Source organism: Myotis daubentonii, chromosome 10, assembly GCF_963259705.1.
Source record: "Myotis daubentonii chromosome 10, mMyoDau2.1, whole genome shotgun sequence".
Classification (NCBI taxonomy): Eukaryota; Metazoa; Chordata; class Mammalia; order Chiroptera; family Vespertilionidae; genus Myotis; species Myotis daubentonii.
This window is the reverse complement of record NC_081849.1, coordinates 80,842,507-81,419,222: the sequence shown is the minus strand read 5'-3', so window position 1 is coordinate 81,419,222 and position 576,716 is coordinate 80,842,507. Positions and strand designations below refer to the sequence as shown.

General features: G+C 48.4%; 4 protein-coding genes, 1 long non-coding RNA gene, 1 other non-coding gene and 1 pseudogene across 9 annotated transcripts; 4 read left to right on the top strand and 3 right to left on the bottom strand.

Annotated features, from left to right (window-relative positions):
• Positions 1–37,130: 37,130 nt before the first annotated feature.
• Positions 37,131–41,655, bottom strand: DNAJB9 (DnaJ heat shock protein family (Hsp40) member B9). Its single transcript, XM_059655869.1, has 3 exons — positions 41,507–41,655; positions 39,747–39,973; positions 37,131–38,590 (listed from the first exon to the last, which is right to left on the bottom strand). The coding sequence occupies exons 2-3, from the start codon at positions 39,961–39,963 to the stop codon at positions 38,148–38,150; spliced, it is 660 nt and encodes a 219-aa protein (XP_059511852.1). The 5' UTR covers positions 39,964–39,973; positions 41,507–41,655; the 3' UTR covers positions 37,131–38,147.
• A 105-nt stretch (positions 41,656–41,760) lies between these two features.
• On the top strand, positions 41,761–49,780 carry THAP5 (THAP domain containing 5). The gene is made up of 3 exons (XM_059655868.1): positions 41,761–41,956; positions 46,318–46,510; positions 47,069–49,780. Exons 1-3 carry the CDS (start codon positions 41,877–41,879, stop codon positions 47,975–47,977), a joined length of 1,182 nt encoding a protein of 393 aa, XP_059511851.1. The 5' UTR covers positions 41,761–41,876; the 3' UTR covers positions 47,978–49,780.
• An 11,296-nt stretch (positions 49,781–61,076) lies between these two features.
• Positions 61,077–86,066, bottom strand: GPR141 (G protein-coupled receptor 141). Its single transcript, XM_059655867.1, has 2 exons — positions 85,946–86,066; positions 61,077–62,405 (listed from the first exon to the last, which is right to left on the bottom strand). Exon 2 carries the CDS (start codon positions 62,389–62,391, stop codon positions 61,486–61,488), a length of 906 nt encoding a protein of 301 aa, XP_059511850.1. The 5' UTR covers positions 62,392–62,405; positions 85,946–86,066; the 3' UTR covers positions 61,077–61,485.
• Positions 86,067–154,673: 68,607 nt separating this feature from the next.
• LOC132242557 (glyceraldehyde-3-phosphate dehydrogenase-like) lies at positions 154,674–155,921 on the top strand (annotated as a pseudogene).
• A 5,680-nt stretch (positions 155,922–161,601) lies between these two features.
• ELMO1 (engulfment and cell motility 1) lies at positions 161,602–553,574 on the top strand. 4 transcript variants are annotated; one of them, XM_059655863.1, is made up of 23 exons: positions 161,602–161,904; positions 236,575–236,718; positions 256,683–256,723; positions 257,672–257,744; positions 292,712–292,762; positions 302,780–302,949; positions 313,429–313,464; positions 319,881–319,980; positions 326,144–326,295; positions 327,870–327,948; positions 329,197–329,241; positions 330,203–330,253; positions 333,762–333,884; positions 335,483–335,614; positions 364,584–364,688; positions 381,868–381,976; positions 438,022–438,158; positions 532,808–532,971; positions 536,070–536,182; positions 539,067–539,174; positions 545,287–545,369; positions 548,164–548,241; positions 552,177–553,574. In XM_059655863.1, exons 2-23 carry the CDS (start codon positions 236,641–236,643, stop codon positions 552,375–552,377), a joined length of 2,229 nt encoding a protein of 742 aa, XP_059511846.1. In that variant the 5' UTR covers positions 161,602–161,904; positions 236,575–236,640; the 3' UTR covers positions 552,378–553,574. The 4 variants fall into 4 exon arrangements, with proteins under 4 accessions (XP_059511846.1, XP_059511845.1, XP_059511848.1 ...); XM_059655862.1 differs by lacking the exon at positions 161,602–161,904 and adding an exon at positions 161,912–162,099; XM_059655865.1 differs by lacking the exons at positions 161,602–161,904; positions 329,197–329,241 and adding an exon at positions 161,912–162,099.
• On the top strand, positions 220,832–220,938 carry LOC132211554 (U6 spliceosomal RNA). The gene has a single exon (XR_009447471.1). It is a non-coding gene; the product is annotated as a U6 spliceosomal RNA (small nuclear RNA).
• Positions 232,057–235,872, bottom strand: LOC132211542 (uncharacterized). Its single transcript, XR_009447467.1, has 3 exons — positions 234,312–235,872; positions 233,521–233,613; positions 232,057–232,727 (listed from the first exon to the last, which is right to left on the bottom strand). It is a non-coding gene; the product is annotated as an uncharacterized LOC132211542 (long non-coding RNA).
• Positions 553,575–576,716: the final 23,142 nt, after the last annotated feature.

Below are 576,716 nucleotides of genomic sequence, written 5' to 3'. Positions count from 1 at the left end.
AACACCTGCCGTGTGTAGCTCCTCAGAATACATGTGTATGCTGCTTTTAAGCAGTTGTGGTAGGTTGATTCCAAGGAAGAAATCAATATCTATTTTTCTCTAAATTTGTGACAACAATAAATGCTAATGGTTCTGGGAATTTTCCAGAATTTTTCAATTTCTTTAAATAATTCAATTGTGTAAGATATGACTGGCTGTATCTATAGAAACACTTTCTCAAGCTATCACTTCAGGGAAAATAAACAATTAAATTTATATCAAATATTTAGGAAATGTAGGAGGTTTAAGTGGATATTTTTTATCCGATACAAAAATAATCTTGTTTCCCAATGGTCATTTTCAAATCCTATAACAATTTTCATCTGAATGAATACACATCATGATTAGAGCACTAAGAGTAACTACTGATATTCTATTTTAGGCTTTTCTGTTGTTTATTTTTTTTAACTAATGTAATTCTTATGTGGTTATGCCTGGAAATTTTGAAACAGCTCATAGTCAGAAAACAAAGTCATTAGAAAATAGGAGAGAGAAAGAGATTACCATGAAGTACCAACATGTTGCTGAGTCCAGAACGGCACAGCGTTTGCACACTTCTCAGCTGGCTTTGTTCACACCCACCATTGTCTACAGCTCTCCCAACACATCAAGAACCACAAAGACGACGACAAGGACGATAAACCCATATGCTTGCCCCTGTCCATTTCCATAGAACTCATACTTCTACGGACATGTTATTGCTCAGCTCCCTGGTCACTGAGAAAATGGGTGAAGTTGCAAACCTTCTGGGCTTGTGATTTGAAATAAGAGGTATGATCATTCTTCAAAGAGCAAGGCTAAATCTATGAAGCTTCAGCCACATTTGTAAGAACTTAGGTGTTCTGTCCACCTTCCCGTCCGTGAGCAAATATGATGGCACTGACTGTGGTTGTTGTATAAAGCCTGGTGCCAAGAAGGTGCCATTTGGGAGTTGTTACTTCTGGGTGATACTTTTTGATGAAGGAATTGAGGGAAACTTGGGTCTCTATTGCTCCTTGAACATGCAATCGCTTTGCCAGGAAATGACTCCAAGTAGAATCCACTCTCTCTGTACATGGCAGAGCCTAGAACCATTTGACTTTAGGGGAGGCTGTAGCTTTTGGTATACTTCTCTCACTTCATGGCATAAATGGGTATACTTCTCTCACTTCATGGTAATCTCTTCCTCTCTCCTATTTTCTAATGACTTTGTTTTCTGACTATGAGCTGTTTCAAAATTTCCAGGCATAGCCATATAAGAATTACATTAGTTAAAAAAAATAAACAACAGAAAAGCCTAAAATAGAATATCTTACTCCTTTAAGTTAAATGTTATTTTCAATCACTAGCAGCATCCACTATTTGTGGTTTTGTAACTAACAACCTCGGGTGTGTGTGTTAAGGTTCAGCAAGCTCAGGTTCACGGGTGCTGGACTTCCTGAAGGGCCCCTCTGTGCACTGCCTCAGACAGCGATGCCCTACAGATGCCACAAACAAGCAACGCTGGGTTCGAAAGATGAAATGGACCTGGAAAGCAAGCCCAAGCTCACTCCTGAAGATCTGATTATAAAATGCACAGCTCTCCACTGTCCCAAGGACAGAACGTTCAGCGAACACTTTAGAGAAAATGTAAAGTTATCGCTGTGGAAAGGAATAGAGCAAACTTCCTCAGGGAGAAAGCTGCAGAGGGAGCATGGAAAACCTGGGTGAGGCGGGTCCCCGGGGGAGACTCAGACTCTATAAAGACCTTTCTGCATGATCATTCCTTAAAGAAACCCAGGTCCGCCACATGTAATCCAGGCCCTGCTCCCATAAGAAGTGGTCTCAAGACTCCACACTCCAGCTCCAGAGCCCATACAGGCTACCCGCCGGGTACCTCCCACCTCGGGCCTCCCCAGCACAGCTGCCCACCAGCCAAATCCCAAGGATTGTGCCCGATGCTCCGGCTCTGCCTTCCCGAGTAGCCCAACGGATCTGAGCAGCTCGGCATTCTGTCCTTGACACTCACACTCTCCGAATGCCGCTCTGGCTCCATGTCCAAGAACTCAGACTACAGACCCTACCGACCGACGGGAGACCCCAGGCTGGAAACCTGCCTCCGATCCTATAAGAGCCAGCGGCCCCACCCGGGTCGCCAGGAGCTTCTCTCCAGGAGGGGGATGGGAGTCGCTCAGAGGCAAGATCCAGAAATCACAGAGTGAAAGGAAGGGGCGGTGGGAAGTGGCCAGCAGTGCTCTCTGAGGGGAGAGAATGGTCTCTAAGTGGACAGACGTCTGTTCATTCATTCATGCGCAAACATTTGCTGAGGCTCCATGCACTGGGCATCTCTAGCCCGGGGATGGAGGGCAAACAAGGCAGAAAACGTCTCTCCTCCTGGAGCTAGTGTGCTGCTTGGAGAAGACAGACAGCAAACAAGTAAAAAGTAAAAACACATAAATGCATTCCTGACACACTGACAGGCGACAGCGAGAGCACGCGGCCTCTTTGGACGGGCGGTCCGGTCGAGAGGCCTGATGACATGCGACTGGAGCTTCGTCTAAAGGAAGGAAGGTAGTCCTGGGGGGACATAGTGCGAAGGGGTTCCAGCAAAGGGGATGCCACCCGCGAGGACCCAGAGGCGTGTGCTAACCGGGTTAGGTCAAAGGTCAGAAAGGCGTTCGGTGCAGCCAGAGCACAGCCATCGGATTAGTCGTGTTGGCGGAGACATCAGCGGGGCTGGGATATGCAGGCCTTTGTGAGAGCAAGATCAGGGGTTTGCGTCTAAGCCAGCGGTTCTCAACCTGTGGGTCGCGACCCCTTTGGGGGTCGAATGACCCTTTCACAGGGGTCGCCTAAGGCCATCAGAAACCACATATATAATTACATATTGTTTCTGTGATTAATCACTATGCTTTAATTATGTTCCATTTGTAACAATGAAATTGGGGGTCACCACAACATGAGGAACTGTATTAAAGGGTCGCGGCATTAGGAAGGTTGAGAACCACTGGCTAAGCCAAGAGCAATGGGAAGCAGTTAGAGGGTTTTATGTCGGGTAATGCATGGTGAAGATCTCTCTGGCTACAAAAGGTACTGTAACTATGGGGTTCAGAAGCAGTGCCACGAACATCGGTAAGGAGCCTTGTCCAGGAGACAAGATGGTGGCCTGAATTATGGTCTCAGCAGAGGGTTCCATCCAGGGAGCCGGGGTGTGTTAAAAACGAGGTGCTGAGAGGTTGGCGGGCGTGTGCCATTGACTCATAGGAGGAGCCGAGAGGGGCTGGTCTGAGGGCGGGGATCTAGGACTCTTGTTGGTCCATTAGCTGAGATTCCTCTGAGACACAGATGGGGCAACGTTGCCCTGGAAGTGACCCCAGGCCCGGCAGCAGGGAGCTTCCTGCAGACCTGGTGGCATGAAGGTCCCTGCAGAGCAAGGACAGAGCCCGCCCAGCGTCAGTGACGGGAGGGAAAACCTGCAATGAGGGAGTCAACATGGTGGAGCTGATAACACTTGCCCTGAACTGTTCCCGAGGAGGGACAGAGGGGGCCCAGGGGGCGGAAGACCCAGCGAGGACGGGGGTCTCCTGGTGGCAGGCAGGACCGGAGGGTCTGTGATGCTCCTGCTGCCGCTGGGGTCCCCACAGCAGCCTGCCCTGGGGGGTAGAGGGGTGGGCCAGGGGTGCTGGTCCTACCTGCAGCCTCCACGGCTGAGAGCACAGCACAGCCTCCCCCTGCCCCCAGCTGCTGGGCCAGAAAGACAAGCCAGGCTTCTCCCCTGGCTCATGTCCGGGTGCAACCACCTCTCCCCAGAGCCGCTAGTCTGCCCCAACATCTGCTCCCCTCGCTTCACGAGGGACGTAGGAACACGCTCCTTGCTGAGTGATGTCCTGAAATCTTTGAAGGAAACTGAAGTCTCTCTGGACCCGCCCAACGCCCTTGAAGTGTGTGGAACTGGAAGGAAAGATAAGGTTGCCTAAGCTTCCGTTAAGGATTCTTTCAAACATCCACCACTTTATACACAGGCATGAGTGGGGTGGGGGGAGAGTAAACTCTCATTATGACTTGCTTGCCACGTAAACATCGGTAGCCCTTTGAAGTGAACTGTTTCCAGAAGGAAGACATTTTCGTCCCTAAAATGCTTCGTCTTTTCGTTTTAGGGAAGTCGGGAAATGGGCTCTCTGGCTTCGGACTCTGTCTTCTTTATCGGCCCTGCCAGGCCCCGGCTCCGCCCTCATAGCCCCTTCCCTCCTCCAGGCGCCACAAGGAGCAGAGGCGGGAGCCACCCGGCTTCCCAGAGCCAGAATGACCTGCAGACGTTCTCTTCCCAGGCCCCGCGCCTCTCCATCGCCAGGCCTGCAGGACACCCAGCTTCCCGCAGAAGCCAACCAGCCAGCATTTCTCTCCCGCCTGAGCCCTTTGATTGCAAGTGGGATTGGGCCCATCAAGCCACTCCCCGAAAGCTCTGCACGAGAGCCCTTCCAGGAGATGCCCTCTGAGGGTGAAAGGGAGCACACAGGGCTCTGAACCCAGAGGCCCCCTTGACACGCAGAGTGTGGCTGGTTTACGGGATGTTTTTCCAGGACAACAGATAGACATTCTCAGATGAAACATTTTCCAAACAATTTAACCACCTCTGCTTGGATATGATGTCATCGCAAGCCAAGGTCTTTCCATTAAAGTGTCAAGACTCAGATGTATACAACCAACATAACAATAAGCGCTCAGCAGGCAGCCAAGCACGCCGGTGGGAGGTAGGCCCGTGCCTTAGGGGGACAGTGCACCCCTGCCTGCCGCTCTGTAAAAGGCTGGTTGTAAGTTTGAGCTTGCATTTCCTCAGACATTTTTGAAAGTGTCGATATGACTGATGTGCTGGGAACATTTCTCACATTTTAATTATGTTGTGGGACATGTTGGTTCTAATCAACACATTGGGTACAGTTTTAAAGTCCATGAGAAAGAACTCCCATTCCTGTGTAGCCCTGGCTTTATTCATACAGAGATCAATGTGCATGCAGTACCTACTATGTGCTGGGATCTCTACTAACCACAGGTGTTTAGCCACCAAGCCCTCCCTGCTACCTGGGTAATGAGGTTTCTCCTTTGTGCCCCCCAAGTGGACAAGAGGACATTTTCTATGGAGCAAAGACAAGCAACAAGTCAACTCGACAGGCAGCAGGAGACAGATCATGAAGTATCTTGTGTGTCAGACCATACAGGACCTTGAAAGCAATAAAATATGGAAAATTTAAATCTGAGGAGATACGGGATCCGTTTTTCATTTGTAGATCATTCTGGCCCTGGTAGAAAGCACAAGGTACAAGTAAGACAAAGAAGACAGGAGGGGGGGGGGGGGGGGGGCAGGCAGGTCTCTGTAGGAATAAAGGGCTTGCCTGTGGATGAAGTTTGAATAGGTGCACTGACACCATGTGGTCACCAAAGGAATTACAAGCAAAGGATTGAAGACAAAAATAATTCATTGCTTCCTGGCTCCAGCTAGGAGACAAGAAATGGTACCATTGGCCGAAAGAGGGATTAGAAGAAGCAGGTTTGCAAAGAAAGGAAAGTGACAGACAAGGAGTGCAGTTATGGGCAGTCCTTGCGGAAATGTCTTAGGAAATGAACCTCGCGCTCAGGAAAGACATAATGGGCACGCTAGAGATGCAAGTTCAGCTTTGCCCCTCGGTAGGTAAAGGCCATTGAAAACCAAAACAATTTATTCTGCTGGGATACCTTCCTACAGAAGACAGCGAGACTCCTGAGCACTTCCCAGCAAAGATGTTAAACCCAGTTGGCCAGCACTGACTCTCCACTCCATGGAAATAAAAAGAGGACGCAGAGAAAAGGCAGCTTTGCCATCTGTCCTTAAAAGAGCCATCAGCAGATCAAAAACAAAGAAAAATTCCTAAAGCCTCAGATATGCTCATTGAAGCCATTCATGTGCTGTGAGCTTTGACATATCACGCATATTCCTAGAGTTTGCAAGTGAATGAGCATCCTAAATCTTCTCTCCCATTCCAAAAGGAACTGTAAAGCCAGACTTTAGAAAGGCTACAGTTTCCACATTTTTCAACAGGGAAATACTCTAAAATACCCTGCTCCGAAGAGTGAGAAATCGGCACCTCATGAACACCAATCTCTCCTTCAACGGCAAAATATCGCCCTCTTGTGGATTTTAGGGATATTTCCGCCCAGGAGAGTATTTTTTTTCAACTTGCACTGAATCGGAACAGGGCATTGCATCACTGTAAGCATAAATAAAGGATGGGTGTATCCGTATCCGCCTATTAACTGAAGTGCTGGATAGCACACACACCCTAGCCATTCACATTCCTTCCTCTTCTGGAGACGAAGTCGCTGTTACCAAACTGTGATCATGCATCAAACATTTATTGGGCTGTAATGAAAAGCATGGACGCAGGGCACTTGAAAATGCAGAACTTGTTCCTGCAAAAATTCACAGCCTCAAAGAGGGAGACCTGACAGTCCGCGGGAAACTGTGTCAGTTGCTGTGGTGGTAACAGCAGACTTGGCCGAGGAAGGGCAGCTGCTCAGGTGGAAATCCCCACGGGTGACCAGCAGAGCCAAACACCGGACGACTGTCGTCCTGGGTGAAGTGTGCTGAAGTCTCTGCACAAAAATGAAGCCAATATAGGACATTTCAATAATCTTCATTCTAAATCACACTAGACCTCGGGTAAAAAGGGAGAAGGCGGTGTCAAAGGTGAACTGTCAGAGCATAAATCTGTGCTTCACGAAGCCCCTAAGTTTGGGGCAATTTGCTAGGAAACTAGGAAACGAATGCGATCGCTTTTCATTATCTAACACGACTTTTCAGTGGGAGTGCTCTTCCTGACTATTTGAAATGATCTAGTGGTCCATTTCCAATGATGGATGAGAAGCAACTTAGAATAAAAAACAAATGACAAATAAAGTAGCAAAGAGGTTTGATATTATTGTACTTTAAATTGCCCCAAAAGTATTTCTAGGATATGATGGTTCCTTTTATGTGTTGACTGGACTGGGCCATAGGGTGCCCAGGTTAGACGTTATTCCCGGGTGTGTCTGGGAGGGTGTTTCCAGGCGAGACTAGCATTGGCATCCGTGGTGGAGCCAGTCAAGTAGATTGCCCTCCCCGATGTGGGCGGGGCTTATCCCACCTGCTGAGGTCCTGACCAGAGGTATTTCCAACCTCTGCCTTAAAACGCCAAAATAAAGAATGCTGTTGATGAACTGAAATGTGTTTCGTTTTTTATTCTAGCAGAGCAGAGTGGTGCTTTTCAACTGAAGAAGGCATAATTTTTCAAGAATCCAGTGCTACGTGGTTTATGACCTTTCCACACTTTAGTTTCTCTAGAATGTAGGATTCCCAAAGGGGTTTATACTATTTCCTGACAGCCCCAAGGCATGAAATTAACTTGGAAGGTAAAAGAAAATTAGAGAGAGAGATTGAGAGCTGATGAACATAAGCCATGCCCGTCCCTCGCTCCCTGGAGACCAATTAAGCAAAGTACTCCAAGGGAACATTTTAGCACCATAAATTAAAGTTGGCAAAAAGTTTAAATTCTATCACAAAACGAACCATTGTAAGTAAAAGAGCTGTGAAAATGTACCTTACAAAAATAAAGCATATTTGGGCCCCATTGCTAAGCAAAATAAAGGAAATTTTTATGGTGAAACAGACAAAATGACCTCATCAACTTTTTTCTAGCTTTCCATTGAGTAGAGGGACAAAGGGATTTCTGCACCGTGAGGGATATGAAATTAACCTGCAAGGACATTATTCCACAAGGGCAGGGTCCTGTGACCCCTCTCCCCCAGAAGAGAACCTTAAACATAAAGATGGGCAATGCACCAGAATACATCTTTCTCCCCTGAGAACTACTGAAGGTGATTCAAGGCCACAAGATGTCAGAAACAGGGGACAGGGACTTGGGGCTCTCGCTTATTCTTTCATGTGAAGTAGTTGGGGCACATTTTTTATCCTCTGTGAAAGTTCGTTGCAGTCAGAAAGTGTCCCACCCCAACCGCATCCCCACACAATAAAGAAATGGACAGCCTGGCCGGCGTGGCCCACTGGCTGAGTGTCAACCTATGAACCAGGAGGTCAGGGCTCGATTCCCGGTCAGGGCACAGGCCCGAGTTGCAGGTTCTATCGCCAGTGTGGGGCGTGCAGGAGGCAGCTGATCAATGATTCTCTCTCATTGTTGACATTTTTATCTCTCTCTCCCTCTCCTTCCTCTCTGAAATCAATATATATATATATTTTTTTTCTTTTTTTAAAAGAAAGGGATAGCCCTAACCGGTTTGGCTCAGTGGATAGAGCATCAGCCTGCGGACTCAGGGGTCCCGGGTTCGATTCTGGTCAAGGGCATGTACCTTGGTTGCAGGTACATCCCCATTAGGGAGTGTGCAGGAGGCAGCAGATCGATGTTTCTAACTCTCTATCTCTCTCCCTTCCTCTCTGTAAAAAAGCAATAAAATATATTTAAAAAAAGAAAGGGATAGAGCTAGTTAGAGTAGATACGCTAGTCCTAGACCTCTACCTTGTATGTATGCTCGCAGTACATGTTGGTTTGTTTTTCTTAAACTCCATTGTCAAACACCTGGCTACTGAGTTGCAGATTTACCATCAGGAAAAATATGATGAGAAGAGTCTTGTCCTCTAACCCTAAAAGCCCTGAGCACACAGGGCCCTGGTGACCAGATTTCGCCAGGTGACTCTGACAGTATATGTTGCTTCAGCCGCTGAGACCACACCTCCCAATTCCACACCCTGGAGCTCTGTGAGCACCAAAGAAAGCCAGGCTTCCCCATCTCCACACCCTCCTTGCCATGAAGAGGTGGTCTCTTTGGCTGAGCCAGCCACTTTGCAGTGGCATTGATGGATTTCTCTACAGAACCCGTAATACAGGGGCTAAGAAAAAATTTGCATACTAGTGTGGTCCTAGCTGGTTTGGCTCAGTGGATAGAGCATTGGCCTGAGGACCAAAGGGTCCTGGGTTCAATTCTGGTCAAGGACACATACCGTGGTTGCAGGCTCCTCCTCGGGCCCGAAGCCTGGTCAGGGCTCATGCAGAAAGCAACCAATGGATGTGTTCTCTCACCTTGATGTTTCTCTCTGTCTTTCCCAGAATCACAATAATTGGGTTTTTTCTTTTCATGATCGCCCTATTCTGAAAAGTTACTTATTTCTAATTTAATCTGAGTTTTTAGGAAGTGAGTGCATTGCTTTCCCCCCCGTACTTATCTTCATGTCAATACGCACTCACATGAACACCTAGGCGCCCACCTCAAAGTCTCATACACCTGCTGCCCAGACTCGAGCCGTTGCCAAGGGAACATTGCTTGGAGGCAGTGATCCTATTAAAAAGATCCTTCTGAGAACAAATACCCATTCCCTCCGACATTGTTTGGGAGCAATAACTGAGAGCCTCTCCTCTCGACATGAAGAGAGCAGCCCAGCGTTGCCAGCACAGGGCAGCGAGGACGATCCCTGGAGAAACACAATCATCCTTCAGGGTGGCCGCCCGGGACGGACCACCAGCTCCCACAGGGGACGCTCCCGGTGCCTCTGCAGCTGAGAAGCTGCGTGAGGTGACACAAGATCTGCAAATCGCCATCGGTCTTAAGATCAGAGGATTAGGCCAGGCAGCTGCCCAGGCCTCCGGGGGTCGGATGCCCACGTCTCGGGCTCAGGCAGAGGGCACAGCCGGAAAGGGACTGGACGGGAAGTCTTTCATTTTCTCAGTGGAATCCCTTTGTGGAGTCCACTGATTTTTACTCTAATCCTTACCAGTTCTTTTCTTTTGCTTACTCTGGATTTCATTGGCTCCCCTTTTTCTGGTTCCCTAAGGTGGAGACGTAGGTTACTGGTGAGCGATCTCTCCTCTTCTCTAATGTGCATTCTGTGCCACACATTTCCTCCGAGCCCTGAGCCCTGCTTTTCAGCAGCCCACCATTTTGACACGCTACATTTGCATATTCATTTTCAATTTAGATTTTTTAATCATCCTGACAGTCAAGCAAACCACATTGAGGAGAAAGTTCACTCATGAACCTTCCAATTGCAACTCTGCTGTGTTGTGTTTTTTTAAAACTATTGTAGATTATTCTCCGTGGCTGCTTAATGATTGTTCAAAGTATGCTTTGGGCAAGAAACATTTACTGGAGGATTTTTATGGCTGTTTGCTTAAACGTGCTCTTTAAAAAGAAGTGTTCAGACCAAACCTATGACATTTCCTTTACTAACACAGAAACGGTGTTTCTTTCCAAGATGATCCCCTGCCTGTGTTGGTGCTACAGCAATTTGTGCTCTCCGTGCCCGGGCAGTGCAAAGCTGTCCCACATTTTTAAATCATCATCATCATCATCATCATCATCATCATCATCATTTACCGGGTACTTACTGCATTCAAGTCAACGACTCTGTCTTAGCTAAAAAGTCACTTCACTTCCCCGTAGCAGCCCTGGAGAGGTTTCTTTTAGTCGTTTTACCCCCACAAACATACAAGTGCTTCTCTCATTACAGTCGTAATGAGGTCACGGAGACTCCCACAGACGGAGTGGCCCAAAGTGAGATGGCGCTTTTGGCGTCCAGATACAGCAGCCTTAACTTTGTCATAGTCTGAAGTCTAGCAGATGCGTCTCTTCGTCACAGGCCTCCGAAAGCAGCGAGAGCGCCGCGAGGAGGGAGAGGAAGCGGCCAGGAGAGGCGAGGGCCTTGCGGTTTGATTCTGAGTTGGAGAGGCCGATGTCTCCAGGGAGGAGAACCCCATTTAGGCCTCTTGCTTTGGGGGTGGAAACTTACTGAGCTCACAAGCTGAGACCACCTCAGGGGCTGTTTATTCAGAGGAGACATGCAGTCTTTTAAGATAAAACTTCAGCCAAAAGGCTAGACTTTCACCAGTGGCCTCACCAAAGTGGTTTTATCCAGTCAAAAAAAAATAGTTGTCAGTGTGAGTAATATTTTTTAAAAAAAGGCTTAAATTTCATTTATTTTGCGTGTGTGTGTGTGTGTGTGTGTGTGTGTGTGTGTGTGTATTGCAACATTGGGTTTGATGCCTAGCCTAGGCCTCTGTATTTCTTGGAAAATCACAAAATCTTCCATACTCTGAAACAGGCATCTGACCTAAAAAAGAAGTTGCAACCGACGGCCAGCACGTGTCTGGGTAAAATGAAAGCTCACTGAACGTGTTTAAACGGGAAAGTGCTGCAGACAGGAAAAGAGTTGTGGCAGCTTGGGATCCGCAATAACAACAAAATGAAATTATGTCTTAATCATAACTAGAAAGGCTTGGGGAGCACTGAAAAGTGAGTAAACCATTTACGTTTTCAGCAAAGTTTGCTCCTTAACTATGTTGAAATGTAATTTTCACTAAATCTTAATAAATCATTCATGGCAGATGTTGAGGGGGTCAGTATCCCTGGATCATGCAAGAAGTTAGTACATTCCATCCTACCAACTGCAGAAGGCAAAGCGCATGTGCGTGATGAACAGAGACCATTTGAGGGAACAGCTCCCAGCAACGGGAAGACCCAGGAACCAAAAGGATTGAAAATGAAAAAACAAGTTGCTGTCATTGGGTGAACAGAAGTAACTTTAAAATTGGGGTTGTTATAAGATGCTACTCAAAACGAGCTACAGGAAAGAGGACCTATTTTAGTCTCAAGAATCCCATTCTGTCGAGGTTGCTGAAGAACCAATTATTCTTAGGAGTTCGTCAAATAAACGCTTCTGAGCCTGTCTCAAGCTAAAAAATTACATACAAGCATTTAGCATGTATTAGTTTGACCCTGTGAGCTGACCTCATTCAAAAGATTCAACAGAGTTGTTGAAAAATACTTCAACACCCTCGCATGCCTTAATTGAACATGGCACATTTTATAGCAAAGGGTATTATGTGGAAAACTGCATGAAAACAAGAGCAAAGAAATTCATTTGATTCTGTTCTATATCCCAGCACCATTCCAGAATTTGACAAGAAATAGAAACCATATAACCACTAAATTCTGGTTTCATTGATCCAGATCCCCTCCAAGTCATCTAACCCAAGCATACACTTGTCTCATTTTAAATATTTATGAACACAGCTTTTATCTGAAGTAATTATCAATGGCTAAATTTGTATTGATAAGTGGAAAATTAAAATTCAGCACGAAGACAGATGGGCTCCCTTCCACTCCATGCCAGTCCCTCTATCTTATTGAAAACCCTCCTAAAAGCCAGAAACGATTGATTTCTCAGTTGGATGGGTTTTACAACAAGTGTGTTATTACTCAAGATGGGGTGTTGGTGAAAGCTCTTCTTAGTGAGAAGCAATTAATTTTGAACTGGAAAGAGTTCATATGTTTAATAATCAACATCGGTGCTATAAACAAAAATATGTTTCCTCTTTTTTCATGAAAAATAAAAAGGAATCCTGTACCTTCCAAGCTTTTATTCTTGGATGTTTTATTAAGTGTTAATCTGATGAACATGTATGGGATACTCAATGAAAATGTAGATCATACATGTACGTGGATTTGAGGACAGCTTTTTAATATGGCCTGTCTCAGACTGGGATCTACATAATTATGGCCTTTTCTGACTATTCTGTGACCCCTTGTGGCCTCCATGCCTCCCTGACAAGATATGCCCTCTGATACAATTTGAGGCTCAGCTGCTTTCCCAATTCAATCACTCCTACCCAGGGCCCTGCCAGGTAGTATAGTTGGTTAGAGTGCCGTCCCTGCACACAACTGTTGTGAGTTCGATCCCCAGTCAGAGCACATACAAAAATCAACCAATTTATGAGTGCATAAGGAAGTAGAGCAAGCCTATGTCCCTCTTTATTCCATCCTCTACTTAAAAAACCAATCAATCAATCAATAAGGGTGGTGGATGGGTGGGTAGGTGGGGAGAGATTAACCAAAGAACTTATATGCATATACACCTAACCCATGGACACAGACAATAGCATGGTGAAGGCCTTGGGAGGGAGGGCGCAGGGTAGAGGGGGTCAATGCGGGGAAGAAAAGGGACATCTGTAATACTTTCAACAATAAAGATACATTTTTATTGGTGGTGGTTAATCCTCACCCAAGGATATTTTTTCCATTGATTTTTATTTTTATTTTTTTAAATTAAATCTTTATTGTTCAGATTATTACAGTTGTTCCTCTTTTTCCCCCCATAGCTCCCCTCCACCTGGTTCCCACCCCACCCTCTGTCCTTACCACCCCCATGTCCTCATCCATAGGTGTACGATTTTTGTCCAGTCTCTTCCCACACCCCCCACACCCTTTTCCCCCCTGAGAATAGTCAGTCCACTCCCTTTCTATGCCCCTGATTCTATTATATTCACCAATTTATTCTGTTCATCAAATTATTTATTCACTTGATTTTTAGATTCATTTGTTGATAGATGTGTATTTGTTGTTCATAATTTGTATCTTTACCTTTTTCTTCTTCTTCCTCTTCTTAAAGGATACCTTTCAGCATTTCATATAATACTGGTTTGGTGGTGATGAACTCCTTTAGCTTTTCCTTATCTGTGAAACTCTTTATCTGACCTTCAATTCTGAATGATAGCTTTGCTGGAAAAGTAATGTTGGTTGTAGGTTCTTGGCATTCATCACTTTGAATATTTCTTGCCATTCCCTTCTGGCCTGCAAAGTTTCTGTTGAGAAATCAGTTGACAGTCATATGGGTACTCCCTTGTAGGTAACTGACTTTCTTTCTCTTGCTGCTTTTAAGATTCTCTCTTTGTCTTTTGCTCTTGGCATTTTAATTATGATGTGTCTTGGTGTGGTCCTCTTTGGATTCCTTTTGTTTGGGGTTCTCTGCGCTTCCTGCACTTATAAGTATATTTCTATCACCAGGTAGGGGAAGTTTCTGTCATTGTTTCTTCAAATAGGTTTTCAATATCTTGCTCTCTCTCTTCTTCTGGCACCCCCATAATTTGGATTTTGGTAGGCTTGAAATTGTCACAGAGGCTCCTTACACTATCTTCATATTTTTGGATTATTTTTTCTTTTTGTTTTTCCAGTTGGTTGTTTTTTGCTTCTTCGTATTTCAAATCTTTGACTTGACTCTTGCGATCCTCTAGTCTGCTGTTGAAACTCTGTATAATATTCTTTATTTCAGTCAGTGTATGCTTAATTTCTAGTTGGTCCTTTTTCATATCCTCGAGGGTCTAACTAAATTGAAGGTCTTACTAAATTTATCAGCGGTTTCTAGAAAATTCTTGAAAAACCTTATAAGTGTGGTTTTGAACTCTATATCCAGTAGTTTGCTTTCCTCCATTTCTGTCATTTGTGACCTGTTTCTTTGTCTCCACATTTTTTATGCTTCCCTGTGTTGATAGAGTGGCTTTCTGTGCTAGGTGTCCTATAGGGCTCAGTGGCTCAGCCTCCCCATTCACCTGAGTGCATCCGTTTGTGGGCTGTGTGCACAGTCTTGTTGTAGTTAAGCCTTGATTGTTGTAGGTATCACTGGGAGGAATTGACCTCCAGGCCAATTGGCTGTGAAAATCACTCTGGCTTCATTGGCAGCAAGGAATGTGCCCTCTAGCGCAGGATGTCCGTGGTGGGTGGGACGTGCCAGTGGGGCCGCAGAGGGCATGTGGCAAGTCTCTGTACTTTCCATCGAATTTTTCTATGAACCTAAATCTGCTCTAGTAAATCAAGTCTACTCAAAAAAGAAAGAAAGAAAAAGTGATGCACACAGCCAGAAGTTAAAGGCACACACACATGACTGGTGGGAAGGACACAATTCAGTCTACAATAGGCAGCTACTATGTGATGGACCCTCAACTAGAGATGGAAATACAGGATGAACTAGAAAGGCCTGGCCCCTGCTTCATGGAGCGTGTGATGCACCGGGGAGAGCAGACCTGAGTGCACACCCTCCTTGTCCCTCACACAGCACTCCCTCCAGAAGGCACAATGTTTACTCAGTCTTTGTGCCATGATTTAATTGGTTTTCGCTATGAACCTATAAAAGCTAAGCTTCAGGCCATCTTGCGTCTAATTCATTTGTCTTTACATTTGTAGAGACTGAGATAATAAAATTGGCTCACAAGTTCCCTCAAGCAGAAGGTTAGTGGGCCAGGACTTGTCAGGAGAAATGCTGGTTGCCACGGTCACGGGCACGGACTGCCTCTGTGGATTCTGTGGGGGTGGGTGTTGTGTCTCTTTCTCTCGTCCAGACTGGTGAGGAGCAGGAAAGCCTTCTCTTCTCACCAGGACCCAAAATCAAGAGCCGTTACGTGTAAGAAATCCCTGCTTTCCAGCTGAAGCGAATTCACAAGTATTTCTGAAACATTTCTTTTTTCAGAGAGGAAGGGAGAGAGAGAGAAACGTCAATGATGAGAGTGAATCATTGATTGGCTGCCTCCTGCACGCCCCACACTGGAGTTGGAGCCCACAACCCAAGGCATGTGCCCTGACCGGGAATCGAACCGTGACCTCCTAGTTCATAGGTCGATGCTCAACCACTGAGCTATGCCAACCAGGCCTGAAACTTTTTAAAAGAACACCAAGAACCAGACTCCACAGCATCGCAACCCTTTGAGTCTGTGATTAGGTGTCACCTTCCTCCAGCACGAATGGAGGTTTAAAAATATGTGGGAGAAGAGAAAAACATTTTTAGCCCTTTTGTTTAACGCTGTGCAAATGAAACAGTGCTGAGGCTGCCAGGCACTGCGGGTGGATGCTAACTCTGCGGTGGGTTTTGAATCCACGCTCTGCTTCCCAGCTGGCGGGAGCTTCATGTTGAATGAGATATGATATCAGCTCTGAGTCAGACAAGTCTGGCTTCTGCTCCTGACCCCATGCTTCCTGGCTTTATGAACTTGAGTGACATTCCTAGTCCCTCAGCCTGTGGTTTCCTTGCTGTAAAGAGTAGAATGAGAAGCCGTGTTGGGCTCTCTCAGGATCCAGGGAAAGAGGGGTGCTCCAGTTACCTCAGGATATTACAGAGATTATAGAGGAAAAGATAAGGAGGAAAAGGAAGCGGTCTCCTCACCATCCAGACAGCCAGCACGTTGTTCATCAGATTCTGAACAGGACAGGCGCCGCTCCCACGGCCCATCAGGATGCAGTCAACTGAAGATGAGAGTTCATTATCCCAACAGTGACAAGCATCTTAGCCAAAAGCCAATCTCTCTCTCTCTCTCTCTCTCTCTCTCTCTCTCTCTCTCTCTCTCTCTCTCTCTCTCTCTCTCACCTTTTTCTCCACCTGCTTCTTTCTATTCTACTACCAACAAACTTTCACTACTGTCCAGGTTATGACTCCTGTTAATTTCTTGCTTCTGTTGTCTTCTTTCCACAGCCTTTCTTTTGTGTGTTTCTCTCCTTTCATCTGCTTCTAATACTCACTGCCTCCTTTTCTGTGCATTTCATTTTCACGCTGCCCAGGAGACAGGACCTGATCAAATTATTACTCAGGTTGAAACTCTGCCTTTGGAACAGTTTGATGCCTGTCTCCTACAGACCACTGTTCAACCCGAGGATGGCGGCCCCTGCCCCCCACTGATGCTCTCAAGGGTGGCTCAAGTGGCCAGTCACAGGGGCAAAGCATAGTTACATCTCATACAGCCCTGTGGACCAGGCAGACTCTGAAGTTTCTCAGGAAAGAGTAAAGTGACACTCAATTGCATGATCTTCCTGGTACAGGCATTGGCAAGGATAAGATGAGCAAGCAACTTGTCTACTGCCTGGCATATAGCAGATGCTCAATAAATCCTAGCCACCCAGTGCTACCATTGGGCCCAGTTTCTCTCTTACTACAGCAATAGGTTCCCACAAGTCTCCTTACCTCCACTCTCTTTACTCCAATTTATCTCCCATACCTCTGTGAGAGCCACTTGGAGAGAGCAGGGGGAATTAACCCTTTATTTCATAAATTTAACATGAACTGAGCACTCGCTATGTGACAAACACTGTCTTAGATGATGGAAACACAGAAATCAATAAGGTATGCATTCTTCCCTCGAAAAGCTCAAAGAACAATAGAGAAAGCCAGTAATTATAAATATATACCTTAAAAAGTGTAGCGGAGCCCTGAAAAAGAGTAACAAATTCCTGTTCAGCAAAGAAGTTTCTACAGAGGAGGTAACAGGTGAGTCTTGAGAAATACAGTGCATGAAACATGCTCAAGGAGGTCATTCATTGCGCAGCGAGGACCCGATCATGAGAGTTTGAAATGTTCGTGCAGGGAATTGGAGAATCACAAGTCGAAGAGGCAAACACTAGTTTTAGGAGATGTTAATAAGGGTTAATGTAAATTTAATAATAATACCTTTAAAAGAAATAGAACTCCATAATCCAGCTGGGCTTTTAAAAAGTAAACAATGATAAACAGGTTTCTTAACTGTCGGCATTCTTAGAGCTTTTAATATGCAAATGGATTTGTGAATCCCCAAGTGGTGAATTTGATGTAGGGCACTTTCCAAACTTATTTGATCCAGAACCTCTTTGCCCAAGGAACACCTGGTAGCAGGTGTTATTGAACCCATTCCAGCATATGAGTTGTCTACGAGGAGTCAGTCGGGAGTGTCGGCCGGAGAGCGAGGTGAACAAAATCCACTTGTAGATCCCAATGTTCCATGGGAAGTGCACACCCTCTGTCCTGCCCACCAGCTTGGCCCCATTCTGCCTCTTCAGCCACTTCCTGCCATGTTCTCCACACACTGGACGGACTGGACCCTTCATCTTCCCATCAGCATGGTTCACCGTCTCTTGCGTCTGGGCTCTTCAACAGTCTCCTTTTGAGATTCTACTCATCTTTCAAGATTCACCACAAGGGCCACTTCTTATGAAAGTCTCCCATGATTCCCCAAGTCGTGTTCCTCATGGTTCTGCACTCCCTGTGTGTGCTGCTCCTGCTCCTGGTAGCCCTTATTTCATCCTGTTTCATCTCATAGATGATGGCATTCGTGTGCAAGAGCAGATTGAGGGTGGGGAACACTTGTCAGAACCACTCAAGATGCAGTTCTAGAACGTTCCTTCTATATTACTAACTGCTCGCAGGACTTTGAAATGGACCCATCCATCCCTAGCCCCCGCCTCCCACACACACAGCATAGGGTTCCACAATTTCTCTCAAGGCACATAAATGTGCAGAGAAAGGTCAGCTACTGTATTTCATCTGTAACCAGGCTAATCTTGCTCATTAGCACCCACCTGCTGAGCGGTGATAGACACTGAGTTCATTCCAATGTTGCAAATTAATTGCCTTCTCTCTAGAGGACTGTCATTTTGGATAAATGTCCAGTCTTTCAGATGCCCTCTCTCTCCTTCTCTTCTCCAGGAGGGCATCTGGGCACAGGAGGTGGTTCCTTGTGTCCTCCTGACAGTAGGGGAGGAAACCAGGGCTTCTATTCTCTGTCCTCATGCTTTTCTCTGGACTGGCCATCACAGGAGGACCACGGAGCCTGTCCTTGGAGGTTCTGCTGCTGACATCTGCTCCTAACTTTGGCAGTCAGTGGGATTTATATGCCTGACCTCTTTCAGTTTCCTTAAGGCCTTCTGGTCTCATTTAAGCCCATCTTCTCTCTCATGGAAGCAGTGGGTCCTGGCCCAGGTGGGTTAGCCTGTGACTCTCAGCTACAAGGTCACCTCCATGTTACCACAGCAACCCTCGGCATGCCAGAACCTCAACTAAGTCACTCTCCCTCCCCCACCCCCACCCCTGCTACAAGGAAATCCGGGACTGCACCCAAGTAGGACTGGAAAAAAAGACAGCCTAAACAGCTACTGTCAGTATGAGGAGCAAGGTAGTTAGTTGCTCAATAAAAATTTAAATGAGGGTTACAAAAAGGAAAAAAAAATTATCGTACATTTTTTATTTTAGCAGTGCTATCTTTTTTCAAGAAGCTGTGTTAGAAATGATAACATACATTTCATCCAAGGAGTCCCCTGTTTCTCGTAGCCATTTTAACAAATGCAAATTTGATCTCTTATTGATTTGGGCTTCTCAACCTCACCATCCATTGGCATCATCTAGCAGGAGCAAGGGCTCTACCCTCAGGCACCTCAGATACTAAGAAAAACAATCATGGTAGAGGTAAACCAATGAGGTACAAGCCTACAAGACCAGTTCAACAAAGTATTACCTTCAAACTGAAAAGCAAACTGAGGACCTCACAGACTAAACCCTGGGAAGGTCAAGGCACAGAATGAGTCTGAGAGTGAGACCACGAGAGGGACAGGAGAGAACGGGACTTGGGATGCAGACATGTCGGGCCTGGGAATCTCTCTCATTGTTACTCTCCATAACGGGAACCGTATGTACTGCTCAAATGAAATGAAGCATCTCCACAAATGACCTGCAACTCTCCTCCAAAGATGACATCATCAAAATGGATTCCAAACTCATAGAATCTTTGCAATTCTTTTTGAAAGCATAGGTTCAGGGCAAAGAAGATGAAAGAATAAAGAACTTAGACCCTTTCAGATATGTCGTTCCCATCTGTTCCCATTGCTCTGTGTGAGGCCACTGGTCAGTGACTGGCTTCCGGTTCCTGAGAGCTATGACATTAGCGGGATGCAGTGCTGGCTTCTGAAGGGAAGACAGAGATCCAGACAGCTGTCAGCATATGAGTCACCCACTATTTAGTGGGTAGAAGGGGATGTGGGGGTGGGGGGAGGATTAGATATTATATTTTTTAATAAATCTTTATTGTTGAAAGTATTACATAAGCCCCCTTTTTCCTCCCATTGATCCACCACCCACTGCCCCAGACCTTCAGCTATTCTAATAGTGGAACTTTTGAAGGAAGGCAGGAGCTGTAGCTATCATTTTCCTTTGTGGGAATATCCCGGAATTGGGCATTTTAAAAAATATGTGTAATTTCTATCTGATACAGAACCGGGAGTTCATTGCTTTATTACATTTTACTTTTCATTTTGTGTAAAATCTTCCGGCAGCACCACCTGCACAGGAAGCCGAGCCTTGCCTATTTCACACACCAAACACCCTGCCTGGCCCTCCCAAAGGTGTCGAAGGGTCATTTAATCCAGTGACCCAATGGGAAGCTTTTATGATGCACTGTCTATGGCGCTCAATGCATCCAGGCTTTAACTGCATGGGAAGCCTCCCTCTGAGCATCCTGATGACCTGAGGGAGCCCAGCTACTTCAGCGAGTATGAATACCGTGTCTCAACCTGCTCACTTCACTGCAGACTTTTCTCTCCAATTAACTTCTGCCTGTGATCTTTTTAAAAAAATATATACTTTTACTGACTTCAGAGAGGGAGAAAAGGGGAGAGAGAGAGAGAATCATTGATCGGCTGCTTCCTGCTGCCTCCTGCATGTCCCCCACTGGGATCGAGCCCACAACCTAGACATATGCCCTGACTGGGAATTGAACTGTGGCCTCCTGGTTCATAGGTCGACACTCAACCACTGAGCCACACCAGCTGGGCTGCCTGTGATCACTTTAAACCAGTGGTTCTCAACCTTCTGGCCCTTTAAATACAGTTCCTCATGTTGTGACCCAACCATAAAATTATTCTCGTTGCTACTTCATAACTGTCATGTTGCTACTGTTATGAATCATCATGTAAATATCTGATATGCAGGATGGTCTTAGGCGACCCCTGTGAAAGGGTCATTCGACTGACAAAGGGGTCGCGACCCACAGGTTGAGAACCGCTGCTTTAAACCCTGGAGGAGGTGGGAGAGGGAGGAAGTCAGTGGCCTCAGGTTTCTCGGGGAAGAAGGCGGCTCTCAATCCCTGTACAGACGTCAAAGGAGAGGGAGGCCCGCAAAGCCGCGGAAAGCAGGGCCTTGCCTCCATGCAGCCCGCGGAGCCCGAGTGGCCGGGAGCCGGCAGGTGGAGGTGAAAACAGAAACCCCAGTGGGCAAAGCAAAGACGAGAAGAGCCTAGGCCTCCCGCGGTGCCCAGGCTCAGACCCGGCCCCGCCTGGCGCTGGGACTGATGATCAGGAGGTGGCGCCTGGAGGCTACTCGTTAGCACAGACAGGACAGAAGCAGGCGTGAGGCCGGAGCAGGGTCCGTGTGTGCGTGTCTGCGGGAGGACGGCAGTGCAGACCGCCACCCGCTCACTGACCCAGCAGCGAGAGAGCTGCGGCTGTAAGGAGAAGCCAGAGGACAGTAGGAGGCCAGGTGTCACCTCCCAGAGCCGCTGTGTCCACGGTGCCCGTGTCACCGTTCTGTGACAGTGACAAAGAGCCTCCTCCATTACGCACTGCACCGGCCCCCGCAGCCCTGCCTCAGCCTCCCAGCAAACGAGGGTCTGGGCTGGCTCATGCGGCTGAGCTGCCCAGTTCCACATGCGCTCGCTAACCATGCCCAGCACTCCCCTCCGCAGGGCCTCCCCCAGCGTGGCCCTGCCCGCCTGGAGTTGATTTGTGAACATCTGAATATGCCTCAGCTTATCTTGTAACAGCCTGGTGTCAGAAAGGGGGATGGAAGGAGACCCCCAATAGCCCCCAGGAGCAGGGAGCCTCCAGGCGTAGGGCCCGTCCAGCCCTGGGCTCGCTGCCCTCTGGCCGCCTCTGCAGGTGCTAGGTGAGCTCCCCTGGCCCCCCCACCCCCCGGACCCTGGGTCCCAGCCCCACAGCCTCTGCATGATGAGCTTGCAGGCCCGCCTCCAGCATCTCTTTTTCCGGACAGAGTTCAGAAACCAGCCCGAGTGGGACTGGGTCCGGAAAGACTGGGCCTGGCTTAGGACCCGGACTGGGTCTGAGGACAGGCTGAGGCCAGTGTGAGGCCACAGGTGAATCAAATTTTGTTTCAGGGCAAAACAGGTAGGTTCACGTCGCCAAGGTAACCGTGAGTTACAGCAGCCACCGAGGAGAACTCAACCATCTCCGGTGGGCTTATTTCTTCGGGTCTGAGGTGCCCTCGGGAGATAGGGCTCAGCCCGCCACTCACTGAAAGGGTAGAGGGCAAGTTACTTTCCCTCTTCCACAGTCCCTGGTGAGCAGGACGAGACGTGCTAGGACACCCCACTCCCTCTGAGCCTGGAGATGGAACCCCCAGGAAAACCGGCCCTGACCAAAGTCAGCCCTCCCAGATCTCTGTGTGCCTGGGCGAGAGAGGAAGGTAACACTCCCCACTGTCCCTTCGTTCCCACACTCAGCCCTTTCTCTCCAGGGCAGCTACTGCCTCCTTGTTTATCTCCTGTTGTGCCAAGCGGATTTGGGGGCCAAAAAATATGGTCACACGGAAATGTGGGGTGCACCCCATTTGTGAGTAAATATGGCTGGGCAGAAATGTGGGCTCATTCTGTTTGTGGGGCAAGGGTTCTACCTACTATTTCCAGGTCTCAGGGGAACTGCCTAAGTCAGGGGTGGGGCAGGTCTATCCCGAGGGCCGTATAGGCCTGAGAAATCATTTGGCCGGGCCCACCAAGGCATTAGGGGTGAGTTAATTAAATGTTTGACCAAATATAGCAGCTCATTTTTAAGTTGATAATTTTTTAATGGCCTGAGAATGATGTTATAGATATCCACATGGCCCTTGGCAGAAGGTGTTGATTACCTTGGGAGTGGCCTGGATCGTGGGAGGGTTGTGCCTTGTCCACCTTCTTTGGGGGCCCCTCCTGTGCCCAGGGGTTGTTGGCACTGCCAGGTTTCTCCCATAGCAGGTGGCATCTTGAGGCGGCCATCTCCCCCAGGGACTCAGAGGAAGATCGTCGTCTCCAATGAAACCTGCATCCCCTCAGCCTTTCCCTGCCTGCTTCTCCTCTGTTACTGCCCAGGCAGACGACGCTCCTCAACTCTGCCCACTGTCACCGGGTCTACCGCTGAGGCCATCGTTGCACAACCAGCGTCCCTAGAGGGTCTTGCTGAGGTGGTTTAGATACAATTGCTTTCCATTACTTAGGGCCGAGCCGGGAGGAGCCTACATCACAGCAGATACTGCCTGCTGCACGTGGATCAATACCCTGGGTTTGTAGCAAATACGGGTAATTAACAAACAAGCCACTTGGCTAAACAGGTTGATGCCTCTTCGGGTACGGCCTCTGAGTTAGGAGATGTGGACTGTTTGGTTCCTGGGGGCTGTGGATAAGGACTCTACTCCAGTTTCCTGGTATTATCTCCTACCGCCTCCCTGGTGCACCGTGATCTCTCCAAGGTCTTACATACCTGTTCACTGCCACCAGCAGTACATCACCTGGTCTCACTGGGTGGGAGAAACACAGCGAGGTGGACAAGCACACGAGGAGAACAGCAGCTCTCCCAGAGATCTGAGACATAGCCTGTGAGTTCTCAATGAGACAAGCGCACCCTAACCCTGACGGTAGAGGGTGCTGATCCCAGAGGCGTGGGTTATCTCTCGGGAATGAGAGGATGCCAGGAGGTGGGAATTGTTAAGTTAGCTGATCGAGGAGGCCATTAGACTGAGGTGTTCTAACGCGTGGTGTCCTACACCAGAAACCCAAGTCTGAGCCTGCAAAGGCCTCAAGGTTACACAGTCAAAACGCTAAGAGCAACCAATGACAAACAGCCAACGAGGCTCCCAAGACACCCAATCGATAATTTTCTCACGTCTGTCTGCCTTTTTCCTGTCAAAATCTCTCCTGGGCTCCTGACAGTGGGGCACCCCTAACCACTCTGGCACTGCCCCATTCCACTTGATTTTTGCTCAAATGAACTCTTACAATTTGGTAAGTTAATAAAGTAAGTCATAAGCAGAAGCCGATCATAAACTAACTCTGAGGCCATTCGGCTAGAAGGGCTTCAAAAACATTTTTGAGAGACAATAGAATTTCCGAATTCCTTTAGAGTTTCCTAAGGTGATGCCTTCAAATAGCAACTCTAACCTGAATGGTGGCTTCCCTGCTCATTTTTTAAATCACATGTAAGCTCATCCCTTTTATAGCATTAAAATGAATTCTGATTTCAGACCCCGATGTAGACATCCTCATCATCGTCGAAGCTTGCTGTGTCATGAATTAAATCTGAAAGCTATGACTCAGTATGTCCGTTCTTCAGGGTTACCTAACAAGAGCTGATGTTATGGACATCGTGCCGATGGCACCCTGGCTGGTGGCCACAGGAAGGCCCGGCCCCCACAGTCCCAGAGCACAGATTTGCGTTTCGCAGCTTGACCCTCAGGATAAAATGCCCACACGAGTGGGTTGAAATCTTTTCGGTTCATGTGATTAAAGAGCACACGTGTATCTGTATCTGTGCCTGTTGCCGTGAACTGCTGGCCTCGGGGCCTCATCAGGAGCAGTGAGGCCTGCTCCCTGCTCCTCTCAGGTCTCAGAGGAAGACGTGGCTCTACCAGTACCGACTGCGTAACTGTCCAAGACAGTGGTTCTCAGCCTTCCTCATGCCGCGACCCTTTAATACAGCTCCTCATGTGGTGGTGACCCCCAATGTCATTGTTACATATTGAACATAATTAAAGCATAGTGATTAATCACAAAAACAATATGCAGTTATAGATGTGTTTTCCGATGGTCTTAGGCGACCCCTGTGAAAGGGTCATTCGACCCCCAAAGGGTCGCGACCCACCGCTGGTCTAAGAGAAGAGAAATGCCCGAGGCCGCAAAGATCAAGCATGGAAGAAATAAAAGGTTGGGTTTGCTGATGTAAGAGGCACTTGGTAAGCTTTCAGACCTCACAATTAGGACTGTGATCTGAAGACAGGAAAATGAATATTCCAAGCAATTAGGTGCTAATGGGTCTAATGGCTTTGGGGGAGAGAAATGGGTATATTTCACATTGACACGTGGCTGCCACACGTGTGTGTGATACAACCTCTTTCGATAATTGCTGTTGTTCCAAACACCTTCTTGAATGATTTGAAAATGCCTTTTGCTGGGAATTATAAAGAGCAACCACCGCGGGGACACAGATAGGCATTTGCCCCAGCGAGGGGAGAGCCGTCCCTTCCCTAAACGCATCTCACGTGCACCTCATAGCACTCATTATAAAAGGCCCAGAGATATGTGCTTACCAACACCGTCTGGTCTCAGAAGGATATTTTATAAGGAAATGTGTCAGCTTTCATAAGCGTCCACAGGGGACCTTTTCCTTTAAAACACACACACACACACACACACACACACACACACACACACAAACCTAACACTGGAAATAGCGGAATTCGAACATGAAGAGCCTGCTTAGCAGCTTGGCAAGGCAACAGAATCCAAACAAATGGTCTCCTTTGTGGTGAAGTAAGGCCCGTCCTCGCTCGCTCCTGGCACGAGAGAGCAGGGCACTGGTCACCGTGAGGACACACAGGGAACGGAGTTTGCCCTCTTCACTCACTTCGAAAGCACAGGGAAGACTGAGTCCTGAAATAGAGCCGCTCTGCTCCACCTTATTCCAGAGGTAAACCCTCTTCGTGTTGTGTTGGCGTTCACAGTGGGCAGTCCTCTTCCTTCTAACCCACTTCCCCCACTAACTGCTCAGAGTGCAAACCCCGTGCTGCTCAGTGTGAGCAGGAAACAGTTCTCCAAGCTTTGCCGCCTCCCCCGCACACCCAGAAGCCGGCCCCTCTAACCCGCAGGACAGCCAAAGCTTGGCTCTGGGGCAGCAGAAACTATGTCAAGCAAGTAACTGGAGGTGTGCTCAGTGGCCGAGCATCGACCTATGAACCAGGAGGTCACAGCTCCATTCCCCATCAGGGCACAAGCCCAGGCTGCAGGCCCGATCCCCAGTGGGAGGCATGCAGGAGGCAGCCAATGAATGGTTCTCTCTCATCTTTGATATTTCTATCCCTCTCTCCCTCTCCCTTTCTGAAATATACACACACACATATATAATAACTGGATGAGGATTCTCTAAAAGAGGGCATAAAGAATTAAAACACATAATGGTTGAACCTAAAACTTAGCTGGAGACAGAAAGAAGTGTAATAGCCACGTTGCTGGAGCTGAACTAATTGTCTTTCCATGGAGAGTCTGAGGTCCTACCGTCAATGAATCAATGAGCATTGAATGGAATAGCCGAGTGACTCAGGCACTTAAGCCACACCGATAATGAATATTGATTTCTAAAGACATGCCGCTCAGGGGTGATCTATAGAGTTTACGCAGATGATAAAACCAACGAGTCAGACCCACTGCCAACCGGCCCCTTACCTGTGACCTCTGAAGGGCGCTCAGTGTTGTCGGGGCCTGAAGTCCTTCCCCGGAGCCCTGCCCCCACGGGAGGGGAGCAGCGGGGGGCTGTGAGGGGAGGGCGCCCCAGCTGGAGAAGAGCTGGGCGGGACATCGGAGGCACAGAGCCAAGCAGAGGAAAGCAGCACAGGCTGGGCAGCCCACCCACCACAGGGTGGAGCTAAAAGCCAAACACCTGGTCTGCAATCAGGGCAGCTGGCGTGGATTGAGCAGGAATGTTTGTCGGGACTGTACTGAACGCAGGGAATCCTGAGGACAACCTTTGGAATCAGGTCTATCTTGTTTTAAGGAGGAGGAAACTGAGACTCAGGCCCTGGCCGGTGTGGCTCAGTGGATAGAGCGTCGGCCTGTGGACCCCAGGGTCCCAGGTTTGATTCCAGTCAAGCGGACATGCCTTGGTTGCAGGCTCCTCCCCTAGTCAGACTCCTGAGGGAGGCAACCAATCCATGTGTCTCTCCACATCGATGTTGCTCTCTTCCACTCTCCCTAAAAATCAATGGAAAAACGTCCTCGGTGATGATTAACAAAATAGAATTTAATAAATAAATAAATATATAAATTGGGGGGAAAAAAGAAAGAAAGAAACTGAGACTCAGGGAACCTGTGCAGACCGCGGGGCCGCCAGAGTAACTGCTTGCTGCGTTGATTTGTTAAGCAATTAGAGCAGGTGCCATGTGAAGTTTTACTCCCCTTACGCCGTGCTGGTAAACGGCCGGCTTTATCTTCAGTGTCTTTAAAAGGTCACCATCATGTCAGTGGATCCATGCATTTCTGCTGATAATTCTTCTGTTTCTAGAAGGGTGGTTGGTAAGAAATAGACCTGACCGACCGGTAAAGCCCCATAATGTGGCACAGATCGCCTTTACTAAATATTCTATAGCACTTTACGGAGAATGTTGTTGTCTCTGCCAGCTGCCTCTCTCAGTTCAGGTGGGTGTGGCCATTTTCATCCTCCTCCCGGAGGCAGGAGAGTCATTCCTACAATTTAGCCGCTAAACTCGTGGCCAGAATGATGAAAAATCCTAAGCCGACACTAGCACACACTGTGGCCCTTTTGTTTTTTTACTGAGCTTAATAGGAACAAGGAACCAATTTCCATTTAACTAATGAGTATGGATATTTAGGTTGAATGAGTCGGACCAAATCCTTCCCTGATCTTCATGTTACATCAGTACTAGTATTTCAGGCAAGAATTACGTGCCAAGTAGCATATGCACTGGTAATGCAATTATGAAGTTATTCATTTATTGGGATTTTGGGTGCCCCAATGCGACAGATCAAGTACTGCTGTGGCTCCCTACAGGGGCTGTGAGAGCAAGCCCTGACTCACTTCAAGTGACAGCGTGCTCACAGAGACACAACATACACACAAGACTTCCTGAGCCACGAATGCACCCAAAAGTGCGCACAATATTCAGGTCAAATCCTGCTAAAGGAATCCACTGCCGGGCTGCCAAAGGAGACTTTCTGGGCCACAGTCAACAGCCACCTGGTGCAATCAACATTTAGCCAAACCGAATCCCAGCCCTGCAAACAAACAAGGGGCACCTGTCAGACGCCAGAGCGTGGCTGGCACAAGCTGAGTGACTGCGCAGTGAAGCACGGTTCTCAAAGCGCCGCCCCAGCCCCTCACCATCAGCTTCCCCGGGGCACAGAAGCTGTTGCCCCTTGAACAACATGGGTTTGAGCTGTGCAGGTTACTCACACACTGATTTTTAAATAGATAAAGTTGGCCCTTCATATCTGCAAGGTTTTGCATCCAGGGACTCAACCAACCGCGGATCAAAAACAGTATTTTTGTATCCCCAACCATGGGTTCCTAATCATGGATGCAAAGTCCTGTTTTCAGCCCGTGGTTGGTTGAATCCGCAGATCCAAGGCCGATGGTAGAGGCCAAGGTTAGATGCAGATTTTCAACTACACGGGGGTCGGGCCCTTAATTCCCGTGATGTACAAGGGTTAACTCAGGGCCCCAGAGCTGGGCCCTGTAATGTTCTCACAGCATTTCCAGGGAATTGTGGCCCAAGAACATGCACCTGCTTCAGGTGGAATGAGGTCAGAAATGTTTCCCGAAGGAAGGGAATTTTGACTTGACAAGAAATAGAAGGCTTGCCTGATTTTCTCTCTTGGTAAAAGGCTCTACAAGCGAGACCAGAAAAACAGATTAAATCTAGACCTTCTCAATTAAGTTTAGTCTCGCTTCAATGCTCAACCTTATCATGCAAATACTTTAGCTGATCTATTTCCCACTGACGTTCCAGCCTCAAAAACATTCCCTCCCCAACCAGCCAGCCAGCTATCCTAAGAAAATTGATCATCACCCCAAAATACTTGAGATTTCACACGTGATCGTTCAAGATAAAATGTGAAGTCTTTCCCTTCACTGATAATTGTTCTTTACTTTGTCCATTTTGTAAACCCTATGTTTAAAGGTGAAATTTGAAGGCAAATTACAAACTATAAAGAGGTTGAACTACGTGTGAACATAAGGCCACCAAGATGACTAAATTCTAGACAACATGTTTTTTTTTAAAGTTATTTCTTGCTACAGTGTAGTTTATGCTGCATTTCATAACAATTTTAATGTTCTACTGCCTCCTTGTGGTGAAAATTAGAATTTCATTATTTCTGAAATCTAAAGGTTGGCTGAACAGCAAAGGTTCATTTAGACCCCGTGTCAATTTTGAACAAAAATTGATAAATTCAGCCAATCATCTAATTGATTTGTCTATAATATAAAAATTCAGGTCTTTTTTAAATACCTGCTGGTTGGTAGATTATGTTTCTTTCGTCCATTATCCAGATGCAGACAAAAACACTGGGATGAAAGTAGCCAGTCAATTTTTTTCAAATGACATTCAATTGTTAGTTTTTTTAGGGTGCCTGGAAATAGCAATTCAACTCATCAGAATGATATGATCATTGCTGTTAATTATAAAGTTGCTAATGGCTACACATAGGATTTGTGGTGGGCACCTTGGCTTTTATTTTGTAAAGACCGTGCTAGGTGACAGGTAACTATCACTAGCTAAAAAGCCCAGTTTAATCAACATTTCATTATAAAGTCTGAATTTTACGTGCTAGAGTTGACGACTCAATGGCGCCATGTTAAAGTGCCACCACAGCAATCACTTCCTGTCACTCATCAGAATGTACTTGGGGTTGAATTACTGGGGTTACAAATGAGGTATCAAGACTGACAACTTAGAAACAAACTGCAAAAGCTAAAAGCACATGACCCAGGGCAATTTATTTTTTTTAAGATGTTTTTATTGATTTTTAGAGAGGAAGAGAGAGGGAGAGAGAAAGAGTGAAACATCCGTTGATGTGAGAAAGAAACATCAATCAGTTCCCTCCTGCACGCCCCTTACTGGGGACCCAGCCCACAACCCGGGCATGTGCCCTGACCAGGAATCAAACGGGTAACCTCTTGGTGCATGGGACAATGCTCAACCACTGAGCATTACTGGCCAGGGCTCTACTCCAGTCATTTTAAACAACCTGCTCTATCCACTGTAGTTCTCATTTCTGAACAAAATGACAGAAGGCACGAGGGACCCTCAGATCTAATGGGCTCTTAATAGTCTCCAGAGCACCCATGTCTCTCAAAGAAGACCACAGCTCAATGTGCCAAAGAGGAGGACGTCGGGTGCTGGAGCCTCAAAATTCAACCTTGGACCCTGTGTCCTGCAGACCTCGGGCGGGGAGCTGCGTATTTTGGAGGCGGAACCAGGAAGGCAGACGCCTGGATGAAAAGGATAGGCTGAGGGCCTGTCCCGTTCCGGGGTGTCGTGAACCTAACAAATGGAATTGCCCAGGGAGCCTGCCTTTCTGCCCCCAGACAGAGGCCTTGTGTGGTGCTCAAGGGTCATGAACTGGGAGTCCGTCTGCCTGGGTTTGAATCCCAGGATGAGAAGTTGGGAAATGTGCGGCCTTGGGAAATGTCATGGAGCTCTCTGCACCTGGGCCCACCTGCTGAGGAGGAGAAGCGATTGCACCCATGTGGGGTTTTGTTGTAAGGATTTCGCGAAATATGCAAAGAGCTTATAACAGGGCGCAGAACCTCGTCAGTGCTGTCATTATCAAGTGGTTCCGGAAGCTCTGATCACGAGAGGCGGGGATCATCACATTTCTGCCGCGCTGTGGACTGGAAACGATGAGCCATTTCAGGCACCTGGGCCTGTGCACACGCCCCCACATGGACTCTGCTTGTGCAAGGGTTTGTCTATTCACGGGCACAAGGAGGAGCCCATTCTGTCAGCAAAGAGGACTGAGTTCCTGTGTCGCTGCTTCCTAATGAGACACCCCTGCGCACTAACCCCCACCGGGGTTCTCACCTGAGGGCTGGTGTAACAGCCTGCAACCCGCACAGAACTCCCGCTCCGCCGCACTCCGGGTCCAGGCGGACGCGCTGTTTTCCTCCAGCAGGGCTCCCGACTGAAGAGTGTTTTCCCAGATGCGTTTGCCTTTCCTTTCCTCCGTTGGATTGTGTCTTCTTTTTTTGTAATTTTTTTCTCGAACCTCTGAGCTCCATGTCTTTGTGAGGCTCTCAGTCTGTGAGGCCCCCAGCACCATCCCTGGGGGCCTGTTGCTGAGCCCGGCTGGCGCCTCCCTCTGCCAGGTCATTAATGATGCTTCAACCTTCACAGCCCAGGCTGGGCCTTCTCTGGCGGCCCACACGCCTTCCCAGGGACCGTGTCGGGGCTGGCTGGTCCTCTCCCTCTGTGGTCTCTCAGCCATTCTCTCTCATTCTCCCCTTTCCTTTGTCCTTTAGGTTTTATTTTATATACATTTTTTATTGATTTCAGAGAGGAAGGGGGAAGGGAAAAGAGATAGAAACATCAATGGTGAGAGAGAATCATTGATTGGCTGCCCCCTGCGTGCTCCACACTGGGGATCGAGGCTGCAAGCCAGGCAGGTGCCCTGGCCGGGTATCAAACCGTGACTCCTGGTTCACAGGTCAACACTGAGCTACATGGGCTGGGCTCTCTGTCCTTTAAAAAGGAAGAGAAACTTTGTTGCCCAAATAGGCCCTGTAATCCCACGATGGCTTTTCTTAGTGTCCAAAGTACCGATACGGAATCCGTATGGAACATACCTGAGTGGCTTCGATTCCTGGGCAAAGGCACATACCTTGGTTGCAGGCTCAATCCCTCGCCCAGGGCGCAGGTGGAAGGCAACCAATTGATGTGTCTCTCTCACATCAATGTCTCTCTCTCTCTCTGCTCTCGTTCTCTCATCCTCCCTCTCTCCCGCCTCCTCTCCCTTTCACTCTCTAAAAATCAATAGAAAAAATATCCTTACTCCTTGGCTCTTCGGGTAAGGATATAAAAAAACAAATAAATAAAAAAATAAAATGAGCCTGTAACTAGCTCAGAGCCAATGGAAGCGTCTTGGTGGCACTTTAATGACAGCTTCCAGGGTCAGAGGCTCTAAACTCTGACACCCAGGGGAGCCTGGAAACTGTCCCTGCGCGGACGCGAGGAGAGGAGAGGAGAGGGCTGTCGAACGGTGAGTTCTCGCCCTTCGCTGTGCAGAGGGGGCTCCTGCATGCAGAGCCTGGGCTGGGGTGCTCCGTGGTGCCACTGGCTAACAAAAGCCTTAAATGTCCATGTTCCCTCAAGAAGACTGGGACGAAGGAGGAGGAGCCGCCTGGAGGGTGGTGCCCCTGGATGGCACCCGAAAGGCAGGGCGGGCAGACCTTCAGGAGGATGGAGCGGGAGCCCCACCCCTAGAGAGGCAGGAGCCCCTCAAGGGATTTCAGTGAGAACATCTGGGAAGCGATGTCCTTTGCTCTTATCAACCATGAATACTGAGAACATCTGGGAAGCGATGTCCTTTGCTCTTATCAACCATGAATACTGACTGCGAGTCAGTTTATCAGATGATCCGAAATCACGATCGAACATGACCGCCAAGGGGCAGAGGATGATTAAAAGCAAGGGTGCCCCTGGTGGCGGCTGGCGGCTGGCGGCTGGGGGCTGGAGGAGGAAATGCATGAAGGAGAGGAATAGTCTGGAACCTACAGGTAAACTGAGACGGGGAAGTCTGCACCCTGGGGCGGGAGAGAGGAATCTCTGAAAAGGTGTGTCTGCGTGGGGGCTGCGTGGGGCTGCATGGGGCCGCAGAGCAGAGGGGCCAGGGGCCCTGAGGAGGAGGAGCCTGCTGTCATGGTTTTATCCCCGACCAGGAAAATCGCAGATATAAACGCAGCAGCAGGCGGCCTGGGACAGCCTTGGACTTGCTGCCGCGCGGATGCTCCCCTGTCAGCTTATGTGCTTGGGGCAGGAGCTGAGCCCCGGGCGTGTGGGGACAAGTGGGGATGTGGAAGGCAGTTGCTTATTCTCCTCGTGCAGATACGAAAGCCACCGCCAGGACTTGCTTAGACAACCCTGGACGTGGGGACTGGGAGCGAGAGTTACTCGAGTCCTGGCCACTTCCATCGCCATCTGGAGCCATCCTTTCAGAGGGCAAGTGCTCGCCACCACCTGCAAGGAGCAGGCACCTTCCCTGCTGGAGGCAAAGGCAAAGGCGGGGGCAGGAGGCTCCATCGTTGGGGAAGGAAAGTGCTTCTTTTGCAATGACCCTGAGAACTGAAAGGAATGAGGCCAAACTTCATTCTTTGGGTCAGCGCCAGGGAACCACTCAGGCGCCTCCAGGCAGGGAGGGTCCCCCGACACCCCCATTTCTCACTTGTATCAGACCCTGTATTCACGGGAGAGGCGAAGGAAGAGGGTTGCAGGGCGGCGAACATCATCAGGCTAATGAAATGTAACTGCTCCGTGTGGATCTCACTCCAGTCTCTCAGGAAGGCAGTGGGCTCCTCTCTGTCCCTCACGCTAGCTCCCTGCCACCCAGGAAGGTCAGCGTTCACTGTGTCCCTGTGAATGATCACAGGCCAGAATGTCTGCTGGCTCCCCTCCCCTGACACTCCCCCTTGCCTCTCCCTTTCTTCTGTATCTCAACTTCTCTCTCCCACCTCCCTGCCCATAGAGCTGAACCCCAGCGGCGGGTGGCTAACCAGCCATCCAGCCCGCAGGCCCCCATCTCGGCCAAACATTTATTTACAGCCGGTTATGGATGAGATGCTTCAGAACAGAGAAGAGGCACCCGCCTCCTCCTGCAGCTTATGTTCCTGAGAGACTGGGGGAAACGCTGCCCCTAAAGGGACAGACACAGTTTGCAGCTGTTATCTGCACGGATCTATAAAGGGAAGGTACTGCATAAAAATTACAAATCTATCCGCACAGTGATTCCTGGCTGGATGCTACTCCTCCAGCAGCAGCCCAGTGAGAGGAGCCAGCGGAGCAAGTGGAATCGGTGCCCATGGCAACAGGCATCCCTGCTTTGAGCATGTCAATCCACCCACCGCCAGGAAATCACATTCATGGGATGTTTTTCCGCCACAAATAGCTTCTGTTTTCACTTTTTAATGACAGCGATAGATGTTCCTTGCTTTCTGAATTCTTCACGGGCCGGGGCAAAATGAGGGGGGAAAGGAGATGTTTCAAAAATGTCCTTGAAATTTCAAGCAGCCTTTTTATTGAGGGAAGGGAAGGCGGAGAAAGAGTAAAGGGATGTTAGTCACCATGTGTCCCCACCCCAGTGCCCTGAAAAGTCAAAGGCTTAGGCAGACCCCCTCAGCGATTTGCTTCTCAGCCATTTAAGGAAAGTTTCCTCGTCTGGACAGATCACGGTACCTGCCCCACCAGAGCGCAGGGAGGCTGAATTGTTTGCGAGGTGCTAAGGGTAACTGGTAAGGATTAGCAATGAACATTGCTAGTGATGCTCCCTTCGCCATTTCCTTTGGTCCTCAGCCAGGAAATGCTCATTTTATCTGTCTTTCATTGCTCAACTGTGGACCACAGCTGCGGAAGTTTCTGAACATGCTTTAGCAAATAGGTAAGTTCATGAAAAGGGCTAATTCCCTCCAGCCATGGCACCTACACACCCTGTGTGTTTGACAACACGCACCATGAGCGGGGCACAGCGATGGCCAACGACAGAAACAGAGCCATGGGACACGGAGGAGAAACTGCAGTGTTCATTGGACACCATGTTGCAGGGCCCGGGCTGTCCACGGAGATAAAGCAAAGCCCAGCCTCCGCCTAGTGGGGAAGTGGCGGGGCGGGCGTGGCAAAGGCTATTTGCAAATGTTCTATGTGAAACCCTCCTCCACCCTCCATTACTTTGGGCAGCTGTTCCAAAGCTATACGCCAGCTAAATCATGCTTGACAATCATATTTGTTTCTGGCCCAGTAATAGATATTAACAACGTTGTATTCCCTACCACAATGCAAACAACTGCAGACATTTGTAAATTTCCAGCTTCTGCTGTCACAAATGCTAATGAAGCAGCGAAACTAAATGGAAAGGAAGGTCATTTTTTTCCTCTTTACTAGTAACAGTGGAAAAAAAATGATTAACCATTTTGAAAACAGCCTTTTTTAACTTTGGGCAATATATTTTTTAATCCACATACTTAAAACAAATACTACATCTTAAACTACAACTCAACAGATATATATACCAAGTGATTTTTTATTAAAAATAATAGCAGCACTAAAGACTGCAAAGACTGTATGTTGCGGGGGGGCGGGGGGGAGTGAGGGGGGAGTTTCTATTTGTTTTTTTGTTAATCCTCATCTGAGGATATTTTTCCCATTGATTTTTAGAGAGAGTGAAAGGGAGGGGAGAGACAGAGAAACATCAATGAGAGAGAGACACAGCAATTGGTTGCCTCCCATGCACACCCCACCCGAGCATGGGGATCATGCCCTGGACTAGAAGCGAACCCAAGACCCTTCGGTCCTTGGGCTGAAGCTCTAACACTGAGCACCCGGCTGGAGCTATGTTATGCTTTAATGTGGAAAATAGGTTAAGGCACAGGAAAATAGCATGCGACCATCTCAGACACAGTCAACAAGTAAAAATAAATGTATGAGTGTGCAGTCTACACCTTCATGTCACTATACAGAGAAACTGGGTTAAGAAAAAGGGTTGGGCTGGCAAAAATGTGGCCAGGGACCAACGTCAAAGGCCCTTAGCCAATTACTACTGTGCTTCCATGTGAAATGAAACTGAATTTAATGTTTCTGCATTTTTATGCAGCAGGAACCACGTAAGAAAGGAAAAGGGGGGAAAGGGGAAAGGAGAGGGAAGAAAGAGGTGGAGGGGAGGAAAGAACCTGCACTGAGAAGATGAAAGGGGAGGAGAGATCAACAAATGAGACTGAAAAGGAGCAGCCCATCGGGGACGAGAAAAAGCAGCCGCCGCCGCTCTGGCGCCGGGAAGAAAATGCCCGAGTGTTGAACTGCGCGAGGGATGAGGCCTGAGAAAGGGCCTGTGGATTTGTTGCTTGACATTGATTTTACCATGTGGAGCTCTTCCAGAACCCTGAGATTCGGTGGGGTGGTGGGAATGGAAACTCTTTGGAGGAATTTGCTACAATGGTGAGCAATGAAACAGCAATCGGATGGGAATGTGAAGTCAAGAGAACATGCTTTCAATGTGGGAGACATAGCCAAGGGTTGTTTGCTGGAGGGGATGATTGGACAGGAAGTAAACCCTTGGTGAGAGGAGTGGGAGGCATTGCTGGGCACTGATTTGAATTTCTGGAGTTGACATGATCCAGGGCACAGTGGAGGGGCTGGTTTGAGGTGGGAATGTGAAGAGTGCTCACAGGTAGGAACGCCTGCAAAAGCAGAGGGAATGGGGCTGCTACTGGAGGGTGGTGGAAGCTTGGGGAGTTCCTCCCAGATGACTTGTTTCCTCAATGAAGACAGATGGCCAGCTACGAATGAGGAGGATGCGTTTTATCTTTGTCCTTTTCTTTATCCATCTAGGTGGCGTCTCTAACTTCCCCAAGACTGGCCTTCTACAGTCATAATTTTTATGTATTTTCCAGGTGGCAAACAAACACGGAGAAGTCGATGAACACTCTGGGAATAAGAAGGGCTTTTCTGCTCTTGCTCCCTAGGATGCATTAATTACTATGTACATTATATATCTCTTAATCATAAGTATCCTATCCTTATGATCCAACTTTAATCTGGAGCTTCATGTTCATAAAAAAGAAAAGCAAGGCAATACTATACACATGTACCATAACACTCTTCAGATCACTCTTCGAATAAATTTGATCTTTTGCCCCTATCACACTTTTACTTTTGCACACTTGGATATGGCTAAGGGTACTCAGTACAAATGGTTCCACAGTCCAGTAAATCTGACAAATAAAACTTAGTACTTCTACTAGATTCAAAATATAGATTAGCATGTTGGGAGCTTAAAGCAACCCACTAAAACAGTATTCTGGGACCCAAATTTCCCACGTGTTGGGGGAGAGGTTCCTCCACCCACAAGGTGATGCTCTAGGTACTGGCTGTCCTACAACCCAACTCACTTCGGATGCTCTGCTTCAGTGCCAATGGCAAGCCCACATTGTTACCTGTGTTCCGACCAACTGGCAACAGACTAAAGGTTCCTGCGATCACCTTTGCAGAGCCAAAAGGAGGTTAAAAAAAAAAAGAAAAAAAAGAGTGAGGGGGGGTTCAAATAAATGTTCAAAATGAGAAAAAAAGGCAGACAATCAGACCCTGGAGAAAAGGGAACAGATGCTAACAGTATAAAAATAATCCTTAAAGTTAATCCCCCTCACTTATTTTGTTTGATAGGCTACAAAGAATCCTCAGACCAAAATTCAAGGTATGGCTATTTTCTTATCAAACACATCAACTTAATTTCCAGGAAATTAAAGTATGTAAATATAAACTGACCTTCAATGATCATTACCAAGTGGAGTTTTATGCTTTTTCCCAGCCTGGTCTAAAGAGGAGTGACTGAGTTGCATGAATACCTGGTTCCTAGCAAGCAAAATACACCAAAAATATAGTTCACAAAATCTTCAAACTACCAAAGTTTGTGAGGGGAGATGAAAGAAAGCAAGATAACTTCTGAAATATGGTTTGCGATCAGCGTAAGCATACCTTCAGAATTGCAGAGTAAACTTTTAACAAAGAAATGACACAAGAGAATATCATATTGTAAATATTGTATTTTCTCACTCACACACATTGTATGAGACATTTACTACTTTTAAAATGTATCCATAGGATTAATACTCATATGGAGTATAATGTGGGAAAGTGCGGAACTAAAGAAATAAGTCTATCTGAAAACAAAAGCACACATTTCTTAGAATTTAAAAATATTGCACATAATAAGGTTGCGCAGAAATTACTGTTTTTATGAACAGAATGAGGTATTAGTCAATTCCTAGATAAAGATGAGTGCAAAAGAGGAAACACACACACACAAAAAACATAAATCCGTATTAAGACATAGAGAGCCAACAATTAAGAAAGAAATGTGAAAAGGTATGTGAAATAGCTATGATTCCAACCTTACAAAATCATTAGCCAGGGGCCAAACACGTAACAATCTCTTGGCAATATTTCACAACTTCCCAACTTTTTTCAGCACAAGTGACTATGAGCAGCACAATCATTTCCTTTACTCCAAATGGCCCCGTGGTAAATATTAAACCACGCCTTCCCGAAGCGTTCAGTGGAAGTTTACCAAGGCACTGCTCTCACTTAACGACTCACTGTCCAGTTCCAGGTACACTCAGCAACTCATGTCAGCCATGCTACAGAGCATGCAATTTCAAGTTAGCAAAGGTTTCACTGCAAAATCATTCAAGTTCATTCAACTTAAATCTAAAATAAATTTAAGAGTTTAACCTTTAAATATAAATCAGGCAAACTCATTCCTTTCTTGGTAATAAAACTGGCCACAGGTGGAGGAAAAAGACCAGGCAAAATTACGTCTCTGTTTTCTTTTTCAAGACCCTTTACTAATCAGAGAAATTAATAATTAACAATTTCTCTACTAACTGAACCTTAATTTGTCAAAAACAATTTAAATATATTTAACAGCTGTATCAAGTTAAGTGAAATCATGCACTTGTCAAAATAGTTCACAGAAAACTGTTTTGCATCATCGATATTGAAGAACAGTCAACTAGCTGGGCTTTGTGAGAACAAAGAACATGAACTACTGTCCTGAACAGTCAGTGTATGTAGTGACCATGTTTCCTCTGCGCTGAGTGACAGTCCTGCAGTGCTTGCTAGATCCATGGAATCTATTCTCAGGGTGCCGGCCAGTGGGGTCAAAGCCACTGAAGGAGAACATCTTCTCCATATCTTCAAACACGTCATCAAACAGTCCTCCTCCGAAAGAAAACTCCTGGAAGTGATGCCTCTGTCTACTAGAGCCATCCGGGCGTGTCTGGAAGTGATTTTCAAAGTGCTTCTTAGACCGAGTGTTTTGGTTTTGACCAAAAAAACCAAAGTCTTTGAATAAGTCATCGAAATTGAAGTTAAATGACTGCTCGAAAGGACTTCCACTACCTCTCTGTCCTTTGCCATTAGTGAAAGCACTGTGTCCAAGAGAGTCATACTCTCTTCGCCTATTAGCATCTGACAGTGTTTCATAGGCTGAAAGAAATAAAGATGCTTTAGTAACTGAAGGTAATCAACATTACATACCTCTTCAACAAGTACATTCAACTATTTTAGAGGCTTTCACATGATAAGTAAAACCAAAGTATACAAAAATAAGAATAAATGACTAACAAAATGAGACCCGAGGCAGGAAGGCATGGAACAGACTGATATACCTTGATGTGGGGTTGGGGGACAAGAAGAGATAAACCAAAGGACTTATATGCATACCCCATGGACATGGGCAATATGGTGAAGACCTGGGGGGTGGGGGTGGGGGGGGAGCCAGGAGGCAGGTGGTAGGGGGGAGAAATAGGAGATATCTGTAATACTATCAACAATAAAAAATATATTAAAAAAATAATAAAGTTAAAATTACAAGAGGCAGAACTTCATCTTGTTCATTGCATACTATAAGCAGTTAGCAAAATGCATGCTCCTAGTAAATATCCAATAAATATTTGTTAAATGAATGCTACCATAGCTACAAATAAATGGGGGCAACAATCACAGTTATTCTTCATATTATTTGTGTAAAATCATTACTTCTATTAAAGAATTTGATGGTCAAATATAATGAATTAAGAGGCATTCAGTTTTTTCACTCCCGGGCTAATTAAAGTAAATATTTAACTCCAACCCCTTACTCAGTTAACTCCACCCATTGATTACTGAATGTTCAGGAGATGCAATTTATTTTAGAACTGGTCTTAAGTAAAAATTTGTTTCATACTTTTCCTTTAACGACAAATCTGGCTTTGTAATGTAGATCAAGGAAGGCAGAAAAAAAATACCAAGGCATTTCAGTCTATTTAAATTTTTTACATCGAATCTTTTTTTATATTTAATCTCCATACTTAAACATTGTTTTATAAGTTAGTTTATAGTATTGGGTACCAAAAATTCCTTTTGACACAGAAACAATAAGCAATTTGACAAATAATAAAATCAATTTTCAACACATTTAGATCTGTATGCCAATAAAAACAATACCACCATTTTATCCACCCTTTCAGGAATCAGTTATCAGCTATGTTGAAATGTAGCTCCCACCCGCCTCCCATCTCCGTCTTCAGTACAGACACTCTCCTTAGCTATGGCTCCTTTATTGTTAACCCCCGTGAGGCCTCCGAGTCAGGCACTGACTCACCTTCTGCAATCTCCCTGAACTTTGCTTCCGCATCAGGGCTCTTATTTTTGTCAGGATGGTACTTCATGGCCAATTTGTGAAAGGCCTTCTTGATTTGGCGCTCTGATGCCGATTTCGGCAAACCTAAGATATCATAGTAGCTTTTGGAGGCCAGAATTAATTCCGTTATCATTAAAATGCAGATGGCAAAGGTGAAAACCGACTGGGGAGTAGCCATTTCCAAAATCCTGAAAGAGAAAAGACAGACAACGTTATCCTGGAGCTCACCCTAAGACTTTCTTCCAAGAGAAACCCGATAAACTTGTAGTGCACAGGGCAGCCTGCCCCTGACCCCGTTCCTGCCTTTATCCGGGCTCCCCTGCCCTGGCCTCGGCTGTCACCTCCACAAGAGCAAATGCGATGCGGCCGCATTGAGAAAAACATGTGTCTGCCTGTCCGCTAACAGAGGCCACACACAGACACAGAAATACCCCACAACTGACTTTCCCCGGTTAATGTTGTGGGAAAAGATGGACAACCCGGACAATATCCTTTAAAAGGATCTCAAGCTTCAGGAATTCATGCTCTAAGGGCCTGAGGACAGTAGTTCAGCTTCAGGGAAAAGGGAAAAGCGGTGCATTTCCCAGGGAAGCGCTCCATCCGCCTGAATCAGCGGTCCTTTCCCCGCCGCGAAGCTCCCGGCCCGCACTTCCCCGGGGACCCCGGGCTGCCCACGCCGAACCTCAGCCGCACAGCAAGGCCAGGGCAGCGACACGGGAAAGGCAGGCATCTTCCCAGCTGTCGGGTCCCCAGGATTAAACTCGGTCAACACGTCTGGGGCCCCGCAGTGAGCAGAATGCAGACTCTGAGGTTCCGGCGGAGGCTGCTGGCAGCTTCCCGGAGGCCGGGCAGGCAGTTCCCTAACCTTGGGGGAGACTCAGCTCCCAGTCCCCGCGGGTGCAGACGTCGCGAGGGAGGAGGGCTGCGCAGCCCAGGGGTCCCCGACACCCGATGATGACATCCGCGGCTGACGAAAGACACCGGGGTCAGGGGAGACGCCTGCCCTCCTCCCCCGCGGCCCTCGCGGGGCGTGATGAGCAGGTGGATCCCTGCTCCCCGCCCTCAGTCACGGCCACGGGCACCCAGGGGTCAAGCACGAACTCCGGGCTTAGAGGGCACGGCCTAGGCCGCGGCTCTGCGGGGGGTCCCGGGCGCAGGGCGGGTGTCGGGCCCGCGGAAAGCACCGTGTAGGCGTAACAAACGCCATTCCCGTCGCCACCGAAGGTCTGACCCTTTCTAGGAGCCGGACTTCTGCATCGCACCGACTTCCATGCCCGAAAGGGACCCGCCCCACGGCAGCCCCGGTACGACACCGGAGGCGGCGGCCCCTAGGGTGGGACGGTGTAGTCTCTGCCAGAGGCGCCGACCCACGCCCCGCTCGTCCCGGCGCCGCCTCCGGGGAGACCGCCGCCCCCGCTCCCTTCCCCGGACGAGCGGTCCGACGCCCCAACGCGACGCGCACTCCTCAGCGGTTAGACCGCCCCTCCTCCCCATAACCTCCCTCAAGGACCCCAGGCCGCCCCGAGCCCTCCGGCCATCGCGGGGGACCAGGAGGCCGAGTCAGCCTACAAAGGCCGCCCCAGGCCCGGGACGCGCCAAAGCCCGCGCCCCCCGGCGGCTGCCGCTGCGACGGGATTCGCACAGCGGCTCGGCCCGGCCCCTCACTCGGCCCGGAGTCCCCCCGGAGCTGGCGCGCGCCCCGCGGCCGCTGGGACACCTACCTCGCCCTCCTGCCTTCACCGCCACCGCGTTCCCTCTCCGCCGGCTCCCGACTGGCGCGCGGCCGCGTCCCACCTCCTAAGACCTACACGAAACGCTCCCCCATTGGCTCCTGCCGCCCCACGTGACCGTGGCGCCCTACGCGCACGTGGAAAACTGTTGTTGCTGTTCAGCCTATGCGTCACTTCCGGATCCACCCCCCCGAGGAGGCGGTGCTGAAGCCCGCAGAAGCGGAAGTGACTCGCCGTGGGCGGTGTCTTCCTCTACCCCGTCCGCGCGCAGGCGCGGTGGAGCGGGCGGCCTGGGGTTGAGGAGGGCCGGCCCACCTGTGCTGGAGTCCGCCGGGTCTCCCTCGCGGGCCGCGCCGGAGCGATGCCTCGCTATTGCGCGGCGATTTGCTGTAAGAACCGGCGGGGACGGAACAGTAAGGACCGCAAGCTGAGTTTTTACCCGTGAGTAGTCCCTAGAGCAGAAGTGGCAGCCTTGCCTGGGGCCGCGGGGTTAGGGCGTTTGGGGTCGGGGCTCGGGGTATCCCAGGGCGCGGCCTGGCCCTGCGGGAGCGGGGCGTGGAGGCTCGAGCTCTGTCTGGACGCGCCCTCGCTGGGCCAGGACGCCGGGCCCGCTACGGGGACAGGGGCCTGTTGGGGTGACAGCGCCCGGGAAACAGACAGGTCTGCGAGGCGGTTCTCAGAGCCGTGCCCCGCCTCCCCGGACCCATTGCATGGACCTCACACCTGCCCACCGGGAGGGGGCACTCCGGGTCCGTTACCCGCCGCGAGCTGGGACGTGGCTGTCGTTTAATGCCTTCCCCGAGGAAACAGGGCCTTTCCGGACGGAGGGGGTGGGGGCAGAGCCAGCATTGGAACCTGCCTCCTGCTCCTGCTCGGGCTCTGGATGCGATGCCGGCTTCATTCACACAGAGAACCGGGCGTTATGCCCAGTACGGAGGCCACCAGATATTTCCAGGCAAAGTCCATCCTCATTCTTCAGAAGAACCGGAAGGCAGTCTTGGGTCCTAGTTTGTAGAGCCCACACTTGGTAGGTTCGGATCCTGGCCCCACTAACCCGCGAATGACTTCAACCCGCTGGGCTTATGACCGTGTAAAGGGACTGGAGCTATAATGGTTCCTAACTCACACTTAATGTGTAAAGGGATCAATCGGCACTGGGCACGCACTCCATGCTCAAGTGGAAAGCAGCATATTTAGAATATTCTGTTTCCTTTTTTCCTGTGTTTGAAAATAGTTCACTTAGCTCTAACCCAACCGCCTCTCTTCAATTCCCCCCCCCCCACACACACACACTTATTTTCTGAAGCCTGTTTACTTCAGGCCTGAAGCTCCCTGTTCAGGAATGACAAAGCCTAAGGCACATGGTTGGGATTGGGGGGGGGGGGTGGATGGAGAGCCCTGCTTTTTGTATGGAAAACCTTATGTTGTTACTATTTTTTAAAAGTAGGAGATTATTATGTAACTAGAGGCCTAGTGCACAAAAATTTGTGCACTGGGGGGGGAAGGGGGGGTCCCTCAGCCCGGCCCGTGCCCTGTCGCAGTCTGGGACCCCTTGGGAGATAACGACCTGCTGGCTTAGGCCTGCTCTCAGGTGGCAGAGGGAAGGCCCAATCCCTGGGTGCAGCCCCTGATCGGGCTCAGAGCAGGGACGATTGGGGAGTTGGGCCACCGCCCCCTGTCATGCACAGAGCAGGGCAGATTGGGAGGTTGCGATGCCACCCTCAGTCATGCACAGAGCAGGGCTGATCAGGGGGTTGGGGCGCTGCCCCCTGTCACGCACAGAGAAGAGCCGATCAGGGGGTTGGGGAGCTCCCCCCTGTCATGCACCGAGCAGGGCCCATCAGGGGGTTGGGGAGCCCCCCCCCCCGTCACAGAGTAGGGCCGATAGGGGTGCCCCCTGTCACACAGAGCAGGGCCAATCAGGGGGTTGGGGCGCTGCCCTCTATCACCCACAGAACAGGGCCGATCAGGGGGTTGGGGCACCGCCACTGTCACACTCAGGGCAGGGCCGATGGAGAGGTTATGGCTCTACCCCATCACACACAGAGCAGGGCCCGTGGGGGTGTGTGTGGGGGGGTGGTTGGGGCACCGCCCTCTATCACCCACAGAGCAGGGCCGATCAGGGGGTTGGGGCGCCTCCACTCTCATACTCAGGGCAGGGCCGATGGGGAGGTTATGGCTCTACTCCGTCACACACAGAACAGGGCCCGTGGGGTGGGGGGGTTGGGGCGCCGAACCCTGTCACACACAGAGCCGCAGGGCGATCAGGGGGTTGGGGAGCTCCCCCCTATCAGGCACAGAGCAGGGCCGATCGGGGGGTTGGGGCGCCTTCCGCTGTCAGGAACAGAGCAGGGCCGATAGGGAGGTTCTGGCCCTGCCCCCTGTCACCCACAGAGCCGCAGGGCGATCAGCGGGTTTGGGCGCTGCCCCCTGTCACGCTGATCCCGGTGCCGGGAGGCCTCTCGGCTCTGCTGATCCTGGTGCTGGGAGGCATATTACCCTTTTACTATATAGAATAGAGGCCTGGTGCATGGGTGGGGCTGGCTGGTTTGCCCTGAAGGGTGTCCTGGATCAGGGTGGGGGTCCTCACTGGGGTACCTGGCCAGCCTGGATGAGGGGATAATGGCTGTTTGCAGCTGGTCACACACCCTTCATGGTGGGGGTCCCCACTGGGGTGCCTGGCCAGTCTGGGTGAGGGGCTGAGGGCTGTTTTCAGGCTGGGACTGAAGCTCCCAACTGCTCCTTTTTTTCTTTTTTTCTTTTTTTTTTTATTCTGGGCCAGCTTTAGCCTGGCTCCAGCTCTGAGGCTTCTGCTGCTGAAAGCAGGTATCTGGTTTGTTTAGGTTCTATAATCGAAACTCTGTATCAACTCCAGCTCTGAGATCCCAGCTCATTGAAAGCTGGTTTCTGGGGTTTTGTTTAGCTTCTATATTTGTAACTATGTTTCAAACTGCAGGCTCAGAGGCCAGCAAGGCAGGCGGGGAACGTTGCAGTCCTCCGTCAATGAAGCAAGCAAGCCTCATGTTCAGTTTAAGCTGCCTGGCAGCCGGCCGCCATCTTGGCTGGCAGTTAATTTGCATATCACCCTGATTAGCCAATGGGAAGGGTAGCGGTCGTACGCCAATTACCATGTTTCTCTTTTATTAGATAGGATATGTGTCTTGGGATGTGTTCCTGTAAAATCATTGAAAGAAAAATAAATGACTGTTAAGTGTTTAATACAGTTTAATCCAAATCCATTTACCTATTTAGGCTGGCCGGAAAAAGTTTTCTGTAAAAGTCTGCCGTTAGTCTAGTTTTGCCTATAAGAAACATTGCCACCTGCCAGAGCTTACTCTAAAGTAAGGCCACTGTCAGTACACGTATAAAGAGCTCTCAACTTTCTCTGTCTTTTCTGTTTCATTTGTTTCATATTATAAAATAGATCTGAGTCTGTCTTTTCTCAAGGACATGTTTTGTTCTTGTGTCATTTTCTCTTTCAGAACTTGAATTTTAGAGTTCCCAGTTCATTGGTTACAGGAAGCCTAGGAATGTTGGACTATATTACATGTGGATAGAATTGAGGGTGATTCTGGTAAAGAGAATGGAATATTAGTATTTTATAAGACTTGGTGTTCATTTTATTGTCAGCTAAACCATTTGTTAGAGTTAACTTCTCCTTGTTTTAAAAATATTAACATAGCCCAGCTGGTGTGGCTCAGTGGTTGAGCTTCAACCTGTGAATCAAGAGGTCAAGGTTTGATACTTGGTCTGTGCACATGCCCGGGTTACTGGCTCAATCCCCAGTAGGGGGCGTGCAGGAGGCAGCCAATCAATGATTCTCATCATTGATGTTCCTATCTCTCCCTGTCCCTTCCTCGCTCTGAAATCAATAAAAATATATTTAAGTACACACACACACACGCACACACACACACACACACACACACTAGAGGCCCCATGCATGAATACCTGCACTGGTGGGCTGGCTATTGGGAGGGGCCACAGTAGGTTGGCTGGACGGCCCTACCCCCATAGGGCCAGTTGGCCGGCCACAGTGCTTGTCATAACTGGTCGTTTGGCTTTTATATATATACATATATGTACATACATATATATATAAACATAAATAAGAGCCTAAAGCTTAATATTTTTAAACATTATAGACAAGAAATTGTTTCATCTGTCGTATTAGTATGAAATACATTTGAATAGGGCTTTGTAGTTTATACAAAGCTCTTTCCTAGTTCTAGGCCAGTGATGGCGAACGTATGACATGCGTGTCAGAGGTGACACGCAAACTCATTTTTTTGGTTGATTTTTCTTTGTTAAATGGCATTTAAATATATAAAATAAATATCAAAAATATAAGTCTTTGTTTTACTATGATTGCAAATATTAAAAAATTTCTATATGTGACACGGCACCAGAGTTAAGTTAGCGTTTTTCAAAATGCTGACACGCTGAGCTCAAAAGGTTCGCCATCACTGTTCTAGGCAAACTACACAACAAAATAAAAATAGAACATAATTCACAGAAAATATGAATAGATTTTATTTTTTGTTGGGAGACGTGTTTATTTGAAGGGACTCTGAGCTTTGTTTTACCAGCCCTTCTGCTCAGACAAAGCTTTGCCTGCACATCTTCCATCTTCGTCTTCTTCGCTGCAGAGCTGATGTGGTGTAATTGTCACGAAGGTGCTCGTATGTGTGAGTTTGGTTGCCTTGCTCTTGCAGCACTTGATGCATAGATTACCTATAATGCAGGCCTGGAATCTGGCAAAATTGTAAAAATATAGCAAAATTTTCCTTTTTTAATTTCAGGTTTCCTCTACATGACAAAGAAAGACTTGAAAAATGGTTAAAGAACATGAAACGAGATTCATGGATGCCCAGTAAATACCAGTTCCTGTGTAGTGACCATTTCACTCCTGACTCTCTTGACATCAGATGGGGGATTCGATATTTGAAACAAACTGCAATTCCAACAATATTTTCTTTGCCTGAAGACAGTCAGGTATTGGAGGCGGGGCAAGAGGGGAGAAAGCTGAAGGGGGGGGGTTGGATTGCAGGGTGGCAGGTAATTGGGTGGAAGGCGGGAGAGGGAAAGAAAGATAAGTGCTGGGGAAACAGACACTTGAGCAAAAGAAAACTAATTGATGCTTTTACTAAACAGGATAATTTTTTAAAACTTTAAACTATTGTGAAGCATAGCTTAAGGGGAGCAAAAAAAAAATAGCAGACATAAGTCATTAACTCATAAGTTAATGATCTAAGATATTTGTACTGGTCTTTTGAGTGATCTGAAATGTTTTCATCATATACTGAGGATGCTAAATGCTTTTTAAAAAACACTTGAAAGTCTACTTGAATTACATAGTTAGAATTTTTTTTAACTGAAGAAATTGGCTTGGCCAATATACTGCTTAAAGTTGTAATTAAGTATTAAACACTGACTAATAAGAGAACAAGCCTAATAAGGACATCTTTTTTAGTATTTGAAAATATACTAAAAATATATTTTAGTATATACTAAAAATATATAAAAATAATATTTGAAAATATTATTTTCTAGGAAAGAGACCCTTCCAAAAACAACTGTCAGAAGAAAAAAATAGAGTATGAGAAAGACGTGTGCCTGAAAGCCAAGTCACAAGAATCATTTGCATCAAAAGAGCCAAAGAAAAATACAGTTAATACAGGAGTCCTCCCTGAACATGCAGAATCACTACATTCATCTGCGTTGGTGAAGCCACCAGCTCCAAAAGCAGGAAGTATACACAATAACATATTCACTCTTAATCTAGTTAAACTGGAAGACACCGGAAAACCAGAATCTACCTTGGAAACATCAATTAACCAAGACATAGGTGGTTTTCACACATCTTTTGAGAATCTAAATTCGACAACTGTTACTTTGACAACTTCAAATTCAGAAAGTATTCAGCAGTCTTTGGAAACCCAAGAAGTGCTTGAAATAACTACCAATCATCTTGCTAATCCAAACGTTACAAATAATTCAGTGGAAATTAAATCAGCCCAGGAACATTCATTCTTACTCGGCACCATTACCCAAACGGTTGAAGAATTAAACCCAAATAAAGAGTCTGTCATTGCCATCTATGTACCCACAGAGAGTTCCAAACCTGCAATTAATCCTTCTATGCCTGTCCGAACAGAAACTGTAGAAATGGAAGACACAGGCAGTGAAGACGCCTGTAAGGAGCTAGACTACGAGACAGGAGTCTTACAACTTGAACATTCTTACTGCAGACAGGATATAAATAAGGAGCACCTTTGGCAGAAAGTCTGTAAACTACATTCAAAGATTACTCTTCTTGAGCTACAAGAGCAACAGACTCTAGGGAGATTGAAGTCTTTGGAAGCTCTTATAAGGCAGCTAAAACAGGAGAACTGGCTCTCTGAGGAAAATGTCAAGATTATAGAAAACCATTTCACAACATATGAAGTTACTATGATATAAAGACATCTCAAAGCTATGACTTTTATGTAAGCATTTTGCAGCCAAACCAGATTATATGTAAAGTGAACTTTTTCCTGCATAAATTTCTCTGCTTAATGAAGGTCAAAAAGTGCCCTAACATTATGAACTGTGTCCTGTTCTTATAGTGCTCATTTTTTTTAGAAAAACTAGAGTGTTGTTGCACTGTAGATAAAAAGTTCTATTACTGGGTCATTTCCAAATTAGAGTTAAAATATAATAAATAAGTAATATGAGTTTGTCCTAAAATGAGAGAACACAGATATGGTAAAAAAAAATAATAATAATAAAATAAAATAAAAAATAAAAAATAAATGAAAGGAAATAAGCCCAGAATAAAAGGATCAGGCCTGGTTCTATCATTGGCATATGACTTAGGCAAGTTATTTATCAAGATTGAGCCTCAGTCTCTAACCTGTAGAATAAGGGCACTAATGAGGTCTGTTCCCTTATAGTTCCTTCCTGTTCCAGTCAGATACTTTTACTAGAACAACTTTTCTATAAGGTAATCTGTACTTACATAATACTGGGTGTGGGCCAGAATTTGAAATTACTAACAATTGAATTATCCTCAATATTTGTGGAATTCTATCCTGTTTGACCTTTTGGCTAAAGTTATCCATAATAACAAAAGGAAAATATTCCTTTTATAAATTGATTCCAGTTGAACTAAAATGAGGAACCACCATTAGTCCAGTTCTTAGGAAGGGCACTTTAAACTTAAAAGAATGTGTATTTCAGTACCTTATATGAGGTTGACCATCATTATACATAGTCATTTAAACTTCTTCACATCCTATATTTAAGATTATAATTTATAAACCAAAAATTTCAATGAGGTTCATTTTTTAAATATATATTACTATATTTTAGAAATCAGTTTGTATCGAATATGTATAGCTTTTTAAAATGTGTGCTTGTGTTATTTTTAAATTCCAGAATAATAGAGTAATACTTAATACTATACATTCCCACTTAAGAATATTTTATTAAAATTTATATGCAAGAAATTATAGGTATGTCATGATGACCTTCAGGAGAGAAGTAGGAAAAATCAGTAATGAGATATAAACAAAAAATACTGCATATATTCATATGAATTTAAGAAAAAATATCAAAGCAAAAACTGGTAACAATGTGAAAAATCAGTGATCTCTTCAAATTGGCTGTTAGTATAATTAAATATGTTACTGTTTATGGTATTGAGCAAGTTTCTATAAATCTGATTCTTAGTGTTTTTTTTTTAAATTAGGTTGGCAAACAACATTTTCTTTTGTTCAAGATAAAAATGCTATTATCTTGAGGAACAGTTTTGACAAATCTATAAGGTAGCAAATAGGTTTTTGGTCCTGGAAAATAGGAGCTCAATAAATATTAGTGGACTGCACAGCAAATAGTATACCAACAGTTCTGTAAATGCATGGTGATTATTTTTGGCTATTGCTTACTTTTTTCAGGCTAATAAAAGTAGTTTGTGTTAATATGAATATATGTTAGCTAGTTATAAAAAGTTGATTAGAGGTATTCTTATTGGGTGACCACAGGGGAAAAACTTAACATTTTACATAAATTAAGAAATTTAGTAGATTTAATATGTTACTTTTAAGTATTCCCATGTTGCATTTTGCTAATACTTCTTTAAAATTAATACAGATTAAAATGGCCTTTGTAAATCATCTAAAAATGTTACAACTCAGTTTATCTCTGTATACCTTGTAACTTCTATTTGTTTAAAGTTATTTAGCTTTATTTCTTTAAACTTAATAAATCATAATATTTAAGATATTTGCTTGGCTTGTCTATATTCAGTTTTGGATGTTCTTAACCTGATAATCTCTAAATGTTTTGGGGGGTTCTAGCCAAGTTTATTTTTTACTGGATTATTATAGGAGTCACTTAGCTAATTTTCAGTCCCCCACTTCCATATCATCCTGACTGCTGTCAGCTTTTACCCTGAGCTATAAATCTGTCACACACACACCGCTTAACTATGTTATTTCATATTTCCTGGAAAATAAAATTTAATGTTCAAAGTACAGAGTGTCAAAAAAGTAAATTCATAGATTAAATTTTCTTGATTATTGGACAAAAATTGCTTAAGATGACTGAACTATAATTCAGAATGCACAGTGATATATAGGACCGTCCTCACTGAAGCAGGAGCCAGTGTCGGAGCAAGCCTAATCTTTTTTCTGTGTATGGTTCAGGTGTTCCATTAGTTAAAATGCATAGCATTTGAATATGCACAACAGACTAGAATATCATGAATATGGAATAAGTACTTTTATTGAGCTTGCTAACTTGCTTAGTCTGGTTGAGAATGAACTCACTAACATGAGACGAGAACGCATCTGCACCATCGATGAACAAGGAGTCAGCTCCGTGGTGTGGTGGTAAAATAACGAGTTTTTGAGGGAGTGAGAAGGGAAGGGCTCAATATTCAGGCTTTTCAAAGAATGCCCAGAAAGTCACTAAATAAAGCATGCCCTCTCCTCTTTGGAAGATGAGTATGTTCAGGAGTGCCTTGCTAACATTTGGTGCTTTGGAGTCTGAAACACCTTTCGGCAGATGGACTTTCACTGCACCTGTTTGGTTTAATTTGAGGAATGACAAACGCACAGGGAAACCATGTGGAACCTACGAAGGGCTCAGAGGACTGAAAAACCTGGCTTCCCTCACAAATACAATCTAGTCTCCTTTGTCAGTAGGCAGAAGTGCATTGCTGGTATCACCACAGAAATCCATGTTTAAGAAAAGTACTATAAAAAGCCTTTGAGAAAAAAGAAGAGCCAGTCCAAGTCACAGTGGGTACGCTGCTCACTCCTTCCTTAGCAACAGCAAGATAGTGAGGGTGGAGAGGCACCATCAAGAATAGGAAGGGAGCACTTGGTTTTAACAAACATGTGCCATGGGAGAAATTGCTTGCAAATTTACATAGACTGGCCCCACAAGCCTCTGCTCTGTCTTCTCCTTTTGTCAATCTGGGCAGATCTGAAATTAGAACTTTGGGAAACTGGGGTGGGGGGAGAAGTGGGGGATGGGGTGAGAGAGGAAGGTCCTATATATATCACTGAAAAATAATTCAAATATCACCTTTATTAAGTGGTCTCACACACCAGTTGTTCACCATGTCTTCACAAACTATACTAATAAAAGGATAATATGCTAATTAGACTGGACAGCCGGACGACCTTCCGGACGTCCTTCCGGATGAAGTCTTGCTCAGTCCCGATCGGCCAGACCCCAGCAGCCAGCTAACCTACCGGTCAGAGCATCTGCCCCCTGGTGGTCAGTGCACGTCATAGTGAGTGGTTGAGTGGCGTTAGCATATCATTAGCATATTATGCTTTGATTGGTTGAACAGACAACTGGGAGACCGGACACTTAGCATATTAGGCTTTTATTATATAGGACTAGAGGCCCAGTGCACAAAAATTTGTGCACTCGGGGTTGAGGGGGGTCCCTCAGCCCGGCCTGTGCCCTCTCGCAGTCTGGGACCCCTCGGGAGATAACGACCTGCTGGCTTAGGCCTGCTCTCAGGTGGCAGAGGGCAGGCCCAATCACTAGGTGCAGCCCCTGGTCAGGCTCAGAGCAGGGCCGATTGGGGAGTTGGGGCGCCGCCTCCTGTCATTCACAGAGCAGGGCGATCGGGAGGTTGTGATGCCACCCTCAGTCACGCTCAGGGTAGGGCCGATTGGGGGGTTGGGGCACCGTCCCCTGTCACACTCAAGGCAGGGTCGATGGGGAGGTTGCGGTGCCACCCCCTGTCACGCACAGAGTAGGGCCAATCAGGGGGTTGGGGCACTGCCCCCTGTCACTCACAGAGCAGGGCTGATCAGGGGGTTGGGACGTCACCACTGTCACACTCAGGGCAGGGCCGATGGGGAGGTTATGGCTCTACCCCATCACACACAGAGCAGGGCCCGTGGGAGGGGGGCGGGTTGTGGCACCACCCTCTATCACCCACAGAGCAGGGCTGATCAAGGGGTTGGGGCGCCGCCACTCTCACACTCAGGGCAGGGCCAATGGGGAGGTTATAGCTCTACCCCATCACACACAGAGCAGGGCCCATGGGGGAGAGGGGGTGGTTGGGGTGCCGCACCCTGTCACACATAGAGCAGGGCCCATCAGGGGGTTGGGGCGCCACACCCTGTCACACACAGAGCCGCAGGGCGATCAGAGGTTGGGGAGCTCCCCCATATCAGGCATAGAGCAGGGCTGATCAGGAGGTTGGGGCGCCTTCCCCTGTCATGAACAGAGCAGGGTGGATAGGGAGGTTGTGGCCCCACCCCCTGTCACACACAGAGCCGCAGGGCGATCAGGGGGTTTGGGCACTGCCCCCTGTCACGCTGATCCCAGTGCCGGGAGGTCCCTCAGCTCCGCTGATCCCAGTGCTGGGAGGCATATTACCCTTTTACTATATAGGATAGAGGCCTGGTGCATGGGTGGGGCTGGCTGGTTTGCCCTGAAGGGTGTCCTGGATCAGGGTGGGGGTCCCCACTGGGGTGCCTGGCCAGCCTGGGTGAGGGGATGATGGCTGTTTGCAGCTGGTCACACACCATTCAGGGTGGGGGTCCCCACTGGGGTGCCTGGCCAGTCTGGGTGAGGGGCTGAGGGCTGTTTTCAGGCTTGCGGGTGATGGAAGCTCCCAACCGCTCCTTTTTTTCTTTTCTTTTTTTAATTCTTGGCCAGCTTTAGCTTTGAGGCTCCAGCTCTTAGGCCTCTGCTGTGAATGTAGGTATCTGGTTTGTTTCGGTTCTAAAATCGAAACAATGTATGACTCCAGCTCTGACTCCATCTCTGAGATCCCAGCTCGCTAAAAGCTGGTTTCTGGGGTTTTGTTTAGCTTCTATATTTGTTAAAATGTTTCAAACTGTAGGCTCAGAGGCCTGCAAGGCAGGCAGGGAACGTTAGTTTCCTCCATCACTAAAGCAAGCAAGCCTCATGTTAGTTTCAAGCTGCCTGGCTGTCGGCTGCCATCTTGGCTGACAGTTAATTTGCATATCTCCCTGATTAGCCAATGGGAAGGGTAGTGGTCATACGCCAATTACCATGTTTCTCTTTTATTAGATAGGATCATTCTTGCAATTACCTCTTTAAGTATAGTCTCTCTGATTATACTGCAAGTTCCTAAGAGGTGGAAATCAAACTTGACTCATTTTTGACAGTGTAGGGGAGGAAAAAATTCCTCTGCACCCACAGATTCAGTGTTGGGGTCTGTGAAACAAGCGGACAAAATACAGATTAAGGAGGAAAACAGTTCATGAGCCCATTAACGTGTGTATGGCACATACATGTGGCAGGATTCAGTCCGCAGGGGTGGGGGTGGGGGGAGGTCAGCACTCAGGGCTTATCTAGCATCTTAACAAAAAAAGGTGATAAGGCAGAGCCTAATTTTCCCCTCCCCTGGAGTTTGGTAAATGAAATGTGACAGAAGTGATGTTCTCGGACTTCCGAAGCTAGATCATAAACAGTCTTGTAGCTGCTGCCTGGGGTTCTTACAACACTCAGTCTGTGGAGCAAGTCGCCATGTAGGAAGTCAGACTACCGTGAGCTCATCATGCTCTAGAGGTCACGTGAAGGTGCTCCAGTCGACAGTTGAGTATTGGTGACACCACTTTGGCCCCTCTAGACCAGCCCGTCTGCCAGCTGAAGGTCACTAAGTGACTTCAGTAAGCACCACATGGAACAGATGTCAAGCCATGCCACATACCTGACCAACGAACCTGAAACGTAATATGCTTGTTGTTTTACACCACAAGTTTGGGGGTTGTTACACAGAAGATCCCCATAACGAACACTATTATGCAAATGAAGGCAAACATCGCTACCATCCGGCCTTACAAAAACATCTACTATTCCGGATTAGTTGAGAGAGAACCTGGAAAAATGCCATCACCAAACCTGTCATGGTAAGTAGTCTATGCTGGGCAACCTTGTTCTCCCTAGTGTGAGGATGGGAACACGGTTTCCAAAGATGAAAAACTCTTGCCAACACAGTAATGTCAATGGAAGATTGATGGCTGTTTCTGGTCTTCAACCAATGAAGTCTTGTTTTTACGTTGGGGATACTATAATGAACAGGACTTTCTGATTATTGGGTGTCATCCTGAAGAGGGAAAAAAAACCCATCTTCACGTAGGAAGAAAAACCCAAGGTGTGATGCAAAGATTGAGTGGTGAGGCTTGAGCTGGTGAATGTTCTGGGGTAGCACAGAGTTCAGAATGCCTGGAAATAAGTCTCCCTGATTGAATGAATCTGGGATAGGGGACTTGCTTCCCGAGAGAATTATCAGTTCCTGGGCTGTTAAAAGCTTTAGGTTGGCTGCACATGGAGCCTCCTGAACTGAAAAGTCACCTGGGCCTTGCAGCTGCATTAGCCACAAGGACCATAGCGACACCACAAAGGTGAACACAGAAATAAAAGTGACTGATAAATTGAATCAACTCTCTAGTGCTTATTCAATAGCATCCGGGATCATAACTTGCTGTAGCACAATACTAGCTCGTAATTTGGCTTGGTGAGAACTTAACTGACAAGTGTATACAAAGTAATGGATAGTTTCTGTGGTGAGTTTTTAATCTTCCTTTTTATTCTTTAATGAAAAAGAATTGTGTAGCCACAGAAAACAGTCAGTATCTAAAGTCATCGGTTCCTTCCATGCTCAAGTAAGAATCATCCTCATTAAATAACAAAATCATGTGGAGAAATAGTTGCCATTAAAATATCATCTCCTTGAGGCATTTTGAAATCATTACAAACCTCAAACGGATGTGCTGCCTCTACAAGCTTTAAAGTGGTTCTATCAAAATCGTTCAGAAAATAAAGAGATGTAGAAAATAAAGAGATGCTGAGCTGGCCCACGTGCCCACTGAAAGGAAACTGGGTTAATGACTTATCTCCCAGCCTTGTTTTTAGCTCAGAAAGGCACTTTTCAAAGTATTTTTCTATTGCCTTCACAAAAATCATTAACTACAGGGCAGTTTTTAAAGACACTGATTTGTAAACACTAAATCCTACCTATCCTAAAGCTCAATGGCTTTGTAAATTCCTAACAATCACCATTTTGGAAAGTTTTCATTTTCCAAAGGCCTATGTCAGTAGTAGAGTGGCTTGTATTTAGCAACTATTGTTGGGAAATGAGTAGAAATAAGTGGAAAAGCTTTCTTATCACTGAGGCCAGTAAAATACAGAGAGATTTTATTCCTTGAGTGGACCAAATTGTTTTGTAGCTTATGGCTACACTGCAAATGCAATTCAGAACAAGTATTTCTGTAAATTTTGGTTATGAAAGGTAATGAAAGGTACATTGTGAGTTATTCTTTTGTCTGTGGAAGCTCTTGCTCTCTCCCAAACCCTGGAGGATTCATTCATTCATTCCTTTAATTGATAATTAATGAGCATGTATTCCTAAGAACTGCTCTATAGTCTGGGTTTGGAACTTTAACCAAACCAAAAAAATAATTCCTGCCGTCTTAAGACTTACATTCCATTTGAAGAGAGAAAGCTGATTTTAAAATTTCAAATAAACGTAGCATAGAATGCCAGAGCGTAAGAACTAGTGTGAAGAAAAATGAGGCCAGGTATAGAATAGAGTGTGACAGGGATACACTGTTGATGGTCACTTGAAGGGATGATCGGTGGGAGAGAAGAGCTGTTTGGGACAAACTAAAAGAAAACCAGTTTGTGTCAAGTCCATGGAAGACGAGGAAAGGTTGGAAAACTGTTCCAGAATGCAGGAGACTGAAGAAACACAACTGAATGAAGTCTGTTGTTTAGGTGGTAGTTGTGAATCAATGTTAATTTCCTGACTTTGAAGGTTGTGTCATGATCTTAGGAGAAATAAGTCCTTGTTTGTGGGAAATTCATACTGAGCTAGTAGGCCGTCACGGGGCATCAGGTCAACAACTTACCCTGCAGTGGTCCAGGAAACCAAGTTGTTTGTATTCTATCTGTAAGGTTTTTGAAGACTTGGGATTATTAAAACAGCCACCACCACCACATCATCCTCTCGAACACTTCTTTCCCCTCGGCACCCACAGGATCAGCCACAGATTTATCCTTGAGACAGAGAGGCTAAATCTCAACTTGCTTTCTTCTTTCTTCCTTCATTTATTTTTGTTGATCTAGGTTTTAACAGTCATTAAATCATATTTCATCACACTATCAACACGACAGAAGAGGAGAAGTTTCTGAGAGTGGACCAAAGGCTGGCTGTTACCGAGGGGGAGACCTCTGTAAGGCTTGCTAGTCACATACCCCAGTCTTTTCAGGGTTTCAAATGTAGGACAGTTTCCTGAAACCCTGTCTTAAAGTCATTCAAATATTATACTAACTGGTAAGCACTTTACAAAAAAGTCACCTAATACCGATTTGCGAGAACCAAGTTACTTTGGGTTCAAAAATTATTCGCAGTGAACCATTATTGAAATAAAACACAATAATCCCCAAATAGGAGCTAAGCCAAAATATCCGCCTTCAGAATTGTTTCTGCTCATATAGCCAAGGAGACATATTTTAACAATATCTTCTCGGTTGACTTGCCACAGGAAAAGAGTTGCTATGAAATATGCCTTTTAAGAAGAAAAAGCAGGATCTAGTGCAGAATTCTGAAAACCCTAAAAGGTTATTCTTATGTCATCTTCCTTTCTTTTCTCCCCTTACCATAATTAAATATATAATACTTAAAACTCAAGAAGCTTGGAAAAGCAGATGCAATTTGTTACTTTGGGGCCATCTAGTGTTAAAATAAAGAACACATTTGCCTTTTGTTTTCTGTAAACTTTGTATTGAGAGTATTTTCAATATGACAGAAGTTAGAAGCTAATAGCACAGTTAAAATATTTAAAAAATAAAAATGAAATATACCTCAGGTATAAAACCTGCTGATTAGATATACTTATTCAGAGTGAAATGATTACTAGTCAAACTAATTAGCATCATCTCCTCACATAGTTACCATTCTTTTCTGTGCACCTGAAATCTACTCTCTTAGCATGTTTGGTGCTATTTTAAGTGTAGTCATCATGCCTGTAAATTAGACCTCTACACATATGCATCTGGCATAATTATAACTTTGTACCCTCTGTCCAACGCTTCCACACTTCCCCTCCCCCCTCCCTCCCCCCCCGCCCCCCGTCCCCCCAGCCCTGCTGTGACCACTGCTCTACTCTCTGCCCCATCTAGGAGGCTTTGGGGAGAATCAGCGCATTTTTGGCCCTTCTTGAATCACTCCACACAAAACTCATTTCACCTACAGGTAAAACAGTCTGTTTCTCTCTCATGTGTATGAGGTCAGGGAGGAAAGCTAGAACCTTCAATGACCCTGTCACAGGAAATTAAGAAATGAACAAAGGCAGAGGAGCGTGCCATCTAACCGGTGCCAGAAGCAATCTTTTGGCCTGGGCCTCAAGGACTGGCATTATCCCCAGGTTCAAAAGCTGGCAGATATAGACCAGGAGCCAAACTGAGAGTTGTGAGGCTCAGGGAAATACCTTCCTTTTATCAAAGAGAAAAATACCCATGTATATTTTCTTCACATTTCCCTAAAAGTTGCACTTACTCTCTGTAAAACATACACATACACACACAAACACACACGCACACTCTAGAGGGCCTGTACACAACATTTGTGCATGAGTAGGTTCCCTAGGCCTGGCCAGCAATCAGGACTGATCTGTGGGGTGACTGGCAGGACAATCAGGGGGCCCCTGCTGGTACCCACCTTGGCCGGCCTGGGGCCTGCGGGCTGGGGGCAGCTCCTGCATTGAACATCTGCCCCTGATAGTCACTGCGCATCATAGCGACTGGTTGTTTCACTGGTTGTTCTGCCATTCGGTTGATTTGCATATTAGGCTTTTATTATATAGGATATACCAAATGGCCTGGGAGGCCTGTGTCACCCCACTCCTGCATGAGATTCATTTTCACCACAATTAGACAAAGAACAGGCAAATCAAAAATTTTAGTTTATTCTGTAAATATTTTTGAATAAGATATATGGAACATAACATTTCCTATAGATCCACAGAAATAGGCCCTTCATTATAATCTATCTGCTAATACAGAGAAAAGCATAATTGTCTGACCTTGACATTTAAAATATGGAAGGGATTATAGTACAGTCTACAAGCTAACAGATATTATGATGCTATGTAAGACATAGCTTTGTAAAAAAAAGAAAGTGTAATTCCCATAATTTTTTTTCAAAAGTTTATATTTGTTTCAGGTGTACAGTGTAGTAGTTAGACAATCATATACTTTACAAAGTGTACCCCCCAAATATTTCCAGTGCCCACCTGGCACCATACAGCGTTATTACAATATTATTGACTATATTCCCTATGTTCTACTTTACATGCCTGTGACTATTTTGTAACTTCTTACTCCCTTCATCTTTTTTCACCCATTGCCCCAAGTCCTTCTCATCTAGCAATTCTCAGTTTGTTCCCTGTATCTATGAGTTTGTTTTATTTTTTTTTTAAGTTCCACATATAAGTGATATCATATTTGTCTTCCTCTGTCCGACTTATTTCATTTAAGATAATACCCTTTAGTTCCATCCACGTTGTTGCAAATAGTAAAATTTCATTCCTTTTTATTGCTGAGGAATAGTCCACAGCTCCTTTATCTAGTCATCTATTGATGGGCACTTGGGCTGCTTCCAAATCTTGGCTATTATAAATACGCTGCAATGAATATAGGGGGTGCATATATCTTTTTGAATTAGTGTTTTGGATTTCTTTGGACATATTCCCAGAAATGAAATTGCTCAGTTATAAGGTAATTCTATCTTTAATTTTTTAAGGAACCTTCACACTGTTTTCCATAATGGCTATACCAATTTGCAATCCCACCAACAGTGCACAAGGGTTTCCTTTTCGCCACATTGTCACCAAATTTTGTTGTTGTTGATTTATTGATAATAGCCATCCTGACAGGTGTGAGGTGATATCTCATTGTGGGTTAAATTTGCATCTCTCCGATGATTAGTGACATTGACCATTTTTTTCATATGTCGGTTGGCCATCTGTATGTCCTCTTTGAAGAAATGTCTATTCATGTCTTCTGCCCATTTTTTATTTGAATTGTTTGGATTTTGGTGGTTTTTTTGTTTGTTTGTTGGTGTTGATTTGTATGAGTCCTTTATAAACTTTGGATATTAACCCCTTATTAGATGTACCACTGGCAAATATGTTCTCCCATTCAGTGGATTGTCTTTTCATTTTGTTGATGGTTTCCTTTGCCTTGCAAAAACTGTTTAGTTTAATATAGTCCCATTTATTTATTTTTTCTTGTTTCCTTTGTTCAAGGATATATATCAAAGAAAGGACAATGTTAGAGAGTTTATTGCCTGTGTTTTCTTCTAGAAGTTTTATGGTTTCAGGTCTTACATTTAAGTCTTTAATCCATTTTTAGTTTATTCTTATATATGGTATACCATATACCATATTATACCATATACAAGAAAGTAGTCTAGTTTCATTTTTTTGCATGTACCTGTCCAATTCTCCAAACATTACTTATTGAATGGACTGTGTTTACCCCCTTTTATAATCTTGCCTCCTTTGTCATATATTAATTGACCACATCGACATGAATTATGTATGGGCTCTCTTTGTGTCTATGTGTCTGTTTTTCATAAGTAATTCTAAAACCTTTAAATATTTTACTATAATTATTTTCTTACAAAGTTTATGATGTTAAAAATTTTCTTAAAATTGTTATGGCTCTCAGAAATTTTTTTACAAATGTTATGGGTCAATGTCAGAAAAAAAATAAACCTAAGAAAAATGGGGAAAGAATACAAATAAGAAATAAAAAATATATAACTTGAAAAAGAAAAGAGGACACATAAAATTAAAACAGGAAATAGCTCTAGCTGGTTTGACTCAGTGGATAGAGCATTGGCCTGTGTACCGAAGGTTCCTGGGTTCAATTATGGTCAAGGGCATGTACCTCGGTTGCAGGCTCCCCCCCAGCCCGGGCTCTAGTCAGGGTGAGTGCAGGAGGCAATCAATCGATGTATTTCTCTCACATTAATATTTCTGTCTTTCCCTCTCTCTTCCACTCTCTCTCTAAAAATCAATGGAAAAATATCCTCAGGTGAGGATTAAAAAACAAAAACAAACCAGAAAATAATTTGGGAACAAGACATATGCAGTATGTTGCTCCTTTTTCTTCCACAAAGTTAATTTCTATGACTCAGTAATTTTAGTGATCAAAGAAACTCACATGGGTATTTCTTATTCATCTGATAAATTTATGGATCTAGGTAGAATAACAAATTAAGAAAAACCTTTAAATCCTGGACATTTAACTCGCTGGGGGGAAAAATGACCTAATTTATTCATTTCTTCTATTCCTACCGTGAATTGCTTCAGGTTTGCTGGGCATTAAATATGAAACTGGATCTGTTCCTTAGGAAGATTCAAGATTATGAAAGTTTGAGGGAAATAGTAGAAATATGGGCAGGAGGGAAGAAAACTCACAAGCTTATGTAGTATTAATTTAGCATCCTAATCTCATAGATGATTTTTCTACATATTTCTCAAAAGTTCTAAAGAATATTGTTTTCATTTATTTAAAGACCCATAACTTTAAGGGTTGAAGAGAACTCAAAGATTTCAGCGTAGCTTTCTGTCTCCAAGGAAAATGCAAATTAACTGTGGACCAAGACCTCTATAAATTATTCAAAAACAGAAAAGGGGGAAAAAAGTACTTCCTTTGGGAACTCATTTTAATGCATAGCAGCAGATTGATCTAAGTTATGCTCTTACCATTATTTATATAGATATTTAGTAAATTCTTGAAATTATTTTTGGAGGTATTGAGGGAGTTGACCCAAGTCCTTAAACTTGACCTTTCAAAGGAAAAGTCTAGATAATCTTATTAGAGTGGAAGGCCAAGGGTTCTGTTTCTCTTGATTTCCAGATAAGTGACTTCCTACCAAAGTGATGATAGTCCCAAAAAGTTTCTTACTGGCCTCTCCCGCCACTTATCTGCTTTTGTCCGGGTGTGAGCTGACGGGGTATCTTATCTTGTTAACAAAGCAGAGCTTGGGCTTTGGAGCTGACTCACACCCAGAATTCATTTACCTAAGGTTTTCCCTGGAATGAAAAGAACCAACTACAGGACTGAGTCCAGTTCAAAGCTTAAGGAAAGACCATGTTTCAGACTGAGGACATTAAGATAAACTCGAAAAACTCAGAAACCATTACACCCAGGATGCTTGGACGGGCCAAGGAGACCCTGTGCATTGAAAAACAACGCCGTGTTGCAACTGCAGGTGGACTGAACACCAGGAGTCTCAGCATGGGCGCGTCCTTTAGAGATGGCAGGGACTAAATAAGGACTGGGATGAATAAGTCCTTTCATTTGGCTGCCACAAGGCATGGTCTTAATCAAGTAATAAAATATCCTGCCTACCTCCCTCTACTCTTTTTCACTCCTGATGTAAAGGAAGTAAACCTGAACACTGTATTGTGTGGTTAATGGCAAAAGAGGTAATTCCATAGGTCAATTATCTTTTGCTTAACCCAATGGCTTCCCCCAAGAACAAAGAGCAGCAAGTCAAAGCAGCTAATCGCCGTTACACTCAAGAAGATTTCATTATAATATGTAATATTGCTGTTGCAGTCATTTGAGAGCGCCACAGTGTACAAGTAATAGATCCTAAACAACTGGTAGGGAAGGAAGCAAATCATGATGACTCCTATAAAGAACAGGTTTTTCAACTGGGCCCAGAACTCCTGGTGGGACAGTAAGGAGTGGCGCAGCTTCCGCACCATCGACATAATGATGAAGATCTGGAAGACCAAGAGAATCAGCGCAATGGCTATGACAACGGCGACGATCAAATAGTTGATGACTCGCACATACATCCAAGCAAGCTCTTTGTGGAAGTTAAAACAGTTCTGCTCATCATACACGTCAAGACTTCCGTACTGCGAAGCAATCAGGGGCACCATAATGACAATCACCAGCAGCCACAGGCCAGCGCTGGCAGCCACCGCATGCAGTTTCCTGTAGAACTCCACCTTGTCCTTGCGCTTGAAGAAGATGAGGTACCTGATGACCAGGATCACCAGGTAGAACAGGAACGTGAGGTACATGTGGATGTGCAGCATGGCGCTCACGAATTTGCAGAAGGGCAACCCAAATGTCCACTTCTGCTTGATGAGGTAGGTCAGGCGGAAAGGCACGGTCAGCAGGAAGACACTGTGGACCACCACCAGGTTCACGACCGCCGTGGTGGTCACTGACCGGGTGTTCATCTTCACGAGGAGGAACAAAATGGAGATGACGCCCACCAGCCCGCCGATGAGCACTGCGCCATAGAGCCCGGTTAAGTGGGGTGTCGGTACAGGTTTGCAGGAGCTGTTGTTGGCAGACATACTTCAGAAGCCACCTGGAAGAGACAAAGCGCCAGGTAACTGATGAACTTCCAGAGCTTCCATGTGAGTGTACACGCCCCCCGCCCCCAGCACTGGCAATGTGTCTATGTCATTTACCTGTTTACATGACGTCAACTTGTTGTGCCTTAAGAATGAAGACAAGCCCAGCCAGTGTGGTTGAGCGTCGATCTACGAACCAAGAGGTCACAGTTAGATTCCCGGACAGGGCATATGCCCAGGTTGCAGGCTCGATCCCCAGTGTGGGGTGTGCAGGAGGCAACTGATTGATGGTTCTCTCTCATTATTGATGTTTCTATCTCTCTCTTTCCCTTCCTCTCTGAAATCAATAAAAATATGTAAAAAAAAAAATGAAGACTATGTCGAATGTGTGTCTGTGTACTCTAGACTGAAAACATGTAGATCATAAATCTCTTGTAGGTGAAAGACCTCATGCAGGCAGAGATCCCCAGAGACATGTATATATGTACATAGTCAAGACAGTTTGCATAAAGCCGTATTGCAGACTGTCTGACGCTGAAACATGGTACTGGAAAAAAATTATAAGATGATGGAAAGTTGAGGGAACCCTTTAAGTACACAAAATGTATACATACTTTAAGAGCTGATAGTTCAACGGATGCTTCTTCCTTTTCAGATTCAACCCATCGGAATTAATAATTATTCAAAGTGTGCATACATTTTTTGGGGACAACCTATATATTTTTTAATGATTCTAATTCTCTAATTCCTTCCAAATCATCAGCAAATGATTCGAGAATATTTATGCTCAATTCATTTAAAATACTGATTCGTTTGGGGGGAAAAATTGTCTAAGTCAAGGCAGCAAAAAGCAAGAGGAGGGTATATCTGAATTTCTAATCACAGTTATAATATCACCCAGCATTAGGGCCTTGGCCAAGTTTTGTCCGTGGGCCCCACTGATAATATCAAACGGAGTCATAAAGTTTTCTGTCAGACTATCAGTGTACATGTATACATTAAAAAATAAATGTATTTTTCATCACCATATACTGTGTTTTTGTCGCTCGAATGAATTTTATTATTTCTTCAAGGTTCTTCACATATGTATACCTTAAGAGATATCAAGTAGGCGTAATATGTTCTCAAAAAATTAGGGTTGGCACGCAGAAGAATTTTGAGTCAGAGATTTTGCTGGTTTTGGCATGCACTCACAAAAAGGTTGCCCACCCCTGCCCTACACAGTCTTGGTCCTTTCTAATTCCTTTTCTACATTCTAACTCATTATCACTAAATGGAAGATTTAGGATCTATTCATTACAATAGTCTATTTATTTAAATTCCTTCAATGGTTTCCTATTTTTTAAAGATAAGAATCAAAATCCTTACATGTTTAAAATGTCCTGGGTTATGGCAAAATCTGATCCCTTGAGAACAGATTCAAGAAATAATGTAGAGATGAAATTGACAGGATGAAGGACGTATATGAGGAAAGAAGTGTCTCAATTACTCTCAGATTTCTGACTTGAGTGTATGTGTGATTAGAGATCTGTGTATTGGCACCAGGAACAAATGTGAGGAAGGATATTACATTATTCACTTAGTTCCTGACCATCATAACACATTTGCAATTATTCTTATTCATCTCTTGAATGTTTCTTCATACAACCAAAATTACCCAGCAATAAAAATGAACCTATGCCCAGCTGGTGTTGCTCAGTGGTTGAGCAGTGACCTATGAACCAGGAGGTCATATTCAATTCCCAGTCAGGGCACATGCCTGGGTTTCAGGTTTGGTCCCTGGTAGGGTCATGTGGGAGACAGCTGATCAACGGTTCTCTCTCATCATTGATGTTCTATCTTTCTCTCCCATTCCCTTCCTCTCTCTGAAATCAGTAAAAAGATTTTTTTTTTAAAGATGAAGCAACTACTGATATACACAATACCAATGAATGACAAAAACATCTTACTAAATCATGTATTCTCAATATCGCCCCCAAGGGGGCAAAAGTTTGTTCTTGAGGTGTGAAATACTACTACTTATGTATAAAACACACATGTACATATACTACATAAACAGACATACAGCTTATCTATGGTATTAAAATTTCATAAGAAGGGGAGGGACAATTATGGGAAAATGTCTATAAAGACTACTGGGGGGCAATAAAAACGTTGAGAAACGCTTTACTAAATAGAAGAAGCCAGCCACAAAAGACCACATAGCGTATGATTTCTTTTCTAGAAAATCAATACTAATGTGCTCAAAAGAAAAATCAATGTAGTCCAGGGCCCAGATAGCAGAGGAAGATACAGACTTCCAAGGGCCGTGAGGGAACTTACGGGGTGATGGGATGTTTTATATAAGGTTGGTTACAATTATAGTTATTGGTCAAAGCTCATCGAACTTACTCTCAAAACTGGTCAATTTCCTTGCATATAGCTTATACCTCGATAAAATTAATCCTATATAATAAAAGAGTAATATGCAAATTGCCCCTAACGAAGGACCGACCAGAACGACTGGTCGCTATGACACACACTGACTACCAGGGGGCAGACACTCAATGCAGGAGCTGCCCCCTAGTGGTCAGTGCACTCCCACAGCGGGAGCACCACTCAACCACAAGCGGGGCTGATGGCTGCGAGAGCAGTGGCAGTGGTGGGAGCCTCTCTCACCTCTGCGGCAGCACTAAGGATGTCCAACTGTGAGTGGGCCTAAGCCGTCAGTCGGACATCCCCTGAGGGCTCCCAGGCTGCCAGAGGGATGTCTGAATGCCAGCTTAGGCCTGATCTGCTGGGGAGCGGGCCTAAGCCAGCAGGTGGACATCCCCTGAGGAGTCCCGGACTGCGAGAGGGCATAGGCCAGGCTGAGGGATCCCCCATCCCCCGAGTGCACAAATTTTCGTGCACTGGGCCTCTATTTTAAAATGATGATGATGACCCTAGCCGGTTTGGCTCAGTGGATAAAGCATCAGCCTGTGGACTCAAGGGTCCCAGGTTCGATTCCGGTCAAGGGTATGTACCATGGTTGCGGGCACATCCCCAGTGGGGAGTGTGCAGGAGGCAGCTGATTGATGTTTCTCTCTCATCGATGTTTCTAACTCTCTGTCCCTCTCCCTTCCTCTCTTAAAAAATCAATAAAATATATTTTTTAAAAAATGATGTTGATGATGACCTGACCCCAGACAGTCTCTGCTTTTGTGAGCCTGAAAGAGTTTCTAAGTGGCCCACTTAAAAGGTTGCCTACTGTTATATTTGTTCCATGTGATGTGTAATCTCTGCACTTGCCTTTAATTTTTTTCCTGAAGAGAAGTATCTCTATCAAGTAGACATGAAATTATATTGTTTGTATCTGAATCCAGGATGAATGTCCCACCATAAGTTGGTGTTGCTTACAAATTATAAGAAGGCAAAAGGGAATACAATGAACTCCATAAATCCAAGCAAAGGCAGGAAGGAAAAAAATAAATAGAAAACAAACAAGAAAACATGGTAAGTAGACAAATTTGAAAAGAAAACAGTAAGTCCAGACATATCTGAAATCATAATCCATGTAAACTATTTATATTTGTTTCTCCAGGTACAGGAAAGAAAAACTGTATACACCTCTGTGAATATACTAAACACCATTGGATTACATGCTGTGGAGCAGTGAATTCTATGTATGTAGGTCCTGTCTCCATAAGGCCATTGTTTAGAAAGAGGGAAAGAAAAAGCTGTCTGAACTGAGCCTCTGGTGATGAGGAAGAAGAGTGAGAACTATCCCTGATAAAGGCGAGGAATGAAGACAGAATCTGTGATGCCAAGTGCTGCGTTCATGCTGGGTGCCCCGGGTCAGCCAGCTTGGTGCCAGGAACGGAGAGCTTTGGGCGACCTGGCCAGACTCAGTCGAAATGTCCTGGTCCTGCTGACCTTATTCTACAATCCTCTTTGCTTCCCACTCCATCCCTGGATTCACTTCTTCCTATTTGCACAGAACAGATGGGCCCCACCCCCTGCCCATCCAACAGGAGAGAACATGCGCTGCCCATCATTTCTTCATAGAGATTACCAGTAGCATCTCGCTTTCCCCTGGCACCCCCCATACCCACCCTTGCCCCAGAAATGAAGGGTTTACAGAAGCTGTGTGAGTCCCCACTGTGTCTCCAGGGCCAGAGGAACACCTGTATCTGTACTGGGATCAGAAGACAAAATCGCTAAATCTTACCACCAGAGGGAAACCTTGAGATTACTGGCCCAACACACCCTATAGACCAGTGGTGTTCAACCTTCTGGCCCTTTAATACAGTTCCTCATGTTGTGACCCAACCATAAATTTATTTTCGTTGCTACTTCATAACTGTAATGTTGCTACTGTTATGAATTGTCATGTCAATATCTGATATGCAGGATGGTCTTACGCGACCCCTGTGAAAGGGTCGTTCGACCGCCAAAGGGGCCGCCACCCACAGGTTGAGAACTGCTGTTTTAGACTGAGGAAGACTCCAGTCCACGGGGCCCCTTCATTAACTAACTCACAGCAGTGGGCAGCTGAGTCTCAGGGCCCGTTCCTGCCCGCAGCTGCCCCTGCGGCCACAGGGGAGCTCCCAAGGCCCAGAGAGGTGGGTGCCGGCTCCTCAAAGGCAGAGCCATGCTTCAACCCACCCCACGTGCCCTTCTTCAAGGTCACTGTTAGGAGCCAGGACGAATAGCCTGCCTGGGCTAGAAGAGGCAGAACAGTGAGCAGAGGGTGCTGTCGGACCAATGGCTTCCCTGCCTTCGAGATGCCCTTAGAGCAAATCCTAGTCTGGTACGTTTGCTGAGATCAAATAGGGTCATTCACTTTCATCTCTCCGGGAAAACCGAGCAGCATTCTACTCCAAGTATTTTCAGACAAGGCCCGGAATGACTACTCCACTGAAGGACTGCCTCGAGGTAGCCAAGAAAGGTGAGAATAGGGGAAGCAGCGTGGGAAACCACCAAACAGATGTCAGCTCTGAAGAAGTCATTGGAGGGAGGTATAGGCCCAAGTAACATATCAAAGGCCCCCCTCCCACTTCCCCACATTCAGGCTCTCACAGTGCTCCTTCCGCTTGGAAAGGAGGCCCCTGCTCTTCAGCTGAAACTGCAAACCCTGCTTCGCTGACACTGTTTCAAGGAACCCTTCATCAAAAGAGGAGCGGGAACCAACAAGAGCTCCCTGGGCCTGAGCTGTCACTCCTGCCGTCGTTGGGGAGGTGGACGTGGCTCCCCGCTTTACGGCCTCTGGTTACCGACAAGGGTAGTGAGAGCTGAGGCTGGGGCCACAGGAGGTTGAAACTCACAGACTTGGTTCCCTCTGAGGCAGAGCCACATCCCTCCCAGAAGCCCCCTCCGCCCACTGTTTACCACCTGCTTCCTGCCCAATGAGGAGCCGGCTGCGGAGTCTCCCCATCCCACTGGGGAGCTTTGCACGGATCCATAGGTCTACGGGTAATAAAACGTGCTGGGGCCTCAGCCTGCAGACTGAAGGGTCCCGGGTTTGATTCCGGTCAAGGGCACGTGCCCGGGTTGCAGGCTCGATCCCCAGTATGGGGCGTGCAGGAAGCAGCTGACAATGATCCTCTCTCATCATTGATGTTTCTATCTCTCTCTCCCTCTCCCTTCTTCTCCGAAATCAACAAAAATATATTTAAAATGTGTTGTGAATCCTGACCATCTCCTTACTGGAAATCTTGCTTCAAAGAAACACGCTGTCGCGTCTGTGGGCTTGTGACCCTGGAGTTCCTGGGTGCCCAGTGCAGTGGCTTCGCGCCACCCTCACAAGCTGGCCTCCTTAGTCCTCCCAACGCCCAAGGACAGAAAAGGCGGACAAGGCATGGCAGTCAGCCATTGCAGTGACTTTCTCCCTCTAAGCTCCCTTCCAGCCCAGCGAAGAGCTGGAAGGTGAGCAGGGAGAGGCTGTCATGAGGGAGAGGCTGTCACGTTCTCACCTCACCTAGCTGGCGCCCGGGGTGGCTCGGCAAGCGCCACAGCAGGCTCTCCCTACGGCACCACCGTGACCACCTCTTGTGTTTATCCGAATGTTCATCTGCTCTTTCATTATCTTTTTATCATAGTAACTACCAGGGTCTCACTTCCTTCTCTTTCCTCAGTGGTTTCGTTTCGTTTTGTTTTGTTTTATCACACACAAAAAGAGGCAACTAAGTTAAAGAAACTAAAGCATAATTAGAAGATGGGCAGGATTTTTTCACTCTTTTAAATATTTTGATACATTTGCTGCTAGTATTTTTTCGATGCATCTATGTTAGTGAGGTAGTTACAATCACAATGCAGCTCATTTTTCAGCCCATATTTTTCACTAGTAATAATTTGAAGTACTCCGTCTTAAAGCTTCCCTACTTTTATTTCTTTAAATATGTTTTTATTGATTTTTGTTTGTTTGTTTATTTTAGAGAGAAAGGAAGGGAGAGGGACAGAGAGACAGAAACATGGATTGGGATCCACTGCCTCCTGCATGCCTCCTACTAGGGATTGAGCCCGCAACCCAGCCGTGTGGCCTGACCAGGAATTGAGCCAGTGACCTCTTGGTTCCTGGGTCGATGCTCAACCACTGAGCAACACTGGCCAGGCAAAACTTCTCTACTTTTAAATGACTACAGAACATCCCAACCAGTGGACATCTTCAACGTTATTTAACCAAATTTCCAGCAATGGGGTGTTTCTAACTTGCTGTAATTATAAGTAAGTCTATAATAAACATTTTTGTGAATTAAGCACTTTACATATTTCGGATTATTTTCGGAAGGCGGCATCCAAGAAAAGAGTGTTCACATGACATGACATATTTGTGTATCTAGATTTTAGAGCCAGATTGCTTTATTGACAGATGTAAATGTAAAGTAGTTATTGCAAGTAAAAATGCTATTCCTGCTTTCTAATGTAGGCTATTCCTGTCAAGCTGTGTGTTTCTAATACTTTAGACAAATGACCCCATCGTCCAGCAGTCTTCACTCACGGTTCTTGCAGGCAGAATTCTCAAATGAGCAACACCAGGGCTGCAGGTAAAATCCTACCCTCAAGTAACATATTTCCCCTGGAAGCCTGCACCACCCTCTCAGCGAGCTAAGCCAACAGTGAAAGAAAACACTCCGAGAAGTCCAATGGGGACCCTCCTGCTCAATCCAGGCCTTCCCTCCACATCTACATAGCATTCCGGGCAAACCATGGGCCTCTTTCTTGGAGCCCAATATCACCTGCCCACAAATCAGGACGCTACGGCCACCTGACCCCTGGAGAGGACCAAGAACGGACCGTGACTTCAGAGAAGGCCGAGCCTCTTTCCGAAGGGCACGATGGCATGTCAATTGAGAACTAGCCAGCATCGATGGATGGAAGGCACCATGCCTCCAAGGTGAATGTGAGATAAAGCTTATTCGGAGCAGGGGGCCCTCGCGCAAGTCAGAGCTGCTGAGAAGGCGGCTGGGGAGGGGCCTTGGGTTCCTCCTGTGCCACACCAGTGAGCACGTCTGTCCCAGCATCATCTGTTGGTAACAACAGCTGCCCTGTCCCGAGTGCTTCCTTGGGTCCTGGTGCCCTGGTGGAACTTTCACCTACATTACTTATGTTCCTCCCAAGTCTAGAATGTGGATATGTTTTATCCCAAATATCCGTTAAAGAAATTGAAGTTCAGGTTTGCTCAGCCACCAAGCGGCAGCACTGAAACCCACAGGTTGGGTGCTATCGGCAGGGAGGCCACGGTGCAGAAGTCCCCGCCTGTGAAAGAAAAGGGGGCCACACAACCCTGCTGCATCCCTGCTCCCCTTCGAGCTGGGGAGTCCCCTCGACAGCTGGCCCTCGGTTCTCCGCTGCATTTGTCTGTATCACTACGACCAGTCACCAGGGTACTGCGAGGCAATGTGGACACCAGCCGGGGGCTGGGAGAGGTCATTCAACAGGCCCCCATGGCATTCTCAAAAGCCAATGAATGCTTGAGAAGCAAGCCACCATGTTACAAGATATTAAACAAAACTGCATTCAAATGTGATTACTAAAGTTTAATTTGCCCTAAGATAGATTCCTGAGCCCTTTTCTTAATTCCTCTTCACTTTTTGAACTCTAAGTCCTTAACTCCCATTTTTAGAGATTGGAAATCACACTGAGAGATTGTTACAGTGGTTCCTGAGAGATCTGGCCCAGAGACATAGTCTCGCCATTGGTGGGCACAAGCGGCTGGCATCTGTAAGTGCCACGGCTCTGTGCCCAGGGATCCCTGGATGAGCAGCTGGGGCACAGTCCTCTCCTAGGATTGCCAGGCTTGCATCACACCGTGCCTTTCCTGACTGCCTTTTAGTCTGGTACATGGTTTGTTTCCCAGCTCCTCTGGGTCTTGGGGTCTCCTTGACTCCCAGCCATCTTCCCTGGCACTCCTGTCTTCACTCCATGCCCTGCCACTCATTTGGCTGTGGCTCTCTGTTCAGTGACCTCCCGGGACCAGTGAGCCCTGGCTATTGGTCCCAGCTTGGCACTGATGTTCTTTAGGGCCTGTGTCCTGTTAATCCTGCCAGCCCGTTCCCCTGCCCATCCCATGGGGGCTGAAGTCATTTCCTGTAGAAATTTCCAGTGTAGGGTGAGGGGCCACCAACTCCCTTCGTTTCCCATCTAGTTCTCAACTCCTTTTATCTTGGTTTGCTACCCAGCAGCCTCTGAACAGTACATTGTACCCATGCGGAGGAGAACTCTAAGATTAGATAAATTAGTCCCTCTTCAGTGGCTCGTGATTCTCAGATATGTGAGGCAAAGGGTACGTATCAGTATATCTGAAGAGCGGAACTAAGTCGCTAGGGGCATTTTGGTCCTCTGTAGAGGAAGGTGAGGACCAGTTTGCCCAGTATTAAGCACAAGGGGAGATCCGTGTTAGAATGGATGGAAGAACCAGCAATGGGGGAGGTAGGAAGAGGCACCAGATAACCAAACATGCATTGGAAACTTCCTGGGAGAATGTTGCACGGAAAACCTCAACACTGAATCTGATGGTCAAACACGATGAGCAATTCAAAGATTTTACAATTTAACAAAGACCTGGCTGTGGCAGTCACCTCTTACTCCATCTCTTAGCTCACCTAGACTTCACCTCAGGCCCCAACAACAGAACTCCCTTGCAACAGTCCTGAGTACCAGGCACGCAAAGGCATTTCTTTCCTGTCTTCTGGCTGACCCTTCAGCTTCTTAAAGCTATCAAATACCAACATGAGCAGCTTCTCTGGATTCTGGCCACAGAGTTAACCTCAGCCCCGAAGGCCCTTCAAGTAGAATACTCAGAAAGAACTGGACCTTGAAGTTCCAAGACTGAGCAGAGGGAAGGGTATTTACTAGAGATCTCAAACCTAGGTCATTGACTTGGCTTAAATATTTTTCTCCTGGACGATGTATTTGCATCTTAAATGACACACTAGTATTGCTGTTCATATTCTGTATCCGTTATGTACAGCTACAACTGCTGTATACAATGAGAGTAGAAATCCCTTGCCTTTCCCATAGTTTCTGAGTAGAATGGCTTAGTGGGTTCAATGGTGGCCAGCCCCGAGAGAGATATGTCCAAGTCTTAATCCCAGACACCTATGAATGTGACCTTATTTGGAAAAAGAATCTTTGTGGATATAATTAACTTAGGGACCCTGGATTTTCCAAGTGGGCCCTAAATCCAATGACAAAAAGGCACATTAGGGAGAGGCACGCAGAGAAAAGAGGAGAAAGCCAGGTGAAGACAGAGGCAGGGACTGGCGCTACACAGCCAGACCCCAAGGAATACCCTAGAGCCACAGAGAATGTCAAAGGGACAAGGAAGGTTCAAATTCAAACTGGCTCTGCTCCATACCCCGGCTGCCCTGATCCCAGGAGGAAGTTAAGATCACCTGATGAAACCCCCTTCACAGAGAGCACAGCTTCCTCTTCATGCCTCTACAGTGCCCCCCACACCACCAGAAAGTAGCCGCTCTTTGCCAGTCTTCAGGTATCAGCTTTGCTGTGAAAAGAAATGGCTTTTTTTGAAAAAAATATATGTTGTATTGATTTTTTACAGAGAGGAAGGGAGAGGGGTAGAGAGTCAGAAACATCAATGAGAGAGAAGTATTGATCAGCCACCTCCTGCACACCTCCCACTGGGGATGTGCCCGCAACCAAGGCACATGCCCTTGACGGGAATCAAACCTGGGACCCTTGAGTCCGCAGGCTGACGCTCTATCCACAGAGCCAAACCGGTCAGGGCTTTTGATTCATGACCTGACACGATCTGCAGAAGCAGAGAAAGGTGGTGACAGGAGTGGATGGCCATCCAGTGTCCATGGTCCAGCCAGAGCAGTATCAAGTAGGCAAATGGGTCACCAGATCACCCTTTTTGTCTCTGTTTCTTTCCAACTCTAGCTCTGATCTCCCCACCCAGCCCAGGCACACACATAAGCACCCTGGGTCCCTGGGCCACCAATGCCTGGGTCCTCCCTTTCAGCGGCATGGGTGCCAGTCAGGGGGAGCCCGGGGGATATGGCGGTGAAATCACTGCCTCAAGACCAGAAGCGGGACCTCAACCGCTCCTCCTTCCTCGTGTCCGAAAGGCCAGCCATGCCTCAGTCCCTCAGCAGTGCCCTGCCCCTCCTTTCCTTGGGAGATGGTCTCCTTGAGACCTGCCCTTTGCGTTTTCAGGTTTTGTGACTTAACAAGTAAGAGGAAGATGAAGACTATAGATCTCTAGGGAGAGTAACACCTCCTCCAGGGGCTCTCAAGTCCGAGAGGTGGCGCTTGGACTGGGGTTCCTGAGTTGCTGCCCAGTGAAGGCACTTCTGCCCGTTCAGGTATCTGTCTTCTATTTTTACCACCTGGCGGACTGAGGGTTCTAAAACCCTTATGTTCTGCAGCGTTTAATCAACCTTGAGGCATTATTCAGGTACATCAGGCTGCTCTCCTATCTGCAGTTGAACATTTGCCTCTGGAATTCCTAGCTAGATCTCTCCCTGCTAAAGAATATCCACACATGTCCTTCAGGAAGGACTGAGGAGCAAGGAGGGACCCAGGGAGAAGCTGTGGGATTTCAGAGACATTACCTGCAGTTACAGACTGACATTACGTTTCCTGGTGGTGTTTGAAACAGGCTTAAATTTACCAGCAAGAGTTGTTGTTTTTTATTTTCTTTTTTAGACCTGATTCTTAACAGGCAGAATTAACTTAAAGGAGTTAATCTGCTGTGAAATTTTGAAGATGTCGTGTGGATTCGGGGAGGATGCCCCATCTTCTGAACAAATCACACTAGGCAGGTAACCACTCAGTCAGCCCACAACGACCTCTCTAGACTCCGTGACTTATCTTTGCAGCATCTATCCTCAGGGAGCTCAATGAGCTCATCTGTGGCCAGGAAGATGCCCACTCTGCTTGTTTACCAGGAAATGCCCAGCTCCGGGCCAGTCAGTAGCCTGGCCACATCAACATCAAAAACCAACAGGGAAAAAAGGATGAGACAATCAGAAAATTTGAGCAGTAAGTGATATCTGATCATATTAAAGAATATCAAGATAAAAGCATTATAGTTATGTTTTTTAAAAGCCCCCTTATCTTTTAGAGACACATATCAAAATATTTATGGATAAAATGGTATTACATCTGGGGTTTTATTCAAAATGATCCCGTTGTGGGGGCGTGGGGAGGCGGAATAAATCAAACCAGGGCCGCTGTGAGTCGCGATGCTGTCGCGGGTGCAGCTGGGTGATGGGTGCACGGGGTTGATTGCTCCCTATTGTGCTGTGTTTCAGTTTTCCCATAACGGCACGTTTAATTAGTAATATGAAAAGAACAAGGGCAGAATGCATTTCCCCCAAAAAAGACAAGCAATGGTGAAAGACATCTATTTCCATTTCCTATGATGAAGAGGGAACATGGTCAAATTCAGTGCCACCAAAGGCTCTGCTGCCAGTGGGGCTCCCTCCACATCACCGAGCGGGTTCCTCCCACAACTTAGAACCACCCGAGTTCTACCCTTTGCAGAAAGGGCTGTAAACAGAGAATCCATGGTGTGAAACATACGCTGAGAGAATGCCTGGGGTAGGCATGCTGGGCACACCGCAGGCATTCAAAGACTGTTCACTCCATAAAAAATCCTCCAAGTGCAAGAGAGAGAGGCCAGCTGACAACCCACAGACACACTGCAGTCCCTGCTACTGGGCCCCCTGCTCCTGCATTCAACACCCCAGCATCCCCAGCCCCTAAGGACTGACCGAGCCCACTGAGAATCCTGACCTTCACTCTTGTGGCTGCCTGGCCTTCACCCTTGGCAGGGAACATAGAGTTCAAGACAGCCCTTTACAGAACCTTCTGGAAAGGGACCTGAACATCAATGGTTTTCAAGTCAGTGAAACTTAAAATAACAATAAGATCTTCTTCATCTTTAAAATTAGGGAAGTAAAATACTGTGACAGTCTTCAGAACTGGCAAAGACCAGGTGACATGCTCACTGGAGTTGAAATTGGGATCACATTTCTAGATATCAACTGGGCAACGTATGGCCAGTTCACAGATAGTCATCGTGCTCTTTGAGGCAGTAAATTCTCTTCTAGGAATTACTAACCTCAGCAATATGTACAAAATGTGCACCCTAGATGCACAGAGATTTGCTAACAATAAATTAATTACGCTACATCCATAGCACCTACTCTGCCACTAAAATGATGCTTAGGAAGAAATATAAATATTAAATAAAATAGAAAATTCCTATGAAAAAGAAGACAAGACTGTTTATACACTATGACTTCTATCAAATAATATGAATATATGTATTTCTTGAAAGTGACCATATCAAATATCTAAGAATAGATATGTTGGATCATGAATTTTCTTTCTTTCTTATACTTTTTCAATGTTTTCCAAGTTTTCTGCAATAATGAGGATGCTATTTTCATAGTATAAAAATATTTTTAAATTCTTAGTTCTTCTAATATTTCTTAATTTCCTGATGACAATGACTTCAATGACAGCCACAAAACAAGACATACTCAGAATAGGTGGTATGGCAACTATATATAGTTGCCCTGGGTTCACTTAAAAATAAAGTGTATGACCTCCATCTCAAGGTCATTTGGAGGATTAATGAGATGCTATATATGAATGAATCTTTCCAAGCTTTTAGGTTCACAGGTTCTTTTGCATGTAACATGTTGAGAAGGCTTGAATGAGGAATGCATTGTGATGTAAAATGTGTTGAGAGGGGTAGCCATTATAATTACTATGTCAATGGTGCTTGAAGCCAGGCATTTTGGCCCTGACATCTTGTTGCTGCTCTAGCCTTCCTACACAACGAAGCCAATGGTCATGCAAGAACGGACCCTGTCCATGTGGGCTCAGTACCCTAAGTATGCCTCTCCTCACCAGCTTCCTGGAGGAAGGAATGTGTCTGCTTAGGACTAAAACCAAGTCCAAGAGAACAACACTCTTCATTGGACGCAGAGTGTCTGGAGCGGCTATTTTGCCAAGTGATTTGTCAGAAGACAGTTGGAAAGAATCGGGGACTAGATGATCTACATAAAACACATGATGCAGAGATTTCACTTCTTAGATGTTCATCATTGGTAGGGGTGGTAAAGATGGTATGATTTCCAGTACCTTCCTCATATGACCAGACTCTGGACACTCTTGTTTGCCAATGTCCTTCTTAAACTATAATGCCAGGTCTAAAGGCACTGAACACATTATAATCAGGAAAACTCAGAACACAGAGGGATGCTTGCCATGTGACCTAGGTATTAGCTATTTGCAATTGGGAAAATTCTTTGATCTCTCTAAACCTGTGGTTCTCTCATGTAGAACATGGGATAAGAAGATTATCTGCTTTGTAAGGCTGTGAAAATGTTAGCACTGATACCACCTAAGGCACTATGTGCAAATATGGGATCTAAGCACTCCATTTAGGAGCCCCGAGGACCCTTTTGGCAGCCAGGAAACATTCACTATTGTGACAACGGAGAAGGTCTGGGAGGTTTGGGGTGTGGCTGTCTGTTTGGGGTGAGGGTGATATTTCCCCACGGGGCACAGAGGCTGCCCCACACTGATCTGACCACATCACAGCTCGGCTCGGCTCCACAACCAAACACTCTAACAGGAAGAAGGCACAGAAAAGAAGAAGAGGAGAAGCAGCCTGGGGGGAGCATAGGAGAGAAAGGGGAAGAGGGAGAGGCCATGGAGTGACTGAGAAGTGGGAACGGGTGGGTGGTCGCTTTCAGAAAGAGGGACCAGAGGAGAGCCACCAACCTGAGAAGGGGCTTCTCTGCAAGGACTGACGGTCAATCCCGATTTATGTGGGGGACCCTGCAAAATTCACCCTGTGCCTGGCTTACAGAGAGGCAACGGCATGGAGCACAAAGACCATGAGCTTCAGTGTGAGCTGCGTTTTCCTTTCATCATTGTTTTCAAGGCGCCCATCACTCCACCTCCCACTGGGGTACCAGACTCAGCGGAGTCTCTGCAGAGCGCAGCCTTTGCTTGACTAAGATTCTTCTTGTAGATTCTTCTTGCCATTCACTGGAGTTCCATAGCACTGCCAGCAAAATTAAAGGCGCCATGGCTGGGGAGGGGTTGGGGGGAGGGGTGGGGGGAGATTCACACTTCCTCTTGGTAGTAAAATTGGGGGGTGGGGGGTGGGAAAAGTCCTCTCTGCTGGGAACTTTAACCTCAACACTCTTCCTGTGTCTGGGCCAGTGTTTCTACAGCGCCCAGGCGTTCAGACACCAGCAGGCCCGCCCCGCTCTGTGCCTGAATCTTGGAAGTTCGCCGATTCCAAAACAGTGATTCTCAACCTGTTGACAGATCTGGACCATTTCCCCCCTTCTCTGCATCCTCTAGCCCAGGGGTGGGCAAACTTTTTGACTCGAGGGCCACAATAGGTTCTTAAACTGGACCAGAGGGCCGGAACAAAAGCATGGATAGAGTGTTTGTGTGAACTAATATAAATTCAAAGTAAACATCATTACATAAAAGGGTACGGTCTTTTTTTTTTTTTTTTAGTTTTATTCATTTCTAACGGGCCGCATCCGGCCCGCGGGCCGTAGTTTGCCCATGGCTGCTCTAGCCTGTCTGGCCACCAAGCCTGGAGGTAACTGCCATCAATAAGAGTGTCCCTGTGAGAATCTGAAGGTGAGGCTGAACACACTCAGCACTTTCTTGTGTCCACGGCATGCAGCCCAGCGGCTGTGGAGGAGGCTCTCGGGTTCCTCGGATCCACTCTCCGTGGAGCAGAAGTGGCTGTGGTCTTCAGTGGTGGTTTCCTGAGGTTCCTGTACTTACTAATACCGCCCCCCCCCAACACACACATGCACACGCACACGCACACGCACACACACACACACACACACATGCACCAAGAAAAAAGAGAAAAGGAAATGCAGCAGCTGCCCATGGCCCTCCCAGTGGTGTGGTGCCCTGGCCTCCCGCATTAACCCCCGTCTGGTGCACCTGGGTTGCTTTCAGGATGTTCCGGTTCCCCGGCTGATGCATCCGTGCTGCCTGCACAGGGGATCGCCTGGGACGCTTTGGAGAACAGCACCGCATGGCTCCCACTTCTGGGACGGGGCCTAGGAGGCCACACATGTTCATGCTCTCCAAACATGTCCAATGGCACGTAAGGATGAAAACCACTCACATTTCAAACTGAATTCCCAGCCTCAGGCCTTGTATTTTTTGGGGTCAGATCCTCACCTCATACTCATTTCAAATCAGGGGTTTTTGTGTGATTTTTTTTAGTTGAATTTCTAGGGGGTGGCGCTGGTTAATAAAATTATAGATTTAAAGTGTACAATTCTAGAATATATCATCTGTGAATCATACTGTGTGTTCACCACCTCAAGTCCTGTCCCCTCCCATCACCATTTACCAAACCAGGTTATCAAGACAGAGACCTCGCTCCGTCCGCTCCCTCAACGTTCTGCCAACACCTTGAGGAGAGGCCGGTCTGAGCACTTTTCCAAGTGGCCCAGGTTCTGGAGGACCCGGCAGAAGCGAGTGCCAACGTGAATGTAAATATTTAAAGAAATAAAACTCAGCAACCAGAACTGCAGCTTTGAAAGTGAAAAATATACTCATAGAACCAGCATCTCACAGGATAGATCAGAGAAAGGAAATAAAACCTGGTGAACTGCACAACAGATATGAAAAAAAATTGCTCAGCTGGCAGTGAAGAAAAATCCTAAGAGCAAACACGCTGACACCCTTCTCCGTACTTTACATATAGTTTCCCTTGCAGTCCTCACCACCATCTCACAGAGTAGAAAGTACTGCTTCCCATTTTCGAGATGAGGAAGCTGAGGTACAGGGTGATAGAGTAACTCCCCCCATTCATGCACCTGATGAGAGCGCGAGGCACAACATGCAAGCCAGGAGCCCGGCTCCACTGCTCAATAGCTATGCTCTGTTCCCATCGAGGAAACGAAACCAGAAAAGTGACACGGCGGTGAAATCTGTTCCAGAACACACGGTAGAGAGAGCAAAGTCAAGGCGATTTTCTGACAGGGAATGGCTGAGGATTTTCCAGAGCTGATGAAAAATACCAATCATCAGGCTTGGTAAGGCCCAAGAATTGTAAGCAGGACGAACGGAAGTAAATCCATACCTAGACACGGCGCAGGGAAATCGCCGAACGCCAGAGCGCGGAGATGCCGGTGCTGAACCAAGCCGCTCATCAGAGAAGACACGGCCCCTGAAGAGAGAAGCTTTACAGGCAGGCGGCTTCTTCAAAGCGGCGAGGAGGCCGAATACAGTCAGATGTCATCTGTGGATAACGTAACCACCGGCCGCTGGCTTTGATGACTCAGAAGGCAACCCAGGAATTTCTTATGCCCTCAAGCCATCAATTCAGAAACTTATTAAAACTGAGCAAAGGGTATCGTGAAAAGAGTGTGGGGTTAGCAGCAGCTCTCCCCCGTCTGGCTAACCTGGGGGCAAGTTCCAGCCGCTCTCAGCTTCAGCTTGGTGCCCAGGAGCTACCGCTTCGGGCGCAATGAAGGACGCACAGGCTGCGGGCACACGGCCCCTGGGCCTCTCACGCTCCCGTGCCCACTGCTCAGAGTCAGAGAAGCAAATGGCCGAGGGCACCATCCTGATTCCCTGTCCCGCTGGGAAATCGGCAATTTGTTTAAAATCAATAACCCTGCCCGGCTGGTGTGGCTCAGTGGTTGGGCGTCGGCCCGTGCGCCAGAGGTCGCTGGTTCAATCCCGGCCAGGGCACATGCCCAGGTTTCAGGCTCATCCCCAATAGGGGTGTGAAGAAGGCAGCCGATCAATGTTTCTCGTTCATCAGTGTTTCTCTCTCTCCCTCTCCCTTCCTCTTTCTCTAAAAATCAATAAAAATGTACTTTAAAAATAAATAAAATCAACCCCTGATATAATATAACACCATATTTACATTGACACATGTTTGACTAGCACAGGTCTATACTTTTTTAAACATTTTATACGTCTGTAATTATTTAAAGTGTAAAGCACTTTTTAAAACTCCACACTGATCTGGGATTTCTGGCTGCTGTTAATCTAGATCAGTGATGGCGAACCTATGACACTCATTTTTTTTGGTTGATTTTTCTTTGTTAAATGGCATTTAAATATATAAAATAAATATCAAAAATATAAATCTTTGTTTCACTATGGTTGCAAATATCAAAAAATTTCTATATGTGACATGGCACCAGAGTTGTTAGGGTTTTTCAAAATGCTGACACGCCGAGCTCAAAAGGTTCGCCATCGCTGATCTAGATCATGGGTTTGCAAAGCACAGCCTGAGGGCCAAATCCCACCACCCGCTGACTTTACAAGAAAAGGATACAGCCACACGCAGCTGCTCACACACGGCCTCTGCCTGCCTGCCTGCTGCACGGCAGCTGGTGGTCATACTAGAGACGGCCTGGCCTACAAACCCCAAACATGAACTCTCTGTGTTTTACACCCTCCTCCCCATTTTGCCAGTCTCTGGTTCTAGATCAAAGGATTATTATTTTTTCTATTGTAAGGGAGGTTGAAGGCAATCCAGTCAGAACCATGGGCTGGGATTCGCTCTCCGTGACCAATGGTGCCAGGAAGGCGACAGAGAGAGACAGACAGGGAACTTCTATCATCCGACATCGGCTGGACCTGGCTTCTCGTCCCGTCATCTGTGGACAATGTCCTTGTGCGGCCACTGGGGGATTCAAAGCTGAGATGATGCTGGCTACCATAGGTGCTCAATCCATGTCCCATCCCTCCGCTCCCATCAGTGCTGAAGTCAGAGTCAGCCCTGCCTGCACGGCTTCGTTTCAGAAGTGAGAAAGAGGAGAGGGAGCAGGTCAGGTGCCGCTCCGAGAAAGTGGGAAACAAGGCCCTGTGTCACTCCGTCTGAGCTCATGAAAACACGGCCCTGGGCCACCAGGGAGATCCTAAGCAGCCCTTTTCTTGGTTAAAACAGACTGCTATTTCTTCACTGAAACACAAAACTCTAGCCCCCCACCCCCCCTCCTTAGGCCTCCACTACACCTCCCCCCGGAGCCCCAGCCATGTAAGAGGTTGTTTCTGACACCGTGGCACTGAGATGCCCCATGGCCCCCCGAGCTGCACACTCCCTCCCAGCAAGGATAGGAAACCCAAGCGTTCCACTTCAGGTGTCCCTGTGGGCCCTGGCGGAAAGTCACTGACAGATGGGCAGCCAGATGGGACAGTTTGGTCTGTTTTATTTGTGGGTGTCATTCAAACCCAACGATGTGCAATGGTGGGAGGAGGGAAGAGGGGTGATCATTACTGAACAATACTGTGTCCTGGGTAGGTATCACGTTATTTCTTTGGATCTTCACAGTTCTCATTTGGGTCAGAGAATGTGACCTCCCTTTTACCGGCAGTAGGAGCTGGCTGAGGTCTGGGGTGTGGCAAGTGTGCTTGCCACTTAGAAGTACACCACAGCTGAGAGAATCACCTTTTTTTTTTTTTTTTTAAATAAAGAAAGCCTAGCTGATAAGAAATGAAACCTATGTCCCCCATGTGATAGCCTCTCTTCTTTTTAAAAAACAAAAACAAAACACACACAAACTTTGTTTTTATTGATTTTTTAGGGAGAGAGGAAGGGAGAGGGATAGAAACATCGATGAGAGAGAAATAGCATCCACGGACTGCCTCCTATATGACCCCTCCTGGAGAAAGAGCCCACAACCGGGGCATGTGGCCTGATGGGGAATCGAACCGTGACCTCCTGGTTCCTGGGTCAGCGCTCACCAGTGGGCAATAGGCTCTCTTCTGTGTATTGCACAGTGCCGGGCCCAGCGACCAGGGGCCGGCTTTGTCTCTCTGAAGATCTTGGATAAGACTTTTCTCTGCATCCACTTAGGCCTAAGCCCAGAGAGCAGCTGAGTCGTGTCTCAGCTATTAGCACTTGGAGTACAGGGTAGGAATATGGGGTGAGAAAAGCCCGGCCCCATACCCACCATCCTTCATCATCACCCAGGGAGATGGGTCCCACTATTAATGCCGGAGCCCCATCTCAGCACTGGATCCACGGGGAGACCTTGAACTGGGTGCTCTTAACCAGTGGTTCCAGGGATTCTGACACAATCCCCCCCGTCCCCCGAGAACCACCGCCTTCATGTAACTGGGTGTCAGACACCCGCCATTCATCCAAATTTCAGCACACGTGGTCTCAGTTAAGAGTCAGCCTTTTGACCTCCCTGCAGCAGAGTCCACAACACGCAGCCCATGCCGGGGGTCTCAGGTCTCAAGACAGATTTCCCTCTCCTGGTCTGCAAGCGTGTCCAGGGGACCTTCAGCCTTGATGGCTCATTTGCAGTACAACGGAAGCATGGTCTCACACCAACCCGATTCACCCTGTTCTGCGAAGCAACTAGCATTCTTGATACAACGCTTTGACATTTCTCTAATAACCCTTAGTAGTAATCTTCTAGAAATAAGCTACCTATCCAATCACTTGGCTAATGATTTTTACTCAACCTTTTTGCCCTTTTATGCAATCTAATAAAGATGACCTAACCACTCATTTCCTGTAAATGTCTCTGCCAAGAGTAAATAATGACTTATGATCTTTGCCTTTGTTTTACATAAATAAATTGTGTCTTTCCAGCTATATTACTGGCTCCTGGAAAGCAGAGGTCATAAGCAATAAAGATCTTTCAATCCCTCTCTCTCTCACACACTTTTATATTAAAAAGTGGGAATAGTAAAAAATTTTTCTATTTACAATTAAGAAAACTTAAAAAGTTTTATGTCACATTTGCTTCTTGGGAAGAGATTTTTAAAAAGCCAGTTAAATAATTTTGCTCTTGGGAGAGATGTTTGTCGGATAGATTATATGTAAATGGTGGGAGAGAGAGAGGGAGAGAAGAAGGAATCGATGAACATGAAACATTTTTTAAACTTCTGCACACCATACCCAAATCCCAACTAAAGCTTCTCTAACTTGGGCCCTGGCACAGAATAAAGTCTGTGCTAGACAAGGCCACTGCTCCTCAGAGGGATTACAGCCTTGGGAAAAGATAACACTGCGCTAAAATAATACATGGGTGAGTTACATGAGCATCACTATGCCAGCTGTGAAATAGTAAGATCATATATATAATTTGTATTGTTCTCTGCCTCTAGTTCCTCCTAAAATCCTTGTAATTTCTTGTTTAAAATATATTTGTATTGATGTCAGAGAGGAAGGGAGAGGGAGGGAGAGAGAAACATCAGTGATGAGAGAGAATCATTGACTGGCTACCTCCAGCGCATTCCCAACTGGGAACAGAGCCTGCAACCTGGGCATGTGCCCTGACCAGGAACCAAACTGTGACCTCCTGGTTCATAGGTAGACGCTCAACCACTGAGCCATGCTGGTCGGGCAATCCTTATCATTTCCTAAGTGACCAGAGCGCTAGGAGCATCTCTTGTTCTAACGTTTAATCTTTGACTCATCCCCAGCGCAGAGCCCCTAAAATCCTGGCGACTTCCTCAGTGATAAGAGCACAAGGAGCATCTTTGTTCTAAGTTTGTGATGAACAGTTCTCAGATATTTTTAACCCCAGGATGTACATGTCCCTAGAGATGTGAAGGAACCATAAACTAGCTGGTGCAGACTGAATCTGTCTTTCGGAAAATGAAGTTCTCCTAGAAGAGAGGCACTCTTGGGCCACAAGTCAATCCCTACGCGTGTAGCTGGGAGGCAGCTCCGGGGAACAGAGTTCAGATTTGGGCATCATCAACGGGCCAGGCAGTGGAGGTCAGGCTGAAATCCTTTATCAGGGAGCAGAGTGGTACCTAACTTCTAGAAGATCTGACTTGTGGATTGGCCAGGAAAACCTCCATTTCTGCTCAGGGCAGGAAGTGCTGAGCTGTGAGTGCTACTATTCCTTTGTGGAACTTCCCTCCCTAGCCACCCCTGCCCAGAGACCAGGCTATGGACAGGTTAACCTGTAAGAAGTGTTTCTCTCTCCCATGTGAATTCAATTAGACAAATTTCACTCTTTTTAAAAAAATGACTTAATCCCCAGGAACTGCAATCTTTAGTTGGCCAAGTATTTTGAGATAACAGTTATGCCCAATGTTGAAAAGAGAAGCAATCTTTGGACTTAGCAGCTACTATTTTTATGCTATTTTTGGTTCTAAGCCTTCAGTACCTAATGCACATAATCTCAAAGATAGCATCTTCACTGTTCCATTCACGTATTCAGTCAATTCACTCATTTATTTATTCCAGATGTTGAATACTTAGCACGTTACAAATACCGTCCCAGAATCCAGGAATGAAAAGGCATAGTTCCTGCCCTTAAGGAAATTGTATTTTTAGGAAAGAGACTCTGTTTAACTTAAGTTTGATTATGATTGTCAGGAATAATACCATTGCCCTCAACAAGATGGAACAAGAAGAACATTTGATACATATTTTGTCACAACTCATACTAGATTTGAGGACCTTCTGCAAAGTAATATTTCAGAAATGTTTGACCAATTACAGAATTTTTCTCAAGTTCATTACTCTGAAGGATATCACTGATTTGCACCTATTCCAATCTTCTTTAAAATATTTTGACATGTTAATTTGGTTATATAATGTGCTAACATCTCTTACAGTGGTAGCACAGTAGCTTATACATAGCAGACATCCAATAAGCATTGTGTAGGTTCACTGAATTTTAGATTTGGGAAGCATCTTTACAAATCAGCTAGTCCTATGGTCCTTAAGCTTAATTGGGTTTTGGACCACTCTGAAAGTCTGACAAAATCTGTGGACATTTTTCTCCATTTATAAAAACACATATTTACATACACAGATTGTGTATACAACGTTAGGTGATTGGTGAATTACCCTAAATATCATCTATGAACAAACTCCTTTGGGGGTCATGTAATCTAGTCTACATCTTCTACTTTATAATTGCTAAAAATCACTGCCTTGAACAGGAGTTGGAAAATCATGGCCCTTAGGCCAAATCTGGCTCATCTCTTGTCTTCATGCATTCTGTGAGGGAGAGTGGCTATTACTTTTTTAAATGGTTCCATTTAAAATGGTTATTATATTCACTTTTGCATCTTGGCCTACAAAACCTAAACTATTTATTACCTATTATTTTATAGAAACAACTTTCTATAAAATTGGCTTACAATGGTTGGAAAATATTGTCCAAATCCCTCAATGACTAGAAAACAGGACTAGAATTCATACCCTCATTCCTCATCCACTGGTCTTCTCATTACTCCTAACTGATCAATTAAAATGCTGACTGATTGACGGAGTTACACCCAATAAAACAGAAATCACGGAGCTGTAAATTTGGAGTGCTTAATATACAACTTCTTGGGTAAAGAACTGTGCAGAGTTGTAGAAAGTTAAACTTCAGAGAACAAAATCAGATTACAATTCATCAAAGAAACAAGACTAAACTCTCATATTATGCATTCCTGACTTGTTTTTTTTCAACTTTGCATTATGTCCCATTCCACCTATTTGAAATGCAATACTTCTTATGAAAAGGAAATAATGGTAGAGAAGGAACTTAATGTAAAATTATTTGAACAGATGTTGTCCTGATTTTAAAGTTATTTTCTGATTCCTCCTGTCATGTAGTACTGTAAAAATTGAATGAAAAGAATTACAATAACCATTGTTATGGGTGTCATTTTGAATATACTCCTTTTAGGAATTTCAAAAGTCCCTGATTGCTATTGGTTGTTTTCTTCTATTGATTAGGGCTGCCAGGATGGTTTCAAACTGTATTGGGCAATATTACAGTTATACAGTTTGAAGATTCTTTATAACGGAAGAAACAAACCAAATACCTAAAGATAAACATTTACCCTAACCCTAACCCACATCCCCCAGAGACCTCTATAAACTTTTCAGCCGAAGTCCTTTCTTTTTGACAGACTCTGAAACCATTTTGTCCACATTTACTTGCTCATGAAAATTGGGCATAGCCTTCGCAGCCGTGTGCTTGACACGGGAAGGGTGAAACAATGCTGTCTGCAGGACTGTGGTCAGAGTGAATAAGGCTCTCTGTCTGAATTGTCAGCGTTAGAACTACACTGGCTCTCTTTATGCGTAACTTTCACTCCCACCACCACCCAAGTCTCCTGCACTTACCCGGAAAAGGCAGATTCCTCAGGGCAGTGGAGAGACGGCTGCCTGTCTGACCTCCAGGTGGGATTCTCTCCTAGCAGCCGGGCTGCCCGGGCCCCTCCATGCTCCCCGTGCACTAGCGAGGGCTGGCCCTTCACCAGGCACAAGGAAGCTGGGGCTCCAAGTTCCCCAGCGAATCAACGGCAACCACAAAACCTCAGAAGCATTTCAAACACAGGAGCAGTGAAAGACCAAGCTCCTTCAGATGAACAGCCCAGTTGCAAAATGACAGGAAGGCCAACTGTCAAGAGGCACGTATTCAAGTGGTATGGCTACTGCGAGGGCCCAGCTTTTAAAACTCAACTCCAAGTGCATTGTGTAGAGCAGGGGTCCTCAAACTTTTTAAACAGGGGGCCAGTTCACTGTCCCTCAGACGGTTGGAGGGCCGGACTATAGTTTTTAAAAAAAACACTATGAACAAATTCCTATGCACACTGCACATATCTTATTTTGAAGTAAAAAAACAAAACGGGAACAAATACAATATTTGTATTTGCATGTGGCCTGCGGGCTGTAGTTTGAGGACCCCTGGCGTAAAGAATGAGGACGGGGAAGGCAGTGATCATACCAGAAACAGGGAAGGGGGAGACCGACTGTGTGTGGAGTTTAGGGTAAAAAAAGCACAGGGTGGGGCACAAGCAGGTTTAGAGTTGTCCCTATGGAAAATACTACAATAATAGGTAATAATACAAGAATAAGGTCTGTGTTTTGTGTACTCACAACTGTGGACCTTCTTTTGCCCCACCTATCTGTAATATTTCCTTTGAGAAAATGTTCAGAGTTGTTCTGACTTCTGTTAGGGACTTGGGACATCTATTTGGTCGTGGATGTGTAATACTGAAGGCAACACGACACTAGGACCAGCTCCTTTAAGTAGAGCTAAGACCAGCTCGTTTAACCTCAGTCAGAGCATCCGAGGAGGGTGGGTACGCATCTGCCACCTAACTCTTTAGACCCTTAACGTGACCTCCCAAGAGGTCGTAGAGCTGGCCTGCCAGTCCGGAGAGAAAGCCAAGTTCCGCAAACTGCTGCAATTTGCCTACCAGTTTATGCAACATGTGAAATTAATAGTTTAAATATCATTATCTTGCAAGTCACGCAACAATGTGGTATAGAAATCCTACTTTATTAACTACCAACATTTCATATATTCCAATTTTTAGACTCTTATTTGACATTTTTCATTGAAACAAAGTTACAGGCGCATCAAACTGGGACCATTCCTGGGTTCTCTGTCCTTTAGAGGCCTAAGAGGATGGCAGCTTGGGTAATTTCTGATGATTTCCGGTCTCCTGTGCAACGCTGGAGCACTGCTCTAACTAGCAAACACCCTGCGTTCTCCTTTCTGACCACCCCCGCTTCTCACCCCAAGCAGCGTGGCGTGTGCCCCTGGCCCTGTAGTTCTAGCTCTCAGGGAAGGCCCTCCAGCTGGAAAGTGTTCCGTTTCGGCTGATGCACAATGTCTGTGTGAAAGGAGTAAAGATGTTCTATGCCTCCGAGCAGCTCATACTGGAGAAATTTCAAACGTTAATAACGGTAGAGAAGACGGTCACGGACAAACCTACTGCCCGAGAACAACGGAAAGAAAGGGCCGACTATAAACCTACTGATGTGAAGTCTCTAGAAAACTGGCCCAGAGGTGAGAACCTGGAGGGACAAATTCCCCAGGAGAAGGGGGTACAAAAGCGGAGCCTGATGCTCAGCTCAGCTCAGCTCAGCTCGGTGCTGCTGATCTGTCACTGACCTCTGAGAGGCAGAAAAATGGAGCAGAAAGGGGTGGCTAGGCCGCTCTAAAGTGCAGGGCCTCTGACTTAGGGGACAGAAGAGCCCGGGATCACCCAGGAGGGGGTGCCCTTACCGTCAATGTGCTTTCAGGTAGGACCTGCAGGGCTACACCTTGGGAGGAGATAGGAACCAGAAATGCTGCACCACAGGGTGGAATTGCAACTTCCAATCAACTCCATTAGGTAATCACTGCACAGATCAGGGGATTGGTCAGTACCGCAGCCTGCCCCCCCCTACCGGCCCCAAGCAGAAGTCATCTCTGGAGGGTGATGACACCCTCCACATCAGCAAACTGCCTCTCACATGTTTATACACAATGTCCAACTTTCAATAAATATGAACAGGCACGTCAGAAGTGAAGACTAATAACCAAAACCAAGAACACAAATAGAAAAGAGAAACAGGTGCACAAAGATAGAGAACTGAGGGACTTTAAAATGGCGGATTAACAGTTTGAAGGAATAAGATAAAATATGGAGGATTTTATATTTATTCCGGAACTGATCTTTTAAAATCGAATGGAAATTCTGATTAGACACAGATGAAACTGGAATAGGTGACTAGAAAATATCAGATTGAAAAACAGAGGCGCGAAAGGGGTAAAACTTACATAAAATTGTACAGAAGACATGGAGGACACAGGGAAAAGCTCTACCAGGCCCATAGTTGGTGTCCTAGAAAAGGAGAAGAGAAGGAATTGGGCAGAAGCAATATTTAAAGAGGCAAAATGAAAAAAATTATTATATTGCAAAATGCTAGTAACTCTAGTTAATATCAATCCCCATACATAATTACACATTTTTTCTTATAATGAAGACTTTCCATATTCATTCTTTTAGCAAATTTTAAATATGCAATACAGGATTATTAAAATTAGTCACCTATTTTCTTTTATTTGTTATTCTTATTCCTCACTGAGGATATTTTTTCCACTGGTTTTCAGAGAGAATGGAAGGAAGGGAGCGGGAGAGAGGTAGAGACACATCGATTGGTTGCCTCCTGCATGCACCCTGACCAGGGCAGGGGCTTGAACCTGCAACCCAGGTATGTGCCCTTGATCAGAAATGGAACCCATTTGATGCACAGGCCAATGCTCTAACCACTGAACCACACCGGCCAGCGCCTCACCCATTATACTTTTCTAGAGAGGGCACAGGCCAGGCCAAGGGAGAGAACGTGGGAGGGCTCCAAGGCGTGTCCAGCCTGTCTGGCTCAGTCCCGATTGGCTGGACCCCAGCAGCAAGCTAACCCAGCAGTTGGAGCGTCTGCCCCCTGGTGGTCAGTGTACATCACAGCGAGCGGTTGAACAGCATTAGCAGATTACGCTTTGATTGGCTGAACGGCCTACTGGTCGACTGGACAGTTAGCATATTAGGCTTTTATTATATAGGACTGGCTTTCCTACTAGATAGCTCTCATGGTTTGTTTGTTTTTCACTTTTAAAAAATCTTAGTTCTCTCTTCTCTTCCTCTTGAATAATTTCTAAATTCCTATCTTTCAGGTCGCTTATTCTCTCTTCCATTTGGGTCTGCCCTATTACCAATACTTTCTAATGCATTCTCTGTCTCATTCATTGAGTTCTTCAACCTATGCTTGGTTCTCTTTATAATTTCAATCTCCTAGGTAAAGTACTCCTTTTGTTCATAAATTTTATTCTTGAGTTCAAATAATTGCCTTACAGTTTTCTTGTATCTCATCTGAACCTCTTCAGCACAGCACTTTAGAATGTTTTCTCAGTGAGACTGCAATATGTAATGCCTTTAAGTTCGGTTGCTGGAGAATTGTCATTTCTTTTTGCAATGCTGTATTACTGTGATTTTTCACAGTGTTTGATGAAATGAGCCTTTGCCATAAGCATTTGAAGTAGCAAACATCTTAATCACCAAAGGCTTTGTTTACTTATTCTAACAGGACAACAGCTGACAATTAGAAACCCTTTGTTTCCAGAAGGTGGTGCTATAACACAGGTTTTCCGTTTCCCTTCCCAAGCTGACTCAATGCTACATGTTTTCACTTTCCACCTCTTCCGCAGAAAGGTACTGCGGCCATCACCACCATCCCAGCATGCTTCAGGGTCAACTCTGACTGCAGGACCTAGACTGAATTTGTAATGACTGAGATGAATGAGATACCTTGTGGGGATTCTTCAGAGTTTTTGTGAGGGGGCTGAAGAAAGTGAACTTCATAGGGGACTGAGCTCATTCTGCAAACATAAGGCATTGAGCCAAAATAATTTGAGAACTAGTATTAACATCCCCTCGTTTTTACCCACAGCTATTGGGGATCTATGAAAATTCTGATTTGGCATCTTTTGTTTTTAACCATTCCTAGTATTGTGTCTGTTTAAACATGGTACCATGAAGCCTAAAATAGGCTTCGAAGTCTAACTGCCTAGTCTGGACACCCAATCGTGCCATTTCCTAGTTGTGCTGCTGTCCTGCATTTCCTCCTTAGCCTTTCTGTGCTCACTATACACATCTGCAAAACAGTACCTCCCTCAAAGCACCACTGTTTTCAGTGAAATAGTAGATGCAAGCACAGCACAGGGATGGGCCCACGATAAGCATGAAGTTCATCACAGCTGTGCTGCTATTGTCATCATCATTATTACTGAGTTCAACTTTATTTGGGGTATTAGACCCACTCGTCCCAATCTACTTTTTATTTTCTCAACACTGTTATCTACAAAGATATATATATAGCTAAGCGACTGTCCAACTGTCCGACTGGCCGGTAGGTATAACGTGCACTGACCACCAGGGGGCAGATGCTCAATTCAGGAGCTGCCGAGCTGCAGTGACTTGGTAGCAGTGGTTCTTGGGTGACGCACCCTGTAACCAGAGAGGAGGAGGCCTGATTCTGGGGTGTGTCACCCAAGAACTGCCCTCTTCCAATCTGGGACCCCTCAGGGGATGTCGGAGAGGCTGTTTTGGCCAGATCCCTGAAGGCCAGGCCGAGGGAGCCCACCTGTCGGAGGGACCCCACTTACTCTGCAGATGCCCTTTGTACAGCAGCAGCATTCCAGGTGCAGTCAGCCAGGGAGGGACCATGAGAGGTTGGCTCTAAGGGGTGTCTAGCTGTTTCGCCCACTCCTGCCCTGCTGGCCACCTTCTAATTAATTTCCTTTCCATGTGCACAAATTCGTGCACTGGGGCACTAGTTTTATCATAAACTTCAAAGGTTTTCTGAATAGTCATCTGTATGAAAAGACTAAACTCTCACTGTGAATTTTCCCTTTTTCTTAAGATCATTAGTGGTGTTCTTTGACTCACTTGTTCCATCACTAGTCACTAAATCACCTACTATTTATTTATTATGCCTACTGTACAGTAAGCACTCTACTAGGAACTGGGTATATTACATTAAGTCTGCCCTCAGAAAGCTTACATTGTAGTGGTGGAGTAAACAAATATTTCATGTAATGTCAAGTCAATGTAAGGGCTATGAAGAAAAATACAACAGGGTAAATAAAAGAGAGTGGCAGTGATATCAGTTTAAACAAAGACATCAGGAAAGGCACCCCTTTATTTGCAACAGACCATGGCATTGATGAAAACAATTGAGTTCTAGGAGGTGAGCAATTAAGAGCAGTCTCCATAGCAACAAGAAAAAGTGATAGAGCCACTAGATGTACAACAGAGAGAACAAGAAAGCTAAGAAGAGCTCTCCCGGGGTAAATCAAGCTTCAAAGACTAGGAGAGCAAAGGGACCCAACTTTAATTGGATCAGACTGTGGAGCAATTTATGAGCCAAGATGTTTGTCCAAAACAATAGAGAAATCATCTAGCAAGTAGAGAAGGCGAACAGTTAGATACAATAACCAGCCTGAAGCTTAATGGGGAACTCAGGGAAAGAGACTACGAGAACAGACTAAAACATCCTCACTCCTGGGGAAGGAGGTCAGTGAGACTGTGCACATGCCTGAGGCGTGTCCTCTAGGGAGCAACATCAGAGCATGCACACTGCATGGGACATAGACTTCACTGAACTGCCCCAGCTACGTCACTCAGTAAATAAGAAAGCAATTAAGAAGAATATCCAATGGGATGGGGAGGAGGCAGTACTCATACTGGCTCAATATACTATTGAGAAACAATATTGAGACATGAAAAGAAACAGGAAAGTATTGTTCATAAACAGAAAAAAAGGGCCAGCAACAAAAATTGCCTTTGAGGGCTTCATAGCAGCAAGTATACATATCAAAGAGCGAAAGGAAAGGCTGCCTAAGGAAGTAAAGGAAGGTATGATGACAATGCCTCATCAAATAGAGTAGATCAGTAGATATGCAATGTATAAAAAGGGCAAATGGAAACACTGGAGTTGAAAAAGACAATAAGGAATCAAAATTCACTACAGTGGTTCAACAGTAGATTTGAACTGACAGAAGAAACAATTAGCAAGCATGAAGGGAGATCGTTAGAGATTACGTAATCAGAAGAATAGAGAGGAAAAGGACGAAAACTACATGATAATCTCAATAGACAGAGAAAAGGCATTTGACAATGTTCAACACTCTTTCATGAAAAAATAAATTCAACAAAGTAGAAATAAAAGAAAATTTCCAAAAATCTCACAGGCAATATCATGCTTACTGGTGAAAACCTCGATTAGGAATGAGACAAGGATGTCTGCTCTCAGCATCTCTACCCAACATCGTACTAAAGGTTCTAGACCAGCGGTTCTCAACCTTCCTAACGCCGCGACCCTTTAACACAGCTCCTCATGTTGTGGTGACCCCCAATGTCATTGTTACAAATTGAACATAATGAAAGCATAGTGATTAATCACAAAAATAATATGTAATTATATATGTGTTTTCCGATGGTCTTAGGTAACCCCTGTGAAGGGTCGTTCGACCCCCAAAGGGGTCGCGACCCACAGGTTGAGAACCGCTGTTCTAGACAAAGCTATTAGACAAGAAAAATAAATAAGAGACATTGAGATTACAAAGAAAGAAGTAATAATGAAATTATTTTTATATAAAAAATCCTTAAGGATTCACTAATAATTGAGTTTCAGGATACAAGATGTACAAAATTAGCTTTTTTTCTATATGGCACCAGTGAAAACCTGAAAACAAAATGAAGAAAAACCATTCCACTTAAAATAGCATCAAAAAACAATAAAACACTTAGAGTAAAATTAACAAAAGAACTACAAAACTTGTACTGTTAAAACTTCAATACATTAGAGACTATAAAAGGACAATTATTTTAATTGTATATTCAAAGTCTAGCAGATATATCATAGAAAAGTGACTCAATAAATATTTACTGAAATAAAAAAAACCCTACAAAACATTGTTAAAAGAAATTAGAAGAGACCTGAATAAATGCAAAGACATCCACTTTCATGGCTCAGTCTGAATAGCCTTAATACTCCCCAAATTGATCTACAGATTCAATGTAATCTTTTAAAATATATATATTGTTATTGAATGTATAGAGAGAAGATGGGAGAGGGAGAGAGAGACAGAAACAAAAATGAGAGAGAATCATTGATCGGCTGCCTCCTACACATCCCCTACGGAGGATCAAACCAACACAGGCACGTGCCCTGATTAGGAATAGAAGCAGCAACCTCTTGTTTCAAGAGTGGACGGTTGAATGTAATCTTTATCAAAGTTCCACCGGCTGTCTTCTTTGCTGAGGAAATATCATGGGGACTGTGGAGTGGAGAACAGATGGAAGAGGTGAAGGTGGAGGTAGGAAGCCCAGTTTACAAGCAATCCCACTCTAAGTGAAAGGCCTGGACTAGGCTTATGGTGATGAAAATGGAGAGATGTGACTAGACTGAGGACATACTTAGTGGGTAAAATCTGCAAAAATATGAACAGAAACTTAAGGATAAATACCAAGAGTCTGAAAATGAACATGATATTGGAATAATTAACTCTAATGAGCTCTTCAGAGTATAACTGCCAGAGAAATCTAAATCTAAATAAATAATGAGAATCTACTCATTGACTAAGAGGCAGAACTATCCTTCAGTGAGTGTTCTGCATAAAAAGCAACATCTTTTTTGATTGTTCTTGGCAACTTTTCAGAAAGTCTGATTTAATTGTTACTAGTACATGGTGGAGCAGGAAGTCTTGCTGCAATTTCTAAAACCTCCTTCCCCAAAGTAAAGTCTTAGGCAGGGAATAAGGGGTGAAGGTTAGGGGGAACCAGCAGAGATGCTCGGAATTCCCAATACGAAATGAAAAGTCGTTTATTTTAGAACTAGAGGTCTGGTGCACGGATTCGTGCACTGGTGGGGGGTCCCTCAACCTGGCCTGCACCCTATCACAATCCGGGACCCCTTGGGGGATGTCAGAGAGCTGTTTTTGGCCCGATCCCCTCAGGCCAGGCTGAGGGATCCCACTGGTGCATGAATCCATGCACCAGGCCTCTACGATGCATATAAGATCTTTGGTTAATCTCTTCCTGCCCTCCCCCCTCCCCTTTCCTCTGAGATTCATCAGTCTGTTCCATGTTTCCATGCCTGTGGTTTCTGCTCCTGCATTGAGTGTCTGCCCCCTGGGGGTCAGTGCATGTCATAGCTACCAACTGGTCAGTCGGCCAGTCAGCCAGGCTTCTATATATATAGATAGGCTGGTCGTTTAGGCTTTTATATATATAGATAGATGTTTAAAGGTATGACATTACTAACTTTAAAGGATTCAATAAACGGAGGCCTGAACTTTTTTTTAATTTCAATTTTACTAAGATATAACTGACATATAGAATTGTAAAATATTCAAAGTGTATGTCATGGTGATTTGATATACATATACATTATGAAAGGATTTTTTCTCCCAATCTAGTTAATGAATACATCCATCACCTCACATATTTATCTCTATGTGTGTGAGAACACATTGAAGTTCTACTCTTTTAGCAAATTTCAATTATTTAATACAGTGTTACCAACTATAGTCTAAAATTTTAAGCAATTTCTTCTACTTTTATGTTTAACAGATACCAAGAAAGAGACAAATAGGATATGTCATGGTTTTCTTATAGATAGGAGTTCACTCTCAGGTTGCTAAGTCACAGGATTTAAACCTACCGATGTCTGTTTAATCATTTCACTAAGTAATGGTATGGTTGACTTTTAGCCTCATATTTTACACGGCGGGTGTCAGCTTAAGTTCTTCAGCAAAATTCATTCTTTTAATTTATGACTTTCATTCTAGTGATTAGTTTCTTTGCACAATGTCTTTAACCCCGTTTCTGATATCATGTGTGCTTAGAAAAAGTCGATAGCCTAGAGGGAAAGTTCTTTGCTGAGCCAACAATAAAATACTATTTTTAAAATGTCGATGCTAGCAAGTGCAGTTGACATGGGTTATTAGAAGTTTTAGTCGACTATGACAGCTCCCAGCTTTCCTGTTCACGAGGCCAAAGCCCATTTTCCTTTATCCTGTTATTAGGAAGCAGAGCTCTGTTTTGTTCTGTACAGAGTTCTGCTAAACAGATGCTGAATTCAATACTAACATCAAAACGACCTTTAATACTGAACTTTTATGCTAGAACTGCATTAAAATTTAAGCGTTGTTAAATGGGATAAACTCTGCAAAGTGTTCATAGAAACTTCACGATCTGAAAATGAGATTTCTTCAGGACAGATAACTTTTTTATGCTAATAAGAGTAAATTCAATTTAATTCCAGGGAAGTAAACATTAGGGAAAGGGCTGCCTCACAAAGTTAAGGAAAGAAAAGAGCAGGTCCTCCCAGGACACCCTCTGTGAAGACATTTTTACGTCGAGTCCATGGGATAGGAGAACAATCTGCACCGTTTGCACGAACCCCAGCAGAACCAGGCTGGCGTGACAGGATGTTATTCTGGCTGCAGGGAGACTCCGCACACTTGTATGATCACCTTTGGCTTAAATCACACCACACATCGTCCCGTGACAACCAAATTAAGTTAGAGGGAAGAGAGGACATTAACACTTACTACGTGCTGCTCCTGGGGCTTGCTCCCGGCTTCATAAATTGATCGGAGACATTTAGGACACCCACACCTCCAAAGCGTTCTCTTCTCAAAGACATTATCTGTAATTAGTCATTACAACATGGTTACCCTCCAAAGAAGCCAGGCCCGATGATGACCACAAGTAAAAAAATAAAACATCCAGATATATAGCAAGAAAAAGGGAGAGTCGTAGGGCAAAGAAGCAGAGTGAAAAATGTTAATAATTATCCACAAATATTGCAACTACCACTACTTGTGCACTCTGCAGTGCCATGCACACACAAAGCCCCTGGTTGTGCAACCTGGTAGTATTTGAAGAGGGAGAGGAGGCATTTTTATTGTATGTTCTTAATACTAGAGGCCCACTGCACGACATTTGTGCACTGGGGGTGGGTCCTTCAGCTCAGCCTGCACCCTCCCCCAGTCCGGGACCCCTCGGGGGATGTCCACCTGACAGCTTAGGCCCACTACCTGTAAGCCGGCAGGTGGACATCCCCCGGCGGGTCCTTAGCACTGCCGTGGAGGTGGGAGAGGCTCCCACCACTGCTGCTGTGCTTGCCAGCCATGAGCCCGGCTTCTGGCTGAGTGGGGCGCCCCCTGTGGGAGTGCACTGACCACCAGGAGGCAGCTCCTGCATTGAGTGTCTGACCCCTGGTGGTCAGTGCGCATCATAGCGACCGGTCGTTCCACCGTTGGATCAATTTGCATATTAGGGTTTTATTATATAGGATTGCGCTTAGGGAAGGGGTTAAACTATGGATGCAGCTCTAAGAATTCAGTGGGTCAGTATTTCCACTGTAATTTAGTCTCAGAGAAACAGGTATTGCAGACTAAGCTACCCTGTAAGATATAGACAATTGAGGGTGGGTGCATGAATATTTAAACAGAGAGAAGCCACAATTTCTTGAGTACTTTCTTTACATCAGCACCATCTGCATAATGACTCCTCCCAATAGGACTATTTTCCCCATTTAAAAAGTTTTGGAGCAGCCAGGTTTATTGGTGTCCCAAGGTCACACAAGGCCAGGCTAGGAATCTGAACCAAATCATGTGCTTTAAAAAAATTATTCCATCAGGTTGTCTCGTAATATAAACAACTACACAGGAAATGTTTACCAGGCGCCATTGTGTTTACCCTTTGCTTACATGTAACGTGTTTCACATACTTGATCTCATCTGAGCTAGGTATTATTTTACACGCAAGACTCAGAAAGGCCAAATATTAAATAATTTTACGACCACTAAATCCTTGGGGTCCTTTGTTCACCATCCCAAGTCAATTACTTGGAAAATATGACGTCTTGCCCTAGCTGGTTTGCTCAGTGGATAGAGCATCAGCCCATGCACTAAAGTTTCCTGGGTTCAGTTCCGGTCAAGAGCACATACCTCGGTTGCAGGCTCTATCCGGGAGGCAACCAATCCATGTCTCTCTCACATCAATGTTTCTCTCTCTCTGCCTCACCCCCTTCCTTCTACTCTCTCTAAAAATCAATGGAAAAATATCCTCAGATGAGGATTAACAAAGAAAGAAAATATGACATTTTTACTTTTCTTTAAATGTATTTTTATTGATTTCATTTTTCCCCCTAATTTTATTCATTTCAGAGAGGAAGGGGGAGGGAGAGCTAGAAACATCAATGATGAGTGAGAATCACTGATCAGCTGCCTCCTGCATGCCCCACACTGGGGATGGAGCCGGTAATCTGGGCATGTGCCCTTGACTGGAATCTGGGAGGCTCCTCACCTGAACAGACCATGATGGGCTCTGCCTCTGCACCGCCCATCACGCTCCGTGGCTTTCCTGCGGCTCTTGTCCTCCGGGTGGTCTCCAAGGAGACCAGGACACTGCTGCTGGGTGGAACTAATGCCTCTTTTCTAATATACACAGGCCAGGAGGGCAGTGTGGGCTTTTCTCTGGGGCGTGTGTGTGTGTTTGGTAAACATCTGTCCTCTCTGCAGCACCATGGCTGCGGAACAGTAAAGACAGCACCTGCTTTCTCCCCACTGTACCACCACACTGTGCTCCGTCTCAGTCAGAACCTGAACTCGGAACTTCCCAGCTGTGCACCGAGGGAGGGCGGTCGGAAAGAATTGTTGCTTTTCCCAAAGTGTGAGGAGCCTTCTGAAATCACCGAGGCTATTGTTTTCCCTCCTGCGCTTATGGGTCCTCCTAGCACGACCAGACCCCCAGAGGCTGGTGTCCTGCCATCCAGCAAACCATCGGAGCTGGCATGAGGACCCCAGAGAGCCATGGGGCTCAGACTCCACCGGCCCCCCATCCTCAGCAGCTGGGTTGCCTGCCGGGTGGGAAGATGGTTCCCTCACCGACAGGAGCCGCCTCACATTACAGGAAAAAGGAAGGAAAGGGTGCAGTCACACCTAACAGTGAGGCCAGCCCTTCAGGAAATGTGAGCAGCCCCGGGAGCAGTTCTGCTTTCTGCTCTGGCAGCAGGAACTTGCTCCAAAGACTGGGTTCCGTTAATGAACAAAAAAGCGGGGGAGGTGAAGGGCTGGGTTCCTCAACACAGAGGGTGGAGGCATTGGCTAAGCATCGGGGGGAATAACCCCACTGGAGCGTTGCCTCACACAGTGCAGAGTGTAAATTGCATGTGGAGCAAAGCTGTGATCACCAGCGTAAACCACAGACAGCATCACGCAGACATGCTGTGCAGATGCCGTGCTGAGCCCAAGGCCACGGGCAGAATGTGCACAGGCAGAGAGCGATAGAGTCAGCTACCCACGTGCTGGAAACTCTCCAGCTACTGCTTCTTTGCAACAAAATAGTCACGAATGTAATTTAACAACCAACTATTTAGTAACAAGAATATTTTTGATATATGCCACATAGGGTAAATAGCCTTAATATAAGACTCGATAAGAAAATAATTAATACAATAAATGGCCAAGGTTCACTAACACACAATTTGAAAGAGAAGAAAAAAATTACCAATTGATACATTAAAATGTGTTCATTATTAAACAAAGGAATGCAAATTGACAACAAGTTACCATGTTTTGCCTATAAAACTGTCAACTCTTAAAGAACCTGATGAGACCCCAGAGCTGAGGTGACATGGGGCACATATTTGACTACCAGGAGAAAAACTGGAATTATATTTCAGTGGGCAACATAAGAGTGCATATTCAATATTTTTAATTACATTAAATGCCACTGATAATGGCTTATTCTATGGAAATTTTAGAGATCCGTGAAAGGTTTACCCATGAAATTTTTATCACAATATTGGTATTTAGAGTGTAATTTGGAAAAGGATAAATGTTCACTCTAGGAAAGCGGTCAAATGAATTTTGTTATACAAAGACCAGAGGCCCAGTGCACGAATTTGTGCACAGTGGGGTCTGGCCAGCCTGCCCCCATGGAGCTAATCAGGGGGAGGGGCCACCGGCAATTGGGGAGAGGGTGTGATTGGGGCCCTGATTGGGCTGGTTGGTTGCCGCAGTGCAAGTCATAGCGACTGGTTGTTCTGGTCGCTTGGCTTTTGTATATGTAGATAATGCTGTACATGAAATCTTATATGAAATTCAGGAAACACCCTCCTGATATATTAAAAGGAACATACAGGTTAAGAAACATTCAGAAGAGAGTGATAAACAGATTAAGAACAAGACAGAGATACACAGAGAAAAGGATTCAGATGGATACACACTAATTAAGTGTAACTATGCAAAGGGATTTGGGGTGTGTTTTTAATTATGTCTTTTTTTTTTTTACAATTCACATGCAATGTCTGTAACAACAAGCAGCAATAAAAAGTACTACCTCAATCATGAATAACATTACACCAAAATATTCACAGTGATTACCTCTGGATGAGGACTGTGGGGCTGGCTGCTCATTTATATTCTCACCAGAGGCCTCGGGGGGAGAGGGGGTCCCTCAGCCCAGCCTGTGCCCTCTCGCAGTCCGGGAGCCCTCAGGGGATGTCCAACTGATGGCTTAGGCCCGCTCCCTGCCACGGGGAGTGGGCCTAAGCCATCAGTCAGACATCCTTAGTGCTGCATGGAGGAGGGAGAGGCTCCCACCACTGCTGCTGCACTCACCAGCGTGAGCCAAGTTCTGGCCGAGCAGCGCTCCCCCTGTGGGAGCGCACTGACCACCAGGGGGCAGCTCCTGCTTTGAGCGTCTGCCCCCTGGTGGTGAGTGCACATCATAGTGACCGGTCGTTCTGCTGTTCGGCCAATTTGCGTATTAGCCTTTTATTATACAGGATTGGTAAGCTTTTCTGCACTTCCCTTTAATCAAAGGTATAAACATCCGCAATCTGAAAAAAGCAAATGCTGTTTTTAAGAAAACAATACTGCGATGCTCTGTCATCCTGGTGACAGAGCTGAGTTCTCTCCCAGGGGTCTGAGCTCCTTCACACTGGCCCCCGCTGCCCCCGGACTATCTCTTACTGCAGCCCAAGGCTGAGGGAATGGCTATTTCCGAAAACAGCAGAGCTAGCTCTCCCCTCTGGGTCCTTCCTGCCCACAGGCCTCTACCTGGCTTCCCTTCTCTGGGAACCCCTCCCTCTCCCACGCAGCTGGTTGGTGGATCAGGTGCCCTGTTCACAACTACATCATTTAGCGCATGAATATCACACTGTTCTGTTTTCTTGTTTTCTCACTCACTGGTTCATATGTTTCTGCAAGGAAGCATTTCATGAGTGATCAACAATGACTGCTGTCACAAGAGGTACTGGATGCCTAGCCGGTTTGGCTCAGTGGATAGAGCGTCGGACTGAAGGGTCTCAGGTTTGATTCTGGTCAAGGGCACATGCTCGGGTTGCAGGCTCCATCTCCACTAGGGGGCGTGCAGGGGGCAGCCGATCAATGATTCTCTCTCATCATTGATGTTTCCATCTCTCTCCCCCTCTCCCTTCCTCTCTGAAATCAATAAAAACAAATATTTAAAAAAAAAGATGTAATGGATAAGAGAGCAAATGGAATCAGCCCAGGTATCAGATGTGGCAATGGACACATGGTTCACTTTATCTTATCTCATGGAATCCTAACCACGATTTAGGTATTACTTTGCTCCTTTTCCAGATGAGACCAAGAGCCTAAGAATTAAGGAATTTGGCCCTGGCTGGTTTGGCTCAGTGGTTAATGCATTGGCCCATGCACCGAAGGGTCATGGGTTCGATTCCAAGTCAAGGGCACATTCCTGGGTTGCAGGTTTGATCCCCGGCCCCGCCCCTGGCCCAGGTGTGTTCAGGAGGCAACTAATTGATGTGTCTCACATCGATGTTTCTCTCTCTCTCTCTCTCTCCCACTCTCTCCCTCCCTTCCAATCTCTCTCTAAAAAAGAAAAAAATCAATGGAAAAAATACCCTTGGGTGAGGATCAACAAAAACAAAAAAAGAGTTAAGGAATATGGATCACCTTGAGCAGCCCCAGCACCCAGAAATGCTAGTAATTACAGACTAAAAGAACACACATAGGCTATGACCATTTGTCTAAAAGCACAACTAAGTGAAGAATTAACTTAATTTTCTGGATAATTAAAACAAAAAGCACCTTGCTGGGGGATGGGGTTGAGAGTGGAAACGAGAGTGGCTGTTTATTTTTCCTTGTTGTCCCGAATTATTTTGGATGCCTACACAGAGGGCCTGGATTCCTCCGCACGGAGCGCCCAGAGAATTTTCACAGGTTCCGCCAGGACAGGACAACGAAGTAAATCCTCCCGGGCAGGAGCAGATAGGAGGTGATTTCTCTCCGTTACTTGGCCTTTATAGAAAGGACCATGATGAGCTTCTAGAAAATGCATTATTGATGTGATGTAATCAGGCGGGCTTTCTTTTTTTCTTTTCCCTTTTCAAATCATGACTTATTTTATATTAACCGTGGGGTGAAACATTGCCGCTCAAGGTTGTTTTTCAGCGAAAGTGGATTGTCTTTGATTTCATTCCCTGCCTTCCCCATCTATTTCAGTAGCTCGCATGTTTTATCGATGAGGCTTTATTCATGTCACCATTCAATTTCCAGTTCAGCAGGGACTCGTGGCTTCAAGATATTTTCCCCTCTTGAGTCACACCCTTTGTGCCCTACAATGAGTGTCCTTTGGCCAAGTAATTCCTGGCCCACTCATGGTCAATTCAAATTTCACTCATCTCATTTTCTTCTCCAAAAAAAACCCTCTTTCATTGTACTACAGTTGAGAAAAAAAAAAGATGTTTGCTAATAATTAAATATTATGTTTTTGAAAAAGCCAGCCTCTACTTAATGTCTTGGAAAATATTAAAACCCACAGCCCTGTTCTCTTATTGTACATGCAAATCCCGATTGCATGCAAGATAGTTTTCGGAGTGCGGGTACAAACGAAACTCAAAGTCCAAACACAGGGGTTTAATTTAGAATTCAACTCAGAGGAGAAAGGTTAATTTGATGTGACATTTGCAACGCCCAATCACACACACACTCACGCTCTCCCCCAGCTGCCTTTGATGATCATTTATTTGTTGTCTGTGTAGCACTCAGTTGGCACTAACTTATAAATACATGCTGAGCACGTGGGCACCATCAGCGTGCCAGGCACGGTGCGAGACACGGTCTCTATTCTCTGGGGGCTCCTGGGGAGTACGAGGAAGACAGGTGAAGTCACACACAGGAATGTGGACCCCAGAGGAGCGCCCCACAGAAACGAAGCTGGGTCCCAGGAGCTCCTCTGGGCTGGGACCGGCCAGGGCCACACCTCCCGAACCTTGTCACTGTGGTCTCTGGCAGGTCCAGGTCCATGGGTCCCCGCCCTGCCTGGGACCTTCACACTGAAACACTTTCCCTGCTAAACGCTCGACGCAAACATCTTGCCAGACCTCTCCTGGCCTGGATTTTAAAATTCCCTTAGGATCTCCCGTGCCTCTGATGTCTAGACTGAAGCACCTCATCTTTCCAGCTCTGCTCTACGAAGGTGCACCTCAGGGTGGCTCTCCGCCTCCCAAGGCCTCATCTGGAATGTGAGGTCTAAAGGGTGGGACTGTCCCAGCAGGCATGTGCCATCACTTTCACCAAAGTTCAATGGCTGGGGGCGGGGCTTACGTTACAGAAAATCGAAGGACATCAATGAAAATATTCAATAGAAATTGAATGTTTTAATATTAATATTAATGTTTAATATTAATGTTTTAATAATGTCTTTATTGATATTAGAGAGAAAGGAAGAGAAAGGGAGAGAGAGATCGAGAAACATCACTGATTGGCTGCGTCCTGCATGCTCCCTTCTGGGGATGGAGCCTGCAACCTGGGCATATGCCCTGACCAGGAATCAAACCGTGACCTCCTGGTTCATAGGTCGATGCTCAACCACTGAGCCACACTGGCTGGGTAAAAATGGAATATTTTAAAATCAAAACGTATAAACACTTTATGGTTTTAAAGTGAGTGACACACGTTCATGTCTCATTCTTGTAGTAACGTTTTCAATAAATTGGCACCCCTGGAGGGTGACCGTGGCTGTTTCCACATGTCCCTGCCCAGCCTTCCACCAGGAGGGCCAGCCGAAGTTCCCACTGCTCCCCTTCTGTCCTCAAAGCCCAGTCTCTTCGTGGTGTCCACACAGACTCAGATTCAACCTCACCTCTCCTGCTGAACCGCTCCGTTCCCCTCCATGCTGCCCTGCTCCTCTGTCTGTGGGGAGGGGGTGTCTGTGGGGAGGGAGGGCCCCCCCAGCCCTAAGCAGCCACAGGCCTATTCACTCATTCGCTAAGTCAACAATCCTTTGTCCCCATAGAGTAGTGGTTCTCAACCTTCCTAATGCCGCGACCCTTTAATACAGTTCCTCATGTTGTGGTGACCCCCAATTTCATTGTTACAAATTGAACATAATTAAAGCATAGTGATTAATCACAAAAACAATATGTAATTATATATGTGTTTTCCGATGGTCTTAGGCGACCCCTGTGAAAGGGTCATTCGACCCCCAAAGGGGTCGCGACCCACAGGTTGAGAACCACTGCTCTAGAGCAATCACGCTAGCAGAGGGCAGGAGCCTGGGGACAGTGTCGAAGTTAAAGAGCAGTTTTTCAAATCCTTGCTACTTTAAGCTGCGACTTCACTGAAGAGCTCTGTCTAGAATGTGGCAACACTCAGGGGCAATCTGTATGGAAACTGGGTCTGCGAGGTCAGCCGGCCACAGGAACAGTCCTTTCAGCTGCTTTTAAAGGATGAGCTGTAAGAATGCTCCTGTCATCACTGCATTTTCCTGGGCCCCTGGCCTGGGAGAGAAGAACTGAGACAACATAGAGAAGTCTGCCCACACCCCACTTTCCCAGCCTGGTGATCCGTGTGGTCATCACTGCTGATCTTTTCTTTCTTTTTTTCTTTTTTCTTTCTGGTATTGATTTCAGAGAGAGAAAGGGAGATATAGAAATATCAATGATAAGAGAGAATAGTTGATTGGCTGCCTCCTGCATGTCCCACACTGGGGATGGAGCCTGCAACCTGGGCATGTTGACTGACCTCAAATCACACTGTGACCTCCTGGTTCGCAGGTTGATGCTCAACCCCTGAGCCATGCTGGTCAAGCATCTTTGTTGCTGTTCTTGACTCAGCCCTGTGCAGTCTCCTTTGACCCAGATCTCAACTCTCTGGGGCCTCTGTCCTTCCCACGCCAGCCTCCCGGACCCGCTCAGCCTCGCTCCTGTCCCTGGGACGTCTGCTCTCCGGGCATCATCCCCAGACCATCTATCCCATTGGCTTCAGAAGAGCAGGACTCAGCGACCTCGGTCCCTCCTATCACTCTGCCAGCCCCGACGTTCATGTCAAGTGAAACCTTCAGGACTGTCACCCCTTCCCCTCGTTTCTTCCTCTGAGAGCCCAGCTCTGCAGATGCGTCTGGCCAGAGAGGCTCATTCCAAGTCTGCACTCTGAAGCTCATTCCAAGTCTCCACCCTGAGAGAGGCCTCTGCTCTCTCTGCCTCGCGTCTGCAAGGTGGGCCACCAGCAAGAAGCCCGGAAAACATCCCTGGCGTGTGGGAGCCTGGTGGTTCCTGGAAAGTCCACCTCCGAGTCTTTTGCTTGCAGTAACAGGAAGCTTTCGGACAATGAGAAAGAGAAACTGGCTCAGGGTCTCACTCGCCCAGCCCGTTAAATGAGGTGCCAGCTAATGTGTAAACAGCACCTGCGTTTCCAGGTAAAGGAGGCTTCGGCAGCCCCGGGGTCTCAGGCCCCACATCTGCACGGAGCCTGGTCAGTGGACGATGCCCCCAAAGCCACCCGAACTCTGAGTAACCAGCACCCTCCTCCCCAAGCAGGACAGGCATCTATTTCATTCAGGCCATAGTGATGGTCACAGTTTTCCCTGTACCAGACTCGGCACACGATGGGATAAATGTCGTCCTAATGTTGACAGAAACAGAAAAGCTAGTGAGCATGATTTCTAAACAAACGGCTTTTAGCCTAGGGTTTGCAGGCTCAATCCCTGGCCCTGGTCGGGGGTGTGCAGGAGGCAAAGTATTGATGTGTCTCTCTCGCATTGATGTTTCTCTCTCTCTGTCTCCCCCCCCTCTTCCACTCTCTCTAAAAATCAATGGAAAAATATTCTCAGATGAGGATGAATAAAAAATAAAGTAAGATCTCCCCTACACCTAGCCATTGTGTTTGATATGTTCACAGGCTACTTGCCCCCATGAGTCAAAGCATGGGCATTGTCTCATAAACCTTCACTTGGCACCCTGGAGGAGGTGGTCGGGTAAATTATATTCTACTCGGGAACCAAGTTTTAAACGGGCAAAGTTTGGAAGACTTGCCAACAATTCATCGCAATGAGCTGAGAAAACGCCAAACTCCACTGGTTTGCTTTTCGTCCTGACTCTTGGGCTCCAACTAAGCTGTGAGATGACCCTGGAGGGGGGACAGGTTGGCTGGGAGCATTTCTGCAGAGCAGGGCGGTGCCGAGCTTGGAGCTCACCTGCACTTAGAGAAGGACTCAGAGGGGAATAAAAGTGCTTTTGCCCCGGGAAACGCTTCCAATTTCAGTTTCAGGGGAAATGGTTAATTCATGAGCTGAACTGCTAGAGAGAAATGATTGCGCTGGTTCCTAGAGGAAGAGGGATCATCGGGCCAACTCTCCCACTGCTCGCACGGCCTGGCGACTTCCCATGGCCCTCCTGAGAAGCCAGCCAGTGCTTATGTAAAAGGAAAACGCTGGGGATGCAACCTGACCTGCTGGGTTTTGCTAACTCAGCCACCACACGTTGAGGCTGGCCCATTTACTCGGTTCCTAATCAGCCGCCTGCATTTCCAGATGCAAGGCCAGGTCTTATGGGCCCGGATCTGATTCTCGGCCACTCCTGCCTGAAGTTCCCTCCCATCTGATGACCAGAAAGAGGAGATCTCAGTTCACGGTTTACGCCCGCCCTGAGCCCAGCCCAATGCCCGAATTCAGACAAGGAAGGCAGGTATGGGTTAGAATGGTGCTTCTCCAACTGTAATTCCCTCACTGGGGGTCCCGGGGGAGTGCACACCCCACATCCTGCATTTCTGATGAGCTGCCCAATGTTGCTGCTGCTGCGGGTTCAGGAACCACCCCCTCTCTCCCCTGGTTCTGAAGCTCTGAGATCTCTCCTCCCCCAATCATCTTCCTGGCTGGCTGGCTTTCGTTCGGATACTAGAGAAAGAGCTGAGTCCTGAAGGCCCCTTGCCCTTCTCGAGTCTCCTTTCCAAACTCTGGATTAATATTTGATGCTCTTTCTCCGCCAACAGTATGAGGGATTAGGTTGCAATTGGTTGAAATCCAAACCAAAATGGAATGAGTCAGGACAGTGGCTACTCAAGAGACAAAGGCAGCAGGAACAGAGAACTGGACCTACTGATGATGTCATCCTCCCCAGTGAAAGGGAAACCAACAAACAAATGTAACTGAAGCCACGCCTCCTGCCCCCAGAGGCTTCAAAGCAGAGGGTGTGGCCTAATACACCAGGGAGCCCACAGCCTGGCAGCTAGCTCCCACTCTGCCCAGGACTGGGAGTGGGGCAAACCAGGTGAACCTCTGCCTCTGCTTCCTCATCTGCAGAACGGGAAGGACAACAGCCACCCCACCCAGCCCGAGATACTGTGAGGGTTAAGGATGACTTCTGAGATGTAGCCAAGCACCTAGTCTAGGAAGCTCTAACAGTCACTCAAAATGTAATCAAAATGTACCTAAGAATGCTGGGAAAGCTTGCAAAATTCAAACTTGGGGATTTCAGTGAGCTTCCGTTTGGGGGTGCTGGGAACCCGGGGTGCCGCACACTGTGTCCTCATAGCGTGCACTGCATCTGCACTCGCAGCCTAGAACCATGCCTTCCTAACGTCCGTGTGGAGTGGTCCCCTAGGGAAATTCATAGTCAAGAAGAAAAACAGCCCCGCCAATATGACGGACGCCCCTTGGGGTACCTCAGCCCCTTAGGAGGCGACGCCGGAATCGATGGTGTCACTTGGCATTTTTACTGGCTGACCTTGGGCAAGGAACAGACTTTCCCAGCCTGGTCTCCTGCGCTGAACAGTGGGAACAACGGCAGATATCTCTGAGGAGCGTCCTGGGGATTCAACCAAGTATTGCGCATGGCCTCTTGGTAATTGAAAATCGCAAGTTTCCTCAAACCCCCATCAATGTCCCTTCACCCCATTATGTCAAATAGACAGGTCCCTTGGGACCAAACAGATCCAGCTAATGATGGCTTCTAGCCCTAATTCCTCATTTCTTCCAAACTTACAAGGTCCACTCTTGTCCGTTGAGCCTTTGCCCACGCGGACACTGCCCCGTCCCTCAGCTGTAACAGCCCAAAGAACCACTGGAGAAGTGGTTGGGTGTGATGCTCAGGACTGGTCCTTTCCAACAGTAAGTCTAAACAGGCATGTAGCCCCTCAGCCCCAGGATGGGAACGGCCTGCGGGGCCTGGAGAGGGCTCCCCTGCCCCCCAGCACTCAGATGGCCCCAAGCCAAGACTTAGAAGCATGGTTTCCAACATATGCTTTGTTTCCCAACAAACGATGTTCAATTTCGGACGTGATGGTTTTTCTAGAATCCCATTCAGTATAAATTTTGTTTTATATGGGCAAGCAGATGGGGTTTGAAAGCTGCCGTGCACAACGGCCGCTCCGTGTGCTATGAGTCACGTTGCTAGGGTGACGGGCTCCATATGTCTGTGGGGTAGGGAGCTGTTAGAAAAAGAAAACAGAAAATCAGAGCAGCAGCTAGAAGTTGGGAGGGTGAAAAAAATCATCATCTGAACATCCAGGGGTGTTCATCTGACTTGTTTCTGAGACGGGAAATGAAGTTTCGAGATGCCGCTTGGGTGGCACACAAGCATGAACTCTCTTGTCCGGCCCACAGGCCATCTAAGGCCCGAGAAACCATTTGGTCTGGCCCTGCCAAGGCAACCGCAGGCAGAACTCAAAATTCAATAAATCTACGAGCTTTTTTCATAGCCACCTAAATTTACATTAAGTGAGTTATAATAAGCGAAGGCTGTTATAAATACCCACGTGGCGCTTGGCAGAGGGAAGGTCCCCACCCCCACTCTCGATGATGAATATCTTCTTGTGTCCAGAGTAGAGCTGGTCCTGTTGTGCTGAAGGCATGCAAACCCTGTGCACTGGATGGCCTCTGAGGTCCCCTGGGTTTCAGAGCTACGAGTCCAACTTGCCCACCACAGGCTGCAGGTCACAGGCAGAGGAGCTGCTGTAGAGGAGTGGACGGGGAGGCCCAGGAGGGAGGGGCCCCCTGCAGGTCACCGAGGAGCATCGCTCTGGCTAAGAGGCACCCTGCAGCCTGGCTTACCTGGCCACTGAACACCACCTACAAATTCAAGCCCAGGCAATATATGTAACACAGTGACTCCCCCGCCCCCCCCCCCAAATAAATTTTTTTTTAAACAACAAAGATACAGGTTCTCGCAGCTCCCTGACTCTCTTGGCACCTGTAAATGGATTGAATGGTGGTCCCCAAAAAGATCTGTCCCTCTTCTAACACCCAGAACCTGTGAATGTTACTTCCTTTCAAAAAAGGGTCTCAGCAGAAGTCATTAAAAGTTCTGAGAGAAGATCATCCTGGGTTACTCAGGTGGGTCCTCATGAAGAGGAGGAGGGACGAGGACCGGCACCGCAGGGATGGGAGTGATCCAGCCAAGGGTACCAGGAGCTCCGGCCACCAGCAACTGAAGAGGCTGCTGAGAATTCTCTCGGGCCCCAGAACTGGGAGTGTAATGAGTGGAAGGGTGTTTGGGCAGCACCATAGAAAACGGAAACAGCAGCCTATGCGGTTAACGGTGGCCACAGGGTAAGTCAAGGTAGCCAGAGGAGGGCCAGGGCAGATGGTCACCATTCCTTCCCGCCTCCCCTGCCCTTTAGACCCCCCTCCCCCGTAACAGGCTCACCCCTGTAGCCCCAATCAAAGAGCATCTGCTCGTATTCCTCCGGGCCTCACCACTCATTGGCACGACCTTGGTCCTCAGACGGCCTCACCCAGGCCACCCACAGGTTTGCTTTGCCCTTGACCAAGTTCTTCAGTCTCTCCCCCTCGGCTCCCAGCCTGCACATCCACCTAATTCTATCTGCACAGAAAACTCATGGCCCAGCTGGAGACCCCCGGCTACACCCACCCAAATGATCGCTTACACCGTCACTCACAAATAAGCCGAGTGAACTCTGCTGGCTTTTGGTGGCTGAGGAATGGAGCCAAAAACCAACTCAAGAAGCAATGGGCTTCCTGTAACAGTGTCTGGGAAGGAAGCTTTCTCCTCCAATCTGCAGTGGCTAATGAGCAAAGGGGCCATCCCTCATGACACTGCATCTCTCTGTCCTCAGAGTTTCAAGGTGCAGGAGCAGCAATGCACAGAGAGAACCAGTGAGCCCGCCATGAATGTGCCCCGCCCCCCCTTTCCCTTCCTAACGATGTGCATTCCTCACACATACGGAGGAGTCTGAACTGTACCAGCAAGCAGCCCCCTCCGGTGACCCTGAAGCTTGGGTCCTCAACCTTCTCATTTCATTCCACAGCCACCAGTCCACCCTGAGACCTCATTAGAGCGAGCTGGCCTGACAGCTCCGCCCCCACCCGGTCACAGCTGTAGCAAGGGACTGATCTGACTCAAATCTGGCGTTTTAAGAAGAGAGTTCTGATAAGGAAAACACGGGCTACGTATTCTATTTACTGCGTATTGCCATGTAGTACCATCTAGTCCTGTAGTCTGTTTGCCATCTGTGTAACATGGAACATTCACGTACAATCTGCAGGACACGCCGACGGAAAAGCGTAATCAAGGTTAATCATTACTTCCTTGCGTGACTGCAGTCCCAAGCCACATACCTGGGCTGAGCCTGGCGCTCAAGTCCTCAGGATACCCAGCTGCTGGGATTCCCAGGGCTGTTATGCGATAGTTACCACCGCTCCCTCCCACAAGATGCACAGCAGCCCCTGCCCCCCCACCACCCCCTTCCCTGGCCCCGGCCTGTCTGCTGCCGCCCTGTGTGCTCCCTAATGACTGGCCTGCCGGAAGGATGAGGAGCAGAGAAGGAGGGGAAGGGAAACGTTGCTGCCTTCCGGGTGACCAGGGGTCGGAGTCATGCGGGACTCAGAGATGCATTTGCTCTTCCACCTCCTTGATGAGCTCTGTTTCGTATTCTGCCCACAGAGTCCTCATTAGACACTTGGCTTCAGACATCCCAGCAGCCTGCCTGGCACGTGGCTTTGTCTCCAAAGCCACTGAGCTGCACATCAACTAGGCGTCACCCAAGACCCCACCTGGCTTTGTGGATGACTAGACACGTGACTCCCAAGCCACCTGGTGCACACAGCTCCTGCTCCCTGGGTCCCTCCCCACAACCTGGTCCACGCACAGATGGAGAAACTTCTGCCTCTGTCCCCGCCAGCTTGAGTTCAACCACCAAGAGCCAGCCCTGTCCTCCCTGGCATGCTGGCACGTGTAGTACTTTACACTGTGGTTCCTCTCGCTGCCCCCCTTCACCGCCTCAGCTCGGACACTGCCCTCCATGTGCCCGCCTGCGTCTCCCCTCCCCCCAGGCGATGATCTTCTGGGCCTGCACACACCTGGCTCCCGATGAAGATGCTGGTTCTGAATACTGCCTCTGACCTTTTAGGTGAACTTGGACCTTCCGATGTGCACGCCCGTCTACCCCAGCTCTATTATAAGCGGGAGCCAGGCCCTGGCACGTGTGCCTGCTCATCCGGGCAATGCTCCAAGTGCCTCCTCACTGCCCCACGCAAAGGCCTCGCTTCCCACTGTCCGCTCGAACAGTCCCTTGGAAGTGCCTCCGATGAACGGGTCACACTGCCATCCCAGTGACACAGGAGAGAGCAAAGGCTCTCCCCTCAGAGCTGGCACCCTCACTGGGCGGGCATTCCCTCCGCTGGGGCATTCTTCAGGGCCCTCTGCTGGCCAAAGCATCGGGAACCTTTGTACCCTCCGTAAAAATGAGACGCGTCAGCCCGGCCGGCTGAATAGAAGGGACCTAGATGAACAGTGTGCATATTTTCTAAACCAAAACACATGATGTGTTTCACACGAGAGATTTGGATATTTTCAAAGTCAACTCATCTGAAAAAATATGAAAATCAAAGCATATTTAGTTAAGCCTCTAAAATTAATTTCCTTAATCAGAGAGGATTAGGCTCATCCACCTAAGGAAATCCAGAGGAGAGCCACAGTCACACACTTCTCCCCTGTTAGAGGGACAAGGGAGGGACCCCCTTGCCACCCCAACGCCCTCCACTGCTAATTCCACAGCCCATTTCTTCTTCCCTAAATCCTTCCCTTTCTACATAAAGGAAGAAATTAATTTTCAGCCTCATGGAAAAATAAGCCAAACGAAGATACCTCTTTTCCCCCCTATAGGTATTTCCATGTAACACCTGGTTTTATTTGCAGAGCGAGGCTGTTATGTTTGCCCCCTCGTCAGGAATGGTGTCTTCCAGAAAGCTTCAGAATTCCACACTTTGGTTTCATGCTGGAAATCCCAGTGGGCTGTTAGTGTTTCACTGTTTCCATCTCCTGAGGGTGGCAGTGGAGAGCGAGGGGCTACCTGTTCGGCTCCCGCCTGCCCACCAGCACGGGCAGCCGGGGTCAGTGAGAGAAAGAGGTGGAGAGTGACCGGGAGCCCACTGCCTGGGCACCAGGTCTCCCGTGGACTGATGTGACCTTAGCGACATGAGTGGGGGCTGGGAAGCCTTCCCTGTACAAGGCAGAGGGAGTGGACCCGGCCGCTCCCTGGGGGAGAAAGAGGCCTCACGGGCATGAGACCATTCTACTCATTTTCTTCTGCAAACAGTGCTCAGAGAGGGTGGTGAAGAGGTGGGAGCACAGTTATTTTAGAGCCACTTGGCAGTTTCTTCTGTGCTCAATGGAAAGGTCACTGGAATTGCCCGCAGCTGACGTGGCAGGGCCACTGTGTGCGGAGAGCCCATGATCCCACACAAAGCCCTGTTGTCTCAGGTCCGTGCTGTGCTCCCAGCTCGCCGAAGAGAGTGAGACAGATGCTCCTCGCGCCCTGACTTCAACGGGCCTCCTACCATCCCCCTGGCGGCACAGACCCGACCTAAGCCCAACAAGCGCCTTCGAACCAAAGTGCCACCTGCCCTGTGGCATCTGGGTCCCCAGGGTCTCGGGCCCAGTCGCGATTCAGAGCAGAGGTGGGGAAGCCTTTTTTCTGCCAAGAGCCATTTGAATATTTATAACATCATTCAAAGGCCATACAAAATGATCAACTTACAAATTAGCCTGCTGTATTTGGTTAAACATTCAATTAACTCACGCCTAATGCCCTGGCAGGGCCAGACCCAATGATTTCAAGGGCCTTACACGGCCCATGGCCAGCCATTCCCACCCCTGGTTTAGAGAAACCAGGTCTCCTCCAAGTTGTTAAAAAAAAAAAAAAAGATAAACGATAGTTTTCTGGGTATGAAAATGATTGAGAGCTGCAGCGCTAATTCTCAAGGTGACCTTGGCCCCTGGAAGTGTAGTGTAGATACTGACCTGCCAGCTGGAGGGACAGGCAGTTGATGCTCCTCAGGAGACTCTGAGGATTGAAGGCCTCTGTGGGTGTTTTGATTTTTTTTTTTGAATACTTAAAGATAGAGTGCATGTTGGTTTTTTTTTTAAAATATATTTTATTGATTTTTTTACAGAGAGGAAGGGAGAAGGAGAGGGATAGAGAGTTAGAAACATTGATGAGAGAGAAACATTGATTCAGCTGCCTCCTGCACACTCCCTACTGGGGATGTACCCACAACCAAGGTACATGCCCTTCACCAGAATCGAACCTGGGACCCTTCAGTCCGCAGGCCGACGCTCTATCCACTGAGCCAAACCGGTCAGAGCTAGAGTACGTTTTAAAAGGGCATCATTTAAGAATCCTCTAACTACCTTATTCTTCCTAACCTGTGTATCTATACTTCTATATGGTTGATCAGTATAGTAGAGCATTAGTGATTAGTAATTAATAGTGAAAAACCATAAATGTTTTGTGGGACCAGAAATTGCATGTAATCATTTCATGTGTAAAATCTGGTAGGCTTTTTGTGTGTTTTTATTTTAGAAAAGTATGTTCAAGGAGAAAATCCCAAGTCTCTTTTTTTAGAAATGTGAAAGATTCTGTGGAAATTTTATGCAAATTCATTATCTTAATATAATCTATATATACAAAAGGCTAATATGCAAAAGTGTCCCCGCAGGAATTTGGGAGTTCTATTGCTCGCAAGGATGTGTGCTGACCACCTGGGGGTGGTGTGGAATGAAGGAAGGCCCTGGCTGGCAGCCAGAAGGCCCCGATCACCTCTGATCGCCAGCCATGTCTAGGGAGGGACGCTACTCATGCACGAATTTCATGCACCAGGCCTCTAGTTAAGTAACAAAAAAAAATTCTTCTATCACCAATGCCCATGGATGCCCCAGACTCCCCTCCAGCTTACCCCCAATGTGCCAAACAAATACCCTCATTTTCCATGTGTTCCAGGGCAGCAGGGAAGCAGGGCCTGAAGGAGAAACCTTTGATTGGCTTATCCCCTGCGTCATAAAGCAAGCTCTGTCATCATCCTTGTCCTTCCCCAGGCCCCAAAAGCTCAAACAACCTCTTTGCTCTAGAAAATCCTGGCCCTGGCCCTATTACAGAAAGGTTCAGAAAAGAGCTGACTCTTCAGAAACTCCACTGATTGGGAACCCGCATTTTCTGGAGCCGGAGCCAAGCGGTGAATGACTCAGTGGGGGCAGAGCGGGGAGCATCGCACCCAGGGAGGCAAGAGGAACTTGTGTTGTTGGGAATCTGATCTCCCCACAGCAGAACTCATGGCACCCCTGCGCTTAGGCAGGCGTCACCAGTTTAGCTAATGCTGCATGTCCCCGGGCCCCTGGGAACTCGGCGGAGTGCTTTTCCCCTCTAACAGACGTTCATACCTGCAACGCCCACGTTTTGTTTTTAAGATTTCTTGATGGAAATATTTTTACCTCGTATTTCACACCTTCCAGATTTATTCATTGTATAACCCCGAACATAACAACCCGCTTTTCAAAAGAAGATTCTTTCATCAGGAATATCAATTATTTCCCCATGATACTGGGTTCTAGTGCTGAGCACTGTTGGGTTAAGGCAAGTGCAGGCTGGCGTGGGCTCTCCCACACCCTGCTCACCTGTTCTTCTTCCTTCCATCCCCTTCTTTCAACAGCCTCTCTCCAGGCTGCTGGCCTCTGCTCGGGCGGAGCGCCCTGCACCCTTTCTGCCTACACCAGGCTGTCTTTGCTCCCCCAGCTGTGGTTCTCCTAGAAATGAAGGATCCTGGACCCTCCCCAAGACTGAATGAACCCGAGGCTGCATTCTGCCGACATCCCAGGGTGATCCCTGGGCACACACTCAAGTTGGAGAAGCACCGCTCCACTCGGTGCCTCCTGAAGTGACTGAGCCCTGGCCCCAGGCCCAGACAGGTCTATCAGTCCCGGCTGGCTGCGCTCTGCCCTCACCTCGTCCAATACGTACTGCCATTGCATCACCTGGGGACAGCACTGGCTAATGTTCCCAGGTAGAGGACCAGTCCCACAGAAGATGGGCTGGGACACGGTCCCTCACCCCGAGTCTGGACTGACGCTGTGGCCGTCACTCAGGGAGGCAGCTAACAGGAAAAAAATGTGGTTCAAAAAGCAGTGCGAGCCACTTTTACTAAATAAACCCCGTTGCAGTATCGCCATGGCAAATCATTGCAGTTGTGGTTACACACACACACTCTCTGGCTAGCACATCCCCCAGATTACATAGAATATGGAAATAATATTGTATATGTGATATATAATGTAGGTAATATATATATGTATTGCACATATGCAATATATCACATATATAGCATATACATATATGTTACATGCATGTAATATATACATGTTACACATATGTAATATACACATAACGTCGGCTTATATCAATATACAAAGTGTCCATTTCAGGCTTCCAATCTGCGTTCCCCCGGGCAGAGCCAAGGCTGGAGTTCAGGGGGGACCAATGGACAGCACCTCCCTCTCTCCTCAGGGCTTTCCCCACTCGCTGTACTACACCTGCTGCCAAGCCTCCCTGGAATCCGCTTATTTTGGGGAGTCCCTCGGAGCACCGTGGACATAAGGACCATGCTAGGTGCTAACATGGTACAGCCCTCGTCTTCACCGGTGTCCTGGACCCCTTGTCGGAGGCTCACTAATGTCACTAGCATGGCCGCACGGTATTTTCCCAACTCACCCCAACCACCTTAGACCCAAGTGTAAAGCAAAAGGATGCCTGCCTCCTTTTCTATTTCCCTTAGGACCCGAAACTCCAAAGTAGTTTTAAATTGCCCCAGTGTCCCCAAGATTTTAGCCAAACCAGCTCTCTTGCTTTTAACTGGACACCCACTGGCTGAGCCACTGACCAGTCCCTGTGGGGACCCTGCCCTGCCCACCTTCTGCAGCACCCGCTGTCCTCACGGTGCTTCAGGACCCAGGGTCAGGGCTGGTTTTGACCTGGAAGCCTTCCTGGGCTCTGCTGTTCCCTGTAGAGTTCTTAAGGTAACACCACCACCTTGAACTTCCACTGTTCTCCTCCAAATAAACAGTGCCTCCTTGAACTTTATGAGTGTTTGTCACCAACCTTGGGCTATAAGCAAGTCTGGCGTTACTACCTGCCCAGGGTGTAGATGAGAAAGCACAGACAGGCATGAGGGACAGACAGAAGGTACCCCGCTACCCCTGAAGGTCAGATTACGGCTCCGACACTGTAGAGAAACCTCAGCAGCCACTCGATCACGGTTCTCAACTTCAACTACACAGAGTCTCTTCCCTGGGCTCTCGATGGGGATCAGATGTTCCTTCTCCAAGTTTAGGGCAAAACGAACAGACACACTTGTACACGCTGTACTCCTGAGCACTCAGAGCTGCGAGGGGAGGGAAGTTCTGACAGAGACAATGGAATGGCTTCTAAGGGAATGGGCCATGGCTGAAAGGAGGTAGATGTTCACCTCTTTGGGACTGCTCCGGGCTCTCTTGGAGGGAAATCCATGTTGTGACCACAGAATCTTGTGATTCGGTTTCTGTGTCACCCCTTTCCCAGCATGACCAGTAGAAACCAGGAGTAATATTTTCCAAAGAAGGCCCTGCTGTTTAAAAGGGGGTGGCTTATGTGTTCACTCAACTCTAGGAAAGTTTGGGTTAAGGAAAATGCAACAGGTTTTGTTTTCTGTTTTGGGTGTTATTTATTTATTTATTTTGGCACTATTTCTTAAGTTTTTGCTCTTGGGCAATGTAAATCTCTATGGAAAGATGCTAATAGTCTCTCCTCAAATATTTGTCCACATAACTCTTTCCTCCCAGAGCGTTTGGTAGGGCCAAATGTCACAAAATGCACATTAGGAAACATTGCCTTTGACCCAATGTGTGGGTATTTCTGTAGAAATATGTTTGCTTCCCCCAAGCTCCCCCCCCTCCCCCGCCAAATAAAAGCAGGTACAGACCTTTTAAACAAGGGACAAGACTTATCTCTTGTTTGGGGAGCATTTCAACATTTTCCTTGAAAATGCCTCTGTGTACAACAAAACACAAAGTCTCTCCACTAGAGGAGTTCATTGCCGAAGGCAGAGACCTGGGGCAGGTTAGAAAGGGGTGTGAAGGGTGGGCTGCACTGAGCTGTAAGAGTGATGGATTTTATCTAGGATGGCCTTTGTTTCCAAAATCCCTGTTTTCTCTAGTCTGGTTTTTTGACCTGGGTCTTCTAAGGCACACCTGTTTCCTAAGCAACCGCGGCCATGCCAAGGCCAACAGGGCATCCCAACGGGCGAAACCTTACAAAGAGGAGGGGGAACCTGTCCTCGGGTTTCTGCAGCAGGATGCTCAGGAATCCAGGTGTCCTCAAGTCCAACTTCAAATCCCCAGCCTCTGGCCTCTTGGCCTCCAGGCTCTGTGTTTATTTTTCTCACCGGGCCACATGATGCCCCCTTCCCCCGAAAAGAAATCATATACTAAAGCCTGGCCCCTGGTGTGATTATATTGGGGTGTAAGGCCTTTAAAAGGTAAAGGTTAAATGAGGTCCTACGGTGGGGCCCTACTCTGATAGGGCCTTTTCCTGTAAGAAGAGGAAGAGACAGCCATAAGAGCCCCCTCCTCTCCCTGCCTGTGCACAGAGGAAAGGCCACATGAGGACATGGCAGCAGGGGCCACCTGCAAGCTGGGAAGAGGCCTCACCACAACCCACCCTGACACACCTTGGTCTTGGATGGCTCACCTCCAGAACGTGGAGAAAACAGACCTCTACTGCTGAAGCCGCATTCTGTGGTCTCTGGCTGTGGTAACCCTAGCTGACTAATTGGGGCCATAGAGACCCCAACAGGTCTATCTGACAGCCAAGAGGAATCTCAACACAGAAAAACTCCCCGGGGCCTTCTTTTGAGAAACACATCGCTGGGACCCCTCTGCCCTGTGGATTAGGCCTCAGACACGGGCTTCCGGATTTAAAAGCAAAGCCTTCCTTCCTGCCGCCTTTGAGCACCTGCAGAATCAGAACAGACCAGGAGAGGCACCCCTCACCTGGACCGCAGAAAGATCCTGGAGGGACCCAGGGTCACAGGCAGAGTTCATTCTCGTGGCAGCTCTGCTCTTGCTCGAAGAGGGGTGGAAGGAGAAAGCACTCACCCCACCTCCCTGAACTGGCTCAAGGTTATTGCTAATGGGGTTCCAGCAGCACCTGCAAGCCCGACACAGCACCAAGCCTGACATTCTGGCGGCACTGCTTTATCGTACACAGATCATCTTATTTTTACCAACAAGCTGAGCTGTCCATGGCCCTGTGAACAAACACAGCCTGAGAATATGAGGCCCTAGGAAAGGGGGCGGGCAGGCTCACACACGTCCCCAGTCCCAGCAGGCGGAGAGAAGGCGACAGACACACACTGACCTGCATGCTAATGTCTCCGAAGTGCCGAGGACAGAGGGTGGGAGACACGGAAGGAGAGAGTGGTGTGAAAGTGTTTTAAAGTGAAACAAAAGGTTCTTACTACTTTAACCACTGAGATTTTCAGATTATTCAGAGGCAAAGAGGGCCTATAAACATGTATAAGCCCAACTTTTGTTCCCCAGTTGTCAACTGGAAAAAGAGATCCAGGCCTACTTCAAATGGTTCGTATAATACAAACATTTATGCTTAAATAGAAGAAGTGGTTAATTGGATTCCTTTAAATGCGGTACCATTCTGGGTATTTCCACAGCAACTGGCAGCATCGTGCCCAGGGACACTTGAGTCTCAGGCGTCTTTCTGGGAGTATGGGAGCCACCCCATGCCCAGTGTCAGCCTCCTGGACACATCCTCTTCACTACTTCCATCCCCCCTTACCTAAAACCCAGCAATTGTTCTTTTGTTTTTGCCCTCAACGTACAATCTAAAATCATCCAATGGCTCTCAAGTCTCTTCATGATGACCTTCTGCCTACGCCTTGGCCTAGTCATCTCCTGCCCTAGAACATCATCTTGCACTATCGCTATCTTCTCGCCCAGTCAGCGTGGCTCAGCGGTTAAGCATGGACCTATGAACCAGGAAATCATGGTTCAATTCCCGTTCAGGGCTCATGCCTAGGTTGTGGCCTTGATCCCCAGTGAGGGGTGTGCAGGAGGCAGCCAATCAATGATTCTCTCTCATCACTGATGTTTCTATCTAGCTCTCCCTCTCCCTTCCTCTCTGAAATCAATAAAAAAATATATATATACTTAAAAAAAAGCCTAGCCTCTCGCCCTAGCCAGTTTGGCTCAGTGGATAGAGTGTTGGCCTGTGGATAGAAGGGTCCTGGGTTTAATTCCAGTCAAGGGCATGTACCTTGATTGCAGGTTTCTCCCCAGCCTGGGCCCTGGTCGGAGCATGTGCAGGAGGCAACCAATTGATGTGTTTCTCTCACATCAATGTTTCTCTCTGTCTCTCCCTCTCTCTTCCACTCTCTCTGAAAAATCAATGGGAAAATATCCTCAGGCAAGGATTAAAAATAAAAAGCCTATCTTCCCAAGTTAATTAATAGCATCACCCTCTAGTACAGAGTTACTCAAATGAATAACAAACAGCATTTCCAAGCTGAGACCCTGGGAGACTGGCTTTAATGGGCAGAGTATTTAGGACATTAATTGTTTACATACAGCAACAAACACTGACGGCCTGAGCTCATTAATGGCTGAAGTTCCTAAACAATCTGTGCTTTAAAAATATTAATTACAACTGTCCCCTTTCATGGAATTCTCACTAATTATTTCCATCTTGTCAGATAGCTCATTTTATGCTATGGGCAAAGTATCAACAAATTCTGAATTTATACAGCCCGGCTGAAAAAATAAATAAATGTTTTACCAGCAATATTTAGTTATTATCTGGCAGTCACGTTTGTGCCTGATTTAAAAAGATTTAAGTTGCATGGTGGGGGGAGGGAGTTCCCTACAGAGATGGATGCATAAATGGGTGGGTGGGGATGAATAGACAGACAGACAGACAGACACTTGTCTTAAGGATTACAGTGTGTTTGATTCCTTTGAACTCAACCTCTCAGGGACCATGGCCGAGTACCTAGAGCAGTGGTTCTCAACCTTGGCTGCACATTAGAATCACCCGGGAATCTTTTTAAAATCCTGATTTCTGGGCCTCATCCTCCGGAAATTCTGTTTCTTTGTTACTAATGTTGTGGCCTCACCCCATCACAAAGAAACAGAATTTCCGGAGGATGAGGCCCAGAAATCAGGATTTTAAAAAGATTCCCAGGTGATTCTAATGTGCAGCCAAGGTTGAGAACCAGTGACCTAGAGGCTGAGCCAGGGAATATACGCATCAACACCATTCCATATCAGACTCCAAACTCTTTGTCCCTGCTGCCCCAAACCTTCACACGGGATGGATCCTGCTGAAATAAATGATCATAAATGTGACTTTCATCTCTCTCGGCACACAGCAGCCAGGAACACGCTGTGATTAGCTACTCTCCTATGTCTGGCCCTAAACAAATAAAAGAACAAAACTGGCCTCTCTTTCTCCTTACTCCTCACGTCTAGGCTGTTGGAATGACCTTGGATGGCCTTGTCCCTCCCTCCAGAACCAAGAGTTTAATTACCCAAAGCCACCAACTTCTCCTCATTTACAAAGCCCGCCTTGAGCAGCCAAGACTAGCACAGAGATCTCCCTGAGGACCCCACTCCCACCCCCTAACACAGGCCTGCGCAGAAGAGCCAGTTCCCTGCCACCTCCTCCCATCACCTCCTCCTCCGCTAACCTGAGCTGTGACTCGGCACTTTGGTCCCAGCGTCACTGCATGAATCAGAAACGGTGAGCGCGTTTCCACTTCACAAATAGTTCTCAGCGTGGGTGGTACCTTACCTCAGCGGATTTGTCAACGGCTTTTTCAGGCTCGGGGATCATGGCAACCTTTTCATCAAGAAAAATTAGCCAAGAAACCATTAATGTGATTTAGAACTGCACGTGCGCACTGGGCTGATGGAGGGGGAGGCAGATGTGCAATGCAGATGGAATAATTCACTTTGGGGTCCCCTAAGGATGCTCAGGACCCAGAAGTACTTGTAGAGTCATGGAACTGTTTATATCAACAAAATAAGTTGTTCATTGCCTCTCCCCTCCCCTCCCCCAAAATGTGCAGAGATGATCTCCAATTTCTATTAATTCAGTCTTCATTTGGGGGGAGCCAAGCCAGAGTGGCAACTCTGAAGAGCCACCCTCTCCTCACAGCTCCCGGAGGGTCCACTGGAGCCTTCCTTGAGACCACACTGCAACCAACGGAACGTCTTCCTCTGCCCTCTGCCCCTTCTGCTTCCTCCCAGTGCCCCAGAGGTGCTGATCCCAAAAGCATCCCAAGATACTTCCTGCTTCCTGGAATCCAAGCTGCGACAAGCCCCACCGCATGGCCCCTCAGCCCACCTCTGATCTGGCTTACAGCTGTGGGAGGTGACCTGGGCCACTGACATCGTCCAACCTCATGCCCCCGCTCCTCTCGGCATCTCTGTCCGGGCTTTCCCCACCCAGGTTGCACGCAGGCACTGCACTGGAGGAAATGGATGATGAAGTTGTGCACTCTCACACAGTAGCTGTTGTGTCCTCGTGTGACTGACTCGCGCGGGGCTTCTTTGAGCCACAGTTGTAACAGTGAAGCGCTCACCAGAGTGGCTTCTCCATCTCTCTGCCACCAGGTTTATGTTAACTCCCTGTCTCCCTCATGTGCCTTCCAAAGACTACTGTTGTTGTTGTCTTTAGGTTTCATCTCTCCTCATTGTTACCTGCAACAGTTACCTTTTAATATTTCATTAGGAGCTTTAAAATAAGCAGTGATCACAAAAAGACAAATACTCTATGAGGTCCCTCAAGTAGTTGAATTCACAGAGTCAAATTCATAGAGTTGGGGCAAAGGGTCTTTATATCCCATGTAGACTAGTCATTGGATCAGGGCGTCCCAGGGACTGGTGGCCGCCCCGGGTGCAGGAGGAAAGGGGGAGGGGCTAGTTTAATGGGTGTAGTGGAATTTCAGTTTTGCAAGGTGGAAAGAATTCTGGAGATGGACGGTGGTGATGGTTGCAAAAACAATGGGAACGTACTTAATGCCACTGAACTGCACACTTAAATATGATTAAGATGGTAAATGTTGTCACATGTATTTTATAATTTAAAAAACTGAAATGAAATACACAGCTGACTCCCTCTAATGAGATGCACCAGAGTAGAAACATGTGTTACCTCTAGACCCACAGGCACTTCAACAATGTCTTCCAGGAAGAAGTGAGGTGGGGAAATACACCTGTTTGTTTTCCTATATACAGTGCCCAGCAGAGGGCAGAAGAGAGACAAGGTGACATTCCCTGATGTTGGCTTTGTGATTATTCTTTCTTCACCATTTGCTGCCTTAATTAAATGTTGCTGTCCCTCCAGGTGACTGTCTCTCTAGGGCAGCTACCTGATAACTCTCCCACTGAGTTTGTTGGTTAGAGAATCCTGGCATTTAAATTATCACGTGAAAAGAACTGCTCGCTGTTGGGTGATCTGGTGGTAACAGAGCTCCAGTCTAACTCTCCTATTTTGTTTTATGTCAGTTTTATTTACCCAGATCACTTTGCAGAGCACTCTACAAATAATTCTATTGATGTGCCACAGAGGACACTGAGAGCTACGCTATGTCTCTGTTGTGAAATTAACAGAATTCAGGGTTCCCCCTCCCCACAGCTGAGCTACATGCACTATAGAAGCGCTGTCAGTCCCGTGAACTTGAACTATCCGTTCCTTCCTTTGATTTTCTCCTTCCCTCGATTTCCCACAACACATTCTCCATTAGCCCTTGATGTGCTGTAATGACTTCGAGGAGATTGTGTTGGGATTTACACAGATATTGCTTTTTATTATTTTAAAACACCAAGGGGATCATTTTCAAGGAAGAAAGCAGCATCTTCTAGACATGGGTTTCCCCTCTTTTCTCTGAAAAGAAGCCAAACCGTTCACTGTCGAGCTTAAGGTTACAGATTGATTTTTTCCTCTGGTTTCGAATGTGCTGGGAGTCCCGGGGAGGGCACAGGGATTCCTGAGGACGGTCTTGTTTAAGAACCATGAGCATCGCCCCCTTTGCTCCTCCCGCCTACTCCTCCTGGCTCTGGGAAAACAGTGGCGGCAGCAGTATCTTCCCAGGCAGCTCTGGGTCTTCCATTTATTCCAATAATTTGAATGCAAATGGCCTTTCTCTTTCATGCGCTGAATAGGATTCAAGTCCCAAACACCCATTATTATTTCACCTGCCTCGAAATGGGAATTGTAAGCACTCTGATAAATGATTTGAGAGACTGTCTAATTTCCGTAAAAACCTCTGCCGGCTGCTCGATGGCCTTTTTCTAACGTCTAAAACACGCTCAAATTCCTCTGCAGATCCTGAGTGAGCTGACAGCACACGTGCCCTGAGTCAGTGCTGCCTCCCTCTCCACCAAAAGCAACAGAAGGATTTTCCTCTGTCTCCGACCGGGGAAGAACACTGCTTCCAAGCCCAGCACATGGGGACAAGGAGTCTTGTCCTGTAGCACCGAGATGATGGGCGCCCATCACAACGCAGGCTCGGTGGGCTTCATTCATTCCATCTCTGTCTCCAGGACACGCCCTTTCACGTTCTCAGGGTCAAGGTGAGGCGAGAGTGCGAGGGAGCGGAGACAGGAAACTATGAGATGGGAAAAGACCAACCAAGCAATAGAACACGACTTTCAACAATAAAGATAAATTAACACACACACACACACACACACACACACACACACCAGAACAGTGCCCTGTTGTTTCAGAGGCTGGAAACCCCTAGATGTTTAAGTTAATGTATTTCCCTTCAGGGAATGCCAAGCTGACATTCACCCTTCTGAGCCCCAGTGGCTACAGCTTCCGTCAAGGCTGTTGTTTGACAGACAAACCTGTCTGTAAAAACTGGAGTTGAGTAAAAGGTGAGACCTCCTTGAAATAAAACAATCGCTGCTTCAGGATGCCCTTGAGCGCGGTGACGCTGCAAAATGCGGTTGTTATTAGAGAACACTGTGTCCTTCATGCCTGAGCCAGCATGCCCGTCCACCCGGGCGTCTCTGGCCTGTTTACAGATGGCAACTGGATAAAGATGAGTGCATTTATGCTCCGGGCATGAAATTCATCTGCTAATTGAATCAAGATTTCCTCGCCTCCTAGTGTTCCCCTCACCACAAGCTGCCTTCATAAAGACTTTCCCCCAACCTTACAGCCTTACCTGGGAAAGTGTTGAGCAAGCTGTCACTGTAGCTATTAGCACTAACTTCAGATTTGCTGTAATGAGATCCAGGTAATAAAAACACCAAAATAAAGTATTCTTCGCACAGTGACCCTTTCATCACAGGCTTCTAAAAAGTAAGCTTTCCATGTGGCGATTGTCAAACAAGTTGCTGTGTTGGTTTCTTAAGCTCCAGGATCCCATTCTTTGTGGGAAACTTTCAAAAGAATGGCCTAAACCATCACATCTGGTGGCAGCCCGACACAGGCTCTGTTTTCCACTAAAATACATACGAGGTTGTTTGTTGTTTGTGTATTGTTTGGTTTTCAATGGCAGTCATAATACAATTAAAAAAATAAAAAGAACCACAGTGCCCAAACTCCATCCAGGCCTGGGCCTTCCTGCCTGTCTCCATCGTACCCTTTTTCTTGGAACGGAACAAAACTTCTCACCTCCCACCCAATCTTGCTGTCCCTCTGCCCGCGCAGCTACTGCAGTCCCGTGAACTCCTGCCTCCTGGTCTCTCTTCAATACTCAGCTCAAGCGCTCTCTTCTCTGTCATCAAGTGAAGGCACCCTGCAGAGGAAATTCTTCCTTCCTCAGACCAGTGAGGCGGCTTCCATGCTCATGGTGCCCAAAGCCTTTTGCAGCGGGGGCTCAGAAATGAATTCTCTGCGTCGTTGACACGAACCTTCCAGGGTCTGACTCTGCTCCCACACAGCGGAGGCTGCGAGCAGAGCCCCACTGCCGTGGAGTAATTCCTAACTCAAGACTTCACCATGCCTGGCAGGCCTGGCTCCGTGGTTAAATGTCAATCTATGAACCAGGAGGTCAGGGTTCAATCCCCTGTCAGGGCTCCTGCCTGGGTTGTGGGCTCCATCCGCAGTGTGGGGGGTGCAGGAGGCGGCTGGGCAATGATTCTCCCTCATCATTGACGTTTCTGTCTCTCCCTTCCCTTTCCTCTCTGCAGTCAATAAAAATGTATTTTTAAAAGACCACAAAAGACTTCACCATGAAATCGTAATTTTTATTTACGACGGAGAGCTAAAAATATTTTTTTAAAAAACACTGTTCTCAAATTCACAGTAAACTATGTAGTCAATTACAGAGCTCAGAGAACACTGGTTCCGTTTTGCAGAATTCGTGTTTAATACACACATGCATACCCTGTGTGTGTATTTGCATAAAATACTTCTGCGTTAAAGTAACCATTGAAGCCAGCATTTCCTAAAGCAAGTCCCCAGAAACACTGGTTTCCTGAGCTACTCAATGGGAAAAGGAAAAGAATAAAATGAAACGTTCTGAGATTTCCAACGCGCAGAACGCCACAGGCCTTGCTGACCACAGTGATTCCGGGGTTATCTGACCGTGACACCATTTGGTCAAGGGCACTGATGAGCATTCAGGGAGAACATTCTGAGAAATGCCGCGTGACCTATTCTACCCGGTCCTTTTGCTAAAGGGGATGACAGCTCAGATCAAGATGTCTTGGCTCGTAGGGACAGTATTTGTTGGCGTGAACTACTCTTATGCAGCACAACTAGAAGCAACAGACACATCCCAAGTGGTACCCTACCGGGGTCCGCCCGTCTTACCTTTCCACTACTACGAATCCCGCCCTGCTGGCACAGGCAGCCCTGTTAAGCCAAAGAGTAACGGCTTCTCCTTGTGGGGGTGTGTAACGGGTTGCTATTTTGAAAAGCATCCATCTGGGACTACAGTCATGTTCCTGGGCAGCAGTTCACTGAGAGAGCTTGAGAGATGATGATGCCTGACAAACAGGAAGGAAGGGGGCGCTCCCCTTTGTTTAGAACATCGTTTTCCTTTTCACATCACATTAATGATACGTATATATTTGTTTATAGTATCACGTTAACCCTTTGCGGTCGTATTAAATTTGGACATGGGTGTCGTACTGGTCGGAATTAATTTCCATTGAAAGAACAGTGATACATAACATGCAAGATTATGAAGGATAAACAAGATTTATTCATTCTTTTTTGGAACTACATCACTACTAGTAGAATCACTACAAACGTTATCACTTTCTACGTCAGAGTCAGTAGTCAAGGTGCCAAAATAAAGCTCTTCATCGTTACTTCCAGATTCGCAGTACACTTCTTTCGGTAACTTTCTTTTTGCCATTTTGGAGTATTATTTTGAAATATCTTAACAAGCGAGAATGCCTAATTACAGTTAAACGTAATTTGTAAAGCTTTATTTGAAATTCTGCGAAGTATCTCCGAAGCTTGTCGATTTCTTCACTCTCAAAAGGCGACTGACTCGCCACGGTGTTTTGCGTGGCGAGTGTGGAACGACCGCGTTTGTTTATATTGAGTTTTGATATCTCCGATTTGTCGGGGCAATGTTTTGGTTCGTGACAAGGTCACTTAGACACTTAAGAGCTTTCAGAGAAATGATGAACGGATACAGGAATGAATAGAGTTAAGATTCGGATGGTTCCTTGCTGTGGTGGCTGAGAGCAGGCATACGACCGGGACGGTAAAAAAGCTTTGGTGGCTGAGAGTAGACAAACGACCGCAAAGGGTTAAGACTTCTCCATTTAGATTATAAAAAAAATTAAGACAGAGTTTGGAGACTATGTACCAAAATGCACTCCTAATTTATACTTTTGGGTGGAAGAAGAACAGAATTTAGTTCCTCCTATTTTATTCATGAAATGTTAGCACAGGAAATACTACACTATCTATTTATGTTTGTGGCTTTATGTTCAACACAAAATTAAGATTTCTGCCTGGTGTCATTTGTTAAGTAATTTTTTTAATTTTATTTTTTGATCCTTACCTGAGGATATATTTATTAATTTGAGAGAGAAAGGAAGAGAGAGAGAGAGAGATCAATGTGAGAGAAAACATCTGTCAATCGGTTGCCTCCTGAAATGTATCCCAACCAGGAATCAAACCCACAACCCTTTGGTGTACTGGACGACACTCTAACCAACTGAGCCATCTGGCCAGGGCACGTAAGCTTATGAAGCAGCAATGCCCCTGCGTGCCTTATAAAGGAGGCCTGTCTTGAAAACCACAGCATGCCACACCACACCCCCAACAAATTGTCTCAAAGGAGAAGGAACTTATGAGACCTGGATGCTGTAATGCTGACCAGACAGAGTAAACAATCTCTCCGACCAACATCTCATCACAAATGCAACGCCTCAACTGTCAACTCTGGTAATAATTCAAAAGGGTAACACTCTACCCCGACTCCCGCAAAATAGGCATAACTACATTAAACACAAAAACGCACGTGTCGAACATACCACCTAAACAGAGGGGACCCAACGTACTATACAATATACATGTATCACACACAAAATGATGAAACGCTGGTCCAAATATGCACTTAAGAAAGTTTACCCTAAACAAAGTATCTGTCTCGACAACAATAAATACTTTTAAATATGTAATTAAATATATTTTTTCTAAATGCTTAGGATTTAAAGTTGCCGTAGGGATATTACAGGGAGTCCATAGCTTTTTGGAATGGACAAAAGAGTCTGGTTACCAAATTTCTACCTAGAGTGGTAGAAGCATTCAATTATCATGCATTTTCAAAAGAACTTGCAATTACCTTTCTTCATGCTAGGCGGTGTCCTGAAGACCAAAAACGTGATCAAACGGATGAATACATTTAATTTCACAAGGTCAAAAGGAAAGGAGAGGAGAAGTTTAAACTTGAAAGGAGGAATATATTTAATATTGGAATTTCAATGCGTTTGGTAAAGAAAACGGACAGCAGGAGAGAGGAAAGGAAAGACCTTTTCAAATAGCACCGCGGATACCTCTAGACAGGGCTTTTCAAAGAGCAAGCCACCCCCCAGCAGGAGTGCCTGTTAAAGTACGAATTCCTAGGCCACACCACCACACTCTGGGTCGGTGAGGGTAAAGGAGAGGCCGGAGTCTCTTTCCCTAACATACACTCAGGTTCACGTTGATGCAAAACGCCGAGAACGAGGTGCAGATTGCTCTAAACCTGGCAAGTGTAAGGAACCCCAGTTGGTTGGCAGGTTCCCCTGCTTCCTCCAGCTCGTACCTTCACCAGCAGGGGTTCAGGGCTACTGTCACTCCAAGGAAATTCAGAGGCGGGCTGGACCCTGTGTGAGACAGAATGCTCGGGAAGGCTGAGCTCTGCAGGACGGGAGCGTTTCCTGTGAGAATGCAATGACCATGAGCCTCTTCTGGGAGGAATGGGTGGCATTTCTATGCGTTATTCAAAATTCAAGCCACATTGACCTGCCTTTTGAAGTAATTACATTGATCTCTGGAATTTAAAGAGATGTATTTCTTATTCCCTGTGGATATCTTCAAAAACCCTGGTGGTTTTTGTATTGGTTTTTTTTTAATCCTCACCCGAGGATATTGCTCCATTGATTTTTAGAGAGAGTGGAAGAGAGAGGGGAAGACAGAGAGAAACACCGATGTGAGATAAACACATCCACTGGCTGCCTCCCCACACGAGCCTGACCAGGGCCCGGGCCGGGGAGGAGCCTGCAACCGAGGCACATGCCCTTGTTCGGAATCGAACCCAGGACCCCTTGGTCCGCAGGCCGACGCTCCATCCACTGAACCAAACCGGCCAGGGCCAAAACGCTGTTTAAAAAACAAAACAAAACCCAAAGCAGTCTTTTCTCTCTAGTTTGAGTCACAATGGAAAGCATTTCCGAAGTGCAGCTGATTATTGGACAGGCGTGTGTGTGTGTGTGTGTGTGTGTGTGTGTGTGTGCATGTGCGTGCGTGTACGTGTGCTCTCTACAACCGCCTGAATGCAGTTTCCCGGTCTTTCACTTTATTTATTTATTTTTTTAAATATATTTTATTGATTTTTCACAGAGAGGAAGGGAGAGAGATAGAAAGTTAGAAACATCGATGAGAGAGAAACATCGATCAGCTGCCTCCTGCACATCTCCTACTGGGGATATGCCCGCAACCCAGGTACATGCCCTTGACCGGAATCGAACCTGGGACCTTTCAGTCCGCAGGCCGACGCTCTATCCACTGAGCCAAACCGGTTTTGGCGGTCTTTCACTTTAAATGAGAATTTTCTGCAGAGTCAAAGGCTGCTCCTTTGAACCCACGTGCTTTGAGTTCCGTGCGCACGGACAGGGCGCTAAGGCGCGTTTCCCGCCGCTCTGACCCCCATGAGCAGACACCACGCGCCTTAACCACACGGGGAAGACACCACGCGCCGTAGCCACGCGGGGAAGACACCACGCGCCGTAGCCACGCGGGGAAGACACCATGCGCCGTAGCCACGCGGGGAAGACACCACGCGCCTTAACCACGCGGGGAAGACTCACCCTGCAGGCGGGACACGCACCTGGGCACCTGCAGAGTCCGCGGTTTTCCTTCGGGCCGCTGAGCACTAGCGGGCCCGCCCTACACAGCGTCCGCCCTGAGGCTTTGGGACTAATGCACCTGTTTTAATGCTGAGCCCCCAGGTGAAGTCTCGCGAGACCCGCCCCTGCGCCGACCTGGCCCCGCCCTTTGCGCGGCGTGGCGCTTGGACGTCCCCTCCCCCCACGTCACGTGCGGGCAGCGTGGAGGTTACGTCGAGGGGCCGCCAGACTCCGCGCTGGTGTTCAGGTAACCCTTACATTACGCACCCATGGCGCCAGGCGCAGGAGTAGTGGCGTTGGCAGCTGGGCAGTGCCAGGGCGGAGCCCGGAAGGCTTCCTGGGGGAAGGGGAAGGGATAGGTAAAGCCTGGCGCGTCCTGGGCGCACACCTGCAGGTGGCGGGCGTCCACGCGCCCACGGGGCCCAGGACTGCCCCCTGCAGACAAGCGTCGACTGCATTGGACCCCCCAGTACATGACCAGGCGCCTTTGCTCTTTGGGTTTTTGCACGTACATTTCTGTGGGTTTATTTTCCCCTTTTGTCACTGTTCCTTCATGTTCCCTCCACCCACCAGCGCAGTAGGAGGGCCCCCGTGTCTGACTCGCAGAGGCCTGGGAGGCTCTTGCAGAAGCGGGAACGGAGTGAGGAGGGGAGGAGCGCCGTGCAGTCGGGACCTTTCGCAGTGTCGACTCCAGCTCCACTTTGGGGGATGTTCTTGTTCCGGATTGAGCCGTGGTGGTGGAACTGTTATTGCAAGCACGCCTTTCTCATCTGTGTTTCCTCGTGGTTACAGTCATGACGTTGCTAGAAAAGCTTTGTGGCGCGCTCCGCAGAGCCTCGGAATGATTTCATTTTCCATGTACTAATACCAGAGTGTATTTTCTTTCTTAACGAGATGTCTACATGTGCTTCCGAGGTTTCATGCATGAAAATGCACATCTGCGTTACTATGTGTGCATGTATGTGTGTGCATGTGTGTATACACGCAAGTGTAAGTGTGTGTATGTGAGCGTGTGTTTACTGCGGGGCAGAGTGAGAAAGAGGCACGCTCTCCCACGTTGGGAAATGGCTTCACATAAATCCTCTTTCTCCGAGTTGTTTTCTTTGCCCAATTGTCTGTATCAAGGTCACTTAGGGTAGAGCTGCTTGACAGAGGAGCAGTGCACCAGGACTGTAACTGCTTGTCTGCGCTCTCTCTGGGGCAGGGTGGGGGCTGGGGGTGGGGGGGTTGGGGAACAACAGCAACCGTTTCCAAGAACAGACAATGGTTTTCTCTGTGACCCTGAGCACAGCTGTGTCCCCACACATGGGCTCTCTCCCTCAGACCAGCTGACTCTTCCTCCAACCATGTCTACAAGGCCCCATCTCAGACGCTTTGGACGTCTTGCTTTTTCGCTTGGGTTTCAAAAAACATCCTTCTAATGGACAACCCCCCTCCCCTCCCAAATTGTTATATATTTATATATATGTGTGTGTGTGTGTGTATATATATACACACACACACACACACACACACACACACATATATATATATTTTTTTATTGATTTCAGAGAGGAATGGAGAGGGGGAGAGAGAGGAATATCAATGATGAGAGAGAATCATTGATTGGCTGCCTCCTGCATGCCCCATGCTGGGGATCGAGCCCACAACCCGGACATGTGCCCTGACCGGGAATGGAACAGGTGACCTCCTGGTTCATAGGCTCATGGCCTAACCGTAGTCACAAACAGAAACTCATCTGTGGGTAGATAACCAATTTAGCCATCCGATGAAAACATACATTTTTGTTTGTGTCTTTCACAGATGTATTTCCTCTTGTTTCCTGCCATATAGTTTTGAGAACATATTTTAACTTTTCCGAGGAGCAAATGACGCATTCCGCTCTGCTACCGCAAATCTCCTTTTCTGATTTCAGGTTTCATCTCAGTTGTAGAAAGAGTGCTATACGAGCACTGTTGAAAAAGTACACATAGCGAAGTATATTGTAAAAAATACCCACCATCTCACTGCCCGGAAATAACAGGCACCGAATGTTTATTGTTACCTTCATATTTTTCTGTACCTGTGTCTTTAATTTATATCTATATTCACATAATTGAGATGTTGCAAGTATCATATTCTGTGTTTTATTTTTTTATGACACAGAACTCTACCTTTTTTCCCTTACAGCTTTATCTTTATTGTTGAAAATATTACAGATATCCCCCTTAACACCCCATTGACTCCCTCTACCCAGCTACCGCCCCCACCCTAGGCCTTCACCACCCTATTGTCTGTGTCTGTGGGTTATGCACATAAGTCAGCCGTGGGCAAACTACGGCCCTCGGGCCGGATCCGGCCCGTTTGAAATGAATAAAACTATTGAAAAAAAAGACCGTACCCTTTTATGTAATGATGTTTACTTTGAATTTATATTAGTTCACACAAACACTCCATCCATGCTTTTGTTCCGGCCCTCCGGTCCAGTTTAAGAACCCATTGGGGCCCTCGAGTCAAAAAGTTTGCCCACCCCTGACATAAGTTCTTTGTTTATTCTCTTCCTGCCCTCCCCTCCCCCCCCTTCCCTCTGCGATTCATCAGTCTGTTCCATGCTTCTATGTCTCTGGATCTATTTTGTTTGTCAGTTTATTTTGTTCATTGGATTCCAGGTATAAGTGAGATCATGTGATGATACCTGTCTTTCTCTGACTGGCTTATTTCGCATAGCACATACTATGCTTTTTTAAATTTAATGTTCTTTTTTAAGCACATGCCATGTGGTTAAAACCTCTTTAAAAATGTAATTTTAAGAGCTGTATTGTGTTTCAACGTAGAGCAATGCCCCATGATCAAGTCAAACCCATTTCTCTATTTTTGACTATTTAGATCTTTGGCGATGTTTTGTAATTACCACCATCTTTACACATACTCTTAATGCACATCAGGTTACTTTCTTGCAACAGGTTCCTAAAAATAGACTTGACCCATTTTAAGGGTTTTGGTTAAGTATTGCCATATTGCTTTCTGGCTTTATTACAATTTGTAGATCAAACTGCTACCTTTTTCTTGTTTTTTAGTTTTGATGCCTTATGTGCCAGACACCATCCTAAATGTTTTATGTTGTAATTTCATTTAACTTTATCCATAACAATATAAACTAGTGTTATACCCATTTGCAGATGAAAGACTGACTTGTGACTTTCCCTAGGTCATGCAACCGGAGTTTGGATCCAGGTCATCTAACTGCAGAGCCCAGGTCTGAAGAAGTCTTTGTCATTGAAAGGTACGCTGTATATCCAGTATCTTAAGTCTTTCTAAGGTTTATTATTTTCATATTAGCAACTTCATGTATTTTCCTGATATAGTTATTAGTCAGTTGTATTTCTTCTGTGAATTGTGTGTTTTCATAGTTTGATACTTAGTGATTCGTCTTTAAAAAAATATCTTTATTGTTGAAAGTATTACATATGTCCCCTTCTGCCCACCCCCCCCAATTGACCTCTTCTAGCCTGCCCCCACCCTATGCCCCAGGACTTCACCCTACTGTCTGTGTCCATATTTTATGCATAAATGCATACAAGTTCTTTGGTTGATCTCTTCCCTCTTACCCCGCCCCGTCCCCCCTCCCCCCCGCCCCGAGATTCCACATTATGTGCCATGCTTCTATGTCTCTGGATCTATTTTGTTCAACAGCAATACTATAGAGCTGCATAGTATCCCGTGGTGTAAATATACTACAGCTTTTTTATCCACTCATGTACTGTTGGGCACTTGGGCTGTTTCCAGATCTTAGCTATTGTAAATTGTGCTGCTATGAACATAGGGTGCATACATTCTTTCTGATTGGTGTTTCAGGTTTCTTAGGATTTATTCCTAGAAGTGGGATGACTCTTATTTTTTTAATATAAATTTGTTAAATATTAAAAATATTTTCCTTTTTCTGTGCCTGTCAGTGGCTAAATATTGTTTCTATTTGGCACTTAATTTATACTAGAGGCCCGGTGCACGAAAATTTGTGCACTTGTGGGGTCCCTCAGCCTGGCCTGTGCCCTCTTGCAGTCCGGGAGCCCTCGGGCGATGTCCACCTGCCAGCTTAGGCCCGCTCCCCAGGGAGTCAGGCCTAAGCTGGCTGTCAGACATCCTGGGAGCCCTTGGGGGATGTCCATGGGGAGTGGGCCTAAGCTGCACTCGGACTTCCTTAGCGCTGCCAAGGAGGCAGGAGAGGCTCCTGCCACTGCTGCTGCGTTTGCAGCTTTCAGCCTGGCTTGTGGGTGAGCAGAGCTCACCCTGTGCACTGACCACCAGGGGGTGACCCCTGCATTGAGTGTCTGCCCCCTAGTGTTCAGTGTACATCATAGCGACTGGTCATTCCTGTTTTTTCCACTGTTAGGGTTAATTTGCATATTACCCTTTTATTATATAGGATTTTGAATATATGAAAGTTCTTCATTTTTAAGCAAGTATATTGATATTTCTCTCTGCAAGTCCTTCCATTGCTTATGCTTAGAAAGTAGTTCCCTATCCAGATATCAGATCAGTATTAATCTAAATTCCTTTTAAAAACCGTCCTTTCCCTGGGTTGATCAACCAATCTGCTAACCTGGGAAGGGGAAGGGTTTCTTGGGTTTCTTCTCTTTGTTTGAGACTGCATTGTTGGAATCAACGTGAAAACACATATGTTCTAATATTTCTGATACTCTGAACATACAATTTGTAGAAATTTTCAGGCAGCAACTTTGCCTGCCTCCCACCTAAAACAGGGAAACAAAGACAGAATAGATGCACATTGTAATGACAGTTTGACAGGGAGGACTGGGTTTTGGTCCTGGGCATTCTGCTTTGGCAACACAGGTCCCTTCGTTCTGGTACCGTGATTCACCTGAGCTGGTTCTCTGTGTAAGAAGTCAAGCCCTGACTGGTGTGGCTCAGTTGGTTGAGCGTAGTTCCATGTACCTAAAAGTTTTGGGTTCGATAACCAATAGGTGGTGTGCAGGAGGCATCTGATTGAAGTTTCTCTCTCTCTCTCATCAATAAAAAAACATATATTTTTTAAAATAGAAGTCAGAAGACTAGAGGTACTCATGAGGTGTTACTTTTGAAATCTAAGCCCTAAAGACATTATTTCCAGTCAGAGCTACCAGCAGCCTTCTGTGCTAGATCACTGTCATCTTTGTTTATGAAGCATTATATTGTCTGCCAACAAAGCCTCCTAATGCCTCAATTAGGGCTCCTTTCATTTTGCTAAAGCTATTTGCTGATAATTCTTCACATAAAAGCTTTGAGATAAACCACTTTCTCATTCTACTAATTTGTGCCAACATCACTGGGAGTATACTATTTTTTTAAAACAAGCATAAACATATTTTGGGGAGACTCTATGCACTCTAAAATCTAAGCCTAAATTATGTATATGGAGTTTTCAGTGATTTATTAATTAAGCATCAACTAAAGTAGGGTTGCTGTTGAAAAGGGTAGATTTGTATTGGTTACTATACTAGTCTTTAACTGCCAAGAAAAGAAAACCTACAATTATAAATAAGACACAGGTAACCATGGTTACAGATCTACATTTTACCACAAATACATTCTTTTCAAAACCAATTAATGTTGTTTAGTATTTTATTAATTTTTAGAAACAATATCAATGGCCCCTGTTACATTTCTGAAGAAATTAATGCCCTGATGACAGTAGATCTACATATATTAACTTTAGACTCATTATATGGGTGTAGGTTATATTAACTTCAGACTTTAAAATCCTGCAACTGGTTTTTGACCCAATTTTAGATTATTTTATGATGCAAGTACCATATCAACAAACAGTTTATAATCTGGAAGTTACGTAATGACTTATAAAATGCATTATGGGATATTGAGCAATGACTATTTTAAAATAATAACTGCAATGGAAATCAAAATGATTTTCCAAATATAATGAGCAGTCACTCTCAGCCAGCTCCTCTGCATACCAGGAGACCAGGAGACAGTTCACAAATTATCTGGACCAGCTTTGAAAATAAGTCCAAGAAACTAAATGGAATGAATGTTGTTTCCCAGAATACCTTAAGCAGAGATCATTACTCATAACAACTAAAATTTATTGAGTACCTACTATATGCCTGAGAGTTTCTAATCAGCTGCACTCATTTATCAAGTGATCGGTCATTCTTAGTGTAAGCATAAGAAAACTGAAGTTTAGAGCAGTCAAGTAATTGGTTCAAAGTCAACCTTCTGGTAAGGGGTGGGGACTTAAACCTGACCTGTCTGAGTTGAGGATCCAAGCGCTGAACTCCTATGTGATAAACATCCACCGCATTTTGCCAACCCACCCTAAGTACAGGACTATTCATAAGACTGGGCTTTCCATTCTTTCTAAGCTTCAATCAGCCAAAATAGTGTTCAGCATATCTCGGCAACTGTATGACCCAAAAGGACGCCAGGTCTAACCCAGTGAGCCAAGAACACCTGTTTTTGAGAGTAACTAAGATTATTTGAAGATCCTTCATTTTTGAAAGCCCCTCTTCCTGAATATTGTACCATCTTTGACATAGAATTTGTATGTGTGTGTGTGCACGTGTGTGTGTGTGTGTGTGTGTGTGAGAGAGAGAAAGAGAGAGAGAGAGAGAGAGAGAGAGAGAGAGAGAGAGAGAGAGAGAGAATGGAGCTCAAGGTGGCCCAGAATGGCTTTCAATGGGATCCTTCTTTTCTTGTGATTCATGGCCTGTCGCTGTGTGACTGATTTAGAGCCATCCTTGAAGCAAATAGTGGACGGTCACTCCAAATACTACGTGTGTACTTGAGAGGCTTTTTGATGCCTAGCCTCCCTTGCCATAAACATGTTGCCAATTTCCTGATTGTGTTCATGGACAATATTGTGGGAGATGGTATCATGGGGGAAGGTTGAGTGACGGGAACATGGGACCTCTGTGTACTATTAGTGCAACTTCTCATGAGTGTATGATTATTTCAAAACAGAAAAGAAAGTTTTAAACTATTGCCAAATTGCCATCTTGCCAGGGAAATGAACTTCTGACTTTTGCAGCTGATAGCTTTGCCCGGTCAAGGTTCCTCTGGGGGAGCTGGCCGTCAGTGTGAGGAAGCACCGATGTGTGAGATGGGCACAGCCCGCTATTATACAAAGAACAGCAGAGCAGCCCAACTGGTTCGGCTCAGTGATTGAACGCTGACCTATGAACCAGGAGGTTATGGCTCGATTCCGGATCAGGGCACATGCCTGGGTTATGGGCTTGATCCCCAGTAGGGGGTGTGCAGGAGGCGGTGATCAATGATTCTCTCTCATTATTGATGTTTCTATATCTCTCTCCCTCTCCCTTCTTCTCTGAAATCAATAAAAGTACATTTTTAAAAAACCACACAAAAACACAGAATAGCAGAGCATCTGAGAGTTCATCACACGCCCTTCTCCAGGCATCTCCCTGAGGGCCAGCTGCCTCTGAGAAGCCTCGCTAGAAATGCAAGTCAGCCTGTGGAGGAGGAATCCCAGCTGCCTCTGGTGGCACTGATCCCCCTGTTGGTTCAGACTCAGCAGTTGACAGGGTGAGCCAGGAACACTGAGCTGAAGGAATGAACCATGCTCCGCACTTGGCTGCTGCCTCCAGATGTTTACTGATATGTGTGGTGCCACATCTGGACACAGGCCATAGGAATGTTGGGTTCAGGAAGAGGCCATGCAGTAAGGAGAAAGTAGAGTCAGGCGCCAAGGCCAGTCCAGAGCAGAGGTCGAGGAGCCTGTAGTCCCTGGGTGTCAGTCACTGTTCACATGGTTACCCAGGAAATCTACTCTCTGCAAACACCTGAGCAACCTGGAACGGGAAATAAGACACTGATTTGAAGGACTGCTGAAGGGGAAAGAAACAAATATTTAAAGATTTGTTCTTCAGGCACCTGCCCGAAATGCAATATTTTCCCTTCCCTTCCCTTCCCTTCCCTTCCCTTCCCTTCCCTTCCCTTCCCTTCCCTTCCCTTCCCTTCCCTTCCCTTCCCTTCCCTCTCTCTTTTCGTAGAAGGAGATAGAAAAATACCTAGTTAATGAGGCTGATCCTAGAAGTTCCTGGAAGTCACTTGGGCCTGCCCTGACCAGAAGTACAGTGTCAAATAAAGGAGGCATGTCCCCAGGGGGCATTCAGGGGAATCTGTTCAAACTGGCATTAGGAAAAGGTTGCACTTGGAGAAGATAGAGCACCAGCACGAACTGGGAAGCGGAAGAGCTGCTAACAGCATCTGGGAAGACAAATGCCAAGGCAGGGAAGACAGAACTCTCGCCCGAGCCATTCCCCAGGCTGCCCCAAACTGCGCATTTGTCTCCTGCGGTCAGCCTCCCCAAAGCCCCGCCAGCATCTCTGGGAATAGATTGCTAAATAAGCCCAAGACTTTTTTGGTTTGTAGAATTGGTGAGTCAAAGGGGGCAGGAGATTTATCTCTTGCCTCTAAACATCATTTATAACATGGCTAAGTGGCCCAGGATAAAACCACAATAAAAGTGATTCATGCGGGAAACCCATTCGGTTGAGGCAGAAATGAAAATCCACATTCAATCGCAGTCTGTTCTATGCACGGGAGAGTCCCAGGCACACTGAAGGCTGTGTGCAATTGTGCTGGTAAAATGGGGAGAGTGGAAGCAGCCCCCAGCTCTGAGCAAGGAGGCAGCCCTGCCCCCCCGAGGGGCGCCCGGGGCTGTATTCCAGATGACAGCCAGCCTGGGCACTCTGCAGTTACTGCAGGTTTCCTGCCAGGAGATTTTTATCAGCTCCCCTATTTGTCAAGACAATTATGCCTCATACAAAAAGCCACCTTCGCAAATTGCCGTTAAAGGGATGTCTGTGTGGCTGCTGCCTCTTGGCATTTGAACTTGTCTGTAAAGTTACTGTGTTTCATCCAGGCTGGGATCACCAGAAAAAGGTGTTGTCCCCTCTCCATCACCTTCCCTTCTTCCCCCAAAGGTCTGATGTGGGAAGGAATGGTGGAGGTGTAGGAGTAGGAGCTATAGGCTCACAGAGCGACCACACATGAGCCCGCTATTCTGCACATGATTTGTTTTTTGTGATATTAAATTCCTCTGCTTCTTTCCCTTCCCTCAGCTGGTACCACGTTTCTTCCCCTTTCCTTCTGTTAGCTATTGGCTCTCACTCCAGGGCATCGGTAATGACTGAGTGAAATGCTTTCTAAACCCAAATCCTCGCTTTAAAAACAATTACATGCCTTTATTGATTTCGGAGAGGAAGGGAGAGAGAGAGGTAGAAACATTGATGATGAGAGAGAATCATTGACCGTCTGTCTCCTGCACACCCCGCACTGGGGATGGAGCCCGCAACCCAGGCGTGAGTCCTGATGGGAATTGAACCTATGGTTGCTCAACCACTGAGCCACGCCAGCTGGGCTGGGGGACAGTTTTGAAAGATGGGTGATAAGGAAAAGGTCACTGGAATTGAAATGGTGGTGGGAACGGGGAGCACAGACCAAGATAATGTGGCAAAACTGAATCAGCTCGTGTTTCACAGCTTTCAGGGGACTCTTTTCTTTTGGCGTCAAATAGTTTGTTCTTCCCCTGGAGACTGACTATCCTGTGAATGGCAGAGATGATTTGCCTTTTTTCTCCCAACCCAATCAGTTCTAAGAGCAATTTTAAAGTTCAGTTATATGATGAAGGATGTTCCCATCAGACTGAGTCAAATTGTAAATGTGTGTCTTTTGCTTAAGTATTTCTTAAGCAAATGCCTGTCCCCAAACTACCTTAATAACATGTGTATTTGCAGAACTAACAAACACTGCAGCTTGGAAAATTCCTTTGGCACAGACTGGAGGTTCAGCCACCAATGCTCCTGACTTAAAAGCTGAACCAAATAAAACTTGACAGGAAGGCAAAAATATTTTATAGGCAAAGTGACATTTTATAACAATAGAATAATAAATGCAGAAGAGAAAATGAACTGAGCTCAGATATCATCTCAGATCTGTTGGATACATGGGGGGTCGTGGTGGGGGGGTGAATCTCCATTAGACTTTCCCTGTGTTTATTGCACTAGTAATTATGTCTGTGAATGAAGAAGCACTCCAAATGGAGAACTTCAGTCTTTCCAATCACGTGGCCACACGTGGTCACATATCTCCACTCACTCGTCTGGGTGAGGTGTGGGTGCTGCCATGGAAGCCTTGGTATGCTCAGTGGGTACACACAGGAGGAAAGTGATGGGGCATCATAGGACCCCCTTATCAAGCATTTCAGTTTGGAACCAGACTAAGCAATGTTTAAATCATCCCAATGAATTCAGTCCAACCCAAACACATCTACAATTTGATATAAGTTGGATGACAAATGGAATTAATAAAGGCAAAGTAAGTTTACCTGCCTGTCTTCATCCCCACTAAACAACTCAGCTACCAGACTTGATCTGGGCAAGTTCAGGGGAATCAGCAAGGGCCTGTCAGTCACCCTTCACTGACTATAAAGAGGGTAAAAGGAATTGATGTTACACTCCGGGAAAAGAGAAACAGCCAAGGTGGGTGTTAGCCCAGTGGTTTAGACTAGGATGAAAAGAGAGCCCGGGGTTGGGGGTGTGTGTATGCGCCCAGGGCCAGGAGACATGGCTCTGTCTTTCTGTAAGTCCCGTCAGATGCATTTTGGGTTCACAGTGATTGAGTCCAGGCTGGGAAAAGCCCATCAATCTTCATTTTTATCACTCAGAAGCAGATATTTCCATAAAAGGATGGCCAGGGTATAATACGGAAGAAATAAACCAAGCCAACAAGAAAGTCACAATCATCAAATTGATTGATAAAACAAAGATTTAGTTAATCTATCAATTATTCATTCATTTGGCAGACATTTATTGATGCCAACTTTATCCAAGGTAATGTTGGAGGTGCTGCTGGACAATTGGAAATCTACGCATATTATCTCTGGACTAGAGGTCTGGTGCATGAAATTCATGCACTTGTGGGGGGGGGGGGAGTGTGTCCTCTCAGCCTGTCTGCGCCCTCTCACAGTCCGGAAGCCCTCGGGGCATGTCCCACTGATGGCTTAGACTCGCTTCATGTGGGAAGTGGGCCTAAGCCGGCAGTTGGACATCCTTAGTGCTGCCACAGAGGTGGGAGGGAGAGGCTCCTGCCATTGCCGCTGCACGTGACAGCTGTGAGCCTGACTTCTGGATGAGCGGACCTCCCCCTGTGGGAGCGCAGTGACCAACATGGGGCAGCTCCTGCGTTAAGTGTCTGCCCCCTGGTGGTCAGTGTGCGTCACAGTGAGCGGTTGAGAGGCCTTAGCATATCACTAGTGTATTATGCTTTGATTGGTTGAACAGCCAGACAACCAGGCACTTAGCATATTAGGCTTTTATTATATAGGATATTTGGTTTCATTGTGTCTGGAGTGGTATCTAGAAATAGATCATTTTAAATATATTAGTATATTTTTATTGATTTCAGAGAGGAAGGGAGAGGGAGAGAGAGATAGAAACATCAATGATGAAAGAATCCTTGGCTGTCTCCTGCACACCCCACACTGGGGATCGAGCCTGCAACCTGGACATGTGCCCTGACCGGGGATTGAACCATAACCTCCTGGTTCATAGGTTGACTTTCAACCACTGAGCCATGCCAGTCAGGCCAGGTCATTGTTTTTAATGCCTAAATGACTCTAAGGATCACCAAGTTGTGCAACAGTGACTCTCAAACTGTGTTCTTTAGGTGGGGAGGGAGCAGGAGGGAGGAATTGGGGCTGATGGAGAGCGTGGGCCCTGACTCAGTCTGCCTATGGGACAGCAGCTGCAATGTGTGCTGCTGGAGAAAGACTCCGAACTTTTGATCCCAACACTGTGTGATTGCTGAGAGGTTGTGTGACCACGAAGTGGTTAAACTCCTCCAGGGGTAATTACACCCACTTCCAGAATTGTTAACCACCCTGGATCATAACAAGGTCTCCACCCAGTGCCGAGTCCACCATAAGGCTTAGTTTCTGCCCTTCCTCCCTCACGGGTAGTGTACCCTCTGTAGTTTTTTTTTCTTTTCCCCTTTTACTTTAAAAAGAAATTGTTTCCATTCTCCACAACCCAATCCCAACCCATATTCCCCATGAATGTTTCTGGACACCCCATCACCCCCATCTCCAAGGCTCACCTCCCTCCCTCCCTGTGTTCCTTAGCCCTTACACTCAGGATCCCATACTCTGATACTTAATTGTCCCCCAATTACTTGGTGAATATTGGTTTTGCGGGCTGGGTTCTAACTGAATGCGTGGACACTGTTTTCTCCCAGAGAGCTGCAAGGGAGTTACTTACTGATTGATCAAAAGTACCTGTTAGGCTGCTGCCTTTAAAGTCATCCAAAGAGGGAGGGGACCTCTCACTCTACTGCAGACAAAATGCAGTGGAGAGCGGACAGCATTGCCACCGCCTCTGGCAGGCTTCGATGCATTCTGGAATAAGCATCAGAATGCCAGTCTCCTCCAACCCCCACTCACTTATTTTGTTGGAAAAATGCGAAACCTGCATTTTTCCATAAACCCAATCTCGCCGTATGCACAGAGTGAATGCAGCGCCTGTGTTTAGCATTCCAATGTGGTGATTGCACAGCATGCTCACTCCGTGGCTAAATCTTCCATTTCTCTATGAAAACACAAAGGAATGGCTAAATGCTCTAGTGTGTTATCTTGCCCTTCCTTCCCACTGTGATTTTTTTCCTTCTCATCCAGTTTCTCCTCATGGTGAAATGTGCCTGTGAAAATAACTGGGAGGCCTCAGGTGTGTGTGTGACTCAAAAGGTGAGTGATGAGGTGAATTGTAGGGACATCTGTGTCAATACACATGTGAATATATTGGGAAGAGGTAGGAGTTCAGTGTGTGTGTGCGTGTGTGTCTGCATGCCTGTGGAGAAAGCAGATTTTTTTAATGAGGAACAAAATCTGGGTTACGTAAGCAGCACTGTTAGAAACAGCTTGTATAGCAAGAATGGAAAGAAGGTATGAATATTCATAAACAAAAATGGAAGAATTTTTCCTTTGCAAGAAGGAAGTGGAAATGAAATTCTGAACATTGTTTGACCACAATTTTATCCAGGAAACTTTGGATGTGTAGTTCACATAATGTATCATATAAACGCAAAACCAACTAACCCCATTGCTTAAATGCTCCCCTTCTTTGACACTCTAATAACCAGTTAATTGATTTTCACATTAAATAAATTGGATTCTTGCATCTCTGAAGACATAAAAGTAAAAAAAAAGGAGAAAAAGAAAAAGAAATAATTAAGAGAAGAACCATGTACAAAAATTAACTCCAAGTGGATCAAAGGCTTAAATGTAAGAGCCAAACCTATGAAACTCATGCAAGAAGACATAGTAGTGACTCTCTGTGACTTTGGATTAGGCAATAGATTGTTAGGTGTGACACCCTAAACATAAGGAAGGTGTTTGGCAAAGAAATACTTCAGATTAAGGACCCAGCCTCACTCACGGAGAAAACATCACCAGCTCACCCAAGTCCTGCTTCCCGCAAAGCCCCACCCCAAAGATTTCTAGGCGTCTCCTGGAGGCGTTTTGCGTGCATTCAAGAACAAGTCATCATTGGTCATTGGTCAACAGACATCAGCTCTGTGCCTGGCCCAGTGCAAGTTCCTGCCACGCTTCAGGTGAGGAGTTCCTACCTTCCCTCACCCTTGACCTTTGCTCTTTTGTTCAGGCAAGACTATCACTTCCAAACATGAGGGAGAGGGATCTTTCTAGGCACTTTGAAGCAGCTGCTAATTTTTTAAAATGACATAACACCTTGCCAATGGAATATGATTCTCTCTAATCCTTTCAGCACAAACAAATAACAAGATTTGCTGGCTGTTTTTAAAAAACGCCCTTGTTGGCATGGCTCAGTGGTTAGAGGTTAGAGTGTAGGCCTGAGCACCAGAGGGTTACAGATTTGATCCGGCCCCGGTCAGGGTCTGTGCAGGAAGGCAACCAGTCAATGTGTCGCTCTCACATTGATGTTTCTCTCTCTCCCCACCCCTCTCTTTCTCCCCCCTCTCTATCTGTCCACTCCCCCCCCCCCGCGCCCTCTTCCACTCATTCTAAAAATCAGTGGAAAAATCCTCTGGTGAGGATTAAAAAAGAAAAGAAAAAACGTGTGCTGCCTTAGGTCAGGGATAAAGTTAGCTTTTTCATCATGCAGCTTTACACTGTGGGGTTTCAAAGAGTAGTGGAGTTCTACCTGTTTCAGAATGAACGTGCTTTTGAAAATCTAGTTCTCAAACGAGCCATTGCTGGTTTCACGTAGCATCCAGCTAGCAGGTGCTGACCTGGTCTCACCCAGCTTCCCACCGACACAGTCCTGGGACTCGGAGAACAATGAGCTCTCAGGCAGACAGCCCGTCCATCCCCAGAACATGTACGGCAGCTGCACTGGTTCATCAGCAGAGTCAGTGCTTGTAGAGCTCAAGGCAGATGTGCCAGAACCAATGCAGTGTTTGTGATTGGAAAAAAACCCTCTGCCCTTACCTGCCCTGGCTTTGGGGCCTAAGCATCTCCCAGCCACAACTCAGAGGAGCGTTCTTCTGCTTCACCCGCCTGGAAGGCCAGGGCTGAGGGTACACCAACCCTGTCAGAGCCATCTCGGTACAGAAGGGTGGATGTTAAGATTTTTATCTCTCTGTTTATATTTTGATAACTTTGCTCTTTTTCCTTTTGTGGTGAAGTAATCTTAAATTGAAGTTATGATAGAAGGAATTCTATTTGTTACTGATGCATGCCCGGTACCTAGGACAGTTCTTGGCATAGCATAGGCCAGTGATGGCGAACCTATGACACGCGTGTCAGAGGTGACACGCGAACTCATTTTTTTGGTTGATTTTTCTTTGTTAAATGGCATTTAAATATATAAAATAAATATCAAAAATATACATCTTTGTTTTACTATGGTTGCAAATATCAAAAAATTTCTATATGTGACACGGCACCAGAGTTAAGTTAGGGTTTTTCAAAATGCTGGCACGCCGAGCTCAAAAGGTTCGCCATCACTGGCATAGACACTGACAGCATTTATTGTTTGAGCGTTCGTAATTATCAGTTTTAAAAATCAGTAGGACCATAATCAACTTCTAATCATACTCGGAAGTTTAATTTTTGAAGAGAACTTAGGCACAGAATTCTTTAATAATTGCCAAGTTAATAATTTCATGAAGAATGTCATCATGAATTCACCCAGAACTTAGAGGAATAAAAGCAGGGACTTGTTAAAAGCAAGAACAGTCCATTTAACCGCAAAGGGACAGAAATAGCCTTTGCTGGTCAGTGACCTTCAAGGAATGGCCTTGCATCCCCCACCTAACGAGGTGGGTGCTGGCAAGTAGGCTCAATGCATCGAAGCAGAGCCCGGCCTGTCAATGTCACTGCCACTGCGGGAAGAAGAAATAATTACTCCTTCACGCCACAAATTTGTGTCAGCGCTGGGGAAAGTCAATTTGTAAGAAATAAAGAATTAAGTGGGAACAAAAGAAATACTGGGTTTGATGTCAGAATAGAAAGGTTGAGACTAAAAATCAGTGGCCAGAAGGAAGAGTGTGGAAACAGTGAGCTGAAACCATAGGGAGGCCAAGCCCACCCCTCGCTGTGGTCATCAGCACGCATGGCTCCACCTGTGAACGCACGTGCTCTCTGCACATGTCCTACCTCCCGGCTCCATCTACCCAGACCGGGCAGAGGATGCTCTCGGACCGCCTGGTGCCGAGTCTAGAACCTGAGCCTGTTCTAGGAAATGACATGGAACTCATGAGCACTGATTAGAGGTTTATGTGCACATGGAGTTTGAGGTAGCTCTGGGGCCTTACGTATCTTTCTCTTTTCTCCCTGCCCCAATTCCTTGATTCTGTCTCTGAAAAGAGGGCCACAGGCTAAAGCTGACAAGTTCAGGGAAGACCTGCATGGTGTCCTTACAAACTCAGAGACCAAAGTAATCACTTAGGATGATCTGACCATAAAAATTCCTGGCTAGAATCCAGTCATGGTGGTGGCAGTCACATCCTAGGCCTGTGGCTTCCTTGACAAAGGTCAGGCTTTACCTTAAGTGGGCCTGCCTATTGGCTTTTTGCATCTAAGACAACATACCCTTGCCATGTTAGAGGAATCCCCTTTTTCTGGATCCCTCAGGGATACCCACTGCACCGGAGCAGGAGACCATACCCCTCATTGTCCCCTTCTCCCCCAAGGCCGTCTCTCTGTGCTGCCAGTGCTCATTGTTAACTGTCCTGCACCCAAAGGAGAATGTGTCTTTATTTGGCTCTTTAGCCAATCTCAGGTTCCCCTGCTTTGCTTTCTCCCACCTCCCTAATCTGCCACCAATGGATTTCATGCCGCCTCCTTATGTACATCTCCTCCTTTGATTCTACTGTATACATAAGCTGCCACACTGCGACTCTCCAGAGCATTTTCTCAATCTGTTGAGATTTTGCTTCCCAGCAATTGTCAGTTTGGCTCAAATAAACTCATAAAAATTCTCTGCAGGTAGGGAGGTTTCTCTCACCAGCAGTTCCTCTATCTAAATTACTTCCTCATCTGTGAGAGATAAAGATGTAGTAGAATAAAATATTTTAAATCCTGCCATTTAAAGGTGCTTTAAATATAGGTTTTTAAGAATTATTCAACTATGGCAAGGCTGCCAGACTAGAAGACAAATGCCACTGAAAAGACAGTTTATTACCCTCACAAGTCCCAGAGAAGGAGTCGCAGCAGCAGTGATGGGGAGGGAGGGCATGGGAATGGCCTGGGTTGGCCAGGAGGAAAAAGACTAGGGCAACAGTGTGACCAAGGGCCTTGATTGTGGTTTTTGCAGGAAGAAATGGGCCTGGCAGGGTAAGCAAGCTTCGGATTGGCTAGTCTGGAGCATTGGGTCCTATCCCTAGTTGTCTAGTCTCTGGTGCTGTGGTGATTAGGGCAAATGGGTGGTGGCCAGAGTGGGACCCTGGATGAAGGAGGTGGCTGGAGATGAGGGCTGGATTGGTTAGTTTGCATTTGAAAGGCAGGGTCAGTGGCCTACTGTTTACTAGCTCCAGGAATTGACCAACCCTGGGAGGGGCAGTCCCTCTAGGGCAGTGGTTTTCAACCTTCCTAATGCCCTGACCCTTTAATACAGTTCCTCATGTTGTGGTGACCCCCAACCATAAAATTATTTTCGTTGCTACTTCATAACTGTAATGTTGCTACTGTTACGAATCGTAATGTAAATATCTGATATGCAGGATGTATTTTCACTGTTACAAATTGAACATAATTAAAACATAGTGAGTAATCACAAAAACAATATGTAATTAAATATGTGTTTTCCGATGGTCTTAGGCGACCCCTGTGAAAGGGTCGTTTGACCCCCAAAAGGGTCGTGACCCACAGGTTGAGAACCGCTGCTCTAGGGTTAGCAAGACCACGATGTCAAAGCATAAAATAGACATGGTTAATAAAAAAAAAAAAGGCACGTGCATAGATCCGGTTTAGAAGGTTGGCAAACCAAGCATTTCACTTATGACTTTCATCACAGCATTGAAAGGTCAGGCTAAGGATAAATTCAAGACCGTGAAAGAGGGTCCCAAACCTAAAGTGAATAGACTGCGTCTGTTGCCTGGGAACCGTCCTCATCCTCGCCCCTGGGACGTGCCCTCTCCCAGCGCTGAAAAAACTACTTCAGGAAAAAGATGTCTTAGGTTTTATTATTGACCATTAACTGGGCACAACCAATGTGGAGAAAAAGGATCGTTTAGGACTGCTGACAAGAGCAGGGAGATTTTCTCTGGATCACAAGGTGGAGATCCAGTGCAGAGCATCAATAGTAGATGCTCTTATCACTCAATAGCTGTTCTGAGCCTTGGAGAAATTGGTCTGCAGGAAATTACTTTCATGGAGGGGGGAAAATGACATGAGGTTATTGTCCCCAAGTGGCTCTTTCTTGTTTCCAAAAATAACATACAGAGGAAGATGTCAGGGGAGGGGGACATTCGGACACCAGAAACTAAGATTGTCTAGCAACCTCTTACTGGAGTTTGGAAAGCATTCCCTCAGGCACTTAAGCTGATGCAGTTGGATTGAAAAGGACAATCAGTGGCTCATTCAAGGAATGCCGGTTTGCCACAGGTGAGAGCAGCTTGCTTTCATCTTGCGCTGTTTGAACCCTGGTCCCTGAAAGCCAAGAGGGGGCTCTATAGATTTCTCTTCCTCTGAGATGGATAGGCAAGCAGAACAAAAAGAAAATATGCCCATGGTAAAAAGGGATTACTGAGGGATAAAGAATGCCAAACATGATGCTAAAAACTTCAAAGAAAAAACAAAAGCCTCTGAAATGGCTTTATTTCAGAAACCAAGAGCAATTATTAGAAACTGTCAACTTCCACAGGATGAAAGGAGGTGTAACCTTCATGAAAAAGCAGCAGAGAAAAATAGAAACAGAAGAGCCCGAGATGAAAAGGGAAATGGGTGAGGTAAGGAAGGTATTCAAGAAAACAAACCCAAAATCACAGCAGTTACTGGAAGAACACAAAATGGCCAATTCAGAACATCAGATCAGTAATAGAGGGCAAGATTAAGAAACTCTTCAGGAAAACAGAGAAAGAGAATAAAGGAATAAATAAGACAGAAGTGATAAGTGTCTGGCTAGAGAATAGACAATCAAGTAATTATGTAGTGTACCTGAATAAGTCAATGACAGAGCAAGAGGAAAAATCCGACATAAATATAATAAAGCATAAAAACATTTCCCAGACCAAAAGTACTGGGAAATTCAACTCAGTAGGGCTCAACACATTCTGAGAAAATTTAGATACATCCTGACAAAATACTTGATCTACACAAACTACAAGAAAGAAAGAAATAAGCCAGGAAGCCCAAAAGTGGGTTATATACAAAGGATAAAAACCATTCTGGCCTCAGTATTTTCTTCTGTGACAGAATTCGAGAAAGAGAAAATATTGGCAGGGCTTTGAGGGGAAAAATTGAAACAACAGAATTTTATCACATGAAGACTGTCTTCTTGCAGTGTGAAGTTGATATAAAAGTATTCCCAGATGTGTAAGGAAAATGGGTTTTTAGCTCTTTACCTTTTAAAAAAAGGTATGTTCCATCTGAATGGGAAAGTGAAATAAAGAACTCAAGTTCATAGATTTTATGGTGTTAAGTCAACCAATAACAACAGCCACCACTTAGCTCGAATAACTGTTGAAGATTTAATTACAATACCAATAAATTTACAAAAGTTTTTAAAAAAGAAGCTCTATATGACAAAAGAATAATTCTCAAAATCTTAGTCAAAAACTTAAAATTATATTTCAAAACCCAGGAATTAGTTATTTTCATAGAAAAGGCGATTTTAAATTCCACATAGCTTTTCATTCTTGATTTTGATGTCAGAAGATTACAGTTTTTTATATTTACTTTGAAAAAACTTAAAACTGACCCATTCTTACATAAAATGAACAATATAGAACCTTCAAATTAATGGAGATAAATGCAAACATATGTGTTCCTAGTTTTAGTTTTAATGATGCCTATTAAAATCTACACGTAACATTGTGGGACGTATCTGTTTTCTTTTCGATTTGTTTTTCAAAACATAAAATAGCACAAGTTTTTAATAAAGAGATGTCTTTCACACATAAATGAAAGTAAATTCATTAGCAGTTCCCAAGGAGTTTCCACATCCAGCATTTGTTTGCTCTGTGCAGCCCACGTCGGAACTCTCCTCTGTGCAGGCTCATTGAACATCCCATGAGACAGTGGGCTTAGTGCAGACTTCCCGGTTGATTTGGGGAAAATAATCTGCATGGCTTTAAACAACTATTTGCCTATTTACTGAGGTCATATAGAAGATAGGTCTTTTCTTTCAGTCCTAGAATGGCAGTTCTTTACGTACCTTTTCCTTTCATTAGACAGTGGTCTCTTTGAGGCCCCCCAGTTATTTTTTTTTTTCTGGTCCCACTCCCTGGTCCAGAGCCTGTGTATATGTTTGTCACACGGAAGTGAAAAGAAATTATATAAGCGGTTGTTGCCATCACACGTTCATTCCTGTTATTGAGCTCACAGCCTTGGTTCTCTTTAGTTGCATCTTGAGACATTTCAAACTATTTCTCCCTCCGTATTTTTCTGAGGTTTACTCACACCTGCAAAACCCAGGTGGCAGTTGTTACTATATATGCTTCTAATTACCAGTAGCTTAAATGAGCCGTAGTTGTGAAATTGCATTTTCTGCTTACATTTAAAACTCTTGCCACCATCTGATTTTATTTTGGTCTTGACTTTTCTTGCTCCAAGTTCTATGCACCTGCATTAATTTTACTTTCTCCAAAAAACTATCTGAGTGAACAGTTTAAACATGGCACACCTCCAGGTCTTTGCTCATGCCGTTTGCTTGGCTCAAGCAACCATCCCCACCCTCCCTCCCCCATAGTTACACTCATCTGAATTCCGATGTCATACCTCCATGAAGCTTCTCCGTCACATATGGGTTTCCATCGCACACGTACAGTCATTATGATAATGCATATCAAGCAGGGCGGGGCCTGTGTCTCCTTCATACCCAGTCCCATTCTCAAAACACTATGACATGCATTCAATAAACCCATATTTAATATATATATATATATATAGATAGATAGATAGATAGATAGATATAGATATAGATATAGACATATATATTGATATCAGAGAGGAAGGGAGAGGGAGAGAGAGAAATATCAATGAGAGAATCATTGTTTGGCTCCTGCATGCCCACACTGGGGATCAAGCCCACAATTCAGGCATGTGCTTCATCCAGGAATCGAACTGTGATCTCCTGGTTCATAGGTCAACACTCAACCACTGAGCCATACCGGCTGGGCTCAGTAAACCCATATTTACTGACAGCGGACTATATGCCAGGTTATAGCACTGAACAGATAATGAAGAGTGACCTAGTACTGTCTATATAGAGCTCCCAAGCTTACCTAATAAGATGATCGCTTTTGATAGAGCTGTGACCAAAATAAATGGACTGATATATGTGGAGGGTGGGAGGATCTACTTTAGATAGGTGGTCAAGGTAGACCTACTTGAGGGGAAACTAGGGCCAAAGTCTGAAGTACAAGAAAGTGCTAGCTATGCTGAGAGCCAGGTAAGTGCCTTCTAGGTAGAAAAGAGGGTGTGTGCAAAGGTCCTGAGGTAGTCACAAGTTTGCTCTGTCCCAGGAAAAAAAGCAAAGGCCTGGGTGGCTGGAGCAGAGGGTGAGAATCACTCATAAGGTAAAAGAGTGGCATGAGCTGGAGCCAGTTAGGCAGAAGGACCCAGATAACACTAGCCCTGCAGTCATGGGGAGGGGGTGATTTAAGTTCATTAGAGTTCATTAGCCATGAGTTCCCACTCAAGAGTTTTAAATAGGGAAGAGACATTACCTCATTTCTACTTGTGGAAGATCACTGTGGAAGTGCATGGCATGAGATGTTTTGGGTGGACAGTGGTGTCACTGAGATGGGGAAAAAGGTGGAGGATGGGTTTTGGGGAGGGTTGGGTTTTAGGCAAGGTTCATTTGAACGTGGAAAAACAAAGCAGGCAGATGAATATATGAGCTTGTAGTTCATGGAAATATCTGGCAGTGAGATTTGATGTGGGACATTCACATTTACATGGCATTTAAGGCTATGGGATAGAAACAGATTGTTTTGGAAGGATCGGAATAGGACCCAGGCCAAGTCCCGAGGCAACCAAACATTTGGAGGTCAGATGGAAGAGGGAAAACAGCAAAGGAGCCCACAAAGGAGGGGCCAGGAATGTGTGACTTGAAGAGAAACAAAAGGAGAGCAAAGAGCTCCCTGTGTGGAAGAGCCCGGGAATGAGGGCAGATTTCCTTCTGAATTGGCAACTCCAAGGTGGTTGGCAGCCTTGTTGGGCATACAATTTCTCAGAAAAGTTTACCTCCCATTCATACTTCCTAAAAAAAAAATTATTTGCTTTATATATTTCAGTTTTAAAAAAAGGAGTCTTAGCAAAAAACCGAGGTATTAAAGAAACAGAGGGCAGAACTACAGGGTAATGAGAGGGAGTCCTAGGGAAACAGTGAGGGAGAAGGCCCCCTGTGGCAGAAAAACCTGAAGACTCACTCCATAGAGAATGTCTTCAAGAGGAAAGTGGGTCCCAGTTGTAAGGACATGGAAGACTTTCATATGCTTTGGTAATTTAAAACTTCAAAGCGGGGAAAACACAAAGAAAAGTGTCTCTATGAAGGAGGGCACTTAGTGCCTTGGTCCTAAGGGTGGAAGGAACTGGGTGGAGCTCACACCATCTAATACAGGTAATTGTGAAAAAGTGCCAACTAGAGAATCTGGAATTTAAATTTTGATCATTAAAAATAAATAAGTAAATGATAAGAATGGACAAGGCTGAAGACAGAATGAGTGAGCTAGAAGACAGAGCCAGGGGCTTCTCCCTGAGGGCAGTGTACATCATCCCTGCTTCTACTGGCGCTGCCAAGGCAGTGCATGAGGGAAAAGTGAAGTGATATGAATGATAAAGTCAATGTGGAACAGTATCCACCAATAAAAACTAGTGATGTTATAAACAGTGAAGCAATGGAAGAATTGGTAAACAGGAGTAAGTAAGCCAACGTTTTAGAAATCTTTCATAGATACTGTATGAAGCTGATGAACCAATAGAGACTAGTGTTGACAATTAAAACCATAGCACTAATTACCGAAAGAATGAAAAACAGAAATGAAGATGTGTGTTAACCTCTAGGAACTGGGACTAGAGATAGGAATTGGAAGATTTTTCATTTTCATTTACTATTTCATACTTAAAAAATAGGCATTTCTTTTTAAAAAATTAAGTAAAGAATGTTGATTGTTCCATCTGACTATCATGGTTTAAAGATTAATAACCGCTACAAGTACATAATGGTTGACATTCATTTTGGCTCCATTTATTGAGCACTCACTATGTGTTAGGCATAGTTTGAGAGATGTATCATCATCCCATCATCTCCATTTGGGAGACTCAGAGAAAAATACAATAAATTTATTCATGTGCCTATTAAGGATTGGAGCTGGGATTTCTTTCTGTATCTGTAGATCCCCCAGCCTGGATATTTAAATACTCTGCAAGTTTTACTGCCGGGGTCCAACCCCAGCGGGTCCAGGGGTCCCCAAAGGTGTGGACGGAGTCGGCGAAGAAGGAATGACACGGGGACAGTGTTCAGTTGATCAGCAACCTAGCCAGGATCTCTAGCCCGGATCTCCAGAGAGGTTCTGCTTCGGATCTCCAGCGAGGTTCTGTAGCCATGTTCCCTCGCTAGGTTCTCCAGCCAGGTTCTGTCCAGGCTCTCCAGTCAGGTTCAGTGTCCAGGTTCCAGTCAGGTTCTCCTGCCAATCTCTGTAGTTAGGTTCAGTCCAGGATCCCTTGCCATGTTCTCCCGCTAGGCTCTGTCTCTAGGCTCCGAGTAGATTCTGTCTTCTTGATTCCGTTCTAAGTTCTGAGTGTTTCTGTCTTGTTACAACTGTATTTATACCAGTTGATTCAATCCTATCAATCTCTATTACAAAGGTTAGGGCGTTTCTTATCTCCATTCCAGGGAGAAAAGATTATGTAGTTTAAGCATGATTGTTCGTAGTTAAAGGGATTAATTACCCGTCTGGCACTTAGTTGAGGGGTTTTATTCCCTCCCTAACTTCAGGGGAAAATCCCTACCTGGGGATTCAAACTTTCTCGGAGAGGTGACTTTGGTTAAAACACAGCACCAAGAAGGTGAGTAAACATATTAAGAACCGTATGCCATATATGCCAGGTCCCTTGAAACAGCAAGGATGGACCGGCTCCCGGCAAATTCCCCCTTTTTTTATTTTTTAAAAGCAGGCATTAAAAAGAAAAACCTCAAATGCTCTCTTATATCCATTTTAAGAGTAGGATTGGCGCTTTCCGCTATTACCTGAGTCCTGATCTATCATCCCAGGGAGAGCTTGCCAATCCTGCACTTTCCCGGGGTGGAAAGGCTGCAGTGGGGTTAAGGATAAGGCTCCTTGGGCCTACCTTCTCCCATGCCTCTACATTTACCTTTCCGGCACCTTTCCTTCCTCAGAAAAGCATGAACGTATTTCTTGTATAAAATGTTCTGTCTGACTGGGAGTAACCTTAATTCCTCTGCTAACAAGCATATATGTTAAAAGATCAATACGGAGTCTTTTTTCTTTAGACTCAGTATGGCACATCTTCTCAATCTAAGAATCAATACAGAGTCTTCTCTCTTTGGACTCAGTATGGCACATCTTCTCAATCTAAGTTCTGTACTATCCACCTTCTTACCCTACTTATCCTCTATAGGGGGGTCTGTAGCACCCTGGTGGAGTCCTATCCGTCCCGAGTGTGGGGTTCTCAATGGGGGGGGCTTACCTAAGGGAATCCTGTTCCAGGGGTTCCCAAAGGTGTGGACGGAGTCGGCGAAGACTATCCACCCTCTTCCTACGGTGGAGTCCGATCCGTCCCGAGTGCAGGGCGCTTACCTAGGGGTCCCTGTTCGGGCGCCATATGCCGGGGTCCAACCCCAGCTGGTCCAGGGGTCCCCAAAGGCGTGGACGGAGTCGGCGAAGAAGGAAGGACACGGAGACAGCGTTCAGTTGATCAGCAGCCCAGCCAGGATCTCTAGCCCGGATCTCCAGCCAAGTTCTGGTCTCGATCTCCAGAGAGGTTCTGCTCAGGTTCTCCAGTCAGGTTCAGTCACTAGGTTCTAGTCAGGCTCTCCTGCCAATCTCCGCAGTCAGGTTCAGTCCAGGATCCCCTGCCATGCTCTCTCGCCAGGCTCCGCCTCGAGGCTCCGAGGCCAGTCCCGGTCCAGGATCCTCCGGCATGCTCTCGCCAGCGAAGTTCTTCTGTCTCTAGAGAACGTTCTGTGTAGGTTCTGTGCCTAGGCTCTGTCTCTCTTGGTCCTGTCTTCCAAGCCCTGTGTTGTCAGTTCTGTGTTCTGAGTTCTGTCTGTTTCTGTCTTGTTACAACTGTATTTATACCAGTTGATTCAATCCTATCAATCTCTATTACAAAGGTTAGGGTGTTTCTTATCTCCATTCCAGGGAGAAAAGATTATGTAGTTTAAGCATGATTGTTCATAGTTAAAGGGATTAATTACCCGCCTGGCACTTAGTTGAGGGGTTTTATTCCCTCCCTAACTTCAGGGGAAAATCCCTACCTGGGGATTCAACCTTTCTCGGAGAGGTGACCTTGGTTAAAACACAGCGCCAAGAAGGTGAGCAAACATATTAAGAACCGTATGCCATATATGCCAGGTCCCTTGAAACAGCAAGGATGGACCGGCTCCTGGCAAATTCTGATGAGATTTGTGGGCTAATTCTCCTGTCAGTGTTTACTGTACTATTGTAGGGATTCCGTGAGTTATTTACCAACGTTACTTCTTTGGCCATTGGTCTTTGGGCCATGAGTGGTAAACACTGAAAAGTCTTGATAAATGTCCTGCCAAACTAAATTCCAAACAGGAGGCTCTCTGCTCCTCCTGTTCATCAGACAGCCTCTCCTCCTGCGCTGTGCCCGCAGCCACAACCCTGAGACACGATGGGGAAGGTCAGAGTGAACGGATTTGGCCGCATTGGGCGCCTGGTCACCAGGGCTGCTTTTAACTCTGGCAAAGTGGAGGATATTGTTGCCATCAGTGACCCCTTCATTGACTTCAACCACATGGTGTACATGTTCCAGTATGATTCTACTCATGGCAAGTTCAAAGGCACAGTCAAGGCTGAGCACGGGAAGCTTGTCCTCAATGGGAAGTCCATCTCCATCTTCCAGGAGCAAGATCCCGCCAACATCAAATGGGATGAAGCTGGTGCTGAGAATGTTGTGGAGTCCACCGGTGTCTTCACTCCCATGGAGAAGGCTGGGGCTCACTTGAAGGGTGGAGCCAAGCGGGTCATCATCTCCGCCCCTTCTGCGGCTGCCCCCATGTTTGTGATGGGTGTGCACCATGACACGTATGACAACTCCCTCAAGATTGTCAGCAATGCCTCCTGCACCACCCACTGCTTGGCCCCCCTGGTCAAGGTCATCCATGACAACTTAGGCATCGTGGAGGGACTCAGGACCACAGTCCATGCATCACTGCCACCCAGAAGACCCTGGGTGGCCCCTCTGGGAAGCTGTGGCGTGATGGCCGAGGGGCTGCCCAGAATATCATCCCTGCTTCTACTGGCGCTGCCAAGGCCATCCCTGAGCTGAAGGGAAGCTCACTGGCATGGCCTTCCGTGTCCCCACCCCCAATGTGTCGGTTGTGGATCTCACCTGTCACCTGGAGAAAGCTGCCAAATATGATGATATCAAGAAGGGAGTGAAGCAGGCATCAGAGGGCCCCTTCAAGGGCATCCTGGGCTGTACTGAGGACCAGGTTGTCTCCTGCGACTTTAACAGTGACACCCACTCATCCACCTTTGATGCATTGCCCTCAGTGACCACTTTGTCAAGCTCATTTCCTGGTCTGACAATGAATTCGGCTACAGCAACAGGGTGGTGCACCTTATGGTCCACATGGCCTCCGAGGAGCAAGAGCCCCTGGACCACCAGCCCCAGCGAGAGGAAGAGGGCCCTCAGCTGCTGGGGAGTCCCTGCCCAGATCGATCCCCCGACACACTGAGAATCTCCTGACCACCGTTTCCATCCCAGACCCCTGGAGAAGGGGAGGGCGTAGGGAGCCCTACTTTGTTGTGCACCATCATAAAGTTCACTGCACCCAGCCCTGCCCCCCCCCCCAAAAAAAAAAAAAATTCCAAATAGGGTGTGAAGAGGGGACGTGGCAGTCCTGGAGAGATTTTTTTTTAAGTGGGGTGGGATGGCTAGACCAGAAGGGGACTGTGCAGAGAGTAAAGTTTCCATTATGGGGTGTATGCCCTCCACCACTGAACAGCAGTATAATGACTATGAAGTGGGGACCTGCTGGAGATGAACCCAGAGTCATGGTCTCACAGAAATGATCAAGCTAAGTAAGAGTGGACACAAGGCTAACCTGGATGCCAATCGAGTTCAGTGTTTGGTTGGGCCAAGGCAGCAAGGTGAAGGCCGATTGCTTGTTTGGGAGCCTCCCCAACTGGGATGGACAACTGTGGGTTCTGCAGGCCTCTCCCTCCATAATGCTTCAGTCTCCCCAGTTCCCCCGGTTCCTTGATTAGCGCGTGACCATCATCTCCAGCTTGGGCCTCCTGCATAACTCTCTTTGTTCTTCTCGTGCATTTTTTGTCTCGCTTTTAATTCACTCTTCACTTAGTAGGATGAAGCTTTAAAAAAAAACACAAAACTGACCATGACAATCTCTTGCTTAAAATATTTCACTTGGAAAACAAGACAAAGCAAAACAAGACAAAAGGGTGTGAGTGCCTTCCCGTGACCCTCCGTGCACCCAGCTCTGTGCTGTGACTCTCAGGCCTGCCAGATGCGGGCTTCTTCCCTCTGCTCTGAGAGTCAGTGTGGATATCTTCACACGGTAGCCAAGTTGACTTTTTAAATTTCCTTCTACACTGCGATTTCTTCCTTCAAACTGCTTTTTCTCTTCTCTCTCTCTTTTGCCTCAGACCCTCCCCTATTATGCAACCCACTTTCTTTCCCCTCTTTGTCCTGGCTAACACATACTCTCCCTTCAGTTCTCAACTCAGAAGCCCCCAGGAGGCTGATAGTGATGTTCCATCCCTGCCCTACAGGGTTCTGCCCCTTCCTGGTGTTACTAGCTTCAAGTCTGTCTTCCCAACTAGAAGACAGAAGCCAGGAGGGGGCGCCCGTGATTCTCAAGCTCCCCATTGCAGCCTCCCTCTCACCGCAGCTCACACTGAAGACAGCAAGTGCACCTCGAGTTAATGAGTGATTGACAGAACGGGTGCCCCTGCACAGTAAACCTCCTTGTCTCCTGCTTGTCTGCCGGCGGCCCGGACCTTGTTATCTCTGGTGCAGCAGCTTCCTGAAGCTGAGGCCACTCTCTCTGTCCCCAGAGCTGTTTGAAGTCTGGAGTCAAGCCAACAGGAGCCTGATTCTAAGACAGGAAAAGAGAATAGAATCCTCAAGCAATAGATCAAGGAAATTGAGGCTGACGGGGGCAGAATTCTGAAGCAAATGACTGAATACATTAGTAAATGTGCCAGGCCCGTCTGGAGTCCAATTAGTGGTGGTGGTTGTTGCTTTAAAATGAATTAGGAATAAATAGTTGTGAACACTTAGAAAAAAGTTGATCAACATAAGCCATCATTGATTAAAAAATAACAGGCTGTTTTTGCAGGTTGGGGTTCCACTCACCCTCCTATCTTGGATTCCATGCATGTAAGGAAGGATAAATGTTTGGGATACATGGGATCGAAGAATGAAGATCCGGGAAATTCCCCCAAACACCTGTCCATCTGCAACCATGCAGAGCTATCTCCTAAGTGTAGTCTAGCAGCAAATCAGTTTAGACTTGAGGCTTCAGTGAGCTTTGTTGTCCAGCCCGCTCTCCCTCCTGGCTTCCTTTCCTCCTGCCCATCCTGAGACTGAGATGGCGTGCCCCTTCCCTCTCACCTGAGCTGTGGGTGAGGCTAAGCCCCGCCCGAGGGCTTCTGCACCTGCCAGTGAGGGGCTGCCCTGGGATTCTAACGCCCTCCCCTCCATGGCCCCTCTCTACCACAGTGTGGCCTAGAGATTGAGTGGCTCCAGCTCTGTCCAGGAGCTGAAATAGAACTAGAGCAGTGATCTTCCTCCCCTATGGCTACAAATTCCTACATGGAAAAGGAGGGGCTGTTGCTCTCCCTTTTGGGGACTCTGTTACCATGACCAGTTGTTTAGACTGGTGTAGATCCCAATAGCTAAGCTAACATTTATCAACTGCTTTCCTAGGCCATGCCCCGTCCTAAGAACTTGGCATGTATGAACTCATTTAATCCTCACTCAGTCCTCCTAGGAAGATGTAGTTTCCGTCTCAGGTGTTGCCATTTGCATAGGGTAATACAGCTGGTAAAGGGCAATGCTGGGATTTATAGCCAACCATCGAGTCCAGAGTGGGAGCCCTTACCCATGACACCACCACCCGACTGTGCCCACTGCAGACGCCCAGTGGAGCCCAGGGTGAAGGTGGATTTCTCTAAGGCATCCGACACCTCTAAGATGTGTTGATGAATACAGCAGAAAAGTAAGGCTTGGCATTGAACAGTTAATGTACAGGGCAGAGGAGCCCCATAGTGGGGGTCATCCAAGACCCTCGTGCCTTTACCTAATCTGCAGATATGGGAGATACTGGGTGCTTGAATCAAATCCAGAGACTTGGAGAAGATGGACCAGGGCCTTTAGTCCCAAAGACCAACCCCATCGGCACGGATATGGCCTCACAGGAACACAGCAAAGCATCTTAAGTGTTGCCCTTACACCGGGATCAACAGTAAGATGGATTTGAAAAATAACTGATAAAAGCTTAGGCTGTATTAATTACTTTCAAAAATTGGCAAGAGCTTAGGCTAACTGATTGTGTTTATTAATTTACTAGGGGCCCGGTGCACGAAATTCGTGCACTGGGTGTGTGTGTGTGTGGGGGGGGGGTGTCCCTCAGCCCAGTCTGCCCCCTCTCACATACTGGGAGCCCTCAGGCGTTGACCCCCATCACCCTCCAATCGCAGGATTGGCCCCTTGCCCAGGCCTGACGCCTCTGGCCTAGGCGTCCGGCCCGGGCAGCGGGGACCTGCAGTGGCAGCGGGGGCGCCGCAATCGCGCGGGCTCCGCCCCTGCCCCTGCAGGATGCCTCTGGCTGAGGCGTCCGGCCCGGCCAGCGGGGACCCACAGCTGCAGCGGCCCCGCGATCGTGGGCTTCGCTTTAGGCCCAGGCAAGGGGCCCCTAGCTCCTGGGACTGCCAGCTTCGACCGTGCCCAGCTCCCATCGCTGGCTCCACCCGTACTTCCTGCTATCACTGGCCAGGGCAGAAAAGGCACCTGATTCTCCAATCATGGCTGGGGGGCAGGGCAAAGGCGGCCCCAGGGCCGCCTTTGCCCTGCCCCCCAGCTCTTAGCTCCCCCCTGGGTTTCCGATCACCGTCAGTGGCAGGGGGCTTCTTCCTGCTTTCCCTTTCACCTCCCTGCATTGTGCCTAATATGCAAATTAACCGCCATCTTGTTGACAGTTAACTGCCAATCTTAGTTGGCAGTTAATTTGCATATAGCCCTGATTAGCCAATGAAAAGGGTATCGTCGTACACCAATTACCATTTTTCTCTTTTATTAGTGTTGATATGACAACTAAAATTTTTGAAAGGCCAGAGGCAGGTGTCTTTCGAGGGGAAGGAGGCTAAGATGAGAGAGGTTTGAAACCACATCCCACGAAGATAGGTTAGAGTGAGTGAGAGCGTTTGCTCCGCCGAAGAGAGCTTCGGGTGGGATGGGACGCCGTCTCCAAACCTCTGAGGGGTCATCTCTTGGAGGAAGGGATTTGGCGGCCGAGGGCAGAACTGGGAGCAAAGGTTACGGGGGTGGGCTCGTCTCACTGCTGTGCAAGGCGGGACACAGAGTTCCCCATCTGCTCTTGGGACCATTTTAACAGCGAGTGTTTACTGGGCGCCGATGTCCGCACTGAAGTTAAGGTCTCTGTATGTCAGCGAGAAAGTTGTGGACCAAATGCATTCTTAGCACTCCGAGCGCCTCGCAGCATCCGTGAACAGTCCTTTGACCAACCGCTTGTTAAATGACCTCACTTGATAGTTGCCCTGTTGACTGTTGTTATTCTATCATTAGTCTTTTATAGATGAGAAAATAGAGACGTTAAATTACTTTCCTGGAATCATCCTGCTTTTAGTTATTGGCTTATAATGATCTGGACCCAAGTATTCCTGCTACTAGTACATTCTCCCAAGGTTACATACATAATAAGGGGTCACTCAGGGCTGTTCATTAGAAAAACAATGTGAGCTGCTAATGAAAGCCATCTGTGTAATCTTACTTTTACAGTATATATAAAAATATAAAAAGAAACCAGTGAAATTACTTTAAGTTTCTCTCTCTCTCTATATATATATATGTATGTATACACATATATGTGTGTATATATTATATATACTGTATAAATGTATATCTTAACCCAACACATTAACCCAATTCACTGTAAACTATTATCATTTGATGCCTACCCGGCGGGGCTCAGTGGTTGAGTGTGGACCTATGAACCAGGAGGTCACAGTTTGATTCCAGGTCAGGGCACATGCCCGGGTTTCGGACTCCATTCCTAATGTGGGCGTGCAGGAGGCAGTTGATCAATGATTCTCTCTCATCATTAATATTTCTCCCTCTCTCTCTCTCCCTCTCTCTCTCTCCCTCTCTCCCTCTCTCTCCCTCTCTCTCCCTCTCTCTCTCTCCCTCTCTCCCTCTCCCTCTCCCTTCCTTTCTGAAATCAATTAAAAATATATACTAAAAACTATTAACATTTGTTAAAATGATGTAACCAACACTAAAATTATTAGCACCCTTTTACGTGCTGGTTTTCACACTAGTCTCCTGTCTGTTTCCCACTAAATGAACGTCTCAGGCAGGACTAGCACATTCAGGTGGTGAGCAGCTGCTTGGAGCTCCTGCTGCTAAAGAACAGCCAGCACAGGGTTATGGTTTCAGCCTCCTGCGGGGTGCAGGGTGGGGGTGGGTGGAGGGGGTGTGAAACTTAAAGAGGAGCTGTGCCTTCCACCTTGGACTCTGGTGCCTCTCTGTCCCCAGATACCCCCTTTGGCAGTTCGAAGGGAGTGCTTGCACCTGCCTTTGCATTTTCTGGTGGAGCCCAGGGAGATATTTCTGAATTTGAAGAGGACAGATGTTTCTCCTGCAACCTTCCAACAAGCGTCCTTTTCCTCCTGGCAGCTAGGCTGGCAGTTAATGTGTTTGATTTCTGCTTAGACAATGACTGAAGTAGGTTGCATGAATTAAAAATGTACTCTTAAATACCAAATTGGGGGCAGAACATCTTGCTTGATGCAAACTTATGCAAAACTAGGGAGTCCCTGGCTTCATTAATCAGAAATAAAGCTTGTAGTCCATAGACGTGTAGGTCAGCGTCAGGGTAAGGAGACAGTAGACGCCTTGTTCTGAGGTTATTTTTGCCTCGCTGCCCCCAGCCAGAAGCCAAGCGTCAACACAAACACACCAGCCTCTTAAGGTAGCTTTAAAGCAACCCACCTTAGTTTCCCCTCAAAATTCCAAACCAGCTGCCAGAAAGGAGGGCACGTAAAAGGTGCCACGCGCTGCGGGCCTCCTGGAGGTGGCGCTAGGAGGGTGAGGGAGTTAATGAGTGCCTGCGAAAGGCCGCGTGTGAGCTCATCCGAGAAGTCATGCTCGGCACACACGTTATTTATAGCAGATCTGAGGCTTGCACGGTGTTTGACATTTAATTTTAAGTAGGGGGACTTCAAAAAGTGTGGGTGCACCCCTCCCCCCAACCAGCCCGGTGAAGTGCAGGGGGCAGGCGCCAGCAGGCAGGGGCGAAAGCACCGGCCACGCGCACCCAGGCGCAGGTGCCGGGCGGCCGGCCGCTGGCAGCGTCAGCGCGGAGGAGAGTTCGGGGCTGGTGTGGCCGCCTTGCAGATGCACACTGTGTCCCTGGCCAGCAGGAGGAAGGAAGAGGAAGTGAAGCAGCGGCCGCCGGCGCAGCAGTGTAAGTGCGTGTGCTCTCCGGCGAGCGCGGGCGGGCGGGCGGGCGAGGATGGGCACGGGATAGAGGCGGACCACCCACACCGCAGCCGAGCAGGGCCACCGAGCCTCCGGCCACCCTCCCATGGTCCCGCGTCACCAGACCTCTGTTTGCAGGGAACCTTCACCTCCGCAGCTGCTGTCCTGCGACCCCGGGCAGGTTCGTAAAGTTTCCAGGGCTGGCGCCGCGCCCCCACTCGCTGACCTCAGCGCGGCCAGGGAGCGAGCTGGGGCTGGGACAGGGAGGAGGCGGCCAGCTCCGGGGGACTCTGGTCGCCACGGAGACACTTTTGTTTCCTCCCTGGGGGTACTGAGGCTTGGGGGAGGGGGGTGGCCGTGGGCGCTGCGGGGTGAAGGCTGCAGGCGTGCGGGCGCTCAGCAGTTGGGGAAGTCTGGGCACTAGGGGGGCAGGGGGAGTGGGAGCAGAGGGAACACCCCCCCCCCCACACACACACACCCATGGAGCGCAGGGCCCCGGGCTGGGAACCCGTAGAGACATTTGGCCAAGGCCGGCTGGAGGGGGCTGCGGGAGGATTGAGCTGCTGGTGCTGGGGGATTGGGAACAGCGCGGGGTGGGGGGGGGGTGGGGGGGTGGGTAATGGGGATGGGGGCTTGGAGACCTGAGAAGCTGCGCCTGAGAAGGAACTGGCGGCTCAGACTCCCAGGTTTTCTCGGGAGCTGGCAGATGGGAGGGAATCCCCCAGCGAGAGCGCTCCTGGGAGAGGGTGGTGGTGGGCCGAGGGATGGAGGGCCCCCAGGAGCGGGAGGGGGTGGTCAGGGCAGCTGGGAGCCCAGGGGACACTAAATACCCGCCTCCCGGGACTTGCCGAAGTCCCCGCTGGGACCCAGAAAGATGGTGTGTGTGTGTGTGTGTGTGGGGGGGGGGTTGAATGGGTGAAACCAGCATCCGAGAGGGGGCGCATGGGGCGCGCCTTCAGAAAAGGGGGCAGCGAGCTCTGGGGACCCTAAAATCGGAGCAGAGGGTTGGCGGGGATCGCAGGAGTAGCTTTGAGGAAGAGGAAATACAAAAGTCAGCCTGCCCGGGGGCGCGCGTGTTCCCGGGCGCGCGCCGAGGGCCGTGAGTGAGTGTGTGTGTGTGTGTGTGTGTGTGTGTGTGTGTGTGTGTGTCTGCACGCGCCTGTGTGAGTGTGACCATGGGACTGCAAGGGGCTCCGGAGCCCAGGGAGTCTCCGCTGAGTGACCCTCTCCCCCAAGGGGGTCTTTTGAAGTTGACAGGGGTGGTTGGTGCTAGGACCTAGGTTGACCTAATGCTGCAGGGCTTGGCCCCCAGTGGTGACCTGGCTCTGGGGGCCTCTGGACAGCTCCTGAGACTCACTCAGGGAACATATTCTATGATGTCCTGTGCCCTGACCATGGGACTCCTCACACTGCTCACCATGAATGATGCAGACCTAATGCATTATATTTTAGATTTTAGAGAACCTAAGACATGGGTTTCTGCCTTAGTCAAAGCATTAAAAAAATGTTTTTATTGATTTCAGAAAGGAAAGGGAGATAGAAACATCAATGATGAGAGGTAATCATTGATTGGCTGCCTCCTACACGCCCCCTACTGGACATGAGCCTGCAACTGGGCATGTGCCCTAATCTGAATCCAATAATGACCTCCTGGTTCATAGGTCGATGCTCATCCATTGAGCCACACTGGCCGGACACTCAAAGAATATTTAAAAACTAGATGTACTGGTTGTCTTCTTGGGAAATTGTGAGGGAATGACCTGGAGTATTGGAACTCTGCATGGGGGATGATGCCAGGATGGAAGGGGACCAGGGAAGATGCTTGGTAGGTGTCAGGGCGGGGCAGGCTGGGAGACCAGCCAGGAACTGGGTCTGGTGAAAGGCACTGAGGACCGGGGGCAGTCACTGGGCTACAGGGTGGGTGGGCCTATTGATGGCCATATCCAACATCCCCTTCCCAGCTCTCATCTCTCTGCCCTTCTTAACTGCAGCCACTCTGCCTCACCTTCTTCTTTATCACCCCGTTCTCTCCCCAGGGCCTTTGCACATGTGGTTCCTCTTGCACGAGGAACTTTTCCCTACATGTCCAGATGGCTCCTGCCTGCCTTGCTTCCTTCGGGTCTCTTCCCAGTTGTCAGCATACAGGAGGCCTTCCCTGAATACCTCAGATAACATCACAACTCGCCACTCCCTGGTTCTCTTAAGTTACCCAGTTTCCCCCTTTACTACTTAATTATACATTGACTTGTTTATTTGATTATTGGGTGTCTCCCCCAGTAGATGGAAGTTCCATGAGGGCAGGGGCCTTGTCTGGTTTACAGGTCCAGAGTCTAGTAGACTGACTCCCAGCACAGTAGGTGCTCAATAAATATTTGTTGACTGACTCAGAGATGCCTGTTATGGGCGATGCTCACCAGGGGAATATGCCAGCATCAGCGGCAAGTAAGAAGCCCAGGTGGCAGACTTGTTCTTTCTTCCCTGTGCTCTCTCCTGTGCCCAGCTGTTCTTCCTGCAGACCCCTTTCTGCCTTGAGTAGGTCCCTCCCTGAGAATTCCAGCCCAAAGAAAGGAACTGAGTGGTTCCTCGGGAGAGTGGTAAACAGGTACAGATCATCAAAAACATACAACCACTCCAGATCTGGTGTTCATCCCTCTCTTCGGAGACAGTCTTTTCAAAGTGGGTGTTGCTTTAGCCAAAGAAATACTCCCCTAGGAAGAAGCAGACATGTACTGTGTCCCACCCTGCTCTCCCAGCAGGTGGAAGTGGGGGCAGAGGAGGAGAGAAGGTGAGAGAAAAAGGAGAGAGAGGAAGGAGAGGGAGGGAGAAAGGAGAAGCTGGGTGGCAGATGCAGGGGGGAAGAGAGAAATGCCCAGAAGAAAAATGAAAGAGAAAACAGATGAGGGGCTTCTATGGCACTGCTAAATCGTAAGCGTTTATTAAATTACAGTGTTGAGCTAGGACAATACTTAAGTGTTTCAAAGTAATTTACCCCCTGTGGGTGTTTGGTGTAATGGGTGGGGAGAGGTGGAGAAGTGTTTTGAAGCCCTTTGCAGAGAGGAAGTGGCTGGGGGTGTGCCAGGGAGCTCAAGTGTATGCTCACTTGCTTAGGTTAGCACCTTCCTGCACCCAGAAAATCTGGAGGCAGTCGTTCCCATGGAGGGCTCTCCCTGTCCGGATCTCAGACAGTAGGTACCCTTCAGGCTTCTCACTGAAGCCTGCAACCGCGGTTTCATGCCGGAAACCATCCGAATGGATAGTTTGGCTTGGAAGACATTCATTCTGTTGAAGTTGGGAAGGTGGGGAGTTACTGTGCACCACAAAGCCTCGAGTGTTCGCCCTCATTACGCAAGGAGTTCTGTCTCCTAGTCAGCCAGTCCAGCGTGCCTGAAGTGAGGGTCGCAGCCCAGGCATGGATCTCAATTTCCATTGATTAGGTCCAGACCAGCCGTTTGACACACAACAGAGGAGAAACTACAGTGGAAAATGGAGTGTTTCAGAAAACAGACATTGGATCTTAGTGTCAAGTGTTACTGCTTAACTAGAGGCCCGATGCACAATATTCGTGCACGGGAAGGGTCCCTAGGCCTGGCTGGGGCCTCCCTTCCCCACCAGCCAGCTACTGGCCGGGGCCTTCCTTTGTTCCACGCTGCCCCCTGGTGGTCAGCTCACATCAGAGCAAACGATCGAACTCCCAGTCTCTGGATCGAACTCCCGAGGGGGCAATTCGCATATTAGGCTTTTATATATATAGAATAGGTGTGAGTCATGGTAAAAAAAAAAATCTGTGTTTATAATTCTGAAGGCCCTAGGAATCTACCTTTTGAACCAGTTTGCAAGAGATTCTGATGAAAGTGGTCATAGTGCTGTACTTTAGCACATTGCTTACCGCATAGACATCTCTAAGACATACGCCAGGGACCGCACGTTTTTGCGCAAACTGCACATTATTAAAATCATCATAATGCACTTTAGGTGTTGTTTTTCAATAATTATAACATTTTTATTTACAAAAACAAACAATTAAACAGTTAAAGTTCCTAGTACTTTTTTAACGTATGGTGCTGCGTAAAACATTTTCCTCTATGAAGAGGGACCAAACAAAATTTACGTAAGTATCTAGATTCGCCCCTTTTTCCATGGGCGTGAAAAACGAGAACACTCGTGAGCGGTCCTTAACAGATGGAGCGCGAAACACGAGAAAACTCCTGAGCGGTACGAAATGTGTTAAGAAGTGCTTCGCTGTCCCCTCCCCTTACAAAAAGCTGTTGGCTTTATCTCCCGAAGAGAGGTTATTTCCAAATGTTGAATCAGATGCCGTAAATGCAACAGCCGTGGACTTCACTTTGAAACGCTTCTGTTTCCAGAACTCGGCGGAGTGCTAGGCCTGATTTTCACTTCGGAGACGCGGAGAAGCAGGACATTCATTCGTGATAACTCTCTGGCTGCAGTTAGAGTATAAAGACTGCATATCTTCTTTCCTGTCCAACTTTTAATTTAAAGCTTTTGAGGTCTTTGGAACTTTGCTAAACTTTTTCTCTCCTATTTTACACCTAGGATTACCCCTTACGCATGATTTTAATTACTCTCAGAGTATTGCAAAGACAGTAGTCATCTCTTTGGGCTGGGGGGGGGGGGGTGGTTGGAGGCACACTCCCGGCCACATAATTAGATGAAGCATTGCAGCTGACCTGGGCTGGGGACTGGCCAACCAGAGAAGGAGGAGGCTCAGAACTTTCGCACTGTCCCAAACATGAGGACTTTGCAGGCCAATCATCTTGGGGACAGAGTGTGGCCCTGGTGACGTGTGTGGCCTGCAGAAGCATGTAGATGTGCCTAGCACGGCGTTTTAGGTCCAGCAGAACCGGCCTGAACACACGCGGCAACGCTGGTTGGAGCACTCAGTTTTCTGGGTGGCTTAGGAGGCCTGAGCGCTAACAATCAGAACTCACGGATAGCAGCCAGAACAGAAACCTGCAGAGCACGGGCATGGGCCACGGGAGGTCAGCCTGAGGCTTAGCACCCTCTTTTCCCAGCATTCGCGGAGTAAGTGCAGGGGCACTTGGAGCGGTTTCTCCCTGGCCTGAGGTGGGTGAACAGCCAAGGGTCTGGTGGGAGCCGTGTGGGAGAAGGGGTGCTAGCTCACCAAACAACTCACACAGCCGCCAGCGGCGAGTGCCGAGGAGAGAAATTAGTCGGCTGTCAATAGAAGGGATTTGCAGTCAGTGCTCTGGGCCCCCACAAACCCTGATTTCCAGAACCTGAGCAAGATGATTATTCGAACCTCGGTTTTAGGAATCGAGACTACAGTCTTGGCTGTTTTCATTCCGGTAGTTAATGCGGGGAACAAAGTCCTCGGTAGGAAGCGCTGGAAAACCCACCACTCGTGTTGGGAGCGTTGTGCCTGCTGGATAAGGAGTAGGGTCTGGGGCACCATGATCAGGGAAGGCCTGATTGAGCGCTGCCCCAGTGGGCATGAGGTCACAGCACCCATGGGACATTTTTCTGCTTGTGCCGACAGCTGACACCCTCCCCCTGGTATGCTGCTTGGAAATGATGGGAGGTAGCCAGTATAGCATTGCTTTCCAATTTTATAGGCGTGGCTTGGAGGAATGAAATATCATGGGTGTTTGGAGAGTAGATCTGAGCTGACACCGGTTTCCCGGCCTCTCGGCCTCTTTTCCCTGCTACTTCTGTCCTGTGGATCACGACGCCTGTGTTAGTCACTTGCTCCTCTTGTTGTTTTCCTGGGCTGCCCTGGTCTGAGGCCAGGACCCCCAGGTTGAGCTGCAGTGCACTCCTGGTGTACCCTGGGTGCTGATGGATGTGCCCGGGGTTGCCATGGCACCCAGGGCTGTGGCCGCCATCCTGAGGCCCAGTTTTTCAGAGCTGGCTCCTGCCTTTAGATATCTCACCCTAACATTGACCTTCTGAGCCTTGAGAATGGAGCCTGCTCTCAGGGACCACTTGCCCATCACCCAAGCTCATGATAATGAAGCGTATGAGCTAGAAGGCAGTTCATTAACCAAAAACGAGAACGTTATTTGCCAAGGACAATAGAAACATATTCCTTAGCCAACACGTTTTTCTCTATGGATGAGTCATAATGAAAGCAAAAATATGGGACCATTTTGGAGGAACCAATGGGCGTGAGGGAATACACTGAGAGTGTTTTCCTGCTGGCCATGCTTGGGCTACCTCTCCTGACCTGTGGGTGAACACCAGCTCAGAGAGCCGGAGACTGTAGGGCAGTTTCCCCCGGGAGGTGCCGAGGCTACGGATTCTGTTCTTTTCTACTGGCAGGCTGCTGCCCATGTTACGTTGACCTTTATTTCAGGCGATCTGAACCTCCGCATTTTTCATTTGGGGCTGGATAATTCTCTGTGTGGGCCGCCCTGTGCATTGTAGCATGTTCATTAGCATCGCTAGCCTCTGCCCTGGAGTGGCACCAGCTGTGGTAACTAAAAATGCCTGCACGTGGCATTGCTCTGGGTCGGGCGGGGAGGGGCCACCCTCCTCCCAGGTGAGAGCCACCGCTTCATTTTCTTGCTCAGTTAGACCTTCCTGTGCCATCAGACAGGCAGACTTTTGGCAACAGTTACAAGGACCCCGGCTCTGTTTTCTGGTCATTCCTTAGACCAGTGGTGGGGACCTTTTTTTCTGTCGAGAGCCATTTGGATACTTAAGCATTATATGTGAGCCATACACAGTTATCAACTTACAAAGTAGCTGCTAAACTTGGTCAAACATTTAATGAACTCGCCCCTAATGCCTTGGCAGGGCCAGACCCAATGATTTCCCCGGCCTTACACGGCCCCCCGGCCGGACGTTCCCCTCCCCGCTTAGGCGATAACGTGGCTTAGTCACAGGTGCTGTTCTCACTCCTTCTGGCCCTTCCTTTCCTCCAAAATGTCCTCTCCAGCTTTCTTCCCTCCGGATTGCCATTGTCTTCCTCACCCAGATTGGTTTCAAGTTCTCATTTCGCGTGTGTTTCTTCCTGGCATCCCTGGCCGGAGAGGACTGAGTACCTGGTGACTGTATGTCGCCGTTTCCTTGGAGGCCTTGGAGTCTGTCCGCCGGCTCCCGCGGCAACTACAGCCTGTGCATAATGGGAATAAGATCAGCGTGTGAGGGATGGAGGGGGCCAAGCCCAGCCTGGCTCATCGAGGCCTGTGTCGCAGGCTAAGGAAACGTAACGTGGGAATGAAAGGGGGCGGAAGGCCTGCTCCTGTGCTTGTGAAATGCCCCCTCGGCTGGCTGGTTAGTAACGGATAGTGACGTTCCCTTCAGTGTGACCAGGACCTCGCAGCAGGTCCGGGAGAAGCTGGGAGGGTCTATTGCACGGGGAGCCCTTTCTCCTCTGCCCCTTGGATTTCTGCCACATTTACTCCCTCAGGCAGTGATCCGTCACCCTTCTGGGTACCTGCACGTGTGGCCGCTGTTGCTGTCGCCTGCAGAGCAGCCTCTCTGCCTTGAGCAGTGGCGCCGTATTGCTGGCTGTGGACTAGGTCTGTCCCCAGCAGCAGCCTCCAGCCCCAGCCCTGTCGCCACCCTCCGCCACCCTCCGCCCTTCCTTCCTCCCTTTGTGACTGTTTTAGTTTGCATTGCGTTCAGAGAGCCAGCGTTTGGCTCTGGGCTCTGTGGCTGAGCGGGGCTGGATGAGCTGTATTTTCCAGGCTGCCACACACCATTACCCCTCATTTCGAAGCACAATACATTTCAAAATAATTTTTTCTCCTGATTTTAGGCTTTGTAACCCAAATGCAGAGCCACAGCTGGCTCAGCCCTGGCCCTCACAAGGCATGTGGTTTGGGAGGAGGCTGGTGAAGGGCCTTTGGTTAGATGGCATGTTTTTGGCTGAGTGAAGAGTGAATTCCGATAGCACTCGGCCAGGCTGGTTTGTACTTGACCTCTGACCACCCTCACCCTGCCCTGCCCCGCCCACCATCTTTAGGGAATTTGTATAGTGGACCCCGCGCCCTCCTTATTCCAGCTGGGGGCCCCTCTGGGGGATGTGGCCGAGTTCTCAACGTTTAGGTTCGGGGGATGGGACCGAAGCTTTCATAGGCCTCATAGTGTGTGCTGTGTATGGATGTGTGTGTGGGAGAAAGTGCACACACCACACACACCCGTGCAGGGCTCCTAAGAATGAAAGGCCTGTAGAAGCAAAGAAACCATTGTCTCAGCCTCTCAATCCTGTGTTCTCCGTGCTTGTCACTTTTACAGCAAGTCAGCACAAATCCCATTAACCCAAAACTGCTTCTCAAGGAGTGACTGTGTTTCCATCATCTTTAGATGGACTTTCCTGCAGGAAGTGACTTCTACTCGTTAGAATTATTTCAGCAATTACTGTCCATTCATCCATTGAGAGTTTGAAAACATTTGTCTGGATTTACATGAGAAAGGCACAATAAAACTTTATTTATTAATTGTAGTGGTTTTTTTTTATTTTAAAGAAATGTGTGGCTTACATTTAAAAGGTGTATAAATATTTTCAAATTGAAATATTGCTGGGCTCACAGCACCCATTACAATACTTTGCTCATTCATTCATTCATTCAGCAGCCATTAAAAAAATTGATTTTAGCCCTAGCTGGTTTGGCTCAGTGGATAGAGCGTCAGCCTGCGGACTGAAGGGTCCCAGGTTCTATTCCAGTCAAGGGCACATGCCTGGGTTGTGGGTTTGATCCCCAGGAGGGGGCATTCAGGAGGCAGCCAATCGATGATTCACCCTCATCATTGATGTTTCTCTCTCTCCCTCTCCCTCTCTGAAGTGAATAAAAATATATTAAAAAAATAACCAGCTTCCCACATTTTCACAGGCTTGCGTTGGGGTCCATTCCCTAGCCACTCCATTATTCCCCAGGCTAGACTGACAGGCAAGCACCTTCCCTAAGTTACCCCAAATTCGCTGCACACGCGCCCATCTTCCCCTGTGACCTGCAGGGAAGGGACAGTGGTTCCCAGGGGAGCGAAGCTGCTGCTTCCTGGTGAAGCTGCCCAGGTGACCATGCCCGTGATGCCTGGCCTCCCCTTTGCGCAATTTCCTTTATAAATATTAACTAGCTAATGACGCCCGTGACAGTCCCAGCATATTAATTGTACCAAGTTTCACCCTCCCAAGCATCCCAGGTTGGGCACTTCATTTTATGGCCACCCTCCACGTTCTCTCTGGCTACTGAGTCCCGGTGGCTCCTTTTCTATTTTCTGCTCCTGCAGGAAGGCAGCCACCAGCTGACGGGCTCCCAGCTCATTAAGCAGTAGCTCATGGGCCTGTCAGTGGGTAATGGCTTCTATGGAGTGGCTCAGAAAAATAAGCCTCCATGCAGACGCTAAGCTGCCACCAAGCATGGGCGTGAGAGAGAGCGTCTCTCTTTGTGCTGCGAAAGGGGTCTGGTTCCCCCCAGCTCCCTCCTCAGAGTCCCGAGAAGTCACTTCCCCAGCCCCTAAATGCAGCTCCTGTTTGGTACCTGACAAACGACACACCATCCTCAGTGTGTCACTCTCTCTTCTCCGCAGGGAGGAGATACATGTGGGGGGTTCGGCTGCTGGCTTGTCCGTTGTGTAGTCCTGCCTCTTTACTGTGTGTCAGGACTGGTGTGTAACTTTACATAGGATCCAGTGTTACATAAACATTTAAAGACCCATACAAAGGCTGTATAGTGTAACATACAGCTTTATGTTAAATCGCTGGAGAGTTACATCCATACCAAATCAGGTATCAGTTTCATTAGGGCTCAAATGTATTCATTCACCTTGGACCCATTCTCCAGACGAGGACATTTACATGTTGGAGAGGCGGCTGCCCACCGTCACATCCATCCAAACGGAGCCCTCACCTTTGCCGCACACCAGATGGCTTGCTTGCCTACGGCCAAGTCCCCCCTCACTTTGTCAAGTTCATGATTGCCCCAGTTGGGTCTGTCACCTTGGCAGGTGGCGTTGAGTGGTCATGCTACTTGGGGAAGGACTGAGAACAGTTTGCTGAGAGAGCTTTGCCTCAGCAGCGTGTCAAAGAGCAGGGTCGGGTGGCAAACCAGCCATGACCTGAGCCGGGCCTCCGCCAGCGAGGGGCAGAGGGCGGAGGGCAGGATGGCGCGTTCCCTTATATCCCCACCAGATAGCGTCCCACAGCAGTAGCCATGGTGTTGTAAGTATTGCTGACTTGTGTAGGGCTATTGAACATCTTTCCAAATATGCCACTAAAAATCTAGCTTGTGACCATGTCCATAAAATAGTCTGAGAATCGGCACTTGGTGGGGAACGATAAGACACATGAAGGTGTAAACAAACATAAGTCATCATTATGGAAGTCCCTAGGCAGAGTTTATTTCAACACCCGTCTTGCAGTAATGAACAGGCGTTAGCGTGACTTTTCATAACAAGATCGATGCAAGACCAGAGAAGTGGTAGAACAGCAGTTTTAATGTTGAGATTCTTTCACAATCTGGAAATCGCAGTATGAAGTGTGAAGTGCAGGAGGAGGTATCTCGTATCATGCACAGAGGAAGGAGACTCATAAACGATGGTCTTCAGGGTGCTGGAGAGGCATGGATCTGACCTCTAGGAGTGGGCGCATGTATTTCAAATTCTTAATGGCTGCCGTGGTCTTTGTGTGCCTCTGGTGTTTGCTTATGGAATACTCTCTCCTTCATGTGTTTACCCACCGGCATTCATTGAGCATCTGCTGGGTGCGCTGGGGGCATGCCATGTGATAGGTACACAGCAGTATCCTTCCTAGAGAATGAAATAGACCTGTTGCTCATTTCATGGGCTGCTTAGGCACTGGTGGAGGAACTGTGTATCGATCAAAAGATCACACAAGTCAGTGTGGCATTTGAACTGTGCCAAGGGCTGTGGGGGAAGGAGAGATGCTGGGAGGGCCTACGGCAGGAGTTAGTCTATTCAGGGAGGTTAGGGTTTGGAGAGAGAGAAAGAATGGATTTTACTGTGGAAGGAGGAGACCCTGCCCGTGACTAGCGTAGGTGAAGGTCATGGGAAGGGCAGACTTGGATGTTGAAGGAATCACCAGAGTGGCCAGGACAGCAAGCCCTCCAGGCTGGATTGGACCGGGAGGGCTCATGGTGCCATGGGTCTGGGCCTTTATGGAAAGTGCAGCGGGGGCCACTGAAATGTTTTACCCGAGGGAGTGATTTGATCAGATCTTCGCTTTGCAAAGGTCTTCCTGGCCCCGATGCGTGTATTTTACATCATTTCAAATTGGTCACAAGGTGCCTCCACTCCTACTACTTTTAGAATCTTTAAGTTTCCAAAAGGATCGATTTAGCCGCTACTATCTCCTTCAGATTTTAAAGAGCGGCTGAGCCGAGTGCGTTAGCATGGGCCATGCAAGCGCTTAAGAATGATGAAGCACCCAGTGCTATGGTTCTTAGACTTCAAAATGCCAGAGAGTCGCTGGGGACCCAGAAACCGCATTTTAGCAAGTCTCTCCGGCGATTCTCATGCAAAGTGGCCCGGACTCCACTCTGAAAAGCATCCTCCTAGAAAGTGCTGTGGAGACAAAGGAATCACAAAGCTCAAGGTGACCCACACTCTGGCAGCCAGTGGAGGACGGCACCTCTCTGTGGCCCCGGTTGAACTTGGACCTCATCTCCCCATCCTGGAGGGCTTTTCTGCCAGTGCCCTTGAAATGATGCTAAATCCTCCAAGGTCCTCCTAATTTATTTCCTCAGCCTGTCATATGCAGCTGCCTTCTCTGATCTGTGGCTTAGGATATTTCACTTTTCATTTTGTCCCCGTTAGTGAGAGTCCTTTGATGTGAGTCCTGAAGGCGGTTCTGAGGCTGGGAGGTGGTGGGGAGGCCCGGCCGCCAAGGCACTGCTTGCTGTGCTCTGGGACAGGAGGCAGAGTGGGCCGCGAGGGAGACAGACCCATTTGCTGTTACCGCAATATCTTTTAAAGTTCTACACAGAAAATGACTGCGAGGGAGAGCGTGCTGGTCCCACGGCTGCTCCCCAGGGAGAGTAGAGCCCAGAACTCCTGCTCAGGTGAAATCAGGTTGAAAGGAATATTGTGGGCAAAGTTGGAACAGACGAGAAGTCACAGAAAAGGCATTAGGCCAGTGGTTCTCAACCTTCCTAATGCCGCGACCCTTTAATACAGTTCCTCATGTTGTGGTGACCCCCAATTTCATTGTTACAAATTGAACATAATGAAAGCATAGTGGTTAATCACAAAACAATATGTAATTATATATGTGTTTTCCAATGGTCTTAGGCGACCCCTGTGAAAGATTCGATCCCCAAAGGGGTCGCGACCCACAGGTTGAGAACCACTGCATTAGGCGATTTGATGGGCGAGACAGGAGAGTGAAGTACCCTGAACCCATGTTTCCCACCCAACAGGACGCAGCTCAGCAGTCACCTCCCCTGGGAGCCTGCTGTGATTTCCTGGGACCCCTCCCTGGACACACGGGTGCCTCTCTGTGCTGATGTTCCACGTGCTGCCCTATACTGCATTTCACGTGTTTTTCCTCCGGTGGACTGGCATTCCGGGGGCAGACATCCCCAATGTGGAGCCCACAACAGGCTCTCAGTTAATGTGGGCAGAAGGCAGCCCTGTGGTACACATCCATGCACCCTGTTCCCGCTGCAGTCCTTTAAAATGTCCCTCCGTCCCCGAGTGAGGCCTAGGGACACGTGACTGAGGGGTGGAACTCTCACTGTGCTCCAAGTTGCTGAGGACGGTGCTGCCCGAGGTCCCTGGGACTGAGGCGTGGGCCAGACCAGTCTCAGCTGTGGCCAGGCCAATACCGCCGGCTGTGCAGTGCCCTCCTCCTGCAGTGGCCATGGTGATGCTCTCATGTCGCTCCACTGCGCCCACATCGGCCTGGATGGAATCACTTTCCGGGGGAGGAAACCAGCATGTCATCATAATAGCACTATCTGCAAAAGTTTTCTGTATTTTGTTGTTGTTGTTAATTTTCATCCAAAGATATTTTTTCCATTGATTTTTAGACAAGTGGCAGGGAGGGGAAGAGAGAGATAGAGAGAAACCTCGATGTGAAAGAGACACATTAATTGGTTGCCTCCTGCATACTCCCTGACCTGGGGCCAAGGATTGAACCTGCAACTGAGGCATGTGCCCTTGACCAGGAATCGAATTTGGCCCTTGGGTCGACACTCTAACCACTGAGCAAAACTGGCTAGGGCTGCAGAAATATTTAGTATTTGTTCCACATGCACGTACTTACCATTCTCTCCCAGTCTCCCAAAGCCGATGGGGCAGCGACGTTAGAAGACCCTAACATGGAAGGATGTTGAAACCATTTCTTGGCATAAATCCTGAAACTTCTCCCCTCGGTGCCTTGTCCATGGTTCAGCCAGCGGCAAATCTGGACAGTGTTTCTCCCTTCCTCCCCGCCAGTGTCTGTGGCAGCCAGGCATCCGAGACATCCTGGAGGCTGGGACCCGCACCGCAAGGGCGGCTACCACATCTCATTCATTACATTCTGGGAGCGCCGTGGCCTTGATAATTTATGTTTCAAGGCTATAATTGCACACTATTTTTCTAGCAGCTCTCAGGGGTTTCGGCCCGCGCTTGAAACTTGATAGGTGTCCTGGCTCTTCACTGTTGGAACGATTTCCCCTGACGTTCAAGTGCTGAGCTGAGCTCATTTCTCCTAAACCAAAAAGCAAACCCCACTGTACGCGCCCGAGTCCGCCCTGGGAGTGAGCCTGTTCAGGCCTTTGGAACCACAGTCTCGGACCTTCCACTGCCCTTTCTCCCTCAATTAAAATAACCAAGTAGCTGCTCTTTTCCCCAGGGCGGGTTCTGCCACTTTCCGCGTCAGTCTATTTTAACTGCACTCTGGGTCTGGGGAAACAACCTCAGGACGGGATGGGGGACCCACTGGGTGGATCTGAGCTGAACACCACCCGTCACCTGAACTGCACAAGCACCGACTCTGTGTGGTGAGCGAAGGGTAATATTTGGGGTCTCCTGGAACTAGGGTCCGTTCGGAGCTGGTGTCTAGTAGTCCCCACATAGGGTCTGATTGGTTCCTCTTCCCCAGTGACAGTCCCCCTTTGAAAGGCCACAGGACCCTTTGGGGAAGGCGGGGAGCAAGGCCAACAGCATACACTCTGGCAATTACCAGGGTCCTTCTTCAAGCCCTTCATTGAAGGGGGTCTGGCTCCATAAACTGGTTCAAGTCTGGGAATTGATGGAAGGGTCGTGACTCCGTTTTTTTGATTCAGGTCCAACTTTCGTTCATTTGACACAGAAGTTTTCTGCTTCTGCAGATCAGGTAAGAGTGCAGTAGGCTTCCCATCAGTTTTGGTTCTGGAAAGACCATAACTAGCCAGTGTCATAGGTGTGTGCGAATCCGACCCTTGTGATTGCTGCCTTGATTCTGCTGTCTGTCCGGCAACCAGGCCACCCTGGAAGAGGCTTATATAGAGCCCTCTCGCTCCCTGAGGCATCTCTCCCAGCTGCCTTGGTGGGGCAGTGACTGAGGCAGGGTCTCCAGGGACCAGGTCGAGATTTCTCATCACCTACTTGTGGGCAAAATCATGATGTTCCCACACCTTCTGTTTGCATCATTATTGAGCTACTCATGCTGTCAAGGCTACATCTTAAATTTAAACACATTTGGCCAGGCTGGCATGGCTCAGTGGTTGAGGGTTGACCTATGAATCAGAAGGTCATGGTTCGATTCCCACTCAGGGCACATGCCTGCGTTGCGGGCTCGATCGCCAGTGGAGGGTGTGCAGGAGGCAGCCAACCAGTGATTCTCTCTCATCATTGATATTTCTCTCTCTCTCTCCCTCTCCCTGCCTCTCTGACATCAATAAAAATATATTTTAAAAGTTTAAACACATCTGGATGAGGATGAAGGAGGCCTGGGGAAAGGGTCACACTTCATCCTAAGAGGCGTGTAAGCTCCATACACCACTCTCTTCCTTCCGCTTCGAGGATAAGCACAGGATGTAAATTAAAAAGTAAAGAGCTCCTCTCCATAGCAGCGGCTAATTTGTGTATTTCTCTACTTCCATCTGTGGGATTTTTGCATTTTTGGAAGCATTAGGGTGCAGCAGATTCCCTGGGGCCTTTCCCATGCGCCCCCTCGTGTCATTGGCCTGATCTTCAGGGTGCAGACAGGCTTGGACAAGGCCTCGTGCTCTAAAATGAAATGTCACCACGGATTCTGGTTCCCGATTGTCGTTTGGGTAACGAGGCTGTGACAGGCTCTAAGCACATACACTGGTGTACCTGCTTCTGCCCAGTGCCCGTCTGCAGTCGAATGTTCCATTTAGGCCACCGAGGAGCAACGGGATGGGATTCATGAGCCTCTTGCCAAAGCTCCTCTGAAGAGTTATTTTTGTATTCATACAATTTTAATACTTGGGGATAGGCTGTACCATTTTCCAGGTGCCAAAAGTGATCATTCATTGTTTTCTTTTTTTTTTTTTTTATTAGGTGCTATTTTAGCTTCAAAAATAGTTTATTTTTTTATGGGCCGCACTGTGCCTTTGACCCAGTTCTTTTCCCTGGGATGGTGTCCTAGGAAGACGAGGTTTATGATCTGAATGATACCTGGAATATTAATTCCTTTCAAATGAAATCACTGACCGAGGCCTCCTCCATCACACGCGCACACACGTGCTCCTCCCCGAACATGCCTGCTTTCTGTTAAACATGCCTTGGGAGTCCCCTGGGGAGAAGGGCTCCTCTCCCTGTTTGGCAGGAGAGAGCATCTGCCGTGGCCTGTGGGACGCAGCTGGGAGCCCCGGCCTCTGAGCCGCTGAGCTGGGCAGCGCTGTCCTCCCCGCTCCTTTCAGCAGGACTGTCCTGCCATTCGTGGGGGTGTGGGGGGGACGCGGGCCCTGCCAGAATGAGAGTGCCGTTCTCAGGAGTGAGCTGTCAGCAGCCCTCTCCTCTGACTGTAATTTGCCGCAGCCTGGAGATGAGTAAGTGACAGCTATGAAAAGGGCTCTAGAATAATTGCAGCTAAAAGTACAAACCTGAGAGCAAAGATTTCATAGGCTACCGCTCATGCTTGTTTCGCTTCACGGAAAGGGATGACTGTTTGGGGTCCACAAAATGCTGACGCAATAGTCTGTCGTTGGTGTTTTGTTGATGACTCGTCACCACATTCTATGTGGCTATTTTTGCCATCTCACGGGGGCTCTGCTATTGCTGACAGCACATTGGAACGGTCCCTGCCAGCCCACGGTGAGGTGGCTGGGGGCTATGTCACCTGAGGGACTCAGTTCCTTAACATGAGCTTTCCCTGGGGTGGGGGTAGGGGGACAAGGCGTTCTTGTTCTTGGCTGGGTGTCATCATGCCTGTTAGGTACTTTTTGTGAGTTTTAGTTTTAGAATATGAAAGTCTTAGGCCAAAACATACTTTTCTAAATTTTATTTTTTCCATCATCATTTCTTTATCCCCTCTATGTCCTCTTCCACCTCCACCCCTGCCCCACAATCACCACACCCAAAACATCTCTTTAAATGTGTCTCCCCATCGCTCAGCCAAGGTGGCTGACCCTCGAATTGTCATCTTTTTACCCCTGTAAATTGAACTGCAGAAGAGTTGTCCATTTTGGCAAACAGTTTTGTTCCAAATAAGGACACACATTAATTTGCTTGGCAGAGAAAGAGAGTGGAAGTATCTGAACTTGAGAGAGAATTCTCAATGCCATTCTTGCTTTGGAAGCAGCAGCCCAGCGTGCCCTTGGCCAACTCTGGTTTCTGGCTGGCGCGTGGTGTGAATCTCGCTTCTGGAACGGGTGCCTTTGCTGGTCTGAACTGCGATGCTTCCTTGGGGGCATCAGGCAGCATTTGCAAAGGTGAACTTGTGATGTTTTCAGGAGAGAAGAGAGAGAATGTTTGATTAAAAGGATCTTGGAGGCCCTAAGTTAACGTTTCCTGGCGTGTGGTGGTGAGAATGAGTTAGGTATCCAGGCTGGCTTTTAAAATATATATAAATAATTATTCATTTTAGTGCATCTTAGAAAAAGTATACCAAGCACATTAAACCTGTGATTTCGCAGGTTTTCTTGCTTAGGCTGAGACGAAGGTAACGAATCTTAGAGAAATAAGGTTACGTATAACGGGGCTGGGAAATGAAGAACCTGCGTTTTGCCTGTGATGTGGCTACGCACCGAGGTGCCAGAGCCGGCTTAGTGGTGGCCTTGAGACATTTGTGAAGAGTGACAAGGACAGCTAGCCTTGGCCATGAATTTACTGTGTGATGCTGAGTGATTTATATTGTTCTCTCCTTTAATCCTCAGTTAACTACAGTTCCCTGGGTTAACTACCCTTAATATACTTACTTTATGGGTAAGAAAACTGAGTTTAGGGAGAGTGAGTAATGTGTCCAAGGTCACGGAGCCAGGAAGAGGCAGAGCTGAAGGGGAGGGGAGGAGGCCCCGGCTGTTCTGGAGGATGGCCCGGAGGAGGGATCCTGTTGGTAGGAGGCTTCCAGGCCTGGGGGCAGATATTTATCGGGAGCTTAGAAGGCTCTCCGGCTTGGCACCCTGGACCCAGAGACTTGCCTGGAGACTTTCGTGAGCTAGCGAAGGGTTTTGAAGTTTTATTGGAGTGGGGAACTCATAGGGCTTTTCTGGGGAAATTCTCTTTATACATTAGTAGTTCAATGCTGAGAAGCCTATAGTTAGAAATCTTTTTTTTTTTTCTGTAAAAATTGCAAATTCAGTTAACCACAGGTTCCCTTTTTCTCCAGTAAAACCTGGTATGTTTTATAGAACCCTTATTCTCTGGAGCACCCCTGTAGGACCCAACCTAATCCTTTTAACTCATTTTACACATGAGAAACTGGAGGCCCATGATGGCTTGGTTGGCAGACTTTGTGTCATTGGTTCATTAACTTAACAGATACAAACCCAGCGTCTCCCTAGGAACTGGGCTATAGCAGGGAACAAATGAACAAGTCAAAGGTATCGGAAGACATATCAATAATTGTAGTTGATGGCAAATCTGTGAAAATTAGAAATCCTTACTTTTCTGCATCTTCTCACGAAAGAAGGCATGCCTTTTTCATCTCCATTTTCTCACTTTCTAACATGGAGCATGAATGAACCTTTAATTCATATTTGTGATTAAATGAATGAGTTGTTGATGATTTGGGGGGCGGGAGTCTTTTCTATTCTGTTACAAAATGGCCAGTTAAAAAATTGCTATTAGGTTTGGTGTGTATTTGGTGTGTACCGCACACCAACCGTTAAAACAAAATGTTAAACAGAGAATGTCTGAGAAGTGCCCAGATGGAAGTAGGTGTCTTGGTCACCTCTATTAAGGAGTCCGGTTTGGAATAACAGTGACAGGAGATAGTCAGTAGAAGATGGGTTATTTATGAGAGAATCCGTATTTGGAAATCATCTCTATCAGTTTCTTAAGGTTGCTAAAGTGCCAGAATCTCTAAGGTTCTACCTCAATCCCAATGTCAACAGATTCCTGAGGAGTCCAAGGTTTGCTCAGATGTAACAGAGGTGAGTCACCGAATCTTAATGAATGGCCAGTCCTTGAAGGCTGGAGTGAGGGGGAACTAATGTGGGTCCTGAGCAAGCCGTTTGGTGGTTCTCTGAGCTCTGTGGCACACTGTGTGTGGCCTTCCAAGTCTGCCCTTGGAAACGGAGGACTGATGGGAGGGCGCATAGCTTGCTCCTATGCATTGTACATTGGAAGCATACCCAGATAGCTGAGGTTGGTACAGCAGGTGGGGTCTGTGAGCCCCCCGGACCGGGCGTTCTGAGCTGCCCTGGTGGCCAACACTAGTAGAAAGTCAACAGACCAACTAGTAGGAAAGATAAAGTCCCCTAAGCAAATGGCTTCTCCGTGGGCCTTGCTCCTTCTCAAAGGAATTTGTGACTGAAGCGGACCGTTCTGCTGTGGAGGAAATGCCGACCTGATGCTGGCATGCTCACGGTGCTGGCACGCTCACGGCTGGCTCCAGGTTGCTTTGTTGTCCTGGGAAAGGGAAGTGCCATGCGGGACCTGCTCCGTGTTCCACAGCAGGGGCGGGTGGAGGGGGTAGGGGGGAGGGGGCTCCCTGCTCCTGAGGGGCCCCCACACAGGAGGCCCATGGATTACCACCTAGCACGGCCCTCAGGAAGCGCGCACTCAACACTTCAGCCCAAGGAGATCATTTCTTCTAGGAGATGGGTGTCCTGGACTCCAGGGAGGGCTAGTCTAGTAAAGGACACTTTTATAATTTAAAACAAAAGAAGGGGAATGAAATATGACAGCACCTGTCAAATTCATTTCTAGGTTTCTCATGGAAATCTAGGTTTCCTTAAAAGGGTATTTCCTCAGAAGCAGTTATTTCATTCTGCATGGCTTTATGGATTATTACAAAATCAGACTTTTTTTTTCTGGGAAAAAGAAGAAAAAAGCTTACATAAAAAGGTTAATTATTGGGATAGATGTTTGAGAAGTAAAATGAAATGGACAGCTGTGAGTTTTATTTAGCCTTAGAACTGAAAGCAGACTTTTAGAGGTCAGGTAAGGAGATAGGGCTTCATCGTATCTGTAAGAGTTTACTGTAGGCTGCTAGAGGAATGTCTGACTCTAAAGAGTGATGAAATGATGGCCCATGTTATCGAAGGGAAATGGTGGACTTTTCTCTCTCTCATATTTTTAGGAAATAATCTGTGATGTGGAAGACATTAGTGCAGGGCAAAGAGCATGATGCCAGGAGCCTGAATGAGCCAGCCCCGAATCCCACCTTCTCCATTTGTTAGATACGAGAGTTGTGTGAGTTGTGTGATGTTTTGGGTCTCATTACTTTATCGTGAAACCTCCAGAGGATGCTATGCCATGCCTGGCAGGCCTGGCACCTGGGGCGTGCCCAGGACATGATAGCTGTTATTATGAGCCATGAGTAGAACAGCCAGTACCCAGTGGTGGCCACCTGCCTGGAGAGCAGCTTTGAAATGCCCTTTAGAGGTGCTTTCAGACCGGACGTGATTTAGTGTGGCCTCGTGCTTGTCTGAGGGTTTTTATTTTATTTCCAAAGAGATCTTATAATGCATCATTACTAGAATGCATTTTGGAGTTTTACAATCGGTTAGCTGATTGTAAAATTCTGAAACCCTTTTCCTAAATAGGAAGGTGGGTGTTGCCTGCTTCCTCTGTCTATTTGTCCACCTGTGTAAGGATTTTAAAATTCACCTGGGCATTTAAAAATCACAAAAGCCCGTGGCTCATGACGAAACAAAACTCTCTAAGAGTGGTGCGTATTTCTGCCAACAGCTGACTCCTCCGGGAGGCAGGAAACCACCGGCTTCTCTATCAGCGCTCTTGGTGTGTTGAGACTTGTACCAGATCCCTTAGGCTACAAGGAAGCACAGATTTTTTTTGGGTGGAAAATCTGATGAATTAAGCCAGTAATATCCAACCTCTTGGCTAGGGACATGTAAATTCTTTGTCTAAACTCACAGAAATGGCTCTCTGGGGGCTGGAAAAGACTGATAAATAATGCAAACGCACTCCTCATTGAATTTATTCCTGTGGATGCTGTGAGTGTGATTGGTAATCGATACACAGTGTTTGCTGGCTTTGTGAAATTGTTCCGGGCCGGGGTAGGGATGAGTCTGCGGTGTGGAATTAGAGGAAAGCTAATTCCCTAATGCCGGGATCGGCTTTAATCTTGTTAGCCAGATGTTGTTGCCATTAGAGCCAGTCAGTCAGACGGGGCCACAGCTATCCCAGTTGCACAATGTGATTGGCTTGCGAGCTGCATTCTCTGAAGGCCACCCTTGGTGTGGGGACAGGGGCACCTCTTGTCTGCATCCTGAGAGCACAGCTTGGCTCCCTGGCCCACTTAGGAGCCCCCCTGCCTGTCACACATTAACCATCGGGGCTCTGGCTCCTGCGGTGAAATCCTGGTCTGAAATTTGTAAACGCCACGCTCAGGGGCCGGTTTGGCCAATGAAAGCGGCCCGTCCCTCTGGCAGGCCCCTCTCCTGCTGCTGTTCACGAGGCCTGGCTCCGAGCCCCCTGCCTGCTGGGAGAGCATCCGGAAAACCCACAGCAGTTCCCCCTTTTATGGAGCTTTTCATTCTCCATCTTTTCTTCTGCAGCTCCATCCGTTGGCTGCACAGTCAACCCCAAAGAAGCCAGGGTTGAATTGAGATGCCAGTTTCCAAACAGCCTGGTGTTGGGAAGATGTGGTTTGAGTGGAGCATCTCCAGCCTGGAGTTTGCTCAGCGGTGAAATCTGGAGGCCTGTCCTCACGGGAAAGATTTACAGCCTCTGGCCGGAGCCTCTGTGGCCCCGCTGAGCGGTGATGTTTCTATCAGATGCTCGAGGAGGTGGCTGGACACAGAGCAGAGCAGGTTTCTGAAGGGTGTGCTCGACCTGGAGCCCTCCTGGCTGATATTGCAAAATGTGTGTGTGCCGGGAGATCAGGAAATATGTGGTGGGCAAGGCAGAGAGAGAGAGTGCAGCTGGCGAGGAGAAGAAAATGGGTGCGGGGGGTGGGGGGGAAGAGCTGTTTGAGAGAGAACTTGGCTTCTATTTTGTATTTGTGTCTGTTTTTCTCTGGAAATGGGGTGATGTGTTGGCGAGAAGCTTCTGGCTGCTGTCAGAGATATGAACATCTGGGCTGCTTTGCAGGGAAGTCAGGTCCTAAAGTGTAGCTGCCACTCAATCTGCTGACGAAGGGAGTGAAGCGTCCGCTGCTCAGACCGTGTGTTTAGCAGGGAGACGTGGCTCCTGGCTCAGGACGTGGCTTTTGAGTAGCACGTGGCAGAGTGATGTTCCAGCCCTGGAATCTGAGGCCGGCAGACAAGTGCGCACACTTGGGGCCAATCAGCTGTGCTTGCGTGGTGGGAAATAAGGAGGAGAGAGGGCTCCCAGCCGGTGTGGGTCAGTGGTTGAGCATTGACCCATGAACCAGGAGCTCGAGGTTTGATTCCTGGTCAGGACACATGGCTGGGATGTGAGCTCGATCCCCAGTGGGGGGTGTGAAGGAGGCAGCCGATCAATGATCAATGATTCCTTCTCATCATTGATGTTTCTATCTCTCATTCCCTCTCCCTTCCTCTCTGAAATTAATAAAAATACATTAAAAGAAAATAAAGAAAGGTGCCAAGTGAGCAAGGTCATTGTGACACAGGCATGCATGAGGAGGCATCGAGAGGTGTGGCACATTCTTTCAGGCCTTTGCTGGTCTCCTTTGCTGATGCTAAGTGCTGTTGCAAGGACCCCAAACTATTGGATGACGGAAGAGTCAGAGTGTAGTTGCTGATGACTCTGAGCCCAGTGCGGGGCAGTGCGGGGGCTCTGGGCGTCGGCAGCGAGCTGGCACCCTGCCGCCCTCTTCCCTCAGCCAAGCGCAGTCACAGGGGTGGCGGGTGCAGAGGAGGCGGGGAAGTGTCGCTCAGCCCTGGGCCTATGGGAAATTCGGCTGGTTTATCGTCTCTGTCACGGCCCTTCACGTTCTTCCCAGACAGGCATGGAGCCAGGTTTTGTGGGGTCTGAAGCCTATGCCAGTTTGGGGTTCACCTTAGAAATGAACAGGAAATTAGGTAAACAGGTGCCTATTTCCTGTGTTTAGAACGAGAATTGGAAGGGCTCGATCCAGGGAGAGGGCCTGCAGGTAAAGGCCCCTTAGCATCACAGCGAATGCGTCTCCGTCCCTGGTGGCCGAAGGTAACATGTGGTTTCCCTACTTATGGCCTAACCCAGCTGTCCTAGCCCGTGCTCCCACAGAGCACTCAGTACCAGGAGGGAGCTCCCGCCTCCCAGGGAGCCGTTGGCCCTGTGCGCTCAGAGCCCAGGCCCGTCCTGTGCTTTGGCCTGGGCAGGGGTCTTACCTGTGGGACTCTGTGTGCTGTGAGGGGCTGAGGACAAGGTGTGGGGCAGGTTCAGAGAAAAGGAACCCAGCCCCCTTCACTCCGTGTTTCTTATTGTTCCAAACTGAAAATTCCCTGCACTTGTAAAATCAGCATAAACGGAGCAGGTCCCTCAGTGCTGGGGTCAAGATTAGTTGAGATAATGCATTCGAGGCGCTTAGCATAGTGCCTGGAACTTAGTCAAAGCTTCCTAGGCATTATCTGCCTTTTATTATCAGCCACACCGGGCAAAGATTTATGTTTGCAGTTGTGCAGTCTGCGTTAGTCATATGTAAAAAAATGCACACATTTTAATTCTCCATTGACTGGCAAACGCTTGAGTTATGGCTCCATGCAATGGACTAGTACAGTAATTATAAATGTTTTATGCAAAGAAAAATGCATATAATAAGTGAAAACAGAATGATATGAAACATTGTGATCTGAATTATGTAAATAATGAGTACATTAAGAATCACAGAAATTATGAAAATGTTCTCTCATTGGCCATCTCTGGATCACATAGGATCAGACTTGATCCTCATTTTTATAGTTTTCTGGACCTCAGAAATTGTTTGTAATCCTATAAAATAAAACCCTAATATGCAAATGGACCGAACTTCGAAACGACAGGTAGCTGTGATGCCCACTGACAACCAGGGGCAGACGCTCAATGCAGGAGCTGCCCCCTGGTGCTCAGTGTGCACCCATGGGGGAGCACTGCTCAGTCAGAAGTGGGCTGACGGCTGGCGAGCACAGTAGCGGTGGCGGGAGCCTCCTCCACCTCCGCAGCAGCTCTAAGGAGCAGCGAGCTGAGCGGTAAGGAGCGAGAGTCCTGGACTGCGAGAGGGATGTCCTCCTGCTGGCTGCGGACATCACCTGAGGGGTCCTGGACTGTGAGTGCGAACCACCCCCCACCCCTCCATGCACCTGGCCTTTAGTTATTTAATAATGACATTACTGATCCTCCCTTAGAAATAGCAGTATTACAGCCTTAACTTTGCCTAATAAGTTACTGTTTGGAAAGTGCTATCACATCACATTTAATTTTCAAACAACCCTGAGAAAACAAAAAAGGAAAACAAAACTTACAATTTTAATGGAAAAACATAAAGGCACCCAACCACTAAAGACGTTGAATGTACTGAAATTTCTGATAGCGTAGTCACAGAAATCTCCATCTCCTCCCTCATGTTTCCCAAATTAATTCTGCTCTTCACCAAGCACTGCGTCAGAGGTCAAATTACTGCACTCCTCTCAGTTTACACAGTGTTCTACTTAGATTTTTAATGACAGCATTTTAATGGTGTAGACCTGCATTATTTTTCATGAAAGTTCTAGAATAGAGCTCGGGACTCCAGCCTAGTTTTACTGGGAAATGCTCTCTGCATGTCAGCAAGAAGTTTAGAATGCACTTGGGTCGGAGCCTGCTGCTTCTTGAGCAGCATTCCCTGTGCTCCCCGCCCCACCCTCCCCTGTAGGTTCAGCTCTGGGGTTGGGGGTGCGGTTGCAGGAGGCGTCTCTAGGACCCTGGGGACCAACACCTCCTCACCCTGTCACACTGGGTGCTCTTCTGCCCTGGCTGGTGCTCTGTACTGGGCTTCTGTCTGGTTCTCTGTGCCAGAATCCTTCCTGGCAGCCCCTCCTTCCTGCCTCACTGACCCTCTCCTGCAGAAGCTGATGTGAGCCACGCCCCCAGCTTGGGACCAATGGCTCCTTATAAGACCTGCCTGGAGACTTCCCTGATTCCCACTGCCTGCCTGTACTCAGGAGTACTGTGTCACCCTCTCCACACTGGGCCCGCCTGATGCTGCTGCCTGAATCTCCTCTGCAGGTGCTGACCTGGCTCCTGCACGGAGTCGGAGCCTCCTGGCGTCGACACTCAGCAGGTACAGAATTCTGCTGGGGCAGTGATGTCCCTGCACCCCAGTGAGTGTGTGTGTGTGTGTGTGTCTCTCTGCTCTCAGCCTTGCTCAGCCCCGGGGCCTGGGCAGATCCATTTCCAGTCCTGGAATCCCCCGGGGGGCCTCACCTCCCTCACTGCAATGAACTGGGCCAGGCCACAAGCTACTGCGCCTTGGAAAGACAGTCTGCTTTTATGTGGTTAACGGCTTAGGGGACTTCAGGGGGGCTGGGAGGTGGAGGACCAGGGCTGACTTGTGCCAATCTATACTTAGGGGTAGAGTCCTCTTATTTCAACTTTGATTTAAAAAAACACTATTCACGGCAGTTCAAAATATGTTGCATTTCCTACCAGTAACATCGTCAAGTCCGGAGGAGTGTGTGGAATGGAAGTTTTCTCTTTCTTCCCCAGTAGGCAGGCCAGGCGGGAAGTGTGGGAGGGGACGGGTAGGAGGTGAGAGCCGGATGCTGAGTTTGATTGCTGGGGCTGCCTCACCAAATGGCAGCAGGCGGGTGGCTTCAACCAGACATTTGTTCCCTCACGGTGGGAATGCTGGGCCTGCGGGGTGAAGGTGTTGGCAGGCCCGCCCCCTCGGGTCTCAGCTGAGGTCCCTTCCTGGTTCTCCCAGCGTCTGGTGGCCCCAGGCTTTCCTTGGCTGGGGCAGCCCCACCTTTCCTGCCTCCACAAAGCATTTTCCTCTTCTCAGGACCCAGTCACATTGGATCAGCGTCCGCCCTAATGACCTCACCTTGATGTGATTACTGCAAGGACTCTGTTCCCAAGTCAGGTGACATTCATGGGTACTGTGGCTATGACATCAGTATAACTTTTTTGAGTTCAGCTCCTGGCAGCTGCCTGCGATTCAGTCCCCTGTGCCTGCCAAAGGAGTGGCCACCAGCAAGACCGCCGCGGGCCTCCGTGTCCTTGGCTGGTCCGTGGAGACAACAATGGTGCCCTCTTACAAGATTGTTGGGAGGATTAGGTGCGATCATGCTTGGGAAGGTATCTGCCTTGTAGAAGGGGAGCAGGAGGGTTAGCTTTTATGACCAGTCACTTCCAGCCCTTGGGTTGCCCAAGCCCATTGGTGGGGACACGGAGGAAGTGACAGAGCCAGGCAAGATAGCACTGTGGTAACTCCCTCAGGCCCTGACTCTAGGGTTCATCTGCACACGCATTTGCCTCCAAGGCTGCACCCAGCACTGATCAGGCGCCAGTATTTGCTTGATTGAAATCTCCTGTGCCACTTTTTAAAGCGAATGTGGAGTAACCTCTTGGACACATTCTAGAGAATCTAGGCCTGAGCTGGGCTGAGCAGATGTGCCCATCTTTTTGGGGTCATCCAGTAAGACATGTACCACTGACTCCAGAGGTGCAACTCATGGTGCTGAATGACATTGCTGCCAGGATTCCAGGGGGCAAGGCCAGGGCCACGTGGGAGGGGCTTAGGGTCCTTCCATGGGCTCCCTGAGGTCATGGTGTGAAACTTGACCCTATCCTGCTGGCCGAATTATTCAGTGATGATGGAGTTCCCAGGATTCTAAATCATAGTCTCTAGATTCAGAGACCATAGCCATCTATTCTGTTGTCCATCAGCGTGAACCCTAAGAGTGACTGTAGGTCACATTGCCCTTCCCCTCTCTGCTTCCTGTGAACTGTGTGTCCTCAGCTTTGCAGCACATCTGACTGAGGAACTAAATGCTACAGCTGAAGGCCTGAATCCAGCCGAGCTGCAGATTGAAGTCCGCCTAAGGCATTCTTTATAGTTCGCCACTGACTTCCGTGACAAGGCCATCGAAACCTGAAAAGACGGGCTTGAATGTGTTGGTGGTGCTGAGGCTCTGAAATGGGGGTTGTTAGAGAGATTGCAGATTTCATTACGGAATATGCTTCGAACCTAATTTGTGTGTGGGTCTATTGATGTTCTGGGAATTTTGTTCTAAGACATCTTGTCTGGTTTATGGGTTGGTGAGGTGCTATTTATTTTTATTATACTCCGCTCTTTCTTCTTCCCACAGCAAGTAATCGAGAGAATTAATGTTCAACTTTAAGTGGGATCCATTTACTCTCTATTGAGAATTATTACTTTCATTCATGTTTCTTTTCTCTTGAAGCTCTGAGGTACCTTTTGGAAGACAAACCTCATCGTGGATCTCTTTGTATATGAATTTTTTCCTTTTTGGTATTAATTATCATAACCACCGCAAGGAACATTATTGCGCATGCATTATGTGTCCTGCACTGTGCTGACTGGCTTAGATATTAGATAGGTTATTAGTCCTTAATTTTTCTATCTATAGTAGACTTTTAAGAAGTGACTGCTAGAATTTGCATTTTCTAATGAGGATCTGAGGCCTGGGAAGACCCATTTGCCAAGGTTACACCTGTGTAAGTGACAGAGTCGGGTTTGAACCAAGATATTCTGATTTGGGATCCGAGGCTCCTCAACCCTCCACTCTCGATGTTGTAGATACAAGCAAATCCTTGTGTTGGAGGAGAGAATTGCAGATGCATTGCAGAGCTTGTGAGCGATTGGAAAAGCTTTTGCATTTTCATTTAATGTGCATCTTAGGTCAGTGGATTGATTCTCTTTGCATAATCTGTGTTCTTCAGGTTGACATCGTGCTAATTGCACAGACCGTAGCTGAGAACATGACAGATAGCCCAGCAGGGCTCTGGGCTGCGGGAGAAATTAGCACGGGATTACGGAATCCACAGGCTTCCTATGAATTGACTCAGTGGTTATCCAGATGAAAACTATGGCCCAAAGTCTGTGTTTCAGAGCAGAGGTTGTTACTGGTTTTGTGTAATAAATAATGAGGTCAAATAGCCTAGATATCTGGTTTAAAATGTCAAATAATTTTTTTACTTCAGGAATTTCATAAGGCCATTAATATATATTGTTTGCACTGCAATGCCCATGAGAAAAATAAAAAAGAGTATTGTGTTTCTGGAATTTACCTGGCGATTGTTTGCTGGTCTGTTGTTCCTGTGTTGCTCTGGCACGCAAGGCTGGCTGTAATGCACCCAGGCGTGTTGCCGTAGGTTTTCCAGCATAGCACTGAGGAGGACTCCGATTGTTAAGTGACGGAGACCCAGTGCCTAGTGCAGTGATGGCGAACCTATGACACGCGTGTCAGAGGTGACATGCGAACTCATTTTTTTGGTTGATTTTTCTTTGTTAAATGGCATTTAAATATATAAAATAAATATCAAAAATATGTCTTTGTTTTACTATGGTTGCAAATATAAAAAAATTTCTATATGTGACACGGCACCAGAGTTAAGTTAGGGTTTTTCAAATTGCCGAGCTCAAAAGGTTTGCCATCACTGGCCTAGTGGCTTCAACAATACAAACTGATGTAGGTGAAAAGCTTAGGAGTAAAATGAGCCACAGAATTAAGGAATTTGTTTCAACCATTCCCTAGGTCACTTAGGGTTTGTTTTCTTTCTTTTTTTTTGTTTTGCTAATCCTCACATGAGGATATTTTCTCCATTGATTTTTTTTTTTTTAGAGAGAGGGGAAGGGAAGGAAGTGGGGGGGGGGGGAGAGAGAGAGAGAGAAGGAGTCTTTTATATGAGAGAGACACATAGATTGGTTGCCTCCCGCATGCAACACTATCAAGATTGGGCATCAAACCTGCAACTCAGGTACATGCCCTTGACCTGGAATCGAATCCATGACCCTTCCGTGAGTGGGTGGATGTTCTAACCACTGAGCACACTGGCCAGTGCGGGCTTGGTTTCCTTTTGTTTTTATCTCTCTGCCAGAGTTGAATTTCAGAGCTGAGCATGGACAGACGTCCCTAGCAGATAAGCAGGGTGATGACCCAGGAATGCCAGAACAGCACTCTGATCGTTCTTAGGAACGGTGAAGGGGAGCATGGATGCTTGAGAGGCAGTCCACCTGGGCCAGAGACCTGGAACGCCCCTCTTCTCAGCCCGGTGTATGTTGATATTCTACCTATAACATGGATGTTTTCTATAGTTACTCCACACATGTAACATTTTGCCAGCAGGATACTGAGTGGGGCTAATCTGCATATTTCAGTTTCCCATATAACAATGTCATAGGCCTGAAAAGATGCTAGTGCTGGCTGCTCACATTTAAGAAAGCTCTTCATGTTCTCTTAGCAAAAGGAATTCCGTGATGACAGACCTATCATTGCTCTATGATTCATATTTACACTGATTTTATTACTGTTTTAAAATATATATTTTATTGATTTCAGAGAGGAAGGTAAAGGGAGAGATAGAAACATCAATGATGAGAGAGAATCACCCATCAGCTGCCTCCTGCACACCCCACACTGGGGATCGAGTCCAAAACCCAGGCATGTGCCCTGACCAGGAATCCAACTGTTCATAGGTCAACACTCAACCACGGAGTCACGCCGGCTGCACTGAATATCATTTTGATATGACACTACCCCCGTGGACACGCATTGCCTTCTCTTCATTAACCCTTTCACTGGCCAGAGTGTTACGGTTTCCATCTGTTCTTGGGAAAATGCTGAGGGTGTTTAACTGAATGACCTGCTGGGGCTTCAGACAGCGAGGAGAAGGGAAGCGAGGGCTCTCGGTTTGCCTGTCACAGGGATACTCACCCCTAGCTGTGGGGATTTCTTTTGAGAAGTGAGAAATGTGTTCAGATAACGTGGTTCATTGGACAGTTGCCCTGTTGGCCATGTTGCACCAACTGGAGTTTTCTTCTATTGTTCAGTATACCGACTGGCTGCCTGCTGTGTGCAATGTATTTTATGTGGATTCTGAGTTGAGCGAGAGTTCCTTCAGAAACAGAGCCTCCTGGTCTCCTGGTCTGGTCAGAGAGGTGAGACAGGTACAGGAAGAACTCATTCAAAGGATCAAGTGCAAGGGGTGGCTGAGAAGATGTGTTGAGGGGCTGGAAGGAGGTGAGATTCTTGGGGAAGTGAGGAGTCACATGTGGATGGGAGAAGGTGGAAGAATGGGGACTTCAGCTAGAGGAAGCGTTAGGAAAAGGGGAAATAATCTAGCTTGGCTAGAACCTAAATGTGAAACAAAAAAGACAAAAAATTGGTCGAGTTGCTTCTTATACTAGTGGTTTACTGTTGTATAACAAAGTACTCCCAAAATGGCTAAACCCATCATAAACGGTTATCTTTCATTGCTTCCGTGGGTCAGGAGCCAGGAGCAGCTGGGCTGGGTGGTTCTGACTCAAACTCTTTCCCAGGGTTGTGGGCAGAGGTCAGCTGGGGCCGCTGTCATCTGAAGGCCCAAAGAGGGCCGGGAGCTCGGCTCCGCAGCGGCTCATTCATGGGGCCAGCGAGTTGGTACTTGTCCTTTGACAGAGGCTGGCTGGCCTCCCCCAGCACAAAAGTCTGAGATGGAAATAGTCATGTGGCCGCTGTATCTTTTTTTGATCTAACCTTGGCCGTCACACAGCGTCATTTCCTAAACAGTCTCTGTGTTAGAAAAGGCCAGTGTAAGGGGAGGGCGAAGTAGAAGTCCCCTGCTACAGGCAGGGGTGTCAAGACGTGCACACATATGTTAAACCCTCTACTGTTCTAACATTTGTTTTTTGACAGAAGCCAAAACAACAGTTGCTTTGCAATGGCTTTTCTTTAGTTGTTTCTCTGCAGTGTTTACTAATGTTAGTTTTTTTCAGCATAATCCACTGCTAAGGTCTCCACCCCCTCCTGCAGAAACAGATCGCATACATGAAAAGAGACCCTATAATTCACTAGAGAAATGGCAAAAGCAGAGGACGTTAGTTCTTCCTAACACATTTATTCTTTCATGTGTGTGTGTTTTTACATATATTTTTATTGATTTCAGAGACAGGAAGGGAGACAAGAGAACCATGACCTCTTGGTTCATAGGTCAACACTCAACCGCTGAGCCATGCCAGCAGGGCAACTTCTTCCTCACACATTCAAAAGGCGCAAGAGTCAGCAAAATCACACTTCATTTAGGGAACGTTGAGGATGGAGAGCGTGAAGATGTTCACCTCCCTCCACTGTGACTCTCCAGTCCCATTGCTGCTACACCCGCTCTGCCCGCTGCTTCCCGGAGAGAGCCTGGAGCTGGCTGCAGGGGCTTCCGCAGGGGACAGTGTTGTGGACGTGGGAGCTGGGAGAAAGCAGGCCGGCTGGGGAATGAAAGAAAGGAGCCTTCATTTTCCTACAAAGCCTTGTGTTTGGGGGGAGAGCACCGTTCTTTGAGTTCATCCACTGGCACCCCGTTAGTTCGCGCACGTGGGGCTTCCCATTTGGAATAGCGGGCGGTGGCAGGAGCGGCTACATCTCCGTCGCTGCTTCCTCAGATGTCATATTTGGGGCCAGTGAAACGGCACGCGCCTCCTGTTTCTGCTTCCTGCGGCGCGGTTGCAGGTTTTATTAGGAAACTGTAGGCGTGGGATCAAAAGCCCCGGCTGTGAGCGGCAGGGTGGCTGATGGCAGCATCAGTGGACACCTAGGCCTTTGCTCCTCCTGCCCTCACACCTTCCCCGCTGACCCGGCTTCCAAGTCGGCCGGAGTCAAAACGCGTTTGGAGCTGATGGCTTGTACCAGCAGCTTTCTTTCCTTCAGCTGCAAACCTTTCACTCCGGTCTTCTTCCCTTTGCAGCTTAGCAGTCTCTCTCCCAGTGTGCAACCCACTGGTTTTCATTTCTCTACCAAAATATGTCACAGTGCCTTTGATTAGGGCTGGGCCGGCAGGCCCATGATGAAATCTCATTTCTCTAATTCTGTTCGTTTTCTCTTGTTGGAATGAAAAAATAGGATAATCATAAATCTGGACTGTTGTTCACTTTCATCGCTGTACGCCATTCATTCATTCATTCGTTTGTTCGTTCAGCATAACCTGTATTGAGGGCCCACTGTATAGGGTGGGGTGTGTGTTGGGTGGGGCATGGGCACGGAGGGGACTGTGACCTTGGCATTCAGTGCTCTCGCCGCCTTTTAGTTGACACAGCCTGGCGGAGGGCTGGAGAGACAGGCGTGTAAAGCGAGAACACCTCCGGAAGGTGGGCCAGGCTTCACTTTCACATGCGTGTGCTTGGCTAAGAGATCCTCAAGTGTCGTCATTTGTCCTTAATGCAGGAGATAAATCAGCCTGGATTATTATATAACAGCCTCACAAGAGGTTCATTAGTAGGTTCCTACTTTAGTTCATTGAGAACATGATTCTGTTTACCAAGATTTAATTTACAAGTAATTTTTCAGGATAAATACCAATTTGCATCACCCAAACTCTAGCCAGAAGTCACTAAGAGGTTCACACATGCCCAGGAAGTTAAGTGTGTGCCAGGAGGTTCTCAGTTGTGTAATTAAGATGTGGAGACAACTGTATCCCACCATTCCACAGCAGTTTCTCAGCCTCGGTGCTGTTGAGACTTTAGGCCGGATGACTTTTCTGTTGGGGCTATTCTCTACATTGTAGGATGTTAGCAGCATATCTGGTGAATACCCTAGATTTTAGTAGCATCCGCTGCCTAAATTATGTTCAAAAAACATCTCCAGATATTGCAAGAGAGAGGGGCAGAGGAGGGGGAGTCACCCTGTTTGAAAACAACTGATTTTATATATACATAAATTTTATATATACAGACAGTCCTTGGGTTATGTCGGACTTGACGTACGTCATTTCGTGGTTATGTCGCCATCTCCCATTTATTTATATAAAAAAAAACTTCCGTTATTTCAACGTATGTACATATGTGCTTTATGTTTTTTATCATTTACTGTATTTACCACAAGTTAAGGTCAGGAATTTTTATCTTTCTTTTAAATTTTTTTTACTGTTTTACTTCATTACTGCTGTGTGTGTGCTCCATGTGAGTGACGTAGGTGCTTATGTAGGTGGGTTCCAACTTCCAGCAAAAATTACGGAATGTCGCCATAGGAATGGATCTCCCACGTAACCCGAGGACCTACTGTATATACACATACCAATCATATCCTATCTAATAATAGACAAACATGGTAATTAACCGTACCTCCGACACGCTTCCCATTGGCTAATCAGGGCGATATGCAAATTAACTGCCAACCAAGATGGCGGCCGGCAGCCAGGCAGCTGAAGCGAACAGGAGGCTTGCTTGCTCCAGTGATGGAGGAAGCCAAGGTTCTCCGCCTGCCGCTGCCGACCTCTGAGCTGCAGTCTAAGAAACAATGTTGCAATTATAGAAGCTAAACAATCCTCAGAAACCTGCTTTCAGCCATCCGGCCTCAGAGCTGGAGTTGCAACAGTGTTTCAATTATAGAAGCCAAACAAACCGAGGTCTCAGAGCTGGAGCCGAGCCTTAGAGCTAAAGCCGGCTCTCAGCTCCAGTGACAGCCATAGAAGGTAAATAAATCCCAGAATAAAAAAAAAAAAGCAAAAAAGGAGAGGTTGGGAGTTTCAGTCATCCGTCAGCCTAAAAACGGCCCTCAGCCCCTCACCCAGACTGGCCAGGCACCCCAGTGGGGACCCCCACCCTGAAGGGGGTGTGACCAGCTGCAAACAGCCATCATCCCCTCACCCAGGCTGGCCAGGTACCCAAGCGGGACCTCCACCCTGATCCAGGACACACTTCAAGGCAAACCAGCTGGCCACCACCCGTGCACCAGGCCTCTATCCTATATAGTAAAAGAGTAGTATGCAAACTGACCCTAACAGCAGAAGGACTGGGAATGACTGGTCACTATGACACTCACTGACCACCAGGGGGCAGACGCTCAATGCAGGGGCTGCCCTCTTGTGGTCAGGGCACACTCACATGGGAGGAGCTCTGCTCAGCCACAAGCCAGGCTGATGGCTACCAGTACAGCAGTGGTGGTGGGAGCCTCTCCTGCCTCCTCAACAGTGCTAAGGATGTCCGATTGCAGTTTAGGCCTGCTCTCCGCTGGCAAGTGGACATCCCCGGAGGGCTGCCGGGCTGCCAGAGGGATGTCTGATTGCCATCTTAGGCCCAATCCCCTGGGGAGCGGGCCTAAGCCAATAGGTGGTCATCCCCCGAGGGGTCCCAGACGGCGAGAGGGCACAGGCTGGGCTGAGGGCCCCCCCCCCCAGTGCACAAATTTTTGTGCACCGGGCCTCGTGTGTGTGTGTGTGTGTGTGTGTGTATGTGTGTGTGTGTATATATATATATATATATATATATATATATATATATATATATATGTATATATGTATATATCTGTGTGTGTGTGTGTGTGTGTATATTTATATAATGTTTTTGAGATTCAGCCATGTATGTAAATAGACTTTATCCTTTTACTTTCTGTGTATTGGGTCACCTTCAGACCATGTCATGTTTTATATATTTATGGACAAGTAAGTTGTTTCTAAATTGCCATAAAAAAGTATTCCTCCATGAATATTTTTATCCGTGTCACCCTGAACTTGTATGTGATGATCTTAGTCACTGACTAAAAGCCCCATAGATTTATTCAGCCTTACTCTACATTACCAAGTTATTCTCCGCACAGTCCATGTCAGTTCCCACCCCTGTCGGCAGGGCACGCCATCCTGTTTCATACTCTCGTCGACACCAATATTGAGGAATTCTTTAACCTTTGTCCATCTGCAGGGCAAACATGGTATCTCTTTGCTGTTTCAATCTACATTTTCCCAATTACTAGAGAGTCTTCTAGTTTTAAACCTTGAAGGACCTTCTAGTTAACATTTAGGTTTTAAAGATGAGGAAAAAAACAAGACTAAGAATTTGTTTAACTTCCTTATTACTTGTACTTTTCTAAGAGTAGTTTCTGCCTCATTGCTCGGTCATATTGAATTCAGTGTCGGATCAAATGGAAACCTTTCACATTTGCGACAAAGGCGGGAAATGTGTAAGTAGAGGAAAAGATAAAAGACCTGACAGCGCAGATGGCCCTTTTGTGGTCTGTTCTTTTCCACCCCAGATACATGGCTGTTTGCTGAGCTGATTGTATCTGGCGCAGGGCCTAGAATGCGGAGGGCGTGGGGTGTTTGCATGGAGGATGGAGGGACCCTAAGATGAAGGAGCAAAGGCCAGGGTCCTAGAGGCAGCTGCCGGGCACCCCAGGCCGGTCTCTCATCCCCTCCGCAGCGTGCGCGTGATGCCCTGCCTCTGTCTGAGGCCGCAGTGACCTGGGGTTGGCTGCGAAGGGAATTGGCGACATTGTTCTTATTAGGGTGTGCCGGGGTCCAACCCCAGCGGGTCCAGGGGTCCCCAAAGGCGTAGACGGAGTCGGCGAAGAAGGAATGACACGGAGACAGCGTTCAGTTGATCAGCAGCCTAGCCAGGATCTCCAGCCAAGTTCTGGTCTCGATCTCCAGAGAGGGTCTTCTTAGGATCTCCAGCCAGGTTCTGTCCAGGTTCTCCAGGCAGGTCCAGTCACCAGGTTCTAGTCAGGCTCTCCTGCCAATCTCCGCAGTCAGGTTCAGTCCAGGATCCCCTGCCATGCTCTCTCGCCAGGCTCCGCCTCCAGGCTCCGAGGCCAGTCCCTGTCCAGGATCCTCCGGCATGCTCTCGCCAGCGAAGTTCTTCTGTCCCTAGAGAACGTTCTGTGTAGGTTCTGTGCCTAGGCTCTGTCTCTCTTGGTCCTGTCTTCCAAGCCCTGTGTTCTTGATTCTGTTTTATAAGTTCTGTCTCTGAAGTTCTGTGTTCTAAATTCTGTGTGTTTCTGTCTTGTTACAACTGTATTTATACCAGTTGATTCAATCCTATCAATCTCTATTACAAAGGTTAGGGCGTTTCTTATCTCCATTCCAGGGAGAAAAGATTATGTAGTTTAAGCGTGATTGTTCGTAGTTAAAGGGATTAATTACCCGCCTGGCACTTAGTTGAGGGGTTTTATTCCCTCCCTAACTTCAGGGGAAAATCCCTACCTGGGGATTCAACCTTTCTCGGAGAGGTGACCTTGGTTAAAACACAGCACCAAGAAGGTGAGCAAACATATTAAGAACCGTATGCCATATATGCCAGGTCCCTTGAAACAGCAAGGATGGACCGGCTCCCGGCAAGGGTGGCTTCCCCTGGCTTCCAAGGTCAGTCCCCTTGAGGCCAACCTCCCCGAGGCCAGCTGTGAGGGCCAGCGGAGGTGACCCCGTCGGGTAGAGCAGCCTGTGCCGTGTCCCTCAGGGGCACGTGGTTTTCTCTGGGGCCCGGGACACTGGAAGTGGGGGTCAGTGCCTCAACACGGATAAGACCATCTTCCCAACAGCTTCACGCCCACTAACCAGCCCGGCACCTGACCCGGGTAAGCAGGCCAGGCAGGTGCCAGTGCCCGGGACACACGAGTGTGGTCACTGACGACTTGGAATGCCGGGACCATTGCTCCCAGGACAGCATTTGCGATTCTGCACAGTTCTTTTCATCACAGACATTGGCATCAGTCAAAGCAAGTGGAGATGTTTTTGTTTTCCTTTTTGATTTGGAGGAATAATTGCAGCCCAGCAAACTTCCCCAGTCAAACCTGGTGAGCTTATTTTTATGCTAAATGAGGTCCACAGTGCATGCTAATGTTTTGTCAAGCTGAAACTATTTCTTGCTGAAAGAGACTGTTTGTAGCATTTAAAAGCTGCTGCACGCATGGGCTCATGTCTTCTGCGATTCGCGTTTGAGTGAATGATGTGCTGTCGGGCTGGCGCTGGGCAGAGGGATGGGTACCTGGGAGGCCAGGCCTTCGGAGCTTTGTCGGGTGGGGACACAGCCAGGCCAGCAGTCCCTGTGAAAGGAGTGGTGCCGGGCGATGTGGGGCAGAGCGGAAAAACCCAGAAACCACTTTGGGGAATTTGCAAGTTTCTCCGAAGCAGGAACATCCTGACAGATTCTGAACAGTGCAAGGAAGTGTGACAAGGATGGGGCGGGCTAGGGCTGAGGCTGGGGCAGGAGGGGCGGGGTGCTGTTCCAGGCAGAGGGAACAGTATGTGCAAAGGCTGCGGGTAGGGAGAAAGCCTGACCTTTTGGAGAGCTGTTAGTTATTATTCATTCTTGTTATTGTTTGGTCTGCATTTATTAAAAACACCCACGCCCTGCTTGTGGAAATGATTCACTCAGATAAAATCTCATTATAAGCCTGAATGATGCCTTTTAACAGGAGCATCCCAGCGCCCCGCGGGCAGCCCCGCTCCCCAGGCTCCATTGATCTGTCCCAGTGCCTTCTCCTCAGCACGTGCCTTTTCCAGCCAATTTCCTAAAGTCCACACTTTCAGTGAGGCCTCCTGATTATGTGCCCACTCACATTTTACTCAGAAAAGATAAAAAAAGAAGAAAAAAAAAAAAGAAGGAAAGATATTTGAGCCAAGCAATAGCTGATTTTTGAAACTAGGTATTTTGAGTGTTTTTTTTTTTTCATCAAATAACAGTTATCCAGCTATGACCTCAGTCTACTTAGATACACAGTTTTAAGTCAGCCTTGCAGACCGTGAAGAAAATAACGGGAAAAAACATGCAGGAAACTTGAGGGACTGGGGTGCGGAACCTCCTCTGTTCATCCTGAGATCAGAAGCGTTGCTGCCTTCTGAGCAGAAGCTAGACCTCCACACGGGTCCCATGCTGCGCCCTGCAGGTGGGAGTGATTGCATGCTGTCTCAGATGCAAGAGAACCTGTGAGGAAACCATCTGCATGCCTGAGTCATACAGAATTTCTCATGTAGCGTTCTCACAATAATTAGCTTCTGGCCAACATTTATTGAGCACCTGTGATGTTCTACTGTAAAGAAAAGCACATGTGTGTACCTAAAGCTTGGAAACAGGCAGATAGGCAAGCGGATGACCACGTGTCCCTCCAAAGCAGTGGTTCTCAACCTTCCTAATGCCGCGACCCTTTAATACAGTTCCTCATGTTGTGGTGACCCGCACCATAAAATTATTTTCTTTGCTACTTCATAACTGTAATTTTGCTACTGTTATGAATCATAATGTAAATAAATATCTGATATGCAGGATGTATTTTCATTGTTCGCGACCCACAGGTTGAGAACCCGCTGCTCCAAAGTCTTATTGGCTATTGTTCCCCACCCAAGGATTATCTCATTGTCTAGGCCCAGGTGCCTTTCTGTGCTTTTAAACATGTATTTGTTTACTATTTACTGTTGGTTAAATATTTTGCAAGTCTGTAAGGGTAGATGAATACCTATACAACAGCGGTCGCCACCCTTTCGGACCTCACGGACCACCAGCGGTTCGCGGACCTCCGGTTGGTGACCGCTGCTCTACAAAATGGTATAATGCCAACGATCCTTGCCCACTGGAAAGGACAGTCCCCAGGATGTAACTTTTGGTGCCCTGCAAGGCATTGACCAGCTTCGCGTCTAGGTAGCAGTCTCCATTTCAGCATTCTTTCTTTCAGCGGCTATACATTACCATGCCTCCTCTCCTGTAATCCTCTGAAACAATTCTTCTGGTTGGTTTTCTCATTGAATTAAATATGTTTTTAATGTATGTTCATTATTAATTTTACATTTGTATGAGGGACATGTTTTTAATGTTTTGAAAACTGCTTGACACTAGTAACACTGTTAGAGGCTTTCACCTGTGTCAGAGAAAGCAGAGCTGGGCAGTCATTACATCTGTAAAACAGACTTTACTCTGGGACCATGGCAGCAGGGGCAGGTGGCCTCAGTATAGACCCGGCTGATCTCCAAATGCAACAAGGGAAAGTAGGGCTTTGTCGCCAAGGAGCAGAGTATGGGTCTGTGGGTGGAAAATTCCTCAGAGGAACCATAAAAAATGGGGATTCTTGCTGAAGGCAGGGCAGGGCGATCCATATGTCCTGGGGATGCAGGGCCTGAGGAATTCGGTCAGACACCTGCCTGGAAGACGATCAGATATTGAGGGTGGGGATTTGCTCTAAACTGACTTGGCAGGATTCTTCCTAAAATTGGACTCTGCAAGGATGGGGAGGGAAGCGCCAGGTCAGGCCCAGTGGAGCCCAGGGCTCAGAGGGGCCTGACAAAAGTGTAGTCAACAAAAGAGCCTGTGCTGCATGCATTATGCAATTTAATCTTCATATGATGCGGTGAGCTTGACATGGGCCACCCTGTGCCTGGGAAAACACAGAGGCTCTGGAAAAGGGTGGATAGACTGAAATGTGGGGGCACCGAGTGAGCCCGGGTTTATACAAATCTAGGTTCATTACTGAGCCCACTTCACCACATTTCCCCTGAAAACTCACATGCTTCTCACCAGGGAGAGCCATGATAAAGCATGACTGAGGTGGACTCACCACGGTTCACACAAGATACAGATAAATAAAAGGTAGAAATATGTGAAGAAAATCGGGCTGAGACCATGCCCCTATCATGTTCTTTCTTCCCATGGATCGAAACGTGTGCAGCATGTCTGCAATTGTTTTCCTTCACTGGATGAATTTTATTTGGAAAGTTCCCGTCTCCTACCTCAGACTGGAATATTTTGCTTGTTGGGTGTACACAGGGAAGTGGTTGAAAATCAGAAGTGGCCGAGGTGCTTGCTTTCCATCATCGAGACAGACAAACAAAGCCTTGGGAGAGACAAAGAACGTAATGCTGTAGATCCTGGCTGCAAACGGAGCTTTTGTCTTTCTCTACGTAAATTACACTTTCGAAGCTTAGCTTTTAACACAGCAGGGCGTTTTCAGTTTTTCTCAAGGATCTTGGAAAGTTCTCAGGAAAATAAAAAGGTTATAATTCACTTTACTTACAACTGTATAGATGAGGGGTCTGCTCCGAAATTAAGTCAACAATAGGCTGCCTCAACTCCAGAATTACTGGGAACGATTAGGGAAACGTAAGTGCTAGGTGGCAGGGGGAGAGGCAAGGGTGCATAAGCCTTAAAACGTCTCTCTCACTCTGAAGTGACTCCCAGCTATGCCTGCAATCAGCACACCCGCAGGTAGTGTAAGAAACTCAAATGCAGTTAAAATACTAGGGCCCAGACTCGGCACGCCATGCTGAATCGGCAAGGCCTGCTGTTATATTCTGGATCCCGATTCGAGGCACTCCCACTCCCACCCACACTATCCAGGAGCCCTCGCCCCCCCTCCCCCCCAGATTCTCCTCTCTCCCTCCCACTTCCCACTCTCCTGCAGGACCCGTGGGCACTGCATCCTGCGTTTCTGTGCAGTCTGGTCCTCATTTCCTTCACATGGTTCCTGCCCCAGATCAACCCTCATCGGCCTCTGGGTGGGAAGATGAGGACCGTAGGCGCCTCACATGTATCCTGTGCACCTGGCTTTCCTTCCGTTTCCCCTTCCTCCCCTCCCCTGAAGGGTTCCTCTGATTGTTGTAAAAAATAGCTGCATCATTGCCTGACCCACTTGGCTCAGTGGTTGAGCGTTGACCTATGAATCAGGAGGTCACGGTTCGATTCCTGGTCAGGGCACAAGTCTGGGTTGCAGTCCCGATCCCCAATAGGGGGCGTGCAGGAGGCAGCCAGTCAATGATTCTCTCTCATCATTGATGTTTCTCTCTCTCTCTCCTTCTCCCTTCCTCTCTGAAATCAATACAAATAAATAAATGAAGAGCATACAATAATAGCTGCCTCCTCTTGCCACTTGGCTTGGTTCACACTCTTTAGAGGCTCCCATGGCTTAAGGAATGAGTCACAGGCACCTCTGAGCTCACCAAGGCCTTTCCGACCCAGTCCCCACCCACCTCGTTCTCCAGACCCCCCTTTCCTGCAGCTCATGCTTGCTCAGTGGGATCGGCGATCACATTACACCTGCTTGTGGGCAGAACACGCCAGACTGCCCTCCCCTCCCCTCCCCTCCCCGCCTCTTATCCATCTCTGCAAAGGCATCTGCATAAATCAGCTGGCGTTGCCATCACCTCAGTTTCCTTCAGGGACAGGGCGGAGAAGGCCCAAACCACAACGTGCCCAGGCCCTCCTGAGCTGGCCTGTCCCTGGGACAAGCAGGCCAGTTTCACTCACACACACAGGTTCACACACATGTACACACACATGCACACACACCCATGCACACACAAGCGCCAGTGAATAAGAACAGTGCTGGCCATGGGCTAAGCCCAAACCACGCAGCAGCTGCTAACCTGCAGGGAGGGGAGGCAGTACCACCAGCCCGTGGTTTTCCTGCCCCAAATGCTTAGCCTGACTGATCAGAAGGGCATCGGGCAAAGCCAACTCGAGGGTCTTTCCACCAGATGAACAGCCTGTAATCCTAACAACTGTCCAGGCCAGACAAGTCAAGGGGAGGCCGAGGGGAGTGAAGGAGATGAAGGGGAGTTACAAAGGGGAGCTCTCTGCGATTCTGAACTGGAGCCTGTGGCCATAATGTACATTTTGGGGATGTTGGACAAAATTGGATGGGACCCGAGGAGCCAGTGCAACGTGTGTTCATGCTGATTTCCTGATTTCCATGGTTGTGTGGCGGTGGGGGAGAATGACGCACTGTTGTGGGAAATGCCCGCTAGTGGGCACTGGGGCTTCGGATTGGCTAATTACTTCCAAGGGGTTCCGGAAGGTTCTTTGCATTGTTGTTTCCGTCAGTGTCTTGTGTAAATATGAGAGTTCTTCAAAATGAATTTTTTTTTTTAAAGAAAAAGTCATGAACACAACTGACGGTGGACAGTTGTCCAGAAGAGACGGGACTCGCCTGTAGCCTGTGCTGATGGGGTTGTGCACCAGCGGGGCCTTCCTCCTTGGGAAGCATGGGGGTGCGGAGCGCGGGAGCCAGGGCACCCTGCCGCCCCAGCCCTCTGCAGGCGGCCTTCGGTGAGAATAGGCTTCGAATGAAGACAGACCGTCAGCTCCAGGGGAACAGAGCGACCTCCCGGGGCAGGGGCCAGATGGTCCGGAGGCACCCAGGGAGGGCAGCCTGATGCCTCCGGTCTGCAGGGGGCCGGGCACTGGGCCATGGGCGAGGAGGCGTGAGTCTGGGGCGGGCTTGCCCTCCCTCGAGTGGAGCTGGGCTGGCCAGGCTCCAATTTTTGTCTCTTTCATGGCCGGCCACCTCTCTGCCCTGACCAATATGGACTTGCTTTAGTGACGGTGATAGATAGCTTCAGCCAGTGTGTGGACCCCGAGTGTCTGTGATTCTGGGGGTGCCCCTTGCGGGGGATTTTCTCCGTTCACTCTGAGGCATGCACCCTGTCCCCGGGTCCCTTAGAAACCCTCCTCCCACTCTGGCCACGCGGGAACTTGGGTTAGAGAGGGTGCCTCCGGAATAGCATCGTCCCACTTTCTGTTTATCTTATTCAAGTCCCGAGCCCTTTAAAAGGAAGGGGAGGCTTGGAAACGAGGGGTTGCCTTCTCCACTCCCCTGTTATCTCTAGAGCGCGTTTGCTTCCCCAGGCGCAGCCCTCTGTCAGGGATTTAGCCAAAATGGGTCTTTTCCCTTTGAGAACAGGCCCCCTGCGTTGAGCCAGGTTTTCGGTTCTTTGGTGCAAAGTGCTTGCTGGGCCCCTGTACGCGTGTGGCCGTCACGGTCCTTTTTCAGCTGAGGGTGCTCACTCAGGGTGACGCCCGGCCCCCAAGGCTGCTGTCCTTTCTCTCTCAGGCACCCTCTCTCCTCCAGGCACTTCCTGGCCCCTGGGTGCTCAGCCTGGAGCCTGCGGTCCCAGATGGCTCCTGTGTGAACGCCATTTGTTTCCTGCTGCTGCTCCTGGGGTGGCCCAGACCTTGAGACTCGAGTGGTAGAGCCTGTTTTTGAAGAGACGTCTGAAACTTGAAGCCTGGCTTCAAGTCAGCCTGGAGCCCAGAAGCCAGGGTTGGGGGTGGGGGGCTGGCTCATTGGCTAGAGAGCAAGAGGGTGTGGGTCCTTCCAGGAGGGATGCAAGCTCCCAGGCATGAACAGAGAAAGGAAGTGTATTCTTTGAAGAAAGTGCACGTCCATAGACGGACTGGCCCACACTGGTCCAGCCTCAGCGGTCCTCAGTGTAGTGTCGTTTGTATTGTGTTTTGACCTTTGCCCAGATCATGATAAGACCATCTGTGCAAATGCCTTTATACGTGATGACCACGTCTGTTTCAGGATGTGCCTGATTGGGCGTTTCTACACTGTGGACATCGGCCCCCTGGTTCAGTTGGGGACCGCGAAGCAGCATCAAAATGGTCATTGGGGTCAGCTGCTGAGTCCTGGCTTGGCCACGTGTGCTCCCTGGCAGATGGCAGCAGGCAGCCTGTCTTCCCATCCCAAGTGCTGCCTCACCAAGAGCGCAGGGCCTCAGCACCTGGCCGCCCTTAGCACCTGGCCAACAGGAATGAACTTGGAGGTTGGGAGGTGGGGTCCAGTGAGCACCTGGGAGGCTCACAGGTCAGACACTTGGTTTCCATCTGCAGACAGAACAGACCCAGATGCCCAGGTGGATTCTGGCACTGGCCTCAGCCATCGTCTGATGATTTTCCAGGGTTGGGCTGTGATGAGTACAGTCTCTGTGGACCAGTGAGAGGGATTAGACACAATTTCCTGAACTAGGCTGTTCAAGGTAGGCAGGGCCTGTGGTCTGCTTAGGGACCTACAACTTTCACTTTTCACTCTGTCTTCGCTGGGCCTCTTTGCACGTGGGACTTAGGAAAAAGGGTGGCTGTACCCGCAGCGTGCTCCTGGGGGGGCCCTGCACAACCCTGCCTGCACGCGCCCTGCCTGCTGTTGGCTTCCCTCCTGATGGAAGATGGCTGCCCTCTGCGGCTCTGCTGGGCTTGCCCCTTGGCGAGGGGCATGGCCTTGATGGGAGATGAATCTCTCTCCACGCAAGTGGCCCGACGCTGACAGCTGAGTGAGGAAACTCTCTCTGGAATGGGCTCCGCGTCCTGACTCTGGCAAGAGGCAGCCCTTGTGCTCCCAGTGACAGCTGCAGAGCACAGGTTTGTAGTGAGGGGCTGGCTCTGAATCCGATTCTCACTGGAGTCCCATTTCCACGTCGGTGGTGCAGTTTTACAGCTTTCCACGGCGATAGCCCTACACAGCCGTCCCCTGTCACCAGTAATTCTAACCACACGCTCTGCAGAGCGAGCCCCGTGCTATATACTAAGGCTCCGCTCCTAGGGGTGGCAGGGCTGGGAGCCCGCTGGGAGTTTTAAGAGGTGGAAAGGCGGGTGCGATGGAGACAGGCGGCTGTGAGATTTTGGAAGTTGGGTGACACCTTGAGGCTGTGGAAACATGGATTTTGTTTCTGTTCATCGGATGAACTTTGTTTGAGAGAGCAGCGCGGCCTGATGGGGGAGCAGGTGCCAGAGTGAATGAATGGTCTCGGGTGGCCGGGCTTCACGCTCTGTGCATACCCAGAGGGGCAGGTGGACGCCTGCGGTTCAGCTGCCACTCCCGACAGTGCATTTCCTGTGCTTGCAGGATGGCTGGGTTCCCACTGTAAGAGCAGGACATCGGGGGTCGAGACACTGGTTGTCGCCTGTGCCTAAGAGATCATTTTCTTAAAGGTTTTTATTGATGTTAGAGAGTGAGAGAGGGAGAGAGAGAGAGAGAGAGAAACATTGATGAGAGGGAAACGTCAACATCGATAGGCTGCCCCCTGCACGTTCCCTACTGGGGAATCAAGCCTGAAACCTGGGCATGTGCCCTGACCAGGAATCAGACAGTGACCTCCTGGTGTATGGGTGGACACTCGACCACTGAGCCACACCGGCTGGGCAATCGGTTTTGCCTGTTAAAGCTCCACAGGGCGTCTGGATGGCAGCTGTATCTTCCACCTTGACAATCCGTGACTCTTAGGGTCTCTTGCATCACCAAGATGTTTCAGCAATGGACAGATTTCGAGCAATAACTTCATTGCTTCTGTTGGAGGAATTACAGTGTCTGTCCACAGACACATCAGCACCATGAGGGAAAAACCCTAAACAGTTTTAAATGAACTTAAAAAAACATGACAAGACCACTGAGTGCCTTAAAAAAAATCCTCCTTCGGAATGTTGGACGTCTTCCCCACACACGAGGGAGAGTTCTTACGTGGCTGCTTGGCTGGCTGTGGGCTGGTTTTATTTTGGACTCTTTGTAACCCGGAGTGAGGGCTGACGTTCTGCTCTGTGGAGGAGGAAACACGAGAGGTACGGAGAGGTTTGGGCTGTGCTAATTAAAGTGACAGGCACAGATCACAGGGCAGGGCCGTGCCCACAAATTAGTCCTTTCTAATTTGCTGCTGTGGAAAGTACTGCTGTGGGCCGCATTGTAATTTCTCTCTTGAATTAAAAGTTTCAGAAAGAAAGTCTAGTTTGCTCAAAAGAGAAACCCTGTAAAACGTAAGCCTGGGATCTTCCCAGACACCTACAGAGGGAGCACGGTCCTGCTGACGGACACCCTGATCTCAGACTTGGAGCCCTCAGCACCGGGAGATGCCCAAGCGGACCTCTTCGCTTCCTCACACAGTTCTGTGTGTTTTCAGATAGGGTGTCTGCAATGCTCTTTGAACAAGGTCTCAAGTTAGTTCACACAGACTTGCGTGCATGCGTTTGTGTTGATGTCTTTTTGTCTGTGTGCAGCCCTTGCTGGTTTTATTCCACATTAGAGGGAAAGAAGTAATTTGTGGAGGTCAAATTTCTGAGGCAGCCTTTTGACTAGCTCGAGAACTCAGTGTCTCTCTGACAAAGAAACAAATAGAAAATTTCCAGTTTCTAGGCAATCTAATTATTTCCCTCGCTCTTTTTTATAAATAGATCTTTTCTAATGACTTGCACTTTTTATTTGCATTTGTATCACTTCATTAATTTTATTTGAGTGTAAGTAATTAAGTGTGTGTTAAGGGCTGAATGAATATATCCTCCTGAAATTTATATGTTGAAAACCGAATCCCAGTCTGATGGCATTTGGAGGTGGGGCCTTTGGGGGGTGGAGCGCTTGTGAGGGGGATTAGTGCCCTTCTAGGAAGAGGCCAGAGAGCTGCCTAGATTTGTCATGTGAGGAGGGAAAGAGAAGTAAGCAGTCTGCAACTCAGAGAAGAGCTCTCCCTAGAATCTGACCATGTGGGCACCTGATCTCATACTTCCAGCTTCAGATTGTAAGAAATAAGTTTCTGTTGATAATGGCACCCAATCTGTGGTTCTGTTATTGCAACCGGGATGGACTAAGAGAGTGTGCACATTAGCACATCATTCCTGTGCACTTGTCAGTCTGTATGACCAAGATGGATATCGGCATTCAGAGACTTGTGTGAGCATCACATTCCATACATACCAAAAGTAAAATATAGAAGCTAAAAAAACCCTACATATTTCAGAATTTACCTAAAATTAACATTATTTTAAATGTTGCCTAAAATAATCTTTGATTAGACACTTTTCTGTAGTATGTGTTTTAAAATAAAAAAAGGAGAGTGTTAGAAACATTATACTCAGTAATAGAAAGAGCAATTCTAAGGAGATAGAAAATAATGATGAGCCCTCAAATAAAATCTCTGAAAATGGAACAACAAAAAAATTACAGGCAGTAGAAACTATATACGTGGACGGATGTGTAAAATTTTTTGAAATTTTTGTGTCAGATGCCCTGTAACATGAATGACAAGCAACAATTTATGATCTCACCAGGCAGACACAATTTTAACCAAGTGCTCAAAGTTGACACCCTATCAGTGAAACAAACCCACTACACATGTGTCCTGATATGAGCTGTGACATTACTCTTGTCATATTTCTGCCAAAATCCATAGCCAGACTCTCATTGTGAGATTAGGCAAGCCCAAATAGAGGGAGAGTCTAAAAAATAATTTTTACTTTTCAAAAATGTCAAGGTCACAAAAGATAAAGAAAGACTGAAGAGTTATCCCACAGAGAGAAGGGGACAAACAGACAGACAACTCAACATGTAAGTAATTCTGGATTGGCTTCTGGACCAGGGAAACAAATTTGTTGATCGTTTACAATAAAGGACATTATTGGAACAATTAGTGAAATTTGAATAGGGCCTGTAGATTATGCAATAGTGTCTTATCAATTTTATTTTTCTGATTTTGATTATGTAAGTGTATTATGTAAGTTCTGAATCTTCAGAGATACACATTGAAGTATTTGAGGTAGGGCGCATCATGCTTGCAACTTACTTGTACACAGTTATAGGGGAGAAAAACTCTTCATTTTCCCTATACCCCTAGGTTCTCCAGTTGTGGCCCTACCTGAAAATTAGGCTAATAAAAGGCAAAATAATGGGGCCAAAGAAACAAGTTTATTAACACATGCAGCCCAAATACATGTGGGAGGAATCAGAGATGAGTAACTCAAAGCGGTGGTTAGAGCTTGGGCTTATATAACATCTAAACAAGAGAACAATACATTTTAGAAAAGTTCCAAGACAAAGGAAAAGGTATATAGGCTTCAAAACCTAAAGGGCAACAAAAAAGTGGGAAGATGAGTATATGGGGGAACTAATGGAAGGTTAGAGTTAGGTTAGTGAGGTTTGTTGGTGTAGATCCATCATGGTGCTCTAACAGAGTGAAATGCTTGGCTTCTCTGACTCCATCTTGTTCCACCTGCTGTGTTCCCGTGGCCTTCAGGCAATCAGCTCCTGCTTTGTCTTACATATAGACATGCTAATCAGTAGAGGAATTCTGCTTGGGGCTCCTCCCATTTTCCCTTCCCTTGTCATAAAAGAGGCCTGAACTCTGTACTTTCTTAAGTTGGATTTGAGGAACTAGTAGGGCTCTCTCATCTTGGATGGCACCTTCTCAAACAATAAACCTTTCCTTACTCCAAACTCTGATGTTGGAGTTTTGGCCTTTGGAAGAAGCAGGCACAGGGATTTTGGACCGATAATAGTACAAGCTCATCTCAGGTGATAAGGTGGTTATTTCCCTTTTGGTATGGGAAGTGGGAGGAACCTTTTTAAGGGGGATGTATGTTCTCTTTTCAGGCAGATTGGCAGAGGGCAGAAAGTTCATCCTGTGTCTGCTTTTTTGAAAATTGCCTCCAGCTCACAATAATTCTTATGCCAGACTGGCATATTTTGGGGTGGCAAACTTCACACTCCTTTGTGACTCAGAAAAAAAAATCTATAATAATAAAAGCATAATATGCTAATTAGACCTGATGACCTTCTAGACGAAGCCAGGGCTGCACGGGAAGCCCGTGTCCTGGGTGCCAGAGGGAAGCTGGTGCTGGCACCTTAGGGAAGGAGGTCTACCCTTGCATGAATTTTGTGCGTTGGGCCTCCAGTAGCAATATAAGAAAGAGATAATGGTACTGTGATTAAAAACAGTGTTAAGGGAATCTGGATGAAGGATGTATGTCTTATTCACCTTAGAACTTTGATGTAAGTCTGAGATTATTTCAAATTAGTAACTCTAAATTGAGTTTAGGAAAGAACATTGTATTTTCTCCTAAAATTTCAGAACCCCTCTAAATTATTTGTTTCTAAATAGTAATAAGAAGATGTTTATTTCTTTCTTTTAAAATATAAGGCAGCCCTAGCCGGCTTGGCTCAGTGGATAGAGCGTCCACCTGCAGACTGAAGGGTCATGGGTTGGATTCCGGTCAAGGGCACATACCTGGGTTGCGGGCTCGATCCCCAGTAGGGGGCGTGCAGGAGGCAGCTTGATCAATGATTCTCTCTCATCATTGATGTTTCTATCTCTCTCCCTCTCCCTTCCTCTCTGAAATCAATAAAAATGTAAAAGTAAAAAGATTTAAAATATAAGGCAAGTGTTTCTAAGATTGCCTTAAATTTATATCAACTAGTTAAAAATATTTCAGACATTGTCTTATATTCACAGAGCAGTATTGAGTGTTGACAGAGCAAAATAGCCAGTTAGAATGAAGTGGACCCATAGGAAGTATTTTCCTAATGCTGAACTCTTAAATAGCCTTTTAAATTCTTAAATAGAAGACCAATGTGGAATTTCAAATGTTATTCATTCTAATCATAAACTCAGAGATTGGTCCCCACCCTTGTGATTGAATGTGTTTTATGAGGAAAGAAACACTTATTAAAAAGTGAGAAATCATCATAGTGGGGATTTCCTGGGTAATGAGTGATGAGGTACTGGAAACTTGTAGAAGATCCTCTCCATCCCTGCAGACTGGGAAGAGCCAAGAATACTGGTTTTCTCATGTTCTACACGTAAATTTATCTGGACATTAGTTTGTATAAGGTTCAAGCTTTGACTCTTAAAAATGTTTCTATTTCTATAAATTTACATTTTTGTTCATCTTAGGGCTTCCATTGCCTTGTGGAATCGCCTGTTGTTGTTATTAGTCACCAGGGGCTCCCTGGGAATTGTGACCAAGGAATGACAGCTCGGTCCTGCACGGTAACTCTTCATTGGAGTGGGCATCATACAGGTTTATTTGTGTTCATGTCATGAAGAGTCTTGCCTCTCTCATGCAGCACTTTCTATTGGAACGATGGTGAACTCGCAATCCAATTTTAATAATTAGGAGCGACCTACCTAGAGTCACGGTACCCTGTTTTAGAAAGACAAGTTCTTTCCTTGGCAACACTGATCTAATGAAGGGACATGGGCTGTGAAGTGGCATTGCCTGGGGTCCGTCCTCACGCTACAGCGGCTGAATAACCTTAGACAAGAAGAGTGAGCTGACCCTCACTCTTTGCAGATTCCGTATGTGTGGATCTGCCTACTCACAGGTATTCATTTGTAAAGTCAGTACCTATGGTGCTTTTGCAGTCATTCCAGGACACGCACAGAGCGGTGACAGTTTCGAGTTGCCCAGGGAGCACGTGCCCAGCCAAGGTCGAACAAGGCAACACCTTGCCTTCCTGTCTGAGCTCTCATTCTGTAAACAAGTGTCATTTCATGGTCTATTTATTGCCATGTTTTTCCCATTTTTATGGTTTTTGTTTGTGACTTCCGTTTAAATTTAGCCTCAAGTATAGTGATGGAGGGCTGTCCAATGTCACGAAGTCCAAGAAGGCTGTGCAGTGCCTTATGGAGAAAAGCAGCAAACAAGGAGAGGATGATGCGAGACAAGGTCAAGTTAAGGATTCTAGGGAGCAGTGGCAATCCACTGAGGATTTCTAAGGAGGGAAGTGGTAAGGTATTTTAAAAGTTCTCTGCCGTGTATGGAATTGGGAGTGGAGGGAAGAGCCAGGGAATGCAAGGGACCAGCTAGGTCACTAAAGGAGTCCCCGTGGAAGTGACGGTGGCAGGGGAGGTGGAAGGACATGGTTTGGGAGAGATACTTAGGAGGTCAGATCTGCTGGCTTTGAGAATGACTATGAATGAACAGGCCGAGAGAAGACTTGGTAAGTGTTCTCAGATTGCTTGACTAGAGGTTCCACTTTCTAAAGAGGAAATGTTAAAGGAGAAACTCTGTGGAGAGCAGAGCCAAGAGTTTAGCCAATTAGATATGTGTATTTACATGGAAGACAGGGCATCAGTGGTCATTTTTTCCCCCCTTCTTAACCTGGCTGTAGCAATTTTTAAGATGATGTTGTTCTTTTTCTCTCCCTGTTTTTCTCTCTGTGCTATCATGTGAATCGGTATCTAAACGTGGTCTGTAATCTTTCCCTTTCATGTCAATTTTCTGAACATCCTTTTGCACTCATTAGTTGAAGCCAGTGACACCCCGAGTCCTGAATTCCACCACTGTCCCCCAGCTTCAGCAGTTTACCCGGTCCAGGTTTCCAGACTGTGTCAGGATGCCAGGGAGGGAGCACTGGCCGACTGATCTGGCCCAGATCCTTGCACCGGCCACCGAGGGCCCCAGCAATGAGGTTCTCCAGTGGACACACCTGAGCACAGCTGCTACTCCTGAGCCAATAGGACTGGGATGGCCATGACATGGCACTCTCCAGGTCCTGTTTCCACTCTTAAAAATGTTTCTATTTCCATACATTTACGTTTTTGTTCATCTTAGGTCAGTGTTCCCCAACCTGTTGAGAGGAACACTACTGAAGTGCAAAAGCTCTGGGTCCTGCCATTTAACTGACCACAGGGGGAGACAGGAGAAAGCAAAGGTTGATAGTTGGTGATGGTGCACTCAGCAGTGAGTAATGAGTAACTTGCTGAGTGGACAGAGGTCAGGGTTTACACACCAACTGCATAGAAAGGGGCGGGGCTTAGAGCTTCTCTGGGAAAAGAGGGGAAGCTCTGATGGGCTTTTCGATGCTATTGGACAGCCGGCGGCTCCATCCTTCCTGGTGCTAAGGGTCAGTCTTCTGTACAGTATCTTCCCTTCAGATAATTTTCTTTCTGTAGCTGCTGATTGTTCTGATGGTAAGGTTAAAGTCATTTTAATACCACTTTGGTGGGCTGTTAATGAATCCCTTCAGACTCTAGGTTTCCATCCAGACAGTTCCAACCCATCAGTTAAATTAAAGTGAAGGAAGGGATGCTGGATTCCTTTCGCCTTGGCAGCTCCTTTTTCTTACGCAAATTATTTGCCAGCCTTCTCCCTGTGACCTGCTCTGCCTAACAAGAGCTATTGGGAGGGGTAGCCCTTCTCAGGTCACAAAAGGCCAGTGCCCCTGACCCCGGGAAACTAGTTCACCCCTCATTTGCGTAACTTTGTGAGGCCACTGTGCTGACTCATCCCTGAACTAAGATCTGCTCCTAGTGACTAGACTTTGTCAACCCCAGGACAGACGCAGGGCCTGCAGCTTCTCTTTCTTGACACTCCTGAGGGGGTTTTTAACTGATGGATAACTAAGGGGTGCTGTGAAGTACAGGTTCACGGATTTCTTGCAAGTTTTTGATCTTGGATGAATGAACATGCTTTAGAACCAGTGCGCGTGAGGTCAGGGCTTTGAGCAAAGGTCTAATCCTAAACCTTGGTTCAGTCCTTTCCTCTCCTGTTACATGAATGGGTGCTTTTTGGTTAGGAAACATTTTGTATCTGTTTACTGGTTCATAAAAACAGGAGTTTTCTTTTCCTCTCAGTCACCATGTTTTCGTAACCTGTTATGTGATTTTGCATGCTTTTTAGAAAAAATTTTTATGGATTTTTAGAGAGAGAGAGAAACGTTGATTTGTTGTTCCACTTAATTATGGATTCATTGGTTGATTCTTGTATGTCCTGCCCAGGTTTCGAACCTGCAACCTTGGTGTATCAAGACGACACTCTTACCAGCGGAACCACTGGGCCAGGGCTGATTTTGTGTGCTTTTGAGAACTATTTGGCTTCAAAGGAGAGGAAATGTTATAGGAATCAGCGAGAGAGGAACAAAGAACCAAAAATTACTATGTAGAAGTTCTAGATCTTCTAAAAACAATGAACTATTGTTCATTTTATTTGGCAAGTGGTCATGGATGCCTTGAATGTAGTCAGTATATCAAGCTTTTTGCAAAGCTTCCAAAAATGTGTAACTAATTTCTTGACAGCATGGAGCAATGGGAGCTGGATGCTGACACAATTGGACAGAAATGGTCGCATCACAATAGCAAAGCCTCAGCATCTGCCACCTTCTCTCTCCTTTCTGGGGCTGCTTGGGTGTCCAAGACCTTGGCCCTCAGCCAGGACTCACTGGCCTCTTGTCCATCATGGCCAGCGTGCATTCTGATTGGTCCTCGGCACCCTGTACTGGTGTGAAATATTTTACATGTGACCTCAGGGTGTAATAAGCCAGAGCTCTTTGGAAAAGCAGGCTGAAGCTGGGCCAGGGCCAGACGAGCCCTGTGGAACCTTCATGCATGGGATCCTACATATAATTAAACTAAAAAAAAAATCATAAAATAAGTGTCAGGAAATTCAACACAGGGTACCTTTTCCCAGGGCAATGAGTTCAGTATGTTTTCAGAGATATTAAGGAACAAAATTGGTTGTGTTTTCTCACTGATTCAGTGCTCCTGCTTAAATGTGCTTAACCAGGGGCCCCTGTTGACGTCGGAGTGCGAGAACTGTGAATTAGGGGTTGGTTCTGTGTACATTGTGAGCTGCTATCAGTAGTTGTGTTGGCTTCCAGCGAGTGAAAATTGTTTGCACAGCCATTAAGCATTCATGATAACATGTGAAGTCGTTTAAAAGAAAGGCACCAGCCCGGCTGGCATGGTTGAGCGTCGAACTATGAACCAGGAGGTCATGGTTCGATTCCTGGTCAGGGCACATGCCTGTGTTGCAGGCTGCTCGATCCCCAGTGTGGGGTCTGCAAGAGGCAGCCGATCAATGACTCTTTCTCATCATTGATGTTTCTGTCTCTCTCTCCCTCTCCTTTCCTATCTGAAATCAATAAAAATACATTTTTTTTTTTTCAAAAAGGCCCCGGCCCTGGCCAGCGTGGCTCTGTTTGTTGGGTATTGTCGCCTGAACCAGGAGGTTGCAGGTTCCATTCCCAGTCAGGGCACATGCCTGGGTTGCAGAATCGATCCCTATTAGGGGACTTGCAGGAGGCAGCTGATCAATGTTTCTCCCTCTCCCTCTCCCTTGTTCTCTCTCTAAAAGTCAATAAAAATATATTAAAAATAAATAAAAGAAAGATACTGCTTAAATTAAAACAGCACCATGAACAAATACGCATTCGACTTCTTGTGATGGAGTAATGAAGCAAACTACTCCACTGAGGGGTTTACCACAGAAGCCTGCATTCATTAAGCCACCGCTGTGCATATGGCTTCAGAGCAAACCCCTGCACCTCTCCCAGAGCAGACGTCCCGCCTGGCACCATCCCCCTGTGACCTCGGGTCCTCCTGCTGCCCTGGGAAGTGCTGGCTTGCACAGCAGGTGGCGGGTGGGTTTCAGGTGGTCATCTTTCTGTGACTTTTCTCTGTAGGTGTCACAGCACATGCTAACTCCTCCTCAGCACTGGGGGTCTGGTTGGGAGAGGAGGGGGATCCTCCCTTACAAGCCCGGGATATAGGGCTGGCTCTTGCTTTCTTGCTTCATTTGCCATCATTAAGAGCCCATCTGACTGAGGAGATGTCTCGTGATAATTGCTTCCTTCTGCTCTATGCCAGTCTGAAAAGGAAGATAATTATGAAAAAAAGAAAAAAGAGGGGTGTAGAGAAGTGCCAACTGCCAGATCCCTTAATGAGTGAAGGATTTATCCAGAAACACAGCTGCAAATACCCATTAAATGTGTAAACTAGACTGAAGGGACTGGCAGAAAGGAGAGTCATGGTTATTTATTGAATTACTACCTTTTTATTAGTTTGAAGTATACTTGCATATGTTTCAGTTAGCCCTGGAGAGGAAAGAAAAATGTGTTAGCACAATTCAAAGTCATAAAAAGTGTTTTTTATTACGTTGCTATAACATTAAAAATGAGATGTGTATTAGTTAAGGCTGGATAACAAGAGAAATTTAAGGAAAATTCTATTTTGGACATCCTTGGCTTTGTGACTTTAGGAAATAAAAATATTGATCATTTACTGAACAGTTACTATGTGCCAGGGCCTCATGGAAGTACTGGGCATCATTTAAACATCTCAGCACCCTTGGAGGGAGCAGTATTCTCCACATTTTACAGATGAGGAAACCGAGATCTAGTGATCTTAAGGGATTGGCCCAGATTCCCTTGGCTACTCGGCGATAGAGCCAGATCCCAACCCAGGCCCTGTGACAGCCCAGGCCATGTCTTAATCATAGGAAGATATGTGTGTGTTGCCTCAGTCAACTTTCTCGGGTTAATTTTCTTAATTTTAAAATGTTGGGACAGGACTGGGTTTTTTACAACAAATAAAAGAGTCTTGCAACTAGAAGCTCATTGCTTTTTTAAAAAAACTGAAACTGAGCAGAGCGCCAGCGTTCCTTCTGAACTTACCGCAAAAGGTCAAGGGAATGACTACATGGCAATTATTAGCAAGTATTTGCAGCAATTTCAGTCATGGCAGGATTTTCCTTTTGACAGTTCCCTGCATTAGTTTTAGTAACAGGGACATGGAAAGGAGGCACTGCTGAGCCTACGTCTCAGTTGCTTCTCATTTCCCTCTGTCTGAACCCCCATCTGCACCCCCATCTCATTGCCCAGAGTTGCTAATAATCATCACATGACAAGCTGTCAACTCATCAAGGGAGTGATGAGTAAATGCAGGGGATACGCGAGAGGAAGGAAAGCCAGGCGAGGAATAAGAAACATTCCACTGATTAAGAGAAGGCACTTGTTCTGTGCGGTTCAAATCTGGAGGTTATTAAACTCTACATCAGTCAACAATGTGTTCCTTACTGCTCGAGGGAAGAAAACATTCATTCTGTAGCAGATCATAGATTCTTCTGCATCGTGCGTCGTTCTAAAGACACAGCTAATTTAAATATAGGGGACAAGGTTTTCCATTATTTCAGTAGAGTAACACCTCATTCTTTCGTTATCATGCAAACATTTGGTGTTTCGTGCAAGGGAATAAATAAATAAATACCACAATCTAGCAGTTTTATTTTTAATAAATTATGATGGAATCTTACAGTTTTATTGAGTCTACCATATAGGCAAAGGAGGACATATAACATACATGTATTGTTAATGAAAAATAATAAAATGAATACCCGTGTACCCCAGCACCCAGCCTAAGAAAGAGAACATTGCTGGCACTTTTGAAGCCCTGGTCCCATTTCCCCCCTCACCTTCGTAACCTGTGCCCTGAAGGAGGGCGAGTGAGCGGGGGAGGAGGACTGGAGGTGCGTGTGTACCATGCTTACTGGCATTCGGTCACATGGAGACTTCTCTGGGGAGATAACATTTGGGCGGACTTCTGAATACAGTGAGCAAGCCAGCTATGGGAAGTTGTGGTAATAGTGGGTGGAAAGTGAGGTATGTCTGAGGAACTTCAAGAAGCCCCCAGTGGCCAGAAGAGAGTGAGCAAGGAGGGGTGTGGTAGGAGATGGGACAGAGAAAGAGGCAGAGGCCAGAAAGTGGGGGGCTTGTACAAACCCCTCCCCACACAGATTCGCTTTCATATTTTTATTGGCCTAATGGCGCTCTGTCGGTGTGAAGTATTTTAGTAGCATCTGGTGAGATTTTGTTCTCTTATTCTCGCCATGATTCCTTCAGCCCATTATTCAGTGGCTGAGAATAAGAATGTAATAAACGCCTTGCGATCAGGAACCGGGTTCATTTCGCTCTGTGTCAGACTTTCCAAGCTCCATGACTGGTGAAAGGAAGGACCTTGCTAATGTTTGTGCAGTGAATGGAGGGTCTCTGTTTCCCTCGGAAGAGTCTGGGGGACGTTGCCACAAATTAGAGCTGGTCTTTGCATCGAGGCGGGAATACTGCTGTTTTGCAAACACCCAGAGGCATGGACCTTGGGAGAGGGCAGCTGTAATGTCTTCCCAGCCTTGAATTGTTGCATGGATGAGGCTCATTGGTGTGAGGGAGGGAGAGCCTCAAAATCTGACTTCCTCTCCTTAAGTAGAAGCATAGAACGCAGACAAGAGTAAATGATTCCTACACGGTTTCATGACTTTGGTCTTTCTTCGGCTGCTGTTCTGAGCACCAGGTTTTGATAGATTGAATGGATCTGCTTTTGAGTTGGTCTTAACTTCTGTGCCTCAGTCCCCTGGTTGTAAAATGAGATTATGTAGCAGCGTTTGCCAACCACCTCACAGAGCTTCTGCATGGGATGAGATTAGATGGATGTTGGAAGCTTCGGTTTGTCTGTTTTAATATATGAGAAATGGTTAACGCTGAAGTTAATTTTTGATGTATACAGCATAATTTAACTTTGAAGAACAGATACACACGGAACAGCTCATTGAGACTGCCTAAAGGATATGACTATACAGTTGGCCCTTCACATCCATGGGTTTCATGCCTGGATTCACTTGACCATGGATTGAAAACTTTTTTTTTTTTAATTCCAGAAAGTTCCAAAAAGTGAGACTTGAACTTGTCAGATGCCCAGCAATATGCCAAATCCATGCAAATGAGGTGATGTGTGAGTACACCCTGCAAATACAGGTTGTGTGCAATAGTATGCCATTTTTGTACCAGGAACTTGAGCACAGTGGATTTTGGCATCCAGGGGGTCCTGGAGCCAATCCTCCTTGGATACTGAGGGATGACTGCACTTCCTTCCGGTGCCTTGTAGAAGAATGGGCAGTTATGGAAATTGAGGGGCAAAGTAAGGCTATCCTTTGTGAATCTCCTTTTCATCCCTTAGCCTCTGAGTATGATGGGCTTTTCTGCATAGAATTTGGGAATAACTTTCCGGCCACTTTAATAACCTAGGGACCTCACTGGTGCAGAGGTCCCTGTAGCTGGTGGACAGAAGTGAAACCTTCCCTCCGTGGTTCATCTTTCAGATGTTTCCGAATCAGTGTCACAGTTGAAATCCTCAGTAAGTTATACAACGATTATTTACTATTTTACCTTTTGCACTTGTGAAACTTGAGATTATTACACAAACTTGGGATCACAACAACACAAGAAGGAGAATGGTCCTTATGGAGACACTTCATGATGTCTCCATCACCTAGGAAAACAGCAGCAGTGAGTTGGAGTCATTATGGGAATCACTGAGAGAAGAGGGTCTACTATTGAGGAAAGGCGGATTTCAGGTGGTCTCTGTTGATTACCTGGCTGGTTGGTTCTTCAGCTTTCCGCGTTACCTCGGAAGCCACATTTTTCCTGTGTCTTCACACCAGGTTTGAACTTTGATGATACGATAGCTGAGATCAAAGTTTGGGGCGTAAGACAGAATGACTGAGACCATGGAGCAGTGGCGCTTTGGCGGGTCGACAGCCGATGACAGTCCTCTTCTTTCTCTAATGAGAGCTTCTCCAGGGATCGGCGTGGAGCAGGTCTGCTGTCCTTTAAGTCCCGAGGCCGCTGTGGTGGTGGCCAGCGCTAACAGAGGGAGGTTGGATACCATCTCTTCCCTGCTGTGCTCTGAAGCTCCCGCTTCGCTCTTGCCTTGGACACGTGAACACGACCCCCTGCGGGCAGCTTGGGGATTAATCAGTGTTCACCCGACAACTCCTTTGAATTTCAGGTGCCCGTTTGAAAGATGCTCCGCTCTGTGAAGTTCACAGCCGTCGCATGCTGTAAGAATGTAGGACCACACCGTGGAGTTGAAAGCACAAAGTGGGAATGTGGTCTGCTTTACAAGTTACTTCAGTAAGAGTGGATGTGCTTTTCCACCGATGGGGGTAGACAGGAAGGAAAACTACGATCGCGTTCTCATTCCATGCAGGCTCCGATGTAAACCTCTGGGCCAGAGAGCTTTTTATTCGATAAAGCTGAAAACTTACCTGTATTTCTCAGCTTTCAAGTTATGACAGTCATTTGCAGCTGTCAGATATAAAGATGTTTTGGACGCCGCCCAGGGATGATCTCCTACAGGTTCCAAGTGCTAGAATGTGAGAGTTGATAAAACATCCGGAGGCCTGTCAGAAGGTGCTTCTGACCCCGCGTCAGTTGCATTCACGCTGTGAGTTCTTTTTCCATCGGGGTGATGGGATAGGAAAAACCCTCAGCTGTCTTGCACCTGCAAAACAGGAGATGTCCACAAAACACCATTTTCTCCCCTTTCTCAAGCAGAACTTGCTAAATGTTAAGATGGTGAAATGAGAGAAAGAAGAAATCTGGTTTGATGTGAATTTTTCTTACCTTAGTTACAAAATGTAAGAATTGTGGGAGAAAAATATCAGGACAGAAATAAAGACCAGATTACAGGGCTAAAGCCTGCATGTCTTATAAACCTCCTGTGTTATATTTTCTATACACTAAAGATTTAAACACACACACACACACACACGAGAAGTGTCCTTGTCCAATTGGATCAACATTGAGGTGAAAGCAGAAGTGCTCAAGTGTGGTAAAACCTCAGGAGACCTCTGACATAAGCATGTTTCAGCAGGCTAGGCTTTAATCTGATGCTTGAACATGTTCAGTCATAGATTCGGTACTGTATGCAGCAGAATCAGTGTTAGATACCGGCTTTATTAGCGCCCCTGAGTATCCTTGAAGTCTCAATTTGGTAAAGGCATAGCAACCGGAGAATTTGATTCGAAGGGAACCTGTGCCAAGGGTTCCACTTTGGCTTCCTTCACCGCATAGTGGCTCAGAGATGGGGTGTCTGGGGTGTTTTCTGGCCTTCTGTCGGCAGAGGACTCCTGATGTCCGAGAGACCTATGGGGGGCGGGGCAGGGTTCTAGTTAGAACTGAACTGAGTGAGGGAGTCATATGTATGGGTGCGGCCGTTTACTTCAAGGAATTGGGAGTGTAACCCCCAAGAGGAGAAGCAACAGAAAAGCGTGTATAAAGGTGCGCCCCAAACCCGCTTTTCAATAGGGAGAACTCTGAAGGAGGGGCCGCTTTGGAAGAAAGTTTCATTTCACATCTGCTATTGGAGATGCTTGTGAGATGACTGAGGAGCCGTATCAAGTAGGAGCTAGATATTTGGGGAAAGAGGGAAGGAAGGGAAGGAGGAAGGAAAAGAGGAAGATTTGGGTTTTGAATCTACATTTAAAATTATATGGGGTGCTCGCTTCGGCAGCACATATACTAAAATTGGAATGATACAAAGAAAATTAGCATAGCCCCTGGGCAAGGATGACATGCAAATTCGTGAAGTGTTCCTTATTTAAAGTCAAATAAAATATATCTATGGGATTGGATAACATTACCTAGAGAGAGCGTCTAGAGAAAGAGTAGGATCCAGAAATGAGCCCTATGTTAGTTAGGTGTGGCTAAGCTGTGGGTCCATGATGGGTCTGTGTGAAGTCCCACCATTTTGTGACTGCACCACCTGGGCAGAAACTCGGTCACTTTCCCAGCCCCTGAACGAATACTTGGCAGGAAGTAGTACTGTAATAATACCCAGCAGGAGGTGGTAATTGGTGGGCTTTGTTGAGATATAACAAAATCACTTTCCATTTCCACTCGATGAGAATTGACCAGCGTCGATAGTCCTGTAACCAGCGCCACAGTCAGGAGTCAGACCGTCTTCATCTCTCCGCAGGGTTCCCTTGTGCCCTGTGCAGTCAGGCCCCCACCTCCCCAGGCCCTGACAACCACCGATACGCTTCCATCGGTATAGTTTTGCCGGATCCAGAATCTCATATAAATGGAATCATGCCGTACGTGGTCTTTTGCATCTGCCCCCTCTAACTTAGCATAGGGATTGGCAGACTTTCTCTGCAAAGATTCAGACAGTAAACATTGCAGGCTTCTTTGCAGGAAGTGCTCAGCCCTGCTGGTTGCCGCAGGGAAGCAGTCTTTGACAGTGTAGAACTGACTGGGTGTAGCTCTGTCCCAATAAAACTTTGTTTATAAAACTAGGCAGAGGGCCGGATTCTGCCAGCAGCTGGTGTGCTGACCCCTGACTTAGCATAATGCCCTGCAGATACGTGTCTGTTGTGTGTAGTAATCCATTCCTTTTATTAGGAGTAGTCTTCTGTTAGGTGGATGGCGTTCCAGAATCTGTTTACCCACTTATCAGTTGTTTCTCGTTCTCGGCTTGTATGAATAATGCAAGTCACCGTGTGGGCATGTGTTTTCATGTCTCTTAGAGTAAATACCTAGGAGTGGAATTGCTGGGTCATGTGGAAAATATATATTTAATATTACAAGCAACTGCCCCCACTGTTTCTTAAAGGAATCCTACTATTTAACCAACAATGTGTAAGAATTCTAGTCTTGCTGAGTTCTTTTTAAAAATAGTTTATTGATTTTTAGAGAGAGGAAGGGAGAGGGAGAGAGAAACATCGATGTGAGAGTGCAACATTGATTGATCGGCCGCATTCTGCACACCCTACTGGGGATCGAGCCCCCAAACCCCACAACCGGGCATGTGCCCTGACCAGGAATCAAACCTGCAAACTTAAATGCATGGGACGACACCCAACCAACTGAGCCACACCAGTCAGGGCTTGCTGAGTTCTTTTAAATGTAATGGATATAAATGAATCAACAACAATATATTATTAATAGTTCCTGGTGTCAGAGTTTTTTAATGTGACTTTGTTTTATGATCACTTATACTCTCTTATGGCTTCACCAGATGTTATTAAACCAGTTTCCCATTATGAAACCTTAAGGCTGTTTATACAACTTCCTGTAGAAAACACCACAGGCTCCACCTGTGCAGAGGGCACTGAGGTCAGCGGGCACTCACTCTTTCATCTTGTCAGTTACTGGCAACCACAGGTGCCTGTACTAGTCAGCAGCTCTGGGTTTGGGTTGAAATCCTTTAGAAATTGGAGGGGCCTAATCTGATGTCACTTTGGGGTAGGTGATCACCCCACCCCCTCGTGCGTATGCTGGGGAGTACCCGCAGGCTGATGCTGGATTCTTCTGTCGGTCCCCCAGAGTTTTACGCTGTGGTACGTGGCCAAATTAAGTTTTGCCTGGAAAAATTTTAAGTAGATGTTTGAAATGTCTGTCTCAGTTTTTATTTTTTAAATCTCAGCCAAGTTTCATAAACCTTCACGTGAAGCCGGGTCACTTCCCAGTGAGCTCTCTGGTGCCCGTGTCACTTGATTTGCTGTTTAGGTTCTTCACTCTAATAACACATTAAGTGCTGGGCCCGCAACCAGAGAGCAGGGTGTCGGCGAGTGCTCGTGCCGAGGCCGCGCTCTGCAGGCGGGATGCCAGGTCAGATCATTCCTTGTGGGTGGAAATGAAGTGGTGCTACCTGCTTAAGAAAGAACCCCTCGGGGAGAGGATCTCCAGGGAGGGGAAGGATAAAGAGATAGAGGCCTGCATCTCCCAGAAGGTAGGGCCCGAGCCTAGGGGTCCTGCAGAGCTGTGTCGCTGCGCCAGGGTCAAGTTCAGGGCCAGTCTCAGCAACACGAGTCTGAAACGCTCCGGCCATGTGATTCTGGTCCTTGGTGTCAGAGTCAGAAGCCAGTTCCCTGAGTCACCACTCACTGTTGCTATGTGAGGACGAGATGGGAGGCCAACAGGGATCCATCTTCTTCCTTGTGAACAACATGGGCCGTAAAACACTGGACTTGCCCCGTCACAGAGCTGGTGTTGCCCGGCTCTCACTCCGTGCCAGGCCCTGCTCGAAGCACCTTCCATGTCTCAAGGTCAGAGGAAGCTCAGTGCGATGGTTCAGCCCACAGACTTCAGACCAGCTAACTCCCTAGTCAGCCAAGCCAGTGGCTGGTCTCCTCGGTGAGGGCCCTACCAACCCCCGTGTCACAGGGCTGGCGGGAGCCCTGACTGCGTTAATATATGAGAACTGTCCAGCCAGGGCCTGGCACGTAGTGAGTTATGGAAGCATTAGCTCTTGCGGTCGTCCTCTTCTTACTCATCTCAGGAAAGCGGCGAGATAGGTGCTGTGGTTTTCCCCGTTTCACGGTTGAGTCAATTTCGGCACAGAGAGCAATGTTCCGGAGACCACGAGGCGAGGAGGCAGTGAAACAGGGTCCCGTCTGCGGCTGGCACTGCTTACTCTGCTGCTCCCCACTTACTAGTAAGAAGAAGGAAGTGGCCCTGCATGGTAGATGTCACCTGCAGGAGAGCAGGTCAGGTCTGGCACTAGCCTAGCGGCATGGACTTTCCCCCTGGTCCCTCCGGGCGTCTCTACGCACCCATTCACTCGATGGAGCTCAGTAAATCGCTGGAGCATCTTCCCTTTGGAGGAGCCCTCGCTCAGTAAATGGCATCGCCGTCTGCGTATCCGGTGACGTCAGACAGAATCCTGCGTGACCTGGACTTCAGCCTCCCCTGCCTCCCCCGTATTCAGTCCGTCGTCACTTCCTGCTGATGGTTATTCTTAAAGTAGCTCATCAGTCCTTCACCTTTTTCACCTCTAATGCCAACTCCCCCCTCCCAGCCCGAGCTGCTGCCCCCCTCACTTTCTCACCAAGCTCCCCCCGTCCATCCATGCCCTGTTCCAGTCTGTCCCCTGCAGGATGAGGTACCATGCAAACCTGGTCACCTTGTGCCCCGGCCGAAACACCACCACCTTCTCATTGCAGTTCAGGCCCGTCTGACTCCCAGACCGGTCCTCCTCCTTACCCCGTCTTGCCTCTGTGGAGTCGGGAGCTCTGGGGTGTAATTGAAAAGCTGAACAAAGTTAGACTCTTAGCATCAAGTGGAACCGGGTTTCCTTTGATCGCCTTTATTAAATTCCTGCCGCAGATAATTAGGTCCTAGAGTCTGACCCCATTACCAGCGCCATCAGCAGCACTCAGGCTGTGCACAGAGATGTATAGTGTCTGGCCTTTTTTCTTGGCGAGGCCAAGCATATCGTAATAGAAAAGTGAGAAGATGCATGTCATGGCGGCCTATTCTCATTTTCCCCACAATCTTCGTAACTAATCTAGCTAGGTTTCTCTCTCTCTCTCTCTCTCTCTCTCTCTCTCTCTCTCTCTCTCTCTCTCTCTCTCTCTCGTGTTTTTAGTATTATTGGCTTGTTTTTGGCATAACTGAGTCCTTAGCCAATATCAGCAGGTTGAGCCCAAGTTTGTTAGAGCTGAGCGAAAATGAAAAGAATTAAAATCACCAGCATCCAGTCACTTGCCAAGGGCATTTGAGAAGGCCCTCAGTCAGCAACTCGCCAGCGCTGAGCTGGTAGCCCTGCCTGCTTTCCTCTTACTGGGTTTAGCCTCACCTCTTCCAGGTGTGCCGGCAGGTTGCAGGGAAGCATGGCCAGGGGAAAGTGAAGGGGAAGAGCATTTAAAAAAACCCACCCAAGTGGTCCTCAGGGTGGTGGTAAGCAGATGGGTCATCCGATGCAGTCAGGTACTGGCTTTCCTGTAGAACTGCAGGCCGCCTTCCCCTAGTTCGTATCATGGGTTTATTTTTAAATCAATGTGGTAAGACATTTCTAGATTCATGTGAGTCTCTACGGAAGAGAAATCCCTTTGTTCATCAACAGCGAACGCTGGCCCCTGGGATCCACTGTTATCTAGGTGTTTGTGTGAAAAACCTGTGCATGCCGATAACGTGTGCCCTGAAAGTATTTTATCTCAAGAAAAATTGGGGCATACCTCTGAGGGAGCCCAGATTAGAAACCCGAAGGAAGAGATTTCTAGCTTACAATCCAGGGAGCTTGACAGGGCCCCCCAAGGTGAGAGATAAGAGAGAAGACTCCACAGGGTTTGTCTTACTGGGAGTTTGTGTCAGAGGCTAAGATATCTGAAACCCGGAGAATGAGAAAAATGCATGTTTTTAATGGAAACTTCCCTGAGAAACACATGGAGGTTCTACTATGTAGAGCCAGGGTAGGACACCTGGGAGAGGGGCTGGTCATCATTGGCCCCTGGGCTCAGAGGACTTTCCTGCGACCCGAGCCTGCAGTCAGGAGAGAACGTGGTGTCTTTGGTTTCACTGGGTTGTCTGATCAGGCAGGTGCGACTCCCCACCTTTGCAATGCAGGTCGCTCCTTCCAGAACCTTAACCCTAACCTTCCTCTTCCACTTCCTCCCAACTCAGTCACTCACCTAGAAACTTGCGCTCATTACTTTCAACCCAGAACAAAGAAGTTCTGCAAATCCATAACATGTCCTTGGACTTCAGGCCAGTTAGGATTTCCTCTGCTCTCATGGCCATTGTCTAGTTCTGTTATGATGATCAAGGGACAGAGGGTTACCATGCGGTGGGACCTCTGTGTTTCCCTGGAGGAGGCAGGTCCCCCATGCCTGGTAATCCTACATAATAAAGAGGCAATATGCAAATTGACCATCACACCCTCACACAAGATGGCCGCCCCCATGTGGGCATAAGATGGCCAGCAGGGGAAGGCAGTTGTGGGCAATCAGGCCTGCAGGGGAGGGCAGTTGGGGCAACTGGGCCGGCAGGGGAGCAGTTAGGCGTCCATCAGACTGGCAGGCAGGCGAGCGGTTGGGAGGCAGCAGTCCCAGATTGGAGAGGGTGCAGGCTGGGCTGAGGGACACCCCTCCCCCCAGTGCATGGGCCTCTAGTTAATAATAATAATAACAACAACAACAACAACAACAACATTAACACCACAGCTGGCCCTGGTCTAATTGCGTATGTTCAGTCTCCACACAGTCCCTGGAGAAAGGTCTGTTGACCCAGTGGGACAGATGAGGACATGGGGGTTGGATGTGCTATGCAGTTTGTCTGGAGTCACAGAGCTGTGGACCTGCAGAGCGGGATTAAGGCCCAGGCAGACATCCGACTCCCACTGCTCCACAAGCCCGTGCTCAGCCGCAGGAGGACATTCTCAGGGACCCAAGGAGGGAGAGGGGCAGCGGGGATGCCATCCTGTGCGGGTGCCCGTTGCATCATGTTGGGCACCGCCCTTCACAGTGACTAGCTCTGCTGGCGGTCAGGTGGGAGTCCCGGCGCCACAGCCCAGCACCTGCCTCTGAGGCAGGTCCTCCCTGTACCCGGGTGCAGTGGAGCTTCCAGGGTGGCTGTGAGCTGGGCTGCTGCTGGGGAGAGAGGGTAGGGGAGTGGCACGTGTTGTTTTTGCATCAGCGGGTTTGGGAACTTGGAGGGTTTGGCTGGCACAGTGGTGGGAAGGCTCCAGCATTTCCTGTGGCCTGCAGTCTGGGTTCTGAGATAGGGAACTGGCCTGGGCTCCCGCTCCTCCACAGGGGATGTCAGCACCCCTCAGGGTGACAAGGCTTGCAGGGGGAGGGAGCCCAGGGAGAGGGGAGGGGGCTGGGAGGAGGGAAGCCTCAGCATTACAACAGCTGGAAAGGAATTTGAAAAGCAAATATCCAAACCCGGAGCCAGGAGGGAAGTGTGTGCCTGGTCTGTGAGATAATGAACTTTCCATTTGAGATGCGACTCCCTCCTCGCAGAGCTCCAGGCAAAGTGGGGCTCTGGTCTCATCTCACTTTGGCCTCCGAGCGCCTCCCTTGCTGGTTCTGGCGATGGGAACAGTGAGCGGCTGCTGGAGGGAGCCCTGGGCGTTTCCTGTGCGAGGGATTCTGGATTTTAAAAATGCATTTGTGGCCTGAGTGATTCCTCACCCTTAAAAGAACCTCAGGATTCGCTTTTAAGAGAAGAGTGATTCATTCCCTTGTCTGAGAGAGATTTATTCACGTACTGCTGGCCATGCCATCTGCTCAGGACCCGAGGTGCAGAGGTGAATAAGGTCTATCACCCGTGTCCCTGGGGAAGTCGTAGAAACCTCTGGCAGAAGTTGAGCAGGTGCCCGGTAGGTGCACTGCAAACACTCAGGAAGGGGCAGCTGCTGCCAGCCAGGAGCCGTGGGGCCAGGGGTCCCTCCAGGAGCTGGACCAGGAGACGGGCATTGACCTCTAGGAGAGGGAAAGACCGTCCAGGTAGAGGGCTCACCGTGACCGAAGGCAGGAGGCAGGGGAGGCTGTTGTGCCTGGAAGTGGCAGCAGCTAGGCGAGGAGAGAGGTAGCCAGCCTCAGCCTGGGAGCTCACTCTACTCCCGGGGCCCACACACACCTGGAGAGTCCCCGGACCGGGCCCATCTGGGGCAGGCCGCCTCTAAGCAGTGCTACCAGCGGCCACTGCAGAAGCACTGCTGGTGATCTGAACGCCTATTTGCCACGTCTGACTCAGAGACATTGCCCGTGTCTGTGGGGATGGGCGCAGGGAGGCAGTTGGTGGGGAACGGTGCCCTGGAGATGCTCAGAGGCAGGCTGGGCAAGGTTTATGTGCTCTACTCCCCGAGTCACCATGCGGAGATTGAAAGCAAGAGGGGAGACATGCAGATTCCAGCTATCACTGCTACAAATACTCCATTTCTCTCGCTATTGATCTGCGGCCAGTTTGCACAGTAGAAGCTGCAGTTAATTGAATGTTTACTGCCCCATGTGAATTGGAAAGAGTTGCTCAAAAGAAGTGGGCTGCTTTCCTGGAGACGGTCCCACAGATGCAGGTGATAATAATTCAACACAGGCCTAAAGTCAAGCGTTTTCCCCGCCACTTTCCACTGCGCGTTTCTGGCCAAGGCTGTTTGGCAACAATTCTTTTTTCCTGAAAAACCAAGGAGGCAAATGGTCTCAGTGCATCATTTCCCAAAGCGTATCCCATAAGAAACCAGGGCCACGGACACATGGTGAGGGAGGTGTTTTCTGGACATGTACATGTGGGAAATATTGTACATTGCACATAAAGATTCCACCATCTACATATATTATATTAAAGGCCCGGGAAGTCCCATAGTAAAGGAACCTTTCAAAATGTGGAATAGTGATAAAAAACGTACCATGGAATCTGACAGATGCAGACTTGATAGAGGAGGCACTTAGGCACCAGCAGAGCCTGAACGTGGGCCAGGTACGGAATGTCACCTGGGCGGAATGTCCTGGGTGTGTAGCAATGGGCAAAACTGGGAAAACGAGGATTATAGGCAACACCTTACCCCCAGGGTGAGCTTTATCCCCTTAGCATGTTGCTAGTCATGCAGTTAGACCCTCTTAGAGTAGGAACAAGGGGCCAGAGAATAGCCTCCTACGACTCCCATACAAGCTGTAGCACTGCCACCCCCTTAAGCATTAAGGCCTCAGGACCACGAGGTCCTGATCAGCATCAAATAATCTTAGGAACAAAGCCTCAGGTCTGTTGACCACAGAGACAGAGTTCTGGTCAAACTAGAGATAGCATCTAGGTCTCAGCTGTGTTTCAGCTCCAGGCCCAGAAAAGCAGCCAAACCAGATGACATGACGCCATGGGTGACCTCAGGACCAGATTCAGTGACCATGGACCCCTCCCCTAGCACCGACCAATCAGAGACCAGGACCCTGAAAGGACACACCTGCAAAGCTTATGAATATTCTATTGAGGTCCTCCCCTGACACCTCCCCTACGGTCCCTGCCTTTGGAAAACAGATGAAAGCTCTTAAGAGGAGGGACCCGGCCTGCCAGCTCTGTCTGTCTCAGGAGCATCCCGGCGTCTTGCCCCTCGTCGTCCCTCAGGTGCGTTACCCTTTTCCTAAGCTCCACAGGCCCTTCTTTGCCTCTGGAACTTGTTTCCTGAGTTCTTTCAGCCCTGCTGGCTCACTATTTTGACTTCTGTGATTTTCTAAATAAACTTCTTGTGCTGAGTTTGTGGTTCTGAATTCCTTCTTAGCCGAGCTGAAGGGCCGAGGTCTAACTCCCCCGTAACAGTCTGAGTTCTGGCTGGGCTCCGCGTGTGACTGTAACGTCCGGCAAGTTTCGGAATGTCTCTGCATCTCAGTTTCCTTGTCTGGAAGATGGCTTAGGAATGGGACCTGTTTCATAAGGTCGCTGTGAAAGCACATAGTGGAGGGACTGGTTAGTCATTTTTAGGTAGTGTGCCTGCCATGCAGGGTTTTACAAGAGACTTGACTGTTGTTGGTTTGCTTTTTGTTTTTGTTTTGCATTAATTAATATATCAAAGAAGCAGTGTTGGGTGGGAAATGCCAGGCTGAGAGGAGTGCCTGCAGGACCTGTGTGATTTCTGCCCCCAGTCCCGGGAGGAAGGGCAGTGTGAGCCCCTGAGGGGAGGGCTCCGTCAGAGCTGTGGCCCGAAGGCACCTGAGCCGGAGAATTGGGGACCAAACTACGGCGTCCACTGGGCTGCCAAGTGGAGCGTGTAACTGCAGTGCGTGTTTTGGGTGCCAGTCATGTCTTCAGGTAATGGCAAGCTTCTAACGCAGGCCGGTCGACAGATGTGGGGGGTAGGGGTGGACCTGTTCCTTGAGCTGAAAGCCGGGAGGAAACAGCAAACACAGGAAGAGCTAGCTCTGTGCCCTTCTACTTCAAAGGGCTCTATTCCCTTTGGGGACCAGACAGTTCTCTGTTGTGGGGGTCATCCAGGGAATTGCGGGGTGTTGAGCAATATCTTTGGCCTCTACCCACTAGATCAGCGGTTCTCAACCTGTGGGTCGCGACCCCTTTGGCCGTCGAATGACCCTTTCACAGGGGTCGCCTAAGACCATCCTGCATATCAGATATTTACATGACGATGCATAACAGTAGCAACATTACAGTTATGAAGTAGCAACGCAAATAATTTATGGTTGGTTCACAACATGAGGAACTGCATTTAAAGGGCCAGAAGGTTGAGAACCACTGCACTAGATGCTAGTAGCACCTCCCCCTTTGTGACAATCAGAATATCCCCAGATGACAGATGTTCCCTAGGGGGACAAAATCACTCCAGCAGTTTCCCTGCAGAATTCTTTTGGAAAGGAAATTTACATTCATAAAGGACTTTTTCTTTTGAGAGGTGTCCCTTTTGTCCCCCAAACCAGGAAGAGAACTACTTCCCAGTCAGCTTTGTTCCCGAGAGTGCCTCGCTGTGCACAACAAACCTCACTAAGCGCCCCTTTGTCCTACATTTCCAAGTCACCTTTGGACAAAGTACACCCCGCCAGAAGCCACCCCCTGTTCCTTTGCTTAGCCTCTTCTTCACGCTTCATCACTGGTGAGATGACGCAGAAGCTCTGAATTCTAACCACCTCTTTGGATTACCGAGTTCCCCGCAGCTTTGAGCATGGCATGAGTAAATAAATGCTTTTTTTTCCTTTCCAGCTAACCTCTGTTCATTGAATTTGCAGCGTCCAGTTGCTGCACCTAAGAGGGTTGAGGAAGGTTTATTTCCTCCTCTGCAGGGTGCACGGAGAGTAAAGGAAAGGCTGCCTGCAGGGGGTGTCAGGGCCCTTTCCCTGCCTCCCTCACCTGGATGCCAAGGGAAAATGTTCTCTATTTCTTTTTTCTATCAGGACCACTCAGCATGTAAATATGGGACTTGTGCTCCCTCCCCACCCTCCCCCTAATTGTTAGAAACCTCTTCTCTGTCACAAGTGGAATTTGATGGCCAGTGGGCCAGAGGCAGCTTTCCTGGGGAGGCAGGAAGGGACAGAGGAGCTGAAGCAAATGGTTTCTCCGGCTGCTCTTCCCCACTGGCCTGCCCTGTGGCCTCCACGGGCCCATCTGTCAGGGCCTTCAGTGACGTCATGGGCACATGGGTCACCGGGACAGGCGTGTTGGTTTTCCCATGGACAGCTCCCGCGGGGACACCCTCCCGCAGGGACACCCTCCCGCAGGCTTCTTTTCTTTTCTCTCAACAGGTTTTGCTTGTGTAATAGAAAGACCAGACATAGGACAATAGGGTTTACAGCCATTGTGGGGACCCAAAACTAACACTCTATGGAAATTTCAGAAAAATATACAGATCAGGTATTTGGGGATTTTATGAAGTCTGGGACCTAATCAAGCTGCTTGGAAAAACATGTAGCAATGTTACAGATCATTTTTAAAAATATATTTTTACTGATTTCAGAGAAGAAGGGAAAGGGAGAGAGAGACAGAAACATAAATGATGAGGGAGAATCATTGATCTGCCACCTCCTGCACGCCCCCCACTGAGGATGGAGCCCACAACCCCAGCATGTGCCCTGACCGGGAATCACACTGTGACCTCCTGGTTCATAGGTCGATGCTCAGCCACTGAGCCACGCCGGGTTGTGATCTTTAAGAGACTGCAGGGAGGGGCGTTGCCAGCACATCCTGAGACATGGAGGACTTTGGGCACGAACAGTGTGCAGACACAGACGGATTTCTAGATGGGAATCAGGACAGGCTTCTCGCTGTTGTCTTGGAAACATAACCCAAAGCTAAGGAGACATTCAGCGAATGATAAAGAGAATTTCAACTTGCTGAGGGGTTACAAGTCACATCTAACGGACATGTAGAGTTTGGTAACTAACTCCCAGATAAAAAGTGCTTCTTCATCTCATTTTCACTCAACTGTAAGCCATTTGACATGCAAATGAAGACTGTAGAATCTTTAAATTTAATTTTTTATTAGATTTGTTGGTATAACATTGGTTAATAATATTATACAGATGTCAGGTGTACAGCTTTATAACACACCATCTGTATGCTCTATTATGTGCTCTTGGAGAACCTTAATATTACAAACGGAATAAAGTAAATCAAACAGCAGACAAGCAGGCCATTGGACAATTCCACACCTATGCCTAGTTGCTTCCGGGACTCCATAGACAGTTACCTTACAAGGCAGAATGGTTGGAATGGCTGCCAGCTGTGGAGACTTCCCATTAGTGGTTCTTAAGTTTTAGTTTGCATGAGACATGTTCTATCAGGCTGTGCGCACAGGTCATGGAGCTTATCTCTACGGGGCAGTTTTGACAATACCAGACGTGGTTTTGCTGCCAGTAGCTCTGATTAGATGTTGGTGGGGGAGAGGGTGCATTCAGCTGACAACCCTGTGTGACGTGCCTGCCCGGCTGGTAGGATTGTGGTCCAGGTGTGCCTTCTGCTTACTGCGCTCAGGTGTGGCGTGGATAAGGTGACAGATCCACGCCTGCTGTGTCCAGGAGGCAAAGGACACCACCCTGGCTACGCCTGGCCAGGCACTGGGCCTGGTGTTCTTGATTCTCGGAGAGCCTGATGAGACCGTCTGTCTTGCGTCAAGCTCAGTTATGGGTGGCCTGATCGTTAGTAATCGTCCCGGCGGCCTTGGTAGCGCACTGCTTCCCTGGAGGATGATTTTTCCGTCAGAGGACATTTGACAATAATGTCTGAGGACATCCCTGAGTGTTACGACCGAGAGGGGCTATGAACGACTGTGGGTGGAGGCCAGGGATGCTGCTAACCACCCTACAGTGCACGGGGCGGCTCTACAACAAAGGACTGTGCCCCCAAATGCTCACTGGGCCAAGGGTGAGAGAGCCTGGGCTAGAAGCTTCCTTTCCTGCATTTCCTTGGAAGCAGCAGCTACTGTATCCAGAAGCCTGGAGAACTAAATGACCCCTCCTGGGAAGATGAGTTCAGGAGGGTAAAACGTGGGCTTCTGAGGATAGCGATGCGGACCTGCATTATTCCTTCTGCAGCTGTGCTCCTGACTCCACCCCCGGGAGCCTGGGGCGCCCTGTCCTTGCTGGTTAGTCTGAGGGAAAGTGAAGAGGCCTAATTGCACTGGGTTCAGTGAGTTCCCAGGGGTGCCCCCCACCTGTCTGCGCTCAGTGGCTGCTGTCTGTGTACACAGCTCCCTCGCCTCCTCTTCTCCATGGAGACCCAGGGGGAGCCTCGTCATTGTGTTCTCACCTGCTCACCAGGTTTTGTCGGAACAGCTTGGGGAAATCAATACCAGCTCCAGGGGAGACAAGCACCCTGGCTTTTGATTCCTGGAAGGCTCGGTGACTCTTTCTGTGCAACCCTAGACTGTTTCGTGTGGAGTCGGGAGGAGGGTGCTCCCAACCCATTCTTCCTTCTATTCTTTATCCTCTTGCCCCTCCAGAGTGTGGGCTGTTTGTGTTGAATAGAGTTACCTGAGTCACACCGAGTCTGTTTTCACATTGGAGCCTGCTTTCTTCTCATTCTAGGGCGTGTAATTGAATCTGGGTCCGGAGTTGAATGGTGCCCTGCAGATATAATACCGTGTCCTTAGAATTCGCAAGTGAGTGAAACACTGTACAGGGCACAGGGGGAAGCCCGGCGCCCATCGCCTGCTTGTCTTAGCACCTGGCGGCTCCACAATTATTTAACCAGTCTGGTGGTGACTGGTCACTTGTTCCCAAGTTTTGGGAATTGCAACCAAAACCACAGGCATTGTTACGGTTTAGTTAATAATGATCCTTGAGGAAACATCTAGAAAAGTAAAATTACTCCACATGAATCCAACATTTCAAGGCTCTGGGGCGGTTTGCTCACAGTCCCTCTGGAGAGTGGTACCAGTTTGTACCCTCAGTGGATGTGTATGGACACGAGCTTCCTCTCTGGAAGTCACACTTAGGGATATGTTGGGAGTGTCCACGTGGTCGAGAGCCCCGTGCATGAACCTACCAAGTTACGCCCCAGCGGCCATGAGCCTCATTGTTACTGTGGCCTTGGCCGACTGGGCTTCGGTGTCACCTGTTTCAGGAACACGCCAGACATGCTCCTGCCCCGGGGCCTTGGCACTTGTCGTCCCCGAGGCCTGTGCAAACCTGACGCTTGGCCCCTGGCTTACCTCCCCCCACCCCCCTCAGAGGGCTTTCCTCACACCTGCCTTCTCAGTGACGCTTCCCCTGGCTTCCCATTTAACATGGAACTACTGCCCCTTCCTCCCAAATGCACTCACACGCCTCAGCGTCTCCTCGCCTGCGCCATTTCTCTGCACGCCCCTTGGTGCCGTCTAACACCCAGATCCCCCGCCTTGCGGACAGCACCGTGCAGGCTCAGTGAGTGGGTGCTGAGCGAGAAGATGGGCCCTCACTGGTCAGCGCTGACACTTCCCTCATCTTCTGGGCCAGAGGAGCCGCCGTGTCGTTTGGGTTCATTTCCTTTCCTTGTCAGCTCCAGGGAAGTGAGTGACTTACAGGACTGGTGCTGTTGCTGAGGCTGCCATGATCAGCTCTGTTGCTGTGGTCGCAGTGATGTCCACCGGTCCCCGAGCGAGGGCAAGGCCCACGTGCACGCGGCTGATGAATATTCACACCGAGACCTACTTCTAAAACCACAAGAACCCGCTAGGAAATGGGGCAGAGGACTTGGCCAGTTCACAGAGGGGTGGACCTGGGACTTGGCCGTTCATGTCCAGGCTCACTCACTGTGGGAGAAATCCGGGTTGGAAGTGCACCGAGAGCTGCTTTCTTCGCGGCGTCAGGTGTGCTAACGGCAGGCTGTTGGGGAGGCTGAGTTGGTAGCAGCCTCGTCCGTTGCTGGAGGCAGTGCGGACAGCACAGCTCCAAGGAGGCCCATTGGAAACAGCCATGAGAATTTGAAACTGCTTCTGCCCTCGGGCCCAGCAATTCCACTCCGCCCCGCTTTGGGCAGGATGTATTCACGTGTGTGCAAAGCGGTGGATGCGTAAGCTGACTGACCCGCCTCCTTTGTAACAGCCACAGGGAAGAATCACCCAGAGGCCCGGCAGAGGACGGGGTCATCAGATAGGTGGTCTCCATGCAAAGAACCAGGACGCATCTGTGAGAGAAGCAGGCGCAGTATTTGTGCGAATATAGAGAGATTTCGAAGAGATACAAAGTGAAAAGACCAGGAGAGAGAGTGCTGCCTTCTGTACGCAGGGGGAAGGGCGGTACATTTTTGCATTTGCCTTGTGTATGTGAAGACGTTCTAGAGCAGTGGTTCTCAACCTGTGGATCGCGACCCCTTTGGCGGTCGAATGACCCTTTCACAGGGGTCACTCGCCTAAGACCATCCTGCATATCAGATATTTACATTACGATTCATAACAGTAGCAACATTACAGTTACGAAGTAGCAACGAAAATAATTTTATGGTTGGGTCACAACATGAGGAACTGTATTTAAAGGGCCAGAAGGTTGAGAACCACTGTTCTAGAGGAATACAGAAGAGACTAATGACACTGGATAATCGGAGGGAGGATGGGGGTCTGAACTGAGACAGGGTGGATGGTCCACTTCCAGAGGAGGGAGATTCTACATTGCATGTCATCACATACACACACACACATTCATGTGTTGAATCATGTGCGTGTTTGACCTGTTCAAAAATATTAAGTTAGCCTGGCCGGCGTGGCTCAGTGGTTGAACATTGACCTAAGAACCAGTAAGTAGGTCATGGTTCAATTCCAGGTCAGGGCACATGCCCAGGTTGCGGGCTCAATCCCTAGTGTGAGGCGTGCAAGGCAGCCAATCAGTGATTCTCTCCCATCATTGATGTTTCTGTCTCTCCCTTCCTTTCTGAAATCAATAAAAAAAAATGATTATAAAATACTAGGTTAAAAGGTCACTCTACAGGAGATGGCTGGGCTGGGAGAGGATTCCCTTACCCCCTTGGATCAGCAGTGCTGCTCAATCAAATGAGGATCCAGGGTCCGCTCTGAACAGCCTGCATCTCCACCCCTCAGTCCCTCCGGGAAGGTGCCTGGTGGGAGTGGGCCTTGGGGAGGGGGTGTGTTGCACGTGTGTGAACCTCAGGCCTGGTCCCTTCCCAGTGACATCCTGGTTGCTATAGTGCAGCTCTGTTTGTGACACAGAAAACACTGTAGAGAAACGCTGCTTCCTGACCTGACTTCCTGGGCAGTCTGTCCTTCCGGAGCTGTGAGCGCGGGCTTCTGTGGCTCTGGACGGAGCGAGACCGACTCCCGGGACCCGGGGGTAAGGGCGCCTGCTTTCCCGTCCAGAGTCACAAAGCTGTCCTCCCCGGGGCCATGTCCCCGGCAGCTGGACTCTAGGGCATTGGCACCTTCTCCTCCTCTGTCTTGCCTCCTCCGAGCAGCCAGGGGTGCAGTTGGCAGCTGTGTCTTCTGTCCCTGAGCCGTTACTTGTACCTCAACCACCAGTGAAAACAGGAAGTGATGAAGCAGGCCCGCCTCGCGTGTGCTCTCAGCGACCTTCTTTCTCTTTGTCATTCCTCACCAGGGATAGACACGTGTGGCCGTCCGCACCGCGGGAGCCCGGGGCACCAGCGTGGGACGCGGCTTCACCATGCCTCCCCCCGCGGACATCGTCAAGGTGGCCATCGAGTGGCCGGGCGCCTACCCCAAGCTCATGGAAATCGACCAGGTTGGTAATGCGCGGAGCGGTGTGGGCTTGTTCTCGGTGTCCCTTCGGTTCTGGAATTTTCGCAGACATTGATGGCTCTTTCCCCCTGGCCTCTCCCCGGCTGTGCTGAGTCTGTGCAGTAATAGTTGCAGTGTAGTTGGTTTCTGTCCCACACACAAGGGCGATGGGTGGTTGCTTCACTTGCCCAGCATCTGCGTGGACGGTGTCAATACAGGGCTTGTGGCCCGGCCAGCGTGGCTCCGTGGTTGAGCATCAACCTATGACCAGGAGGTTAAGATTCGATTCCCGGTCAGAGCACATGCCCGGTTGTGGGCTCCATCCTCAGCGTGGGGTGTGCCGGAGGCAGCCGATCAATGATTCTCTCTCATCATTGATGTTTCTATCTCTCTCTCCCTCTCCCTTCCTCTCTGAAATCAATAAAAAAAATATTTACTAAAAATAAATTCCAGGGCATGTGTCTGAGGCTGTGACGAGGATCAGGGACAGTGGCCTGCGGGCTCCAGGCCAGCACACAGCACGGGCTGCCCCAGCCTGCCTGGCGGGGACTCACGGACACGTGCAGACCATTTCATCACGGGCAGCACAGAGCTTAATTTTTTGAATCCTGTTTCTCTTTGAATTTGGCCGGAGCAGCCAAGTGCGTTGAGTAAGGGCTTGCTAATGAGATGAGTGTCACGGGGCTCAGTCTTGGATCCCAGACAATTGTAATTTTGAGATTAGTGTAAACTGCACTGTGAGTCTAGTATATTGCCTGGCAGGTGACAAATACTCAGTAAATGTTGGCGGAATGAAAACCACATCATGGTGACTTAAAAGGTGATTTTACCCAGGAAGGCCTCCCTGGCTTGGATCTGGGTGGTTCCTGGGAGTCGCTGGAACTTGCTGTTTTAGTTCAGGTTCTCTCAGGAGGGTTACCTTGCCCCCCCCCCCCCCCCCCCCAGCAAGTGATTTAAAGAAAAAGGGTCTGAACCTTAACAAGCAGTGAAGGGTTTCATAGAGCAAATAACACAGGACTCCAGATGGCTTCCGGCCTTTGCAGAGTCAGGGTGCCATGGCAACTCCACTTCTTATTTATGTTCTTGATATTATTTTATGATTATAATCTGTACTGATTTTTTTTTCCTGGTCAGGTTTTAGTATCTGGTTGAAGGTTATATAACATTGTGTGGATCTAAATAACTCATTAAAATAAGTTCTACACAACAAGTCAGAATTACTGGAGCTTGAGTGTGAATGTAAGACAAGGTCGATGTTTAGGGTTGTTGTCATGCAGCCAGCACACCACTGTCATCATAGCTGCTCCCGGAGGTGGTTCTGTGGGACCCTGGAAGCAGCCCACTCGGGTCGAGAAGCCCGCCCAGCCGTTTTCTATCCATTTGTGCCAAGCAGCTGTTTGCCCTTTTCACATGCTGCTTGAGAGGGTCACCAGCTGGATTTCCCTTTACGCTGCGTCTGGGACTGCTTGGTGCAGACTCAGTGGAGTCAGGAGGAGGTGTGGCCACACTAGACAGAACAGCGCTTCCATGAGATGGAGGCTGGCTCCTGGGCTGGCGCGATGCTCCGGTGTCAGGGGCCCAGGTGCCTTCTGTCTTGTTGCTCTGCCGTCTCCGTGGGGCTGAGCACCAGTTGCCCGGGCGTCACCTGGGAGCTCATTAGACATGAGAATGGGGGAGCCCACCTCAGATCTTCTGACACAGGACCTGTATTTTCACAAGACCCCCGTCTGGTAGTGCAGAGCTGCACACCTGGTGCCCGAGGCTGATTTCTCAGGAGAACCACCTGGGGCCCCGTCCCAGGAGATTCTGAGAGATTCCGGTAAATGATTTCCTCTGGATTCTGCCACGGCTGGAGCGGTTGGGAGCGTCTGCTTTAAGACAGCAACTCCTGTTCCACACTCCTGACTCCCGTGGAGGCGGTGTCCTGCCCCTGCCGTGTGGTCTGGCCTTTGCTGTGTATTAATAATTAAAAAATATATTTAAAAATATTTGGGGTCCAGCCAGTGTGTCTCAAAGGTTGAGCGTTGACCTATGAACGAGAAGGTCATGGTTCAAGATTCCCAGTCAGGGCAGGTGGTGCTTGGGTTGGGGGGCGTCCAGAAGGCAGCTGACCAATGATTCTCTCTCATCATTTATGTTTCTCTCTCTCTCTCCCTCTCCCTTCCTCTCTGAAATCAATAAAAATGTATTTAAAAAATAATATATTTTAGAAGAGTTTTAGGTTCACAGAAAAATCACGGCAGCTCCGGGCCCAGCCTGGCTGCTGGTCATCTCCCTGTTTGATGGACGTACTTGTCCCCGTGGAAGCGTTCAGCTGCCTACAGAGCACAAGCCAGTGCTGGCGAAGCTCTCCAGGGTGAACCTGAAAGGGGGTCGGGAGGCTGCCGACTGTGGGAAGCTGTTTCATGCGGAGGAGAGGTCGTTAGACGTGTTATTTATGGCCCGAGCGCGGAAACTCCATGCTCTCCACACAAGGAAATAGATCTGGCCTCTCTCAGGGAAGGCAGGCCCCGGGCCATCTGGGCAGGCGAGGGTCCTGGCTGTCATTTCAATACGATGCACATCTGGGTCAGGTGGCCAGGCAGAGGGTCAGGCCCCGGGGCTGATGGGAAGGTGCATGGCTTCCATCTGAGCCCTTCAATCCTCCTCTGGTGGCTGCCAGGCTTTCCTAGGCGGCTGCGGCCACAGCAGCTCGGATGGAGCTGTTTTCACTGGGGAAGCTGTGAGGAAAGATTCTGTTTGAGGAAAGTCTACCACAGTTTTTAAAAAAATCACGAATGAGCCTCGAGCTTCCTAGTGACCTGAGATTCGAGTCAGATTCCTTAACTGGCCTCACGGAGCTTCCACGATCCCCGTGCATCAGCCCCAGTTCACGTTGCCCGCGGGACCTCGTGCACCTCTCACGAGCTCAGGTGTTTGGTAGAAGCTGCGCCTTTACAGGTGCGTCCCTGCGGCTTTACACGCATTAAAAAACCCTTGAGGCTTTGTTCTAACTAACAGCGAGCCTGCTGGACTGCCTCCCGCCTTATCAGTGCTCCACGCCTCTCACTCCCGCTCTGGTAAGCACGTGGGGGGTAGAGCTGCCTTTGAACTCAAACCCTTTGTGCTCACGTTATAATATAGCCATTTCTCCATCCTTCTTATTTCTTAAACCATTCCTTGGCTGGTAGCTTTGATTTACATTTAATATGACCTGTGGGCGTGGATTCTAAGCCCGGTGGTCAGCCTGTGTCTTACACACACTGTGTCTGGGGTCCATCGTATTGACCTCAGTTTCTGGCTTCCATAGTGAACAGTAAAGATAAGAATGGAACTTCGGTGTCCGCCCTTCTCTGGGCAGAAACATTCCACGGCCCCCTGCCTGGTAGGGTTGGGGATCTCATTTCCCTGGAAGAAACACAGCTGCCTGTGCTTTTGGGCAAGTGTGTCCCAAACCTGAGGTTTTCCCTTGACCGTCCTGCTTGTGTCGTATATTTAAGACACGATTCAAGCTGCATGGATTTCATGTACCCAAGGCCTTTTGAAAGCTTATTGATTGCACAAAGCACAGGTAAGTGTTTGTGCTGGACATCGGAATTCGGCATTCTGTACATAATAATGGTCCTAGTAGCAGTAATAACAGCAGGTGCCATCTGCCCAGCACATGCCGTGTGCCAGGCAGCAGGTGAAGTGCGGTGTGGAGTGGTTTATCTCCGTAGCACAGCCCAGCGAGGCGGGCTTTAGACTTTCCCGTTCATAATCGTCGGAGGCTCCTTCACTTGCCTGAGATCACACAGCTGGGAAACTCCCAGTTCGAAGCCAGCACGTAGGACACTAAAACCCAGGCAGTTTCTACTAAATCATAAATCTGGTTGGTAATTCTTTCTTAAATTTATTTCTTTTCAGCTTTATTGCGATATAATTGACATAAAATGGAAAGATATTTAAAGTGAATACCCTGATGATGTGATGTATGTCTCCATCGGGAAAGGATTTCCCCAGTCGCGTTAATTAATACATCCCCCACTTCACGGTTATGGTTTCTTCCCCCTCCCACCCCTTTGTGTGAGAACATTTAAATTCTATGCTCTTAGCACATTCCAGTTATGCCGTACAGCACATCAGCGGGAGTGACCCTGTGTTCCACGAGAGCCTTACTCATCGTGTAGCTGAAGGTGTGTGCCCTTTTACTGACCTCTGCCTATTCCGCCCCAGCCCCCCACCCTGGCAGCCCCTCTTCCGCTCTTTCTGTGAGTTTGACTTTATTTTAGATTCCACCTGTGAGTGATTCCAGGTAGCGTTTGCGTTTCTCTGACTTACTTAACGAGTTCGGTAGTTCTCTTTGTGTCTCCCCATCTCTCACGCTTCCATGGGTTGGCTCTTGCCATTCACGTTTGAGTAGACGCCCAGCGTCGCCACAAGGCCTGCTCCATCCACTAGCCACGTGACTTCCAGGGACACGTGTCACGGAAGCAAAGAACAATTAGAGAAGATGTGGCCAGTGGTCTGGGTTACCACCCAAGGAGCCTACCTGGAGGGAGAGAGAGCATGGAAGGCTGGTTGCTGGGAGGGGCCGTCTGGCCCGGGGCCCAGGAGCATGGACGTTGGGGGGACTGATTTGGACTGGGAATCTGGGCTGCTACTTAAGTGCTGTGTGAGTGGGGACAGCCTCCTGCTCCGTGAGGAGAATTGGCAACACGCACACATGCTTTCTGGCATCTGGGCCTTCAGTGAGATAATCACTCAGCACTCCGCTTAGCGATGCTAACCATTAGGAGCCAATTATGGTTTCTTCCGAGTGGCACACACAATAGAACATGCTGCTTAGGTTTCCAGCAAGACTGGAGCCAATAATATAAGCATCCTCTCCAATGCACTGAGGCCAACTCTTAGGAGAATGAAAACCCGTCATTCCCAAAACATCTCAATAATGAGCGCCTGGTCAATGGAAATGACCTGAGCTCCACGGAAAGAGTTTTGAATTCAGACCTTTAAGATAACATAACACATACTTGAAGAAGGTGCTTAGTGCCCTTGGACCCTCCATGTAGCAGTCGTTCAGACTGTCCGTATAAAGGCTCTATCGCATCAAGCGGGTGAGACTGCATCTCTGGAGAGCGAGGTTCCAGCCTTGCGCTGCAGAGGTGAAAAGGCACGGATTTTCCTGGCCCCTCCTTCCCCGAGAGGTCGGATACATCGGCTGTGGCAGCCTCAGCGCTATTGACTGTTGGGCCCAGATAATTCTTAGTTGCGGGGTCTGCCCTGTGCATTGTAGGATTTGAGCAGTGTCCTGGTCTCCACCCACTGATGCTGGCAGCATTTCCTCCCCTAGTTGCGACAACCCAAAATGTCTGCAGACATGGCCGAAGGTCCCCTGCAGGGGACAGGTTCCCCCTGTTGGACTAAATCAGCGGCTCCCTGCTTGCTTCTGCATCAGAATCACCTGTGAAATGTATGGAATGGGCAGAGAGGAGTATTTGGAGGTGCGTTTTGGGGCACAGGGATGCCTGCTCCTATCAAGCCCCTTGCTGGGGATGCTGCTGCACCTGGACCTAGATTTGGAAGTCATGATTGTGACACCCTGTCAACCTCCATCTGCTGGTGACACCTGACACCCACAGTAAGTTTCAGTGGGTGCCCCAGATGTCACGTGGTCCTAATAATTTCCCCTCTTGCTACTTTCCAGAGGGCACAAACACAGCGCCGGCAAGAGCTCCTTTCATAAAAAAGGTGTTGGGCAGAAAGGTGAGCCTGTTGCTGTCTGTGCTGTCATTACAAGGTCGTGTGATGCTGGGACAGGAGTAGCCAACCCTCATCTGATGTTTGCATCTGTTATATTGGGTAACAGCTATTTCTTAAACTTCCTCTAAAATAAAGTGACTGGGCTACTTCCCCTTCCAGTTTTAGCTCGCTCTCGCTCTCTCTGTGTGATGGGCCCTGTATAATCTCATGACATCCTAACGGTGGCCTTGCTTTGGAAGAGAAAGACTGGAAACATATCTCTCCCCTTGCCCGAGAGCTTGGTTTAATTCAGCAAGAACAAACTCTAGTCTCTGCTTTCCCTCCTGAAAATGGATGGAGGGTTTTGATTTGCTTTCCAGGCAAGTGGGGGTACTATTCCCTTCCCTCTACTTCCTTGCCTAGTTCTCTTACAAGGAGCACATTGGGAAACTCAGGACAGAGCCTTCCCCCAACTGTGTTTTCTTGAGATCTGCTGACTAAGGCATCTCATGTTGCTAGAACATTTTGTACATGTCACCCTTTGGACTTCATTTGTGTGTTGGTCAGCTGGCCATTTGTGGCAGGGCATGGAAATGCCTAGATTTTAGCATGCAGAAGGATTCTGGTTCCCCAGAGAAAGGCTTGTATGTTATCTCTGGAGATATGTAGACCTGCACGATTTTCCCAGAATTTGGAGGAAATGTGAGAAGCCTCAGGGAAATAAAATGTGTGCTTTTCTGTTTTCCTTTTTCTAGATTTCCAGCAAATGGATTTGTGAGTCCTCTAAGTCAATGGCACCAATAGTGTGCTTGACAGCCGCCCCCATCCCCCTAATCTCACATAGCCCTTCAAATAGCAAATTCTGTAGAGCAGTGGTTCTCAACCTTCCTGATGCCGCGACCCTTTAATACAGTTCCTCATGTGGTGACCCCCAACCATAAAATTATTTTCATTGCTACTTCATAACTGTAATTTTGCTACTGTTATGAATCGTAATGTCAATATCTGATATGCAGCATGTATTATCATTGTTCGTGACCCACAGGTTGAGAACCGCTGCTGTAGAGCCTACTTCCTAAATGGCTTTTGATTCTGTTCGCCTTTCACCATCCTCAGCCACTGCTGTAGCTACTGCCACGAGGTGACCAGTAGCAGCTCAGTGGCCTCCCGTGCACCCTCCAGGCTAAAGCATTCTGCAGTGGCTCTCCCGCCGCACTTGGGATAAAATCCTTGTGGCTACTACGGTCCTGCTCTCCCCAGCCCTAGACGACATTACCAGCCTTGCTTCGAGTCCCTGGGGTTTTCCACCAGCGCCTCTATCTGGGATCTCTCTCACCTTTTATGAAAGCACACTTCTCAGCGCCTTCATAAATGCCATTCTGAATTGGAAAATTTCCCCCCTCATTGGTCTGAATTGGAAAATTTCCCCCCTCATTGGTCTTCCTATTCATTTCCATCCCTCCTTAGAGAGGGTCTTTGCTGGCTCCTCAGACTAGCTGCATTGTAGCATCCATACTTACTCACTATATGATGTTCTGCATGGAACAAGTGCCTGGAATAGGGCCTGGTACGTGGTGAGTTCATAATGAATGCTGGGCAAAGGAAACAGGTGATATTTATACTTTTTCTGTCTAATGATACCAATAATTAAATATAATTATGAAAGGGAGCAGCCCTGGTGAGAAGAACATCCCTTCCCTTATTCCTACCATGCATTTAAATACAGTGGGGCCTTGACTTACGAGTGTCCCGACTAACGAGTTTTTTGAGATACCAGCTGTCTCTCGGCCGATTTTTTGCATTGAGTTGACAGAGTAATTTGGGTTAATGAGCTCCTTAACGAGCTCGGTTTCAGAACGAATTAAACTCGTAAGTCAAGGCCCCACTATACGTACACTATTACATTTCATGGATTGACATTATAAAGGTCTAATTTCATCCTTCCATCAGAGACATCTATAGTCAAAAGACAACCAAAAGACTTTGAGAGAAGTGCTGTCACGTTTCAAGGTACTTATAGATGGATCATTAATTACCGTGGGACAAGTTTGTGGTGACCTATTGGGATTCACCAACCTCATCACCATCCGGTGCTCATAATTTCCGGCTGTCACTTCTTTCTTGACCTCCTGACCCATATAAACAACTACCCATCTTCCTATTCGTCTTGCCCATCTAGATGTCCCTTGCAACTCAAACTCAACATATTCAAACACCCCTCATTATCCTTCCTCCCCTAAACCTGTTCGGTTTTGCTTCTCTTCATGCTTTCGTGGTCTAGGTACCATATGTGAATGCACACTCAGTTTGCTGAAGCTGAATCTATATGTCTTCCTAGACTCTTCTCACTTCCTCAGGTTTTTTAATCCAGTCAGTTATCTCAGAAAACTTGTCTACATCTGGTCTCTCATCTCACCTGCTGCTGCTCTAGCTGGCCCTCTTCTCTCTACAGCAGTGGTTCTCAACCTCGGCTGCACATTAGAATCACGTGGGAATCTTTTTAAAATCCTGATTTCTGGGCCTTATCCTCTGGAAATTCTGTTTCTTTGTTACTAATGTTGTGGCCCCACCCCATAACAAAGAAACAGAATTTCTGGAGGATGAGGCCCAGAAATCAGGATTTTAAAAAGATTCCCAGGTGATTCTAATGTGCAGCCAAGGTTGAGAACCACTGCTCTAGAGGAACACAGAGAGCAAGGGAGGACCTAAAAATGAGAGATCCTCACAGGGAGAACTTGAAAAGAGTGAGAGTAATATCTATACATACAAGAGATTATGAGCACAAAGTAGGTGGCTATAAGTTAAGAACAGACGGATATGAAAAAGAACCAATTAGAAATCTTAGAAATGAAAAGTATATATATATATACAGTAAAGCAAAACATAAAAATAAAAATAATACAGAAAAGTAAAAACGAACACATGACTCTAGAATGGATTTGGCTAAAGAGAGAATCTATAGTTTAGGGGATGGAAATGAGAAATTTATCCAGAACACAGCTTCCAAAATAAAGGAATGAAAAGCTATGAGTGTGGCATTGTATTTTCAGAGAATGACAGTTTGAGGATTGTTTTGTGAGAGGTAAAATCAAGAGAGATTAGTTGGATAGCTATTGCTGTAGCCTAGGCAAGAAGTGATCATGTCACGGCCCAGGGCAGTGATAGGGGAAATAGAAAGAAGTGAGACACATGTCTCATCAAGACATATGTGAAGATTAAATTGACAGGAAATTGATGATTGATTATATGTAGGGTGATAAGGGAAGATAAAATGTTAAAGATGAGTCTAAGATTTCTTGTTTGAACATCTGGGCAAAGAGTGGTGACAGCTACCAAGATAGAAAAAAAATAGCGGAGGAATATTTAGGTGGACTCAAATTCTTCATGGAAACCTTACAAATAGGTTCAAGAAAATAAGCAGTTATCTATATGGTTGGACCTCCTATAGATTTTTAAAAAAATGTTTTTATTGATTTCAAAGAGGAAAGGAGAGGGAGAGAGAGAGAGAAACATCAATGATGAGAGAGAATCATCAATCAGCTGCCTCCTGCATGCCCCACACTGGGGATGGAGCCTGCATCCCGGGTATATGCACCGAGCGGGAATCAAACCGGGACCACGTGGTTCATAGGTCGATGCTCGACCACTGAGCCACTGCAGCCAGACTCCTTTTGATTTTTCTTCGGGTTTTGGTACACTGGCCAATGTGTCCACTTAAGTTGTCTCCATTCACACTTAATTATGTCACTTCGCTGCTTAAAAACCTGATGGGCCCAAATCATCAAGAGTTGTCTGTAGGATTTAGATATTTTTGCCTCTAGCTTGCCCTTTTAGAGACATCTCTCTCATACATATGCCATTGTCAACTCCTCCACACGAACGTGGACATCCATTTAGCCATGCCATTGCATTTGCTGAGCCTCCCACCAGAAGTGCCCTAAGTGATCCAAATAGCATCTATTTTTAATTGCTTCTCTGTGCCCACAGGCAGAATAAAGAAGGTTCAGAGAGCCAACTCTGAGATGGACTTGGCAGGCCTGGAGCACACACAAGAAGGGTGGGGACCATTAATGTTGGTTACAAGTCTATTTCCTGGCAAACTAGAAGATGATGAATACAAGTTAAAAATTGGGAAAGAGAGTTTTGGGGTAAGATTTAAGTTTAACTTGTACACACACAAATTAAAATTACTTGAGACAGAAGGGAAATGCCGAGAAGTTAGGGCGGGGGGTGTTGATTTTGAGCATCAAAAGTGAGGAGGAGGAGACAGAATTCTTCCATTGGGTAGTTTCAGTGCTGACTTAGCATTTCATCATAATTTGTGTGCATAACGCATGAGCAGGATCAGCTACTAGTCTCATGCTAGTGCTGGAACACTGAGCTTTAAATAACTATCAAAAAATCACTTTGTGCTAGCAACCAAGATACCCAGAATTCCAGCGTCCTTCCCTCCAGCTTTTATCTCTGGGCACTTGGGCTTGTTGTTCCTGGTTGCCAGCACTATGGAGCTGAGGCTGGGTCAAAGAGGAAAGATCTGGGATTATACAGGTCTGGGTTCAAATTCTGGCTTCCTCACATGTGTATGAGGCTTTGAGCAAGTTACTTGACATCTTGAGATCTTCATACAGTTTTCTCATTTGTAAAGTACACTGGGAAATGGCTCTCTGGTAGTCACTCAATGACTAGTTGCTATTACTATTATTACCCAAAGAGCTGGCCAAGTGAAATAGGTAATAAGAGTCTGGGTTGATGACATGTCAAAGGTAGGGGAGTTTTGAGAAAGTGTTTGAGGTTGTGGCCATTGCTTACATATTCTGACTCTTCCAGAAGAGCCTGTTTTTCATTCTTCAAGGCTGGGGTTCAGGCTTAGGTTGCCATTGTCACACTCGTGGGATAGGTATTTGAGACTTGGAAGCCCATGTCCCTTCACTACTTGCTGAAATTTATCTCAGCACATCCATTACATTGAAGAAAGAAGGCTGAATTGGCATTAATGCATCCATCACAGTCAGGTAAACCAGCTCCATGGCTAAGAGAGACAAGAAGCATAAGGGGAAAAATGAAATAAAAAATGTGACCTCACTTCTTAATGCTCCCTTGGCCAGCAGTTCCTCTCAGCATTCTTTTGATTGCTGCACTACATCCAATCTCAGCTTCTTTGCAGTTAATAAACCATCATAATCTTGTGTTTAAATTGAATCTGAACCCTAATTTGCCTTCAGAGCTTATCTGGCTTTCTCATATCTACTCACCTGCTCTGATAATCGCCTATCTATCAGAGTCCACAGTCCACAATCACTTGTTTGTCCTACTCAGCCGGTCTGGCATTTTATTTTTAAATCTCTCTCTCTCTCTCTCTCTCTCTCTCTCTCTCTCTCTCTCACACACACACACACACACACACACACACACACAAACAAACACACACAGTTAACCTTCCACATATGAACTAGAGGCAAATAACTAACAAGACTATTTCCCTTGAGTGAAGGGAAGAGGCCCATAAGATCTGAATTCATTCACAGTGTGAGTCACTCATTTCTCCATGGAAAAGGACACTGCCTGCAGGGGTGGGGTGGGGTGGGGTGGAGGAAAATGGCATGTCAGCTGGTCTCGAGTCATCTGGGAGCGTTTCCTGGCAAAGACTGACATCAGGAAGGTGGAGAGGGATACAGGAATGAGGAAATTGGTGGCAGTAGCTACCCAAGATATTGACATTTCCGGGAAAATTTTGTTACTTATGTCCCTGAAAACATTGATCTTGAAATAGTCAAGGACTAGGAAGAAGAACACAAAAGATATTTGATATTAGTGTTTTTTTATATGTTGTCTATCTCTATAATTTTGACATTTTCTAAAATTGCACTTTTTCTTCAGTTGAATGGAAATACCATTTTTTTCTGAGTAGAAGTATATCTGATACCTAAAAGAGAAAGGTGTGTCTAGTTGTCTTTAATCTACTAATATGGCAATTTTCAACCTTTTTCATCTCGGGGCACACATAAATTAATTGCTAAAATTCTGCAGCACATCAAAAAATATATTCTTTGCCAATCTGACCAAAAAATAGGTATAATTTTGTTTCATTCACACCAGATGGCTATTGTTGTGTTGGCGTGTTGTCATATTTTTATTTGACAGTCTAAGGGAAAAGAGGTCCATGCCCTTGACTGAGGAGTCAGATGTTGCATGTTTAAAAATTCCTGCAGCACACCAGTTGAAAATCAATGCACCAACACACAAGACTGCTAATTATTTATGTCTTTTTCTTTTATACAGTCCAGTAGTTCTTATGACACAAAGATTGTGCTTGATCTTGCTAAAATCTAGTATTTCATTAGTTTGATGAAGCTGAAACATGTCATTTTTAGTAAACCATTTTGACATGAATCATCATTTGTCAAGAAAAAGGTGGCATAGCCTGTCATCTTTCAATTTTTAAAATTATCGTGATCCTTGGTGTTCCAGCTTGGGCGACGTAGTTGAGCCCCTTTGTCATTTGTGACAGTCACTGAAATCCTGCGTCAATGATTCACTGTGGAACTGTTGTCAACCTACTTCTTTCCAAGAACCAGCTAAATTTGCCTCAGGAAAGTGTGGTTTTGTCATTATCTTTCGGATTACTCAGGCCTCTATTAGAAAAACAGAGTATGCGTACACAGTTCTCAGACGCATCAGGTTCCTCCATCTAAAGGGATGTGGCTCGGAAGCATGGGAAGTAGTCAGAGGGCTCCTCGGAGGAAGAATGGAGCCGGCGTAAGATGACTGGTGCCACTGACACGATGTCTGGAGGCGCCGGCAGGGACCAGGTGGACGTCAGGCATTCAAGTTGCTCTCAGCCACATTCTGGACTAAATCGTAGTGAACATTCATCTCCCTTCTCAGAGGTGTCCCAACACGTGGAAACCAGCTTCTTTCTTTCTGGGGCAACGTTTCTCACAACTGCTGTGCACAATATGTTCAGTGAATTCCCATCTGTAAAAGCAGATGAAATCCCAGTGCTGTGCTGCGCCCCTCAGAGTGTCAGGACCAGAGGAAGCCTTTTCATTGTCTAGGACCAGAAGCTTGAAGTCTCTGTGGAAACAGTTTTGCAGCGAAAGGCTGAGCGATGCTGGTCTGTGGAGGGCAGGTGTGTGGAGGGCATCTGGGGGCACCTGCCCTCCTCTGGCTGTGCTCCTTCTTTAGCCCCTTCCTGAGCTTTGGTGGCAGGTGGGGAGAGACCAGGAGAGAGGGAAAGAAGCTAGAAGTCTGAAAAGAGAAGATGTGTTCTTAAACATTATTCATTAATTGTTTGCTTTGCGGGCGCCTAGCAGCCACTCACCTGGCCGGTGGCAGAGGTAACTAGGTGGCAGTCTCTGCTCCGAAGCAAGTATAATCCAGTTATCAAAAGAAAGGAAAATGAACCCGGCCCATGTGGCTCTGTTGTTGAGCGTTGGCCCAAGAACCAAGAAGTCATGGTTCAATTCCTGGTCAGGGCACATGCCCAGATTGTGGGCTCGATCCCCCGTAGGGGGCGTGCAAGAGGCAGCCAATCACTGTTTCTATTTCTTTATCCCTCTCCCTTCCTTTCTCTAACATCAATAAAAATATATTTTATAAAAAAAGAAAGGAAAGTGAGTTGGAGAATAAAAAACAGGATGTGACAAATGCCAAAGGCAGCACAGAGGGCTGGAGTCATTCAAGCAAGAAGGAGGAATTGGATATATATTCACTTATTTCATGTTTTCAACTGACTTTTGAAAAATATACCTGCAAAGTATGCACCAGGTATTACCGGTGCATAGGCAAGCTCTGTCCAGTGCGCTGCTGTGCACCAGCTTCTATCCCAGGGTCTGGCACACGTCATCCCGATCTTCACTACAGTGTGCGCGACACGGCCTTTATTTCCAGAAGAGGACGTGGAGCTTTGTGCCCAAGGTTACAGCGACAGGGCCTGCAGACCTCGGGGTTCAATCCGAAGAAGTCATCGTCCGAAGTTGTTCAAGAGCTCGTGGTTGAGGAAAGAGAGAGGAAAGCCAGTAGCTGATAAAGAGCATTCTCAATGCTTTTCTGGGGTCCATTCACTTAGCGTCATCTCATAGGCATTAGTGTCCCCACGCCACTAGAAACATTTGAAATGAACACGCTTTTCACGAAGCCAGGCTTCTTTGTGGGTGATGCCCATTTTAGGGCAGCGTGTGCCTGCGAAGTGGATGTCAGAAGCAAGAACTTCAGCCCACAATCGTAGTTGCTAACACATCAGGATGGGGGTGCTACCGGCTCTACAGGCCGGTGCCAAGGCAGAAGCGGGGGCAGCAGTGGACGCGAGGGCTCCGGCTCGGAGGTGCGCATTCACGCTGGGTGAAGTCCCCAAGCAGGTGCCTGGCCAACAGGCAGCAGCAGGTGTTTAAATAGGAACTGAGTTCATGAGAGGCTGGACGGGAGCAGATGGGGGGAGTGTGGGGTGCGGGGGGAATGATGAGGGACGACAGCTGGGCCATCCCCAGGGAGGGAGCCTCATGGCAGGCTGGCCTCACCACCGCCTAAGTAAACAAGCAGGGCTCCCAAGGATGTTTCTTCCTGGGTGTCTCTCATGTCTTAAAGGAACCATGTGCTTGGGTGGGCGCGTGATCAATCTTAACAGGTGAAAGGGAGGCAAGGGGAGGACCTCTTTCATGAGGAAGAGGATGCAGTGTTGAGCTGGAAGGGGAGGAGGGCATCCCCGTGGATTCACGCCAGGACTTGCTGGAAATGCAGGGCCGGGCATGGAAGAAGGGTCGGAGTGGGAGGCGCGGATGCAGGAATTTATCCAGCGGGCATTTCATTAAAGTCAAGGGAGAGGGTGGGGGGGGGGACAGCAGAGGCCAGCACCCACCCCGAGGAACAGAGAGAAGAGCGTGTTGCTGGAGACAGAGATGAAAAATGAATTCCTGGGGAACTGACCATTCTCGGGAATCTAGCTGGTTTTGTGTAAGGAGCTAAAAAAATCTTCCTGTGCTTTCTTACTATTTTTGGTAAATTAAGGTAAATAAAGGAATTCTTTTGGAGTAAAAGTTAAAAAGGGAGGAATAAATCAACAAAAACAACAAAAAGAGCTACTCCTTGAACATAACTGTTGGCACATGGTACTTTGCCAACAATTTGTAGGAAAATGCATGCTTTGCTTGACAAAAATATTTCTGCTGACATTAAATTTTTATAAAGTGAAGACGTACTCTCCTAGGTTGCCTAAGGGAACAGGGAAGAAAGTGCGTTTTGGGTCTAACGTGCACACAATCCCTGGTCCCTTGCACATAGAAATCTATGACAACTGTCTACCCTCCTGGTTATCTTTGAAACCAGCTTTTCCCGTTTCAGCTCACTGTGAGTCCTAGAAAGTAATCTTGACCTTCAAAACAGGTAGGAGAGGGTAAAGGAGGGGATAAATGGTGATGGAAGGAGACTTGACTTGGGGTGGTGAGCACAGATGATGTATTATAGAATTGTACACCTGAAGCCTATATAATTTTTTTAACCAACTAGAGGCCTGGTGCATGAAATCATGCATGGGTTGGGTCCCTCAGCCTGGCCGGGGATCGGGGCCGATTGGGGCCTTCTTGCCCAGTCCTGACTCGGGGAGGGACTGTGGAGGTTGGCTGTGGGAGCGCACTGACCACCAGGGGGCAGCTCCTGCATTGAGTGTTTGCCCCCTGGTGGTCAGTGCGTATCATAGTGACTGGTGGACTGGTTGTTCGGTTGCTTAGGCTGTTATATATATAGATAGCTCCTTAATAAATTCAATTTTTAAAAAACCCCACAAAAACAAAGAAAAAAAACACACACACAAAAAGCTTAAAGAATTTAGTTACAATGTTTATAAGTTAAGAAAACATACTCAGGCAGTGAAAATAATTTTGCCTCAGTATTCTAAATCCAGATATATCCAAATAGAGTATAGAATTTCATTTTTCGTTCCTTTAGGGTTTATGGCATCACAGGGAGAAAAACCAGTTTTCATCCTTTTACACCAAATTTTCTTTTCTCCCGGCCGTTTTTCTCTCAGTGAGGTGAAAGGGAGATTATTCAGCGGGCCTGCAGGAAGCTATCAAGGTGTGGCCCTTGTCACTACTCCAATGTCTTAGGGAACCGGGCAGATAGGCGCATCCTGTGTAACCCAGCAAACAGGAAGCGAAGTGCAGCAGAGCCAGGGCAGGGCTGGGAGTGGGATCAGTCGCAGAGCTCCTGTCCCACCGAGGGCTCTCTATGGGCATTGATTCCAGAAGAGTGTTTTCTGCAGGGGTATCTGGCTCAGTCCCTGCTTATGGAAGGTGTGCTGATCACCTGTGTGGCCTTGCTAAGGGATGGGGACAGTCACTTGGTACCTGTTTTGTCACCTGTTGAACTACACTCTCCATCAGTTGCCTTGCTCAGGGCTCTTCCAGGCCGTGAATCACGCAACCCCTTGGCGAGGGGTCTGTGCAGGCAGCAGCGACAGCCCTCACACGTCCACCAGTTTAGAGCCAGCAGCTGCCTCCAGCCCAGCAGTGGTAGGTGTGGTAGGACGTGGGGCACAGGGTGCTGATGAATCCAGGCTGTCCTCCCAAATAGTTGGCTTTATATTAGGCCTTTTTTTTTTTTTTAAAGGAAAGTTTGTGAGTGTGTGGATTCCCATTTAGCAGGAGTGTATTGAGTTTCTTAGATCCTATTGGCACCTGTGCACCGTGGAAACTGGTACTGAGTGAAGGAGGAGGTTCAAAGATGCATTAAGATGCTGTGTTCTCAGAGACAAGAAGGTACAAGAGGTACAGAAGTCCTTGGGAGTACTTCCTACAAAGAGGCTGTGGTCTCTCTCTCTGAGGGGACCAGGGACATGTGCTTAGAGGGGGTGGCTTTGATATGGATATTAAGGATCCCTAGAGTTCATTGTTAGAGATGGAGCCGAAAGAAGAGAGGCACATCTCAGCAAATACAGTGAATACAGTGAAAGTATGGAACACACACACACACACACTATGTAGTTGGTGGTCATTGGGGATCTCTGGGGGATATTGGAGCAAAAGACTGACATGAGCAAAGTTTGAGGGGAAGTTCTAATTTTGCCTAATTACAGTTCAAGTGAGGATTAGAAAGAAAGAAACTTGGAGATGTGTAGATTCATTTGCAGGGGTCTGGTGATGGGATCCCGGGGAGAGTCCTTAACAAAGGTGGTGACGAGGTCTGGAAAGGACAGAGGAGAGAGAAGCTAGGGAGGCAGTAAGGATGAGCCGCAGTGTAAACTGACTATCACAGAATAGGGCAAAGCGAAGGAGCAGGCAGGTCCTCCGGAAACGTACATGGAAGAACTGCCAAAAGTAGGAGCTAATGGAAGGCAGGAATCTGAGGTTGACGTGCCAGTGGAGCATTGGATGGGGCATGCATGGCAAGTGGTCCTCAGGAAAGGCCCTGGGTCTGGAAAGTAGGATTAAGGCTGACCGGACTAGGGAACGATTCATGCGATAGCAGGAGTTGGAATGAGGGGCATCAGGACTTTATAAGGCTGGTTAGGAGGTGAGAAGTAATAATGTGAACATCACAGAGGAAAATGCTACACAACCTTGTAAACAATTTGACCTGGAAATTAAGGAAATAAAGGTAATGATGCCCCTGGCAGTAGTGGAGTTGCAACAAGACGGTCGTCATGGTGGGGGGTGGAGGGCTTTGGGGGCGCGCTATGTTGGGGTAGAGTGATGGGTAGTGAATGGTGAAAATGATGAGTTTTGTTTCATATTTAAATAAGATGCCTGAAGGAGAGTTAAAATGCTATGCTTAACAAGCTGTCAAAGATTTGCAGGAGAGGGTTCTGGGACCAGAATAGATTTAGGGCAGTCAAGGTGAGTGAGGAACTGACCGATGAAGTAAAAGCAGAGACACAAGAACAGAAACACGGAGCTCGGAAGCTAGAGGTCAAAGAGAAACAAGGAAGGGTCTCCTGGATTTTATTGAATTGGTTATAAATATAGGAAAACGAAGAAAATACAACACAAGCGCTGGAAAGAGGGTGTCAGAAAGAAGGTAGTAGTGATGGTGTCAAGTTAGATGGACAGGTTAAGGGAAATGAGCACTGTGAGAGTCATTGCAACTAGGTGTGGGTGGTGGAAGCTAATGTTTCCTTGGAGCAGGTGGGAGAATGGAGGGACAGGTGTAGGAAGTGGCCCGTGGGACCAGCCTCATCCTCCCGTGTCATCATCTCAGTAGGTGAGGCTGCACCATGGGCGCTTCATGTTCAGTTAACTGTGATTCCTTTTCATCTGTGGTGTACGTTTTTCTTTAACCTTTCTCTAGTAAACCTTTAAGCTTGTTTTTTTCCATGGTCTTTACTACTTCCTTCTATCCATCTTCAGAATGTCCTAGATGTCATCATTCTAGAAGCCCACAGGCTTCTGTCTTTTCAAATTTGATTCTGAGTCTATGATTCCGATCTGAATTAAAATCCCAGAAGTCCCTCTAGGAGTCCTCAACTGGGAAGTCAGATTCTGGGAGCTGCGATTCCAGGTGCCTTTTCCTACCTCCATAGCAATACTTCCTTGGCCTGATCTGTTGTTTCCATGTCATTTAAGGCTGAAATCCAGCTCTGTTACTTACGTTTCCGTTTGGAGGGTGCAAGAAGTGAGATTAGGGGTCTCAGAGACCGATTGGTCTTCATGAAATGCTGAAAGGTCAAAATCTTTGTCTTACGAGAGAAGTTTTGTTCCTACAGTTTTTTATTCCTTTGGTTTGCCCCTTAACTTACAGCTAAATCCCTAAACAATGGACAGATGTTCGCAAAGGCCTCGGACTAATGTGACATTAACTTCATGGTAGAGCCCGATCCCCATTTCTAATCTTACTCTAAAGGAGACCAACTCAGGATGGCAAGCACACCCCACCATCTTTCCACTCCCCAGTGCTAGGTCCTCTTTCCCCCGGTTGTTCATAGTTGTTGGCAGACATCATTTTGAACCCAGTCATAGAGGCTGGACCTCCACTGGGAGGCGGTCATTGGAGCAACACTGAGGACGGAGTTGGAGCTCTGGGCAGGGCTGGAGGGCCTTAGAAAGGACTACAGTGTTCAGAATTCACAGGTGGGTGGATATGGCAGCATTGTGTCCAAGGACAAAGATACAAGAAGGAAATGGAGCTCTTCTAGTGACATGAGAGGCCAAGGAAGCCAGAACCCGAACCCATTTTTTGTGTCTTTTGCCCTTTGTGTTAATTTTAATGTAATTTTATTTAAGTTAATTATATCCCCACCCCAAGGAGTGAGTAGGCCCTATGCCCATTTTACAGATAAACTAGTTTGAGGTTCAGCAAATGAAGGAAGTTGTAGGTCCAACTGCAGGCAAGTTGACGAGCTGGGATTGGAACTGGTCCCGCTTGGCTCCGAAGTCCTTTCTCCACACCGCTTTGCCCTCAGAGGAAGGGACTAAAACTTACTTCTGTGTAGACAGATTTTCATGGTGTATCTGAAAACCTTGGACCATGTGTGTCTTTCTTTGATTTCTCTTCCCCATTTGTTTTTGGTCTGTGACTTGTTCTTTTGGTTGACACTCCAGGAGACAGACAGGGTCTGTTTGCATCCAAAACAGAAAGTGTTTCCACATCTCTGGGCGAGCTGTGTGCCTCCCCGCATTCCTTCCATCTGGAGGCGGGCAGAGCGCAGCTGTGGCTGTGAGGCAGGGGACCAGCTGTGCCAGCTGCCAGTTGACACCGGGGCACATGCTGTCTTGGTCCCATTGCTCGCGTGTGCCCAGCTCAAGTGACTGCGTGATTGGCGTTTGTCAGTGCCACGGATGTGGAAAGAATTCTGTGCGCTCGGGAGGAAAAATTTCACAATACCTCCTATTTCATGTGCCACATGTTCCATAAAAATATCACGAGTCCACGCTTGTTTGCGCACAAGCAGGCTGCTGGTAGCCCGACCCATGGCCTCTGAGGAGCTCTGGTTATCATGGACCTTGAAGGCCTTCGTGGCTTCTGAGACCTTTGAACCAAGCTGTGTTTTCATCCTGATTTTCACGTGGCCGAGTTGCAGATGATGTATATTTTGTCCAACTTATACTATTAAATAGAGGAAAGTGCCCCCGGGGTCATCAGTCATCAGCATGTGTGGCGGTGATGGCGGCTAGGTGATTACCCTGAGAAAAGCAACGGCTTCTTCAGAACAGCCAAGAACAGCAAGTGGAAAGTCTCCTTGCTTAGAGATCTCCACTCACCTTCTGCTTCTCCTTTTTTTAAACATTTCAAATGATGAAATGAAACTAACAGTATTTCCTTTTTTTTGCTATTTTGCAGAAAAAACCGCTGTCCGCGATAATAAAGGAAGTCTGTGACGGGTGAGTATTGTTACTCAGGATTCACCTGAGGGGCTCCGGGCCACAGCTTGAGGGGCAAATAGAATATTCCCGTGTGATGGTCAGATATCACTCATAAGTCACCCCTCGACCTGCCCAAAGACACCCCGAATGCCTACGTAAGATGTGCATGCCTCTTTCCACCCAGCGGTTACCTTGTCCCTCAAGGGGAAGGTGTGAACTGGCCGTGTGGGTACCTCGGGCGGGGGGCGGGAGAGGCTCTGTTTATTGTGAGAAGCTGCGCTCACCCATCAATCTCAGCAGGGAGCGGCCTAACGTTCCGGAGTTAGATGCTCACCTCATTTGGTGTCAGCGGAGGCCACGCCGGCCCCGTAAAGGGAAAGCATGACACAGGCCAGCGGCCACTGTGCTGCCCATGGACGGACAGCAACGCGCTTTCCCGCTTCTCTTGGCCGCGCACGCCGTCAGGGGAAAGCACGTACTGGCTGCTTGTGTGTTTCTCTCTCTTAAAACAGAACTGTGGATAGAAGGTACCTGGGATTTACTTAAGATCCAGGATACTTTGCTAGAATGTTCCAATTTGCAGCAAGCCAGAGTGGTTGGGAATTGGAGAATGCAGAGGCAATCAAAATGCAACAGTTATCAAAAGCTTAAATTGCATTCATTTCCTTTGTTTCCCCGTCTCTGCTCCACGCCTTCAACATAGGGAGGAGGGTAACTTTATATTTAAACATCACCCCTGCCTGAAGCCATGAAGGTGAAATGCCGCAGTGAGCAGGAGGCTTGGAGAGAAACCTGGGCGGGCCTCGGGGAAAGAACGGGTCTTAGGGTGACAGGTGGGCTGGTACCGTTTAGAATTAGCAACTACGTTGTGGGGTGTGTAATAGGGTGTCCAATTCCTCCACCTCTACCAAACTAACAAAGTGACCATTCACTGGTTTTCTAACCAGTTTATGCTTATATTTTCAGGTGGTCTCTGGCCAACCATGAAGTCTTCGCTCTGCAGCATGCCGACAGCTCAAACTTCTACATCACAGAAAAGGTAGGTCTGCCCGGGATTGAATCCGGGACAGTTAGCCTTTAAGGAAGTTAAAACCTGAGTGATGTTTCCTCTGTTCAGGACCATACTGGTCTCCAGTTCACATTGACCCTCCACAAAGTGGAGTCTGCACAGCAAAGAACTGCCCCGTCAGTACTACCAGGCGCATTTAGCCCATCCAAGAGTGAAGACCACCTAGGTGTCCATGTCCCGTGTTGGCAACTGCACTTACTTCTAACAGCGAGTTCACTCATTTTCTCTCTCATTGCGTGGTTGAAGCATTAATGGGACCCTTGATGACAGCCTAGCTCCCTTTCACGGCATTTCCCCCAGCAATGCCTAAACCCTCTTCAAGGTCTTGAAACAATGGCAAGAACTTTTTTAAGCTGGCGTTGTGCAGGCTCAGGTGTTCTGTGGCTTTGGGGAGCCCTGCTTTCTTCTCGGTGATGTTTATGCCGTGGGGAGCTTGGAGGAGAGCGGGGGGTTGTGAAGACGACGGGGGCTCTGGCAGCTGGGAAATCAGGGGGAGAAGGGAAAACTGGCCTTCATTCAGAACCTACCGGATGCCCGGAAGTGGGCCAGGCTTGTTCCATCTGTTTGTTGATTTCTTCCTCGAGACTCACCCATGATGCACACACATTGGCTTTTGTTGACAGACAAGGAACTGAATCAAAAAAAGTCCAGTGGCTTGGTCAGCATCTGAGGGGTAGTGACCGAGAGACTCAAGAAGCAAGTCCACGTCTTTGTGCTTCTGTCACTTTTCCTGTGGGGGTTTCTAGAGGAGCTGAGCGTCCAGCTTGGTTTTATGGAGCATTCACCGAGATGCAAGGAGCCAACATGGTCCTCGTGGAACATGTAACCTGGTGCCGTCAGTGGGGAGGAGGGGGCAGCTCTGTGAAAAGTTTTCACCACAGCGAGGTGGGAAGCGCGGGGACAGAAGTAAATGGAGGATGCTCTGGGAGGAGGGAGAGTGGGGTGACCTCTGGCTTTGGGCTGTGTTCCTCTGTCAGTGGCCCCTAGAGTAACCCCAGGTTTACCCACAAGTCAAGTGATGGTGGAAGGTGGACTCAGTAGTGGGCCTTATGCCCACTGTGACTGCTCACTTTACATGAGGAGTGTGTGTGGGGGTGTGTGAGGGAGGACAGCCACAGCCTGGAAATGCTTCCAGAATTTGCCTTGTTCTGTCCAGATGCACACGGGAACTTTTATAACTGCTGTGCTATCCCTGTCACCCGGCTGCTGGTGCTGAGAGTTAGCGCTGGGCCTAGACCTCCTGCCATGTTGTTGATGTGACTTGTTCCTTTAACTCACACTTAGTTCCCTGTCCTCATGCTTCATTTTCTTAATATTTTTCATTTATTTTATCCTGCCTTCAGATAATCTACATGCTGCTCTTTGTAAGATAGAGGAGATAAGTAAGGTTCAGTGCTAGCAGGGAAATGTATTGCTGACGATTGCTTTAAGCAGAAGACTCATTTCAACTTGGTTCACCTTTTAAAGGCAGCTAACATATTGTGACTTTGGGGTGTCATTGGAAAAGATTGGATGGTTCTCTACTCATTGAGGTATAATGGGAAAAGTGTAAAAACTTTTAAGTGATAAGATTATAGGACAGTCGAAGTTATAGTAGGGTTTTACAAACATCACCAGCTAATGGATAATGCAGTCAATTCAGTTCATTGTAATCGTATTAAAAATTGGAATAGAATAGATAGACTAGGTCGGAGTGTATCTCCTGCTAGCTTGTGAAATTCTTGTGTCTCACGCACACATATATAACACTTGGATTTGGGCTGGACTTTGACCCTGGGTTGTGGTCCACAGTCGCTGAGCCACCCAGAGCCCTGCCTTTGATTAGCCTCTCTCAGCCTGTGTCCCCTGGTGCTGTCCTGTCTTCGGTCACCATTGTCAGGGGACTGGAGTTCATTGGAGATTCCTATGGACAGGATTCTCAGACTAGAGAACATAGCCTCCCAGGGAGAACCTTTTAAAAGTACAGATTTTTAGACCCCGACCTGGGCGACTCATATGGAGCAGGCCTGGGATGTGGCCTGGGTTTGCATGCAGACAGCCCTCCTGGGGTCCTGGTGCAGGCACCGGGGACCACCTGGCAGCCCTGTGCCCTGGGCCTCTTCCGAAGAGGTGGGCTCTGTGCACCATGAACAGAAGTCATGCCCTAAGTTCCACCTAGGAGTGTGTTTGTGTGAAGACAGCCCTCCTGGGGTCCTGGTGCAGGCACCGGGGACCACCTGGCAGCCCTGTGCCCTGGGCCTCTTCCGAAGAGGTGGGCTCTGTGCACCGTGAACAGAAGTCATGCCCTAAGTTCCACCTAGGAGTGTGTTTGTGTGCAGCTGATTCTTGGAAAAATTTAAAAATTCATGCAGCATTTATGCTTTTGTTCTAATTAAAATTAACATAGACTCAGCCAATTTAAACTCCTCAGAATAGTAGGAAAATGATCATTTTATTGGGCATCCTAGTCATTTTCTGGGAAATTGTTCTGCTGGAGGAAGTTCTTGTTGAGTTTAAAAGGGGCTGCCACCTCCCCAGCGACCGTGGTTCAGTTGTTAAGCTTTGGCCCATGAACCAGGAGGTCATGGTTCAATTCCCAGTCAGGGCACATGCCCGGGTTTTGCCCAGGAGTGGGCGTGCAGCAGGTAGCCAGTTGATGTTTTTATCTCTCTATCCCCCTCCTTCCCTCTCTCTAAAATCAATAAACATATATAAAATAAAATAAAATAAAATAAAATAAAGTAAAATGGACTGCCACCTAAGCCTGTCATTCCATCTGTCCCTCTTCAGTGGGCAGTGGCAGCAGAGATGATTCTTCTAAAAAATATATATATATTTTTATTGATTTTAGAGAGGAAGGGAGAGGGAGAGAGAAATAGAAACATCAGTGAGAGAGAAACATTAATCACTGCCTCCCGCAGGCCCCCTGCATGAGCCCTGACTGGGAACCTAACCCGTTACCTCTTGGTTCATGGGTCAGTGCTCAAATGCTCCACCATGAGCCACACCAGCTCGGAGGGGGTTCTTTTAGTAAGAGTTTGCGGGATGAGGAGACTCATCTTCCCAATACTTCATTTGTAAATAAGATGTCATGCCTTTTCCCCCTGCAGCTGTTCCACAGCACTCCGCACTGCAGGGCAGGGAAGGGCCTCAAGCCAGTGTGCAGGGGCAGACCTGGGCTGCCTGCCGTCTGCCATTAGGTCCAGGTAGCTCCTTGCAAGTTTTCCTAGAACTAGAGCCCATTTTCCGTCTTTTCAGGCACTGCATTTAGCACGATCTTGGACACTTACAGCCAGTGAGTTGTTAGGTAATACTTGCATCACCATGGTAACTGGTGACTGATGTTTGAAGCCTGTGTGTGTTCTGAGTTACTGATCTCCCCTTGTGTACGAGGTGGTCTCCCTTCCTCTGCCAGAGATCAGATGTGACCTGTCATTTTAAAGAAGAACAGTTCCCCAGGCCCGGCAGCTAGCACAGGTTGTGGCCGGTGGACCGAGGCTGGGGCTCCCCGGGAAGGCAGCTCCCACCTGGCCCCAGCCCCCTCTCTGTAATGGTCCTTATTTGCTTATTGGCCCATTAGCTTCGCTCTTTCCGTGCAGAGGGGGAGTGTCACATTGTCATGCAAATGCCTTGGAGAAAGCTAAGCATCAGCTGTTCACAAGTTCAGATTCTGCCCCAGAGACTTTTGTATCTCAGGGTTATGTCTGGGGGCGGGGGAGAGAATAAAAAAATGAAAAGTGAATTGTGTATTTTTAGCTTTATTGAGGTATAATTGACAAATAAAGTTGTAAGATCATGGTAAAGTGTCCATCATGGTAATTAGATAATGCCTATACATTTTGAAAGGATTCCTCCCATCTACCTAATTAGCACATCCATCACCTCATTTATTTATTTATTTACTTATTTGGTGAGAACATGTAAGTTCTCCTTTCTCAGCAAATTTCAGTTCTATGCTACAGTGTTATCGACCATAATCACCGTATTTTACGTTACATCCTCCATATCCTCCGTCCTCATTCATCTTACAGCTGAAGTTTGTACCCTTCTCCCAGCCTCTCTCTATTTCTCTCAGCCCCTCAGTCCATGGCAACCACTTATCTACTCTCTGTTTTTGTTTGACTTTGTTTTTAAGATTTTAGATATAAGCGATGCCCTGCAGTGTTTGTCTTTCCTTGTGGGACTTACCTCTTGGCGTAATGCCTGCAGGGGCCATCCATGATGTTGAAAATGGCAGGATTTCCGTCTCCCTCAGGGCTGAGTAATATTCCAGTGAGCACACACATGCCACATCTTTCCTCATCACCTGTCCATGGCCACTTACGTTGCTTCCATGTCTGGGCTATTGTCGATGCTGCGATGAGCACGGTGGTGCTTATATCTCTCTGGTAACCTCTTTTCATTTTCTTTGGCTATATACCCAGAAAGTGGGGTTTCTGGTTCATTATGCTAGTTGAGTTTTTGATTGTTTTGAGGAACTTTCATCATACTGTTTCCCATAGTGGCTGCACCCATTTACATCTCCATCAAGAGGGCTCTCTTTCTTTTCAGCATCCTCACCAACTCTCTTTCTTTCTCTCTCCACCCCCCCCCCCTTTTAGATGATGGTCATTCTAACACGTGTGAGATAAACTCTCATTGTGGCTTTAATACATTGTGGCATTTTCCTGATTGTTAATGATCTTGAGCATATTTTCATATACTCATCAATCATTTGTATACCTTCTTTCAAAAAATGTCTATTTAGCTCTTCTGTCCATTTTAAAATGGGATTGTTTGTTGTTTTGCTATTGACTCTTGTGAGTTCTTTATATAATTTGGATATTAACCCCTTTGTCAGATATATGATTTGTACACACTTTTCTCCCATTTTGTAGCTTGCCTTTTCATTCTGGTCCATGGTTCCCTTTGCTGTGCAGAAGGTTTTTACTTGGATGTAGTCCTACTTGTTTACTTGTGTGGGTTGCGTGTTAACTTCAAATATTCCAGTGGAATTTGTCTTCTGTGATGGAGAGGAATATGCATTGGCGTTCTCTGTCCTCATTCCGGTCAGATGATGAGGGTATTAATCTCCATTTTACAGCGAGGAATGTGAGACCGAGAGTGACGAGGCAACAACTTATTTAGGTCACTCGGATGGACAGTGGTCAGACTGAGGCTGGGACCCAGGTGCCACCTCCTGATGCCATCCTTCCCAGCACCTGGGCCCTCATACAGTTACGATGCCCTTTGTTTGCTGATGCCAGCCAGTGATTCTGACCGTAACTGCCTCGAGAACTCAGGCAGGAAGTTACAGCCTGTTGCATTGGCTGCGAGCCTCAGCCTGTTGCTTCCTTATTCCTTAAGAGGGTACGTTAGAGGAAGTGTCACAGGCAGTCTCCCCCTCATCGGGGCTGGCAAATGAATTTCACTTGCCTTTCGTGGGGATTACCATTAGATAATACCCCCATAGCAGTCCTTGTAGGCAAACAGGAACCTGGCCTTGCCACCCTTAATTCTAAGCACGCAGGAGGCAGTTCCCAGGAGCAGGCCTGGTGGGGGTGTCATTAGCGGGTTGGGCAACGTGGACTTGAAGTTTTATCCCGACTTCAGAATGGCATTTGGTTCCCCCTACAAAGACCTTCTTCATGTGATCTACCTCGAAGGGAGGAATTCCCATTTTGTGATATCAGCAGTAACCACGCCTGACCCAGGCCCTCTCTGCAAAGCTGGCCCCAGGGACCTTGGGGCAGAGGTAGGGTTGTTTGAAGAGCACCCCTTCTCTGCAGTTTCCCCTTCCTAGGTGCTCCGAGTTCTCAGGCCCCGAGCCCCCGAGCACCACGGGCAGACAGGGATGCACGACACCTGGGGCCTGGTGCTCCCCATCAGGTCAGGAGACAACTCCATTACTGGCATTCAGTTCAGCTCTCACGCCTCAGTCCTGGGCTCCGCAAAGAGCTTAGTGAGAGGATACGGTCCATTCTCCGTGCTCTGCATCTCCAGGTCCAGGCGGGGAGCAGGTCCCGGAATGGACACAGGTTCTGAGGAAGGAGAGGCAGGAACCTTCTCCTTGGCTGCAGTTACCATGGCCAGCCACGCTCTGAACATACTACATGAAAAGTCCCAGAGAACGGTTCTAAGTATTCATGCGTGTGCTGTTCTGAGAAGCCTGATGAAGTCTCACGCAGGCCCGCTCCATCCCACCTGGGATGTGACTCATCCCTCTCCTCGCTCTCGGCCCATTAGTCACCTGCTTGCATCCTGATGATCAGATCAGGTGTCACCGTGCTGTGCTCAAGTCGCCCTCCTTTTACCTAATAACAGCCCAGGGCACAAGAGTAGTGATGCTGGCAGTTCTGACGCCTCAGAGAAGCCGCAAGTGCTTCCTTCAAGTGAGAAGGTAGAAGTTCCCAGGTTAATAAGGGAAGGGCACAGTCGCATGCTCAGGTGGCTGTGGCGAGAGGACTCTTCTGTCCTGGAGACTGTGGGAAAGGAAGAGTAAATGTGTGCTAGTTTGCTGAGAGAGCACCTGCCACCCTCACATATCGATAATTGTTTTTTACAGTATATTGTTTAATTGTTCTATTGTATTATTGGTTATTGTGAATTGCTCACTGTGCCCAAATTTATACATTAAACTCTAGCATAGGTGTGCGTGTGTACAAACAGAGTACAGAGAGGGTTTGGTGCTGCCCTTGGTTCAGGCACCCACCGGGGAGTCTTGGAACGTATCCCCTGTGGAAAGGGGAGTCTACTAGAAGAGAAAGGGCCCAGAGGGTCCTGGAGCAGGCTAGCTGAATTTGAATGGCATCTGATCTGAATTCTGAGACTAATGGGAAATGTTGTCCCTGAAAGACCACTCTTTTGGGAGCTTTAGGCACCTGGCAGGCCAGTGGGGAGTGACAGACAGAGGGGGCGGGGGGAGGCAGTGACCACAGCCCTGAACATTTGTGGAGGCTCACTGTGTGACAAGCGCTCAGCCACGTGCTCCCCGCGGACCGTGTTGTGTGGAATCTTCACAGTGAGCCCGTGGGCCGGGTTTGATTGTTCCACACTCCACATTGCAGAGGGCACGGCGGAGGCTCAGGGTGTGGGAGGCTCAGGATGGGGGTGCCGGCGTGGGCCTGGCCCAGGAAGTCTGCCTGCAGAGCGCCAACCGGTGCTCCGGGCTGTGCTGTGGACAGGCAGGCGTTTCTGAACTTTGCATCGCATGTCCGCAGCGGCAGGCCCCCAGGGCCTGGTACTGGAGGTAGAAATCCATCTCCCATTCTCTTCTTTCTCCTCCCTGGTTTCCTCAGTGGCCAGTCCTCATTCACCACCTCTAAGTCCTCCCAAAAGCACTGCATTCTATGGATACCTTTGCCCCAATAACAGCGATTGATCAGCATCGCTAAACCAAGTAACATGCCTTAGCCATCCCCCCAAAGTGCCCACGTGTCCCCAGAGCCTCTCCCCACCTGGAATGGAACGGGGCCCTCGCTGTGTGGGAGCTCAGCTCTGACCGGAGACGGTGGAGGGCTCCTCCGGGCTGGGTCAGAGGACATGAGGATGCATGTCTCCGTTGGTCGCTAAACAAGATGAGAGCAGGGCTGTCCCCTGGCTGTCTGAGGAGCTCTGTGATGCAAACAGTTCAGATGGATGCACGCATGTTTGCACGTCCAGCTCGCCTTTCTGGTGTGTGGCGTGGGCTGCCAGGGAAGGAGACGGGGCACCGCCCTGGGCTCATCTGCCTCTGCCTGGTGAGGATCCTCAGGCCCAGGCAGCACAGGGCCCCTCGCTCCATCTCTTCAATGTGGCTCAGAGAGTATGAGGTCCGGGGTATTTCCGGGAAGATTGGGGAATTTTCTTCTACTTTGAATATAACCTGAAAAATGTAAAATTGTTTTTAAATGATAAGTTATATGATCATAGAGGCAATAGTATTGTTTTTCAAACTGCAGGTTATTATTTATTAGTGGGTATAAAATCAGTTAAGTAGGTTGAAAGAGCATTAAAAATGGACTATAATAAAGACAAGAGCCGGAACCGGTTTGGCTCAGTGGATAGAGCGTCGGCCTGCGGACTGGAGGGTCCCAGGTTCGATTCCGGTCAAGGGCATGTACCTGGGTTGCGGACACATCCCTGGTAGGGGATGTGCAGGAGGCAGCTGATCGATGTTTCTCTCTTGTCGATGTTTCTAACTGTCTATCTCTCTCCCTTCCTCTCTGTAAAAAAATCAATAAAATATATTTAAAAAAAAAAAAAAGACAAGAGTATGCTCCATGTGTCGTTTGCTGAAATATTTCTTTCATTTCACTCCTGTAACACATGGGTAGTGTTAGTTTTCACCCGGCTTGGGTCAAAAATGTTTGCAAGTCACTGCACATCATTACAAGGGGGATTAAGAAGGAAAAATACAAGCGGCCAGGGGTTTAAGGAAGACACATTCGGAGTGTGCTCTTCCCTGAAGAAAGTAACACACACACACACACACACACACCCCTACACCACCACCAAACGACATCCAACACAGGCAGAGGCATGTGTCTCCCAGGGAGCTGCCCTGCCCTGGCTCCTGGGAGGGGCCTCTCTGTGGCCTGGTGCCAGGGGTCCCTTCCCTACTGCCCCACAGCCAATTGGGACCAGAAGTTGACCCCGTGCCACCCATGTAGGTCTTACTCTGATCACAGAGCTCCCCCTAGGACAGGTGGGCTCTGTCATCTGAGCCCAGGGTCCTTGTAAATTTCCGAACCATCCACGTCCTGGGACACATTCCCGGTTGTGCAGGATTCCCACGTTTGTTCCACAGGAGCCTCTGTTGCTGCCTCAGCAAACTACCCCCGCCAGGTGTGACCAGCACGGCTGCCACCTGTGGACCTGGCCAGAGCCGCCAGGCCTGGCTCTCAGCAGGCAGGATGGGCAAGGAAAGGTGTGCCTGCTTCCCCCTTGCCCTGTCCCTTGACTCCAAGCACTTCTCTCTGCTGCCCCTTGGCCCTCTCTGCCTCCTCTCTCACGCCTGCTGTCTGCATCTCCTTCGTTAGACGCCCAGGTCACCTGTGCCTGGCACGGAGGCCTTTCTCCCTTGACTTGTGACTGAGCCTGACTTCAGTTGGGGATGCTCTGAGTCCTGCTGGCTGCCTGTGGGCCGGTCACCAGGCTCTGAGGAGCGGGTCCAGGGACAGGCTGGTGGCCCTGGCTCTCCCAGCCCGTCACTGGGGCTGTCGAGAGGAAACAGCCACACCAGGAGGAGAAAAGCTGAGAATGCACGGATTTGACTCAAGAAATGTGTCCTGATGCCCATATGTGCCAGCACTGTGCTGGGCTGGAGGTAGTTCCCACCCTCCTGATGCCCCAAGTCCAGAAGGGGAGAAGGACAGTCGGCGTTCACCCCGCATTGACCAGTTACAATTGCAAGTGCCACAAAGGACAAATGCGAGTGTCCAGACCTAATTTGGCCTGGAGCAGGTGATATTCAAGCAGAAATCTAAGAGGAAAGGTTGGGGACAAAGGGGTGAGGCCCTTAAAATGGGCAAGATGTTGGCTGGAGAATTTGGCGTCAGCCCCAGTTTTCCAGGCCTGGGGAGGCTATGGTCAGGGTTTTGAACCTCATGCTAAGAGCACTGGGAAGCCCTCAGAGGGTTTTAAGCTGAGCCTGGCCACAGATGCTTAGACTGTGGCCCTGTGATTAGTCTGGATGCACCATACTGGAGGAGAGCTGGAAGCTGTGCTAGAAACCATCAGAAAACGACTCACTGGGGAGAGGAAAGAATGCCTGGAGTTTTGAAATACCCGATGAGATTGACATCAAAGGCTGGTAGAAAATAGGACCAGATAAGAATCTTCTTGGAATGTCGCCTTCAAAAGCTTGTTGACTGTTCCTTGACATTTCGGTGAAGGGCACCGATGACGCAATGCAGGTGAATAATACTGCTTAGGTATGTCCACAGGGATGTGTTCTCGATAAATTTGTTGATGTGCGCAGCCCGATAAAATGTTAATGTATAATTACCTTACTATCATATCTAATTCTGACTTCCCTTTTGGACACTCCTAAGTCAGAATATAAAAATTATCTAACTTATATTCATAGGTAAATAAGTGGAGAAATGTCTGTAAGTAGGACATGAACTCTTCTGCTTTATTATATTTGTTTATTTATTTATTATTGATTTTTAGAGAGAGAGGGAGGGAGAGGGATAGAGAGAGAGAAATATCAATGAGAGAGAAATGTCTGTCTCCTGCAAGCCCCCCACTGGGGATCAAGCCCACAACCCGGCCATGTGCTCTGACCTCTTGGTTCCTGGATCAGTGCTCAACCACTGAGCCACACCAGCCTGACTCTGTTTATTTAAAAAAAATCTTTATTGAGATATCTTAATAAAAAAATCTACCTAATTACAGTGTGCAGTGCAGTGGCTTTTACTGTATTTACAGGCTTGTGTCGCACTGTATTTTCAGGCAGTAAAGCTGTGTCACTTCCACCTGGGCTGCTCCCATCTTCCCAAGCACGGCTCTCAGTTTCAGGGTAGATTCATGCTGGGGCCCAAGCATTTTTCACAAGTGGGTCCCGGTGCCATGTTGAACGCTACCCACTGAGAGTGACAGTGGCCTCTGGGTCCTTCCCCGTATTCCTGCTCACAGACGAAAACCCCCTCTGAATTCTTACCGACTCGTCGGCCGGCGGGCTTCGTGACCTGGAGGCAGCATTCTGACTGGTCTCTGCCACTGCCCAGAAGAATGGGGTCCACCTGTCTTACTTAGCCTGGCCGTCAGGTGCGTCAGGATCTAGCCACAGTCAACATTCTCAATTTTGTGGCCTGTCCCTTGTTCCCCTAACTTTAGACAAACTGCCTTAGTGTTCTCCAGGTAAGCCTCGCTCTGTCTCCCCAGTGTGGCTTTTCCTGGGATTCAGAACCACCCCCAGCCCTAGGTCTCAGGCACTAGATTGGATGTTGGGGATAAAGGCATGAGATGACAGACTCCTTGCTTCTGGGTAATGCGTCTCAGCAGCGAACACGCACTGGAAGCAATGCCATTAACGTACTGTCACTTCAGGGCAGCGCCCTCCTCTCGCCACCGAACCGGAACTGTACGGTGGACGGAACCTTGGCCGCTTGTCTGACATCATCTTAACCCCAGTTGGGAGATTAGTTTCTAAATTCAGTCCTCTTCTCAGCCTCTTCCCCTCCTCTCTACTGCTATAGGAACTACTGTCTCTTTAATTTATTGTCCCTTAGCTTCATTTTTCCCCCACTAATTGGGACCTGGCTCTTTACTGTGGCCTTGAACTCTTCTTTAACTGTTTGTGAGCTAATCTGTATTTCCTCTCGGCCGGATCCAAGTGCTTTATCACAAAAAACTGTGCGCCCGCCTCTGGGTGCCCTCCAGGGTCTCGCGTGGTTTCCTAGTGTAATATGTAGGTGTCCCAGGATGGTGTGCTGATTTGATGTGATGCAGTTTTCTTTGCAAGATAAAATGTACAGTTCGTTGCTGAATAAATTATGTGCGATGCTGGTTAATTCAGTTTTCAAAATACGCACATAACCCTTTCAGATGACTAACAGTGGAGGAATTGCAGAGTGAATAAATAATCTTAATGCTCCTCTTACCAAGAGTCTCAAATCAGTGTTAGAAAGTTTCAGTTCCACGCGACTGATTATCAGTTTCAAAACAAGTACATACACACTTTCATGTATATAGACACACATGCATATACATGTACACACATACTAGTATACATACACACATGCATATACATATGCACACACAATATCTATACTCTGCTGGATGTCGATTAAATGTTTTTAAAGCTTCACAAGATTTCATGAAATGATATGTAAACTGAGTCACATGGATTTGAATGTCCCCTTTTGAAAATAAATGATGTTGTTCTGAGAATCCTTCAGCTGTAGGAATTTATCTCCAGTTCACAGCAATAACAATGGGAGGGGAAAGTAAGAGACCCTCTGGTACCTTATACATATATATCACCATTCTGTAGACAAACAAACCACAATACAACGCCCGAGTCAGTAGTATCATTTTTATTTCCAGTTATTGCAAATAACAACTTCTGTGAACCAAACTGTAGTTGTAAGAGATAATTTACCCTAAGTTATGTGATTCTTCAGTTTTGAGAAAGTGAGTTTTCCTTCCTTTCACCCTGTGGGATCCATGAATATACATGCAGCTCACCCATCTTCAGTGTTTTATTTCAGTTCATTGTTCCGTGGAAGCTGTGGCCACAGAACAGTAGAGAGGGCCCCAGGCTGAAACACAGACTTCCGTGTTTCCCAGGAGGAAACCATGGGTGATGAGTTAGGAACCTTGTTGGCACTCTCTCCCTAACCCCACACTCTATATCCAATGAAGAGAAGCTTTCCATAGTCACACTCCACTGTGGAGACATTTTACAATAACCCAGGAACAACTGGACGCAACTATTCATTTATTTCTTTTTCTTTTTATTTATTTACTAGAGGCCTGGTGCACAAAAATTTGTGCACTCGGGGAGGGAGGGGGGGGGTCCCTCAGCCCGGCCTGTGCCCTCTCCCAGTCTGGGACCCCTCGGGAGATAACGACCTGCTGGCTTAGACCTGCTGCCGGGTGGCAGAGGGCAGGCCCAATCCCTAGGTGCAGCCCCTGGTCGGGCTCAGAGCAGGGCCATTTGGGGAGTTGGGGCACCGCCCCATGTCATGCACAGAGCAGGGAGGATCAGGAGGTTGCGATGCCACCCTCAGTCACGCTCAGGGTAGGGCCGATTGGGGGGTTGGGGCACCGCCCCCTGTCACACTCAAGGCAGGGTCGATGGGGAGGTTGCGGCGCAACCCCCTGTCACGCACAGAGCAGGGCCAATCAGGGGGTTGGGGCGCTGCCCCCTGTCACTCACAGAGCAGAGCCCATCAGAGGGGTTGGGGCGCCGCCACTCCCACACTCAGGGCAGGGCCAAAGGGGAGGTTATGGCCTTACCCCGTCACACACAGAGCAGGACCCGTTGGGGGGGGCGGGGGGGGAGGGGGTTGGAGCACCACACCCTGCCACACACAGAGCAGGGCCAATCAGGGGGTTGGGGCACTGCACCCTGTCACACACAGAGCCGCAGAGCGATCAGGGGGTTGGGGAGCTCCCCCCTATCAGGCACAGAGCAGGGCTGATCAGGGGGTTGGGGCGCCTTCCCCTGTCCTGAACAGAGCAGGGCGGATAGGGAGGTTGTGGCCCCGCCCCCTGTCGCACACAGAGCCGCAGGGCGATCAGGGTGTTCAGGGGGTTTGGGCACTGCCCCCTGTCACACTGATGCCGGTGCCGGGAGGCCTCGCGGCTCCGCTGATCCCCGTGCACTGGGTGTGTGTGTGGGGGGGAGTGTCCCTCAGCCCAGCCTGCCCCCTCTCACATACTGGGAGCCCTCAGGCGTTGACCCCCATCACCCTCCAATCGCAGGATCAGCCCCTTGCCCAGGCCTGATGCCTCTGGCCTAGGCGTTCGGCCTGGGCAGCGGGAACCCGCAGCTGCAGCGGCCCCACGACGTGGGCTTCGCTTTAGGCCCAGGCAAGGGACCCCTAGCTCCTGGGACTGCCAGCTTCGACCGTGCCCAGCTCCCATCACTGGCTCCACCCCTACTTCCTGCTATCACTGGCCAGGGCGGAAAAGGCACCTGATTCTCCGATCATGGCTCCCCCCTGGGTTTCCGATCACTGTCAGTGGCAGGGGGCTTCTTCCTGCTTTCCCTTTGGCCTCCCTGCATTGTTCCTACATATGCAAATTAACCGCCATCTTGTTGGCAGTTAACTGCCATCTCAGTTGGCAGTTAATTTGCATATAGCCCTGATTAGCCAATGAAAAGGGTAGCTCGTACGCCAATTACCATTTTTCTCTTTTATTAGTGTTGATTAAATATATTTTATTGTGCCCTTGACTGGAATCGAACTTGAGACCTTTCAGTCCACAGGCTGATGCTCTATCCACTGACCCAAACTGGTTAGGGCTATTTTCCTTTTTAAAATTCTTTATTGTTGAAAATATTATGTGTGTCCCCTTCCCCCCGCCCCCCCCCTCCCCATTGACCTCTTCTAACCTGCCTCCACCCCGCCGCAGGCGTTCACCACCCTATTGCTTGTGTCCATGTGTTATGCATATATGCATACAAGTTTGGTTGATCTCTTCCCATGCACCCGGGCGTTGTATTGTGGTTTGTTTGTCTACAGAATGGTGATATATATGTATAAGGTACCAGAGGGTCTCTTACTTTCCCCTCCCATTGTTATTGCCTCCCCCCTGAGATTCCTGGAGAGCATTATGCTAAGCGAAATAAGCCAGTCAGGGAACAACAAGTATCACATGATCTCACTCATTTGTGAAATCTAATGAACAAAATAAACCAATGAACGAAATAGACCCAGAGACCTAGAAGCACAGAACAGATTGGAATGCAACTCTTTATAATCAGAATTACATGGACAGATGGGCCGAGCAAGCCACTAAGAACAGGTTGAAGCAAGAATTTAAAAAATATATATATTTTTATTGATTTCAGAGAGGAAGTAAGAGGAAGAGAGCGATAGAAGCATTAATGATGAGAGAGAATCATTGATCAACTGCCTCCTGCACACCCCCAGCTGAAGATCAAGCCCCGTAACCTGGGCATGTGCCCTTGACCCGAATCGAACCTGGGACCCTTCAGTCCGCAGACCAACACTCTCTTTCCACTGAGCCAAACCAGCTAGGGCTAAAACAAGAATTTTAACCAATAGGAAACATGCTCTGAAATTTGTCATTTTGTGTGTGTTTGTGGCTTAGCCCTTTTGGGATACTATAACAAAATACCATGGACTGAATGGTTTATAAACGAGAAGTTTATTTCTCACAGTTCTGGAGGCTAGAAGTCCAAGGTGAAGGTGTCTGCCCATTCAGTGTCTGGTGAGGGACTGCTTCCTGGCTTATACTAGTAAATGACTGTTTTGTCACAGCACCCTCTAATGGAGGAAGGGAGAAGGAATTTATAAGGGCACTAATCCCATTCATGAGGGCTCCACTCTCATGGCCCAGTTGCCTCCCAAAGACCATTCTGCCTACTACCATGTCCTTGGGCGTTACAACTTAACACATCACCTTTTTGGGGGGGACACAAACATTCAGTCTATAGCAGCTTTTCACATGTGAACCAAGCATCCGCCAGACCTTACGTTCTTAGTTTTCCAAGTTAGGAACCGAGAAGTTACTAATATTCCCTTAAGAGCGTATTGGATTTTTCCCAATTCAGTAGTTGAAGACAAGGGCAGGGGTTGAGCTAAGGGCAGGATGATAGCCACATGGCATACCAGGGCTCCTGGGATGTTGTTTGGGTTAGAATGATAGGAACTACTCTTGGGTTTCCTCAGCTCTTTCTCAGTCCATCCAGCCCAACGTGTGAAAACCAAAACACACACACACACACACACACACACACACACACACACACGTGCACACGCCTTGGGAGTGACATACGCTCCTGGCTCTGGGCTTCAGCCGCCGGTGCCTTTTGTGGGCCTGTCACCCCACCTCTCTCCTGGTGGCGTTGCTCTTAGTGACTCACACTGCACTGGCAGGAGGCTTTCTGAAGTGCACTCTCAAAAACTTTTGGGTGGTTTTGGAATTTTCTAGTTAGAGTTTGGGAAGTGGATGGGAGCTGTCATTTTAAATCATTGGATGCTCTCCCTACCTTAGAAGAGTATATGCTTATTGTAGGATGAAGGGAAACGGCATTCTCAGCTGAGTCACATAAGGAGAGGGAGCAGGAGAGACGCGGGCACTGCTGCCACCAGCATTACTCAGATGCCGGTGGGTCTTATGACATGTTATTTCGTGTTGACCACGGGCTGCTGGAAAGAGGCCGGGACACGGTGGTGACACAGGCAGCGGATGCTCTGTGCTCCGGCTCCCCAGCTTGCGTTTGGGAAGATAAGACCGCTTTTGCAATTGCAGGCAAAGGCAAATGCCAGAGGCCGCGATAATTCCATGTTCTCCAGTTCGGCTATTAAACCGATGAATAGACTGACTCAGGTCCTGAAACATTTAACTCTGAAAGCGCAGACGCAGGCTGAGTGGCCGGCGGGTGTCCTCCCAAGGCACCACTGTTTACTGACAATGGCCCAGGCACCCCAGAAGCCCCTCCAAACAAAAGCGACAACAGTAAACAACCAAACCCCCGTATTGGTAGGGACTCGTTCAGAGAGCGGCTCTGGGACTCTTACAAAGTGTTCCAAAGCTAGGAACCTAATTACACGTTTCCTGAACACAGCCCCCTTCCTCTTCTCTCCGGGTCAGGAAGGAGGTTTATTTTTGAGTCACTGTTGGAGTCTTTCTTCAGGTGTTAAGATGGAAATACGATATTTATATCTCCTGTGTGTGTGTGTCAAAATAACATAAAAGATTCGTGAAACAATAGTGGCCTTACTACTTGGAATATTTGTTGTTGCTTTTTTTAGTCTGTTGTTTTCTGTTTTATAGTTTTTAAGATATTTGCTAGGATGGTTTGGGGACTATTAATGGTTTGAAAAACATTTCATTCTACTCTTTGCTCTACAAGGTCACAGACAAAGTTAGCTGTCCTCACTTTGTTATCCCAGTGTCTCGAACCATGTGCAGTAAATGTTTTTAATGACAGAATGAACATTCACTGCAACAGTAATCCAAGGGCAAACTTAGGGATAGGCATGAACAAGACCAGAATGAAAAGGGAAATGAGAGGGATAGAAGTTTGGTAGAGATCCTGGAGACCGCTGATAGAGATCTTGCCTCCACCCAGGAAAGGTAGTGCACCTGGGTGTGACATTTTGGTGACATTGGGTTCTCAATCCATGTGATTGACACTCTTTCCACTGTGATCAGCGTTAAGTTACAGTAATAACTATCGTATGATCATTTTTGATCTCCCTCGTTCCAGTTATCATTGCATTAGGAAAACACCCCAAAAACCTTAGTAGGGAACAAAGAAAAGCTATTATCAGTGGAGATGATTAGCTATGCTCCCTGCTCCTGTGGTCGGGATGTGGACATTGCAAAGCAGGAATGATTGCTGGTCTCTGTTGATGATGTGCGGACTCTCGCCGGGGTAGACACAAATGCAGCAGGGGGCGGGGATCATTGGAAGCTCCTTCCCCCCAATGCCTGGCCGCTGGGCTGGAGGGCCCGAAAGGCTGGGCTCAGCCGGGCCTGTGCACTGCAGTGTCTGCCTGTGGCCTTTCCCTGCGTCTTGGGCTTCCTCACAGGATGGCAGCAGGATTCCGAGGAGCTCCCTAAGAAGGCACGTGCTCAGACAGTGCTCCGGGGGAACACGCAGAAGGGCTCTCTGCGGCCTGGCCTGCGACGGTCAGTAGGACCTTCCTTGGTGCTCCAGCTGGACGCAGTCATCAGTCTGCCCAGATTCAAAGGGGGGGGACGTGGGCCCCTCCTCTCTATGGGTGGAGTGACAAGAACTTGGGGGATTTTTAATGAAACCAGCACATGCACCAGCTTTTACCTTTCTGTCTCAGGGAAAAGCTGTCGCTAGGTGCACTGTTTTCCAGAAGGTATCTAAAGATGAGATTGTTTCTTTTACTTTTGCTAGACTTCAGCTTTGTAAGCTAAGAGGAAGAAGAAAAGATAGATAAAGCAGAATAGGAGCAAGTTTACATCCTTACAGCCTAGAGCAGCAATGAGGCCATTTTCCGTGTTCCTAAAGGATGCAGGGGGAGGAAGGATCGATTGCTTCTCCTTCTTCAGGGTGAGGAGCGGGAAAAACACCTGTGAATTGAGGCAATGCGTCCAGGCGTTTAGAGAGAATGTATGAGGCCCTCTGATATTCATACCCCTGCTTTTGAGTCCAGCTTTGGGAGAAATTGGTTCATTTCCTTTACCACCTCTGGAGATTGAAGTTCAAAAAGAAACGTGCGTGTTTTGTTACCACCATTAGCTGCACTTGTAAGCCTGTAAGCACTCTTCATTTCCTCCAAGAGGCCTTTGGGCTTGGTGCTGCGACTACAAAGACCTGGTGGGATAATGCCGTCCTCTCCAGGCTGCGGGACTGGCGTGGGCCAGGTGCCCTTGGCGAGCAAGCACACTTTTCATTCACTTCCACTCTCACAGGGAACATACAGAGAAACCGAAAAACACAAAAATATAATTCTAAAAGTGGTCCATTGGGATTTTATTTAAGACTTTCCATTTCATTAAGAGATGAGTAGAAGGGGATAGCTACTTCCTACAGTGTACAGGGTGTCCCCCAAAATGCATACACACTTTGAGTAATTATTCATTCCATTGAGTTAAATTGGTAAAGAAACATCACGTGAGCTGTCAAAAATAGATGTGGATACTTTTTTTGCAGACACCCTGTATTTCTTCTTCCCCCCCCTTTTCCTCTCGGTGTTTATTTTTCCTTCTCCTTTGCCCCTTTCTTCCTGACCTTTTTTTCCTGTCTGTGACTTCATTTTCTTTCACCCCATCTCCCATCACTAACCTCTTCTTTATCCAGTTATCAGCCATCGTTTAGGACATGTCTCTTTGTAGTCTCCGTGCATGTGCTTTCTTTCCCTCCCTCCGTGTTCACATGCCCTCTCTCTTGCAACTTGATATTGCCAAGCACTGTAGTTAGGTTTAGATTTTTAGATATAAAAAAATAATGAGGTGCCATGTTACTAATTTAATGCAAATTAATATAAAACACCCTTTCACTTCAGTACCTGCTGCTCCTAAGCAGTTATGAAATCTCAAATTTGATTTAAAAATAAAATCTCCACAAACAGGTTAAGCACATCGGAGATGGAAGAAAAGAGGAAAAGCAAAATATTGTTAATGATTATAATCTTACTAATCAGAGAAAACTACTGACATTTTAGTAGACACACATTTTAGTGTACTTGAGTTTGGGTGTGCATCTGTTTCTGTAAAAGGGGATCATAGCATATATGTCCTTTTATAACTTGCATTTTAATGTAACATGTAGCAGGCATCTTAGCAGGTTAGTTAATATACTCTGCCTGCCCCACTGCATAAGGAGAATTAAAGGGGATAATGCAGGCATCACACTTAGCCTGTGGTCATGTCTCAATGACTCATATTTCCTATTTATTTGCCCAACTTCCTTAATGGCTGAAAAGTATTCAGCTCAAGTTTTAAATAATTTTTTTATTCATTTATTTTTAAAAAATATATTTTTATTGATTTCAGAGAGTAAGGGAGAGGGAGAGAGAGACAGAAACATCAATGATGAGAGAGAATCATTGATCGGCTGCCTCCTGCATGCCCCCTACTGGGGACTGAGCCAGCAGCCAGGCATGTGCCCTGACCAGGAATCAAACCGTGACCTCCTGGTTCATTGGTCGACACTCAACCACTGAGCCACACTGGTGGGGCTGTTATTGTTCGTTTAGATTAATTACCTCCTCTCCCACAGCTGCTGCTGCTTCTCCTCCTCCTCCTCCTCCTCCTTATTCTTCTTCTTCATAATGTTGAAGTGACCATTCCTTAACTATTTCCTTACAAGCTGTCAATAGAAGTTGAATGATGAGTCAAAGAAATGGGTGTCCCAGGCTTATGCAGCCCCGTTTACTGATCACCTCATAGGTCCTGGTTACATCCACGGGTGATTCCATTTAAACATGAAGCTCACAGATGTGGGCGGGGTTTGAGGTTTCAGGTCACACAGCTTCTGAGTGTCAGCTCTGGAAGTGAAACCGCCATCTTCTGTATTATTGGGGAGAAAGTTCCATGGCAGGGGGTTTGAGAGGTGGCTCAGGAATTGCAGAAGTATGCAGTGTATATGACCTTCTAAAATACTGTCTTGGACTATGTAAACACGAACAAACTGTAATGGCGGCTTCACTTTTATTAGTTTAAGTTGCTGTGCAAAGTAGCCTTGAAGCTGACCTCAGTGTGAGGCACTTCATGGCCTGCACTTCTGGGCATATATTTGCCCTCCTTAAACATGTCATTGGCTGGGAAGATGGCACTGTTTTATTTTAAATCAGGCACGAAGCCACCCACTGCAGCACAACTATCCAGCAAGCTCCCTGCTGCCGCACCTGTGCCGCCAGGCAGAGGGCGGGCGTTTGGCTCAAGAGCATGTCAGGTGTCCAGTGTCAGAGGGAAAACGAACTTTATTCCTTTCCATAAACGCTGGGTGCTTCTTGCCTGAGTCCAAATATTTATTATAAGGAATGAAAGGTGAGATTAGGTGTTAGTTTCACTGATGGGAATGAAAATGTGTTTTATTTTTTATTTGAATTTATTGGGGTGACATTGGTTAATAAAATTGCATAGGTTTCAGGAGGACAATTCTATAATAACTCATCTGTACATTGCATTGTGTGTTCACCATTTCAGGTCAGGTCTCCTTCTGTCACCATATGCCCCCCTTTACCTTCTTCTACCACCCCACCCCCTTTCCCTCTGGCAATAACCATAGCGTTGTCTGTGTCTATGAGGTTTTTGTTTTTTGTATTTTTGTGGCTTAATCCCGTCACCAAGAAAAAAGTATTTTAAATTGTGCCTTTTCCAAGCATCTGGAGAAACTTCTGAGATTTCAAGATAAGTGACCTTTGACAGCTACATACCTTGTGTGGGAGGCAGAATTCCAAGATAGCTCCCAAGACTGTCACCCGCTGCTGCTACCTGCCCAGCGCGATCCTCTCCCCTGGAGTGTAGCCTGGCCCTGTGACTATGATGGGGGTAGAGGGAGCTTAGTTATACAGCCACAGGAAATGGATTCATAAACAACTGGAATGAACTTGGAAGAGGCCTCTGCATGAGGATGCAGCCAACTAACACCTCGATGTCAGCCCTGTGAGGCCCAGCGCAGAGGACCAGGCTGGAACCTACCAGACTCCTGACCTGTAGAAACGGGCACATCACGCCTTTGTGTTGTCAGCGGCTCCGTGGCGCTGATTTGTTCGGCAGCGAATGTATCCAGATTTCCTCCACACTGAGTGAGACAGCAAAGCACAAAACCAAATTGAATGTAGAGGCTTGTTATTGTAATGATCATACATAATAGGAGATACTGCATTTTTATGCTAATAGAAAGCCTCGTTATTCCTGCTGATTATTTTAATAAACTGTACACTTACCAACCTAAGCTCATAAAACATATTAATATAAATACAATGCTCCTTTGTCTATTTTAGATTCTGAGGCACTATCTGAGGGATTCCCCCCCTTTGTAGAACAAAAGAATTCCATTATTTGAAAACCACTGGCTTGACTAATAGGCACTTTTTTAAAAAGATCTCATTTTGGGGGTTTTAAGACTGTAACTGTTGGCGGGGAACGAAGAGCAGGGTTGCGCAAGGCTAATTTGGAGTTGGTACGTGGAGTTTAAATGTATGTTTGTCGTTAATTGTTCCCTCATTACCAAGTAATTCATCAATGCAAGGCATCCAGCCACTGCTTTTGATTCAGACAGATGAGTTCTGCACTGGTGATACTGCTTTTGAAAGCAGAATTCATTTGAATAGTAATTTAAATGTTTTAATCATGAAACATCTCAAGCATATCAAGAAAGTACAGAAAATGATATAACTGCCACCTATAACCCCGATCATCTGGATGTTAATAGATGTTAACATTTGCATACTACTTGAGATCATCTCTTTAAAAATGTGTATCCCTGGCCTGTGTTGTTCAATGGTTAGCGTGTCAGCCTGCACACCAAAGGGCCTTGGGTTTGATTCTGGGGCAAGGGCACGTACCTGGGTTGTAGGTTCATCCCCAGCCCCGGTTGGGATGCGTGCGGGAGGCAACCAATACATGTATCTCTCTCACGTCAGTGTTCCTCTCTCTCTCCCTTCCCTCCCTCCCTCCCTTTCTGCCACTCTAAAAAAAAAAAATCAATGGGAAAAATATCCTCAGGTGAGGATTAACAAAAAATTAACAATAACCATAATAAATGTGCAAGTCCAGCTGAAACCCTACTGTATCATTTTTCTTCTCCTTCTACTCCTCCCTCCTCAGACGTAAATAATTAGCCTAAAATTGATATGTATTATTCGCATGAATGTTTTATAGCTTTTCTACACATGCAGAATAATATAGAGCTTTTAACTTAAATTATTGCTATCATACTGTAGGTAACCTTATGCAATTTAATTTTTCTCACTTGCAATTACATTTTCCGATGGGTTCTGTGGCATGAATACACAGCGGCTGGCTTATCCACTTTCCTGGCCCGTTTGGGTGTGGTGAGTACACTGCCATGAGCGCCCCTGTGTGTGTGCATGTGGCCCCGCTGGAAGGTTCCTCTGGAGGAGAATGCAGAGGCCGCTGGGTAGAGGGATGCCAACCTTCACCTTTACTAGGTACTGCCAGGCCGCTTCCCAAAGTGGCTTGATGAGCCTCGTCCCACCCCCCACGTAGAGGCTCATCTGTGGCGGAGAACACGTCTGTAGGAGAGGTGCTTTCTGCGTCAGTTCGGTCCCACTCCTGAGGTGCACGGCCATTCTGGCTGCATTCAGCTGGCCTCTGCCTCACAGGCCTCTGCCTCCTGGGCCCGTGCCCATGGCAGCACGACTCCTCGAGACAAGGCCTGGATGTCCGAGTGCCATGCGTGCTCCCGTGAACAGGAGGAGAAAGCTAAGAGGCAGATGAGTTTTGAAGACTTTCAAAGGTTTGCCTGTTTCGTTTCCTTCTCTTACATAAGTCATCCCTCCTGACTCCTCTAGAAAAGTCTGATCACATTCTAATTTCCGTCCTTGATCAAGGAGAGAGACAATAGAAAAGAAGGGAGGGCCCTGGTGGGGCCCCAGTCAGAGCCTGCTCTTCCTCTCCTGTGGGCTGTGGGGACCTTGCACCCCAGCAGGAGTCCTGCTTGTCTAGGGCCTCTCCAGGCCTCTTCTCCTTCCCGGCCCTTCCTCTCCGGCCGGAGCAGGCGGGTTCCTGGGGGTGGTTCCGGACCCGCTTGGGAACCCCGCCACCCAGTCGCTGCAGATGGCGGCGCCTGGTTTTCACTGGGCTTCTGGGAGCGCAGCCTGATGCTGTGGTTTAGGGCAACAGTGTGATGGCATTTTTTGACATCATTGCAGACACAGGGATTGATAATGGGACATGAGCAAATATATCTCAGTTCTAAAAAAAAAAGACGAGCGTAGAACATGTGCCTACTAGTGGGCATGAAGTAAACCTCACTGGCTGACTGGAGAGTGTAGGGTAGAGGAGGAGAGGAAACGCGGCCCGGGATTCCTGTGCCGTGTGGGAGGAAGGTGCCCTGAGCCTATGCCTTTACAGGCTTGAGTGGCCAGTTAGCTTTAGTCTACAGACTGACTCTGGCTGTTGCTCCAGGCCACATAATGGTTAAAATATCTATTCAGTTCATCCAAAAGCATATGCCAGGCGCTGTTTTGGGCACTGCTGACGAACAAAAGGTGAAGATGCTCACGCTTCTCGGGCATATATTCTCGCGGCTGTGGAGACAGACAGGAGATGTAGAAAACTGAGCCAGGTATTTATTTCCCGATGGGGGTGATGCTGTGAAGGAAGTAGGTGAGGAGACATAAGATATGGGGGCAGAGTGTGGCAGACATTGCTGCTGAGGTTTAGTCTTCTGGGCCCACCATAGAGTATAGGTTCAAGAACCCATCAAAATTTGACTTGGCTTGGTTCAGGTTTACCAATAACCAGATATAAATGAGCTAAGGCTGTGGGAGGGTGGACATGATTTTCAGAAAGGAAGGCTTGAGGCCCTTATTCCTCCAGGTTATGTGAGCAACAAACTTACCCTCGGTCTCAGGCAGCCATTCTGCTCCCGGATTTGTGCCACCCCAGGCCAACCTCTCGGCTTCACCTGGTGGTTGGGCCATTTCTGGGACAACCCGTCTCTCACTGCAGGACCATGGGTGCCCACCAGTGGGCATTGGCCAGGAGTGCTGGGAGGGTCACGGCTCTCTCTGAAGAGGTGACATGTGAGCTAAGATTTGACGCTGCAGGAAAAGGACCAGCCAGTATGGAACCTACTGTGGGGGAACAAGAGGGCAGGACAGGAGCCGGGTGGGAGGTGGGACCACGTGGTGGCTGTGGAGGTTGGCAGGGCCATCTCAGGCTAAGGCTGTAACCGCGGTAGAATTTGGACTTTCTTGTAAGTACAATGAAAAACTACTGCTTTAACCTGATGTCCATGAACTTGTTTAGGATGAAAGTCACACCTGCAGGAAAATGTAGAGTTCGCATTTACTTCAGAAGCGAATGTGGGCAGCAAAGCAGTATCGACGCCGATGTTACCAGTAGAAATAGCTATTTCCATCTGTGACTGTTGTTACAGCGACCTCACAGTGTCACTTATGACCATTATACCTAATTAGAAATGATGGTGGTTGTTAGACCTTACAGTTATCTTGTCATTTCACGCATTATCCCGGGACAGACTGTGGGCCACATCCAGGCAGCCCCGGTTTTGTCAGTAATGTGACTGGAGCACAGCCACGCCCGTGCGTCCCTGTGTCATCGCTGCAGAAGCGCCATCTGGCCCGGGCGCCTTAGCCACTCGCTGCCTGGCTTCCTGGAGGGTTGCGGATCCCTGCACTGCCGAGGCTGCATGCGTGTGACTGTGATACCATTTCAGAAATACCTGGGAAAGTGTTGGTTTCTTTGCAAGCTTATGTGTTTTATTGTACACGTTTAAAAACATTACTCAGAGAAGGGCCCCCTAGGCTTCCCAAGACGGCCCAGACATTCACGACGGAAAAGAAGAGAAAGGGGAAGAGTCCGGACTGATGGGCCAGAATGGGCCAGTGTTCCTTCTGCCCAAGTGCCTGGCCCCTTTTTTGTCTGGTGCCCAGTGCGGGACCTGCCTCTTCTTCACAGGTGGTGTACTGAGTCCTCCCCACATGTCTAATTTAGACCCCGTGACGTGGGGCCTGGCTGTGACTGTCGCGCACAGCAGTGACCGAGGCCCCGAGGTGTCCTGGCCGTGCATCCCTTACTGAAAGTTCCCTGAGCACCTGCTGGGTGCCAGGCACTGTGCCCAGTGCCAGGTGCCAGGGCCGGCAGTGGTGAGGCCAAGGTTTGAGTCAGGCCCGTCTGATCCCAGTGTCCGCGGCACACAGACGGCGGCCTGTTCAGGATGCTGTGGGACACTGCGCTGTCTCTTTGGGGCCAGCCGGCTAGCTCGGTCACTCCTCCCCTCTGTGTCCCCACCCACTTGGCCCTGTAGCCCTCCTCTCTGAGGTCCACATCTCCTCCTCTCCCCGTCTGCCCACTTGGCCCACAACAGGCCACGAGTCGCTATTTCCCAGCCGCGGCAGCGTCCTCGGGGGTGGCCAGTGCCACTAGCACAGCGGGAAGGCCACGTGTTGTGAGCGCGGGCTCTTTCCTGTGAGGCCAGCTCTCTCCTCAGCCCTCTGTGGGTTTCCGCTGCCGCGGGCTCCGCCCTGCCCCTCACAGTCTGGGCCTAAACGTTTACACATGTCCTTCAATTGGGGGGCAGTTAGAGCTGACGGCAGGGCCGGGGGCCGGGAAGGCCTGCTGCCTGTGGCTCACCCGGCTGGCTCAGCAGGTCCCCTGTCCCCAGGCCGCCGCTCTCTCCCCTAGAAATGCCAGCAGCGCCCTTTGCCTGGGTGGCCAGTCACTCCCAGCACCAGGCGTCCCCCACCGTCTCTCCTTCGGTTCATTAACAGGTCGCAGGTGGCGAGCATCGTCCACCTGGTCATCTGCCCGAACACCGGCGGTTTCCAGTGCACACACACCTCATGCTCCCTCCACTGGGACTCAGCAGCACTGGCTTTTGCCACTGCTGTCTTAATGTTAGTTTTTCAGTGACGGTGACCTACAACAGGATGTTAGTTCCAGGTGAACAGCACAGCAATTAGACATTTCCACCACAAGCCATCCCCTGATATTTCCGCCACCCAACTGGCACCCCACATGGTTATTACCATATTATTGACTGTACCCCCCATGCTGTACTTCACCTCCCTGGGACTCCTTTATCTGCAGGAATGTTTGCACCTTCATTTCTCACTTCAGAATGTGACACATTCCCATGTTATTAAACATCCTTTCCCACCAGCACTTTCATGTCTCTAGGGTGTGTCGCTGCCACATCTGTATGCGTTTTCCTCCAGATGGGGGGCGTTTGGAAGACAGGGTGTCACTCGGGGTCCAGTCACAACTTGTTGATACCATTTTTGTGAACAGGGGAAATTTAACTTAAAGATTCTTTTTAAAGAATTAAAAAAATTTAATTTGAAATTAAATGAAACTTTAACTTAAAGAAGCCGGTTAACTGCAATGAAAGGGGTAAGGGAAGCAGCCGTTGCAGCCAGGTAGCCGTGGCCTTTCCTCTGAGAGGAGCAGACAGTGTAAGAGCTGGAGAGCAAGAGAGGGCATGTGCCCCCTCCCCGCAGGGCTCCTGAAAGAGGGCAGGGCCGCCCTGACATCCACATCACTCCTCCATGCGGGATGCAGCCTGGGCTGGACTGTGGACGTGAGCCTGTGCTGGAAGGTGGGGTGCAGAGCCGTGATGTGGCCTGGGAGACGGGGAGTAGAGGCTGAGGGGGCAGGAGGCCTGAAGGCGTCCACACTCACTGAGTAATGATGGCAGTGGGCCCTCCAGGCAGGATGGGGGCAGTGCCCTCTACCCGGGAAGCTTAGCATTCCCCCCACGGCAGAGCCAATGCTTGCAGGGTCCGCTCCTTTATCGGCACAGGCTGGGCCAAGGAAGGTTGGCTTTGACTTAGAGACAACGAATGAATGAATGAATGAATGAATGAATGAATGAATGAATGATGGGAATACTTGGACTTGCTTTTAGTTTATTCTTTCTCCAGTGTTAAAAAAAAAAGGCTGCTTTGGACATCTTTTGTCAGAAGTCTGCATCTCTGATGTTTCCATAGAGAAAATTGGTAGAATTTGTTTGTGAACATATTTAAGGTGTTTGTTGAACCTTACAAAATTGCCTACCAAAAATGCGTTCCTGCTTATTCTGCTTCAAGTGATATCTGGGAGGAAAGGCATACATTTTTGTCACAGAACGTATTCTTGATTGGCTGTTTGGATCTCGGGCTGGTTTGTTGGGTTGTGAGCTTGGAGACGGGGGGTGCTCAGAGCCAGTGGTGTGGGGCTGGAGCTGGCAGTCTGACTGACTGAGGAGGGTCCAGGCCCCAGAGGCTGGGGTCTTCCATCACCTCGCCCCACCTCCTCAGCTCACCTGCTTCCGCTCTGAGTCTCTGCAGCATCCCCTTCCTCAGTCAGTGGTCTTGCTCAGAAGCCTTCCACGTTTCCTCTGTGTGTGTTACTGAGAGTTAAAGAGGAGCAAAGAGATGGCCTTTGGTGCTGGGCCCCTTGCCTCGATTCTGTTGTTGTTTTAATCCTCATCTGAAGATTGTTTTCCATTGATTTTTAGAGAGAGTGGAAGGGAGGGGGAGAGACAGAGAGAGAGAGAGAGAGAGAAACATCGAAGTGAGAGAATCACATCCATTGGTTGCCTCCTGCACATGCCCTGAACAGGGCTGGGGATTGAGCCTGCAACCGAGGTGCATGCCCTTGACGGGGAATCGAACCCGGGACCCTTTGGGCCAACGCTCCATCCACGAAGGGAAACTGGCCAGGGTGCCTCTCTCCTGTTGATGAGGAAACCGGAGCAAACTGACCTGCCCAAGGCGACCCGACAGGTCAGCTGGCCCAGGCCCAACCTGGGGTTTCTTCCTTCAGTCCCCTGCACCTTCCAACCCCCAGACCCTCCAGCCACCCTCCTCCCCTTCTATCCATCCTTCCAGGACAGCACCTGCAGGGAGAGGGGTGCTGCTAATACGTGTCCTCCACCTCCTGATCTGATGGTCACACTGTGCCCTGGCTGGTGCCAACCCCGCTTCAGCTGCTGTGCTCAGGGGGACTGGCTACACGGGCTTCAAGGCTAAGTTCAAGACTCACATCGAAATACTGACCTTCTAGCCCAGCCGGCGTGGCTCAGTGGTTGAGCGTCAACCTAGGAGCCATGAAGTCACGGTTCGGTTCCCGGTCAGGGCACATGCCTGGGTTGCAGACTCGATCTCCAGTGTGGGGCGTGCAGGAGGCAACCGATCAATGATTCTCTCACATCATTGATGTTTCTCTTTTCCTTTCCCTTTTTCTCTGAAATCAGTAAAAATTTAAATAAATAAATAAAGACCTTTTATTACTTCTTCAGGAATTAGATGCAGCCCTGTTTTATCCTAGGGCCGCAAGGGACGTGGACATGGCTTGAGTTCTACCCTGAGCTTTGGGTCCTGGGGCCCGGACACCACGTGACTGTGGGTGGGTGTGTGCTAACTCCTGCCCAGTGAAGTTACGGGGAAAGCAGGCACCTTCCTCGCCTTTCTAAAGGGGTGCTTTTTGTTGTTGTTGCAATAGTGAATATTTAATAATGCATGTTCCCTTACGATAAGCGTGTTCTTAAACACACTGTTCCTAATCTCTAGCTCTGTCTTGATCGTTATCTCTGCCATCTATTGACCACATGTCGAGGGGGTAGGCATTCTCCTCACGTTCTCCCTGGGGCTCCTGCATCCCTGTCGCCCTGGGCTCCTGTGAGCTGCCCGCCCGCTGCTCTCCAGGCCTCCACTGGGGCCTGTCATCCATGCAAGGACCCCAGACCTTCCCGCCGAACAGCCTGCACCCCCTGGTCTGTGCTCACCCCGCTACGAGGCAGGCAGCGGCCAGCTTGCTCACTGTGCGTCCAGTTCTTTCTCCTTCCGGTGTGGGGAATCGCACAAGGCTGTGTAGGTGCTGGGAAACGTCAAAGGACTTGAGAAAAGCTGCTGCTGAGAGGAGAAGCTGGTGAGGGGCAAGAAAAAAGAGGGGAAGTGCAGTCCATCCAAACCCTTCAGCTATGGGTGGAGCGGTGGAGGGGGTGGCGGGGACATTGTCCCTGATCGTAAGTGACCCTGGGGAAGGCCAGAATGTCACTGAGGGGAAATATTCATTTACAGCAGCCTGCCACCCTTTCTTCCTTCTTCCTCCTCCCCCCTCAGCCTTTCCTCCTGGCGTTGGGGTTCAGATTTTAGGTTATTTCTAACATCCCCCTTCAAATGTCTGACTTGCTATCCTCTGGAGGCATTGCTCTGTCACCTAGCAACCGGCATATCCCATACTGGTCCCCAGTTATCTCCTTCAGCCTGAGATTCAAAGATCACCCAGATGGACACGGGACACATGGGGCCAGGTCTCCGTGCAAAATCAGTCTCTGTGATGATGGAGCAGTGGATGTGCAGAACAGGGAGCCTGCTTCCTGGTCATGCATCCAAAGTAGGGATTTCATCCCATCTGGGGGTGGAGAGAGAGAGAGAGAGAGAGAGAGAGAGAGAGAGAGAGAGAGAGAGAGAGAGAGAGAAATCGAGAGAGAGAAATAGAGAAGTCCTTGGAGCTGCCTGCACTCTGGGGCCTGCATTATGGGGTCACACAAGCCCCCTCCCCCTCTAACCTGCAAAATAGCAGGAAGAGGAGTAGAATTGGAGTTTTGACCAGGAAATTGTTCCCAGGTTGTCTGTCTAGATAGAAAGTTGGCACACTGCGAAAAACCCACTTCAGAGGGAAAAGTAGGAGGAGGACATGTTTTCTGCATGAGCTTCTTATCCACTCCACACAGAGGCCGGAGTCTCTGAGCTCCTTCTGCGAGGAACAGGCACCCCATGGAGACGTGGTGATGGGAGGGGCTGTACAGCCTGAGCCTGGGCGTGAGGAGGCAGCGGTGGCTGCAGCTGGCTTTCCCTCCTGCCTGGACACGGAACAGTCCGGACGCTCCCACGGAAATGCTTTCTGCTCCTTTTCTGCCCTTTATTAATTTATCTGTCTTTTTATTCATTCGTTTGTTTGTTTATTATTGAATTTATTGGGGTGGCATAGGTTAATAAAATTATATAGGTATCAGGTGTACAGTTCTATAACACACCATCTGTATATTGTATTGTGTGTTCACCACCCAAGTCAAGTTTCCCTCCATTCACCATTTATCTCCCTTTACCCTCTTCCACCTCCCTCCACCCTCTTTCCCGCTGGTTGTCACCAGGTGTGTGTGTCTAGGAATTTTACTGCCTTGTTTAATCCCATCACCTTTCTCACCAAGTCCCCCTTTCAGGCGTCATTCCTTTCTTGGTGTGTCCCAGCCACCAAGATCACTCAGGACATATCTCCGTTCCATGAGCAAGTTTTGTCCCTGAGATGTGCTGTTTCCTCTTCTCTCCCGGGAAGTCCTTGCTGATACAGGATGGTCTTGGAGATCACCTCCACGGGAGGCCTTCGCTGGACACCCCTTCCCCTCCCCGCCCCTCCCATGTGCATGCGCAGTGCCGGCCATGCACTGGGTGGGCCCAGGACGCCTCCTGGTCTAGGTGTGATTATCACCGATCAGTCTCCCACTTTTACTGAATTCCCGGCAGACAGAAGTCAAGTCTTATTTAAGTTTGTACCTACCTCAGTGTTTCCTCTATGGCCAGGCGTGCAGTAGGTTCAGCCATTTATTCAACATCTATTTATTGAGTGCTTCCCATATGCCAGCCATGGAGACTCACTGTTCTAGAAAAGAGGAATGTAGCCACGATAAACTACCTCTTCTCATGGAGGTGACATGCTAAGGGTGAAAGGAGATAGTCAATGAATAAGATAAGCAAACTCACACACACATACACACACACACACACACACTCATACACAGTGCTTACTGAAGGACTGCTTGTGACACACACACACACTCACACACAGTGCTTACTGAAGGACTGCCTGTGACACACACACACACACACTCACACACAGTACTTGCTGAAGGACTGACTGCCTGTGACACACACACACACACACACACACACACACTCACACACAGTGCTTGCTGAAGGACTGCCTGTGACACACACACACACACACACACACACACACACACAGTGCTTGCTGAAGGACTGACTGCCTGTGACACACACACACAGGCCTGAGAACGACAAAGGCCCTCAGACCCCCCTCAACATGCTGCTCTGCTGAGAGGAGAGGCACACGTTTGCGAGTGTCCTGTCTTCTGGATCCCAGCTGCTGACTGTCGTCTTAGGCTTAGGGGAACATAGATCACACTCTTCTTTTTATTGATCAGATTATATATAGGGACGCGCTAGAACCAGCTACACAGCAATGTGCTTTCGGGATGTTAATTTTGTGCTGAATAATGAACAGCTAACTCTTTTTGGGGCGCTGGCAGTGTGCCTGCCACTGTTCTAAGCCCTTCCGGCGGATTATGTCATTTAATCCTCGGAACACCCTCGGGAGACAGGCACTATCCCCGTTTGCACACCCAGAAACGGGCCACAGCTGTGTCCCTGGCCCCAGATTCCGCAGGTAGAAGGGGGTCCACTGCAGACTGTCCTGCCTGGAGACCCTGCTCTAAAGCGGTGCTCTCCTCTGCCCAGGGGATGCATGAAATCAGAGCAAGCGCAGCCTTTTCCTTCATCACCGGGTGTCCATGCCAAGCCGGCACTCCTCAGAGCGCAGGTGCCCTCCGCCCACGAGAGGTCCCGGGACCTCCCTGACAGGACACAGGCTCCCAGGCCAGCGGCCACCAGTGCTTTTCTCTCTGAATTTGGTCTGGCCTTCTGTTGGGACCTTAAAGTTTTTGCTTGTTTTGCTTTTTAATATGTTCTTATTGATTTTAGAGAGAGAGGAAGGTAGTGGCAGAGAGAGAGAACTATTGATATGAGAGAGAGAGATCAATTGACTGCCTCCTGCATGCCCCCTACTGGGGATCAAGCCCATAACCCGGACATGTGCCTAGACCGGGAGTCAAACTGGTGACCTTTTAGTGCACAGGATGATGCTCAACCAACTAAGCCACCCTGGCCAGGGTGGGACCTTTAAATTTTTAATACCTGTATTAATAGTTCTTTCACTTATATTTTTTAGTCCAAAGTACAAAACACTGATTAAGCCCTAACCGGTTTGGCTCAGTGGATAGAGCATCGGCCTGCAGACTCAAGGGTCCCAGGTCTGATTCCGGTCAAGGGCATGTACCTGGGTTGAGGGCACATCCCCAGTAGGGGGTGTGCAGGAGGCAGCTGATCGATGTTTCTCACTCGTTGATGTTTCTAACTCTCTATCCCTCTCCCTTCCTCTATAAAAAACCAATAAAATATATATTTTTAAAAACAACACTGATTAGAAAGCATTTTTTCGGGGAAAGGAAGAGAGAAAAGGCTAATGAGCTGCCGACAGAGAGCCCAGCGGAAGGGATGGTGCTGCTCTCTGTGTAGCAGCCGCGGTGGCTCCTCTCCAGCCCTTTGCTCGAGAGGCACGGAGCACTGCTGCGTCTGGTTCCCCCTGCACTCTCTGCGCGATGACTCGCCCTCCCGTGTTGGGGAAGCGGAGACTTGGATCGGAGTGGTGAGGTCGCTTGCACTAGTACCCACAGCGGGATTTGAACCCAGCTCCGGCTGCCCATGGTTTTAATACTGCTATGGTTTCTCACAAGCAGTCCTCAGGACCCTTTCTTCAAAGACCCCGTACTTGGACCTCAGAACGTTAGGAGTCAACATGGGCCTGGAGCCCCGCTGCTTTATTTCACCCCAGACTCCCACCCAGCGCCCCGCATCCGTGGGCCTCACGGGGACCCCCAGAGTCTGCAGAGCACGTGCTAAAAGTCTGTGCTGTCATGGATGCTGACCAGTTGATGAACTCACCCCTCGGAGGATAAATGCAAGCTCTAGGTCTTCCTCTCGTTGCCAGGGAGACTGAGTCCAGCCCCTCCCGGCAGGTCCTCCCCTCCCCTTTCTCCCCTCCATGATGTTGAGCAAGTAACTCACCCTCTCTCTCTTGGAAGTTTCGGTTTCTTATCTTTAAAATGGGAACAGAATTAGGATGATGGTTAAATCGGTATTACAGCCCAGTGCCTTTCAACAAAGGCTAGTTTACTGCTGTTACTAGGATGCCTCATCCCCTCTCCAGTTTCCATGAGGAGAGATTGCTAAACCCTCCTGGCCTCTTCACAAAATCGGGGTCTTTCCCTCCTGGACTGATTATTTGAGGAGAATAAACTGGGCCCCTTTTTCCTCTTGGGAGAGAACGTGCCTTAGGTCTTACCTCAGTAGGCATCTAATCTGAGGGTTGGTTAGCTGTCTGCTGTTCTCACGCTGAGCCTCGTTCTGCAAAATTAGTAACAAATGGGATATTGTAGCATTTCATCTTCTGATTCTATTTCTCAATTCATTTAGAAATTGAGCAGGAAAGAGGTATGAAACTTGTCCCTTTAATATTCTAGAATTAGTATGTGCTCTCTCCCTCCCCAATTCTCATAGAGTCAGGATTTTAGGATTGAAAGGAGACCTTTTATTATTTATTTATTTATTTCTTAAAGTATTACGAAGAGTATTACAAAGAGTATTACACATGTCTCCTTTTTTCTCCCCCTTGACATTTCCCCGGCTTCCCCCCCCCCCCCAGTGTCTTGTGTCCTTTAGTTATTCTCATATGCATGCATATAAGTCCTTCGGTTGATCTCCCAAAGGAGACCTTTTCAATGACTGAAATTTATTTCGCCTTCTCATTGCTGAGCCTGGCGCAGTTGGACATTCCGCCCTGGTCTGCGTACTCCCGTGATGAGCAGGCAGCTTTCTCGAGGGGCGGCCCGGGGGTCTGGCTGGGGGTGCTCTCGATCTATCGATCTATCGGTTCCGAGGAGGGTCTGGTTCCGCAGTGCTGGGCCCTCAGGCCTGCTGTGCTCGGTAGGAAATGCGCGGCTTAGGGTTTCTTTGGGAGAAAGTGTTGGCCTGAAGCCTGAGGGAGAGTGAGTGTTCTGCTTGGTTTTGGCATCAGACCCCAAGAAATTTCCCACCACCTCCATGTGCCTGCTGCGTCCTGAGGAAATCCTAGTGTGCGGCCTGTCTTAGAGGAAGCAGGAGAAGGAGCCTCAAAGCCCTTTGTTAACCTCCTGGCCTTGCTGCTCCCGGTGGGCGCTGTGAAGTGTGGCTCCTGGGAGGTCTCCTGAGGGCTGATTACTGGCCTCAAATAAAACCGCCAGTGAAATCCTACTCTCCGAGAGGCTAACAGAGAGCTCAGAACACTCCCTCAGATAGCCTCCCCAAACACAACGCCCAGGCTGATCGGCTCTGCTCCTGTCTGCTCTTCGCAGCTTTAATGACACAGTCCGCAACCCCCAAAACGGGCCTTCCTGAAGTGTTCAGTTCAGTAACGGTTCTAGTGTATTCATAGATTTGTGGAACCATCACCATCACCAGTTTGGAACGTTCTCATGGCTCAGAGGAGAACTGCTGTCCCTGTTAGTTAGCATTCTGCCCCATGTCCCCTCCCCTCCCCACCCGTGGGAAGCACCAGGGCTTCCTGTCTTGTGGATGTACCGATTCTGGACATTTCATATACCGTAACGGCATCATACCATGTGCGGGCTTTGTGCTGGCTTCTTTCACTTAGTGCAATGTTTTCAAGGTTTATCGTGCTGTAGCACGGATCATGGCCGAGTCATATTCCATTGACTGGGCCTGCCACATTTTGTTTATCCATCCTTCAGTTCATGGACAGTCAGGCTGTTTCCACTTTGGGGTATTACCAACAATGTCTCTGTAAATGTTCATGTACAAATTTTTGTGTGGTGGGCAAAAGTAGATTCATAGCCGTTTGTATGGATAAGGACTGGCAGGTTATGATCATTACAATAGCATTATTAGCTCTGTGTTTTGCACACTCTCAACTGTAAACCTGCTTTCATCCACCCCTGTGTTAGTAGAATTACTAGATCATAGTCCCTTAAAAGCCTTTCAAAATTGCTTTTTTTTTTTGGTTGGCTATTCTTCGGCCCCTGTTTACTGCCTCTGTGCAGAATGCTGTCTATGACTTGATGTAAAATTAGCACATCTGGGAGCCAGTTTAAAGTTCTTAAAGAACTAGTTCTTTGTAGAAATAATTACAAATTCTTCAAGTGAGGATAAATGGAATCACAAGGATGCTTACGATTGTCTTCAGGAGAGTACATTCGCCTTTAGTCTCTTCTTTCCAAGCTTCTGTTGGAAGATTCACAAAGACTTTGTTTTCTTTTGCAGAATCGCAATGAAATAAAAAATGGCACCATCCTTCGATTAACCACGTCTCCGGTGAGTAGGTCTTCATGTGTAGCTTTCCCGTAAACACTTCCTCTCCTGTTCCTCTACATGTGATTGTGGACATTCATGTGTGAAGATGACTTTAATGCAAAACGGAAGGTCTCTGGAACACCCTCACATGCAGATTGCGGATAATCAGGAACGCTCTCCCTGTATTTCCCACTACAAGACAGGCAAGCCGCCCTCCAGGTCAAGTGCAGACACATACAGTGACTTTCAGTTTGAGTTTGTGTGTCATCTCCACCGTCCTCACAGTACAGAAGGGATCACTCAGCTGTACTGACTGGCTTTTATCCACCTGCCCACATGCCCACCAGCGCCCTCGGAGCAAATTCAGACAAAAGACAAAGCAGACAAGACCAAAGGCAGCCTGTTACTTCCCCTTAAAGTCAGAGGGTGTGCGTGTGCGTGTGTGTGTGTGTGTGTGTGTGTGTGTGTGTGTGTGTGTAAGAGAGAGTTTAAGCATTTTCTAGTTTGGTCAGTCATTACAATAGTTCATAGAAATGTAGTTTAAGAAGTGTTTGCATGCCTGCTGTTTCACTGACAGCTGACTCTGGATACAACACCTTTAAACTCTTCCAAATAAAAGCTGCTAAACCAAATGCTACAGAATATTTAGCTACTGACTGCATTGCTTATCTTTATCTTTCTCACTTCCTTGTAGATACTTTAGGTAGTACCATTAGCATATTTGAACTATATCCGTTCACAGTGCATTTTTATTGCTTTCCTAAAAAAACTAATCTTCAGAAAATACACCAACTGTTACTATTTTCACTGCATCTGCGATGAAAACTGTGTCTGACTCGCGTTTTCAGTTTCTCCTGCAGCCATGTGGTGGCTAAAAATAAATGTGAAAACAGGGAAAGGCATCTGGCTGAAATTAAATTGTGGGGACTGTAACTACCACAGATTTTTCTTGTTGGAAATTATATTAGAGAGGCTTAAAAATCCCCTAAACATTCTACCCAATCACATCTTGAACCTAAACCCAGTGATGAGCTCAACAGAGCGCGTGGCCGGAGTTGGCTGGACTGCCTTTCGAAGCCTTCTTTTCCACTTAATGGTAATTATAATTTAGACTCATTTTTCAGCGGCTGCATGACGAGCTGAGACATTTTTGCCTGATGTAGCATTGATCTTCTTACTTTAGTCAGCAAGAATTCATGCTAATTTGACCTTTCGAGACCACAGTTTCCCTTGGTTTTTATAGTTTCTGTTTATCCTGCTAAAGCTGCTCATTTTCTTGCTGGGCAGAAAGAATACATCTCGCTTGTTATTTCATCTTAGAATTAGAGAGGCCCGGTTTCTTTGTGTTTATTTATTAAATCTAGGCCTTCTCTCGGCCAGAGAAGTCCGTTTTCTTTTTTATTGCCATGTGCTCATGAACCAGTTTCCACAGGCGAAGCCAGTCCTTGCAAGGAGGCTAGGTGCTGGGCAGAGGGGGATTACTCAGCACCCTGAGCGTGAGCGTACAGACGCTGTGGCACGGCCTGGCCCTGGCAGCGCGGTGGGGCTTGTGCTGCCCAGGCAGTGGCCCGGGCAGTCCCAGCATGGTCAGGGACGGATGGAAAGCCCTGCGCAAGGCAGTGTTATAAGATGGAGTCCACCTGCAAAAGACTGGCTCACATTCCCTAAAGGGCGGTGTTCCCCAAACAGGAATCATTGGAGGAGCGTTCAAAATGCTGATGTCACCTGGTGCGTGTGGCCCCGTGTTTGAGTGTCGAACTATGAAACAGGAGGTTATGGTTCGATTCCAGGTCAGGGCACATGTCTGGGTGGTAGGCTCGATCCCTAGTAGGGGGCGTGCAGGAGGCAGCCGGTCAATGATTCTCTTTCATCAGTGATATTTCTCTCTCTGCATCTCCCTTTCTCTCATAAATCAATAAAAAACATATTTTTAAATGCCAATATCTGGTCTTCTAATGAGAAGCTGAATTACAATGTGTAGGTCCAGGAATCTGCATTTTAAGAGAGCACTTTAATAGTTTGGCTGTAGCCACAGTGTCTAGAATTGGGAATTACTGTATAATAAGCGAGATATTTTGAATTTGTAAAGTTCACTTGTTGCTGGTGGATTTTTTTATTATTTTGTGTTTAACTGGAAAATATGGCTCAGCATATGCTAACACTTTCACTTTTTACATGTGTACTAAAAATAGGTTAAAAATAACTGTCTCCATCACATTGGCTAGGAAGTGTTAGAGAGCGTCATAAAGAACCAGCAGCTGGTGTTACACCAGCTTTTCCAGTCCTTCCATCTGTCTTGGCTCTCTGTAGCCAGACAAGGACCTGCACACACACATGCGCACACACATGTACAGCTGTACTGGGTTTTACAAAACTATCAGAGGTGCTGTTTGTGCTGGCTTTGGTTGATGAATTTGTTTTCTGTCTTCCTCTATCATAGAACAACCCTTTCTGATTGTTCCTAGCAGAATAGGGGCTTCATAAGAGAAGATCTATAAAAACAACCTGCACTGTTATTCTTATAAAAGCCCTTACACCTGGCCGGTGGCCCTCCTCTGCATTGCACACTTTATTTTTATTTTATTTTATTTGTTGTTAATCCTCACTCGAGGATATTTTTCCATTGATTTTAGAGAGAGTGGAAGAAAGAGGGAAAGACAGAGAGAAATATCGATGTGAGAGAAACACATTGATTGGTTGTCTCCTGCATGAGCCCTGACCAGGGCTTGGGCCGGGGAGGAGCCTGCAACTGCGATATATGCCCTTGACCCAGAATCGAACCCAGGACCCTGGTCTGCAGGCTAACGTTCTATCCACTGAGCCACACCGGCCAGGGCGGCCTTGCACACTTTATACAGCACCTCGAGTGGTCATCTTAAACACGTGTGCCTCTCAGGTGTCATGGCTTCACCCATCTCCCCACGGAAATTGCCACGGAAATATAACCATGGACATGCCCAGGAAATGGGTGCAGATGGGTGTGTTTGAGCAGCCAGGGTCTGAGGCGTTTTCGATCGTGCAGCTGAGCAGCGGTTCCTTGTGCCTGCCCTGGGAATGGCAGCAGTGCAAGTGGAATCTGTCACGTGTTGCCTGAAGCAGCGTATAAATATGCATTTGGCCACTGTTGTATTTGAGGAAGCTTGGGGTTGCCAGACCCTTGGTTTTACTTCCCTGAAATTTTGTTTTAAAAAGCCCCTACAGTGAATCTATCTCTAGTCTCACAGTGAGAAAGGCCTCTCTAAGTACAGCACAAACCCCAGGAGCCACAAAGGAAAAGATTGACACATTTGACAGCGACAAAATAAAAACCACACAGCTTGATGTTTGGAAAGAATTCCAGAAACAATTCAAAACCAGCGCATTAGGAAAAACAGTTGGCAATATGCGTGACAGATAGAGTGCTAATTCCTCAAGTTCCAGGAATTATAAATAATGCCCCAAAACAGATGGCCAAAATCTATAAGCAAAAATGATCTCTGTTTTTATATATCTGTCTCTCTCCATGTCTGTTGATCTGTACGTTTGTGTATCTGTTTATCCTGGCAGGCAGAGCCAGGATAAATGTAAATATGGAGACGTACATAGATCTATAGCTATAGATATATAGGTATAGGCATATAGATAAATATATAGATATAGATAAACATGAAAGAAGAAACTCAGTCTCTCTCTCAGAAGAGATGAAAGTCTGTCCTCCTCAGTAATCAAGGTGTGAGGCCAGCTGCTGTGGTGTTGCAAGTATAAATTGGAACAGCCTCCCCTGGCCGGGCAGTTCAGTGGTTAGGGCATCATCCAATACGTCAAGGTTGTGGATTCGATCTGCAGGGCATATCGACCAATGAATGAATAAATAAGTGAAACAGCCAATTGAAGTTTCTCTCCCCCTTTCTCTGTCTTTCTAATCAGTAGAAAATATTAAATTGGAGCAGCCACTTTGGAAGGCAGTTTAGCTGTATCCACCCAAGTTTAAAATATATGTGTCTTTGTCCTGACAGTTTTACTGCTGGGAACTTATCCAATAGGTAGACTCATAAGGACACACACACACACACACACACACACACAGGGCTGTGTGCATCATTGTTTTTAATAATCAAGAAATGGAAAGCTGGTAACTGTCTACCAGCCGGGCCTAGCTCATACGCACGTGACAAGACAGTGTGCAGCGGTTAGCAAGACCATGGCGTGTGCCACCTGGAGACGTTACAGAATCACAGCATCAGTGCAAAGGCAGGTTGAGGGCCTTCTGTGTGGAGCGACCCGGAGAGGTACGCGGGAAGGAGGCATATGCATGCTGATGATGGACGACATCATTCTCAAGCGCTCACTGCAGTTAGCGTTGGGGTCACTTTATAACGTCTGGCAGTACTTACATATTTTTATGCCATGCGCTGCTCTTGTTTTTAACTAAATGAACAGATACACAGTTATCTTAAGGTCACCACAGCCTATAAGAGGTGAGTCATAATGTTCTCTACTGAAAACATTTCAGCGTTCCTAACTTTGCAATATGTAAGAGCCCTTTTCTGTGCGGCCTGGTTTCTTCTGGCCATTGTTTTGGCCGTTGGGCACAGTAAATAAAACTGCTCTTCAAATGCCCGCCGTGGCTCTGCCAGCTCTGAGCACGGTCTCCCTTTCTGCTCCTCTTGTGTGGGGACTGCTGTTGGGGCATCCAGGCCAGAGGGCCTGTCACGCTGGTTTTGGGGACTAGTCACTCTGGCAGAAAGGAAAATGGTGGTGTCTCCGTCACGTGGACACAGGTTATCAGAGATTCTTAACAATAAGACCATTAACAATTTTAATGTTTAATTTCTTCTGACTTGAGAAACGAAAAGAGGGCTGTGCAATGTTGAAGTTCTGTTTCTTGCCGGTGTTTGTTCTGTGAGCCCAAGTGAGAGAGAAGCAGAGGCAGAGGCTTCTAGGTGAGGAGTGCCGCTGCCCTAGGACAGACAGCAGGCGTGGCGAGGGACAGGTAGGAGTTCACTGCCGCCGTCCCCGTCCCCGCGGGGCGGCCTGCTGCAGGGTGGGTCCAAGGAAGTTTGGAGGGCAAGTCCCCGGGCCTTCCTGGGGGATGTGAGGACGGCCCTGACGTTGAGGGGGGATGTGAGGAGGGCCCTGGTGTTGGGGGGGGATGTGAGGACGGCCCTGACGTTGAGGGGGGATGTGAGGACGGCCCTGACGTTGAGGGGGGATGTGAGGAGGGCCCTGGCGTTGGGGGGGGATGTGAGGACAGCCCTGGCATTGAGGAGGGAGGTGAGGACGGCCCTGGTGTTGAGGGGGGAGGTGAGGAGGGCCCTGGCGTTGAGGGGGGATGTGAGGAGGGCCCTGGTGTTGAGGGGGGATGTGAGGAGGGCCCTGGCGTTGAGGGGGGATGTGAGGAGGGCCCTGGTGTTGAGGGGGGATGTGAGGAGGGCCCTGGCGTTGAGGGGGGATGTGAGGACGGCCCTGGTGTTGAGGGGGGATGTGAGGAGGGCCCTGGCATTGAGGGGGGATGTGAGGACGGCCCTGGTGTTGAGGGGGGATGTGAGGAGGGCCCTGGCGTTGAGGGGGGATGTGAGGAGGGCCCTGGTGTTGAGGGGGGATGTGAGGAGGGCCCTGGCGTTGAGGGGGGATGTGAGGAGGGCCCTGCTGTTGAGGGGGGATGTGAGGAGGGCCCTGGCATTGAGGGGGGATGTGAGGAGGGCCCTGGTGTTGAGGGGGGATGTGAGGACAGCCCTGGCATTGAGGGGGGAGGTGAGGACGGCCCTGGCGTTGAGGGGGGATGTGAGGAGGGCCCTGGTGTTGAGGGAGGATGGGAGGACGGCCCTGGTGTTGGGGCCAGTTAAACAGTGGCACTGTTTCCTGCAACAGGCGGCTTGGGAAGGGGAAAATGAAGAGTTTGAGATGCCTGTTCTGTGTCCAGGAGGAAGGCAATCAGGTGTGAGTGCTGGGCAGCCATCATCAGATATATGACATGGACGGCCATGAGCTGGATGAGGTCGCCATAGGAAGGTATAGCCCTGGGCACACTCTTGGGTCTAGAGGAGGAGCCCGTCAGGGAGCCTAGAGAAGACTGTTTTAGGGAGGAGGGAGGAGTTCGGTGTGTTGAAGGCCGCAGAGACAATAAGGAAGATTAGGTGAGGGCAGTGATCCCTGGGCCCCCACCTGGAGGCATGGATAGCACCTGGAGACACTCTGAGTGTGGGGCTGAGGATGGAAGCATCATTGTGGGGGGCGGGGATGGGAGGGGAGAAGAGAGGCAGCAACTACAGACCCCCTTTTCATTCCAGAGCTTGTGCTGAGCATGGAGCAGTGGAGTGAGGGCACGGCTAGAACGCATAGGGTCATGGAGGTTCCTAAGTTTATGGTCTACTGCAGGGAGAGCGCCTGATGGAGCAGACCAAAGGGGGGTCATGTAGAAGGACAGAACTTGAGGCCAGAGGAGCAGGGATGGAGAGCAGCAGGAATGGCCTTTGTAGGAAGCATGAACCAGGTGTCAGTACCAGGAAGACTCAGCGCATGAAGCATAGAGGTGTCGGCTGTGCTCTTGGTAGTGGGAAGAGGAAGGCACTCCTGGCTGATAGCTTAGATTTTCTCAATAAAATGTGAGGCAAGATCCCCTGTGGGGGAAGCAGGGGGAAAGGGGAGCTTAGGGAGAGGGGAGGGAGTGAAGGAGTCATTGGCAGGGGCATCTCAAACATTCCAGGAAAGCAAAGTTGATAGCTGGGCAACGTTGAGTGCACATTGGAAAATATCCATGAACTTGTGCACTTTTAAATGACCTTTTAGACGACTTCCTATTGGTATCATGGACCTGGAACCATGCTGGAAGTTTCTTGGGGAACATTTTAATCAGGACCTCAAGAACAGCGGGGAGGGGGGATTTGGGGGCAGCTGTGGAGTGGCTCAGGATGAAACTTGATTTCTATCCTTCAACCAATACCAGAAATCATTGTCTCCCGCACAGCTACGAGGCTCTGTTCATTGGTACTACGTGAAGAATCAGAACCTACGTGATTTTATTTTTAAATAATGTTGACTCCCTCCCCCCCACAATGTTAAAACATTGCAGCATCGTGGAAAATTTGAAAAATTGAACCGTGCTGCAAAGAAAATTATGCAGAATATTACAATTCATAAATAACCATGGGTCGTATCATGATTTGTTTATTTTGGTCATTTTCCTGCCATTATCTATATACTAAAAACCCAGTGGTCATAACGCTGTAATGACCAAAGACCAGGAGGCTGCGTGCACGGGGGGGGGGGGGGGGGCGCGGGGACTTGACTCTGGGTCTCATGGCATGGCGGGACTCGGGGGAGTCCCACGGTGCAGTGGGGTCTGGGGTCCTGGGTCTTGTGCGATTTCACGCTCTGCGTCACTAGTATGTACGTATGTGTGCATATATTTTCATTTATTTATTCTTAACTTCTTTATACTTAACTTCTCTGGACTTGCATTTCCTTTGTATAGTGAAGATGACAAAGCCGTGCGCCTGCTCGGACTGTTGTGCAGATCAATTGCATTCCTTCCTAAAGACGTTTACAATGGTGGCTCATAAAGAGTGTACCTAATGGTTAGCTGTCTTTATCACTAATTTTAACAGCACCAAACAGTGTTTGTAAACACTGATAATGACAATGAAATAATTCTGGGTACTCATTATTATCATAATGTCTATAATCAATGCAGACCTCCTGCTTGGAGAAAAATGTAGTTTCTTAGGAATTCAAAGTGATTCACTTGGGTTAAATGTTATCAATCATTTGAGAATTTTAGAGAAGAGTATATCCTTGAGCAGTTTAAGAAGATAAAGTGATTGTCTCTGTTCACTCAGCTCTCTCTTCTTCCTCGTTACAATATGAGATTTGGGGTTTGAGCAGTTTGTCCGGTAACTGGGGATCAGTGAACAGGTTGAGAGGGTTCTCCTCCTTTTCTAACTTCTGATGCAGAGTGCCAGTTGTGGGGTGTAACACAGGGGAGACCATGAAACACCTCTGACCAAGTGACAGGGGCAGGGTCACCTGCCTTGGCTCCTGGAGATGCATTGGTTTTCCTGTGGACTCCCGCCCTGTCCTCGGGGCTGTGCAGGGCAGTGCAGGGGAACCTGGCGGGGGGAGGGGGGCTGTGCTAGGGAGCCAGTGGGGTGCAGTCGCTTTGCTGCCAGGACAGACCTGTGTGGGCTCCCTTTCGCCACTGAGCAGTCTCCCCCCTGTTACAGGGCACATGGGGCCCCTCAGGTGTTTCTAATGAGTTTCTGTTCTGGAAAAGGCACCTGATTATTGAGCTCAGGCACCCCGTCTTCCCACCTCGGAAACATACTGCAGGTTCAGGGAGGGAGCCAGCAGCTGAGGATGGCAAAGTGCTCCGACCACGCAGTGCTGAGTTAAAACATCACTGCAGCAGATGTGCCGGCATTTCCGTTAAGCACAAGGACAGGCAGGGGAATGTAATAATATTTTCCTTACTGCTTGACCTGACTGAAAGGTAGAAGTGAAGCCCCTACTGGATGAATGAGAAATATAGAAGACAAGTTCTTATCCAGAAGTTCTGCTCGTCCGGTCTGTCTCCACCCCCTCTCACTCCCCGTCCCAGCTCCATCCTGCAAGTATAAGCCAACTGCCAGTACCTTAAAAAGAGGTCTGCCCTAGCCGGTTTGGCTCAGTGGATAGAGCCAGCGGACTGAAGGGTCCCAGGTTTAATTCAGGTCAAGGGCATATGCCTGGGTTGCAGGCCTAATCCCCAGAAGGGGGTATGCATGAGGCAGCCAATCAATGATTCTCTCATCATTAATGTTTCTGTCTCTCTCCCTCTCCCTTCCTCTCTGAAATCAATAAAAAATATATATATTAAAAACAAAAAGAGGTCTAATTCTCACCCAGTTGGTGTGGCCCAGTGATTGAGCATCGGCCCATGAACGAGGAGGTCTTGATTTGATTCCTGGTTAGGGCATATGCCTGGGTTGTGGGCTCTATCCCCAGTGGGTGGTCATGCAGGAGGCAGCTGATTGATGTTTCTCTCTCATTGGTGTTTCTATCTCTCTCTCCCTCTCCCTTCCTCTCTCTAAAATCAATATCAATATAAATGTAAATATACACACACATGCACACACTAGAGGCCCGGTGCATAACATTCGTGCACTGGCGGGGGGGCGGGGGGGTCCCTCATCCCGGCCTGCGCCCTCTGGCATTTCAGGACCCCTCGGGGAATATCCTCTCTGCTCCTTAGCGCTACTGTGGAGGCGGGAGAGGCTCCCGCCACCGCCAGTGTGCTCGTCAGCCATGAACCCAGCTTCTGGCTGAGCTGCGCTCCCCTGTGGAAGCACACTGACCACCAGGGGGAAGCTCCTGTGTTGAGCATCTGCCCCCTGGTGGTCAGTGAACATCATAGCAACCTTTGTTCTGCCGTTTGGTTGATTTGCATATTAGGGTTTTATTATATAGGATGGTCTAATTCTAGGCAAAGCTCCTTGGTTTCCTAATTACTTTGTTATAAATTCATGCAGTGAGTAGTGAATGTATGGGAAGCAAATGTAGAGGAGTGAAATTTATAAGCATCCTTGTGTTGTGCTGGAAGATTGTCAGTAACCCAGAAAGATGGTTGGGGTGACTAATGGCGCTTTGGAACACTGCGCAGACAGGTATCATTCATAGTATTGACTTAACTGGTGAACGCGCTGTATAAACTTGTGTAATTGCTTAACCAAGCACAAAGCTTTTTGCCATTTATAGATGAAAAATTTACTTAAAAGATAAACATTTTTGCCTTTTCCCCTTCTTACTACAACACCTGCCCTGTTTCTGGGAAAAGCTCTCAATTTTCCCAGAAATGGAGGTGGGGGCCCGTTCACCAGAAGGCAGAGGACTAGTTCCCATTGGAGAAATGAGTGACCAGGACCAGGACGGCGGGTTGGGGCTGTGTGGTTGGAAACCGCGCTGGGCGTGGGGGCTGTCCAGTCTTGCACTGAGGGCCACCATGTCCTTGTTTCCCATGAAGGAAACGCTAACATTTTCATGTGGTTCCCTCTGTGAACACTCTCCCCTCTGTGTCTCTCTAAGGCTCAGAACGCCCAGCAGCTGCACGAACGCATCCAGTCGTCCAGCATGGACTCCAAGCTGGAGGCGCTGAAGGACTTGGCCAGCCTCTCCCGGGACGTCACCTTCGCCCAGGAGTTCATCAACCTGGATGGCATCTTCCTGCTCACGCAGATGGTGGAGAGTGGCACCGAGTAAGCCCCTTGCCCCGACGTCCACCTGCCTGCTCTTCCTCCCCCGCCACCCACCCGGCCAGGAGGCTGTTACTCCCTTACATTGCAGTGTCTGCTTTTAAAGACCAGGAATTGACGAGGCTCAGGAAAAAGAAAAGAAATGGCTTTTAAGCTCATCTCTGGGGAGCAGGTTTGTCACCTGAGTATCAGGAGATTGTCTACCCACCAAGGAACCACTGTCTTAGTTGAGATATTAGGGCACGGGCCTGCATGGGTGGGGTAGGCAGGAGACCACCACAGCCATTTGAGTGGGTGCTGAATTCCATAATTAAGGAATTCCATAAGGTGACTTGGAATTTCAAATTTATGAGAAAAAATATTAGGTCCTTATCTCAAAGGGCCTTTCCAACACTGAACTAATAATTCTACAAAATATAAAGCCCTCACATCCTTCGCCTATCTCTCTGAATGAGTTAAAAACAAATGAGAATAACTCCTTCCAGTCTCAAAGTCTTAAACCAGGTCCAAAATAGCGTGGCTAAAGTAAGTTCCATCAATTAATGTGTGATTGATGAAATACATGACCTTACATATTTAAAATTAAATGCAGTAAACATTTATTAAATACTGACTGTATGCAAGAGTGGGAATTGGGAAAACTTACAAAAATGTGAGACTTGCCATCAAAAATGTATGGAGGCAGAAGTCAACTGAGGCATAATTCCTCCTGGGCCTTTGAGTCTAGACTCTAGAGGCTGGACAGGCCGGCTGCTTCTGGAACCTTCCAGAGGAGTCAGCGGGCCATGAAGGAGTTTGATTCCATCCCCACAAGAAAGGGATGGGCTTTGGGGCTCAGGAGCTCGCCTCAGGGAAGGCATTGCTTCTCTGGAGGGACTGGGGGGTGAGGAGCCAGAGGTGTGACTCCTGCATGTGTGGGCAGGTCAAGCCCGGGACCACGGAGTGCCAGGGAGGGTCCACAGGACACGGCTCATCCCATGTCCATGTGGTCAGTGCCACAGGCATAGACTGTGAGAGCATGTGGGTTAGAGCATGTGAGCATGCTGAGTCAGTTAATTACATATTAACATGCTAAATTAATAGTGGACAGGGTTGCCCTAGCCGATTTGGCTCCGTGGATAGAGTGTTGGCCTGCGGACTAAAGGGTTCCAGGTTCGATTCCGGTCAAGGGCACATGCTCGGGTTGCAGGCTCAATCCCCAGTGGGGGGCGTTCAGTAGGCAGCCAATCAATGATTCTCGTCATTGATGTTTCTATCTCTCCCTCTTCCTTCCTCTCTGAAATCAATAAAAATATATTTAAAAAAAAATAATGGGCAGGGTTGGGTAGGTATTTTTTCAGAAAGAGTACATATCATTGTGAATTGGGATTTAAACCTGGGTCCTTTAAACCTTTTCAGTACCTGGCGATTCAAAGAATGAGCTGATAACTGCCTGTTGGAGCCCTCCCAGCACCCTCCCACCCTCCCTTCCTTCCTCTCTTCCTTCCTGTCTCCTCCCACACGGGGCATTATTTAGCCTCTGCAATTGGCACTGGTAAAAGATTCTGTTTTTTGTTTGTTATTCAGAGAGGATGTTTTCTAGTAACAGGAATAGCTCCCATATAAGAATGCTCTGTAGAGTCTGGCTGGCATGGCTCAGTGGTTGAGCGTCAACCTATGAACTAGGAGGTTAGTGCTTGATTCCCAGTCAGGCACATGCTGGTTTGTGGGCTCGATCCCCAGTGGGGAGTGTGCAAGAGGCAGCTGATCAATGATTCTCTCTCATCATTGATGTTTCTGTCTCTTTCCCTCTCCCTTCCTCTCTGAAATCAATAAAATATACTCTCTCTCTCTCTCTCTCTCTCTCTCTCTCTCTCTCTCTATATATATATATATATATATATATATATATATATATATATATATTTTTTTTTTTTAAAATTTTTTTTTAAGAATGCTCTCTACAGTTTGGAGTTGGTGGGTCTTACCTCGTAGACAAGTAGGGACAATATCTAAGAGTGAATTGGGGAGAAATTACAAATCTGAGAGGACTGGTGGGAAGGGTCAGTTGTAGCTGGTCTCATTTATTTATCAAATGATGCCTAAAGCACTGCTTGTGAAATTTTTGGGCGAACATCAGTGTAGAGTGATAGGGAGAATTGAGTTGGGAGTATTATCAGAATCTGAAGCTGTTACTTGGAGCTTGAATCAGATGGAGGGAAGCTGAATGAGTTGAGGGATGCAAATGGCTGGACCAGGAAATTGAGACTGAGGGTTCTGTCTGTGTTGGAAGCTCCAGCTGAAACCCAGTGATCAGAGCATCAGCCGGAGGACTGAAGAGTCTCAGGTTCAATTCTGGTCAAGGGCTCATAATTCTGTTGCAGGCTCTATCCCCAGTTGGGGCATGTGCAGGAGGCAACCAGTCGATGTGTGTCTTTCACATCAATGTTTCTCTCTCTGTCTCTTCTCCTTCCTTCCACTCTCCCTGAGCGTCAGTGGAAAAAAATATCCTCGGGTGAGGATTAACAAAAAATATATAAACTAAAAACTAAGTTGAAGTGTCCCCCCCGTTGATTGATGTATCGACGTCCCAGCCATAGATGCATCAAAAGCCAGGTGCCAGAGCCGGAAGTAAGTGATCTGCCACACACACACACACATAGGGATGCGATGGCTTACGCTTTCCAATATTCCCAGTCATATTGTGTTAATACTTCTGAATTTACTGGAGTTGCAGTCGTAATGTCAGTTACAATGGTAAATCCACTGAAAGCTGAGGTCCCCGTGACACGCACCCTGAATAGAGGGCTGGGGTGTAGCTGGGTACCGCCCGAGGCTGGCAGCTCTGTATGTTCACATGAGGGTCTCAGTGCTCCATTTCTCATCATGTCATTTTGCCAGGGCTGCCGTCACAGAGTGCCCCAGTCTGGGTGGCTCACACAATGGACACGCATTTTCTCACAGTTGCGGAGGCTGGAATCCAGTGTCTGCAGGGTTGGTTTTTCCTGCGGCCTCTCTCCTGGATTTGTAGACAGCTGCCTGCCCCTGGGTCCTCACATGGTCTTTTCCCTGTGTGCGTGGATCCTTAGTGTCCCTGTGTGTGTCCAAATCTCCTCTTCTTGTAAGGACACCAGTCAGATTGGATCAGGACACCCCCTAATGGCTCATTTGAACCCCCAATCACCTCTTTAAAGGCTCTGTCTCCAAATGCTGTCCCGACTGAGGCAGTGGGGGCCAGGGATTCAACTTAGGAATTTGGGGGGCACACAATTGAACCCATAACACTCAACAAAGGGACAGTACCCCATTTGTTTAAAAGGAAAAAAGGAGTAAAAACGGATACTATGTATTTGTCTTTCAGTATTACTTCCTATCCCTGCCGTGGCCTTCCTGTGTAACTCATCTTGATCTACAGAGGGGCTCCCCGAAAAATCACATCCCTCAGACTGGAGACTGGGGACAGCATGAGAGATGTCAGGATTGAGCGGCTGTATGTGAACTATAGGACTTGAATTCCTTTTTTATTTATCTTTTAAAAAATATTTTTATTGATTTCAGAGAGGAAGGGAGAGATAGAAACATCAATGATGAGAGAGAAGCATTGGTCAGCTGCCTCCTGCATACCCCACACTGGGAGACTGAGCCCACAACCCAGGCCTGTGCCCTGACCAGGGACCGAACCATGACCTTCTGGTTCATAGGTCGATGCTCAACCACTGAGCCACGCCAGCCGGGCTTGAATTCCTTTTATAAAATAGCATATTATTCTCAGTGTAACATTTAACTGCTTGTGATTCAGAAGCCACCCCAGTTTGCTACGGACAGCCAGGTTCTAGGCAGATAAGCAGAAGCCCAGATCCTGGGTGAGCTCTGTTTGTCATCTGCCTCCCACACCTTCCCGCCACACTGTGTAAGGGAGGACTGCCTGCTCTCTTGGGCAGCTCTCCTGCCCTCCTCTCCACTTCACAGAAGTTCAAAGCCAAGCCCAGCCTCCTGCCTTCCTTCTGCAGGTCCTGCCACTCACCCTAGGGAGCTGCTCAGTGGATCCTCAGATATAGATATATTTTATATTTTCAGATCTTCTGCTCAGATGAAAAAGAAAAGAAAGAGGCATTTTTCTTGCAAGGAAACTTGGCTTCTCAATTCAATGTAGAGCAAGGCTTTAACTAATTAGCAGAGAACCTTTGGAGTAGAAACTACACAAATCGAGTAGACCCTGCAGTTCCTCGGACCCGGGCAGACTTCCCGCTGGGGTAGAGGTGTCCCAGCAGGACCTGTGGAGATTGCAGGAAACACCCAGGACATGTGGCTGCATTTTCCCTCCTGCCTCTGAGCTCTAACGAGATGCAGAGATTCTCACCTGCTGGTCATTACCGAGGCTGAGCTTGTAAAGGTCTCTCTCCAGCCGGTACCGGGGGCCATGGGGCAGCATCAGCCATCGCACAGCCTGGGGAAGTGGCACTTTGCCCGAGTATCGCGTTTACAACGGGAATTAATTTCCACCCTTGTGGGACTTGGAAATCCCATTCCTAGTTTCAGCTTGAAACATAAATGTGGGAGCAAGTTGTGGGGGAACATGGTGCCCCAACCTGAGTAAGGCATGGTGTCCGTAGGGAACATTCTGGAATGGACAGTGTTAAAAAAAAAAAAAAAGATGAGCATGAGAAGATTTCTCAGGAATGATGTATTTTATTTGACTGGAAAGAAGAGAAATGGGTACCTGCCACTCTCGATCCCCCGAGGCAAACAACACTGCTCTGCTCCGGGTGTGAGTGTGGCCCCGTATTTCTGTGTGTCTCTATGCCACGCACAGTGGGCTGTGCGCCCGTGCCCTTCGCCCTTAGAGAACAGGGCGGCATTTCCAAGAAGGAACGGGCAGCATCCTCATAGTTTCCTTCCCACGTGGCAACGGGACAGGAAAATTCCGCCGTTGGAATATGAGTAAGCCCTCGGCACCACCCTGAGCAGGAAAGTCCAGAGAGAGAAAAGTTAAATTGGGGTACTTACAAAAACTCACAGGTTCTTACGTTAGCTTTTTGTCCTTAATAAAAACAATTGTATTTATTGTTTAAAAAATAAATGTAAATAAGCAGAAGCAGGAAAATAGGAATCATGTCTAATCCAGCTTTCCCAAGACACATATTTTTGACACTGGGGTGTGTATACTTTCTGTATGTTCTCCTACACACACACACACACACACACACACACACACACGCATGCACACATGCACAGACATACACACATACAGAGAGAGAGACACAGACATACACACATGCACACAGAGACACACATGCACACACATACACACACACGCACACACAGGCTTTAGAAAAGTAGAATTATAACCTTCATGCTCTTTGTAGCTTGCTTTTCATACCTGACAGTATTTTCTGTGACTGAATAGTATTCCCCTCATCGTATTTGTTGTCTGATTATGAATTCATTTTTAAAGCTTTGCTGAGGTTCGGTTGATTCACAGAATAACATAATAATGTGAAGGGTAGGCTCAGTGTGGTTAATCGTTCCCCTATGGTTGAACATTTACATTGTTTTCCATGATTGTGAGAATTTTCCAATTAGCTTTTCATTTAGCAAAACCATTGTGAAAATTCAAATTATCATGTTGGACTGAAATTCCCGATTCAGAGACTGTACCCATTTTCAAGCCGTTTTAAAATAAGAGCATCCCCACAACTGCTGAAATGCCCTCATCTGTACTTGACCATGCAGTTATGAGTCTGGTCAATGCTGGGCATATGTTCCCCGAGGGATTCTAGCTTTTCTAAGGAAATCACAGTGAGGTGTTGGAGGAGTTTTTCCTAATCTGGGGAATTTACAAGGACTTTTTATTTGCTTGGTTTGAAGTTATCGCTCCCGAATTTGGCTGCATGAGGAACAGTGGAAAGAGTCCCCCAGTTATTTTAGACGTAGGCACAGCCCCTGAGCAATGGTCTTCAAAACAAACAACAATCATAGAAAAGATCAGTTCCCTCCCCATCCTGTCGTTCACATGACACAGAAGTGAGCACCCTGTGTGCATGTCTCACTATGTGTGCGTGTGCTTATAAAAATCATTGACAATGTTCATTCACACACAAACAGTTCCTTATTAAACGTTCATTCTTCGCATCATGTTTGCCATGTGGGCATCACAGCTGTGGCGTTTCTTCCCTGAGGAAATCGGGGCGTGGCCTGAGTGAAGCCTTGTCTTTGATGTTGCCAGCACCCACACTGGGGATGGGTTTGTAGGTTTTATTCATTTAGCCAGTGGATGTTATTTGATGCTGCCTACTGCAGACACTGGGTTGGGCACATGGGGGCGGGGGGGGGGGGGTTGTATCAAGTGGCAGATGAGTTTCAGACTCTGAGTGACATTCTTTGAAAGGTTGTCTTCACACAAAAGGTGAATTTCTTTTTTGGAAGCCACGTTGTTCGCCTCCAGGGACAGGGATTATCAGCTCTAACTCGCGCTCTTGTGTCAGAGAGCTTGGCGGGGTTTATAAACCTGGGCTGCACTGCAAGGCCCCGGCCAGGCCAGAGACTCGCCGCTGGGCCTCCACGTGCAAGTCACCGGGTGCACGGCCTGGCCTGCACTTCACCTGGAGGAGCAAACTGCTCCCAGGCCCTGCCACAAGGAAGCTGCTCTGTGCGGTCTGCGGGCCCACCGGCTGTAAAGGCTGCGGGTCTCGCGCCCCCTGCCTGCCGGCCTGGGGCATGCACCCTGCCGAGCTCAGGCAGGTCCAAAGGGAGCAGCCCTCTGGGGCCTCCCAGACATTTGCATCACAAACGCCAAAGGGGCCCACTACCCAGGGCTTTGTCAGGGGTTGTGGGGCGGGAAATTCCTGAAGCTGGATCGCCCTGCACCCCACCCCTCTTGGCTTTGTCTGTGTCCGTGGGTGGAAATGAGAGGGGGTCCCACCGCCCAGGGAGAGAGATTATCTTCCGCTTGGGAAAGGAATCCCATACCTTGGGCTGAAATAAGAGGCTGCTGGCCACTGCAGAACATCAGCTTTTCCAGAATCATCTGCTCTTCTTGTCCTGTCTCTTTAAAAGCTGGGTATTTTGAGAGAGACAGAGAGGAAGGCCCTCCATTAGGAAAACAGACATCACAACAAAAAAGTTCCTCTTCCGCTCCTGCTTAATGTGCAGCTATCCTGAGGAAGTGGAGGAGTAGGAACACGGTGACTGGTGGCTGAGTTTACCTCTGCAGGCTGGTCAGGGCACCTCTCCCAGGCCAGGGGTGGCCACTGTTATGCCCAGAATTCAAGATCCCCAAGAAACCACGCCAGGGAGCCAGTCCGATGCAAAAGCAGAGGGTCTCTTATACAAGCTCGCTTGGTCCCCCCCTTGCCTCCATTACTGGGTGCAAGAGAGAGCCCCGAATCCCAAGAGAACAAAGAATTTATAGGGCTTGGGGTCGGGGGTTGGGGCAGGGTGCAGCTAGGGTCTGGTTACACAAAGACAGGGGGGGTGGCCAGCATACTTTTGGCCTTGGGCTAGTTTCCCCCGCTTTCCCATTGGCTGAGATAAGGGCAGGCTGAGTAACTTATACACCCTGCGGCTTTTTCTTGGAAGGGGGGTTAAGGACACAGCCATCAGTCCTGCTCTGTCCTTTCAGCCACAGGATGGGGAACACAGGTAAACACCTCAGGTGCCCAGGCCCCAGGCCAGAAGGCTCTTTTGGGAAATCGCTGTGCCTGCTGTATATATTACTTACACACACACACATCATATGATTTATTTTGAAACAGTTCTATTAAAAGATAAACGGATGCATATTGAAAATTCTAAGAATTGATTTGAGCAAAAATCAATTCAGATTGCTCAGTGCCAAACTGGAGGTGGTGAGGAACTCTCTGCCCACAGGAACCTGGGGGAAAGGCTATTATAGAGAAGAGGCGGGGCAAAACAAGGGAATTTTTTGATTGGCTACAGTTAAAGCCTACTTGGCTGTGATTGGTTGAAAACTTGAGGCAGTTAATGGCTTAGATTTTGGTTTACTTTCATAGGCCTCCAAGGCATTGGAGCGACCTCAGTCTGCCAGCCTCCTGGCTTAATTTAACAGTCACACACTGAATGGGAAAGTTGCAAGGTCAGATCCCACCTGTTGTCCCTGTTGTCCTTTCATACAAAGGCCCGACTCAAGGTAGCGCCTCGCACCCAGTTGTCCGGCTTTTTCCTAACCTCTCAGTCTGGAGCTGCTTCTCACTGTTCCTTTCACTCATGACTTTGGCACTTTTAAGACTATAGATCAGCCATTTTGTACAATATCCCCCAATTTGGGTTTGTTAAAGACTAATTCATTAAAGTTAATTTTCAGGGAAAGATAAAAGCATGTTTTATATAAAAAATGAACGCATGTTAAAAGAATTCATTTTACTCATGTGAAATGAGAGAGCCAGGCAAAATGTTTTAACCATTTCAAAGGAAAAGTTAAAGGGGCTCAAATTTATTTGCAGCACAGGAATGTTGAAATGAATTGCAAATGGAGATAAAACTGGTTTCTCACCAGCAGGAAGGAAGTCAATTAAATTACTACCAGACAGGACAAAATATACATATGCATCAGTTAGACAATAAGGCAGGAGGAACCTGATAACCCAGAAGAGTATGCTATATAAACACTGCATAATTTTCCACTGAAACACATCTTTTTTTCCTACAGTCTTATCCAAAGTTTAGACCCATATGTATGCCTGTGGCTGGGATACCACAGATGCGTGTGTGCATGTTGTTTTTAATTGCATCATATTGATGGCACAGGGTGCCTCTCTGTCTTGTTACTAGTGTTTACTTTGACCACTTAAGATAGTGCCTTCTGGGGTCTGCATGGTAATGTCGCGCCCCTTTGTCAGTAATAATTTTGGAGTAATTTACACCGTGGAAAATGGAGAATGGTACAAATGAGGCTTGTATGTTTTTTCCCTGAGAGACTTGGTTCTTCAACAGTACTGGCACACCGCCCTATAGGACCATGTGGACTAACCTGTTCCTGTTTTATTCAGTGGGCTATCCTCTGTCATTTATTATTTATTCTGATGCTCAGTGTGTCCCAGATCTGGCTGTGGAACCTTCTTCAAGCTGTCTCTGTGTCCTGACCTGCCTCCCATTATTCTGTGAGCATTTCTTTACGTTCTGGCTCAATGAGATGTTCCAGACTTAGCTAAATCTTTCCTTGTCCCAGCCCTGGCAGGAGCCATTGCTCCAAGGAGGCCAGTTCCTTTCAGTGGGAGGTACTGTTCAGCTCTTCCAAGAGGGCCCACCTGTGCCCGAGCCTGTCCCCCTGTGGTCACCTACTCCTGTCACCCAGCTTTTCCAAGGAAGAAGGAAGGAAGACAATACACTGTTTAGTTTGTGTTGTTGTTGTGTTAAGAAGGGCAGGTAAAGGAGGAGAGGAGGAAGAGGAAGATCTCTTCATATGTTTTTTTAAACCCCCGTTTTACCAAAGACTAGATCTGATCTTCTCACGGTCAGTTAGGTTTCTGAAGTGGTTACATTTTATGTGGTTGCAAATGGGAAATTTAACTTCTGGAGAGCCAAATTATTCATCAACCGTTTATTGAGAGCCAGCTCTGCATGTGCCTGACGTTATCGTGGTGAGTCACAGCGCAGACAGAGCCCTGCCCTCAAGGGGCTCCAGGAAAGACATGTCCTAGGTCATGCAGCTGACGTGTCCTCAGCACATGCAGACATGGGTGGGCTCCGTCTGCCAGGCAGGGAAGTCAGCGGTCAGGGAGGCTTCCCTGGGGCCTTAGAATCAGGACAGTTGAGGGTAGGATTTAGCTAGTTGGACAGGGAGGGGTGGGTATTGAATACAGAGGGAAGAACATAATGTCTGAGAGACTTGGCAGACTCAGGGAATGCAAGTGGTGTGACAAGGTTAGAATCGGTTGCTTCCTTATCTTCTTGACCCCAGTGTTTTAAGCATAATCGTCCTTTCCTGCAGACAAGATGTGTCCATTGCACACTTTTCTTGCAGGCTACCATCCCGGAGCTCCATCTGTTGTCCAAGACTATTGCCATGCCTCAGGATGCCTTCCTTCAGAATTTTATTTCTCTCAAGAAAAGAGAAAGTAAAATCAGTGAGCATTTTACCCGAGAAAGATAATCAACTCCGTTTTTATTGTTGAGGATACGCTTAAGAACAACTCTAGTACTTTTAGGTGTCACCCTTTTCACTGAAAATGTACCTTATTCTTATTATCTCTAGGGATTTCTCCCCCCTCCCCTTGAACACATATTGGTTCTGAGTCAAATGGAGTGGTCTTGTTGCCCTTACTCATAAGTAAATGTAGTAGGTTGGTTACAGTAGTTTAACCCTTATGATTGTTTCTTATCATTAGAGAATACCCATCAGTATATTACTTTGACTAATATATTACCTCATGGCGGTTAAGTCTTTTTACATGTAATCTTGAGCTTTCTTCAAGATATGTAATCTGTGTAAAAAATGATTGCTTTCAAACATGCTCCTCACATGATTGTTCTTAAATTTTGCAGACGATACCAGAAGTTGCAGAAGATCATGAAGCCTTGGTAAGAATTTATGATTGCTTGATTCAGCTTATATAACACGCTCCTTCCTGCATCATTAGTCTCTGTCCTCAGATAGCTGTGCATGTAGATGTTTTGAGTGATTTTATTTTGCTGTTTGATGTTCTTATAAACAGGTTCTTTAAAAATTTATTTCCCCTTTCTTTCTGTTTTGTGGCACAAAGGGAACTTTATGTCTGTAGCCACAGAATGAGTACATCAGGATTGCTACCCTCCTCTTGGGGCAAGGCTGGGCATAATTTTATGTATTGCATTAAACAAAAGCTTTCTTTTTTGCGGCCTGTGTGATGTTCAAAGCCATTCTCTTCAGTGGCTCAGTAAAAACAAACACCCCACTCAGGATTGAAGTATAGAGTGAAAGTTGTTGACTTTGAGCCTGAGAAAGGGCTGGGTCACCTGCCCGTATGTGCACTGCGTGATGATGTGTCTGACCCACAGACCCCCTGTCTTAGAGTCTTTCCTCCTCGGTGCCTTTCTCTCCCACTAAACAAGAGGAGTCCAGACAGGGCCTAGAACCTCTCTGTGGTGGGCTGGACACATGTCCGTTCTGCTGAGTTGTTAAGCAGATAATTTCAGTTTGAGAAGGAAGACTGATTTTTTTAAGCCCTGAGGAAAAAGCCGGGTATCTTCAGGGTAGGTAGTGCTCTTGAATCCTCTATCCTCCCCGCGCCCCCACACAGAGAAGGGTTAGGGGCAGGAACTTGTCAGGTATTTCATTGCAGTGAAGTATAGAAAGCCATCTTGAGTTTCTAGGAGAAAGCTCCTTAAGTCTTACTTAGATATATGTTCTTCATATAGGAGTAGCACTTCATGGTGACGACAGTAGGAGCCATCTTTTATGAGAGCTCACTCTGTCCCAGGCTCCGTCACCTGCTTACACTCATTGCTCTAATTCACACGCACACCCACCACACACGATTAGTAAAATTAGCACCATTTCCTTAGTGCAAAACTAAAACCCGGTGGTGGGACCAAGATTTGAACTGAGTTTTTCTCTAATAACTTCATACAACTTGGTAATGGAGAGGAATGTGGGGCTCTGAAGCCAAAATGATGTCTTGAAATTTATCTGCCAGGGTTTTGTTCTGTGGGTGTGGAGACTGGAAGGGGGGCTAGTGTGAACTGTGACGTCTGCTGAGCAGTCATAGACAAGTCAGTGCTCAGGGCCCTGGTTCCTGAGGTGGCAGAGTAGTTCATCAGATGAAATCATGAGGCTGTTCTCACCTGATGGCAAAACTGGACAAGACAATACAGGAAACAAAAGTGGTAGATCATCAAATGAACCAGGTGCAACCCATTAACAATGACAGTCAAGCAGTATATAGGAAGGGTAATACTTTGCAGCGAATAAGGTTTTATCCCGGGAAAAGGTTAAAGTTTGAAAGTCAGTCCCTGGTGTGATTCAGTATTTAGTAAAATAAAGGAGAATAAAATAATCTTAATAGATACAGAAAGTAGATGATAGGTACAGAAAAAGTTTTATTAATCTAACATTCATTCATAAAAATTCGCAGCAATCTAGAAATGGAGATAATTTCCTCAACCTGATAAAGGCAGTGGAAAAAATGCATTATTCTTCATGTGAGGAGACTGAATTTCCTCCTCCTAAAGATGGGAAATCAGGCAAATGTGTTTTGCACTTCTGTTCAACATTTTATCAGAGTGTTTAGCCATAGCAATAAGTCAAGAAAGAAATAAAAGACATAATGGTCAGAAAGGAAGAAGTAAAACAACTCTATTTATAGAAGATATGTTTATGTAAAAATTCCAAAGAAATCTATAAAGACATTGCTAGATCTCATAATTGAATTTAGCAAGATTTTTGGATACAACATCGGTATATACAAGTGAGGTATTTTTATACATTAACAGCAAACAACTAGAAAATGAAATTTTAAAACTTTCTTTACAAAGTATCAAAAATCATAAAATTTTTTGGAATAAGTTTAACAAGAGACATGCACTGTCTGTTCACTGAAAAATATATTACCGAAAGGAATTAAAGAAGACCTAAGTAAGTGGAGAATGTACCATTTCGTGGTTTAAAATACACAGCATTTTGAAGAGAGCAATTCTTCCTAAATTAATCTGTAAGTTCAATTCAGTACATTTTTTTAAAAAGAAATTATTAATCAATCTTAAAACTTAAAAGAAGTGCATAGACCCTAGAATAGCCAAAACAGTCTTGAAAAACAACAACGAAGACCAACAAAGTTGATGGATTTCAACTGATTTCAAGACTTACTACTCTAAAGTTAGTTATTAAGACAGTATGATATTGTTATAAGAGGACAGACAGGACAATGGAATAAAGAGTCCAGAATTGATCCACAGTTAAATTTAACAACGGAGCCAAAAGATTGTTGGCTGACATAAATCATGCTATGTTTCTGAAGGGCAAGGCATTGTCTAGCTGTATAGAAATCCATACATTTCAATGTATATAAATTTTATCACAAACAAAAGAAACTACAGTTAAGTCCTCACTAGCATCATCGATAGGTTCTTGGAACTGTGGCAAAATGTCACAGAAGGAAACCAGTGTTACCACAGACTAATTGATATCAACATGATTTACGTTTCTACAGCATCTCATCAATGCGATAACAAAATGGCATTGAACTAAGTGCCGTTATTCAAGAACGTGCCTGACATGGAAATCTCAAAGGGCAGGGCAGGACAGTGTTCATTATCATTGGCCGTTAAGGATACATGGAGTGTGATTTATTGATCACTTTAAAACTGGCCTTTCTTTTCACCTTTCCTCCACTTGTCCTGGCCACGGCCCCCAGTGGAAACATTTGGAAGCACTATTCTTGTATAAACTTAGCAGCATAAATTTAAACGCTACGAGATTGGCTGACATCTGTTGGAATGAAGACAGTCTCTACTGAGTTGATGAGAAACATTGATTCGAATGTTTCCAGCACACATGGTGTGTTGGCCAGGACCGTGACTCTCCGCCAGCACAGAGAGTTTGCAGTCGGTGTAATTTGTGGCAGTCAGCGCTACACAAATTTTAGGTTAGCACTTGATGCAAAATAAATAAGCCAACCAAACAAGAATGCTCCCTCCTGGGCCAGGCCCTTGCTCTATATTTGCACCTCTTGGGCCTGGATCTTCTCCACCAGCACTGACGTCAGAGCTCAGCCCGTGGCTCCTGCCTCCGCCTCTTTGGAGCCCAGTGTCTCCTCCAGAAATGGACGTAAACCCTGTGTCTGGTGTGCTGAGAGCTCTGTGGCTGCCTCGTTTGAAATGAAGTGATTGCGGCCACTGATTTGGAATGTTAAAACATTTTTCCTGGCCGCCCTTTCCTTGCAACTGAGGGTTTGAAGCTGAATTTTCAGAAAGTTCTCCCTCTTAGAAACCTAGTATGCCATCCAGCAAGCCATCAAAATGAATTATATGTTACCTATGCACTATACATATAGCATATAATCTGTGCATTATATATTTAATGACATAACATGCAGCACACTATATATAGACCTAACATATCTAATAACATTTGTATATCATATCATATGTCTAAAACATCTCTATATAATGTGTAATTACATATTAAAACGTGTATATAAATGTATGTATACATGTTACTAGGTAATAATTGTGTAACATGTAAATATCATCCTATAACATTTCTATAAAATGTTATTAGATGGCCCAGAGAGTAGTCCTTCCTCTGGGCGCTTTGGTGTGTGATGTGAAGATCTCTCCTCACTTACCAGTCGTTCACACTAAGGATAATTAGCACAGGAAGCCCTGTCCGCTGTATCCGAAATGGTGCTCCCCTCCGTGGCCACCTGGAGGCTGAAAGCCGGGCCCCAAGTCAACTTGGAGATTTGGAAACCAAACTCCACTCTTTCCCGTTCTCTGCGTCCCCTTCCAAAGCCCTTCCAGGAGGATCTGTAGGCAGAGCGCCGGAGCACTGGGACGAAGGGCCATCCCAGATGTGACCACAGGCACATGGATTGTGGGTTCCCTGAGCGGGGCACAGCCCTTTCCCCTTGGGTAACTAGAGAGCGTTCATACTGCATCCTTTGCTTCTACAGCAGATGGCGAAGACTAATAGCGCCTCTGACCCAGCCTCAACCCACTACAGGGACTGGAAGGAAGGGTTTGTTCCCAAAAATGTGTGCATTCCTTGCCATGGCCTGTCCACTGCTTGTTCTGTTAGCAATGACCTTGAGGCCGTCTCGGCTCAGTGTGGAGGCCACGGACATGTCCTCCAGGCGTGGACCTGGGAAACTTGGAGCGTGGACGTCTCTGAGCATGCCTGATGTAGGCAGATGGCAACTCTGAGCAATGTGACTGCTGGTTTTCCTCTTTCCTAAGTTAAAAAATTTAGCTAATATTACTTACTACTAGTACTATGCTAAAATAATAAATCAGCTAATAGTTTTATGATGAATATTATAATTCTATAATAATGTATCCACAGCAATACTAATGCCAGCACAATCTTTTAATAAATCTTACTAATTGCTTTATTGCCTGGCTCTCTTTATTTTCCTTACCCCCTCCCCCCCCCCCAGTAGATGTTTATGTTATCTTGACTCATTGCCAATAGAAAGAGTCGTCCTGGAATTTTTGTTTAACCTTTCTTGCTACTCTCTTCATCCAGTCTCCTGTCTTTCTACATTTTTGTTCTCTCCTTAAGGAAGTGTGTTTTCTGGTCTGGGATGTATTTGCTGGGGCTGATCCTCTGATGCCACCTAGGGGCACCTGTAGGCTGTGAGTGCCCAGCTGGGACTCAGAAAAGAGCCTTTAAAAGAGTATTTGCTGCTTTTCTCTCTGGCCTGAGTGGTTTGGCTTTTCTTGCACGTTTATTTTTCTGGCTCCAAAGGCAAATCGTTACGGACACATTGAAGGCAAACGCTTGACAATCACAGGCCGCGTTTACCGTTCGAAGCCTCGCTTTTGTATGATGGTCCGAGCCAGTCTGTGCTACTTCCTCCGTGCCGCACCCGCCTGAAGGTGGCTTCTCTCCCAGCAGTCGTCTGCTTAGGCACCACCACCAGCAGCATCGCCGTCCCTTTGTGATAAGTGAGGAAACTGAGGCAGAGATGCACCACTGATGTCCTGCCTCGAGCTGGAGGGGACCCTCTGCCCTGTGACTGGGGAGCCACCCGCTCACCCGTTTCCGTCCATTGTGTCTCCTCCTCTCTGCCCTCTGGCAGCTTTGGGCAGGGGCCGCTTCTTCTCTCCTGGGTTTCTTTTCAGCATCACAGCTCCTGGGAGAGGCAGGATCCCAAGGTCATTGCTGAGGCTGCGCTGAGAGCACAGGGAGGAAGGGAAACTGTGAAGCTGCTTTAAAAGAAACACGGGCTGCTTTCGAATCGAGTAATTGACATCTGGTGGTGTGGCAATTGTAAACAGGAGTCTACAGATTGAACATCTGAGCAGGCTACTCTATTTTTAAAAAACCAAGCAAATGACTCAGGACAGTTGTAGGCCGTGTAGAAGTCCCAAGGCCCATGATCCCATGAACTTGGAGAGTCTCAGGTTTATTATGATGAGCATTTACAGTAGAGGCGGGTTTCTGTGAGATGCAGGGTGTCTGTTAAAGTGTTGTTTTGAAGGCACCAGAAACCAGGATGTTGTCTGATGGGGGCACAACTGCCTTTACGTGCGCTTGCTGCATGTCTGTGTGAAATTCTAGTGCTCACCTTAGACCCTTCCCACCGTCCTCCAGTCACAGCCACCTGCTGCTGGCCAGCGGTCATCTCTCCATAGACACTGTGCGGAGAGAAGATGCTGGCCAGTGTCACACAGAAAGGAATGTCCTTACCTACATACAGGCTCATCTCTATGAGCTCGTGTCTGTGTGCACTTGGCCAGACACACACACACATAGGCACACACGCAGATACATGGAGGCCACGCAGATCCTGTGCAAAGTGCTAATACTCTGAAGAGAATCATTTCTCGCCTTCCCTGTTGGACACCCACGGGCAATACAGGAGGCGCATTGCCTGTCTCATCACCCTAGCTCATGGCTGAGCTGTCCTTTAAGCCCTCACGTGCCGAATGCTCCCCGCCACTGCTGAGGCTGCACGCAGCCCTGTGGTTGGATGGAGACCACTGTCCAGTGCCCTGCCGAGCGGACAGGCTCAGAGAGGGGGTGCCTCCGTGCAGCAGGCACAGCTCACCAGGGCAGGGTCACTGTGAGCCCGGTCAGTCCCACTGCAGCCCGGCTCCCTGGGCAGCCTGGGAGGCCGGCCTGCATCCTGTCCCTGGACACAGGTTTGCACCACATGGTCTGTGGCCCAGTCGCTGACCCCAGTGACCTCTTTACAGCTCTGCTGTGTCCCATTTCCTCAGGCTTCGTCACTCCCATGTCTCTCCCCACGCTCGGCTCCGGGCCCGTGACCATTGTGCCTCCCTGTGTTTTCCAGCTTTGGAGACATGCTGTCCTTCACGCTGACGGCCTTCGTGGAGCTGATGGACCATGGGATCGTGTCCTGGGATACGTTCTCGGTGGCGTTCATTAAGAAGGTAAGGCCCACTGTGCTTCCTTGGGCCTGAGTCCGCCCCTCCCTCGCTCCCTCGCTGCCTTGTCTCTTGTGACTTTGGTCATCTTGAATGGTACTGGTCAGCTGTATTGTAGAAAGCCCTCCAATCTGGTTTCTTTGGTCCTTCCCTCATGGTCCATGGAAGGCTGTGCCTTTGTGGCAAGAATTCCAGAGCAGTAACGTGCCCTCCTCCGTGCATCCCGGGGGGTACCTGCTGTCCATATGTCTTCATTGGCAAAGCTGACCTTGACTGGGAGGCTGAGGTGGTATCTGCTGAGTCCCCTGGTGACGTTAACTTTGTCCTTGTCCTTTCAAAGTTAACCAACAGCTCGAGGGAGACGCTGCCTTGAAACGAAGGCCATCCTGGAGCCCCTCACCTGCTGACGTGGGGTGGGGATCGGAGGTCCCTGCACGATGTTGCATATTTATTTCAGACAAGAGCTGGTTGGGAGCCCAGGGTACTCTTGACAGAACCCCGAGTCCTCTTTCCTTCCACGAGGGCGTGAAGCCCAAGATGACGAGCGATGGGAACAACTTAGAAAATAACCCCAAAGGGCGAGCCCCCTTTTTGCCTGTATTTGTCAAAATTGTGAAAAGAAGAGGAGTGGCCGTCAGTGAGAAAGCCAAGGACATTCTGACGTGTTCTGAGGGGCTTTCCTGGGGGGGCGGGGCAGGGAGTGATGATGGAGGCAGAGAACAGACTCTGAATTCTGTCTCTCTCAGTCCAAGTCGGGAGAAGCAGGTTCCATGTGAAGATCCTGCGTTTTGCGGATGTTTGACCCTAAGAAACATTGCGGCGGCCTCCTGCCTCTGCTGGGCCAGCAGCGCTGCTCCGAGGCTGGCTCCTGGGAGTGTATTGTGTGTTCACACACCACTTAACGCTTTCGATCCCGGCAGGCGTCCCCTCCAGAGAAGGACAGAGAGTCCTGTGCTTTCTGGTCCGGAGGCAGGAGGCGCGGACACAGCGGCCTTGCCCCCCCCCCCATCTCACCCCCCCTTGTGTTCCAGGGGGTAAAGATGGCTTCTGAGGACCTGCCCCCGCCCCCCCCTCCCCCACGCTGCCGCTTGTTGAGCCCTCCCTGCCTCCCTGGGTGGGGTGCAGGCATCCCTCCTGCTCTCCACTCCCCTGGGATGCTGGGGGTGTCCCTGTGCCAGCACGTGTCCCTTTTCTGTGAATTGGGGGTCATTTGTCTGGCTCTCCCGGTGACTCCTAGGGAGGCGGAACCATGGCTTTCTCCCCAACTTTGTCCTCAGAGCCCGGCACAGACCTTAATGCATTTCTGTGAAATGAATGAATGAAATTTGCTTCAGAAGCATTATTTTGCTTTTTTAAATATATTTTTATTGACTTTAGAGAAAGAGGCAGGGAGAGGGAGAGGGAGAGAGAGAAATATTGATGTGAGAGAGAAACATTGATCAGTTGCCTTCGGTAAGTGCCCCAACCTGGGATCAAGCCCACAGCCCAGGCATGTGCCCTGGCTGGGAATCAAACCAGCAACCTTTCGGTGCACAGGGCGACGCCCGGCCAACTGAGCCACACCGGCCGGGTCAGAAGCTTTGTTTAAAACCCAGAACTGGAAGGAGAAGGAGTACAATGGTTTAGTATTTAAATGAACGTCAAGTAGAATTTCAGTGATGCGTGGACAAAGCGGTCTTTCTTTAACACCTTAAGCGCCAGGCCTGTTTTGTCTTCCTTTCCGTGTAACCCGCGATAGCCCATTTCACCGATATGCTGGCGGCACCGGTGAGCGACGAGGTCCGGAGGGAAAGTATAGTGTCAGTCACCGTGACTGGCATGGCGCTTAACGTGCTAAATGATGTGAGACATGGCTAGAGAGAATGACAGTAATTTTAATTTGCTAACTGCTTAACACGTTAAGCACCATGTCAGTCACCGGTGACTGAAACGGAAAGGAAGACAAAACAGGCTTGGCGCCTAACGTGTTAAGAAAATGGTTTCCATTTCCTGCAATTAAATGAAAAGCCATCTTAAATCTAATGATGACTAATAAAAAGTGAAGTATTTTTCAGAAGGCAATACATTTCACATACTAGTAGTCCACGTGCTCATTCCCAGTCATTCTCTTTCCCTCGCCTTGCTACTTGGATCTCAACCCCAAGTTGAATTTGAAAAATGGTCATCAGAAAATGGCTTTATAATTGATCGTTTCTGTAAGGTTAACGTCATTTATTCATTAGCTGGATCAACTTCAGCGCCCTGACAACCCAGAGGTTGTGTGCAGACAACTGTCTTTTAAATGGAGCTTTATCTCGACAAAAATCTGGTGACAAAAGACGCTTATCTCTGCCACACAGACTTGGCTCCCTATTAATGCCAGATTCATGCCACTTTGGAGAAGTGTTGTTGCCCCTGCCAGCCCCCATCTCCTGCTCACTGTTTCATCTGTTGGTTCTAGTTCCAAACTTCTTTTGCAATAAGTAACATCATTGCAAAAACACTTTGAAACTTGGAATTTTTTTTATGCCAGTATGTAATGTTGCTTTTTAAAAAATATGTTTAAAATTGGTTTTAGAGATAGAGGAAGGGAGAGAGACAGAGAGAGAGAACCAATGTGAGGGTGAGCTTCCTCCTGCACACCCCCTACGGATAACAACCCGGGCATGTGCCTGGGTGGGACTCGAACTGGCAACCTCTCGGTGCCGGGGTCGACGCCCACCCTCTGAGCATACTGGCCAGGGCCATGTTGTTGCCTTTTAAAGACCTGGCTACCTAAGGAGCGGATAGGAGGGCGTGGAGAAAAAAGAATGGAGTAAAGACACCCCAAGCCCCCAGAACTTTTCTGAGCCACGAGTTGGTTTTCTCCTCGCCAAGGACAGCACCAGGGCCTTTTCTTGGCAGCAGAGCCGCACACAGAGCTCTGAACCCGGCTCTGCAGGAGGCCGGTCCACCCACCGAGCTGCCAGCGCGGGACACGCATCCAGCCGTGTGGCTGAGACCCAGTAATTTCTGCCTCTTACCAGTAAAAGCGTGCGAGATTTACGGGCCGCTGCCTGGTGCGCCCCACGGTGCATTCAGTTGTGGTGACAGAGGAGAATTTAAGACCTCATCTGGAGCAACTCGAAGAGGGTTTACGTGATTTTAATCGCTGGGTCCTTGATCCATGCACTGTGATGGCCCTTAGCTTCCTAAAACCACCCAGATCTTCCTCAGTTGTGTTTGGGTAACCTTTTCAACTGGGTGGAAGCGTGCGGGAGCAGTGTGTGTAATTACAGCTGACCCTCTGACCTCCGCTTCCTCATGCTGCAGACCTACTTTCCCAAAGCTGGGCTTTGGCTCGGTTAGACTTTATCACCCACGTGGGCCAAAAGTACAGTAACGGAGCTTCAAAAACTTTAAAGGCAAAGAGCCTACTGGTGTGGCTATATATGATTGAGCATCGACCTATGAACCAGGAGGTCATGGTTCGATTCCCAGTCAGGGCATGTCCCGGGTTGCAGGCTCGATCCCCAGTAGAGGGCGTGCAGAAAGCAGCCAATCAATGATTCTCTCTCATCATTGATGTTTCTATCTTTCCCTCTCCCTTCTTTCTGAAATCAATTTATCCTATATAATAAAAGGCTAATATGCAAATCAACCGAATAGTGGAACGACCGGTCATTGCACTGACCACCAGGGGGCAGACGCTCAATGCAGGAGCTGCCTCCTAGTGGTCAGTGTGCTCCCACAGGGGGAGTGCCGCTCAGCTAGAAGCCAGGCTCATGGATGGTGAGTGCAGCGGTGGTGGCTGGAGCCTCTCCCACCTCCACGGCAGCACTAAGGATGTCCGACTGATGGCTTAGGCCCACTTGGCCTAAGCCATCAGTCGGACATCCCCTGAGGGCTCCCAGATTGCGGGAGGGCATAGGCTGGCCTGAGGGACGCTCCCCCCCCCCGCCCCAGCACACAAATTTCGTGCACCAGGCCTCTAGTATATATAAGTTTGTGTGTGTGTGTGTGTGTGTGTGTGTGTGTGTGTGTGTGTAAGTTTAAAGGCAAAGTCTCTGCTAGACTATAAGGTTCTTGAAATTAAAAATCCTGTGGGTCTTGCTCCTCTCTCTTCAGGTCTCAGGTCAGCGCGAGCCTGTTTGGTGGCACACAGTGAATGCCTGTGACTCCAATGAATGGAGAGAGAGGGTGGAGGTGGCAGGTGGGGAGGGAGCTCTCAGGTGGAAAATTTTTCAAGGAGCCATAAGGATACATGCAAATTTACGAAGTGGAGACGAGAAAAGGGGAGTGGAGGGAGGAGAGAAGGAGTGCAGAGGACATGAGCAGCACCGTCAGCGAGCAGCTCTGGGAGTTCTTCCATTTCCCAGCAGGCGCCTGAGCATGTGCTGGGGTAGCAGAAAGGGGTGGATGGTGTGGACAGGAGTGGCAGCATTTCTCTTTGCTTGGAGGAGGTCTAAGAGAAGTGGTAAACATGAGCACAGTATGGGAGGGTTGGCTTTCCCTCAGAGAAGGGCGGCCTTAGAGGAGAAAGGCAGTCTTGGCAGGTAGAGTTGGTCCCATGGAGCAGACTGAGGAGGAAGGTGCGGGCTTTCCAGGGCCAGTAAACACGTCGGAGAAGTTTATTGGCCGTGAAATGGGCAAACGCAATTGACGATGGGCCAGTGGAGTTCTTTTGAGAATCTTAAATGTCTTGTATTCTTTCCTGTAGTTTATATCATAAAATAATAGCGTTTGGAATATAACGGCGTAATGTTACTCTGCTTTGCGTCATTTATTTCACACCCTCTGAAATCCAGATGTCTGTGGGGCAAGGGTGGAGGCTGGTGTCAGTACTCTTTCCCCTGCTTTCACCAGGGAGTCGCTGGGCTGGGAACAGTTGAGATGGTCCCAGCGCATTGCCAGGGACGCCTGGGCCTTTTGTCTCGCGCAGGGCTGGAGAGGGGATGCGGAGAAGTGGTCGGGGGCACGGCGTAAAGGAGACATTAGTGTCGACAGAGGCAAGCGGCAAGCTCCCATTTGTCATAGGACCACATTATGCAGCTCTGAAGAGCAGTCATTATGCTGCTATAATAACAGCCCTTCGTGTGCGTTGTCACCAGACAGTAATAACTTTTAACGAGGCCTCTAAAATAAAACCTTTCTGCGACCATTATTCTAACCCTTATTTTGTGTCTCCCTTATGTTGTGATTTATGTTGGAGGCCTCAGCGATTAATTCCTTAGGGAATGCATTTCAGAGCCTAAACTGTGATTTTAACTTTCCACACTGCTAATTTAAAGGTTTTCCTGTTTGCTAACTTTTGGAGAGATGAGGAGAGTTTATTTTAACCATTTAAAATGAGAGTGTCGGGGAAAGCGTGCTCCACGGAGGGATCGCAGGCCAGTAGCCTGTGACGGAGAAGTTGCCAGTTGACTTGTGTCGACAAGTGTGATTTGTGCGAGTCCCTGAAGAATGTAACAGGATCATAACCAGCACATGAAGGCATGGATCCGCGGGTAGTGGAGTGGCCTGGGAATGGAGAGAAGTGGCTGTTTGTATGAGTGGAAATTATTGTCTCAGAGAAACACAGGCGTCCTCACACTGCATAGTTGGTCTTCCATGTCAGTGGGTTTCACGTTCACGGATTCAACCAACCACAGATAGAAAATATTCGGGGGAAAGAAATTCCAGAAAGTTTTGAAAAGCAAAACAGGCGTCAGGCCTGTGCTGAATGCAGTCAGATGCAGGGGAGTGTAGGCATAGCCTGCTGTGGCCCGTATGCAAACGTACGGTAGCAAATACTGCTCCATTTTATGTACAGGACCTAAGCGCCCATGGGTTTTATGCGAGGGGGTCTCAGAACCAGTACCCTTCGGACACATAGGGACGGTTGCATGTGTTGGAATCATTTGCTCCAAAAGTTGAAACACAGAATAATCCTGGAAAAACTAGACCAAATCATTCTTTGAAGCTGTTCCCCTGTGAAGGTTGCTTACAATGGAATTGCAGAAATGGGGTGCACATAGCGCTTTGTGGTGATGTCCTGAAGCATCCTGTTGGCTCCACGTGCCCCTGGCTGTTCCACTGTCCATGCGGGTACTTGGACCCCCAGTGTCTGGTGTTTGCTATCCGAGCTCCCAATTTCCCTGACTCGCTCCCTTCTGTCCTTCTCTGCCGTGCTGACCGCGAGCAGTCACCTGTGTCCCTCTTGGGTTTTCAGATTGCGAGTTTCGTCAACAAGTCGGGCATGGACACCTCCATTCTGCAGCGGTCCTTGGCCATCTTGGAGTCCATGGTGCTCAACAGCCACGACCTCTACCAAAAGGTGGCGCAGGAGATCACCATTGGCCAGCTCATCCCCCATCTGCAAGGGTAAGCGCGAGGCCCCTGCAAGGGCCTGGAGATGCTCAGCTTGTAACGCCCCGGAAGCCTGTCTATCGCTAGCCCTGTCGCACTGCAATGGCAGTTGCTTGCCGCTTGGTGAGCGCCGTGCCCATTCTTGGCACTGTCCTGGCCTCCGTGCCTGGCCCTCAGTAGGCACCCAATTTTGATCAGTGTTGGCAGATAGCCACAGTTTTACTTTTTTAAAAAACATATGTTTATTGATTTCAGAGAGGAAGGGAGAGAGATAGGAACATCAGTGCTGAGAGAGGATAGATTGTGGCCTCAGGGAAAATTAGCACACGTTCTAAAATGATATTTTTGCATGAACCCTCTCTAGGAATAGCGGCGCTTTCACAGTCCCCTGCATGTGAAGTGTCTCTTTCTTCTGAACCTCGAGGGCACATTTGTGTGTCCACAGTGCACTTCCTCAAAGAGGAGAGTTCCTTGTTGCCAAGTGCTGTGCTGAGGGTCTTAGGCACATCCCCTCACCTTATTCTGAAAGCAGCCCCTGGGAATAAGTGTTGCTACCCAGTGCTGCAGATGCGGGAACCGTGTCTTAGGGACACACCAGGAGCTCGCCCAGGCGTGGGGCGCCCTGGGCCTGACCTTCATTCTGCCCAAGGTGTGTTCCCAGGGCCCCTCTCCCAAATTGTCTGTACGAGTAGCTCATAGCTGCTCTGGCTTATGCCTGAGCTCTCCTCACTGACTTACTGTTGCCCAGGTGGCTTCCATTAGAGCGTCCCTCCATTTGCAATTTCTGACTTCATGCCAGTGAAAAGCCAATGTGTAAACATAAAAACCTGATCTTCTTGTCATTAGAAAGTTTCTTTTTGGAAGTAGATGTTTAGAATATGTCATATCATTGCCATGGAGACAAAGCTGCTTCCTTTATAATAAGGCTAGGACTTGGGGTCAGCCAAGTCTCCTCCCAGATGTACTTCATGCATCAGACTGAACACACACACACACACACACACACACACAGAGAGACACACCTACACACACACACACACACACACACAGACACACCTACACACACACAGACACACACACGTTTCATCCACTGAGTTCACACTTTCCTTTTTTTAAAATATATTTTTACTGATTTCAGAGAGGAAGGGAGAGGAAGATAGAGATAGAGACATCAATGATGAGAGAGAATCATTGATTGGCTGCCTCCTACAGACCTCACACTGGGAATTGAGCCCACAACCCGGGCATGTGCCCTGACCGGGAATTAAATCATGACCTCCTGGTTCATAGGTCAATGCACAACCACTGAGCCATGTCAGCCGGGCTGAGTTAACCCTTTCATCCTAGCAGAGGAGGAGAGAGAGGGCCCGCTGGCCACCTGTGTTTGCTGGGTGTGTCTGATGGGCTATAGTAATTGCCTCCACACCACTATGTTTCCAGCCTTGTGATGATCAGAGTACATTCTTAGTGCCACTGTGTTTCTGGGGCCTGCCTTCCTCTCTCCCTCTCTGGGGGGCAGTGACCATAAACTCGATCGTGTCTGACACAGGCATAGCTTCTTGACTTTCTGTGTTGTCTGTGTCTTACAGGACAGACCAGGAGATCCAGACCTACACCATCGCCGTGATCAATGCCCTTTTCCTGAAGGCGCCCGACGAGAGGAGGCAGGTAGGTGGCATGTCTGTCTGAAGACCGTGCCCAGGAATGGCAGCTGTGGGTGCAGAGAGAGGGCCTCCCCTGCCCGTCCTGGGGACTCCCTGGGCTCCTGCTGCTCTGTGGCCCGGCTGGCCAGCCTGGGACCATTCTCAAACCCAGGGGGGCCCAAGTGGGCATGGGCAGGCCCTGTCTGAGAGAGAAGGCTAGGACTGTCCCCATGGCAGAACGTTTCATCAAACAAAGCCAGTGCAGATTCCCCAAACACACCCATGGCAGCCCTGCGGCCGCGGTGGGAACAGAGGAGGAAGCCCTGTGACCTTGACGTGTCACTGACTGCTCATGGGGCAAGGAGGGCATTGTGCCCACTTTTCTGATGAGGAAACTGAGACCCTGAGAGGGGTCAGCTCTGCCCCGGGGCCTGTGGGTGGAAGGTGGGTGAACACACAGGTTGCTGCCATGGGTTGAACTAAGCGCTCATGTGTCTTAGGGCTCCTTGCTGGTGGTGTTTCTGCCGTCTGTGCGTGGCTGTGGCTGGGAGGGTGGGCGGTTCCTCTCCCTCTCCCGTGCGTGTGCCATGGGACCTACCCTCCGAGACTCTCCTTTTTCTGTTGATCCTGGGTGTTTCTTCAACTGAGAAAGCATCGTTCAAGAGGGTGTGTGAAGAGTAGAGTTTTTGTCTTGAGATCTAGCTCACACCTCAAAATCCATTCATGTGTTTTCACATCAATGTAATACACTGGGTTACCTCCGTCACAAGTCACGGGTGGGAATACTGGGTGGAAAGGTGAGATCTTTCCATTAGAAAGTGTGCTGGGGACTCTGGGATGGTTACAAAACGTTGGCTGAGATGAATTTGGAAAGCTAGCTGCTACTAGCCTCAGTGTCAAGAGTTGTATTTTTTTAATTTCACTTTTCTCACTGTCAGGTTTGTAAGCCTCAGTGACTAACAATGAAGGTTTCTGATTCGTCTTCCGTGTAGGATTTTGCTCCTCCCAGGACTGCTTTTGCACAGTGAGAGAGTGGCTTAGAGTTGCGTGTGCACTTCGTTTGCTGTTGGAAGACGTGGGAAGAGGACTTAGCATTAGATTTTGACTTTCATGCCCTCCAGCCCTTTGGCGCCCCTCGCAGTATTTCCACGTGGTTCTCGCTGTGCAGTGGGTCTCGGGGCACTAGCCTCCCTGCGCCCTCTCACAGTCTCTCACTCTCCGCCCTCCTCTCTCCCGCTTGCTCTCCTTCCCGTGGTGGCCCTGGCGCTGCCAGGCTGGTGTGGACAGCAGTGTGGACATCCTTGATTGTCCTCTGACTGTAAGTCCCCAGTTCCCTCGTTGGCACCAAGCGAGCCCCGAGCTTTCCTTCAAGCCTGCCCACCCCGCCTGAGCCCCGGTCCTGACCCTCACCGCACGTCCTGCCTTCTCCCTGCTTTCTGCAAGTTTCTTTTAACCTGGAATTCGTGGCTGTGCTTCTGAATCCGAGTTGAGAGTCTTCTCCACTCGGCAAGAGTAGCAACACGAAATGCAATCCCCCCCAAAACCCCACATCCCAGCGTCTTCCTGAATGTGAGCAGTATTTCCGTTTTTGAATGTTGGCAACAAGATTGTGTCCAACTATTAACTTTCCCCTGGGTGCCCACGTGTCAATCTTAAGAAAGGGCATCTGGGACTCCTTCCTTCTCAAAGTCACCGCAGACCCGTGTGCCAGCTGGGGCCCCCGGCGCGACCCGCAGAGCGCGGGCTGGCGGTGCCCAGTGTGGGTTCTGCGGCCGAGCATCTGCCTAGGCGTCCGGACTTGGCTGGGACCCGGCCACTCGTTCACTCGCACAGACCACTTTCGAGTGCCGGGGAGCGGATTTTGCTCAGGTTGAGGAGAAGTAAGACGGGGATCTTTAAAGTGATGCTTCTGTACCATTGAAGCTCAGGGTGCAGGCCTGTGAGTCGCCTGTAGCCACAGGAGCAGCGAGCCTCTCCCCGGGACCGTGCTCCCCCTCGCAGAGGTCAGTGTGCTCGCAGCACCCACCCTTTCCTGGCGGGAAGAAGTGCCTTAAGAAGAGAAAAGACTGCAGGCACAGGGCTCCTTCCTTTGCTGTGGCCATGGCCTTGTTTGCCAAACAGAACATTCAAAAAGTCACCTGAACACCCTCCTCCGTGAGTCCCTTCTCCCGAGAAATACTGCTGACGCCCGTTAGGAGGCTCCCGGGCCCGTCCTTTCGGAGCCTGTGGAGGCGGGTGTGCCTCACCTCGGCGCTCATGGGGGTGCTTTCCGTCCGCAGGAGATGGCCAACATCCTAGCCCAGAAGCAGCTGCGCTCCATCATCCTGACGGTGAGTCTCGGGAGCCGCGTCCGTGGGTGGGGGCGGTGGGCCGGTGCATCGTGTATCTCCTCCCGCGGCGATAGCCCTGCTTCGTTCTGTGACTCGCTTCTGTGGGGAAACAGGAGGAACCAGAAAGCAGGCAGCATGGCGCTTATGGAAGTGGAAGGAACAAGGCTTCCCACGGGAATGGCCTCTGGGTGGAGGGAGGGGTCTCTGTGTGCAGGGGGAGCGGAGGGGCACGGGACATGCCCTGGCGCCTTGGCCCGCTAACCAAGGCGGTGTGCCTGAGCTGAGGCGACCATGCAGAGAGCTGAGAATGCCGCCACAGGGCGTTCCTGCTCGCAGTGGGGGCACAGACGGTGCACATGCGCTTAAGTGTGTTTGCCAGCGTCGCTTCCTACTCCTGCCACTGACAGTGATCCCACTTCTGAATGGGGGAAAATTCAAGAAGCAACACACACAGGCAAAGTACCTACCAGACCTGTGGTTAATTCACTGTGAGAGCTATAGGGAGACCCCCATTGCCACTCCAGTGCAGTGAGCGAATTCCTGGGCATTGCTTCACTCGCCTGTTAACAACTGAAAGTAAAATGCTTTAGAGAAAGAACATTCTGGCAGGAAAGGCCGGGGCCTCTCAGGGGGCAGGTTTATTACACTCACCATGGTGTTAGCTTTGCTACAACTTAGATGTAAGAAAATCGGGGGTTATGAGCCTGGCCGGTGTGGCTCAGTGGTTAGGCGTTGACCCATGAACCAGGAGGTCACATTTTGATTCCCGGTCAGGGCACATGCCCAGGTTGTGGGTTCCATCCCCAGTGTGGGGTATGCAGGAGGCAGGCAATCGATGATTCTCTCTCATCGATGTTTCTCTCTCTCTCTCTGAAATCAATAAAAACATTTTTTAAAAAAGGTTTATGAGTTTGAGCTTATACAGTTTCTAATGAGGGAGCTAGCTGGAAATAAACACATCAGACCCTGAAATTTCACCATCATTTCCCTGGGCCCCTTTACAGAGAGAAAAAGAAAAGGCGTCCATGGAGACTACTGAGTGCAAGCGTGACCAGAAACCTCAGCGAGGGGGAGGCCTTACGTGGAGGCTGTGAACGTTTGAAAATGAGTCAAATAGCACGATCTCCTGAGGCCTTATCGGCTACTTGACTTTTAACTAGAGGCTGAAAGACGTGTGTGTGATTGATTTCAGCGAGGAGTTCTGTAAGCCCGACCACACATGCACACATGTGTGCACACACAGGCGCGTGCACACACGCCCATTCCAATACAGTGAGGCTATTAACAATTAAAAACCTTATGAGGGCAAACAAAATAAATATTCTAGAACCCAAAGGCCATAGTAATCAGTACAATTTGTCATCGGGTTTGATGTTAAACATCCTGGCTGCCTAGGATAAAGAGAAACATATGAGTGTAATTTTCATTGTTGGACCACGGAGGTACCCCGTTCTTGAGGGATGACACACTTTCCCTCCTGGAACCGGAATCGGAACTGGGTGTCAGTGGGTGGGGCTTTAGAGCAGACTCCAGTCCCAGAACGGCTTGTTGGAAATTTCAGGAGGTTTCCTAATATGGTGATTTTCCGCACTGGCTCTCAATACCTGCGGAAGCTGTAGTGCTGAGGGGGGGGTGGGTGGGGGGGAGAGGCAGGGCTAGAAGTGAGGAATGGAGGTCTCAGCCTGTGGTTGACATCGCTATGGTGCCAGGGATGGGGTGGGTGGAGTGGCGGTAGCCCCCATGTTTCAAAGATCAGCTTACCTCAGCGGGATTTCAGTGAGGCTGTGATGGCCCAAAGCTCACGGTTGGCATTCTCTGGCAAGAAGCTGGCATGAAGACACTTTGGAGTTGCTACAAAAATAGATACAGTACCCATACACTTTAGCAGCCATACCCTTTGTCTTTTATTTTCAGTTATCATTGGCATTCAGTAGTAGTTTGTATTGGTTTCATGTGTACAGCAAAGTGGTTAGGTAATCATATACATTGCAAAGTGATCCCCCAGTACTTCCAGTCCCCACCTGGCACCATGCATAGTTATTGCAGTGTTATTGATTATATTCCCTATGCTCTTCATCACATCCCCAATTTATGCTTCTTACTCTCTTCACCTTTATATCCAGCCCCCAAACCTCGCTCCCCGCTGGAAGCCATCAGTCTGTTCTCTGTATCTGAGTCTGTTTCTATCTTGTTTGCCAGTTTATTTTGTCTTCTGGGTTCCACATATGAGTGAAGTCATATGGTATTCTCTTTCTCTGATTTATTTCACTCAGCACAGTACCCGCTAGGTCTACCCATGCTGTCTCAAGATTAGTAAGGTGGTAAGGTTAGACCACCTTCTTACACCACATACAGAATAGACCCCGAATGGAGTAAAGACTTAAATGTCAACACCCATACACTTTGGATATTGAATTATACTGTGGATTCACCTTCTGTTCTGGAGACTAAAGGATACTGGATTTTATTCTACTCTGCCATCCATTCCTAGCTTCCCACCCTCTCAACCTCCATAATTTTGGGTCTGTCACTTCCTTCTGCCCCCCCGCCCCCCCCCCCCCCACACACACTTCTTTAATTGGCTGTTTGGATGTGGCACTCAAGGCCAGGGTGTGGAGTTCAGTGCATGCCAGGCTGGGGCACCTGTAGAAAGTTCTTTCAGACAGCAAGACATGGTGGGGCCTCGCATACCCAAAACACCTGGTGCGACATTTGCCAGTCCTGTTTAAGGCAGCGCCGTGGTCTCTGCCAGAGAGGATGTATGTTAGGGTCCAGGGCTGAACCCCATTTCAGACCCAGCTCCAGGGGAGAGGGGACAAAGGCCCGCCTATTTAGGCTCATGCCATTCCTTTGATATGTGTCCCCTTTGGTGCTGTTTCTAAGAGGAGGTGTCATTTTACTTTCAGTTGTTAACAGGCGAGTGAAGCCGTGCCCAGGAATTCACTCACTGCACTGGGGTGGCAGTGGGGTCTCCCTGTAGCTCTCACAGTGAATTAACCACAGGTCTGGTAGGTACTTTGCCTGTGTGTCTTGCTTCTGAAATTTCCCCCATTTAGAAGTGGGATCACCTGTCAGCGGCAGGAGTAGGGAGCGTCGCTGGCAAACACGCTTACAGCGCATGTGCACCGTCTGTCCCCCCACTGCGAGCAGGAACGCCCTGTGGCAGCATCCTCAGCTCTCTGCATGGTCCCCTCGGCTCAGGCACACCGCCTTGGTTAGAGGGCCAAGGCACCAGGGCATGTCCCGTGCCCCGCTGCTCCCCCTGCAGACAGCACAGCAGGTCTTTTCCCAGTTTCCGGCCTAAAGATCTAGGAACCTTATTGGGCCCTGGAATGTAAAGGTGAGCTTCAAGGTCACCTGTGTCCTCTCCTTTCTTCTGAAGCGTAGTCCCACCAGACTAGACCCCCCAGGCCTCCAAACGAAGACTTCTGAGGTTCTGCTTAGCGTAATGATGGGGGTTAACTTCTGCTGTTTCCTTTTCTTTTCCCTTTGTGAATCCTCTCCGCAGCACGTCATCCGAGCGCAGCGGGCCATCAACAACGAAATGGCGCATCAGCTGTACGTGCTGCAGGTGCTCACCTTTAACCTCCTGGAGGACAGGATGATGACCAAGATGGACCCCCAGGACCAGGTGAGTGCTCACGGCCAGCAGCGCAGGCACACGGAGGCGAGAACATGTCTTGGGCTACTCTGGAACCAGGAGATTTTAGACGATGATATGACTGACCTATTGCCGTCTCAGAACTTGGGGGAATGGATTGGAATTTCAGGTGAATCTAGGATCAGAACATGATGAGTGGATTATTTCATTATGCGTCAAGTACATGCACATTCTTTCTTTCTTGGATCAGACAGCTTGACATCACGTGACCATTGACCGTGGCCCTTGGCCCCCATACCCTCAATGTAATAGCTTTGGTCAAGTTCCCAGAAAACAGGGGCCACTAGGAGCTCTGTGTGACCTGAGCCTGCCGGTGGTGGAAGTGGCTTCCATTCTCCAGCGCTCAGTCTGGAGCTGGGGCCCCAGGTCACCCTGCTCTCAGGGCTCGCTGCTGGATGGCTACCTGCTGTAGTTCTCCCCAGGCCTCTGGCGGTTGTGCACGGAAGGTCGTGTCGCCCGCCCTCCAGCAGGCCCTGGGGGACTTAGGGCGCGAGGCAGAGTCCGAGGGAGCAGCGGGAGCCCTGCTGTGCACATGCGCGGCTTCAGCAGCTCTGGAAGGAAACACTCCTCCTCGGCACGGGCGGGCCTGATGGGTCGCAGATGTGCCTGCACATGTGAAGTGGGTAACCGCCTGGGCTTCCTGCGTGGCGCTCGGCCATGCGACCGAGCGTGACGGAGAGGCTGGGAGGGCCGCCTCACGCGCCCCAGACTCTGGGCCAGGCCGAGCACTCCTCTGGGGGGGGCGGGGGGCGACGACTGTCATTCACCACTTCTGGTGAAGGGGCCAAGGCATGTGAGTGCCAACAGCCTCCCTGATCAGAAACCCTGCCTTTTATTCATTTAGAATCTCTTTGTTATTATGGTAAAATATACATAAAATCGACCATTTTCACCATTTTATTTTATTTTATTTTATTTAAAAAAATATATTTTTACTGATTTCAGAGAGGAAGGGAGAGGGAGAGAGAGATAGAAACATCAGTGATGAGAGAGAATCATTGATTGGCTGCCTCCTGAATGCCCCACACCAGGGATCAAGCCTGCAACCCAGGCATGTGCCTTGACCAGGAATCAAACTGTGATCTCCTGGTTCATAGATCAATACTCAGTCACTCCAGCCAGGCCATTTTCCCCATGTTAAAGTGTTTCTTTCTACAAAGGCTCTCTAAGTGGAGTTAGGGATCCCTCATCGTCGGAATACTGTTCATAAACACTGCGCACCTCTCACTGTGCTTCGAACAGTACGTTACCCCTGGGTTTCCAAAGGTGGCTTCCTCCAGTCACACGCCTTCCGTCATGCTGGGGCTCCTTTAAGAACTCCAGATACTGGGTAGGAGTTCTCCCAGGGACTTGGCTGGGGGAGCAGGTGGCAGAGAGCCAGGGCGGCCCCGCAGGGGAGCGGCCGGCGAGGAGGCGTGTGCAGAGCCCGCACTCACAGCACCGATGTCTGTATCTGTCGCCGTTTCTCCTGGATGCGGTGATTCCAGGGGTCCTGGCGAATGCGAACGTAGGTCATGCCCCACAATGAAAGCGGCTCTTTCCTCCTCTTCTCCCCCCAAACCCCACAGGCTCAGAGGGACATCATATTTGAGCTTCGAAGAATCGCTTTTGACGCGGAGCCTGAGCCCAATGCGAGCAGCGGCAGCATGGAGAAGCGCAAGTCCATGTACACGCGGGACTACAAGAAACTCGGCTTCATCGTAAGTGCGCCCCGCCCGCCCGCCCGCCCGCCAGGCCTGTCCTCCCAGCCTGTCCTCCCAGGCCTGGCCTCAGCCCAGCGGACGTCCCTCCGAGCGTGTGGTCCGCTTGCGCCTTAGAATCATTTTCACATTTTCCAGATGTTTTGCTGGTTTAAACAGGATCATGTGCAAATCTCTGCTGGCTGCAGCGACGTGGAGTAACTTGCACAAGTGTGACTAATACTGAGCTTGTTTATCCAGCCCTGATTAAGTGTAGCCACGCGCGGTGAGCCCAGAGGCCTTGCGACCTCATTCAAGCTTCATGAGGTGCTTAGGGCTCTATCTGGAATGAAGGGGGGTGGGTGGCGACCGTGGGACGGAATCCCTGGGTTAGAGATTGGGTTACTCACACACATCATTTCTTACCAGAATCGGACTGAAATCTCCTGAAATTCAAGCACAAGGAAATTGATGTAACAGATAATTTCCTAAAAGTTTTGTCTTGCTGTGAATGCTAATAAGACGTCTCTGAGATTTTTCTCTGTTCCAATCTGCAAATCAGAACACAGCTTGGACCGAGTGTGAATCTGCCTCACTCCCGAGTTTGCCACCATCACGTTTCTGTGTGGCCTTGAGCTGGTTGGGCTCACATTCTGCAGGTGTGAAGTTGGGTTTCCGTTTTGCCCTCCGTCATAAATGACAAAAAATGAGTTTTGGGCTCTAGTGATTATCAATCATCAGACATTATTTGATAATTGCAAGTGCTGCTTCCTTGAATACACACACACACACACACACACACACACACATTGATGTTATACACATTGACGTCATGCTTTATGCATTGTTTGGGAAACCTCGTCTTTCGTTTGAACGTTCTTTGCTTTTCGTATCAGTTCACAGGTGCTGGTTTTCATTACGGAGCAGTTTTTCATTAGTTGGATGTATTACAGTTTCTTAGCCAAGCCCTTTTTCTGTGTTTCAATGCTTTGAAATTACGATCAAGTCTATAATGAACATTGTTGCTGCCCTTTTCTGCAGTCCATGAGCGTACTATCAGGGTAAGTGGGTGGGGCTGTCGTTTATACGGAACATAGTTATAAGGCTTCCGATGTTACCGGATTGCTTTGGGTATTTTCCACCTTAACCAGCAGTGGCTCAGAGTGACGATGTTTTTGAAACTCTCCGATGATGTCTGTTAAACTTAAAAACACATCTAACAGTCTGAGTTACTGTTTTCATAGTGGCAGTCTGAGCGCATCTTTTCTCATCGGAATAGTTGTCAAATGTTGCCTTCAGCTCTGCAGCAGGCTTGGCAGAAGTATTGCATCATTTCTGTTCCACCATATCCTATCTCAGTGATGACATTACATTTGATCTTTTGGATGATTCTGTTATGTTTTTGTCTTAGAGTTTAGCAACCAGCTTCTGACTGGTGGGCCGGTGAGAGCTTCCTGTGCTGGGTGTGTGGGTGCTCAGGTGTGTGGGTGGCCCTGGCCCTGCTCACACCTACCTGCTTGTTGGCAGGCCTGTTTTCCAGGGATTTAGCCAAGGGAATGTGGGTGGGGCTCACATTCGACCTCACCCCCAGTTCCTTCCAAGTTGCACCTTTGTGTGTGGAGCAAGGTGTGTCCAATCACCAGGGAAGCTTTGCAAACTCACCCCATCCCTCTCACCCTTAACTCCGATCACGGCCAGAGCACGTGCATTCCATTGCCCGAGTCAGTCCGCATGCTCTGGTGGGAGGTGCGCCTGAGTTATGCCATTTCACCTGCCTCCTTCAGCTACACCCTGGATTTCCAGTGCGTTTAAACCACGTGGAAAAATGCAAAATTCCAGCTCTTGACGCAGACTGCTTCCTAGCCCCAGATCTTCTTGTGTCTCTACCCCAGTCCTGGTGGCTTTTGGGGGGGCAGCTGGATCCCAGAATGTTCAATGTCGTTTCTCCTCTGCCCGTGTGTGAGGGACAGAGAAGGAGGGACAAACTGGGTGGGACTCGGGCTGTCTCAGGGTCTGGGATTATTTCAGGTCCCTCAGGGTGTTCAGAACGGGGGTGAGGTTGGAAGCCCCTCGCCCTCATCACGCCTGGCCCTGTGTGAAGTCACCGAGTTCCGTGGGGCGGCTCTTTCCCCACAGTCCCTGTTTCTCGGCCTTATTCTCAGCGTTCCCCGAGCGTTCTGCTTCATACGTATTTTATGAAAAACAATGCTTATTCTTAAAACTGGAAGTTCATTTGATGTACTTCTAAGACCGTCACCACCTCTGAGGCCTCCTCTCTCAACGCTTGAAAAGAGGTTTTAGAAAAAGCAAAGGCCTTGGGCAGAGAATCACCAAGAGGGCGTTGGTTCCCTTATTCTTCCCTGGCCTTCCTTTCAGTTTCATTGTTTAGTCTCTCCCGTGAGCGAGCTGAGAAGTTGGAAAGATTAGTTAGCAATGGTTCCTAATTCCAGCGCTCTGACCCACAGAGGTTTGTGCTGTGGAACAAGTGGGCCAACGAGAAATAGACAAGCCTCGGTGGAGGGAACCGCGGGCCGACGGCGCCACCTGGAGGCCGCCCTGCAGAAGCGCTGGGAGCTGTCGGGCTCTGTCCGGTCACAAAAGCTCCCTGGGCAGAGCTCTGTGCTCTCACGTCAGGAAGGGCCTGGCCTGCTAACTCCTCACTGAGCTCCTCCCTGCCAGCCCCGCCAGCAGCATCTGAGGCTGGGATAATCTTTGGAAATGTTAGATGACAAGTGTGAGGAGTCGAGTGGGCCTAGATTTTAATTCTGTCTTTCCGGCTTCCCCTTGTGCTTTTATGTCGTGGAGACGGCTTTTCCCCTTAAATCTCATGAACCAACCTCTGCCAGCTTCACACTTTTCTCCCGCAGCTTCCTTTCTCCAAGGAGTGAGCTGACCCTGGGGAACCAAGATTTCAAAGCACCAGAAAAAAAATTGGGAAGGATTAATGCAGATTTACATTCAGATTTTTACAGTGTTTTTCTACCTTTTTGAGTGACAGGAGATAACTACTCATCATTACGCAGGTATAATTATTCATCCTTACAGATGCAGTGCTTGCCGTCACTCACTATGTTTTTTCCGCAAAACAGATGGCAGGGAATGAGGTGAGATGCGTATTTGTAATTGCTTCCTCCATCTCCACCCTGGCCCCTGGTCCCAGACCACAGAAGGAAGCATCTTGTCTAAACGCTACTAGAGTTCAGCCATCACCGTGACTGTGGCATCAGGATGAAGCTCGGGCGCTGGACTCAGGTTGCCCGGGGTTGATTCCTGGCTCTCCCACTCCCAGGCTGAGTGACCCGGTCAAGTTACTTGACATTTTCATATCTCGGTTTCTTCTCTAAAATGGGCATAAAGGTTATCTTTATCAATAGGTTTGTTGTGTGGGTTAAATTAGTAGAACCTTGTAAACCATACAGCACAGTGCCTGGCACCTAGGAAGCAGACTGTGAGTTCAGATGATGATGACATGATGGTTACTATTCATGTTATAATTGGAACATTGCCCAGTGCCTGGTGACTCTGAGAAAAACGGTGATGGGGGACTGTGGGCGCTGTCAGTGGCCCCAGGAGAATAGTGAGAAAGCATAGGGTTCAAGGGACCCTCAAAGAGGAAAGGAAGATGTGTGCTTGGGAAACTGCAGGTACTTGTCCTGGCCAGTGCTGACGGGGAGAGAGAGGGGGAGCTGGCTTTGCGAGTGCAGAGTGAGGGGCAGATTACAGAGAATTTTACATTCAGAGGAGTTTGAAATATAGCCATCCCTTGTTATTCAGTGAGTCCATATTGGCACATTCACCCACTCGCTGAAATGTATTTGTAACCCACAGGTCAGTTGTTGGTGCTGTCATGGTCTTTTGCAGACACTCGCAGAGTGGCAGACAATGTGAGTTGCCCGACAGGCACATGAGGTTGGACAAGACGACACTCTGCCTTCGTGTCTCAGCCCTCCCATGTCCTCCTCACAGTCCGGCCAGGGCCACGTTGTTGGGAGTTTGGTGCTCAGGGTTGGTGATGTTGCAGTTTGGTCCTCAAGCCTCATGCTGAAGCGCTGACCAGTGCCCTGCGTGCCCAGGGCTGTGCAGTACCTAGTGGAGAAACTGTTAGGTGAGCTGAGTTCAGACGTGAGTTACAGCGCCGTTACCTTGAGGTCAGTGTTCATGAATCAACAACATATGGTCAGTAACGGGCCTTTGTGGAGAAACCCGTGTAAAACCAGGTCTGCACTGATCTGTTGACGGAAATCTGTGACTGGAGGCTCCGAGGGCCCAGCCTTGTCCTCCCCCCAGGAAGTGGTGCTCCAGGGCCGATCATGCAGAGTGATGGTGACTTCATAGAGCGTGGCTGCAGGAAACAAGGACACTGGGCTGCATTTGCCGTCCCTGGGAGCTCTCGGGAAGGGGTAAGCCATGGGGAAGAGGATCCGGCTGTCCTAGGACCCAGCCACATGTCCTGTTTGTGACAAGCGGGGAAGAATAAGCCAACTTTGCTGGCTCTCAGGCACGTGGGATGTGAGAGCCTGCCTGCCAATCATTGGCATGGCTCAGGGCAGTCTGGGTTATTGTTCGACAATGAAAGTTTCTTTAAAATCACTCCACACAGAAGAGAACTCAGCCTGTCGTGGGTGTGGCTTATATTTCTGCATTATTCCTATCAGAACTGTCTCATAATGTCTTGTCACTGAGAATGAGATTTGGTTTCTTGAAGTCCAAAGACAGCATCTATAATAAAAGCATAATATGCTAATTAGACTGGACATCCTTCCGGGGTCCTTCCTTCTGGACAAAGCCGCAGTGGGCGGGGGCCAGCGGCCGGAGCCAAGGCCCGTGCACTAATTTCGTGCATCAGGCCTTTAGTTAGTAAGAATCTAGAATCTGTGAATGTGGATCACAGAGAGTAAAATGTGACATTTACCTCATTTGAATAATGTCCCTCTGCTGCTCGCCCCCTCCCCATTCACAACAAGACGTTTCTGGAAACCACAGAGTAAAGAAGATTTTTAATAAAGTAAATTACTTTCCCCCCCAAAAATGGTTTCATAATCCAGATAGTATTCAAACCAAACACTTTGCTTTCAAACAGTTAAAGCCTGACCCATAAACAGTAGTTTATGGAAGCAAAAGGGCATCGAACTTTTTTTAAACAGTCACTCACTGAAATTCTCTGAGTTCCAGCTCCACAGTTAGAAGGGCTCGGTGTGGGCTGGGGGCTCTGCCAGGAAGCTCTGGCCAGTGGTAGCCAGCGTGCCCAGCCCAGCCATCCCTTCCGGGGACCGTTGGGGGCATTGGGTGAAGGGTTAGTAGTGACCGAGACCCCTGCACAGGACAGTCCCCGTGAACTCATGTGCCTGTTCCCAGAACCGGATCTTCTATTTTCTGCCTCATTTTCGCTGTGCTCTGGTACCATCTGATCAGACACCCCCGTCCCTGTCTGAGATACAAAGCCCAGGTCCTAATCTCTTCTAGTCTTGCTCCATCCCTGCGTAACTGGGGGAGAAATCCGTCATTAGTGAAGCTGGAGCAGAATCAGCCACCAGATGGCGCCAAACCACAGGCATTGGCTTCCATCCAGACCCGCTGAGCTCAGAGGACCTGCCAGGGTGACACCCAGTTACCTCACAGTCAGGCTGATCAGCCAGCAGAGGGTGAAGTGGTAGGAAGAAGACGGGGGCCTAGGGAGTCCCGCAGGGGGCTGGGTAGCCTCCACCCAGGCCCTCGGGGGCGGGGAGCATCTGCACTGTCCAGCGGGCCGCCCTGCTAAGTGAGCCGTGCCTGCTGCTCTGGGCTGATGAGTTGCTACCTAGTCCCCACATCTGGCTCGTCCCCGTTACCTTCGCCCAGGCTGTCCTGACAGTCCTGTACATGGACCATCATCTGTACACCTGGTACTTTCTTCTGTTGTGACATGGAAACACAGGGACGAACACACCGGAACAGGGAAATCCACATGAATATGGACAGTAGGGACAATCACATTTTGGGGGGTTACAAGATACACAATGAAATTAGGTGATGGCAGTGACCTGGAGGGAAGGAGTGGTGATGGCGTCTAAGGGAACTGGCGTTGGGACGGACATGGACCACGCTGTCTGGGGAAATCAGCTGATTCTTGATGTGTATTTCCCGTAAGTAGATCTTTTAGAAGCATGTTCAGCTCTTTGTTCTCTCAGCACCCACTTCTGGAGCTCTGTGTTCAGAGGTGTCGTTGAGACTGCTGTCTTGATGGTGGGGGTACTCGAGCCTCTTGAGCATTTTTCCTTTCATCTCTGCCTTTCCTTTACTCCAACCAAGGGACAGCCAGGGATTCTGGAGGGGGAAGCAGCGGAGGGTGTGGGGGAGGCTCCCAGCTGTCATGGGCACTCCATGCAGAAACTCGCAGGTGTGGTTCATTCCCTTGATTGGCAGGTGAGTGCCCCGCCTTTCCAAAGACTCCTCCCACATGGTGTCCTGTGGGTCACGCCTTCCCGATGACTCCTCCCACACGCTGTCCTGTGGGTCACGCCTTCCCGGTGAATCCTCCCACACGGTGTCCTGTGGGTCATGCCTTCCTGGTGACTCCTCCTGCATGCTGTCCTGTGGGTCACGCCTTCCCGATGACTCCTCCCACACGCTGTCCTGTGGGTCACGCCTTCCCGATGACTCCTCCCACACGCTGTCCTGTGGGTCACGCCTTCCCGGTGAATCCTCCCACACGGTGTCCTGTGGGTCATGCCTTCCTGGTGACTCCTCCTGCATGCTGTCCTGTGGGTCACGCCTTCCCGATGACTCCTCCCACACGCTGTCCTGTGGGTCACGCCTTCCCGATGACTCCTCCCACACGCTGTCCTGTGGGTCACGCCTTCCCGGTGACTCCTCCCACACGGTGTCCTGTGGGTCATGCCTTCCTGGTGACTCCTCCCACACGGTGTCCTGTGGGTCACGCCTTCCCGGTGACTCCTCCCGCATGCTGTCCTGTGGGTCATGCCTTCCTGGTGACTCCTCCCACATGGTGTCCTGTGGGTCATGCCTTCCCGATAACTCCTCCTACACGCTGTCCTGTGGGCCACGCCTTCCCGGTGACTCCTCCCACACACTGTCCTTGGGTCACGCCTTCCCTATGACTCCTTCCGCACGCTGTCCTGTGGGTCACACCTTCCCGATAACTCCTCCCACACGCTGTCCTGTGGGTCACGCCTTCCCAGTGACTCCTCCCACACGGTGTCCTACACTGACACGTCCAGGTGGGCTCTGCTGGATATTTCCTGGATGTTTTCAGTTCAGTGATAATCCGGCCCCGCCTCCATGTACTGTCTTTCCAAATTCATCTCCGTGATCATATTTGAGCTTTGTTCTCCCCTTGCCTTTTCTACTGTAATGGATTTTATCTCTAGGCCCAATTTCTCAGGGCTAACTATTGGAAACCGAGTGAGGAGACAGGTTTCTGCACTCCCTGTCTTCCCCCCTCCTTTCCTGCTCAGCACCTGTGGTTTCCCTGAGGTTCATGCATCCCCTGTTAGAGCTGAATTTGTTTTCTGGCCACTAGGGGCGCTCCTAAAAAGGCATGTGTGATAGTTATAGTGAGGCTAAAGGGGTTTATAAATTTACTAGAGGCCCGTTGCACGAATCCATGCACCGGTGAGGTCCCTTTTGCAATCTGTAACGCCTCAGGGGATGTCAGATGACCAGTTTCGTCCTGATCCCCGCAGGCCCGATCCAGACAGGAGGGAGCCTGATCCTGTGTGTCCAGCGTCTGTCCCCTGGTGGTCAGTGCGCGTCATGGCGACCGGTCATTTGTTCGGTTGCTTAGGCTTTTATGTTATGTAGATAAGAAGCTGCACTGTTGTGCTTACGAAGGTGGAGTGCTTATTGGAGATAATTTTAAGTAAGGTTTAGAAGAACCCTGCCCCAGCTAAAATTTCCTGCCTCCCATTCTGGCTGTGTGGCTCAGTTGGTTGTCCCCTACACCAAAGGCTTGGGGTTCCATTCCTGGTCAGGGCACATGCCTAGGTCGAGGGTTCAGTCCTAGGTAGGGACACATTCAGGAGGCAACCAATCTCTCCCTACCCTCCTCCCCTCTCCCTTCCTCTCTCAAAACTAAAATTAAAAAGTCAATAAAAAAACATATCCTTAGGTGAGGATTAAAAACAAACAAACATGGCTGTGGCAGAAAGAGGCAACTTATTAAAGAGTGTTAACTTATTTTTTAAAATATATTTTTATTGATTTCAGAGAGGATAGGAGAGGGATAGAGAGTTAGCGACATTGATGAGAGAGAAACATTGATCGACTGCCTCCTGCATGCCCCACACTGGACCGAGCCGAGCCTGCAACCTGGGCATGTGTCAGCTGGGAATCAGACCGTGACCTCCTGGTTTGTAGGTCGATGCTCAACCACTGAGCCACACTGGCCGGGCAAGAGCGTTGATGTTAACCTCAGTATGTTGTGCACACCTCTTGGCATTCGTCCTTGGTACCCGGAACTCTGGAGCTGATGGCACCATCCAGCAGGTGCAAGGTGATGCGCAGGGACTGTGGACTTGGGAACATGTAAACCAGCCTGTTTCATTTGAGACTGACATGGTGCAGCTTAGTCTGTGGCGGACTCCCAGGTTTACAGGCCGGCTCCGTGCTGTGTGGCCTTGGACAATGTACCTGACCTTTCTGTGCTGCAGTCTCTGCATTAATAAGGCGGGTACAGTATCTGAGCTCACCCAACTGTGTTATGGGCACGAATGGGTTCATAACATAGATGCCAAGCTCTTAGAAACCCGCCTGGCACCGAGAAAGTCTTAGTAAATTCTGACAGTGCCATTGCCATTGGGATCCGGTGGCTGTAATGAGCCTGGGTCTGCGTGTCCCCCCTGGGTGATGGGACCACATCCATTCACTGTAACCAGCTGGGTCAGAGCAGAAACAGGAGCGTCAACATGGGCAGTCACCCTGGGGGCTGCCAGGCCAGAGCCAGTGGTTCTCGAGGATTCTAGAGCTCAGCAGAGCAGGCACTTACACCCCCAAGGGCCTTCATAAGGAGGTGGTGGTTCCTTTTGCTTCTGCCTTGCTGCTGCTCAGGAGGGAGCACGGCCCGTCCCTAACTCATCAGTCCTAAGGGTCCTGCTGCCCCAGGCCTCGCCCCTGGGGATTTCCTGAAGGGGGAGCGCTCCCAGCCTCTGCATAAACCACAGAGAGTCCGCCGTCGCCTGCAGAAAGCACTCTCCATCGGCGGCTCCACCTGGATACAACCCTCCGCGGTGCCCCGGGCCGGGCGGTGGCAGAAACCAAGCTCAAGAGCAGGTCTGGGCCCAGGTGCCTGGTGGGCTGTGAACACGGCCGGCGTTGCTTCCTATGCTTGGCGGCCGCCCGGCCTCGGGGCTCTGCCCTGGTGAGCCCGTGTCCCATGTCTGAGGAACCTGGGGTCATGCTGGCTCCTCTGGGCCTCGGGCAGGAGGGGCAGCGGCCGGTTCAGGACCCGGGAAGGACACGGTCACCTGCGTGTGTCCACAGCCATCCACCAGCTTCACGGGAAGGGAGCCGCCTCCTGCTTTTATCCTCTTTCCTGAGCCTCTTGGTTCTTTTCCTTTCCCCCCAAGTGGTCACCGTTGGGCAGTGCGTTGCCTGGCTCTGCGTTCGGTGACGCGGCCTCGGGCGAGGAGTATCGGCAGGCTGCGCACCTGGACCAGCTGGTCTGGGTCTGGGAGGAAGGAGGCGCTGAGCGGGGCGCTGGCTTCAGGGCGTGGGTCTCTAATTCTGGGCCTGGCATTTCGTCTGTGTAGGAAGACTGTCAGAACCTCCCCCAGAGGAAGGGACAGGCACCGTCTGAGAATAGCGCGCTTATGCAAGAACTGTCCCCACGGAGCCATCTTGGGCACTCCCTGCGTGTGCATTTTGAAGGGGAGTGACAGAGGCTGGCAGCTCTCCGCGAACCTGGGAACCTGCAGACTCTCCTTGGTCAGATGACTCGCTCCCGGGATGGTTCCAGGACAACTTGGAAGGGAAAGGGGTGCCTCCTAACCTTTGGCCTTTTCAGTATTCTTGCCCCTCGTCAAGTGCTTACCTAACTTTCCAACAAGATTTCTTTCTGCTGACCTATTGAACTCATCTCTGTTTTGAGAGGAGAGGGTATCGTGAAGGACCAAAGCAAAGACACAGGAAGCTGCAGGCAGACCTGGGACCCCACACCCCACCGGCCCACACACACTCTGTTTAGCACATTTCCTCTGCGGCTTTTCCCAGAATTCTGCTCCTTACCTGGCTGAGGTGGGACGATCAATTTCTTATCACTTCCAGGTGTCATCAGCAAACCTCAATAAAGTCATGGGTAGTGGCTACATCTCATTAAGTGATGGAACTATAATCCACTTAGGCGTCCTTCTGCATTCATAAGGATTTAAAAGCATATATTACAAAATGATTCAATGAACATATTGGGTAGAACTATTTGTTCCCATTTAGGATTATTTCCTTAGCAGAGATAATTAGGCTCCTGTCAAAACATAAGGACATTTTTGAAACCCTCATTTATAGTTTTGTTTATTTGCACTTTCTATTTTAAAATTCTTCCTGCTTTCCACGAATTGGGTTATTATTCATGTTGTTTCTAACCACCTTATTTGAATTTTTGTGTTTTTTAAATGAAGGATTCTAATTCTGAGCGTAGGACATACTTGTTGCACAGAATTGGGAAATGTAGATAAGCAAGATGACTTGGATAAAAGCCAGCCTCATTCCCTTACAGATAGGAAATGTTGGTATGGTATCGGTGCATGTCTTTTCAGATGTTTTCTAGTGATTTGTGATGGACTGAAACATATTTAGAAGTGCCAACAGAAGCAGGTTGGTTTGGGTGAATGTTAGAGCCTGGGTTTGCTGTCATGTTACCCTATAGGAAGTATGGTTTCCCGGGCTGTTTTAGGGTTGGTGCCTTCACTGAGCAATTCATAGGGACCTGTATCGACAGGTGTCTGTAGTTGTAATACTAGTACCTGGAGTCAGACCACCTCAGTGGCCACAGAGAGTATCCAAACTCCGTCTCCCCACATCTTTGACCTCTGAACCACGCATACATAGAGCAGACTCAAAGCAACCAAGCTAGACAAGAGTCTGAACAGCAGCCCAGACACAGTTTGCAGTTCAAGGCCAGTCAAGAAAATTACCTGATAAAACAAAGAAACAATGCTCACCGGAGAAAAACCAGAGAATCCAGAATCTCCACAGCTTCACGTTCATCGTGTCTGGAACACAACCCCCAGCCTCCTAAAAGATGAAGAATGAAGAAAAAATCTATCAGATCCAACTCCAAGATGAACCAGGCATTGAAACTAATGCACAAGAAGTTTAAAACAACCAAGAAACTACCCACAATGAAAAAAGGCAAACTGTTTTTAACGAAGGAAATCTTAGCAGGAAAAATTAGAAGTCTTAGAAGGGAAATAAACACTATAGGAAAGAACCAAGTGGAAATTCTAGAAATGGAAAATACAGTTTCTGAAAGTCCCACTATATATAACCTTTTGTAAATGTATTATTACTAGTATTACATATATGAACAAAGGTGAGGGCCTGGCCAGTGTGGCTCAGTAGTTGAGCATCCACCCATGAACCAGGAGGTCAAGGCTTGATTCCCAGTCAGGACACATGCCCAGGTTTCGGGCTCAATCTCCAGTAGGGGGTATGCAGGAGGCAGCTGATCAATGATTCCCTCTCATCATGATGTTTCCATCCCTCTCTCCCTCTCCCTTCCTCTCTGTAATCAATAAAAACATATATTTTTTAAGAAGAGCAAAGGTGAGGCATTTTGCTCTCATTTTATTACACCTTTATTGATGGCATAGAAGCTGATAGGGAAATTCCACCCATCTTTTCACCTCACCCCTTACTCTCCTTACCCTCGAGGGAAGGCACGGTTCTGGAGTGGGAGTGTCCAGCTCGCCCCCAGGCCTTCTCTCTCTCAGTGCCACGCCTGCACATTATGTGCATTTTCACGGCCACTTTCCACAGAGCAGATTCCAGTTCCCTCCTTACTTATCTCTCCCCTGACGGCTCCTCATTCAGGTCAGCTTCTAGGTCTTCCCGGTCTCCTTCCCTCGCAGGAGTTGGATGAAGGTGTCCTGAGTAAATGAAGCGTTCGAGTCCTGTCCCCATTGCTGCGCCCTCCCCCCCCCCCCCGTCCTTTTCTCCTAATTGTCCTGTCTTCATGGCTAATGCTGTAGGTGACCTGTAAGACAGGACACTGATTCCCGAAGCAGCTGACTTACTGGGGACACTGGCAGAGTGTCGGCCATTGGGCCTTCTCGCCAGGCTTTCTCTGTGTGAGACACACTTAATGGCTGTAGAAATGGAGTGCCCGTCCCTGTACACAGGCCTGTCCTTCCTCCTGGGCCCCTCCCTCCTGTGCTGGTGCCGTGTGCCGCGCCAGCAGCTTCCCTTCGTTAGTCCTCCTGGGCAGTCTGTGCGTGTCCGTTTCTGACCCACTCCCTTTCAGGTGGGGCCATAGATGTGCGTCTGCACGCCGGCCGCTTGCCCACATGCAGCCCGATCATTGTATTCTAAGCCCAGCTTCCGTGTGGTGGCCCTTCACCACATTTATTTTGTGGAGCTTTGAAGGAGAATAAAAAGAATGTCTCCTCAGTGTGAGCCTCTTTCTGGATCCCCACCCCGGAGGGAGAGAACGAGGGTGCTGCGTGTATGTGTCCTAGGCCAGGGCCTCTCCGCGGCTGTGACATGCTCTCCTCGTCCCATTTCACGGGCAGCTTGTGACATAGATGTGCCCCCCCTCCCCCCCGCCCCGGTTTCACGTCTGAAGATCTGAGGGTGAATACTGAGGTGGCACCGGGATTCGGTGGTGATCTTGTCCCGTGCCCAAGCTGCTGTGGTTTGGCGCGGAGATGAAGGAACCCGGGAATGCAGATGAGAAAGGGGGGCCAGAGCAAGAGGGCTTGAGCTGCCCGGGGAATGACTTTTAACCTTTCCCACGGCGAAGGCGCATGGGGTCCCCTGTTAGCCACCCCCCGCCTGTGGCCCAAGGGCTGTGAGACGCTGCCTCCTTCCCTCTCACTCGCGGGAGCACTGGAGGGCAGTAGCTATGGGATTGTTACATGAATTGACCCTACAGGGTTGGCCAGCGTGTAAAACACCCCGGTGCGGGAGACGCATGGCCCATGTTAACTACCTGGAGGGTGAGAGGCTCCTCTGTACTGTGCTGCGCTGCTTGCCTCACCCCCACCAGGGGGCAGCATCTTCACACAGATTCCTACCTACTGGCCATGGGGGAATGGGCAGTGCCTCCTCAAAGCTCAGACCAAACCCTGTCACTCTTCACCTCTTACCCTCTGAGCCTGGCCACCCAATCTTCACTGGGCAAGTGAATGCAAACCAGTGTTCAGCGGTTCTTTTGTTGGAGGAGGAGGCAGTGAGAGGGAGGACCTGCACCTTGCATGCTGGCCTCCACATGAAAATACTGGTACTTCATGTGAACGGATGTGTTGTGTGTATGCAGAGGTCTTTCTGCTACTTGCCAGGGCTGCGATGCTCAGTGTATGTCTGAACCACAAGTTAAACCTTATTTTCCTAAAGAAACAAGGGCAGCGATTGGAAAGCTCTTTACGTAAGACCTGCCGTCCAGAGTGCTGACTTCAGTCAGCTGACCTGCCTTCATACCCCAGTGTCGGCCCTGCTAGGCTGTGTGACCTCGGGCAAATTACATAACTTCTCTGCACACCACATCCTCCCTGCAGCGCGAGGGCTAACATGCATTCCTGCTTCCTTTCATCCAACAGACGGTGTCTGCAGATTCCCTCACAGGTGGGACTTGGCATGGTGCTCTGGGTGCCATGCTCTCCACGTATGCCTCCCAGGTCAGCTTCCTGTCGATGGCCGCTAGCTCCTGTAAGGTTGTGTTTCTGTCAGAGCCATGGCCGACTCAGGGTAATAAACCTGGGAGAGAGAGTCGAGATTATTGAAGCTGTGAAGAGTGACGAGGAGTCATCCCCAGCGTCTTGGGGACCAGCCACCCTGAGGCGGCGAGGCCAAGTGCGGCCACTCACAGCGAGAGGCTGCAGGATCCGGGGCTGCCCGTGCGCTGTCCTGATGGAACGAGGCTGCAGACGCGGGCGCTGTGGGCGTGATTTCAGGGGCTGCCTCAGTGTCTCGGGTGGACTCGGTTCCGTGGCGGGAAGCTGGCTTCCATCTCACTGTGGTGCTCACCTCTCCTCGCCGTGGAATTAACAGGCCGTCCCCACGGAGGGAGTGCCGTTCCCGGGCCGGCGCCTGGAGCGTGTCTCCCCCAGGGGACCTTGGGGGCACGGGGTAGGCCCGAGTGCCTGTGACATTGAAGCTCAGTTGCCTGGTGCTGGATCATGAAAACTCCAACGTGGTCCCCAGACAGCTGCTCAGACAGATGGCCGATGGGCTCCGAAGCGCAGGCTGACGTGTCCACAGCCCAGGGGCAAACCGGCCCCTTTCTCTTCACTCCAGCGCCTGGGCTGGCTGTTTAGGGAAAAAGAAAAACACATTTTAATTCGTTTTCCAGCCAAAGCTATTGTGGGGCTCGATTTCTGGTGGTTAAACTAGACATCTGCATAGATTTCCCCAACCCCAAGCCCCTGGAACAAGGTCCCAGTGGACCCCGTCCTTCTCATGGCTTCCTGTTGTATATGGACCAACAAAAACCAAGCTGACGGACAGATACTCGTAGGCAACAGAAGCGGGAGGGGATTGGGCATCGAATGGACAATGCTCATTTGCTTGAGATGCGTAAAATAAATCGAATGGGGAGGGGTACAGATTTAACACCTGCCCCCATCATGGTTTCCTTTTCTAATTAAGGAAGTCAGCGCGGTGGGTCAGACAGCAGCGGGCTGAGCGTCAGCGACCTGCCAGCAGTCACTCAGGTGTGACGCAGACGCAAGCCAGATGGCTGAGTGTCACCAGAAGACGGGCAGACAGGACCCTGCTGTCAGTCAGTGATCCCGGAGACCCAGGAGGCTGGGCCAGGCCCCTGCTGGGGCTCATCTTCCTCCAACAGGAAAGCCCTCCGAGCAGGTGCTGAGTTGTGCACTGGGGTTTGGGGCAGGGTTCTCAGGTGAGCCCACAGGAGAGAGAGGCCCCTGTAAAAGGAAAGCTTTCTCTTCTCTAAACAAGTCTGGGGTTTAACAAGCCGTCAATGAAGAAGGAGCTGCCTCCATAGCTCACTATTGTAAATAACGGGGCAGTGGGCTTCCCTTCCTGCCTGATGAAGTCGTGAACGGGTAGGGAGAGGAATAGGCTGGTCTTGCTGCTGCCTTGTGGATACAGGTCAGAGAGGAAATGAAAGGAGGGACGCATTACAGTGTCTCACTCAGTCTTTCTTGTGCAAAAAGAAGTGCCAGGAAAGCACTTACTCCATATTGAGAGTCAAGTTCTTCTCCAAAATATCCCAAATGGCTCAGAAGAGGATTTCAGCATGAAACGCTCTTTGTTTTTAATTAAAATATAGAAAATTCTCTCTCCCCTCAAATCCTTTATGCAGTTTAAAGGAGCGGAGACACAGAAAGGAAGTCTGCCAGAAAAGCCACCTGAAATTAAAGCTCTCCACATGCAGTAGGCTTCTCTCTTCCCCTGGATAGTGTCCTCGCTCTGAGTCCCGGGAGCTCAGCTCCCTCTTCGAGAAGTTTCTTACAGTCTGGTCGTTGGAGGCTCTTTTAATTGTCCAGTGACTGACTGGTCCCTTCTGAGTGATGAGTTTTTATTTAAACCATATCTTCACTGAAATATTGAATGGATAATAGTGCAAAATTCAAAAGATACAAAAGGAAAAAAAATGATACTGTTCCCTTCACCCTTTCTCCTCCCCCAGAAGCAAACACTCTTCCCAGTTTCCAGATTTTTAGTCTTTGCTTTGGATCCAGTTGGGTTCAGGAGCTTGTGATGCTCGGTGCTCTTCCTTGCTTCGCATCGGCGTGAAGCGTATCAGAGGAGAAAGCAAGGTTTGCGTGTAGTAAGGAAGGAAGGGCTTACATGTAGCCAACGACACACGCTTACGTAGACATCTCCTGGGCAAGCTTCCTGCCACTGTAGCTACGTCTGTGCCCAAATTTCACTGTCCGAGATGCCAGTGATGGTGAGCACACATTTTATGTACAATTAAAAATCAGAAAACCAAAACTTCCTATTATTTAAGAGTTTTAAAAATATTTTACTTATTAAATGAGCTCTGCTGGACTTCATGGTACCTCCTGTCACACTTTTAAATACATGGAAAGGAGGAGCCAGGCAGTACATTGGGTGAGTCTCACTTCTGATCCGTCTACCCATGAAGCCAGGCCCTTCCGGCTCACGTGCACCTCAGCTCCTCAGGGTCTGTGTTTTGGCAAACAATTTGGTGACACGGTTTAAAAAGAACCTGAAAAAGAATGATGAGCCCTTGGTGCTGAGCTACTAGTGGCCCCGCTGCCCCACTTTGCAGACTTAATGCTCAGAGCACCGCCGGGCTGGGGAGGAGTGACCCGGCCTGGGTGGCCCCCACCCCAGACCCATAGCTACCCACACCCATCGTGTTGGGGTGAACAACTGCTCTCCTGTTGTCTCAGGGTTTTATTCTAGATCCTGATACTCATTCTGCTTGTGTGATGCTGGTGTTTTTCAGAAAAACTGATTGGGGTGAAATGGGTCAATAAGATTATATAGGTGTCTGCCCTCTCAAAAGAAAATTACTTTGTGATTGATGTCTGGCTGAGAACAATTGAAAGATGCTATTGATTGTGAAATTCGACCCGAATTTAGAACTGTTAGGATATGAAGACCAGTGCACCTTAGAATGGATGCCAGATGAAATAGTAACTCTGAACCTCCTTAACTAACTGGGCTTTCTGGAACTGCTCACCTTCCAGGTGAGAGCCATCCTGAGATTGTGGACGGCTGCAGGGCTCACCACTTAGAACCCTAAGCTGTGACACTCAGCGCTGAGACTTTGAAACGTCTCAGATTCTTAAGTGCAAACCTCCGTTCTTCAGCGTGCTCACACATGTGGACATACATTCTTTACCAGGTACCCGAAGGCAGTCCGCTGGAGTATGGGAGCAGTGCATTAAAAAGACGAATGCATTAGCTCTATGGTTTACTCTAAGAAATGCAGAATTAAGATTCAAGGTTGATCTTCTAACTACAAAAGGGAAAACAACCAAAAAATCTGTAGTTGCAATCCAACTTGGCTCAAGTCACAGCTGTTTTTTCCTTTATTTGAAATGTGTCGTCAGTAGGTTCCTAAGGAAAATTACTCCTCCCTGGCCAGTCTCAGTTGGTTAGCACATTCTCGCAGCACCAAGGTACACACTTGATCCCTGGACAGAGCACACATAAGAATCAATCAATGAGTGCATAAATAAGTGCAACAACTAAATCAATCCCCCTCCCTCCCCCCCTCTCTCTCTCCCCCTCCCCTCCCCCTCTCTCAAACCAATTTAAAATATTACTCAAAAGTGGAGGAAATAAAGTAAAACATCTGGTGGCACATCCACTCAATGCCATGTTGGAACAAATGAAAAAATAGGTCTTACCAAGGACCACTCAGTCCTCCAGGAATGAAATCATGTTGGACTTGGTTGTTCACTGTTATTCGAGCCTAGACCCTGGGATGGTTCGTGTGTAGATTTTTCCCTGGTAGATGGTCCAGTAGGAAGCTCATTTCAAATGGTGCAGTGCTCTGAGGCACAGCAGCCAGCTGTGTAAGTAACCCAGGGATTTCATCCTAAAATTGTTGTTTGCAAATGTGGTGATTTCTTCCTTACAGAGCTGAGTAAATCTTCACCTGTGATTATTCCCTAAGAGCCCTACTTTTTGAGTTGTGCTTCTACATTTTTGAAAACTTTACTTCATCAGGGTTTAAATTTCTGAAGTGAAGCAGAGCTCCGACCGGTCATTCTGAGATGTGGCTGTGGACGGACGAGGGTGCTCGGTGGTTGTGAATGGACAAGGGTGCTCGGTGGTGGTGGACGGACGAGGGTGCTCGGTGGTGGTGGACGGACGAGGGTGCTCGGTGGTGGTGGACGGACGAGGGTGCTCAGTGGTTGTGCATAGTAACCTGAAGGCATGGTGATGCATGTTGGCCAAGTTCAAAGGCGGATCCCTGAGGCTGTACCTGAGTTATCCTTTGACGGGTGATTCCAGGGTGATCAGCAAATGATTCTGTTCAGATGAGACAGTTCTGGGAGTTGGAGTGGGGCTTGTGTAGGGAATTGTGGGATGCCAGGTGGAGCTGGAATTGGGTTCAGATCATGAACAGCCTGGGGATGCAGGGGGGCCTCGTGGGCGCAGATGTTTGTATCTCCCTCTAAGTGCCAAGAGGGGGGTCTTCTAAGTTCCCCATCATCTGGGTAGTGGGTCCCTGGAGTCACCCCCCTTGTCCTTCAGGGAATATCTTAGTTCAAATTACCTTCCCACTTCCCAATTATTCTTTCCCTAGCCCAATCTTTCATGCATCGGCCCCATTCCCCCCGCATCCCCCTCCTTTCTTCTCTCTGACTCTCCATCCATTAACAAGTATTCCCTTGACTTGGGAGTATGGAAGATGGCATCTTTTTATGCTGAGATATATATTTATTTGATTACTTTAAGTCTTTCTATAATGCCTTGGTGGGCAGCAGCTCCACAGCCAATGCCAATCAATGAAACACACACTGATGGGTGGAGAGAAAACTCCCGTGTATTTGAACATCGCATTGATCACCTTACCTAGTGCACCGAAGCCGTCTTCCCAAGATGGTAATTAAAGCGTTTCCTCTCTGAAGTGGTTTAGGGTCACCGATTTTGCATTAACAGAATATTCCAAGTGCTGCATTAGCTTATGTAACTCAGTACCTGGAAGTCAGGTGAAATGTTGCTGAATGTATAAAAGAGCGAAAAATGAGAGATGCTACTGAATCTTCTTTGCCAGAGTCTTTATAAATAGAACCAGTTACTGTCTGGGACGGGACTGAAATTTTCCATGTTTCAGTGCAGGCAGATGCAGGAGGCAGACTGTCCCCAGGGTCTTCTGCTGACTTTTGATTCTTTTTTTCCCCCCCAGTATGTTTTTTTAAATTTTATTTTTAAGAGAAAGAAGCAGGAGGAGAAAGAGAGAGAGAGAGAGAGACAGACAGACAGACATTGATTGGCTGCCTCCTGCATGCCCCTTACTGGGGATCGAGCCCACAACCCGGCGTGTGCCCTGACTGAGAATTGAACCGACCGCCTCTCGGTGTGTGGGACGACCAGGTGAACCACACCACCTGCCAGGGCAACTTTTGCTCCTTTAATTAGTTGTTGTCTGGTCCCGGGTGGGGAGACAGTTGAGGAAGGAGCCCCTTAGCCCAGTGCTGGTGAGTTCTGTGAGTAAGTCTGGGCTGAGAGGGGCCGAAGGAACTTGATCTTTGGGGCCTGAGAGAAAGCCAGACTTCAAACTGATGGCACCCGGAGCCTGGAACTCAAGGCCAGCCGATGTCCTGAGGGCAGCCGGGCCAGACTCAGGACCAGGACTGCTGAGCTGGGAGCTTTGCAGAATGCAGCGGGAGGCCCCGCCGGAGGGTGGTTGCCCCGGGGCTCACCCGGGGCCTGGCTCTGTTCACAGTGTTTTCTCTCCGTCTTCCCTGCTGATGCTCACAGCAGGCCAGTGAGAGAGGCAATACCTGCACAGGTTGCAGGTGAAGAAGTGGCTTCAGAAAGGCGACATGTCTCTCCTAAGAGCATCAGCTGATACTAAAGAAGGCACTGGATCCTGGGGGGTCGCTCCGAGCCTGGGCTGCTCGCCACCGGGCCCACCCGGCTAGCCCGGTGCTTTCCTGAGGAAGCCTGGCCAGGTGGGAAGGACCAGGGTCTTCCTGCCATGCACAGTTGGGGGGCGGGGCCCAAGACCAGGTAGGTCCCTAGGCCAGGGGTGGGCTTCTCGGGCCTTTGGGGGCCAGCTGTCTTTCCTGTGAGCTGGTCCTTCCTTTCTCCCCACCCCCTGCGGGGTTTGCAGGGGTCAGGGCAGAGGGGCCCACGGCACCAGGGGGCCTTGCGTCAGGAGTGAGGCCACTGCAAACACCCCTTTCGCCATCCCCTCTGCAGGACATGGAATTTGTCCAGGGAAGCCTTCAGGGGCTTTAGAGCCATTGCAGTGTTTATCCAGGGACGTGCAACACTGACAATTCCAGAAGGGCCTCGCTGCCCGGGAACCGGCCCTTGGCATCCCCTGTGAGTGGACATTTAACTGTGGTCCACCCGTGTCTCAGTGCTGCCCTGAGGACCACACTGGGAATAGGAGTCAGCAGGCGTTCCTGGTGAAGGGCCGGATCATAAATATTTTAGTTTCCGGGTCACGGAGGAAGCAGCCCGGGCAGCATGTTAGTGCATGGGCTTGGCTCTGCTCCCACAAAGCTTTCTCTATGGACAGCGACACTTGAGTTTCATGTAATTTTCATGTGTCACAGATTCTTCTTCTTTGGATTATAAAAATACTAACCTAAATGTATAAAGAAAGTATCTTAAATTCCCAACTGTACAGAAGTAAGTGGCAGGCCGGATTTGGCCCTGGCCATAGTAAGCTCTAGCTGAGAGCAGTCCTTGGTGCCCCGGAGTGCTGTGGGTGTCAGCTGCTTTTCCCATGATGGGGGTGGTCACCCCCCTCCCCAAATGAGAGGCCGCAGCGCTGGGCCTGGAGGCGGGCTGCAGCCTCTGACCTTCTGTGGGTTCATCTGCAGCAGCTGTGCCAGGATCAGCTCCGAGGTCACAAGGTCACAGGTCTCATCCCCAGGGCAGGGGTGGTCTCCTCCCGAGGCGGCCTGGGGGCTGTGCTGGGCTGGGGAGCATGGTGTCCCGTTGGGTCAGCAAGGTCTGCCCTGCGTGATGGGAGCGCATGCTCTGGGTCCTTTTTTAAAAAATTTTTTTCATGAACTTCAGAGAGGAAGGGAGAGGGAGAGAGAGAGAGAAACATCAATGATGAGAGAGAATCATTGATTAGCTGCCTCCTGCACGCCCCACACTGGAGATGAGCCCGCAACCAGGCATGTGCCCTGATCAGGAATCGAACCGTGACCTTCTGGTTCATAGGTCGAAGCTCAGCCACTGAGCCAGGCCGGCCAGGATGCTCTGGGTCCTTTGATGGCCCTCTCATCTGTGTTCTCCCCTGGGATGGGGTAACGGGGAGACCGAGGAACCCACTGTGTGTGACCTGGGCTGTGCACATCCTGTTCTCAAGTGAGCAGAGGGGAGGGGGTTCTGAATGAAGTGGCAGGAAAAGGAACAGGGGGTGAAGGGAAGAAAGGCCCCACGTTGTGAGCATGAGCCGCGGGGCCCGGATTGCTCCGGATCCTGTGGGGCTCAGCTGGCAGAAGAGGCGCAGATATCTTCATAAACCTTGACAGCATTGCTTCATTATTCATGAAGGCTTAAAAAAACAGACCAGCTCCATTTGCAAGGAGCTCATTCCCAAGGCCTTTCTTAATTGAGTTTGTATGGCAGTTCTTTGTGTTGACTACTAAATCAACATCCCGAACAAACAGCGTGTAAATTCATCCTTTCATTCAGCGCAGAGTCCCATCCCGCTTCTTCCAGGCACCGAAGCGAGAGCGGACCAGGTGCTCAGGAACCGGGCACAGGGCATCATTCCTCGGCCTTTTCTGACCTCTTAAGAGTAACTTTAAGAAGTGCATCATTTTTTAACAAAGGAAATTTGCCCCAAATCCAGAATGTGCGGACGAGATCTTCCATTGGTGCAGCTCTTTATGAGTGTGTGTGTGTGTCTGTCTGTGTCTGCACACTTCAAAGCTGTGTGGTTGAGGCTTTGAACAGCTCTCTCTGAGACAGATGTACCTTGAGGGCAAGCATTGTTTTGTTTTCAGTTCTTCTTTGATGAGATGTACCGTTTCCCACGGTGCCCCACATGGTAGTAGACACCCAGCACCCTCTGATGAGAAGAGGAAGGAACCAGGGCTCGGGGCACCCAGGTCAGCCGCTCCCAGCCTCGCCCTCTGTTCTGGGCACCGCGTTCCTGCCAGGCGCCGTCCTCGCCTCCATGTTCCTACGGACAGTACGTCCCTGCTCATCCTGTGTCTGTGGCCGAGCAGAAGGACATTAATTCTTCAGACACCTACAGACAGGCATCACCCAGGCCCACCCCCACCTGCCCCTCCCTCCCACATACCACTCACCCTTCTATTACCCCAGGGCTAACTATGTCAGTGGATTCTCCAGCTTTCCTTATAGATCTTTTTTTTTTAAAGTATTTTTATTGATTTCAGAGAGGAAGGGAAAGGGAGAGAGAGAAAAACATCAATGATGAGAGAGAATCATTGATCGGTGCCTCCTGCACGTCCCACACTGGGGATAGAGCCCACAACACAGGCATATGCCCTGACCAGGAATCCAACTGTGACTTCCTGGTTCATAGGTTGATGCTCAACCACTGAGCCATGCCGGCCAGGCCTTACGTATCTTTCTGTCCACATATTTCTGCTTCTTCTTGGCCTCCCTTTTGTGAATGGTTTTCTGTGCGTCAGGAGCCAGTGATGGGCGTGGCTCCCAGAACCCTGTGCTGCGTCCCGCTGGCCTGACCTGGGGCTGGTGGGTGGGACCTCCTGTGTCCTTGACCTGCTCTTGTTCAGGAAACCCACATGTCAGAGCCTGCTGACCTCCATGTGAAACCCACTCTTCTTGAGTGTGTAGCCAGCGCTCTCAGCTTTCAACAGTGTGAAGAGGCATGGGCTCTCCCAGGGCAGAGCACCCTCAGGGAGGGGTTCCTTAGTGACAGAGGGTAGTTGTGGATGGTCCCAGAGCTCAGCTGAACCAGAGGTCTAACCCAAAAGGTTAGCTGTGGGCTTACCAATGCAAGGAAGCAGAGCCTGGTTGGAGGTCAGGGCTGCAAGGGGGTGAGTGGACTGAGACTAGCTGAGGTGTTCGAGAGGCCAGACAAGAGGGGGACACAGCGGGGAGCGAGGTGGCTTAGGATCGGTTGGCCTGAACCCTTAGCATCTTTGGAATTTTTTTTTCCTGTCGATCCTCTGTGCTTTACCTAAAAGAATCAAATTTTAATGATAAGGAGCTGGGAGCTCATGAATTATTCACAAGCCAGATCTCCCTTATTCCATAGATGTGTTTCTTGAATTTTAAAAAATCTCGTTACAAGACTTTACATTCCTCTAATTAAACTTCTTCTTGCTAATGGGCCACCTTCTCATTCTCTAAAGACCTTTGAGCCTAAAGAGGGAGAGAAGCTACAGAATCGAAGTGGTGACTGGGCCACTTACCAGTTGCGATTGTGTGCAAGTCACAGGTCTGGCCTCTGTAGGAAGAGACACGCATTTACCTCGTTAATCGCACTCGCCTCCCAGGGTGGCTGGGGAGGTTAAATGCAATCACACATCTGGGGTGCCCGGCTCAATGCCCACCAGTACTGGTGCCACCTGGCCACAGGCACTTCTCTGCTTTTCAGCATTTTCACCACCTTGCCACCCTCAGGTCAGACATGATGGGATGCCTTCGTTTTCATCCAAGCGATGGCTTTTTATTGAGCTTCATGGAGAGAGTCCAAGGCCAGAATCCAAAGATTTCTAAAGGCTGCTTCCGGGACTCACTGGGGTGTGTCTGAGTCACAAAATCAAATACATAAATGTGCGAAGAAGCCAGGAGAGCGAGTGCCAGCCCTGCGCCAACCCAGAGGCTGCCTGTCCAACCTCGGGCCCACATTTCAATACAATCCAGGCCTAACCAAAACCTGGGACAGGGAAGGAAGGCCCCAGCGCCATCGGCTGGTGGGGATAGGTCCCTTACACGCTCCTGTGTAGCGTGACTGTGGCTTGAGAGCAGTGGTTCCTCCAAGTGTGGCCCAGAGACCATCCAAGCATCCGGGAATGTGGATGGAAGCAAATCCTCAGTCCTCAGCCAGACCCATGGAGTTGGAAAGGCTGGAGGTGGGCCCGGCCACCTGTTTGAACAGGCCCTCGGGGAGCTTCTGCCACGCTCAAACCTGGGGACCATGTCCTCAGCCCTGACTGGACATGGGGGTCTCCTGGGGAGCTTGAAAAGTCCAGTTGCTTGGTTCTCAAACAAGAATCCCTCAATTGGGATTTGGAGTACAGCCCGGACACCAGGAATTTTCACAGCCCCCCCCCCCCCCCCCGTGGATGTTCAGGGGCCTCAGGGGTTGGTAACTGCCCTCTGAGGAGTCTGTTACAACACCCACATGCTCCTCTCGGGGTGGGAGGGGAAGCGGGAGGTGTGTGCAGCTGGGCAGAGCTGCGAGGGGCCTGCTGCCCCTGGAGAAAGTGACCTAAACTCCCCGCCTCGAGAAGCATCCTTGATCCGGCTTCTTGTAGACGGAACGTCTATTTCCTCAGTGCGCTTTGCTTTGAAGGTGGTTTTTCTTTGTTCAGCACATGCAGGCATTCATGTTCCACAAATGTGAACTCCTGAGTTCTCAAAGCCCCCCCCCCCCACCCCGTGGTGTGCCCGCTGGTGAGCCCCCTGGTATCAGCTCTTTATTTCATCCGCACACCGAAGGAGCAGCCCAGCCCTGGGCATTGAGCAACGTAGATCGTTCAACACTCACTCGGGGTGTGGGGCACTGACCCCCAGCCAGGAAGCACGCAGGACCAGGACTCCGTGGCTGGTGACAGTCTCCCGCCTTCCGCTAGGATGTGAGCGATGGGAGGAGTGAGAGCTTCCTAATTGTCACTCCTCTTTCTGAGTTAAGACGTCTGTTTTCTGGAGGAGAGGCCATGCACCCAGCGAGTATATTGCAAATGCATCTGCTACTTGGAACCTGTGGGTTCCAGCCCTAGTGTGGTAGACGCTGCACATTTGAGGAATGGGTGGGTCTGGATCTCATTTTGGTATTTCCTGTGTTACCCAGACGAGTCGGTCTGGTCACCGTGGTCTCAAGCTGTGGCCTCCAGCCAGCAGCACCTGCACCCCTGGGAATGTGTTGGAGAGGCAGCTTGTCCACCCCACCCAGCCCTCCGACTCAGGGCTCGGGGCTTTGCCCAGCCCCCCAGGAGGTTCGGACCCTGCAGCCCTGGTTCTTGTCGGTGAAGTAAGGCGACTGGCCCAGGTTATATTTCAGGTCCCTTCCAGCTCTCTCTCCAGTGGCCTTGGGGTAGGGCCTGGAACAGGCAGAGCGATTCTCTGTCTTAGATCACCAACTACCCCTTGGATGTGTCATTGAAATAATTCAGCTGAAAACCAGGCACGTGGGTAACAGAAGAGAAACAGATCTCCAGACCTCCACACCCAAACCCCGTTAGGGTGCTCACTATAAAAAAAACCGTGCTACCTTCAGCGTTGGTGTCATTTCCCCAAAATGGGAAGGGCGCACCCCCATTTCTGTAGGGGCCGCGGGCTGTCTGATCGGACTCACTGAGCAGCATTCTGCAGGAACTAAGAAACGGCGTTTCAGAGGGATGCACAGAGGTACACAGGCTTTGCCGTAAGACAAGGGAACATTTCAAGCCGTTTATCAAAGCTCACGCAGCTTCTATTTCAAGACGGGCGGGGAAAATATCACGGACCAAGAAGGGAAAATAAATCCGTACCCAGAGCGTCTCATAAATGAGAAAGCGGGGGACTGTTGGCCTCGCCGGGTTCTCGGAGTATTTTTGTCGCAGTGTGGAAAGCTTCCCGGGCTTTCAGCATGTAATTCTTTTCGTTTTCCTGATACCAAAACCAAGGTTGTAAATTACTTTACTGATGGTTAAAGCCAAAAGGGAAAAAGGAAACAATAATTTGAAGGAGAGAGGAGCTGGGAAAATGGAACCTGGAACCTGGGGACAAAAAAGAGGGAGAAAGAGAGAACAGAGTTCACCCACCACTACGAAGTAATTTGTTTTCCATCTGCAGTGCAGGGAGCTTCACAATTCAGGGCAGGTCCCAGAACATCAAAGGCAGTTTTCTAATTGCTTCTGTAGAGTAGCAGCCTATTTGTCAGAGACCAGAGGAATGGTGTGTTGAACATGAGAGAGAGAGAGAGAGAGAGAGAGAGAGAGAGAGAGAGAGTGCTGTTATGCCTGGGAGGGGTGGAGAAATTGTAGCTTTTGTTTAAAAGGATGGACTGCAGGCCCATTATCCCTGAGCGAGTAATGCGGACGGAGGAGGACCACAGTTGAGGACCTCTGCATTGGGCATCTCTGTGAACTTCAACACCTGGACACTAAAACCCTGGATAAGAGCCTGTACTCTGAGTATTAATTGACCATAAAGGTGTGGGTTTACTTCTGGGCTCTCTATTCTGTTCCATTGATCAGCTTTTATGCTAGTACCATGCTGTTTTGATTACTAGGGCCATGTAGTATAGTTTGGTATCAGGTCGTTTTGTTCTTTCTCAAGATTGCTGTGGCTATTCGGGGTCATTTGTAGTTCCATATACATTTTTGGAATGTTTGTTCTAGTTCTGAGAAATATGCCATTGGTATCTTGATAGAATTGCATTGAATGTGTAGATTGCTTTGGGTAGTATGGATGTCTTAACGACGTTAATTATTCCTGTCCGTGAACATGGTATATGCTTTCACTTATTTGTATCTTCTTCATTTTCTTTTTTTACTGTCTGATAATTTCCCAAGTACAGGCTTTTTACATTCTTGGTTAAATTTATCCCAAGGTATTTTATTTTATTTTTTGATGCAGTTGTAAATGGGACTGCCAAATTCTGGCTCTATACTTTGGGCAAGCTCCCCAGACAGCCAGTGCCTCAGTTTCCTTCTCTGTCATGGGAGAATAATAATTAAACCTACTTTGAGGATCAAGAGTCAGTACATGAATGTACTTTGCAGAATCCATGGCATAACACGGGCATTATTTTATTGGGAGTATTTGCTAAATAGCCACATGTTTCTTTAAAAGAACCCTAAAAGTAAATTATATTATTTAACTGTAAGACCTTTTGAAATCAGTGGTGCCCTATTTGGTGGCCCCAGGTGTGCATAAGGGTGTGTGTGTGTGTGTGTGTGTGTGTGTGTGTGTGTGTGTGTGACTGATAGAAGGAGGCTTTGAAGGGTCCCTGGGAGCAAATGCAAACAAGACTGATGACTTTTGAGCCGTGGGACCTTCTCCAGGGTCAGCTTCACTAACATACAGCTTTGGGGGGTTGTTCCAGTTAGATCCAGAGAAACTACTCTTTGTCATTTGGTTTCCTTTTTGTGTATTTATTTTCGGAATAGACTCATACACCAACACTAGAAACAGGACTGAAATAAATGCCATACTTCCCTCTCTCCCACGGGGCACACTCTTCTTCATTGCTGGGACCATGCTGGGTGGCAGCTAATATTGAGCAGCCTACATTTTTCTCAGATCAACTGTCCTCAGTCTGTGTAGCGTCAAAATGCTAGCAGCACCGAAACAAATGCATCCGACTTGCAAATGGTGCTGCGGTTTCCTCGTCAAAAAATTGGGGAGGTGGCACCCACTGCCTGTGTGCTAGAGAGAAGATAGCATGGATGACATGAAAGGACTCCACAAATAGTAACTTCCTAAGCTGCTGCTGTATTCATGAAAATCCAATGTACCAAAGTCAAAATAATACCTTTGTGTGCAGTGCGAGACATGCCACTGCTCTCTAAGAACTGGCGGTATTACAAAGTCTTTCATCGCACCTTACTTTTTAGATGAAGTCTCTGATCATTGATTTCCAGCACTTTGATTTTCCCCCACTATTGAACACAAACCTGACCTCTTACTCCGTAAACATCAGGTGAAAGCTGAAGCCCCCTGTCTTTAATGTGTCTGGTGAATTGCATTTTTGACACAATTATGTTTATTTCATGAGATCTGTCCCTCTTACTATAAGTGGTGGTGCTTTGCGATTTTTAAAACTTCCCAACATCCGAATAAATGAATCAGGATAAAATTCTGAATGAAAACAAAGTCGCTCCACTGAGCCACCCTGCTGTAGAGAGCGGGCAGGGATGCTGCGGCCGGCAGGTAGCGCCGCTCTGCGGTCATTTCAGACGCTGTTTGGCAGCTCAGAACATTTGCGTTTCAGACATTTCAGCAGCATGGGAAAGACAGCGTCTATGTTCTCTTACATAATTTACAGGAGCGTGGGCTGTTTGAACCTTGAGTAAGTGAACAAGAAGTCCTTCCTGAACTGGAATTAGAAAAACTACAGAGAACCAAAATGTCCTGGCAGTTCAGAGAGCCAAGCTGCTCATTCACAAGGATTTAGGAACAAAACACAATTATGTAGTTTCACACCAATTACCTATATTAGGAGGTAAAAGCAAGTGTTTTAATGCCTCTTTAACATTTATTTTTCAGGTGTTTAACCAAAAAAACCCCCCAAAAACAAAAAAACTCTTAAACCACTCACCATCTGTAGATGCATGCTCAGGACGGGGAGGCGTGGTCTGTCTGAGGATTAACGGTGGAGCGTGGTTTGTTCCTTGGACAAGAGCCTTGTGGTTGTTGGGTGACCTTGAACCTGTGGAGCATGTGTTGGGCGTATTTGTGACTATGATTTTGTCTTCCTGGTTCTCACACTGTGTGCAGTGACCACAGGTCAGCACACTCCCCGAGAGCAGGCAGGTGTCGGGACCCGGGGCAGCTGCTTTCTGTCCAGTGCCCATGCCCCAGGCCTGTGGGCTGTGTAACCCTGGGCAGTTCACAGAGTCCACGGGCTGGGTGGGCACCATGTGAGGATGAGGAAGTTAAGGTGCAGAATGAGCAGCTAATGGCCGAGATGTGGCCTCATCTCAGCTCTTTCTCCCCAAATGCTGGTGGTTTCACCACAGCACAGCTCCCAGACACACAGTTGTTACATGATTTTCTTTGACCTTCAGTGTTACATCTAAGGATAATCCTGCACTTCGCTCTTCAGCTGAGTTCCTAACCCGGGTGTAAAAGATGGCGTTGCCGCCCCTGTAGATAGAAGCTCCTACCACTACCCAGCAGGTTTCCATGGAGATAGAGGTGTTCCTACTTGGTTACTTGGAGTTTGCCTTGTGGTGCTTCGGCCTTGAGGTGGGAACCCAGACCTCTGCTGGCTGGTGGGTCCACTGAGGCATTAACCTGATACAACCTTGTGTTTTAATCACAGAATCACGTCAACCCCGCCATGGACTTTACCCAGACGCCCCCGGGGATGTTAGCCCTGGACAACATGCTCTACTTCGCCAAGCAGCACCAGGACGCCTACATCCGGGTAAGCTCACAGCCCCTCGTGGTCACAGGTTTCTTGCTGAACTTGAATTTCAAGCTCACAGGGATGGAGGCGTTCCCCTGAGATGAGCGGCCCCAGAGGTTTGGCTTTCATCACTCAGTGAAGTAAAAATTAAAATGAAATGAAACCCACCAGGGGCAATGACGTAAAGACTTTTCACCTCTAAGTATTCTTCATGTGATGACACTGAAAAATACAATAGCACAGCCCAGCCAGGGTGGCTCAGTGATTGATCATCAACCTATAAACCAGAAGGTCCCAGGTTCGATTCCTGGCCAGGGCACATGCCCAGGTCGCAGGCTCGATCCCCAGTGTGGGGCATGCAGGAGGCAGCCAGTCAATGATTCTCTCTCATCATTGTTGTTTCTCTCTCTCTCCCCCTTTCTCTTCCTCTCTGAAACCAATAATAAAAGTATACTTTTTACAAATACAATAGTACTGGAAAATTGGTTTATGTGGTTCAATATCTAATTATGACAGAAGCTCTTGGGCTTCAGTAACAAGGTCGGAAATGAGCTCTCTACCAGAACCCTGCATGGCTCCGACGAGAGTGGAAACTGTGGACTCTAACACTCCAAAGCAGGGGCCCAGGCACCACCTCTGTGCACTGCTGGAGATACAGTGAGATAAACAGCCAAGAATGGGAGAGGCGCGGAGGTGGATCCCTTTGTGGGGGGTCAGAAGGAAAAGGGAAGATGCCCCTGCTGGTGGGGCAGTGCAGGTGTGGGGAGGACCAGGTGAGGATGGGGGGGAGCATAGGGACTGTGACAGAGGAGGCCTGCCCTTCGGGGCTGCTCCACGGAGGTCCTGGGCTTGTGCTGACACCTGTCGCCTGTCCTCAGGGTGAGGAGCCCAGATTCAGTCAGGATGGGGTGCACCCGCCCACGCTGGGGGGGCAGGATGTGGACAAATGGGACAAAAGAACTGGCGAGCAGTGCCAAGGATGACTCGATGTCAGCTTAGCGCGTGAGGAATGAGTTGTCCAGTGCAGGACAAGTGGGGCGGAGATTAGAGAAAGGCAAGCGTCTGTTACTCACCTTTTCTCTTGGTCCCTCCCAGTGGTGCTGGCTCCGGGACACTGGGGTTTGGGCCCGCACCCCGTGGTTCTCTGGTGATGCAAATGTGGGCAGCTCTGTTGGTCTGCGCTGAAATTTCTTGCCTAAACGGGAGCACTGCCCCCGGGGGCATTTGGAAATGTGTGGGCTTGTTCCTTTGGCGCTCACCATGCCCGGCGGGGTGCTGCCGGCCCAATCCTCTAATACACGGGACATCTTCACCATGAAAAAGTGTCTACCCAGGCATGGCCCCCTTGACAAAGACGCCAGGCCCTGGGTTCCCTGCAGGCACTTGGTTTGAAATGTGTTTTACTGAAGAGAAACAGACTCGTGGACAGAGAACAGACTGACAGCTGTCAGAGGGGCGGGCGCTGCGGGGCTGGGAAAAGGTGAAGGGACTGAGAGAAAACCTCATACGCTTTCCCATCATGCAACTTGATAAGCTTTGGCATCCCCTGAAATATTATTTGTAATTTGATTAGACAAAGGGTTTGGTGCATTTCTCTGAAAGATGGGAGATCGGATTGTGGCCAGAAGTGCAAGCTCCCGTAAGAAAAGCGTCTTCCTCTCTCCCTGCCTGTTGAGGAGTGACTGGCATACATCACTGTGAGCGTTTACGACACAGCGTGATGGGGGATTTATGAAGCCAGAGAAGAAAATGGTTTTGTTTTTCATAAAAGTTTCATTTGGCTTGTAATGTGTGTATATTTGTTGCGCAGATATGTTTTCTAGGAGTGTAATCTGCTTGCAAAGAAGTGAATTAATATTTGAGATACTGTGTAGTATAGCCTCCGGAAGGTTGCGTGTGAAAACGAGCCGTGTGGAAATTGAATTCAGAATTAATGATTCATGTTTGTGGACGGAGAATGTTTCTAAAATTAGAGCTTAGTGCTGCTGAATGCATTGTTAATTGCATAAGCAGCATATGTCTCATGAAAAGTAACTTAACGTATTCAGCCCATTCTCCTCAACGCACTCTCTTAAACCGTCGTAAGTGAAATGACTGTGATGGAAACCGTACGGAATTTATCTCCAGTAGGACCTAAATGAAGAGCCTACTTATACCAGGAAAACGTGTCTCTTCTTGTCCACACGCACTGTTTCTTATTGGTGAGACATTCCTGTAACTGAGATGAGTATTTTCTCAGAAGTGTCGCTTTCCCGAGGCTGTTGGGCCCCACCTGACGCTGGGCCTGGCGGATGGGAAGTGGGCGCTGTTTTCCCGAATGCCTGGGTCACGGGAACAGCCTGGGGGCAGAGACCTCGGGCAGGAGGCTTTGTGGTGGCTGTGAAAGACACCAGTGATGCTGAACTTGGCTGTGGAACCTGGGGCTAGTGCTCTCAGACAGCTCAGTGAGTGTGCTCAGGAGCAGAGCAGTCCTTTCTGAAACGTAAAAATGGTTCTTTTCCCTAAGTTTACTTTTTGTTAGGATTTGCTCTTTTCGTGACCGGGCAGATCTGTCTGAACACCATGGTTTATGTGTTATTTCTCCCTGCCCTTGAGCAGACATTCGCCCTTCCCCATCAGAGCCTCACCATTCACTTCCCCATCAGAGCCTCACCATTCGCTTTTCCCGTCAGAGCCACGAGAAGTTTTGTAAAGAAGCTGTAACGTGCGCACACACTCGCGCACATACACATGCAAATACTTCCTCTGGGCTTGACATCCCTGCACCGACATGTTGGCTCAACCCATCTTGTCGCCTGCTGTTGGCACTCACCTGCCACCCACATTGCCACACCCCCACCTGGGCTTCCACCGGCTGCTGTCCAGAGGGAGGCAGGGCAGTCTTCCCGCCTCCTCTCAGCCCCCCGCCCTCCCACACTGGACACTCTGCCACTTGCTGTCCTCTGTCGCTGCCCATCATGCCTCTCCCCTTAGCTGCCCTGGTCTCTCTGGTGGGTCCTCTCCCTCCGCCTGCCCATCCGATGGACACGATCCCCGGGACTGTTTTCTCTTCAACCCCCCAGGCTGCCCAGGTTACTGAGGAACCACCAAAGGCCCATCAGGGAGCGAGGTGACGGGACTCCCCAAGGACTCCCCAAGGACCTCGTCACTCAGGAGTCTTGTCGTTGAGGAGCTTTCTGTATAAAACAGAAAGGAGGGTGGGGCCGGGGGGGAGAGGTCAGTATCCGGCACTTTCCCTGTCACTGGAAATGTATTTTGATTGGGGAGGTGGGAGAATTGGGGACACAGACCACAGTCCTCAGCACAGATGTGGAGGTCAGGCCAGGAAAGCTTCCTGGAGGAAGCGGTCCCTGCACTAAGGTCGGCAGGTAGTTCTTAATCAGGGGAACGGAGGGAGGGAGGGGAGGATGCTAAGCGGAGGGAAGCTGAGCAAAGGCAGAAAGGTGTGTGCTTTGTTCAGGGAACCAAAGCTCGTGTTACACTGTGCCTAAATGTATGCTACCATGTCTACCGCCTGGACGGTGAGCGTGGTCACGGCCAGGGAGGCAGAGGGGCCGGCTCCTCGGGAACCTGTCGCTGCATAGTGGTGTCTGGACTGAGCCTGAAGGCCGTGAGGAGTTTCCAAAGTGTTTTCAATAAGGATGATGAGAGCTAATTTTAGGAAAGTCACTCTCCTGCTAGAAAACAAAGATGAGACTCACGGCCGGCAGCGGAAATCCAAGTGGGGTTACGGAGAAGCACTGGCAGCCCTCACCGGGTAGTGGCGCGGCCATGGAGAGAGGCAACTCGAATGAGTTATTCTGGATCGAAAAGAAGCTGCTGTCTCCGGGGAAGAAGGAGGGGCTTAGTGGCCGAGCGCATGTCGGGTGGTTGTGTCTTTAGTGACACCGTGCGGTCTGTAAGGGCTGTTCCCGTGGAGACATGCAGACCCTTAGCTTCGTGTGGGGCATCTGTGTGGTGGGCCCACTAGTAGGCAGTGAGAAAGGGCAGCCAAGTCAAGTCTGCATAGACTCCACAGTCTGTATGTTATGTGTCCCAGGACCTTCGAACCCACTCTCCGTGGAGCTGTGAGGATGACCTCAGACACCGCGTTCCGACGCGCGGGGGAACCCCTGGCCACAAGCCTGCCTCTGTGGCACCTGGCACAGGGCGGAGTCTAATAATTTCTTGTTAGTTACATGAGTAAAGTCTCTTCAGTTTTTACTTAAACGGTCTCTTGCCAGTGATCAGTGTGTGTGTTACTATCTGAGAACCGTGGCTTCGTGCTTCCAGCAATGACCGGAGGTATGTTTCTGAACGTGGATTTATGGACAGGCAGCCTGGCTTCTTGTGAACCCTTGAGTGAACTCGGAGCTGTGTACTGGGGAGAGCAGGGATGGGATTGAATTAGCCCACACGTGGGTGGGCACAGCACACAAGGAGGAATTGTGGGTCTAGGCACCCGCTGTCCCCGAGTCAGATCTTGAGTCCTTGGTGACCTCAGACTTGTGGGTCACACTTACTTGGGACAGAATCGCTTATTTTCTTTTTCTAAATATATATATTTTTATTGATTCCAGAAAGGAAGGGAGAGAGAGAAACATCAATGAGGAGAGAGAATCATTGAACGGCTGCCTCCTGCATGCCCCCCACTGGGGATCAAGCTGGCAACCTGGGCATGTGGCCTGACCTGGAATCGAACCCTGACCTCCTGATTCATAGGTCGAATTTCAACCACTTAGCCACACTGGCCAGGCAGAATTGCTTTTCTGCAGATACTTCTCCCCAGCGAGGCCTGTCTGAGAGGTGGAGCGCAGTGCCCGCTCCCTCCCGTGGCCCTGCGGTCACTCACACGTCACAGACAGGGCAGTGGCACAGAGCTGAGATGTCATGTCTTGGTGCTGTTGTTGTTGTTGTTGTTGCTATTGCTCTTTCTGGAATGACAAGCTTAGTGGCTCCACGGAAATATGGACTCAGAATATATATTCTTGGTGTATTTGATTCTTCACTGGAACCTGCAAAGAAACCCACATTACTTGATTTTTTCATTTGGTTCAAGACTCACGCTGGCTGTTGTGGGAGCTGAGTTTCAGCTTCAAAGTAGAAGTCATGACAAGCAAACCTAAGGTTCCCAAACCGTGGTGGCCGGCTCTGAGGTGGAAGTGGGGCCCTAAAGAATGCTGAAGAAAAACGCTGCAACAGTTTCAGGATGAACTCTCCATGGGAGTCACCTGCATCCTTGTCTGACAGAGAAGATGAGTCCTCAGTGTGGGTCGGGCAACATGCAAGGGTTGTTCCCTAGAGTAGCTCGATTCTCAAGAAGAGCCCATGACATAAGCCTTGTTATCACCGTGTGAGAGACTCGGGAATGGGGCTTCGAGAGGAGCAGACGTTCCTCAAGGTCAGACGGGCAGTGGGAATCTGGACCAGTGTCTTTGACCTTCAAATCCCAGGCTCTTCCCACTCGGAATTTGTGATGACTATTTCACCCAGTTGGAATATATTTGCACACTGGGTGATTGTGGTAGAAGAGAATGAATTTCCTGAGGGGGAAACATAGAACTCCTTTAAAAATAAGATTAATTACAAGGGTTTTGAGCTAGGGCTCATGTGTGTTCCTAAAACTATACCAAATCAGAAAAAAATTATAATGCATAAATAGAGGGTATTTGTAGCTAAGAATTGTTTTTTCAAGTTCTTTCATTATAGCTATTTTATTAAAAATTTAAAGTATGTTTACACTGAACCTTTAACTTTATTCTCCTTGTGATGTATAGTTAGTAAACAATATTTTAAAAAATATTTGGGAAAAATATTGGCATAGACCCCAACTCACCAAAGGGCCAGGAAGGTCTGCTTCTTGATGCAGTACTGAAGAGAAACACTGTAGGATGACCCTGTATGAGAGTAGCTACTATCTTTGAGGCCTTTGAATTTTTGAGCACTTAACATGCATTATTCGTAGTCTTCCCTTCAATGCTTCCAGAAACGGGAAGATAAGGTCACCTTTGTACCCTCTTCTTTTAGCACATAGATCTTTCTGTCCATTGAGGTCTACCTCAAATTCAAAGCCATTTGGGGAAATTTTTCCCTTATTGCTATAAACATAATGAGTAGCAAGCCCAGAGCTTGCTATGCAATAACAACCACACTAAACACTTTTAAAAATGTCTCACAACACCCCTATGAAGTGAGCCCTGCTGGTATTTCCATTTTGAGATGAGGAGCTGATACACAGAGAGGTTGGGAGGTTTGCCCAGGATCACACGGCTAAGGAAGTACCAGAGCTGACTTTAAAACCAAGGAGTCTGCTTCCAGTGTTCAGAGCCAGTGCCTCCTAGGAGTTTGCAGACTCATCCAGAGGTTGCAGCTGTAGTTCAAACGAGTCCTATGGGTGTGTTTCGGTCAGCTGGCACAGTATTTTTAATGAGAAGATGATTGACTTGCCTGTAGGCAGGGCTTGCTCTCTCTCTCCCTCTCCAAATAACCAGGTGCCAGAACTCCCTATTATATTCTGTCTGGCTGCTTCCTGCATTCTTGTCTGCCTGGTACTTGGGGGACTTGAGTTAGTGGCCACTGATACTGGTGGTCTGCAGTGACCTCTGTAAAATTCTGGATGCACACAGTAAGTGCTCAATCATCTACTTGCCTTTTTGCCTTTCCCAGTTCATCAAGTCTTCCTTGGTTCGGGTTCCATCTCCCAGGGGTTTCATATGCAGATGCTCAGTGTTTGCTGTCTTTCCATTCTTGGCGTGGATTTCTGGAGAGCGAGGGCTTCATCTTGTGTTCTGTGTTTATTCTCTTGCTAAGAATAAAGGACTTTAGTTTCAGCCTCCCAACAGTTGGGAAAAGGAATGACATACTTCTCAAATTCTCGAGGTGTAAATTTTCAAGAAAAAAAGCCACCAGATCTTATTATAAACACATTGGACCAGCGTTCTTGGGGCTCTCCTCACAGTGGGCCCCAGAACTATATGTCAGTCCAGGCAGCCTGCATTTTAAGGGAACAGGAGCCAAATCCCCTGCTTGCACTAAGGTTGGTGCTGATGGAGGCAATGTTGAGTCTTTAAAGTAAATTAGGGAACTTTTAACATCTCAAGAGGGGAAATTGGCAGTTTCCCCAGTGACATAATTACAGGACAGCATGTAATGTGTAATTAAACTTAACTGTGAAGCGAGCGGTTGGAACAAAGCTTGGTGGCCCATCACTTTTGGTTCCCATAGTGTTGACAGATCATCCCCTCCCCATCTCCCCAAAACGGCTTCAGCAGCAATTGCTCCTAATTCTTTTTTAAATGAAATTATATGTTGCCAGTTAAACACATTTCATGTAAAGGAGCCTTTTTAGTTTGAGTGACGTTTTCCTTCTAGATGATCTGGAGCACAGAATCCATTTAGAATAACAAGGACCCAAGACAGCCTTGCTGGGACTCCAACATGACTCTCTGTCTAATCATTCATTTAAATACTTCATTCTTGGCTTTTATTTCTCTTCTTTCTTTGACCAGGGTTCACAAGTCGGAGGCTTGTTGTTTTTCTGTACAGTGTCTTTTCATGTTTTAAAAATAGTGGCATTAATTCCATTGATTGTGAATATCCGAGCTGTGACTGCCAATCGGGACCTCTTGAGCGTGTGACTGTGTGTGATTAGATTTGCTAATTGCACTGGGAGGCAGCATTTCTGACAGCCAGGCCAGCAGTTTGCGTGCAAGGCTTCGGGCCCCAGGACGAGCTCATTGTTCAGTGTGGGCTTGGTTTTATCTCCAAAGACCTGCCATCTGAGGAAGGCTGGTCCATGTGCATTCATGACTGCTGGGTACAGCCCTGTGCGCTGCGCTCACACCCCTGAGTTCTGAAGGTCCCGGATTCGGTACCTGAAACCTAAAGCAGGTCTAAAACACGGTATTTGTTGAGAACCACTGTGCTACGACCTCCCTGGCTGCAGCTGTCCTTCGGGTGGCTGGTCCGTCTGGAATGGAAGCCCAGTTAGCAGCTATCTTGGGGTGCCCCAGATGACTTTGTCCCCGATATGCTGAGCCGTGGGTGAATCACTGCTGACTTTTGGTTTTAAATTGTATTCATGTGACCAGAGTCCAGCCAGTGTGAGCAAACTGCCCACCAAATCGGAAGGCATTTCGTATCGGTGTAATATAATGTAGGTGGCAGTGATCCCAATGGTCCCATCGTATTCTGCAAAAATAGCTTTCCCCTTAGGAGCTGTTCAATACACCTGGTGTGCCCAGGAGTGTTTGAACACTGTCAGGTGATTTTATTTTTACCTTGACCTTAATTTTATCAACTTTTTCCCTGTGTTGGTAAAACCCAAGATTCCAAAGTTTAGCATAAGTCATAAGTAATAGAGACTACTCTTCTTGTGTTTTATAAAGCAACTGAAACACTGTTAGTAACAAATATAACAACCCTTGTAACTAACTTCTCTCTGGCTGGTTTATCGATGTTATTCTGTACGAGGGTCCATATACTTGGAGGCTGTTGGAATTCATGACCTTGATCTGTGCCATTCATACCTATTTACAAACGTGCGATTCCTAAGGCAGGGAAGCCAGCATGGCTGGCATTTCAGTTCTTGAAGGTCAGTGTTCCTTTAGCACAGGACCTTTGCACACGCAGTTCCCTGGCTCAGTCTCTCCTTTCTGCATCCCTGCCCCACGGCCCCCCTCATTCCCACGCATTCTTTAGGACTTCATCCTCTGGCTCCTTTTTGTTTTCTGGTTTATTTCCTTGGTTTTGCTTCCGTATGCACTCACTCAATTTGGAATTACATTATTATTATTATTATTATTATTATTATTATTATTATTTGATCCTTATCTCTTTCAAACATGACATTTTTGAGCAGGGACTATGTCTCTCTTTGACGTTTGTCCTCACTGTCTAAATTATTTGTTAACTATTTGATGCATTGAATCCTTGCTCAGTGTCACTTCCCTCTTCCCCTCCGAGGTCCTTCATCGTTGTAGGTGATTTGTGTCTGAGGATCAAAACTGGAACCCGACTTGGCAGAACTCTGCCTGTCAGTGAGCTGGTTCGACCATCAGAATGGCCACCGTTCAGGACTGATGAGCCCATGGTGTTAGCCTTACACCAAGTCTGTTACAGCAGCCATGGGAACCTGTGTATGTTACAGGAGTACCTATGAGTCTGTATCAGCAAGTGACTGAGAAGACACCGTTTAGGGAGTTATTTTGGCAGAGGGGGCAGGTCAGCTGCGAGCCTGGCAGCCTGGGGCCCCACAGTGCGGGGCAGAACGGGAGAAGTGCTGTCAGAAAGTCACAGACAGGCTGTGGGCTGTAGAGAAAGGGACTGCATGCGGTGTTCTGGAGAAAGTGACCTGGCTTGGGTCAGGGGAGGGGACATACAGACCAGTGCAGGAGGGGCAGGGGGCCAGAGAGGTGTCAGGGAAGCAGTTTCCACTAAGAGCCCCCCATGGACATAGTCCTGCAGATGCTGTCCACGGAGGAGATCTCTTCTTTGGCAGCCGTAGCCCAGATCCGGACGCTTAGAGAGAATGAGATGGAATGAGATGAAGTTGTTCTAAAAGGCTAGGTTTATAGATGAAAAATTTCATTCCCACATGCCATTAACTGCAAGTGTGGCTTAGTTTCTTAATTAGGTTTCAGTAAGTAACTTGCCCACTGGAGCTCATTTAATATGTGTATCAGAGTCATGTGATTGGAGAATGTTGACTGACATTGTCCAGAAGAGGATGGGAAGCATTCTCCCTCCTCCCCTTTGCTCCCCTTCAAACCAGAGGGAGTGTAGGATCTGAGTGAAGTGGGCGGACAAGGTGTGGTCTTTCTTAGGAGTTTGTTGTATCACTCGCCCTCCTGGAAGGTGTCAGTTAAGTGAGTTCTATCCAAACACGTCCCAATCTATGCAGAGCGTGACTTGGCTCTAAGACGGCAGTAACTGTTACGACGCTGGTGACGAGTTCCCAGTGGGGAATGAGGCTTGAGAGATGTCAGGCCTCATTTTTCATCCAACAGTGACTGCCAGACAGCGCCAGCATCCCGGCGCCTGGCGCTCCTCGGAGGGGACAGAGGCATCTGTATTCTGCAGCCCAGCGACGAGTGAGTCAGAGTCCCGCCTTGCCATCTGGAGATTTATGGCGACGCTTCCCCAGGATGTGGAGGGGCTTCTCTGATCATCACGATCCCTTTCCCAGGCGCCTCCGCGGCCTGCGCACCTCTGGGTGCAATGTTGACAGGCCCCTGGGGAGAGAACCCAGAATCAGTGTCTCCCCTCCGAGGCTCCCCCCTGGAGGAAGCGTACTGCCTCCGCATTGCCTCTCATGTGCATCTTCTCGCAGAGAGAGACATGTCCTTGAAAATGTGCAGACAACACCAAGTAGGTAGAAGGGGACCGCTAGCAGTGCCCAACTTCCTGGGAGCCTGCAGCAAGGAAAGCTGTCCACCTTGCAAGTGCCATCCCCTCGTGTCTTCCCAGTGGATTGCAAGCCCCGAAGGTGGTATTCTGTTCGTGCGTGTATTTTCAGCATCTGGCAAGGTACTCAGCATAGTAAACGTTTAAAGAAACGACTGCAATGACTAGATCCCAGGGAGTGGAAGGGAGTGGGGCTCGGGTTTTAACAGTAGGGATGAGGGAGTAGACTTCCTTGCCTTTCATGGTGTGGTCCCTGGCCCCCAGCAGTGTCAGCACCTCCGGGTGCTGCTTAGAAAGACAGGAACCAGGCTGTCACCTCTCCGCCCCCCCCCTGCCGCCGCCCCTGGGTGGGAATCTGCATGCATTTAGCAAGCGTCTGCGGAGATCTGTGAGTGCTTTATGTTTGAGAAGACCAAGCGTAGCGTAGAATATAGCTGCAAAATAAGAAGCTTTGCCCTATCTGGTGTGGCTCAATGGGTAGAGTGTCAGCCTGCTCACCAAAAGGTTATGAGTTCGATTCCCAGTCAAGGGCACGTACCTGGGTTGCAGGTTCGATGCCTGGCCCCTGTCAGGGTGTGTGGAGGAGGCAACCAATCAATGTCTCTCTCTCATATTGATGTTTTTTTCTCTCTCTCTCTCCTTCCCTTACTCCCTCCCTTCTACTCTTAAAAAAAAATCAATGGGAAAAGAATGAGGATTAACAAAAAAATAAAATGAAAGTAATGAGCTTTCACACACAGATGCAAGGGCATGCAAGTGGCTAGCACCTAAGCAGGACGCAGTGGAGCCTGGCCACCTTCGGGCACCGTCCCTCCCTCAGTGGCTGTGCTTGGGTGACCTACAGGACTAGCATCCTGGGCCGTTTCTGAACCTTCACCTCTAGCACCCCCAGCTGGTCAGTCTGACGCCCTGGCTTGGAATAGGAGCCTTCCATGTTCCCACGAAGCAGATCAGACCCCAGCATGGAGGTCTGGGGCTTGCCCTGCACTCCGGGTGCTGGCCCCGCACATCTTAACTGCTAGACAGCAGGCCCGCGGCTCAACTCCAAGGCAGATTCCTCGCCGTCAGGTGTCCTGCCTTGATGGTCTGTGAGGACCAGACGAATGGGTCACTCAAGAGTTTGCACCTGGTAATCACTCCGGGTGTATTCCCTCTAGTTTCATGTGAGGTCAGATCCACTTAACCATGTCACAGGGCATTATTTGGCGAGGGGATACATGCACAGTGTTGTGCAAACACCACCTCCATTGAGTTCCAAGACCTCATAATTAGCATCAACCCCAAAGAAAACCCACACCTGTCAGCAGTTGCTCCCGGACCCCCAAACCTCAGCCCTGGGCAACTCCAATCTGAATTCTCTATGAATTTTAACTCTTACTGATATTTTTTATTAGTCACAGAAAAAATAAAAAACCAAAATCAGATTCATTTCATCTTCCACCTCCTCTCATTGCTTTCCATGTCTTTAAAACCAGGAGGTTTGCTGGGAGTGTAGACATGGCATAACTTGCCATCATTGTTTCGAAAAGTGTGGGCCCAAGCTAGCAGCGCCCACATTTCCTGAGAGTATGCAGGTTCGTGGGTCCACCCTAAACACTGAACCGTAATTCTGGGGGTGGGGCCCAGCGATCTGGGTTTTAGTAAGTTTTCAGATGATTCTAATGCAAGCTCAAGTTAGAGAACCGCTGCTTTATATAAACAAGACGTGCCCAGCTGGCGTGGCTCACTGGTTGAGTGTTGACCTATGAACCAGGAGGTCACGATTTAATTCCTGGTCAGAGCACAAGCCCAGGTTGTAGGCTTGATCCCCAGGAAGGGGCGTGCAGGAGGCAGCCGACGGATGATTCTCTCTCATTGATGTTTCCATCTCTCTCCCTCCCCCTTCCTCTCTGAAATCAATAAAAATATATTTAAATAGGCAAGATCTTACCGTCCTTGGGCCCAGGTACACACATCCTGGCATAGAGAGGAGCCTGCTGGCCGGTGTCTCGGATGCAGTGACGTCAGGGTCCCAGTGCAGGCACAGACACGTCATCCCTGCTGGCATCACCCTTCCCTTCTCTGCCACCAGCTGCGGCCCCCGGGGAGGGCTTGGCAGCAGTGCGGAGGGGTTGCTGGGTGTGTCTCCCACAGCCGCGCACTCCTTGCACTTTATCAAAGCGCAGGCACTGTTGCTTTTCGGTTGATTAATGTTCAATTCTCCGTCTATTATGAACCTCCAGGCTTTAATTACTACACCATTACCCAGTCGATTCCTTGCCATTTGATATTTATGGCTTTTATTATGCTTCTGTCTGTGCAACTGCCTGATTTTATTCTGGAAGGATTTCACCTCATTAGCCGGGTTTTTACCATTCTTCTCATTTGTCTGGGTTTTTACTTATCTCGGTGTGTGCTTCCTACGAGTACTTCGTGTTTTTACCAGCAGGACCGCTTGTTTGTTCTGTTCCTCCGTTTCCCGGGGTGCTTTGTTCTTTTGTCCTTGGAAACGGCGCTTGGCACACCCTGCTCTGGTGTCCGGCACATCTCAGCAGCTGGTGCCACGGCCCTGCCGAGGCCTGCGGCCTGGATATGCCAGGGACAGCCGCCTCCCGCTAGGTGGCCAGTTAGGGCTCACGGAAGGTGTGCAGTGGGGCTCGTTTCTTTGTAGAAGAGAGTTCTGCTCAAAATAATTGCTCAGTGTGCCCAGCAGTGCTTTGCTAACACTCCCTTCCTCGGCCACCCTGTGCCTCAGAAGAATGTACGGCTTGGTTTGCTTGCATATTTTTTAAAATATGTTTTTATGGATTTCAGAGAGGAAGAGGGAGGGAGAGAGAGATAGAACATCAATGATGAGAGAGAATCATTGATCGGCTGCCTCCTGCACACTCCCCACTGGTGATGTGCCCGCAACCCAGGCATGTGCCCCTGACCGGAATTGGACCCAGGACCCTTCAGTCCGCAGGCCGATGCTCCATCCACTGAGCCAAACCAGCTGGGGCTTGCTTGCCGGGAGCCGGTCCATCCTTGCTGTTTCAAGGGACCTGGCATATATGGCATACGGCTCTTAATATGTTTGCTCAATTGGACCCCGGCACTTGCTTGTGTATTTTTTTAGGTTCCTCCCTGAACCTGCTGAATAAGAGCTTGGGGAACAGCCCAGCACTCTGTTTACCCTCCAAATGGTTCGGAGGTTGGTGCCCATTCCAGTTAGACAATCACTCGTCTAAAGAGACCCTGGTTGGACCTGACTACGCAGGAATAATGTTCACTCCCCCTGAGTGCTGCCTGTCAGAGAGCAAGATCAGTCCTCTCTGTGGCAGCCAGTTTTGTTTTCTGTGGGGTGTGTTTTCCCCACAGCTGCTCCTAGAGCCGTATGTCACCGTGGTCGGCAAACTGCGGCTCGCGAGCCACATGCGGCTCTTTGACCCCTTCAGTGTGGCTCTTCCACAAAATACCACGTGCGAGTGTGCACGTACAGTGCGATTGAAACTTCGGAAGAGCTGGTATTTTGTGGAAGAGCCACACTGAAGGGGCCAAAGAGCCACATGTGGCTCACGAGCCGTGGTTTGCCGAGCCGCAGTTTGCCGACCACTGCCATATGAATATCTTGGTAAAGCAGACAGCAGCACCTGGAGCAAGAGGTCATGTGGTCAGGATAGCAATAGTAGACCAGTTGTCTTCAGCATTGATGTTTCTTTCTCACCCTCTCCGTTCATCCCTGGGGATCAAACCCACAACCCAGGCATGTGCCCTGACCGGGAATCCAACCATGACCTCCTGGTTCATAGGTCAGTGCTCAACCATTGAGCCACACTGGCCTGGTTATTTTTCCCTTACAGTTGACTTCCAATATTATTTTGTTTGTGGTTCAGGGGTACAAAGACTCATGGTTAGACAGTCATATATGTGATTTCACTTACATGTGGAATCTAAAAAACAAAACAAATGAACGAACAAAACAGAAGCAGACTCACAGATACAGAGAGCAGACTGATGGCTGCAGTGGGGAGCCGGTGGGGAGCTGGCTGGGAAAGGTGAAGGGATGGAGAAGTGCGGGTTGGCAGTCACAGAACAGTCACAGGGATGTACAGGACAGCACAGGGATAGTCACTAATATTGCCTTAGCTGTGAATGGTGCCAGGTGGGGACTGGAACTATTAGGGGGACACTCTATACTGTTTAAGATTATGTAACCACAGCACAAGTTTATACACGGTCCTTGGTGGCCGTGAGGAGACCACAGTGCTTCATGTGACCCTCAGAGTCGAAGCAGCATGAACAAGAAGCCTCCTAGGTGAGGGCTGTGGGAGGAACCCTCCAGCTCACTCCAGGCCTGGCTACAGCGAAACAGGAAGGACTGGACTTGCCCCCAACAGGGAGCACCCTGCAGCAGGGGAGGGAAGCGTGTCCATGACAACAGGCTGGATCAGGCCCGTGACAGGATGCCAAGACTGAGAGAGCAGGTGGCCCAGGGGGCAGAGAAGGAGTGGGCTTGAGTGTGGCCGGCCTGGTACTCAGCATTTAGTGGTCACACAGGTTTGTGATCTGGGCCACTGGGAACTCAGTCGACATTTATGGAACTAAAACCGGTGGGGACGGTTCGCACAGCTCCGGTCACTGACCCGAGAGAGCGTCACTCATCTTCAGGGATAAATGAGATAAGGGAGACCCTGGGACCTTTGTCCAGGAGGGCCTGGATTTATGGACTCCTTTCAGTGAGGTCGAGGACATGAATCAAGGTTCTCTTAGCCTCTTGGACATGAAATCCATGGAGTTTATGGTGGCCTATATGTGAAGGTGATTGTAAGCTATGACAGGGCGGGAAGAGATTTGGAAATGGAAGATCTCAGAAATTGCATTCCATGCCAGCCACGGCTACTCAAGGATCCAAGCACCTCACCTCTTCCTCTTGCTTCAACAGTTTTAATAGGATAATAAATACCTGCCTATAAGTCATGCAGACTTACCGGGGATCAGTGGGTAGATCTATGTATATATACCCTATAAACTGTAGTGTTGTATAAAACGTGTGGTACTTGATATTGCACCAATACCCATGTTGTATTCTATAAAACACGCGACAGTTACGGCTTCCTTAGGTGTGAGACGTGTTCTAGGGTGAGTCGTCATAGCAGGTTTTAATGCCCCATCCATCATGGTGTCTGTCCCAGTGTGTTTGCTCTTAGAACTGAAGAGGGAGGGAAAAATAAAGATGAAAAATAGGCCCTGATATTTCTAAATGGGGCTTTTCAAACTGTTTTAGGCCAACACAGTTAATACCAGAATATTGGAATTGAATATCGGTATAGCAGTGCTTTAAATTTGTAAAGAAGCTACCGTCCAGTTTAAGAATTGTTTCTCATTATAGTAACATCTAATTACTAACACTCATCATCATAGCCTTTTCTGAAATATTTCTGCAAGGGTGTTGACCTGAAAACCTACACAGGCACCTTTAAAGATCTGTGTCTAAGGAAATCAGTCCAGGAGGAGGGCCTGCTTTTCCTTAGGTGGTGGGTTAATACGATAAGATGGATGGCGTGTTAAAGAGTAAAGAGCAGGGCTTCTCCAGGCTGATTTACATATTGATTACTTAAATTACTCCTTAATTTAGTGCAGGCTAATAAACTGTGCCTTGGAAATGTTTCCAGAGCATTTATTGGCTGCAGTAATTCTACCTACAGTGTATGCAGATTGCAGCCTCATTAAATATTGATATGCTCATGAAATGTTAATCAGATGTTAATGTGAAGTGCAGGGGAAGGTCCTGGCTGGGAGCTGGCTGGAGACCACCTGTCTCCGGTCTTTATGTTCTGTCTTCTGGCTCTGTTTCTCCGTTCATGGCCCCTCATCAGGAGGTTCAGATTGGCTCCTGGATGCCTGTGTCTCCTAGACACGATTTGTAAAAGAGAAATAAAGACTCCCCATGGGTGGGAATTTAATTGTTCTGCCTCCTGCTTCCTGAGCTGGAATTCGTGGCTAGAACCAGAGAGGATTCTGTTCAGGAAGATTGTGCAGAAGAGACCGACCGTGAGGAGGAGCTAGACTTTCCAGGGCCCCACCGTGTCCTTCCCAGGTCAGCGGGAGAAGGGGTTTGGATGGAGTTTACCTACAGTTTCTTCAGAGATACGCCAGCCCAGAACCGGTGCTTCCTAAAGAGACTGCAAGAAAGACTTTTTATCCTAACTCCCAGGGACAGTAAAGGCTGTGCTCCTGGTGATCCTCAGTGCACTCTCCCCGGGCTCCCCTTTTCCAAACCAGTCAGGGCACCACTCACTTGTCTAAACCTCGTGATTAGCCTCTGAGTCTTAGAATGACAAGGGGAGTTATATCATCACTCAAAGACATTCTCTAATGTACTATTTTGCAAAACTCGCTTGCCCCGGTGGCTCCGTGGTGAGAGTGTCAGCCTGTGCACCAAAGGGTTGCAGGTTCAATGCCTGGCCCTGGTCAGGGCATGTGCGTGAAGCAACCAATTGATGTGTCTCTCACATTGACGTTCCTCTCTCTCTTCCTCCCACCCACCCTTCCACTCTTACTAAAATAAAAACAATGGGAAAAAAAATACCCTTGGGTGAAGATTAACAGCAACAGTTTTCTCCATGGGCGTCTCTGTAAGTGACAACAGCAAGTAAAGCCCCCTCTCCCAGGGTCTCAGAGGCGGTGGGAGAGGAGGGAAATGGGTGGGTTTAGGTGCCACGGTACCTGCTGAGAATACACTGAGAGGACAGTTCGGCCCTGGCCCCGAGCGCCTGGCTTGGTGAGCTGGGGTGGCTGTTTCTCGGCTCCGGCATAGCCCTGCCCTCTGTGACCCGTCCCTTCCTGCTTACAGATTGTGCTTGAGAACAGCAGCCGAGAAGACAAGCACGAGTGTCCCTTCGGCCGCAGTAGCATCGAGCTGACCAAGATGCTGTGTGAGATCCTGAAAGTGGGCGAGCTGCGTAAGTACCCTTGTTGTCCGCCCGCATGGGGATGACGCTGGGCAGAGAGCAGCTTCCAGGGTCGTGCCTTGACCCACACGAAGAACTCCCCAAATGCTGCCGGCTCTTCCCTGGGGTCGCGTGCACCGAACTTCCTTTGGCTCACATCCACAGCATAGGTGTATCTGCGTGTCTGCTCTGGGAACAAATGTGGTTAAAACCTGTAAGAATGGGAGAGTGGCAGGTACCGTGACTGCATTTCAAATTTTATAAAAATGAGTATGTATTAAAACAGCCTTGAATTTAATACTCGGTTGGGAAAAAGACCTATGAATTTCTTTTTTAAAAAAAATCCAGTTTCTAGCCTACCAGTAGATCGCTTTCTTTCCTTTCCTTTGCAACAGTTTTTCTCTATAATGGAAAAAATTGAGAGCCTTAATGAGATCTCTTGCTGCCAGTATCCCACTTGTTTAAAATGCCTTCTCCAAGAAAGAAGGAATTATTGGAGAAAATGGGTAGCAGCTCGTGAAACATCTGGTTGGAGATACGCTTCTTGCTCATTTCTTACTTCTATTACACAGTTTAAGAGAGGACACCTACAAAAGGAGGGCATGATCATTGTCTTCCCTTTGCCTATTGGCATCGTTCGGCTTTTACCTGTGAAAGAGAGTCGGATGGAACCTGGCTGACAATTATCATCAATATTGAGCCTCTGTAAGGCGTCCACCTCCCATCCCCTCCACCACCGACGGAGCTGACACGCACATAAATCTTCCCCTGCGCTTAATAAAGTGGGCGCCAGGGAACACTGCTGGCGCCAGAGGGATGCTGGGTGTGTGGTGTTACGGTGGAAGCATAAAGATTCCGTCACCTGCTTGAGAGCTGACATGATGAATGGGAAGAAGTCGGCGATGAAATTGGAAGGGGGCTGTGTTTTATTTGCAGTGTAGAGCTGGCTACGGTATGGCTAAAGTAAACTAGAACATTCAGGACTTAGCAGGAAAAAACTAAGAAGCTGAGCCTGTTTGACTAAGCCCAGCAGTCACGCTTCCTTCCCGGGTGGGTGGGAACTGACGCTGAGGGAGCAGCCGTGAAGTTCCTTACTGATGAGCCCCAGTCCGGGCATTTCTCCGTGATGGGAGCAGCCGGGCCTGGGAGAGTTCTGCGTCAGTCTGCGCGCGTCTCTGCTTGCTGATGTAACGTGTCGGTTCACCTGGCCTGGATGTGACTCTCTTCCTGCTCCTCCTCAGACTCTCTCGCTGAGATTTCTGTCTGCTGCGTGGCTCACTGGGGGTTCAGCTGACGGGTCAAGGTCCTGAATCAAATCAGTCCTGCTGAACTCCCTCGTCTGACAACGGTGACTATTTCATGTTAATCTCAACTTCATGGGAAAACTGTAGAAAATCACTGGCTAAAGAGCATTGCAAACAATCTAAGACCTTTAGAAATTGGAGACCATCATGCTCTACCCCCCAAGCTCTCCCCGTCCTGCTCTACCTGTCATGCTCTACCCAGCATGCTCTACCCGTCATGCTCTACCCAGCATGCTCTACTCATAATGCCCTCAAGTCCCGGTTGGTGCCCATGTTGTCCTTTCCTGCCCCTCCCCTTTCCCGTCCTCCCTCTTGGCCTGCTTTGGCTCTCAGCTCTCATCCTAGTGGCTTCAGAAGGGCTGCCCTTCAGCACTGTGACTGTCATTCCCAGCTCCCTGCTCTCCTCTGCCCAACGGACATATGTCTCTACTGCTGCAAGTTCACACAGAACAGAGACGATAGAGGACAAGGGGGCCATCAGGAAGAATTGGCAGCTGGGTTCTGCCTCTGCCACTTTCCAGCTCATGTCCTTGGCTGACGTACTCACAGGCCTCACGGAACTCTTACCCCCTATACCAATAGCATAGAGTACTTACTGCATATACTTGATAGCATGTTGTTTTGAGCCGGCATCCGCCGCATGCATCTTGCTTACCGAGTCTCTGGACGGCATCATTTTCTCTGTGCTTGATCTGATCTCACGTTGGGTTGGGCAGGAAGATGCTGTCCAGCCTGGTAGCTGGGAGCACGAGGCTGAACTGTGCAGCAAGGTGTATAGTGGGCTGTACCATCCAGGTGTGCAGAAGTGCGCCCTGTGGTCGTCTCAGTGACAAAATGGCCTGTGGACACCTTTCTCAGAACGTCTCCATCCTAAGCAGCACAGGATTAGCATTGTGTTCATCTTGGCTTGTTTGTAGGTAACCTCAGTGGCTGGAATTGCAGTCATAGGAGTTGAAGGGGTACCCTGGGAACAGATAATATTCAACCCAAGGGGACTAACTTGGAAAAGATCAAATTCCAGGCAGTGTGAGGACAGGTTCGACGTGGATCACTGAGGTCTGCTGGTGGGCAATGTGGTGGCAAAGTCTGTGCAGACAGTGAATGTCAGCTCTGGGGTTTAGGAGTTGGGCATTAGGGTGGGTACAGAGCAGCCCTCCTGGACCTGGGAGAAACTGGTAGTCAAGCCAGCTCCTGTGGGCTGAGATATTAGAGTGGGGATGCAGGCAGATATCTCGGGGAGCTCTGTGGGTACCCCAGACGCTGCCCTTGCACTGTAGGTTATTCTGAACCCCACCTTCTTCTAGAAGGATGGCTGTCAACATTCTGCCACAGGTCGCTCAGCACCTGGCCAGGCCTGGTCTCTGCAGTGAAGCTGAGCTTGGACAGTGGGGCCCTCACATACGCAGGGCAGGTTCCCTTCGTCTAAGACGATGAATGATTCGTTCATTTGTTCATAAAAGTCTATTACCTACTTACCATGTGCCAGGGACTGTGATAGACACGGCCGGTGAAAAGGTGAACGAGATATGGTCCCTGATCCCAGAGGCTTCCACTTCAGAAAGTATTATAAGTCATTTCATATATATGTATCTACACTAATAAAAGAGAAACATGGTAATTGGCGTACGACCGCTACCCTTCCCATTGGCTAATCAGGGCAATATGCAAATTAACTGTCAGCCAAGATGGCGGCCGGCAGCCAGGCAGCTTGAAACTAACATGAGGCTTGCTTGCTTCAGTGATGGAGGACTCAAACGTTCCCCGCCTGCCGCTGCAGGCCTCTGAGCCTGCAGTTTCAAACATTGTAACAAATACAGACGCTAAACAAAACTCCAGAAACCTGGGATCTCAGAGCTGGAGTTGATACAGAGTTTCGATGATAGAACCGAAACAAAACAGATACCTGCTTTCAGGAGCGGAGGCCTAAGAGCTGGAGCCTCAGAGCTAAAGCTGGCCCAGAATAAAAAAGAAAAAAAGGAGCAGTTGGGAGCTTCAGTCCCAGCCTGAAAACAGCCCTCAGCCCCTCACCCAGACTGGCCAGGCACCCCAGTGGGGACCCCCACCCTGAAGGGTGTATGACCAGCTGCAAACAGCCATCATCCCCTCATCCAGGCTGGCCAGGTACCCCAGTGGGGCCCCCACCCTGGTCCAGGACACCCTTCAGGGCAAACCAGCTGGCCCCCACCCGTGCACCAGGCCTCTATCCTATATAGTAAAAGGGTAATATGCCTCCCAGCACTGGGATCAGCAGAGCCACGAGGCCTCCTGGCACCAGGATCAGCGTGACAGTGGGCATCGCCCAAACCCCCTGATCGCCCTGCGGTTCTGTGTGTGACAGGGAGCGGGGCCACAACCTCCCTATCCATCCTGCTCTGTTCGTGACAGGGGAAGGCGCCCCAACCCCCTGATCGGCCCTGCTCTGTGGGTGATAGAGGGCGGCGCCCCAACCCCCTGATCCACCCTGCTCTGTGTGTGACAGGGGGCGGTGCCCCAACTCCCCTATCGGCCCTACTCTGTGAGTGACAGGGGGCAGCGCCCCAACCCCCTGATTGGCCCTGCTCTGTGCATGACAGGGGGTGGCGCCACAACCTCCCCATCCACTCTGCCTTGAGTGTGACAGGGGATGGTGCCCCAACCCCCCAATCGGCCCTACCCTGAGCGTGACTGAGGGTGGCATCGCAACCTCCCAATCCGCCCTGCTCTGTGCATGACAGGGGGCAGCGCCCCAGCTCCCCAATTGGCCCTTCTCTGAGCCCGACCTGGGGCTGCACCTAGGGATTGGGCCTGCCCTCTGCCACCCGGGAGCAGGCCTAAGCCAGCAGGTCGTTATCTCCCAAGGGGTCCCAGACTGTGAGAGGGCACAGGCTGGGACCCCCCCCCCCCCCGCGAGTGCACAAATTTTTGTGCACCGGGCCTCTAGTGTGTATGTATATATATATATATATACACACACACACACACACACACGTACGTATATGTGTATAAATGTATAAATCTGTTTGTATATGGTATGTCTATATGTATGTCTATACATATGTCTATATATGTGTGTGTGTGTGTGTGTGTATACATATATTTAAATGCCTTTTTCAGTTCTAAGCCTGATTTTTGCAGTGTTTTGATAGTTAAGGTTCCAGGTTGACCAGTAGCTCAGCATCTATTGCAAAGGCCCCTCCCTGTACATTCTGCAAGGCTAATAAAAGGCTCCTGCATCTCTGAGGGCAACATGCCCAAATGAGTTGTTTTCTGCTCATAAAATATTAAAGGATTGCTACATTCTGATTGAGTACCAGGCATCAGATGATGAAACAGCCTGTGGTAAGAGGGAAATTGCTTTTTAATGGATTGCCTTGTGCCCATTGCCATATTAAATAAGCTACTAATATGAAAAACAAATCAGAGCGCACCCTTGTGTGGAAGGAGACGTCTATTTTTCTTCTGAGAAAATTAGTTTCATAAATAAATCCATCATCTTTGGGCTGGGTTGGGCCTGCTTTTCTCCATTTCTAAGTTCATGGTTTTTCTCAGATTTGAGTCAGTGATTGACCCATGGCCACATTAGAGCCTTGGGAGATGTGGCACAGACGAAGAGGTACGTGAGTGTGTGGAGTCACTAAGATGAAGAGGAGAGGAGCCGGGCAGTTCTAAATGCACGTGTGCAGAACCCATGGACACGGACAGATGCAGCGGGAGAGATGCTGGGGGTGAAAGCTGGGGGAAATGCAGGGTTGAGTGGGTCACAGGGGAAAAGGGGACATCTATAATACTTTTAACAATAAAGATAATTTTTTAAAATTTCAGGCAGTGAGAAGTGTAGATGGAAAGGCCAGGAGGGGCAGAGAATTCTGCGTCCATGTGGGAGCCAATAGAAGAATGTTAATAGGCAGAAACATCCCAGTCCTGGGCATGAAATCCTAGAATTGGGGTATGTTTTCTGGGTGTGACAAGAACTCGTGAGCATGAGACTGTCCAGGGCCAGGGGCAGGGATAGTCCTGGTCCGGGCACTGTATCCACCCGGGGCTTTCGCTGCAGGTAATGGGAATCCCAACTCAGAATGGCCAAAGTGAGAAGAACGTCTGTTGAATGTCATACTGTCAGAGTGGAGTAGGTCCTAGCGTTGGTTGACTGCTCAGTGATGTCATGGAGGACCCAAGGTGTCTCCATCGTGTGGCTCTGCCATCCTGGGTATAGCACCTTTGTGCTGAATCTGGTAGAACAGTGGCCCCCATGGCCCCACGGAGCAGGGGGCTGTCTTCCCGTGAGCCTCCTAGGTTTGCGGAAATGTCTCCAAGCATTTCTCTCATATCTAAGTGGCTAGCACCATGGCCTGAGCCCTTGCCTAACCCAGACATTGAGGAGGGGAGTGGAACCTTCTGGATGTCAGACTCCCTAGTGTGGAGGTGCAGCCCACCTTTCCTGGGTAGTTGGCCACGGGATGCTGGGCAGGTAAAGGAAATCGGGGCTGGTTAAGGCAGGGAAAATAGTGCAGTTCTGTCCCTTTACTCTCAGGAGTCTGCTCTGCCTGTTCCTTGCTGCTGCAGAAAACTGTAACAGATGACATCAGATTGCAGCCCCCTGACAGTGCCTCTATTGGGAATTGGGGGAATGCAGTGATAGGTTTTGTTTGTTTTTGTTTTTTTAATGTAGCAATATCAGAGGTTGCAGAAATACAGAAATTGAGCCTTTATTGTAAATGCATTTCATTTTTCATTACTAAGAGGACTATGGTCCACTCCCTTACTCCCCTTTAGCAAATGGATATTTCCACTTCCTCAGGCATGCCTTTGCGTGTGGGTTAGTCTCAGGTGTGTTTTGAAAGGCAGAATGCACATGCCTTTGCAGTGTGTGCCTCCATATTTCTCTGAAACAGTTTTGCCATCTTCCCCTGTTTGGCCATGTATAATTAGGGTAAAACTTAACCACTGCTCCGTTTAAAAAAACAAAACAAATAAGATTGGAAATCTAAAAAATCTTACAGCCTGCAAATAAAATGTTCAGCATCTCCTTACTTTGTCTTCCAGTGGCAATATTTATTATAACACGCCGTGGCGCTGCATGGAGCGCCTTGTATAATTTATCACCCAGACACCTTCGCTTTAGCAAGTAAAAATAACCCAGATGCGCCATCCGAAGGACTCTCTGCAGAGCAGCGGCAATTAGAACAGACACTTAACTCCGGGACACTGGCGTTCCGTACTTTGAGAAGGACCATCCATCACTTTCACTCTCACAACATCCTGGCTAAAGAAAACTCAAGAACATGCGCTTTTAACAAGGAATTCTCTTAAGGTCCCTCCCCGCTCCTGATACTCATACTCGCTGGTGCCCACGCTCCATGGGAAGTCGAAGCCTCTTGCATCTTGACTTTGTCTTGAATATTCTGATTCCACTTCTGCTTTCCTATTCTACATCAACCTTAGGTTTAAAGGAAAAAACGAGCAACAAACCAAAACAAATCCTCTGAATATTCCAGGCCTGCGCCCACCAGGATGGGTAATTATTGTCACAAGGCAGGAGGAGTGCATGGGAGAGTATCCCATTCACTAGGAGAAGCCCTGGGTAACGTGGCCGATGGGAGCTCCCAGGGTCCCAAGGAGCTGTCCCTTTGTCCAGAGGGTGAGCCACATTTCTGTCCACTCCCCAATTTGTACCATGGGGCACGACCCTCATCATTGTCATCTTCACCATCATCTTCCTCAATCTGAGATGAGTGTTTTATTTTTAAAAAATATTTTTATTGATTTCAGAGAGGAAGGAAGAAGGGGAGAGAGAGATAGAAACATCAGTGGTGAGAGAATCATGGATCAGCTTCCTCCTGCAGGCCCCCCCCACTCGGGATCGAGCCCACAACCTGGGCATGTGCCCTGACCGGGAATCGAACTGTGACCTCCTGGTTCATAGGTCCAAGCTCAACCACTGAGCCACGCCAGCCAGGCTGAAAGTGTTTTCTTAATTGTAACATGCTGACTGGTGAAGGAAATATTCACCCGAATACGCACAGACATAAAGACACCGGGATATACAGTGCACGGAGTGGCTGTCCAGGATCGGAAAGCGCTGTGATGGTGTGCGGTGGCGTGTTGGTGTTTTGGAAGGCGGTCCTTGTAAATACTTCTGAAATCACAGTGTCAGTTCATCTCCGCAGGGAGCGACTGCTGAGAGACTAAACTTGGCAGTTAAAGGAGAGTATATCAAGCACAGCTCAATTACACATGGTGACAGTAATTTATATTTACCATGAGCTCCGTGAGGACTTGCTCCATTTTGCATTATTTGTGAGATGATACATAGCATCCATTCCTCTGGTCTCTTAAGTTATCAACTGAGAGGGCAGCCTGATTGACTTGCCTCCTAATGAGGAGAGACACGGGCATATGGGGAAATGCAGGTGCCCACTGGCTTCTCCTATGCCCTGTAACCTTCAGGGACCCCTCGAAGGTCATGGCTGAGTGACTGACTGCTTGGTCCCTCCTCTGACACTGGCTGGGGGAGGGCGTCGCGCCTTCCTCTAAACTCCTGTAGTGTTTCCCCTTTCCCTCTGTGGTTATACTTCCTCCTGTTTTATTAACATTTTCTTTAACTCAGGGCCCTCCTTATAGTTGAAGTGGTTTATAGAGAAGCATAAAGAAAATTCAAAAATAAATCAGTGGTGAAAACAAAGGCCCCTAGAAATAAAATAAAACAATGGCTTATGAATGTTTGCCAAGGACGTGTTGTAGAGGCCTTTGTATTGACTCGTGTCGGACCTTCAACTTAGCGCAAAGTTTTGCTTGTGTCCGGGAAGCGAGAGGAGCTCAGGACCAGAGCATAGTCCCGGGTACGTCGCGCACGGGGGAGCACAGGTGCACCCCAGACGCTAATTTTAGCTAATGCTACAGTGGTGCCTGAGGACATGTCGTGCCATTTGTTAAAGGTGATTGAATGGGATGCAGTTTTAGCATCATTAAAAAAAAAACTATTATAAAGTGACAAGCAACATTATATTTAAAATGGTGATGACAAAAGAGTTCTGGGGATGGGAGTGGGGCATTCCTAGGGGGAAAAGGGAACATCTGTAATACTTGCAACAATAGAGGTTAAAAAACCCAAACTGATAGCTAATATTTACCATTATTATTTCTCCTTGATCTGGAAGACACAGACAAATGCAGGGGGAGTTCATTGATAGAAACAAAGTATTTTAATAAAACTTATTTATCTGGAAATCCCTGAAGAAACAAAGAAAAAGCTGTTAGAGTTCATGTAATTTAGGAGAGCAGGTACCTAGCAGAGAAGCAAGCCTGGGCAGCATTTCTATATGTCAGCAGTAATTAGGTAATTATGAAATGCATAAAAAAGGAATTTTTTTAGCAGTGGTAATGAAAATGTAAACTGTTGCAGAATAATCTTAACATTTTGGACTTAGGTGAAGAAAACGATAAGACTTTGCTAAAATATGCAACACCAGTTTCAAATACATTAGCAAGTGTTATCCCAGGTGGGACATTAATATTGTGATGAAAATGTAAGTTCCTCCAAATGAGTGCGCAGGCTCTTCATTGATATTTCTCTCCCTCTCTCTTCCTCTCTGAAATCAATAATATAATTTAAAAAAAAAACCACTTGCTGATTTAAAGATAAGTAGAAAGTACTTATCAAGACAAACAAAAACACACTACTTCCATTTATTAGCTGCTTCCCCTGTCCAGACCAACCCCAAGGGCAGTACTCCGTGGACCCTGATGTCTTCATTTGCCAGCGAGGGGCCCAGGCCTCTGGGAGCGGTTGAGTAGACTGAGGTCCGCCTGGCATTAGATGCGGCTAACCATTGGGCTATGGTGGTGTCTCTATGCTTCTCTGTTGCGCAATGCTGCCCACTGCCGCCGTCGCCTTTCAAACCACCCATCTTACAAACCTCCTGCTCAGTAAGCCCCGTTCAGATTAGACTCGGCGTGAATCGCCTCTCGTCCCAGCCTCTGCACGGCCAGTGCGTGGCATGTGGTCTGCACTTAAGGGTTTATCGCATGAACAGAGCAGCTTTCCTGGCTGGAGGGTCGGTTCCAATGTCCTTTTCAGACATGGGTAAGTTTCCTGTGAGCTTTGTGCTGTACCCTGAGACCTCTCAACACCGCCCTTTTCTTAATGAAGACGGATTCAGACCAAAGGGCTCTTCTTCATCCCTCCCCCTCCTCCTCCTCAGGGTAACTTGATGAGAAGGCCTACCGAGTCCCCATGTGAATTAGAAATAACACCACCGTCTGTTCGCTGAAGAGGAAAAAAAAAATCTATTTTCAATCTCGTGTTTCAGAACACACAGCTGTGTGACTTCCTAACGTATGATAGTCCCAGCTGCCTGCAGACAGCCTCAGCCTGCTGCCTCGTTCCTGCCTGTCCCCAACCCCGGGACATGGGTGAACTTTAACCAGGGCCGAGCTCGGACTCCAGTGAGGACCCGCAGAGGGCAGTCAGGGCTCCCCCAGAGACAGACAGGGACTCCCCCAAAGACACCTCCTGCCCAAGCAGGTGAGTCCAGGCCCTGGGACCCAAAGGAGCCAGGTCCGCTGGGACGGTGGCTCTGGGCTAGGATGCCGAGCTGTCCCGTCCTTGCGGGTCAGTCCCAGGTGGCTGCCCACTTGTCTGTGGAATGTGCTCGCTCCCTGCCTCCAGGGAGCAGGACACCGTGTTGGTCCCGGCAAACCAGCCGATCTGGCTTCCCTTCCCTCGGCATCCCTGGGGTTTGGCCGTGAGCAGATGGCCGCGTGGCCGGAGTGTCTTCAGAAGTATGAATCATCGCCTTGCTCCCTGAAGGAGCTATTTTGAGCTTCCTAATTGCATATTTCCATGTTGTTTTTTCATCGAGTGAGTAAGGAGGATGACTTGCGTTTTTAAAAATAGACTTCTGCAGGCTCCTTTGCTCATGTGTCTTGCGTAACCCAGCCCAGTGATTCCTGAACTTGGCCGCGCCTCCAGTTTGCTCAGGGAGCTTCTGTGAAGTGTAAATCCCTGGGCTGGACCCAGAAATCAGTGAACAACCTACCAGTTCCCTCCTGGGCCACCTGATGATGGTGATTCCGATCATGGTTAAACGGGTATTTTCATGGGGTGGTAAGAGCTCTGGGCTGGGCACTAGGAGACCCAGATTCTAGTCCAGTGATGGCGAACCTTTTGGGCTCGGCGTGTCAGCAATTTGAAAAACCCTAACTTAACTCTGGTGCCGGGTCACATATAGAAATTTTTTGATATTTGCAACCATAGTAAAACAAAGACTTATATTTTTGATATTTATTTTATATATTTAAATGCCATTTAACAAAGAAAAATCAACCAAAAAAATGAGTTCGCGTGTCACAGGTTCGCCATCACTGTTCTAGTCCAAGCCCCATTACCGACCCCTCTAGACAAGGCCCTTCTCCCAGGCCTCCTCAGTTTCCTCCACTGTGAATGCTGTCATTGCCCAGCGGCCTCCAGCCCCCAGGCTGCTGTGTTAGCAGGTCCTCTGCATGTGCCGGCAGGCGACTCTCACCACTCCCTGAGTTCCCTAGAGTCCGGCCAGCGTCAGTTCTTGGGTCACATGTGTAGAACCGAGGTTAGCTTTGGGTTCTGGGTAAGAGGATGCACGCAAGTAACAAAGACTGGTCAGGAGGGGCTTCTAAGGTGAGGGCACCGGGGGGGACGGTTTCCCCCTGCAGACAGGACCACACAGATCTCTTAAACACTACCTATAGTTAGATGTGCTTTTCCCACCGTGAGTGTTGTTATTCTTTGAAATACCAACTTTATTTCAAGCCAAGAGTTCTTTTAAAAGAATTCAGCCTTAATTTTGCTAGAACCCATCAAGGAAATGGCAAAAAAACAAAAACAAACAAACAAACAAAATTCCTCTCGCCCGGCCAGCATGGCTCAAGTAGTTGAGCATCGACCCATGAACCAGGAGTCACGGTTTGATTCTTGGTCAGGGCACTTGCCCGGGTTATGGGCTCGATCCCCAGTGTGGGTGTACAGGAGGCAGCCGATCAGTGATTCTCTCTCATCGTTAATGTTTCTATCTCTCTCCCTCTCCATTGCTCTCTGAAATCAGTAAAAAAAAATTCCTCTCCTTCTTCACCAGGCTGATTTCACCCATCTTTTCCTCCCCCTGGGTCTGGTGGCTTACACCCGCCCCGCCCCCCCAGCCATTCCTTGCACCCAGGAGTGTTTCAGTCACCCTGAAACTGAGAGGGAGAAAGCCTCCGTTCACATGCTACCTCCCGTTTCTGCATGCCACACCCACCCCCTCCCCAGGAGCTGGCTCTGACGTCTCTCTGGCCTTTATCAGCTATTTAGTAGTTTGATAAATTGATTTTTCCTGGAGCCCATAAGATAAGACAAAATCGGAGAGAACTGCGGACTAATTGGCCATCCTGACTGTCGGGGTCAGAACGCATTCCACTGCTTTATCATGCCACGGACTGCGTGAGAGGGCACCCCTCACTTAGGGCCTCTTGGGGGTGACTGCTCTGACCATATTTTTTTTTTAATGGAAACAAAAATATAAAACTGAAGTAAATTGAACCCTCTGGCTGCTGATCAGTGTTGGTTCTCTCTTGGGACACGGGTTGTCTTGGGGCATGGCTGAGTGATGGGAAGAGGGGCCCTTGTGAACCTCTCACAGTCCCTGTGCTGTGTGGCTGCCCGCATTTGTGCAGGAGATCCTAACACACCTTCTGTTGTTTCTGAATACTCCTCTTGAATCATGACCTTGAGTCATTTGACTTCTACCTTTGAATAGTTCATGAGAAGTGGTTTTTGGCATTTAATCTCAGAAGCAGGGCGGGGTGGGGGGGTGGGGGTAGGAGGCAGTCAGATGGGTGGTTCTCCTGAAGTGATTGCGAGTAGCAAGTCTCCAAGGGCACCGAGTCACTCCGGGAGCTCAGAATCGTGCTTTGAAAATGGGATGAAGCAGTGTTGAGAGTGCTTCACAGAGAGCACAGTGCTTCGTTCACAGGCGTGTAGACGGGGTGCAGTACAAAATGTGTTTCCTGCTGGGGTCACAGCTCAGGAAGCGCAAAAGGCACCCCCGCACACACCGCATCATAAGGAGCTCACCTTGAAGCAACTAGCAACAAACCATTGTCTGTCTGCACATTAATGCAGGGACCACCCAGATTTTTACTCACACGTGTCATCCGTCAGAGCTCATCGTAAGGGGTGAGTCTCGCCTGCCGCACAGTAATGCAAGTGGGGCTGACCACCGTGGAAGTCCCCACATCCTTCCTGCTCACATCTCTCTCGGTTCCACTTCCGGTTCTTGCTGATCTCCCCACGCCCCGGGCTCGTTCCTCCTCGGAGGGCTTCTTTATAGATTAGAAAGGAGAGTCCTAGGTGACATTTCCTGCGTGTACATAAGGGGGAGCCACAAGACACTTCTTTGGAGGAAAGGATGCAGCCGGGCCTTTGTGTCAAAATGCCTGGAGCGTTAAGACACTTGTGTGTTTGTGATGTACATCAGTGAAGAGAATATTCTGTTTTAAATAATCCCAACAGAAAGCCATCAGCCGCTGTCTGCCTACCAGCCTGCATGTGAAACCCAAGCAGAGGGTCTGATGAAAGGATCAAGGCCCTCCGTTCCCCTGTGCTCCTCTCACACACAGCGGAGGGAACTCAGGGGAGCAGGCTGGGAGTGAGAAAGCCATTGCAGGGTCCCGACTCACACAATCCGTGAGACTGCCTCACGCCCACTCATCCCAGGCAGTGGGACATCCCCTAGTGCTTCAGGCTTTAAAGGCTCCATAAGCTGGCCTCCGTCTGCTTTTCTCACCTACGTTCTTTACAAGTCAAACAGCAAAACAAAAACCCTCAAACCTAGGACCACAACCAGCTTGCGTTTTGTTATGTAGAAGCGGCTCATTGGCAGTTCCCTAAACAAGCCAGATACCTCCGTGGTCCCTTGGCTGCTTGGCATCCACTCACAGGTGCTCTTGTTCTAGTGCCAACCTGGCACCTGTGGCCCAGGTAATCGCCACAAAACCTGTGGGGACCCTCCCACTCATTTGAATTCCTTGTGCTTCTACTGGGCACCTGCCATGCTCCCGGGACAGCACTGAGGTGCCGCCAGAGAAGACCTGCTTCTGGCCTCCCCCGCTCGCTCCTGAGGACCAGGCTCCCAGGACTGGACGACGGCTAGTGAGCACCTGCATGCCCCGCCCTGGTGCTAGGCGCCGGGACTTGACTGAAGAGAAGCTGAAAGTCTGCAGTGGGATTGTCTTTATGCTCCTCGGTGACTTAGCTCTAGCGGGAGTGCAACCAGGTGGATTAAACTATTCAGAGGTATAGCAACCTCGCCAGGCATCGTTCAGCAAAGAGGAGTTCTAAGTTCTACAGAAATAAAAGAAAAGACTAATAGGACTGCTTTCCCCACAGTAAGCCCTTGGTTTCCATTACTGTTTAGAAAAGTGGTAGTTTATAGCATATGTTTTATTCTAAATTTCCTTTATTATAAGTATTAGAGAGGATCGGCATTTTCATTTTAAAATAAATGATCTCATAATAGCCCTTGCTTTCTTTCTATCGCTTCTCTACCAAAAAAATAAAAAATGTCACAAGCTTGGCCAGCATGGCTCAGTGGTCGAGTGTCAATCTATGAACCAGGAGGTCACGGTTTAATGCCCGGTCGGGGCACATGGCTGGGTTACGGGCTCGATCCCCAGTGGGCAGCGTGCGTGCAGGAGGCAGCTGATCAAGGATTCTCTAGCATCATTGATTCTGTCTCTCCCTCTCCCTTCCTCTCTGAAATCAATAAAAGTATATATATATATTTTTTTAAAATCATATGAAACCAGCATCCTATCCTCTATATGTGTATGTATTTGTAAGATTATAAAATCAGCACATTCAAAATAAAGTATATTGCCGAAATTTTAGAAAATGAGAAAAATGTTTAAAGAAAATTAAAGCGCCCTGCCTTCCGCCACCAGGAGGCGACAGCCATAGGCCTGTGTGCCTTTCCTCCCACCTCCGCTTGCCTGCCTCTGCGTCCTCACACCGTCTGCGTGTGTACATGTTTGCATGCACATTCATGTTAAAACCGTGAGATCCTACTGCCTCTGCAGACCAGATCCTGTTTTCCTTCTCTTCACTCAAAATTATCATATCTTTAACATTTTTGTGTATCTTGAGATATCCTTCAAGAATATATTCTTCGATGACTATACAGATCATTCCATTGTGTGGCTATATCAGAATTTTAGGCAATAGATGTCTACTTTTATATGGGAAAGTTTTTCCTGTTTTTCACTATTATAAATATCTCTGGGATGGTTACCTTTGTAGATAAATCTTGGGGTCATCTTTAATCTTTTCCTTAGAATAAATTCTTAGACTTAAAATGGCCAGGCATGCATGTCCCTAAGTGCTGAATACTTATTGCTAAATGATTCCCTGATAAGGTTATATTTTTTAAAATGTATATTTTTATTGATTTAAGAGAGGAAGGGAGAGAGAGAGAGAAAGATAGAAACATCAATGATGAGAGAGAATTATTGATTGGCTGTCTCCTGCATGCCTCACACTGGGGATAGAGCCTGCAACCCGGGCATGTGCCCCAACCAGGAATCAAACCGTGACCTCCTGGTTCATAAGTCGATGCTCAACCACTGAGCCACCCAGATTGGGCTGATAAGATGATCTTGATGCTATGTCCCCTCAACTGAATGTGACGGAGGACCTGGTCACCACAGTAAGAACTGTCATAAAAAGAACCAAACCCCAAGATACCTTTGTTAGCTCGGGAGTTCAAAATGTCTTCCTCTTGGCTATTTTATGAGAAATGGTAAGACATTTTGACATATGTTTGGCCATTTACATCTTGTGTATCAAAATGATTGGTTTTATTCTAATTACATGAGGATTGCACATGCCTTATGTGTGTCAATAGGGAGATGCCAATGGCATGGCCAGGCAGCATGTGTTTGAGATAGGGACCAGGATGGTTAGTTCTTTGAAATAACGAGAATGGATGGCTCTATTGGAACATATATAGGGTGATGATTTTCCTTAAGACATTTCATACTATTTTAAAAATAGCTTAAAATAGAGGAGCTATACATTGATTTGCATTCTGAGTAGTAACAAATTAAATTGGGGGACACAAGCCCCTTTTTCAGAGGACACCCCTTTTAAAAGCCCCTCGTTTAGTCCTTTAGACTCTTCATCCACCTTGGAGAACGCTCTTCCCTTTCTTGAGTGGCCAAAAGTCTATAGGGTAGTTTGGGTTGTAATTTATTTGTAAGGTTTTAGATTCTTTTTATTTAATACTTTTAAAAATTAATTTTATTGTTGAGAGTATTACAGATGTCTCCCATTTTCCCCCTTTTGTCCCCCTGCACCCATCCCACCCCCCAGGCCTTTACCTGTCTATAGTCTGTGTCCATGGGCTATGCATATATGCTTATAAGTGCTTTGGTTAATGTCTTCCCACCCTCCTTCCCACCTTCCCTCTGAGATACGTCAGTCTGTTTCATGCTTCCATGTCTGTAGGCCTATCTTGTTTATCAATTTATTTTTTTCCTTAGATTACACATACCATGTGACATTTTTATTCAAGGGTAGTCCCTGAGACTCAAAAGTACTTTAAATTATATAGGAGATTTAAATTAAAGAGAATGCCCCTCTCCATCCTCAACTTGTTTCTTCCTGAATCCCAGCTCCCCTATCCTTTGTCATTGCCTATGCTAATGTATAGTGTGTGTGTGTGTGTGTGTGTGTGTGTGTGTGTGTGTGTGTGTGAGAGAGAGAGAGAGAGAGAGAGAGAGAGAATAGAACAGAACTCGTTATTTCTAATGGCTGAATAATATTTCAAAGTAATGTCTGACCTAAGATAATGCTTGAAATGTGAGCACAAACCATGTTAGGTTTACCCACAAGGAATTTTGTTCATGTTAATCCGATGGAGAATGGAAGGGCCCCTTAGACAATGTTCTGGGCTAGTGTTAGTAGAGAATATACTGTAGAATGAACTTGTTCTTTCTAAGTTATTCCAAACAAAGGAAGATAATACAAAACCTAATTGTGCTCTTGACTTGCTGCATTTATTTAAATTGTATAAACTAATTAAGTTTGGGGGAGAAGAGCCATAAGCTAAAAGTATACCACCAGGAGCTCTCTCAGGACTTCTCTCTAGGAGAGTTAATCAAAACATACAAAATTGATTCTGATATATATATATATATAAAATAGATTCTAAAAAGAGAGGAAGGGAGAGGGAGAGAGAGGTAGAAACATCAATGATGAGAGAGGAACAGCGATCGGCTGCCTCCTGCACATCCCCCACTGGGGATCAAGACCACAATCCAGGCATGTGCCCTGGCTGGGAATCAAACTGGGGACCTCTTGGTGCATGGGACGGACGATGCTCATCCACTGAGCCACACCAGCCAACCGTCATTCTGTTCTTGAACAATAATCCTACTCACGACTAAAATACCGCTATGAAATCCCTTGCGGATTTCTTCCTGAGAGTGTGAAGCCAGCTTTGAGTAAAACAGAGTTTTTTTTCTTAGAATTGGAAGTGTGAGGTGTGTATGTGCATGTATGTGGGTGGGAGGGACGCATGATTCATTCTCTCCTTCCTACAACCATGTAAATGGAATTGCACAGTAGGTAGCCTTTCGTGCCTGGCTCCTTTCACTCGATATAATGTTTCTGAGAGTCATCTGGGCTGTTATGCTCTGTGTTGATGCCAGGTGTGCTTTTTGTTGTTTTGCTTTGTTTTCCCTTCTCCTTTAGTCGGGTTTGTAGAGGTATAATTAGCACAGTAACTTTCACCCTCTTCAGGTGTACAGTTCTTTCCTTTTATAAAGATATGCAGTCATGTAATCACCACCACAATCAGGATATACACTATTTGCATCTCTCTAAAAAAGGCCCACGTTGACAATTTCTTTTGCCTTTGACCACTAGAAGGTCATGGAGGGCAAGTGTTGAAGTTAATTGATTGCTATCAACCTCCTTATCTATTTAACTTTCAGGATTACCCAAAGGTAACCTGAGGAGAATGCCCCCCACCCCCACACTTGTGAACCATATAGAAAGGGGTGTTGCCATAGAGAAAATAGATGGCATATGTTGCTCTCCACTGGGTGACCCCACTTTGTTTAATCCAGGTGTGGTAGTTCTGCAGGATGGGCCAGAGCCCCCGCCCCTTCCAACAGCGAAGCAAGACTGGCGCCCATCATTCTGAACTGCGTCACAGCGTCTTCCACTGGAAGTCAGGGATGGCCAGAGCCAAGTAAGAAAGCTCAGCTAAAGTTTGCCCTCAGGGTACAGCATGAGGCCAAACCTACCTCATTCACTAATCATTCTCCCTAACTTACAGCCATTATTCAACTTTGTTACTTACACACAGGTTCTGAATATGACACATGACTTACACACAGACACACAGAGTCCACAGATGTCAGTAGGAATGAAGAAGGGTGTGGCTTAACTCATCATGTTGATAAGCCCCTTGTGGGTTTTAGTCCTCTTCTAAGATGAAAAGGAAAGAACCAAAGAAGACTGCATCTTCCTAGGAGTTTTGCTCAGCCTACTATCACCTCTTTGATTTTTAATATATTTTTATTGATTTCAGAGAGGAAAGGAGAGGGAGGGAGAGATAGAAACATCAATGATGAGAGAGAATCTTTGATTGGCTGCCTTCTGCACGCCCCCCCCCCCCCCACACACACACACTGAAGATTGAGCACTCAACCTGGACATGTGCCCTGATGGAGAATCTGCGACCTCCTAATTCATGGGTCAACGCTCAACCACTGAGCCACCCTGGCTGGGCGCCTCTTTAAGTCTGTTTATCACACGCTCACACAATGGGGAAGGTTCTGGCAACACCTCAGAACTCAGTGGCCTGTACAGCAGGCCTGTCCTGCCATCAAATGGCGCCACAAAGGCGCGGGAATGTGGTTTCAAAGGACGCTCCCTCGATTGCTTTCTTCTCACCCCCAGAGGAATAGCTTCCATGTCTAATCAGATGAGGTGAAGAAAAGAAAATTGCATTTATTTCAAGCTTATAGTCTAGCCAGATGGGCGCCCGCTTAAGTTGCATGGGAATATAATTCGATTTTTCCCCATCTCACCATCCCATGTTGAGTTGCCTCTGACAACTGATAAAATTCACATCTCCAAGCGAATCTAGGAATTAAATATAATATGCAGAGTGTCACACAAATGAAGTCATGTGCCCAGAGTTAAAAGGGGGGGAGTCAGACCAGCGTCACAGAGGAACATTCTCAGCTCAATGCTGGTGAGACGGAGCAAAATCACTCACAGTCACATTCCAAAACTCTTCCAATTCATAGTTCCTAACACCATGAGAAGGAACAGTCTAGAGAAGTTGATTATCAAATCTGAGACACGTTTTCTCATTAAAATTGGAGATGGGTTCCACTTGAAATCGTTTTTTCGAAGGCTGACCTAAAAATGCTTGTTACAAAATAAATGAAAATTTTTGGAGATGTGAGACATTAAAATTGTTAGCACCAATGAGCACTTCCCACTCCCCAACTGCACTGGGCCCGGCTTGAGAATTCCGCTAAGGGATGTCTTCGTTTCCCGCTTGCGATTCCCAGATCTCCGGGTTCTCGGTTCCTGCTCTTTGGATCGCTGTCCTGTCTCACAGGTTGAAGGGCTGGGGAGCGATGCGCTGGAATTTGGTTTTCCTTATCTGTCACATTGAGCATTTCTAACCCCAGTGGTTTGGATCTAGAAACAGAATTTTTTTTTTCTTCTGAGTAGATCAGTCTTAGGAACAGACATGCAAGGCATGGGTAAAACAAGCTTTTATATGGAGTCCCGTCCTCCCTCACTAGACCCAGTGGGGAAGGCAGGGACACGGGCCAAGTCCAGAGTGAAAAGTGTAGTGGTCATTCTCCCACTCCAGGCTGCACAGTCAGGGCGGAGGCCCCGGAAGCAGCATCTGCCGCAGCAGAGGGGTGACGGGTGCCCGGTCACTGCGGCTCTGTCATGATGCCGTCCCGACTCAGAGAGAACAGGCATTTAGGGTCAAGTGTCCCACCAGTCATTTTTATTCTTTGTCCATCCTCTCAAGGATGTTTATAACCATTGATTTTTAGAGAGAGAGGGAGGGAGGGATGAAGAGGAAGAGAGAGAGAAAAATCGATGTGAGAGAAACACATCAATTGGTTGCCTCCTACACGCACCCCAACTGGGCCAGGGATTGGACCTGCAACCCAGGTACCTGCCCTTGACTGGGAACCACACCTGTGGCCCTTTGGTGTGCAGGCCGATGCCCCAACCACTGAGTTCACTGGCCAGGTGACCCACCAATCGCTTTTAAATGAGGTCGTTAACACTTTTATGTTTCAAAGTCAGATTGTTATGGAATTTTTACAAACTGCTATTTTGTAATCAGTGTGCATCAGCCACCTTTATGTTTAAGATCAGCCTTCAAATAATGTGGGGGACCATTTGATGACGCAGAGGGTAGAATCATTGCTTCGCAATATTTCCTTGAGCCCTCCTAAAGGGCATATCTCTAGGGACCCTCAGGGTAGCCATTCTTTGGGGCACCACCATCTCCCCTTCTGTAAACCAGCCTGGCACACCTGCGTCTCACACACCAGGTCTTGCAGCAGCAGCCGGGAGTGTATGCTGTGCGTCACATGGATTGCCGAGTTGCCCGCACGGGGACTGTTTTGTTCTTTCATAAGGTTGATTTTTCTTGTGTACGTTTTACTTGGGCAGATAGATGTAACAGTTCTTGTCCTTTAGTGGAGGGTGCTTTGCAAGTCCCCTGAAAACTGAAATAGGAAGAAGTTGTGTGTGTTTCCTGGGAATTCATGTTGACAAGTAGCATATACACTGGCTCTCACCTGTGACATCGTCCCACCTTCGAGGTCACAAACCATGTGTTCCCAGTAATGGTGAAGTACCAGAGCAGTGGGGGAGGCTAGACCAAGTTCAAGAACGTCTCTTTAACCTGCCACGCTCACACACGTTTTGGAGAGGCAATGAATGGGATAGAATTGCCCCTCGGCAGCTGGGAACTGTGTAACTAACTGCCCAGCCCATCTCGGGTCGCCACGGCCTTAATTCAGGGCATGCCCGGGGGAGGGGGAAGGTAAGGGAGCTTTCATATGTGTCCCAGTGAAATAGGTGGCCCACATTCCGTTTCTCTCCAGGTCAGGGACATGAGCCAAGGCAATCTGTGGCCTGTTATTATTGCCTATTGATGTTCTCAGTTCTCTGAGCCCAGGATTTTGTCTTGAATATGCAAATGCAAGTGCTCTGGGTACCACCATAATACTGCATTAGAGAGTCTCGTCACGTCAGGGAGAGGCCGAACTGCTTAATTTATGAGTGAGAATAACCTGCCTCGAGTCCATATTTCAAACTGGTCCTTTTGAGATTTTGTGAATGAAGCCAGTCCGAGGAGCGCGTACACGAACACATTTATCAGCCACCTAACCTTCATTTCCAGAAAACTTTGTAACCTTCACAGTGTGAGCAACAGGAAAATTCTGCCTTTAAAAGACATTTTTAATGTGAGTTTTAAAAATGTTCCAGACTAACACTTTCTATTTCTGGTGTGCTAATTTTCCAATTCTAAAGTTAATAGCGGTAACTCAGAAGCAACGATGTTTTGATATTTTAACAAGCTGAAGGCATTTCTGAAATCATCTTTCTTTTGACTCTTAAATAAAACTCAATGCTTCTTTTCCCCTAATGGTGAAACAGATTCTTATACTTAATAGGAATATTAAAAAAAATTAAGTATATTTTAAAAAACTATTCTAGTAGGTGTTGCTAATATACTTTACAGTCACTGTGCCCAGCCTCCCAGAGACCTTCTGGATGTTGTGAGATGCTCAGCACATGGGAGTGGACTGATTCTTCTTCATGTTGATTATTCACCTTCTTTCCAATTGATGGGGCACCTCGGTATCACTAATTGAAATGTTTACTTCCGAGGTGTATCTGCAGATGAATGTTTGGGCTGTCTGCCACCCCTCGGTAACCAGGGGCATCCACAAATTTAAGAGCTTTACCTAAAAATGAATGGGTGAGATTCTGAAGACTCCATAGATCCCCATTTTTTACCCCAATTTTTATAGGCTCCTCTTAAATTCTGACAAAGTTTGCCTTATAAATACAGCTCTTGCAGAATGGTTTCTGCCCCAGAGATTGCTCAGAGAATTTATTCCCAAGTCCTTTTTATTGGCCTCTCTCTCCATAAGCTGAAAGGTCTCACAGGTTATTATAACCTGCTAGTTTGTGTTTTTGTGGGTTTTAAAAATATTTTTATTGCTTTCAGAGAGGAAGTGAGAGGGAGAGAGAGAGAGAGAGAAACATCAACGATGAGAGAGAATCATCGATCAGCTGCCTCCTGTACGCCCCACACTGAGGATTGAGCCCGCAACCCTCAGGATTCGAACCGTGACCTCCTGGTTCACATTGTCGACCCTCAACCCCTCAGCCACATCGGCTGGGCTATGTGTTGTTGTTTTTTAAATAGGGGAATGCAAGCGGCTTTTAAAATACAGAGCCGATCACACATATGTCCTCCAGTTTCTTTATTTTTAAAATTAATTTTGCTCGACCCTCAAACTGAGAGAAGCCCTGGAGTCAGTTTTCTCAGTCTCAGGAGCTTTGCAGCAATAAAGCCCACTGACCTGAAATCCTGGTGCCTCTTTCAGAACAGGACGCCAGAAGGCCTGGGTGCGGGGTGCCCAGGGACACCCCAGTGCCTGCAGCCAGGGGCCCTTGCACATGTTTTAGATCCCCGCCCCCTTTCTCTCTTGGGCTTTCATGGAAACGTGATGCGCATTGGCATTCATGAGCCATGGTGCGTGTGGTGGTCCCTTTTCCTCCTGGTGGATGATACTAAATCCCACCCCAGGCCTCAGTGTGTAGGGACAAGATATCTGTCGATGCTCTTTGATGCCCAGGGAGTTCCTGTGCTCGCAGACACTGACCCTTCCCAGGCAGGTGGCCCTGGGGGAGAAGCCTCCCCATTCCTGAGCAATAGCCCAGGGTGAGCTCCTACTGTGTGCGCTGCCCCCCTTCCCTCCTCCCCCCGGCCTTCGCTTGGGGAGCGTTGGCTGCTCTGTTCATTTGAAACTCGACCTGACTATGGTGCCCCTTGCTCAGGGGCAGTGTTTCCTCATGCTCTAAAATGGGATTAATTTTCGTACCTTCAGTTACCAGGTCCAGGAGGCGAGCTGCAGTTGCTATGGGAACGGTTACTGACTCTCCTGGCGTTAGTACATTTAACACATCAATAGGGATGCTGCATGACATAGGCCCATCTCCCTTTTCCCACCTGCCATTCCCTTTTCCCTTTCTGGATGGATTATTGCTGGGGACAGGAAAAGAGGGACTGAATTTCACAGCCAGGTTTATCTGATATTAGAATGTCATAATCCTGGCCAGTGTTTTCAAAGAATATGTTTTTATTGATTTGAGAGAGAGAGGAAAGGAGAGGGAGAGAGTGATAGAAACATCAACATTGATCTGCCTTCTGCACACCCCCTGCTGGGGAATCGAGTCACAACTCAGGCATGTACCCTGTCTGGGAATTGAACTGGTGACCTCCTGTGGCCTGGGCCAATGCTCAACCACTGAGCCACACCGGCCGGGCCTGGCGAATTATTTTCATGGGCATTTCCTATTCAAAGGATGCATATGTCTACTCTTTACTTCCGCCTTTGATTGGTGCTGGTTTTGACAGGCTCTCTAACCTCATGGAGAGCCTTGCAGAAAGAGAGAGAAATGGTGTTGGTACTCCTGGAGTGTGATTGTCAGAGTACTCACATCGCATTCCTAGGCCATGTAATCTGTCGTAGCTCACATTTGCATATGAATGGATAATTGCAAAGCTTTATGTAAATCACACGAGGTGGTGAATATATTATCAAACCCATGGCCTTTCGGGGTAATTACAGGATGCTGCCATGTCAGCCAGGATACCGCAGGTGGAATGCGGGTGCTCTTCCAGTCAGGGTTTATTTCCATCCTGAAGCATGAGCTGCTTTTCCGTGTAATTTTTTATTTTGGTAGAAGAGAAATCTAACACCCGGGGTTGATACTAGTTGCAGAATATTGGAGATTAAAGGAATAAAATTCTGACTGAAAAAAAAAATTAAAATGTGGACACTTTTAAGGTTGCTAATAAATCTAAGTGTTTGAGTCACAGAGAAAGTCCCCTGAGTATATCGTCCAATGTACTTATTCTTACAAAATTTGTTTCTCTTGAATTTTTTTATATTTTAAAATAGTCCATGCTCATAGTCAAATGGAGCAGAAAGTACAACCTCCTGAAGTTACCCCATAGCTGAGCGGCTTTAGTCATGTAGGGGCTCCTTCCCTGTGCCTCCTTGAAGACCACTGGCTGATTCTCCCTGTTCTCCACAAGCCTGAGTGCCTCTTCTGTATATGGTGGCAAGAAGGCATTGTGGGAGGGAGGAGGAGGGAGGGAGAGAGGGAGTTAAGGAGGGAGGGTGGGAGGGGATCGCTCTGTTCTAAGTTTGACACGCATAATGTTAGGCTTGAACCAGGATAAGTTACCTGATTTTCATGGTGTTCCACAGGCAAAGAGCTGATCAGCTAACCCTAAGCTCACATTCCTGCCTTGAAATAATTGTAACCGAGCGCTCGTGACAAGACACTACAAAGGAGTATGGCTCCCGCTCTTTGCTTCCTGTCGTCGTCTCTGTGTGCTTGTCCACCAGTCACAGGTGCCATTCTCATGTCCCTCGTCATGGGCCGTGGTGTCTGGTGCAGGAGGAGTCACAGCTGCCTCGTGTCATGGGCGACAGAGAGACGTGGGGATCATGGGGGAGCTCAGTGATAAGCTCCTTGGGAGCCTGTTCCCTGGCCGATGGGATATGTGTGGCTCCATTGTGTGTGAGCAGCGGCGTCATTGCTAGGACAGGAAAGGCAATGCGTATGCCAACAGGCGCATGAACGTCGGAAAGATGTTTGAACCCAAGAAGCTTGTCTGTCTCACATTTACAGGCAGTGGGATTGAAACATGTTTAGCAGGTTTTCCATGAAGACGGGAGAGGGGCCAAGATCTGGAGACTGCTCCCTCGAGGCGCCATCCTCTGAATTAGCAGAGGATGCACGCAGTTTGCAAGGGGCTGAATAAAACCATTGCCAACCTTGAAATCTTTCGATGCTATAAGGCAGCGGTTCTCAACCTGTGGGTCACGACCCCTTTGGGGGTCAAACGACCCTTTCACAGGGGTCGCCTAAGACCATCGGAAAACACATACATAATTACATATTGTTTTTGTGATTAATCACTGTGCTTTAATTATGTTCAATTTGTAACCATGAAAATACATCCTGCATATCAGATATTTACATTACGATTCATAACAGTAGCAACATTACAGTTATGAAGTAGCAACGAAAATAATTTTATGGTTGGGGGTCACCACAACATGAGGAGAACTGTATAAAAGGGTCGTGGCATTAGGAAGCTTGAGAACCACTGCTATAAGGTATTACGTATTATATAGACTCCCCAGATACATTGAGCATAGCCTGAATAAACATAAATTCTAAATTTAACTTGAATTGAGATTATACAAAATGCTGAAAATGTATTTCTTTTCGTGTTGTCCCTTAAGATTCCCTTAAAGTATTTAGCAAAGTATGATTGCCTTTTGCCTCAGTATAAAGGTGGCCCCTTGTAACTGTGTATTAATTGACTATAGAGTCTTCCCTGCTGGCAGGTCAGTTCTTGTGCCCATCACCAATCCTCTCCGCTTCCCAGATATTCGGAAACAGAGGCCATTCCTCATGGAAGGAACTGGGGGTGAACGTGCTCATGTTCACAGTCTCTAAAAGTGGACTCTTAAAACTATTATCACTGGCAAATTTAAGTAGGTTATCGAAAAATCCTAATGTTTTGACTTTACAAAAGGGAATAGGAAATACTTGGAGCCATAATGAGTTTCTTAAATTTAACTTCTACCAAAAATTGCTTTTCTTTTCTGACATAAGTATTCTGATGATAAATTAGAAAGGTGCCCTGAGTATAGCAGTGGGCCTGGTTGCTAGAATGAAGACATGCTTTAAGGATTTCCTAGAATCATGTTCCCAGAGGAAGCATGAGTCTGTCCTTGGCTGTATCTTTTTAAGGATTTGAATCCATAACTTGAATAACAGCATGAAAACTGTATGGATCAGACTTTTCACAATACTCACATCAAGAGGCGCATTTTATAATTAAAGATGTGTATGTAAATGTCCTAGCAGGCTGAACTGTGGGACGGATACATAGGTTTTAATTGACCCAACTCCATTGACCTCTCAAGGAGATGAATTATGATGAGTTATGGAAGATGAATTATGCAATAGATTTGAGACTGGTGTAGACAGCTGCGGTAGGTGAAACATGACATTTATAGATCTCTTCTGACCTATCAAACCATGACATTTCTTAGCCCTTGCAAAGTCATCTCACGCTATATATTCATTGATTCTTAGTAGACTCATGCATGAAGGCAAATACTGGGTAAGGTGGAAATCTGGCTGAGGAAGAGGGTTGGATGAGGCCACTGATAAACTACATATAAAAAGGGTAATTTTTTCTTTATACTTTTGATATCTCTCATTCATGCAGAGCACAGTTCTAGGTGGCAATAGATATCAATCTGTTACACTAATATGGCTTTGCATAGAAATGAAGAGCCTTGAGTGAAGGTCACCACAGGAAAACTTGGCAGAACATCCTGACAGCAGCAGCAGGAGCTGATGAACTTGGGCTGTACCAGTAGAGAGAATGTTCTGAAGATAAGAGGACACTGTTGGGCCCTGGCAAGTTTTGCTCAATGGTTAGAGCATTGCCCCTCAGATCAAAAGGTGGTGGGTGTGATTCCCAATCAAGGGCACATACTTCAGTTGTGGGTTTGATCCCCTACAGGAGATAACCAATCGATGAGTCTCTCTCATGTCGATGTTTCCCTCTCTGCCCCTCCCCCGCCCCTTCCACTCTGTCTGAAAATCAATGGAAAAAATATCCTTGGGTGTGGATTAAAAAAATTTAAAAAGGAAAGAGGACACTGCTGGGCGAGCATGAAGCACTTCTGTTCTCCTGTGTGGGGTCTCCCCAGACATGGAGTAACTGGCCCCTATGAGCTCTGCTCCGCAGGGAGGAGGGAACTCAAGTGAGGGAATCTTGGAACCCTAAAACTCAAAGCAGGACAAAGAGCTGCTAATGGGAAAGAAGAGGATGAAGCATATGGAAGGAAAAGCCTAAACATCTCCGATATTTAATGATCATTAACTTATATAAAAGCCTGCACAGACGCCAAACCATTTAAGGTTCATAAATTATATAGCCAGATTTTAATCATAAAATTTCCTGAGGAAAGGATTCATTCAAAGTTCACTAGTTATAATTTATAGAGCAGCGCTACACCCAATTATGCAGTTGGTAAATGCTTTCCATAATACATGTGAGTTCCGTAGGAAAAAAAAAAAAAGCCCTTTAAAATTTAGACAAAAAATAGAAATAAGCTTTTAAGAAAGATAAGTAAAACAGTTAATCTTCAAGATTCATCCAATAAGGTTTTGTGATCAAAGGATATTTCATATATAGAACTTTGAGGGTAAAAGAATTTATACCGAATTGTGAATTTAGACCATTTCTTAACATCCTGGTCACACTCACAGTTAGTCTTAGAAAAATTATACAAATTGGGAAGAATCACTACAGACGCAGCCCATTTATTGAGTAATTCTCTTTGAAAGTTTGTTTCCTGAGTAAAATATCCTCCAAAGCGAAGGTGTCCCAGTGTTCATTTGAAAAGCACTTATTCTCATCTCTCAGCCAATGTGCGTAAGAGGCCAAGCAGACAAGGCCTGTTTCTCACCTTAACCCCCTTTGTAGCCTTGCAGTGCTTTCAAACATTTTGGTGCTATTTATATCCGCTCTGAAAGAAAGCAGGATGTCATCAAGCACTGTGATCACGGCCAGAGGAAGAAGCTGAATGTGTCAACGGAAAAACTCCCATGGGAACTCCACCTTTATGGCAGGGCATCCTGCCCCAAGCCCTTAGACTAAACGAGGCCCTCCATCTGTGTCATCTTCTGTGGGTAAATCTTCCTGGGGGGTCCTTCACCTCATTGGAGCAAGCTAACCATCAGCTATAAATGTTTACATGTTCCACGGAAGCACAGATGAGACTGTTACGAAAACACCTCAAGTTAGTCAGCTCTAAGCTTGGTGTCCACGTTGATCCAAAGAGGCCATAGGAACTACCTTGTAGAGTTGCTGTAAGTCATTCAGGTTACAGGAGGGGCACAGTAACTTTTGGTTCTTTTCCTGCCTTCTCATTTAAGGCTATGTTACGTACGAGCAAAAAGAGAATTGGGGAGTAAGTTTTTATTCCTGCCAAACATCTAGGTCCCCGAAGGTCTTCCATCCTCACGTTAAGTAAAGCTGCTGATGGTGATGATGGGCCCATGTCCTCCTGGAGGGAGGCTCCTGGGACAGCTTCCGGTGAACCCCGTGACGGACTGTGACAAGGAGGGCTGCTGACGTGAGCTCTCGGCTTCCCCAGTTGTCCTGGATAAAAGAATAAGACATGTACCCAAGAGGAAAGCCACACTTGGAGAGGCGAGTTTCAACTGATTGATGGGGTTCCAGATTTCAGTTTTATTAAGGAAAGCAAAATCTTTGTCAGTGGCCAGGAAAATAGAAGGTGGGAAAATAAGATTTAAAACCAGCAGGAGAATGGAGAGTGACTGCAGATGGGTATGAGGTTTCATTCTGTGGTGATGGAAAGTTCTAAAATTATATTGCAATGATGGTTGCAGGACTCTCTACACTCAAAAACAGTGATTTCCACACATAAATGGATGCGTTTTTTGATATGTAAACTATATCTCCAGAAAGCTAATTTTTTTAAATGGTGAAAAGGTGGTTATTCCCCAACAGCACAGGTATTGAGGACAAGAAGTCTTGGGTTCAGACTCCCACAACTTTACAGTTCACAGTTGGGTGGCCCCAGGCAAGCGATTTAATACGTATGCATCTCAGATTCCTTATCCCTAAGTGGACGTAAGAAGATCTCATCCTGGATTGTTGTGAGGATAATTGAAATAATTGGGATGTTGTGTAAAACATCTATCAGAATCCATAGCTTAGAGAGAACGCTGAGCAGGCTGGTCACTGGGAACGGGATTGGATGGTCCTGGCAGTGGCGGTAGAATGAAGTCTTCAGTGTGGAAGTTCAGAGCCTGGGAGAAGCCCTGGGAGAGAATCTGACCATCCCATTTCAGGGCATGTTCCTTCTATCAAACAGGGTAAGTTATAGGAAATTGATTTCTTTGTGTTCCCTCAATAAGCGCCTCTTTCTTCACACTTTCCCTGGACTGACCTGGAGACGGGATCAGCTAATGCATTTAGGCAAGTCTGTGCTGCAGACAGAACTTTCCAGTTGGGGAGGATCCTTGAATATCTATGCATTGGCCACCAGGGGAGCTGCATCCACTCACAGGGGACCTGTTCTCCTCTCTGTATCCCTCAGGTACCTCAAGGACTCATAAACCAGAAGACACCCAGCTTCCTGGGGCCACGCTGGTATTCTGGTCCATTACGGAACGTGGACCCACTTCTGTGGCCAGGCCAGCTCTCCTGGCTGTGTGTTCAAAAGCTCGTGTAAAATAGCAAAAATCATATATGGAGAGAGCAGAAAATCCTGTGACAGGCATGCACACTGATTAATGAGCTCTTTGTGTGTTAACAAGCTGTTTGGTTCAATTGGCTATAAAATGAAATGCCAGGCCACTTGTATTCATCAAACATGTTTTACAGACCAAGCAGTAGAGGGAGCCCGCCTTAGCCCCGCCCCTCTGGTCATTCATTCATGTGGCTCCCACTTTCTCTCTCTGCTTTGCCACTGAAAGAAGCAGCAACAGCGCCTAGCAAGGAGGAAGTGTGCAGGCTGTTTTGTGAAGTGTAATGTGTGATCGATTCAAAGTCATACTTTCTTCATGTGGGAATCTGAATTGTCAACATGAAAATGGACGACCGATGGGTCCGTGCTGCCTGTCACTACTTGAGCCAATTCAGCAGAGACAGGGTTGAATCGTATGTGAGTGCTTATTCCAATATTTCTGACAGCATGGGAGAGCAGCAGGTCACCCACAGAAATCTCTCTAGCCCCCCCATGAGCCAGCTGCTGATACAGGGTAGGACAAAGATTACATGGGGAAGTAGGGATTACAGGCATGGGGAAGTAGGCAGTGCAGACTGGGGTGGGACCCCACTTTTTGGGCAGCAAGGTTGTTCATCTCTCCACGATAATAGGCAGTTCTTGAATGAGAATGGACCGAAGTCCAAGGTTGATTCCCAGGTCCCAGGGCGCTTACAACTCACCCTCAGGTTAGAATGTCCTTTCTTTAACCAGCACAAGGCAGTCATGGTTAACAGCATGATTAGTATTTCCCCTGACCATAGCTAGTCCTGTGTTCTATTTGTGCCCCTAACAAATGGAGAAGGGGGACGTCTGTGCCTTAGGGAGTGGTTCCCAGCGTCCCCCAGTCTGCGGCATGAGCTGAAAGAGCCCCGGCAGCGCTCTGTGCTGGGGCTGCCTAGACAGTGCCCAGGGTCCCTTTAAAAAGCCAGAACGGGAACTTATGGCAGCTGTTACTTCGCTCCAGAGAGGAGCTCCCTTGATCTCTGGAAGCTCTTCCTTCTAGATCTGTCAGAATCCCAGGCCAGGCCCCCGCTGCCGCCTCCCCCTCGATCTCTTCGGAGCTGCAGTGTTAGGCTGAGCCGCACACGCTGGCTCATCTTTGATGTGTCTCACGCTTTGATTTTTTGTTTTGTCTGTTTTCCTCATTCTCACTCTCCCACTTGATTCATCGATGATTATAAAATATCAAAGCATCAAACCTGAACTCCGCTCTGATGCGAGCAGACACCCTGGGCTTCCTTCCTCGCAGCTCCGAGGCGCGGACAGTGGCTCCACATGGGACACTTACTAGTACACGCCGTCATTTCCAACAGGAAGGTGGCTGGGCAGAGTGGGCCTTTGATTCTCACATTAGTCCATGCTGATGTCTGGGGATTCTTGTGGTAAAAATACAAAGGGTGCTTGGTGCTTCGGGCAGTCATTTGAGATGATTCCGACTTCTCCCAAACATTACTGTGTAGGTATAGAAAGCAGTTTTCTCTCTTCCAAAGGCTGACCTTGGCTTAGTCTGTTGAAAGTGTGTCTCATTGCTGGGCAGTTATACATACTCTGTATTTGAAAAGGAGACAGGTGCCCGGTTGGTATGGCTCAGGGGTTGAACCAGGAGGTCACAGTTCAATTCCAGGTCAGGGCACGCGCCCGGGTCGTGGGCTTGATCCCCAGTTCGGGGTGTGCAGGAGGCAGCTGATCGATGATTCTCTCTCATCGTTGATGTTTCTAGCTCCCTCTCCCTCTCCCTTCCTCTCTGAAAGCAATAAAAACCTATTTTTTAAAAGAGAAAAGGAGACGGGGAAAATACATGCTTTAGGCGCCAGTGAGAGGGTGGCGGGATCTTGACATTTGTGTTCCGGAAGCAGAGCGTGGTGTGTATGTCCAGGTGGACACGTGACTGTTAACTGAGGACTGATTTAGATTGGACAGGATGCTTCTCTGGACTTCATCTACGGAAGGCTGACTTCTGTGAGGGTAGCCCAGGGGCAGCAAGGTGCAGGGGAGGTTGTCACAGGGTCTGCAGGGCAGAGGGGAGATCACTGAGTCTGCAGGGTGGGGAAAGGTCATGGAGTGGAGGGGAGGTCACGGGATCTGCAAGGTGGAGGGGGGTCAGAGGTCTACAGGGCAGAGGGGGGTCAGGGGTCTGCAGGGCGGAGGGGAGATCACTGGGTCTGCAGGGTGGGGAAAGGTCATGGAGTGGAGGGGAGGTCACGGGACCTGTAAGGCAGAGGGGGGTCAGGGGTCTGCAGGGCGGAGGGGGGTCAGGGGTCTGCAGGGCAGAGGGGGGTCAGGGGTCTGCAGGGCGGAGGGGAGGTCACAGGGTCTGCAGGATGAAGGGAGGTCATGGGTTGCAGGGAGCAGACAGCCCTGCATGGGCTGGAAGGTTCTTCATCTCTTTTTTCTTATCTCTACAATAGGGTTGATTCTAAACCTCACAGCGGTTACCCAATGCGTGATAATGTGAGGGGCTATGCTTCGTTAGCTGTGAAGTATTGCGAAAAATATACTTTTATCATGAAAATATAGACTGTTTTGTAATCCTGAACTATTTTAGGGAATCTAGCAAAAGGAAGACTTTATATAACTTTATTTCCTTTTCTCCTAATTCCTCTGTGGATGGAGGCACTCCATCCACATATAAATAACTCTCCCTCCTCCCAAGTGCATGGCATTTTTAAGATTTCATCGAGAACAAAGGACAGGGAGGCTGCTGCAGAGCCGAAGCGGCCAGCCCGGAAATAACAAGCACTCTGAGAAAAGCTTTGAGCTGCTGGGATTTGAAAAAGTACATGCGCCATCTTATCCAAATAGAGAAGTTATTTTATCACAATGAACTGCCCTAAGTTGGGGGCAGTCAGGAGACAGTGCAAAATTGTAGCCACTTGGTTTTCTTTAGTGAACTTTATTTTTTGTAAGGTTTTAGATTTACAGGAAAATGCAAAGAATTCCCATAGGCCCTGCACCCAAAGTTTGCTGTTATTAGCATTTTACATCAGTGTGTTACATGTTACCATTAATGATACTGATAGTAATTGAAGTGCATACTCTGTTCAGATCCCCTTGGTTTTTGCCTCATTTCCTTGTCCGTTCCATGGCCCTCTCCAGGCGACCACCCTGTGGTCACCATTGCAGTGGATGGGGTGTGGAGCGAGGGAGGGAGCAGAAGCGTGGATGTCTCAGATTTGGGATGTGAACTTGTGATCCCCTGTGATGGGGGTGCACTGGCCTCTGCCCATATAACCTGCGCCTTTCAGTACACGTCACCCATCACTACGGGAATGACAGCTTGCTGGGCCCAAAGACGTTAAGCTGTCATCCGATATCACCAACATGGCTCCAGGTGGCTCTGCTCCCTCGCTACTTCTACTGATTAACTCAGGAAAGAAAGAAATCAACCCGTGACTAAGATACACTGAGGAGCCAGGCAGGTGGCTCAGTGGTTGAGTGTCCACTCAGGAACCAAGAGGCCACTGGTTCATTTTCCAGTCAGGACACAAGCCAGGCTGCACCAGTAGGGGGTGTGCAGGAGGCAGCCAATTGATGATGACGTTCCTCTCTTATCGATGTTTCTATCCCTCGATCCCTCTCCTTTCCTCTCACTCTAAAAAAAACAATGAAAACACTTTTTTTAAAGAAAAAGATATACTGATGAGCACAACAGAACCAGAGGAAAGCATGAAGGAGGTCAAAGGAGACGGGGTGAAAGAAGGTGAAGAGATCAGCCAAATAACATATATGCATAACCCATAGACACAATGGTGAGGTGATGGCCAGGGGTGGGGGTGGGCGGGCTGGATGGAGGTGGGCAAGGGGGCGGGACGGGGGACATCTGTAATAGTGTCAACAATAAATTTTTTTTTAAGAAAGAAAGAAGAGAACAAAGCACAGAAACCTCCAGCAAGCTTTTTCCACCTTCGTTGATGTATAATTGACAAATAAAATTGTCAGAGCTTTCTGAGCTTTCAAACGTAAGGGCAAGTGGGCGTCTTAAGGAGGCGTCTGTGAGTTTCGGGTCAGGTTCACGTGATAGCTCAATGGCATGATTGCTCGATCAACAGGCTCTGTGGGTAAAACCCAGGGAGCCCTCCAATTAAAATGAGGTACCTAGCCCCCACCCCCAATAAAAAACAAACAAAGCAGGAAGTCGATGTTTAATAGTAGAAGTGTGGTTAATAAGGAATCTTCTGATTAATTCCTAATACCGCCCCAGACAGACGGGTTTTACACAAGCACCCGGCTCTGAGTCTGCCTTACGGTGATGTGGAAGATAACGTATAAAACAGTCTCAGTGAACACATAACTCTCTTGAACAAAATAGAGCTGTCGAGAAGACCTGAAAGCAGGTTCGTATTTTGTGAACCATAAATCATGAATCTCTTTATTTTCAAAAGTGCAGTTAGCTACAGTGTTTCATCAGGACAGAAGACAAGGTGGGGAGCACCGGGGGCCCCGTCGGGGTAACTCACCCGACAGCAGTTCAGTTCGGCAGGTGCACCAGAGTGGTGGCTGCTCTACCACGTCACCTTGCATGTCCTTATGGGCAAGGTCACCGCCCTGCACAGCGTGGTACTCGTATTTCACTCTCCGTTCTCTGGCCAGTATTTATTTTAAGCTTCTATCAAAAACTCATTCTTTTTGTCTCCCCGGTGGTGCTTTTCAAACAAAGCCTCCCTCAGTCTCCTGAGAAGTTTTGGAGAAATTGGACAAAGATAAAACAACATGTATCTATATCTATCTATCCATCCATCCATCCATCCATCCATCCATCCATCCATCTATCTACAGACACACTTGAACCTTATGCTAGTAAATGTGTATGTGTCTTCTCTAAGCTTGAAATAGAAGCCTTTTTTACACTCCCCCCAGCCCCACCTTCCTTTGTCACAGGCAGATCACTACCATTCTAATGACAACTCCAGAGTCCGCAGATCAGCAAGGCAGGCAGAGACCTTCCCATTTGAAATATGTTTTGTATATTTCAAGGGCCTCCAATCTGTCCATGATGAACAAGGCCTTCATGACTCCGGCTCATGGCTATAAAATGACAAATGGGGACATAATCTTCCCATTGTTCCTTCCCCCTAAGACATGGTGGGGACAACCAAGGTCATGCAAGATGTAACCTATCGTTGTTTCCTCCTATTCCCTTTCCTTTGCAGGATGTTGACATCACCTGTCATATGTGCTGTGCTTTCCTCTGATCTGCCCACCTTCCTGTTCCCAGGCAGCTCTTAGACTTGGTTACAGTCTCAATGTTGCACGTCTAAGGACGCACAGCATCTGTTTCTCATGCCTACCATAGTTGGCTGATGGGTTGGGCTCTATAATGTCCTCCTTCTCCTTCCCTGATAGAGAAATGCATTGACTGGTGATGACATGGCGAGAGAAACTACTTTGAGTGTGTGACGGGCTTTGCTCATTCCAGGGCCCACAATCGGTGACGTCCTATCTTAGGGAGGAGGCGCCCCTCTCAGTGTTGCTTGTCACGCCAGGCATGTGCTGACCATCAGCAGTCAACACTCACAACCCACATGATTTACTTAGATAAATGAAGTTTTTTATTTGAATTATTTGTTGACCTGCATTTGTCTCCCCTCCATACATGATCAACATAATGTTGATTTAAGCTAAACTGTAGACCCCAATCTTAGAATAACTAAGAAGTACAAATTTTCATTTTACTAAGGGAAGGTGTAATGGCAACGCTGTCCGGCAGAGCTTTCTGTGGCGATGGGAATGAGTGTGGGCATGTATGCATGTGTACATATGTGGCTACCGAAGTGACTGGAATGTGGCTAGTATGACTAAGGAAATGAATTCAAATTTAAGCAGCCACAGATGGCTCATGGCTAACATACTGAACAGTGCAGTTTTCAAAAGATGGACATTCAGCGTAGACATCTGCTACCAGAGAAAAAAGCGAGGGGGAATCTCAAAGCCCCAAACTAAAGCCAACTAGAGATCATTTGATGTCATCTTACTCATTGGTATCCCGCTTGGCGAAGGGGACTTTGTCAAAGACAAGAGTAGCTGAGATACTGCACTTTCTGCAAATAGGTCTTCCAATCTGCAGTTCTGCACCAGTAGGTCTTCTCATTCACCACCAATGGATGTGAACCCATCTGGAGAGCATTCAGGATCATTATGACAAAAACAGCAACTGACACAGAAGGAGCAGACATGTATACACGTGGGCGCCCAATTGCTGCTGGTCAGGAAGGAGAAGTAGGTACAGGCTGCACTAGAATCACCTGGAATCAGTGTGGAGAGAGAACCTCCCACAAGGAGAGTGCACGGGGACCACCGACTGCTTCTGGGTCGCGGATGAGTGGCCTTTGTGCCCATGTGGTTCTGATTCGTGATGGAGCCCCTTTACCTTGAAAAGTCAGAATTACCCTGTCAGTTTCCCTCGTTGCTGGGTCAGTAGTGAGTGAAATTGGAATGATGAATCTTCTCTCTAATTTTACAGGAAAAGAGGCCAGGACACATTTTGTTAAGTGCCTTCCTGGACCCTGAGCAAGGACTCATGGTGGGAACCCAGTGAAGGGGGGGAGCTGTGCTGCCCCTGCTCTTTCCCATGACCCAGGGACAGAGGGCAAAGGAGTTTGAAGCAAAACAAACCATTTTACCTCAGGCTCTGGCATGTCATCATCTCTACCTCTTAGGCCTTGATGAATATGGTATCAGGGCCTGGTGCATGAAATCTGTGCATGGGTAGGGTCCCTAGGGCCTCTAGTATTGTAATAACTATGTATGGTGCCAGGTGAGTGCTGGGAATATCGGGGGAACACTGTAAATTCTATAAATGTCTAACCCCTGCTCTACACTTGAAACTAATTTTATTTATTTAGCAGTGAATGTTTCACTATGCCTCGCACAGAGCTTTCTCTAATCCTTTGAAGAAATAAAAAATGAATCTCAGAGTTTCCTGAATCTGGTAATATTAGAAGGAAAACATCTAAGTGAGGAGAAACTTGTCATACATTTTCATTTCCAGCATCTGTTGCTAAGAATTCAAAGGAAAGGCGATGATTAGAATATTCAGAAAAAGTACTAACATTAATGGGAAGAATTCAGGGAGACCAGAAAGTCCATCCCAAAATATCATGAACGTCTTTTGGGTCACTGGTATGGACTTGCTAATTCATTATCTCCACAGGTTTCTATTAAAATAAGAGAAATTGCCCTGGCCAGTATAGTTCAGTAGTTAGAGCAGTGGCCTGCACACTGAAGGGGCTCAGGTTCAACTCCCAGTCAAGGTCACATGCCTGGGCTTTGGGTTTGATCCCTGGCCCTGGTGTGGGTGTGTGCAGGAGGCAACCAGTCCATGTATCTCTTAGATCAATGTTTCCCTCTTTCTTTTTCGCTCCCTCTCCCTTCCCCTGTCTCCCTCCCTCCCTTCCATTCTCTCAAATAAATAAATAAATAAATAAATAAATGGGAAACACATCCTTGGGTGAGGATTTAAAAACAAAGAGAGAGAGAGAGAGAAAGAAGTTGCTCTGAGAAAGCAGGGCACCGTCTGGGTAGAGTCCCAGGGCCACAGGCTTCATGCTCGCTTTCTTCTGCTTCCATTGAGGTGGTCTCTGTGCAGTTCCCTGATTGAAAAGCATAGGACCTGGTTTCACTTATGTGTGGAGTCTAAAACACAAAATAAAGGAACAAACAAACAGAAACAGATTCATAAATACAGAGAATAGATCCATGGTTGCCAGGGGGTAGTGGGGATGGGGGGCTGGATGAAAAAGGGGAAGGGGTTGAGACTTAAGATTGGTGGTTACAGAAGAGTGACAGGATGTGCAGTCCAGCACAGGGAATCTAGTCAACAATCCTATAGAATCCTATAAAATAAAAGACTAATATGCAAATTGTCCCCTCAGGAGTCTGACCACTCACTATGACATGCGGTGACCACCCGGGGGCGGCACAGAATAAAGGAAGGCCCCAGCCAGCAGCCAGGGAAGGAAGGCCCTGATTGGCCCTGATCACTGGCTAGGCCTAGGGACCCTACCCATGCACAAATTTTGTGCACCAGGCCTCTAGTATTGTGATAATTATGTATGGTGCCAGGTGAGTGCTGGGAATATTGGGGAAACGCTGTAAATTCTATAAATGTCTAACCCCTGCTGTACACTTGAAACTAATATCATATTGAAGGTCAGCTATAATTGAGAATGTAAAATTAAAAAAAAGGACAGAAATCCCTTCTAGAATAAAAAAAATAAGAAAGAAAGGCACAGGCCTAGAGGACAGTGGAGGAATATATCTTTGGGGGGTGTGGGGTGGGGAGCAGAGCTGATGGCCCGCCAAGCACTGTGCCTGTTGAATTGGGACCATCATCATCTGGAAACATGGTCATATGCTTGGTTACAGTCTCCACTCGGTTTCTTTCAAGTAGGCTAACTTTCCCATGATTCCCACCGTTCCTTTTCCAACATGAATACTTTCAGGGTGTCAGCTGCCCACGTTCACCATGTCCTGAGCCGCGGATGAATGCATCTGAGTGTGTGTTTTAGCATCATCCGTTCGGTCCAAACATGGTGATCTCTTAAAGCAAAAGCAAATAAGCATACCAATAAAAACCCTTTGAACATGACCTGTCTAGTTTGTAAGAGTTTCTGCATTCTATATGAAAAATAGGGAGGCGTTTGGAACGCATTCGGGTTGGAGAGAGGGTGAGAAAAAGGGAGAAATGTGTGCAGATATAGGCGTGAAATGTTGCTCCCACTGACACCCTGTCATCTGTCTATTTTCATGTCCTTAGAAAGTGGCCCAACTTCGCCTTCTTCTGCGCCTAGGACTCAGGTTGGTGGGGTGCCAGGCAAATGACCCGTTTCTGTGGCTGCTGTCCAGCCTGTTATTCCCACTGACTGCTCCGCCTTCTCCCCCTGTTGGGTTTTCTCAAGGATGGAGCCGGCCTGGCTTGTGTTTGTCAGCCTGTGTCCGGGCTGCTCGGGCGGCTGGTGGCCTGGCTCCCGGCACCGCTTACCACGTCCTCCCCCAGGAAGCACCGTGTCTTCCCAGGAGCAAGCAGCCCAATTACCTTTCAGTCTCCTTGGCCGTAGGGTTAGCGGACAGAGTTGGCCGGGACCGATGACAGAATGGCTGATTTGCTTTTTGGCTGATTTGGGGAAGAAAATACAAACATAAATATCAACCTGGGGTACAAACAAAAACGTTGAAGGTTGTGGGAAATAACAGAAAAACACGAGTAACTCTCCCACACGCTGCCTCGAACCGATTCCCTTGCGGACCCTCTTCACTTCTGGAGAAGCAGGGAAGGGCACCTTCTTCTCTTTCCCGTCGGAGAGCTGCCTTTTGATTTGCAGTGAGGTTAACTGGTGGATGCAGAAAATTCCACAAATAAATCTCAGCCAGGAGCAGGCTTCTACTCTGTAATAACCCGATTGGTGCTTCTCACCTTCTCACCAGCCAGGCCCTGGCCCCTCACCCTTTACCACCTCCCTCCCTCCACCTGGCTCCCCATTTGCATCGGCTACTTTATTCTCCTGCGATTTCTGCAAACCCAGACTCTCCAGTGATCTCTGTTTCTCTCATCTTCTCGTCCACGTTCAATTTGTTGAAAACCTGCTTCCACTATTTCCCCATCATGGAAGTCCAACCCCCCTGATTATATCACTTCTGGTTACTAGGTCCTTTCCTGAAGCTTCCCTCCAACTCCGGTATCTTGTATCTATTTTTAGTTTTACTTTTAAAATATCTTTTTATTGATTTCAGAGGGAGGAAGGGAGAAGGGGAGAGAGAGAAAAAAACATCAATGATGAGAGAGAATCATTGATCGGCTGCCTCCTGCATGCCCCCTACTGGGGATCGAGCCTGTAACTCAGACATGTGCCCTGACCGGGAAGCGAACCATGACCTCCTGGTGCATGGGATGATGCTCAGCCACTGAGCCACACCAGCTGGGCTCTTGCATCTATTATAGAAAGAAGAAAGACTTTCACAGCCAAAAATGCACATCTCTCTTGTGGACTTCCCTCTGGTATTTCATCACCCCTGAGCTCAGCTTCAGTATCCCCGTCCCTGACATTTGTCTGAAACTGGAACATCTTTGCAGATTTTTTTTTATACATCTTTTCCTCTGAGTCTCTCAGATGTGTGAGATTGTGAGAAAAGAAATAATTTGCCCAGGAAGCATGTGTCTCTTTTGTACCAGGGAGTGGACTGTTCCTTAAGCTTCCCAACAGTCTAATTTCTTCTGCCGAGTGTTGCGGTCAAAGTCGTCGGCGTTACTGTTTGCACAGTTCCTTTATCTTCTGTTGTCGTTTTCGGCACTGCTGAGGATTCTGGACTCCTCACCCACCCTTTCCTGCCCTGAGCAGAAATCGTGGCTCTTTCAGGGTCTTCTTTGTGTTTCCTCCCTGGCTTTTTAAGAATCCACTCTGATTACCTTGGCCTCCAACATCCTGTCCCCAATCCCTCCTCTGCGACAAACTGCCTGGCGATTATCTTATCAGATTCTGTATTCACATCAGAAACCTCCCATCAGAGATACTACCCGGCCTCATTTCTTCAGCTCTTCCCCATCCAGTGCCCTATCCTGCAGCCCTGCCTCTGGGGAAGGAGTGCTCAGGCCTTGACTGCAGGATGCTGACTCGCTCCAAAGCCAGGATCTCGTGGCGGGGAGGTTGGCTCCTAACACATGTTCTAGACATTGTTTTTGCTTCATTCTCGCCCAACACTCCTGAGAACAGAGCTGAGCTTCCACAGAGCACTTTTTCATCAAAATTCAAAGTGCTTTGAACACGATCCAGCCCTGCGGTGCGCCTGTGTGGTGAGTGGGTGGCGCGTATTTTTATCTCCTTCTATTTGAGTGAAGGCAGAATCCACTGCATCAGGAGCCCCAGAAAGCCGAGCGCAGTGGCCCGTGGGTCTCGGCTCGGTTTCCTTTCCCGGCCGCCCTGGACCTCCCTCTGATGGAGTCACACACAGAAGCGACGCCTTTGCGGGCAGACTCACCTGCACACGCTTACATGGCTCCCAAGAGACGGTGCTTATGGCATTTGGAGACTGAGTAGACATGGGATTTGAAGTGGGCCCCACTGGGAAATTGTTCTGAAAGGAAAACTCATTTAGGACCAGGAATTCAAGGCGTCCACTTCTAATGCCAGTCCCTCTCGGAGCACAGACCCGCCCTTGTGCTGAGCTGCCCATCACCTGGCATGGTCCTCCTCGGAGGTCCTTCCTCACGGTCCACATTCCGCTGCCCTTGGGGCAGCCTGCGCCCGCTTCTCTGGGTCGCCACTCAGACCCTGTTCTGGAATGAGCGAGCGGCACTGCCTGAGATTCCTCCCTCTGGCAGGTCCCTGGCGCCTTGCATGGCCTGGGAAGCCTTACAAGATTGCAGCCCTTTAATTGTCCTCTCGCCTGGCTCACGTCCACTGCTTGGTGCCCGATGGCGCTGCAGACTCTCTTTCTCCTTGGCCAGGCCTGTGGGTTTTATTTTATTTTAAAAAAAATTTTTTATTGATTTCAGAGAAGAAGGGAGAGGGAGAGAGAGAAACATCGATGATGAGAATCATTAATCAGTTGCCTCCTGCTCGCCCCCCACTGGGGATTGAGCCCACAACCCCAGCATGTGCCCTGACCAGTAATGGAACTGTGACCTCCTGGTTCATAGGTCAATGCTCAACCACTGAACTACACCAGCCGGGCTGACCTTTGAGTTTTATAACCAAGAATGTCCAACCAGCCGTTTATCAGTGGGGCTCAGGGAGACCAGCTCCAGGTGCCAGCCCCTCGGGGCACACTGCAGGGTCTCTCCTCCATCGAGCCCTCCCGCTCCCCATTGATGACCAAAGAGCAACTGCAGCCCAGGACAGCCTCCCAGGAGTGATGTGAGCCTCGGCGGCCTCCAGAGGATCCATGCTGCTCAGGTGAAGGGCGCTTCACATGGGGTAGCTCATTAGAAATGAACAAGGCCAGTTCTCACGCTGCCCCGAGCTTGCCTGCCCCTGCTCCCAGGGCTGTTTCCAAAGGTGCCAAGGAAGCCCCCAGAGCATGGATGGCGAAAAGGAAGGAGAGCGAGTTCTTTTGTAGGGGAGTGGATGGCGAGGCTGTCTCCTGAGTCACCTTGAACATACAAAGGAAGCGGGTCCATGGGGTGCCCTCTCACGGGGTGCTCCTTCAGCGACTCCCCTGGGCCCAGAATTTGGTGCAGCCCGGACCCAGCCAAGCAAGTGTACCTTTAAATTCAGGAGGGCAGGAGGGTGAGTTTCCCAGCTCAGAATGGGGATGAGTCCCGCACTCCCCCGCCTATTTTAGCCCAGGCGCTGCCATGAGTGGGCCTGGCCCCCGCGGAGCCCTCTCCTGTGGCCACGGTGTGTTTTGTCAGTGGGGAGGGATGCTCAGTGACTAACTGGCAAGAGAATCTTGGTGCAGTCTTTCCCTGTAAGGAGATGAAGAATTTTTTCAAGTTGTGACTTTAATAATATCGTTCCATCCGCCCGGGACCAGTTCAGCTTGCATTCCACACACATTTTGATTACACACAGACAGAGAAGGCCTAGTCCTGCATCTCCAGGGCCTAAGAATTCCTAAGGGGAGACCCTAAAGCAGACAGAGAATTGGGAAATTGCCTGGTAGTGAGATGGAGACACTTAAAAGTGTCAGCCCACAGATGATGGAAATAAAGGTGTGGTGGTGGCAACACTGCAGGGGATCTCGGGAGGCCTGAGGAGGAGGAGGAGATGAGGAAGGGTGTTTAAGGCGGAGGGAAAAGCATATGTTAAGGTCTAGAAGTCTGGGAAACAGTTTAATTGTTCTTTCAGTCATTCCATTTTGTTTTTGAAATTGTTTTCTCCCTCTGCCCCGATAAATGCATTCTGGAAGTTTTATGTTTAAAAAAAAATTGCTGAAATTGGCTCTCTGAGGAGCAGCAGGGTCCCCATTGTGGAGAGTTGATGAGTTTGGACTTTCTCTGAGGGGTGTTAAGCAGTGGCTTAATGATGTTCACAATGAGAAAGCATCCATACACCAGATGCACGCTCTTGTTATTGCTGCCTCTGTGTCTGTGGCTCTAGTCAGATGGAACGCGCTCCGCACGGAGGGCAGTGAGGAGAACCCGTCTTGAGGGTGGGAGACATGTTTGGAGCCTTTTGTCCTAATCCGAGAGAGCCTTTTGAGCACCTGAACCAAGACCAGTGGCCGTGGGAAAGGAAAGGAGAAGTATTTAGGATATTAAGGTGAGTGAGAGAGAAGTCAAGGCCAGCCTGGCAACCTTGTGGGTGAGATAGCCGGGATGGGCGCCCAGTCAGCCCCGAGAGAGGTAGTGAGTTCAGCTGGATCAGCTTGCATTTGAGGTGACTAAGGGACACCCAGGCGGACATGTCCAATGAGGAGTTGGTTGTCTGGAGCTCGGAAAGATCTGGGCTCAAATTAGAGATATGGCAGCTGTAAGCAGGTCGAGATGAGTTCTCCTCTGGAAAGAGTGGAGACAGGAGAGAGAAAAAAAGATGAGAACAGACTTGGGCAGGAAAGTGAAAGAACCCAAAACAATAAGCAAGTCTATGAAGGAGACAAGAGAAGTGTGGGATTGGGAAGAACAGTGACCCAGGATCAGTGGGCTGCCATCTCCTTCCCTCTGAAATCCTAATGGCTGCCACACACACACACACACACACACACACACCAGACACACATACACATACACACACACACACATACCAGACACACACACACACACACACACCAGACACACATACACATACACACACACATACCAGACACACACACACACACACACACACACACCAGACACACATACACACACACACACACACACACACACACCAGACACACACACACACACACGTGCACGCGCACCAGACAGAAAGTTTTTCTTACCAGGAAACATGGGCCATGTTGGGACTCTTCTGGTGCCTTCTAGTGACATATGAGATGCCCTCATCACTTGTAAGTGTGAGAGAATAGTGGTAATAACAGAAACACCCTCTGTGTTTAGAGAATTGGGTCTTTTTGTGAAATGAAACTTCCTAAATGCATCTGTGGGGGAAGAGGGAGAAAATGGTTTCAAAATACCAAGAACAGAATTGAATGACCATAATGTAAAATAACTGTGCAAAGAGTGGGCATGAAAGTGCCTGCCGGCATTAACTTCTGTTTCGCAGGGAAGGTAGGCTGAGAATTTTCACCAGAATCTTCCTCCTGAGGTTAAAAGCACCTTATATTTGGTTTCCTCCTTAGTTTTATTTCATGAAGATGTGTTTTTATCTAAAATGACCTCTTCTTGATGAGGGTTTAGGAAGAAAGAGGCCAAAATAACCTTTGCTGAATTGGGGTAGGGTAAATTCTAGAGGAAATGCATTGACTGGTTAACAACCTCCTGGAAACACAGGATATTACAGAAACATCAGGGGTTAGTTATCATTATATGTTATTGAAGCCAAGGGGGTGAGTCACAGACAGTATAAGAGCTTAGACAATGAAGGGTTAAAATATACCTTTACCCATTCATTTCAAACTGAATTCTTCACCAACACACATTTCTAAGGCAGAATCAACACAGGCTCCCAACCCAGTGGTCCAGGAACAAGAGACCAGTGTTTGGTTTTTTGGCATTCCATCGGCACCCACATGTTGGGTGGGATGAAAAAAACAAGTCTCACCAAAGCAGTCACAAGAGCTGAAACCTAACTTTATTAGTGTTCTCTGCTAGTGAAAGTCATTTTTATCAGATGCACTTCTAGGATTTCTGTATGTTCAAGACAACAAGATACATTCTGGAGACACACCCTGGAATATGCCACGTTCTACTCAAACTTAATTTTTCAAAATGCCACCAAAGCAGGGACACATGGGTTTTGGGGTTTTTTTGAGGTTGTGTCTGTGAAAAACAGAGATCGAATCCTAACATAGTCTTAAAAAAATGATAATCAGAGTATGTTGGATTGCTTTTCATGAATGGAAGTGATTCAGTTTGGCTATTTACAGCTGGTCCTCAAATAATGTCACTTCGATCAACATGGTTTTACTATAACACGATTGAAATGTCACAGAAACTTGACTCTTGTTTACGTCAGTTAGCCTTTAGTGAAATTGGTTTCGTTATACATTGTTTCGAGGAAGGTTGCAGAAGCTATCGACAATGATAAGTGAGGACTGACTGTATTGGTGAGAGATGGTAAAATACGAGATACCTGGGGTAGTCATGGATATGTGTGTGTGCAGTCAGGGTCAGGAGAGCCCGGTGGCCTTATTTTGTCAGCTCTGTGCAAGTTGTGTTTTTTATATGTTTTTATTGATTTTTAGAGAGAGAGGAAGGGAGAGGAATAGAGAGAGAGAAACATCAATGAGAAGAGCATCATTGATCTGCTGCCTCCTGCATGCCACCTACTGGGGATTGAGCCCAAAACCAGGGCATGTGCCCTGACCAGGAATCAAAACCATGATCTCTTGGTTCCTGGGTCCATGCTCAACCACTAGCCACACTGGCTGGGTGGCAAGTTCTTAATCTCACAGCATAATGGCAAGACATGAGCAGCATCAGCTGTGTGGTTATAAAGCTGGTGGGGTTGCCCTGGCCGGTTTGTTCAGTGGATGGAGCATCGGCCTGCAGATTGAAGGGTCCCAGGTTCGATTCCAGTCAAGGGCACATGCCTGGGTTGCGGGCTCGGTCCCCAGTGTGGGGCGTGCAGAAGGCAGTTGATCAATGATTCTCATCAATGATGTTTCTATTTCCCTCTTCCTCTTCCTCTTCCTTCCTCTCTGAAAACAATACTATATATATATTTAAAAAGCTGGTGGGGCAAGAAGACCTCCAAGTGCACTGGTTATGCACATATTTGGTCAGAGCACAGCCTCTGCAGGCTGCTTGCCTCCCACACTGACATTGGCTCTGCCGCTCTCTTGCTGTGTGACCTCAGACAAGTCACTGAGCCTCTCTGTGCCTCGGTTTCCTCATCTGTGAACTGGAGGTGACAATCAAACCTGTCTCATATTTAATTGCCATATGACAATTAAATCATTTAGTTGTAAAGCACTGAGTACATTTCTATGGGAATATATGTCTGCCACAGAGCTGTCTGACCAACTGTAAGAATTGCATATCCCAAAATTACCTTCGTTAGCAAGACCAAGTCTTCATTAAAATAGTGGGTCAGACAAGTAAGAAATGGAATTAAATTTATTCTTAAATCACAGTCCATAGACATTCTAGGAAGTACTAACTTTCTGCTTTAAAAATCCTCCATGGAGGGAAATGACTATCTGGCCAGTGGCAGGAAAACGGGGACTCAGACCAGACCTGGGCTCTGCCTCCAGTGAGCGCTGGCAGCCCAGCTCCGTCTGTCTGTCCATCCGTCCATCCGTCCTCTGTGCCTCAGTGCTGCCATCTGTGAAGTGGGGACGATAGCAGCTGCACCTGCCTCCCTCGGGGAGTGCAGGTTCAGGTCATTGCAGTAAAGTAAAGCCCGCCCCTTTCTAGGCTGCTCACCTGCCAATTGGCTGAAGCAGATTTGCCAAGTGCCTAGTTTGTCAGATTACGTGCTTGTCCAGTTTCCCAGCCCACTGTCCCTGGTTTGACATTTAATGACTTGTTATGTTTCTTCTCATTTTGGCAACCTCCATCCAGTGCCTGTGTGCAGCTAGGCCAGTGATGGCGAACCTTTTGAGCTCGGCGTGTCAGCATTTTGAAAAACCCTAACTTAACTCTGGTGCCGTGTCACATATAGAAATTTTTTGATATGTGCCACCATAGTAAAACAAAGACTTTTTTTTGATAATTTATTTTATATATTTAAATGCCATTTAGCAAAGAAAAATCAACCAAAAAAATGAGTTCGCGTGTCACCTCTGACAAGCGTGTCATAGGTTCGCCATCACTGAGCTAGACCTGTTCCTGGGTCCTTGTCTCCAGGCCTGAGGACCTGCTCTGGGGCCTGGAGCTCTGCTCTGGCAGACCTGCCCACGTGGTCTGAAGCGGAGAGCAGGCTCCTTATCAAGCTGTCCTGGGTAAGAGGACTGAACAGACTACAGCTCGGCAGGCGGAGGATTAGGGACTTAACTCTCTTCTTGTTCGCCGATAGAGATCGCCATCTTCTCAAATCCCACATTGGCAAAGGCACGCTTGCCAGTGGATTGTTCCCTTAATCTCTCCTTATCTCCCTTAATGTCACTGCCCGCGGTGCACGCTCGGCCAGCCCTATGATGCCGTCCGTGAGGCCACCTGTTCCTTGTCACACAGTCCGAGCAGGGCCCTGCTCCACGCAGGGGTGTGGTCACAGAGGCGGGAGAGGGATGGTGAAGACTGTGTGGTACCAAAGTTGGGGGACACCCCTTATCCTGTTCCGTAAGCATGCACAAAGCAGGCACCGTGGAGACCACGGAGAAGAGAAATTGGAGGCACCATGCGCTGGAAGGCAGTGCAGGGTGTGCTGTGGGCAGCCTGGGAGAACCATGACGAATGCAGAGATTACTACATGGAAGTCCCTGGGTTTTGCAGGCCCATAGTCAGGGGGAGAGCCCCGCCAGGTGGAGAAAGTCAAGGTCTGAGGGTGCGCAAAGGGAGAGGCAGGTTGGCGAGGCTGGAGGGAAGCGTCTTGAGTAAAGGGCTGGGCTTTGGGGGATGTCTCCCTGGGTTGCATGAAGGGGGACCCAGCAGCTTACCATGTGCAATTGCAAGCGGGCGGTTTCCTTGGTAACGAGGGGAAGCTGGGATTGACTTCAGGGTTCAGTCTGTGTCAGAGGTCAGTTAGAAGGCGAGCAGGAGGTCGGACCGAGAGGGTGGAATGCCTTGCTGAAGTATTTGCGTTTTTTGTCCTAACAGCCCCAGGCAGTCACTGAGTTTGTAAGGGGAGTCATTGACTGAGCGTTGAAGACAAGAAAGAATGTGATGAGCAAGCCTTGGCATGTCCTCTTTGCTTAATTTTGCATTTTTCAGATTCAAGATCACTTATTTTTAGCCCCTTTCACCAGCTCCGCAGCCCTGGCTCAGGCTCTGCGCCCCGGGCCAAGGTGTCATCATGGTCATGGGATGGTGTGCCCTGTTCTTGCTGGGTCTTCAGCGAGGCGCATCCCCGTTGCTCCTTAATCTGCCTCCAGGCCAGCATTACCCCCCGGGGGGCCGTCTGTACGCAGTTGGACGGGCAGTTATTTATATCCATGCTACATGTGCTGTGTGACAGCCTCTTAATGTGCCACTTCTCAGAATAATTTTCCCTACAAGGGAGTTTCAACAAGGGCGAACAGAAACTGCTTCTGGAATATGTTCTCCTCTGCTCTGCCTCTCTTGACTGTTCTCAGACCCAACCAGAATGTTCCTCTTTCCGCATAGGCAGGCTCTATTTAGCAAGGGGAGGGGCTCCCTTCCTGCTTTTGCATTGCTAACTCACACCTCAAGGTTGATACCCCTTTCCAAATACTTCACTTTTTCCTTGCTGTTCTTCCGTTCTCTTTGGGCCAAGAAAGAGCCCTGTTGTAGGCCTATAAGTGGATCCAGAAACAATTATTTTGCCAACAGACAAGGTTCCAAGGTTCCAGGCTCCATTTTCCTGCACATTTTGGTAGTTTCCGCCAGAGGACAAAGGAAAGAGCAAAAACAGGGCGAATCAGCAAGACCATTTTTCAATTCTAAGCAAACTCCCAGGGGTCATGGAGCGTGCGCTTATCAGCAATCCTAATTTACTGGAATTTCTGCAAATTCTGTCTTTTGGTTAAGCATCTCACAAGATGATGATGGGAATGCTGTTATATAACTTTCCAGGGGATCTGGGGACCTTCACGCAGGGAGGTGAAAGTAAATAAGATTTTACTGTAATCTAGACCTTATATTATAATTCAAGATTGGAAGGGGGGTGATATACACACCACATTTGTATTCTGCATAACATTTTATGACCACATTTATCGAGTGCTTATTATATGCCAAATGCTTTGCTAAGCGTTTTATGGAAATCTTCTCACTATGTCTTTACTCAGTTCTGCAAGCTATAAGTTACTGTTATTGTCATCATAATAAGAGAGGCTTCGAGACATTACAGGACTTGGCTGGGATCACACAGTTAAGGCGCCTAGGAAAAAATCCAGCCCCAGTCCTAACTCCAGAACTGACACTCCTAACCACTTAGCACTAAGGTTTTTATCTGGCTCACCACTCCTCCTTAATATGCCCAAGTACCAAGTACATGGGTTCCAGAATAATAAGAGTCTTTAAGTTACTTGAATTTTAATTCCATTAAAGGAGACAAATGTAGAGGAAGAACGTAGATGAGAAGTCTTTACTCTGCTCCTATTTAAACCCCGTTAAGGGCTTCCCATTGTAGGTGGAATAAAGTCCACATCCCCTCGTGTGGTCTACAAAGAATTAGCTGATCTGATGCCAGCCTGCTTCTTCTGCCTCATCTTTTACTCCTCTCTCCCTGCTCAGGAGCTGAAGGTCATATAGATAAGGAGTGGCAGAACCAGGATCCAAACTCAGGCAACCCGGCTCCAAGGCCATGCTCCTAACCACCTTTCAGTTGGATGGATGGATGGATGGATGGATATATGGATGGACAAACAGGTGGACATGCACACACTTGGATGGATGGAAGGGAAGAAGAAGGGAGGGAGGGAGAAAGCTCATTTAAAAGAAACATGTGATTCTTCTTAGAGTTCACACAACCCATCACATTAGCAGCTGTAAGACTCATCAGCAAGGTCAGGATCCCCATCCACAAAACAAAGTGCATACGTGTGCTCTTATCCATCCAGCAGGTGAAATGAAACTCTAGCCCAGGTGTAGAGAGGGCCCCTGACCAACTCTAGGAGCTGATTCCAGTTAGCTCAGGATGCCAGCCTAGACAGGTGGGATGCTTTTCTGTCCGGTCAGTCACCTGGGCTGCATGCCATGCCAGTCCCTGGTCCCAGAGGCGATGGGCAGGGCGGACCAGTGCCTCTCCTAAGAAGCCCACCTGAATCACCTGAAATGACTTTGACCTGTCTGACAAGCCATTGTCCCTTCTTACTCATCAGGAAAGCCATATTCTACTTTTTAAGGTAACTCTTTTTAATTTTTTGTTTATTTAAGATTCATGGACACCTTCTAAGTGTAAGTTGTTGAGGAGAGACATGGCTAAGTAAGACACAATTGTGCCATAAAGAGCTTATCCCCGGAGGACAAGAGGAGTGCAAAAACCAAGCACAATACCAGAAAGATGAAATAAGTGCTAAATGGAGTACAGGAACAGTGGTCATTGATTCTGTCTGGGAACAATGATATAGGATTCAATGAGTAAAGTTGCCTTTTAATGTAAGTGTGACTTGAATGCATGTAAGTGTCCCAAACCCAAGAATATAACAGCTCAGTGAATTTTCCAACCAACGACTATTCATTTAGTTACCACCCAGATCAAGATAGAGAATGTTACGCAACTGTCAGGGACCCTCCCCGCCAATTTCTTCTGTATGAATAAACAGATTTATTTATCTAACTAATAACTCTTGCATGGACAGTTTGGTTGCTTTGAGTTTTGGGCTCTAACAAGATAGTGCTGCTGCGAACATGCTCATACTTTTCTCATGCAGCATGTACTGCATGTATGCATCTCTGTTGGTTTCTATCTTTGGGTAGAATTGCTGTGTCATAGGGTATGACTGTTTTAGCTTAATAAATGCTACCAAACTGCTTTTCAAAGCGGGTAAACTATTTACACACCCATCAACAGTGTATGAGAATGTTGTTTGTTCCACATTCTTACCAACGTTTAGAACGTGTCATACTTTTACTGTAGCCATTCTGGTGGGTGTTTGAATTGTTTAAATTTCTATTTCCCTAGTGACTGAAAAAGCCGAGCACTTTTTCATGTGTTTATTGGCCACTTAGATACTCTATTTGGGGAAATGCCTCTTCACATGGTGGCCATTTCTCTGTTGGGCTGTGTCCTTTTCTTACTGAGTTATCAGGGTATTTTATTTATAGATCGCCATTGCCAGCTCACTGTCAGGTAATGGTGCCACTGTTTCTCCGACTCTGGGGTTGCCATCCTTATCGTACCTTTTAATGAAGATCTAATATAATTCGATGAGCACTTTTCCTTAGGGGTAATGATTGTTCTGCCCTGTTTAAGAAACCTTTGCCCAGCTGGATGTCATGGGTAGATTCTCCTGTTATATGGAAGCTTCTTGGTTCTTTGACACTGAGATCTAGAAGCCACCTGGAGTTGATTTTTGTAAGTGGTGTGAGGCAGGGACTCCTAGCTCATATTTTCCAATGCATATATAGTTGGCCCTGCATAAGTTATTGAAACCTCTTCCACCGCTGTGTTACCTTTGTCATAAACCTGGTGACTGGATATATAGGTCTGCGTCTAGACTTCCTGTTCTAGTCCATTGTTCTGCTTTTCCATCCGGGGACCAATAGCAAGATGTCTTCATTACTAGAGTTGCATACTGTCTTCTATCCAGAAGTGTAATTCCTCCAGGTTTATAATTTAAGCTAAGTAAATAATTATTATTTTGCTAGTAAAACGGGTAACCACTAGCACTTATGGGTGCTTATTTTATCTCAGTGAATACATGAACCATGTATGGCAGCGGTTCTCAACCTGTGGGTCGCAACCCCTTTGGGGGTCGAACGACCCTTTCACAGGGGTCGCCTAAGACCATCGGAAAACACATATATAATTACATATTGTTTTTGTGATTAGTCACTGTGCTTTCATTATGTTCAATTTGTAACAATGAAAATACATCCTGCATATCAGATATTTACATGACGATTCATAACAGTAGCAAAATTACAGTTATGAAGTAGCAGCGAAAATAATGTTATGGCTGGGGGTCACCACAACATGAGGAACTGTATAAAAGGGTCGCGGCATTAGGAAGGTTGAGAACCACTGATGTATGGATTTACATTTAATCCCAGCAGCAATCTGATGAGCTGGGAGACATTGTCTTTTTCTTTCTTTTTTTTTAACGAGGACATTGAGGTCCATAGGAAGTGTAATGTGATCAAGGTCACATTGCTATTAAATAGCGACACCGAGATTTGCACCCAGGCCAGCCTGCTCCAGAACCCCTGCTCTCTCACCACATACGCTGCACGCCTGGGACGTGGCCGCAGGCCGTCCTCACAGAATTGTCTCTCTTCCGGTGCTGGGGTCTGATTTTCAGCCCTCACACCAGTCAGGTGTTTTGTTTTGTTTTTTAATTTTTTAAAATCATTTTTAAAAAATCCTCATCGTTAAAAGTATTATAGTCAGTATTTTCTTTACCTCTCTCAGTGTCCTTCTAAAAATGCCCATGGGAAGGCGAACAAAGAAGCCCTGGATTAGCTGCTGTGTGTCTTTTCAATGTCAATTTCATACTATTTTTAGGCCTGATAGAGGATAGAAAGGAATATGCAGTTCTATTAAACCAGGCTTCGGGGCTGGGCAGAGCTGAGCGGGTGTCTCGCCTCTGATCCCGGCCCTGAAGTAGCAGGGGTGGGAGCGTCTGTATTGGTGGACTCGCAGCAGTGGGGGGACCTCAAGTTCGTTGCCCTCACTCTCCTCTTTCCACCTCTCCCACCTACCGAAGGTCTGAACTTTTCACATCTTCCCACTCAGTGCCCAGCCTTCAAAACCAAGCCATTAAAGAATACTGTGTCCAAAAATAGAAAGCGCCAAGGTCACGGGGAAGATTTTCTGCAAAGGTGTAAGGTACACACTCACATTTGCATCTGATAACTCATCCAGGCACTGTAGACTGACCCCAGAGCCACAAGCAGCGCTAACTGGAGTTTCCGTGCTGCGGATAACTAACCAGTTTTTAGTCACTCCAGCAGTTCTCACGTATGGACCGCTTTCGTGGGCATGTAATGGATCCCCTTCTAACTGTAACTCAGAATGTTAAAGCAAAATGCCCTTTATGTTGGGCACATTCGGTAAAAACATCAGAATTTGCTCGTGCCCCCCCACACCTGCTGACCTCCAGGCACTGGTGAATGGGCTCCCAGTGTCTCTGAGCATAACGGGGTCGTGGAACACACGGAAGAGAGCTTTTCAGCATCGGAAACATTGCCTAGGTCTTAGAAAATTCCCATGGAAAAGCAGGAATTATATGCATTCGCCTGTCATCTTGTCATTCTATCTTTACGCAACAGTAATGGTCTGCATTAGGTGATATCAATAGGTCAGGAGGGTATAAAAGCAACTAACAATTTTCTGATGAGAGAAAGAGTAAATACTAGGTCACCAAACATCTTCTAAGCCTACCCAATGCTTCTTTGATGCCTTAACACCCGGAATGAAATGTGGAGCCATCCTGTCATTCAGGGAGATGCTAATTTAGGAAGTAAAGTTGAGGGCGGGTTCAGCCCCCCAGCCCTGTGATTATTGATGGGCACCTGGGAGCTGAAAGTTCATTATCTGGTGAGTGAATATGTGAGCATGTGTGTGTGTGTGTGTGTGTGTGTGACTGTGTGTGTGTGAGTGACTGTGCATGTGTGTAGTATTAGAATTTTAAAAGTGGCAGGAACTTTACTAGTCCATCTTACAGGTAAGAACCCTGGGACCCAGGGAGCTGAGGTGACCTTCACAAGGTCACAGGCAGCACCGGAACCTGTTCTCTGTATTCCGTGCAGTAGACATTGTTCTCTGAGGCACTAGCAAGGATGTCTAGCTCAGCTCACATCATCCAATGGAAATAGGAGAAAACCTACTTTGAAAGGCAATGTGCCACCTGAGAGCGCAGCCTTCTTTTATTGTTAAGACATAGGTGCATGGATTGTAACTGCCTGCAACGCTGGCCTATTTATAAACGAGTTGGGTGTCAGTAAAATAATAAGAACCCTTTTTACCATCAGCTCTGAGGACACCTAAATATTCCACACTTAAAAGACCATTCAGTTGATTTTTATAAAGTAGAATCTCATTGTGTTAAAAATAGTGTGCTTAACAACCATTTTGTTTTTTAAAAGGTGTTACTATTTTTGTCTCATTGAAAATTTCTCTCTGGATTTTATTTGTAAAATCATTGCATACTACTTCAACATTTTTTCCTCAATAGGTGTTTTTATTTTTCTAAAGCGCCTGTAAGCCCCGCCTCCCTGTTTTTCTTTGCTTGTTCAACCCTCTGCCTTAAGGACCTTCTTCTCGGGACCGAGGCCGTCCCCTTAGGCTGAGGCCTGTTCACATTTCCCAGTGGGGCGGCCAGGGCCAGGGGCCCTGGACAGGAGTGAGCATCGCCATCCTGTGGGCTCACAGCTGCGGTGAGCCTGCCTCTTGCCGTCACTGTTCCTGCCTAAGCACGAGCTGTGGGTGGAGCGGTTCATCTTCAAAGCAGCCATCACAGGGAGCTGCCCTGAGCGCTTCACATCAACGGAGGCAGGAAGCCTGCTGCCGGGCCAACTGCACTGGGTTACAAATGCTCATTTGGGGCCACCCGAACGAAGCTCCTGGCAGAAGGTTTAATTTCTTCGGGATTGTACAGTGAAGACAAGCACAGTGCCCGCCTCCAGGGGTGTGCGGAGAATAACGCGTGCAGAGCCCTTGGTCTGTGACATGGCCCAACAAACAGGCCCTGTTATCAGCGACGTTGCCGCCCTCTCTCTTCACCCAGGCGGAGCAGGGCTTGGTGGTCTCAGCGCGCCTGGCTATTTCAGCTCTAGCAATCCCATCAAAACGTTAACTAGGGCATAAAGCACACACATAATCCCACTGGGCCGGGAAGAGCGAGTGTGATAATGTGATTAATGATGAGTGTTTGGATGGCAGTGGTGCCTTAAAGTGCTTCTGTGGGCTGGTAAATTTCATGGCTTCAGTGCTTCTGAAAGTGAGCCTGGCAGCTCATTGCCCGGGGCGGCAAACACAGTCCGCCCGTGTTTAGTTCCAGGTTCCCTAAGCAGCTCTGTCTCAGGTCTGGCCTTCACTCTTGCCGCCCCTCTGCTGGTCACTCAGGCTGGGGATGGGGTGACTTACATGTTCTTGCCTGTAATTTCCGAGATGTGAACAGGCTCAACTAGGAATTGGGGGAAAGCAAAGAACAATCAGTGTTCCTGGGAAGGATACACGGGCAGAGCATCCGTTATCACCCACCGCCTCGCTCCATATTTACGTCAACTTTTATCCATTCCAAGCACTTTTCCAAGAATCTTGTCATGTGATCCTCTCTGAGGCCTTTGGAAAAGCCAGAGGAGATTCACTTCCACTTTTTTTGTTAGGAAAACCAAGGCTCGCCCTGGCTGATGTGGCTCAGTTGATTGTCATCCTATGCACCGAAAGGTTGCCGGTTCAATTCCCTGTCAGGGCACACACCCAGGTTCTATCCTTGGTCAGGGTGTGTGTGGGAGGCAACCACTTACTGTTTCTCTCTCACATCGATGTTCCTCTCTCTCCATCTCCCTTCCTCTCTAAAACAATCAATGAAACATTAAAAAAAAAAGAATCAAGGCTCAGAAAGACGAAATGACGTGCTCCTGCTTGGCAGGCCCTGGACTTGAACCCGTCTTCAGCCCCAGACCCTAACCCTTTCCACATGGCTCACGCTGCTGCTAGTCCATGCCCTTACCTCGTCTAGAAGAAAACCGCTTTCACCTGTCTTCACATGGGGTTCCACCCTCCACAGGGGTGAGCTGTACAAACACTGGACACTGTTGCTTTAAATTGTTCAGAGGTTGGGAATTCACTGTATTTGTAAAGGATGGCGACAGAAGAGGTCAGTGTATAAGAACTTGTGGTCCTGCCAGAGCAGAGTGTGTCCCTTTAGGTCTGGTCAGGGACCCTTCAACTGCATGAGAGGATTCTAAGTGAACTTGAGGTTCAACCAAGTGGCTGTAGCAGGGCTCCCCCCAAGTGCAGAAGTCTCTGCTGTAACCCACCCGCCCTCCTCTCCTGGGCTTCTGGGGCTTGAAATTCCACCATTTAGAGCAGTGGTTCTCCACCTTGGCTGCACATTAGAATCACCTGGGAATCTTTTTAAAATCCTGATTTCTGGGCCTCATCCTCCGGAAATCCTGTTTCTTGGTTACTAATGTTGTGGCTCCACCCCATCACAAAGAAACAGAATTTCCGGAGGATGAGGCCCAGAAATCAGGATTTTAAAAAGATTCCCAGGTGATTCTAATGTGCAGCCAAGGTTGAGAACCACTGATTTAGAGCCTTGAAGACTGATTGGCCTTTAAGAGGTTCCAATTAGCATAAGAATTCTTTTACTATACTTAACAGCTTATATTTAAAAAAATAAAGTAGGGTTCTGTGTTGGGGGTCACAAAGACAAGTTCCTTGGACTCTAGTATCGTTGTCCATAGATATGAACGGTATGAGGCCTGGTAGAATCAAATGTGATGCGTGGGAAAGGGCTATGAGAGTGTAACCTGGACAGACAGCTGAGAAGAGGTTGGGGCTGAGGCGGGGGTCAGGGAAGAAGAAGAGGTGGCTGCACCTGGAGCTCAGAGCCTGGAGTCTGACCCGAGGAAACTTGACAATAGGGGGCTCGCAGGCAGGTTGACTGGCCTCATGTTTTGGCCCAGGATCTGACCAGTTGTGACCTTGAAAGCCACTTGGATTGCTTTAACCTCCAGCCACCTGTGTCTGGGAGTGTAAAGCAAGTGGTTAATGGCACCAGATGGTTAATGATCTCAAATGTCCCCTACCCACTGCCTAAAGGGGGGGGAAAGAGCCCCCTGGAGGAATAATCAAGGAAACTGCTTTCCAAGTTGCAATTAATTGTGTATGCAGGGAAGCTCATCCTCCGCCAGTGGGTCTGTAGAGAAAGGAGAAATTAAGGGAGGAGGAGGAGCTGTGGTGGAGAGGGAGTTCTGCACAGTCTCCATAAGGTTATTGAAGGCAGATACAGAGCTCATACTCAACACCAGAGATCTGGGCCAGGAGCAGCCCTAAGGCTCATGTCATGCTGTGGCTTAGGACCTGACTTACGTCAAAAATTGTGCCTATGGGTAGGTCTGACAATCCGACCTTGAACTTCAAAGTTGCACAGCATCTATTCTTAGGTTGCTTTTCAGCATTTCTTTTACCCGCTATGGCTTGAGCCAACTATGCCTCCCGTCATCTCTCCTTGGAGCACCCCCACGGGGCTGTCCCGTCATTCCCCTCCTCTCCCTTCTCTCTCCTCCAGCCAGTGAGACCTGCAACGACTTCCACCCGATGTTCTTCACCCACGACAGATCCTTCGAGGAGTTCTTCTGCATCTGCATCCAGCTCCTGAACAAGACCTGGAAGGAGATGAGGGCGACTTCCGAAGACTTCAACAAGGTAAGGGGAACCGGAAGCAGAGGCAGCACCTCGTCCCCCAAGGAGCCGCACTTTGCAGGCCCCTGGGCCATGTGTGGAAGGCAGTGGGCTGTTGGGAGAATGGGGACGACTGGATTTCAGGTCGCTTTGAGAAAGAAGGAAGGAAGACATGAGGCTCTTGGTGATGCCGTCCTCTCTGGGGATGAGCTTCGAGCAGCTGTGCTCCTTTGGGCTTACTAAGCTGAGGCCAGCAGCAGAGGCGCTTTTGTGAAAAATAATGTTGAGATGATCTTACGTCTCTTCCGTGACATGACTCTGGAATGCCTTGTTATTGCGAGGTCTGTGGGGAAAACGCCTCCCTTTCACCTGTGCAGGTGGCGGACCTGGAGATGATGAGGTCAGGAAGGCTGCTTGGTCCAGGGCGCTGGGTTTCATTGTGGATTGTGGATGTGTTGAGACAATTTGCCCTTGACTGTTAAATTGCAAGATCTCTTTCAGAGAGTTGCGTAAGTCTATATGGAACATCTTGTGGTTTAGAGAACGCATTTGGTTCACTGAATGGAGGAGTCCTTTGGTTTTCTGTAAGAGTGTGAATTTCATGTTTCTTTCTGTTGGGTGGAGAGAAGAGTGTTGAACAACTTAGAGGAACATGTGGACTTTTCAAGATAAACAAAAGCTTTATCCTGAGATAAAGGCCTTATAACAATGATAACATGGCTCATAAATGATGTTGGGTGCAGGTGTATTTCAGCCTTGAATTATTCTAATTTGCTACTGTGTCGTCAGCCTCATCGCCCACGCCCACTCACCTGGTCCTGGGGGGATAACTCTCTAAAAGTAAGCATCTGATCTCATCAGCATCCTGGGGCCCCGTGGGCTTGTGCTTGGGGCACAACGTAAGGGTAAGGTCTGCACTGCAGCTCTACTTGATCTCTGGTTGGCCTCTGCCTCCCACCACCTTTTCTCTGAATATACATCCCCTCTCTCCCACCGCAGTTCTGGTTTGTGGCATCTGGAACTGATGTAGGTGGAAAAGAAAAAGAAAGAAACCAGGAAAAGGAAAAAGACACCCTTCCCTAAGCCGCAGTCAGGCTCCAGCCTGTCTCCATCAGCACAATGATCTTACCTGCGGCTACAGCAGAAGCCTGCGGTCCATCTCAGTCCTCCCGGGCCATTGGTTTAGTTCACTGACATGGGCCCCAGTGGCGCCCCTCTGTGGCGAGCACTGATCTGGAAGCTGCAGCTTAGAGCCGCCAGGGGTGTGAGCAGCTGTGCCCACAGACAGGCACAGTCAGGAAGGGACCTGGAGGGAAGCCCAGTATTTCCTTTGTGATTATAACTGCAACCTCCCAAGCGTACCTCACTTGATCATGAGAGATTTTGCAATTCAGGTGCAAATCTTCCCTGGGAGGGAGGGAGGGAGGGAGGGAAGGAGGGAGAGGCAAGGTGGTCTGACAGTAAGTTCAGTCAAGCCAAAGAAATAAGGAGAGTTAAAGCTATGGTCTTTGAAATTGCTGGGGTCACTTCGCCCTGGATCAGTTCAACTCTTCATGTTCTGCGGTGTTGCTGGAAACCATCCGGTCTCCAGCTCTTCTGTCCCAGGAGAAGGGGATCTCAGCACTGCCATGTTCCAGCACCACGTGTCCATCTGCCTTCTGAGATTCCCTGGAATTACAGAAGTCTGCATTTTTGTAAGTGATAACAATACAGACCTTATTCTTGCTGATCTATGCACAGATAAGGTGTACGGAAAACATTACCAAATTCCTGCAGAGGAATGGCTCAAAGGGTTGAGCTCTTAGACACCTAACTCCTGTAGAACTTGAGGGTTTTGACAGGAATGCACTGTTAGCAAAGGAAACCGAGGCATCGGTCTGGAAGAGGTGAGAGGCCGGACCAGGGAGCTGAGCAGGGCTCCCGGGTCTGTGTGGTTCCCTGTGGCCATGTGCTCCGGTTGGTGGCAGTGACATCCTGCCTGCTCAGGGTAAGGCGACAGCAAACCCTGCCGTCGCTCCGACACTTCTTTCAGGATTAACACGTGACCAGAGGCTTTCTGCAGCAGCTGCAGGGCCAGGCTTCAGGTACAGGTTCTTACTGTGGCCTGCGCCACCGGCCTGGTCAGAAGTGATCGAATGTAGGAACACATGTGGGCTTGGTGTTACTGGTTCGATGGAATGTTTTTCTTGTTTCCTAAGATTGTCCAAATCTGAGCTGAGAAATATCGGGAAGAAGCTCAAGGTTAGAGAGCATTCCTTCTGAACTTTCTTGGGCAGCGTCTCAGGCTCTGGCCACTTTGTCAGGAAGCATGGATGGCAGCTTTCAGCGTCCACCTGAAACCTGGGGCTGCCTTCTTTAGCTCATGTCTGGAGAAGCAGCAGCCCTCAATCCAAAGTTTAATTTTCCCAACAAACAAGACAAGATCCCAGCAGATGCAGGAATCTCTTTGACAGCCCCCCTGGAAGGGGACAGGAGTTGTAGGTTTCAAGCGCTTGGTAGTCAGTGCCACAGTGAGAAGTGGGGTGCGGAGAAGCAGCTGTCTTTCTGTCCTAGGACTTGAGAAGCACCAGGTAGGATTTTTTTAAAATTTATGTGAGAGAAGTAGAATTACAGAGGGATTCAAGTATTATGCTTTGAAAGTCCTTTCTTCCAATTCTCAGTAGAGCGTTCTCTGCAGAATAATCCATTGATTCGGGCCATTGGGTTTGTATTCTACGTTTTTTGCCTTTTGTTTCTGATATTTGAGAGCACACATTAGTCACTGTTCTGGGCATCAGAGGGGAGCTTGAACTGCAGCTGGACCCTGGCGCACATGTGGCCCCATAATCCTGGATGGAGGCCCTGGTTTTGAGCAGGGCAGGAGGGGCATGCAGCGATATGGGTACTTTAGGTACAGGAATCTCACCGGCAGATTCTGTCCCTGACTCTGCTCCCTTTAAAACGTCTAACAAGAGTCTACACGTCAAACTCTGTATCTGTGCGTAGCAGTTTCTCAATCTTGCCCGGGCATTGGAACCACCAGGGAAGGGGGAGGTGAAAGCCTGGTAGCCCCGTGCCCACTCACCCCACATACCAGTTACATCTCTGGATGGGGCCACAACGATCATTGAAGATTGTTGTAAAGGTGGATTTGGTCACTAAAGGTGCATTGTGTCCGTAGGGTCACCATCAGTTGATACACATAACATGTGACCACCAACTGCTAGGGATTGCGGGCACTGATGAAGTAAGATGCTCATGGGTCTGCAAGGCCCATGTAAAATTCCTGGCTCTGCTACTCAGGAGTATGCCTACAATAGAAAGTCAAATATATATATATAGTGGATCCCAGTCTCCCACTGCCCTCTTTTATGATGGCATGGTAGTAAATTGAAGTAATAAGTGTAAAAATTCTTTGAGGAAGTAAAATGCATTTATAAAGTGTTATTTTTGTATGTGATAAGATCGATTCTGTCTGAAAAAGGAGTAAATTGCTCTTTTTCTTTAACACGTTTTTATTGAGTTAATTGGGGTGGCATTGGTTAATAGGTTGTGTAGGTTTCAGGAGCATGATTCTGTAACAGCCATCTGTATACAGTATTGTGTGTTCACCACCCCAGGTCAAGTCTCCTGGCATTTATCCCCCCCCCCCCCCCGTACCCTCTCCTACCTGCCCCACCCCGCTTTCCCTCTGGGCATCTTATACTGTTGTCTGTGTCTGTGAGCTTTTTTTAAATTGCATTTTTCAAAATAAGACATTTTTTGGCCATTATGTTTTTTAAAAAAAGGAAAGCTGTGTACCCCAAATGAAGTTCTTAACTGAATAAGGTAGCTCGTTTAACTTCAGCAGAAATCGTGCTGAAGCTGGAAATTTCACGGATTCTGGTGGTGTCGTCGTCCACCACAACTCCCTTAGGCCCCTTGGTTTTCCACGTGACCAGCACAGGTGGGTAACCTGATCAGTGGTTCCGCCCTCTCGCTCTCCTGAGGCAGCTAACACCCTTCAGCAGTTACCTAGCTGCCCAGACTTCTCCCGGGATGGCTGAGCCTTCAAAACATTTGTTCATGGCATTGGTGTTACTTTAGATTAGGGGAGGGGAAACCTTGTTTCTGCCAAGGGCCATTTAGTTATTTATAACATCATTTGAGGGCCATACAAAACTATCAGCTTAAACATTAGCTGCTATATTTGGTCACACATTTAATTAACTGACCCCTAATGCCTTGGCAGGGCCAGACCAAATGATTTCAAGGGCCTTATACGGCCCTGGAGACAGACATTCCCCACCCCTGGTGTAGATGCTAGCAAAATCGGCATCAAAAGCCAAGATCCAATGAGTTTGCTCTGCTTTCCAAGGACCAAAGTGGAAGAAACCAATGATTTGAAAAACGTAGTCACTCTGGCACAAAAGCACGATTTTAAACCGTCACCCAGCAACACAGTAAGCAAAGCACAGCCTGATGGAGATTAGACGCTCAGGCGCGCAGATAAGAAACCATTCCTTCCCATAGGAGAGCCTGGGCACCGGAGGCCCCAGGCCCAGACAAAGCCGCAGCTGCCCTGGGAGGCTATGGGCTTCGTGGAGTCAGCGGAGAAATCCTCTGTCAGGAAGGACGAGGGAGCAGCATGGAGGAGGCATCCTGAAAAGTCCCAGGGAGATTGTCCATGGAGCAGAGCCACTATCTAGTCACATCTAGTGGTGATGGGCAGTGTAGAAAAGGGATTGTTTGGCCCAGCCAGTGGTTGAGTGCTGACCTATGAACCAGGAGGTCAGGGTTCAATTCCTGGTCAAGACACATGCCCGGGTTGTGGGGTCGATCCCCAGAATGGGGTGTGCAGGAGGCAGCTGATCAATATTTCTCTCATCATTGATGTTTCTGTCTCTCTCTCCCTCTTCCTTCCTTTCTGAAATCAATAAAAATATATTTAAGAAAAAAGGAAAAGGGATTATTTGAAACCTTAAAGGTAGCGATCGCATGAGTAAAAAAGGGAATATATTTGCTGCCACACTGCCTCCAGCTTCCTGACTGTGTGCGTGGATTTCAGGGGCAATTACTTATCCAGGAGCCCCCTTCCTAGGCTGGGCCCGCTCAGCCTCATGCGATGCACACACTGTTGGTCAGCCGAGCTGGCTCAGGGAATGAAAGGTGGTCTGTAACCCTCCACATGAATAAACATGAACGCCATTTGCATGAGGCAGGTGACTGTAAAATATCTCAGAGCCAGTTGTGAAAGGAGGCTTTGTGCACGGCCGCCCAGGGGACGCCGGGAGGACTCGGCGTGGCTTCTCTTCATTAGAATTCCACCGAGCGCTGCTGTTATTGATCTGAACGGAGCCTGGCGTGGCTAATAAAGTAGGTGTGCGTCGTAATTGAAACATTAATATTTAAGGAGAGAAGTCTGTTCAGGGGCCCTAATGGCATGGAGGTGCTGTCCATTTCTCAGCTGCCGAGCTGTGGATGAGTATCCGTTCCGCAGGCGTGTTGTGTTGCGCAGGGGTCTTTAGTTTGGCACAAAGAAAATCAAACCTCCTCCTGGAGCAAATGCATCATCTGAATAGATTTATTTTCCCTTTGATGTGTCTGTGGGAGAGTTAGCAGATGGTTTTGTGTGTGTGAGTGTGTGTGTGTGTATGTGTGTGTGTGCTTTTAAACTCTTCAGTGAACGGAGTGCCACCATTTTTCATGGGATTGGCCTCTTTCAGTTGGACAGTAGTCAAAGCCGCCCTTCTCTGGTCCTTGTCAATATCAACTATGCTTCACTAGCTTATTCTTCCGATTGGCATCTTTTCTCATACACCCAGTGCGTGCGCTTTCAAAAAAGAAACGTACAAACCATAGGTACCTGCTGCCTGACCACACAGGAGGCCGAGCGGGTGGAGCCCATCACTCAGACTCTGCGTCACCGCTGCCCCCACGCCCGAGCTGTGCCAGATGTTTTCCCCTGAAATGTTAACAATGCAGATGTCTGGTTACCTGTTTATGTAATGTACATACAGTGTGCTTTACACGTGGACAAGAGTAAGTTGCATTTTTTTCCTCCTCCAAGAACTAGTTTTCACCACCTGGGGGCACCCAGGGAGTCTGGGCACAGTCCCACTGCCCACTGTGGCCCCTCCTAGCAGTGTGACCTTGAGCATGTCCGTTCGCTGCCAAGTTCCTTCTCATCTGTCCACTGGTAACAGTAATATTAACAACAACAAAAAGAGTAATAATAATGACAGTAGGTCCTAGAGTCACTGTGAGGATTAGGCCCTCAAAGGGTAGCTTGGCACATTGCCCCCCACAAATGAGAGGTGCTGCACTCAACAGATGAACCTAAATTGACCTTTGATCTTGCGATAACATGGAGCTCCTTTGATTTCCCAGAATGGTTCATTACAATATCTATAAATACAGATTTCTCTGTCCTTCTGAATGGGGACCCACTGAACTTGGGTTTGGCTGCAAAGGAGATCTTGAGCACAGTGGGGCCCAGTTCCTCAATGAGGAGGAGGTGCCCCTGACAAAAAAGGCAGAGTGAGACGCGTCAGTCCCTCGGTGCAATCGCAGAGCCTCCCAAAACGTGAAAATAATGACGACTCTTGGAATTAACTGCTCTACAGAACTGTCATCAGTGACTTCTGAAACTTCTTACCCTTTTATTAACTACACTTTGGGGTACTCTGTGGATCTATGAATTGTTAACTGGTTTCTCTGGCCTGAATTCCGTATTCCATTGTGGATTATATGAGGAATTTAATAATGGCACAGAAACCATTTTAATAGTATACTTCCAATTAAAAGAAAATCACCTACATTTAAGTAAGGTACAATGAGGTGGGCATTTTAAGTTAAAGAGCAGATTGGAATCAGAGTTGGATAGTCACGAAGAGTAAGATTAGATGGGATCTCATGAAATACAAATCCTCCTTGATTTAAAAGGAAATATTTACCTTGTAATTGCAAAATAAATTACCTTAAAAGGGAGTTGAAAATGCACATCTCTGAAGAGATGTGTTTCTTTTTTTAAAAAAAATATATTTCTTTATTGATTTCAGGGAGGAAGGGAGAAGGAAAGAGAGAGAGAGAAACATCAATGATGAAAGAGAATCATTGATAGGCTGCCTCCTGCACACCCCACACTGGGGATCGAGCCCACAACCTGGGCATGTGTCCTTGGCCAGAACCGAACCTGGGACCCTTCAGTCTGCAGGCTGACGCCTTATCCACTGAGCCAAGCTGGCTAGGGCAGGATGTGTTTCTTAAGGTAGAACAGAAGAAAAAGGAGCTGTCAAATAGATGTTCCTTCTGCCCGCTGAGCTCCCAGAAGGAGATGTACAGAGCACAGTGTCCCCAGTCTCCCCACAGAATTGCAACTTAAAACAGCCACCTCAGCTGACCTATAGACCTGGGAGTATAAGAAGAATTTCTTGGCTTTGGGGGATTATTTGTTACACAGCACTAGTGTGGCAATAGCTGACTAAGACATCAACTGCAATAGTAACAAACTAGTATCTCCCAGCTTTGAAACCCTCCCACTTTTCAAATGTCCTTCAGCACAGGTCTGACCATATCTATTATTCTTGCTTTTAATTTAGCTATGTCCACTGTCTGCCTCATAAAGTTTCATGGTCTTACCCCAAGATGTTCAGTTTTCTCTTTGATTTGCCTAACGTGCTTTCTCTTCTTCATCTCCACATCTTTGCCCTCACCAGCCCTGAGCTCTGCCTAGACTCACCTGCCCATCATTCCTTGTGTAAGCCATAATACTTTCATATCTTAGGCTTTTGCTCATCCTCATTCCCTCTGCCAGAAGTCACTTCCCTGTTGAAATTCAACTTTAGGATTTTGCACAAATGCCACCTCAGTGAGCTGGTGATCATCTTTCACTCAACATGAGATTCTATACCTCTGCCCCTTGCAGTATGGAATTCAAATTTTCTTTTGGGAAATATCTTCTAGTTTAGTAGTAGTTAATTTACCAGCCTCTCTCTCCAAATTAAGTTAACATCTCATTGGAAGCAGGAACCATAGCTTTAAATCTTAATGTCCTCCAGGTGTTGTTTTTTTGTTTTATTTTTGTTTTTGGTAGTTACTTGTTCAGTTACTTAGGGTTGAATGGCCAATGGATACATGTCCATAAATGTTTAATTCTCCCATTTTCTAAAATGGTCCCCAGCCAATAAGCTGAGTTATTGTGCACCATTCTAGTGTGGATGGTCACCGCTGGTCAGTTGCCAGAGACCGTGGGTACTAAGTGTTCTGCAGTTCCATAGAGCAGAGCATTTTCTTGCCCAAATGCCAAGAGACCTTATTGAGAAGCACTTCTAGACCCTTCATTCCACATCTCTTCTCCAGATGTCAAAACTTTGAGGGAGTTACAAGATGATTTTGCCATTCATTTCTGAATAAAAATGACAGTAGTAATTATTTTTTCACATGTGCAGCTTTATATAAAGTGAATGGAAAGCCTCAAAGACATTGAACATTTGCACAATAAACTGAGGAGGAGCATGGTTGGAGGCCTGAGTTTAAAAAAGAAAAATCCCTCCATTTCAGGTTTTCACTCTCATTTGGTATATCTCTCTGAGGCCTGCTTAACCCACTTCCCCGGGCACGTGGGGAGTCCTCTGTGCCCCCACTAGTCGTGCTTCCTGTCGCCAGGCCAGCGGGGAACTAATGTCACTAATGGGCTTGTCCCTTCGTGGATGGCTGTCGAGGGACCTTCCGTGCAGAGGACACACGTCCTTCCCGAAGCCCATCCTGTTTAGGTGATGCCATCTCCTCCCATTCACCAAAATCTCTTGCATTTTACCTTCACCTCCCAACGTTCTCTTAAGCTAGAAAAACTATTGCTTTCCCCAAGAAGGTCCTCAGGTTAGAAGACTTGATTCCCAGCCACCTTATGTTTTAGGTGCCGGCGGCCACCCACCCCCTGGAATGCGGTCCTGCTTCCTTATTTCTCCTTCTCGTAGCCGCTTGCGTGGCTGGGCTGCATCCGAGGGTCTGGCAGATGGCATTTTGCTGCTTGAGCTACCACAGAAGTAAATGTCATTGGCACACGATGGCAGATTTCCATTCTGTGGATCACCGGGCATGGGATTCTGTCCGAGAGCTCCAGGCCAGTGTGTGTTTTTCAGGCAGCAGCAGAAAGGGTAAGAACTGTGCCTCACAGATGCTGTTTCTAATAAAACGCTCCGGTTGCAGTAAAAGGTCCGTATGAAATGGAGATGCCGGTGGCCTCAAGCCTGTTGGAAACGGCTGCTTGGCTTGTCTCATTGTGGTTGGGCCACCTGGCCCGCTGGATGTTGCTCCAGACCTCAGCTAAGCAGACGCTGGCCGGTCAGGAATAGAGAGTTGATTTTGAAATGTTTTGGACAGATAATATTCAGGTATCAGAAAAATATGGCTGTGAATAAAAGTACTAGCATTGACGGTTTTTCAACGCAATTTACCAGAATATTGTATTCATTAAATTTGCAGATAATAAAACCCTTTAGAACAGAGTTGGGTAATGATGGAGACCCACCTGAAGCTGCCGGACATCCCAGCCTGGCTCCCACCCCCTCACCCCTCAACCTCACTCTCTAACCCCCTACCCCTGCTCCCTCACTCCACCCACCTCCCCACTCTCCACCCCCTCCCATGGCTGAGGAATCAAGGGGAGGGTTTGGAAATTTGCAAAGGAAAAATAAGTTCAGTTAATAAGTTCAACGAGTCAAGAGCATCGACCTTGGACCCACAGCGTGGGGTCCGAACCCCAGCTCCCTGCTTTCCTTGCTGGTGACCTTGGGTAGATGAATGTCCTTGCCCTGTTTCTCAGTGTCTTCCTTGGTGAGATGTGGTGCTTGACGTAGTAGTTGTGAGGGTTAAATGAGCCAGTATTAGACTGATCATATGAAATGGCCAATATCTGACCACTTCTGAATTGGAAAATGTTAAGATTCTTTGGGTTTATCCTAATATATGTAAAGCACTTGGGCCGTTTCCCTGAGGGAAGGGTCACGAGGGTTCAGCACTCCTGACCAGGCATGGGAGGCTCCGCCCCAGCTGACCACGTGACCCTGGGTGGCTCTCCTGCCTGTGCACTCATCACCCCCCTTTTTAGACAGCGGTGTCCCCCGTGTACCTGAAGCAGATTCCTCCTTCTGCGCTCTGTATTCTCTGCCTTCTCCTCTGCTCTGGGACTCAACCAGTTACCCCTCCTAATCTTTACAGCATCAGTCTCATCCCCTTGGGTGCTGTCTTCTCACCAGCATGTAAACGTACTCAAATCCCCTGCACTTTAAATATATTTGTATTGATTTCAGAGAGGAAGGGAGAGTGAGAAAAAGATAGAAACATCAATGATGAGAGAGAATCACTGGTTGCTTCCTGCGCACCCCACACTGGGATTGGCATGTGCCCCAACCTGGAATCCAGCAGTGACCTTCTGGTCATAGGTCGATGCTCAACCACTGAGCCACGCCAGCTGGACAAATCTCCTGCATTTTAAAAAACACATAAATAACTGCTCCTCAGTCCTCTACCCATCCCCTCCCAGCCAGCTTTCCTCAAACAGTTGCCTCTGCTCCTCACCTCTTTTCACTTCCCATTAGCTTATTAATCTATTATGACCCGTCTTCTGCCCTCAATGTAAATATAGCAAAGTCATAAATATGACTCTAAATAGCACTAAATTACATTGTCAATACTTGAAAACCACTTTAGCCACAAAAGCCACTGATTTTGACAAAGTCAAGAATGACCTTGGGTGGCCATGTTTTAATCGCTACCTTATTTTCCCTCTTGGCAGGACTTGACCCCATTAGCCACTCTCTTAAAAAACAATCTTACCGTGGCTTTGGAAATGAACACACACAGAGACACATACATGATATGCTATATATATATATATTAAAGGAAGAAATAAAGTAATTGTCCTTGTTCCAGTTACTAGTGCTATCCTATATAATAAAATGGTAATATGCAAATAGACCAGAACAACTGGTCACTATGACGCACACTGACCACCAGGGGGCAGATGCTCAATGCAGGAGCTGCCCCCTGGTGGTCAGTGTGCTCCCACAGCAGGAGCTCCACTCAGCCACAAGCCAGGCTGACTGCTACGAGCATAGCAGCAGTGGCGGGAGCCTCTCCCACTTCCGAGGCAGCACTAAGGATGTCTGACTAATGGCTTAGGCCCATGAGAGGGCGCAGGCAAGGCTGAGGGACCCCCTCAAGTGCACAAATTTTCATGCACTGGGCCTCTAGATTTTAGGATAAAATTTCAAAAGGTAACTACAAATATAACCAAACTCAAGAAGAGAAACAAACTCCAACATGCACTGATACCTATTTTGAATACTTGAAAACCTCTCTCGCCACAAAAGATATGATTTCTAAGAGGCAAGTGGAAATGGGGAGGGATTGTTAAGTTATTCTAATTGAAGAGTAGAAAGAAGTCCCATTGTTATAAATCTCTGCTCTGAGGGAAAAGATAGACATCCCAAAATTTATGAAAACAAATCTTTTATTTCTCACATCTTTATGCTATTGACATCCTCCCTCCTCCCCACTCAGTTTCTTCTCTTCAGGCTGAGAAAGTTACCCAAATCTCGCCTGTCTGTAAAAGTGCTTTTTTTCACCACTTGTTTCTCTTTCAAATTATTATTCAATGTCTTTCCGTCCCTGCTCTGCCAAAGACTCTAGGACAGAACGCCATCTCCACACACCCACCTCGCTCACACTGTGGGCTGCCATCATCGCCACATCCACCCACTGACCTGCTTTATTTATCTGCGCTCACCTCCTGAGGGCGGAGTCTGAGGCTCTTCCCAGGGCTCATCCTGCTTCATCTGCCTGGAGCGGCTCCTGCCCCGCCCGTGCTTCCTGGGATCCTCTCCATGTCCCCACTCGGAGACACTACACTACACCACCTTCACCGACCCCTCCAGCTTAGGTATTTCCCGAGGACATCTCCTTGTTTCTCTCCTACACCTCCTCCTGCCCCTCACTCTCACTCCCCGTCAGTCATCCTTCAGCGCTGGGAGTGACAGGACAGCCCACCTCATCTCCTAGCCTGGGAACTTTGGAGTGATCCCTGGCCTCCCCCCCCTCTTCTCCAGGCAGGTCCCAGGTCCTATGCATCCACCAAGTAGGAGAAGGGTCATCTGGCTTTGACTGCTATGACCCTGTCTCCTGCCGCCTCCATCTCTTACGTAGACTGTGTTTGTCTTCGCATTGTTCTCCCTGAATGTGGACTGGACGCACCTCGAAGTTGTCTTCCCCTCGCTGCCAGAAACACCATTCTAAGAACACATCTGTACTCGAGAATCCCTGGCTTCCTCTTTGCAGCATGATAACAGAAGTTCCACTTCCTGTTGCCAACCACCATTCCAAACAAATGCCTATGGCATCCTGCACCCCCCCTCCCCCGCAACTACCAACCTGTAATTCATCATAGTGATGGCGCCCCAGTGTGCTTTGTGCATCCAAGTCTCCTTCCTCACGGTCCCCCAGCAGGGAAGACCCTCTGCCTTTTCTGTTGAAATCCTGCCCCTCCTTTAAGGCCCAGCTCACGGCCCTGTGGAGCCCATGCAGAGGCGCAGAATTAATTATTTCCCCTGGGTACACCTTTTCCCTCTCCTGTAGCATTCACATATTCAGGTGTGCGTTGGGTTTGAATACTTCTTTTAGCCAATTAGCTGACTCCACACAGCTCTCTGGCACCTCCTGCCCTGAGACAATGATGTAGCCGTTCCCCGGACTCCGGTACCCAAACGTCTGAGACCCACTGTGGGTTCTTGGCTTCGCACAGGAAAGAATTCAGATCAGAGCCAGCGAACAGGTCAAAGCCAGGGTGGGTTTATTAATGAGGCGGAGAGCGGGCCGCTCCACGGACAGAGCAGCCCCATCAGTGAGCTTGGCTTCCGATATGGAGGTTTATTGAACCAGGGTCAGTGCATTCAGTGAAGGGGAGGAATTCTCAGGATTTGTCCGGGAAAGGGATGGAGGTTTCTGGGAAGAGCCTCACGGGCTGTGTCATGTCTTTATATGGGCTTTCTGTTTGGGATGGTGGTGCGGACTGCCGTCAGTATGCGAATGTGTTACAGTGAGTCTGATGAGGCTGGGGTTGCTGTGCGGTGAAATCGGTCACCATGTGGATGGATCTGGTCTTCTGCTGGCTCTAAGCCATCAGTCCGTGGGGGTTGGTCTCACCATCGCCTTGGCCATCCTTGTAGCCCTCAGGGCTATCTCAGCAACGCTGCCGAGTCCTGGCCGTCGTCACGTAGTCACGAACCTGCACTCACTCTCAGCTCAACTCCTGAGAACAAAGACAAATCGTCACCTTTCGACCCAGGGCGCCTACCAAAGAAATTGTATAGGTGCTCAACAAATGCTACCTGGATTGCATTTTCATCCAGCCATTCATGAGGGAGAAAGATATGATAATGTGCCTTTTTCTCCAATGCTTTAAAAGGAAAAGGCAATTCTAGAACAAATTTTGCAAGCTATAGGATGAATTGAGTGCCTAAGTGAAGAACATTGTGTAGCTAAGATGTAACAGGAGTAGGAGTGATTCTTCAGCGTGACAATTTCTTTTAGGACCAGGAAAAAGAACTTTTTCTGACATTCCCAGGGGAGAAGGAAAAGGAATGTGTGTCTGTGCCCTAAAAGCACCTTTGCGTTTAGGTTCTGGTGGTGTTCGCTGCCTGACAGAGGCCTGTTGGTTTTTCATGCTGATGTGTGGCTCCGGCACAGACCAGAGGCTGAGATGCTCTCAAACACATTCACGTCCCACCCCGGCTGCGAGGAGCCTGGGAGACCAGCCTCCTGGTGGCGGAGCCCTCCCCCCTCCCTCACCGGCCCCGTGTTCACATGGGGCTGCAGCCCTGGCCCTGCTCCTGCAGAGACGACAGGCAGAGTTGTCATTCACAGTGACATTAAAGGGCCCCTGGCCACCACTTTGCTGGAAGAAATCTTGACATTTCAGTAGAATTTAGAGAAATTTGGGGGGACAGAGTTCCTGTTGGGAAGTTCACCTGCAATTGATGACCTCATTTACAAAGCCTCGAGCTCCACCGCAGCTATTTAGAATCACAGACAGTCTGGGAAGAAGAAGAAAGGTTTGCATATAGATGTTCCTTTTACTGTTATTTATAGCAGCAGGAAAATGGAAAATAACCCCATAATTCAGCAATAAGGATATGATAAATTAACATCTGGGTACATTTATTTATATGTTACATTTTTTTCAGCTATTCAAAGTGGCATTTGTGAATAGTAGCTAAATGTAAGAAAACAGTTTTATATTATGTTAAATGTGGGGATGGAGGATGCAAAATCATATCTTAACTAAGTAAGAAATGCAAACTGAGAAGGTTTTGACCTTAAATTCGAATAATTTTAACAAGGATTTCTTCTGCACGGTGTGATTAATTAGGTTTTTTTCTTTTATTATTGTTTTTAAAATGTATTTTTTTATTGATTTTAAAAAGGAATGGAGAGGGAGAGAGATAGAAACATCAGTGATGAGAGAGAATCATTGGTTGGCTGCCTCCTGCACGCCCCCTACTGGGGATCAAGCCAGCAACCCGGGCATGTGCCCTGACAGGGAATCTAACTGTGCCCTCCTGGTTCATAGGTCGATGCTCAACCACTGGGCCACACTAGCCGGGCATCTTTTATTATTTTTTAATGTTACACATTCTCTCCACTGAACATGTGTGTTCTTACAGTCATATTTTAAAAAACAACAACTTTAAAATAAGGGGGTGCAGAACTGTCAGCTGGCTCCAGATGAGATCTGATCGGCAGCCCTGGTTTAGAGGGAATTCTTTGACCTCAACACCTCGTGTTATAAATGTCTCTGGTTGGTTTATTCCTTCTTCCTTGAAATAAAGCCTGGGTCTCAGCCAGCCTCGCTAGCCCAACCGGCACCCTGCATCTTCAGCCTGCACTTGATTGGCACTAAGATCAAAAGCCCCCGAGGCTCCATTTGAGGAAGACGCATGAACTGGAAGAAGTTCTGAGCAGATGTGACATTCTTACAAAGAAGAGCCAGGCGGCAGCCAGAGTTGGCCCCACACTGCAGGGCCGGTAGAGTGGGTTTCCGAGGGGAGCTTTCCAGAGTGCTTCCAGCTCCGCATCTTCTCTCCCTACCTGGGTGGCAAGAGTGGAGGAGGAAGGCATGGGAGGAAACACGAAGTGAGTCACTGAGATGTTCTCAGAGATGATAGCCCCGCTGATCCCCCATCCATGATGTCGGGTAGAAAGGCGGGAGGTACTCAGGAGGCTTCTGTGACTTCCCTGTGTAAGGGCTGGCCAGAAGATGGCCTGTTCTTGGCTAAGGTGTCAGAGGCACTAGAGACGGTTTTCCTGGACTGTGTTAGTAACTCTGACTGAGGAGTCGCGGTATCGGGGATGCCTCTGGGAAGATCATTATGAAAGAACGTGACACCTGCAGCAGCAAACATGGTGTGGGACAGGTCAAAGGAGGAAACACACAGAGGAAGGACCCCACTTAGGAGGGTTTCATGTATGAGGCTCAGGTGAGCAGACAGAGTTGACGGGAAAAGACATGCCATGTAACGACCACAGGGAGAGAAAACTTCGTATGTGGAGCTTTGTTACTTTGAAGGTATTGAGGCTGTATTCCTGGGTTCCCAAGGCTTGAAGAATCTTGGGATTGTGACGTTCCTAGATGTTGGTTGAATGAATGGAGCCAATTCTTTACTTCCAAACCGGACTTTTATGGTGAAATATGTTCTTTTCAGTGTATATGCAGAACAGCTAAGATGTCTTAACAGACAGTAATTTCCACAAATGTAAGCAACCCTGTGTGGCCAGGGTTGTTTGAAATATTTGCTTCAGGTGCTCATGCTTGTCACTGGGTTGAGAGGATTGTAGGGTGCCCTGTGGACATCAGGGTCAGGATGGCCTTGGGATGACTCTGAGAGGGAGCATTTTGCATGTCAATGAATTGGTTATTGCCCTCTGGGGGCCAATTTTTATGTATAGAATCAAATTAACTCCTTCCTCCAGCACTGACTTAATGATGCAGGCAAGTGGTGAGCAATAAAATACAATTATATTTTGTCTTAATGTAATTGCTGCACAAATTAGGTTGCAACACTGGTTCTTTGTGAGAGTCAGGAATAACCTGTCAATATCATTTGCCTGGGGGCCAGGATCCCCTCTCAAAGCTCCCTTTAATTGGAGGCAGAATGTAGACCAGCTGGGGGTGGTCTGGCTGGGACAAGCTGGTGATACTGGCGGACTGAGCCTGAGAACGCCCGCCCCGTGGGGCAGCGCTGGTGCACCAGGACTGGGCGCACTCTGAGTTGGCCTTCCCAGAGAGGCTCTGGCTGTTGCTGAGAGTCACTGAAACTCTGGGCGCGTAGTTGTGATGTGACTGACTTCCAACAAAGCCAGCTTTCCACAGGGCTCGCCCTAGAATTCCCTGTGGTAACCCCTCGGTCCACTGTGTGGCTGCACCTTGAGGTTCCATATCCGGCTGTGTACAGACCTCTTGGATCCCTTTCTAAGCCCTCGAACAACTTCTGCCTTACCCACCCCCTTTCACATCGCAGAACATGGCCTCCTTGGAGCTGACTGCCTACATCTCTAGAACGTTCCTCTTTCTCCCTCCTGACCTGGGCAAACTGTACCTACTCACCTTTTTGACCTTCATGGCTTCCCTCTTGCTCAGAAACCTTCCACTCTCCCCCCTCATCCTGGCACCCCCTGTTCTGGCACCCCCTGTCCTGATGCAGTGCACGCCCTGCTGTCAGCGGAGACCAGCACACATGAGCTCTCTGTGAATCTGTGAGCAGAAAGAGTAGAGAAAGTAAAGGCATCAAGAGTTAACCATTTGATGAAACAGATTTCATCTCTACCAGCTGCCACGAAGTTGGTTCTCTGATTGAGAATATCAGAAACTATATTTTTTTTCTCAAAAGGTAGAACCGTCTGCATGCAAAGTAGATGTGTGTTGCAGAATTCGGCGAGTTTATTACGCATATCATGTCTGAAAACCAAGAAGAATGTGAGGTGGCCCAGACCCGCCCCTTTCCCTAACGGTGAAGAACCTCTGTCCCACTGGCACCACCCAAGACTCTCCGACCATTGGCCCCGAGTTGTTTTGCCACCATCGCCAGAGGACATGCTTGGCAGGGCTGAGAGCTTGGGCATTTTCCTATTTCCTTTGGCATGCGTTTTCCTCAGCCCGCCGTCCTGGAATGCATTGCCATGGTGTATTTGGAGAATCCGAGTTGGCAAGACGATAGGCTTTCCAAGTCTCACTGCTGACTCCTCCAAAGGAGCTCAGAGCCAGGGGGACCTTGCAGCAAGCCTGGCTCTGTCCTCTGTGACCCTCTCGGGCCAGCCCGTTCCACTCGGTCAAGTCCATCAGTCCTCAAGGACTGCCGACCTTGACTCTCCCAGCCTAGGACTGCAAACGATGGTCCCCCGTCAGAGGTCATGCTCTGGAAGGGGGAAGACACGCACGGGCTGGACATCTGTCTATAGATGGCTCTGCGTTTCGTCGAACTGGCTTTATTTCAGTGTTTATAGGTTTTGTTTAGGGAGATAAACTTCTTCATAGTAATACCTCGTAAATATGAGTTAGAAACTATAGTTCAGCTATGGGGACAATATCACCTGCCCCGGACTCCTTGCCTGTGAGGGCTCTGAGGCCCTGGTGTAGGAGAGCTGAGTTTGAACCCAGTGCCTACCACTTACTGGATGGTGACTGTAGTTATACTACTTAGTGTCACGGGTCTTAGGTTCCCTTTTAGGAAAATGGGCACTTTTATGGTATTGACCTACTGTGAGTACTGCATATGCATTTGCTGTTATTTCTTATACTCTCCCTCTAAAGCCAGGGCTATATACACAGCGCCTAGCATCCTGGGACCTACAGGTAAAGTGATGTTATAACAGGCTTTGTAAGTTCTGCTTCTGAACATCTCATGAGAGTGAGAAAAAGAGAAGCAGCTATGCGTGTATGGGGATTTTTCTACGGAGTATTATAATGATGACTTCCCCTTGGAGATAAAAAGGTATGTAAAAGTTATCTCTACCATATTTAGTTGAGGTTTTGCACATGTTCTGGTTTTAAAATGCACCATGTAAAAAAAATAATATAGCCCAGTCAGTGTGGCTCAGTGATTGAGCGTCAACCCATGAACTAGGAAGGCTCGGTTCGATTCCTGGTCAGGGCACATGCCTGGGTTGCCGGCTTCATCCCCAGTAGGGGGCGTGCAGGAGGCAGCCAATCAATGATTCTGTCTTATCATTGATGTTCATATCTCTCCCTCTCCCTTCTTCTCTGAAATCAATAAAAATTTATTTTAAAAAATAACTATATCCTGTTCAGCCCCACTGACTAGAAAATATCTCTCCAATGTCTCTTGAATAAATGAAGCCATTGGACTGAGCCAATAGTCCCCACCCTTCTGACCTATTAGGATGGAGTTCCTGCTTCTGCCCTCACACCCCTGAGAGATATGGTCTGTTTGTGTTAGATGGGCAGAAGTGAGGTCTGCCCGTCTAACCCACCTTGGCACATATGGCTGGGATGAGGGGGCGGCGTGCCTTAAGAAGGTTAAGATGTAGCTGGAGGTGAGCCATCTGCCATACACACCCCATGTGTTTGGGCTTTTCTCACGGCCAGTCACCTCCCTTTTAAGAATGAAACAACCAAGAAGATGGGGCTCCATGTAGTCATGTCATGCACTAAGGGGGTCGTCACCATCACGTTCTTGCCAGCGATGAGCAGGCCTCCTGATGAAAGGTTTCCCAGAGACTGGAAGTGATCTGTTTGGGACCAGGGGTGGGCAAATGGATGGATTTTCTCTTAGTGCCACCTCTCTGTAACACAGGAAATAGAACCCCATCCAGCCCCTTTCAGATGCTCAGGATAAATGCTCTTCATTTTAGGTCAGGCCTGTAGGTACAAGAAGGAGAATTTAGACACTAGTTCAGAAATCATACTGTAACAGTGGTTATATTTTCTGATCGTAAACCACAAATCATCTAACAGAATTCTTTTTTGGTTTGTGGATGTATTTAAGGAGTATTACCAAAGTATATGAATTACCTCTGATTTGGTAATGATACATTTAATAAATCATGTTTATGGAAAGGAGGAGAATTTAATTAACTTGAATCTGACCCGAGAAAATGCAGGGCCTGCCCAGAAGAGAGCTGAGAGTGCAGGCTCCGTGTGGGCGGAATGGAAAGAGATTTCTCCCGGTTTTTATTCCGATGCCTGGGGCCATGATTTCTCCGGGGGTTTCCAGGTAGCCGATGCTGTGGTTTCCTTACGTGTAGATGGCACGTCGTTAATCTGAACATGGTCAGAAGCTTGAGGATTCGCACCCATCGTACGTTTTGAGCGTCCGGAGGGCAGGCCCACTAGCTTCGTGCCAGGCTTGACCAACAGTAGGTCAGCCCTCCGCCAAGTCGGGCCAGGCTTCCCTTTGGCTGAGGCTTATCGGCAGCTCTCTAAGCTTGTGCGGGCTCTTTTCACTGCCGTCAAGGAGGGTGGCAAACCCAGTCTGTGACCTCAGTACCAACCACGAGCCAGGGTTCCATCGGGCATTCCCGGGAAGATTCTTGAAAGGCCAGAGCTCTTTGGTATAACGTGACCCATCTGCAAACGCAGATGAAGCTGCTTGCTTTGTCAGAACTTCCACCGTGACTAGCAAGCTTTTGAACAGATGAGGAGGTGGTTCAGCCTTCTTTGCCACTTGCCATTCTCAATCCCTGCAGAACTGAGGGCTTCCGGCAGGCCCAGCTGTGAGTTTACCACCCTCTGAGCCCCTCCTGGGTCTGACCAGGCCAGGGGGCTATTCATTGCTCAGTGGTGCCCCCTGCTGTGGAAGAGAGAGTAGCAGCTCATCCAGAGCCTTAGGTGACATTAACTCTGGTCATGCAATCAGGAGAATTGGAAGCAGCAGGGAGGAGTCTGGGGGCTGCCTGTTATCTGAGGAAAGTCCCCGGGAGACCCCAGGGTTCTGGGCGCCTTGGTGAGATGCTCATGCAGAGAAGAAGAGGCGCCTGAAGACTGTGCTTGCAAATCTTCCACAAACTTCCTGGTGTAATTGCTTCATTCCAAAGATTTGCTAGGAACCACGGCAGCGCCCTCTGAGAGATGCCATCGCAAACTTTTATTTGGGGGCTTTCAGGGCCGTTAGATGACAAATATATTTAAAGGTACCCCACCCCTTTTTAGGTGAACTTGCAATGAGTTTTCTGCAGGAGTGGAGGCATGGGAAGGGTGTTTATTTACATCCTGAGGAGGAATCAGAGTGTGGATCCTCCGGGGGCACCCTGCTGGGAGGCACTCTTGCGTGCACGCATTTCTAGGCACGTGGGCACACCCGGTGTGCATGTGCTGTGGGTACACAGCGAGGCAGTTACGTGATATTTTTGAACAAAAACTGCACATAAAGAGAAGGAGGGAAAAAGCAAACTCACAATCAAACGAAAGTAGGGAGACGGGGAGAGATGAGATTGCAGTTGATTATGGGTCTGGCAGCAGATGCTCTACACGAATCCAACTCGCTGCAGCCAGTCTGTTTCCATGGCAACGGAATCAGTAATTATTGAGCCCCGGCGCTCTCCCCTCCTTTTTCCCAACAAGGTGGAGGCTGATGAATATGAACTATCGCCAGCCCATCGCCAGCTCTCTTTCTTTTTCTTCTTCCTCTTTTTTCTTCTTTTAGTTTTTTATTAAGAAAAGTGAGGGTATCGAGGCATACCAAGAGGAGGGTCTATATGTTTATTAATGAAAGGCATTAGGCATGAATGTTGAAGTGAAGTTATATTTTTCTCTTGTGATACTATAAAAGCTCTTCCTCGAAAAGACCATGATCTCTGAAGATGTTAAATAAATGAGCAGGAGTTTCCCTGAAATGGAGGCTGCCTTTGATTGGCCGATCTCTCCGCCATTCCTGCCAATCGGAGCACCCCCGGGCTCCAGCTCCATAAACATAAGCAAAGCCCCATACTCGTCCTCCTGGACTTGGAGTGTGTGCCACCCAAAGGTGTGCGGCGAGTCTCCATTCACATGGCTCAACTGGAAACCTGTTCCACGAGCAAGCCGACTCGGGAACCAGCTGGCGGTCCAGCGCGGTGCTCTTCTGGGGGGCGGCTCTGAGTCACTGGCCAGTGGCAGCCGCTTAGCAGCAGTGGTTGTAGTTGGGAAAGATGCACTTACAGGAGCTTGGTGAGTACACCGCTGTCTTCACATCTGCCCACTGGCGTCCGCAGCCGGAGCTCCAGTGTAGCTTTGTCCTATTGTCTGATGGGAAGACAGCAAACCGGAGCAAGCCCGCAGGAGAGCAGGCGTGCTGGGGTCCCAGGGTGTGGGCGCCCTGTGTTGCACAGGCTGCGTGCATTGCTGGGGGGGGGGGGGGGGGGACTGAATTTGCAGTTGACCGTGCATTACACTCAGACATGGGTTGTCTTGTTAGGGTCAGTGTGAGGAGTGGAGCGTCGCTTTATCTCCCTGGGCATTGATCCATTGCACAGAAGATGCTTTTGAACTGGGATAATAGGAGTCATTGCGGGGAAGGGAGAGGGAGAGGCGGCAGGGAGCCGAGCCCGAGCTGCTGCTGTGGGGCTGGTGTTTGCATTGCGAAGGGAGCTGCTGTGACAATGGCCTGGCACGCTCTCCTCGCCCCCAGCTGCAGCCCGCAGCTCTTCTGTGTGTGCGCGCGCTGCTGCTCGGCTCAGGAGTGCGAACTGAGCGAGGTGGTGCCCTTTCTTTCTTCACGGAGCCAGTCTCAGACTGAAATATGTTCTCTCTTAAAAAAAAATGGAAAAGAAAAAAGAAAAGGATTGCAAAGATGAGTTGTGCATTCAGACAAATTTTAGCTGTAAAAAATCACGCTTTGAGATGACTGTTTTGCATCCTTTTAAACCTCTGAAAACCAGAGAGGCTTTGCAAAGTTATATTTGGCGACTGGCTCTCTGCCAGGAGGATGGATGCTCTGAGCGTGGCTCTGCTCCCTGGGGGTTCATTTTCTGACAGTGGTGATGAAATTTTTAATTTTGTTGGGTAGAAGCAGGAAGAATCAGACATCGGGTTGTAAACAGGCAACGGAGGGGCAGCGTGTGGAAGGAGAAACTCTGCCTTCAGGGACCCTTCTGGCCGCAAACTCAGAAATAGATGTGTCCAGACCGAAGCCCAGCGCAGCCTGGGGTTCAGGAGGAGCCGGAGCCCTCGCTCAGCCAGGGAGAGGGGGGATCGCCTTCCGTCCGGGTCCAGGGAGTGGGGGCTGAGCCCGGAACCCCCTCTGCCCAGGAGCCTCTTCCAGGGTCCGCCTGCCCATTCCGAGGCGTCCCTGCTGCTTTTTTATTTTTATGTGGTTTCCCATCTTCTGTGCCAGGACTCTGTGTCTTCTATTTACAGTCCGCTTGGGTTCAAATAACAGAGAGGAAAAGAGAAAGAAGCATTTTCGTCCGGTTTATAAATAAATGCCCGTGAAATAGTTGTACAGGGCATCGTATTGGCATGTCCTTTAAAACAACGTCCTTTGGACAGAAGGGAGTGTGACGGGTCTTCGTGTGGTCCGGGGTGGAATTGCCGGGCCCTCAGGAGGACCGGAGGAGTGGGCAGAGACAAAAGAGGCGCCTGGGAGAGTCTCCAGGCTGTGACCAGCGAGGAGTGGGCTGGTGTCACAGGAGAGGGGGAGCGTTTCCCGTCTGTGGGTGACAGCATCCAGCACAGGGGGAACCTGCGCCTGGACCAGGCAGGGACCCGACTGTCAGCTGGGGGCCTGTCTTGAGACCGGGCAGTCCTCTGATGCCCAGGGGCTCGGGATGCTGTGCTAAGGGAGAGCCCCACGCGCCTGCCGGCGAGGGTGTGCAGGCGAGCGCTCCCGGCGCGCCTCACCCTCAGCGCCCCTCGGGCGGGCGCAGGCGGAGGAGGCCTGGCTCTCCTGGGTGTGCCTTCAGGGACCGTCATCTCATCAGAATGTACCTCCATCCCTCTGTGCTCTCTCCTCTCCCAGTGGTGTCACTTTACTGGCACCTGTTGGCAAAAAGGAGACAAGAAAGAGCCTTTTATGGAAGCAGTAAAAATGTGAAAAGAAATTGGGAGTGATTATTAACCTATTTTGGATCATGGCAGTCCAAGAATTTGAAAGGTAGGAAACTCTCCCCGGCCTAAGCAAATACAGTTACGCAGAATCACATGACACTTTGAGGACAGCCCATCCCAGGGTCAAGTGGGATCTCTGTCCCGGGCGAGCAGCCAGGAGTTTGTTACACCCTCCAGTTCATCATTTCCTCTTGCCTGGGGGTCCCCTGAATTCTGCCACAGCCCCATCTCCATGCACCGCCCCAGCAGCAGCTTCCTACCTGGGCCAGGCCCGGGCAGTCTCACCTGGGCTGAAATCCAGGCCCCTTGGAAATGACTAGCGCCTGCCGGTTTCTCACTCCTGAGCTGAGTGTTGGTGAAACTGGAGTTATAGGACTTGAAAATAACCTTTCATCTTTAATTTTTTGAGGAAACTTCATACTGTTTTCCACAGTGGCTGCACCAGCCTGCATTCCCACCAGCAGTGGGGGAGGGCTCCCTTTTCTCTGCATCCCCGCCAGCACTTGCTGTTTGTTGATTTGTTGATGACAGCGTTCTGACAGGTGTGAGGTGATACCTCATTGAGGTTTTAATTTGCATCTCTCTGATGATTAGCACCCCTATGTTCATTGCAGCCTCTTTTCCAATAGCCAAGATAGGGAAGCAGTCCAAGTGCGCCCCAGTAGATGGTGGATAATGTGGTACATGTGCATGATGGAATACTACTGGGCCTCAAGAGGGAAAAAAAAAAGGAAATCTTGCCTTTTGCAGCAGCATAGATGAGCCTGGAGAGTATTATGCTCAGTGAAATAAGCCAGACAGAGAAAGACAGGTACCATATGATCTCACTTATAGGTGGAATCTAATGAACAAGATAAACTAACAAACAAACTAGAAACAGACTCATCGATACAGAGCGCAGACTGGCAGCTCTCAGAGGGGAGGGGAGTTGTGGGGCTGGGCGAGATAGGTGAAGGGATTAAGAAAAAAGAAGAGCCCTGGACGGTTTGGCTCACTGGATAGAGCGTCAGGCTGCGGACTGAAGGGTCCCAGGTTCGATTCTGGTCAAGGGCATGTACCTTGGTTGCAGGCACATCCCCAGTAGGTGGTGTGCAGGAGGCAGCTGATTGATGCTTCTCTCTCATCGATGTTTCTAACTCTCTATCCCTCTCCCTTCCTCTCTGTAAAAAATCAATAAAATATATTTTTTAAAAAAAAAAGAAGGAGAAAATGAAAAAACTCATCGAGACAGACCACAGCATGGTGATTGCCAGAGGGGAAGGGGGTGGGGCAGGTAGAAGAGGGGGCAGGGGGATAAGTGGTGTTGGAAGGAGGCTTAACTTGCGGTGGTGAACACACAATACAATATTCAGATGATGCATTACTGAATTGCACCTGAAACCAATACAATTTTATTAACCAGTGTCACCCCAGTAAATTCAATAGAAATAAAAGGGAATTTATTTCAGTAACCAGAGTTAACTACTGATGTGTTTGTTCTGAGAGAGGGCTTCTCCCCACAGCCTCCTCCTGGCATTTGTAGGATGTGGGACATGGAAAGTAAATGAAAAGCTAAAGAGAAATGAATTCCCTTGGGTTTTCAGTGGCCATCAGAGTTTATCACTGTAAGGCAAAGTAGAGATCAGTAAGTTGGATCCAGTCCCTGAAATTCAGCACTGAGAGTTAGAAAGATAGAATTCCTCCGGTCCCCCAGCAGTTGGAATAGAACCAGTCACTACAGGGATAGCTAACTGCCGTGAGCTTTTACTGTGTCCCAGGCACCATCTATGCACTTTAGGCAGCGGTAATAACTCACTGAATCTCTACGGCAGCCCCAACTGGACTCTTTGCCTGCCTAGTTTCTAGATGAGGACATTGAGTCACCAAGATAGCAAGGAGCTTGCCCGTGTTTATCCAGCTGGGAACGGGCGCACTTGCTGTTTGCACACATTGATGTCCTTGTTTGCTGACCGTGGGCAGGGAGATGTGAGTGGGGGAAGGAGGTCTCTTCGGCTCTCAGTCTGGCTGATGGAGTCGGGCCACAGGGAAATGAATTCAACAGTCATTGCAACAAGTCAAATTACAAAGGAATGGTGGGCGGGTTGGGTGAATTATTAATAATGCCACTTAGGAAGAGAAGTGTGAACCAAGTAAAAACTCGCCGGAACGCGCCCGTGTTCATCCGTGTTCCTGTGCGGCACACCGTCTCATTCTGCAGAGCATTCATTTGACTGGTATGAACTGGTCAGTGTGTGCACAAGGCCAGCACTTCCCAGGCCATCTGTGAGAGGTGGAAGATCACCAGTTCCGCTGCCCTTTGCTTGCATTTGCCAGAAATGGTTTGCAGTTTCCATAGCAATGGCGAGGGTCGTGAAGGGCCAGGAGCAGCAGGGCAGCTGGTTTGGGGATTGCATGACCTATGGTGGCTGTGGAAATCACCAGGGCCACCATGCTTTCTGGACTTGTGAACAGGAGTGACGAGCCCAGCTCAGAAAGAGGTTCCAGGTAGTGACAGTGACCAGACATTGATGGAGCCACTGAAGGCCCAGAGATTAGGCCTGCAAATCATTGAGTGCCCCTCAGAATTGGGGTGACCAGGAGTGGGGGGCATGTGAATTGGGGGGCACCCCCAATTCAACTTGAGCATCTCCACTGGCATCTGTTCTATCAACCAGCATTCCCACCGACGTCTTATTAATGAAAAATGAAAGAGAAGCGGTTAGGTTAGTGAAAGGAGAGATTATTGATCTGTCTCCTGAAATTGGCCCTGGCCTGTTTGCTCAGTCTTAGAGCATTGGCCTGAAGACTGAAGGCTGGCAGGTTAGATTCCCAGTCAAGGGCATGTACCTCGGTTGCAGGCTCGATCCCTGGCCCTGCTCAGGGTGTGTGCAGGAGGCAACCAATCAATGTGTCTCTCTCACATCAATGTCTCTCTCTCTCTCCTCCCTGCCTTTCACTTTCTCTAAAAAATCAATGGAAAAAATATCCTCAGGTGAGGATTTTAAAAAGTCCAATTTCACAGAATAAAGGAAGGAAGACCAGAACCTATAGGAAGATCTCATTGCTAGATGGAAATGGAACAGTGGAGGCTAGTGGGGCAGGTTTTAGAAACACTGCTCATTTGCTATGCATGCCTAATTTACATCCTTCCTACTATTACTCTGGGTATGTGTAGAAGACAATTTCAATAACTATTTGAAGGATACTGTCCTACAGGGACAATATGGCAGATGGCTTTCTACACCAGCACTGTCTGGAAATAGAACTCAAGTTATGCATGCAATTCCAGTGTTTTTAGCAGTCACATTAAAGAAGTTAAAAAAGAAACAGGTCAGTTAATTTTAATAATATGTATTATTTAACCATGTATGTCTAAGATAGTATTTCAATTCTCAACTACAAAATTATTAGCAAAATATTGATATTCAATTTCTCATGTTGAGCCTTTGAGTTCTGACATGCACAACTCCATTTGGATCCTGAAGTTTCACAGGAAATCTGTATTTAGATTTCATAAAACGTACTGTTAACAAAGTAAACTCATGCACGCAAGTTGTCCGGAATATACTTAAAAATTGTCCAGTAACTGAAGTGGGTAACAGGCTTTCAATTTAAATGATCTAAAGTTAAATGAAGTTTAAACTTGAATGGCTCCATTCCACTGGCCACACGTGTCACAGTTTCCGTGGCCACACGTGGTCAGGGCGGCCCCTGCAAGGCTGCGCTGGACTCTCAAAGAACTCTCCTCGCGCACCAGGCCAGGAGCTGCCGTCCCTTCATGCCACACCAGGTGCATGCATCTCCTTCGCCTCCGGGAGGTGCCGGGAAGACTTTCTCCAGGAAGAGAGAGAACAGAACATCCATCCTTGCACACATGCTTTTCTTTGCCTTGAACCATTGTATCCGGCAGACACAGCATGGAGGACAGTCTTGTTTCTCCATTGCACTGCTTGGCCTGGGGAGATGAAGAGGTGGGCCATTTCCTATAACAGAAAGGCAGTAGTCGCCACCTGTGGCATTTTTCAATCCCCAGAAGTCTTGGCCCTGCCGCTCCCTGCACTTTGGGTCCACCTGTCTCAACTCAGTATGTTCAGGGAACGTGGGTTCAATTTTAACACCAAGCTAAGCAAACCATAGCTGAAAAGAATAGGTCTGCTGCAAACAGGTGATTCTTTATGAAGACAGGTATAAATTGAGGCTAAGGGATGATTTAATTGCTGCCATCTTATTCAATTCTGCAACTTGTGTTTACTAAGTAGTTCTTCCAGTTAATTTGGTCTTTAAATTCTTACCTTCAGTATCAGATATCATCCTACTTATCCACTTCCCCAAATGTTTATTTTTTAAATAAAGCCAACCATGAAAATGTAATCAACCCCTCCAAAAACTAGATCAAAACCATACTGCAAAGCCTTCTTAGAGGCTTCGGGTCACAGCCCTTAGAGGAGTCCTAACACCAATAATTTCAGCCTAATTTGTAAGTAGATGAATAAAGCTCGCTTTAAAAGCTTGATCCTTGTAAACCTTCTGTTAATAAAGAGCTCTTTTAGAAACTCCACAGAACATTGAGAAAGGAAAAAAATATCAGTTCAATGCCATCTCTAACATCAGGTATGGCTTCTGGTCCAACCCTACTCATTTCCGGCATGATGGACAGAATTCCCAAGGACTTAAGCCTTGTGCACCTAAGCAGCTTTTGATGGATTACATTGGGTGGGTCCTTACAACTTCTTTTCTAATCTTGCAACTTCTTTCTTTTCCTGGCATGACTTAATCTGCTTTCCTGGGGCAACACTGGCAGACCAAATAAATTAAACCGTAGGGAGCATTGGAAGAGTGAGACTGACTTTGTGAACCTGCCGATGTTTGGCCAAGCCAAGGACTCATACATGCAGACATGGGTGGACTGAAGCGCTGGGATTCCAGAGTACGGAGGAACAGCTGTGCCTTCCATAGGTGAAGTGATCATTGCAGTGATTGTTTTTGCATCATCACCGGATTTTGAAGTCCTCTCATTTGCTAGCTGATTTCAAACAATCTGTGATCTAGAAATGAAGGACGAGGAAAGCATTTGTAGTCAACAGAGCAGGAGTCTGGAGTCGAAGGCCTTGGGTTGTTATCTCTAGTTTAGCAACTCAGTTTTGCAAGTCACCAACCTTGATGTTCCTTGGCATCTCCACGTGGGTAAAGAGCAGTTTAGACTCGGTGATTTGCAAGGTCATATCTGTGTCAAGCTTCCCAGCAACCTCTTCTCCAGGGCCTGTGTTCCAATGATCACAACCACCTTTCACCCTGTACCCAGAAAGAGCCTTGGAATCCTTCTTAAAACGGCAGCAAGTCAGCCACTACCAGGCTATCAGAACCGGCTTGGCGCTGACACTGGTTTTCATCCCTGCCCTGTGTCCTTTCCTAGCTGCATGCCTTGTGCCAGGCATTGAAAGGCACACAGAGGGAATGGTCGTCAGTCTGCAGGGTTTCAGGAGAAGGGAGCGAAAGCTCTTGACTCACCTCTTGCTCAGCTGCTCCGTGGAGGTGTTGCCATCTGACAAGGCGGCTGCAGCCTGGCACTTGGGAGCTCACTTCTCTTTTCCTTTGAGCTGCAAGTGATGAGAGGCCCGTCAAGGAGAGCAGCTCCCTGGCCCTGCTCCCAGCCCTGGAAGCATAATGAAGTGACGCTTCATTCTGGCTTCCTTGGGTTTATGGCTGAGCATCTGAGATAGCACCTGGGCCAGCTCTGACATCCTCCACTTGCCTGGCTGGAAGGAGGCATGCCCCCCCCCTCCCCCCTGCTAATGGAGCTCGGGCCATCAGACTGGCAGTCCAAGTCAGGGCCCTTGGGGACAAGTCATTTCTAACTAGAGCCAGCCAGGCCCCAGGCCCCACAGGTGAGATGGAGCCCACAGACGCCCAATCGCCAGGAGTGTGAAACTGTATCTCAGGAACTTGACCAAACCAGGAACTGGTCTGAGAGCTCCGGCCCTTGTGCTGCCCCCAGACCTAGACTCGTTAAGGTCAAGGCTCGGGCTCTGCAGGCGTTACCCTTCTAGCTTTAGAAGGTGGTGGGAGCCCCTCCTTATTCTAGATTCCAGGAGCCAGGCTTACCCATCCTTGCAAAGCAGGTTCAAGAAAAGAAAGTTTGCAAAGGCCGCATTATGGGCAACCCCTCTGTCCTCCCTAAAATCTCCCGAGTACTAAGTAGATGCCTACTTAACCTCTCTGCACCTTACTTTCCTCCTCGGCAGAAATGGAAGAAATGGTGTATTTCTCACAGGGCTGTTGACGAATGAAAATTAAATTAGAGTGACGCCTGGGTGAGCGATTAGTACACCATGTGCTACGCAAGGGGAAAATAGTAGGACTACATTCCTTGGGTGGAAGCCACTTACATTTCGTATCTCACAGGTCTAGCTCGGCTCTTCGGCTGTGGATGGTTCTCTCCCGGGACAACCAGAGTGCCCAGAGGGCACATGCTGTCTGCTCCCAGACCACTCTCCTCCATCCTCAGAGACTGCGCAGCCTCTGAGCACCCAGGGAGAGGGAGCCCTGCCCCCAGAACCAAGAGCCTGGGCCAGAGTCCCAGCTTAGCTCCGATTTAGGACTTGCCATATTACTCCTTCAATTTAAATACTTTTTCTCACAGATAAAATATAAATACTATCTATTCCATCTGGCACATAGAAATGTTTAGAGAACAAATGAATTCATATACCCCATGTGCTTTTTGGATAATAACATAAGCTATTACTATTTTTATTTTAAATCTAATATCTCCCACCCAGGTGGTATGGCTCAGTGGTTGAGCATTGACCTATGAACCAGGAGGTCATGCTTCGATTCCCAGTCAGGACACATGCCCAGGTTTCAGGCTTGGTCTCCAGCAGAGGGCATGCAGGAGGCAGCCAGTCAATACTTCTCTCTTATCCTCAATGTTTTTGTCTCTCTCTTCTCCCTTTCTCTCTGAAATGAATAAAATTATATTTTAAAAATTGAATATCTCCCAACAACCCAGCCTTGCTTATCAAGGAGGAATAATTGGAAACATGTCTCTGAAGCCAGAATGGCAGCAGCTCCAGGATGGCAATGTACACTCTCCTGGTTTTGGAAGCAGGTTAAGAGCAACAATATTGTGCTTCTAGGCAAACAGATGCCTCGCTGTCTTTGAAAGGCTGTGTGACCGGCCGTAAGTAATGGCCCTGCAGATGGCCCGTAAATCTCTCCGGATGGCCACGCCTTCCCCGTCCTGCCCCAGATTGGTCTTTCTTCTTCTTTGCTTTGGAAAACTTGCATATTTTTGGTTCTTCCATCGGCAGATTCCCAGCTACTGGTTGGTAGCTTTCTTCCCTGGCTTGTCCCCTAAGCCATGCACTTCACGCCGCTGAATTACGTATTCCATCAAGAGAGGAGGAGTCTGATTTACTCCTTTATGACGTCTGGTTATCTATTTACTGAAAACCCCTTGCATCCTAGACCTTGAAGAAACCCAAGTCCTGGGGTGGCAAATTGATTCCATGTGGTGGCAGCTTGGGTCCCTGGGCGGCGTCTGTGGGACCTCCCTCTGGTCTCGGTGGCTCATGGGCAGGGAAGGAAGGGACTAGTTACCTTATTAGAGGTGGGGACAGTGGGACTGAGAGAAAGGGACTGGCTTGCTGTGTCTGTTAGCAGGAGCCACACTCACCTTTCCTCGCTCTCTCAATGTATTCCACAGCCAACACTGGCCGCATGCGAGCCGCGCAGCAGTGCTAGGCCTCAGCATTGGCTAGGAGCAGATTCTCCGTGAACACCTAGGATTCCCCTTTGCAGAGGTTTGTTTTTCAGACAACCATTAGCCTAAAAGTTGGAATCACTCAGAATAGAGGCTACACTAAAAAGAAATTTCCAATGAGCCAGTTATTATTTAATACTCACTAATTTATGTGTGCTTCCACCTACGCACTCATTCTCATGCCCATTGCGTAGAGCATGAACAACCACTCTCCAAAGTGGGGCTCTCGCCAGCACTCCCTGAAAACAGCTTGAACGGAATTGCTGGAAACAAACTGGCCAAGGACTTCCCTTGCCTCCGCCTTCCCTCCCTCGCTGCTCCGCTGGCCCGGAGTCGAGAATGAACGCGAAGGAAAACGGAACCGTGAGGGCAAACTCCAGGGCCCTGCACCGTTCTAGTTCTGCAGAGCGGCCCACGAGATAGAACCTAGGTGCGCAGGATTCCCACTTTACCAAAGGTTTCCAAGCTGTTAGAACTGTCCAGGGAGGGAGAAGTCGCAGCTGTGCTGTGAGAGCTGTTGTAACTATGTCACCAGGAAGAGGTATGAATAGCATGGAGGTGGCGGTCTCTCAGCCCAGACCTGAGCACTGTGGTAAGTGTGAAGGTCACACCAATCGCATGCACAGGTCCGTGGCTCCCATCCCTCACATCACAGTCCTTCACAGGCTCACTCCCCGTCACCGGCTTCAAGGTCAGAGCAAGGTCGGAAACATGGAACAGTGTTTAGAAGCGTTATGGCCTCTATGTGCTAGGTACTTTTAATGGAAATTACCAAACCTTTGGTTTTCATCTTCAGTGTAGCTGTTATTGTAAAATCGCCGCATGCAGTGGTCCGTCGGGGTTTAGGTTTTTATTGAAGATACTCCAGGGATGGAGGGTGGGCATTGCGGCGCCTTCGTCATCCATTTTTTGCCTCCATCCTTTGTTTCAGCACAGTCTCAGGAGAGCATTCAGAGCAATGTTAAAAGGCTTTATGTTCCCTTTTACAGAGAAGTAAACAGAGACGTAAGGAGGGAGCTTGTTATCCATGTAGTAAGTGACGGCGTGAAGTTCAAATCCAGGTCTGACTCCCAAGCCCAGGTGCCTACCTGTCAGCCTCTCAGTCTGCATGTTGATTTATAGCGAATGCATTAGAACCCCAGCCTTCAGCCGGGGTGCTCGCTCCCCTGAAGGGTGTGAAGACGCTTCAAGGGAAAGGCAGGCCTGGGCAGCTTTCAGGGAGCCCATTTCCACAGTCTCAGTTCCCTTGTGCATGTTAAAACTGAACAGCTGTGAGGCCACTGGCAACCCTCCCACAGCCTTCTCACCTCCATCAGCTCTTCAGTGTCATGTTGCCCGAAGTGTATAAACCCTCTCTGGGAGTCAGACAATGGGACGTGTGACAGATCCCTTAACCGAGGACCCACAAATGGGTCCCCATCTCATTAAGAGGCGCATTCCCAATGAATCTTCCTCTGGGGTATAACAGTCATCAGCACTTGTACAGTATTTCTTTTAATTGTACTGTTAAACTCAAGAGGAATGTTTTTGTTTCAGCCTTCTGTTCACAGGAAATGTATTTTAAATTAGATTTTAGTATATATATATATATATATATATATATATATATATATATATATATATATTTTTAGTATATATATATATATGTGTGTGTGTGTGTGTGTATATATATATTGTTTCAGAGAAGTAGAACAGTATGATTACTAGTTGACTGTTAAACATAGAATCTGTATGAGTAGAATCTAGATAGAGTGGGGAACATGGGAAGTAGAATGGGAATCTAGGTCCAGGACAAGAGTTGGCAAACAATGGCCCACACGTCATATCCAGCCCACTGCCTATTCTCGTAAATAAAATCTTCCTGGAACACGGCCACGCCCACTCGCCTGTGCGCTCGCTATGACTGCTTTCCTGCTACAATGGTCTTGTTGGGTAGCTAGGACAGAGGCTGCTTGGAAAGCCTAGCATGACATTTCATCTTTACATCAAAAGTCTGCTGACTAAAAATGATGATGTAAAATTTCCAACTATTTAAGAAGAGCTTATTCATATATTTTAAAATGAGCAATTATGGGTATCCAATCACTATTGTATGCAGAGCCAAGCATACATTTAAAAGTAATGTCACAGCTTTATTTCTAAAATATGAGTATTATAATACATTGAACATTATATTATTTGCAACTGTTTTAACTCTGATAAAAAAATTTCAACAGTTGACTTAAAAATGTGTGAGGAGTACATAGATTTTTTGAAGCAAATAGCGAGTTTGGAGCTCACAGCCCTGGAAGACAGGATCAGGGATGTGGCCTCCATAGTTCAAGGGCATCCTGTGATGGACAGGAGCTTCTCTCTTGGGGAGTCCATCGAGCCCCATGCGAGTTCTTCAGCCCTCACTCAAACTCTTCTCCCACAACCTCGTGGGGCAGCTGATGGGAATGTGGGACTCTTCCCAGGACCTTGTCAAAGAGTGGTTTCCTACATGTCTGGTTCCGTCTACAGATCAGAAAGCCCTCACGCGTCGCTACACTGGCCCTTCCACCCTCAGCCAGCTGGGAGGTCGGAGGACCAGCAGGGCTTCTCAGGATGTGCTGCAGACGGATGGAGCCCGCACTATGCTCCCGCTGCACCGACCAGGTGCTCCGCACAGATGGAGGGGTACGCCTACCTCATCACCACGATGCCTGGTGTGGGTCGAATTATGTCTGCCCCAGAAAGAGAGATGCTGGTCTTAGCCATCAGTAGGAGACAGCACCTTTACAGAGGCAATCAGGTTAAAGTGAGGTGGTCAGAATGGGCCCTAATCCCGTCTGAACTGGTATCTGATGAACACAGAGCTAGACATGCACTAATGCGATGTGAGGAGACACAGGAAGAAGTCAGCCTCCGCAAGCCGAGGAGGGAGGCTGGGACAGACCCTCTCTCACAGCCCCCAGGAAGAGCCAACCCTGCTGGCCCCGCGGTTTCAGACTTCTGACCCCCGCCTCCGTGAGACAGTACATTCTGTGGTGGGAGCCACGGAATGTGCACTGTGTTAGGGCAGCCTAGCAAACTAGCTCAGTGCAGTCACACACCGGGTCCCTTTAGGCACTGTCCAAGCCCAGTGGCTTGGTGTTTACGACAGCCATGTTCTGAAGTTACTGTACGGCATGGCCCGTCAGAGGACAGGTGTGATAGGTGCATCTCAAGACGGAGGATGGAACCGGGAGGCTCGGTCCTGGCCCCTGGCCCCCCTCCTTCCTCTTAGAGGGGTTCAGCAGAGCAGTGACGATCAAAAGCGCTGGAGTCAGAGCTCTGGGTTGAAACCCACTAGCTGTGTGACCGCGGGGCCTGAATGGCCTCACTTGTTCCATGGGAGAATGGCTGTACCTGCCTTGTTAGGTTAACGTGAGGACCATCTGAGTTCACATGAAAGCCCTTGTGCTTGGCACATATCAAGCTCAACAGTGAGAAGAGCTCACTGTATGGACCTCTGGCCAGGTCTACCCCTGACCCACAGGTCGCCTGGCAACTGCTCCCCGAGAATTCCGGAAGTGTGATTTATGAAATGACCACGTACGTGTTAGAAGGGGGAGGAGGTTATAAATGTCTGATTACCTTTTCTCTTTCTTTATTCTGTCTTGTTCTTGGAGAGGCTAATATTTGAGAATAGCTAGCATCCTTATTAATCCTTAAAAACAAATAAATAAAAAGCATCCGCTCTGGTGCCAGGGGGCAGTCAGATTTCGTCCGTCACTCGAGACCATGGATAAACCACTGATCTTTTTACCCTTCGAACTAATTAGACTTTGGATATACACAGCTAGTCACAGAAGCCATGCACAGCGGACCAGGCATGCCTCAGAGAGCAAATCTGATGGGTAAATAGCGCCAAGCTTAGCTCTCTCTGCAGCATTGCTTTCCAGAGTCCCTGGGCTCTGGGGGTCCTTCCTTCCCAGCTGGAGTTGGCAGTGAGGGGTTTACAGCCCTTCAGACGATAGGACTAACTAAACGCAGCCATCGCCTCCCTTCCGAGCCCCCACCCCCATCCAAAATGATTCCTTCTCTGCTGTTTCAAATAACTAGCCCCGTTGTCTTCAAATGACTTAAGGGTATCTTTTGGGACCCTTGTGTAACGGACGAGGGAGACTTCCCTAGATCCCCTGTGAAATGTAGTTTTTCTCCATTTCATTTAATGACCACCGCCTGTCAAGACTTTGTCACACCTCCGTAGAGCACCTTTTTTTTTTTATTGCTAAAAGTATTACAAAGGGTATTACATATGTGTCCTTTTTTCCCCCCCGCCTTTAACAATCCCCTGGCCGCCCCTACCCTCCAGTGTCTTATGTCCATTGGTTATGCTTATATGCATGCATACAAGTCCTTCGGTTGATCTCTAACAGTGCATACCTCACCGCAGCCCAAGGCCTGTGAGGTACTCCTAGATAATCATCACATCCTCTGAGACAGGGTTTGATAAAACTCAGTATTTTGGGGGCCTTTCATTTTTCGCTAAAGATCTGCCCAGGTTGTCCTCATCAAGCTCTCTCAGTGCAGTTTCTCTCCCACCGAGTCTCTCACAGTCTCACCGGTGAGTCCTCGCTAGTTGCAGGATGATCGTCTCCCTGGGGAGGGACCATCCCCTTGGCAGGGGCAGCTGGAATGGTGTGCCCATCCTGGTGTCCAGCTCTACTGGGCAGGCTCCCAACCTCTGCCCCCATGTCTCTGCTCGGGCAGCCTTGCCCTGTGCGCCCATGGTCTTTAGAGTGACAGCTGCTTCTTCCTGATCCCACGGGGCGGAGTCTGTCCCTGATCCCACGGGGCGGAGTCTGTTCCTGATCCCACGGGGCGGAGTCTGTTCCTCATCCCTCAGGGCGGAGTCTGTCCCTGATCCCACAGGGCAGAGTTCTGCAAAAGAAGGGATTCCAGACTCCATGAGCAGCTCTGACATTGCACAGCCACATACCTAAGTCACTTGGGTTTGGGGTGTTGTTCTCCCATTGGGGACAGCAGGACATCCTTTAGCTCCTGTTTCAGAAGAGCAGTAACAGTGTGGTCATCAATTTTCATTCACTCAACCAAATATCTATCAAATGAATACTTCTAGCCCATCAGGAAGTACCTAGCACTGTGCTTTGCAAATGGGAAGACTCCAGAAAGAATACAATCTAGACTTTGCCCTCAGGGATCTTAGAGAACAGTGAAAAGCTTGCAAGATAGTAAACCATGTGTAACAGGATTATCTAGTTACTCAGGGAATTGAAGCCTCCAGTGGACTCAGTCCTAGGCCCCCATTCTGTACATTTGCAGAAATAGTCCATTGTGAAGAGCACTTGTACAGACTTTCCCAAACCAAGTTCTCATGCCTGATCCACAAGTGGCATTTGTCTAAGGAATTATGATAATATGAGTTTATTAGACAGAATTCTGCATATGCATTTGACAAGAGAAAAAGATCAAGAAGATAGTAGGACAAGCGCTGTCATTTATAGCTCTAATATAAATTTGTATATATTTGGGACATGTAGCAAAGCAAATTCTCTTACTTTGTTGGCTGAAATAAGTATTTGAACAGTCTTTCTGAAAGTGGCAATATATCAAGAGCTTAAAAATTTATATGATCCATCTTGCTTTTAGTAAAAAGTTGTTCCCCCTCCCAAATTCTATGATCCTTGATCTTCTAGTTTATCAATTAGTTTATCATAAGGAAATCAGAAATATGGAAGAATATTCTTTGATAGATGATGGAGATTAGGAAGACTAATGTCAAGGAAGTGTTGATGATTTTAATGTTTGTGAGGGAGATTTTAATGTTTTGTTGTTGGGTTGTTGTTTTTTTGGTTTTGTTGTGGTGTTTTTTTTGCAAAAAGTAGAATGATTTTATTTAGAAAAACCATGCAATTCCGAACTGAAATAATTCTTGAAGACTCTACCACAACGTTAACACTCATTATTTGAATGTAGGGATACAAGTGACCTTTATCTTCTGCCTGGTATTTTTGTGTATCTTCCAAATATTCTTCAATGAGATTGCAGTATTTTCTAATTAGACAAAGTTACTAAAGTGAAAGGAGATATTTTGATATAAAATAACAGAAAAGTATTTAAGAAGAAAAGCACATACACAAGCATGTGTGCATAACATTATCAAGACTGAGGATGGCACAAAACTTAATGTTCATTGGATAGTTTTACACATTTCATTTCCTTGGAGGGGGTGCTAGCTAAGGCATGCTTGCTCTCTTTCCAAAACCTGAGGTCTTTGGCGCCCTGTACTTCCATCACGAGCCTTTTATCATGGATCCCTAGGAAGTCAGATGTATCCCCTTCACACCCACCTCTTACCCACCCAGGGACATGGGCTTCCTTTCTTCCTTTGGTCTCTCTATCCTTCCTTTCTGTGTCTGAGCTCCTAAAAGCAATCAGCACCCTCCCTCCCTTTACCAGAAGCACAAAATTTGGCCTACACTCCCCCTAGTGGCAACACAACACATCTCCTATTATGACTCACCCAAGAGCCCCAGCTAAAACCTGGTGGCCAGCCTGGGATAAATGAGCACTAGTTAATGAGACATATTGCTAGCTCCACCTCAGGAGTGTGGCTCGTATATATATGGATGTGTTCCTTTTTGAACAAGGAGCCCAGGAGGTTAAGACATTCAAGTGTGGGATCTGTTGACCTAGATTATATACCCCTGAATGTTGTAGGAAAGAGAGGCAATGTGAGAAGAAATTTCTGTAAACTAACTTAGTATTAATTTCCAAAATGAATAGAGGCCACAGCTGTTGGCATTAACTTCCCACAATGAACACCGTTGAGAGTGCTGGCTGCTCCTTTTATTCCCTTTGCTACCTGCAGATACATGAGACTCTTTAGGTAATGTTATTAACCAATGTTACCCAATACATTTAATTTTAAAAGTGAGTTATAGCCGAGTCGGCATGGCTCAGTAGTTGAGCAATGACCTATGAACCAGCAGGTCACAGTTCAATTCCTGGTCAGGGCACAAACCCGGGTTGGAGGCTCAGTCCCCAATGGGGGACGTGCAGCAGGCAGCCAATCCCTGATTCTCATCATTGATGTTTCTATCTCTCTCTCCCTCTTCCTTCCTCTCTGAAATCAATAAAAATATATATTTTTAGAAGTAAGTTACACCTGGGCATTGTCGCTTTATTATTCTCCATGTATATCTCTACACATCCTTCATACCTTAGATCCCCCCAGTTTCTGGACACCAGCCCATCAGGAACAGCCTGCTGATTGGATCAGTGTGCTGCCTATCATGTTCTCCAGATGGTTAATGGGCCCCTCAAAACCGCTGCTAATGCTAGCTGGTGATTCTATTCTGGTCCCTTTTTAAAGTCATTTGTTTCATGGCCCACGTTTCTTTTCATTATTTTTTTCTGTGGTCTTTGGTGATCTACTTTCACCACTTCTTTGTTCAACACCATCCAATCGCACATTAATTCAAGTCATTGATGTTAACCATATGCGCAGGGAGAGGAGCTGTCCATGTTAATATCAGCATAACAATCATGGATTGGCCACATGGAACATCTTAGAGAGCAGCTACGTCATCGTACCTGCTTGAGAAGAGAGAGCCTTTTGCTGGGGTCATGACTTTGATTTCCCTCACTGCTTCTGCTTTGGGAAGGGAGAATTACTCGGGGAGCAGTCTATCTGGGCTGACTTTTCAGGGTCCCACGTGAAAAACAGTGCTGCTAATACTCAGTGCCAGAGGAAGGATTCCAAATGTAAGCGACCTTCGGGCTGACCCGCAGATTTCGGTGTGTCCCCATTTCCCAGGTGGTCACCCAAAAGGGACATGGACACTCGTGCTGGCAGAATGCCCCTGCGCCCCTCTCCCGCCACGGTGAGTGGCTGAGTGCTGGTGAGGTGAGGTGGGATTTGAATGGGTCACCATCTGAAATGAAGGCAGCCAGAGGTCTTGAGGATTCATGGGGGCTCATCACAGCACACACTTTGCTCTTTTCCATTCTCTTTCCTGCCTCAGATGATTTGGCGGAGTTTAAAAATAAATGAACTGCCTTAATTTTTTCCTTCTTTGCCCTGCTTTGAAGACATTCTGTAAGGAAAATAATGAAATACTGATCCAGCCGGAATGGGGAATGAGGGATCAATATGTGAAAAATAAATGTTCCATCCAGCGGTATATAGATGGTAGCCCACACTCCTCATGTGGGGGGCGTGCCTGGTCCCAGTGAAGGGTGCATCACGTGTGCCAATGGCATGCTCACAGAGACTTGTGATCTGCTGGGTACTACAGAGGAGAGGGGGTTGAGTGGGTTTTAGTAGCATTTGAACCTCTCCACTGCTTATTTTACACTGTAGCGTTTAGTGATTGGGATTAGAATTTCTTATGGCCCTTATAGCCACTCACTGCCAGTTTTTAATACTAACTAGAGATAGTATTCTTTTGCTGATTTAGAGACATGTACTTTGGATATCAGATGTGCAGGTGGCAAATTGACATTGAATAGTTTTTCTATCCTATATAATAAAAGGGTAATATGCAAATTGACCCCAATAGCCGAACAGCCAGAACAACCGGTTGCTATGATGCACACTGACCACCAGGGGGCAGACGCTCAATGCAGGAGCTGCCCCCCGGTGGTCAGTGCACTTCCACAGCGGGAGCTACACTCAGCCACAAGCTGGGCGGATGGCTGTGAACGCAGCAGTGTTGGCGGAGCCTCTCCTGCCTCCTCAGCAGTGTTAAGGATGTCCAACTGCAGCTTAGGCCCATTCCCCACGAGGAGCAGCCTAAGTCATCAGCTGGACATACCCCGAGGGCTCCCGGTCTGCCAGAGGGATGTCTGACTGCCAGCTTAGGCCTGATACCCGGGAGAGCAGCCCTAAGTTGGCAGGTGGACATCCCCTGAGGGGTCCAATACTGCAAGAGGGCCCAGGTCAGGCTGAGGGATGCCCCTGAGTGCACAAATTTACATGCACCGGGCCCCTAGTTAAAACAATGTGTAATAATTGAATAATTGAACCCATTCAAGTTTAGGAGTGAAAATAGAAAAAGCAGGCATCGCAAAAGGAAAAATGCCTATAATTCATCCAACCAAAAGCAGTCCCTCTTAATATTGTGGTTGTGCACCCTCAGACATGTTTCTGTGTACGCTCGTGGAAGAGGATCATGCCATCTAAACTGTCCCCTTTTCTCACCTCTTTCCACATCGAGACATGCAGTTCCATGCTATCATCACTAATTGCTACATGGCACTTTGTGATTGTATTACAATTGCCTTAACCAGTCTTCTAGGGTTGTTCCCAAGTTTTCACCATTAGAATCAGTGCTGGGACCAACATTCTTTAAAACACACCTTTTACACTTTTCCAGCTTTTCACTAATACTTCCAGAAGTGGAAGGAATGGTGGTTTTCGGTAATTCTCCTGGTTCTGAGTTGCACACATACCAGAGCTTTTGCCTAAGACCTTTGCTCCTGGCTCTACTGCAGACGATGCTGAGCTGCACTTTTACAGAAGGAAGGAAGGGGGTCCCCAGCACTGATGAGCTCCTGAGTTTTAGACTCTCAATTGCTTTTCCTTTCTTCCCATCCAAGCCCACTAACTCCCTCAGTTCAGTAACCCAAGCCAGATCTTGGGAGGCCCTTCAGCTCCTTCTGTTTACTCAACACCTACCACATCCAATTAGTTCCCAAGTTCTCTAAGTTCGCCTCCAAAAAATGTGCTGAATTCAAGGGCACCATCCTCCCCTTAGTTCACCTGGCCCTGATCACTGGTCCTGGATCCCTGTAGAATTTCCTAAATGCTCCCCTCCTCTTGGGCGTGGCTCACTCTCTAATCCATCCTCCACACTTTATATTATTGTAAATCTTATGATGCCATACCCTGCCTCAGAGTTTGCAATGGCGCCATGTTGCTTTCTAGATAAAACTCAAATGCCACAGCTTGGCACACAGGCCTCTGTTTCTGGATGGAGGCACCGGGGCTGGGTCCGGAGAACCTGTGTGTTCTGAGCCTCTCCTGTGATCTCGGTCCAAGGTGAACACTAAGAAGTGCTGATCCACTCGGAACCGGTGCTAGAGAGGAGGCCACTGCAGCAGGAACTTCCCTCTCCACGGCGTACATCATCCAGCTCGAGGTGATTACTTCAGGAAACGATGTCAAAAGCATTCCACCAAAGAGCAGCGGGTTTGCAAGTATAGATTAGAAAGGCATTTCTATTTAGGAAGTGGAATGTAATTAAGTGACACAAATTTTAAGCTATGAAAGCCTTTCCTGCCGAGTCAGGACTTTGTGCTTCTTGGCTAACGCCAGCCAGGTAGTTGAAATGAGAGACTGCTCCATGCTTGGCTGCAGCGAAGTTTGAGTATCAAATCTCGTTTTGTGGGACAGAGGGGTGAGAGGCTATTTTTGTTTAAATCTTATTAAAGCGCTATGTTAACTTTTTTCCCAATGAAGACAGTTAAACGTTAGGTTCCTAGGAGAGTAGGCTCAAGAGGCTTGATGTGGGCGCGAGCTTGGTGTGTATGAAACACAGCAGTGCAGTCAGGCGCCCGGAGGGTGGTGAGCAAGGAGGTGGGTGTGGGGAGTAAGTCAAGAGCCAGCAAGGGCGAAGTTCTGCAGGCCCTTGAAGACCACAGTGAGGACTTTGGCTGTAGTTCTGGGTGAGACAGGGAACCTTTGGAGGGTGTGAGCACAGGACTGACATGAGCTGGTAGGTTTTAGAGGCCCACCGGCTGCGGGAAAGTAACGGTGAAATGAGGCAGATGAAGAGGCTGTTGTGCAGATCAGGGAAGGGTGAGCGATGGCTTAGACTAAGGTGGAAGGTTGGAGATGGTAAGGAGTGGTCATGTTCTGATTTTGCCGTAAAGGCAGAGCCAATAAGTTATGTTGCCTGGATGTGGTGGAATGGGTATAGGGTGGGAGAGAATGAGTGAAGTCGAGGATGACTCTGGGTTTTGATGGCAATGTTTAAAGGAGGTGAGGAGCACTGGGGAAGAATAGATTGAGGCGACAGAAGAGTAAGAAAGAGTTGAGTTTGGACCTGTTGGATGGCACATGACTGGTGGATGTCCATGTGCAGACGTGGAGGGAGCAGCCAATAGATGCATTTGAGTCTGAGGAAGAAGGTGGTAGAACTAGAGGTGTAACTTGGCAGTTAACCATAGATGGTACTATATCAGATCATCAAGGGAGCATGTGAAGATAGAAAAGAAGTCCAAGGACCAAACCCAGGGCATTCCCAACAGTTAGAGATGAGGAAGATGAGAAAAACCACAGCAAAAGAGACAAAGAAGGAGAAACGGGCGGGGGGGGGGGTAGGAAGTACACGAGTAACAACAACAACTGTGGGATGCGTGCCAGGAGAAGAAAGGCTCCTTTATGAAGAGGCAGTAATCATCCTTTCAAATGCTAGTGTCAGAGGAAGATTGTGAATGATCAGAGTGGGCCTGATGGGGGTCACTGGCGCCCATGATTAGAGCAATTTCAGCTCAAATTCACTGCTTGATTAGAGAAGTTCTCTTGTGATTGGTTTTAGTTTCTTAGTGAATTGATAAAAACTGAGGAAGAAGGAGTGGGACCCTGGAGGCTCCAGGAGACCATTGAGGAGAAGTTTTGAAGAGTGAAGCAACCAGGGAAATACAGTAGGCTTGGGAAAAAGACCTAGGAACTCACTTGTTAGTTAAGGTCATAGATTTTAAAAATGGGACCAGACAACATTACTGTATGCTTTTTTCTAGCCACTTTCAACTGTATAGGTGGAGGCAAAGAATAGGATATAGGGAAGATGGGTGTTTTGCTAAGCAAATTGTGATGGAGGGAAGAGCTGCTGGGGATTTGGGAATGAGTGTAAGGGAGCGATTATAATTATAATGGAATAGAAGTTAGGTAAGGGTGAGAGCAAAGACAAGATTGGGGGTGATGGACAAGGAAAATGCCAAAAGTCACAGTAGGTTCTAAGAATTTGGGGGATGAGGATACTAGGAAGAGCGAGTTGGGAGGATGAAATAGTAGTTGTGAACTTGAAACTATGGTGGTGGTTCTGTATCAACAATGACAATGTCCAGGATATAGTCACAACAAACAGTGGCTTAGGGAAGTGCCATGGATAAGATCATTGGATTAAGGAGGCCATGAAACCGAGAAGCTAGATGTTACATGGACCATCTGTGAGGATATTGAAATTACTAAGGATAATGACAGGAAGGTGGCAAAGAGAAAGAAGGGGAGAAATCTTCAATAAATGGTGGGCACCACCAGAAGGAGAGTAAATACCATGAGGCAGAATGTGGGTTGTAGTCTGATGGTAAGCCCCTCAAGGACCTGGGTGTGGGCTAGGGAGTCCGAGGATCATGGTCGGGAAGTTGCAAGGAAGGAGGAGCAGGAAAGAGCCTGTCCAACCTCCAAGATCAGTAGTTCCAGAGGGCGGGAGGGAAACTGGAGGCCAGCTTCCCATCAGGGTGAGGGTGAGACAGAGAAAGACAAATGCTTGGACAAGACACAGGACAGTGACAAACGCCGGGCTCCAGAGGGCACACTGGAAAGTTTGGGAGAGGGGAGGAGGGTGTCCAGAGCTCAAGCAGTTTAAGGAATACGCGGAGCCTTTGGGAATGAAGATCCGAGAGAGTCTGGGTGGTGGGGGTGAGCTGGAGTTCTGGTGACTAAGATACAAAGGAATGAGAGGCACGATGGGCTGTGGGCTCGGGGTTGGGATGTGGTGGGGTCTTTGGGAGAGTGGGATATTCAGTACTAAATGTGGCTACTTGTTGGGACTGATCCCTTAAGTGGTTCTTGTGATGAGATGGGAAGGGTTAGAGGAGGGGGAGTGGAAATTGCACCTGAAGCCTGGGGCACGCTGAGGACTCCTTGGAGGTCAAGGAAACTGGTCTGGCAGGGGCTAGGAATGTTGCCTCACTCCTCTCAAGGGCAACCTCAAGGTTTCTAGACTCCTTCAATTATTCATGACCTTCGCTAGATTGGAAAATCATCATCCAGTGATTGGGGTGTCTGCCCGAATGTATTTCATAATTACTAGGCTGGTTCAATGCTTCAACAAACACTGTTTTCACGGAGAGCACTTCAAATCTGCATTGGAAGCGAGCTGGTGCCATCCTCCCCACAGAAACAAGGCTGACAGCCCGTCAGTAGACTTGGCTCGGTCTTGGGGAGATCACAGTTGGTAGAAAATCAGCAACACTACCATGGAACAGAGCTTGGAAAGGGTATTTTTCTTTGCTCAGCAGTAGACATGTTGGACTTGGGAAACTCAGACCCAAAAACTCATTAATGTGTAATGGCAATGGGTTTTGCTTCTGCTAATGATTTCTTGCCATTTTTTCCTGCATTATCATCAAACCTATAGGCCACTCATTATGTACTTATTATGAAGTCAGCTTTCTTGCTTTTCCCATTTCAAAGTAGTCATTGACAAATTGCCCAACTGATGACTTTTATGTCGGTAAGACATATTTTTGATGATAGTCTTTCCAACAGCTGCTATAAAGCTTTGTCACTACCAGCTGCTACACCATGGCCTCACTCGGTAGTCTTAAAGTCTAATTAGTTTTCTTGTACGCCTGGGTGCATTTTGAGCTGTAAAATAAAACTTGGTGGGTAAAGTGACCTTTTTTCCTATATGCAATCTAGACAGTTTCAGAAGCGTCCTTTATAAATGTACAATACATTGATTGAGCTGACGGCATTTGGGCCTCAAATTACTTCTTACACGTAGAAGAGAACAAGGGCTTGTTTTGAAAGTTTCCGACTTAATTATTTTCTTTCAAAAAAAGAGAAAAAGACAAATTCAGAATTTGAGGAGAATCACAGATTTTTGTTCTGACTGGTTCCTAAATAAAAATGTTTGTGGCCTTCAGGACAGTCTAGAAGGGCAGGCTTTTAGAAAGGGAGCAAATATTAAGATAGATTTGAATCAGGAAACTAAAATAAAATAGGGTCTAGCAGTGGAGACAGACATATCCACCAACAACCTTGTCCATTCCATTAGACTCAAGTAGAGGATGTGGGACCATTTATCCTCTTGGGGAGGAAAGAAACGAGAGGGGAGCTGTAAACCTACAAGGAGCAGAGATACTTGAAATGGACTTTGAAAGATGATTAAGAGTGTCTCCCTGTGGGTGTGGCTAGGTTGGTTGGGTGTCATCCCATGCACCAAAAGGTCGCTGGTTCAATTCCCTGTTAGGGCACATATCCAGGTTGCCAGCTCAATCCCCAGTAGCGGGTGTACAGGAAGCATCTGATGGATGTTTCTCTCTTCTCTTCTCTTCTCTTCTCTTCTCTTCTCTTCTCTTCTCTTCTCTTCTCTTCTCTTCTCTTCTCTCTCTCTTACCCACTCTCCCTCCCTCCCTATCTTTTCCTCTCTCTATAAAGTCAGTAAAAACATACATTTTGAGTAGGAGTTGGGTGAAGTCATCAGAGAGGGAGTTCAAAAAGGAGTTCAAGAGCCAGAGTGAAGGATGGGAGGCATGGATAGGGTGGCCTTTGGGACCCTGGGGAGGCCGCGGGGGCAGGAAGGTGTCCAGTGGTGGACTGGGTTCTTCCAGATATAAAAGACTCTATTGAGGTCCCAGGTTTAGGGAGAATAAAAAGATGTACATATGTTTTCCACACGTGCGGAGAACACTCACTTTTATTTGTTACTTAGAGACATTCAGAAATCAGATTATTGTGCTGGAATAATATGGAATTGGAGCTTTTTTAAATGAATCTAAATAATTCATCTGGTGGTGTCTGGCACTCTGACCTCAGTATATTGCAATGTCATCTTCCTGTGGGTCCCCTAAGCAATGCCTTGTGGGTAACGAAGCAGCTTGTCTCTTCCAAGAGCAGAAAGGACTCCCGTCCTCCTGCACCGTCTGTGTATTTTTCCCTCCCCGTCTATTCGCACACCAATTGAATTTCTCATGTAAGGGGACCTCTCTTGAGACCCTGTGATGGGATAGAATGCGTTGAGTCTTTCTTTTCTTTCTTTGAAAGCACCATTACAACCGCCACTTCCCCCTCCCCATTCATTTTCATAACCGCATCTACAGCGATTGCTTTTTCTTTGAACCTTGCTTGAAAGTGCCCCAGCCCCTTCACCTGGCGCTCGAAGGTGAGAGCGATGACATGCGGGTGCTGTCCTATCCATCAAGCGCTGGCGCTGCGCTGGCATTAATCACATAAACCTGCACGGCTGGGTGAGTTTCCTTCCTGTCCTCTCTCACTGCTCCCACCCTGCTCGCTCTCCGTGGCATTCATTAAAATGCCACCGATGCTTCGGGGCGGCGTTATCTCTCTCTCTCGCCTCCCGTGGCCAGGTGCTGTGTTTGACTCCCAGGGGCCGGGAAACGATGGTTACAAAGCTGAACATTTAATTAAAGGGCCTCCGATGGCCTCTGTGATTGATTTCCTTTCTAAACTGCCAGGATCCTCTGGGAGCGTCTTCTCGGGCCCTGTGATCTGCACTGAGCCCAGTGACAGCCCCCAGGAGTAGAGATGGGCCTCCGCATGAGACTGGGCATCTGTGTGCTGAGGGTTTGCCAGTGTGACACACCTGTTCACTACACCTCACCCAGGGACACCCTGCTGGTGCCCATCCCCTCTTCCCTGGTGCCCCACCAGCTCCTTCTCCAGTCCACTTCCTAACCCCTAGATAGAGGTCTTTGAGTTCAGAGTCTCTTGCTCTGGCCTTCCATTCCCATTTTATTTATTGAGTACCTACTATGTGCCAGGCCCTGCACCAGTCACTGGGGACACGTTGGTTCTGGCCCCATGGAGTTTACATTCTAGCAGGGGAAACGAGAAAAAGTAAACAAAAGTGTAAGCAAGGCCAAATGGTCCAAAGTATAAGAAGTGCTATGAACAAAAAAGGGGCAGAGACAGAACCTACTAGGGGTGGGCAAACCTGGTATCAAACAGCGTGGTGGGAGAAGCCGTGGTCCCAACCAGCACCAACAGCATCACCTGATTTAAGGGGCATGCAGTTGAAGATGCAATACAAGACGCTGAAGAAAGATAGATGGCTCCTTTCAGTGAAAACAGAGGGTCTTGATTTCAGAGGGAAGGTGTACATTCTTATGGAAAACCACTCTACCCTCATCCTTGCTATAGATACCAATCTTCCTTTGGAAGGCATGGAGCACACACACACATGTGTACATACACACACACACACACACACACACACACACAGGTTGTTGCAGAAAATGCCATTCTGGTTTTAGCCAGGGGTGGTTTTGAAGCTTCAAACACAAAGAAGTGATTGTGAGAATTCCACTTTTTTTGTCCTGACAACCCTTTGCCTTCACCACATAGCGGGAGGGTTCAGTGGGCAGTTGGGCTCTGGGGCGGGCCCTCCAGGTCATTCTGATGCCCATTATGTGAGAACCAGTGATTTCGGCTGCAACTACATGGTGGGAAGGAAGTAACTGTGAGAAAGTGTGGAGGAAAGTACATTCCAGACAGAGGGACTGAAGACCCAGACAGGAAAGAGCGTGGCTTGTTCAAGGAAGTGAAACTAAGACCGCTTTGGTGGAAGCAAAGTGGCAGGAGAGTGGTGAAGACGGTGATGTGGGCAGGGTGATGTCACACAGGCTCTTGCAGACCAGGGTGACAGGTTTGGATTTCAGCTAAAGTGAGAACCTGTTGAAGCATTTTACACAGCACCGTGCGTGGGTGTAGATTACTTTAAGATGATCTCCATTGCTGAGCCCTGAACAGATTGGAGCATCTTAAGAGTGGGCGTGGGGATACCAGTTAGGAGAACGATGCAATGGTCCAAGCAGTGGATGGTGGTGGCCTGGACTAAGGTGGTATCAGTAGAGATGGAGGTAGGGAAGTAATTCCGAGATATGTTTTAGAGAAGGTCAGAAAGACTCTCCACTGCTGTTGGTCTGCAGTGGAATGCGGTTATGGAGGGGGAGATGACTAATGGACTCTCCATTTCTGCCGTGGGTAACTGGGTGGATGGACGTGTCATTGACTCCCTGAGAGGCAACAGGGTGGACATGCCTTCTTGGCCTTTAATGCAGATTCTCCCTAACACATCTGGGCAGGCATCTCACAGTTACCAACTTCACGGAGCCTGTCCTAAGCTTGACTCATGGGCTACATCCTCAGTTCAACCCAGACCCCCGAGAGGAGCCACAGTACTGCCCCCATGTGGGCTCTGTCCCTGAGACACAGTGGCTTATGTGCGTGAACGTTTGAGGAAGACCTCAATGACCACGTCTGTATGCAGAACCATGTTCCCGTGGGAAAAGGGTTGAGTCAGTCCCCAGCCTGGCTTAGAGGTGCATGCTTGCCATGTTCACCTTAGGGAGGAGAAGAGAGTAGAGAGAATAGGGAGACATTGCCTGGAGCCAGGAAGCACAGACAGCCCTAGAGCCTAGTGGGGTTGAAGGGAGGAGTGGTCAGAGCCGGGAGGACAGTGGAGAAAGCTGTGGCTCAGTAGCGAGTGATCTTCTGCCCAGTCACCCACCGTGAAGAGTGAACCTCAGGCGGGAATAGGAAGCAAACAGATTTTTAAACTGCACATTCCTGTGGAGAAGGTGGGCTGGTGACATAAAAAGTGCTTGTGGGCAGCTCAATCCCTGAGTCTTGCTCAGGAGGCTAAAGGACATGTCACCTCCTCTCACACGGGTGAATAGTGAATGTGTCAATCACACCAGCCCATCAGGGGTCAGTCACATGGGCATTATGGTGTGTGTGCTGTGCGGGGTGCTTTGTCCCTCACTTCCTGTGTCTATTTGGGATACATGGGTAGATCATCATCTAGATTTAAACCCTGAAAAAGGTGCTAAGATCTATAGAGATGGATGCAAAGAAGCATGGGAAGAAAGTCTGTGAATTTGAACACAAAGGGCCGTGACCTAAGAAGGTGAGAAATTGATCCACCAGAATCAGCTGAGCCAGGAGGGCTCTGGGGATTTGCCTTTGGAAAGACATTTACATTGTCTGTGTGATTGACATGTCTGTGTTGTCTGTGTGATTGACATGTCTATGTGGCCTGTGTGATTGACATGTTTATGTTGTCTAGGTAATTGGCATTTGAGACCAGAAGTTCTCAAATGGGAGGGATTTACCCTAAGGGGTGCTTGGCAATGTCTTGAGACAGTGTCACAGTTGGGGACACAGGATGCTACTGGCATCTGGCAGGTAGAGGCAAAGGATGCTGCTAAACATACTACAATTCACAGGACAACACAGTTATCCAGCCCCAAATGTCAGCAGTGCTGAGGCTGAGGGACCTTGGGTTGGACCATGTGAGGAGAACAGAATAAGAAAGTGTGGTCTGATGGCCTGGCACAGGAAGAGGGCGTGGCCATCCCCATTGCACAAGAGTGACTTTCAACTGGTCATCAGAGCAACAAGACAAGGACATTGAGTGAGATCCCACATATATTCCTGCTCTTATGTGAGTCTGCCTAGAAATAAACAAATTTGCTGCCCTTCATCTGTGAGTTGATGTGGGAGGGGTGGGGCTGAGATCACCGAGGAAGAGGATGGAGAATGAGAAGAGAAAGAGGACCCAGGTCTGTGCACCTGATTTAAGGGGCATGCAGTTGAAGATGCAATACAAGACGCTGAAGAAAGATAGATGGCTCCTTTCAGTGAAAACAGAGGGTCTTGATTTCAGAGGGAAGGTGTACATTTTTATGGAAAACCACTCTACCCTCATCCTTGCTATAGATACCAATCTTCCTTTGGAAGGCATGGAGCACACACACACATGTGTACATACACACACACACACACACACACACACAGGTTGTTGCAGAAAATGCCATTCTGGTTTTAGCCAGGGGTGTTTTTGAAGCTTCAAACACAAAGAAGTGATTGTGAGAATTCCACTTTTTTTGTCCCGACAACCCTTTGCCTTCACCACATAGCGGGAGGGTTCAGTGGGCAGTTGGACAACAAAGGCGCTTTCCCTGTAACTGTCAATATCACTCCTTTTCTTACCAACTGGGAGGCCGTGTAACCCTCCTAGCTACCCCACGCCTCTCTTCCTGGGGATGGAAATTTCCATTATTGATGGGGAAACAGCAGGCTAATGGCACAGACGAACTGTAAATTTTGACAGCCCCGACAGGTAAATATTGGCTTTGCACAAACAGGTTCCTATAAATAACGCGTCTGCTGTAGAAACTCCGCAGATGGTAGCAAGGCAGTGCCGGAGCGCTGCTTCTCCCAGGGCGCTCGGTGCGGAAGAGCACAGCTGTCGGCTCAGCATCTCTGCTGGGCCGCAGCCTGTCCCCTGCCCCGTCCTCCTAGGCGGGCACAGGCGGCACAGGCGGAGGTCGGGCATTCCCATCATCTGCCTCCAGTGCCTTTCATTCCAGGATCCCAAAGGAGATTCTCCCAAATGTCACTGCTTCAGGTTTTGCAGGCGAAGTGGGAATCTGTCTGACACGGGGCTTTCTCAGCCCCTGGTCAAGCTGGTCCTATTGACAAGAAAACCAGGCGCAGTGAGCACGCAGGCACTCTGGCCTGGAGTCCTGGCCGCCTGGCTAAACATAGTGCTGTCACCGCTCCAGACAGACGTTGGGAGGCTGTGAGGGACGATGCTGACCTGAAGGGGGAGGTGTGGAGAAGGGAGCCATTTTCATCTGCAGGTCTTCTTACTGGGGACACTTGCCCAGCGGCCATCTTACCCAGTCCCGGGAGCCACCAGGACTGGAGAGAGCCACCGCTGGAAAACTATGCAGGCAGGCCTAGCTGGTTTGGCTCAATGCATAGAGCATCAGCCTGTGGACTGAAAGGTCCCGGGTTCAAGTCCAGTCAAGGGCACACACCCGGGTTGTGGGCTTGATCCCCACTAGGAGGTGTGCAGGAGGCCCCGATCAATGATTCTCTCTCATCATTGATGTTTCTCTCTCCCTTCCTCTCTGAAATAAATAAAAATAAATTGAAAAAATGTTATTTATTATTTTGTCCTTCTACACAGAAGGTATTATTGTTAAGAAATAATATTGGCAGAGTGTGCAATTAGACAATTTGTAGTAGAAAATTAGGAGGAAATACGTTTCAGAGAACTACAGCAGGCTGTATTAGTGAGTAATGGAGAGGTGACAGTGTTGCACCCAACGCCACATCGTCTGTGGTGTCTCCTTTGGCCCGGGCCCAGGCGAGGAGAGCAGCGCTGAGAGCCTGAAGTCATTGCAAAGTGGAGCCGGTGTGTGCTCGGCCTGTGTCCACAGAGTGAGTCCAGGACTTCTACTCCTGCTCTGAGGCCACTGCCACCATCAGCGCAGTCTCCTTTGCTTTTGGGCGGGGTGGCCTTCTGTGAGTCCACATTCAGGAGCAGTACTAGGCTATCAGGTTGGGGGCTTTGGCTTTTCCCCGCAACATGCACGAAGGCCTGTGTTTTCCATAAGAGCTGTGAATGCCTCACATTCTCGCCGTGTCCATGCCTTCTGTTTCCTGGGCCCTCTGAGGCTGCCCGGCACCCAGCAGGCAGCAGTATGTGGAGGGCAGATGGCTCCATGAGCTCTAGTTGTGAGGAATGTTATTTCCATACTAGAGGCCCTCCCATCTTATCAGGGCCGTCTCGCCCAGTCCTGATTGGGGCCGGCCAGGGGGAGGGACCGCAGGAGGTTGGCTGTGGGAGCACACTGACCCCTGGGGGGCAGCTCCTGCATTGACCATCTGCCTCCTGGTGGTCAGTGCATGTCATAGCAACCAGCTGGCCGTTGGGTTGTAACAGTTGCTTAGGCTTTTATATATATAGATTGGGGAAGAGATCAGAAAAGTTCTTCATGGGTAAAATTACAGCTTGATTGCAATAGGGTAGCTGAGGGAGATGCTCAGCATAGAAATAATGAGTCACCTTCCACTGAGCCTGTGAGAAGCATAGAACAATGGCATCACACAGGAGGCCCAGGGGTAGAGCAGGAAGTGTCTGAGCCTCGTAATCGGGCAGACGAACTGTGCATGCCTTCCTGGGACTTTCTAAAGGAGAATGCCACTCTGTGCATGCCAGGGGCCAGCCACTGGGTATTGAACCGGAGTGTCTTCATTTTTATTTATTTATTTATTTTAAATATTTTTATTGATTTTTGAAGGAGAGAGAGAAACATCAACGAGAAACATTGATCAGCTGCCTCCTGCACGCCCCCTACTCGGGATTGAGCCTGCAACCCAGGCATGTGCCCTGACCAGGAATCAAACCAACAACCTCTTGGTGCACAGGACAGTGCTCAACCAACTGAGCACACCAGCCAGGCAGCTTCGTTTTTAAAATGTAAATGATAATAATCAAATTCTTCTGACTGTGACATCCAAGAGGCGATGGAATGTTAGGGGGACTCTGGAGCCATGGTGCCCGGTTCACATCCCTGCTCAGCCCTTGACTCACTGACCAGTCTCTGCTAAATTCCTTAACCTGTCTGTGCCTACGTGTCCTTTTAAGAATGGGGAGAGCTGCTGTGAGAGTAACTAATTGTGTGAAGTGCTCGGAATAGGGGGGTAGGCAAGTGTTGAGTGCTTGCTGTGACCATCTGAGGTGGCACCGAGGGCAGATGCCCACCTGGGGGGCTCTCTTCCTCCGGCTCATTCTTCCACTCTCCTGTGCTTTTCTGAAGGATTTCTGGATCATTTTATTAACTGTGGAATCAGCCACATTATTGTCATTGTCATACAGGAATGGCACTGCTATTGTCTAGAACAGATGGCCTCACTAGAGCCAGCTTGTGCACAGAGCCAGGAAAACGCTTTCCAGGCCCGTGGAGAGAGGGGTGAGTTTTGTTACGCAGAGCTGGAGTTAAAGTTTTGTTTCTGTTTTGTTATTAGGAAAACATGATTATTAATTGGAAAAAAATGCAAAGTGCTCTGAATTCCACAGTAATCCGCATGCTTGTCTAGAAAGGAGCAAGTGAACTATTTAGAGGCATAAACTACATTTCACTTATTCAAGATGTTAATATGTATTCCAATCATTCATTCACTCATTCATTCATTCATTCATTCATTCTTTATTCAAACTCTCTTGCGCAGTGATTGTACACTGGGTTGGGGATAGAAATAGAACAGGACTGGCTTCACACACCGCCCCCCCCCCCCACAAATCCAATCATATTGGCAATCTCAGTGAATAAAAGTGGATGATGTGAGCAGCTGGGTAAAGATCTGTTCATGAATGATGATGGAGAACACCAACCAGGACATCACAGGCAAGAGAAAGGGGTTGGCCTGTGTGAGAACTAGTGTAGCGCCTGGGCTGAGGCAGAGCTTAACAGAGGATGTGGGAAAGGGAAGGTTAAACCCACATAAACACCAGTGTCACTTGGGAAAAGATTTTAAGAATTAAAGAAAAGTTATCATTGACCACCCCAGAACTACATCACCAAACTAAGTAAGTGACCGTGAATGTGTACAAAGGAAGGACTTTGGTGACTGTTTCATTCTCATTTGCATGTTCATTGTCCTCTAACCAGGTGGTCAGCGATGAGAGGCTGGCGCTCGGAGAGAATAAGGGAATGGCACTCACGGGTGGGGATCCAGGTTCCGCAGGTGGCCGGAGCCCTTGCCGCAGTGCCCTGGCCCGCCACGCCAGCCGCTGCCGCTGTGGTTGAGGTGGCTGGTCCCGGTGGCTCATCACTGCGGGAGAACCGGAAGCTCACGGTGGCGTCTGTAGCAGCCGCCTTTCATCTCCCGGCTCCTTAGCCTTCCCCGTCCCTCCTTGTTGGGAGCAGCTTATCAGTCAGTACAGTGACTCTTGGGCATCTCCACCATGTGTCCCTCTTCTCAGCAAGTGTCCATCCTCACAGGCCTAAGAACGTCCTGGCTGGGGGGCAGTCTCCCATGAGCGTGCCGCGCCAGGGATGAGCTCATGTTGCAGGTCCTTCCAGCTGGAACAGAGTGGGCTCACCACAGCAAGCCCTTCCCTGAACAGGAGTCAGTCCTACCGTTTGTCCAAATTTACTCCTTCCTGCAGGAGGCAGCCGATCAATAGATCTCTCTCATCATTGATGTTTCTGTACCTCTCTGAAATAAACTTTAAAAACCCACTTATTTTGAACATCATAGAGGATGGGAAGGTGCCGGAGCAGCAGGTTTCCTTCCCACACCGTCTCTGGTTAGCTGACCTTTCAGAAATGAAGTTAAGTTTTCCTAGAACCAGCATAAGAGAAATGCAGGTGATCCCAAGACAGGACTGTTTAACTGGAAACTGACTTGGAATTCGGTTTACATTGTTCAGGGATATTCCATGAAGCACAGAGCTGATGGCCCCTGCCCCCTCCCTCATGATGCTGCTCTAAATCCCCCAGCTACAAGTTCTTTCTTTCTCCCAACCTCTTATCACACTGGCCCCGTGCCTCTCTGTGCGATTATAATTCACCAGCCACACGAGAGCTATTTGTATACATGGCTTATCTCCCTGCTGGTGAAGAAACTCCTCCTGAACGTGCCTCTCAGAGCTCACGATGCCTCGCACAGAGCTTGCGCGTGCTAGACACCCCGATGATGGGCTTGGTGAGGGTTTCTCATATTTACTTATTTACTGACTTTATTATTTGTCTACTTTATTATTGTTCTAATTAACTAGTTGCTATCAGTTAGCTGACACTTATTGAATATCTACTGTGTGCTCAGCCCTTTGCAGTTGTTATTTCATTTAGTATTTACAACATAACTCTGGGGTGGGTATCTTTTCCTCTCGGTTTACATATCTAGAAATGGAGGCTTTAGGAAATTGTAAATGACTGGCCCAGTGTCAGAGGCTGTATCCAAACTGGGTGTCTCTTACCTAAGCCTGCAGCAGATCACCAAGCATCGCCCTCCCGGGGCTGAAGAATACACCAGTCCTCCAAACCCAGAAGAGTAACCTCAGGGGTACCTTGGTGGTTCCCCATTCTCCTCAAGTCCCGCTGTAGAGGTGATCGCCCCTCAGAATGAAAGACTCGGAGGACACCGGCCAGTTGCTTCTTCTCCTGCCTTCTGAGTGTGGGAGCCTCTCCGTGGCCTGTAGTGTCTGAGGTTGTTTCACCACATTTGCCCCGCTGTGGCTGTAAGCCCTGTTCCCATTGGGTCAAGTGCCAATTAAGGCAGCATTCTCCTTTAGAAAGTCCCTACCGAGAGAATGGCCTCAGAACTGGGAAATGGCCATCTATTTGCTTTCCACTTGCCCAGCTGCTAATGGGGTGAGGAGGATGCCAACAACATGTGCCCCTCAGAATCTTCTCATGTAGAAAGTGCTGGCAATTCCACACGCAGCGATTTTCAGCCTATTTCCCCCTGTGGAGCCAAGAAGTCAAGCCAGCCAGTATTTATTGGGCCATGTCACTGGAAGAAGCAGCTGGCACTGGGAGCTCGTTCACACTTATTTTGATTCGTCTTCCTGGTTTGCTTTTGTTAGGGGCACACAGTTTGCTGAAGGAAGGAGCAGGAGGTTTGAGCTCTGGGTCTGGATCAGATGCCACTCCATGCATGCCAGGGGCCAGCCGCTTGTCCCCTCTGACTCCCAGCCTCCACTAACAGCAGGAGCATTGGCTGTGGAACTCTTTGCTCTCTCCTCCTTGGCCTGGATTTCTTAGGGTGCATGCAGCTCCCAAGGAAGAGGGTTTATCTGCCATCGGAGTGGGGATGGGGACCTTTGAATGCATGTGGCCCAGTTCAGAACCACTGTAATGTCACTGACATGTTTTATGTTCCACTTCATCTTTGAAAATGGTCAGAAACACAGTTCTTGGTAAGTGAATGGAATCAAAATAGTAACCCCAGTTGGAGTGGGTTCAAACTCTGCAGACTTTTATTTGCAGAAGGTGGACCATGCAGAACCTGCAGTGAGAGCTGTTCGAGTGGGTGCGGGTCCCTGCCTGATTGGGTTAAATCTTGGAGCAGGTCTCAGACCTCTGTCTCTGGTAAGTGGCCCAGCCTTTGACCTAGATATGACATGGCCAGGAAAACAACAAAGTCCTTTCTGAGACTCATGCCAAATGTGTAATTATATCCACAGGAGGTGATTTATGGCTCATTTTCCTTTTTTTATAGTTTTAAGATTTATTCAGGTAAATGTACGTTACTTTTTTTTAATTAAAAATATCTATGATGTTTTGAATGAATGCAACTTTAAAAAAATTAACATCACTGAACAAAGAAGACAAATATTCCCTCATTCAGGGAGCTTACACCCTCTGTAGCCATTGATGACAACTAAGTACCAGTATCTGTCCATTCATGCGCAGAGCATCCGCAGTGAAGCGCCTGCAGCAGGGCCCTCCTACCCCAAGCAGCTGGAGCCGGCAGCTGATTCGTTAACCAAAAAAGGTCACAAAATGATTATGCTTGATCAAAACATGGTATATGTGTACCTTAAGTATTCTAATTTAAAACGTATAAATGCATATTCATTTACCCAAATGTTTTGAGACCAAAACACTTCTTAGGTTTGCTGATTGGAGCTTGCAATGACCATGCTCTCAGAAAGCATCATCTGCAATGTCCAGCCTCAGTCTTCTTGAAGCAGAATGAGATCTTGAAGGCATTTAGGAAGCCATCTAAGTACAGAATCTTCCAGGCTTCTGTGTTTGACCCACCCCCCACCTCGTTCAATGGCAGGTTTGATTTCATTTTAGCAACTCTTTTTTTTTTTTAATCCAACCTCCCAGAGCATGCAACTTAGAGCATTTTCTTTTCACACCCACATTTTTTTCAGTGTATATAATATGCAATCAAATCACATAATTACACTAACACATATAACTGGCAGAAAGAAACCCCAAAATCTCACATCTCATATGGTGGAAGGAGAAACACAGGGGCATCCCAGCAACTAGACTGTTAGTTTCAAGTGTCAGCTTAGGCACCAGTCATTATATTTTACAGAAAGGGTGGAAAGCATTTCTTAATCTAACAAGTTAAGTATGCAGCGATCATTGAAGAGAACTCCTACTGTGCTTCTAACCGTGACCATGAGCACCCACATTTGCATCCCCTAGAACAGGGAGAGCTATAGATCCCTTGTGGTTCCATGGGTGGAGGGGGGTGTCAGTAGAGAGAGTTAGCCGCAGCTTAGCATAGAATTAAGGACGTTCTATGCCCACTCTCCCCCAGCTTCCTTCAACTGTAGGAGCTGAACCTTTATCTGTTTTATACACTTGATGGCTGCATTTAATTTAATTTTTTAAGAAAAGACTTAGAGCCCTAGCTGGTATTGCTCAGTGGATAGAGCATCAGCCTGTGGACTGAAGGGTCCTGGTTTCGATGCCTAGGTTGTGGCTCGAACCCCAGTGGGGGGCGTGCAGGAGGCAGTCAATCAATGATTCTCTCATCATTGATGTTTCTATCTCTCTCTCCCTCTTTCTTCCTCTATGAAATCAATAAAAAATATATTTTAAAAAAGACTTAGAGAATGGTTGCATCTTTAAATAAGGTATATTAGGGTGCTTTTAGAGAGGAAAATTTAGACTTTCAACAGTCTGGCAAATGGTACCATAGGTAGAAGACACCTGATAACATTTCTAGATTTTTTTTTAAGACTAATGATTTAAAATGCCTGGTTTTCATCTGATTTTCCCAATTAATTTTCTATGAATAGGCACTGGATTCATTTCCCAGTGCTGCCATAACAAAGTACCACAAACAAGTTGGCTTTAAAAAGCATAAATGTATTATCTCACAGTTATGGAGCCAAGAAGTCCAAAATCAAGGTGTAACAGGGCCATTTCCTGAAACCTACAGAGGAACCTTCCTTTCCTCTTCCCAGATTCAGTGGTTTTCTGGCAATCATCAACATTCCTGACACCCTGCTGCAGAACCCAGTCATCACATGGCGTTCTCCCTGTGTGTCTATTCTTCACATGGCCATCTTCTTTTTTAAAAAAATATTTTTATTGATTTCAGAGAGGAAGGGAGAGGGAGAGAGATAGAAACATCAGTGATGAGAGAGAATCATTGATTGGCTGCCTCCTGCACCCCCTCCCCCACCCCCTCCCCCCAACAGAGGAATCAAGCCCACAACCCAGGCATGTGCCCTTGACTGGAATTGAACTCGGGACCCTTCAGCCCACAGGCTGATGCTCTATCCACTGAGCCAAACCAGCTAAGGCAATCTTCTCATGAGAAAACCAGTCATGTTGGATTAGGGGCCCACCCTACTGCATCATGACCTCATCTTAATTAATTACACCTGCAGTGACCTTATTTCCAAGGAGGGTCACATTCTGAGGTACTGGCATTAGGACTTCAACCTATTTTGGTGGTGGTTGGGCGGGGGGGCATGCAGGGGGTGCAGTCACAATTCAACCTGTAACAGGCACTAAGGATTTTCTGGGTATAATTTTTCTCCCTGCCTCCAGCATCCTGAATTCCTAGAAACTGCCAATGAATAAAACAAAGCCTTTCAACATTTATAATGTCAGAGATGTCCTTGTGCTTGAATGAAACTGAAATAGATCCTCCGGGAGAACCTCTTAATGGAGACGAGACAGCATAAGCAAGGAAAGGCATTCCAGGGAAAGGAGCCAGAGTGTTTGGAGCGCTCACTGTCCCTCATTCTGCACGACGCACAGCACACCCCCGGTTTTATTTTTCATTTATCGTCCTCCAAATTCTAATCGGTGTCTCCATTATTTCATCTACTTTAATTTCCAAATAACAGAAAACATTATGGTTAACAAGAAGAAAAAGTATTGGCTCATATAACTAGAGTGTAGACATGATGGAGATTTCAGGGCTGGCTTAACCCAACTTCATTTCTCTGCATTCCCCACGGTTCCACCCTCCTGCGTGTCAGCATCAGTGCTGGACATCGTGCACCACGATTTCCTGTGGGAGAGACGGACGTCTCAGGGGACCTGGTCCACAGCAGCACCCAGTCAGGCTTCTGCTTGTCTCCTTGGCTTGAACTTGAGCACAAACCCAGTTCTGAACCAAATAAAGTCCAATCAGACCTGCACCCGGAGGTGGGGCGTGAGCACTTGCTCTGATAAAGGACTGCCCAGAGGACAGTCGGACACCTGAGGAAAATGAGGGTTCTCTCAGGGGGAAGGAGGACGCAGTCATTAGGTCAGTCCGCAACGCATCCACCTCAGCAGGCCCCGTGTACGAATGAAGTAGCTGTGATTTAGGGACCTTAATCAGCTCCTTCCAGAACCAGGCAGCTCACTCATGAGCTAACCCTCAGCACCCAGTGTCTCTGACTTTCTCATCTATCCCGCCACCACCAGTCCTCTTACCTGAGTGGCTACGTGCTCCCTATGCTTTGGGAGCCCTTACGTAGTCTTCGCTTCTTAGAAACTTGGTCTCCACCCCCTTGACCATGCACCTCCTAACAGGAGTGCCAAGAGCCTCCTAAAGTGGTGTGCCTCTGTGAGTGAAAAATGCTGTCCAGGTGTGGAGTTCAGAGGGAATTCTGGGGATGCTCATGCTGGGAGAATGGGCTCCCCACCTGGATAGACAGCGTCAGGGGAACCACTGAATTCTTAGTTTCCCTTTGGTGCTTTCATTCACTCTGGTCAAGATATCAGGTAGGCTGCCAGGCCAGTGTGTCTCAGTGGTTGATCATCGACCTATGAACCAGGAAGTCAGGGTTCAATTCCTGGTCAGAGTACATGCCTATATTGAGGGCTAGATCCCCCGTGGGGGCCACGCAAGAGGCAGCCAAACCATGATTCTCGCTCACTGTTAATGTTTCTATTTATCTCTTCCTCTCTGAAATGAATAAAAATATATTTTTAAAAATATATATCAAGTAGGCTGATTTACTAGTAAGACATCAAAAAATAGAGGGAGGAAGGAAGGGAATAAGAGGAAGAGAAAGAGAGACTCTCCCCAACTTGGCAGTTAGCCACTTAGGTACTTTTAAGAAGGGGCAGGCAATACCTGAACCCTGAATGACCTCTCTGGAGACGCTGCATGGAGACCGTGGTGGGTCTGTCATGGCCAAGCGTCTTGGGAAATCTCCAACACGGAAGGACGAAGCTTTCCTGCCTGGCATCTCACTCAAGTGATGAGGAAAGAGGACCCAGTTTCCTCCCACTCAGATCTTGGGGAAAGCCTGGGGTTTTGGCGCTAACCCTCAGTTGAACTATTCCCATCAGTTTCCTTTAGAATTTCCCTGGTCCTTAGCTACTTGAAGCTTTTTCTGGTGCTGCCAGTGGAGGATTGGAAAATCCAGAAGTTGTTCAAGGACGTTTCCTCTTGTGAGCATCTGTATTGTTGAGGAGAAAAAAAAAATTTTTGCCCATTATTTGCCTTCATGCTAATTGTTTCTTTTTTCATCACCTAATCATCAAAAGCACATGTTTTCATTTCCATTTCAATCATTTCAATCACTTGCATCCAAAGCAGAAACAGTCCGATGTTATTAACTTTTATAACGCCCCAAAGTAAACAGCTCCGGCTTCGCCTTACCTAGCCATGCCTGAGGGCTCTCTCTCCTTGGCAGGCTCTCCCAGCAGGCTGGGTTCAACCGTGTGGGCAGCGAGAGCAACTGGTCTGAATGCTGTTAAACCGTGCACTTCCCCACCTGCAGTTTCTAGAGCAAAGGCAATGCTGTCCACACCTTTGACCACTCTGGCTCCCGAGCCAGTGTTTCAGCAGCCTGGGCTCGTGTGGACTTGGTGGGGGAAGGGCTGAACTGCACTTGGATGTAATAAGCCTGATGTGCAGGATTCCAGGGATGGGACTTGAGTCTGGCAGTGATGGAAAGGTGTTAGTTAGTCACATTCCTGCCCTTTAGCACTTACACCCAGTCTGTGAATTGTCTCCGGTTCATCAGAGAGCTCCTTGAGGGAGGAAAAGAAGGAAACCAGTACTCATCATGAAGGATCTGGAGCCAAGAACCCTCTCTCTTGTGTGGACTGGGGTCTAAATAGTGCCTTGCCTACCTCTTAGCACCCCCACAAGAAATGTTTTATGAGTGAGTCAATGACTGACTGAATGAAGTTTGCCCTCCAAAGGTCAGGTCATCTTCCCTTCAGCACGTGTTTACCAGCTGGGCCCTTGTAACTCCATGTACTGTCTGGTTCCCTGGATCAATACCTTGTATTATACAGTTTTCTGATTCTCATTCACATTCTTAAAGAAAGGCACATGTACACAAAAGCCCCTAGCACATAGCATATGCTCGATCACTGTTTGATACAAGCAGATGGTCATGAAAAGGCTCTATGAGGTAGGTAATACCATTCTCCTTTTCAAGGAGGTCATGCTGTGTTTGTCCAAGGTCACACAGGTCAGGTTTTGGATTTGTGCTCAGGTTGGGTGTATTGTGGACCTACTATGTGTTGGGTGTGCCATGGGTGTTGTCCATGTGTTTGTAACTTAATCCTACCACAGCTCTGCAGAGTCGATAGTAGTGTGGTGATTAGGGAAATTTGAAACTGAAGCATTGAGAAGATAAATGAATTTTATTTAAGGCCATGAGAGGCCCCTTTGTCCATAATATTCATTATACCTCAAGCAGCTAGTCTTAGTTCTAGGAGACTGACCCTCTGGGATGAATCCCCAAACATCACCTTACATGCTGTTTCTTTCCAAATTTGCATCTATCTTTCTCACTATAGGAAGGTGCTCAATACTGTGATAGTGGCCAAAATTTCCATCGTATTCAAATTCTGCATTATTTCAGACTAAATGCATCAACTATCAAATTGATACTAATGGATTCTGTGCAATAGGAAAGCCAGGAACTCATTTCCATTTGATCCCATTCAATGACTAATAAAATGATGGGTATGGAGATGGAGAGAAAGTAACTAAAGGTACCCAATTCTACCTACCTACCTGGTCTGCATGCTTTTGTTGAGCTGAAGGGCAGGAAGCAAGTTTTGGAGCCTTGGAGAACTCGCTCTGACGCTGTTGTTGTTGTTGTTGTTGTTGTATTATTATTATTATTATTATTATTATTATTGCAGTTGCCTGATTGGGAATCAGAAAAAAATGGCAAATACAACATGGGTGGAATGATAGACTTTTTCACTGGGAGAGGAAAACAGAGTCAAGGTTATTTTAAAAATCAGTGAGGTGTTTCTAAAAGCACAGCATTAAAAAATGATGTCCTTGACAGGCTCTGTAGAAGATGGCTTTATGGTGTCTTAGGGGGATTTCAGTGTGGCTTGTCTTACAGGGAGTAGCCCCTACTCCCACCTCCACCCCCGGGAACACAGGAGTGAGTACACAGCACAGCCTGTGGCCTGGGAGGCTTCTCGCAAATGCAACTCCTCAAGTTAAAGGCCTAAGGAATGTTAATGACAGTATGAGAAAAACAAACCTTCAAAGGTTGGGAAATTTTAGCTTTAACTTGGGGGAATTGAACCGAGGTAGACTCTCAACTCTTTTCATCTTAAAAAAAAGGCACATCCTAAAATATTACAGTATACACATGTCGAATAACCTTCACTGACTCTGTAATTTAGAAGCAGAATAGAGCTTTTGAATTTCCTACCATTGGTCTGCTGTTGATATTATTAACAGGACTGCCTTGGGCCCCAAATAGCCCACTTAGAATTCCTAGACACATCCTGGGCCACAGATATTCCCAGGTCCATAGGAGGTGGCCTGTGGACTGGGGAATCCAGCGCATCTGGGTAGTCAGTTCAGTAGCAGTACAGCCAGAGAGTTCATGGCTGCTCGCACACTGGGTGTTTCCCACCTCGCTTTGCTTTGGGTCGACCAGTTCTCCTCACATCAGGGAAGCTATCTAATGAGCAACATAATCCCCAAATGTAATTTAGGCCCCTGTGGGCATGCATTATTTCATTAGGCCACTTGGATCTCATGAAACGGCAACTATTCATCCTCTCAGTTGCTCCCACAGGGGTGTGCGAAGCTGATGAGCCCTTACTCCCGCTTTGGGGATAACTCATTGACCAGACAAGCAGGGGCCGCATCCTGCGACTCCCTGGGAAGGGGTGTTTTTCACATGCACTTGGAAGGCAATGCAGTGGGTTTGGTTATCATCGACTTTACTAGACTTTACTATCTAATATTTCAGTATACCTTGCCAGCTACTCTTTTGTTGGTGTTTGATTGGTTGGTGTTTTTATCTTTTATTTTTTTCTTTATTGTTGAAAGTATTACAGATTTCCCCTTTGTTTGTTTGTGTTTTTTTCTCATTGATTCCTCCTCCCCGCACCCGCCCCTCCCAGGCCTTCACCACTCTATTGTCTGTGTCCATATATGCATATAAGTTCCCCGGTTGGTCACTCCCCACCCAACACCATCCCCTCTTCCTTCTGAGATTCATCGGTCTATTCCATGCTTCTATGTCTCTGGATCTATTGTATTTTGTTCATTAGTTTATTTTGTTCATTAGATTCCACATATGAATGAGATCATCTGATACTTGGATGGGGGTAAAAAAGCAGAGGGCAAAATATACCATTCTCTTCTGCAGAATGCTTTTCAAATGCAGAGTGCTGTTTGCACATCACTGATGCTGCTGTAATTGCCTTCTGCATGGGACTGACACATGGTTCTTTTTGACCAGTCACACTAACCGATTTGCTTAAAACCCCATTGATTGTATGGGGAGGGTCAGCATTGCTGTCAAGCCCCGGAGTGTGCAGGACAGCAGGTGGAAGGAGATTCAGAACGTTTTAAAGTAATCCTCTTCCGATAGAAGTGCGGGCGGCAACAGCGAGCCAGCTTTCCGTTTCCTGGGGCGGGCGGAAGACACAGCGATGAATCCTGGAGTTAATCTGAAAGCCTCACTTGAACCAAAGGAGCTTATCTTCTTAGTTAACAAGTGACCAAAAAATGAGATTTCTGAATCTGCTTTTCCTCAGTTGCCTTTTGAGATTTTCAGAGATTTACCAACACCCCAGGAAAATGATAGAGCCCTACGAGAGATGAAGTTTGGTTTCGTGAATTATCTGAGTTTGACTGACATGACTTATTCAGGTTGAACTCAAGTCTGGCTTCCCAGAAGAACTGAGAGATGAGTCATCTATTTTCTGCTATTTGAACCCTAAAATCTCTCTCCCTTGAGCCTATGACAGTAGTTAAAATGACAGTCCTTAAAAGTAACCAACTTTTTAAATATGTACATAGCCTGTGCACCTCTATCAGTCATTCTAGTGTGAACCTAGTGCCTTCAAGTTTGATTTCTAGAGTTATACTCATTGTTTGGGAGGACGGAACATGGGCTTGGCAAAAAGAGCAAGACAGTTCGGTACTGTCTCCCAAAGGTTGGGGGATGTGGTATCACAGTGGGAAGTCCTCAGTTTGGGGCTAACCGTATGCTGTAAGCTTTCAGCTCTGCTACTCCAGCCTCAGGCTTTGCAGTCCTGGCCAACAGTCAGATGGAGCAGCCTGCAGGTAAAGGAGAGCAGCGATCACTGCACTGTGGGGGGAATGACAGGGTGCTCCGAAACAGGCTTCATTCATGACCAGCTACTCCATTGGCTGCCCAGTGTCTGGGACTGCGTTTGGGTGTTCTGGTTCTGGGAACAAGGGAAGGTATCTCTATTTTTACTCAATCCACACCCAAAAAGAAATTTGCAAAATTCTGTCTTGATGATACAAATGAGAAAGTTTGTACTTAGCCTCCCAGCCAGCATGGCTCAGTGGTTGAGTGTTGACCTATGAACCAAGAGATCACAGTTCGATTCCTGGTCAGGGCACATGCCCAGGTCGTGGGCTTGATCCCCAGTGGGAAGCGTGCATGAGGTAACCAATCAATGATTCTCTCTCATGATTGATGTTTCTATCTGTCTCTCCCTCTCCCTTCCTCTCTGAAATCAATAAAAAAGTGTGTGTGTGTGTGTGTGTGTGTGTAAATACATATATATATGTATATATATATGTATATATATTTTAAAAAAAAAAAAAAGAAGAAAGAAAGTTTGCACATAGCTTACCTAGAGTTGTGCACTAAAGAGTGGCCAGGTTAGGATCAGGGTCAGGCTCTGGTGGCGCCAGGTACGTCCCTGTCCACCCAGCATCTCTCCTGGGCTGAGACCCCACCTGAAACTCCCACACTGCAGCCACCGTCAGTGACCATCTGCTCACTGCTGACTGGAACTGTGTGAGTAAATCTTGCTAGTCGTGGGTCCCTCGCACTTACAGCTGAAATTTAGAAATGGATTTAAACAATAAGCAAAGGCTGCGGCCACCCCAGGTGTGAGACTTGGAGCTGTGTTCTAGCCGCCGTGTCCATCGGCCTGGCCCGGCATCCTGCTTCCCTCCTGTTGGCCAGGCCGTGGGGTTTTGTTGCCAACGGTGGCGAGGACCTTGACACGCAGTCTGACAGCTTCATCTCACAGGAGTCGCTCCGACGTGTCAGAGGGGAAGGAAGTGTCCCGTCAGAGGGCAATGAGAGCAGCAGCTTCGCGGAGCTACGGGGAGTAAAGGTGGAACACACCCTTGCTTGTCGTTTTCTGAGCCCTGGCCCCCCTCTTTCTCGTTTGGTAGAAAGCAGAATGTGCCTTCTGCACTCTTCTAGGTCCTCCGACGAGAGCGGTGGAGGGAGCCCGGGAGCAGGAGATGCATTAGGGCGTCTGCAGGCTCCTCCGCAGCACGAGGCATAGCAAAGCCCCACTGTCCACAGGGAACGATGACTTTTCTCAAGGGGAGGTCATCCCAGCTCTCGCCGTTGTGTTAGTTCGAGACTAGCCGAGGAAGATTCTAGAACTTTACTGGCACTCATGTAAACAAGGATTCCTGTGTCCGGGATTGTTGCTGAGAAGCAGAAAGGATCCGCCACTGATCCGTGTTTGAGATTTCCTAAGCAGGTATGGCATGCGCATCTCCTGTGGTCCAACGAGTTGAGAAACACCGGGTTAAGCCAAGAATCTTGGAGTTGTTGGTTGTTCCTAAATCTCCAGGATATTCTTTCAGGTTTTCCGTGGCCAATAAACTCATTGCCAAGGAGCATCTCCTAAGGCAGGAACGTGGGGCCAGACAGTCCGGGTTAAATCCCTGCTGTGCACTCACTAGAAGTGTGGCCCTAAGCAAGTTGCCTCAGATTCCTCATCTGTAAAATGGGGCTCATAATAGTATCTACCTCCTGGGGCGGTTGAAACACATGACTTAACCATGTAGGCGTTAAAACTGTGCCTAGTACCTGGTAAGTGCTCTGTAAGTGGTAGTGCTACTGTTGTTGTTATAATTTTTGAAGCTAAAAGCCTGGGCATCTTTTCAATGGTGCTGAACACCTACAGACAACTCTGTAGGACCCAGTCTCTCCAGAGCTAATTGTTTGTTGTTCGCTTCAAAATAAGTTATAGGGATTTAATTTTTTCCAATCCAGCATGTGTGGAGTTGGGACAAATTAATTTAAAAAGCTGGGTGGAGGTAGGTAAAGGGGAGGGAAATCTGCCATAGTGCCAACAATCAATTTTTTTAAAAGCAGGAAACAGTAAACTACGGGATTCCATTGTAAATGATGGAAGTCCAATAGGAATTTGAATAGCGTAGTTTGGGGACGTAGAAGGACAGGCCTCTGGGCTTAGAAATGAGTGCATGGGTCTCAAGCACCCACACTGGATTGTGAGACCCCTGCCTGCCCCTCCTCCGTCCCAGGGAGCAGGCACAGACGCAGCCTCTCAGAGTTCCTTCGAGGGCCTAGTACTGCTTCCTCTCCCTGCTCTGGTTCCTCGCACTGAGGGGAGAAAGAGAGCAAGAGGTTTACTCACTTGAGGTTTAAGTACAATACTGAGTGCAGCCCAAAGCTAACAAGGCTACGACCTGAGATTCCTGCCTCGGTTTGGCTGGGACGGTTCCCCGGTGGGACTCTGGGATCCCTGGGAAGGACCCTCTCCCCTAACCCAGCCACAGCTCAGACAAAAGGAACAATTGTCCACCTGCGTTTAAAAATGCACAGCCATCCTCTCCAGGCTAGACCTGGACCCTAACCTTGTCACTAACTCGACGGGTGACCTTGAGCGGGTCGCTCCAGGCTCAGGCCTGGTTCCTCACCTGTCAGAGACAGGGCAGGCCTGGGTCCTGGCCCTGCCTCCTGTGGGACTGCCTGCCGCTGTCCCGATGACTCTGAGTTGTGCTGAGACTTGCACTGTGGGGCAGAAATGAGGGCAGAGCCTCAGTCACGATCCAGAGTTCTTCCCTCCATCCACCTCCTCGCCTGGGGCAGCCGGGGCCTTCCTTATGTAACAGGGTTGGGGGAGCGCAGGCGGGAGGGTAAAAATATTACCCGAAGTTGTAGCTAAGCCAGGCGTGCTGGGTTCTGGGGATGGAGAATGAAGATGAAGGGGACTCTGAGGGACACGGGAGGCAGCAGAGCACATGGAAGATCGAGATTGATTCCTGGCCCGGCACCCGTCCTCTGGTCCTCGCGTGGCTGCTGGGTTTGGGCTGGGAACCAGGCTGCGGGCCAGGCTGGGGGAGGTGCAGCCATCACCTCACCGTGGCTGAGTGTTGAATTTCTCAGAGCCTGTCATTAAACAAATTCCTGCTGCAGCCTGGCAGCCCTCAACAGACATTTGTTACAAGAAAATTACAGCGAGGCGATTTGTCTGAGGGAAGAGCCCGGCTGGGGTCTGGATTCTTAATGACACACGGGCCTTTTGCCTTTCAAAAAACTGCTCATTGGGAAATGTATGTGCTGGCCTGTTTTTGCAATTAGAGTGGGACGTGTAAGGGTGACATCAAAAGCCAAGGTGCAGATACTCCCTGGGCTTTGAGGCCCCGGAACGGGGAGCAGGGGACATTGAAATGAGGAGGGATCCTACAGGGACCGAATGTTGGGGGATGCTGATGGGGGAGGGTTCTGAGCACAGGGCTGGGCGCCTTTCCTGGAAGTTTCTGGAGCCATTACCTCCGGGGACTTGAATCCTTTCATCAGTTAGGCTTATCTCTGCTGCCAGCAGCCAGCCTGCAGAGGCGGCGGATCTGACAGGCGCACTATATATAGATGCGGGCGCTCCGCAGCCTCGGGAAGCGCTCAAGCACCCAGAGAGTCACGAAAAGATGATGGCGCTGTCTGTTCCTTGAAGTATAAAAACGGCTTTATTTTTAGATGTTACGGTGCGGGTGTGTGTTAACCTCCTGGCAGCTGATTTCAGACACAGCGGGGAAGACAGGCCAGAGCAGCAGAGGGGGCAGGCAGAGCCCTCCATAGGCGTCCAGGCTCAGCCGCGGTGCTGTTGCCGTGGGGCTGGCTCCTTCTTCCTCGTGGGGACATGTGCCTTGTCAGATGGGCAGCATCGTCCCTGGCCTCTCCCCAGTGGATGCCGGGAACTGCCAGATGTTCCCGGGCCTGGGGCAGAAATGGTCCCAAGGTGAGACCACTGCCGAGGACACGCGGCCTTTCCCACGGCCCCGGCCCCGGTGGTCTTCAGGGATCAGCTCTGCCCTCACCACTGGTCGCCCTGTCCCACTTCCCCTGCCTCCCCCCAACCCCGAGGGGACGCTGTTCCCCCTCCGTGCTGATCCCCTCCATCGGATGACAGCCACCCTCCTCCTGCCCCCACAGCACGCAGTCAGTTTAGTGCCCACTGTGTTTGCATTGTGTTTACCAAATACATGTCCTGTCAGGAGAAGTTTGCCAAACGGCTGCTTCTGCAGGAGCAAACACATTTCCACTCAGGACTTCCACTTGGTTTGCTTACGTGTTTTCTAAGGCAGCTCAAGCGGCGTGTGCACCCCAAGACCTCCGGGGTCCCATTTCTACCGCCTTAGGTCTCTTATGCTGCCCCAGTCCTCAGGCCCCAGGAAAGCAGGGGGAGCTCTGCCAGCGGGAGGCCCCTCGTTTCCGGGCACCTCACGGAAGGCGGGGTGACGTGATGCATCCCGAGGGGCCAGGGCCTCCAGCCCATGAACTTGCAATTCTTGCTCCCAGGCCCAACACCCCCAGGGGAGAAAGAGGCGTGTCTCCAGGAACGATGAGCTAATCCACTAAGTCAAGGCCAGGGCTGCTGGGCAGTCTCGGAGAGCGATGGTTAATAAGGTCTGCGTTAGAGTTGGGGGTGCAGCCTGGTTGGAACAGGCAGCGTTTGGAAGAGTGATCGTTCTAATACACAACTCGGATGGTCACCTCGCTCCTTGGTTACAGCTCCTGGTGGTTCCCATAGGAGTCCCCGCCTCCCTCTGCCCAGCTCCCTCGCTGGGTGCTCTGGGCCGGAACTGTGTTCAGTTTTCCAGACGTGCCAGACTGCGCACACCGTTGCCTGGAATGTCTCTCCTTTTCCCTTCTACCCGGAAAGCTCTCCTCATCATTCCTGACCCGACTCAAACATCTTGTCTTTGGGGATGCCTCTCTACCTAATGACCTATGGAACATTACGGTTCTCGTGATATATTAAAGTCACTGATGCTCCTTTCTGAATCTCGGATACTTGGCACAAAGTAGACCCTCCTTGAATGTAATTGAATGAATTAATGCATGATCCCAGGCCCATTGAAGTAATTTAAGATTTTTAAAAAATGCATTCGCTTAGGTTCTAAATTTTAGAAGGTGCCTCGAAAATTTCAAGAACCCCCAGCCGGTGGGGTTCAGTTGGTTGGGCATCATCCCGGCAATTCCCGAGAGGCTGCCAGTTCCATGCCCAGTCCGGGCACATGCCTGGGTTGTGGGCTTGATCCCGGGTAGGGGGCATGCAGGAGGCAGTCAATCAATGTTTCTCTCTCATAGATGTTTCTATCTTTTTCCCTCTCCCTTCTTCTAATATATAAATACATACATATATACATATATATATATGAGTTTGGGTGGGGGGTCTCGGAATTTTCTTCTATTTTTTAAATATAATTTCTAATATATATATACATACATGTGTATGTATATATATACATATGTATGTATACATGAGAGTGGAGAATGTGGTTGCAGAGCCTTCTGTTATTCTTGCCTCTCAAACATCCATTTGCACTTTTTTCAAAAGGTACTGGTTCAGTAAAGGAGAATGGCATCAAAGACATCAACCAACCAGTTCTTCACTCACTTTCACTATTAAATAGATATGTATGTATATATATATTAGAAATTATATTTAAAAAATAGAAGAAAATTCCGAGACCCCCCACCCAAACTCTTCTGCTTTGGCAATTCTAGCCGGTCCCAAGCCCACAGCCCAGCCCTCTGCAGCATCTCATCTAACGGCAGGGTTTCTATCGAGGTTTCTCTCCTTGTAGCTGTCCAGTTGTCATGGCATCCTTGGAACTATTTTCCCCAAACTGAGACTAGCTTCCTCGTTGCCTCTATTCTCCTACCTGAAGCTCTCATACTAACATGCAAAGCTTCCCTGAAACATATGAGCCAAATTTCCAAAGACAATGCAATCATTGTTAGAGTAACAGACTTTTTGTTCTGTAGGTTGTGTGACTAATGTCTCTTTCTTTTCGTTCCTTAATTGATTAGCAATTAATCCCAGGGAGAATTCCGCTCCCTGGGAAACGTGCTACCGTAGTCATGTGCTGCGAATAGGGACCGCCCATTAGCCCATTAGAGGGAGAGATGGTTCCTGGGCAAGTCCAGACCAATGCCCACAGGAGAGACTGGGCTGTGAGTGAAGACCTTGGAGGCCTGGCTGTGCCCATCTCGATGTCATTCATCCTCCCTGACCACCTTCATTGGGTTATTCTTGCTCATTGTCACCTTTAAGAAAGACAGGAGGGCCCTGGGGTATGTTTGGTTCAGTGATAGAGTGTCGGCTCTCGGACTGAAGGGTCCCGGGTTCAGTTCCCATCAAGGACACGTACCTTGGTTGCAGGCTCGATTCCCAGCCCTGGTTGGGGCATGTGCGGGAGGCATCCAATTGATGTGTCTCTCTCACATCAGTGTTTCTCTCTGTGTGTCTCTCCCCCTCACTTTCACTCTCTCTAATAATCAATGAAAAAATATCCTCGGGAGAGGATTAAAAATAATAATAAAATTTAAAAGGAAAGACAGAAGGTACAATGAGCAGTTCTGGGAGCATTTTCCATAGGAAATGTCACTGGGATGAAGTGTGAAGCTAACACTCAGCAGAATTTTGAAAGCTACCCTGGAAGACAAATGGGAGATGGAGGTTTTCAGACCCCGATTCCTGCTGGCAGCCGAGCGCAGCCTCCACACCGGGCACGTACCATTGCCTCAGCCACCAGGGCCCCTTGACACCCTCGCAGCCGAAGCAAGTTTATTGTTAAGTCACGTCCATTAAAGGAGGGAGGTGTTCCTGTGTCTCTGTCTCCCTTGTTTCCCTCTCTGTCAAGTCCTCTTAGGGAAGGCACCTTAATTTTCAGACAGAAAAGATCCAGGGCCCAAGAATAAAACTAATTATAATGACAAATTGACCCAAATGAGGAAAATGACAAATAATCTGTAGGCTGAGATTTTCCCAAAAGCAAAGAATAAATAAAATGTCTCTTAAAGTGCCTGGTGGGGGAGGCTAAAAAAGAACTCAATTATCCATTGGTGGTGTTGTGTTTTTCCTTTGGTCTGTGATACCTGACTTTAAAAGGGGAAAATTTGTAAAAATGCTTAAGGATATAAAGTGAAATAGCAAATAGAAGTTCATGAGCTTCTGTGAATTTGGAGGTTGAGAGGAAATGTATTCAGAGTAAAATAGCGAATGAGTCTGTAGGTTTGCTTCAGGAAAATCGATCTCTTAGCTGCCTCTCTTTCATGTGACATCACTTCAGTTGGCCAAACTGATACCTGACTTAGTGTTATTGGAATTTAAATATTTTATTGTAAATAGATACCATAGTTGTTGCCCTGAAATTTGCCTCTTTTCTATAAGGGAACAGAAGAAAAGAGCTAGCAAGGAGCAAATATATAGAATTCCAGGTGTTTGATGGGGGTTGGGGAAAGTTCTAGAAGAAAGGGAAGGAGATGTGGACAGTATTAACCAGGGGTATGCAGAGAGGCCCTACCACCCTTCGGAATGGTGTGACCTTCCCTGGGCACTTTCTGACAGCTCACCCCAGCAAGTGCCCGGCAGACAGGTGAGGCCTCAGGGAGCTTGCTCAGGAGATGCACAGCCTTGAAAGGTAAATGGCACCATAAGTGCAGGGAATTTCCCATGAATGCTTGTGCCCCCCGCCCCATTAACGTGGTGAACCCTGACCCCATAGATGGTGGCATTTGGGTTTGGAGATGGGCCTTTGGAAGGTGCGGGGTCATGAGAACAGAGCCCCGGTGAATGGGATTAGCGTTCGTATAAAAGACTCCGGAGCTCTCCAGCCCCTTCTGCCACATGAGGACCTAGGACAGGACACCAGCCACGAACGGGGAAGAGGCCCCCACCCAGCCATGCTGACCCCTGACCTTGGCCTTCTAGCTCCACAACTATGAGAAATGAATTTCTGTCCTTTATACGCTACACAGTTCATGGTAATTTGTTAGAGCAGCTCAAACAGACTAAGGATCCTACCTGGACCATTTCTCCATGGAAGAACATTTGGGTGACTTTTCTGTATTGAAGATAAGGGTTTCTGGAGAACTGAGTTGACGGTTAGTGAATGCCTGCAGGATGCAAGCAATGATACTTGGCTCTTGAGCCAAGAAAGAGGCGGCCTTCATCCAGCTGTCAGGGAGATCACAGGCGAGGTGGGAAGGGGTGGTGGTGGTGGCGGTGGTGGTAGTAGTAGTAGTAGTAGTAGAAATAAATAGTAACAGCAGCAATGATTATTCTAATATTGGGGAAGTGCAGTTAAAATAACTGAGGCCCAGAGAGGTTAAGTGACCTAACCAGGCCACATAGCTGGTAGGTGGCAGAGCTCAGCTCTGAAGAGGGAAGGACGGGTCCAGTGGGCCAGCTCTGGACCCCGAGGCCACACTGCTTCTCAGGACATGGGAGTGAAAGGTACCCATAGAGCCGTCAGAAGAGGTTCGGGTGTACAGAGAAGAGAGGAGACTCATGGGAGAGTCAAACAAGACTTCTCCAATGAGATGACATTTCAAGGGAGGCAAGATGGGCCAGCTAACAGCAGGAAAGCGAAACAGCAGAAAACAACATGGAGAGTTTTGTTCTGAAATTACCATTTTGGAGAGTGATTTCCTGTGGATACATTCTACGCCAGGTTTTTTAAAACAACCTTTCATGCATAAAACCACAGTGATCTATTGATATTCATTAAAAGATGTGCACATATATATGAATTCCATTATGTAAATATGTAAATTAATGAGTTGGGGAGAGATTGTGTTTTAGGATATAAACCCAGCACCAGGTTATAATTAAATTTTAAAGAACGTGTTGTTGGGAGGTTGCAGCTGTCGTGTTTAATGCCCACAGACTAGCGGAGGGAGGACGTGAACTCTGCGGAGCTATGTGAGGTCACTGTCTCTCCGGGGGCAGCGCCAGGTGACGGTCGCCAGCCCTGGGCATCATTCCAGCGCCCCAGTCAATCCAAATCTCATTCAGAAATAAGGAGTGACACATTTCATTCCCTCTGTCATTCATCTTTATGGACTCGCTGACTCCTGTATTCCGCAGATGTTTTTTAAGAGGTCCAGAGCCCTCGGTGTTGGCTCAGGAATGGCTTGGTCGAGGGGCCGTGTGGCTCAGGGCAGAAATGGTAGGATCTGGGTCCTGGTAGGCTAGAAGCTGAGGCTGGCCTTGGAGGAGAAAGCTGTCAGACACTCGTCCAGGCTGGAACGCCAAGGGGATAATCGAGCACCCTGCTCAGATCACTGCTGATGCCAAGGCGGGTAGGGAGCTCCTGGCACGCCCTGCAGAGTCCCCAGTGCTGACAGGTTAGGGTTCTAAATGGTCCACCGACTAAGCTATCAGCTTCGCACACTGGCTGGCGCTTTGGTGATGGGAGGAGCATGGACTTCAGGGGATGGAGCCAGAAAGGCTTAGATGGATTGTTCCAGGTGCAGCCAAGTTGCCAATAGGGCTCCTTTCTCCTGAGAGCTTTGGGTAGAAACTCTCCCCAGGAGCCCAGCATGCACCCCAGAGCATAGAGACCGGAACTGGAGCCCTGTGAGCGCGAGGGGGGTGATGGGCAGAGTTCTCCAGGAGGACTGGGCACTAACACGCCCGCAGCAGCCTCACTTCACAATTCCCAGGCCCACTCTGGTCCAGGCACTGTGCACCACGCTCTGATTCTCACAGCAGCCAGCAGGGCCGATGCCATTAGCCCATTTCACAGATGGAGAGACTGCGACTCAGCCTGTAGGTGACAGAGCCAGGTGTCAAGCCCAGGGTTCGCTGACTTCCAAGCCCACGTTTTTCTGATTTTACTAACTGCTGCTTCTCTTGAGCCAGTCCGAGCCTCACCCACTGGCTCAGGGATTTATGGGGAGTAGCCTTTAGGCTCAGAGGTCTCCAGTGTGAACCTGAGCAGCCCTGGAAAAGGCGGAGACTTTGTTCGTGGCGCTGAATACTGTGGGAAGGAGCAGGGAAATGAATGATTGTTCTCGTCAGTATTCGCCAAGTGCTGGATCCCACCAAGCACATGGTGATATCCTCTGCCTCCTGGGCTCTGCCAGCCCTACGGGCACCTACACTTGCTTGAATGTTGGGCTGTGCAAAGGACACTCCCTAAGCTTGTGCATGTTATTTTTATTATAGATGTAAATGACTGTAAGTTAACGGAACCATCCTGTGAATCAACTACATCCTCAGTATTTTGTTTTAGCCCAGCTGTTGACCAGCTAACCCATGAATGAATGAATGAATGAATGAATGAATGAATGAATGAATATTTGTTTGCTCTTACAGATTCGCTGTCCTGCTACAGATAAACCAAAGGGAAAACATTTTCCCGTACCCCCTAAAGCGGCTCTGCTCAGTTTTGTTGGAGGCAGCCATTTATAGACCTATCTACACATTAATTTCAAAAACTCATGTATTTGGGAAGAGCAGATGGAGTCGCATACTGCACACACTAGCCATATATTTTGGAATATATTTCATTTTGAGCAATTCGGTGCTGCTTTATTTAGCAAAAGCTGTCAAAGTTTTTAAAGGCAGTGAGGCGGAGATCGGAGATCGCGAGCGGCTGAGATGACAGAGGGCAGCCCCTGGGGCACAGTGCGATGCTTCCCAGACTCCATGCTGCAGACCCAGCCGGCCCGTTACCTCCTGCCCCGTCGGTGGCGATCCAGATCCACTCTGTTCTGGGGGGCGAGCTTGGTTGTCTGTGGTGTTTGTCCTTTGAGTGATTTTGATACGCAAACAGGTGTGAGAATCCACCTCCTATACCAGTGATAGCAAACCTTTTGAGCTCGGCGTGTCAGCATTTTGAAAAACCCTAACAACTCTGGTGCCATGTCACACATAGAAATTTTTTGATATTTGCAACCATCGTGAAACAAAGACTTATATTTTTGATATTTATTTTATACATTTAAATGCCATTTAACAAAGAAAAATCAACCAAAAAAAATGAGTTTGCATGTCACCTCTGACACGCGTGTCATAGGTTCGCCATCACTGTCCTATACCCGTATCTGAGCACTTCTCTTAGTTCCTTATTTTCTTGAGACTCTTACTTATTTTCCTCATTAAGTTACTAGAGAAGCAGAGGGGTGAAATTCCATTCCTCTTCTGTTTTTCTCAAAATTGTCGGGGAAGCAAATAGGTGCTGAGCACCTCCTACATTGCCGGGAAGGTTGGCTAACAGATCCCAGTTGATCTTCACAAGAACTCACAGGTTTTAAGAACTAATTGGCCCTCAGACATCAAGTTGAGTTATACAGACTCCTCAGTTCATAGCTTCTTGTCATCATAAGTCCATGCAGGACTCTCCTCTTCCTGCGTCATGGTTCCTCTTCACCCCTGTTCCCCACACCAACTCCCTGCCCCCAGGAGAGACCAACCTAAATATGCTGGAATGAAGTGTGCCTGTGTCCTTATTAAATACTCCTTCTTGCTTGTATATTGTTAGTTACACAAATGACAAATCTGTAATGAAATAGACTATAAAAAGCGAGACTGGTTTTAATTTTTTCACTCAACATTATGTTTTCAGGTATGTTCCAGCTTCTGGGTAGACTTCCAACCTCTGCCTCGTATGTCACTGTCTGTGTTTCCTCAGTTTAGTTTTTATCTCCCCCGTTGATGTGCGCGCGCGTTACTGCAGATCCCACTGTCACAAGAAGCTCTGTCACTGACGTCCTCATTCGCAGCCCTCGGGTACCTGTGTGTGAATTGTTTCTGGGAAGCACGCCCAGGGATTGGATCCTGGAGTCGTATGCTACATACGTATTTAGCTTCAGCTAGACTTGCGGATTGGAAACAACACAGGAGCTTTCTCGTCTTCCTTTATCCCCACCAACACTGGGTATGGTCCAACGTGTGTGTTTTTTAATCCTCACCCAAGGATATGTTTTTTCTTTATTTGAGAGAGAAGGAGGGAGGGAGGGAGGGAGGGAGAGAGAGAGAGAGAGAGAGAGAGAGAGAGAGAGAGAGAGAGAGAGAGAGAAATATCGATGTGAGAGAAAATCATCCTTTGGTTGCCTACTGCACACACCCCAACCAAGGATCAAACCCCAAACCTAGGCATGTGCCCTGACTGGGAGTCAACCCTGCAACATTTTGATGTATGAGACAGGCTTCAACTGAGCCACCGGCCAGGGCAATCATTTCGTTTTTGATCAAACATTCTTATTATTTAATGTAGGTAAATCCAACCACTTTTCATCTTATCGATAGCGCTTTTAGGGGATTACTTTATGAAATATGTCCCACGCAGAATAAGGAAACAGGATCCTGGACTTGTTGCCCAAAGTCACACTACCAATGAGCGGCAAGATGTGAGACGATGAAAAAGTAACCCTTCATAAACTGAGCCGAGGTGCTCACGACACTCACGGCAGTCAGTACTGCGTGTACCAGAGGCGCTGTGCGTGCCACTCGGCGTCTCTTGGGACCTCGGCCTGCAGCTTCCGGTCAGATTCACTGCATTGTTCTTCCTGCCTGAAATCCGTGCCAAGTGCCTCCGTTGGCCCCACCTCCAGGCTGGCGGTCATTACCATTTGGCCATCGTTAAACTCATTACCACTCCTGCTCAGAAGCCTCTGGCTCAGTAATCCTGGAAGCCAGTACTCCCCCTGCGATGTGTCTGCCTCTCCCAGGAGAGCACAGGGCTGGGGTCCGAGTCGTGTGTCCCTGGGCCTGGGATCTCAGGCCGCCCTCTCCCAGGGGCCCTGGGGGCAGTGTGGAGTCACTCAGGCAGTGGACGAGGGATGAGGGGAGGCCGACGGGACTGGGGGAGGCTGAGCTCAGGGCCCTTCCTCCAATTGCACGCAGACACGGTCTGCCTCTGTCCGCTGTGTGTATGGGGTCACATGTAAGGTTTACTTCAAAAAGGATTCGACTGCTAACAGGGCAGGGGGAGTGGGCACTGCCTTAGAGAACTAGACTACGTCATATAGACGGACGTTCCTGCCTCCCTGTTTGCGTTACATTTGATCATGCTTTACATTTGGGTGAACACGTTTACATTGTCTGCATTTATAGAACCTTGTAACGTAAGCATATTTGAACAGCTGTGGCAAAATTTTCCCAGAATCACAGCCCGGACAGGCTGGGGGCCATGTGGCAAGAGGCGGTAGAGATCAACACTGCTTCAGGCTGGAACTAGCTAACCCCTGACCCCTGTTCCTGCAGAGATGTTATGATGGGAAATGGTTAAGACGAAAGTAAAATTAGCCCTGGCCAGTGTGGCTCACTTGGCTGGAGCATCATCCCCCACACCAAAAGGTTGTGGGTTCGATTCCCAGTCAGAGTACATACCCAGGTTGCAGGTTCAATCCTGGTCGGGGTGAGTATGGGAGGCAACCAATCCATGCTTCACTCTCGCATTGATGTTTCTCTCTCGCTCTCTCTCCCTCTCTTTCTCTCTCTTTCTCTCTCTTCCTCCCTCTCTCTCTCCCTTCCTCTCACTCTAAAATCAGTTTTTTTAAAAAACCATATCTTTGGGTGAGGATTTAAAAACAGAAGTAAAATCAAAGCCTCACCTATTGGGAGAAAGGAGGAGGGACTTGACGCGTGTATTGAGCACCTGTCACTGGTCACTGCTGGGCGCCTCGTTTTATCTCATCTCTACAGCCTCTCTCTACGGGGGAGGGAGGCATTACTGGGTCCATCTGAAAGGCGACGACCTGGACCACGGCAAGTGGCAAAGCTGAGGGCTCACAGCTCTCCAGCTCCAAAGCCAGGGCTCTTTCCACTGCTGAAGGATCGGCCATGGAGTCTCGGCCTGTTCTATGAATTCGCCTCCCAGCCCGTCAGGAAGCAGTAGTTAGCCTTGGGAGGAAGCTCTTCCGAAGAAGCCCTGTCTCACACTGGGTGTCACGTGGGCGCCTTGGTCCTCTCCTCCCTCCGGGCCTCACCTCCCGCTGTTGGATCTGCCGCATCATCTGTCACTTGCCATGACTCAGCTGTGAGCATCTATTGCTTTGATTTCCTGGGTTTCCAACAGGAGCCAGGCTATTTTGGGTTTTGCCTCGAGATGGGAAGATTGGAAAACAGCATCGGCCTTCTGGCTCTGCAGGTTGGCTTTGTGTCCTTCCTCATGAATGCTGTACCGCGCTGAGGGGGTTGGCAGGACTGAGCGGCTCCTCTCTGCTCCCAAGGGCACATACCTGGGACACACCAGGGGCCCGGTGTGGTGGCAGCCTCCCTTACCTCTGCTTTCCCTCCCCAACGAGCATCCTCAACTCTAAAATCATGCCCCCTGTTTCCTAAGGACAAAATTAAACATGCCGAGTAATGTTGTTGAGTAGTTTTCTTTCAAATGCACACGTAATAGGACTGGTGTCTTGAGCAGGACTGAACAATGACCAAGAATAGGTGTTTCATCTGAGCCTTTTATTACCAGGCATTTTAGGCAGACGTTTCTGGTTTGGATAGCACCTTACAGTCCATAGGCGTTGCTGTTTTACTTTTATTTCTCTATGGGTTTTATCATCCCTATTTCACAAAAGTAAAAGGCTTTGAACATTTTTTAAAATATATTTTTATTGATTTCAGAGAGGAAGAGAGAGCTAGAAACATCAGTGATGAGAGAGAATCATTGATCGGCTGCCTCCTGCAGGCCACACACTGGGGATTGAGTCCCCAACCTGGGCATGTGCCCTGATTGGGAATTGAACTGTGACCTCCTGGTTCATAGGTCAACGCTCAACCACTGAGCCAGGCCGGCCGGGTGAAAGGACAGGTTTGAAAGGAAGCTGAGCTGGGTTGTGGGAATGGTGTGCGAGAGGGCTGATGGGACACATCTAGGAGAAGACGTTCCGTAGATGCCTCAGCCTGTAGCTCCAAGCTGGAAGTGCAGGCTCTGCTCTGGAGGCCTCGTTCTTTCTCTCATGCTGCCCCTTTCAGTCAGTGGCCGCTGTGGCTTCCTCAAGACCAACCTGTAGAACCCGGTGAAAGCCACGGCTTCCCTGGGCGTGGAAAAAACACTCATGTACATGTTCACAAACCGTGACACAATTTCCAGTAATTTGAAAAGCACCGAGTTAATAATCCCTGCTTTAAAAAGGACAGGGGGCTTTAAAACCCCATCCAGATCTCTAATCTGCCAGGTCAGATGCTGAGAAACCATCGAGGCTCCTCTACTACTGCCGTCCGACTGGAGGAGTCAACTCGCAACCACACGACTTACTGTCCACACAAGTCAGCAGGAGGCCAGCCAGCAATGGGAGTACCCAGAAGCACACAGGCTCCTTTAAAAAGAAAAGAAGGTTTTTCAATTGATTTGTAGAGAGAGAGGAAGGGAGAGAGAGACAGAGAGAGAAACATTGATTTGAGAGCAAAACACAGATTGGCTGCCTCAAACTGGCAATGACACCCAACTAACCTAGCCACACCAGCCCAGCTGCAGGCTCCTTTTAATGTTTCTATTCACTAAAAATATTTTTCTCATGATACTATTCTTTGTCTGTCTCACTTCCCCCCTTCCCCACAGAGTTTCCTCCAAGGCAGAACTAACAGCACACCTGTTGTTTAGACTCTGTTACTATTTATTGGCACGTATGTGGTCTTATTTGTCCCAATTCTTTGTCATCATAAGGGGGGAGGGGGGCCCATGGTGAGGACAACCACACTTCATCTTCCACAGTATCCTCTGCTCAGGTTGGTCACACTCTCTCTGTATCCAGGGCTCAACTCTTTCTGCTTTCCCAAGAATAGAAACATTCCGCAGTTTTCACCTCCATCTTTGGGCTCTTTTGTCATCAAAAGCTCTATAAGAATTCCCCTGAAATAAATGTTTTCACACATTTCTTTCTCCTGCTGAGCCTTATTGACATTTCTCTTCTCTGATGCAGTAAGTTTTAGTCTTTAACATCAACAGAGTCCCCCAAACAGATACAAAGGTGCAGTAAAGTATTCTGTCATTTAATATTTATTGAGTACCTGCTATGACCAGGGTCTCCCTTGAGGAAGCCACTCTAATGAATGAGGCAGATGTGCATTTATAAATTACCCACCAGTGTGATCACTGTGTTAATAGAGCTGTGGGAACCAGCAGGTCATATTTTGCATGCTGTGCTATCCCTTGTCTGATGGGTTGAGTCCTTCAGACATGTGTTCGGGGAGCATTTGTTGCCCTCTTGCTGAGCAGACTGCACGGTGCTGTGGAGGAAGACGTGCAGGCAAATCTTGAATTTGAGAAGCTTTCACAGCTTAACAGAGATCTACAGAGTAAGCTACAACAGAAAGTAGAAGTGATATAGCCTTAAATGTGTAGAAAAACAGAGGGAAACTAAAATTTATTGAGTACCTACTACATGTCAGGAATTATTTTAGAGACTTTCATTTGCATTTTCTGACTGAATACTCCTAACTATGTTTTGGAGTATTAGCCCCATTGTACAGAGGAGGAAATTAAAGCTCAGAGATGATTAGTAACTTAGCATAGATCTCCTTGTTTCTAAAGCTCGTGTGTTTCTGCTCTATATTGCTAAAGAACCATAGGAAATATAGCAAAATAATAAAGTGCGAAAGAATATGACCCATTTAGTTACTACCCAGTGTTCCAGTTTTCTCTCAACTTCATTTATCTTTTTCCCCTGGTCTGTTATGGGTACGTATATACGTTGGAACCACCTTAGGGTTTGTCCCTTACCAGTTCTATTATTAATATTCATATAATTTCAAAAAAGCCCTTTGGATGTGGCTCAGCAACTTTCTCCTGTCTTTCCCCTGTGATTTATCCAATCCCTGCTAACATTAATCTTACAGATAATTAAATGTGCTACTTGTACAGGACAATTTTATATTGGCATGTCATTTTTTTTTGTAAAGCATGTTTTAATAAAACATAGGCATGGCAGGCACCTTTTCCTGTAATCCAGGGCCTTTCATGTTCTTTTTAACAAACCTACCAACAAACCTACGCATATGGTTTCCTTTAGTGGATAAGAATGTTTGCAGCTTAGCTACATCTAGCCAATATCGTAGAAGTTGTTGGATGTACCCACTAAACTACCCAAACTTTATCCCTCTTACAAGTGAACACTTTAAATAAATGCTAGCAAGCTTCACCGCGTCGGAAAATTACTTTGTGTCTGAAACAATCCGAACGTGCAGATTTGTCACGCCGCCTTCCTAGGTGTGCCGCCCAAGGCACTGCTCGCTCAGCTGACTCGCATTCTCTGCGCAGTGTTTACCCAACAGTCATCCCTCATGCGGTTCATTAGGTGTCGGGGGATGAGCAAAGCTGCTGTATTCTCAGCTGGGGCTGGAGCCTGTTTAGTTTGGCACTGATTTATGATGTGCGGGGAGTGAGCAGTCCGCAGATCCATCTTAGGAACCCAGTTAGCCAAAGACAAATAGCTGAAAGTAGGCTGATAGGAGCTCGGAAGGTGGGCTCTTGAGAAAGGGGACTCCTTTAGAAACACCACTAAGACTTCAGGTACCCTAACTCAGGCAGAGCCGCGGTCTGCACTAGAGAATGCTTTTGGGTCTGGTTTCTTGCTGTCCACCCAGGGTCAGGTGGAAGGCATGTTACTGACCTCTTCATACACTGCATCGTCTCCCTGTGCTTTGGTTCTCACCATTGATAAACGTGCGTGTGGGGCCCAGTCACCTTCAGGCAAAATGCACGTGTAACAGTATGGTAGCCTGAGACATTCCTTTTGAAGATATTATGCCAAGAGAGCAAGCATTTAAAGCTTTCCTTTTTCTTTCCCAAGTGAATTTCACACTGGAAAGGGTTTTACGTGTAATATTTATCTTGCCTTCTGTACTTCCCATCTCTTGTTTTTCCTTCTCATTTCGTTCACCTGTTGCACCATGTTGGTTTGGCATCCTTTTTGCTCTTTCTGTTCTTTGGGTGGGGCAGTGAGGAAGAGACACCTTGATCTTGAAGCTGTAGAGAAAATGCCCTGGCTTTAATTGGGGTGCTGTCCTTTTGTGGCACGCCAAAACTTGCACACAAGTTCACACACTGCAAGGACTTGGGCTAGTCCTCAAAGACATTTCATGAGGGGGCACTAGGACTTTTAAGAAAGTCTAATCCAAAATTATTGAAAGGTCAAATATGTATTAGGTAAGATTTTCTATTGCTCACTGACATGGGTTCCTTCAGAGATGGAGGATGGGTGCTCTTGTGAGTCCCAAACTCAACTGATTCATTGTGGCTGCATGGAGGCAGAGTCCCTGGTTCATCAGAAAAAAAAAAAAAGTGCCGTGATGGATTAGTGATGCCTGCCACTGGCAAGGAACAGAGGAATGGAGGTATATATGCTCTATAATTGCCATCTATGCTGTTCTTCCCAAGGACCCATCATGAGGGGAAGGGACCACATTCAGATGAAAGCACACAGACCCAGATCTCGGGAAACTGTGGGAACAGCTGCCTTCATCCAGCTGTGAGGGGTGCAGTGAATGAGCAGAGAGGAAGAGGCATGGAGTGGAAAAACACAGGAACCATTTCAGACTTTGGGCACATCAGCTCTAAACCACGAAGTAACTGTCGGGATTTTGCAGAATCAGAGCCTTTAATTGTCTGGGCTTTGTGGCTACAGTGGTTGACAGGTTCTCCTTTAAAGATAATAAATGGCTCGCAGTTACTTTAGCTGGGAAAGTGTGCTGCTGCCCTGGGACAGTAATAACCGACCATGGCAAAGAGAAGCCTGGGATTTATGAGGTGTCCCAGTTTACAACCACCGGGGAGGGATCCAGCAGAGCGCTGCTGGAGCAATGCGCTAACCAGAGTTCATCCATCATTGCTCCCTCTGCAAGCCCTCTCTTTCCCTCTGCTGAAAATTATCACAGGCATTCGACCCCTGCCATTATAAGCCTCCCCAGAAACCATATTTTAACATGTAACTTGGAAATAAAATCTCGTTGACCTTCGGTTTACTGGACTGAGGGGGACATTTTCCAGGTACGAGACACTATAAAATCCACCAGTGATAAAAAGATAAATAAGGTATAGTCTCTTCTTTCAAAGGACTCAAGCGCCTACTGGGAGACGGTAGTGATTACGTAATTTCAGTACACTGTGAGGAGCACAGTCATTGAAGCAATGGGGTAGGACTACAACTACATCTATACGCATAAAAATCCGTGCTGTGCTTAATAATCACTTTGTTTTCCCTGTCCTCAAATTACATTGGCAGCCATGCCCATAAAAGCACTTATTAAGATCTACTGTTATTGTCTGTTTACAGCCTCCTCCCCCTCCCTGACCTTGAGCTTCCTGAGGGTGAGCTCTGGGTCTGGCTCTTGGCGTAGCCAGCATTTACCCAGTGATTAGCGCCCATAAGATGCCTAATCAACGTTAGCTGAGCTCATGCAGGATTGAATATGTGCATCTAACACTTCGAAGGCAATACCAGGCATTGGCAACTTCTTAGATCAAATTTAAAAAAATCAAAACACAGTTACCCTTAAGATAGTCTGTTGATTGTGAGTTGGTTTAGAAATTAAAATGCATACCACGATGACTTAAATTTCTCAACACAGGGTTCTCCATTTAAAGTACCACAATGCTGGTTGGATGACTACTCAACGGAGAATATTTGGAGGAGAGCAGCAAGAACAGTCCTTCCCTGTGTATATCAGAGTGCAGAGCAGTGGACACTGCTAAATTTTAAGTCCCACTGTGTGGCCATCCCCCTGCCCAGTCTGTCTGCTGAACACCAACGAGTTCATTTTGGTGGCCCTGTCCTTCTGCAGTGACCTGCTACAGCAATGATTCTAATTTCTCCTGAGTTGTCTTGTCTAGTGGTGGAGCTAATTTTTGGGAGCCACGTCTTGCCTCTCCCATCCAAATTCCCCCTGGTCTTGCCTGAGCAGTCTGCTTATGAAAAGTGTATCCAGTCTCTCTTCCACTGGGGCAGGTTGTCTCATTTCATTTGTCACTATTTAATAGCTTATGCAAAGCATGCTTGGAGACCTAAATGTGTGGGTTAAGGTTTCCCCTTCCATGTGAAACAGTAGACATTTCATTTATTTCTTAATAGTGACTAATTTTAGAGTAATTTGAGGCTGATTTACCTGTGCCCACTGATACTTTTCTGTCCATTTTTTTTTCAATTGTTCACTCTACAAATACGTATGAAACTGGTATTAGATGCTGGACACATAGAGAGATGAATTGGGTAAAATCCCACCATCCATAGAGGTTGAGGCACACTGTAAGAGATCAAATGTGAGCAGACAGTTACCATTCACTCCTTTTTTTCAAGTCTTACCCATGAACGAGTGAAGCAGAGCCTGTGGGCCGCAAGGGAGGGACCGAGAGGTGTTCCATGCACTTCATGGTGACCGGTCGTTTGGTTGTTACGGCGTTAGGGCCACTGGCTCTTTATAATATAGATTTGTGGCCATTTCCCCCCAATCCTCTTGAGCCCTATTGGAAGATTTTTTCAACTTCTTTGCAAGAAAACCAGCCCCCTTTGTCTCTGCCTCTCTCACTATACACGCTCACATATTTTGATTGACTTGCTTGACCTGTTGGTTATTCCAAGCTGTGGATTAAATGCCAACCACTAGCCTGGTTTGCCCAGACTTTGCTTGCTGGAGGCCACCTTCTTCAGACACTGAGAGAGGCGCTTCCTGTGGTCGCCCAGGGCCTTCTATGAACTCATCAGTGAGCCTAGGCTGATGGCTGTGTTAGTTAGGCTTCCTGTTCGGTGGGGAAAGGAAGCTTGGTCGGACAGCTCTTGGCCTCTCCCCTCAAGGACGGGCTGCAAAGAAGGCAGCAAGCCCAAACCTCACCTTCCCCATCTCCTCTCCCGGCCTGACCTCCCTGCAGATGCTGAAGACAGTGAGAGGGATGTTGTCTCCATACCCATTGATCTTCAGCCGTCCCAGCCCTAATTGATTTTAAAATGAATTGCTGGTAGACAGGTTTTTGGGTTTTTTATTGGCCATAAAGATGCCTTGAACCTTAAATTAAAATGCCTGGTGAGGCGCAGGCAGCTATAGCAGGCTGCAGAGAGAAGACAGCGAGCCCAAACCTCACCTTTCCCATTCCTCTCTGGCCTGGCCTCCCTGCAGATGCTGAAGACAGTGAGAGGGAAGTTGTCTCCATACCCATTGATCTTCAGCAGTTCGGCCCTAGTCTTTGAAATGCTAGCGAACCACTGGGTCAGGCGTTGTATAATGAGCTATTTGGGGGGCTAATGGCTAAGCCCTCAAAACTCTCAATGTGGATTATGATCAGATTGTCAAGATGCTCAAAGCTGCCTGAGCACCACGCCCCCCCACCCACCCACCTGCCACCTGATTCCTATTTTATTAGCCACTAGAATCCAGGGCAGTGGTGGTGCTGAGCAGCTCCTTCCTTCCTAGCTGCTCCAGGGCTGTCTGCTCTGCTCTCAGGGTTGGTTTGAAGTCACCTCTGGGTGCTGCCACACCCAGGCTCGTCCACTCAGCACTGGCATGTCAGCTGCAGGCCTGTGTCTGGGAACAGCAGTGCTGATTGTGGCCCAAGGCACTGGGGCTCAATGGGAAGACGGTGCTGCCTTTGCTAAAGCAGGTCCCTACCTGAGGACGTCCAGGTAGGCAGATGTCCTCACCATAGTGGCTGCCTTGGTGGGAAGCAGCTTAGGGAAAGTGGTCTGGCCCCCAGGGGCAGTGGCTTCTCAGGGACCTGACCAAGCATGCTCCGAGTGGACACGGTCTCCTGGCCTTCTTTCTGACTGTCCCAGGTGAGAGCAGGCATCCTGTCCAGGCCACCACTGTCCAGGGGTCTGAGGGTGGTGACAAGCTGAGGTCTCAGCTCCTTGGCCTCAAGTTGCACTGGATTTTGGGGGGAAGGGAACATGTCCCTTTTCTCTATTCCTGGAGCAGAGCAGATACTACTCCTTCCTACCTTCTCGCGCCTCCTTGTGGAGATCAGGAGCCCTCAGCCCCAGCTTCAGGTTAATGTTCCCATAGTCAGCGTCCAGAACCCATTCCAGACCACAGGGATCACAGTCTCTAGGGGGGAAGCCAAGCAAAGGCACATTTTCAGTTTTATTACAGACAGAGGTTGAGAATAACCGATTTCTGAGACTGTTTTTTCAATCATGTGATGAGTCCACCACTCACAAATGGATGTTTTCTCAATACCTAGGGCATGATTTGATTGTGCATGCTCTGTATCTCATCGTAAACAAGAGGACATGATGCATGATGTTGTGGTGCAATCCTATGATGGGATGGTAGGTGGTAATAACACCAACTTTGGGGTGGGCAGCAGGTCAGGGAAGGATGTCTCAACTTGAAGAATGAGCAGGTATTAGAAGGAGGGTGTCAGTCACAGATGGAAGGAAGAGCACAAAGGAACAGGGCGGAGTTCAGATCATTGATGATCTCAGTGTGGTCAGATCATGGAGCGCAAGGGGCGGGGCCGAGTAGAAGGCAGTGCTAGAGGGGGAGGTGGAAAGCCGCCTCCAGGGCCCAGGTGGTCACAGTAGAGAGGCTGGTCTTCCCTGTGGGCAGTGCTAAACTGCCGTGGGTGTTTTTAATTTAAGTGTATTGGGTTGACATTGGTTAATAAGGTTATATAGGTTTCAAGTGTACAGTTCTAGGATACATCACCTGTATATTGCATTGTGTGTGTACTCACCACCCAGACTCTAATCTCCCTCTGTCACCATGTATTTGAGGCCCTTTACCCTCTTCATCCTCCCCCACCCCTTACCCTCTTGTAATCAACATACTGTTGTCTGTGTCTGTAAGTTTGTTTGGTTCATTCATTTGTTGCTTTCTGCTTTCTATCCCACATAGGAGTGAAATCATATGATTCTTTTCCATCTGACTTGTTTCACTTAGCATGATGCTCTCAAAGACCTGTCCATGTTGTCACAAATGGCAGTATCCGTCCTTTCTTATGGCTGAGTATACCCCATTATGCGTATGTGCCACATTTTCTTTATCCAGTCATCAGTCAAAGGACACTTGGGTTGTTTCCCTGTCTTGGCTACAATGAATAATGTTGCAGTGAACATACAGATACGTGTTTGGGGGCCAAGCAAATGAATGATGTGATGAGATTTGCATTTTGAAGATAACCCAGCCTCTCTGAGGAGGGGATTGAGGGGGTGGAGTTGAAGTCAGAAACTGTTGGGTGACCAGGACAGGTGGTGGAGCAGGGGTCCAGAGAGGGGTCAGTGACAATGACAGGAGTAGGTGGGAGAAACAGATATTCCAAAAGAGAGTCCACGTCACACCGCCCCTGAAAACTGAGACCCTCAGAGCAAAATCCCCAACTTTGATGACCACGCAGTTCCCCAAGCCCACATGGTTCCATGATTTTGATCATTGATACATAGTTTTCCAAAGACCTGATATTACTGCGAGTTGATTTACAATCATCAGCGATCTGGTGCCCAGAGAACAGGCCGTGAGATCAGCAGTTGGCATTCCAGACGCTAAGCCTGCAGTGAGCTGTTCTCCTCTCAGCTCTTGGGTAATCTTGGCTTTGCTGTGATGCACAAGCCTAGGTTTTCCAGGTTCAGAAATGCCATCTTAGAGAGGAACAGTTACAGTGGCCTCCCTGCCCACATCACAGGCAGCACTGGCGTTTGGCTCTGAGTGAGCTCATCATCACCCCCTCACACAGATGCCCCTGGGAGCTTGGGGCTCAGCAGGCTGTGAAAGACCCGCCAGAGAAACACAGGCAGGAGCAGTTAAGTGGCTAGAGTTCTCCTTATAACTGCACTCCACCTCCAGACCCTGTCCTTTGTGAAACACAGAGGAGCTCTTTTGCTTTTGTTAATAAACAAAATGTTTCAAATGCATCTGGGCCTTGAGGACACATGCTGAAATGGAGAGGGGGCAGGAGGTTGCACCCTGTTGAGCTGAGCCTCTGATTTCCCAACAGTTTCTGTTCATTTACATTCAGCCTGACCCCACAGGGCCCTGGAGAGCCAGCCGGGCCCTCCCCTAGGGCGGGCACTGGTCACACCCCAGCAGGAGGTATGGCAGGAGGGGAGCAGGGAAGTACCTGCAAGGCTCTGCAGCCATTCAGCTGAGAATGCTGCTTCATAAAAAATAACTCTTCCCTCTGTTGGAATCAGTTCTGCTCAGTGCAGCTTAAATATAATCGTGACCTGCCCTGCGCCTATGAGCACCTCCGTGTCATGAGGTGGTTTTCATCCTGCAAGAAGGACTGTTGTCCTTAGGCAGCTGACCTTCGGACGGTGGTCACAGGGAGCCTCCTGGTGATGGGTATGATGCCTCGGGGTAAATGCCCTGCATCTCCTCGTCCTGACTGAAGATGGTCACCTTCGCTGTGGCGCGAAGGAAACCGGTTCAGAGAAGCTGGACAAAGTGCCCAGCTGAGTGATGGAGGGACTTGGATGTGAGTGTTGCCCAACCCTAAAGCCAGGCCTGTTTCCTCCACAGCAGGGGCTGGCACAGCACCCCAGCAGGCCAAGTCCAGCCCCCCACCTGCTTATTTAAATCAAGTTTAATTGGAACACAGCCATGCCCATTTGTTGCCGTGTCTGTGGCCACTTTCCTGCCACCACGGCAGAGCTGAGCCATGGCAGCAGACACTGATGGCCCTTAAAGGAGTCTGCCCACCTCTGCTCCGTGCCACCTGCCCCACAATAAATACAGAAGACCTAGATGCCGCTCCGCGGGCCCACAGAGACCTTTCATTTTTCACTCCTTTTCACTTAACGCACTGGACACCACTCGGCAAAATCTCTCCTTTACAGGGACTGGCCTTGGCAGTTGACTCCCCAACTGTGGCAAGACTACAAAGTAAAACCCTCTTTAGTTTCCAGAAGTTGTCCTAATTTTTTAAAATAGACTTTTCTTGATTTCAGAGAGGAAGGGAGAGGGAGAGAGAGATAGAAACATCAGTGATGAGGGAGAATCATTGACTAGCTGCCTCCTACATGCCCCCTACTGGGGATCGAGCCCACAACCTGGGCATGTGCTCTGACCGGGAATTGAACTGTGACCACCTGGGCTATAAGTCAACCACTGAGCCAAATGGACCGGGCAAGTTGTCCTAATTTTAAAGTCCTCTGGGCGGGAAGTGGGTGGGGGATACTGACAGCTGCATCTGGAACAATAACTGTCCATGGCAGGTGAGTCGCCGGTTTTTACCTGAACTTCTCATACTTTTGCTGGGCAAGGCCCATCTCCCCACTCCTAACCTTGAAGATTATCCCTGGCCTCCGGGAAGTGATCCTGCCTACACATGAGCACTCGGGCTCTCTCTTCCCATACCCACTCTCCAGGCAGGATCCCTCCAATGTTTTGGTCCTCAGGAGCTGTCAGTCATTTTGGTTTGTGTAAGGAACATTCCTGGGAAGAAAAATGGTCCAGTCCTGGAGCCCAGCAGTGAAATCTGTCCCGCAGGAGTCATCTCTAAGCTGGGCTGTGCTGGTACCTGTCTTCCCCAGCACAGCCTTTTTTCTTCATTAGGAAGACAAATCTGTTTCATGGGCACCATGGATGGGGTACATTGAAACCCCCGTTAATGGACATGCTCAGTAGTGGCTGCTGCAGTGACTTCTCCAGACCCTCGCTCAGCTTCAGATTACCCTCAGCCAGGGAGGGAACCCTCAGACACCACATGGAGGCTTTGTAAACCGGTCCTGTGACTCTGTTAATGACGTATTTGTTGATTCTAGAGATGCTAAGTGGGAGCCAAGGCATCTTTGGCATCGAACGTATCAATCATTATTACAGTCTGGAAAATTCTGTATTAAGCACTATGGTCCACAAATACAATAAGAAACAGTTCCTGCCCTCTAGGGGTTTACAACCGAGGTGGGCTGACAGGTACTCCAATAACGACCCTGACTCCTCTCTAGTGAGATGACAAGAGTCACTGTAGATGCTCAGTCACTGAGGGCTCAGAGGTGCTGCTGGATGCTGGCCGAGACTGGGGGTTCTCCCACTTGAGTGCGCATCCGAATCCCCTGGACGGGCTGTGGAAACATGGATGTGGAGGGCTGCCGCATGCACTCTACACCATTCTTTATAAGGCACCTGAGCATCCTGACCAGTCCCCCGCGGAGACCGAGGCGACTGCACCAGCATGCTTGTTCTATTCAGGGATCCCCGCACTTCCACCTTTAACCTTGTCTTCTAAGGAGACCAGAGGTTTTCTCTATTTAAAGTACAAGGTCCTGTGGGACTCTGGCTCCTCTGGTAACATGTGATGTTAGCTCAGAGAACACATGCTCGGAGAACCCCAGAAATACACCGCAGGCACCGTGCAGACATTGGTGAAATGATCAGTCGGTTCCAACAGTGAGTGCAAAGCTTAAGAGCACGGCTTCTTTGATGTCTGTGCGAAGCACACACTATAAGTAAGACCTTTCAAGCTCATTGATTTGCTGATGCCTCTTCAACATCGTCCGTCCGTGGGCTTTGCAAACAATGATAAAAGGTCTGGTATTTTCCAAAAGGACAGAGTTCAGGATGGTGGGTGTGAGCGTCTTGATTTACATCACGCATGTGGAGCATCAACAGAGGTCTCATGCCATTAACTGTAGCTCGTGTAGAAGATGCTTTGCAAAGGAATAGAAGAATATGTGACCTAGGTAACTGTTTGGTCTTCTTAAAAAATCAATGGCATCTCTTGCTGGGGTCACTTTCCTTGGCACACCGTGTGACCACAGAGGTTCTTGGGGCCATAGCCAAGCAGCACTGTGAATAAAGTAGATGAAGCCAGTCTTGGTTCTAGCAAACCTCCTTTCTGTGCTGCATACTCACCATTGGCATCCCTTCCCCTGGGGCCAGGGGCACTCACGGTGATTTCCCCTTATTCTATCAACTTGCTCAGAGGAAACGGTCTCTATTTTCTTCCAACTGAAGTATAAGCGATTGTGGGGAGCTTAAAGGATTGTCCCACTTACGGATCCTTGCATATAGCAGGGATCAAAGTGTAAAGCTAGAGGAAGGAAGTTCTTACAGTGGATTTTAAGCACAAGCTATAAATGTAGGAGCAGCCTGGGGGATTATCATCAGTTCCATGCAAAGGGACAACCATGAGAATAGAATGATGATTTTCTAAAGTCATTTCTTACTGAAGTAGCAGTGCTCTTTCTACCCAGCTTTCTTCTCGTTCTTCCCCTGGATCTGGGCAACCACAGCCCCGTAAGCTTGTGTCCTCTTGGCCTTCGTTGTATTTGTAGGCACTTCTTGTTGCAAGTGATAAGAATCCTGTTCAAACCACCCAATGCCAGGGTTGGCCCGACGTTGGTGAATATGGCTTCACCGTTACGAACACCCCTACACACACGTCTACCTTTCCTCTGGCTGACTCTCTTGACAGCGATCATTATCTTCCGCTGTCCCACCGATTAAGGGACACCTAGTTCTCAGTTTGAGGGGCAAGAGCTTGCTTCAGCTCCGCCTCCAGCCCAGTCAGAAAAGCCTGGGGAAGGATGCTGATTGGTCAGTGGGGGGACCATGGTGGCTAGTGGGAGGTGGTCTGGTGATGGTCATTTCTGTGACAGTCCCTTAAGGAAACACAGTAAATAGGAGGTCACCTGGAGATTTGAGCTTTCATTTCCCCATCTGGAAAATGTGAGAAGTGGAGATGCCTTTAAAACTCTCCCAGTTTTAACCTGATTCTATTTAAAAATCACATTTTGTTTCTGGTGTTCTAACCACTGATCTTTACTTCCATGATGTCGTACCTCCCACCAGGAGGTCACATGACATTGGGAGATGATAATCATGTCCTTGGCCCAACTCTTGAGTTTCTCTGAGTGGGAAAAGGGGCAGTGCCCGAGGTGCCCCCCACAGGAAACAGCAGAGGGTCGGAGATCAGCCTGGAATAGATGAGACCACCATGTAAAGCGCATGGTATACGATGGTCACCATTTCAGCATTTGTGAAGGTCCCAAACTTAGCAGTTTGCTGGAGTGGAAAGAAAGAAACCGATTGGTGGAAGGTCAGCTGGAAGTGTTCCTATGCCGTTGTGCTGGGGACATGACACAATGATTATGTAAATGGTTCCAGTTCAGCTGCAGCCCAGGTTCGACATGGCTCATGTGTAGATGTGCCCAGATTGTTCATCTGTTTCCACACCATTGGACACTCATTCTTCCTGCAAAGCCAGATGATGTCTTTTTCCCCAGAAGCCTCCCCACCTGCCCAGCGCACCCATCAGTCCGTCTTGTCCATCATGCCCTCACTCCTGCTGTAATGAGCTTTGCCCGTGTCTAGCTCACTTGTTAGACCACGCGTTCACAGAAGGCAGGGACCATATGCTATTCATCTTTGAATTCCCAGTGTAGACGCACGATAAGGACTCAATAATGTCTACGGTGTTGGCTTCAGAAATAATGCTTAGAAGAGTTTCTATCAGTACCGTTCAATTAATGGAAGCTGTTGGCCAGCTATGTTACACTCAGGCGGTGAGCCAGCCATGGCCTGGAGACTCGGGAGGCAGGTCTGGAGGCGAGCTGCCTTGATGCCCTCCCTGCACGGCTGTCCCAGCAGCATGGCACAGGGCAGGCAGGCGTGGCACACAGCTCCTCTGAGAGCGGTGGTTCCTACTGGGAAAGCAGCCGCGAGTGAGTGAGACAGGTCTGTCATCTCTCAAGTTTGTCTTCTGTAGTTTCCTGGGGCTCCTGCCATGAGGTTCATTTTGGGGATAAGATATATCACCACCCAGAAAGCCCCTATGGAAAGGCCTATGTTACCTTGTAGAGGGCATTCGTACTATGGCCTTGGATTCCCAAAGACTATAAGGCAAAATGAGGGCTGATAGCACTGGAAAGTTGTTTTGGTTTTTTTTATCCTTTTAGATGCCTATGACTCATCTTACCCTCGGTAGAGCCCTTTTCAGTGACAAGGGATTCCTGGGAGTAGGGAGGAGGAGGGGCATATTAGCAACAGGTATGCAGATGACGAAAGAGTGCAGATACCTGGCACCCTGGCTTAGGGGACTCCTGGGCCTGTGGGCATACTTTGGCCTGATAGGTAATAGTTTTTAGTGTTGCTGCCAAGGATTCACTTTCCTGGTCTGCCTCCCAGTGCCCCTTCCACCCTTCAGACCGCTGGACGGTCCTTGGGTGACTGGAGAGTGTACACTTAGAGAAAGAAAGTGAGCAGCCAGCTTAGCGCCTGCACCGTTGCAGAGGGGAGGTGCCGCCGGGCAGAGCTCAGCAGATGCGAGGAGCCGCCAATGTTGGGAGCGCGTTTCAGCTGCCTGCTGTGTGCTGAGGCGGAGATGTTGCCGTCGCCTCGCAGTGATGGGGAGGTTCCGGTTTGCCACAGCGTCTCCGTGCTGTGAGATGGTCACCTCCGTGACAATAAGATTCCATGCAGTCGGCATCTTGGTGGACTGTCCGTGGGCAGTGACGGGTCATTACCATACATGAACAGTGAATGAGCAGTGATCGTCAGGAGTGGGCTGGGGTCGCATTTATAGTGACCAAGGGTGAGCACTGCCCCGGGACTGTTCACGTGATGACGTATGTGCTGTGCCCGCCATATTGGGCTATTGGTGTCTTAGGATTCAGCTGGGTATCTGCGACCTTGGACAAGGCCTCAATCTTTCTTTCCCTTTGAAATAGTGATAATAACGCCTCCTCTCACTGAGGCGATAGGCACACAGTGCCTGGCACGGGGTCTAGCGTAGTGGACCTGCACTTGGGATGTTCTCTTGCACGAAGTTCCGAAGCCACCCCTGGGCAGCATAGTAGAGTATTGACCAGCCTGGGTCTAATCCCAGCTCACCCACCTCCCAACCAGCTGTCTGATTTTGAACTAGTCACTTCATGTTTCTTTCGAAGCCTCGGTTTCTTTATATGTAAATGGAATAATGATAATAACTACCTCCTAGACCTTAGTGGATTTAAAGAGGGAACATATTTAAAGCACCTACCATCATATACAGCGCATAGCAGTTCCCTTATCAACAGTAACAGTTGTTCTCAGCTGTAGTGGAGGGTTAAAAAATAAAAAGCAGCAGCCGATCATTGCAGACCTCTGCCTCTGTGTCTGCTGGCCTTGCCTGCTGCCTGCACCCTCATGAAGGTGAGTCCACATTAACAGAGGCAGTGGGTACCTGCCTCTTTATGGGCCGGGTCTGTCCTAGGGCACAAATTACCAGATAATTCTTTTTCTTGAGGCTTCTAGGGGGATATGTCTATTCTAATATAATAGACCTCAAAGAGGTATTTGTATGATCCCAAAGCATCATTTGTATGAACACTCAGGCCTTAACTACATGGGGATAGCATCTGGGAGGGGTGGGTGGTGGATATCGGTTCATATTCATTTGAATCGATGCCAACCGAACTTCCAGTTCATCGTATCTCAGCGGTTTTCTCCCGGGGGAAAAAGAATGTTCATGCGGACGTCTGGCTGTTGCTTGGACTTTGTTCATTCTTGAATGTGTGTTGTTCATAGTGTTGGTCCGGTAGCAGTCACATCATGTCTGGATCCAGTGAAGTGCTCCTCCCACACCAAGCCTCTCTGCCCCCAGCCCCAACCCAGCTCCTCCCTGTGGTTCCAACGATACCAAAGAAAATGGGAGACGTGCGCAATGGTAGTTACTCTTGGAAAAACACGCTCAAGGTCTGGGAGGAGAGCACCCAGAGGGATTCACAGAGCCAGGGAGCTGTTAGCTGGAGACTTTTCTGAATGGACAAGGTCAACCCCAGAACATCATGGTCTTCCTTTAACCTACAGGTAATGCAGGTGGTGAAGGAGCAGGTAATGAGAGCTCTTACAACCAAGCCTAGCTCCCTGGACCAGTTCAAGAGCAAACTGCAGAACCTGAGCTACACCGAGATCCTGAAAATCCGCCAGTCTGAGAGGATGAACCAGGAGGACTTCCAGTCTCGCCCGATCTTGTAAGTTACCCACCACCTCCACCTCCACCTCCTCCAGGGCTCTGACGGGCCATTTCTGGAGTGAAAGTCTCTCTCTCAGCCGGGCTGTGCTGGGAGCTCTCTGCGGGAGGCCAACGAGAGATGTTCCGAGGCATCTGAGCAGCCCCTGGGCAGGCTGGGCAGGGCGGGCTGAGCGGGAGGTGGGCAGGTGCTGGTCGAAGGATCTAAACCAGGACGTGGCCCAGAGACTGATGAGCCCTCTAAGGATGTAGCTGAAACGTTGGGATCCCTTCCTACCACTGAGAGCAAACTTTGTTGCTCATGAAGCGACATTCTTTGGAGGTGCCTTTGACGGGCAAGCTGCGCTGGCCCAGCCAGAGTGAGGCCCGTGATAATTAAAGCAAAATCACTCAAGCAGCGTGCGTGGGAGGGACGGAGTGCTTGGGAGGCGAGATCCACCTCCTCCCTGCCTGCTGGCTCTGCTCGGCATCACTTCATATTGCCCTTGTGACTGTCAGCTGCAGGCCCGGGGCAGAGAGGCAGGGCCCCTCGCTATAGGACTTGGCATCACAGCCCGCCAGCAGCAGTCGCTTCATGTCATGTGTCTGCATCTGTAAGATGTGCTGAACCTTGGGCGCGAAGGCTGTCTGGTTTGCTTCGTCTTTTCTTAGCACTGGCCCGTGTGTCTTCCCTGTCCCTTTCTAAGAGCTCGGCAGTTTGGGTGCCCTTGTCACTTATAGGGAAAGAAATGGGGCGGGGGAGGGTAAGGAAGGTACTTGGTGCTTATGCTCACTCTGCTGGACACAGCTTCTTCTAAGCTTTGTGCGAAGCCAACTCACAGCATAGGTGTCACTGGGAAGCCTGTCTTAAACCTCTCTCTCTCTCTCTCTCTCTCTCTCTCTCTCTCTCTCTCTCTCTCTCTTCCTCTCTCTCTCTCTCTCTCTCTCTCTCTCTCTCTCTCTCTCTGTGTCCCTGTCTCTCTGTTTCTGATTCTTGTTCTTTCTGCCTCCCTTCTGTTACTGGCTCTTCTATATCTGACATGTCTAATGCTTGGCAATCCGCTTGGCACCTCTACTTTGTTTTCTCACGTCCCTGTGAGATCAGCAGGTCTTGTCCCCCGAGGACCAGGATGTAGTCTCGGCAGCTGAGGCCTCTCTTAGCAGCGGGGGGACCAGGACTTGAAGTCCAGCCCGCTGATCCCTCGGCTCATGCTCGTCTACCTCAGAGTCCCTTTGCCAATGCACGATTAAGATGCAGTTCAAAAAGGTGCACAGGTCTGAAAAGACAGTAGCCAAGCCATGGCATTCCTTTTCAAACCCCAAGTCACCTTGGAAGCCGCAGAGCAGAGCTGTAGACTTGCAGGGGATGAGGTCGGGCACAGGGGCGGGGAATGCCGCCCATTGTCTTTGGAAAACCTCAGTGACACCCGTCCGCTGCTTTCCCTTGGCCTCGCAGTTAAGTCCAGTAGCTGCACAGACAGGATGTGGCCACGAAGCCTGTGGGGTTTACTCTCTGGCCTTTCACCGAGCAAGTCTCCCACCCTCTGTTCTCGACGAACACTGGGGAGCAGCTCAGAGGACAGACCCAGGTCCAGGAGAGAATCTCACCAGCCTGGGGGTGCCGTCTGTCTGTCTGCCTCCTGGGCCTGGACCTGGAGTTGTCACAGTGCGAGGCTTGGAATTGCTCTTCACACTCTCATTTGCCTACCTCTTTTAAAAAAAAAAAAGTATCTTTTTATTGATTTCAGAGAGGAAGGGAGAGGGGAGAGAGAGTTGGAAACATCAATGATGAGAGAATCATTGACTGGCTGCCTCCTGTATACCCGCTACTGGGGATCAAGCCCACAACCCGGGCCTGTGCCCTGACCAGGAATCAAACCATGACCTCCTGGTTCATAGGTCAATGCTCAACCACTGAGCCACACTAGCCGGGCCCTCCCTCATTTACTCCTCCTTTTAATGATTTACAAGGCCTTTAGATGGAACGAGAGGAATATTTGTCAAAACCAGAGCCAGGGAAACTGCGCCTTCCCCACCTGGGAAGGGAACACCACAGAAGACAGGTCACCCACAGCTCAGAGCAAGCCCAGGGTCACGGTGTGTGAGCCTCAGCTCCTGTCGAACACGGAGCGTTTGGAGAACATAATCTAAGCAAACTCAGTGCTACCTTGTGCGCACACTGTCTCCTTTGGGAGTCACAGCAGTTTCCCAGGAAAGGCACTCCTATCCCCATTGTACAGATGAGGAAGCTGAGGCTTAGGTGGGCTGCATGACAGGCTCGCCTTGGGCAGAGCCTAGATTGAAGACCCAGCCTTCTGAGTTCTAGGTCTGCGTTCTAATCACTACTTTCAGCACCGCCCCGAGGGCTGGGCTCTGGGTCTCCCTGCCCAGTTTCCACTAGAGCAGCTCGATGAACATCCCCATGATAAAAAGATCTCTGCTCTTAAAAATGGATTTAAAAATCCATTGAACTCTGTCAAGGTAGCTTCACAGCCCAGCGCACGTAGAAGGAAATTACATTGTTAGTCAGAGACAGGATGCAAATGAGCCTTAATTCATGCCATCATCACCCCAGTCTCTTTGGGCTAGAACCCTGGACAATGCATCGTTCCCATCTGCAGGTGACAGCAGCGAAAGCAAAACATGGTTCCGAGGTTTGCCCCGGACTCAGCGTTTGCTGTGGAATAGTCGTCTTGCCATTGCCCGAGGTCCCTGTTTGATCAGATCGCAAATATCATCTCTGAGACCGACTTGGGGTGAGGGGGGATGTGACCAGAGATTTATCAGCACAGCAGAGCTGTATGAGGTTTTGCAGAAGTTTATGTGTGTCTTTATAAAACAAGAGAAGAAATTTCTCGGGACACTTTGGTCTAGAAAAACATCACTCAAGTGGCTAGTGCTTTTGTGGGGATTCTGTAAATGTCAGAGGATCCATCGTGTTATTGTAACAGATAAGCCTTCTCAGATAAGTCTCTAAAGCCCAGCTTGGGAGGCATTGGGATGTTCATGAAAAGATGTAGCTGCACCCCCTTCCCCGCTGCCTTCCTTGCCTCCCCCCCTCCCCCGCCACCACAAAGCCCTGTCCCCCAGGCCCGCTGTCGAATGTGTTTATTTTCACAGGGAGCTCAAGGAGAAGATTCAGCCAGAAATCTTGGAGCTGATCAAACAGCAGCGTCTGAACCGCCTCGTGGAAGGGACCTGCTTTAGGAAACTCAATTCCCGGCGGAGGCAAGGTATGGTGGCTGCGGCCGCTCCAACCCGGACCTGCCCCGTGGGAGTCCCAGGGGCGTGGCACTGGTTTAAGGGGAGGCCCTGCAGCACGGAACTCGGACGGGATCCCAGTCCCTATGAGCTCTGATACCCTGTGCACCCCGAGGGGAACCAAAGTCCAGAATTCCAGAGGCTCCACAGAGCTGAAGAGCCCTTTGGCCACGTAATACCATGAGTTTGCAGTCGGGCTCAGCAAGGGCTACCGTGTGTTGATTGAGAGCTTACCGCGTGCCGGGCTGTGGTGTAACTTACATTCATGAATTTCACCCTCACGATAACCCGATGAAGGAGCTACTGGGCTGCACCCAGTGTACAGATAAGGGAGCCAAGGCCCCGAGGTGGTAAGCACGTCACCCCCAGTCACAGAGGAGCAAGGATGTCCCAGCGGCTCCATGGCCCTTACTTTTGTTTTTATATGTATTTTTACTGATTTCAGAGAGAGGAAGGGACGGGGAGAGAGAGATAGAAACATCAGTGATGAGAGAGAATCATGAATCAGCTGCCTCCTACGTGCCCCACACTGGGGATCAAGCCCGCAACCCAGGCATGTGCCCATGACTGGAATGGAACCGTGACCTCCTGGTTCATAGGTCAATGCTCACCCACTGGGCCACACCAGCCAGGCCCTAAGGTTTTTATCATTTGTATGAGACTCCATAGCTGGTGTGTCAGGGCCAAGTGTGTCCCTCAGGTCTATGGGACTCCAAAGCATCGGTGAGGCCAAACCACCTGGAGAAGGATTTGGGGTTCTGGGGTCGTCTTCTGCTGTGCAGGAAGGCAGGATTCTGAATCAAAACACAGGACTCTCCCTCTGAAGAGTGGCCAGTGATGTGGAGGACCTGCAGGCAGGGTGACCTTCCCGTGGCCTGCCCCTCAGCTGTCGACTTCCGTGACTGCACTCAGAGAGGAACCTGGTATCGCATCTCCTGAAAGATGACAGCTCCCTTGAAAATAGTGCTGGGGGCCCTCCCGCTGTGTGACTTGGGAAGGTCGGCCTCAGGCAGCCAGTAGACCGCCTGCTGGAGACGCCACATTTTCAGCTAAGCTATGAGAGATCCAAAATCCGAGTAGCAGTGTCCACTCTGCCTCCCACACACAGACTCGCAGGGCCCCGGGGCCAGCGGCCAGCGGCCAGCAGCCAGCGGTGGCCTCTGCGCCCAAGACTGAGACGTTGGCTGAGTCCACTGGAGAGGGGATCAGGACTCAGTTCTTGCTGGGCCCTGTGCCTCCCTGAACTGGCCAGCCTGTCGCACTCAACAGTGGTAGCTCTTCTTCACTGTGGTCATCTCCCCTGAGGGCCCGGGGCCAGCCCCAAACGCGTCTCAGCCTGGCTGGTGAAGACAGACAATAAACTACCCTGTTCGTAGAGCCGCCTTTGGCCAAGTTCATTAACATTCAATAAAATGTACAGTTTCTTTTCATCCGCTTGATGGAGCAGACACAGAGTATTTCCATCCTCGCATGAAGGTCTGTCGCACGTTACCGCGGGAATTATGATCATAGTGGTTATTAGCTCCATAATGAGCCATGTGACTCTGAGAACAGCTTTAATCAGCCCTGGAGACCTTCCCAGGCTTGTGTGTTTTGAAACCAGCTTTTCCCTCTGATCCTTCAGAGATATGGAGATGGAGAGAGAGGGAGAGGGAGGGAGAGGGAGAGAGAGAGAGAGAGAGAGAGAGAGAGAGAGAGAGAGAGAGAGAGAGAGAGAAAAGAAGAGAGAATTGTCTCCATACTTTAGTTTTGGAGTTTGGGGAAGGAAGAGATGGCTGTTAATGTCCTAAATTCCTAATTGACTGGGAGGCCTCTGTAGTAACTCCTGTTTTCTCTTTAAATGCTAGTAAACTACCTTTGACAGCGTTCTCACTGCTTCTTCTAATTGCTGTTAGTGACACAGTCCACTCATTGCCCAGAGGGACTGAGGAGCTGGTACCATCATGCTGGGCTTTGAAAAGAAAACACACTTTTCTTACCATGAAAGAGACCGCTAATCAAGCTGCTGCTGGCGGCTGACGCTGAAACCGTCTCCCCCACGAGTGGGCGCTGTGCTGGTCGGAGCTGGGCCTCTGCCTTTCCTTAGAGCCGCTCTACCTTCAAGGCAGACATAACCCGGTTAGGGTGCCACCCGTCTTCCCAGCGCGCAGTCCGCCAGCCCTTATCCCGCGGGAGACCCCGGCTGAGTACCAGCGTTTGATTCTCAGGAGTCAGAGCAGCCTCCCAGCCTCTCAGTCCCCTTTGCCGTCCGTCCGACTTCCTCTTCGATGGGGAGGAGCAGGCACATCGCTGACAGCGGTGATGTGCGGTGCTCTCTGCTCTCCAGCATCTTAGTGTAGACAGAGAAAGAGGAGCTTCCGTGGAACAAGAGAAGGGCTGGGCAGCGAGGTCGGGTCAAGAGATTGTGAGCCTCCGGCGGAGGAAATTCCATCAGCCGTTACGTCAGATATTGCTGCGGTCAAGCTCGTTAGCCTCTTGCATGTTTTGGAACAAACATCGACGGCAACTGTGCAAGGAAGATGGTGGTTTTGCCTCCTGGAGCCTGATAAGCAGCCCCTCTTCTCTAGTAGCTTCTGAACATCAGCAGACGCTGCCCCGGGGACCTGCCCTGTTCCTGCTTTTCCCTGCAGTGCGGGCAGCGTTGCTGAGCCCTGTCCCTGCTTCTCAGCGGGGGAACAGATGTCCCCGCCGCCCCTCCTGGTCGCCATCAAGAACTTAGAACCCATTCCTTCCCGAAGAGTCCCGATCGGACGCATGGCCTGTTCTCCAGGCGGTGCTGTCAGGACATGAGTGTTTCGGCAGGGCCGTGGGAAACCCCGACCCCTCACCTGTGCCTCTCTGTGTTCTCCTCCTCAGACAAGTTCTGGTACTGCCGGCTCTCCCCCAACCACAAGGTCCTGCACTACGGAGACCTGGAGGAGAGTCCTCAGGGAGAGGTGCCCCACGACTCCTTGCAGGACAAGCGTAAGTGCCCTCCCGCGGGCGGACGGAGGTGGGGGTCTTGTTTGTTTCCGGTCCCCAAATATCATGCAGAAAAGCTATCCGTCCACCTACATAAACCGCCGTAAGTCCTGGCCTGGGCGTCCTCAGGAGGCACAAGACCTTCGTGGCTTCGTGCTGGGGACTGGACAGGGAAGGTGGAAAAGCGTGTGAACCTGGGGTTCCGTCGTCCACTTTCACATGACTTACCCAGGTGCTGTTTCAGGGAGCAGGAACAGTGTGAACCCGATTCTGTCCATTGTCCTTTCCTGATGACGGAAATAATCATGACGCCACCCACATTTACTTGTTATAGTCCAGTGTATCCCATAATCTGATGCAAAGCTAATGGCAGACCCAAATATGCTGCAGTAATCACAGAGGGCTTCCCGGAGGAGGCAGCAGCTAAGCACAGCCTTGAGACGGCACAAAGATGGCTGTCGCATTTAAGCTCCTTGTCTAGAAAAGGTACTCTCTGCCTCTGTTTCCCAACTTCTCCAAAGACGTAGCACAGACACTGGGAATTTACAGTGGTCTGCATGTTATTGTTTCCTAAATATTCCCTGAAATACATATTAGTTGTATTTATTTGCTTTTTCTGTAAGACGTCTGTTTTAATGTATGCATTTTGAATAACCAGTACTTTGATAGATTATTTTAGCCCAACACCAAACCAGGTTACAGGTTTTCTTAGGCACTATTAAGTATACACATTAAAGGGAGGTTTATAGAAACATTAAAGTATACAAGCCAGTGAATTAATTTGAGAGAGAAATGAGACGAAATGAACACAGCCTCAGAAGGTATCCCAGGAAGACAAATCAAAGAAGGAGAAAAATGAAGACACTGTAAGCAGCCTTTGTACGTCACACTGGCCCTGCAATGAGTCCTTTCCAAGGGTCCCAGATGGAGTGCTGACCCCCAAGTGCCTGCACCTAACCTCTTGTCATCCCGGGGCCCACGGAGGTCAAGTCTGTCTGGCCTCCCTTGAAGCCCATGGCATCGAAGGCGAAAATAGCCCAGGAGTGGAAAATCCTGACACAGTCAGACTCTGCTGACATGTCAGGCCGCCAGGACCTTCTCTCCTCCTCCAGCTCAAAAGTGGGGCAGTCTGGGCTTTGTAGTGTCATTGGCTCAGAACGCAGTCTCCTTTCGTAGGCGCACTGCCTCCCAGCGCTGTTGTTGGCACTGTTCATGGGAAGAGAAGGAAATGGAAGCCTTTCGCTGCAGAGCCTGGGGCAGTGCCTGTGCCCCTGCAGTGGGGCACCTGGGCCTCTGTCTGTAATGAGGACCCTCCCTCAGGTCTCAGGAAACACTCCCTACCCCACTGTGGACAAGCTGGACCCGTGGCTCTGAGGATGGGTCTGGGACCAGCATCCCCGGGGAACTTCCTAGAAATGCAGAGTGTAGGCCTCACTCCCAGACCTGCTGAATCAGATCTAGGGATGAGGACCCATCCACTGCCCTCTAAACCAAGAACCCATAGGTGTGCAGGTATGTGTGTGCGTGCGTGCGTGTGTGTGTGTGCGCGCATTGGAGACAGCACATCTGTGTGCAGATCTGTCCAGAGGGGGTGTATCCATGTAATGACATCAAGTGAAGCTATGATGTGCTGAGCTGAGAAGGCCTGGCCTCGGACACTAAGTCTGCTGCCTCGGGCCTGCTGCCGGGTTTGCATGTGATTCCAGTGACACACTCTGCCTGGCGCCAAATGGCCCTTTCTCTTGGAGCCCTTAAAAGTCAGAAACGTCATTCCACCAGAGGCATGAACCAGGCCTTCAGTGAATGTCCAGTGCCATCGTTCATGCCTGGGACATGGCCCTGCCTTGAGACCAAGGGGGACATTGCCTTCTACCCCTTAAATTAATCAGTGCTGGATATTGAGGTTCTGATGCATCGAAGCGTCGCAGAATCCTCTTCTTACAGAGCCTGGGTGAGGATGGGAGACTCTGCAGCTGTCTCCATCCCTGAAGGTTTAGGAAATCAGTTACTCTTGTCATATTCGTTTTGTTTGACAGGAAATAGGGTCTTAAAAATCCATATCTCCCTCCATCCCCTCGCCCCACACCCCCCCACCAGGTTGACAGGCCCTCATCACCCCCACGAACACTAGACTGCATTGCCTTTCAGCCCCGGCCCCTCCGTGCCTCCCTTTGAGAGAATCTAGGCCATCGCTCTGCACTCCCACATCAAAGGGGCCGGGAGGAGGAGGCGCCCCCACACACAAGGCGATGAAGCCCATCACTGAGACCGCAAAGCCAAGTGGGCGATGTGGGTCCGTGATGCTCGGCGAGTAATTCCCATCCCCAGTCTACCGAGAGAATGAACTCTGATTATTGATAATGAAAACAACTCCAAATAACATGTACTGAGGGCTTCCTATATGCCAGGCACTGTGCCAAGAACCTTAAATTATCCTCTTGACAACCTGACGAGGTAGATACCATTGCCCTTGTTTTACAGATAAGGAAACTGAGGCACAGGAAAATTAGGTGACTTGTTCAGGGTCACATGGCTACTAAGTGGTAGGACAAAGATCTGATTGCCATCATCCAGCACCGTGGCCCAGCCTTGTACCGCTGCTTGCGCCGCCTGGATTAAAAGCAGCCGTGACTGTGGCTCCAACATCAGAGCAGCCCTCTGAGGGGGATGATGTCATCGTTTCACATTGCAGGCGAGGAGGCTTCGGCTCCCAGACATCAGCCCAAAGTGGGACAGCCAGTAGGTGGGTCTGGATTTCAAAGCCAGGCCCTGTGGCTCCAAAGGCACAGCCCTTCCCACACGCCATGCTGCCGGCTTAGAGACCGGATTCTTCACAGGCTGCCCTGGGCCCAGCCTGTCCCTCCTCCTCCGTAACTCCGCCCACAGAGGCTGTGTCCACAGCAAGCGCTCAGCTAACCAGCCACTTCCTGGGAGACTTCTGCCTCCACCAGCTCCCTGGGGTGAAGACCAACACTGTGTTTATCATGGTGGCCATATTTACTTGTGCAATGGTATTTTTGTTTTAAGTCACAATGAAAGTTCCTTCTATAGGTGTTAGCACTCAAAGAGTTTGCTGAACATATCTGAAGTGATAACCACATCAGGGCTGTTTCTGGTGTGAGTGGGGTGCTGACACCTTCCAAACCTGGGGAGAAATTATGGCCCACCAAGGGAGCATGGAGGGGAAGAGAGAGCAATCACCCCAGCTCTGTCCCCCACTGGCTATGTGACTTCACATCTTTATTTCCTCTCCTTAGGTCTCAGTCTTCCCATCTATACAATGGGAGTGTTGAATTAGATCATCTCAATCCAGCTCAAAGTGAAGAAAGCATAGAAAGAAATGAAGCCAATGCCCCAAGCATTTAGAGTTGAGGGTAGGGTGCCAGTAGTGACCATCCTGTTCTCATATCTCTTGGCCCCACTTCTCTATGCTGCCCCCCCCCCCCGCAAAAAAAAAGACCTCATAGAAACTCTTGCCTGGCTTTCACCTCACCCAGAGCTCTCTGCTGCCCTCTTAGAGAGCCATGAGTCTGGTTCTGCTCATGGCAATAGAGAGGGCCTAATTCTCCAGTGCTTCTAGAGCAGTGGTTCTCAACCTTCCTAATGCCGCGACCCTTTAATACAGTTCCTCATGTTGTGGTGACCCCCGACCATAAAATTATTTTCATTGCTACTTCATAACTGTAATTTTGCTACTGTTATGAATCGTAACGTAAATACCTGATATACAGGATGTATTTTCAGGGGTCGCGACCCACAGGTTGAGAACCGCTGCCTAGAGGCAAAGTAGGCAAAGAACGGCCTTTAAAAGCCACGGTGTGCTTTTAGAATTAGTGTTCTCCTTTTAGCGGAACTCCTGTCACAGGCAGTGTGTCTCCTTGACAGGGCCAATGCCTGTGAGGAACGTGAAGTCTGTCCTGCCGCAAGCACGGTGGGAAAGCGCCCGTTCCCCCTGAGCCTCTCCTTGGACTGAAGGCTGCTCCCGCAACAGCCTCCGTGCTCACCGTGTCCCCTTCCACATGGTGGGTTCGGAGCCACGGGCAGCTACTATTTATAGATTGTAGACTCTGGTTCACTGACCGTGTTACAGATTATGCAGCAGAAGACTCCCTGCGTCTGAGGTACTCATGACTCACATGCCATCTGACGCTTGGGAAGGCTTTCTGAATCGGTGGTTCATTGTGTTAAATCCGCTTCCGTGGTGGCTTCTCCACTGAACGGTAAACCTGACTCCCCAAATGCCCTCCCCTCTAACGTCATCAATAGGCAGCCGGGCAGGCCACCGAGAGGAACAGGGCTGCTTGCCGGTTGTGAACATGGATTTGAGGAGAGCTGACGTTTGCAGTTGTCGTCGACGTGGGTTCGGGAAGCGTAGGGACCGACTGCAGGTCCTGCCAGTGCGAGGGAGAGAGGCAGAGGCAGGAGCGGGCTCCAGGGTGAAGGTTCCGCCCTCAGGGTAGACTGCACTGCTCCGCTCCGCTGCAGGAACAAACACCCCGAATCTCAGTGGCTCAGGACAGTCAGAGTCCGTGTTCCCTCCCTCCCCGCGTTACGTAACTGACATGGGCCACTTACTCGGGGACACGGGCCAGGGGCTGCCCTGCCATCCCATAGCCGTGCCATCTGGATGGAACATGTGGCCTCTTCAGTTTCTCGGGGAGAGAGGCTGGTGGGCATGGACTTTTCCCTGCCTCCCTCAGTTAAAGAGACTGGCCATTTCCCCTCACACTGCATTGGCCAGAGCTAACCACTTGGCCCCAAAGGTTGCTGGGAAGTGTAGTCGTCCATATGCTGGAAAGAAAGGGAAGCCAGATATTAGTGAGTACAAGTAATGGGCTGTAGAGTCAGGACGGCAAGGTGAAGGAGCAGACACCGTGGGTCAGACGGCTGGGCGCGGGGGCGGGGGGGGGGCGCGCAGAGATTCCCCAAAGGGTGATGGCAGCCCCAGTCTTCTCTCGGGTTGGAGAAAGGCCCAGCATGTCGGCAGATTTGCACACACTTCTGAGCTGTTTCAGGGTTCCTGGGAAACGTTAGCTTTTAAGGGGTTTTCCTGGTGTATCGCTTTGATAGTCTGTCTATGTTATGATTCTATCGTCCTCTAAGTATGACCCTCGCAACTCAATTCCCCAGTAAAAGTATGTGAACTTTAATTGTGGACTTTCTCGTCATCTTCGCCATTAAGGGAATAATTACTGGTTGATTACTTAGAATTCAGTACTCAAAGCTTCCGCAGATCCGAAGTGAGACTCACAGTCTCTTATGGGACAAAAGATTAGCAATTGGAGAGGGACAGGTGACTGAATTTTTTTTAAGGTTCCAAACCCCCCCCCCTCTCTCTCTCTCGTTACTTTAACAAAACGTTTTAAATGCAAACACCTTTCCATCTCTTTTTATCTCCTTTCAAGTCCTGAGTAAGACAGGAGATAGCATCTTTTCATCTAACTGCGCGAGAAATACCAGCTACCATTTCCTATCAGGAAGGAACATTCCCTTCCTTGCGGTTCAGTGTCATTGTCTGTGAGACAGGGAGAATGAGCCCTGCCTTGCAGAACTGTTGTGGGAATAATGAGCTGGGGACGGGGAGAATGACAGTGAGGGCTCAGGACTGTTTAGTCAAATAAATGTTTTATGATAGGGCTGCTGTTCCTCATACCCACAACTCGGAGACTAAATAGAAGCAGATACTTCATCGAGAGACCCTGACATACTCGAAGCACTTGGCCTTGCTTTTGGCCCTCAGTGTCTTCCACAGTATCAGTATCAGTACCACTGTTGCTGTTACCATGACTGCCTCCTCTAATTCTGTCACTTTTCACATGACTGCCGTGGGATTTTTTTTTTTATTTTTAGGTATTTGTCTTAATGAACTAAATTCTGTTTATCAACATAGATTTTTCTCCCCAGGGATGCTTTTTGCCAGAATATAAGAATATATATTCGTTTCCAAGCCCTGGGCACTGCCTGCCTTCTCTTCCTCTTTGCAACTCTTCTTCCTCTTTGCTGTGGTTTCTGGGGTGGCTGCTGGGCTAGCAGGCGCCATGCTCAGTCCTGCTTCTCTGCTGGCATCTCAGCTTTGACAGGGTGGCGTTACTTTCATTTCTTTTATGAATTGCAGTGCCGGTGGCAGACATCAAAGCGGTGGTGACAGGGAAGGACTGCCCTCATATGAAGGAGAAAGGTGCCCTTAAACAAAACAAGGTATGGCTTCCAAATTTTGGCATGTAGTTCTGTCTGAGCAACGCAGCAGCCGTGGGCCCAGCCTTTGTTCTTTAGCAACAATGCGCATGTGCGTGCATGCCTGCCTGCCTGCGTCCTTGTGTGTGTGTGTGGGGGGGGGGGGGGTTGCACATCTTTCTCTTTTCCTGATTTCTTTTACATCTGTCAGTTTTATTTTCCCTCCCACCAATCATGTGTTGAATCCGTTCTCTCCCTCCCTATGTCCAGCCCTAGGACTTGCCCTCTCACTATTGTCCCTGGCTTCTCTCCAGCCTTGTCCGTTCACATACACACACACACACACACACACACACCCCCCCCGCCACCTTCCCTGGGACTCTCCTAACCCATGGGTGTTTATATTCTCCCTTACCCAACTCCACCCCCCAATCTCTTTCATTTTCTCCTGTTATCACTGGGGTCTCAGTGAAGCCTGGGAAAGGCCGAGACCAAACGACTCAGAAAATCGTAGAAAATGTTTGAGGCCTGACATCCTCAGGATGGTGGAGAGGACTGTGAAATAGACCAAACCCAGCGTCCAGCAGAGACTTTCCCCAGAGCTGGATGTCGCTTCAGTCCTGTTCACATTACAATAGTTTCACCCACCCCTGCTAGTTGACCAGCTGGCTGTTCACCAGGACAGCCCGCGGCCCCACCAGAGCGTGTGCCGGGGCATTCTCTGAAAAGAGGCAAGATTTCCTTTGCTCCCAGTTTGGAGGTATTTGATCTTGGAGGGGCCACAAGGAAGCCAATTCTTTGTTGATACCTCTTGGCGCCTTGTGATATATAGTACCCATCCGTGAATGAATTACCCAGACCCATCAGGGCGCTCCCGCCACCTTGGTACCAAAAATTATCATATAGATCAACACGTTGCTCTTCAACTGTTCACTGTTGTTATCTACGAGGAATATAAACATTATGTGCATTTTACCTATCAGTCAGGATTGAAGTGAATAATCCCTGCTCTGTCATCTTTAACACGAAAAGGTAGTGGGGAATCCTGGTCTGCATTGGATGACCCTGCCTATGGTTGAGGAAAAACAAAAGTACATGCATACACACACACACACACACACACACACACCGAGTTCTATCCTCAAGGTCACCTGGGTAGATGGGACAGAGTCCACGGAGTTAAAGTGACTGCTGGCCAAAGTGGCCATATGAGGCGAGTCACCCCAAAACAAGATGAGGAATGGTAGCCAACACTGTGTACTGAAATACGTTGTGTAAATCTCTGCTCTTGTATCCGTTCAGTCCATTATTTGGCCCTGGAAGATGACAGTCCCAGAACCAAGGCGCCATCATGCCCAGAGTTTCTCTGAGCATCCCCTGACCCACCGCGCCTCGTCCCTGGGTCCAGGCCCAGAGGGTAGAGCGTGAGGTCAGAGGCCCTGGGCAGGGGGGAGACTTCAGGTCCTCCTGCTCCTCTGTCTCCAGAACTCACCCTCTTGGGCCTCCCGTCACACAGTGAGGGGGGCCTGGTGAATCCGTGGGACAAAGGATGGCCATGAGCTGCTCCTGGACATCAGTTTTCACTGAATTAAATTCACTGGGAATGAAAGATCTTAGGCGGTGAACTCAGATGGATGAATGAGTGCCATGGGGTGTGACAAGGAGCCCCTGAGGGGGACACTGCCCCAGATCCATGACAGTGTGCCCCCCACCTCCTGGCGCCTCTCTCCCTCCAGAAGGTCTGGACAGGTGGCAGCTCCTGAAGTGTTAGCCCGAGAGGTGTCATTGCTCCCAGCTCTGCAGCCGCCCGCGCCACGTGCGGAAGAGCTGACCTCCACCGACAACTCAATGACAACAAGCCACAGACATCAATAAACTCATTATAAGTGATAGCAGCCTTGAGACAGGCATGCGGCTTGGAGAATTAATTCCTCCCCCTTCCTCCCCTCCCAGGCAGCTTCGGCGAAATTAGAGTAGGGACTGACATGCTCCCGAATTTCCCATTTCCTGCCTGTTGTATCGGGAATCTGGGTCATGACAGTGCCCCTCGTTCACGTCCTCACTGGTATATGCCTCAGCCCCCCTTTCCTTGTCGGTGTCCCTGAACAGAGGCAGTGTCACAAGGTCAACCACACCAACCCTCTGGCCTCCGGTGACTTCTCTTCTAAGGTTGCACCCTGCCGACGGCTCAGACCAACGGAATAATCGTTGCGCGCAACATTGCACAGTGCAGACGACTTGAGAAGTGCACGTTAACATACATATTAGATGGGACACCGAGTGTCTCCCCCCAGGTCACTCAGCTACAATGAGGTGACCGTGTCCCTTGGTCCTTGGTCCTTGTGTCTGGCTCCTCCTGTCTACACTCAGTAGACACTCACCAATGAATGAACCCAGCTCGTCCGACACTGGGCCTAGCTCCCCCTCTGGCTGCGATGGTATAAAATCCAGGGTGGGTAGCCTTTGCTCTGCAGAGTTCAAAGATCAAGGGGCAGACATGGTCCTTAAAGATAATGGGTTCACCCAAAAGCATCATTACCTACCACGTTTTAGGAAATTCACACCCCTACAAGCATCTGGTTGAGGTGATCAAAGGTAGAGCAGCCCTTCGTGCTGCTGACTGGGGAGGAGTTTACAGCTTCTCGTGGTCCCCCTGGAGGAGCGACGCTGAAGGGAGAGCCACAGCTTTGGGTGGCGTGGCCCTGGACCACTCACTGGGCAGCCACTTCTCAGGACACACCGGGAGCCCTGCTCCCTGTTCAGGCTGCGAAGCGAACGGCCCTGTCCCTGAGCAGGTGTTTTTTCCAATCTCTTGCAGGAGGTGCTTGAACTCGCTTTCTCCATCTTGTACGACTCGAACTGCCAACTGAACTTCATCGCTCCAGACAAGCATGAGGTAAGGTCTTGGTGGGGTGAACGGATGAGGGGATATCACACTTTCTCTAGAAAAGCAAGCAGGAGGAAAATAGGGGAAAGAAAGAAATTTCATTTTTAAAAAAAGCAAAACCATGAACAAAGAAGCATCTTGTAGACTTGGGATGGAATGGGAACCTCTTGAAAACCTGCCAGCTTCCCTCCAGCACAGTAAGAGTCCATGTGAAGCAAAAGATGCTTTAAGCAGATGCTTAAGGCTCAGCCAGGGCCTCGCTGCAACCCCAGAGGAGGGCCGCCCTGGGTACCACTGTGGAGGTTTCATGGAATACTTCGTTTTTGGTCAGGATTTTCCCAAGACAAACTTGTCTCTATTCTTTAAAATACTGTATACACCCTGCCCAGCCAGCTTGGCTCACTGGTTGAGCGTCCACCTGTGAATCAGGAGGTCACGGTTCGATTCCTGGTCAGGCCACATGCCTGGGTTGTGGGCTCAGTCCCCAGTGTGGGGTGGGCAGGAGGCAGCCAATCGATGATTGTCTCTCATCACTGAGGTTTCTGTCTCTCTCTCCCTCTCCCTTCCTCTCTGAAATTAATAGAAACATTTTTAAAATAAAATACTATATACATCCAAAACTCACATAAAATAATATTGAAAAATAGAATTTAAAAATGCATTTGATAAGGGAGGTTTTCTTTAAATTATTTGAGAGGTTTGGGGCTGTCTCCACCGCCGGGTTTTATTTCTGAGATGCTTTTGTTCCTTTCTGACATCCCGTTATATGTATGATTTGTTTCTCTTCTGGAGGCACGCTGTCAGCTATATTTAAAATATTTAGCATGAGCTAGGCAAGTGCGTTTGGAAGGGGAAGTACAGCGATGCTTGATTTACCTTCTTCTCTTGTAAGCTCGAATCCAGCATCACGCTGGAGACTTATTTTTATACGCGCCATTCAGATCCGGTCGGCGTGTGGCCGCATAAACAGCTCTCAGAAAGGAGGGGGCGTGTCCGTAAGTCCCACTTTGTTCCCCGGCCCCCCGGGAGCGGCGCTCATTTGGAAGTTATTCAGAATCCGGCTTTCACTGGTTTGAAGCTTTTGAATAAAATTGTACATCCCAGAGCGAGAGGAGAGATTAGACGCAAATCCTGCATTTAGAATGGTGCTTGCATATCATTCTGGGCTGCTTGACATTTAGTTTGCAGAAGGGTCTGACTTTGTCCTCGTCGTCCCGAAATAGATTCTGCGTCCCACTGTTTCTCTTTGGAAATAAAACTGTGGTTGCATGGGCCACCACATCCACGCTGTGCCCTAGAATAGGAGACGGGGTGCTGCTGAAACGGTGGGGGGCTTTCCCCTGGAGTGCTCATTCCAGGTAATGCTGAGTCTGGGCTGCCAGGGCCGCATGTGTGTCGGCCTGTGATGTGGGAGGAGAGACTGCTGTGTGCGGTGAGCACTGTCACCCTCTTCAGAGCACTTTGCCGTCTGCTCCCTCGTTTGAGTGGCATCCTCACGCCTAAAGCAGAAACAGTGGTCCCAGTGCCCCTTAACCGGGGGGGGGGGGGGAGGGGGGGGTGGTAACCTCGACAGCAGGAGAGAGATAGTGATTATAACTCCTCTGAGCTGCTCTCCTTCCTCTCACTTGACTCTCATCTAACATCCAAAAGAGCCAACCAGTCGTGTCCCAGTTCGTGAAGGAGGGAAACAGCGCAGAGGTTGGGACACGTGTCCCCCGTCAGACAGGTCGTAAGCGGTAGAGCTGGGATTGGAGCTGTGGGGGGCGTTTCTCCGGAGACCCCTGCTCTCTGGCTCCTGCTCTGTGTGGCTGTGCAGAGAGAGAGAAAGTGGGGCCTAACTCACAGCTTCCTGACTGTGCCCAGCACCAGCTTCAGCCGTTCTCAGCTCAAGGCCAGTCTGGGTCCATCTGCACCACCCCCACCTAGCACCACCTCCTCCAGCACCACCCACACCCAGCACCACCCTCACCCAGCACCACCTCCACCCAGCACCACCCCCACCCAGCACCACCTCCACCCAGCGCCACCCCCACCCAACGCCACCCACACCCAATGCCACCTCCACCCCCACCCAGAGCCACCCCCACCCAACACCACCCACACCCAGTGCCACCTCTGCCCCCACCCAGCGTCACCCCCACCCAGCGCCACCCCCACCCAACACCACCCACACCCAATGCCACCTCCTCCCCCACCCAGCCCACCCCCACCCAACACCACCCACACCCAATGCCACCTCCTCCCCCACCCAGCGCCACCCCCACCCAGCGCCACCCCCACCCAGCACCACCCCCCAGATTATGTTGGAAGCCCATCCAGATACCATGTAGTTTTATTTGTAAGAATTCCCATGTGCATCTCTAGGTCATCAACAGTCCACTTTGAAAACTAACGACAGTACTGTTGTCACACCCACTCTCATAAAAACGTTTTGTACAGAAACCAGTTTTATTCGTTGCTTCCCCAAGTGCAGCTGTGATCATGCTCTAGGCCTGCCTGTTTCCCCGGCCTGGCCTGGCGCATGGGCAGCCACCGGATGAGCAAGTAGGAAAGCCGCTCTGCACACCAGCAGCGTCAGCTGCAGCGGCGCTAACACTGGGACAGGCGTGGGGCGGGGGGGGGGGGGGGGAGGTTGCTGCCCGGTGAGGACTCCGGGGCAGGACCCCTCTGCAGGGGCTGACCTGCGGCCGCCCCACTCCAGAGAGGATGCTCTTGCTCCGGGTGACAGGGACCCCTGCAAAACCACCCCAACATCTCAGGCAAAGCACCGTCTCTCCCTCGAGCTTCCAGACTTAGAAAGTAGTTTCGTAAACAGCGCTGTCCCAGAAGCCCCGCACCTCTGTGGGCCTCCCCGAGGGCTCCGCGGTCCCCCTGGCTGGAGCAGGGAGAGGAGATGCGATATGTGGCAGGTTGGTCAGGCTCAGACGTGAAAATGAAGGCACTGCTAGAAATACGGGGCCAGGGGCAGGGACAGGCTCTGCCACCTGCTGAGTCCTGGCCCCCAGGGAGCGGCTCCTCTGGTTCAGCCCACGGAAGCGCTGAGCCGGGCAGGCCGGCGTGGCCATCAGCGCCCCCACCCCCCGCCCACTGCCTGAGGACCACTGCCCCGGTCAGCCTGCTGGGCCGCCGCTGCCCTCTCCCCTCTCGGGCCCCTTCTTCTCCACCCCCTTCCATGTCGTCCAAGTCCTCCCCGAGTGGCAGCCGTGGGACACTCCTCCTCCTCCATCCCCTGCATCCCCTCTAGAGACTGCTGGGCACTAGGTCCAACTTGGTGCTGTAGGAGCCTGCCCCTTGCTCCCGATCCTCCCTGACAGCCGCCAGGAATCTCCCAGGACCCGCAGCCGGACAGTCCCTGAGTAGCTGCGCGTTCCTCTGCCAAGCGATTCCGTCTTCGGATCGCCGTCCTCCGCCAAGTAGTTCTGCCTATTTCCACCACAGCCTGATGGCCGCCGGCCTTTGGTTCAGGGCTGTCGCTAATAAGGTTTTGACTTTTCCTTGTGTCACTGGGTTTTCAAGACAAACGGTGGCTGAAGGGTAAGGGTCTGTGCATTGGCTCCTGGAGCTTGTAAACGTTGGCCATTCCCCTTGCTTCCCGGAGCCGCTGGAGGCTAAGTAACATCCATGAGGCCTCCCAGCAGGCCGGGCCCGAGGTGCCAGGTGTGGCCTCCCGCAGTGGGTTATTGCTTCCGGGAACTGCTCCCTGTTCCTTAAGTAGCAGCCCTGGAGCCCGAGTCCTGTCCGATTGCACACGTTTTAATACCACCGTGCGCAGTCAGCGATGGGAGCAGAAGGGCCACCTTCTGCAGCCGTGGTGCATGTTTTAAACAGTGATGCGGGCAAAGCGCTGAGCACGGAGCCCAGCGCCTGGGGAGCAGCCGGTGTTCGCGATGGTGGCTGCCCCCGGCGTCTCCGGTGGTGGTCACTGTCCCCTCCTCTCCCGCCAGTACTGCATCTGGACGGACGGGCTGAACGCGCTCCTGGGGAAGGACATGCTGAGCGACCTGACGCGGAACGACCTGGACACGCTGCTCAGCATGGAGATCAAGCTCCGCCTGCTGGACCTGGAGAACATCCAGATCCCCGACGCGCCCCCGCCCATCCCCAAGGAGCCCAGCAACTATGACTTTGTCTACGACTGCAACTGAGGCGCTGGCCCGAGCCCCCCACAACTGGAAACCGCGGCCAGCAGGGGAGAAGAGGGAGCGCAGGCCACGCCTTGGGATCCGGTGCAAAGGGAAGCGCGGCCCACACCTCCTCCGGCCTCACCTGCCGTCTTTCTGCCCCCGCCTGGCATCTAGCTCACTGCCCTGATCGTGTTTCTAGACGCCATTGCTTTAGGTCACCTCCCGTTGCTGCAGCCTATGGTGGGACAAGAGCAGTCCCGCCACCAGTCAGAGAGCCAAAGGGCCCCTCCGTCCGCACCCCAGCAGGCACGGCCTCCCCTCCTGGCGTCTGAGAGCCAGCAGCTCCTGACTGCCCCCAGCCAGCCCGCCAGACCCAGGGAGGGCCCCACGCAAGGCTTGTGTCTGGAAGAAGCAGCCCAACTACTTGAGAAGACCCAACACCGCCTCCTCATCCCCTTCTCCAGAGTCAGCTCACACCGCCCATTCTGTATGAATTGAAATCTGCTTTCGAATCCGCTCCCTCCTCCAGCCCAGCCTTTGCCTTGCCCTCTTCCCCCTCTTCCTCTTTGGTCCCAAGAGCAGCAGCTGCCTCCTCATCCTAGTTCCCACCGGCCTTGGGTCCCCAGACACAGTCCCTAGGTCCCAGGCCCACTCCATGTCTGCACTGTGACCTTGACAGCCTCCTTTCCTCACCAGCTAGTCTTGGGTCTCCTGCCCCTGCCCCAGCCGCACCTGCCTTCTTCGTGTCCACACGCCCTCCCAGCTTCTTAGCTGAAAGCACAAAAGGTAAAGTCAGTTGTCATGCTCCATCTCTAACAGCCACGACCCACAGGCCCCTGAGACCCACAGGCCTCTGTGACAGACGGCTACTGCTTGCGTGTCTGGTGTCACCTTCTCCCGGGGGGGCGGGTCCTGCTGCCACACAAGTTCCACATGATGGTCGAGGTGTCGGACATCAAGTTTACATCACTGTAGTTATTACAGGTGTTGACAATTTGCAAGGGTTTGGGTTGGCTGGTTGTTGTTTTTGTTTTGTTTTGCTTTGTTTTTGTACAAAAGAGTCTAACATTTTTTTTGCCAAACAGATATATATTTAATGAAAAGAAGAGATACATAAATGTGTGTACTTTCCAGTCTTTTTAATTATTTTCATCCTAGACATCTCCCTGAGAATAACATTCCCTTAAACATGCTGTGGAATAAAATTAATTGTGATGAGTTGGGGAGCTGGCGTGTTGATGTGGTGACTTATGTTCTTGCTATTCAATTGTCAGGGTTGCCTGGGAGCCCATCAGAAATGCAGCCCCTTTGGCCCCACTCCAGACCCTCAGAATCGGGGGATTCCTGTGCATATTCACTCCAAGGAGCACTGGCTTAAGGCCTGGGGAGCATTGCTCGGTCCCCATAGGGTCTGAGCGTCAATAAAGGGTGTTCCTTCTAGGAGGACCATATCAACTCAGAGAACGTCAGACCCACTGTGTGAAAATGTGACCCGTTCATTTCACCCTGTGGCCTCCTGCCCGTGGCGCGCTCTTACCCCACCTCCCCTGTGGGAGGCTGGATGTTGAACAACTGAGCCAGACCCTGGGTGTTACCTGGAAACCCAGGATCAGTGGTCCAACCTACAGGAGAAGAGCCAAACGTGGAAACTGAGTCAACATGCAAGAGTCAGGCACCACCCACAGGCACATGGGAGCAAGGTCGGAGCTGAGGGTACTCCCTGTAGCTCCGGGAATAATGGGAAATCTCTGTAACTGGCTTTTATTGGGGTCCCTGTGTGGCCCTGGCTGCCACGGCCTGGCCACCTGGTGGCGGGCAGGGACCTCAATGTCCCCATTCATGATATCATTTCCCTCCCCGGGAGGCTGGCAGTCTTACCCATTTCACAGATGAGAAGTTCAAAGCTCGGAGAATTCAGGTTGCTCTCCAAGGTCACACCGTAAGGAAGGAGTGGGACCGGGGCCTGAGTAGACCTTCCTCTGACCTGGGCAACACTGACTCAAAAGGCCCCTTAGTGGTGGCCCTCCGCCTCTGATACTTACGCTAATCATCTCTGTGATCCAGGCTTGGTCTGCACATTTGGATCCAGGGGAGCAGGCCATCACATGTTGCTAGTGGATTCCATCATCTCCAAAAACGTTATGTGTCTCAGCCCTGTGGCTGTGCCCTGTACCCAGCCTTCTCGGGGTCCTCAGTCCCTGCCGTGGCCCTGCCCAGGCCTCACCTGCTGGGCTCACACCTGAGCCAGTCTCCTCGGCTTTTCCACCCGGGATCCCTAGGCCTCATCCAGGTCACCAGGTCTAAGAAAACTCTGCCCTCCAAGTGCCCTGCAAACCTGATTTATTTCCCTGGAGTCCTCCAGCTTTTCGTGGTCTGTCTTCCTGTATATTTGCTCTTCATTAACGTCTGTGGCTACCTCCTCATTTGGGGGATCATTGTGGTCCTCAAAAGCTGCCAGGATAGCTCCTGGAGAAGGTTAGACTCGGAAGCGCATGCGTAGAACTTGGGAGGCGATGCTCCAAGTGTAACAAAGCCACCCGCTCACCTCAGCGGGTGCGATTGTGTCATCAACAGCTTCCCGGCACTTCCCCTCAGACTGGTGGCTCTTGGAGGAGCGAGGCCATCGCCTCTGAGACTGCACCTTGCAGTTTTCTGCTTACGCTGCGAAAAGAGCCACGGGCTCTCCTGCAGAATGCAAAGCGGGGGAGTAGGAGCCGGGCCAGCCCCGTGGACCTGCCTGTGGACGGTACTGCTGCGCACCGCACTAGCCCGCTATGCGCTGGGTCCCAGAGCAAGTGCCCGAGGCAGATCGCCTCTGAGAACAGGGCCCGTCTGTCATTCCTTCTGCCCGCTATGGGGCTATGTCATGCACCTACTGGGAGTGGACTGAGGAGAAATAAACAGGCCTACATGCGATTTCATTTGGCTCAAGTCATTTCAAAAGCAACCAAGAATCCATCCATCCCCAAATACAGTCATCACTGGAGCTGTTCCCCAGATGCGTCCCTCAGCTGGGGCCGCTGGGCACGTCTATCTGAGCGGCAGCTTGCCAACGTCTCGCTTGCAATGCACGGAGGAGATATCCTCAGGGTGTGCGGTTCAGGCAGACGTGCCCAGATGGCTCTTTAAACTCTCCTTTAGATAATGCGTATTGCTTTGTTTCTCAGTTTATAATATACTCATAGAATGTGTGGGAAATTCAGACATGTGTACAGGAAGAAAATGTTCTCTAATTAAGATAACCATCATTAATATTTTAATGTCTTCTTCTCCCAGGCATTTCTGATAGATAGGTAGATGGATAGAAACATAGATAGATGTAGATGATAAATAGATGTAGGTGAGAGATGTCAAGATATTATGTAGTTGAGAATATACTGTATACGACATGTATTTGTCTCACCAAATGAATGGAACCAGCCAGGGAAAAGGAGTCTATTCGCAGACTTACCCTCAGGGTAGCCAGGTTTCTTTGGGAGGCTCAGCCAGTGATTCTGTTTAGCGTCTAGTGTTTGGCATCTTATTTCATGAGGCCGCTCTCCATGACTCCCGGAGAAGTCCCCTGGCCCGTCACACAGCCGGGTATCTCCATGAGTATTTCTCTGTGTCCATGTTAGTCGATGAGAAAGATAAAAAACTTAAGTAAGCCCTAACCGGTTTGGCTCAGTGGATAGAGCGTCGGCCTGCAGACTGAAAGTTTCCAGGTTCGATTCCGGTCAAGGGCATGTACCTCGGTTGTGGGCACATCCCCAGTAGGGGGTGTGCAGGAGGCAGCTGATCGATGTTTCTCTCTCATCGATGTTTCTAACTCTCTATCCCTCTCCCTTCCTCTCTGTTAAAAAAAATCAATAAAATATATTTAAAAAAAAAAAAAAACTTAAGTAAATCCCGTGTATCCAATGGGGAAAACCTGAGGGCAATACTTCAAGTGAAAGAAAAAGAAAGAGACCTTGCAGGATTTCAGGATGTCAGGATGTCAGGGGAATGTTAAGAGCCCAACTTGGAGACCTGAGAGCAAAGGAAGATGGGCCAAGCCCAGCTGAACAGAGACCTGGCTTCACTCCCGCTGTGATGAGAGCGCTCCCTCTGCGTGTGTTCCCAGCCCTCCTTGACCCCCTTATGAGAAAGGGAGGCCTAAAGGCACATTCCTCACCTTCAAAGCACTCAGGTGAGAACAGAAGCCTCTGGGGCTGGGGCTCTTAGCCTTGTCACTACTGATGTAGGGCCATAAGTGGAGGCCTGCCCTGTGCTTTGTGACATGTTGAGCACAATCCCCGTACTCTGCCCATTAGAGTCCAGTAGTGCCTGTCTCCTACCCCATCCCAGGCAAGTTGTGACAATCAGACATGTCTCCAATCCTCCCAGTTGAGAATCACTGAACTGGAGATATAGGGGATGGGGACAGAGGGGTGGGAGTCTGCCTGCTGGCATCAAACACAACGGCCCATATCCTTAAGCAATTTCAGTAGCCGTGTCCCTAGGAGGCTAAGGGCACCCGTAGCCATTTGGGTTTGGGAAGAAGAAAGGAAACAAAAACGGATTCGCAGGTTTTATTTATCTTAAACATCTTGATGGTCTTTCAATGTGGGCCTTGCTTCCCTCCTGTTGCAAGGGAGGAAACAGGCTCCGAGAGGGAAGCTTGCCCAGGACCACGGAGCCGCCGCACAGCGGGCTCCCCACCCCACAAGCCGTATCCAGCCACCAGACGGGAGCTCCCGGCGCTGGGGAAGGCACATGCCGTGCACCTGCACGTGTGAGTGCTCACTCGGAAAGCTGGAGCGCGCGGAGGCGGGCCTGAACGGACAGGCGGCCGCGACCCCAAAACCCGCGCGGTTCCACGGGGAAGATGTTCACCCTTCGAATTACTTGGTCAGCAAAACTGTCGCTGGAGTGTTTTGTCTCCTGATTGGGCTCTGCAATTAAAGCTTCTTTTGATGCCGGCACGTTTGGGCTAATTTTAAATCTGATTACCGTCAGCATGACATCCGCTCGAAGCTGTTTTTTTCAAACCAGCGGCAGCGATTTTCCTAGGGATGTGAGTTGTCAGAGTTTGTGGCCAGAAGTCCCTGCAGCCACATCTTCCTCTCCCTCCCCTGTGGGCACCTCCAGACACGGTCAGGTCCCCACAGGTGCATCTCAGAGCACCTTCTTGCTGGGAAGCCCAGTACCCTCTGGGAGCCCCTCAGAGCCATGCTGTCTGAGTGCCGGCCTGAATCAGATCTCGGTGGAAGGTTGGGCCTCTAATCAGACCAGCAAGAGAAAGGCTCTGGGCCACGTCCTGTGGTCCCTCGACTTGAACCCTCCGCGTTAACAGCAGTAACATGTGACCTGGCAGCCTGGGCTCCACTGTGGAAGGACCGAGGCTGAGAGGGTTTGACACGGGTTATTAAAAGGCCTCTTGGCCCAAAGCCTTTCACTGTCCCTCAGACCTTCCCATCTTCCTTTGAATAAAACACATGTTAAGCAAGACAGGAGCTCTAAAGACCATTTCTCCAGACCCTGTTCAGCCAGGGGAGAAGCAGACAGGCTACTGTGTTGTTGAACACTGTGCTGCAGAAGGTGGCACCATGCCAAGGAAAGTGGCCCCACGGGCCCATCAGACAGGCCCCGTGCCAAGGCGCTCACTGGGGTGTGCACCTGCATGGATGGGCCCAGCGCTGGCCATCCTTTCTCTGACTCTCAGTTTTCCCAGATCCTCTCCATCCTCCGCCTTTGAGGTAGTAAACATGTCTATAAATGACTGTCTCCATGAACTCCCAGCACCAAAACTACATAAAGCCCTCATGTCCGGGCCCTGGCTGTTCTCCGCAGACGCGTCTCACTCAGAGAGAGGGCTGGGACATGCAGGGGTGAGGAGATGGAAGAGAGGTTTGGGAGGTAGGACAGGCAGCCCCCGGTCCTTTCTAAAAGCTTCTCGGTTGGTGCACACATGAGCCCGGGTTGAGAACCACTACGTGGAGGCAGTTGGAGGGAAGAAGTCAGCCAATCTCCAGTGTCATCAGGAGTTAAATAATGGAGGTGGCTTTACGTCCTAATTAACCCCTCAGCTTTTGAAAGCTACTGGATCTCAGTGGAAGAACCTCTGGACCCAGTCTCACAAACAGGCCTTAGACTCAACTTCCTTCTCATTAGTCATCTGTCCTCTCTGAGCCTCGGGCTCTTCTCCTGTTAAGCAAGATGGTTGGACTAGACGTGCTCTGAGTGCCTTTTGTGTTATTAAACATACTTCATATCACTTTATCGCGGACAAGTGTTAAACATCTGCTGTTAAGCGGAGTATTGGCCTCTGTGATTTCCACTGGGAAAAATAAAATAAAATCTGGTTCAGTTGCATATCAATGTATACACTTTGTAGAGGTGGAGTCCATGTCTCCATTTCCACACTGACTCCTTAGCCCTTAGCATAGTGTCTGGCACACAAGGGCACTCAAAAGTATTTGTTGACCATCTGATTACTCTTCACGCGAAGAACATTCCAGTGCAGATTAACCTACCCCCTCTCCCATCAAGGCCAGTAGGAAATCAAAGGCCACTAACAAAAATGGGATCTGATATTTTTAAAACAGCTGGTTTTGCTCAGTGGATAGAGTGTCGGCCTGGGACTGAGGAGTCCAGATTCAATTCTGGTCAAGGGCACATGCCCGGGGGTACAGGCTTGATCCCCAGTAGGGGGCGTGCAGAAGGCAGCCAATCAATGATTCTCTCTCATTACTGATGTTTCTATGTCTCTCTCCCACTCCCTTCCTCTCTGAAATCAATAAAAAATATACTTTTAAAGCAACAATAAAATAAATAAAAACCGTAAAGTTCTGTTTTTTTCCTCCTACCAACTGGAAGGGTGGGAGTTTAGTTCATTCTCTGAACCTCAGTGCTCTCATCTATAAAATGGGGGTGATACTACTTCCCTAGGGAACAAACAATGTGAATAGGTAATATAAATAAATTCCATAGCATGGTGGTTGGCAGTAAGTAGCAAATTATTTATGTAGATATACTTACTTGGCCTTATCACTGAAATTAAAAAACAACAACAAACTCTTGGTGGCCATGAGGAGGTCTGTGTCTAACTTTGGCAGGAGAACTACGGTATTGTTAACTAAAGGCAGGAAAGATCCCCTTCTTAAGGCATTAATGTTTAATGCTGTTAACAGTTGAAATCAAAAATAAGTTCCATCTAGCCCTGGCCAGTGTGGCTTAGTTGGTTGAGCATCGTTCCATGCACCAAGAGGTTGTTAGTTGGACTCCTTGTCAGGGCACATGCCTGGGTTATGGGCTCTATCCCCAGTAGGGGGCGTGCAGGAGGCAACTGAGGGGCGAGGTGTCCCAGTTTCTCTTCCTTTCCACTTAGCCTCTATGTGTTTACAGCACAGGGATCAAACACTTTGGCAGAGAATTCATTGGTGCGAATGAGTGAGGATGTGCTTGTTTTAACACTCCAACTACTTTCATTGTCTCTCTCTCCCTCTCCCTCTCTTTCTAAAATCAATAAAAACATATATATATATATATATATATATATATATATATATATATATATATATATATATATATATATATATATATATTTAAAAAGGTCTCAGCCAATCCCATGGAAAGCTCTAGAATTAAAATGCCTCTTTAGATTCATCCTGAAGTGGGTTCAGGCCTTGGAACCCCCACATTGAACAGTCCCGAGGTGCAAACTGACCTTAGTGGGGAGCTCCCTTTGGTGGAGGCAGTGCCTGGAGAGGGCCCCCAGTGTGAGCCCTCAGCACCCACACTCCCTGTATAAAAACACTGAAGTTATGATGAATTGGTACCTCTGGGAAGTGAGATAGGGTGGCAGGGCAAATATCCCTTTGTAAACCATAAACATGCTACATTTCTAACAATAATTTTAACAGCGATTTTAAAAATATTACACATCATTTTGGGTGTCCTCTTACGCGCTGTCAGAATCTCTTTTGACTCTAGGGTGGAAAGTAGAACAAGTTACAGGAACACAGCCCGTAAACACTGACGCTGTCTCCTGCCCATTAAGACAGCTGGAATTCCATGGAGTGCCGCCACAGGAAGGCTGCCTGCTCTGGCCCCACCCTGTTCCTCTTCAAAGATTGGGAGCCAATCAAGAGGGGCGAGGTGTCCCAGTTTCTCTTCCTTTCCACTTAGCCTCCACGCGTCTGCAGCCCAGGGATCAAACACTTTGGCAGAGAATTCATTGGTGCGAATGAGCGAGGATGTGCTTGTTTTAACACTCCAACTACTTTCGTTGTCCTACTTCCCAGCACTTATGTACACCGCCCCATGCCAACTCTGGAGACATGGCCAGGTCAAAGCTCCCCAACCGATGTTAACCGGCCAAGGCTAAGAGCTTATCAGTGTTGTCTCCAGGGACATTAGCCAGGGTCAGGCCCTGAGCAACTGGGTTAAGAGGACCGGAGAGGACAGAAGGGGAGGAGACAGAGGCACCTGCATCACATGCTTGCTGGGCCACGTGGATTAGTGCCTGGGGCGCATGGGGCTTGGTATTTTTATATCCCATTATTGACATTTCTCTATTCTCTAGGGGGGAAGGGAAGGGGTTGATGGGGTGGGCCGGCCGATTCCCTCAGACCCTGCGCCCAGAATCAATGTTGTTCTTCCCTTATTAGTAAGTGTCTCGACCTCTTTAGGATAGATTCCTAGAAACAGGCAATCTAGGTCAAAGGGTGCGAGTAATGTTGTGATTCCTGTCCATTCATTAGGTCACCTTTGTCTTTTCCCCCCTGAACAGCCTATTATAGATGAATGTTCTATAACTGCATGTGTTTACAGGCACATGAATAACAAACTGTTAGAAATAGCCGGGTTTAATGCACTTCCGAGCGCCTAACATTTCACCTCCCCCACTCTCCCAATCTGCTGGTTTGACTTGCAGTATTTAAAACTCTTCGGTGGTCCACAAAGCTTTCGCGCCATGCTGCGTGTGAAAGAGAAGTCTCGGGTTCCTGACCCTGGGCACTCAAACCATTGTGGAGTCTATAGTTAAACCGGCCCAGGCACGTGGATCAGGAAACTGAAGGACCCACACATCTTGACAGTTTCAGAAAGCTGGACTCTCTCGTGCATGCAGTATGCTAACGCTATAAAAGGTTTTGGCTCTTGCTAATGTGCCTCTCTGAATTCTTATGCACGTCTCTCCATGAATCTATGTACACATTTCTGTCGAACACACATCTAGGAATTGAATGGCTGGCTCATAGGATGTACCTTGGTTCAGTTTTGATTAATAGATAGAATGGAATCATTTTCCAAAATGATCAAACCAGGTCTGACCCTCGGTGTGCAGATGTTACGGTTGCTTGCCATCCTTGCCAACACAGAGTATTATCTGTCTGTTTCATTTTAGCCATTCTGATGGAGGTGTGGCGATACGCTGGTATCACATAGTTTTAAATTACTTCCCTAATGACTAGTGAAGTTCAGCTCCTTTTCATATAGTTATTGGCTATTTAAACCTCTCTTTGAAAAAGTGGTTTTTCACCCTAGCCGGGGTAGCTCAGTGTATAGAGCGTTGGTCTGCAGACTCAAGGGTCCGGGTTTGATTCCAGTCAAGGCACATGCCGGGTTGCAGGCTCAATCCCCAGTAGGGGGCATGCAGGAGGCAGCCAATCAATGACTCCCTCTCATCATTGATGTTTCTATCTCTCTCTCTCTCTCCCTTCCTCTCTGAAATCAATAAAAATATTTTTTAAAAATAAAAAGTGGTTTTTCAATGCTTTCCCCTATGTTCCTGCTGACTTGTCTGCTTTTTCTCTAATTAATTTGTAGGAATTCCTTACAGAGCCAGGATTTGGGTCTTTTGTTGGATATAGGTATTGCAGATATCATCTACACTGCGGCCTGCCTTTTCACTCTCTTCATGGTGTCTTTTGATAAACTGTGTTTAATTTTAATGTCATCCTGATTAGGAATGTTTTCATTTATGCTTAGTAGCTTTTTTATACATCATGTTTAAGCCAACTTTTCCTACCCGGGGGTCGTGAGAGGAGGTGTTGATATGTCTGATACCGGTATGTTTGCTATGGCAATGTTCATTCCTGATCAATTCTGAGTGGTGAATTCAGGGTGGGGCAAACGTAGGCTTACAGTTATGAGTACAGGAAACACAGAGTTTATTCTGGTGTTATTATTTATTAGTTTTTTAATGTTCCCTACATGAACAACCATAACCCTACTTTCCCCCCCACCCTGTCGGTCTCTGTCACGGCCCGTCTGGGGGAGTACACAGACAGGTTGAGAGACATTCTGAATGGAAGCAAGAACAAAAGGACAAATCCCAGCACACGATCTGCTAACACCCAGCAGAGATCCACACAAAAGCTTCCATGTCTGTCAGCCGTTAAGGAAACCGGTCCAGGGTTGCCTCTCGACCTAACATTCCCTGTTGTGTCTCTAATTACTTTCCAACTTGCACATCAATCCTCCTTTGTGGCAACAATTAGCTTTGACTCATTAATCTTTGTTTTGTTTAAATATAAACCACACTCTCCCCATTTATAAAGACAGAGCATTTATATTATCAGAGTTTCTGATAATACGTGGATAGACCAGGCGGGAGAAAGGAAATTTCTGGGAAGGGCGGCTCAGCGACGTCCCAGTAGATTTCTCCCTCCATCTGAACCCTTCTCGAAGATGCCAAGTGCTCTTCCCATTACCAATCTGGTGACACTTGGCGCATCACTACAATTTATGTCACAGGGAGTCTAGGGGGCAAGGAGGAGAGATCAGCCAGATTTTTAATGGCATCGCCCTGTCGCATGAAGCAGAAGGACTGTACACAGCTTGTGGCGGTTTGTGTAATCCCGGCCTTTGTCTGAGAACGGAGTGGGGAGGTCACGTAGGTCCACCAATCATGTTTATATCCTGCAGTTATATGGTGACGGGACCTTCCAGAGAGGTTGTTAAAGATGTCGCTGGGTTGAAATTAAGTGGCTTAGTGTTAATTCCTGAGAGAGCAGGATGCCGTGCATAGGAGTCATTGCTGTCATAAAATTCCTCAGGGTTTACCTGAAAATCAAATATGTAACCAATATGTTTGTTGGTGTGTCTATGTATGTCTGTGTGTTTTATGTTGCTTGTATGCTTGTGTGTTTGTGTGTATCTAAGGGTGTTGTGTATGTGCATGTGTGCTTATGTGCAAATGTGAATCAGGGTTCAAGGACTCCTAACAAGGGATTTGTCTTAGCCAGCCAAGCCCTACGAAAAATAGAACTCTCCACTTAGAGCAGTGGTTCTCAACCTTCTGGCCCTTTAAATGCAGTTCCGCATGTTGTGACCCAACCATAAACTTATTTTCGTGGCTACTTCATAACTGTAATGTGGCTACTGTTATGAATCGTCATGTAAATATCTGATATGCGGGATGGTCTTAGGTGACCCCTGTGAAAGGGTCGTTCGATCGCCAAAGGGATCACGACCCACAGGTTGAGAGCCGCTGACTTAGAGGATAAAAAGGAGTCAGGCCGGGCTGGTGTGGCTCAGTGGTTGAGTGTCAACCCAGGAACCAAGAGGTCTCTGGTTCAATTACCGGACAGGGCACAGGCCCCTGGTTTCAGACTCAATCCCCAGTAGAAGGCGTGCAAGAGGCAGCCTATTCATGATTCTCTCTGAGATGTTTCTAACTCTGAAATCAATAACAATTTATTTAAAAAATATATATATTTTTAAAAACAGTCAGATTATTCCCATTATTAATTTTGACTTTGAACGAGTCACTGCAACATGAAGAGGTTGAGCAGATTCACCCATTTCCATGTGTACCAATCCCTCTAGGAGCAGAAGGTGCAAAGGCAAATATTCATAGAGGATCCCAGTCCAGAGAAAGGACATCTATCCCACTGATGGGGTTATGACGTAGTAAATGCACCCATAAATGTGCCAGCCGACACCCCAGCGACTGGGCTGCCTTCCCGTCTGTGTGTCTGGGAAGCCGGGCCTGCATGGAGGCAACAGATAATTCAGGCTGATGCTTTTATCACTTGGGATCTTTAAGTCATGATTCTTGGGAGACACGCGTGTGCCGCTCTGCTGAGCACAGATGATCACCAGGCGCCCTGAGAGAAGCCAGGCCCTGCCTGTCGGTTTGCTGTGCGCAGCAGCAGTGTTGGCAAAAGCCAGGCCACCGCGCTGACTGCATTTCAAGCTCTGCTTCGCCCTCCTGTCGCCACGGCTGCTGGAAAGGCCCCCAGCTTCCTGCCCCTGCCCGGGACCTGAGCTCCCTGGAGCTGGTGCCCCTGCGGTGTCTTCATTTCTGCGCTTCCTTGGCTCACCTGCCATTGTCAGGCTCTGCCTTTCAGAACAGCATTAGCTGGTTAAGTGAGATACTGGCCCTTCCGGCTTCAACTCTGGCTCCAGTGAGTGGTCACCCCCCACAGAAAGCTGCCTCGGAGCATAACTCATGGATGAGGCGGGAGGTCTGGGTCCAAGGGCCAGTGAGAGGCAGGCCACGCTGCGGAGCAAGGAAACCTCAGCCGTGGGGACAGAGGAAGCTCGGGCCTCATCACCCGGGAGCCTGCGCCCCCGCGGTCTTGGCTGACACGGCGGTCCCGGGGCCAGGGAGCCGAGGAGCCCCGTTCCTGCGGCTGCTGTGCGGGCTCAGTCCTGGCCGCCGGCCTGGCAGGTGCGGGCATCACTGGCCCCCGCATTCAAGGTGAGGATGCGACCATACGTGGCTTCAGTTCCTCAGTTTAAAATAGGGTTTGTCTACTTTTTTGTTTAAGTCTGTATAGTTGTTTTTAGGGGCCACAAAGTCCTTGGCGAAGCTGTGGAACCTCCGATGCCCAGTTCACCGGTGGGATCACGCGCGCACCCATGCGCCCCGGTGCGTTTTCTACACAAACCACACGTCAATGACGTCCTGCAGCCCACGTAACCCCTCCCCCCCCCCCCCCCCCCCGCTTTCCAGTCGGCCCCACCCATTACCCCAGTTCACGGATGAGGAAATTGAGGTCCTGAGGAATTCAATGTCGTGTCCAAGGTCACACAGAGTCAGAACCGGAACCAGAAGGTACTCCAATTCCCAAGCCTTACACATGCATTACAAAACACCGATTATATAAGGTGGCGACGGACCTAACCTGCTGTGTGGCATGATACACTTGCACTACCCCCGTCCGCCTGCTTGGCCTCCGAATGGAGGGCAGCGGGAGAGCTTAAGAAGCAATGGAATGAACGACCTCCAAAATCACGGGGGGGGGGGGGGGGGGGCGGGGGGGGGGGATGGCGGGGCACGAAAGCCCGTTCTCTGCCCACAGCCTGCATCAGGCAGCTCCGAATGAAGAAGCCTGCTCTGGGACTTCTGGTCTAGAGCTTCCATCAGAGCTCTCCCTCCTTGAGCAGGCCCTGCCTCCCTCTCTCCCTCCTGCTCGCTCCCGCTATACTGCCGACTGCGCCCAGCGCCTCCAGCTTCTCATTAAGGCCCGGGAAGCGCAGCGTGTGAACCCCCTCAAACAGCTCATTAAATTCTTTGCTTTTGTTCCTGCCTCCCGTCCCCTTGTCCCCTGTCCTCACTTGTGCCTTTTCTTTAAAGCCAACAAAGAGCCTAGGAAACTCCCTCATGTGGATTCCACATTTCAGTTGTGCGTTTTGCTCCGGGGCGTGATTATAAGAAGGCGTACCTGCTCTCTGTTCTGGCTTTCCGGAGCGGGCCATTCTGCCGGAGCAGCGAGCAGAAGCCAAGGCAGCGAACCCCACTGGAAGGGTGACCGACACAGAAAGGACGAATGGCCTCGAGGGCTGTGCCCGCCACCAGATCGGCTTGCAAACCCAAACAAAGCTCAGTGAGGCGCACACACTGGGCCTAACGTCTGGGACATAGCGATTGGCTAAAACCGTATCTGCTGAGTACACAATTCTCATCCCACCTCCCCACCCCTTGCCATTCATTCATTCTCTGCTCTCCATCCTCTTCTCCAAGGCCCTGCCCTGCCCCCTGGGGACAACACCCCCGCCCCCTCCTCACTTTCTTGCTGGGTGGCTGCCCATTGGCTACAGGATAGGGGCTTGGAAGGTAGAAAGAGAAACCTACCTCTTCCCACTCGCCTCTCCTGAGCGTGGCTTCTGGTACGGCTGTGCCTGCAGGACATCTGCTCCCGTGGGATGGCCTCTCCTCCGTGGCACCAATGCTCACTGGGTTCCAGCGATATTATCCCCTCCTCTTGCCCCTTTAGGTCCCCAGCAGGAGGAGGACACGTACTTGGGTGTTGTTGCCTCCCCTACTTGCTCCCATGGAAACAAATGAATGAATGCAGGAAATGAATGGGGTCCAAAACCAGAAAGAGGCGGGGCTGAGAGATGGCCTGCTGACACCTCCGCGCCCTCAGACCTAGCACCACTTAGTCCCCACCCTGCTCTGACAGGAGCCCATATATCTTTTTAAAATGGGATTTCTGCGACTGGAAATTGAAAGGGCCCTGGCTAGGACACAGGGTCATCGTGAAAACGCTGTCAAAAGAGACCTCAAAGAAACCAGCCCAGAGAGGGGCAAGACTGGGATGGGAAGAAAGAAGGTGGAGAAGGCAAGCTGTGAGGCCATCTGGGGGAGACTGGGGCCCAGAGTCAGGACACCAGGGTTTATGTCCCAGCTCTGCCATTTGCCAGTGACTGGTAAGGTGCGACCTGGGGTGACAGCCCACATTTCCATCTAATGGTCTGCAGCGTGGAGGACTGACATCACTGCATGTAGGACACGGTGCACGGTGGGAGGCTCACCTGAAATAATGGATGTGAGCGCTCTTTGTAAATGTTAAGTGCTTGCAAATGGCACTTATTACACGGAAAGCATCTGATTCTAAAAGGCTATGGATTAAAACAGAGACTAGAAGGAGGAAGGCTGTAAGTAGCTGAACTCTTGAGGGAGGAATATGGAAACCAATTAATGGTTGAATCTCCTCTAAAGTATCTAAAGGGCAGATTTAATTCTGAATGTCACTCATTTGAGTAGAAACATATGCAGGGTCTATGCAGAAATTTAAAAAAGCATTCTAAGACTGTGTGTGCCATAGGAGAGTGGGCAGAGATGAGCAGAGAACCAATTCTGTGAGCTGCCCACAACATCTCACCTGTGTACCACCCGCGCTCTTACTTGACCATGAAGCAACACTTCAAAAATCTCGCATTACTGTCCCCGTTTTATATTTGAGGAAAATCAGGCTCAAGGCCTACATTCCAGCCCAGGTCATAATGAGTCTGTAACTTGTCATGGGGCCGCACCATTGCCCAGATAATGTATTTGAAACTAGACTTTGAGGATTAGATGAGGATATGCTTAGTTTTCTTTCCAGATTATAAGAGCCAGCCAATCAATATTTCAAAAAAAGGCTAGAATTTAATTTTTAAAAATGGAGTTGGGATTGGTTTCCTCCTCATTTTAAAGTTTAGCGCTTGCAGTAGTTACTAGAGATGTGTTTCTCCTCACCTGTGTGTGAAGAATGGTGAAGGATTTGGGGTTTTACTCTACTTAGAAGTGAGGAAGCTCGCCCGTTACTATTTGACGGATGCTCCCAGAGACATAAGCTCCTGCTCAGAGACAAAGAACTGTATTACTCAGGGCACAGCAGTAGCCAGAGCTCTCTAGGTTGGTTTGTCTCCATTGGTTCCCAATCCCCAGCCTCCAGCATCGAGTCCCATGAGGGTGACAAAGAAGCGTTCCTGGTAGGTGTCCACACATCCTGTGGGTTGCATGACAGGAGACAGACATTTCATAGCAAGTAGTGTCATCACATGTTTCCTTTGCCCTTGGCTCCTGATGCAGCTTCACAGATTCCCTGGATGCCACTGTAGACCCTCACCCAAAGCACAGCCAGATCTTTCCCTTGCCCAGCCGTCTGTCTCCCCTGATGGACAACAGCCCAGCTTCTGGACCATGCTCCTGTCTCGCTGATCCTGCTTCACCTCTCCTGACCCCACGACCTTCACGCTGCTGAATCTCAGTAACATCCTATCCGGAGACCAAAGCTCAGCTGGCCAGGGGATCTAGCGATCATTCTCACTGATGCCAAGTCAACACCACGTTATGCAGAATCATGGCGCATAAAGTACCCTGCAATAAAGAGCAGCAGAACGTCGGCGCCAACAGGAAAAAGCATTGCCTTCTCCCCCAGACAAGACTTTTTGGCAATCGCTTTAGTCTTGGCGAAAGCCTGTGTGTTTTTGAAATGATGTTTCCTTTATGGGCCAGTCATCAAAGCCGGATGTGGCTGTGAATAAAGATTATGCAGAATATGAAGAGCGCAGTACAGAGATGGCCGTGGAAGCCTGGCTGATTCTACAGAAATGTGTGCCAGGCTGAGAGAACATCATGGCAGATCCTTCCCTTGGAAGAGAGGGGCTGGGGTAAGTATCAACCTTCTGCTTCTCTGGTGAAGTCGTGGATGATACGTTTACATTAAACCGCGTCCTTTTGAGGTACATTGATGGCTTCGGTTTGTTTAAACATTTGTTTCAGTTGGGTGTGAATTTATTCCAGTCATTTCAGAAGTTGGCTCGATAAGTTCACTGTCTCCATTACCCTAGTCAGTACAGTGATCACTCCCTACACTCTTTATTAGTTCAGTGGCATGAGGGGCCTGAAAATGGCCTGGGAGGAGGGTCAGCTCCCACTTAGTTGAACTTTGACTCTGTTTTCTGGTAGAGCATCCCTTCTCAGCGGATAAGTCTCAAGATGGGGATGACATCCAGCCACTTTCTTTTCTCTTGGTTCCTAAGCCCATGAATTCTGGCTGCGGGGAAGATGGCATCAGATATTGGCTGCTGGTTTAAAGCACCGGGTTGTAAGGCACCATCTTCATCAGGCCATTCCAATAATCTATCAAGCCATCTGCTTCTGGTGACAGGAAAGAGTAGCGAATGCCAAAGGCAAGAGCTCATTGCCACACATACGTCACCACCAAATAATCGTCTTAGGTAGCTGCGACATTTTGTGAGATGCCATGTCAATAGATAAGCATTTGTAGGCTCACAAGTGGGAAAGCCAGCAGAAGAATTCTGAGAGAGGAAGGCAGATGTGTGTTGGGGGATGCATCTACTCCTGTGAGGACAAGTCACTGCCCACTTGGTGGCATGGCGCCTTATAGGACTGAGTTGGCCTCTGCAGTTGGAAAGTTGGGCAGTTAGCAGTGGCTCTGGCAAAACTAGCCTTGAGGATGGGAGTCCAGGTTCAGCCCCCATCCTTGTCTCTATTGCCACTCTCCACCTGGGCTCATTGCACGAGCATCACCGTAGCAGAGGAAGGGCAGTGCTGGACAGCCACCTTCCCCATCTGTCTATGGAGAGCATTTGCACATCGTAGGTGAAAACCGGGTGCCAGGAGTGGTTATTAAATTGCTCCAATAAAGATAGCACCTCCAATACCTCAGCTGTGATTGTGACAACCACCTGGTTAAGTCTGAGACAACCTATAATTATTCTCTAAGACCCATCTGGCTTTGGCACCTGCAAACAGACTCGATACATGGCAATGTGGTAAGAATAATCACCCTGCATCTCCCACTCTCTGATGATGGCATTAATCTTCCCATTTCCTCCAGGAATACCACATCGCTTTGAGCTTATTGCACTGGGGCTTGTACTTGGCTTTTCCTAGCAATATAATCTGTATTCCGCACAATAGGGAACAAGTGTGAGTGTTCAGCCACTTGGCTGCAGGATGGAGGAGAAGTAGAGAGGCAGAAGGAGGGGCCACAGGAGCAGCACACAGCCAGGGCGGGGCTCCATGTACGCACTTGGCGACCACGGTGTTGGCCATCGGGTGATGTGGTGATGGGAGGATAATTCAGACATGATGGACCCTCGGCATGGAGACCAGCAAGGAGACACTTCATTCATTTCTTTAATACCCCCCAAATGTGCTTATATTTTACCACGTAGAATTTAGGGAAAAACCTCAATTATCTATCAATAGTGTTGGATAATTAATATTACAATATACACTGACATGCTTTGCATTAACAGGAGAAGCTATATAGGTCTATGGGAAGTTACAAAAGCTCCTGACAGCACTACAGAATGCTACCATTTTGGAAAACAGTAATCAAAACAGCACATGTGTGTATACGTGTGTGTGTGTGCGCGTGTGTGCACGTGTGCATGTGTCTGTGTGCACCCTGCATATAGGAATCCCTATGAATGTGAACTGAATGAAAGAGTCCGGAAAGAGCTTCACAGAAACCTTCGCCGTGGCCATGCTTGAGGATTCCTAGACAGGAAATTCCGAGCTTCTCCACCTCTGTATCATTTTCATTTTTAACTGCAAATATATTTTATTCTTATAGCAGAAAAGTTGTTTCCGCTCTGGAATGAACACCAGCCCACTTCAGTGAGGGCACTGCACACATATCTGAGCAGAAACTGAGGATACAGCCCCGTGGACGCCACAGCGGAGATCGCTACGGAGTGAGAGTGCAGCAGACACCAAGTTCGCCTGGGACAGACGGACCGTTCTGGGGATGCCAGACAGAGGCTTTGGCCAAGTTCGTAGATGAAATTAACCCCAGGACCCCATGAGTGGCCGTTCGGGAGACACGGGGAGTGAGAGAGATCTGGAAGGGAGTGGGGGTGTCCCCAGTGTCCCTTAGCCCTGCACTCTGTGCGGCCTTCGAGGGACCCCGGGGACAGCATCCCCGATGAGGGGTGCGGAGCGTGAAGAGGCTTAGAGGGGTAGAGTCCCCTTTACACTGTGCGCAGGAGAGCACGTTAGTGCTGGGAGGTGACGGTAGAGAAAGGCCCTTTGCTCATAGGATCGCCGATAACCGCCCGCCTGTTACTCGGGCTCCATACGGGGATGTATTTGTGCGGGGACGCTGAGCGCTTGCTCTCAGGAAGCCCGGGGAACAGCGTGATAGATCGATTGATTTGTCAAGCTCTGGCAGACACGAACAATTTCCTTGGCTAGTCCTGGGAATGCAGATGGCTGGCTCCTTCCCCCGGAACCCGCCACACCCTGGCCCTGCACCCCGTTTCCAGGAGACGGCACAGTCTCCCTGGAAGGCGCTGGGCTCTTCCCCGAGGCCTTTGGAAGAGGAGAGGAAACAGCGCAGCCAGAGCCAGAGAAAGCCATCAGCAGGAGGTGGGTGTGTCTGGCATCTGTTCGCAACGTGCCTGCTGGCAGCCACGTGAAACCCTGATCTTGCCTCCATTTCTGGTGTCCAGTCACCTGGACACAAAAGGCTCGCGTCCACCAGAGGCCCTGAGGGAAAGGATAGAGAACAAAGAATGCGCCAACCGAATGCCAGGAGTTTTCACCTGGAGCGTCTCCTGGTCTCTGTCCGATGGACGGAGGCCGCAGGCTCACTCCCAGAAGCACGTGGCCGCACAGAGCCCAGCAGCGTGGAAACTAACAGCCCCACGTCTGATCACCCCGCTCTCTGCCCCACTCAGGTCTGACTGACCGAACTGCAGTGAAGGAAGGGAAGAGAGAACCTCCCACCCCTTCTCTACAAATACCCGTGGCCCGCTTCACTTTGAATGATCCAACTGTCTCTAGTCCTGTGCATGGCTCCGGGAGAGGGAGGGCTGGGCACTGTACCACAGGCATCCCAACTATACCCTCTTCTTCCTGCCGATACTGCTGACAGCCACAGGGGCTCGTGGTTCCCTGCTCACCGCAGCATTTCCCCCTCCGAGCCTTTGTGCTGTCCCCTCTGCTGCAATGCCCTTCTGACTTCTTGACTGGTGTTCATCAGATTCCTTTTCTCTTCTTCCTGGCTACACAAGGAAGACTACATTTCCCAGACCCCTTGATATTGGTCAGAACCATGTGACTGGGTCCAAACCAATAGAATGTGAGCAAAAGTATATCACTTCCAGTGCTGACCTATTAGAACCTCTTTCCCTTCTATAGAGGAATGCAGAGGACCTGGACACCAGGAGAGCTGAGTGATAAAGGTGATGGGACCACAAGAAGGACACAACCCAGGTCCCTTCTCTCCACTCAGAGGACAGCCAGCCACCTGCTGACAACAGGAATACCTGTTTGGAAAGTGAACGTGTATTATGCTTCCAGGTCATTTCAGCAGCTGGGTGTTACTGTAACTAACACAACTGACTTCTAATAATATTTTCCCTCTCCCTGAGGATTTTGGCACACTTGTAACCCGGATGTTAACTGCTCAGATGTCCTCTAGACAGCTGGAGACTCTGATACTTGGTATTTAATTTTTAAAGCTGCAATTCCTTCAAACTTAGGGGAAAATTCAGATGTCTTCTCCTCCCACCTTCATTTCCACCAGCATCTCCCGGATCTTCTGAAAGACATTTCTCCAGGTCACATCTTGCTCTGGGATCTCTCAAGTGAAAGAGGGCACGGTAAGGTTCTTTGGTCTTTCGTGTTTCTTAGAACACCATTGCCTTCCTCCCATGTTCAGAGTACGTTCTGGTTTGGGTGGAACGTGTGGCTACATGGGGCTGTCCGTTGTAGGCATGTTCTCACTTTGAGTCTTGCTGAATTTCCACGCGTGGGGGCAAAGGGGCAGGAATCCTGAGTGGTTGGGGTCCTGCAAATGCTGTGGGTGGGTGTGGAGGTGGAGACTCTGGATGTCCACATGACACCTATCTCTTGACATGAGCTCAAGTGTAATAACCAGATTGTATTCAGTAACTACTGACAGTAGAGGAAAGAGCTGAGTCCCGTTGTCTTTTGTGCAGATGTGACTAAGTGTTTTAAAGGAGGGAGGAAGGAGAGGGAGGGAGGCAGGTAGCACCTCAGTAGAGTCAGGGAAGTGGCAGTGACAAAGGGTTGGGCAGTTCAAAGTGTTGGTAATTAACCAAGTTGGGGCTCTGTCCTCCCACAGAGATGGGGACAGAGGCCCAGTCCTTCCCGATCACATTTCAAAATACTGGCTTTCAGGTCCCTGAGAAGGATGCCTGGAGTAGATCCATGGTCACGGTGTGAGGTCTTTGGGGCACATTGCCGAAAAGGCGGTCTCCTGATGCAGTCTTCCGCGCCTGGGGCCTGGACCGTGTCCTTCCCCAGAGCCAACGGGCCCGCACACCTGTGCAGAGCTAACCACCCGGGTGGGCACATCTTTCTCTTTTTAGGCTCGCGAAGCTCCTTGGTTCTGCGTAAGCCTCCCTGTGAGCTGGCAGCAGGGGGTCCATGGAACAGAAGAGGTTTTCCCTAAATTAGATTCTGGGTTTTTAATAAAAGGATAAAATTACTTTACTCCTGGAAATATTTTCAGGCCTTAAAACATGCTCTGTGGCCATCCAAATCGGAGACAGACGTTTTAGCATTTCCCAAGCTTATTACCCGACTCAAGAGTTGCTTAAGGAATTCCTGTTATTTTATCAAAATGTTCCACACGGCACAGGTCACCAATGCTGCTCCATAACTTTAATATCAAAAAATCGCTTCTCATCTGGAGCAAATACATCCCCCTCCTGAGTGAAGGCCCTCCACACTCACACCCCCTCCGGACACAGGGAGTTACTGTGGGCTCCTCAGGCCGCCACCCCTCACTGCAGACACGCTCACTCTCTCACTCCCCATCTGCCGTCTCATTCCCCTTCCCACACACACCTCCCCCTCACGGACACGGGAGACAGGGACTCTCAAGATGGACGTTATAGCCCAGCAGGGGGTCATGAAATCGATTTAGAGGGTCAGTGACCAGCATTTCTTTAAAAAAAAAAGAGAGAACAAAAAATATGAGTGCTTCCCAGTAGAACTTGGTGAAAGTTTTGTCTGGGCCTGAGTCAAGGCATACAATGTATTTCTTAATTTAGGTCATGGTCAAAAGCGTTAGAAAGCCACGGTGCTGAGGCGCAAACAAAATAAAAGGGCGGCCAAAGCCCGGTAGCTAACGTGGACTAGCAGCACTGCGGTATGCTAGTAGCTCCCCGTTAATTCTTCTCCGTGTTTCCACGCCAGGGGCCCATTTTAAATGGCAAACACCAGGACTTCCTCTTGATTGACCTCTGTGTCTCCTACTCTCACTGACTGCGACCCACTTCCCCACGGAGGCTGCATAAATGTTTGATGTTGATAATGAAACGGGATTAAAAGCTAATAGAATGAGCTCTCCGGTGTCTGCCCTCTCTGCCATGTCCACTTGCGCAAGGCCTTCCTGCTCGCCACCCTGCCTGGACCCCGGGCAGGCCCTCTCCTTTCCTCAGCAGAAGATGCAAACACGTGGCTTCAACCCCTGCCCCAGCTGCAGCCCCTTTTTCTTTCTTTTTACTTTTTAAAAATTTAATTTTTCAATTACACATTACATTCAATATTATTTGATACTAGAGGCCCAGTGCACGAATTTGTGGACAGATGGGGTCCCTTGGCCTGGCCAGCGGTAGGGGCCGATTGGGCCTGCCTGTCAGGGGGTTGCGGGGAGGGACCGCAGAAGGTTGGCCATGGGAGCACACTGACCACTGGGGGCAGCTCCTGCATTGAGCATCTGCCCCCTGGTGGTCAGTGTGTGTCATAGCTACCAGCCGGTTGGCTGGTCATATCACTTAGGCTTTTATAGATACAGATTAGATTCAGGTGTACGGTATAGTGGTTAGACCAGGGGTGGGCAAACTTTTTGACTCGAGGGCCACAATGGGTTCTTAAACTGGACCGGAGGGCTGGAACAAAAGCATGGATGGAGTGTTTGTGTGAACTAATATAAATTCAAAGTAAACATCATTACATAAAAGGGTACGGTCTTTTTTTTTTTAGTTTTATTCATTTCAAATGGGCCGGATCCGGCCCGCGGGCCGTAGTTTGCCCACGGCTGGGTTAGGCAGTCACATACTTTACAACGTGCTCCCCCTGATATTTCCAGTACCCACCTGGCAACATACATAGTTCTTAGAATATTATTACCTACGTTCCCTATTCTGTGCTTTATATCCTCATGACTGACTGTCTTGTAGCACACTTTTAATCTACATATGTCTTCATACTTAAAGTGTATTTGTTTTAGACAATAGGTAGTTGTTTGAGTGTTAATGTTTTTTTAAATCTTTATTGTTGAAAGTATTACCTATGTCCCGAAGTCAGTGCCTCTGCTCACAGCTCCTGCCTCCACGCTGCCCTCCTGCGGAAATCCCTCTCACCATCAGGTCCCCGAGCTTCACTGACCTTCTCAGGGGGAAGCCCCAACACTCAGGGTCACTTGCAGCCGTTTCCATGGTCCCGGGAGGACTTGGCTGTGCATCTGAACGGCGATAGCACCGAATGGCAAGTTTCCATGTGCCCAGCGCCTCTCCCGGGCGCTGGCTTCCTCAGAGCAAGGGCTGTGTTTTATTCACCTCTGAACCGTCCATGCCAGCCTGGTGTGGCCCCAAGCAGGTGCCCGAGAACGTCTCAAGTGTGAGCGAAGAAGAACAGAGGACGAAATATCAGTGGGGTGCCGCTTCCTCAGGGGTGGACCACACTCCCCCTCCCACCTCCAACCCCCGTCAGCGCCAGCACCAGGCTGCTTAGCAGCTGCGGTCTTCGGACGTGTCTCGGGGACAGCTGGATGGAGACAGCTGCACCCTGCACTCCAGGTACCTCAGACATGGACGCGGCTACGCCTCTACAGGGACCGCCTCCTGGGATGCCCAGGCAGGCCCGTCCAGGCAAGCGAGATGTGTCATCGCTCCTGGAGCTCTGATGGGATGGCAGGGCCAGTCCAGCCCCCAGTGGGTGACGAATGGCTTGTAGAATGAGCCCGACTGTGAGCTTAGTAATAGCTGTGAAGTTTGTGTTCTGAATTTCATGCCAGCTTTTCTGATCAGATGCCTCCCTCTGACACTCCCCTCTCCTTCCTCCTCCCCGCCCTTTGTTTTCCTGGGAGCTAGAGCACAGCGCCTGTGGGCTCTGGAGAAGCAGACGGAGATTATTGAATTTGTAGTGAGGCTGCTGGCACCAGCACGAGGTCAAAGGGCGCCGAAGACAGAACATCATCCTTGATAACAACTGACAGTGAATTCATTTCAGTGAAACTTGACCGACTGGGCCATCAATCCGCTACGCGCCAGGGCCCGTCCCTGCGGTGGGCGCACCCTGTGAGGGCAGCTCCTGCAGAGGCAGCAGCTGATGCTCCTCGGCCTCTCCCAGGAGGGCTTCCCGCAGGCGCCGCGCCAGTTCCAGGCGCTGCTCTCCACCTCTCCGCCTACCCACGCCTGGGCCTTGTCCCTGTCACCTTCGTCACTCTCACGCCCCAGATGCTTTGAAATCCTCCCTCTGTGACAGAACCCCTGGGCTCTCGGGTGAGCTGGCCAGTGCCTGGGGCTCCAGCTCGGCTCTCGCACCCTCTTTCTGCTTTGCATCCTGTTTCGGGGGCTCTGCCGCTCGGACCTGCCATGTCCCATCAGAACTGCAACAGGAAACGTAAGTGGAACAGGACCTGTAACTTGTGCGAAAGCCCAAGCGTT

What these genes read in the sequence shown, in the direction of transcription:
- DNAJB9 (XM_059655869.1), bottom strand. Translation starts at nt 39,963, where the DNA reads ATGGCTACTCCCCAGTCGGTTTTCACCTTTGCCATCTGCATTTTAATG. An exon ending in GTTCAGGGAGATTGCAGAAG is followed by an intron (nt 38,591 to 39,746) that starts GTGAGTCAGTGC and finishes TATTTCTTTCAG; the next exon opens with CCTATGAAACACTGTCAGAT.
- THAP5 (XM_059655868.1), top strand. Translation starts at nt 41,877, where the DNA reads ATGCCTCGCTATTGCGCGGCGATTTGCTGTAAGAACCGGCGGGGACGG. An exon ending in CGCAAGCTGAGTTTTTACCC is followed by an intron (nt 41,957 to 46,317) that starts GTGAGTAGTCCC and finishes TTTTAATTTCAG; the next exon opens with GTTTCCTCTACATGACAAAG. An exon ending in CTTTGCCTGAAGACAGTCAG is followed by an intron (nt 46,511 to 47,068) that starts GTATTGGAGGCG and finishes ATTATTTTCTAG; the next exon opens with GAAAGAGACCCTTCCAAAAA.
- GPR141 (XM_059655867.1), bottom strand. Translation starts at nt 62,391, where the DNA reads ATGTCTGCCAACAACAGCTCCTGCAAACCTGTACCGACACCCCACTTA.
- ELMO1 (XM_059655863.1), top strand. Translation starts at nt 236,641, where the DNA reads ATGCCTCCCCCCGCGGACATCGTCAAGGTGGCCATCGAGTGGCCGGGC. An exon ending in AGCTCATGGAAATCGACCAG is followed by an intron (nt 236,719 to 256,682) that starts GTTGGTAATGCG and finishes GCTATTTTGCAG; the next exon opens with AAAAAACCGCTGTCCGCGAT. An exon ending in CAGAAGATCATGAAGCCTTG is followed by an intron (nt 313,465 to 319,880) that starts GTAAGAATTTAT and finishes TGTGTTTTCCAG; the next exon opens with CTTTGGAGACATGCTGTCCT.